This window comes from Sarcophilus harrisii, chromosome 3, assembly GCF_902635505.1.
Source record: "Sarcophilus harrisii chromosome 3, mSarHar1.11, whole genome shotgun sequence".
Taxonomy (NCBI): Eukaryota; Metazoa; Chordata; class Mammalia; order Dasyuromorphia; family Dasyuridae; genus Sarcophilus; species Sarcophilus harrisii.
In genome coordinates, this window is record NC_045428.1 from 287,911,818 (window position 1) to 288,488,533 (window position 576,716).

Below are 576,716 nucleotides of genomic sequence, written 5' to 3' on the forward strand. Positions count from 1 at the left end.
AACACCAAGGTCCTCTGAGAAACATAGTTTGGTTAATTAGTTAAACAGTACTTATTATATATACCAAGTCCTATGCTAAGCCTTGGAGACATCCCTGTCCTCAAGGAGCTTACATTCTAGTGGAGTAAAACAACACATAACAAAAAATCGAAAAGTGGGGAGGAGATAAGGAGTTCTGATGCTGGAGTATGATAAGAAAGGTCAGAGAAGTGCAGCCTGATGAGAAATGTAGAGCAGGCTGGGTTGGATGCACTCCTTAAAAGGAAGATCTGTCAAGAACCATCCAAACAGGGGGAAGGATGCTGGGACCAAGGATACTTCAGAGGTGTGAGATGGAAGGATGTTCCAGGAAAAGATTCCCCAGCATGATGGAGAAGTTGAATGTTCATTGAGTTCTTGTTTTGTAAACATGCTTGAGTTTATAGTGAGCAAGCAAAGGAAAACCAACAGTGCTCTTGAGGTGAGGACCTTTGTGTGCTAAATAAAGATTATTGTGAAATAAATTTTAAAAACGCACTACGGTGCTTTTGCATTTCCCATCTGTTCATTCATTTTCTTAGAAATCTTGATCTTAGAACAATCTCAACCCACTTAAAAACACTGCAAACTCTGCTAAGCTCCTTTGGCAATGATGTCAGGTATAGCTCAGAGGAAGGGCTAAGGTGGGATTAGGGGGCAGAGTGGTGGTTTTTCACAGGAAATCTATTTTACAGTTTGTAGTAGAACTGACTTCAAGAGTTGGCTAATGAGATTACAATTTGCAAACATTCAGAAATCCATTGTTTGGGGGTTGCAGACAAGACTGCAATCAGTCAGACTTTTAATCTTGTAAGGCCTATAATATAGAACGGTAATTCTTATCAACAAAATCTAACAAACAAGGCTTAAAAACTGACTTCAAATCAAGACCAGGAGAAGCGAGATGTGTTTGCTTGAAAGCAAGTTTATTAAATACCTACTTTGCAGCCAAGGCCCTTTCCCATCATTTTTATTTTTTCCCCTCTGTTGAATATGACATATTTCTGTGCCAAACTAGTTTGTCCAATTTTCTTTCATCTGTTTCAGACAAGAGTGAGTCCTCTCCTCCCACTTTTTATTCCTTATTGTCATGAACTCTAATTATAAGAAATAGTAAGATAGGGGGCAGGTAGCTAGTGTAGTGGATAGAGCACCAGCCCTGAAGTCAGGAGGACCTGAGTTCAAATGTGGCCTCAGACACTTTATACTTCCTGGCTGTGTGACCCTGGGGAAGTCACTTAATTTCAATTACCTCAGCAAAAAAAAATAGTAAATTATATTCTCTTCTTTCCTTTTTTGGGGGGGAAGACAGTCCTTTTCCCCTCTATTCTCTTTCCTTTCTTAAAATCTTCAAAACAAAACCAATCCATTCTCAGGTATTTTATTTTTCTTAACTCTCTCAGCTCCCTTTGATGACATTACAGAAACATTTCTTTCTCCATTAGAAGGCTAGCACTGTATAATCACATAGTCCCTTCCAATCACTCAAATGCATTCATTTTTCTTTGTTACTCAGAATTCATGTTTGTATTTCAATGTTTCTATTCAGCAGGCCATCAATCAAAAATGCTTGAAAGGTATTTCTATACATTCCCCCAACATGTTTTTAATTTTTTCAGGGTAAGTTATTCTTGGTTGTAAGCCTAACTATTTTGTAATATTTTTTTTCTAAGTTTTCTTCTCATTTTTAGTAGAAGCTTCCAGGTCTTTTGTGTCCTAACTATGAATCCTTAATACATTGTCAGAAACATGCTGCAATGATAAAATGGACTCAAGAGTGCAGGCAGTAAGGTTCTTGCAAGAAATAGGTGATCTGTCCAGGTCAGTCTCTGGATGAATCTGTGCTTATAGACACCAGAATGAACCTTTTATTTCCTATCCTGAAGCATAAGGTCCCTCTTCCGTCATTGTCCCATTGTCTGGGGATGACTAAGTTAACAAAATTCCTGGTCTACCTTATGGGGAGAACCTTGAAGCTGTCCTCTGACTTTGGGAGGAACACTTGAGAAATTCTCCTTGAGCTCTTGAGAAGCTCTCCCCTGCAAAAGACCATCCCAGGGAGTCAAGAAAAGTAGTTTCATTCTGTTAATCTTCTATTGAATTAAAGATTAGTCCAAGGACACACATTCAATTGGAAATCTTCTATTCAATTGGAAGAGTTCAGTCTGATTTCAACTCAAACTGCCCCCAGCTCCCAGCCAAGATAAAATAGATTTCTGCACACTCATTTCTTTGCAGAGGCCCAAAGCAGGAACATGCCAGGCCAAGGGACCTCTCCTTGGCATAGTTGCCTGTGAGGACCCCCTACCCACTGAGAAGACATCCTTTCCTCAGCATTAACCCCTCTTTATCTCTCTGCCAGGATTCCTCTGCTAGACCTTTACTTTTCTGTCGGGACCTTGCCACTGAAGAAGTCAGTCTCCTAATCAGTTGACATGACCTTTCTCTAAAACTTTGTCCATATATCGAAATACAATTCTATAAGTTACTCATATACATGAACTTCTTTATGAATGTTTATTTTGACTAAAATATTTCTGGAACTTTTCCTTTACTTTGAGATAGTGATTGGTGTCTGTATGTATTTCTATTTCCATATTTCCATTTTATACTCTCAGTCTAATAGAGTTAGGCAGTTGTAGTTCATGATTTCTTGAAATGTAGTGTTGAAATTTGTTTTTATTGTTGTTTTCCAATCACAGTTTTCAAGAACTCCAGTGATTATTGAATTCTTTTTCCTTGACCTGTTTTTCAGGTAAGTTATATTATATTTTTAAATCAGATATCTTTTATTATTTCAATCTTTTCTTTTTTTCTAGTATTTCTTACTGTCACATGGAATCATAGATCTATTCTAGTTTTTAAGAAATCTGTTACTTGTGAAGTCTTACCATTTTCTCCTGCAAACAATTTATTCACTTTCCAATTCTTTACCTCCAGAAGTTTTAGTTTTTTTTTTTTTTTTGGTCTTTTGCTTCATTTCTTCTAGGAATTCATATAATTCTTGTCAAAAAATTCATTTTCCCCCTTTTGAATCTCTGTTTGCAGTTCTTATAGACTCATTCTCTTATTACAATACTAATATTCTCCTGCTAATGTAACTTGGCTATAAATCATCAAACACCACAGTCTCCAAAAAGTTTAGAGTTATGGCTAACTCTTAAAGGCACTGGGAGAATGGGATGTATAATGGGGTTTTTCCCTAACCAATATGAGGTCCAAACAGAAATAGGCAACCCAGCTCAACAATTACTCCAACAAAAAATTGTAATTTGAACCAGACCAAGAAATGTTCAAGAAATCCAGTGGAAAATACAACTTCTTCCACTTCAGAACTACAATAAAAAAAAAACAAACAAAAAAAAAACAGCCAGAAATCCATGGGCAATAGGAAAGAAAGCCACCAGAAAAGCCAGGAAAAATCATAGGCAAACAAACCTATTACATTAGCAGGAGAATATTAGTATTGTTCAAAAAATACTTCCTTTGCCTCTTTTTGAATTGTCTTATGAATTCTCTTCAGTCTGTCACATCTACAAGAGAACTATTTTCATTATTTTTTAGCCAGAGGACATTAGCTAGAGGACATGCTCCTACTTTCATTACTCCTCTCTGCTGTTCTTTCCCACCCAGTATCTTGCTCCCAATTCCCTTCTCCTCACTGTATTAGTGTTGGTACATAAAATTCCTGAAGATATGAGTCCAGGAAGTAGAAGAGATGCCTCGGGGTGAGGGTTATAACTGGTTGAGGAGACAAGGGATCTCAGTTTATATATCTTACCTCTAATTGATATGTTTATGTGAGTTTAGATAAATTACTTAATCTTTAGGCCCTTAAGTCCTTCTTCTGAAAAATGAGGGGGTTGTATAGTCAGTCTCAAAGATCCCTTTCAGCTCAAGAATCCTATGACAAACACCATGAGCCTTATATATGGTATATGAGGAAGTAACTGACTGATCTCACTTACCTTGTGGAATGCCTGCCTACCATAAATGAGTATAATTGGCTGAAGATACTTTAGGACAATTTCATATATGAAGAACTAATAACTTTTTTTTCCCCTAGGATCAAACCTATGTGGTATAGTGCATAAAGTGCTGGGCTGGGAGTCAGGAAGTTGTTACTATTCACTTGTTTCAGTCATGTCCAATTCTTTGTGTCCGTCCCCATTTGGGGTTCTTTTAGCAAAGCTTCTGAAGTGGTTTGCCATTTACTTTTCCAGCTTATTTTAAAGATAAGGAAATGGAAGCAAACAAGGTTAAGTGACTTGCCTAGGATCACACAACTAGCTAGTTTCTGAGGCTGGACTCAGAAAGATGAATCTTTCTGATTCCAGGTCCAGCACTCCATGTACCACATCACTTGGAATCAGGAAGACCTGAGTTCAAATCTTGCTTCAGCTACTTATTATTGTATGTCTGGGTAAATCACTTAACCATTCTCAGCTTCTGTTTTTTCACCTGTAAAATGGAAATAATAAGAGTGTTTACCTCCTGGTGTTACTGTGAGGATCTAATGAGATATCATATTATGCCACAGTCTCCTTGAATTGTTCTACCTCATTTTCCTTGCATGAGTTTTTTTGCATTAGTTTCCCTGAATTATAACATCTCAATTTCCCTGAGTTACTATGCTATGTTCCCTCTTTTTCTGTTCATTAGGGCTGAAATAATTAGGGCTATAGAGATCTGGGCATTCCAAAAGATAAGATTCCAGATATCCTATTTCAGATACCAAATTGATATCCTCTAAGTCTATCTCTCCAAACTTCCTGGCTCTAGTTGGACACCTCCTTAACTCCCAATTTGTAAGAATATAGTTCTCATCCCCAACCTGTCAGAACCAAATTTATAGTCTGTCCCTGAAAATTCCCGCTCTCTGCCTTCTGCCTTTATTTTTCTTCTCACTGAAGTCCCATAAAAATCCTTGGAGTCTTGTTATGCCACAGTTCTCTTTTATTGTCCTGACTCAGTCTCCCTAATTATTCTGACCCAGTCCTGATTCAGTTTTTCTAATTGTTCTCTAATTATCAGCTCAAAGCTCAGTTCTGCAAAACTTCCCCTTCCTCTTTATCAGAATATTTGATAAAGGTAAAAGATCTTATGTTTTAGAATATCAGAATGCCTCTCCCCATCCCAAGCTACCAGTATGTTAGATACTGTCTTATCCAGATGGCTCTCCCCATGTCCAGCATGCCTCTGCCTGATTATGCCATCTCATCTCTGGAGCCTCACCCCATCCTGTCAGAGTCCCGCTCCCAATCTCAGCACCCTGACTCTGCACCTGCCTCGCTCTATGCCCTGAGTCTGAGCCATGTGTATATAGGTCATTGAGAACTTACATTGTTTGCTGGATTCTTGGAGATGATAATCTCATTCAGCCCTGGGAACAAACCATGGATCTATTTGGTCCCAGTAAATCTCTCCCTTTTAAATAAATTATTAAATACTCTCTAATGTCTATCTTGCCTCAGTTTCTCCAGCATTGCATTTTGGAGGCTTCCCAGAGATGTTAGAAAATGAGCAGGATTAGAGATAAGAGATCTTCAGGCCGCCCCCTTGGGCTTCAGGGTGGCTGGGGATCTGGGTTCTTTGCTTAGGAAAGGCTGGTCCTCTGGATTTTTTTCCAGAGCCTCTGGGAAAGAGCAGTTTCCAGTCACAAGTATGCCTGATGATGGACACTCAGCTCAAAGCTCAGTCCTGCAAAACCTCCCCTCCCTCTTTATCAGAATATTTGATAACGATAAAAGATCTTATGTTTTAGAATATCAGAATGCCTCTCCTCATCCCAAGCTATCAGAATATCAGATACGTCTCATCAAGATACCTCTCCTCATCTCTGAGGTTCCCCCCACTATTAGGTCATCCCATCCCCCATACCTCCCCTCACCCTGTCAGAACTGGATTGTCAGAGTCCTGTTCCTGCTCTTAGTACCTTGACTCCTCCCCTGCCTCAGTATACTCCCTGAGTCTGAGCCATGTGTATATAAGTCATTGAGAACTCACATTGCTTGCTGGATTCTTGGAGATGATAGTCTCATTCAGTCCTGGGACCAAACCATGGATCCATTTGGTCCCAGTAAATCTCTTCCTTTTTAAATAAATTATTAAATACTCTCTAATGTCTATCTTGCCTCCGTTTCTCCAGCATTACATCTCACATTCAGTACTGGATACTTTGAGATGAGAGTCCAATCCAGTCAATCAATTAAACTCCCAATAAATAAAACATTAAAAACTCTCTAATCTCTATCTTGCCTCAGTTTCTCCAGCATTACAATCATATACTTTGCAATCCTCTGATCATTATATAAATGTCAACTGTTATTATAAATTAATAAATAGCATCATTGACAATATATCTCTATCAAACATAGTTAAAGATGTACTTCTAGAAGGCAATTTAGGGATCACCTATTATAATTCCATTTTGTAGATGAGTAAATTGAGCCCATAGATTAAGTGATTTGCTTAAGACCACACAAGTAGCAGGTGGCAGATTCAAATCCAGACCTTCTGATTCCAAAGTATCCTTTATATTGCCCCATGCTGTTTTCACCAAAAACAATTTATTGAGCAGTTAATATTTGTTCCAAAATTATATTAAGTAATATTGGGAAGGGACAGGATTCTCAAGAAGTATAAGACATAGTCCTTATCCTTAGATAGCTTATTATCTAGTTGGTGAAACAAAAGCAAAACAATTCATTTACTCAAGTTACTCTCACTTCTCCCTTCAGCCATTTTATCAGTCATCAAATATTTGTGAAATGCGTACTATGCACCAGCCATTATAAAATTGGTGATAAAAATAAGGGCAAAAACTTTCAAAAAACCCTGTTTCCTATAGTAAAGGAATTCACAGTCCTTTCATCAAATGTGAGTGTGTATACACAAAAAACCCTCATAATCCTTCACCCACCGTTTCTAATTTTGTCTAAAATTTTGGATCATTGGCTAAAAAGCACTAGCTTTTACCTTTCTCTTCAGTTATTTTGCAGTACCTTGGGCTTTACATATGTTGTACTTGACTGACATCAAATTTCTGTTTTTAATCGTGGACAAGAACTTCAGGATGTAAATAAAGTATCACAGGCAGTACTGTTGAACTAGACATTTCTGGTCTTTCTGGGCATCTCATCATCAATCAATAACACTGGGTTCAGAAGACATCCTGACTAATTTATTTTCAGCAAACGATAGGAAATTTTATATTCAATTTAGTGGGAGAAGCTAAAATGAACAAAAACCATGAAACACATAGAAGTCTGATGAACAATGAAATCATTATAGATTACATAGAAGAGACAAGACTTCATCTGGTTCTCAAAATGACAGGATTTTGAAAGGCAAAAATAAGAAGAGAAAGAATTCCACAGTTATCTGAGATCATGGAGCTAGGAGTTATTATCAGTAAATGCATATAGATAGAGAACTTTAGTATCATCATTAAATAATTCTCTTTTCTAGTTTTGCTGTTGTGTTTCAATAAAACATTTCAAAAGTAGAATAAGGGAGATCTTTTAAAAACATTTTTGTTTTAAGGCTTGAAATTTAAACTGATGTCATCATTCTTCAGAGCATGAACCTGTAGTTCATGTAGCTCACAGAACAAGGACAAAACTAGGGATAATTTTCTGTGGCAAGTGGGGTTCTTGTAAAAATGTCAAAGCAGACAAAGTTTGTGTTTTTTGCCTTCTTACATCTTTTTCTATATCTCTCACCTATTTCCCTGCTCTCTGCCATGCTTACTACAAACCTAGTTCAGTCCATGACTTTTTTTGTAGTAATCATCTTCACAATGGAAATGCCTCTACCTCTACCTATCATGATTAGTGAGTTTGTCTCAACTTCCATTTGAGGAAGCATCCATATTTGACATATCCATTCTAAACCTGGTTCAGTGCATGACTTCTAGGCCACCTTTTGGACCTCCCACCCACCATTCTGCTTTCTAGTCTCCTTTTATGTACAATCTTTCCCCCCTAACAAAATGTAACCTGAAATTAAGGTTAAAATCTATCTTGTTTTTTTATTTGTATTTGTATTCTCAGTTTTTAGCATGTTTGGCACATAGTAAATATTTAATAAAAGCTAGCTCTCTGTCTCTTTCTCTGTTTCTCTATCTCTGATTCTGTTTATCTTTGTCTCTGTCTGTGTCTCTCTCTCTCTGACTGTCTCTTTCACTGTTTTTTTCTCTCTCCCTCATTCCCTATAAGTCTGAGGAACTCATCATCTTCAGGCAATTCTCTATCTAAAATTACCTTCTTTGGAGCCTCCCCCAAATCTCTTCTTTTACATGTCCCCATATTGCAGAATTGCCCTTTTCCCTCTCCCAGATCAAAACTTCTACCCCCTGAGAACAGTTCTTAACTCTGGGGAAAGTTTTTTTGGTTACCTGACTAAAGTAATTCATATAAAAGCATGGATGATGGTTGTGTTTCACCTTCCCTTAGGGATAATTGAAGTTCCCAGTCACTACTATAGACATCTGCTGGCATTCTTTCTGCCCCCAGAAGAGTAACTAGTAATTTCTCAGTTTGCCTTAATTATATTTTCATCTTTTAAAAGATGAAGGTACCCGCAAGGCAGAATTTCTTTTCTGAAATTGATTCTCATCAAGGATGCACTGGTTGCTGAGGCAGAAATAATGGGATCCCAGGGGGTAAGGATCATACGATCTCATCTTGAATCTTGTCAACATTTCCCTTTGCTGGGGGGTGACTCTCTCAAACTTGCCATAACCTTAAAACATCAAAGCTCACAGCAAGTCGACAGCACAATTTATATTTTGTATATTGTCTTGAATATAGTAGCTGCTGACTAAATATTTATTGGATGAATCCAACAGACACTTGCATAAGAGGTGGTGGCCCGGAAGTTGGGAAAACATGGGTTACATTATCCTCTCTAACTTAATTATATGATTTTAAGCAAATCACATCTTTTCTTATTGTCAATTATAGTGAGGATGGTAAATTTCCCCCCAAAGTTAAGAATTTTATTTGGGGATAGAAGTTTTGCCTGGAGAGAGGGAAAAAGGCATTTCTAAGCTATGGAAGGGCAGATGAGGACAGTCAAAAGACTCCCTGAAGAAAATGAGTACCCTGAACATTTAGGGGATGATAGGCAGATAGATAGACAGACAGACAAGTCGATAGACAGACAGACAGATAGATAGGCATAGATAGACAGATAGATAAATAGATCTCATAGGTTTGTTCTGAGAATAAATGAAGTAATATATATGAAGTATTTTGCAAATTTTAAAGCACTACATAAATACATAAAGTAATACTTCTAAATAAGAGGTAAAGAGAGAATGATACTGTCCTGGAAAAAAAAAAACAATTGTTAACAGACTAGACACACTCTGGAAGAGTATGAGTTTGTTCTGTCCTGGAAACCTGCAAATTATATGAATAATCCAATAATAACATCTGGCTTTTACATATTCTCACATCAAGATTTGCAAAACTCTTTACGTTCTATTATTTGGGCTCCACAAACAACTTTATAAGGCCATAGGATCCTAGCCTCATGGACTCAGGACCACAAGGGATTTTGGATGCTAACTAATACTTCCCACTCTCTGCCTCCCAGTTTTACAGCTAAGGAAAATAAGACCCAAAGAGAAAATTATTTGTTTAAGGATATATCGGTAGTAAGTGTCAGAACTAGGATTTGAGTTTATCTCCAGAGAGGGCAAACAATTCACAATGGTTTTACTAGTAAGTGTTAAAAGTGGGATTTGAACCAAGGAGGTAGAGATATGTTCCATCACCTGTATGCTTTTGATATTTGCTCCACTCCAATGCTTCTTTAACAGAGAGCAGGGATATTGCTAAGGAACCTATAGTTGTCACTTCCTATGAATTCTGAGGAAGAGACATCATTTGCTGCAGAAAATGGCATGGTAATGAAAAAAAGGATTCTGAATGCATTCAGATAAAAATATCTGGTGTAGAAAGTCACAGGATGTTGTTAGATGTGGCCTGAAAGTAACGTTGTTTTTGTTTTGACACCTGCATCTTTGTTCAGTTTTGACCACATCCTTAAAAAAAAGGCTGCATGTTAATAGCTTAGAATGTAACTATGGGATTGGCATAATAACAGTAACAATAAAGTAACACTGGATTTCCTTTTACCTAATTTAAAGAATACTGGTTGCTTCTAACAATATGACTAGAAAATAGTCAACAGATGCATGCAACAAGTTAATGAACCATGCTTCAGAAAACAAACTGGAAAGGTTTAGGGTCTTGGGAATATTACATCAACTATGAAATAGCTGAGCAGCAGTAGTCAGTACTAGTGGGAAGGCTAGGTGGCCTTATAGTGCTCAGAGTACTGGGTCTGGAGTTAGGAAGAGTTCAAATCTGTTCTCAGACACTTGTTAGCTATGTGGCCTTGGAAAAGTCACTTTATCCTGTTTGCCTCAGTTTCCTCATTTGCAAAATGAGCTGAAGAAGGACATGGCAGACCACTCCAGTATCTTGTCTAAGAAAAAATCTTTGTCCTAAAACATGGGATCACAGATAGTCAGATATGACTGAAAATGACTAAACAAGAGTCAGAACTCTTATAGAACCGGAACAAATTTTTAGGGGAATTCAGGCACCATAAATAACTTATCTGATTAATTTGTTCCCAAGAATAACTCATGAGGTGGTATGATCCAGAGGACTAAATTCTTTGTCATAGGAAATTGTCACATCTGTTACTTACTACTGGTGTGAAAATAAGAAAGAAACTTTGTTGTTCAGTTTCCTCATCTGTAAAAGGATCTCTAAAATTCCTTTCTATTTTAAATCCTATTCTTGCATAGGTAGGAATATTGTGTGGGTTCAGTATTCTTCCCTGTATCCTCCACTGTCTCTCAAGTCACTGAATAATTGCTTTATAATCTAATTGACTTTGTCTAAGAAGAATTAGCTTAATAAGAGTGGGGGAATGTCCAATAACTTACAATTAGAAGACAGAGTTCAGTTACAAGGCAACTAAACTGCTTTAAGGATTAGGTTGGGAACTATAAAATGAATGTACTGTCAGACCCCATTCTCTAGATGGGATGTTGGGATGTTATATGTCAAGGAAATGAAATTCTATTCTTTAGACTATTATTTAGAGCCTATGACTGTCATTCTAGGAAGGGGTAGTCCTAGGCACAAGTATAAAGTCAAAATATCTTTTCAGAATCGTTCTGCCTTTTTGTGTCACCTCTGATCTATCATTAATATTTTCTTCCCTAGGGTTCAAGAATCTCATTTAGTCTTGTCTTCTCTAGATAAGATTTTTGACTATATAGCTTTCCTTTTTCCTGCTTACTAGAAAAATGGGATGTATATTTTATGTCTTTTTCTGCATATACCTGCTTTTAGTTTATGGTTATATAGGAAAGAATGATATACATTTTTAGGCTAAGTTAGGTCTGGCTGATAAGACTTAATGGGTCTTACTGAAAAACCAGTCTGGGTCCAATAAATGCATTAGTACAGTTGGTGGGTTTAGGGTTATGTTTGTCACATAGAGAACTTCAAAGAAGGCCCCCAGAATTCCCGTAACAACAAATTAAGGTGAATCTCTAATAGTAATGAGAAAAAACAAGATCTGTAGCCCTTGTAAAAGATTAGGGAGGCTGCAATTACAGTTAGATTTCAATTAATTCAAATAATGAATTCCCCTTAAGTACCTGCATGATATTCAAATCCATACTATTCAAAAGTTGTAATTTTGTAGATATCATAATAGGTTCTATTTCAATAGAAATGTATAGTGTAATTTCAAATAATGTGACCACTTCATGGGATTCATTATGTGTATTAATTGGTTCCTAGTTAATACAATACCCACTTTATTCATAAGTCTTACAAGGGTAGATCTGTACTTTTCATGGAGATAAGACTTATTAGAAAGTTTTTAATTTTGCTGAAGATGTGGGATGATGAAAGAGTTTATATAGCCAATTCCATTACACAATCATGACCTCCTGGAAGCAAGGCCCAGGATCAAGATATAGGGTTGGCGTCTATTCAAAATCTTTGCTAATGAGTCTCCATCCAATGTCTCTTTTTAAAAAATAAGACCAAATTAGAGTACACATTAATTCAAAACAAAGTCATTTAATTAACAGAATAGTAAGTGCAGGTCACAAGGATACTCCCCCCACATTCATACACACAGGACCATACTCTTCTATTGAGAAATTGTATAAGTTCCAGACAACTATTGTCCTAACACTGAATCCTGTGAGGGAACCACTTTCCTGCCTCTGGGGTGCTATTTAATTTCCCATACAATTGCTAGTGTCATTTGATGGTCTGTTTTCTTTACCCTTGTATCTTCTGTAACATTTTCTTTGCCATCTGATGGATCTCTGCTGAACTGTTGTTTCTATGTGGTTTCTTTCCAGTAGGGGAATGGTCACTTCTTTTTTTGTAGGGGGATAGATCATATAGAGTCTCCAGGCTCTTCTAAAATCATAGATGCTGTGATTATTGTTCATTCTTCATTCTCAAAGAGGACTATTAGGTGATGTCTTGATTTGTATGTGAATTGGATTTAAATGAAGCAGAACTGCACAGGTGCCAGTCTTAACTCTGGTCTCCATAATCATTGAAGTTCAGTGGCAAGACAAAAGTCAAAATAATTGGTGATGATCTGGGATGAAGTGGTCGATTTTGGCCTTTTAAAATTAAGTTCTTTTCCAGGTCTCAGTTTGTCTGAGGCAATGCCCATTCAATAATTAAGGGCTAGATAAGAATACAGACAAAATAAGCTATCATAAAGAGTAAATAAAGATACCTTAAAACATAAGCATGGGTTCATAGTTACCCATGTTTGCCCAGATTTAGAATTGCCCCAATTTTTTTCTTTTAAAGGAAGTGTGTGTAGTGTGTGTGTGTGTGTGTGTGTGTGTGTGATAGTGATGGTGGTGGTAATGGTAGTGATGGTGGTGATGGCAGCAATTGAAATATGAGATTTCATTGATATAGGAACTTCTTGCTGAAGAGCTTCTATCAATGAAGAACCATAACATGTAGTTTTTGAGATTCATGTATAGGGGCACTGAGTGATGAACTAACTTGCCCATGGACATACAACCAATATGTTTTAGAGGTGAGACCTGTTCCTAAGCTTTTCTGATTCCATGGACAGCTCAATGCCTCTCAAGAAGATAAGGTCCAAAATATATCATAACTGTAAACATTTGAAGACTAAAAAAATAAAACAAAACGAAGAATGAAACCAATAGATGTATTTTTCCAGCAAAGAACCCTCAGATCTGTGTCTTAAAATGTTTTAATTGCTCCTTCAGTATCAGTGTCCCCAAACTATACTGATATTTAGATTATGATGAGTAAGTGATATTCAACTCCATAATGCCCCTGGCAGAAATATTTAAGATATGCAAGTTACATACACACAATGGGACAAGACAAGCTATATGTATTGACAAACTACACTCCATGAAGCTGCATGTAAATTACTGTTCTTTCACATATGCTTGATTAGAGTTTTGAGGAAGGGATAGGGAGCAAATTGGAATAATCTTTGATTTTTCTTCCAGTAAATTAAAATTGAATATCTTGTGTAAAAGTTAACACTCTTTCCTCCTTTTTTCTAACACAAACATAAATCAACAAGATATCAGCAAATGCCCTCTGACAATTCTTTCATTTGATTTGGCCTTTCTTTACTTTTATTTCTCTTCTTTTTTATCTTCATATGTCCTTTTGTTTCTAGTCTGATGTTTCAATGGTTATTGAGTAAGAAAAGAAAAGAAAAGAACTTTACCAAAAGAAAAAAAAAGCTTGTGCCAGACTAAATCATTGTTCTTTATTTTTTAGTTTGTCTATTTCCATCTGTATAATTAAGTTTTCTCTCTGATTTCTGTAAAATCTTTTGGTCTTGAACTCAACAAAAATATGAATCATCAATATAGTTTCATGAGCTATGGTAGTGGTAGTGTTACCCTGTAATTAACTTTTGAAAGATTTTACATATTTTTAAAGCTATTAGGAAACAAAATATTTTTCTCCTCTTTACTTTCACAAAACTATTTACTTATATTGTATTAACTTTGGTCTGACTGAACAATTAAGTCACTGTACCACAGAGAGAAAGCACGGAGAACAAATCTTTTTTGTTGCTATGAAATTAACAGGCTTTATTCCATAAAGTATTTTTGAAGGGTATCAGTTCCCTCTGAGATTTTATTTATGAATTTTCCCTAGATGATCAGAGGCCATTCCACTAACCTGCAAGCAATTCTTCACACCAAGGTATCCGTGATAGCAGTAAAGACATAAGGAAATGAGCATGAAAAATGAGGAAATATGGAAAATGAAGAAATAAGGAAATAAAAGATTCTGAAAAAAATGTTTTGAAATGATCAGCGTTACTTAGTGGATAGAGTGCTGGACTTGGCATCAGGAAGACCTCTGATATGTAGCTGCTATGAATTATGGGCAAGTCATTGATCTCTCTCCATCTTTGTGTCTCTTTGTGTCTGTCTCATTTCAACACAAAATGTTTACCTTTTGTCCTATTCATGTAAGTAAAACATTTCAAGGGTGCTCCCTTCACAGTCCAATCCCCAGAGAGAACCCAGGAAGAAGAGCACATGGCAAGGAGACACAAGAAGACAGGCTATGAACATGGACTTCGGCTTGCTGAAGAAGAAAGGAGAAGGGAAATTTTTCTCCCTCACTTTATGTGGTGCTTTCTGTATTCTTTTGGTTAAGGAATAAAAGGGGAAAAGAATAGCAAAAAATAATATTATATTCATGGGATAGTCTCATTTTGGGAAAGAGGGATGGAAGGGAAATCAAATAAAGTTCTTGGGGTCACCACACTACTGTTTGGTGAAAGAAGCTTCAAATATCAGGTTAATGAATTGATATACTTCTTTTTTTTCTTTAAGTACACCTATCTAATTTCATCTGAAACAAGGGTGACATACAGTTATCCCTTGGGTCTGAAAGATTTTTAAGATTCCCAGCTTAAACTCTGAGCATAGGGAACTTTGGAGATATATTTTTTAGGGGGAATGGATTCCAATGTCCCCAAAATAAAATGGACTCACATGTATGGATCAATGAATAAAACTAAATTATATTCTGTCTTCATGAATATCAAAGTGAACATGGAGCTGTAAGACTCATGTCAGAATAGAAATGATATTTAAGATTATAGAGCTAAATATGGGGCTAAGAATAATTGACTAACTAAATTAAAAAAAATTTAAATGCTAACTGGAGTAATTTTATTTGGAGCAATCCCATCCTGATTGAGTAATTATAATATAAAATTGGGTTTTAGCTATACATGTCAGAAAGCTTTAAAACATTAGGGAAGATGGAAGGAATGGATGAAAACAGGGATGCTATGAAAAGTTTTGAGAACATGGAATTCTTGCCATCTCTATATTTTTTGTGTTCCATCTACACCGTTTTTAGACCCTACTGATTTATTACAAATTTCAACAAAATTTTACAAGCTATTTAGTTTCACATTTATTCTTTTGTATTCTCTGAGTATTGTTGTATCCATTTTTAAAGAAGCCAGAACTTTATATCTCTTGCATTTTGTTACTATTCTGAAAGTTCCTAATGTGAGTCCATTAATTTTTCTTGGTGTCTGGTTGTTATTGAGGCATTGTTTTTTTTTTTTCCTTTTGGAGATTTTGTTATTGTTTATTTATTGGGTTAATTTTTTTCTTATTCATTTCTTTGGTATTAACTATTTTTGTGACATTTCTGGTCAAAGGATTTCCTTTATTTACCTTTTTTTGGAGGGGAACAAGAGACATTGTTCTTTTCAAGAGGCAGCCTGGCATAAAGGAAACAAAGCTAGGTTTGAAGCCAGAAAGGATTTGGTTCAAATCCCATCTTATATACACTCTAGATATGTAACCTTGGGCAAAATCACAATATCTTAGTTCTCTGGACAGGTCTTTAAGACAAAAAGTAGCAGAAAATATGTTAGCCTGTCATTGATTAAGGAAATTCCTCAGTGGTGGTTCTGTATATTAGTGAAATCACAGGTTCCATTCTTATCCCTATTACCCTTTCCCTTTATTTGATAATGTGTTATTCCTTTAGAGAGATAGAAGGATGTTTAATTAGGATTGTCTCCTCAATTTTCTTTGTATCCCTCTAAACATTTTGGCATCTGTTCTTTTTGCTGCTCCCTTTGCTCCCTTCACCTTCTCATCTGTAACCCTTGAGCCTAGTTCTTATGTAATGCTGAAGAAACTGAGGCAAGATAGAGATTAGAGAGTTTTTAGTATTTTATTTGAGAAGGAGAGATTGTGCTGGGGGCATGTTGCCCCCAGGGCTGATGTTTCAAAACATCCAGCAGCAAGTGTGAGTTTCCCATAAAATATATATATATATATATATATATATATATATACATGGCTCTAAGCTTGGGTAAACCAAGGCAGGGGTGGAGTTAGAACACTGAGAACTGGGGAATTTCCAGAAAGGGACCATCAATCTACTTCTGAGGGGTTAGGGGGGTAGGACCATAAATTCTTACAAACTGGGAGGACTTAGGAGGTGTCTAACTAGAACCAGGAAGTCAGGGACTTAGAGATACCAATTAGATATCTGAGATAGGATATCTGGAGTTTTATCTTTTGGAATGCCAGATCTCCAAGGCCCTAATTATTTCAGTTCTAATGATCAGAAAAGGGGGGTTGCAACCAGGGAGATTGAGGCAGAACAATTCAAGGAAAAGAGACAACAATTTAGGGAAACTGAGGCAGGGCAATTAGGGAAACTGAGGCAGGACAATAAAAGGGAACTGTGTCACAACACCTAGGGACCATGACTTTCTTCCTGGGAGGAGTGAATTTATTTCATTTTAGAATTCTGGCCTGGGCCTAAATGGTGTTGTTTGATGAATGAATGAATTTAAACTTGCCAAATTCACCATATATAACTGTTGTTGAGTTGTTTTTCTCAATCATATCCGACTTTCAGTGACCCATTTGGGATGTTCTTGGCAAAAATACTGAAGTGATTTGCCATTTCCTTTTCCAGCTCATTTTATGGGTGAGGAAACAAGGTGAATATAGTTAAGTGACTACTCCAGGGTCAGATAACTTCTAAGTGTTTTAGCTGGATTTGAAGAAGGAAGAAGAGTCTTCCTGAATCTAGCTTCCAGCACTCCATCCACTATGGTACCATTTGGCTGGCTATCCCTCTATGTATAGCTAGTCCAAGATTATATTTCATATTACATCTTCCTGGAATATCTTACTATCTGCCTTGTTGCTACACATATAACCCATGATCCAACTCCATTTCTTTTTTTTTGACTTTGGATGTAGTAATAAAAAAAAAAATAGCTATTAGGAAAGAATGTTAATTAATTTCCTGTGGTTCCAGTCATCATCCCTGTGATTCCTTTTTCCTTTTTGTGTTGTCTCTACCCATTGGAATGTAAGTTTCTTGAGGGCAAAAATTGTTTCTTTCTTATATATCACCAATTATTAGTAGAGTCCTTGGAACATAATAGGCCTTTAGTGATTAAATGCCTGAAGTTAAAATTGACAATTTTTTTTTGGAACTCTGAGCATAGATCTTTTTAGGGAAGCTATTCTGATTGCTTATCTATAAAAAGGAAAGTTTAGATCAAGGTAACTCAGTGGGAAGATTTTAGACCAAAGCTTCTTAAATTGTTGGTCACATCTCCATCTGGGGTCATGTAACTGAATGTGGAGGTTGTAAAATATGTGGCAACAGTAAAAGGTATCAGTTAATCCACCAATATTTTATTCTTTATGTAAAAATGAACAAGTACATCCATTTCATTAGTATGCAAATTTGCTTAAATCTTTAATAATGGTAAAATTATACATATATATCAAAGAATTGTTTTAAAGTAATTTTTTTAATGATTTATTATCAGTAAATTTTTGATCTGTGTACCTATTTTACATACCTATATACCTAGGATTGTATAAAAATTTCTCAAGCAAAAAGGGTTCATGAATAGAAAAAGTTTTAAAAGCCCTATTCTGGGAAAGAATATTTTAAAAGGTCGATAATTTTATTACCCTATATCAATAGTATAAGTATTCCTTTCACTGATGCAGATTACAGACCTTTTCTATTCTTGTAGTTGGTCTTCATAAATTGTGGCAAAGAAACCCCTATTTATTACTTAGTGTTCAACCCTTTCATGCTTAGTCTTTCTAAGTATAATGAAGGTATTTGTGAGATAATGGACATCTCCGGGTCACCATGAGTAGAATGTGCCAGAGCTTGTATTTTGTTGCTTTTAAAATCCCTAAGTCATCCTTCCTACTGAGATGTAGCACTAGAGTAAGACTTTGGTAAAAGAGGCAATAATTCTTCCTGGGTTGCTACATGGGTTAATGTACAAGGCTTTTCAGTGGCTATTTCAATGGCCAATTCAGAGGAAATAGAGACTATGCTTTAAAAAAAATTTTTTCTCCCTTTCCACAGACTTTTTGAAGAAATCTACTGTTTTGTGGCCATTAAAAATGTTTTCTGATGGTTTGATAAAAGAGATCAGAAATAGTGAGTATGTATCACTATGTTCTAGGCACCTGTATTAATCACTGTGAATACAAAGATTAGCAAAAATCCAGATAATCCCTGTCCTTGAGGAGTTTACATTCTAATAGAAGAAGACAATGATAAAATGTATTGAAAAATGGGAGTGGGGTCAAGGATGTAAGGTGGAGAAATTATCTGAGAAATGGCTGGGCTAGGTTTGAATTGACCACAACTGATGTGAATGCTTTCTCAAATGGAGGAGCTAAGTTTTGAGAAATGATATAAAAAATGACAAAGGTGAAGGGAAAAAAACTTTTTGAGAAGAAAAAGGAAATATTTTTATGTTATTTTCAGAAAGTGGTTTTGGAAGCTAATTTGTTTTCAGAAATCATTAATATAATTTTACTTCCACACTAAATTTATCTTATTTTCAGTTTCTAAATTATGGGGAGGGAAAGTACATATGTATCACAATTTCTTCAATAAAATGAAAAATCATTTTCTGGTGATCATTGTGTAACACTATTTAATAGAATTTGTTTTTTCATCCTGTGTAAGTACATGGGGGACCAACTTTACATTTTGTATTTTGCAGCTCCTTATGAAACAGAGTGACAAAATCATTGGCTTTAAGTATTTGTAAAGTTATCATAAGGAAGATTAGCCAATTTGAAATGGGTTTATGATTTAGACATAAAAGATGATACTATAAGCAAAGTAGGAGAGCAAGGGATAGTTTACCCTGTCAGATCTTTGGAGAAGGAAGGAATTTATAACCAAACAGGAAATAGAAAACATTGTAAAATACAAAATGGATCATTTTGATTACAAGTCATTTCCTAATTGATAAATGGTTAAAGGCTATGAATAGATAATTTTCAAATGAAGGAATTAAAGCCATTTGTAGTCATATAAAAATGCTCTAAATCATGATTAATTAGAGAAATGCAAATTAAAACAACTCTGAGGTACCACCGCACACCTTTCAGGTTGACTAAGATGACAGGAAAAATACTGATAAATGTTGGAGGATTTGTGGGAAAACTGGGATCGTTATGAATTGTTCTTAGAGTTGTGAAATGATACAACCATTCTGGAGAGCAATTTGGAACTATGCCTAAAGGGTAATAAAACTGTGCATACCCTTTCATCCAGCCGTGTTTCTACTAGGTCTGATCCTAAAGAGATCATAAAAGAGGGAAAAGGAGCCACATGTGCAAAAATATTTGTAGCAGCTCTTCTTGTGGATGCAAGGAATTGGAAATTGAATGGACATCTATCAATTATGGAATGGGTGAATAAAGTTATAGTATATTAATGTAATTGGATATTATGATTATCTAAAAAATTATAAACATGCTGATTTCAGAAAAACCTAGAAAGACTTATATGAACTGATGCTGAATGAAATGAACAAAACCAGGAGAGCATTGTACATAGTAACAGCATGATTATTGTGATAATCAACTGTGATGACTTAGCTCTTCCCAGAAATATGGTTATCCTAAACAATTCCAATAGACTTTGGATGGAAAATGTCATCCTCCTCCAGAGAAAGAATTGTAGAGACTGAAGCTGATCAAACTTTTTTGTTTGTTTGCTTTTCATTTCTTATGGTTTTTTTCTCTTTATTTTGATATTATTAATATGCAAATATGTTTAAAATGATTGCACATGTATAACCTATATCAGATTGCTTGCTGCCTTGGGGATGGGGGTGATTAGGGAAGAGGAAGAAAAATTTAGAATTCAAAATCTTATAAAAATGACTATTGAAAACTATCTTTATATGTAATTGGAAAAATAAAATACAATTGAGAAAAAAGAAAGAGGTTTTAGACTTCTTTATATTTCTAGAGAGAATTAGGATCAAGGAGTCAATCAATCAATCAACATCCATTAATCAAAGTACCCAGTATGCTCCAAGCACTGTGATGGGTATGGAGGATACAAAGACAAAAACTAAACAGTTATTATCTTCATGGAGCATACATTTTACTGAGTAAAAAAAGATGTATATATATGTATATACATATATATGCACATGTGTATGTTTTATATAAATATAAATAGTATAATATGTATGTATATACTATTTATATAAAATAAATACAACTTAGTCATAAGGTTAATTTTTGTTTTAAAAAAAGAATAAAAATATTTGGAAGAATATTCATGGTTCATGGTTGGGCCATTCCAATGTAATAATAATGAAAATATTCCCTAAATTGAATTACAAATTTAGTGCTAAACTAATCAAATTATCAAGGATTATTTCATACAGCTAGACAAAATGATAACAAAAAATCGTGTGAGAGAACAAAAAGTCTAGACTCTCAAGAAAAATAATGGAAAAAAGTAGCAAGAAAGAGGTAACAACTTTCAGATCTTACTTTATTTAGGAGAAATTGTAAAAATTATTTGACAATCATTAAAAATAGAAAAGCAGATCAGTGGAAATAAATTATATAATGAAGAATTAGAAGCACTCAAAGTCAATAACTCAAGCTTCAAGAAATCAGCTTAAGAAAGAATTCCCTAATAGACAAAAATTATTGGGAAGATTACAAAGTAGTCTTTTAGAAAGTGAGTTTAGAAGAGCATCTTATACCACTGTCCTATAAAAAGTTCAAAACGGATATGTAACTTGAATATTAAAGGCTGGCACCATTAAAAAAAACTTAAAAGAGAAACAAATGGTGTACCTTTCAAAATTGTAATAAGGGAAAAAGTTTTCAATGAAGGAAGAGATGTGAATGATCATGAATGATAGCATAAATATTTAAACTGAAATTCTTTTTTTTAAAAATAATTATAACTTTTTATTGACAGAACCCATGCCTGGGTAATTTTTTACAACATTATCCCTTGCACTCACTTCTGTTCTGACTTTTCCCTTTCCTCCCTCCACCCCCTCCCCCAGATGGCAAGCAGTCCTATACATGTTAAATATGTCAGTATATCCTAGATACAATATATGTGTGCAGAACCAAACAGTTCTCTTGTTGCACAGGAAGAATTGTATTCAGAAGGTAAAAATAACCTGGGAAGAAAAACCAAAATGCAAACAGTTTATATTCATTTCCCAGTGTTCTTTCTTTGGGTGTAGCTACTTCTGTCCATCATTGATCAATTGAAACTGAGTTAGATCTTCTCTTTGTCAAACAAATCCATTTCCATCAGAATACATCCTCATACAGTATCGTTGTTGAAGTGTACAATGATCTCCTGGTTCTGCTCATTTCACTTAGCATCAGTTCATGTAAGTCTCTCCAAGCCTCTCTGTATTAATCCTGCTGGTCATTTCTTACTGAACAATAATATTCCATAACATTCATACCACAATTTACCCAACCATTCTCCAATTGATGGGTATCCGTTCATTTTCCAGTTTCTAGCCACTACAAACAGGGTTGCCACAAACATTTTGGCACATACAGGTCCCTTTCACTTCTTTATTATCTCTTTGGGATATAAGTCCAGTAGTAGCACTGCTGGATCAAAGGATATGCACAGTGTGATAACTTTTTGGGCATATAAATTGAAATTCTTTAGTACTAATAAGGGAAAGCAATGTGAATGTCATACAATGAGAGGTCAAGTAGAAGTTATTTGGCCAACTGTAACAGATTTTGTAAAAGATGCTATTTCAGATGATTACCTCTTAGGAGGCTTCCAACTCTATAATTCAGTACTTCAGATGATTGCAAAGAGCAGTTTAATCATTGAACTAAGAGTCTTAAACCTGGAGGGCAAACTGGGAGTGTATTAGCCAAGAGGGATTGAATGACTCAAGGTTTAAGATGGAAAAAATAATCAACCAACCTCAGGATGAAATATTGAAGATCTGGAAGAAATCAATGATTCCTTAAGTCAAATCCAGCTGAAATGGGTGACTATTTTATAACTCAATTATTCTTCATGCAGCTTATCCCCTGAAATTCCTGCACAGTATAGTAAAATAAGTCTTGCATTTAAATAACTTCAAATGTTTCTAAGATTAGAGTTTCACAGCCACAACCTCAATTAGTATAATTAACAAGATTTTTAAAGTCCTGTTATCTATTAAATATCATCTATATACTAGATGTGAAGAATTCCTAGACACCTCTGTTAAATCTATCAAAGGTGTAAACAAGGTGTGAACACATTGTTAATTAATTTGGGAGGAGGGAAGTACTTCTAAGAATTGGGTGATGATGATACACAGTAAATGTATTGGATTTAGTTGAAAGAAAAATAATATATTTTTGGGCCTATGAATATCATGGAAGCGATTGCAGTAGGAATTATTCAAGTTTCAAGAATATTTTAATCCATAGGCCTATAACCAGAAGAGAGAAGCTCAAAAAGTGAAAGGGGGTAGGACTGAGTTTCTCTCCTTTATACCTATTAAACAGGGAATGATCTTATGAATTTCAAAGATTAGAAGACTTGGACGTCCCATTATGTCCCCAGAACATGGCTGATAGCAGTACCTGTCTTGGGAGTTGAGAGATATATAGAGCACAAACTAAAACATCTTCAGAACTCAACAAAAGGGTCAGACATTCAGAGTCCACAAAGTACTATACCCATGTAAGGGAAACTTCATGAGGATTTCATAAAGGGGGAAGAAAACTGCCATTCATGAAAAATTCTAAGTTACCCTTTGATAAGATGAGCTCTCTGGGTTTCAACCCACTTTCTTTAGGGAACATGTGCATGGGTCTGTACATCTTGGTTTAGCAGAGTATTTTGTTTTCACTATACCACATTTGAAATGTCCCTTTCTCTAAGCTAATTAAATCTAAAGGATTGATAATAACAAAGAACATACTGAAAGGGGATTATACTTAATACCCTGAGTAATGGTTAGCTGCCTTCTGGGGACCTGAACCACCATCGTGAATATGAGTTGGAGAAGTCACCCAGAGGGAGAGGTTCATGTGAATGGTATAAAACTGAGCCAGAAAAGGAAGGAATGAGAAATGTTTAGAGCTCAGCCTTTGTGGAGAAATCCTCCTATTTTAAGTGATGTTGGAAGAAAGTTGCCCAAGTAGGGAAGCGTGTCCAGAGTGTTTGGAGCCACTCTGAACCATTTAATTATTGGCTTTAATTGGGCCTTCTCTGGCTCACAGGAATACCCTACTCCAAATGCAGAAGGTTGCAAATGGAAGCTGCCACTTTAATATATATTCTACATTCACTTTTGGCAATAAAATTTCCATTTTGTTGACCTCAGAATCCTCATTTCTCTGACACATGTTCATCAAGATTACTCTACATCTCCTCAAAATCCTTGCATTATTTCTTGGTCTTCAATAAGCTTGTCAGTACATGTCTTCAAACATGCTGAGCCTAGCCATATTCTAAACTTCCTTTTGATATTCCTGTCTCATTAAAAAGTATTATAAAAGCACTCATGTTTATTTATAAGGTGATCCTGGTATATGAAGCCATCACCCATATTGCTAAACTCATTCATTGATATATTTCCTGACAAATGCATATCTCTAGCCCCTTATGTATTCTGGTAACATTCCTTAGTGCAAAAAATCATCTATATTTAATGAAAAGTCTTTGTATTTTTCTCTTTTAATACTGACCATCTGTACCTTTGCAAAACATGGATAAATTCACAAAGATCCAGAGTTTCTGTGTGACTTTGGATGATTCACCTAAACTACTTATTACATACATCTAAAAATAAAAAAAAAATTAGTATGCAGTCCTGCTTTTCAACAGCATTAAGATAACTATAAATTGTCAAGTACTTTTGCTTCCTTAATTTGGAATCTCTTATTGGGCAGGTATGTATTAGTTTTCTTGTATGTACATTTATTTTTAGGCCTCTGGATGATTAGATGATTACTTACTAAATTACCACATAGGGTGTGTTACATGGAACCATATTACCTGAAAGTGCTAAAGGAGCATTTTATAGAATCAAAATACCCAGGTCCAATATGAAAAAAAAGTGATATTAATGTTGCTGTCCAGTTCTTTCTGTCATGTCTGATTCTGTCACCTTATTAGCTTCTCTAGGCAAAGGTACCTGGAGTGGTTTGCCATTTCCTTTTCCAGCTTATTTTACAGATGAGGAAACTGAGGCAACCAGCGTCACATAGGAAGTATCTAGAGTCAGATTTGAAGTTAAGAAGATGAGTATTCCTTACTAAAGACCCAATAAAGCAATTGGGTGCTGCAGTAGATAGAGGATAGGTATCTTTTCCAAGAAAATCCTAAATGGAGTGATAAGAGCCAAACACAAGTGAACAATATTAATATATGTGTACATATAAAATATGTGCACATGTATATGCACACATTTACAACTGTATATCTATGTACACATATTGCAAATGCGTATAATATATGTTTTATTGCATCCTTTTAAAAGAAGCCTCTAAGTAGCTAATTTACTTATTCTTCCAGGGATCCAGTTTTATGCTTTGATCACCTAAATTCATTTTTATGTACTGTGTGATAATTATAGCTTCTTTGGTGTTTCCAGTGTCACAAAAGATTGAATGTAATAAAATGTAAATGGGTCACCTTGGGAGGCATTGGCAAAAACAATCCTAGACACTAATCTATTGACAGATTTTTTTTTAGATGGATGGAGATGATATACATACATATGTATATATACACATACATATATTAATAACCATTTCTAATTATATTAATAAATACAAACATATTATAAATATAAAAAATTATAAAAATAAAATAAATGTATTAACAAATATTAATAATTAATACACACATTAATAAGTATATAGAATATACAAAGTAATTGATATTCATATTAAAATGCATATATTATAGCAAAATTAATAAGTATATAGAATATACAAAGTAATTTATATTCATATTAAAATGCATATATTACAGCAATAAATTAATGTATAATCATATAAATATATTAGTCATCATAATAATGTGACTGTTTTGGGATTCTTTAATCACTTTCCTAGTGCTAAGTGTGAATAGGTCCAAAGAGGAATAGATTATCTTAGGAATTTGTATGTGTCTCTTAACTGGAAGTCTTTATGCAGAACCTAGTTGCCCATTTTTCAGGATTATTATTTGAGGGGATTCCTATTCATGCAGATGATATTTTAGATTCTTTTAAACTCATTATCATAGGTGTTCAGAGTGAAAAAAAGACTTCAGAGATCATTCTGTCCAAATGCACCTAAACTAGAATCTCTGTATCAGTTTCTTAAATTTTTTCCACTCCCAACCACTTTTTGCCCAAGAACTTTTTATATGACTCCAGATATATAGGTATCAAACTTTTGCTAAAAATAAATTATAAAGAAATTAATTTTAAAAATTCTTTGATATTCATAAAAGTTCATTATTAAAGATGAAAACAAATTTGCATAATAATGGGAGTTTATTTTTATATAAAGAATTAAATCAGTGGAATATTGGATACCTTTTACAGTTGCCAGATTTTTTTCAATCCCAACGTTCAGTAATGTAATCCCATATAGGATTGTGACCTATAGTTTAAGAAGCTTTATCCTATGCTTTATATCCTCAAATGATTAGCCAGTGTTTAAGTGAAAATTTTAATAATGGAAAACTCGCTATTTTTCAGTGTCCTGTTCTACCTTCTTATCTCTTTAACTGTGAGGAAAATTTTCCTTACATGAACTTAAAAGTATGCTAAAACTCCCAGAGCTTCTAAAACCAATGTCTAGTCATATCTTGACCATCATGTACCAGTGCAATTTATTTCTGAAATTAAGTAAGTTTGGGGCAGCTAGGTGGAGCAGTGGTTAGAACACTAACACTGAAGTCAGGAGGACCTGAGTTCAAATCTAACTTCAGACACTTAACACTTCCTAGCTGTGTGACCCTGGGCAAGTCACTTAACTTCAATTGCCTCAGGAAAAAAAAAATTAAGTAAACTTCCTATCTGTATAAATTTCATTTTATTATTTTCAGCCCAAAGACATAGTCTTTTGCAATAATTCTAAGATCCTATGATAAACAGCCTAATGATCTGCTAGAATCTATAACATTTTTGACAACTTTAAAATTATCCAGGAAAAAAAATGTAAATTAACAATAAGGTTTATCCCAAGCACTGTCTGCTACATGAAACTTTTCTTTGATAGTTCCATGCTTATCAAAGTACCAATATGTTCCTGTATAAAACTAAGAGAAAAAAACATTTATATGAATAAAAAATTAAAAATCTCAAGGGAAATAATGTGTTAGGTGGGGGGGAAGTGTAAAGTAAGGAAACCTAATGGTACCATATCTCAAAGTGTGCTTTAAGCTACAAGACAATGATCAAATCATATTGTATTACTTAAAAAATGGAAAATTTGCCAGTGAGATAGATCTAGAAGCAACCAAACAACACAATATTAAATAGACCCAAACTCTCCAAACTACTCGAGAAAAGATTTTCTTTTTGCCATTTGGTATAAATGGCTCGTAAAACTGGAAAGCAATATGGCAGAAATTAGGTTAAATCCAGGATCTCATATCATATACCACAATAATTTGCAAGTAAATACATTATGTATTTATTTAAAAATCACATCCTAAACAAGAGGAGAGAAGGAGATGATTTTTTCAACTATGAATAAAGTCAGAATTCTCAAAGAAACAAAGAGATAGAGAGTGTAACAGGAAATAAAGATGCTGTGAATTAGTATAGCCATTCTGGAAAGCAATTTGGAGCAATGTCCCAAAGTTGCTAAACTTCACGTACCCTTTGACCCCGAATAATCCTATTAGGCATATATCTCAAAAATATCAAAGACACAAAGAACCCAAATGGACAAAAATATTCATTATAGTACCATTTTCTTATATCAAAGAACTCATAACTAAGGGGTTGCCCTTCACTAAGGGGGATGATGAAAAAATTATGGTAAATGAGAGCAATGGACTATTTTTTCCTGTAAAATGATAGGAGTGATTCATTCAGAAAAACTTGTGAAGTCATATATGAATTGATACAGAGTGAAGTAATCAGACCTAAAAGCACAATTTATGTAATGATTTCAACATTGTAAAGAAAGAAAGACAAAAGAGTTTAAAATTCTGATCAGTGCAGTAACAAACGAATGGATGATAATGTTTTCTACTTATTAACAGAAAGGTGACATACCAGAGATGAAGAGTGGAAATATGTATATTGGAAATTAGATCTTTATCAGAAGAACTTACAACAAAGATTTTCTTCCTGGTTATTTTTCTTTTAATCTTAGCTTCATCAGATTTGTACAAAAAGTTTTAATTTTATTTAAGTAAAATCATCCATCATCCTCTTTATCTTTTTATTAAGTACTTGCTATGCCCCCAGTACTGAGGACACAAATTAGACAAAACTTACCCTCCTTTAAGAATATCACTAATACAACAAAGATTAACAAAAAATGCAAGTAGATAAGCTCTTCAGGGTATTATATGAAATGGAAAGTTAGAAGATCTATAATTGAACACTGGAGAAAATCCATAATTTACCAAAAAAGGGAAGAAAAAGAACCTTGTAAAAGAGAAAGAAGTTGAGAGAAAAAGTGAAAGACTCACATAAAGGAAACTGGGATAAACAAATAAATCAAGGACGAGTGAAGGAACTACAATGTCAAAGGCAAAGACTGAGAATCAAGAAAAAATTTTTCATAGGATTTTTCCTGAATCATGTAGATGCTGATTTTTGTAGAAAAACATTCTGCTGCTACACAGAAATCTGAATGGGCCTTCTTCTTTATGGAAAGTTTGCAAAAAGATGACTTTTATTATCTTCCCCTATATCTCTAGACTAAACATCCCCGTTTCTATCAATTTATCCACTAATGGAATAACCATTCTTAGAATATCTATCTCATTGAGTTGTTGTGAAAGTCAAATAAGTTAAAATATGTAAAGCTCTATATAAATATCAATTATTATTGTTCTCAAGTAATGTAGGGCTAGAAGGAGTCTTTTATAGATGTAACATACATTGCCTTAGAATTGCTCCAAAAACTCCAAATTGCTTTCCAGAATGGCTATACTAATTCACAGTATCTTTGTTTCCTGTTACATTCTCTATCTCTATGTTTCTTTGAGAATTCTGACTTTATTCATAGTTGAAAAAATCATCTCTTTCTCTCCTCTCTTAAAGGGAGATGTTGGAGGGATTAAAGAAAACTTGGAGTTTTAAAACATGTATTGGGCACAAGAGAGATTGGGGTAATATCATTTGCTTGGAAGCACCTGCACATCTTCCCCTCCCCCTCCAGGTACTTGAATAAGACTCAGAAACCTAGACCATCCATTGTACTTACAGGTACAAAAGGAATCAAAGCTGAAAAGTGAGTAGAGCTCACAGGGTCTTTTTGATAAGAGATTAGTGCCCACTATCTTTGGTCTGATATTATGGAACTTGCTCCAAACAGGAGGTAAAGACCATCTACAGGTGCTCTGAGTCACCCACAGTAGTCAGATAACTAATCTTTATTGATTTTATCAAAAAACCTCATTAGTTCTGTTTAACATTTCTGAACTGTTCTATTAATATTTATTTAACTAAAGAGTCATTTTTTTCTTGGACATCCACAAGTGATTTCACAGAGTGATTCCTGAAATGCACAAGCTGAATTCTGAAATTTTATCTCCAGTTCCATACCTCTTGTCATTAGGATGACTGGAGTACCTTCCCCACTGTGGAATTTTGTCTTAACTCCCTTTGTTCACCTACATAGAACATGTCTTGCTAATGTAATTCCTCTTCTTACCCTTCTCATTTTTCAATATGTGTAGCTATTCTCTGTTTGCTTTTAGGAGACCATCTTGGAGCTCGGGACATGAATTACTCATTTGCTGACAACCTCCTAATTATCCACGGAGTCATAAGAGATGATGACATAGGTTATCACATTTGGCAAATGAATATGAACCTTTTGGCTGGTGACCTTGTTGGATGCTTTCTTCAGATGCAGGATGTATTTTCAGACATAAAGAAGAGTTGTCTTTCTGCATCTCAACATAATGTCAGCAAGGGCAGATGCTCTCTATATGAAATGAGCATTCAACTGACTAGAATTATATCAAGATCCCTGGGTACCATTTTCTCTGTTGGGTGGTATGGGCCTTTGAATGCAAAAGATAATGTCAACTTCTCTTCCTCAAACCTCAGTACCAGCAGATATTCTCAGAAATGAGTGGAAAAGCAATAAACCCTTTCAACATCATTGAGGTATTGCATCTCAAAACCTTCCTTTCAGCTGGCATTTTCCTCCTATGTTCTATATTCTATTTAGTCTCGTTGGACCCTCCCTGTCCTGAATCTCTGACCTAACAACCAGTCACCTTGTACATCTTAGCTCCTTTGATTTTGGTATTCTGGTACCAAGTATCCATATACTCTCTTTGCAATTTGAACCTTGCCTACTTTACCCTGCTTGGCAATTATCTTCTCCCCACCCCACTTAGAGGCACATCTTAGCTCATCCTGGGTCAGGGTACAAAAGGTAACAATACTTTTAATAACTTCAGGGATCTTGTGAGGAAAACACTTGGTTTAAAGCCAATAATATGGTGACTTATTATTATCAAGGGTACATAATTATTACTTAGGTTTCTCCTTGATGTTTCTAATTAAATTGTTTAGCATTTTTGTTTTTTCTTTCTTTTTTTAAGGACTCCTATTTGCCAAGAGACAATGTTGAAATGTCTCATTGCTCACTCTGAGTAGAAACAAAGAAGAATACTCCAACTACCCACAGAGAGACTGCCATTCTGAACAGAGAAAAGAAACTCAGGGAAGAATTCAACTACCCATAGAGGGACCTGAAGAAATTTTAATGTGTAAGCCCACCAAGTTCCTTCTAGTGTAACAGCCTAAATCTCAGGTGAATAATCTGTTTTCTTGTTGGATTCATATTATTAATGAAGATCAAACACCAACATAGAGAGAAGCCTGTGAAGTTTCCTTCTCCTGTTACAAAACAAGAAAAGGACTTCTTGTTATATATCTCAACGAAAGAAACCTTTATCACCACATTTCCTGTTTGCAACTGAACCAAGCACACACAAAGGATTTTAAGAAATAGGCATGAAAAATTGAGTTGCAGATGGAGATCAGGCACATTGCCATGTTATTTGTAGTGCTAGGGAGTAGTATCATTTAGCAGAAAGCTATTTGCAGTCATTTATTTCTTTTAAGTACTTACATTTTACTTATGGGGATAAACAAATCTGTCTGAGAAAACAAGGATGTCAGGTAAGTGAGTCTTTAAAATCTATTCCCTTACTCAGTGAAGGCTAAAAAATAAATGCATTTCACAGACTAGGGTGAATCCATACTCTTAAAGCAAGAAACTCACGACTTTGTATCTAAATTTTTTTGCTGCAAATGATGAGAAATTGGGGAAAAACTGGTGGAATTAGGGAATGTATTGAAGATTCTACTGTAATGAATAGTTGTGGGTAAAGCAATGACATAGAAGGCCTTGTTATACTATAACATCAAGCTTCTTCTAGGTTCCTGGATGATGCCGTGCCAATGCTTTTGGATTAAAAATATGATTCCTATCCTGAGGAACTCCTGATTGACTGTGATTTTTTTTTTTTGTTTTGAAAGAGTGATTGTAAGTTGTAATCAAAGAACCTTGCTCTAATTCATAGTAGTTTGAGCAAAGAGATTTTCAGAAGGGGTCAATTCAATCTCTATGAAAGTTCTGCTAGCAGCTCAAGTCCACGTGCCAACTTAATGAATTATTTTGAGATTGTGTCTATTGAGTTCGTTTTATGACTATTTAACAATAAAGGCATCTCTCTCTCTCTCTTTTTAATTTGCAAGGACAGAATTCTAAATCAGTTATTTTAAAATTCTAACTCACAGTGTAAATATAAACTGGCAGATAATTTTCACACTTCTGGATCAACAGGCAGGAAAAGCATTTCCAAAAGGAATGTTGTCATTTAATGGAAACTAATTTGATTATTGTTTCATTGTGGACAAGATTTTTTTTTTTTGCATTAAAGTTGGACTGACAGAGGAATGTATAAAGGTCTTTTATAGTACCTTATTGTAAAATTTGGATTAAGTATTTGGTCATAGGCTCTATATCATTTGCTGGACTTGGCATGTCATCTGTGGCTCTTGCAAAACTCTCCTCCCCATTTTCATTTAATTTTTTATGTGACCTATGATATACTGAAATCATGATGGGAAAAGTTGCAATATGGAAGCAATAACTATTCTATAAATATTTTTGTATATGTGGATCCTTTTTCTATTTTTTTTTAGCTCTTTGGGAGTTTCACTTTAATTTTCTCAGTATCATTTCAGGAATTTATTAATTAAGCATCCCTGCAAAGCATTGGGTTGTGATGACAGGGAAGGAATATATAATTTCTAATTTATAGAGGAAGGCATAGAAACTCACTTTGCAGCTCAGACTAGAACAATGAATTAAGGAAAAATATCTGGAATTCAGTCATAAGAATGGCGACTTTTGCAAACCTTAAAACACCATGTAAGTGATATTATTGTTATTATATTATTAATGAAGATTATGTCCATCACCCATTTACTGAAAGAAGAAAGGGAACTAAAATCTAGACTAGCTAAAATTCAAGGAGAGAGAACTTTTGTCTAAAAATTTCAGAAACAACTATGAATTTTCAAAGCATTTTGAAATGTGGGTTTTGATGTTGTTTTGGCCCCTTTTCCCCCCTCGTAGTCCAAGACATTTCTTTTACTTTAGCACCTTCTCCTCTTTCGGGTATATTGAAAATAGTTCTCTCAATGTCCTCACAGTTCTATCACCTCCAGCACAGATATTCTCTGAGTATATATTTTTTTGATCTAATTTCTTTATCTATCTCTGTTCTCTGAGGGAAAATTTCTCCTTCCTGTATAAACACAACTAGTACTATGATATTAGATTTTAATATCCTTGATGTTGAAAGGACTTTGTTCCTACTGGTGTTTAGCTTTCACTGTTCCTTTCTCTGTTATGAGGTAATATTACTCACAATTGTCTACTACCTTTCTCTGTAAGTTTTACATGCAAGTTTATGTCCTAAATTGCTGTTGACCTCAGTTGTCATATCTCTTGGCAAGGAAGTCAAGTGTTGGCTGAGCAACATAGTTTTTAATTGATTTTATTCTCCTCCTTATGGAAACTAATTTACATAGTTTAAACATCTATGAAAAAACTGTAATTAGTGTTGTACCCTTCCCTCCATCCATATCCCAATTGTAAAGTTCTTTCATGACCCCAAACTTTCCTCCTGAAACAAAGATCCATTTAAAAATGCCAATAGCATAGTGGTATTGGGAGACCATGAGGAATGGAACATTACAATTTCGGAAAAATTGAAAATTAACATCAGTCATAAGGCCTAGACTACAACACATTATAAATAAGGAATTTAAAGGATAACAAACTTATAATAAAAAAAATAAGGAAAAAAGAGTGTCTCATGGTAAGAGCAAGGATAGCTGAGGGAAGACTTGATTAGTGTCTTTACAATGTCAGAAGAAAACAAGAAAGACACCTATTGTTTTGGGAGGATGTTCGATGATGAATTTATGGGAGAAGTTGTCCACGAACTGCAAATAATGGGCTGGCACAGATGAACATTCTCATTTTGAGCAGTTTCATAGGTTTTTAAACTCACCAATTTAAATTAAATTTAAATAAAATTGCTTTAATCTAAGAAAGGAGACTAAGAAAGGAGAATTTTATTGAAGTGACTAAGAATAGTGTATAGATATTTCTCTGATGCCATATGAATCTTCATCTTTGTCACCAACAAATTCCTTAGTGAAAGAATAGTTTAGTCATTGAGCATATGATGCAAGCAAGATGTATTACAATCTATTTAATGAAGTAACTGACCACAATGAAAGATGTGTAGAGTTTCTCTGGGCATAGTCCATTATTTTTGTGCCTTCCCACTTTAATGTATATAGTACATTGTTCTGCACATACAATTGGTACTCATATAACCCCTCTGGGACTCAGTTGTGTGTCTTTGATCAACAAGTTTCCATTAAGCTCTTAGAATGTGCTAGGCTCAATGCTAAAATAAAAATGAGAAAGTTTCTACCTGCAAGGAGCTCATGTTTGAATGGAGAAGACAACATGAGAATTTATCATATATATATGTATATATGCATGTATTTATATGTATTTATATATATATTTATGTGTATATATGTGTATAGTATACAAAAGAATACAAGGTAGTTTGCAGAAGGATTTGAAAGACTTCATTTAGATGTTAATGTTTGAGCTGAGTTTTGAAGGAAACCAGAGATTCCAGGAGGTAGAGGAGGGAATGCAATAAATAAAATATATGCAAAGATAGTTTTCAACATTCACCTTTGCAAAACTTTGTGTTCCAAATTTTTCTCTTGCCCTCCCCATCTTTAACTTTATTTAGTATATTAGGAGGGAGGGAAGGGAATAGGCATTTATGTAGTACTTGTTAAGTGCCGGTGTTGTTGGGGAAGGGACGTCCTTACCTAGAGAGGCACAGCAATCAGCCCTTGGTTTTTACTATTGTATTCTTAGCCCCATGATCCCCTACAGTAGATATGGCTGCTGATATTTAGTGATATTCTATACTGGTTCACACCTAATGAAGTAACCACGTTGTTCCCTGTTGGGTTAGAGAGAATAGTATAATTCTTTGGATGAGAAAGGTGATGCTGGAAGTAGGTGGGGGATAATTAATCTATTATACTTTAATAAGGTACAGAGGTAGATGATGTAGGGAAGGGAATAGGGGAGAAAGATACAGATAATGGTTACTTAGTAGTAGCAGGTCAGAGTTGGGAGCACTCACGTAGCATGATCTGAGGAGTGCTCAAGAAGCAGGGGTTGGGGGTTCTAGTTGTGGGAGAATTAATGGTATCTATACCACCTTAGTCTTGCCTCATAAGTACACTGATGTCCCCTCAGGATTGTCTTATTAGTATATAATTTTCTGATTTTACTGCATATGCTGGTACTCATCTTGTACCTGTGGACCAGATATCATTTACTAGGACCTAATTGGCTTTCTCGAGTTTAGTATAGAATCTATGGAGATATAAATGTGGTCTTAATTAACTTAGGATATAGTTTTAGCAAATGATTCCCATGTTCCTATTTAATAGTTTTTAGCTACTGTTTCCTATTATTACTGCCATATACTAGTCACTTACATATTTGTTTATTATATTGGTGAGATGATCATGGGGACTATTCCAAGACATATTTTCAGACTTTGTACTAAGTACTTTACAAATATTACCTAATTTAATCATAACAATTTCTGATCCTTTTTAACAATCAAGTTTTGCTTTTTTCAATTGGCAAAGATCTTCTCTTTTTCCCTTCTTTTACACCATCCACTAATTAAGTATGGGGGAAAAAAAACCAGTATTATAAACACATCTAATCAGGGACAATAAATTTCCACAATGACCATGTCTAAAAGAAAATTTAAATTTCATTATATACTCTAAGTCTTTTAATTTTATCAGGAAAAAGGCAACATATTTCATCATCAATCCTCTCTAATTGTAGTTAGTTACTATACCGTTCTGAGTTCTTAAGGTTTTTAAAAAGTTTTTTTGTCTTTCTATTATTGTTGTCATCATATAAATTGTTCTCCTGATTCTGTTCACTTCATTGTGCATCATTTAATTCAAGTCTCCTCAAGATTTCTCTGAAACTATCTTGTTCACAGTTTCTTATAGAACAATATTCCATAATATTTAAGTGTTATAATTTGTTCATTTTTTCCCCAATTGGTGGGCACCTTCTCAGAATACAATTCTTTTTCACCTTTAAGAAGAACTACAAATATTTTTGTACAATGGTAAAGTTTGTTTTGCTTAGGAATTATCCCTTCCTTATTCTACTCACGTTCTAAATCCTCCTCCTTTCTCCCCTTTCCCTCCTAATTCTCTGTTGAGTAAAATGTATTTCCATATCCAATTGTGTGTGTATATGTGTATTGAGAGGTTCTGTGTAAAGATAAATATAGGTGATATAGCAACACTAGGCAATTGATTTCCTAGGAACTATTTTGTAAATATTATAATTGGTCACTGGGTAAGTGATATCACCACAGGATTTTGCAACCTTGAGGTATGGTTTGGTTGGAATATATTTTCAATGCTATTGGGAAACGTTAGTCATGGATTCTTGTTGTATAGTGTATTTGTGCATGAAACTCCAACTCTTTTCCTAGCTTAATAATGTTTGAATAGAAAATCCTGAGAAACAGAAGGGGCAAAGAGGAATCACTAAAAACTATATCCAGAAAAAAACTTGAAAAGTAGTAGTAATAATAATTCAGAGTCTGATTCTTTTTGTACAGCAAAATAATGTTTTGGTCATGTATACTTATTATGTATCTAAGTTATATTTTAATGTATTTAACATCTACTGGTCATCCTGCCATTTAGGGGAGGGGGTGGGGGGGGGGTAAGAGGTGAAAAATTGGAACAAGAGGTTTGGCAATTGTTAATGCTGTAAAGTTACCCATGTATATATCCTGTAAATAAAAGGCTATTAAATTAAAAAAAAAAAAAAAAAGAAAAGTAGTAGTAATGGTGGTGCTAATAGCAGTAGTAATATTCTTTCTATTTAAATTCTTAATTTTCCTTTTTTTATCTTGCTATTTTCTCTCAGTTTCAATCCTTTTCTCCATCTAGTTAAGCAAATAGTAAAAATTCTTTGTTTTATTTTTCCTCTCCAACATATTTTAATAACTTTATTATATTTTACCCTTTTTAAAAAGAAGTGTTCCTTTGCTTGTTTCTCCTCATTACTTCTCTTCCATTTTTTCAAACCTTCAATTAAAAAATTATTTTAGCCATCTTCTTGATAGTTGCTAAACAATAATGATAATAATAACTTTTATATTATTGTTTCAGATTCACAAAGTATTTTGAAAAACATAAACAATAATAATAAATAATAGGATAACAAATTGTCCTAGCAAGAGCTTTTATCTAAATTCCATTGAACATAAAGATGAAAAGACAAAATAGTAATTCTATTTATATATTGTTATCTATGGTAACAAATGACTTTTACTTCATTTCAATAAACATTTATAAAGTGACAGTCTTCAAGTTCTTTAGTTATTCTACATTGATTACATTAATCCTCTCCTTTAGAACATCCCTCAGCCCTTAGATTACATGACACCTAAATAATCCCACTCATGTAAGAATCCATGTTATTTTTTAAAGCCCTCTTGAAAAGGCATTTAAACAGTATATGAGGAATATTTATCATGTTACAGTACACACGTTTCCTACTCTCAAAGGAATATACAGAATAACCTACATTCTACTGTGGTGTTGATGGCATATTTTACAATAACTATTAGGACTTTCCCTGAAGCTTTCCATGTAAATGTAGCTTTATAATTTTGAGCTGGTAGTTTCTTTGTGGCTAAGAGCAAAATTATCTTCTAGAGGGAGTTAATGGACTAATACAATCATTTTAAAGTTCCATTTCATTTCAAAGGGGGAATGAACACTTCTGTTTGACAGCATAATAGGGAGGATCATATCATCACCAGTGTTGGTTGTAATGTCTGTAAAAATTAGGATTTTCAGCTTACTTAATTGAAAAAATATGGGAATTACAGCAAAGTAAGAATAGTCATGTAGGTCAGGAGGCTGATGAGCCCTTTTTTTTAAGGAGAGCTCATAAGTGCTGCTATTGTTTCTGTGCTTTGCTGTTTGGTTCTCAGTTCTGAGGAACTTGATTTTATCAGTTTATCCTAGGGAGATTAAGGGGTGTGGAGGCTAGGGCCTTTTCACCTCACCCTTACTTATGATTGGGTCCTTTCCCTTATCTAGTAAGCTTTCATTACTGACTATAATTGCTTAGCTCCATTGAAGTCTTCACCCAGGGCTCTTAGAGGTTAGGAAAGAGAAATATGTACTCTGTCACACAATGCCAAGCTAGAAAGGCTTTGAATATGGTCATAATTACATATATATTTTTGCATATATATATATATATATATATATATATGTATATGTTACCAGAGTTCTAGCCTAGTGAATTTCATAGAGGTTTATCTCCAAATGTGCTTCAGGTTGGTGATATTTTAAAAAACTCTTACAAAATGTTTTTTTCTTAATGACTGATGTTATCAATAAAAAAGAATAAATTCTTAAGAATAAAAACAGGGAAAGAAGATACATTACATTTCAACTTATTGTTTTATTACCTATATTAATTCCAAGACTTCTAACATAATTTCCTTAGAATACCACCATTCTAATAGTGTTCTTTTTTATACCATTTTCCATCTCTATATATTCATCAATCACTACACACACACACACACACACACATCTTCCTTTCTTCTTCTCTCCATATTCTTTGGACAAGAGTCTCTCAAAACATTTTTTATTGTTTATTTTGTGTATGCTTTGCTCATTCTATTTCATTTGTGTCCCTTTGTCTATTCTCTAAACAAGCTGTGATCTGGTGGATTTATTGAACCTTGGTAACTTTGCTAAGTTGCAAGAGAACACATACTAAGTTAGGGAAGGGTGATATGTGATGTAGGTAGATACAGAGTGCCCACATCAAAGAAATAATGTAATCCATTGAAGAATTTAATTGAATTCAATGAAGAAAATTTTTTGAAGAAAATAATTTGAAAACCAACTTTGATGAAAGAGAAAAGAATATGAGACAGAGTCAAAAAACTTGGATTTGGGTTTTCTACTTATTAACTACGGAACTCTAGACAAATTATCAACTCTCAAAATAAGTTTGCTTATGTGCAAATCAAAGATACCATACTTCTGTGTCTACCTTGAAGAATTGTTGTAAGCATCAAATGAGATTATCTATAAGTGTGTTGTAACTACAAATTGTTATATAAATATAAGCTACTAAATGGACAAACTTTATCCACCATAGGGATATATTTCCTAGGCTGAATGGAATACTTGTATAAGTCAGTGAAGCTTATTTTCTCTTTCAAAAATGGCTGAAGACACATTAACTGTTTTTCCCTTTCCCATCTTTGTTCAGTTGTTTCCTATTCTTTGTGACATCATTTAGGGTTTTCTTGACAAAGATAATAGAGTGGTTTTGCCATTTTCTTCTCCAGATCTCTTTATAAATAAGGAAACTGAGGCAAATAGAGCTAGTGCCTTGCCCAGGATCACACAGCTTGTTTGAGGCAGGATTTGAACTCATTATGATGAGTCTTTTCCTGACCCCAGGACCAGCACTCCAACCACTCCGCATCTAGCTGCTTCTTTCCAACCCTACTGTTTCCCATTGTATTTCCTCTTATATTCTCCACATATGTCCATTATCTTTTTTCCCCTTTATTTCAAAATAACATTGAAAAAAGTGACATTTACAGCATGTTAGTATTATATCTAAATGGAATAATGGAGAGAAGGAAAACCTGTGTTCAAATCCAGCCTGAGGTATTTTGTATTTGTGACTTTGGACAAGTCCTCCATTAGTTTTAATTTCTTCATCTGTAAAATGGGAATATAAATAACACTTACCGTCCACGGGTGTTATAAGAATCAAATTAGCTAACATTTGCAACGTGCTTTGCAAATCTTGAAGTACTGTATTAAAGCTATTATTATTAATTACCACTTAAAGACCATTAGCATAAGATCTATATACTAAGGTGAATTAGAAATTTTAATGTAATGTGGCACATTCAAATTCATAATTATTACTGAGCCCTAATGGAGTAAGAAATATGAACATAGGCAGTATAGTATTAGAGTTTCCAAAGAGTTAAGATGGAGAGAGTAGTATTATATATTAAGAAGATATATTATATAGTATATGTTGAGAAGATATATTTGTGTCACAAAAGTCAGCAATGACTATTTGAGAAACAAATAATTATCATTAGATTTTATTACAGATCACATAGGCAAAAATAAGAAAAAGAGAACTTTGTGAACTAGATTATAAACCAGGAATGGAGACATGATTTAATGGTGATGGGGGACTTCAATTTATTGAACCTAAAATAAAGATCTAGTTCAGGTAAAATTGGAGAAGCCAATAATTTTTGGGCTTACCTCAATAAAGTTTTATCTTTAAAAATACATAAAAACCAGTCAGCAAAACATGTTCTCTAGATCTGTTCATTAACAAGGAGGAACTAGATGCCAGGGTAGCAATTATAAGAATCTCATAATTTTATAATTTATGATAAAGTAGAAAGGAAATGCATGTATATTCTGGCATAAACTCTAAATTATGGGGGGAATAAATAACAAAAAAGTTCAGAGAAAGAAGAGAAACTCCTATGGGCTAAATTTCTAAAGGAGAAGTTAGCCTAAGAGGAAGGGGATAATTATAAGAATAAATTTCTGAAGACACAAAGAAAAACAGTTTTTATCAGAAGAGAAGGATAAGTCAAAAATGACTGATGGGTATGCATGGAGAACTTGAGGTTTTTAAAAGATGGAAGCAAAAGCAAGTAATAGAGGATGAAGACAAGAACATTTAATACCAATAATCTGCATTGTGAATTGGCTTAATTCCTTGGAGTTCCCTCTTACAGGCTACTGAATCTGGATAGTTAGTTATGTCTTTCTGTGTTTTATCAGAGCAGAGTTTTCTGGTCAGGGATCTGTTAGTCATACTTGCTTATGCACAGTCTATGATGAGAACTAGCTCCAGGATAGGCTATTCCAGAACCTACCTGACAAAGGTCAACCTGACTTCTACTCTCTAATTTTCATAAAGGATAGAATCAAACGAGGAAGATCATTTCTGACAGTCCCTTTGAATGTCTTCAATGGTAGCAAATCTTCAACTTTTTTATGGAGAATTTGATTGTTGAAAATATTCATAAGTCCTTAGGGCTGAGATCACTTTTCTTATGAGGATTAAAGACTAAAATTGAAAAAAGTTACAAGTGAGCATTTCAAACAGTTTAAAAAATTAAGACATCTATTGAGACAAATGTCAAGATGGAGAGGGGGGAGCATTACTTGAGATGCCTGATTTGTATGGCAATATTCCTTTGGATAACTTCTAGTATGTTTGACAAGGAAAAAACATTTCATTAACTGATAATCATTTATCATAGATAATACCATAAATTATAGAACTAGAACTTTTAGGGAACTCTTAATACAACTCTTCAGTTTATAAATGAGGAAAGTGGGGATCAGAAAGGTAAAGTGATATCTGGATCACTCAACTAGGAACTTGTAGTACTGGAACTAGAAAATTGGTTCTCCATCATCTCATTGCTCCACCATGCACAGTTCTCCTCTCCCGCTTCGCTGTGACAGAAAAAAAGAAATAGGACCTGCCTTTAAAGAGTTTACATTCTATTGAAGGAATAAACTGTATTTAAATATACTTCAAGGTAAATTAGGGAGGGAGAAATCATTAACAATTTTAGAGAGGAAAGATATTAGGATGCTTTAGCAAAAAATATGTGTGTCTATGCATATGTATATATATATATATATATGTATATTATATATATATGTCAATCTGTATATATGTATGTATATCTGTATATTATATATATATATATATATATGTACATTGGTCCTTTTTAAATATGAAAGACAAAAAAGACATAAATATATATACATACATAGAACCACTGGATGCCAGTCAACATCATCTATAACATTTATTCTTAATACTGTTTCTGGTTGCACAGGAATTAAAACTGCTTATGACTATCATAGTAAAGAGAAAGGACAGCAAAATCAGTTGTCCATTGTAAATACATAAAGTATCCATGTATGTTCTATGAGATGTTCCCCAACTCCACCACTATGATCGCTGAATTTGTGATATTCCCAACAACTCTATGTTTTACTCAGATCAAGGGAAGGAAATAATAGATTATTTACTGCTTTGTTTACTTGCATCTAGCTAGCTTTCATTTTGGTAGTAATGTCAGAGAAAGGATTTAGAAAGGAGGACACAGCTGTCTTTCTGTAGCTAAAGGTCTGTCACAGAAAAAAAAAAAAAAACAAAAAAAACAAAACAGTCCACAGAACAAAGAGCATTTGGTGGAAATTACAAAGAATCAAATTTAGGTTTAGGGTAGGCAAAAACTTCCTACCAAAAGGTGGTATGAGATGCCTTGGGAGGTAGTTCCACATCAGTGCACCTCTTCAAGCAAAGGCTAGATGATCATTTGTTAAAGTATATGAATTCTCTTCCAAGTTGGAGATTCTGTGATTTGTGTAGGGAAAAAAGGAAGGTTTTTAGGCATTTGGCCTATAGGTTGAAAGATATGGTGGGACAGGGAGAATGGTTTAAGATATTGAAAAAGTTACAGGAAATTTATTTCTCTCAAGTATCAATTATACCCAAATCAACCATTCAATCAACCACCATCATCACATAATTTGTCCTTAGGTAGTCAGACTGATTAATTACATAAAATACAATAACAACTGCAGCTTGAATTTACTTATGGCATTTTAAGGTTTTTAAAGAGCTTTACAAATATACTCTCTAATCTAATCCTGTGAGTTAGGTTTTATTAATACCTCCTTTTTGCAGATGAGTAAATTGAGGCTAAGAGAAATTAAATGACTTGCCCGAAGTATAGGGGATTGAATTTTAAATCAAGTCTTGTTAGTTTTAAATCCAGTGCTACTTAGTCAATTCCATAACATACTTAGAACAAATGCAAAGTGGCAGGCTTTGATTTCTCAACAGCAATAAATAACAAAATTAACTATGTGATTAACTAAATTAATAATTAAAACAGGTAGTGATTATCTCATGTTAAGTATATATGCTTTCTATTTCAGGAAATGATCAATGTCCCCCTTTTATCTGGGGAATTTTAGCCATCGTGGGTTTATCTCTGATCATATCCCTAGTTTTCAATGTTTCCTACTGGATGGAAAAGCAACGACAAGGTAAGACAGACATAATAGAATCTAAAGAATTTTAAAATAACTATAACTATTAATCATTTCAATTTAATTCAACTATACATGCTATGTCAAGATCCTATGTGAGATACTTGGGTTAGAATGATGAAAACAAAATAGCCCTTGTTCTTAAGAGGCTGGCTGAGGGAATAATTCATTATAAAGATAAGTTCAATACAAAATAATATGAGGAAAGAAAATTAAATAGCAACAGAGGGTGAGAATGCTGGAAGTTTTAAGGGAGGTATTATTAGAACTGAACCTAGAAGGAAGATAATAGTTCTAGAAGCCAAAGATGAGGAGGGAGCACACTTACAGGCCTGTGCAAATGCATGGAGGTGAGCAATATCTCAAATTTGGAGAACAGATAATAGTCTAGTTCAGCTAGATTACAGAGCTCATGAACAGGAATCATATGAAATAAGATTAGGCTAAAAAAGGCAAATTGGAATCAGATTGTGGCAGCCCTTAATTTATTAAATGAATGAATCTATATTTCACTCCAAAGGCAATATGGAAGCCATCAACTTTTTTGAGAAATGGGCTCAGACTCATGCCTTAGAAAGTTTGTTTTTGGTGGTTTTGTGAAGTATGGATTGGAGAAGGAAGAGAAATAGATTGATGGGAAAGAAATAAATTAGGGTATTATTATTACAACAGTCTAGACAGGTAAAAGCTTGAATTAGGATGGCAGTGTGAGTTAGATATTAAAAGGAGGTGGAAAAGAATTGGCACCTGTTTGGATCTGAAATGGGGTGATAAAAGGGTTGAATCTGGGTCACTCTCATCTCTAGAAACCTTATCAATATTCAAAGAAATGGGGTCACTTTGTTTCCTTCTGGGAATTATTTAATATAGGTTTAGAATGAAAAAAATCCCTTAAATCTAAATCTTGCCTGACTAGCTGGTCCCCCCTCTCTCCCCAATAGAGGTAGGTTTTGGTTTTATACCTAGGTAATAGGCAGGAAAAAATAATGGTCTTGGGAGATTTGGTATCAGAGAAGCCCTAGTCTAAAGGCCTCTCTGGAAGTTTTATTAGTTCTAGAATGGCTATGGATATTCTGATATACTGCATATAGAGAAAATCAAGAAGACACTTTCAGTGTCCAGTTAATCTTGCTCAGGAATGGAGCACAACATGGACTCAACTTTTGGTGATTTTCTCAAGGACCAACTCAATTTCTGTAGTTTTCTAGAGTAGAACCACATTTAAAACTGGATTAAATCATCTGGAATTGCTCTAGAACACATATCACTACTTGGTAACTCACCCATGATCTACAGAAAAGAGGTATTAATGACCATTTGCTGTCTGTGTGATACATATAATAGTGAGCGTATTACTCAGTAGAATATGCTGTTATTAAAATCCTGACCCGCCTTTGGATCCTAGAGCATCATATTCTAAAATCCGATAGCCATTGACAGGAGTTGTAATTAGTTGGGAAAGAATAGAAGAGAGAAGGGGGAAAATATACTCCCTCTAAGTGGAAAAGTATTTTCTTGCAAATATAAAGGGTATATAAAATGGCCTTAGGGTTAATACAAATCACATATGTATGTATACCTTTGATGTCCATGTTGCTCCAGAGTAGTTTTTAACCTGGGATTCATAAACTTGTTTTTAAAAATGTCTTCAAATGTGTATTTCAATATAATTGGTTTTCTTTGTTATTCTAGTTTATTTTTAGGCTTTTATGTATTTTACTTTATACATTTAAAAACATTATAGTGACAAGCAGTTGAAAAATTTTACTAAACTATCAAAGGGGTCTATGACACAAAAAAGGTTAAGAATCCCTACTCTATGTATTCCTTTTAGGAGAGCAGAGATCAGAAGTTTATAGGATGTTTACTAAATTAAAACAAAACAAAACAAAACAATTTCCTTATTTTGTTTCATGTTTTATATTTGATTCTATTTGCGAAATTTCCATTCTATTCTGTTAACTCAGAACAATTTTAACTAGAAGTATTTTAAAATTGTTATAGGGCAAGTCCAGCTTCATTTATTTCTCCACTCCCATCAATTGAAGCCTTGATATTCTTTCATATGTATTTTTGGATCAACTCCATTGTGGTTTTTTCTAGTTCTATTAAAAAATCCATCAGTTTTATTACCCTAAGTTAGTGTTTGCAACATTGTCATTTTTTTCTATATTGATCAAATCTATGCATGCACATTGAATTGCCCTCTAATTATATATGGCACTATTTCTGTCAATGCTGTTTTATATCTTCATATGAATCACAGCTAATCTTCATATAGTTTGTTTTTTGCTATTAAAAAATTAAAATATTTAAAATATTTTATTGGTGATTGAAGTTGCACTTAAATTAGGTTTGAAATGTTCTTTAAAAAAGACTTGCTTTTAGTAGTTTGTTTATCTTAGTCAAAGTGATTCTTAGTATTGTGTAGAAGATACTTATTAACCATATGACAGTGGGTAAGTCATTTAAACCTATTTGTCTCAGTTTCCTCTGATCTGGAGAAGGAAATGGCAAACTACTCCAATATCTCTGCCAAGAAAATCTCAAAACGAGGTCAGATATTTAGACATGACTGAAACAACTGAAAAAACAGAGACAAGGAATAACTTTAAAAGGTGGCATGGCCTTCTAAAAATTAAAACTATTTTGGATTTAGTTTCAGAAAAGCTAGGAATAAAAATTTGACTTCCCCACAGAATAATCATGTGACCTTAGCCCTCATATTTTTTTTCTTATTATAGGGAGACAAATGTTCTTTTCTGATTTTAACTTAAAATTCTCAACTTTGTCCTGGGAAGGATAAGGATTTTGTGCTGAACTTTTAACAACAACAACAATTCCTATGCTCTTAGTCTCTCTAGTTTACAAAATTATATACATCATCTCTCTTAAGCCTTAAAATAATTTTTACAAATTATTGTTTCCATTTTATAGATAAGAAAATTTAGATGCAAGCTCAGTAATTAGATATTATATTTCTTTATATCTGATGAGGGCACACCATTCTGGATGGTCCTGTGCCATTGTCTCATGCCACACAATCAATTCCAAAGTTCTTAAGAGAGACCTTGAGAATGTCCTTGTATAGATTTTTCTGACCAGCATGTGAGCACTTGCCCTGTGTGATTTCTCTATAACACAAATGTACATTTGAATGCATACATTTGGCATTAAAACAATGTGGCCAGTCCAATGGAGTTAGATTCTTTGCACTAGAGTTGGAATGTTTGGCTGTTTAGTACAAGAAAGGACTTCAGTGACTGATATCTTATCTAGCCAGATGATCTTCAAAATCTTCCTAAGACAATTAAAATGAAAGTGATTTAGTTTTCTGGTGTGGTGCTGCTAGAATGTCCATGTTTCTTAGGTCTACAATGATGAGGTCCATACAATGGCTCTGTAGACCTTCAGTTCTGTAGTCAGTCTAATATCTTTCCTCTCCCATACTTTGTTTCAGAGCTTCCCAAACAATGAGCTAGCTCTGGCAATGGTTTTATCCATTTGTGTGTTGCTCTCCTACTGTATCACAAACCTCATTTTTTGTCCTTCTATGGATTCCATAAAAAACATCTACCCAATGTGTTTCAGGTCCACTTTCAACAGTTCTAATGTTTTCTTTAAACTATGACCTAGTGAATACAGAACTGGAAGTGAATACAGAATCTGGAAGGCCAGGTTCAAGTCTTGCCTCTAGCACATGCTTTCTGGGAAAGTCACTTAGCATTGTGGTGTCCCAGGCAACTTTCTGAGACAATTGTAGAGCAGGTGTTGAACTATATTGGTAAAGAAAGTTGTTTTTTTTTTTTTAATGGAATGACAAGCTTAATTTAATTATATAAAAAATTAGTACCAGAACAATATTCAACCCATGTATTTTCTACTCTTACTGTTAATAATGACCTATATCCTTCCCTTTCTGGTTATGTCTCCTTAAAGATGTCTAAATGCTTATTTGAAGTCATTTAAAAATTTTATACATTTTTTGACAAAATGGAATTTGACAAAATACAACCAGCAGAATTTGAAGACTTTTTCTTTATCCTCCTAGCACTTAGTGCAATGCCTATCACAGTAATAATTGCTTGCTTGATTCCCGACTAATACCCAAATAATATCTCTCCTTTGAAATTATATAACCTAAAAATAGTTAAGCTAAATTACCAAATAATGGAATTATAGCTAATAGAACATGTCATGACCTATTGTTGTAGTTATAAATTGTCACATACAGAAAGTAAGTGTTTTAAACTATGCTAGTATGGTACCAACTTTTCTCATTCTAGTTAACTTCAGTTTTGTTATCTTTTTTATATTTCTTGCTTTTCCAGTCATTTGTATTGATTAAAGAATTCATTCTTTAATGTGTTTTTGCAGTTATGAAATGTTGGCTTCTTGTGCATGTTTGCTTCTATGACTTGTCTGTGTGATCAATACTTCTATTTTTAATGCATAATTAATTTCTGATAATTAATGATTCATTTTATCTATATCTATATATACATACATGCCCCCATATACATGTGTATGTCACAGACATCTCTTACATGTAAGCCTCTAAAGAAGCCAGGTACAAAGTACTTTGTGAATCTGCATCTTTTCTAAATCATAGTTTATGAACTTTTTTCAATGACTTTCCTTTATTATAGTAACCAGAGGATACTGTAATTCAAAATCAATTACTTAATAAATATATACAAAATGCTTTAATTGTCTTTATCAAAGACAAGGCCCTTAGAAAAAATGGACAGCAAAGACTCTTCTCACAAATACAGTCATGCTTCTCATAGTTTATCACAATAGTATTGTAGATAACATGTGACTAGTAAATAAACATGAAGGGCAAACCCTTCTGCATAGATGAGTGGGTGGGTGGGGGCCTTCCAACTATTTAGCGTATAGTTCTAGTGGTTATTTATAGAGGGACATGTGCATAGGAATCATGGGACATCTGGGGAGGAATGTGTCAAATTCATTGCTAAGTGGAGCTCAAATCAAATTAAAATTCAATTAGGAAATGTTTAATAAATAAAAGTACAATTTAATATTAATAATGTTCAATTTTGTTTTTCTGAATTAATATGCTTCCCCTTGGTACCTGTTTTTGTTTGAGTTTGACACCATTGCAGGGAACCTCAATAACTAGAGAAGGCACAAAGCCTAGATAACCCATGACCCTAATTCTGCAGAGCCGCCACTGTTCTCTGGCACCACTGCCAGGCAGCTGTTCTCTGCTGGTTGCCTGACCTGAGATGTCAGCATCTTCTCTGTGCCCTCACCTGCTGATCATTGGGTGTGATGTGGCTTCTTCACTGATCTGCTACTGCTCCTCTTTATCTGATGTGGCTTCTTCAGAAGCTGATGCTGGTCTCACTGAGGCTTCAGCTGCAATGCCTCCACCGTGTGTGTGTGTGTGTGTGTGTGTGTGTGTGTGTGTGTGTGTGTGTGTGTGAGAGAGAGAGAGAGAGAGAGAGAGAGAGAAAGGGAGAGAGAGAAAGAAAGAGAGAGACAGACAGAGAGAGAGAAAGAGAGAGAGAGTGAAAGGGGGAGAAAAAGAGAGAGGGAAGGAGGAAGGGAGGGAGAGAGAGGGGGGAAGGGAGAGAGAGAGAAAGAGAAAGACAGAGATGGAAAGAGAAGGAGGGACAGAGACAGAGAGACAGACAGACATACAGTCAAACAGAGAGACAGACAAATGCAGAGACAGAGAGAGAGAGAGAGAGAGAGAGAGAGAGAGAGAGAGAGAGAGAGAGAGAATGGATGAAGGTGTGGGTGTGGATAATCACAGCTCTTTATTGTTTCACGTTTATTTTGAGTTTTATTTTTAAGCTACCATTTAGATAGGTAGAGAAGTCCCTAGACACTTTATGTCTTCTAAATTTCTTTGATTTATATGAGCTACCAATATCTGATTTCAGTACCTATTTGATTTAGTGAAACAATTCCCTTTAAAATTCCTTAATTTAGATTTTTCCCAGTGCTCTATCCAATCAAAACCTCTCTTAATCCTGACTCTGTCATCCAATGTGTTAAACATTTTTGAAGATTGAATCATGTCTATATGCAGCTCTATGTCATGAACTCTTTTGTTCTTAAAGAAGAAAGAAAAAGAGGAGGAAGAAGAGGAGACTAGAGAAGAGAAAGAAGGACAAGAAAGGGAAGAAGGGGAAGAAGAGGAAAGGAGGAGGAAGAGAAAGAATAATAATGAAGAAAGTATGGAGTACATTAAAATGATAGAACCCTGAATAATTTAAATCAATTGAAAATTTGAACAATATGAAATGAACAACAGAAATGAATTTAAAACAAATTATCATAATTTTTAAAGAATTTTAATCAATGTAAGGAAATTACCAAGATTAAAAGAGCCCAGAAAATTTCTTAGTCAGTAGTAATCTGACTTATTTGCCAAATGAAGATAGATGCATACCAAAGGCAACACTATTAGACTATAACTTTATCTGCAAACCCTTTTTTCCCTTTTAAATTACATAACTTTTTTCTTGGTGATTTATTGATGCTTAAATTTATTATCTAATTTGTTTTATGATAGGACTTATAAAATAATATATGTATAATGATAGTTAAAACATATTATCATATGAGTGACCATATTTTTAGCACACTATCACACCAAATTAGTATTTATTGAGCCTCATGTTTCTGTATTCATAATTTCAGATTGTGTGCTTCTCACAACTCTGGAGAAATAACCTGGTCTTTTGAGAGCAAATCCTTCTTTGCCTTTTCTTTGATAGTTGATTATGAGCAGTTCCACTTCAAAAAGAAAGAGAAATGGTGGAAGATAGTGTTTGTTTGAAAAATACCTGGCAAGATATCCAACTAAGCAAAATCATGCTAAGGATGAAAATGGTAGATTTAAGGATAAAAAAGTCTACAAGCAGAAGAAAAAAAAATGAAAAATATTTTCAAAAGTCATTTTAACAAACTGATTATTTCATCAAAGTTAGTGGAACTACTATACTTGAACCTGGTGTTCCTTAGGTGCTTATAAAATAGATATAAATGACACCAAACAAAACAAAAATGAGAAAATCAGTTGGTTTCAACCAACTAGAGGAGATCCATCCTATTAAGGATCATACAATTAAGTAGTCATTAAGGAACTGTACATAGTAGTTTACCTATATTTTAACAAACCATTTGACAAAGTCTCTCCCACTATTCTGCTGGAAAAGATGGGATACATGAAATTACAGTTGGATAGTTCAGATCTGGTTGAATGTTCAGTCACAAATAGTAGTCATTAATGCTTTGATTCAATTTAGAAGGTCTCAGTTTGAGTTCTCCCAGACTGTGGTCAGTCCTGTGCTGTTTAACTTTTTATTTTTAATCAATGAGTTGGATAGAGGGATAGTTAACATGCTTATTGAGAAAATGAATACCTCATAATTTTATAAAATTGAATTAAAAAGCTAAATCTATTGCAAGGATATACTACAAAGTCTCATTTTTCCTTTCCAGTTCGCCTCCAGCCTCAGTTAACTTTTTCTTCCACTTCTGTTCTTCATTTTTTCCCTGTATTAACAGCTAACAGTATTTTCTTCATTTATGCAGATGTTTGAGAACTTTTGAGAGAAGCTCGATTCACCTTCCAGGGTTTTCATTTTTAGGGGGAGGTTCGGGAAGGGAGGTGTGGAATCTTGTTTCTTACAATATTTCATCTGATACATATAAAGGAGGATTATTCCATCACAGTGGTTACATTTTCTTCTTCTGGATACATTTAATGCCATGTTCCATTTCAGTTTGTAGTTCTGTTATTGGAGATGGCATTGCCCTATGTAAAGGGCAATGCTAGCTCAGCCATAAAGGCAGGGAATAAATTTTGCTAGTAAATTTAATAAGGCAACAAAAGAAAAAGCCCATCACCACAGCAATAGGATATTGTTATAGATCTAATCAGATAGAGAGTAAGGTAAGTGGATCCTTTGTGATCTCTGTAGCAATATGTAAAAGCTTCAAAATATTACTTTGTACTTTCCCTTCACTTCAATTCCTTATTTTTGTGTGAAATTTTTTTCTTAATGATTTTCAAGCAGAATTTTCTGATGGAAATGTGTTGTTTTATTTATAGTTAGAAAAAATATTGTTTCCTTTTTCCACCTATTCATTTTTAGGAAGGGATGGGGGAAGATGATTGTGAAATTGCCTTCTAAGACACCTCTTGCTCACTGAGAGCTCTCTGGATGTATCCATTCCCAGACCCTTGACCAGGCTTCCCACCAACCCTTGTTATTATATATTACTAAATAAAAGTCTAGAGACAATACTTTGGAGGAGGTGAGTCATTCTATTATGGAATTCCGGCCCTGGAGACAGCTGTTTTCAAGACACATTTTAATGAAAATATTAATATTTTCTCTTTCACTCCCCCCCCCCGACTTTCTTCTTTACTTTCTTAAGTCTAGACAATCAGCAAGGCAATAGGTACTAGTCTGTGTTTACAATTTCCAAGGTGCAAATATAGACTCTGAAAATTGAACAATCCACTCTTGAGAGCCAGTTTGAGCTGGCTCCTGCACACCTGTACTTAGAGCCTACAATATCTAGCAAGAAGATACCTCTGGCCATTCTCTTGATATGCATTTGTTTGCTCTTCCTACTTCCCATTTCTTCTTCTTGGACAAATAATCACAGTGTCGATACCATTGTTTCTGAAGGAGTATGTCATTTGATGGTCCTGTGATTTTACTTATCATCCCTGTGACTCTTCTGACAAAAACATCTTTCCCTAGTGCCCCCTCCTCTACCATTCATTGCCTCCTTATAGAATTTAAGCCTCTTAAGGACCGGAACTATCTTTGATATTTGTATTCTTCTACTTAGCAAAGGGCCTACCTAACCCAATTTTTAAAAAAAACCTAATTTTAAAAATCATTCATTCAGCTGGCACAAATTAATTTGTTGTTTAGCTATTTTCAGTAAATACCTGACTCTCTATGACCCCATTTGGGGTTATATTGGCAGAGACCCTGGAGTGATTTGCCATCTCCTCCAGCTCATTTTATAGGTAAGGAAACTGAGGCAACCTGGATTAAGTGACTTTCCAAGAGCCACATAGCTAGTAAGTGTCCAAGGCCAGATTTGAATTCAGGAAGACAAGTCTTCCCATCTCCAGGCCCTAGAATTCTATCCAATGTGCTACTTAATATGTGTCTACACAAATCAATAAAGACTCCAAATTCAGTGATATAATTGTTTAAAGCTTAGTTCACATTTAAACACTTGAAGCTTGGTTTCATATTTTACCCTGTATTCCATAATTAACATTTTAAGTCATAAAATAATACATCCATTAATCCTCCCATCCGTACACACCTTTGTCTACTAAAATAAAATAATATTTCCATATTTTCAAAACTATCACATTCTATTAATTCCAGTAAGTTGAGGTGGGGATGAGACAGTGTTGATTATTTGTATTCCAAAACTAAAATTACAATGGTATTGATAATCCATCTTCCAGTTACATAAAGGGGTTCAAACATTTGCGTGGAATTTGCATGTAAATTAACTTCATTATCTTTTCCTCTGAATTCATCTTCAGGTATGTTGTCCTTCATAATTTTCTTTATTATGTCATCATCATATCCTTTCACCTGGATTCCAACATATTTTAGAATATTTCAGCTTTCTTACAACTTTTCCTTCTCTATCTACTTTCAACTAAGCTTGTTGTTTATTCCTTTCTGGTGATGGTTGATAGAAACATTTTAAATTCTTCTCCAGAGGGTATTATTGATGCAACTTCCCACATATTCTCCCAGAACAGTTTTATATTATTATCTTTAAAAAAAAATTTGGCCAAATTCTCAGAATGTTTTTCGCACTCCACCCTCTCTTTTTATTTCTTGCTTGATATATTGCCAATTAAAACATTTCTCACTCAAAGTTTTTTGAGACTCTATTTTTGATTTCCCAAATAATAACTCAGCTGGTGACAATCCTATTGATATCAGTGCAATTCTGTAGTTAGATACCAAATCAAATTGTATTGTGAGGTTTTTACTTGCCAATTTAGTCCTTGATTAATTCAACACCATTTCCTATTAAATGATAATCTAGGTTAAAAGTGATATACTCAACTGGATTTTTTTTTTTTTTTGCATTTTGCAATTTCTTAAAGTTATTATTTCTTATTTTTTGTATTTTGTATTTTTGTATTTGTATACATATATATGTAATATATTATTGTATTTCATAATTTCTTAAAGTTTTTATTTCTTAATTTCTAAAGTTATTTAATTAGAGAGGAAGCATGGTATAGGGAACTGGCCTAGAAACCAGAAAGACTTGGATTCAAGTCCTGCCTGACACATACTTTCTGTGTGACTAATTCATCTGTCATCAGTCTAGGCAACTGCCTGTGACTATAAGTTGTAGAGATGGAGCTTACCTTTGCTAGTAAAGAGAAAAATACTTTACTTATAAGTTCCTAATACCAGTGAAAGCTCAGATGATCTCTATTTCTGTTATATCTTAATTACGTTACAAATTTAGAATATACACTATAGTCCTTGCCAAGTTGGACTAAATTATAACTATCACATTTGTCATTTCAACACATTATATTAATGATATTAATACCCAACATCATAATATATTGATATTAAATTAAACTAAACGTTTTTCTCAAGTATTAGCTCAGTGCTTATATCATTTTAGATAGAAACAGGAAAAAAAAGAATGAAAAATGGAACAGTTGCTGTCTTCAATAAGTTTACAATCTAGCAGGGGTGAGATTTAAATATAAGTAGTTAAAACAAATTAGAAAGTTATTGCATGTATAAGAGATCAAACAGAGAGGACTGAAAGGTTTGAGTAGAGACGGATCATGTCTAATTGGGAGTTTAGGGAAGACTACAAGGATGATGGATATTAGAAAGGGCATAAAAATGTGAAAGAAGTAATTGAGGGCAGATGAGATTAGAATCTGTTCAAAGGATGGAGGATGGAGCACAAACTGGGGGAATTTCACTTTGACTAATATATTGAATTCATGAAGAGGAGTACTATGAAATATGGTTGGAAAGGTTAAGTAATATAATGATATCTACCTCCCAGTATTGTTGGTCAATGAGATGTTTGTAAAGTGCTTTGAAAATGTTAAAATGGTATAAATATATGCTAATTATAATTGTATTTTATCATTACATTATGTTAACATTTTATCACATATATATGTGAACTATTATCATAGTATAATTGCATTTTAAGGCCCACAAATGGAAGGGTTTTGAGATAAAATAGTCAAATAAAAGCAGTTCAGTTGGAATATTTTAATAGAAGTATAAAGGCTAGATTGGAAAGAGGTCATCATTTTATCCTTTATACTTCATGCCTTGGTTCCTATGCAACCTCCAGACAATCTTTATTCTAAAAAGATTAAATAGAAACTAAGGAAAGATAATTCAGTGATTGATTGGACATATGTTTGTTAAAGTATTATCTTTTTGTACCTGTATTATGGGGCAGAGAGATTTCTGCAGGTACAATTTCAGAGCAGAACTTATTTCGCAGTCTGTTTTACTTGTCATGACAAGTACCAACTCATCCACTCTTACTTTTCTGCTACATTCAAAAAACTCTTACCATGACTCACTATCCTGTTTGTTGTTTATCCCATACATACATTGAATCAGCCTTTGAACTTTCTCTCATTTTTTTTTCCCAAGTTACTTCCAACAATATCTCTCTCATTTCTTCCACACCAGTCTCTTAACAGCTCCAAGGTTAGTGACATACTTAAATAGATCAGGAAAATAATGTAGCGTTCTGATTCTTCTTCTGATTTTTGGTGTACTATTTCTGAGATTGAGAGAGAGTCAACAGACTGGAGGCAGGTTATTAAAGCAGTTTGTATGTGACTTCTTAAGGATCTGAATTAGTGAGATGGAAGTGGGAATAAAAGGAGAGATTTCAGAGCAAAATCAGTAAAATATAGCATATTGTGTGTGGGTGGGAAGCGTTAGAGAGGGTCAGAGATGAATCTGGATGACATAAAGGATAATAGTTATCATCAACAGAGTCAGGGAAGTTAGAAAGAGTTTAGAGCCAGATTGATAAGAGAAACTCCTTTCCAATCTTGAGCATTTTTACCTGAGCTTAAGGACTTTCAAGTGTCCCTGGACATATCTGATCTCTTGTGCTTGGAACCACAAGTTTAGTTAAGTTAGGAAAATTTACCTTACTACACAGTCAGTTCGGGACTTCATTCCCTACAGGATAATAACATTTTCTTTTTGACACATTCCAACAGTTGCATTCAACACTTCTTCTAGCACAGTGCCTTGATATGTAGGTTCTATAGCAAACCTCCCACATTGTCTCTGCCACCGACATTAAAAAAAATACATTTGCATGTGAAATATCCACTTCTGCCTCCAAGTTACAGTTTTACTCCAGATAATGGATCTTCAACAATTAATGATCTCCTTGGAGACACATTTAAATTCATAGTCTATAATTCCCACAGAAGAAAGTAATCTTTGTTTGTGAAGTTGTCTCACTGGTTAAAAAATATGTGTGTGTGTTCTGCTTGAGGTTTGTATAAAGAGTAAAAAACATGGAATTGTTATTTGTAGTATCGTTTAAAACAAATGTTCTTCATTACTTGCTTCTTCATTATTTGATTTTTATTGTCTCCAAATTATCATTTTATTATTTGATTTTTTGTCTCAATTTTGTTAAGTATCTAATCATGTACAGAGTGCTTCTGTCATTGTCATAAGTTAGGCATGTTTATTATTGACTTTGATTTATTTATTCAGTTAGTTTTCAAGTCTAGATGGATTGTTTAATTTCTGTAAGGAACTTCTTGCAATTCTACTACATATCTGCAATTCCTCTGATGTGAGCGCCTGTTGTTTGTCCTTTGCTCTGGAAGAAGACCATGATGTCAGAATGGAAATCTTATGATTTGGAAATGAATTGAATTCAAGTGAGGGAAGGGCTGTGTAAAGTCACCAGCTTCACTCAATCCTTCAGAATTATTTGAGTCCAGTGGCAAGACATAGATCAGGAGGACTTGAAATGGCACTGAATGCAGAGGGGATCTTGGCCTTTTTAATTTCTGCAGGTCTTAGACTCATTCAGTGATTAAGGCTAAGTAAAAATGAGGCAAAGAATGGCTTCTTTAACCTGTAGTATAGGCAATTTGTTGGCTAACAGAGTGCCAGACTCAGAGTCAGAAAGATTCATCTTTCCAAGTTCAAACGTAACCTCAGACACTTTACTATGTGATCTTGAGCAAGTCACTTAGGCCTTTTGATGATCTGGAAATGGCAAAATACTCGAATATTTTGGCAAGAAAAATCTAAATGAGGTCACAATGAATTGGACATGACTGAAATGACTAAATGATAAAAAGTATAGTGGTCTTCTGAGGTTCATCCAGATAGTATCTTTAAGGGGCAAGCTTGAACTTACTCTTCCTGAACCTAAGTTCAGCCTTCTATCTGTTATAGTATGATACCTCTCAGTAGCTTCCCTATTAAAAACAAAACAAAACAACAAATTCATAAACTTTTAGGCATAATAGTAAGCATGAAAAGATTAAGAAAACAAACCATAATAATGGTCTTGTTATTCCAGAATTTTGTTCCTTGTAGTACAACAAAATGTCAAGCTATAGAAGGACTTCCCTCATAGCTATTTTCTGTGATGCTAGCCTAAAAATTAGGGGCAATAACTTCAGCATTTCCTATTTTTGTCTTAATGATTTGTTACCAATTAATCAATCAACAAGTATCCATTAAGTTCCTACTCTGTGAAATATATTAATACAAACACATTAAATGAAACAATCCTTATTCAACAAAAAGCTCACAATTACCATGTTTTTATTTATTTAAATCCTTTTTGAAGTTATATTTTTCAAAGTGCATTACCCATATTCTCAGTTTCTCTCTAGGAAAATGAATGCTTTCTATTCTTTTTTCCTATCACCTTTAAATCTCATGTGATTGAATAAACAATTATTTTCTACCTTTTTCTACTTTTCTTGATCATAGACTTTTAGAGCTAAGGCTGGGAGGGAATTTAGAGATCATCTGATCTAACATCCTCATTTTAAAAATGAGTAAACAAAGGCACAAAGAGATTTGAATGTATTCTCATTGTCCTTCAAACAAAAGCTAGTCCTAGCTTTTTAAATCTTTGTTCACTTGAGGCTAATTCATCATTCTGGTGATGGAATTAATGTGTATAAAATACTTAGGTATAAAAGATGCTATAAATGTCAATTAATATTGTCATTTTAGTTGCCCATGCTTAGATCTTCTCTAGGTTTATTATGTTTTGTCCAACTCAACACTATCTCAGGCTCATTTTTCCCAAGTTGACTCTTGGAATACACTACTTTTGTCTAGGACACTGATTTTTTTAAAAAATATGTTGCAAGATTTTTATTGGAAGAGAATCCTTAATAACTGAAATGGCTCAGTTTCGATTGGTGCAAAAAGGAATAGCTATTAATAAAGTTGAATGAATATAAAGTAATACTAATATGCTGAAGAATTCTGCTCTTTCCCTTGCATCTTTACATTAAAGAATCAGGTAAGATATCTTAAACATTAGATAAATAAAAGTAGAAAATCAGTGAGGAGTAAATCAAATAAACATGATGTTTTTGAACAGACTTGCTTCTTGTGAAGTATTCACCACAGAAGTAGGAGTTATTATTCTGTCTTTAGCTTCTTCATCATATTCATTCAAGGAATTTCAGAATATTAGAATAAGAAGAAAACTTCATGTTTAGTTATGAAAATGGAAACAGAAAAAGTGAATGCTTAAAGTTAAACAGGTAAGGAGTTTGGATGTGAAAATATGTCTTTGAACTCTAAATCTGATTCTCTTTCTGCCCCCCCCACAAAGATAAAATGGAATGGCAGCCAGAAGAATTCTGAATACCTAAGTCTAAATGGCATCTAAATGGTCAGATTCAGTGATGACATAAACATCAAAAATAACACTCAAGAACATGGATTCCTTTGGTGGAAACTGCTTGGAATAATAAAATACAAAAATAAAATACATAGGCTAATCAACTGTATTGAAATACAGCTTTCAATATGTTCACATAAAGCAAATTAATGGACTCCAAGTTAAAAATGCTTGCATTTAGAATATTTTCTGTGTAGTGTCAACATGTCATGCATGATTCCAAATGTTTTTAACATTCATTTTTACAATTATCTTACAGATAAAATCTATGACTACCAGGATGACTACATTCCAGAGTAAGTGTTCAGATCTTTTAATAACAAAATAGAATCAGGGTGAGTTCTGGCTGGGTTAAGGAGGGAAACAAAGGGCTGGCTTCTTTAAGAAGGAAACATGAGGTTTAGCTTTGTTAATACTACCACCTTTCCTAATGAGGTTGTAACCCTCATGATTCTTATTTACATTTGGATATAGAAGTGCTCATTCTGAGCAGAGTTTTTCATTCTATGTCAGTAAGAATGCAGGGTTAAAGACAGAAATTAGAAGTTAACTTGGTATCTACAGACTTTGTAGAGCTTCAGAAATTCACAGATGTTTGATGTGGAAGGTACCTAGATTATTTAGTCCCACTTTCCCTTTTTCCCCCCATATTACAGAATAGGAAAGTGAGATCCAAAGGGAGGATACAATAACCAAATTGATATCTTGGTATTTCTGGGACCCTAATCCTAATCTACTTGATTCCTAGTCCTTCACCCTTCCCATTACATTAATGTGAGAAATTTCCTGTATAGGACAGGGGGTAAAAAAGAAATTATGAAGCACATACTATATACCAGTCACTGCACTAAGTGCTTTATAATTATTATCTCAGTTCATCCTCACAACAACCCTGGGAGGTAGATGCTATTATTACCTCCATTTTATAGATTTTATTTACTGAGGCAAACAGATCAAGTGACTTGCCTAAGATCACACAGTTGACAAATGATTGAGGTCAGATTTGAATTTAAGTCTGCCTGATTCTCAGCCAAAGCACACTATCTCCCTTGATAACTGTCTTTAGACAGAGGTGTTCATAGGAGGCAAATATAAAGAGTTTGAGGACTTTATAGTATCATGGAATGGCCAAGATACACTAAGCAAGGACAAAGTACAAGGTAAAGACAGTATTACTTTTCCCAAATAGTGTATCCCACTCTGAATTAGGGTATAGCATTAAACCGATTCTTTTCATATCATAACATAATTACCTGTTTTAACATGGAGAAGTACTTAGAACTTGATGATTTAGGCTTTCGTGAAAAGAAAGCAAAAAGGAGCTTCTTATCAGGGAGGAGAGAATCACTAGATTCTTCTCTCTCTCTTTATCTCTGTCTCTATCTCTCCCTCTCCCTTTCTCTCTGTCTCTGTTTCTCTCTTTCTGTCTCTGTTTCTCCATCTCTCTCCCCTTTTTCCTCTCTCTGTTGTGATACAGGAGCCACTTACTAGTGGCTGCTGGAGGTCTAACTCAGACTTGTAGAATGAATCTCTTCATGTGAGAAGATGATGATGGTACAAGGAGACTGAGAGGCAGCTGCATTCTCTGACCTCTCTCTTCTTCCCTCTGCCTCCAATTTATTTCATTCCCAGTGCACAAACAACACCTGTATCAGTAAAAGTTGCTTTATAACTTCTTCAGATGTTATGATCACAGCTGGGGAGGCTCTTGAAGAATTGACTTGCCCTTTCACTTAGGCATGGTCCTTAACATCTCTCTTTTTCTCTCTCTCTCTCTCCTTTCCTCCTTTGCCCCCCTTCCCTGAGACAGTCCTCTTTATTGTGATGGTCCTTTTCTTTTAAATAAAGTCCATTGCTTCTAATGGAAAAAAATTATTGCAGGTTTCTGCAGTTAAGCTAAGAAACACAAAGATGGGTAGAACTCAACTTACCACACAGGATTCTATATCATGAGATTATTTCCATGTCATAGCAAGTGATCCAAGGATTTACTATTCAATTTAGAAAAACAGAAGGCTTATAAATGAAACTATAATAAATACTGAACAGTTTATCCATGTCAATCCCTCCATAAAAGCATTATTTTACAAAAATTATTCATAAGTTGTTGTTACCTGTATCTAAATATAATATGATAGTCTTAAAATTTGGGAAGTTTCATAAATGATTACATTAGTTAAGGGGAGAGGGGTAGGGAGAAAGGGCTGGGAATGTAAGCACGGAATGTTTTTAATTGAAATTCTAAGTTAGTGTGATAAAATAAGCAAAGTGAGAGGGAGAAAATGAGATAGGTCTAAGCAAGGGGTGAACAAAAGACCAAATCTCTCTCTGTGTATACTGTCATTATAATGAATATATAAATCCTGGATTTTCAAAAGATACTTTCAGTGACAAATGTTCCTTGTGTTCCTGTAATCTGTGGAAATGTCCCATCAGGAAGTAACAAAAAATGATTATGTGCCTATTTTTAACTGTTGTATTGGCTTCACTGAGATCATTTCCTTTCCCCTTGTTATACATTTATGGAAGTTGTGGATGTGCTGTCAGCCACAGCATTGGTGTTTGGGTGTATCTCACTAGGTCTATAACTGATAGGCTCAGTTATGTAAACTATGGCGAAGAGATTATTATATTTGTGAGACTTGTGATATTTTCTTTTTTGGATATAGTTAATGCAAGAATTTCTTTTGTTTAACTATATATGTTTGTAATTAAAAATAACTCAATGACACGGTAAGAAGACATGGAAAAGACAGAATTTAGATTTAAAAAATTAAATTAAATTTTTAAAATGAAAAAGAGAGAATCACTATATCACTGTTTCTCTATGAAACCTCTATTATTTTCCTGTATTGGTTTATCAGAAACACAATAAGTTAAAAGTAAGAGAGCATCTATAATTAGAGACAGCATTGCACACAATATTGAGGTTGGATTGTAGTCAGAAGGATGTGGATTCACTCTGCTTCTCTCACATAATAGTTATGTGAACATAACCACAGGCAAGTCACTTAATAGGAAGTTGTTTTGACAGGCTTGAAGATGACAAGTTATAGAATCCTTTTCACTCTGAATCAATGAAGGAAGTTCTACCATGAGTATCACCTTAACTGATGAAATCATAGGATTGGTTTAAAAAAAACAACATCCATGTGCAACCCAAATCCAGTGGATTCTACACTTTTTTTCTAGAGTTTATTGTTCTCTGTTCAGTGTGTATGTTTCAATAATAATGTCAATTAATGATTTCTTTATTTGTTGTCATTCAAGTTTTTATATTAATTCTCCAAATCATCAAGCAGGAGAGTCATATCTTTAAACAGTTGTACCCATGACTTAAATTAAAGCCTGGGGAACGGAGAGAGAAGAAAGAGAGGGGAGAGGGACAGAAAAATACAGAGAGACAAAAAGAGACAGAGAAAGAAAGAAAGAGAGAGAGAGACAAAGAGACAGAGACAGAGGAAGAGAGAGACAGACAGAGGCAGAGAGAAAGAGAATTGAGCTGCTCAGAGACACAGAGAGACACAGGAGGTACACACACAGAAACAGAGACAGATAGAGATAGAGAGAGACAGAGAGAGAGGGTGTGTGTCAAACCCAATTTATGGGTACCCCTCATTTTCTCTTTCTTAGCTATCACAAAAAAAAAAAATCTAGACACGTTCTTGTACATCTTTGGAGTAGGTTTGGAGTTTGAATACAGCTAATCCTTCCCTTAATCTACCTTCCTTCTAATTCTCCTTCCCCTGTTTCTTTTATCCTTCCTACTTCATTGTTGCTCAATTCCAATAGGCTTGTGATAAGAGAGAGCCATTTGCATCTAGAGGTCTATGGAGACTGAATGTGGATCATATATCACCTTTTTGTTGTTGTTTGCTTATTGGCTTTTTCCTTTCTCATTTTTCCCTTTTGATCTGATTTTTCTTTTGCAGAATGATAAATGTGGAAATATGTCTGGAAGAACTTCACTGTTTAATCTATGTTGGATTATTTGCTATCTAAGGAAGGAAGGAGGGGGAAAGGAGAAAGAAAAATTTGGAAGACAGGGTTTGCAAAAATGAAGGTTAAAAATTATCTTTGCATGTAGTTTGAAAAATACAAAGCTATTATTATTATTTTTAAAAAGACAACATAAAAAAACCCAACATATGTATACTCAAGTATATGTGGGCATTGTTCCTTTTTTGGACCAATTCAGATGAGAATGAGGTTCAAATGTCTATTATTTCCCCTTTTCCTTGTTTGTATAGATGTCTACTTGTGCATCTTGATTAGGTTAAAATAATTTTCTTTAACCTTTCTTTCCTTTTCTCCATTGTATTTAATTTCCTTTATCATGCTATTCTTTTTATTTTTGAAATCATCAAGACAACAGAACTACTTTCCCTTATGATTTCTGATGATGACAGAGTTCAGAGGAGACACATATTTGAATGTGAAAGTTTATTTTTGTTTCATTCTTTAGTATCGTTCATTTGTATTTACCTTTTTTATATTTCTCTTGTGTTTGAACTTTTTAAAGTTCCTGCATATCTCAGGTCTTTTTATCAGGAATATTTGGAGATCATTTATTTACTTTATAACATTAAATTTATTTTTGCTGGATAGATATTCTTAATTATTAGTCCATATTTTTTACATTTTTGAATACTGTATTTCAAATTCTTTCCTCCTTGATAGTATTGGCTACTAAGTTATATGAGATACTGACTGTTTGATCCTCAGTTCTTGAATTCTTTTTTTCTGGCTTCTTGCAATATTTTTTTTTCCTTTGACCTGGAAACTAGATTTTGATTGTGATGTTGCTAAGAGTTTTCATTTGGGTGCTTCCTTTAGAAAGTGGCCAATGGATTCTATTTCTACTTTGCTCTCTGATTCTAAAAGATCTAGGCACTTTTATTTTAAGATTTCTTGAAATATGAAATCTAAAATAGGCTCTTCTTTTGTGAGTGGGGAATCAGTCAATGCATTCACTTAGTTCAATGATTTTCAACATTTTTCTCCTCTCTCTCTTTTTTTTCTATGAGATATCTTATATTATTTCTAATTATTTTAATTTTCTGATTTTGTTTTAATATTTGCTGCTTGTTGAAGTCATTTATTTGCTTTTGGTCTATTCTATCTTTTAAGAATTTGTTGTTGCAGTAAGATTTTGCCCTTCTTGTAATAAACTATTCATTCTCTTTCCAATTCTTCCTTCTATAGATTTCATTTCTTTTACAATTTTTTCCCTCAGGAGCTCTCATTAAATCAGGAAAGATATTTTTAGAACTTTTTAAAGACCCTCTGGCTTTAGCTCTTTTAAAATCCTAGTTGTATTGTTGTCCAAAGAATGATTCTTGTTGGGACTTTGTAAATGTTTAGAAGTCAGTATCTATTTTTGAGTTTGTGTCTTGTGTTTCTCTGTCATTATGATGGCTTTTTATGATGGACTTTTTCCTTTGGTTTGCTTGTTCTTCCAGCCTTTTTCTTGTTCTTCAGATTTGATTTTAGGACTGGGTTCTGTGCACTTCTGGAAGATCTGGGTTAGTTCTTTTGCTGCTTTTTTGTTATGTTGTTCCAGGATCTCAAGGACAGGCCAAAGACTTGTAATTCTTCTGTGCTCCCAAAGTGGTCTGCTTGCTCCCTCTCTGGTCGGAATTCTGCAAATTTCTGGCCTGGGTTTGGTTCTTTTTTAGAATAGCCTGCTACTAGATTCAATTTTTATAAGCAATCTGGAGGGCTTTGTTTTCTCAAAGAGGCAAGATGGTAGACTCTCCTTTGGTCTAAGATTCCCGCCTTACTTACTCCTTTATAGGCTGTACAAGATACTGGAAGTGAGAATGCTCTGTACCTGGAGTCTGAACTATACCATTGCTGATGTTGGCTTATTATCATAGGATGATAAAGTATAAGATCACAGATTTAAAATTCAAACAGACCTCAAAGTTTATCTACTCCAATATCTTCATTTTATAAATTAGGAAACTGAAATATAGGGATGACTAGTCCAATGTCACATAGATAATAAGCACATCTTGTAGTGCATTTGAATTCTGATAGTGCTTTAGAAAAGGAAAAAAAAATATTTATTTTTTTTTCCTTTTGCATTTGGAAAAAAACATTTTCTGATTTTATACTGAGTTCAAGATTTATATCACATGTGACTCAGAACCAGAAGTCTGACCTCATGTGAACCAATTTTATCTTTTCTGTAATGATAATTTTTACAGTATGTCATTTTATCAATCCCTAGGATAACCTTAAAAACATTTTAATTTAGCTGGTTTTTAGCTATCCAGTAGAGACTTTCAATTCCTTTGCATGAATTAGGCTAACAATAAGCATTTAAACATACCACAGAGTAAGAAAAGAAAAGAAAAGAAAAAGGACATATCCAGTTAGCAAAGAAATTATCATCATAGTATGTTTTGCATAGTGGTTCATTTGTTTATTCCCAATTACAATCCCCACCAAATATATGATCTTGTATAATATTACTGTGAGTTTCTGACACACAGCTCAGTTTCATTTGCCATTATCATTTCTAAAGTTAATTGTAGCTCCTCCTTTGGCATCTGTGGCTTTTTATCTTATCTTTTGTGAAGTACCCTATCATCATCTTTCCCTCACTGTGACATCTGCTGCATTTATACAATATCTTGTTTACTACAGCACCATAGTCTCTCAGCATGACCCCACTTCCTGGAGCTCTCAACTTACTCCAAGAACTCTTCATGGCCTAACTCACAGCTGCTGCTTGTCCACTATTCAATCTAGAGGTCTAATCTTCCCCTTCTGATTGCTTATCTCCAGAAGTCCCTGCTCATATATTCATATGTCTTCAGAACCTTTCACGTGTTCTTGGATCACTTTGACACGAATCAATTCAACATTTATTTTTGAAAATAAAATGCTGAAGATTTATCACAAAATCTTCGAGCTGGGCAAGCTCATAAAAACATTTATAAAACAAAAGAAAACCGAGGTCCAGAAAGGTTCGATTACTTGTTCAAAAATCAATTAACAAGTATTTATTAAGTACCTACCATGCTTCAGACTCTGTTAGATGCTGGGTATTTAAATATAAAAAATGGAATGATTATTTGCAAAGAGTTCATATTCCAGTTTCGAAAACAAGAAGTCCATATATATATGTATATATATGTATTATATGTATATAAATATATTTAAATATAAAAAGAAAAATTACAAAGTAGCTTGGAATGGAGAGCAATGGCAGTTGGAGGAATTATGAAAGGCTTCATGTAGAAAGTGCAGTTTGGCCTATTCTCTAAAAGAGACCATTAATATCCAGGCCCACAGTCCATGGTCTTGAAGTGCCCATAGAAGGTGAGTTTCCTACACAAGGGTTTAACTACTAGATTTCTGTAAGTATGTACCCACTCTTTTCCATGAACAATATGTACAATAATGAGAGAGTGACCAAGGTTTATATTGTGTACTGTCATATTTTCAAAATTCTTGCTTTTATTTCAATTGAGTAAATACTATAATTATTATTTTTATTTCTTATTTAGTGAATGTTTCATGTTAAAAGTTGAAAAAAAATCTTTAAGGAAGAAAATATTTTGTTGAAGCAATGAGGAGAGAGTGGATTCCAAACATAGAAAACCAGGCAATGCTATTATTAGAACTATAATTAGAGGAGACCAGCCCAGAAGTTGGGGTTTGTGAGGATGAATGGATCAGATAAAATATATTGTAAACGATTTTTGCTTCCTTTTATCAGCTTGGGGAAGCATCAGTAGGGATTGCTAGGTGACACCATGCATAGAACACTGGCCCTGGAGTCAGGAAGATGAGTCTTCCTGAGTTCAAATGTGACCTCAGACACTCACTAATTGTGTAACCCTGATCAATTTACTTCACCCTGTTTGCCTCTGTTTCCTCATGAACTGGAGAAGGATACGGCAAAATACCCCAGTATCTTTGCCAAGAAAACCCCAGGAAGGGGCAGGCAGAACTGAAACAACTCAACAATAACAACAACAATAATAAAGGTAGCCGTAGATGAAATATTTAAAGAGAAAGGGTGGTTAACAGTTTTCAGTAAATAATGAATATAAACACAAATTTGTTTGCTTTAGGAAAAATCAAGTGTGGAGTCCAAGTTAGATATAGGTCAACTTTCAGAATATAAGAAGGACATGGTGGCATTATCTCAATTTTTTAAAAAATTTTCTTGGAGTGGATGGATATGTGCTTATATATATATATATTTTTATTGTGCTGATTGGTGGAAAAGAAGTAGGAGCATGTGTTATATCTGTTTTTCTTTCGCTTATTGTTGTGTTTCATGACCATGTCTGATATCTAAAGATAAATAGATAAAGTATTTTAAAAACCCATTTATTATATTGGATAGAGTACTGGATGTTGGATAAAGAAGACATTTTCATGAGTTCAAATCCAGCCTTAGACATTAATCTTGTATGTCTCAGTTCCTGATCTGTAAAAGGAAAAGGAAATGGCAAACTATTCCAGTATCTTTGCCAAGAAAACTCCTTCAAAATAATCTGCTGGTTTGTCTCCTTCACTCAAATTTCTCCCCATCCTAGCCCATCTTGCACTCAATTATTAAATGGATTCCCATCCATTAAAGTACAGTGGCTCCCTATTACCTTCAGTATCAAATATCAAATCCTCTGTTTGGCTTTTAAAGTCCTTTATCTCCTGGCCACTGCTTATATTTGTGTGCTTTTTAAAAATTTGTTATCTCCCATGTTATTTAAAATCCAGTAATACTGGTCTCCTTGCTATTCTTTGTACTTAGATTTCCCATCTCTAAAAAAAAGATTAATCTAAAAAGATTAGAGATCTCTCACTTTTCATTGACTGTTGTCCCTATACCTATAATTCTCTCCCTCTTTATCTTTTCCTAGCTAGCTTTGCTGTTTTCCTTCAGATTCCAGCTAAAATTCAATCTTTTACAAGTCTTTCTCTTAGGATAGCTACCTCCTGTCTGTTGGTTATCTTTAATTTATACTTTATATATTTTGTTTATATATAATTGTTTCCTTTCATCTCCCCCATTAGGCTTAGCTCTTTGAGAACATTGGTAGCCTTTTAACCTTTCTTTTTGTATTCTCAGTGTCTTGTATACTCTAATAAATATTTGTTGACTACTGTTTGACTGACTTTACACAGACTTTTTTTTCCTGTCATAGACTGTGCTCCATATTCACTTCTATCTATCTCAGAATCTTTACCTCCTTTAAAAAACTCAGGTCAAATGCTACTTTGTACATCCTCCAAAAGATATCTTATATTTATGTAATTATTTCTAAGTAGTAATATATGTTGTCTCTCAATAAAGTGTAAGTTCTTCTAGGGCAATGATGATTTCTTTATTGTTTTTGCATACCTAGCATAATGTGTATCACATAGAAGGAACTTAAGAAATATTTCTTGGTTTATTGATTGAATAGGGTCATAAAGTATATATTTTCTAGGATACCCCCATGTAACCAAAGAAATATGATCTTTCAGGGGAAACTTAGTCAAAACAGGCAGAAATTCAATTTTGGATCTAGGCCAAATGTCAATAGTATTTTTATCTTTCCAACATAAGCTCATTGATGTGTTTATTTTGAGAATCAATCCCTCCTCTATGTAGGATCATCAACCACATTTACAAAAGCAGAAATAATAGTAATGCTTGCAATAGCCCATGAGCCTTTTTTTGGCATTGGGAAACAAAAGCATTTTTTAAACTTGTTGGTTGGATAACTGCTCCTGAATAATAGCTTATTTGGGATGATTAATCATCAGAGACGTGCATGTACACTCAGGGCACTACAGTATAAATCACATCTTATTTTCATTTGTAGGGAATGAAATGATGTTCATATTTGGGTATGATTTATCATTTGCAGGTTGCATCTGCTATATATAGGATAGATTGTGCCTTATTAAAAATCATTCACTGTTTGCTACTTGAACTTCTTGGCCAAAGAAAAATTGCCACCAGGGAGTACTTTGCATCCTACTGTTAACCCTGTGCTGACAGGAAACAGTTATTTACATCAGCCTGAACAATGTGCTTGCTTTAGGCTTGATTTTAAAAATCTTATTCTTGTTGTTATTATGACAATAATTATAAGTGTACACAACCTCATCTCTTATTAACCATAGAGCAATTGCCTTGATGGATAATTCTGGCCTTTCTGTGGTAATCTGTTTTCAATGTTATTATAGCTACCATTTATAATATTTTATGGTCATTATTTCATTTGATCCTCAAAAAATGCTGGAAAATGTATGCTATTATTATCATCACTCTTTTCAGATGAGGAAATTGAAACAGGCAGAGTTTTAAGTGACTTGTCCAGTCACAGATTTTCCTGATTTCTACATCCAGGATTCTGTGAACTATACTAACTACATATCTCTAATTATACTATACTAGAGTACAGTATAGTATACTATACTATAATACTATGGTATTATAGTCTTAATATCTTTGAATCTATTGACCAATAGTCTCAATCATAAGCCCTTCAATAGTCCAGGATAGCTATTATTGTATCTGTACATTGTCAGAATCAGTGGATGCTAGTGACCTCTATTCCTTTCAAGTAACCATAACTAGATTATTAGGCAAGCGACTGTCTTTGGTTTCTCTTCTACTGCTTCAATCCAGGCAGAGGTCTCTCTCTCTCAGTCTGGGGCAGTGTCTTTATCTGTTCATTGGGTATCATAATTTTTCATTATTTGAATTGTGACAAACAGGTTCTCCTTATGTACCATCATCAGCCACTACCATTCCATATGTCATTACTTCCTGGTCCAATCTTTTTCTTCCTTTGCTTCTTCCCCAAGAATGCTTTCTTTCCTTTTCCTAGTTTGCACCATAGCACATGATCACTGCATCAAGGCTTCAAAGAAGAGAAGTCCTGATATGTTGTTTATGAGGAAAACATTTGAAACTAAGATTAAAATAAGTTAAAATAAGAAGCTAACACAAAATATACTATGTTTCAACCGATTTTTTTTAAAGCAAGAAGAGAAAACAAGACCTGAAAGCAATAGCAAAAATAGATTTGATTCAAAGAGATAAATAGGGAAGCTATGATAAACTGTAATGGGATAAACTAGTAATGGGTTAATATTACTACGTCACACATTTGTACCAAATTGCATATGATCTAAATGCTTAAAGGAAAAACTAAAATGAGTTGTTAGGAGAAATAGATGGTAAGAATATAATAGTTGGGACCTTGTGATCCAAAGACTGTAAAATCCAACCAAAAAAGAAAGAAAGAAATCAAAGATATTACTAAAATTTTATAAAAGTTAAATACAAAAGTCTTCTAGTGCTTATTGAATGGAAATTTTAAGCAATATAGATATTTCTTAAATGTGCATGGGACCTATATAGAAATTGATTATGTAATATATAGAGGTATAAAAACCTGAAAAAATCAGAAAAACAGAAATGTGAAACACATATTTTGCTGATCATATGGCAATGAAAATTTTATTCCAAAAAGGATGTTAATAAAGGATTAAAATTAGAGAAAAATAATTTAATCCTAAAGAATTGGTAGATCAAAGAACAAATTGAAGGAAAAATAAATAACTTCAGTAGTGATAACTGACAACAATGATGAAAATTGTTAGGATACAGCCAGTCTTAAAAGGAAATGAATGTCTCTACACATTTAAATTAATCAAAGAGGAAGAACAAATCATTAAATTGGGCATGTAACTGAAAAAACAAACAAACAAACCTAGAAAACAAAGAAACCTAGAAACCTAACAAATTTTAAAAGTCCAATCAAATACAAATAAAAATTCTGAAAATCAAATAAGAAATTTCAAAATAGTGAAAGAAAAGCCAGTGAATTGATATATAAAACTAGGAGCTAATTATAAAAATGAAAACCATTAGCAAATTTTATTTAAAGAAGAAAAAACAAACTTCCAATATCAAAAACAACAGAATTCACAATTAAAAAAAGAAATAAAAGAATTCATTGTAAACATGACAGCTCAAATGAAATGTATGAGTATTTACAAAAGAGTATTTACAAAAACTATAAAATAGCTTAAATAACAGAATAAGGAATAAAGAAGTGAAATAACACTATCTCTAAAAAAATAAATGAAACAAACCATAAATAATTTCCAAAAGAAATATAAAACCAAAATTAAAAATGGATTTACAAGTAAATTCCATCAACCATTTAAAGAATAATTAATTAGAATATGATATAAACTGTTGGAAGAATAGGAAAAGAAATCCTGTTAAACCCCTAGGAGAAAACTATAGACTAATATCTCTAGTGAACATTGGCACAAACATTTAAAATAAAATATTAACAGAGAAACTATAGCAACATATTACAGACTTTATATGAAGACCATGTAGGATTTATATCCGGAACATATGGTTGGTAGACCAAACTAATAAGAACAATAAAAGTCAGATGAGTACATTCATAGCAGAAAAAACCTTTGACAGAATACATCTGTTCCTGCTAAAAACACGAACAAATAGAACTTTCTTTAATATGACAAATACATAGTACTGATCTAAAAATGAGGCAGTATTATATGTAATGAGGATAAATTAAAGACTATTCTACTAAGCTTAAGAATAAAGCAGAGATATCTATTATCAATGATAGAGCTAGAAATGCTAGCCATAGTAATGAGATAAAAACAAGAAATTGATAGAAGATTTATATGCAAAGAGAAAACAGAATTGTTACCTTTTGTTGGTGGTGAGATAGTTTAGAACCATAGAAAGTCAACTAAAAATTAATGGAAGCAATGAAGCAAAGTTGATGAATATTAAAAAAAAAGATATAAATGACCTTTCTCTGGAATACCAACAAAATCAATCAGAAAGAGAATTAGGAATTTATTTAAAATAACTGCAAATTATAGAAAATATTTGTGATACAAAAAAAGATACAAGATCTGTATCCCAAATGCTTTGGACATAAGATATAATCAGGAAATATGTGACTGCAACTACAAAATATTATTTACAAAAATAAAAGCAGACCTAAGTAATTGGAGAAATATTGATTGCTCATGAATAGGCCATGCTATAATAATAATAATATTAATAAAATGACAATATTATATAAATTAGTTTACTTATTTAGTGGCATACTACTCAGTCTACCAACAATTATCTTATAAAACTAGAAAAAAATAACTATGAAATTACCCTGGAGGAACAAAAGACCAAGAATTTCAAGGGAAATAATTATTAAAAATGGAAAGAAAAGGGACTTAGCAGTACTACATCTCAAACTATATGACAAAGTCAATCAGTGAAACAATTCAAATATACAATATACAGAAATAGTTTAACAAAATAGTTTAGTGTTTGGTAAACTCAAAGATGCCAGCTATTATGGCAAGAAGTTACTCTTCAATAAAAACTGCTAAGAAAATTAGAAAGTGGTCTAGGAGAAACCAGGTATAGACTAATATCTCACACTAGACACCAAAATAAATTCCAAATAGGGGCATCATGTAGACATGAAGGATGACATCATAAACAAATGACTGAAAAATGAATTGCCTTTCATATATATTCATAAAAGACCATTTCATGACCACCGAGGGGAAAAGAGGAACAAAAATTTCTTGTTGTTCAGTCATTTTAGTCATGTATAAATCTTTATGATCTCATTTGGGATCTTGGCAAAGATATTGAAGTGGTTTGCCATTTCTTTCTCCAGCTTAATTTATAGATGAGAAAGTTGAGGCAAATAGAGTCAAATGGCTTGCCCAGAATAACACAGCTACTAAGTGTCTGAGGTCAAATTTAGACTCAAGAAGATAAGTATTTTTTTTTTTTTTTTTTGTGCTGAGGTAATTGGGGTAATGGGGGTAATTGCCCAGGCTCACACAGCTAGGAAGTGTTAAGTGTCTGAGATCAGATTTGAACTCATTTGAACTTTTGACTTAAGGGCTGGTGCTCTATCCACTGTGCCACCTAGCTGCCCTAAGATAAGTGTTTTTTATTTCAAGTCAGATACTATATCCATTGTACCAACAAGTCACCCAGTCAGAGAAGATAAAATGAACTCCTTCAATTGCATAAAATTAACAAGTTTCTGTGCAAAACTAAATGCAGTTAAAATTAAAATTGAAATAGGTAACTATTAAAAGCAACATTTGAAGTAAGTTTCTTTGACAAAAATATCCAAAATACATATAAAGAATTTAATCAAATTCATAGGAATAAGAGCCATTCCCAAACTGATAAATGACCAAAGGATATGAAAAGGGAGTTTTAAAAAGAGGAAATGCAAGCCATTTTTATTTTATATTTGACTTTATGAAAAAAAAAAACCCTGGTCCAAATTATTAATATTAAGAGAAATGAAATTTAAAGCAAATCGGGAATTTTGCCTCTGAGCCATCAGATTGGCAAAATTGACAGATCTGGGGAATGACAAAAAACAAAATAACAAATAATTTTGAAAATCTCAAGACCTCTCTGACCAGTGCAAACAAACAGCCAAGCTTCGAAAGGACTGATAATAATTTCCCTACCTCCTTAGTTATGGGAGACTCAGAAAGCAGTATCTCCAATGCACAATGCTTTGCATATAGTAAATGCTTAATAAATACTTCATTCATTCATACAGAATGAGAAATGATCAGTGTGAAAATTTATTTTCCTTGATTTTGCATATTGGCTATAAGAGTTTTCTTTTTCTGTAGGGGAGAGATAGAAGAAAGAGAAACCAGATTTTTTGTTAATTGAAAAAAATTAATTTAAAAAACCAAACTAAAAACGAACTGTTCGCGAATGAGTCTTTGTGGATCTAAACCCATGTTGGAAAGGTTCTATTAAGCTCAATTATTCCTTCATTATATTATTCTTATAATCTATTATAATAAGTACTATGAATTTGCCAGTATAGACATTCCTACCGGGTATATACATTGAAATCATTCCACATCTTTTTATCTCCTGTGACTTTTATTCATGTTTTCCTATAAAACCGTCCCTAAAAGATCTGACCAATGAATAGCACTTTCTTCTTTTTCTTTTAGGATCTCAAGGATATCACCAAATTACTTAGGTTGTTCAATATAGTACAATAGAAAAATCCTTATTTTTAGAGTCAGAGGACCTAAATTAAAAACCTTTCTTTGCCAACATAAATAATTTTGAGTATGTTGCCTAACCACATTGTGCCTCAATTTCCTTTAATGTAAAATGAATAAATTAAAATAGATGACTATAGATGTATCATCAGATCTGATTCCATTATTCTGATTCATCTACTTCACAAACAGATCAAAATATGTGAAAATTGTGTATTATGTGTAATAATTCCACATTAATTGAAACATTTTATATTTAAACACTACTTTTGCAAACATCACAGTTTCACTTGATTCTCATGACAAACTTATTAGATTGGTTATATTTCCTAAATCAGAGTTGAAAAACTCAGGCATTATTCTATAGATGACATCTTATAGAAATAATAATTCTTTTAAGGTTCAAAAATATTTTCACATCTACTTTAACTTTATAGATCTAACAAAACATATCAAGATTCTTATACTTCCTTCTATTATTACTTTTTTTGTCATTTTCCTTTCCTTTATCACATAAGTTTTTTTTCTAAATAACAGCACCATTTGCTGCTATTTATCACACTATTGTGTGATAAAGTATTATAGTCAATCTGAAATTTTCTTTTGTTAAATTGGTCATAAGTGATGGCCAGTCATTCATTTTATCACCTACATTCATTCCTCTAAGGTTGGGGTGGGGAACTCTCAGCCAGGTTCTCAAAATCATTGATGTAATTAATCTCATGTTATAATGAGCTGAAAGCCAGATGCAACAATCTCCCATTATAAGTCAATAATTTTGTATGTATAGAGAATGATATTATAAATATCCAAATGGCCCTTGGCAGAAAAAATGTTACTCCATCCCTACTTTAAGGGAATGGGAATTTCTAGTGCTATGTTTTCCCTATAAAGGGGAAACGAGATAACAAATACTAAAGTAATTAGTTTATTAATTCCAAAAAGGAGGTAGCGACTGACTGTTCCTCAGACCATAATCCTGAGAGTTAGACTGACTGTTCCTCAGACCATAATCCTGAGAGTTAGACAGTTTGTACTTCGTGAATATTTTGAGGTCAGTTTATTCTTGTACTCAAGGCCTTATCTGTTTTATGCTTTTGCTTATTCTACTGTTTTTCTTAAGTTCCTACCAAATAAATACTCCTTTTAATAAAGTAATATTTCACTCAGCAATATTTCATCAAATAACATGTAAGCATTTATTTTCAATGACAATTGAAGTCTAAAAATATGATATGTACATAAATAAGTGTCTGACTTAAAAAGAATATTTTCTTAAAATATTTTATTGATAATTTTTATTTTTACATCTTTCATTTTTGAGTATTCTTTTCCTTTTCACTATCAACAGATCATCTTTAAAATAAATAATCTTTTAAAAATAGGAAAAAATCACTTCATCAAAAATAATGAATATACTAACTAAATCTGACAACATATGGAACATTTCACACACAATCTCTGCAGAGATGGGAAAAGGTTCATTTTCCTTCTAACAATGATAAACCTGGTCATAATGATAGTGTGCATTTCTGTTGTCGTTATTTTTCTCTGTTTATATTATTGAAATAGTACATATTGATTTCTTTTCCTAGTTTTTCATTTTGGGTCAGTTTATATAGGTCTTTTCATATTTATCTGAATTTATTTCATTTGCAATTTCTTATAACAATGAAATATTCTATTACATTCATGTATCACAATTTGTATATTCATTCCCTATTGGAATTTGCTTTGTTTCAGTGCTTTGCAAGTAATTGTTTTCTCTTATGGTTGGACAGTTCATAGTGCTGAACATTTTATGAGTGTGTCTGTATTATCATAGTAAAGTCTCACCCTTAATGCAAATTGTTCATCTTTTTTCAAATTTGTTGTTCTTTTAAAAATTGTTTAAATCAGTTGGCCACTTAACCTGTTAGAAAATTAAGAAATGACTTGCATGACAATATATGATATATAGTTGCTTTCCAATTGATAGCTCACTTTTTTATCTTAGTTATATTAGTTGTTAGTATAAAAACAATTCAATTTTATGAAATTGAAGTGATCTGTTTTATCTTTTTTGATTACCTCTACCTAGAATCAATACACTTTGGTTGTGCTAGTCCAAACTGCCAATACCAGACAAGCAGTATACATCATAGTTTAGTCCATAGCTCCTGAGAATCCTATGTAATTGACTTCACATGGTATAAATAAAGGGTTGTGAGGAAGCTCATACAGATCCTTTTTCCAAAATATGTTCTTTACCTTCCTATCAGAGGCTGAAATTTTTATTGAACTTAACCCATTTCAAAGTCTTCTGTTTGCTCTTAGAAAGAGAGATAAATTGCATTAGTTATTTTACAATAAAGTATAGATTATGATATAGATAAAAGAATATCAGACTTAAAATAGGAGATACAGATTTTTCTCTTAGAAGTATTTCACTAATTATCTGTATAATGATGTGTGTCTCCTCACCTCTTCTCCATGTAAGGGTTCTCAAAAGTAAAATAATGGAATTGAATTAGATAGTATATAAGTCCATTCTAGCTCCAACATTGTATGTTCCTATAAGAAATGAGGAAATATTTGTAAAAAGTGCTTCCTACAGCACCTGGCACCATAATAGTTGCTATTTTTGTTGGTGTTAAGTTGTAACCCTATTTGGAATTTTCTTAGCAAAGATACTAGCATGGCTTGCCATTTCTTTCTCCAGCTCATTTTACAGATGAAGAAACTGAGGCAAACAGGATTGACTTAAGCCAGGTTTGAATTTAAAGAGTATCCTGACTCCAGGCCCAGAGCTTTCTCCATTGTGCCATATAGCTACCCTAATAGGCACTATATAAATGCTTATTCCCTTTCCATTCCATGGGATAGGAGCCCCAGGGTATTTGAGCTAAAGAGTACCAGGAATAGAAAGTAAGATCACAGATTCAGAGCTATTTGATCATCTATAGGTCATCTGGTTCAACACACTTATTTTATAGATGAACAACCTGAGATTCAGACAGGTTAAATGTCAGTTAGCAATTGAATCCAGGTCTTCTAATTCCAGATATAATGATCTTTCTACTATACTACATTGCTTCCCTATCATGGTGCATTTAAGGAAGTAAGTGCTAAATAAATGTTTGTCAAATGGATGATAAACATGAGAAGCAACGACAACCCGTGTGTTGGGTATGATTTGTGAATGGAAGGTAAAAGGTAGAATTAAAGTATGCCTGCTAAGGATAATTAAGGTATGCATGCTTGGGCAGCTGGGTGGTACAGCAGATAAGCATGGGGGTCCTAGAGTCAGGAAGACTCATTTTTCCATGTAGCCTGAGACATGTACTAGATGTGTGACCCTCAGAAAGTCACTTAACTCTGTCTCAGTTTGTAAATCTGTAAAATAGTGTCTTTGCCAAAAAACAAAAAAACAAACCAAGAAACAAACAAACAAACAAAATAGATGGAGTCACAAATGACTGAACAATAGCAAATGCTCAGTACAAGGTAGGGATAACGAAGAAAAGGCTACATAGTAATAAGAAATCAGAACCTTTTTTTTGAAGAGAATAGACCTTCCTCATTAATAAATGCATAGCTGTTTGAACCACTGAAATTAAATATCTCTACTTTGTCTTTGAATAGGCTAATAATCCTTAATGAAATTTGAGTTAGACAATGGATTAGAAACTCAGACTCTCAGGTCACTGCAACTTGCTATAAGATATTACTATAAATAATTCTCCTCAGCCTGAGTTTTCATAACCATAAAATATTAAATGATAGTAATCAGCCTCTATAGAGATTTGGGAAGACAACTCATTTCTATTTCTCAAGTACTTTTACCATCATAAAATACCAAGTGGTTAATAGTAGAAGTGTTTCATTTTTCTTGATCTTCTTTCCCTTCATTTTTTTTTAAAGCCTGAATGGCAAGTAATGAAATTTGTGACAAAACCATATTTGTATGAATGAGATTTTTTTTCTCTTTGGCATAAATAGCCTAAAAAATGTATTCATTCTATATAGTAATTCTATGTGGTAATTTCATTTTCATTATTACAGGGATGATGAGTATTACACTGAAGAAGCACCAATTTATGGTAACCTTGATAATGTGCTTTCTGGTAAGTTGTATTTTATTTTGATTATGTTAAAATTGTTTTGCAGTAAATATGTTATCGGAAGAGGAGAGATTAATATTATCTTATTGTGTGTATAATTTATCTCCATATTACCTATAATACCACTATTGTAACATTTTAGCTAAGTCTCCAGCTACTTCAAGGTTGCCTACATTTGACTTTAATAATGATAACAATGCAGGTAAAAATTGTTATAATGAATACTGATACAAAGAAAAATTTTCTTTATAGCAAAGCTATTTCTAATAGAGAAATAGAAATCATGCTCTGTTGCCCTGGTTACAACAAATTTTCTAAAAAGTATAACCCAGAACGGTGAAAGTTTTCTTTTGGTTCCTGGTTATTCTAATTAAAGGACCTATTTATGCTATTTAATTTTAGGAAGAGGTAAGAAAAGCTTAACTGTAGCAGAGCTCTTTATAATTCTTTTATGCTGGTATGGAAGGGCAGTCTTGATGCAATTATCATCACCCTTTCCTAATTGACATATCCCAACTACCTAAGTAAAATGCACCAAAATCTCTTTACCATTAACCAAAATTGGGAGGAAAAGAGTTGGTAACATATGCATGGAATTTTCCTTGTCACACGGAGTTCTAGATTTTTTTTTAACTTGCTAAATTACGGAGACTCCATTTCTTTTTTTAATCTCTCCATCCTAGAATCTTTGATTTCAGACACCATGCTAATTTTAACATCAGACCAATAAAACAATGTGGTTGTCTCCTTTATATAACTGTGTTTCCAAAGATTTCTAGATATGCCTAGATTATTTTTAAAGGCTTCCCCCGCCCCTGCATTTTCCTTTCTATCCTTTTTTTCTGTTATAAGTGAGGAAAACCTAAAAAACTAAGTTTATCTATTGTCTAGGGCAGTCAGGTGGCACAGTGGATAGAGTGGCAGATCTGCAGTCAGGAACATATTGTCTGAAAGCTGAGGCATGAAGAGGAAAAAAGGGTAAAGCAAAGGCTCTCCTTAATAAGAAATAATGAAATTTCGCTGGCTTACCAAAGCTATACAGAGAGGTTATTTAGAACAAAACTCAAGAAAAGCAGGGACTTTTATCAGTGATTTCTGGATAGATCCCTTAAAGTAAACTCACTTTCTCAGGCTTATAGATTTCCACTACTTAAAGGTATTGTTTATCTTTTAGCCCAGCAAACTTCATTTTATTTCTTATTCATACCCACTCAACCAAATACTAATTTGCGTTTCAACTGAGTTGTTATACCTTCCTAATCTTTAGTAATGGATAAGCCTCACAAAGCAAAAAGACTGAGGCCCTAAACCTGACTCACATTTATCAGTTATAAGATCCTGGATGAGTGATTTATTTTCTCTGGACCTCATTTTCCTCACCCATAAGTGAGGAAGTTGGACTTAATGACTCCCAAGGTCTCTTCCTGTTCTAAATCTATTATCCTTTATCCTATGAATTTGCTAGAAACCATAATATTTAAACATTTTTCTCTTTGCATGTCCATAACATGCTTTGGGTTTCTATATTATAATTATTTTCCCACTGGAGTTTCCATTGAGAGTGGAAAATGGATTAATGTGATTCTGTCTTCCAACTGATTAATTTTCTGCTCATCAAGTCTGTGATGAGGTAGACATTGTAGATATTTACTACAGAAAGATACTACAGAAAGAACTACATAAATTGAACCACTTCTTTTTCCACCTCTACCAGTAAAGAGGTGACTCAAAAAGCCATGTGTTATTCACAACTTCAGACTTACTTGTAAATGCTGTTTTCAGCCCACATTTTAATTTGAGCTACAAATTTTCCATTTGTCTCCATTCTAACCATATTCTTTTTAACTCACAAGGACCAGCGGAAGAAAGCTGCTATGAACAAATGAAAGCCCGGCCAGAGAGAGTTGTAAATGAAAAGCAGGAACTCTGTCCTATGCAGGTGATTTTTCCTTTGGGGCTCATAGATAAATTTAAGGGGAAAGCGAGGCCTAATAAGGTTGTTAGATGATACAGAGGGTAGATAGAGTGCTGATCATGGAGTCAGGAAGATCTTACTTTGGTACTTACTAAATGTCAGCTCTGGAAAAGTCATTTACTTCTATTTGATTCAGTTTCCTCACCTATAAAATGGGGGATAATAATAACACCACTCCTGGAGTGTAAGTGAAAATCAAATGAGGTAATATTTGTAAAATGCTTTGAATATTCTACATCATTGCTAAGTATTAATAACTAAATAAATAGGAAATTCTGGTCACGTACACAATGCCCACCCATTTAATCCATGCTTTCTTTTTATTAGGAATTTCCTGTATTACATGCATCTCAATATCTTCTATGTACAGATTCACTATCCAGGCAAAATGATTTCAACTTTTAGTCTCAGAATGAGAAAAAAAAGAATAATCTAGAGAACAAAAAATATTCCATCTCTGAATAGTCAGTTTGACTTTTTTCTTTTATTATTGGAATAATATATATACAAGTATTTGCATTAATATCAAGGATTCATCAAGAAAAAAGACAGTGGATAACACTTCCAGTGCCCCTGCTTTACATTAAGGTAAATGAGGTTCCATTTTCTGCATTTTTTTTTCTTGGGGAAAAAAATTAAAACACCTACAACATGCACTTGGATAGGACAGACTTGGCTATAGAGAAACAGCAACTTTGGCAAAACAATAAAACCCAATTAGAGAAGTGACTAAGATCTTTCTGTTTTTAATTTCTTCAACTTTCTGGAACTGGACAGAAAAGATTTTGATGAAAACTCAAAGTATGAAGAATTCAATGGTTTGCAATTTAACCATCCTAAAAACATTAATTATAACCTAGGAATTTCCCAAGATGTAGGATTCTCCTGTCTTCACGAGTTTCTCGTATTCTTCAGAAATTGATAGGCCTTCCTGGAATTTTTATTAAGAATCCCAGATACCTTAGCAGTGATCTAAAGACATTAGTTTCTCATAATGTTTATCACCAAACTGCAGCTCAGATCATAAATATGTGGTTAAACCTATGCAAAGTGTGAAATTGCCTTCTGACTAATAGATGCATTATTTGGTCTTACGTCCATTCAGCACGTATATTTGGGCTTGAAAAAAAAGTACATGCTTTTCAGCTGCACAGTTGTTTCCTATCAATTGTTTCATCCTGGGAGGTCAAATAGCCTTTTTTCCCCCAAAGCACCTTTCTGACAGTATAAAAGAAGGACTGCAACAAATGAACTAGAACTACAAATCAGTAATGCTTGAGTGGTGCATGAGCTGGGGGTTTTGAATGGCAGTTAATGAAGTCTTTGGTACACAACATATGTAAACATAAAAGGCCAGTGTATTTCAGACAGCATCTCATTTTTACTCAAGTGAAGCTTGCACAAAACCTTGAGGCATTAAAGGAAAAAAAGGTATCACTTTACATAATAGCTTTTCAGAAATGGTCTTAGTGTTTTTAGCCTTTGCATTGTACTCTTCCCATAAATGTAGCAATGCCTATTTAAAATAATTGTTTTAGAATCCCTCAGTTCTATCTGATTAAAATGGTCGCAACATTTAAAGTTGTCATATCTGTTGCCATGTAATCTGCTTATTGATAGATAATGGAGTGGGGTGTTAGCAACTACACAAGCAGGAAAATCTGGGTTTTGGTCCTATTTGTGACCCATACTGGCTGTAGGACTTTAACCAAGTTATTTATCATCTTAGTGTCCTAGGCAGAATAATTTCCAATCCATGTAGGTAGAGGGAGTTTCCTAAAATGTGACATCTATTAGCTGTTAGTTATTAATATTATTATTATTAATATGGGACTTTAGAGCTCTAGCTAAGAATTGTTGCATTCAAAGCAAAATGAGCTGCAAATAATAAAGGGAGAGTTGAAGATGACAAAAGGACAGAAGGAGAAAAAATACAACCCCCTCTAAAAGTTCAAGGAGGCACCTCTGTTCCATGATTATAAAGTTCTAGTCACTTTGGGGAAGAGGTAGCAGCAATGGCAAATGGGAGAAGAGTAGCAGAGCAAAAATACCTAGGGGTAGTGGTCTAGAGATAGAAAGTGAAGGACTAGAAGAACCTTCTTGTTGGTTTGAGGCAAACCTGTGGTTGAGCTATACTAGTAACATCGCAATCCTACTATATTATAAAGAAAACTTTTATTTGTTTTATTTTATATTTATTATTATAGTTTTTGATTTACAAAACATATGCATGGGTAATTTTTCAATATTGACCCGTGCAAAGCCTTCTGTTCCAAATTTTTCGCTCCTTTTCCCCACTCCCTCCCCTAGATGACAGGTATTCCAATACATGTTAAAATATATGTTAAATCCAATATATGTATACATATCCATACATTATCTTGCTGCATAAGAAAAATTGGATCTAGAAAGAAAAAAAAATGAGAGAAGGAAAACAAAACTGCAAGCAAACAACAACAGAAAGAATGAAAATACTATGTGGTGGTGCACACTCATTTCCCACAATATGCTCTCTTCATTACTGAACAATTGGAACTGATCTGAATCAATTCATTGTTGAAGAGAACCACATCCATCAGAATTGATCATTATTGTGTATAATGATCTCCTGGTTCTGCTCATTTCACTTTGCATCAGTTAACGCAGGTCTCTCCAGGCCTCTGTGAAATCATCCTGCTGGTCATTTCTTATAGAACAATAATATTCCATAACATTTATATACCACAATTTATCCAGCCATTCTCCAATTGACGGGCATCCACTCAGTTTTCAGTTTCTTGCCACTACAAAAAGGGCTGCCACAAACACTTTTGCACGTGTGGGTCCCTTTCCCTTCTTTAAGATCTCTTTGGGATATAAGCCCAGTAGTAACACTGCTGGATCAAAGGATATGCACAGTTTGGTAACTTTTTGAGCATAGTTCCAAATTGCTCTCCAGAATATTCACAATTCCATCAACAATGTATCAGTGACCCAGTTTTCCTACATCTCCTCCAACATTCCGCGTTATCTTTTCCTGTCATCTTAGCCAATCTGACAGGTGTGTAGTGGTATCTCAGAGTTGTCTTAATTTGTATTTCTCTAATCAATAGTGATTTGGAGCACCTTCTCATATGACTAGAAATAGTTTCAATTTCTTTATTTGAAAATTGTTTGTTATAAAGGATACTTTTAAAGACAAAATGCTACTTAAAAACCTGCTACACAAAAATGGAAATAAATCCATTTAAGTTCCAAAATCTAAAGTTTAAAAGAAATTTAATTTTTTATTCCTCTGTTAGTTACTGTAACTAAAGCTATCTTATTCTATTAAGAAAATAGGGGTTATGATGTAACTTTTTTTTTTCATTTTGGGCTCTTTACTTATTCTTTCTTTTCTTTTTCTTTTATGAGATTCCCCTTTGCTTTTCCAAGTTTAATCCTTTGATTTGTGCCTTTGATCTCCATTCCCTGTCTTGTGATCCATGATTTTGCTACCTCCAATTAATCCCTTAACTTTGTAAAAATGAAGACATTCCCTTCTTAAGAGAAAAACCCTTCAGTTTTGCTTCCCTCCTTTAATTATCACCACTTATTTTGTCACAAACTTCTCAAAAATTGTGATCTACAACAATTCTACTTTTTTATCACTCAATCTAACCTTTACCCCCAAATCTGACTTCTACCATCATTTTACTGAAACAGCATTTACTCAGATAAACAATGGATGTGATAAAACTGCTTGTTAATCTTACTCTTCTCTGGCAGGGACAGTTTTGCTATAGTGGGAAAGAATATGGGTTCTGGTATCATAAAAATGGTATACATATCTTGGCTCTGCTACTTGAGCCCTATCTCCTAATATCCAGTAATCATCTAAAGCAAGATTTAAACTAACATCTTCCTGGGTAAAAGTTTAGCTCGCTAGAACATATTCACTATGCTATTTATTGGTTTCCTAGATTAATTATTCCTAAAATAAAACCTGTGCTTCCATGACCTTTGTTCAAGCCGTTTCCCATGTCTGGAAATCTGTTCCTTACATATCTATCTACTCAAATTATTTGAGACCTTATTCCAGTTTGATCATACGGATCAAAAGTCATCTCTCATTTTTAATGAATTGTACTTAACAGTGTTATGGCACTTGTATGCAGTTTTTTATTAGAGTTGTACATGTATATGTCTTATTTTCCCTGCTGAACTGAAAATATACTCAACATCAAAAACCATTTCTTATTCATATCCATGTATCCTGCAGCACTTAGTACTATACCTCACACATATTTTTTAAAATAAATATCCATTGAATCACTGAATAAATTAATACCCCTCTCTAATTCTTAAATCATCTTCCCAATTATAAATTTTTTATATAATTTCTTCCTTTTCTGCCTTATTCTTGATTTGGGAAAAAAGCATACAATGAGTTGATCTGATATTTGGGTTGGTACTCTGTCAAGTCCAATGTAGTTTCCATTCTTGCTAAAAGGCAAAATGTATGTATCCTGTCTCAAAGGACTTGGCTCAAAGGATCCTGGCTCAAAGGACAGGGCATTATCCCTTAATGCCCTGATTTGAAAAGCTTAGCACTAGAAAACAGTCTGATAGGGGCCAAGTGTAAAGAAAAACTAGTGGGAGCCATTGAAGTAAAAGCATATGCTAAACAATGAAAAAATTAACATGCTTTTCCCCTCCCTTCAGGCAGAAGCTGACACACAGATGTGCTATGCGATATTGGATCACAGCTTCAAGGTGAAATGCAGAAAGCCAGAAGTCTACATTTCAGACAAGGATGAAAATGAGAAATTACATGCAGTGGATACTGAGCTATCTAAAAACAATTCGATCCAGAATTTCAGAGAAGAAATAGATGTGTCAGAAGAAAGCATTCATGATGATCCCATTAGACTATTTGGTTTGATTCATGCAAAGAGAGAGCAGATAAGTATGCAAGACAATGATCCAGCTTAGGAAATGGATGCTTTTTGTAAAAACCAACCAAAAAACTTATATCATGTCATTATATAACTTTAAAGCAAGGGAATAACTTAAGAGATCAGCTGTTATTGATGAGGTGTTTACTAGAAGTTCAATTTAACTCTGGTTCAGATACCAATTTGGCATTCTGGCTAATATTAGTAAAAAAAAATCTGTGTTAACACATGACATAGATATTGCTTGTAATAATGAAATAATGAAAATGTACATTAAACATAAACATAATTAATAGAATGAATGGGTGACCCATGTGTTCTGTCCTAATCAAACTACTCATAATTAATCTTCATCTTCAAAAACAAAACAAAAAAAAATCAACTCTTCAAACTTCATGAGCAGATTTTAAAAATATTGAATAAAAACAATCACAACTCCATTCCTATTGGTATGATTCACCTACCTTTGCTGAGTACTTAGGTTTGTTTTTTTTTTTCTTTTACTAGAATCACAGAATTATACAAATTTAGATTTGAAAGGACTTCAGTGGCCATCTAGTTCAATCCTTCTACTGAAGGAATGCCTATTATCATAGACCTGATGAATAGTCATTCAACTTCTACCAAAAGATAGACAAAGACTACCATCTCTCAAGGCAGCCCCTTCCAACTGTGGACAATTGTAATTGTTAGGAGATTCTTTTTCCTTACATCTAGTCTAAATGTGACTTTGCAATTTCCATCCATGGCTCCTAGCTCTTTCCCTTCTCCAGGGCCAAATAGGATATGTCCAATCCCTCTTCTATGCAAGAATTCTTCAAATACTTCTTCTTCAGGATAAATATCACCAGTTTCTTTAAATGATCTTAACATGACATAGTCATAAAGCCCTTTGCCATCTTGGTTGCACTCCTCTAGATGCTATTCAATTTATCAGTCAGCATCCTTCTTAAATTGTGGCAGACAGAGCTAAGCAAAATATTCTGATAAAGTTAGAGTACACAGTGGGGAATTGCCTTCTTTTCTTCTATTTTTATGAATCCAGATTTCAGGGAACAACATGGCATAATAGAAATATACACTAGACACTTAAACAACGGTTCTACCATATCATTGTGTGGCTTTGGACACGTCATTTCATTTCTCTGGTGCTTTTCTCCTTATATCCCTCAAATGTCCCACTAGTTTAGTTTGGAGACATGAGAAATATAAGGGAAGGAGTATAGGATAGTATCTTGGAAGATTTTTAAGGGAGGTATATTAAGAGTAGCTGGGAGAAAGATTGGATAGAGTTCTGGGTCTGAATAAAGAAGACTCATTTTCCTGAATTCAAAGGTTGCCTCATATACTTATTAGCTGTGTGATCCCAGGCAAATCAATTAACCCTGTTTGCCTAGTTTCCTCATCTATTAAAAAAAAGAAATGAAAGACTATTCCAGTATCTTTGCTAAGAAAACCCTAAAATGGGGTCACACAGAGTTGGACATAACTGAAAAATGACTAAACAACAAACGAATAGCTTTGAAGGAATGGTTTGAATATAGAGGTCACTGAGGTCCCTTTTCGTCTCAGGATTTATCACATTTGTGTGAATAACAATTATAATTATAGTTTTATGTCTTCATCATTTTGAAGAAACCAAAGTACATGAGAAAAAACTGAAGGAGCTAGCCTTTAAGACTAAGAACAAAAATGCAATGTAGCTGTCAAATAGAAAAAAGAAGTTGACTTCTGTTTGATTACTCCAGAGGGCAGAACTAGGATCAGTGGATGGAAGATGCAGAGACAGATTTCAGTTCAAATAAATAAGAATTTTCTAACTTTGGAAGCCACCCAAACAGGAAACAGACTTCCTTTTTCTAATAAAGCCTAGATGGCCATCTCTTATAAGTATTATAGGATATGTTCCTTCACTAAACAATAAGTTTAAGTTGGATGAGCTTTAAAGAACATCCCAACTTTAGGATTCCATGAGGAGATATTTCATACCTGGAAAGAATTCCAACTCTTTCTTTCAGTTTCTTAGCTCTTATTTAGCCTTGGCTTATTATGTTCCATAACCATCCATATTCAATAGTTTAGATCTTTGACAAGGAACTGTATTAAATTTGTGTAAAATTAGTCTTTTTAAGTATAATGAGTATGTGATGTGATTATTGACATTGAAGTGTCTCACACCTCTGAGAAAAGTCATGGACATGCTGGGCTGACTCATTCATCCCAAACCTCACACTGGCAGGTCTAGGTTCCCAGAAATGTCAACGTCATGTGATTACATTTGAATTCTGTCAATATCCTGGAAGTAATCCATTTTGGTGGGTGGATAGGAGGGTGTGAGAAACACTCTCCTTAATAACTACTTTTAAGTTCTAAAAATGTCATCTTTGTATGTGATTATATGTATAAGTAAAAGTGCATCTATTAGGGATAAATAGTTAAAGTAATAAGTAGGGGGAATATATTTCCCACCTTCATGCTCACCAAAAAATAATATCTCTAGGACCCCAAGAGAGTTTTTACTTAGTAAAAAAAAAAAGAAATCATAAGAGCTCCTCATATAATACAACAAATGCAGGAATAATGAACACATCACACCACTACATAATAAATACACCACATTCATATAGTAAAGTAAATGCAGGAATAATAAAAATATATTCTTAAACTGTGGCAGACAGAACTGAATGAAATACTTCAGATACAGTCTGACTATGGACTGGAAAAATGCCCTCTTTTTTTGTGCTTTAATGAATCAGTATTTCAGAAAACAGCATAACATGGAAGAAACAGCACTAGACTCAAGACATCTGAGTGAATCCTACTCTCTCTCAGTAATCCACTCAATATCTGTGGGGAAAACTGGTTATACATACAAAATCTAATAAGGGAATACAAGTGAGAAAAAACCATGTGCTCAGGTACTGAAGAATTCTAGACTAAAGACTTTGATATAATTAATCTAGCCAGGAATATCAATATCATGCAAAATCTTTTCTTTGCTATGTGCTCTCTTTCTGATCCCCATTGCTCTCTAGTTGGTCAAATTCTTCTTTTTCCCACTCTTGAATTAGCAAATCATTTACAAGTTTTTTAGTTACAATCACTGAAAAGGGGGTTAGGAAAAAGGTATAATATTGATTTGGCTAACAGTATCCTTTATGCCTAAAAACAGCAAAGTCCATCTTAAGATTTCTTCTTTCTAGAAAAGGCAGATAAACCCACTGAAGTGTTCACTCTCCAATATACTAAAGGATTATACAAGTTTGTGGCAAAGAGAACTCATTGCTCTCAAGTAAATTCTCAGAGCAAAGCAAACCCATCTATCCAGTCTTTCACTCACCGGAGTATTGCATTGTTCAATTAGATCTCAACATCTCTTCTTATACAGCAAAGCAGCTGTCTCACCTGTCTTTCCCCTTTCTGTTCAGCTATCTTAGGCTAAAGAAAGCAACAAAGAGCAAAAAGTCATGCTGAGGAACTTCAGAATGGCAATAACCATAAGTGAAACTCTCTTTCAATGAACTCCAGTTTTATCCAGTCCTTCAGGAAATAGTCACTGAAACCTTCTTGTCAGTTTATCAACTGCTCCTGCTTTTTTCACACTGCTGTAACAAAACAGCCTTGATGATTATGAGCTTTCCCTCTCCTAATAATTATATATCACTCCTATCAGGTTTCTTCAACTTCCTGTGACTCTTTATGTTAGTTATCAGAACTTCCAATACTTGTTGACTCAAATTTCATTTTATATAGTAAAAAAAAGAAAAAAACAGCAAAATCACATACCTCCATGAGATGAACATTCCTTGTTTAACAATCACTTAGTTTCCAAACACTTATATGGTTTTTTTCATTATGTAAACTTTATCTTCCTAACTCTTAAAAGAGTTATATTCAAATGACTTGAGGGATTATAATATCCTGCAGCTCCAATCATTTATCAGTAGTGACTTTTTCATAATCTCTCTTTGAAAACTAACATTTTCTAAAATTTTGTAAGAAAAGTTCTTTCCCTCCATCGTTAGCCAAATTGTTCACATATAAAAAAGTCATCAACCTACATCCTTTGCAAAGTCATGTAAGACTTTATGCTGCAATTTATATTCTATCCTAAACTGATTATATACATCTGTAGATAATTTCATCACATATGGATTTTTAAGCCAAAGGTTTTTTCAGTCTACTTTCAGGTATCAAACTGTTCACCCATTAAGATCTTATATCTTTTTTTCAGTTGATTTATTTTTTAAATTTAATTATACAAGAGCAATTTTTCTGCCTCATTCAACACTAAAGTGTTCCATATTAAAGAGAAGTTCCTTACATAAGGATAGGAAACCATAGAAACCTTCTTCTAATAAATAAATACCATGGAATATCTACAACCCCTTGATAACATTGCAGTAGAAAACAGAATATGGGAACTTTTTTTTTTGCTAGAGATCAAATGATATCATTCCCTATACTCAGTGAAATCCAATGACTCCCTAGCAATTCGAGGGTCAAATATAAATCCTCTGTTTAACATACAGAGCCCTTTATAAGCTAACTCTGATACTTCCCCCTTCCCTTTATAGTCTTATACCTTATACTGTATCCTCTCTACCACATATGCTCCAATCCAATTACCCTGGCCTCCTTTCTCACCCTCTTACAGTATACTTTATTTTTCAACTCTGGACATTTTCACAGGCTGTCCCCCAATTCTCTTCTCCCTTCTCTGCTTCCTAGCTTCTCTAGTTTCCTCCAAGTCTTAACTAAAACCTTAGCTTTTACTGGAAACCTTTGCTGATCCCTCTTAATCTTGGTAAGGTTTCAGGAATTTTTTATTTCTTTTTCTTTCTCTTACATCTTTTGATGAATATTAACCTTAATTGACCAAAATGTATTGCAAAGAACATAAAAATTTATTTATGAGCATTAAATATTCCTTAGATAAGAAGCCAGAGGAAGAATCTCAACTGTCTCTAACTCCTTGGCCACATATAAATCCTCCTGAATTAGGTTATTTATGAATTTCCAAATGTAACTTAATCTGTAACCTTAATTTACCTATAGAATTTGTTTGACAAAATTTTTTTCTGTGAGGACAGCGTATTTTAAAATCAGCCGGAGTCAGGAATTCAGGTTAGGGGAAAATCGTCAATCTTTATTCTTAGCAGAGATGAAGAAAGTTAGGAGGTAGGAGGTAGAAGGGAATCAGCAATAACAATGTCAGCCGCTGAGTCAAGAAGCTAGCTAGACCAGAAGCCACGAGAGCTACCAGAACCGAACCCAGGTAGCAATCTCTCTCAGCCTCTCTTCCTGTCTCCCTGCCTCCACCCACCAAAATCATCATTTCCTATACAACACATCAGGACTTGCACAGAGAGTGGGCGGGGCCATTCTTTATCCAAGCATCCATATTAATAGAGTATAGTTCAATTACTATTTAGCCTCACGTGCTTGGGACCTCAGTGCATCAACTCAAGCCTCAGCCCATTACAGCTTTCCTTAGGGGATATATTAAATTATGATTCTCTTTAACTGTTCAACTTTCATGACACTGAAAGAAATATGGGATTATGAAGTTATCTTCTCTTTAGCTTTCATGATCTAAGAGGAATTAACAAGGTTGCAATATGTAGAAGAATTGTTTTTTTCAGATATAATTTTGCCTATGAGTAGTCTTGTCAGAATCCTCATGATGGTTCAGCTTCTTTCTGAGACCTGAACCCTATGCTTGAACATAAAAATAAAATAATAGATAATAAAATATTTATCATTTCTGCATTGAGATAAATAGATATTTAGCAATAGTTAACCTACCACATGAACTCAGGGTGATGATATTTCTTTTATAACATTATCTTACCTCTGTTAATTATCTCTTATTTATCCTGTATAGTATTGGCTTATATTATTTCTACATTAGAATGTAAATGGGGTTAGAGACTGTCTTTGTTTTTCTTTGTAATTCCAATGTGGATCACAGTGCCTGGCATATAGTCACTTAATAAAGGCTCATTTATTTAACTGACTGAAATGGAAAAATAAATAAAATATCTTATTATCTACTCTGGTCACTGTTTCTCTTTCAACTGCTGACATTTGGGGAGAGCATCAACTCAATCTTCTTTACTTGTTTCATTTATCTGTATTTTTTTTTTTGCATGATAGATTCACTACTTTTGTTAGATTATCCTTTTCCTCCATTTACTAAATTAGTGACTCAATTATACAGCAATCAATGGAACTAATTGGACCATTGAGATTCTACCCTTTATCACCACTTCCAGTTGTGAAAAATTGTCATGTAGAGCTAGAAATGAAAAATGATTCAATTTTGGATTTCCTTCCATATTTCAGAATTTAAAATGGTTTTGAGCAAAAATTACATATCTATAGCACTTTATTATCTTTTTTTTTTGTTTGCCAAGCAGAAGCTCAATTAATTTTCTTCTTTCTTAACATTCATTTAAAAAATGAGTTCTAAATTCTATCTTCTCTTTCTACACTCCACTCATTAAGAAGGCAGAAAATGTAATGTCAATTATATATTCCATATTTTAATTTATAATAACCTCATTTGGTAGGGCAAATATTATTAACAGATTTTACAGATGAAGAAACAGAGACATTGATAACTGATATTATTTGTGCATAATTAAATGGGAAGGGAATGGGAGAAGAATATGCATTTATATAGTGCCTACTATGTGCTAAGCACTGAATTAAGCACTTTTTAGAAAGATTGTCTCATTTGAGCTTCACAACAATCTTGGGAGGTTTACTGATTAGCAGATGGAAGAATCCAAATTTGAATCCATATCCCCTGGTTTCATTTTAAGTGATCATTCTACACAACTTTCTTTTGGTCCAAGGAATTATCACACATCTAGAATTAAAAGAAATCTGAAACCCATCTTTTAATTTTGCAAATGATTAAATTGAATCCCAGAGGGATGATAACTTGCTCAGGGTCACATAATGTGTAAGAATTAAGCAGAATTTGAACACAAGTCTCACAAATTCAAGACCTTTACTCTAATCACAATTGAGATCACAACTCCTTTCTCACAACAGTTGAGGGGATATGGTGAATGTGAATACAAAAGGCAATGGAATTCTATTTTATTAAATGGGAATTGCATCCTTTTTTGCTTTAGCTTAAGAAAAAAATTTTATATTGCATTTTATTGTCTAAGTATTGTATGTTATTCCAAAATATTGCCTGACACACTGAACTGAGCTGATATAGGCTGGACCAAGAAGAATACTTCATTTTAGGCCATTGACTATTTTGTATTTTGTCTATTTGTATCTTGAATGAATGGCCATCCGTTATTCCTCAGCCTCATTTCTTGACTGGTCCACTTCCCTTTGTATTTATACATGTTTATTTTTTATAAACATACTTATATTTCATGCCATTTTACATACAAAGTTGCCATTAGAAATTCATTGAATCTCTTATTGATTATGACCAATTTTAAAGTTATTTCCCCTGGATGTATTTTGTAGTTCAACTATTTTTTCTATGAGCAATGTCACATTGTCTTCTAAATTTAAACTCCTTTAGATTTGTTTTATTGTTCCTTGACTTCTTATACATTTGTGGTTTTCATTTGCTCAATTATACTTTATAAAGAGTGATTTTTGTTAATGAGCTTTTTCTATTTGGCCAATTCTATTTTTAAAGTTTTTTTCTTCAATGAATTCCTGTGCCTTTCCCTCTATTTGGCCAATACTATTTTTAAAGCATTTTTTACTTTCATTGGGTTTTTTGGTACCTCTTTTACCATTTGACCTAGTCTGTTTTTTTTTTTAAGATGTTATTTTCTTCAGTATTTTTTGTCTCCTTTACTAAAATCATTTTTCATGATTTTCTTGCATCAATTTCATTTCTTTTCCCAACTTTTCCTCTACCTCCCCTAGTTGATTTCCTTTTTGAGCTCTTCCATGACCTGAGACTAATTCATATTTTTCTTGCAGGATCTGAATGTAAGAGATTTTACTTTGTTTTCTTTTTCTGAATATGCATTTGATCTTCCTTGTCACCATAGTAATTTTTTATGTTCAGATTTTTTTTCTTTGCTTATTTCTACAGCTTATTTTTTGACTTTTAACTCTGTTAAAGTAGAAAGAGTTCACTATCCCAAGCTTCAGGAATTTTCTGCAGTTGTTTTCAGAGATACTTCTAGGCATCTATGAGTTTTCAGTTTTTCCATGTCTGAGGATCTTCTTAGATCTAAGAAGAAGTATACTAACTATTTTCCTGACCTGTTGGTCTGTGAGTGACCACAAGCACTCTTTTCTGCTATGGAATTATAAGGAAGATCCCTGATCCACTGAGGCCTTCAAGCTCTGTTGTGCTGGTGGTCTTCCTTGCCCTGGGACTGCAACCCAGATCTGAGTATGGGCAAAGCTACAGAGTCCTGCTACTACCATCAATGAGACCCCTGTAATCTCCTTCTGATTGGTGGTTTGATCCTCTTACTTCCTTCATTCTGAGAGCTCTAAAAGTAACTGCTGACACTTCAGATTCACTGGCTCCCAAGGCTTGCTTCTGGTTTACTGGGGCCTGCCCTGGACTGTCCTCTACTCTCACACAGGTGTGATAATACTTTTTTTTTACTGACCTTTAAAATTGTCTTTGACTGGAAATTTATTTCACCCTGTCTCTTGGTGGGTTCTACTACTCCAAGAATTGTTTTATGCTATTATTTAAAGGTGTTAAGAGGGATTTGGCAGAGAGCTCAGGCAAGTGACTACCTTTTCTCTACCACCTTCACTTCACCTTGAAATACATTTAATCTTATATTCATGTGTCTTCCCTATGAGCCAAATGCCATTTTGATTCCTTGGAGACTGTAGTATCACATGTTTTACAGTTACATTGCATCACCAAGAAAATATTGCCATTAAAAAGATAAATATTTTTATATTGGAGAAAAAACTTGAATATTATGGAACGGCACAATTTTCCAAATGCAATCTAGTCACTTTCTTTCTTAATTCTGAGTCTAATGTGTAATGCTGGAGAGTAATTACCAACAGTTGCTCCTAGATTTTGGCTATCCACTGTTGGACCTATCAGCCTGCTTTCTAGTATACCTCTCTCTATACATCCAAATGCTGTCACATATTGCTGTTTTTATTGTGCTCTTGTCGAGGGAAATGATTACTTCCAATTGGGAAGATGTCTTTCTTTCACCTTCCATCGTCTTTGCTACTGTTAAAATGATTTCTCTTCTATATTCTATCATTCCTTAATGATAGCTTTCATTTTATTGAGCCTCTCAGCCTTTTTGTTTTCCATCTGATAAATTATTTTTCATTATTATACAATGGGCTCCAAATTGCTGCCTTTTGCTACTTCTTATTGGTCTTTTATAGCAGAAGTATCAAATTTGATGTAAACCACAAAACTCTCTTAATAGAGAGTTTTAAGGTCATAACTAGATTAAAACGTAATTGGGAAAGGTTTAACCAAATAAAAATATAATTCAATATAGATGTTAATTTACATTTTTTAAAAGTCATTTTGCAGTCCAAAGGGATCCTTTCACTTTGAGTTTGGTATCATTGACTTATTGAACTTTATAAATCATCTAAATTACAGATGAGGTGTCATGTACAGAAAGAAGGAATATCTTTCTCAAGAAATGCAATTAAATAAACATCAGAGGCCTTTATCTGAGAAACTGTCTATAAATTCCTCTCCTCCTCCCTAGTTTTCTGCTTTTCTTCCAATCTTGACTATATTTGTTTTATTTATATGAAACCTTTTTAATTTAATATAATCAAAATTATACATTTATACTTCATAGTGCTCTTTATGTCTTGTTTATTCATAAATTTCATGCATCCAAACTCTGATAGGTAATATATTCCATGTTCTTCAAATTTTCTTGTAATATCCCTTTTTATATCTAGGTCATGTATCCAGTTTGACCTTATCTTGGTAAATTGCATAAAACATTGGTTTATGCTCAATTTCTGCCAGTTTTCCCAACATATAATGAATTCCCAACAAATAACAAATTCTTATCCCCAAAACTTAAGTCTTTACTCTTGTTGAATACAAAATTACTGTGTTTTATTTGCTGTTGTATAATGTACATCTACTCTATTCCCTTGATCTACTTTTCCACTTCTTAGCCTATACTAGTTAGTTTTGATATAGTTAATCTATATTTACCTATCTAGATATAGTTAATTCATCACACTGTTTGATAAATATACTGAACGGAATAAAACTAAATACAGAGCCCTGGGGCTCTGAGAGCTCTGTTTATGGCAACACTAATCCAATAGTAAATTCTATTAGTGCTCTCATGTAGAATAGATATGAAATTTGTAGATCCCCTCATCACATGTGGGCCATGGCAATGGAGTACACAGTTCCAACTAGAATTATGTTCTGCCTTCTCCTATAGAAAGGTAATGAGTCAGTCTATTAGGTATTCAGTGATAGACTATAATAGCTGAGCTGTCCACCAGGTGCTGGTGCACTCAAGTCACCAGCCAAGTGGTATCACCAGCATGTCTATCACATGCATTCATGACAAGGTTCCACAGCTTCAAGCTTCCAGTGACTAAGACCTATGCTAGTTAGATTTTGAATTTAGACTAGTAGAAGCTGAAATGTTGGTGAAAATTATTTTAAAAGGAGAAAAGCCATGGCCATGCATCATCCTGCAGCTAAAATTCCTTTCACAACAATTACTATCACTAGTAATCAAATACCATGATCACAGAATTTATTAGAAATAATGGGATTATAAAACCAGCTTGTTAAGCATTCTCTATATGGCACTCTCTGAGCAACTACCTTCATAAACTCTAGATTCTCCTCTCTGCACACAGGTGCATTTGAGATTTCCTGGACAATATTTATCCACTGAAAAGGAATAAAGATGGAAATATATATGTCTAGGATTCTATATCTGGACTCTGAAGGACAAAGAAAGAAATGAAAGAATGGGGAGATAAGTCAGTATCCCTTCCATAATTTTCATAATAACTGACATTCGGAGAACTTTTCTTGCTCTAGTTATTCCAATTTTCCTCCCAGTATACTTATTTCCTTGATTATTTGACTTGGGTCATAGTGCTTGGGATTGCATACTATCTCATTTTAATCTACCCAGTTTCTGATTCCAAACACTGAAAATCAGAAGTTAGGTCTGTGATAAACAATATCTCAGGATTCTGATTCCTATATAGTGGGCCCAGAACCTCAGTTTGACTGTAGCAGCCGACTGAACCCTATGCCCTGGAAGATAAATATGAGATCTCTTTTAATGGCAAAGGAGAAAGGATGGATGACGTACCAATTCTAGACATTAGCATCAAGATATTGTTCCTTTCCACTTTTTGTATAGTTTCTTGTATTCTATGTTTATTATTATTCTATGCTTATTGTTCTATATTAATAATAATTATTAATAAATATTAATTATTATATTATCATGCTTATTATTGTACTCTCCTAAAATACTCAAGAGTGGGGGTGGCTGAGAAAGTGCTGGAAGACAAAATATCAGCTATGTTCTTCCAGTCCTGTTTCTGTCTTCATATTATCATCACTCTGGGTTCCCAGGTAAGTAATTCGTAAAGATAGGAGCATGACACAAGCACAAGATACCTTACAATGTCGTCTCTCTACTGATTCCTAATAATTTGCTATGTGCAGTTTACCAAGCCCATAGACATAAGGCTTGCTCCTTTCACATTTATTGACATGGGACTGATGGACAATAAATTCATTGCTACAGGAGTTAGTTTTACAGCCTTCTTTTGCTATGTATACTTGTATAGATTTGGAAGTTATATGATCTTTGGATTTCCATTTTCAATCAAATGAGTGGAGTGGGCTTGGGAGTCAAAATAGTACCTTTCCCTCTAAATTCTATTGATCTGGTTCAACTTCCCCATCAAGAAAAAAACTTCCTTTTCAGAGATTTACTTTGAAGTGGTGTTCTAAGTCCCATGGATTCAATGTCACTAGAGTTCATTTATTTTTTCCAGGGCCACAAGAATAGATACTAAATTCTTAGCATAGCAGATAGCTTTTTTAAGGGTACAGAGGCAGGATATACAGAAAAGAGAGAATGAGGGGAAAGATTAAGAGTGAAGGAGAAAGAAAATGAGTGAAGGAAACGCATAAGAGTTATAATCTAGAAAAGAGTGAGAAAATAAAAATATATGTCCCATCCCAATTCTGTTGGCACAGAGGTTCAATTTGGTTCTATCTCTTAAAACTCATTTCTGGCACATGCTAATTATAGGACAGTTACCAAACCTCTCAGTGTTCTATGTAATTCTCTCAGGTTGTAAGTTGTAGAGGAGGTTGCTATTTGAGTTGATAGAAGGACTTTCCTTGCCTATGAATTTCCTAAATGAATGAAATAACAAATCCTGGTGCCTATCACTATTTCTCTCAATTCCAGTCTGGATGAAGTCTTTAACCTCCTTAACTACCTCCTGATTCTTGGTTTGGGTCATTCAATGAATTCATAATCTACCTAACTATATTATCATTCAGTCAACCATTCAGTCAAATTCTCATCATCTTATCCATAATTATATAGTTAATAAGTTAGTTAAGAAACATTTAACTTATGTATTTATATTCTAAAATTATTTTATATATCTAAATGCATGTATAAATATATTTTATATTTATTAAAATTTATTAAGTTTCTATTAAAGGTCAGATACTGGGAGCAGTACTTCTACAATTTCCCAAAAGAATTTTTAGATTACAAATGAATTGGCAGTGGTTATTGAAATATAATTTGGAGAAATAGATATTGAATAACAAGAGTTTGACAGTGGTCTCAGTTTTCACAAGAGAAAGAAAATGGATTTTTTTATAATATAGATGAGTGAGTTTGAAATTCATCCTTGGTAAACTTCCAGAACATATTTATTAATAATGGATGTGAGCATTAGGAAATAGAGGTGATCTGTGATCTCTAGGAGCCAATGTTTATTTACTAATGAAAAGACATGACAATGTAACTTCATTTCTTTAGTTAATAGGAGTACTAGATTAATATGTTGACATAGAAGGAATACTTTGGGATGTAACTCATCTGATCAAGTTTTAGAGTATTTAGAGCAATATGTTTTATTATCTTCATATTTATTTTGGTTTTCTCGTATCTCAACCATTTTCCTTTTCCTTTCTTTTTTCTTACAATATTTAATCAGAAATAATTAAATTAGAAAGGAATTATTTTAATAGGACAAGCTATATAAAAATCTTAGTCATATAAACCTGAAATTCTGTATGAATATTTGCATAACAGTTAAATTTGTTTCATATTATATGAATTCAAAAGGTGAATTTTTGTATTCAGAGACAGAAAATACATAACATAGCATCTAAGTCAAAAAACTTCAACATGAATATAATTAAAATCAGTCCTGAAAAGGTAAAATGACTAGTTTAAGGTTACATAATTAGTGGTAGATTTGAGATAAGAACTCTTACCTTTTAAGTCAGAGTTTTTATTCTTTTCAGAATGAAAGCTTAATAGTCCTTGATAAAGAACACCCCAGAAGAAGTGAATAATTTCTCTTTGTCTGTCATATCTTAACATTGCTTTATCTACCCCAAGCAGCAGGCCTATTTCTTCTTTGTCCTTGCCTTTAAAGCATTTTTTAAAAAGAAGAAAAAAATTAAAACTTCTTTTTATTGTTCTTACCTTTTTTGTGGACAGCTAGATGGCAAAAGGGTTAGAGCATCAATTTGGGGGTCAAGAAGACAACTTCCTGAATTTAAATCTAGCCTCAATCACTTGCTAGCTGTGTGACTGGGCAAATCATTTAACCTTGTTTGCCTCTGTTGCCTCATCTATAAAATGACCTGGAGAAGGAAATGGTAAACCATTCCAGCACTTTTGATAAGAAAATCCTAAATGGGGTCATAAAGAGTCAGAAAGGGTCGGAAAAAATAAATGATTTAAAAACAAAGAATAAGTATGTCTTAGGATTGTTGTGAGAATCAAATGAGATAATGTAATACACTTTGTAAATTTATATAAACCTTTATGGATTTATACATAAATCTATATAAAGTCAGCTGTTATCATTATTATGTAACATGTATTTATAACTACACTGAGTAATTACTTATAAAAAGCCACAAATCCTTCCCACTTGGGAAAAGATCCTCCATATTCTAAATCATTAATTGTTGATTCTATGAGAAAGAATCAGACTAAGTTTTCTTTCAGTTGCTAGTTATATACATTTCAATGACTTATTTTTAATTTATAATCTTAAAGAGGCAAATCTGAAATTGAAGAAGACATCAAACATTTATTATAATGCAGACACTGAAACAAGGATTCTTTTCTCCTAATCATTTATATTCTCATTATAATATTCTCAAACTTTTCCAGAATTAAACTTTTATCCTCAGAGGTTTAACTTGATTTTTTTATATAGGCAAAAGTCATTCAAGGCTGATAATAGCGATATGCCAGAGTTTTATCAGTATAGCAGATGAATAAACTTCCTTAAAGAATGCAAGTCAGCAACTGTTCCCTAGAACAGTTAGAGGTCATTTATGATTAGCTCAGGGAACATAGTCAATATATGTCACAGATAGGACTGGAATCTAGATCTCTGTGACTTTAGGATCAGTTCTCAATCTCCTATGCAGCACTGACAACCAGATTAGTATTGGGGAACAGGAGGGATAAGTTGGTGAAAATTAAAGTTTGACCATACAATAATGAGATTATTATCTTACATGGTTCAAAGACTAGCTGTAGAATACTCCACAGTCTTGGGTAATTGTGACATCAGGATGTTCACCTTCCCAAGGTGACCATTTTGATATTCCTACTACATAGTTTAAAAGACTGATAGAATTGTAGTATACAGTCTTGTGTGAACAATTAAAATGCATGCAATAGCTATTTATCTATCTGTCTGTCTGTCTGTCTTATCTATTTATCTGCTTGACTAACTATCTATCTGTCTATCTGTCTATCTATCTATCTGTTATTTCTTGTTTAGTTCATAATATTTTAAAGAGTGATCATTATTTTGTTTTCCAAATGTAGCATTTTCCCTTGCCTACTATAAGTTGTAATTGGGAGGCTTGATGTTTCTATCCTTCTCTGGATTCTAGCAGAAATCTCTTTGTATGCTCCCCCCTACTTTTCACTTTTCTTTTTTCTTTTTGCCTTACTGAGAAAATTTTCTTAGGTGGCTTAAAAGCCTTTTTTTCTCACCATTAATGGCAATGCCTAAGACATGTATATATATATATATATATATATATATATATATATATCACTGCTCTATGATGAACAAGAATTTGTTACTGGATAATATTGCTTTTGGTAAAACACTGGTGATCCTTTTTTATATGTAGAACATTTAAGATGATTTACTTCATTAATGAGGCAACTAGGTGGCTGAGAGTCAGGCAGAAGTCAATTATCTGGAGAATAAAAGAAGGGAAATGAAAGAAAAAATAGTTGTTATTTCCTAAAATCAAAATTATATTTATGTTATGGGCCAGAACCCTGAACTTGAAACAAATGATTCTTACAAGGTACTAAGTCAGTGGAATTGATAGAGACAATGGTTATCTAATTTAGCATGGTTCAGTATGATTTATTTAATTCTACAATAAATATAATATATATATATATATAAAACAAATATATAAAATAATAATAAAGGATTTTGACTTTAACCTCTGGCTATTTGTATGGTGATTACTGAACTGAAATGAAGGCTGCTCCCCCTTCATTTCAAGAGACCCCAAGAAAACAGAACAAGAGAACATTACACATTTAAATAAAAGAAATAAGGTAATAGAAAAGTGATTCCTAATGTATATTTTTATCTGGAATATAAAAGGGAAATATAAAAACAATCATGTCAGTAAAACTAGAATGTAGAAATCTGGGTTTGGGCTAGGCAGGAGCAGTTATAATAAGTGTTTATGAATGTGAGGATTAGAACCTGATAGTTTCAAGAAAAATAACATCTAATATTTTTATTGATTTTTATTTTTATGGTATTTAATTTTCCCCAATTATATGTCATGATTTTTTTTGGCATCCATTTTCTTGATTTTTATAAAGGATTTTAATTCATAAATCTATAAGAGGATTTGATGGAGTGAAACTCAAATCTAACATATTTGCATGTTAATGGACTAAACTAATTCATATTCAGTAAGAGAATTGCAGAATGCTTAAAAACTAGAACACCACACTTTTATGCCTACAAACATACATACATATCTTAAAAATAGGGACACATACAGATTTAAAATGAAGGGTAGGACTGATATTTCATGTGAAAGAAGGAAAAAAGTATCAAGAATTTAGTTGTCAAACATCATTTTTTACAAATACTTTACAAATTGATCCTCATAACATCTCTGGAAGGTAGGCATTATTATTTCTCCCATCTGACAGTTGAGAAAACTGTGGCAGACAATAGTAAAATGACTAGTCCTGAGTCACACAGATAGTATGTGTATAAGGTGAGATTTTAACTCGGGATTTCCCAATCCTAAACCCAGTTCTCAATCCATTTGTCAACTAGCTGTCCCATGAGTCAGTTGAATAAGCACATACATTTAAGTAAAATTACTATTACGAATGAATGAAAAAATGTTTATTAAATGCTTATTATATGCCAAGTACTATACTAGCACTGGGAATACAGATACAATGTAAAAACAGTTCCTAATCCAAAGTAAATTTTGTATCATTAAGGGAAATGACACAAATAGAATAGTGATGGCCAGATAGAGGTATTTTGATTTGGAAAATTTCAGAGCAGTGAATTGAACCATAGGAGAGTAGGGTGGCAGATCCTTTCCAGGAAGAATCAATAAATTGATTTGGTTGTGGTTTCAGATAAGGAAGTTGAGGGGAATGGAGGAAAACCAGACCAGCAACTAAGTTAGCAAATAACAGTTAATATCTCATGTTATTTTATAATAGAGATAATATTATCTCATTTTATTTTCACAAAAATCTTGGTAGATAGTTTGCTATTATTATCTCTGCGTTTTACAGATTAGGAAACTGAGGCTAAGGAGATTAAATGACTTTAGACTTTTTACTAGCAGTATGAATTTTACTGCTAGTAAAAAGTCTAAGTCCTTTTGGAAGTCAGGTTTTCTTGACTACAGGCTTAGCATTGTCCCTTTGGCTGAAGAATAAAGTCAGGTAATAAATTAAAATTAAATGTAATATGTGTATATATATATAATATATATATATGAAATGTATATGTATACATACACAATACATGTCCATGTATGCAAAGTGAGAGAAAGAGAGAGTTGTAATAGTAGTAATAGTACTCATTGTCAGAGTAGTAGTAGTAGTAGTAGTAGTAGTAGTAGTAATAGTAGTAGTAAACAGACAACCAGAAATATCTGAATCCAAGTCCTGGGTTTGACATATGTTGATTGTGTGATCTTGATCAAGTTCCTTAATCCCTCAAACCTCCATGAATCTTTCTGGAACAATAAATTGAAGAGAAATATTTGATCTGAATTGGTAGGAGTTTCTATATCAGTGATATTATAGGCACTGCCTCTTTCCCCATGTCCTACTACAAATTTCAAAGTATTATTTCTAAGTAATACTAAAAAGTAATAAGCTTGAGTTAAAATGAGAGAGACTTGGTTTCAGTGATTTATACTTCTCACTTTGGGTGAAAGAGTCCTATAATCTCATAAAATTCCTTAATATCTTTAGGACTAAATTATAACATTTTAAAAATCCTACCTCTGGAAAGGGTCTGTATTTGTGGGAAATCCCAGAAGTATTATTTCTAAACCTTATTGTTATCTACTATATCTCATGTTGTGATAAGTATATTGTAGACACTTTAAAAAATCAGGTTTTGCTGTTATGGAAAATTATTGTGTTGGTTTTTTCCCTAAAAAACCTACTTAACAAGATAGTAGGGCCACCCCAGATACATTTATTTCACAGTGGTAATAGACTCAAAACTGAGAAACTACTTATTGAAATTAACAGCTGTCACATGGGAGCTCAAACACAATTGAAAAGCAAGAAGTGCTGGCCATCTAGTCTCCACAAAATTTCTTCACTGTGCATTAGCTGCAGAAAAAAGCACATCTACTAAATAGAAATGTAACAAACTTACTACTTTGCAAGAAACTTTTTCATGGGTGGGTTGATGTTAATGATCATCCTATATAAATCAATGAGGGTGGACCCTCAGGAGGTAAGGGACTTGTGTAGCTCAGAATGGTGAGAGATAACCATATAATAAAAAAAGATGGAGATATCTCTAAAAGCAAAAGGAAGGTTTATTGTAGCTTCTCAGAGAAACGAGCATCCTTCCAGTGGAGCAAAGGGAGGACGCACTTCTGGAGACAGGTCAGCAGTTTAAATAGCCTTAACACAATGCCCCTCCCACCACTGACCCTCGTCCTCTTTGGCTGAGGGTTTTACATTCTAACCCAGAAACTACTTAGGAAATTGAACTTTGGCCAGTTGTAATGGGCTGAGGTTTGAGTTGATGCACAGAGATCCCAAGTACATGAGGCTAAATAGTAATCGGCTATACTCTATTAAAATACATGATTGGATAAAGAATGGCCCTGCCCATTCTCCGTGCAAGTCCTGATGTATTGTATAGGAAATGACGATTTTGGTGGGTGGAGGCAGAGAGGAACAGGAAGAGAAGCTGGGAGAGATTGGGCCTGGAGTCCATTCTCCTGGCTGCTGGTCGTGTGGCTGCTGGTCTAGCTAGCTTCTTGACTCAGCTGCACACATTGCTATTGCCCATTCTCTTCCACCTCCGATCTTTCTTCACTGAGAATAAAGACTGACGATTTTCCCCTATCCTGAATTCCTGACTCCAGCTGATCTTAAAATATGTGGTCATCACAGCCAATAAGTACATAGCTGCCCATATTTGTTGTATGTAGGAAGGAAATGATGTCATGGAGCAGTGGTTCTCAAAGTATGGTCTAGATCCTGGGGATCTCTGAAACCTTTTTAGAGGGTCTACAAATTCAAAAATAGTTTTTATTTCCAATATGGAAAATGTCTATAAATATAACAAATAATTTTTAATAGGATAAAGATACTGAAAACAAAAGTTTGAGAATCATTGGGAGAAAGAGCAGGAAGGGGAAGTAGGTATATCTTTGGGTCAGTGTCCAAGGACTACTTTCCGATCTACTCCAACTCTGCAGTAGATGAAGCCTTACTCTATTTTCACAACTGTCTTTTAGAAATCTCACTCCATCTCATTCAGACTTAATTCCATTTCCAGAATAGACAGGAAAAGTGGACAGCTCACTCCATCTCACTAGTTTTGTATACATAGCAAGTTGTTTTAACTTTCAATTACATTCCTATCTTTTGTTTGTTGTTAAGTTTTTTTGTTTTGTTTTGTTTTTGCTGAGGCAGCTGGGGTTAAATGACTCGCCCAGGGTCACACAGCTAAGAAGTGTTAAGTGTCTGAGATCAGATTTGAACTCAGGTCCTCCTTCCTTCAGAGCTGGGGCTCTATCCTCTACGCCACCTAGCCGCCCCTGTTAAGTTGTTTTTCAGTTACATCTGACTTTCCATGACCCATTTTTGTTTTCTTTATTTTTGATTTTAGACTTGTTTGTTTTTGACGAAGACACTAGAATGATATGTCTGCTTCCTTCAATTCATTGTACAGATGAGGAAACAGAGGCAAACGAGGTTAAGTGACTTATCCAGGATCACACAGCTAATAGGTGTCTGAGGCCAGATTTGAACTGTGGAGCATGAGTTTTCCTGACTTCAGTTCCAATGCTCTACCCACTGACCCACCTCTCCATTTCCACTTATCTAGCTCTGGTCTTTGGTTTTAAAATATAAAAAGATAATTTGCATATAAGATTTCATAAATTTATTATAAATTCAGCTCCTACCTCATCTATACCCTTCATAAACTCCAGATAAAATCCAAATAGACTGTGTGTTTTATTTTCCTATTCTGCTTTTATATGACCCATAAGGGATGTGGAAAGGATAGTGGCTCTAAATTCAGAGGGTTGAATTCAGATCCCTTCTTTGAGAACTCTTGCTTGTATGAATTTGGATTTCCTGTTCGCTTCAATTTCCTTTTCTATAAAAGTAAGGGGGCACACTAGGTGACCTTTGAAATACCTTCCAGATTGTGATCAATAATTGTACTACAAGAAATAAATAAAGGAAGATAATATTGAAACTAAGATTCTGCAAAAGGATAAAGAAGGATCCTTCATCACTGAAACTCGCTTCAGCATTTCCCATTAATGGCTTTTGATACATTTTCGCTCTCCAGTTCAGAGTCTGGTATGGTCTCCTATTACTGATAACTGCTTTCATAAAATCAAAGACAATTTATGATTTAGTCCATTCTTCCATCAGTCATAGGTAGAGTAAAGGGGAGTTTAATGTTTTCTCAAGCTTCACTCCAATTATGAATGCAACTGATTTTTTTGTTTAGTCATTTCAGTTGTGTCTGGATCTTTGTTGGCAGAGACAGAAAAATGGTTTGCTATTAACTTCTCCAGCTCATTTTACAGATGAGGAAATGGTGATAACCAGGATTAAGTGATTTACCCAGGGTAACACATCTAATAAGTGTTTGAGACTGGATTTAAATTCAGGGAAATGTATCTTCCCAACTTTAGGCCCAATAATCAATTTATTGCATCACCTTGCTGTTCCTATTAACTGCTTATCCACAGTTAATTGCCAAGGAACTCTGGAGTTCTGTGAGATCCTGCAAATTCATGGTGAAGGCATTAACTGTCCTAGAGTTTCAGGTAGTCATCCCAACCTCTTGGATACTTGAGGTAGTGTAATGCTGGAGAAACTGAGGCAAGATAGAGATTAGAGGTTTTTAATATTTTATTAGAGGGAGAGTTTGGACTGGCTAAGCCATCTTAGTCAGCTGGGTGGATGGGACTCTTGTCTCAAAGCATCCAACAACAAGTGAGAGGTTCTAGAGACTCTTCTAGGGTTCATGTGATCAGGGAAACAAAGGTGGGGAGGGTAGGGCACTGGTGAATGGGGAGTTCCAGAAAAGGACCATTAACTTCAGTTCTGACAGGTTGCAGGTAAGGAGGATCATAAATTCTGGTAAGTTGGGAAGAAGCTAGAAGACAGGATGTTTGGACCAGGAGATGGAGGGGGTACCATCTAGGTATTTGAGATAGCCATCTGGAGTTTTATGACTCTTTGGAATGCTAGTGGTCAGAGCTCCCAGCCTTAATTATCTCAGTCCTAAGGGCTAATCCCTAAAGGGGATTGCTATCAAGAGACCGAGGCAGAACAATTCAGGGAAACTGAGGCAGAACAATTCAAGGAAACTGAAGTATAACAGTAAGAGATAGGCAGAGATTTCCTGGAGCCAACTTGAACTGGTTCATAAGAGCTAATTATTAAATTTTCAGTGTGAGCATTTACTCCTTGAAGATAAGCTAGCCCTACAATCAAACCTTGCTTTCTTATTTTGTTGATTGTCTAAGCTTAAGAAAGTGAAGGAGAAAAAACTTAGTGGTACAAATTAAATTTAAAAGTGTGTTTTATTTTCTGATAAGAGTGTCAGTTTTTAAATATTTATCAGCATATTACCTAGATATAAGGTGTTTTCTCCCTATCTTGTAAAGGGGCTCCCCTTTTCATGGCATGCAGGCATAGAGGACAAGTCTATTTCTCTGGGTTTCTAAGTGGTTCTTTCCTTCCCTTAGGAAGGTCCCCCCTTCCTAAACTCAGTAAAGGCTGAGTTTAAATCTAGCCTCATACACTTACTAGCTATGTGACCCTAGGCTAGCCATTTAACTCCATTTGCCTCAGTTTCCTCAACTGTAAAACGAACTGAAGAAGGAAAAGGCAAATCATTCCAGTATCTTTGCTGAGAAAATCCCAAATGGGGTCATGAAGAGTTGGACAAAACTGAAATGACTAAACGACAACAAAAATCAAAAGAGAATCTTTCTATACCAGAAATAATCTATACCAGTGAAAATAGAATTCTAGATCAATTATACACAGGTGTTCCAAAAAGTATTACTCTTTAAAGTAAAACAAAAGTCTTGCCCTAAACTGCACTAAAACTTTTGGAATACCATATATAAATATATATATATATATGTGTGTGTGTGTATACATTTGTATGAATATTTGTATATATACATATAATATATAACTATAATTGTCCATAAAATAATTTCCATAATAAATTTAATTATTAACAAATTATTATGATAAAGAGTACAGTATATTTATCTACAACAGTAGTTATATATTATGTATACATATTATATGACATGATTATGGAATTTTATAATCTTAAATAAAAGTGTTATGTATAGTATTATATTTATATAATTCTTTAAGTTTTGCAAACTATTTACTTTATCTTATTAACTTATTTAACTTCTTGATTCCAAAGTCAGTCACTCATCCAGTCTGTTTTATTAAATGGTGAGAACAAGTTTTGTTTGTTTTTTTTTTAAATAGAAAAAGAAAAGTATTTGCAGAGTTAAAAATGATTTAATGCTATTCAAGCAAGGGATAGTATTATAAAAGCTATTTGTGAAAATTACCAAGTTGCTAGAAAATAGAAAATAGGGACTGAAGACTTCTTAAAAGGACATTACTAGTCTTACGAAACTAAAGACTACCCTAAGCCAAAGATCATCTCATCTGGGCTGTGTTTATGTCAAATTCCATTCCGATTAAATACTGTGACATATTAAGGTCTAAAAAGAAAACAACTGCTTCTTTGTGACAAGGAGATCATTTTATAGGCCCCAATTCACACGACTTAAAAGAAACAGTAACCAATCAAAACATTTTCCACCTACTCTGAAACCAAAAATGAAAAATAAAGTTGTCTTGGATGTCATCCAAGACTTTTCTTTCAGAACTTTTCATCAAATGGGCTAAGGAAAATGAAAAACTTTACATCATTTTAGAGCAGAAAATATATTGTACTTAATTTTATCATCTTAAAGTAAGAGTGTCAGGTTTTGAAAGGTTAGCACATTTGTTTCAAAACTGCAATATTACACTGCTTTTGCAAACATAAGTCACAAACTAAAAGTTTCAACAAATGCAGAATTTCTCCTCTCTTTTTTCATTCAACAAGAAGGTATAAGAAGTGCCTATGGATTCACAATATAGATAGCTAGGAAAAGGCAATCATCTTCCCTGCCCCAAACTTTCAAGACAAAGAATATTATTGTAGTTTCATATTATTTATTGTCATTTGCAAATCAAGTAAACACACATTTATTAATAATTATTAATAAACTTGCTATGTGCCAAATACTATGCTGTATTGGATAATTTGCACTATCTTAAAATTTTTCTTGTCTTTTTGTGGAGAAGTTAAATCTGTGCTTCACAGCTTTCAAAAGTTAATAGCCAAATGTTTTATCAGAGTCACAGATTTAAAGCCAGAAGTGACCTTAGCTGCCATCTCATCTAACCCTTTTCATTTTTCAGTCAAGGAAACTGATTCTCAGACAGGGTAAATAAGTGATTAGCTCAGGACTGAGGCCTCCTTGGCCATCCACCTCCCATTATCCCTTAATGACCTCTCTCAATCCTTTTCAGCTCAGCTTATTATGGTGAATAGTAAAGTATCCACTTTAAATGTAAACCATCCTAGGACATAGTATCTTAAAAGAATTATAAAATTAAATCATGGCTGCTGGTACTGCTGCCTTCAGCTCTTCATTTATAGGAGAATACCATCAAATGACTCAGTAGATATATTTATTAGGAAGGATTCTATGTGGGACAGTATTCGCCACAAAAACAATCAGAGACTCTCAGAGTAAGAAAAAGCAAAAAGGGGGTTATCACCATCTCACCAGAAAGGACATCTCCCATCTGACAAGGTGTTTGTCAGTAAAAAGGAGTGTCAAGTAAAAACTGTGAAACACAAGATTAAATACCCTGAACACAGAAGTCCCCCAACCCTGGCCTTTTCTCCCATTGTTTGGTGGAGTCCAGACTTACATTCTAAGCAAGGAAATCTAACCCAGAAATAAAAGAATAAATTGTCTTTAAAAGAGGTACTTAAATGCTAATTAAAAGGTGGTAGGAAACAAGAGGGGACAAATATCTGCAACTTTTTAGCTATAGCTCTATTTGTTATTAAAAAGTCTCAAGTAACAATTAAGGTATAGTTTAAAGCTATATTCCCATGAGAGTGTCTTCACTCAGTTAATTCCATACAATCCTAATGAGACATATATATATATATATACACATACATACATATATATACACATACACACTATATATGTATATATATATATATATACACATACACACTATATATATATATATACACACATACACACTATATATATATGTGTATGTGTATATATATATATATAGTGTGTGTATATATATATATATATATATATATATATATAATATAACCATGAAGGCAACCAAAGTGGAGACAGAGCTGGGAGCTACCTCTTCACATGTTTCCTTGATTTATTCACCCTTTATATATGAACTCTAAGTATATTCATTCTTTCCACTGATGTCTGTTTGAAACAGTATGCCTAATTCTATGAGGGAAGAGAAGCATACTTTAATGCAAAACTTCTCACTATGCTATTTCATTAAATAAATTTCCCTTGTAATGTATCCTGTGACAAGCGAGGGGAAAAAAAAGGTAATACATTGGTGGTGGAGGTTTATGAACTATTATCTTAAATAAATATGGACTCTCAAAGTAGCTTGAACTTTGTATATCTTAGTTTAGAAGTTCCCAGATGCTAACATTTATTTCTCTGTAACATTGGAGAACATGTTATTTGGCAGAACTATTAAGAAACAGACTTAAAACTTTGAAGTCTGAGGACCCGGGTTCAAATCCAGAGACTATAACTGTACTCTCCAAGTATAATTGGACAAGTCATTTAAATTCTCTGGATTAGCATTGGATTAGATGACCTCTGAGTTCCCTTAAAGCTGTATAGTTTTATGGTCATAAAGTCTCTGAGGGATTACTTTGAACCTGAACAAATCAATGATACTTCTCAGAGATTTAGGGAAAACCAAGAGAAGTCAAGTTAGAGAAAGGAAAATGGAAATGAGGAAAAGGGAAATCGACATGAGGGAAGGGAGAACAGAGGTAAGGAAAGGGGAAAGGGAGGTGAGGGAAGGATAAAAGGAGGTGAGGAAGGGGGAAAGGGAAGTAAAAGAAAGAAAAAGGGAGGCAAGAAAAAGTTTAAGGGAGGTTACAGAAAGGATAAGTGAGGTGAGAAAAGTTAAGAAGAAAACAATTGCAGATCCTTTGCAGGAATAATCTTCCTGAGGGGAAACAGTGGTAAGAAAATAATAGCCTGTGAGAGTAGTTTGCTCATATTGGCCTAGTTTAGTAGTATTTGAGAAGCAGCAAATCCAGGTTTGCTGGAGGAACAGTAGACTGTTTTCAGAAAGTGCTGGATAATAATTAACACATCCTGAACAAAACATTTTAATAGAAGATTTTGCTTAAATAAGCCTAAATTTTTCCTTAGATATTTCATCTATCCCATTATCTCAGCCTTTGGAGAAGAACTAAAAAGATAAAATATCACATAAAGCATTTTATTTGAACACTGAATTTATTTTCAATATGCTTTTTAAAAAAGAAAATTAAGAGTGTTTAGGAGTGTTTGCACTTTCAAGTGATTAATAACAAAAGAAATATTCAATATTAAAAGTAAGTTAAAATTTTCAGATTTAATATCAGATATTTTTCATTCGTAGTTATCTGGTTTACCTATCATATTTAGGATTAATCATACATTTATTGGAGTCTGAAGTTACAGTGGAAAGAAAAGAAAATATAAGTCATAAGTTCATTGATTTAGAACTGGAAGGTATTTCTTAAATCATTGAATCTAATTCCTTAATTTTACATATGAAGAAAGTGAGAAACAAAACAAACAAGTGTCTTGCCCTGGGTCACATGGCTAATAAATGCATAGGATTTGAAGTCTTGTGACTCTGAGTTCAGTAACCCATTTACTATCTAGAACTATTCCATTATTATGAAGCCCTGAACTCAACCCTCTCATTCTGGGCAACTATCTTATTATTTTTATCATTCACTTCTTTGATAACATCAACTATTTTCGCCAATTATACAAACCCTCCTTTCTCTTTTACTTCAGAGATGTTTTTTAGCCCCACTCTCAAATTCTTTTATTTAGGTCTCAGTCAACAAGCATTTAATAAGTTCCTACTGTGTGCCAGATACTGTGCTAAGTGCAGATGACCTAATATCCAGGATTCTATCACTAGAAATTCATTCTTTTGAGTTAAGCAGCACCCCAAAGGGTTAATTTTTTAATGTAAATGTTGCTGGTAAAGGTACAGTTTGTCATTAGTACTTTTATATAAGTAATATTATCAGATTGCTTTTCTTTGAAAAAGTAACAAGTCAAAAGGATAAGTAGAATCAATTTAAAGGAGAGAGACCAGAAGGGAAATAATCCATTCTGTTTTGCAAATTTGACTTAGCCCTAACCCATCCTACTCAGGAACATGTAAAAACTTCACATAATTATAGGTATTAGTGATGTAATAGGACTCTGTGTACCCCTGATCTTTGAGGGGGGGGCGGGTTGGAAAAACCTTGAATCTCAATCCCTCCCAGTCTCTGGGAGCATTACCACCCTCCTACCTGGTTCCCACTGGAAACTTCCCCTTCCAGTTGATCAGGGAATCACTTCAGCCTGGGAAACAATCATCATCTTTACGATTTGGAAATTAGCTCCTCAAATCACTCCCTAGCCCCAAGCCATAGAAAGCTAAATAAAATCCAAACTCTGTATCCCAATCTTTGCTATCTTCCTAATCAGGAAGGGGCCCACTGATAAGAAAGAATTGCTCAGTAAAAATAAACCTATTTTTGCCAAATCTTGCTTGGAGATTAGGACTGTGAATTCTTTTGCAAAACCTGCAACACTGGCCTGGGGACCCCCATTGCTGTTAGAATATTTCACCCCTCAACATTAGCATTATTTATAAATATCCATTTTTTAAAACACATATTCATTACAGAATAATGAGAGCAAAATACAAAAGTAACACAATTAATTGCTTTACACATGATCAGAAAAACATGTTCATCAAAAAAAGAAACACAAGAGCAAGTATTTGGATTTTAAGAAGTACTTATTTCTGTAGAGGGCCATAGACAGTGGGAGAACTCTGGGTGAGGTATAAGACCTTTCAGCCCAGAGGGAACCTGCTGACAATGTCTGGTTCAGCTCTCATCTCTCCTAAAGATTCTCGGCTTTCCTGAGAAGTCAGGGTACAGTGACTGTTCCTGTGTTGTGATTGAAGCAGGTGAAAGAGATTGAGACCAGGTGGAAGAGTAATACCAGGTGGCAAACTATGTACAATAGCAAGTTGTTCATGTGGTCCCTCGTGTGCAGTATATACTGGGCACATTCACATATTTTTGTTACTTAAGGGTATGAGGGTATATAAGGGGAAGAGAATTTGGAATAAATGGACTCCATATTGTATCTATCCTTGGGAGTCTCACCTCATCACTCCACTAAGACAGTATGTTTTTTCACCCCAGCGTGGGGGCTCTAGAAAGCAGGACACAACATTTTTCAATATTTAAGAATTAAGTTCACATTTCATATAATTACATGTCATTAAAGTAGACTTTAATGAAAGTAAAGTGATTTGACAAAAATATTAGTATTTATTGACATCTTAGTTTATTGTCCTTACAAGATATACATACCAATAAATTTGATTTGACTGTTTGTCCAGATGCCTAACATAGTCTGCATAATAGACATTTTTTATCCACAAGATTTTCCAGTGTGGATAGTTAAGTCAAATACACATACATTCACATGCACACACACACACACACACACACACACACACACACCTTCCACAAAAAAATTGTTTTTAAGGTTAGAACAAAGCTTTTTAATTTGACAAGGGGAACTCTGGTTATAGCTCTCAATTTTAAAATGGGCATTTCTAATAGATGTTCATAATACTCCAATGAATAATTAAACTCTACAGTCAATGTTTTAGAATTCAGAATAACTCCAAAAAAATATTAAGCCTTGAGTGAATTGACTCTCTTTTCCCATTGTGGTGCAAATATTTTGACCTTTGTGTTTTAGTGTTCTCTTTATCTTATGAAAGACTTCAAAGGTTCGCATATAATAATAATAATCAAGAAGTTACTTGCCAAGAAAGAGAAGCAAAATCTTCCCATCCCTTGGAAAATTTTGAGGAAAACTGGTAATAAGATTCTGTACATATTTATTCTGTACCAAATCCAAATACCTAATATGTCACTGTAGTGGTGGTGGTGGTGACTTGTCTAGCATTTACTAAATGACAGGCACTCTGTCAAGTATTCTACAAATATTATCTTATTTGGCCTTGATGAGAACTCAAGGAAGTAGGTGCCATCACCCTTTTTTATAGTTGAAGAAACAAATAACTTGCTCAAAGTCACATAGCTAGCAAGTGCCTTAAGAGCCAAATTTGAAATCAAATGTTCCTAACTCCAGACCTAAGAAATAAAGATCACAACTTACCCATTTTGAAAACTGTTTACTAAGGCTCAAACATAAAGAAATTTGTCTTTGAAGAGAATGATCCTATAACTGTTATTGTTTTGCATTGCCCTAATAGATTCAATAACGTGCAAAATAAAGCTAATTTTCTTGCTTCCCAGTTCTGATTTATCATTTACTCTGCTCTTTCCTTGTCCTCATACTATTTTAATAATGGGTCCTTTGTGTGGAAAAAGTAAACAAACAAACAACAACAACAAAAAAAGATCTATGTTTACTATGTGTCTTTGAAATCATCATGAAAAGTGTCCATAAAAGAATCCAAGTGGAAGTTATAGTCCTAAAGATAGTAAGACCTCCAGATGCTCCTATTATGAATGACATTGTTCTTATGAAACAATGCCATCCCTGGAACACTGTAAAGCTTCCTGTGTTAGATCTGTTTTATATATAATATATGTATTTATATTATATATATAAATATATATTTATAGATACATACATACATAAATACATAGATAAGACATACATATGCCTATAAATGGCATTTAAATCACATTACAGTTATTCTTCACATTGCTTTCTTAGATTATGGGGAGTACCCTTGGCCTGGATATTTGCTGACTCATGAATACTTCATTGAGGATGATGGATTGGCACATGACTATTGTAGATATGAGCCATACTCTTGACCCCTCTATCTATAAAATGGAACATACCAATCTAGGAGAAAAGTGAGGAATCTAGAATTTTACAAGCCCCATCTTTCTTGTGTCTGCTTTGAGATATCTTACAATTTTAAGGTTGTCTTCTTGGTAACTGCATTTCCATTCTCTCTCTTTTTTTAAAAATTATAATAACTTTTTATTGACAGAGCCCATGCCAGGATAATTTTTTACAACATTATCCCTTGCACTCACTTCTGTTCCAATTTTTCCCCTCTCCCCCTCCACCCCCTCCTCTAGATGGCAAGCAGTCCTATATATGTTAAATATATTGCAGTATATCCTAGATACAATATATGTGTGCAGAACCAAACAGTTCTCTTGTTGCACAGGGAGAATTGAATTCAGAAGGTATGCATTTCCATTCTCAGAAGAAAAACTAAATGAGGGATCAAACTTATACATAGGAAGGGATCCATTTGAAGTGGATCCATTTTGGATTATTTATTCATTCATCTATCTTTTTATTCATTCATTTGCTTACTTTTCTACTTGCTTTATTCATTCATTATTCATGCATGCATGCATTCATCTGTTATTTGCTTGTATACTTAAACCAGCAGTCAGACTCTCACTTTGTGATAAGACTTCTTGAGCAGAAGAAATGCATATTAAATGTAGTGAATTATAACCGTTGAATAATAAATGTAACAATGTACTTTAATGTGTATCATTCACTTTATAACTTGGTGGAGACTTTGTCACCTTCACTCTAAAAGAAAGGTAGTTTGTAGATCATTCTGAGGATAATCATTATTAGCAGTCAAACTGTGCAGCCCACCTATCCTGAAACAACTACAATCCAAGGTTATTGAATGTATGTCATTTTAAAACATTTTATTTTCAGCTCCAAATTTCCTTCTTTTTTCCTCCTCCATTGAGAAAGTGAGAAGAACAAAACTCATTACAAACATGTATAGTTAAACAAAACAAGCATTAGTCACAACCAGAAAGAAATACATCTCACCCTGCATTCTTAAATTCATTCACTTGTTGTTGGTCATTCCACTGATCTGAGTTCCTAAGTTAAAATTGTTTGTTTCCACAATATTTTTATTACTATATAAATTGTTCTGGTTCTCTCCTCAATTCACTTTCCATCATGTCATACAAATCTTCCCAGATTTCTTTGAAACCATCTCTTTCATCATTTCTTACTACACAACAGTACCATAACATTAACATACTATAATTTGTTCAGCCATTTCCCAAATGATAGATGCCCTCTCAGCTTCCAATTCTTTGCCATCACAAAAAAAGATGTCACATTTTTGTACATATAGGTATTTTCCCTTTTTCATCTCTTTGGACTATAGACCTAATAGCAGTATTGCTAAATCAAAGGATTTGTATGAATTTTCCTATAGCTTCTCCAGCATATCATTTTCCTTTCCTACCCTCCAACTTTGTCAGTCTGATGGGTGTGGTGTGGAACTTTAGACTTTTTTATTCACATTTCTCTAAATATTAGTGATTTGGAGCATTTTTCCATATGGCTACTGATAACTTGTATTTTTTTTCTCTGAAAACCGTCTATTCATAACCACCTTTATATATCTTTCATTTTGAATACGTGAAAGGTAAACATCACAGTTAAGCCACATAAACATCTATACAAAACTGTAGGTAATAGTTCTGCTGGTGCTTCTAGAAATTGTGACTTAATTGGAATATGAACAGACCCTCTGAAAGAGGCTTTTCGTGCTGCTGTAGGTACAGCAAGGTATCAGATTGTTCTACACTTGTGTCTATCTACATTACCAGTTTATTATAATGCAATATTTTGTGTGACTGGTATTTCTTTTCTCTAGGTCTCTGTTTTTCCATCTGGAAATTTTTTAAAAAGGGCTTATTAAAAATATGACATATATGATTACTATGAAGGAAACTAAAGGTGGGACTTACTTAACTTTAAGGTCCCTTCAGATTTTAATATTTAATATTCTGTCTTTGGGAAATGAGAAGAGAATGAGCTTCTATTACATTTTGTTTAGTAACATCAACTACCTTGATGTTGTCCCTGAGTAAAGAAAGATACTCTAGAAATGCAAACTATGCTTGCTACACTGATCCAAGGTTGGAAAAGCTTGGATTGATAGCAAATATTTTTAGTGGAAATATCAAAATCATCTTGTAAGTACTTTTTTTTTTAATACTTAAACACTTTAATATAACCTATTTGTGAGAGAGCTTTCCCTAACTGCTTGAATGATTAAGATTTCTGTTGAAAAAATTCTGAAATAATCGACTATAGAGAAAAGACAAAAAGGATATTGTTTTACTTATCCAACCAACAACCTTTTTTACCTAATTCCAGAGTTTTCTGAATCTAGATATGTACCAAGGGGAAGGTTTTCATTATATATTGAAATTAAGATAGGATGGGATAAAAACTTCGTTCCAGTATAATCAGATCCCAGTTATTAAGAGCACACAGCTGAGATGGCACCTTATTCTTTTCCTTCTGTTTCTCGAAAACCATCACTATAGTGAAATTTCCCAATCATTTCCAAAAAATTTTGCGTCTCGGGATTTTCTAGAATATTCTTCTTATCGATTGACCTCCTCTCATTTATAAAATCTCCAACTACCCATACTTCTAGTTTATCAAGCTCAAAGTTTTCCTTGGCAGATAGCTGAGGGCTGTTGTAAGTAGAACATCTAGGATTTGCTTTGCTGTGTCCTTTCCCAAAATTATAATCAATCCAAAGGCCAAAGTAATCAAATTGGCCTCCCATGCCCAATCCATTTGGTATAGTTTGTTGTCCATAATTCAAATACATATAATGATCATTATATCCACTCTGAGTGTACACTGCAATGTTGGGGAAAACAGTAAAAAGGAAACATTTGCTGTCCCCTTGAAACCTGCCCTTAACTGCCCAGGAGAGAGATGAAAAGCCACCGAATATATAGCCATCCTTGTCCTTCACCACTAATAAGCAGGGGCCTCTGCCTATAATACTCCCACATAATTTTGCAAAGTTGTAGCCATGAATTTGAGAAGAAAAAATCAGTCTCCATGTGTTTTGTAGTTTTGTAGGCATATAGGAGTTGATATACATGATGGCAGGAATGTTAAGGAGGCTCATGAATTCTTTGGTATCTTTACACTGTGGGATGTAACAGGCAAGCTCTGAGTAAGAAAGCAAAACAAGGAATCCTTGCCTGATAATCACATTTAAAAATGTGGAGATCAAGGGCACTTTAGGCAGCCATTCTTTAATCAGATTGCTGTCACAGCACCAATTGTCTGTCTCTTCAACTGGGGTGCTGCTTTGTTTCAGTGCTGAGAGCAGTTGAGTAGCCAGTGCTTTTATAGGGGAGGTAAAATCTCTACTTGTTTTCACCTTCCAACCTTTCAGTTCATTTCTGTAGTCCAATACATGGACTACAGAAGTAATCAGATCTTCTGTAAACTCTTGGATAGGACTTGTTTTCGCATATTCAGTAGATTCCCGTAACATCTTCTTGATCATGATACTCCTCTCCTCTGCATTTCCTTTTAACAGTTTTGACATAAAAATCACAAACTGGGTTTTGGTGACGTATTCATTAGGGACAAGACACTTAGTCTCCTTCAATTCAATATGTCTCATTCCTTCATAAAGTCTTACTGTCATTCTCTCCGGCAAAGCATCCCCAAGGTAAGTCTGTAACATTTCCAAAGAGACGGAGATTGGGATAGATTTACTCTTTCCAGAGGATATGTTCTCCAAACTTCTTGTTATGGCAGCAAATAATCTATCGATTTCTGCTTGTTCTTCAAGTTGAAAGAGGGAGAAGTATTTTTCACTGTGTTTTCCTTGCTTATTCCCCATCTTTTCTTATTGTGACGGAAGCCAGATAATGTAAATGGGAGGGGGTGTGGAGATGGGAAGAATGTTCAGTGTTGTGACATTCCGACCAAAATGGTGGAGGATGCTTGCACACCTGAAGCCGCCTACTCTCTTCAAGCGGCGACCTCGGACGGCCAGCAGCGCCCATGCTCCAGGGCTAGCTCTTTGGCCCCTTCAGCTCTGCCGGACTTCTACTGTGCTCCAAACCCCTTACAGCCGCTCCTCCAGTCGTGACGCCACAAGACTCCGTCAAGTATCTGGCATTCTTAAGCTAATTGAAAGAAACTGAGCAGCACAGGCATCCCATCCCAAAAGTAGTTATCTGTATCTAAGGTTTCTGAGGATGGTGAACGTATGTCAAGGCTGAACTTTTCAAAGTACCAATCCTTAATTCAGAGAGACTGCCCATGAATTCAACCACATGTACCCTGACCAAGGAATACTTTGAACAGATCAAAGTAGATTAAAGGTGGGATTTTAAACGTAAACTCCATAAGAAGAGCATTTTCTAATTAAGTAAAAGCAACTCCCTCTCAGATTACAATCTGTCAAACAAAACAAAACAAACCCATAAACCCCCCCAAACAAAACTCACCGCCATCAAAGATATAGTCAACCAGATATTCTCCCTTCTTCCAACAGATATTGTCCAATTTCTGCCCTCCCTTCCATGGCTATGGAAACTCCATGAAAAACTCAGCTACAACTATTCTCTATTCACTTGTCCCTCATGTCTTTATAGTCTGGCTTTTGACCCTACTTTCAACTGAAACCAGTCTTTGGAAAGTTACCAGTGTCCCTTAATTGAAAATCTAATGACTTTTTTTTTAAAACTTTCCTCCTACTGTACCCTGTAAAATCCTGGGGGAGGAAAGCAAAAGTAAAATCCTCTGTAGCCTTTGACACTATCATCCTCTTCTACTCTTCTAATCTCTTCTGACTAGATTTTTGTGAAAGTGTTCTTTCCTGGTTTTCTTTCTACCTGTCTGACCAGTCCTCAGTACTTTGCTGAATCTCCACTAATTATGCTATTCCTTCAGGATGTCCTTTTTATTCTTCCTCTAAACTGTCTTGCTTGCTGATCACACCAGCCCATGAGTTCAACTACCATCTCTTTGAAGATGATTTTCTAACCTCTATATCCAATTGTTACCTATCTCCTGGTTTGCAATCTCACTTTGCCAATGGTCTATTAAGCATCTTAAAACTGATGTCTTTATGGATATTTCAAACTCAACAAGTCTAAAACAGAATTCGTTATTTTTACTCCCACACTTTGCTTGCTTCCTGATTTTCCTGTTTCTATTGATAGCACTCCCACCCTCCTAGTCAACCAGGTTTGCAACATTAGTATCTTCTTTGATTCCTTACTCATTTCTATCCCATGTATGTCATCTGTAGACAAGGCTTGTTGTTGTGTTACTTTCACATCTCTTGTATCTCTTCTTCATTAACATGGTTACCACTTTATTACCCTATGTCACACAGATAGTAAATATCTGAGGCCAGATTTAAACACAGGTATTCATGACTCTAAGTCTGACTCTGAGCCCAACTGTTTATACAATGAGCCATCTGTCTCTGAGTTATTATTTTTCAATTGTGTCAGATTCTTTGTCTCTCCATGTTTTTTAGTCAGAGTGGTTTGCCATTTCTTTCTTCAGATAGTAAGTGGATGAAACTGGATTTGAATTCAGGTCTTTCTGATTCCAGACTTAGTGCTCTATCTACTGTGCCACTTAGCTGCCTCCATATGCATACTTTACTAAAATCAGAGGACACAAAAACAATACAATTCCACAAAATGCTTACATTTTAATCTAAAGTGCAAATTATTGAATTGCCTATTTAATATTTCAATTATATCTTAAGTTCATTTTTCCTTTAAAAAAAAAACAAGCAAACTGAACTTTCATGGAAATTCCTAGGATATGGATCATTTTATATAGGAAAAGAATGAAGTTATTAAGCCAATCCTAGGAACTCCCTACATCAACTATCTGGCTTGTCTAAAAGCTTTGTTTTCCAAAAACTGTTGAAATAAATATTTTATAATAATAATAGTTTCAATTTTTCTAAGTACTGGCAAAGATAGTTTTCAACATTCATTTTTGCAAAATCTTGTATTCCAAATTTTTTCTCCCTCGTTTTCTCCTTCCCTTCTCTCTTAGACATTAAGCAATCTAATATAGTTTAAACATATGCAATTCTTCTATACATATTTCTATATTAAGCATGCTGTGCAAGAAAAGTCAGTTCAAAAGGAGGAAAAAATACAGGAAAGAAAAGAGCAAGTAAATAACCACAACAATAAAAGGTGAAAATACTATCTCTGATTTACATTCAGCCTCCATTGTTCTTTCTCTGTGTTTAGGTGGCTCTTTCCACAAGTCTATTGGAATTGCCTTGAATCACTTCATTGTTGAAGAGCCAGTTCATCAGAGTTGACCATCATATAATATTGTTTTTGTTTTGTACAATGTTCTCTTGTTTCTACTCACTTCACTTAACATCAATCCATATACATCTTTCCAGGCTTTTCTGAAATCAGCTTGCTCATCATTTTTTAATAGAATGATAATATTCCATTGCATTCATATATCATAACTTATTCAGCCATTCTCCAACAAATGAGCATTCACTCAATTTCCAGTTCCTTACTACTACCAAAAGAGCTGCTACAAACATTTTTGTACATGTGGGTCCTTTTCTTTTTTTAAATGATCTCTTTGGGTTACAGACCCAGTAAAGACACTGCCTTATCAAAGGATATGCATAGTTGGGCATTGTTACAGATTGCTCTCCAGAATGGTTGGATTAGTTCACAACTCCACCAACAATGTCTCCAGTTTTTCCATATCCCCTTCAACATTTATCATTATCTTTTCTTGTCATCTTAATCAGTCTGAGAAATGTGAAGTGGTACCTCAGAGTTTTCTTAATTTGCATTTCTCTTAATTTGCATTTTTCTTAAATTGCATTAGTGATTTAGAATATTTTTTCATATGGCTAGAAATGGCTTTAATTTCTTTGTCTGAAAATTGTCCCTTCATGTCCTTTGACCATTTAGCAATTGGGGAATGACTTGTATTCTTAGAAATTTGAGTCAATTCTCTGTGTACTTTAGAAATGAGACCTTTATCAGAAACACTGGATGTAAATTTTTCCTTGGCTTTCTTCTTTCCTTCCAAATTTTGCTGCATTGGTTTTGTTTGTACAAACCCTTTTTAATTTAATATAATCAAAATTATCCATTTTTCATTTTATAAAATGGTTAAGTACAGGTTAAACTAAATTAACTCTGAAGCCTCATCTAATACTTAGATTCTATGAATGCCAATCAAAAAACAATCAATATAATTCACTTCTGAGTGATTAGCCTATGAAGGAAAAAATGTTTTGACTACAAGGAGAACAAGAGTATTTTGGGGGGGAGGAATGAAATAAGAATTCAGGAAAAGTTGTGATAAAAAGAAATAGCTTAGAATAGATGAGATCCTTATCCAAGTAGCAGATAACCTGAAAAGTAGACTAGAACAAATAGAATTCATAATAAAACTTTGAAATAGAAGTCATAACTTCAAGAGACAACAAAGGATATATGAACAAAGTAAGAAAAATTTTAGGACCAACTAGATTACATACTGGATAGAGTACCAGGCCTGAATTCAGGAGGACCTGAGTTTAAATCTTATCTCCTGACACTTAACACTTCTTAGCTGTGTGACCCTAGGCAAGTTGCTAAACCCCAATTGCCTCAGGAAAAAAACAAAAAAACAAATTTAATGGAAGACAATGTAATATACTTATTGTATAAAAATAAAACAAAAAACAAATGAGCTAGAAAACAGCATGTGACTCTTTAAAACTATGTCTTTCCAAAAAAAAACCAATCCCCTCAAACAAAAAAAAAATTAACAGAACAAAATAGAAGACCCTCAAGAGGCAAAATTATCCAAAAAACAAGTGAAAAGTAGAAAATTCAATGGTTATCTCTTGAAAGAGACCCAAAATTGAAAAATTCCCAGAAATGTAATAGCTAAAATAAAGAGCTTCAAGGTCAAAGAAAAAATAAATTGCAAAGATTTGGAAAGGAATAAAAGTTTTTTGCAATAAGAAACCATAATCAGGATCATACATGACTACTTCAACTATTTTAAAGGAAAGAAAATCTAGGAATAGAATATTTCCAAATGCAAAAAAGAAAAGAAAGATTATAATAAAAAGTAACATTTTGCAAATTAGTATATACCTACATTTTAAGAAACAAATTGTCAGTAGAATATGTAACTTTCAAGCATTCTTGAGGAAAAAGAATTGAGTGGAAATTTCATTTATTTATTTAATTATTAGCTTGCTTATTTGTTTATATTTCATGAAACATTTCCCAGTTCATTTAAGCATTTTTAAACAATTAAAATTTTTTTGAGTTCTAAATTCATTTCTCTCTTCCATCCTTCCTAAGAAGGCAAGCAATTTGATATCAATTATACATGTAAAGTCATGAAAAACATATTTCTATATTAGCCATTTGCAAAAGAAAACACAAACAAACTAAAGCAATAAAAGTTGTGTTTTTTTTAAAGGGTACTTCAATCTGCATTCAGATTGTCTGGATCATCAATTGTGTCTCTGGAGGTGGATACATTTTTCACCCTGAGTCTCTTAGAATTATCTTGGATCATTGATCAGAGTAACTGAGTCTTTCACGGTTGATCATCATTATAATTTTGCTATTAATATGTATAATGTTCTGATTCTGTTCACTTTACATCAGTTCATGTACTAAGTCTTCCAAGGTTTTTTTTTTTTTTCTTTCCTTTTTATATCTTTTTATTTTTCAAAATACACGCAATTTTCAACATTCACCCTTGCAAAACTTTGTGTTCCCCAGGGGAAACTTTTAAATACAAATATAGCAAAAGAAAGATGTCAAATATGTTTGAGCAGTTGGAGGGTGTTAAATAATTTTTATTTATTTATTTTCTTTTATTAAAATACTTTTATTCAAAAGTGTCCTTTCTAAGTCCCACTGTCCTCATAGATCATATAAGCCATTAAGATAGGTAACGGGAGATTACTGTCTTCTTTTGATTTTAAGAGAGGAAAGAACTTTTAAAAAAACATACTAACAATGCAGCAAACAATACTGAAGAAAGGGGATGACCTTGATGTCGGTGATATCTAACTAACCTAAATACTCCACAGGGCTTACTTTTGCAGGAACTTTGTGGCTGTAGGAACAAATTGTTCTCATCCATTCATTCTACTGGAGGTAGTCTTCACATGCTTGGGATAGACAGCCCCCTACCTCATTAATGGGTTTGAGTACTATTGATTATCCTCAATCTGGTTCAGCTTCTGTACTGAAGCAGTTTTGTGTACTATAGTATGTGCTGCAGTTTCTTACAGTTATAAGTGAGAGTTGAATGAGAGGTGGACACCAAAGGTAGATGAGCATGGAGCTTAGCATAAAGGATAGCACATAGAAAGGGGCAGCTAGATGGTGCAGTGGATAGAGTGCTAGTCTTAGACTCAGGAAGACATCTTCCTGAATTCAAATCTGGCTTGTGTGTTCAAGTCTAGTTGTGTGACCCTGATGAAGTCACTGAACATTGTTTGTCTTTGTTTCTTCATCTGTAAAATGATCTGGACAAGAAAATGACAAACCTCCAGTATCTTTGCCAAGAAAACCTCAAGTGAAGTCACAAAGAATTGGATACAATTCAAAAACAACAGAACAACAATGAAGCAAGATCTCAGTATGTGTTGACTAATTGATTCACAATATTCCTAATGAAACAAGCTGGCCATTTCTTTATCCTAGGAAAGGGATGACATTTTGCCTTTAAAACAAAAGTTAAATTACAAGGACTGTAATTTTTTGGGGGGGAATTTAGTGTTTTAATTTTCCCTCAGTTACATGTAAAAACAATTTTTAACATTCATCTTTTAAAACTTTTGAGTTCCAAATTCTCTCTCTACAAGCTCTCAATGAGAAAGCAAATGGTTCTAGATAGATTATATATATATATATATATACATATATATATATATGTATATATATATATAATACAGAGATATTTTATTTTATATAGAAAAATTAGATATAGATTTTATATATGTGTATATAAAATCTATATTGAAATGTTTGAATATTGAACTGTATACATACATACATACATATATGTGTGTGTGTGTATATATATATATATATAGTCATGCAAAACATTTCCATATTAGTCATGTTGTGAAAAACCCCCCCAAAAAACTTCAAGAAAAATAAAGAAAGTAAAAAAAGTATGCTTCAATCTGTACTCAGATACCATCAGTTCTTTCTTTGGGGTTGGATAGCATTTTTCATCATAAGTCCTTCAGAATTATTTTGGATCATTGTATTGCTGAGAATACCAGTCATTCACATTTGATCACCTTACAATATTGTTGCTACTTTGTACAAAGTACATTTAACTTTGCATCAGTTCGTAAGTCTTTCCCCATATTTCTGAGAGCATCCTGTTCATCATGTCTTCTAGAACAATAGTATTCCATCACAATCACATACCACAATTTATTCAACTATCCCCCAAATGATGGCTATTCCCTCAGTTTTCAATTCTTTCCCCCCAAGAATAGAGCTGCTATAAATATTTTTATATGCATTGGTTCTTTTTTCTCTTTAAAAAAAAATCTCTCTTGGGATACAGAACTATTAGTATTAATGCTAGGTTAAAGGTATGCATGGTTTTATAGGCCTTTGGACATAGTTCCAAATTGCTCTACCAAATGGTTGAATCTGTTCGTAACTTCACTAACAATGCATTAAGGTCTCATTTTCCCCCACATCCCCTCCAACATTTGTCATTTTACTTTTCTGTCCTATTTATCAATCTAATAAATATGAGATAGTTCCTCAGAATTGTTTTAATTTGCATTTCTCCAATCAATAGTGAGTTAGAGCATTTTTAATATAACTAATTATACTTTGATTACTTCATCTGAAAACTGTTCATATGTTTTAGTCATTTATCACTTAGGAAAGGGTTCTTACCTTTATAATTTGACTTGGTTCTCTATATGTCTGAGAAATGAGACCTTTATCAGAGAAACTTGCTTCAATGTTTTTTTTGCAGTTAGTATTACTAATATTTTCCTCCATACACATTTATTTTATTCTCTCTTTTCACTCTTTCTCTTCTCACGTGTTCTGCTTCTCACTATCCCCTCCCCTGATGTGTTCACCCTTATATTCCCCTCTCTTCCCTTTCTCTCATCCCATCACTCCACTTTCCTGTAGATTAAGATATATTTCCTTTTCTAAGTGAGTATGTATGTTATTCACACTTTGGACCAATTCTGATGAGAGTAAGAAATGTGGGTTCTGCAACTCCATGAATTGTTTTATGGCATTATTTTAAAGTATTCAGAAAAATTGGAGGGAGAGCAGCTTTTTCTTTGCCATCTGGACTCAACCCCTCCCAAGGACTGGAATTAAGACAAATGTTAATTTGATTTAACCTACCTTTATTTACCATTGTATTAAAGGGGAAAAATAGATGAATGAATAGAAAGTGGGAATAAATATTTAGGCAGTACCTTTTATGGACCAAATACTGTATTAAATACTTTACAAATGTTTTATTTTATCCTCATAACAACCACCTCATTGTTAATATTATCCCTAGTGCTTTGTGTCTTCTGTTTCTTAACAGAAGTTAAATAACTTACCCAGAATCACAGGGCTTATAATGTCTGAGGCCTACTTTGAACTCAGATCTTGTGTCAGGAAGATTTAAAAAATCTTTTACCGCAAAATCTTTTATGTTTTTCTCCTGATTAAAAATAATCTCTTTTCCTTAAGAGGGAAACTGAGACTTGGATACCTGGGGAAAGAAGAGTAAAACAGATGGGCAGTCATAGGGTTGGGATCAAGTGTATACATTTAATAATAATTACAACATTCAGCTGCCTCTCCTTTCCCAGGTCTTATTTGCAGTTAGTATCAAGCTTTTGTCCATTTCACATTTTTCCAGCTGCCTTGGGGGACCAGTGGAAGAAGCTAATCATCATTTGTCATTTGTCTTTCTGTGATCTTTCTCATTGGCAGTTTGTTCCATTCCCACCAAATTATTTTATTTGCATAAAAATAGACACTGATGAATTTTCCTGGTCCTTTTAAACATCTCTTTGAATTAAGGAGTATGTTTGCTAGGCTCAAGAATTTGGGGCAATCTTTATGTTAACATTGTTGCATTAATATGTCTTTCCCTTCCCTCCAACTTCCATATAGTACCAGAACTGTTGACATTAGACCTAGATTATGAGCTGAAGTAGGGAGTAGACAGGGTCTTTCCCTGAGTGGGACTATTTGATACCACTATAATTAACGGAGCTCTCTGAGATTCAGACTGACCTGTAAAATATGTACCAGTTGCATTCTTCCAGTATAATGTGCCTTCTGTGGGTTAAACATAAAAGTCTTGAAAATCTGTTTAAATTCTTCCTTACTGGTGTGGAACCAAGATGGTGGAGAGTAAGCACATCTCTATGTGACCTCTTTAGAGCTTCCCTCAGATTTACAGCAGATTAAACCTCTGAACTGGTTTTGGAGTGACAGAACCCACAAATATTTGGAGTACAACAAATTTCCAAAGGAAGATACTTTGGGAAAACAAGTAACTCTAGATGAAACCCCAAAGAGTGTTATGAATTGGTCCCCATCTCACAAGGCTCTCTTGGAAGAAGAAAAAAAGAATCTTAAAAGAGAAGTAGAAAGGAAATGAGATATTTGCAAAAGGGTATAGAAAAGGAAAACCAGAAATTATCTGAAAAAGACGCCATAAAAAATAGACTTGATGAAATGGAAAAAGCATATAACTCCTTACAAAATAGATAAGAAAAAGAAACCAAATTCATTGAAAAACAAAATCTGTGAAAGGGGAAAAAAATGCAATGAACAAAACACTTCATATAAATGTTCATTTGGCCTAATGCAAAAAAAAAGATAAAAAAGCTAACTGAAGAAAACAATTCACTAAAAATTAGAACTGAACAAATGGAAGTGAATGAATCAATGAGACTTCAAGAATCAGTCAAACAAAACCAAAAAAATGAAAAAAAATAGAAGAAAATGTATAATACCTCATTGGAAAAACAACTGATCTGGAAAATAGATCTAGGAGAGATAATCTAAATTCCGCCTTGCATATTAGGTTCACAACCCTGGGTTAGTCTTTGTAATTCAATTTTCTCCTATATAAAAAGAGGGAATTGGCCATCAGTGTCCCATTCATCTTTAAATCTATGTTTCTGTGATTGTACCTAGAGAGCACTTAATAAATATTATTTGAATAAAATGAAACATAAGCAATTATAGGCACATACCACATAATTTGTCCTTTAAAAATTTTATTTTCATAATTATAATATTAATTTTTCATAACCAAATCTTTTAAAACTGTTGTATAACTTGATGCAAAGTTTTTCTGATGATAACCCAGGTATTGTTATACTTTCAGAGATTCCTTGAAGATAATGAAAATAACAGTACAACAAAGTATTCTCCAGTAGACAGGGAAAGACAAGTTGGGAGAACATCCCAACAGCATGTAGTTGACCTTAATACTTTCAAGTACCTATTCAAGATTTGAGTGAAATCAACTGAACCCAAGTTACTTGTGTAGGTCATTTTTCCTCTATGCTAACACTGTTCTCTTCTAGCCTGAAAATGGGACATGGTTTTTCTCCAGCACTTCTATTGGACCATATTATGAATTTTTTGCTTTGAACTAGCTTCAATCTCTAACACTAACCTCTCTCTCTTTGAAGTTCCTTGGCTCATTTACCCAGTAATTGGTGGTTCTTTCCCTATGCCCTTGTTTTCCATCTATCTTGAAATTGCCCTCCTGTTTTTTCTCATTGGTCCCCTAAGCAGCTAGAGTACTGAACAATAGGAATCTTTTTAGTTCTAATGGCAATAAAGCATTCAAGGTCTGAGTACATGATCTATCAAAACAGCCACATAGAGACATGAATGAGTCCAGTTCACCTGGAGCTAAATGTTTTCATGAAATCTGGGAAGCCCTGAGGCACAGGGTTGGGAAATGCTTCTCTGAAGACATCTCCTAATCAGAGAGCTGCCCAATGAGGGTCTGCATACCTAGATAACCTTCCTGGAAGGAAAATACTTTCTCCTCTACTCTTATCTTCCATGAATTTCACATCAATCATAGCCTCCCTTCTGACTTCCCCAAACCTCAGTGACCATAGTTACTTATTTCACAAATGATGGTAGGATTCTAAGGGATGACACCTCAAGGTGAGATTTAAAAATGTCAATTCCCATGAGAGGTTAATGTTCTTCTCCTTTTCCTTCCCCTGGGAATAGGATTCAAGATTTAGTGCTCAGATAAGATTAGGAGACATAGACAGAAATCTCAACTCTTTATTTTATAGATGAGGAAATTAGGAACAAGAGAACTTGAATGACTACCCAAAGTATGCAGTTCTGAGGAAGAATTCAAACTCAACTCTCCTTGTTTCCAAGTCCAGAGCTTTATCCATCATGATACCTACTTGCCTATTGTTAGCCGGATGGGCTCTTTCACCTATTATTCTTGAAACCTCACAACAAGAATTTTTCAAAAAAATTAATTTCCAATTTTTTTTTTTGCAAATCAAAGAGTGGGGATGATGTGGACTTACTCTCTCCCCTGTTAGGAAGAAACCCATCCTCAGGTATAACCAATTCCCAGACTACCCTGTTTGTGGTTCTCAAACTTTTGTTCTCAGTATCTCGATGTTGTTAAAAAACTATAGAGGATCCGTTCAAAGAGTTTTAGAAATAAAAAGTAATTTTGAATTTGTAGACCCTTTGAAAGGGTTCCCGAGACCCCAACAATTCTTTGGACTACACTTTGAGGACCACTGGTATAGAGTGATTATAAGCATGGAACTCTTTGTCAATCTCAATTGTCTAATTCCCAATCTCTGGGCATCTTTAAACAATTTTTGAGATATTGATTAGCATATTTTTTAGACAGGTCTGGGACTTCATCTGCCATGTATTCCATCTGCTTACTCCTTGACCCTCCCTCTGAATTGTCAAATTCTTCCCTGGTCCTGAGAAACCTTCAAAACTATATTTCCCCACAAAAGATCTACTTGTGATGAAGATCTTTGTTAAGTCCTTTTCAGGACTTGAGCCCACCATAAGGTACTCTCTCTTCCTCCTCCTCATAATGATTTCCCTCTAATGGCATTTTTTCTCCTTACTACAGCTGACTCTGGTAAGTCTGCTAAACTGCTCTATGGATCTAACTTTCCAGTCAATGCACTGGAGGCACACTCAGGCCTCGTGGTATATACCTTCAATGGATTCTTCCAACTGCTTTCCTTGATCCTTTCCTCGGTAACCCTATTGCTCTCCTAATCTATTTCTTATTTGCCATCCCTGGTGCCTATTTTACCTCTTATTCTATCTATAACCTCTTCTCCTAAATAAACTTACCTTTTGGTACAAAAAAAAAATCATTTTCAAGCCAATAGATAACCACTTATCAGTTCTAGGTCACATGTAGTAACAATATACAAAGGACAAAGTGAGCTTATCAGATCAATCCCCAGATTGTTGCCTGTAGAGAAGGCTGGTCACCCTTCACTTTATCCAGCTTCTTCTGTAAATTAAGGCCAGACTATGCTCAACTGTAAACATTGCCTCTAAGATGTGTTCTATTCTGATTATTCTGACAGAATAAAACACTTGAGAATAAATGGTTGCTTTATTTAAAAGGTAGCACAAAGATACATGAATTTGGTTCAATGAATTATTACAAGGCTTAAAAATTCCTTCTATCATGTCTTAGTTACAAGGAGGGGAGGCAGCCCTCTGTATACTTCTGAACTGCCCCTCCTCTCTACAAGGCTGCCCATCTTCTTCCGTCCCCCAGCTCTTCCATCTAGTAGGAGACATTTCTAGTCTGCTCTTGGTAGTGCTCTGATTTTTAGCAAGATATTTAATTTAATCCCAGACTAACATGATTTTTATATGCTTAGATGCTGGCCATATGGACGTATAACTTCTCTGACACTGTGGAATTCTTTGCTAACTGTACTATTTCTCTCAACATTTTTACTTGTGTTCTCTCAACATCTTCACCCAGAGTGGCGCAGGTGAGGTGGAGGAGGGGGTAGGCGAAGAGGTTCTAAGTAAAGTCCGGCCCCTTTTTCTTTCCACCAGCTGAGGTTTAAGGGGAAAGGTGAATTTGGGGCGTACACGACTCTTAGTTTTTACAACAGCAGAGATCACTTCATAGGTGAACGGACTGAGGCTCAGACGGAACCCTAAGGTTGAGATGAGTTGGGAAGGCGCTAGCAATGGATCGGCGAGAAGCCCCACGTTGGGCGCCAAATGTGAAGATCGTGTATTTTAAAATCAGCACGAGACAGGAATTCAGGTTAGGGGAAAATCGTCAGTCTTTATTCTCAGTGAAGAAAGATCGGAGGTGGAAGAGAATCGGCGATAGCAATGTGTGCAGCTGAGTCAAGAAGCTAGCTTGACCAGCAGCCACACAACCAGCGGCTCGGAGTCTCGAACCCAGGCCCAATCTCCCCCAGCTTCTCTTCCTGTCCCTCTCTCTGCCTCCACCCACCAAAATCGTCATTTCCTATACAACACATCAGGACTTGCATGGAGAGTGAGCAGGGACCATTCTTTATCCAATCATGTATATTAATAGAATATAGCCCAATTACTAGTTAGCCTCACGTACTTGGGACCTCAGTGCATCAACTCAAGCCTCAGCCCATTACAACTAATTAATTATGGAAGATTTGTATATGCATGTGTGATACACCACACCATTTGGTCAGTGCCAGAGGTTGGTACAAAAGAAGTATTACAAGAAATTAAGGGATGAACATATCATTTCTGGTTAGAGGAAGTTGCATGTAAGCACTCTATATTCTAAGGAATATAGAGAAGATTCCAAAAGGCAGTTATGGGAGATGAAGAGGGACAGGTGAAAGGGGTATCTTTGGGTGTCAAATTCAGCCTCTGAAGCATACTAGCTTTGTGACTACGAACAAGTGATTTAATTTTCTAAGTCCCTGTTTCTTTACCTGTAGAACTGGATAAAGTAGGTCCAATTCCATGAATACCTGCCTCACAAAATTGTGGGAAAACACTTCATAAACTATAAAACTATCTTCTTTTAGAAATACTTCTAAATGTGAACTGAACTTAAGTACAGACAAGTAATGAACAAAATTACAGAGACAGGAAGGCCTGGATTGAGTTTGGGATATCATTAACACTCCAGTTGGAGACTTTGGGAAGTTATTTTGAGATTAAAAGATAAAGGTCATTTAGAGTTAGATTATGAAGAATGTCTTCCTTCTGAAAAACTTCCGTTATTTAATATTTTTTATTATTCATTTGGCACTTAGAAGGATCTTTAGTGAATTGCAATGTTTTGCCCTAATAGATTAACTTAACTAAGTTATACATTACTGAAGGATAGAGAGGAACCTTATATTAATTTGTATTCAGGTGCTATCTTATTTGAAATATATACTCCAGGTTAATTTTTGAATGGTAAGAAAAGAACATTTTTTTGTACCTCTGACAAATGTACCTCCTTTTCTGTAGAATGTAAGCCTCTTGAGATAAGACTGTTTTATATTGTATTTTTAAAAAATGTATTTAATTTTTTGTTGCATTTTAAGTTCTAAAGTGTGTACTTCCTTTCTTCTTCAGCCCACACTAGAGAAGGCCATATATATCTGTGTTTGACACATATTTGTAAAACCATATTATGAATACTTCTATTTATTAGTTCTTTCTCTGGAGGTGGATAGTATCTTCCTTCATGGATCCTTTGATTTGAGTATGTGATTCAAATATTGCTTATCAGTACAAACTATCAAATTGTACACTTAAAAAAAAATCATTGACTTCACTAGTGAGAACAATTAGGAAAGTGAAGATACTTAAGAAGATGAATCTTTTGTCATTTTATTCCCATTAATAGATAATTTGTCTCAGAAATGCTACAATTTAATTTTTCTGCTTTGAAATTATGTAAATGATCACCTTTATTTAGGGAAGTTATTAGCTTATACATACATCCATAGAGGAACATTCTTTTCAAGACTAGGTCATGAAGAACTGATGTAGAACTAGAACACTGCTCACAGTAACAGCAACATTATGTGTTTTTAAGCTATAATAAACTTAGCTCTTCTCAGTGATACAATGATCTGAGACAATTCCAATAGACTTGTGATGGAAAATGCCAAACACATCCAGAGAAAGAATTATGGAGTTTGAATGAAGATCAATGCATACTCTTCATTTTCCTGTAAATGTGTGTGTGTTTATGTGTGTAGTTTTTCTCCTTTGCTCTATTTCTTTTTTAAAAACATGACTAATGTCGAAATATGTTTGCATGATTTGACATGTATAATATATGAAATTGTTGTCTTAGGAAAGGGGAAGGAAAGGAAAGGAAGGAAAAATTTGAGACTCAAAATCTTATAAAAATGAATGTTGAAAATTATCATTACATGTAATTGGAAAAAATACTCTTTACTAAACAATAAGTAAATTGCTAAACTTTTTGCTTTTGAAAAAATTGAGCACAAAAAAAAAAATCGACTTTTTGGTGAGCATTTTGCCAGATTTCAATTTAATTCATAGGACCATAGATTAGAGCCAGAAGGAACATTCTGTTTTAACCCCCTCATTTTATAGAAGAAACTGAGGTCTGAAGAAGTCTTCAGAAGTAGTGTATTTGTTTAAGGTCACACAAGTATCAAGGGGAAGATTTAGGATTTGAATCTACGTCTTCTGATACCAAATATGGAACTTCTTCCATGGTATCAAAAGGATGTTGCAATCCTTTTGGTAAATGTTGATTAAGAATCTACTATGAGGAACTGATTGATCACTGGGGATACAAAAATGAAAAATTCCTTAGTCCCTAGTGTTTGGATGTGAATAAAGTTATATATGAAGTAGAATATGATTAGGAAAAAGATGTCTAGACAAAGCTCTATTAAAAAATTGAGGAAGGAGATAACATTTTGGGCAGAGATGTGAAATCGTTGACTAATATATAACCACACAAAATTACCTCAGGACTAGGAGAATTGTCCAACAGAAGGTAAATTAGTATTTGCTTAATAATACATAATCTTTTGCTCCAAGGAGATTCGCTTAGTCAAACACCACAGAAAGGAAAGTGAGAGTGAAAAAAACCAAAGGAAAATGAATTTTGAAATGTTAAAATTGGTCTCATTTCTCTCCAATCTAATATTTTGACAGTCTGCGGTTTCATTGGTTCTCTGGGCCTTGGTAATTTCACCACAGAGGGATTAATAACAGCTTCTTCTTTTCAGCTCTGGGATATAAAGAAAAAAAAACTAACAACATAAAACATAACATAAACACAACATAACAAAAAACAGCTGTTGCATCTGACAGAAATTTCCTGGGAGAATAAATACACTTAATATGCTCTTTCTCTTATCATTATTGTGTTTTGAGGGTTGCTTTTTTACTGAACAATTTGTTGATATTGCACTTATTGTGTTATAGAAAAAGACAAGTGAGTTGTAGGATATTGAGTCTGATTATCTCCCTAGAGGAGAAAACATGATTTCCTTGGGTGTGGAGGGAAGTCAAAGCAATTCAGAGATTGCTGCTTAGAGAAAAGCCTGGGTAGAATACCCATACCAGGGTAGAATAACTATGCTTTTTTGCCAGTTTTTCTCAGTCAGACAGTTAACAAGCATTTAATAATTGCTTTCAAAACTATGCTAAGCCCTGGATATATAAAGAGAGACCCTCAAGGACCTCACATTCTAATGAGGAAAGACATGAAAATAATTATCTACATAATACACGTGTGTTTATAGATATATACTACACACAAGTATGTACATCTATATATCTACATACATATAAATGGAGGGTAATTAAAAGTTTAACAAGCTTCTTTTTATTTTAGAATTCTTCTCTTCTTGGACCTTACACCTCCTGAGGTCTGACTCCTCCTGGAATGATCCATGGCTATACTATCTAGTACTAAATGATCACTTGACAAAATAAGATATCAGATACTAAAATCTTTTCTCTGACTAAACTCTCAAGCATTCCAACTCTACTAAAGAGAGCACAATTGTCAGGCTTAACACATTGTTCAAATGACAAATGTATGCTTTCCAAAAAGATTATTTTGTGGAGAACTCACATAAAGCAAGTGGTCACAAGGTGATCAGAAAAAGGGATACAAGGACACTCTCAAGGTCTCTTAAGAATTTGAGAATTAATTGTATTTCATGGGAAACTGAGGGACAGGACTGCTCAGCATGAGAGTCACATTGACTCTTAAGGGCAGTCTTTGTAAAATTTTTTTTTCCAAAATAAGCTTTGATGATAAATAGTTTGCTCCTTAGTGAAGAAGGCCTTAAATTTTGTGCTGAAGTAGTTCCCCACAAGTAGATACTGAGTGAAATGTGACAAGACAATGGTCATATGTAAAAATGTGATATTATGGTTTTATTCCTATGTTTTTACCAAGTAGTTGACTGCTTTGCAACTAGATAAATTAAAAAAGTATGTTTTTTGTTTACATTTTATTTTTGCCAGCACAAAATATTGTCATCTTTAAAAAATTGCCTGACTCAGTGCCCCACACAGAGAGAAGAATGTTAGAACTGGAATGGACCTCAAAGACCATTTTGGCCCATTGTTTTTTTAACTCAAGAAATACTGTGGACTGAAAAATAAAACTAAATTCTCTACCAGTGTTCCATTCTCTGTAGCCTCAGAACATGGATTCATTCAACTGAAGAGGAGGAGAAAGGCTACAGTAACAAATACAGAAAAAAGAGAGTAAGTTGGTATTTAGTTTAGTTTTGTTCTGTTCTATTTGTTCTTAAAGATCATAACTTTTTAGTTCTGAGGGCCTTTGCTAGTAAAGTTTTTGTAGACCTATTAAAAAAAAAACAACTAAAATTTGTCACATATAAACACTGGATATACTATCCTTTTCCAAATTTCTCATGTAACAGAAGAAAATCTAGATCATAGACCTAGAGTCATATGCATTCCTGGTCATTTAGTACAGTCCTCTTAGAGAAAGAAACTGAGACTTGTCCAAGATTTTAAGTGTTGCAATGAGCCTTTGAACCCAGTAGTCTTTCTTTTAACTTCAGTATTCCTTCTGCCACATCATGTTAAATTCTGTATTTCAGGTACACTATTGCCATGAGTTAAAAATGGATCATGAAGTGATCAACAGGGTAGCCTTCAATTTGTGTTTCAAAATGTGTGACCAATAGTAACATATGCCGCCATTTTTATTGAACAATCCCTATCTCTACTCATCTTAAAGATTCTGTAGCTTTGAGTCTGGAGATTCTTGGACTGATCTATAGCTGGGTGTTGCCATACTACACTAGAGCACTGAACCTAATCAGGAAGACCATCTTCCCAAGTTCAAATCTGGCCCTAGATACTAGCTGTGTGACCCTGTCTAAGGCACCTATTTTTGCCTCAGTTTTCTCATCTGAAAAATGAGTTGGAGAAGGAAATGGCAAAGCCCTCCAGAAAATCCAAAGAATGCCAAGAAAATCCAAAATGGGATCACAGTCAGATATGACCGAAAACAATGGAATAAAAACAACAGAGTTTAAAAGACAATTTAAAAAAATAATAACCCTTTGAGGTAGATAGAATTAAGCACATCACTAATTCTAATTTATGTAATTAGAGAAATTGGTGTTCAAAGAGGTTACATGGCTTGGCCAGGGCTACCCAACCACAAAGTAGCAGAACTGGGGTTCAAACTAGCTTCTCCTGATTAAATTACTCATTTACCCAATCATCTTCCTCTCATCTTTTCATCTAGGTTGCACAAGTGTCAAAAGTCCAATTTTTTAATATGACATTTTCAGTCAAAATTCCAATAAATAAAACTAAAGAAAGAAGACTGAACATGTACAGTGAAATATATTTTAATTCTTTATGAACTGAAGCAAGTCACACACATTTTCCTCAAGATCTTCATCTGGTATTGATCACAGAATTTTAAAGAGCTCCTTAGACAAAGGCTGGTGTATATTTTACCAAGTAGATTTGTCTGGAACATATTTCTGTCTAAACTAATGTGCTTCAAAAATTACTGACCAGTCTTCAAAGTAGAAGTAAAATAGGTAAAATCTGTAATAATGGATTGCCTCACCTATTTTGGAAAAAAAAAATCCATTTGCTGATTTTCATCAGATCAGAGGATATCAGAGAAAAATTACACATTCTCACTTGGCAGTCACCAGTTATCTCATAGTGGTCACTGATAGACTTGTAGGTGTTAATTATATTGGACAGATGCTGCCAACTCACATCAAAATTTGAAGCTGGGGATCTGAAAGAAGTTGCCATCAGGAAAGAAAACAGGAATATTGTGGGCAAAGATCACAATCTTTCTGAAATATCACAAACCATTGAAGTATACTGTATATCCTCTACCATAACCTGGGACTGATTTTGACTATCTACCCGCCATCTATGTCAACCCCAAGCACCCATATAGTGAAAAGAAAAAGGAAGAGGGTACAGAGATGTGGGCAAGGATATTCTGTGGGGGTGAGACAGAGGTGTATAAAAGATGTCTTAAGAAGCATTTGGGCCAAAAGTAGTTACTGGGTAGTACTCTATGTCATTTTACCCATTTAATTGTGAGTTCCTCAAGATGGTAATAATCTTTTGTCTCTTTTTTGTATACCAGGCTTAGCACAGTTCCCAGTGTTTAATAAATGTTTATTGGGCATCTAGCTGGCTCAGTAAATAGAATGACAGGTCTTGAGTCAGGAAGACTCAATTTCATAAATTGAAACCTGGCTTCAGACACTTCCCAGCTGTGTGACCCTGGGCAAGACATTTAACTCTGTTTGCCTCAGTTTCCTCATCTATAAAAAGAGCTGGAGAAAGAGATGACTAAACTACTCCAGCATCTTTGCCAAGAAAGTCCCAAATGGGGTCACAAAGAATTAGATATAACTGAACAATAACAAATTTATTGATCAATTCTACTGAAAGTCATCTTTTAGAAGATTATTAATGAGGAAAAGGGCAATAGAGGAAACAAGCATTTTAAAGATACATACCAAGTGTTTTATAAATATTATCTTGTTTGATTTGAATGACAGCTCAGAGAGGTAAGTGCTATTGCAATTGGTAGATGGAGGTTAAGTGACTCGATCAGGCCACCAACTAGTAAATGTTTCAGACTAGAATTGAATTCTGGTCTTTAGAGTTTATGATTCTGTTCAATAAATCACTCAAATGGCATCTCTACTTTATATAAAATCCAAGGATTCACCAGAATCTAGAATGGTAACAAAATAGTCATTAGAGATGCATTGTGGGTTGAATTCTGTTAACACCATTCCCTACTTTTGATGCAAAATATAGGATCATAATAGACAGTAATAGCAAATTGTTTTCTTTTTTTGGTGAGGCAATTGGGGTTAAGTGACTCATCCAACATCACAGAGGTAGGAAGTGTTCATTGGAGGCTGGGTGTGAACTCAAGTCTTCCTGATTCCAGGATTGGTACTCTATCTACTCAGCCATTCATACTCAGCACCATAGCATATCACTCTTGATATTTTACATTGAGGTCTTTCAGTACAAGGAGAAATCATCTTCTATATAATCTACATCAGAAAGCAACCAAAAATAGTACAGGATGCTTCTAGGAAAAAATATCTCCTAGGATTACTCTTTGAATCCCACATTCTGATATGTCATTTGTTGCTACTGAGTCATTTCAGTTATTTCTGACACTTTGTGACCCCATTTGGGGTTTTCTTAGAAAAGACACTGGAGAGGTTTACCATTTCCTTCAGCTCATTTTACAGATAAGGAAACTGAGGCAAACAGGGTTAAGTGGCTTGTCCAGGGCCACACAGGTAGTGTCTGAAGCCAGTCTCCCTGATTCCAGGCCAGAATTCTATCATGCCATTGAGTTGCTCCCAAACAGGTAAAACTGAGCTAATAGAACTTTTTTGTTGTTGATCCTTTGTTCTTGAAGAGGATCACGACATCTGGGAGGTGATTTGTGACATACATATGAATTGGATTTAAGGGAGTGAGGGCTGTTCAAGGTTGCCTGCCTCACTTTCCCCTCAGAGCCATCTATACCCTGGTCAGGTATAAGTCAGGATGACTGGAAATGGTTCTGGATGCAATTAGGAAAGCTTGACCATTTTAAATTGAAGTCTTCAACAGTTTGACTGAGGCCACATGCATTCAGTGTTTAAGGTTAGGCATAAATTGAGGTGAAAGAAGCCATAATAAAAATTTAGTTAGTGGACAACTGAATCAATGGCTACGTTTTTTTTTTAAAAATGAAACTTTTTATTTTCAAAACATATGCATAGATAGTTTTCAACATTCACCTTTGCAAAATCTTGTGTTCCAAATTTTTTTCTCCCTTCCTCCCAACCCATTCCTTATGTGGCAAGTAATCCAATATATGTTAAATGTATATAATTCTTCTATACATGTTTCCACAATTATCATGTGCACAAGAAAAATCAGATCAAAAAAGGAAAAAAATGATAATGAAAACAAAAAGCAAGTAAACAATAACAAAAAAGGTGAAAATACTATGTTGTAATCCACATTCAGTCCCCACTTTCTAGATGCAGATAGCTTTCTCCATCACAAGACCATAGGAACTTAGCTAAATCATCTTGAAGTTGAAAAGAGCCACATCCATCAGAATCGATCATCATATAATCTTGTTGCCATGTATAATGATTTCCTGGTTCCCCTCACTTTACTTAACATCAGTTCATGTAAGTGTCTCCAGGCCTCTCTGAAATCATCCTTCTGGTCATTTCTTACAGAACAATAATATTCCAAAACATTCATATAACATAACTTCTTTAGCCATTCTCCAACTGCTGGGAATCCACTCAGTTTCCAGTTTCTTGCCATTATAAAAAGGGCTGTCACAAATATTCTTGCACATGTGGGTCCTTTTTCCTTTTTTATGACCTCTTTGAGACACAGATCCAGGAGAGACATTGCTGGATTAAAGGATATGCACAGTTTGATAGCTATTTGGCATAGTTCCACATTGCTCTCCAGAATGGTGGGATCAGTTCCCAACTCTACCAATAATGTATGTGTCCCAGTTTTCCCACATCCCCGCCAATATTCATCATTATCTTTTCTTTTCATCTTAGACAATCTGAAAGGTGTGTAGTGGTACCTCAGAGTTGTCTTAATTTTTATTTCTTTGATCAATAGTGATTTAGAACATTTCTTCATGTGACTAGAAATGGTTTTAATTTCTTCATCTAAAAATTGTCTGTTAATAACTTTTAACATTTTAATTGGAGAATGGCTTGTATTTTTATAAATTTGAGTAAATCCTCTACATATTTTAGAAATGAGGCCTTTATCAGAACTCTTGTATATAAAATTTTTGTCCCAGTTTTCTGTTTCCCTTCTAATCTTGTCTGCATTGGTTTTGTTTGTACAAAAACTTTTAAACTTAATATAAATCAAAATTATCCATTTTGCATTCCATAATATTCTCTAGTTTTTCTTTGGCCACAAATTAGTTCCTTTTCCACAGATCTGAGAGATAAACTATCCTTTGCTCTTCTAATTTGCTTATAGTATTACTTTTTATGTCTAAATCATGAACCCATTTCAACTTTATCTTAATATAAGGCGTTATATGTGAATGGCTACATTTTAGAAACACATATATTTGCTACATTTTGAACTTGTGTTTGATACTTCTAGAATCATCTCAAGCTATTCCATAAAATCTGTATGATTCCCCTCAACTTATCTTCAATTTTAACTAGTCCATGCCTTTCTAGAGTTCAATAATCTTCTCTCAACCATTTCTAGGCATATTCTGGTTCACTAAAAGGACTGAAATTTAACTTGTCCCTTGAAGCTACAAAATGTATCAACTGGTGTGGTATATTTTGTTTAAGAGTCATATGAAAAAGGAAACGAGATATTAGAATGAAAAATTTTATTTCAAAGTAAAATCATAGTATCTGCTTGTAATCATATTCAAAGTAGATTTGTATAGATAGTAGAAATGATCATAAATCATAGCAAAAATTTTAAATAGGCACAAATGGACATGTTTGATTCTTTTTAATGTTACTTAAATAGTCTAACAAACCAGGATTGTCTAGAGCAATATAGCAGGAATTTTGGAAAAACCTGGAAAGACTTGTATGAAATGATGAAATGATGCTAAGTGAAGTCAGCAGAAACAAGAAAGCATTGTATATAGTACCAACAACATTGCATGATGATCAACTTTGATGGACTTAGCCCTTCTTATCAATACAGTGATTCAAGACAATTCCAAAAGACTCATGATAGAAAAATAATATTCACATTCAGAGAAGAAACCATGGAGTTTGAATGAAGATTAAAAAATGCTATTGTCACTTTTTTCCCATAGTTTTCCCTTTTTGTTCTGTTTCTTCTTTCACAACATGACTATTGTGGAAATATATTTAACATGGTTAGATTTCTTTCCATCTAGGTATTGGAAGAAAGAAAGGAGGGAGAAAAATTTGGAACTCAAAATATTATTTTAAGAAAGAATGTTGTAGTATTTTTACCTTTTTTGTTCTTGTATGTTTGATTTTTTCTTATTTTTTCATTTTATATATGATTTTTCTTGTGCACCATGATGAGTGTGGAAATATGAATGAAGAATTGCCTATGTTTAACATTTACTGGATTACATGTTGTCTAAGTACGGGGATGAGGGGAAGGGAGAGAAAAATATGAAACACAAGGTTTTGCAAGGATGAATATTGAAAATGCATGTATTTTGAAAATAAAAAAAAACTAATATAAAAAGGAAATTGAAAACATATAATTAGAAAAATAAAATACTACAGCAATAAAAACAGATTTAAAAAAGGAAAGTTCCCTCTACCAATTAGAGTTAACAACTTCCATGTTCTTACAATCTCAAAGAGCTGCCTACAACACTGAGAAAGTAAGGGACTGTCTTAGAGTCACAAGACTAGTACATTTTAGAAGTAGGATTTGAAACTCAGTTTTTCTGGACTTTGAGACACATTCTCTCTCTCCATTATGACATGATTTCACTCAAGGATATCCCAAAGATAAGACATTCTTCTTGATTATACATTTCAGGGCTCTCTGAACTTGGAAGGGGAAAAATTACCTAGTTATTTCTACTTATTACTTTCCATGGTAATCTTATGCATTTAATTTTACATTTTTTAAAAACTCTGAGGAGACACAAAAAAGATGAAGAATTCTTGCCATAAGTAATTAAGATCATAAGAAAATTCATTTAGAACTGGAAAGGGCCTTACAAGTCATCTAATTCATAATCCTCATTTTTTAGTTAATGAGAACATGTCCAGAGGTAAAATCAGATAAGTAATCAACAGCAGAGACAAGATTGAATTCAGGTAACCTGACTCTAGATTCAGGACTATTTCTCCTGTATCACACTGCTTTTTATAACCTACATAATGTATTTCTTTATATCACATCTTACCTTTTTTTCAATTAATAAGCCTTTATTTCTCTGCCTCCTACTTCTCCTCACCCACTGGGGGAAAAAAAAAATTAAAGCTTCTGTAGCAAATATGCAGTCAACCAAAACCAATTCCCATATTAGACACATGCAAAAATGTGTCTCATTTTGCATATTTAGTCCAACACTTCTCTGTCAAAAATAGTTTTCTTCATCATTGGCCCTCTGGAATCATAGTAGATCTGTTGGTCAAAGTTCTTGTCTTTTAAAACTGTTTATTTTTACAATGTTATTACATAAATTGTTCTGGTACTAGTCTCACTATGCATTCAACTTGTACAAATGTTCCCAGATTACTCAGGAACCATGCTCTTCAATAGTTCTTCCTGAACGATAGAATTCCATTCCTTCATGTGCCACAATTTGTTCAGCTACAACCCAGTAGATGGGTACAATGCTGGCTTCCATTTCATTGCCCAAACAAGAGGAGATGCCATAAATATTCTTTTGCACCTGAGTCCTTTTCTTCTTTTTTTTTCTCTTTGGGTTATAGGAGTGATCAAATTTCTCAGATATGGAGTGATATAGTTGGACCCAATGGTATAGTGGATCAATTCAAAACTCCACCAATAGTATGTTGATATGTCTGTCTTCTTATAGACCCTTTCATATTAATTCATTTCTTATTTTGTCAACTTTGCTAATCTGATGTTTGTGAAATGGAAAATAGGTGTTATTTTACCTTGAATTTATTATTAGTAATTTGAAGCATTTGTTCATAAGGCTTATAGATACCTTGGATTTATTCCCTTAAGAACTTTTTTGTTCTTATCCTCTTGCCATTTATATATGATACATTTTGAGGGACTGTTTATAGTACATGTTTTAATTACCATCTTTTGCATATAAATTTCTAAGTAATGTTTGTGTTACCAGAAACAAAAAATTAAATTTCATTTAGTTTATTTAAGTCCAGTTCCCTACAGATATGACGTTCTTTGCTTGCTTCAGTAATAATCTGAGGGAATGAATTTCCAGTAAAGTATGTATGAAATGTCCAGAACACTAACCATGTGGTGGAAATTTTGAGGGTTGTCTTCAGAAAGGGTTGCTTTTGCGGATGGCAAAATGAAAATATGATTTTCAATTGAATCACCTAGAATAGTTCTTGTTAACCTTGTAGGGAGGGAAATAGTGAGAATGAAAAACATTCCCACAACATCAGCTCTTCATGAGATCTCTGAAACAATTGTTTAAAAGAAATTGAGTTGAGAAAACATTGGCCAGTTATAAAAATTTAATTGGACAGTCATTCAAGCTTGCCTTCCATGCTCAAGTGAACATCTTTTTGCCCCATGAGGACCAAAGATGAATTTCTGTAATGTCCTGTGCAATTTAGTGAATGTTTTTATACAGAAGGTCCATGTCAAAGGATTTATAACAGCATGTTATTTTTTAAAAGGTTACATTTTATACTTTTGGTGGTATAAAAGTGGTTTAAATGGTATAATTGTGGTATAAAAAGAAAGTTATAAAATTTTCATTCAATTATATACACAGTCAATTATTTTTGTAACTGATAAGGAAGAAAAGATGGGGCATGATTATAGATATAGAGCTGGAAAGTGTCCAGAGGTCATTTAGTCCAATTCCTTCATTGTACTTATGAGGAAACTGAGACCCAGAGAGGTTAAGGACACTCAGATAGTAATTGTAAGCATCAGGAGCAGAAACCATGTCTTCTGATTCCAGATCCAATATTCCTTTTACTGTTCCACATCAACTTTCATAAATCCTATGCCATTGTATTTGTTCTTGACCCATTTCTAGGGGAAGATGGGAAATATTGTCAGGAGAGGAAATAATGTAAACATTACAAAATATTATAAATTGTGTTTGGAACAGGTAGGAGACCAAATAGAGTTTTTTGTTTTGTTTTGTTTTGTTTGTCTAGCAAAATCCTTCTTTTCCAATCCCTTCTTGGAGGGTGAACTTCCTTCCCCCATAACTGTGGTATTTTATAAACTGTCACAGTCTTATATATCCATGACCTCAGTTTTTCCTTTTGGTTTCCATCCCCTTCTTCTTCTCTCTAATCCACCTTTCTTTCTAAAACAACCCAGGGAAATGTGAAAAATATCATTCAGATAAGTGGTATTAGATTATTTCTTATTAACAAAACTCTCATTATTGCTTTTTCATGCTGGACATAAGCATATGTGAGAAGAAATGAAGGAAGACTACAGTTCAGACTCTCACATACAATTCCTCTTGAAATTACTTGCCCAAATTTACAATGGTAGAAAGACACAAAGTTCAGTTCCTCTAACCCGGAATCCAGCACCCTTCTCTTCCCTCCCTATCCCCATACCACACTGCCTTCTTTACTCCCTTTAGGATGCATTTTGGAAAAACTGTATATCTGCAATACAAGTTTCTATTACTATTACTTGCATTTGACTATGGTATCCATTATTTAAGCATGATTCTCTACAAATATGTCACTATTTATTTGATTAAGTAGTGCTAGGGTCGTGCAGAGGTTCTACCTGTAATTTCATCAGTGTAGGAAGTTTATGATGAGAAAATTATTTCTATCAATGTAGATTAGAATCATTCTTAATTTGCAATCTGAAAGAGTTATTTAGGGGATTGAGAATTTAAGGGACTTCCCCAGGGACATAGCCAGTATGTATCAAAAAACTGGATCTTCCTGACTCAAAAGTTGGTACTAGTACTATTGATGGTATGTTATCTCTTGTTTTATAATGATCCACAGAGTATTTCTTAGATGGGGTTCAAATTGTTTCATCTCTAGAGTTACTTCCCAAACTTATGTTTATACTAACAAACTCTCTGTGTCTCTCTGTGTGTCTCTGTGTCTCTGTCTCTGTGTATGTCTCTCTTTGTCTGTTTCTCTCTCTCTATATATATATCTCTTTCTCTCTGATTCTCTCTGTCTCTCTCTGTCACTCTGTCTCTGTCTCTGTCTCTGTCTCTCTCTCTCTTTCTTTCTCTCTCTCTCTGTCTTTGTCTCTCTCTCTCTCTCTTCAGAAGGACAGTTTATTACTACTTCCTTCAAAGTGCTTGAGGAAACCATGAAGGCTGGATTATTATCTTAGTGCTTTTGCTTACAAGTTCACATGCAGTGTGCCCCTCACCAATTATCAAGTAGTCAGCTAAAATTAATTAACTTAGAAACTTTATTTGCTTTATTTGAGGTTGTAGAGCAAGAAGAGTTAGTACAAAAAAAAAAAAAGTACTCTCCCCAAATGCTGTGATACTTTCATCTTGTACACTCAAATCTATTAGAGTGGGTTTAAACTTGAAAAGCAAAGAGGTGATTCACAGTTTTTTGGTGGAGTCATCATGAAATTTCCTCTCTTTTTGTACTCTGCTGAGCTCAGCATCCTTCTAGACTGCTGAGGCTGTCTTTCCATGTATATCCACTTTGTTCTTGGCTTCCAGCATAGGCAAATATTGTGTTAAGTCCTAGAGGTACCAAAAAAAAAAAAAAAGAAAAAAAAAGTGGAACCGACTTCTATTTTAAAGGAGCTGTCTTCCTTTGTTGTTAAATCATTTTAGTTGTGTTTGAGTCTGTGATCCCATTTAGGATGTTTAAAGGTTAAGTGACTTATCCAAGGTTACACAACTAGTAACTGACTTAGTAAGATAACCCAGCTTCCAGGTCTAGTTCTCCCCCATATTTCATGGGACCCTATTCTCTTCTAAAGGTATGGTCTATTCATAATGTGGAAGATGAGGAAAGTAGAACAGAAAGTGGATAATTGTAAGAAGTGAGTGAATCCCACTGATTTCATCTTGTGACTCAGTTCCGTAGGTAGTTCAGTTCCCTTTCTATTCCAATATGTGTCTAATTCAGGTTCTGACTTGTGATAAAACTTTATTCAGTTGTGGGAATTTTTGAGAAAACCTTGTTGCATTGTTTGAAATTAACCCTACATGGTTGGGAAACCGGACCATCTCTGCCTGCTTCCTAGAGACACTTAACTAAGGACCTAAGTTATGCTGACCGAAAAATAGGCAGATCCAAAGATTGATGAAAGGAGTTTTTTTTTTTCCCCCCCCCACAATTATACATCCCAAGCAACTCATTTTTTCCCTGAAAACTGAAGCCATACTGGTCAGTCAGTTCTAATTTCAGTGTTCCTTTGATTGAATACAGACCCTTGTTGGAATGGGACCCCTCTTTGTCTGATTTAGGGGAAATACACCTATTCACTTTCCCCTCCCAACTTACAAAGTCCCTAATCTTTCCTCCAATTAGAAATTGGATCACCTAATTTTGTATCCTGGTTAATTTTCTTCTTTTAATTAGTGATATTTGATAAATTTTTCTTTTAATTAATTAGTCTTATTTGATTGATTGTTTCTAATGTATATAATCCATTTTCCTCTATATTCAGGGTCAAGTGACAAAGCAGATCTGTTATTCAATTGGCATACATTACTTGATAAATTGAAATGCTAGGAAGCTTGAACCTTTGTTTTCTCAGTCATTTCATCTTCTACCTGCCACAAGGAATGTAGACTGGGTTATAACTATAAGTCAGGTGTTAGCAGGAATATTGAGATTTTCTGGTACTTCAGTAGTATACCAGCATCAGCATCCACTTTGGCAGGGCTTTGCTTTGTCCTTTCATTCCAAGACACTTAATATCCAGGGGATATAGGCTTTGAATAAAGAAGACCACAATGTTGAAATCTGTGATTACAAGCACTGGATATACAAACACAAGCTAAAAAACAATTCCTACTCTTGACAATTCATATTTGAATGGAACAAACAAAATGAAAATAACTAGGACTATCGCCCCCTCTCAGATATATACTTATTATATGGAAGGAATCTGATAGGGAAAGGATGTGATATCTGCAGATGTTCAGTCCTGCTTCCTAGAGCCCCCAAGTTGGGGTGATTAAAATATACTATCTTAATAGAGAAGCGATGAGGCGGGACTCCTGAGAATGGTGGGAAAATGGAGTCTATTTATTCCAAGGACTTTCCCCTTTTTATACCCTCATACTCTTATGTAACAAAAACAACACTGGGCATGGGCTCAGGATGTACAACTTGCTATTGTATGCAGTTTGCCACCTGGAATCACTCTTTCACTTGGTATCACTCTGCTTCAATCACAACACAGATTGTCACCTCCCCTTGACTTCTCAGGAAGGCTGAGAGACCTTAGGGGAAATGAGGAGCAGAGCCAAACATTGTCAGCAGGTTCCCTCTGGGCTGAAGGATCTTAGACTTCACCCAGAATTCCCCACTCAGAGTTCTGTGGTCCTCTACATCTCACCCTTTTTTTTTGTTTTAATTGAAGCAGATATACATCAGTAGTTAAATCCATGATATTACAACTTGCCTGTGTGATTCCTCCCGATGGGAGGAATCACACAGGCAAGTTATAATATCATATAAACAAGTAGTAACATAACAAACAATATGAATAAACAAAATATAAAAGATTTCATGAGTCCCAGAAGGAAGGTGTTGAAAATAATTATCAATTCACAACCACACATACGCCTCCTTCAGCAGCCAAGAAATAGTCCAAAACCAATCTATTGTCCACCACTTCATGTGTCAGGGAATCCAAAAACAGTCTCATTGAGAATTATTTTTCATGTTCATGAGTACACAAAGGGTTAACTGCCAGGCTCTTTCAATGGTGGGCACAGTCAGCGATAAAATCATCTGATGTTTCTTGGGTCTTCTCTTTCCTTTTGAGGATCTTCTCCTTCTCCATCTCTCTCTGATGGACAAGGCAAATACAGTTTGTTGGCACCCATCAGGTAACTTCTCCATCTGTAGAGATACAGGCAAATCTTCTCCCCCAAGCAGTTAGCCTATCTGGTCCCTTCCATTTACCACTTTCTGGGTCTCTCCATATCACCTGGAGATTATCTAAAGATAGTGGAGCTGCTCTCACTGGACACTGCCCTTCCAGTGGGTTATAAAACCTGTCTGCTGGAGCCAGTGCATCTTTGTCATAAATCAAGAAGTTAATTGTATAAAGAGCTAAATGTAGAAGTTCTCTAGGATTACCTGTGACTCCCCCTTTCTTTTATTTTTGGAGGAGCATCTTGATATCTGTTTCTCCTCTTTACTAATGCCTGTCCTTGAGGATTAAAGGGTATGTCAGTGGTGTGTAAAATCTGATACTGTGGCAAATACAGGGAATTCCAAAGACTTAGAGAAGGTTGTAAATGTCCTTGGTCAAGTTGCTCCTGTACTATATCTAAGAGGGTCTGAATTTTTTCACTCGCTAAGTGCCACTGTTCTACCCACATTGGTGTATCAGTTTTCCATTGAATGGGAACAGGTGAGAGTGCTGGCAGGCCTTAGACTGCAGCCCTGCCTAAAAGCCAAAGTATTTAATTGTAATCCTAACTGTGTAATCCCCACAGATTGATGGAGATTGTTTTTTAATACAAAAGGAGTAAAAACCCCTGTTCCCTCCCCAAACCTACACCCCAAAAGGGTAGTGTAAGTTCAGCTGCTATTGATCTTCCGGACATATGGGCACTTGCTGCAATCTTTGGCCAGTGACTGGGATATTAGCTACACATTCCCCAGTTTCCCACATCAGTGTATGGACAGAAATTGTTTTGTGAGCACTCTCAGGAGGTGAAATGCTCAAACTGACTATGCCTGAAGGCCAAGGGGTATATAGGCCAGACAGGGACAGGTCTCAGCTCTCCAGGGGATATCACAGTAGTCCCAGCAGCATACTCACCCTAATTGCAATCCCCTTCCCCCACAGGCTTGCTTAAAGACTCTCTAGGTGTAATAGTTACCATCAAGCCCCAAATGTTTTTTGCCTGGGGCCTGGGGCTGAACCCCACCTCTTGTAATGAGCACCTGGGGCATGGGCAAAACTGCTTCATGGGTGGTACTGATGGTGTCATTGCCCCTCCCACTCCTCCTCCCCCTGACTATGAAGGTGGAGTTGAGGAAGGAAGGTCAGCAGATGGGGAATATCCTAAGGGCACATGCTCTGGTGTAGGCAGAATTGAAAATGAACTTTGAAGGGGAAAGCCAAGCTCATCAGCAAGGTACTTAAGGTACTTAATTCCTTTTCTGCTCAACTGGCAATAGTATTTAAGATACTTAATTCTCTTTTCACCCAAATGGCCTTGCAGATCCCCTAGAGCAGTAACAAGCAAAATAAATCAGTAAAATGCTAAAAAAAAGACTTCCTTAGCTCTGTCCCACATGCTATACCCTCCATGGCTACAGGCACCAACTCTGCTTGTTTTTCTCCTCATACTTCTTTGTCTGGCTGCCCAAGTTAAAATTTTTCCTATTTTTAAAACTTGTGGGATTCCTTAAAACCAATTTTAATGCATTGTATTCAGTTAGTTGTTCTCCCACTAACGTCCTCAGTTCCAAACCCGCTCCTTCTTACAAAGTCACAGAGACATGCACTCCAGAGCATCTGAGAATCTGCTTCCCATTTACCACAAACTTTGCTTCTCTGCTAACCTAAATAAGCATGCTTCATACTTCCCTCGGGAGGGAGGCTCTTTTCTTAGTCTCTGCCTCATTTTAGTTGAAAAATGAAAGTGACCAGAGTAGCCCTTACGGATTCTTCGGCTTGCCTATTTCTATACTTATCCTTCCAGGTCACAGGGGCTTCTCCACTTAGTCGATTGAGTCAGTTGAGCTTATGTGTATAGAGCCTCACCTAGAACTCCACGTTTGGGTGCCAAATGTTGTGTACTGCTTTCTAGAGCCCCCATGTCAGAGTGGTTAAAACATACCATCCGAGTGGAGAAGTAATGAGGCAGGACTCCTGAGGATGGTGGGAAAATGGAGTCCGTTTATTTCAAAGACTTTCCCCCATTTATACCCTCATACTCTTATGTAATAAAACACTTGGCACACACTAAGCAAATACAGTGCACAAGAGACCACATAAACAACTTGCTATTGTATATAGTTTGCCACCTAGTATAGCTCTTCCATCTGGTCTCACTCTGCTTCAATCACAACACAGGTTGTCACTGCCCCCTGACTTCTCAGGAAGACTGAGAGCCCTTAGGGGAGATGGGAGCAGAACCAGATATTGTCAGCAGGTTCCCTCTGGGCTGAAGGGACTTATACCTCATCCAGAATTCCCTCACTGTCTATGACCCTCTACATACAGAGGCCAGGGAAGACATCATGACATAGCTGGGATTTGAGTTGAATCTTGAAGAATGTCAGGAAACCTAAGATGCAGAGATGAAGAAGCAGAGCATTCAAGGTAGGGGGACAGCCAGGATAAAGGTACAGAAAAGGTAGAGTTGGAGTCGTGTTTGAGGAATTGAGGTCAGTAATGCTGAAACAGTAGAGGAAGACCAGTAAATTCTAAGAATAGAATAATAGGAAGGGATAAAGTTGCAAAGAGTTTTAGATATTGGACAGAAGATTTTATATTTGATCCTAAAGAATCCCCTGGAGTTCATAGAGTAGTAGAATGATGTAGTAGGATATATGCTTTAGGAAACATACATTGACGAGTAGGAGATAGACTGAAATGAGGTGGAATTTGAAGTAGGGAGACTAATTGTTTTGGCGAAAGAGTATCAGGGACTGAAGTAGGGCTTGGTCATGTAATAGAGAAAATAAATCACCTAAGAAGACATTGTAAAGATAGAAAAAAATAAAATTTAGTAATGGGTAGGATAGAAATGTAATTGAACCTATGAAAACTTAGGGGATTATGTAATGATAAAGCATACATAAAGAAGAGAATTGGACCCAGGACAGAATCTTAGAGGATACCTGTGGTTAGTGGGAATAGCATGGATGAAGAACTAGCAAATCAGATTGGAAAAGAATGATCAAACGGGAGAATCAGGAGAGATCAGTATCAGGAAAACGCCAATGAGGAGACAATAGTCAGGAGGAAAATATCAAATGGCTGCAGATTAAATAGGATCAGGATTGAGAAAAAACACCTTTGGTTTTGACTGTCAATGGATCATCGGTAACTTCAAGTAGTTTAGGATCATTTGAATAACAGGATCAGAAACCAAATTGAGAAAGGAGACAGAGTTTAGAAATGAAGGAGAAAAGAGTGAGTGGAAATACCTACTCTGTATAGTTAGCAGTTTGCCCACTAATTGGAGGTAAGAAATGAGAGCATGTCTAGTGGACATGGTAGAATAGAATGAGGATTTTATCTTTTTATTTATTTGTTTGTTTACTCATTTATTTGTTATAAATATGGGAGCCCCATATATAAATATGGGAGTACAATCTACATGTAAGGGAGTCGCAAGAATGTATGTAAACATCAGAGAAAAACCAAGTAGATAAAGAGATTAAAAATAGGGAAACAGGGGATGGTAGTGCGTACAATTTATTGGAGAAGTGGGGAGGAGGTGGTATCAATAGCACATAAAAAGGTAAATAATTTGTCCTAAATCTTACCAGTTAATAAGTTGTTCCAGGATTCCTATCCTGGGCTTCTGACTCCAAGTCTATTGTGTTTCTGCTCCAAAGCACATATTAAGTTTTTCATGGAAATATTGAAGTTGCCATGGTTTCAAAAGAGTTACTCAATAACTGGGACAGTTCTGGTTGGAATCCTTTATTTTAGTCTTAGTAGTTCCACTAAACAGTTTTGAGGTAGAGTGTCTGTCTACCAAGTCTTCCTCTCTCCCCCCATCTTTCCTTTGTCAATGATCTTCCCTCTTCTTAATGACACTGCTCAACTCAAACCTGGTCCAACTCCCTCAATTCTACAGCTTTGCTTTTCCTAATAGAAAGGTTAGTTATTTGAATGTTGGTGAATGTTGGTAAATATGTACTTTCTCTACAATCACTCTACTAATGATTGTAGACTAAAGCAAAGTCAGATAGATACTGGATTTGTGGTTTTATGCAGTAATATACCTTGTGTCCCTTTTCCTCCCCAAAACAACTGGTCAAGTCATTTTGGTACATTTTGAAGGGAGTAGCTTTTCTTAGAGGCATGTTAGTGTAATGGCTAAAGATTTGATCTTGAAGGCAGGAAAAGTGAATTTTGAATCCTGTATCAATCATTTACTAGCTATGTGATCCTAGTTAAGTCACTTAACTTCTTAACTTTCTTCATCTATAAAATGATAAGATTGGACTTCATTGGTCTTTAAGGTCTGTTCTGGTTCTGACTCTATGGTGCCATGGGGATGGTGATGACTTTGAAATCATACTATCTGTGATGCCGGGCAAGTCACTTACAGGTTCTTGGGTGCTAAGTCAACTATCTAAGACCATAAGTTGCCACATATTGCAAAATTGATCTGCACTGATAAAGGGAATTTTCTCACCAATAATTCCTCCTACCAACGAAATCATAAAACTATGTAAAATATAAGCATGTTACCTCTGGGAAAGATAATCTTTAACCTGGTATTTTTCTGCCTAAAATGGAAAGTGACAATTTCCTATCTTGGAGGAAAATGTATTTAAAATGATTTTTAAAAGTAAATACAAAAGGCCAAGACACATCCATATAACAACCACTCCTATTGTGCAGGTTACAAGGGGATCCCAATCACTTTATTCAGTCTTCTGGGGATATTTGTGGAGTCAAAGACTTCATCAAAGTCTTGAACAATTCTTCCACAGAAATGAAGCCACAGCCTGATTCTCATAGGGAGTCTCAAACTTTGTGATCTGCTCACTCAGGTAGAACAGTATTTTGTATTTTTTTTTCTTTTGATAAGTGTAGTCACTTTAAATAAGAGACCACTGACAAGATGACACCTCTGAGCCCCAATATTCAAAGTCATTTCTGTTATGACACATCACACTATAGACTGAGTATAGTGCATGCAACACACACACACACACACACACACACACACATACACACACACACACACCACACACATCCCTTCATTTTTTTTCACTTTTGGTAGGTTATTGTATAATTTTTCTGCTGGTTTATATTTTCATTTCTCCATACAACTATATGTGGGAAAGAAAGATTGCAGCAACTTAATCAGATTTAGATTTTCCATGATGATGAAGATAAGCAGTAGCATCTATAGTAGTCAGAGCCCTGTATTAGACACTGAGAATAAATGAAAAATGAAGTGTTTCTGCCTCCAGTGAATGTATACTCTAATAGTAATAACAATTAGCATTTACATAGAGCTTTAAAGTTTGCAAAGCATTCTCTTTTAAAAATTTTTTATTATAGCTTTTTATTTACAAAACATTTACAAAACTTAATTTTTCAACATTGACCCTTGTAAACTTTCTGTTCCAAATTTTTCCCTCCTTCCCCTGCCTCCCTCCCCTAGATGGCAGGTAGTTCAATACATGTTAAACATGTTTAAACTATATGTTAAATTCAACATATATACATATTTATACAATTATTTTGCTGCACAAGAAAAATCAGATCAAGAAAGAAAGAAAAAATCTGTGAAGGAAAAGAAAATCACAAGAAAACAATAACAGAAAGAGTAGGAATGCTATGTTGTGGTCCACATTCATTTCCCATAGTTCTTTCTCTGGGTGTAGCTGAACAATTGGAACTGGTTTGAATCACGTCATTATTGAAGAGAGCCACATCCATCAGAGCTGATCATCATATAATCTTGTTGTTGCTGTGTACAATGATCAGGTTCTGCTCATTTCACTCAGCATCTGTTCATGTAAGTCTCTCCAGGCCTTTCTGAAATCATCCTGCTGGTCATTTCTTACAGAACAATAATATTCCATAATATTCATATACCACAATTTATTCAGCCATTCTCCAGTTGAGGGGCATCCACTCAGTTTCCAATTTCTGGCCACTACAAACAGGGCTGCCACAAACATTCGTGCACATACAGGCCCCTTTCCCTTCTTTAATAGCTCTTTGGGATATAAGCCCAGTAGAAACACTGCTGGATCAAAGGGTATGCACAGTTTGATAACTTTTTGGGCATAGTTCCAAATTGCTCTCCAAAATGGCTGGTTGTATTCACAGTTCCACCAACAATGTATCAGTGTCCCAGTTTTCCCACATCCCTTCCAATATTTGTCATTATCTTTTCCTATCATCTTAGCCAATCTGACAGATATGTAGTGGTATCTCAGAGTTGTCTTAATTTGCATTTCTCTGATCAATAATGATTTGGAGCACTCTTTCATATGAGTAGAAACAGTTTCAATTTCTTCATCTGAAAATTGTCTGTTCATATCCTTTGACCATTGATTTCTTATAAATTTGAGTCAATTCTTTATATATTTTAGAAATGAGGCCTTTATCAGAACCTTTGAATGTAAAAATGTTTTCCCAGTTTATTGCTTCCCTTTTAATCTTGTCTGCATTAGTTTTGATTGTACAAAAACTTTTTAACTTAATATAATCAAAGTTATCTATTTTATAATTAATAATGATGTCTAGTTCTTCTTTGGTCACAAATTCCTTCCTCCTCCACAGGTCTGAGAGATAAATTGTCTTATGTTCTTCTAATTTATTTATAACCTCATTCTTTCTATCTAGATCATGAACCCATTTCTATCTTATCTTTGTATATGGTGTTAGGTGTGGGACAATGCCTAGTTTCTGCTATACTAGTTTCCAATTTTCCCAGCAGTTTTTGTCAAATAGTGAATTCTTATCCCAAAAGCTGGGGTCTTTAGGTTTACTATTGTTATTGACTATTTTGTCCTGTGAACCTAACCTAGTCCCCTGATCAATTACTATTTTTCTTAGTGAGTACCAAATGATTTTGAGGCCTACTGAATTATAATGTAGTTTTATATCTGGTACAACTAGGCCACCTTTATTTGATTTTTTTTTTCATTAGTTCCCTTGAAGTTCTTGCCCTTTTCCTTCCAGAGGAATTTTGCTGTTATTTTTTTTTAGGTCAGTAAAATAGTTTCTTGGGAGTTTGATTGGTATAGCACTAAATAAATAGATAAGTTTAGATAGTATTGTCATTTTTATTATATTCGCTCAACCTATCCAAGAGCACTTAATATTTTTCCAATCGTTTAGAATTGACATTATTTGTGTGGAAAGTGTTTTGTAGTCAAAGCATTCTCTATATGCTATTTCATTTGATCCTCACAGTTATGAGATAAATGTTATTATTATCCTGCTTTTATTGTTGAAGAAATTACATAACAAGTAAGTGTCTGAAGCAAGATTTAATTTCAAGTCTTCCCTAAGTCTAGATGCTCTGAGTGAAGGTGCAGGGGGAAGAAGAAGGAAGGAATGGTGAAATAAAGATTTGATTGGAGAAAATTTGGAGACCTAGACAAAAAGGATTCTAAGAAAATTTGAGGCAGAAAGTTATTTTCAACTAGAGAGTTCAGAGAAATGTTCATTAAATGGTAGGTACCTGAACAAGTCTTCAAAGGACTCTTTCACCTCTATTAAACTGTGAGCTTCTTGAGAGCAGGGACTATATTTAACTTTTTTTTCTTAATCTCCCACCTGTCAGTAAAGTGTCTGACACATAGTGGGCACGTAATCCCTGTTGACTGACTGACTTTAAAAAACAGAATGGTTTCATTAGGTAGTAAAAGAGCTCATTTTATAATTGCAGATGACAGATGTACTAAGATTGTGAAATAATCCAGTGCTTAGAATATGCAGAGCAGAGGAGGGGGAGAAGAGAATAACTGATTATACAGAATCTATAGTCAGGTACTATACTAAGTGCTTAGCAATTATCTCATCTGATCTTCATAGAAACTCATAAGATAGGAGTTACTATGATCACTTCTTTACTGTTCATAAATAAAGGTAGAATGACTTGCCCAGCACCTAAGGTCACATTTGAACTCAGATCTTCCTCATTCTAGGTCCAGCATTCTATTCACTGAGTCACCAGTTGCCTCAAGAGATAGAAAATGGAGTGAAACTAGGTTGGGAAGGTAAATGAGGCATATTATGGTGAATTAATACCAGGCTAAAAGGTAGCTGGGCAATGGGGAATCTCAGAAGGTTTTTGCACACTAGAGACATAGTGGTCATCTCTGAGCAACATCTAGTCTAGATTTTGCTTTTGTACTTATATTTGAATATTTATAATAATAACAATAACATTTACTGAAGGCTTTATGGTTTTCCAAGTACTGTACATGCATTATGTCATTTGATTCTTTTAATAAGCTTGATTTCTGTCAAAATGAAGGAAAATAACTGGTAAGTCACAAGGATTTAAATTTGAGGTACATGCTTGCTTTCTGAGAAAATAAAAATTTTTTTTAAAAAATAGTTTTTGTAGGGTGAAAAAAAAAATAATGAAAGTGTTAGCTAAGAAGAAAATAGAAAGAAAAATGTTTCTTTGTGATTCCTATTAATTGTATAAAATCCATCCATGCATGCATCCATCCATCCATCCATCCATTCATTCAGCTATACATCTATACATTAATTAAAAAAAAATTATTGAGCAATGCTAAGCATTGAGCCAGGTGGAGCAGATAGGTGACTCATTGGATAGAGTATTGAGTCCTAGAGACAGGAGGACTCAACTTCCTGAGTTCAAATCTGGCCTCGGACATATACTAGCTGTGTAAGTCTGGGCAAATAACTTGACTCTGTTTCCTCATGTCTAGAATGGGCTGGAGAAAGATTTGGAAAACCACTTCAGTTTTTTGCCAAGAAAACCCAAAACAGAGTCATGAAAAGTCAGACATAACTGAAAAATGACTAAACAACAATTATTCTGGGCACTGGGAACATAAACAAGATTACAAAATCCTGCCTTAAGGCTACTTTCTTGGGTAGGTGGATAGCTTGTGAAAAGAGAAAACAACATGTACTTAAAAAAAGAAATACCAAATATAATTTGTACCAAGTAATTCCAGCATTTTGTGAGGGGGAAGAATCAAAATAGACTTCTTATAGAAGGTGGAATTTTAAGAAGAGCTTTAAAGGAAGCTTGCAATTCTAAGAACTAGAGGCAAGGTGGATGAGACAGGAATACCTTAAATATTATAGTGGTTAAAGAGCTGGGAATGAAATCAGAAATTCTTGAATTCAAATCCTACTTTGGGCACTTACTAACTGATCTGGGCCAGTCACTTAACTTCTGTCAGCCTCAGTTTCCTCATCTATAAAGGGGACTAGAATCCATGTTCTCTAAGTTTTTTTTTTTTTTTTTGGTTCTAAATGGATAATTCTATCATTATAGGAGTGCATTCCAATCAGCAGAGATAACCCCCATTACTGGCTTTTTGAGAGGTTCACAAAACTCTTGTCAGCTGATGACTGCTTGCAAAACCCACGTGAGGCATTACTGAATAGGTTCCATGTAAGTTTGAAGAGAAGAAAACAGAAGTGGCTTTTTTATTGTTTTGTTTTTACCTCTGAAACTGTAGGTTTCCCCCCCACCCACCCACCCACCCTAGGGAACCAATTGGAAGGAATGGTGCGAAATAAAACCTTGAAGAGAAAAATGCTTCTATGGTATTTTTAGAATATGCTTAAAATTGGCTCAGATTCAGTATATTTTTGTTTTCTTCAAGGTCTGAAAAAGATGTTTTATTTTGCCAACTTGAAAACCTCAGTCCCAGAGGAGCACAGACTTAGATGCACAAAAGCCTGTGCTCACAATCCTCCAGTTCTTTTGTGGGCTTTCTTTCCACTGCCTCCCTCTCTCAGCTGGTTCATACCAGGAGTTGCCTGGAATAACTTTGTTCTAAGTCCTGAAAATCATTCTGTGACTTTGAGATTTGGGCTTGAAGGAGAGATAGGTGGTGGTATTGAGACATAATATGCATCATTTCCCACATCATTTTGTTTCTAGTGGATGCAAATAAGTCTAGAAATGAGAAAGCACTTGGCTGACTTCTATGTCTATGTAAATGTCAAAGTGGGCAGGTAAGTGTCTCAGTGGATAGACTGCTAAGCCTAGAGTCAGGAAGATCTGAACTTAGATACCTCTAGCTGTGTGACTCTGAGCAAGTCACTTAACCACTATTTGCCTCAGTTCCTCATCTATAAGATGAGCTGGAAACAGAAATGTTAAACCACTCCCATATCTTTGTCAAAAAAATCCCAAATAGGGTCCAACACAATTGAAAAACAGTTGAACAAATGAAAGTGCTAAAGTGATAGAAGCTATCAGTAATTTGTTTTGTTGTTGTTGTTGTTGTTGTTGTTTTTGGTCAGATCCTAGAGCTTCACTTTGAAATAGAGAAATCCCAGCGAGGAAACTCTTTCTACCTCTGCACATTAGCAGGTATTAATGATTTATTTAGTCATTTGCCCAGGATTATAGTTAGTATTTGAACTAATATGTTTCTAAATCTTAGGTCAAGCAACTGTCTAACATGCCCATTGCCTATTATTGACACTGTAGATTTGTTGTTACTAGTCTTCTTGTTGAAGGTCAGACAGACAGATGAACAAATACACACACACACACACACACAGAGAGAGAGAGAGAAAGAGAGAGAGAGAGAGAGAGAGACAGAGAGACAGAGAGACAGAGAGAGACAGAGAGACAGAGAGAGAGAGAGACAGAGACAGAGAGAGACAGAGACAGAGACAGAGAGACAGAGAGACAAAGAGACAGAGAGACAGAGAGAGACAGAGAGACACACAGAGAGACACAGAGAGACAGAAAGAGAGGAGAGAGAAAGACAGACAAATATACAGATATAGACACAGAGAGGGAAAGAGAGAGAGATAGAGAAAGACAGAGACAGAGACAGAGAGAGAGACAGAGAGACATACAGAAAGAGACAAAGAGAGACAGAGAGACAGAGATAGAGACCGAGAGACACACACAGGGAGACACAGAGAGACAGAGAAAGAGGAGAGAGACAGAGACAGAGAGACATACAGACACAGAGAGGGAAAAGAGACAGAGAGAAAGAGACACAGAGAGGACAGAGAGAGAGACATACAGAGAGACAGAGAGAGACAGAGAGAGAGAGAGAGAGAGAGACAGAGACAGAGACAGAGAGACAGAGATAGAGACAGAGACATACACAGGGAGACACACAGAGAGAGGAGAGAGACAGAGACAGAGAGACACAGAGAAACATACAGACACAGAGAGGGAAAGAGACAGAGAGAGAGACACACACAGAGAGAGACAGGTACACACACAGAGACAGAGAGATGCAGAGAGATAGACACATACACAGAAAGAAACAGAGACAGAGAGACACAGAGATAGACACACAGAGAAAGAGATAGAGACAAAGAGAAACAGAGAGACAGACACACAGAAACAGAGACAGAGAAAGACACAGAGATAGAGACAGAGACACACACAGAGAGACAGAGACACAGATACAGAGAGATAGACAGAGACAGACACAGAGAGAGGGAGAGACAGATAGAGACACAGAGAGAGAGATAGACAGAGACACAGATACAGAGAGATAGACAGAGAGACAGACACACAGAGAGAAAGAGACAGAGACAGAGAGACACATAGAGACAGACACACACAGAAAGAAAGAAAAAGACAGAGAGAAACAGAGACAGAGAAACAGAGACACACAGAAACAGAGACATACGGAGAGACAGACATAGAAAGAGGCAGAGACAGAGAGACACATAGACAGACACACACAGAAAGAAAGAGACAGAGAGAGAAACGGAGAGAGAGAGACAGAGACACACAGAAACAGAGAAAGACACAGAGACATACAGAGAGACAAACACACACAGAGACAGAAAGACAGAGATCATTCATTAAGGATTTGTCATGTACAAAGGAACTGTGTTAAGCATTTTTGATACAAATGCAAGTAAACAATACAGTCCTTGGCTACAAGGGTTTTTAGAGAGGAGATCTGAGAGCACATTGCTGCAGGATGTAGTGAAACTTGGCTCCCTGCAAAATAAAACAAAAATTTATCTTTAAATATTTCCTAGACTTTCTAGACTAGAGCAGTGTCTTAAATCTTTCCTAGAAAAGGCTAGTATGAAGGAGTGGGAGGCATATGGCATGGAGATGGATGGGAAATATAATAGAGGTGTCATTGTGGGCAAGAAGAGACAAAAGTTCACTCATCATGGAGCAGGGATTCCAAGGGTGAAGCCTAAGGTTTATGTGGCAATGCAATGGGGAAAATGTCTGGAATGGACACAATATAAGGTAGAGATAGCTTAGAAATTATAGTTATTTTCAAAGCAATCCCAATAGACTTTGGACAGAAAATGCCATTTGCATCAAGAAAAAGAACTAAGGAGACTGAATGTAAATGAACACATGCTATGTTCACTTCTTTTTTTTTTTTTTTTTCTGTTTTTTTAATCTCTCCCATCGTTTTTCCCTTTTGCTCTGATTTTTGTGTCCCAACATAATTCATAAAGCAATGTGTATTAAAATAAACAAATAAAAAAAAGAAGAATGAGTGAAAAAGAAGTTATTGATCTGGGTCAATTCAATACCTTACTACTTTTCTTTTCTAATTCTTATTTGATGGACAAGTACAAGTGGGTAAAAAATGACTGCTGTTTGTAATTGAATACATGATGGGATGTAAGCTGATCTTTGTGATTTGTTTTCTGAAATCATTTCTAGAGAGTTTGTTCCTCATCTGCTAAATGAATGCTCTGAGAAAATAAATCAATTCTTCCTCAATCTATGGAGGTCAAACAAGATGAAGAAATAGGAGGAAGTGGTGAAATCCAGTGCCTGTGATGACCCAGAAGCCACAGCTCTATAGCTCGAATCACAACTTTTAGAGGAAGGGGAAATTTAGATCTCAGCCCTCAAGGAGAAGAAAAAGGCTTCAAACAAGGGGGTTCTGATTGTTACCTCTGGATGATGTGAAGATCTGAGACTCATACCTCCCAGTCATTTGTAGAGCTACAACTCTGTTGCTTTGATTCCAGTTTCCAGAATAAGGATCTGAGACTCAATCCCCAGGAGAGGAGCATGTTTAAAGCTTTGTTACTCTGATTCCAATTCCAACAAAGGAGCTATGAGATCTGACCCCCTCAAAGGGATCTGACCATCCCAGTCCCAACATGCATCTAAAACTCAGGACTCAGTCCCTAGGCATAGAGTCCACTGATCTGTGAGTTGAGGGGGACTTTAAAAAGAAACTTCATGTGAAGAACAGGACCTGAGTGCTGTGGGTTCAAAAGTGAATAAACAAAAAACAAAGTTATTGTGATTAGAATGACGACCCAGGCTTGAAATATGCCAGTAAATGTTTAGCAACTAGATCTCTGAAGAGATGATGTATGTATACTGTTTAACCTATATTGGATTGCCAGAGAGAGGGAAGAAGGAACACAAGGTTTTGCAAAGGAGTATGTTGAAAACTCTCTTTTCATATATTTGGAAAAATAAATTATTAAAATTATAGAAAAAATTAAAAAAGAGATATGTACAACCAAAGATATACTTTTAATTTAATTTGGATTATGGACATTAGTTCCTATCACTTTCTTGCAATGTAGATAATCAACAAAACAAAACATCAAGCTTTATTTGCTGGGGTTACTAATTTCTGAGATATAAAAGATTATCTGGAAAAATGAACAATCAGGCCAAGTCAAGTTGGTTCTAGCAGCTTTCTGCCCAAAATACAAACTGGGAAGGATTCTGGGAAGATTGTGAAGTAGATCAGCAAATTCAAGCTCTCCAGATCTCCCTCACAAACAGAACAAATTTGTCCTCAGTGAAAATAGATGGGTCTTAAAAAAGAAGACTTGGGGAAGGACAAAGATTCCCCTGGAACAATCAGAGAAGACCAGAAGAAAGACCCCAGATTTGGGATTAACCAATGTAGAATGCAAACATCTACAGGCTAGCTCCACAGAGACAGCAAGTGGGGAACCCTGGGGTTAACTGGATTTGACTGGAACCCTAACCCAAATCACAGGAACTTTCATCTCCCAGACAGCATACCAAATGAGGGTCTGAATCTGGGAAGATTAAAGGAATTTCTGCTAATTAGGAACCCTAGGCTGAGCTGTGCTGCAGAAATAGAGCCCTGGTGAGAAGGAACCAGCACATTCATTAGCGCAGAGGCAGTGGGGCAAAGGCTGCTGGCTTCAGGCACTTCCAGGAGGGTGGAGATCTTGGTTTGGGGTTTCAGGTCATAGGGGAGAGCGGAAGTGAAGCTAGAAGCATTATCCCTCCACCCCATGCTTAGGTGTGCTTATACCAATATTTCTCATTAAAAAAACAACAAAACAAAATAAAAGGAAACAGCAAAAAAGGAAGAACCTCACCTTAGAAACTTACCATGAGAACAGGGAATACAAATTCATCTTCAGAGGATGAGTGAAGTAAAAAAAAAAAAAACAAAAAAACAAACACCTCTCCTATCCCAAAAAGTAACATTAAATGGTTATCTGCTCAAAGAGAATTTATAGAAGAATTCGACAAAGATTTTAAAAATCAAATGAGAGAGTTTGAAGAAAAACTAAAAAAAAAAAAAAAACAAAAATCCAAGAAAAAAAAGATTATGAAAAAAAATTAATCAACTAGAAAAGGAAATACATAGTCTTGAAGAAAATAATTCTTCGACAATTAAAGTTGGTCAAGGGGAAACCAGTGAAGGTATAAGAGACCAAGAAATAACAAAACAAAATATAAAGAATGAAAAAATAGAACCAAATGTGAAAAATCTTATAAGAAAAACAATAGATCTGGAGAACAGATCAAGCAAAGAAAATATAATAATAATTGCTGTGACCAAAAAAAGAATCCTCACACAATAATATAAGAAATAATCCAAGAAAATTGTGCTGGAGTGATAAAACAGGAAGGGAAAATAGAAATAGAAAAAATCCACCAATCACCATCTTAAAGAGAGTCTTTATGGAAACCGCATAATAATATTATTGCCAAATTTCAAAACCTCCAGATCAAAGGGAAATTTTTGCAAGAAATACGAAAAAAAAATTAAAATATACAGGAACTACAATTAGAATTGTATAGAATTGTATATTTATCAGCAGGCACAATAAAAGACTGCAGGTACCAGAATTATATATACAAGCAATCAAAAGAACAGGGCCTGCAGTCAAAAATATCAGATCCAGAAAAATTATCTGTAATATTAAATGAAAAAGGGGCATTCAACAAACTTGCAGATTTTCAGGACTTTGTTTCAACCAAACCCAAACAAAATGAAACATAGAAGAGCCAATATCAAAGATTAACATGGACAAATTGTTTATTTTTCTTATTTTTTTTATTTTTTACATGGTAATTTTATCATATGTTTAATATTGACATCAATAATTGGGTAGCTCAAAAGAAAGATTGGGGCAGAGTTGAGTATAATCTAATGCTAAAAAGAGAAAATGTCTAGGAAAAAGTTAAAATGATAATTATGTTATGTTATACAGATGAGGTGCAGAGAAAGAACAGACACAGTCATTAGAGGGGGGGAGGAGGGCTCCTTGTTCTGAAAAGCTACTCACATTAGGAATGGGTTAAATAGGCAACACTGTATATATACCATGAAGGGTATCCTCCAAAATGTAAAAAAGAATAAGGGGAGAGAAAAGAGAGAAAGGAATAGGATAAGGTGGAGTATAGAAGGTTGTTTAGATTCATGGCAACGGGACAAGATGTTTAGATTAATGGGAAAGGAATAAATGGGGGGAAAGGTAGCATAGGATAAAATGGGATACTGAAAGGTGTTTAGATTAATAGGAGTGGGGTAAAGTATGTATGTGTGACTGAATATGTATATGTAATTGAGTCTGCTGATAGGTGAATGTGTATGTGTGTGTGTATTGTATGTATGCATATATAAATATATCTATGATTTGGGGGAGATAAGGAGGCTTAAAGGGGAAAAAAGAATAAACTAAAAAGTATACAGCAGAGAACAAAAGGATAAATCTATAAGTAAGCAAAGAAATGATGGACTCTCATGAATATAATTTCTTCTATTATTATATATGCTTTCTTGAAATGGAAATTTATTTTGAATCCTCTCTGATACAACCAAAACACAAACTCAGAAGAGAAGAATTAAATCCAAAATATCTACAAACAAGATTTAAAAGAAAAACACAACTTGTCCATAAGGCCAGTCATAATTTCTAGAAGAAATGATGGAAATATTTTTAAAATAATTAAAATGATATTATGCTTAAAGTGAAAGTAATAGAAGAAAGAACTAGGAAATTAATGAGATTTGTAAAGGAGAGAATGGAAAAAAGAAGTATAGTTTAACAAGAGGTTTAAATCTTATCCAAGTAACAGACTTCCTGAAAATTGAACAGACCAAAAAGAAATTGAGGACTTCATGAGATAACAAGATGTAACAAAGTCAAAATGAATGAATAAAGTATAAAGCATCTAATGTACTTATATATAAAGATATGGAGTACAGATAAAGGAGAAGTAACTTAAGCATTATTGGAAAACCCAAAAGCCATGGTGAAAAAAAGAGTGTGAATATCATTTCAATAAATTGTTAAAGAAAACATCCAAGACATAGTAACATAAGGATAGAAAGAATTCATATATCACCTCCTGAAAGAAACTTCAAAATGAAAACTCTCAGAAATTTTATAACTAAATTTCAGAGCTTCTAGATCAAAATTGGAGAATAATTCAATCATTCAGAAAGGAAAAGTCAAGTACCAAGGAAACTCAAAATCTAGCAGCTATCATTATAAAGGAGCAGGAAATATGGAATATAATACTCAAAAAAGCAAAATATAGAGATGTACAATCATGAATAACGTATCCAGCAAAACTGAGGATAACTGTGGTGGGGAAATGACTCTTTAATGAAAGATGACTTTGAAGCATTCATAATGAAAACTGAATAGAAACTTTAAAAAAAATAAAATCATGAGTCAAAAAACCAAAAAGGTAAATTCAAGTGGCAATTGGAAAAAATATAAACTATTTTATAGTTTAATAAAGAAAAGAGGAATATGTTCTCATTGGTCATATGTTTTCAAAGGTCATAGAAAGAGTCAAATATCACAGCAGATCTGGGAGTACTTTTGCTAAGGAAAGGGATGGAATAATAAAAAGAATTAATAACAAAGATGAAAGATATTATTAGGATCTATTTTGCTTAACGATACATCAAAAAAGTCCAACAATTTAAATGACTAGATCAATAGTTTTTTTTAATTTAATATGTAGATTAGCAGAATAAGAAATAAAGGATTCAGTAATTCAGTAAATCCCAGAAAAATAAAATAAAGAAACCATAAAAACCCTAATGGAAAAATCCATTGGAGAAGATACAGTTTTAAGAAATTATTTTCAAACATTTAAAGAAAAATTAATTCCAATATTACATAAATTGCCTAAAAAAAGAATATTGTCAAATTTTTTTCTATGGTCTTGATCCTAATCCAGGGAGAATTAAAGTGGAGAAAGTAAATTTTAGACTAATATCCCTAATGAGGACTGATGAAAAAATTGTAAATAAAATATTGGAATCTACAGCAATGTGCTGTAAAAATTATATATTATGACCATGTTGGATTTATAGCATGAAAACTATGATCATAATTGATCACATGAACAATAAGGACAAAAATGAGATGTTTATATCAATAGATGCAGAAAGAGCTTTTGATAAAATACAGTCTAAAGCATAGGAACAGTTTAATATAATTGTATATGTATCAGATTGTTTGCCATTTTGGGGAGGGATAAGAGGAGGAAGAATGGGAGAAAAAAATTTGGAACTCAAAATCTTATAAAAGTGAATGTTGGAAACATGTAATTGGAAAAATACTTTTAAATATAAAAAAAGAATAGTAACAACATCAAAGAAAGGAACAAATGAGTATCTCCTTGGCATTGTAAATATTATATATTTAAAACTAAGAACCAACATTATATGTAATATAGATAGAATCTTTTCCAATAAAATCAGTGGTGAAGAAAGGTTGTCCATTGTACCACTTCTATTTGACATGGTGCTAGTAAGCATTTATATCTTAGAATTTGCCAATTTGGGGCAAATCAGGCCATGATTTATTGTTTTGTTTATTGTTTAGACTTAAGAAAGCGATGAAGAAAATGGTAATAATGAAGATAAAAGTTAAAAGGGTATCATATTGCATATGTATAACTTATAACAGATTACTTACCATTATCAGGGAAGGGGGAGAACAAGGAGAGAGGGAGGGATAAATTTTGAACTTCAAAAAAATTTTACAAGTCCATAGAAGTTAAAAAATTGTTTTTACATATAATTGGGGAAAATATTGCTTCAAAAAAGAAAGGAAGGAAAGAAAGAAAAAATGAAAAAAGAAAGAGGAAGAAAAGAAGAAAAGAAAAAAGGAAGGAAGGAAGGAAGGAAGGAAAGAAGGAAGGAAGGAAGAAAGGAAGGAAGCTAGAGTGTTTCATTGCTTTTATACTGGGTCTCAACATTTCATAAAACATTTTCCTGTTAATGATTTTTTAAAAAATGATCATTCTGAGAAAAAAGTCTATTCTGTTTTTTGGAGAGCTGGTGGTTAAATATTTACCAGCATACCCCTGATATACCCAATTTACACTTCTAATTTGTTTTTCCTTTGCCCTTTAGGTTACTTGAAGTTTAATCCTTTTGCCTTCTCTCACCTTCATTTTCCTCCTTGATTTTTAGGACAGCTAGATGACAATGAAAAGAGTGGTGGGCCTGATGTCAGAGAAGATGTGAGTTCAAATGTGATTGCAGAGGCTTCCTTAATTCTGAACAAGTCACTTAACCTCTGCCTTCTTCACTTTTCTCAACTATAAAATGGACATAATTCTAGTATGTACCTCCCAATGAAGACCAAATAAGATAACATTTTTAAAGCATTTAGTATATAGTGTCTGGTACATAGCAGACTTAATTAAAGCTTGTTTACTTCCAACTATAGCAATCTAGTGTTTGACAAACCCAAAGATCCTAACTTTTGGGATAAGAATTCATTATTTGACAAAAACTGCTGGGAAAACTGGAAACTAGTATGGCAGAAATTAGGCATAGACCCACATTTAACACCATATACCAAGATAAGGTCAAAAGGGGTCCATGATTTAGGCATAAAGAATGAGATTATAAAAAATTAGAGGAACATAGGATAGTTTATCTCTCAGACTTGTGGAAGAGGAAGAAATTTGTGACTAAAGACTAACTAGAGACCATTACTGATCACAAAATAGAAAAGTTTGATTACATCAAATTAAAATGCTTTTGTACAAACAAAACTAATGCAAACAAGATTAGAAGGGAAGCAACAAACTGGGAAAACATCTTCACAGTTAAAGGTTCTGATAAAGGCCTCATTTCCAAAATATATAGAGAACTGACTCTAATTTATAAGAAACTAAGCCATTCTCCAATTGATAGATGGTCAAAGGATATGAACAAACAATTCTCAGATGATGAAATTGAAACTATTACCACTCATATGAAAGAGTGTTACAAATCACTATTGATCAGAGAAATGCAAATTAAGACAACTCTGAGATACCACTACACACCTGTCAGATTGGCTAAGATGACAGGAAAAAATAATGATGATTGTTGGAGGGGATGTGGGAAAACTGGGACACTGATGCATTGTTGGTGGAATTGTGAACGAATCCAACTATTCTGGAGAGCAATCTGGAATTATGCCCAAAAAGTTATCAAACTGTGCATACCCTTTGATCCAGCAGTATTTCTACTGGGCTTATATCCCAAGGAGATACTAAAAAAGGGAAAGGGACCTGTATGTGCCAAAATGTTTGTGGCAGCCCTGTTTGTAGTGGCCAGAAACTGGAAAATGAATGGATGCTCTTCAATTGGAGAATGGTTGGGTAAATTGTAGTATATTAATATTATGGAATATTATTGCTCTGTAAGAAATGACCAGCAGGATGAATACAGAGAGGCTTGGAGAGACTTACATGAACTGATGCTGAGTGAAATGAGCAGGACCAGAAGATCATTATATACGTCAACAACGATACTGTATGAAGATGTATTCTGATGGAAGTGGATTTGTTTGACAAAGAGATCTAACTCAGTTTCAATTGATCAATGATGGACAGAAGCAGCTACACCCAAAGAAAGAACACTGGGAAATGAATGTAAACTTTTGCATTTTTGTTTTTCTTCCCAGGTTATTTTTACCTTCTGAATCCAATTCTTCATGTGCAACAAGAGAACTGTTTGGTTCTGCACACATATATTGTATCTAGGATATACTGCAACATATTCAACATATATAGGACTGCTTGCCATCTAGGGAGGGGTGGAGGGAGAGAGGGGAAAAATCGGAACAGAAGTGAGTGCAAGGGACAATGTTGTAAAAAAATTACCCTGGCATGGGTTCTGTCAATAAAAAGTTATTATAATAAAAAAATAAAATAAAAAAAGCTTGTTTACTTCCTTCAAACCACCTACTTAAATCTTTGTATGCTCAATTCTCTCCAAATACTAGTAATTAAAAGGTATTAAATTGGGAGAGGGGTTTGTTGATTTTTTGATGGCATATATTGAAGTCTTTGACTTCAGCTAGAATTGAAGAAATTAAAAAAAATAACATCCAGTAAGCCACACTTTTCTAATATCTTTGCACATAGTCTGGTCATTCATTCATCAAATATGCTGGGGGTTTTTTTTCTCTCTCTCTCTCTCTCTCTCTCTCTCTCTCTCTCTCTCTCTCTCTCTCTCTCTCTCTCTCCCTCTGTTTTCCCTACTGTTCCCCACTCTATAACAAAGCCTTAATATCTCAGGACTGAATGAATACCAATGCCCCTTGCTCCTTACACTTGCTCATTTAGGGTTAAGGAGAAGGTCAAGATCACACTTTAACAAGGTCCCTTATCCCAGGTACCATAGGTAGAAAACCAATTGGCCATCATAAAGGATCTATTCCCAAGTATCAGAATCGGAGGATAGATAGAATAAGTTCTGCTAGAAATCTAAATCTAAGAGACTGAATGAAAAGGATGAGCCTCAGACTCTTAACATTTGCCACCTGTGACTCTGTGCAACTCACTTAACCCCAGTTGCCTTGCAAAACAAAACAAAAAACAAAAGTGGTTTATTTAGGAGAGGAATAAATTATCATGGGGCAAGACTAAAGGAAGGGGGACAGAAAGCCACTGTAACTGTTCACAGTCCTACAAAATGTGACACAAAAAGGACTTGAACTCAGATCTCTTCACTCTAAACCCAATATTCTTTTCTGTTATCTCCCCCATCGTGGCTCATAACTATGAACTACATACTGCATAGAAAATTCAATTTGTCTTTGTAAGACGAAGTTAACTCCTAACACAACTCTCCTGTTAGTTCAGGTTCATTTGGAATGAAAAGAGGCAGCTGTAAATCATTAACCAGTTCATAATAATACTAGCAACTTTATATCACCCACTACGTACTATGTGGTAACCATTTTGCTAATATGATCTTATTTGATCCTCATAACAGCCCAGATATTGAGGAGCTATTATCATCCCCATTTTACAGTTGAAGAAACTGAGGTAAACAGGTTAAATTACTTGCCCAAGCTAGTAAACATCTGAGACTGGATTTAAATCTTTAGGTTTTCCTGACTCCAGGAATGTGTGCTGTATATATTTGCCACCTAGATGCCTTAAAAAAAGAGGTTTATTTTGTCCTAATATAACAAGGATTTGCAGAAGAATATAGTGAAACATATATCTCTCCTGCTGGTCATCTCATTTCTACATTGAAATGGTTTGAGTGGGTTCTGGATCTTTGGTGATCATCAAAAGTCAAAGAGTTCCTGAATCCATGTGGATGGAAATTTTTATGTCCTTAAGTAACCAAGAATCTGCACCTGGAGAGGAAATTTTTATGTCTATAAGTAACCAAGAAACTGCACCTGGAGAGGAAATGGAAAATCAAGTCCCTAACTCAGCTTTGTTGCCTCTCTGAGATAATTTATTTTTGTTTGAGGAAAAGAGGAGAACCCTTACAGACCTCACCATGTGGAGACACTCAAAATTGTCCAATCTGCAAGAAAAAAAATACCCATTGAGGCAGAACTCTGAGCCAATAATGCTTTAAAGGCTCCATGGATCTAATGAAATGGACCTCAGATCTTCCTCACTATCTGAGATAACTCTTTCCTCCAGGATTTGATACTTGGAGAACACTGATGGAAAATATGAAAAATGTAGAGTCTGATTAGTGAAGAGGTCTTGCCCCTGACCCTCTGGGACGGTCTACACAAAATACAGTATTCCCATTGGTTGATAAATGGGCTAGTGAGCAGACCTTAACACACCTATTTTGATATTCCAGGAGGTCCTACCAAAGTAGATGAACAAGCCCATGGTGTTGGGCTGATAAGTGGATATCAAAACATCTATATGGGCCAAAAGGCTGGTATAAAGGCAGATTGCTGCTCAGTAACAAGGGCCACTAATTGACCAAGTATTCATGGTCATCTCCCCATGGTGAGCAATAGATGGTCCTCTAGAGAGCTTCTTAGGATCAAACAAGTGAATTTATAATCTATAGCTCACAGCTCTAATCTAATCTATTTAATCTAATATACAAAATTTGTGATCATCAACCCTTTGGAATAATATCAAACTGATTAATATTGATTGGAATAAAATAGGGGTCCAATAAAATGAGTCAAATTCATCGCAATAATTTATTCTATACAATGCTACTCCATCAACTTTCCCGAATTTACCTTTCATCAGGTCACTCCTTGATCCTATGAATGATGATGGAAGCAACTTTTGTTTTGTTCTTAATACTTCTTTTAATGAACCAAAATTCTAAGCCTTCACTTTCCTCTCCCCTTGTGTTTTTGGGTCTTCCTGCCTTATCAGAACCATATATTGATTCCAAAACATGGAAGAAAGGAGGGGAATAAAACCAATATGTTTATTTTTAACCATGTAAATTCCTTCTCTGGTTTTTCTTCTGTTAAGATTACATACCTTTCTGAATCTTCTCTAATCTCCAAAGAATATATATATATATATATATATATATATATATTAAAACAACCATTGTAATAGAAATGAATATATATATATATATACATTTCTATTACAATGGTTGTTTTAAAATGTGAATTTGTTCTGGTGAAATTGACATATTAGGGAATGTTTTAATTTTTAGTATAAATTTTGTGTGTGCTTGTCCACCTTCAACATCAAGAGAATACAGAAATTGCACCTCTTCACCATGATTTATAGGTGTCTATCTTCCATCTTCCACTCCATAAACAAACTTAAGGGTTTTTTTTCCCCAAGGTGAAATATACAGGAATGTGTGCTGTATATATTTTGCCACCTAGATGCCTTAAAAAAGGAGGTTTATTTTGTCCTAATATAACAAGGATTTGCAGAAGAATATAGTGAAACATATATCTCTCCTGCTGGTCATCTCATTTCTACATTGAAATGGTTTGAGTGGGTTCTGGATCTTTGGTGATCATCAAAAGTCAAAGAGTTCCTGAATCCATGTGGATGGAAATTTTTATGTCCTTAAGTAACCAAGAATCTGCACCTGGAGAGTTAAGGTTACATGAAAAATGTAGAGTCTGATTAGTGAAGAGGTCTTGCCCCTGACCCTCTGGGACGGTCTACACAAAATACAGTATTCCCATTGGTTGATAAATGGGCTAGTGAGCAGACCTTAACACACCTATTTTGATATTCCAGGAAGTCCTACCAAAGTAGATGAACAAGCCCATGGTGTTGGGCTGATAAGTGGATATCAAAACATCTATATGGGCCAAAAGGCTGGTATAAAGGCAGTAAAATTGTGGGCTGAGGAAGGCTGATCATCGGCTCCTATGCCCTCCTTCACCTTTCATCACAGCTGAGATCACTTCTGGATTTTTGATCTACTGAGGCTTTCCCCTCATTAGCAGTAATTGGGATGTACCATCTTGGGCCCTCTGGCAACCAAGACATAGGCAAAGTATCAAGATACCACCACCACCAATACTTTTTGTATTTCTTAACTATTGCATATATATAAAACTCTGCTATCCCTAAAAATAGTTAAGGGAGTCTGTGTCTTCTCTAGGAGAAAGAAAGGTCACAGAAAGTGAAATTCCCCTGACATTTGGAAAAAAAAAAAGAAACAAACAAAATCTTTCACCAAGGAGTCCTTAATGTTAGAAAAAACATACTAACTATGCTTTGTTCTATTTCTTTCTTTGCCCCATTGAGACAGCTGCATTGTGCGTGATAGGGGCTTCAAGGAGAGAAGCAGTTATAGCTTTGCCAGTCATAGTTGCCAGATAAAGAATTCAAAGAGCTTTCAAACCTTCTCTCAACCAGTTGGTGAGTCACAGGACATCTCCTCTCCCCTCCATTCCTTTAGATTGAGAAAAGATTGTGAATGTTTCTTACCCCATTCTACCCCCCCACTCTTTTTTTATTGGGCTTAGCTGTAATCTCTGAGAAATAAAGATGGAGGGAGGGAGTTCTCCACTTACATAGATGCTCTGGGGTTGGAATGGGGAAAGTCTTCTTCTTAGCAAGAGGAAGACTGAAAAAAATATTATTGATGAGTGTACCTTCATTCATGTAGTTCCTACATCTAAGAAGCCTTCTCTGGCTATGTTAACTCCCAATGATCCCCTTTATGAGTTCCTTCTGTACTTATGGTTTCTACTGTAATACAATAAATAAAATTACATTTAAAAAATGAAAAAGAGTAGCCTGTACCTGAAACCACAACAATATGTGCCAAGTACTAAATTTTATAGCATAGGCCATAAATGTAGAAGAAATTGATCTCGGTACTAGTGAGAGCTGAACTAGTCATGAAAGGTTTCTGAAAAAGGCTGAGACTTGAGTTAGCTTAGAAGGATTTGTAAGACTGAAATAAATGAAATGGAGGGAAGAGGAATTTTAAGCAGAAATAACATGAATAAAGGGACAGGTTAAGAATGCATATAATATGTCCTCAAAACAATGAAATTGAATTGACTGGGTGCAAGTTATTTCACCTTTGTTTCTTCATCTCCAAAAATGAAACAGTTGGGCAAGAAGACTGATTGTTAAGATCCCTTTTGGCTTTAAATCTATGAGTCTAGAGCAAGTCCAAACACAATCATCATTTATTAAGAACTTACTGTATGCAGAGCAACTATTCTAGGCTCTGGAGATAAAATGGGGTTCTTCACGATTGGAATCCTCTCCCTCTTTTCCTTCATCTCTTTGAATCCCTAGCTTGTTACAAAGCAGAATTCAGGTAGTCAGGTCTAACAAGAAAGATTTTTCTGAGTGTCCATGCTCTCTTCCACTCCCAAATTATTTTCTATTTATTTTGTGTATGTTTTATATATCTTTATTTGTCTCTATGTTATTTCCCTCCCGTGAAATGCAATTTCCTTGAACACATGAACTGCATCTTCCTTATTTTTGAATTGCCAACATCTAAGGCCTGAGATATAGTAGGTGCTCAATAAATGCTTATTACTGAAATAAATCAGATTGTTTTTGTTTTAATTTTTATTTTATCTTATTTAGAATTAATTGGTTTTGTCCTGTAACTACCTAAATCATGGTTCTTTTTTTTTCTGAACTTACTTCAGAATTCAGTCGGCTTGTAAGGAGTTAAGTTTAGAAATCCAGACCTTCTGCTAATCACTGTTCTATTCTTGTATCAAGGAAATCTGTCATCCCTGAGGGAGGCAGATGGACACCAGGGAGCCTGGTCTAGTATCTTTATACCACGAACCCCTCATGATGTCTGGTTTGTTATCCCAAGAATTCTGGTCCAGAATTCTCTAACCCTGTAGGCAGACTCAAACAATGAATACTTCTTAGTTACCAGAGGGAAGGAGGAGGTTATTGTTAGCCCCTAATTTCCAATTTCCAACAAATCCTGTTGTCCCCCACATTCCAGCTCTGTAGCCAATCTTATTGATTTCACCATTCATGATGTCAAGCTCTTTTAACCAAACAACTTGTTTTCTGCCTACAAGTTCTTTCTTCTACACTCCCAAAACCTATAAAAGAGAATTATCCATCTTATTCTAGGTCTTAGCTTTGCTGAGGAAGCTGAGATTCTATTTAATAGTAAATTCACACTTTATTAACAAATTTATCAAATTTGGAAGTTTATGCCTCAGTCTATCTTAATTTTAATTATTATTAGAGTTCTTGGTATCCTATGCTGGAGAAACCTGAAATTGATTTATTTCTCATAAATAATATTTATTCTGGAGAAATGTGAGAAGTTATTAGGTTTGAAGAAAATGTTCTCCTTGTCAGTCACATGACCTAGAATGTCAACAAATTGTCATTCAGTTGAATGAAGGGGTTAAATAAAATTAGGTTTGTGCTCGTAGGGCCTATAATATGGTATCAAGGAGCTTTTGACCAATGTTATGAGAAATAGTTTGGATAGTTATGGTTTGAGTCAAATTATATGCACAAGAAAATAGAACATCACAAAGAATTTTATTTGACACAGCTTAATATAATTTTTATTTATATAGGGGGACCACTATCATTTGGTTGATTGTACAGGGAAGTAAATTTTTAAAACCTCAGAGGGTAATACTGAGCCACTAGGTGGTATTCTACACAGACTTTTCCTTTATGTCTGCCACAAATTTGCCCTCATCAGTCACTCTTAGGATGGGTAGCTGACCCTAGCCCCAGTTTTCATTCCACTAAATTGGAAATAGTTATTTTTAATTCATTACTGACTTTTAATTTTAATTTAATCTAGGAGATTAAGTAAAATATTGATTTAATATTAAATATGAGAAATATTTATTTCTGATTCATTGTTCCAGCCCCTTAAGGTACTCTACTATCTCTGGTCATTTTTCATGGCATTCACAGATAAATACACTTAATATTTTATGATAAGATAGTTTATTATATACAGGATAAAATAAAAAGGAAAGCAGACAAAAACAATATTGTGTTAGGAATAAGTCAGGACAGGGAATTATGTTCTTTAAACATAACAAACAGTCCTATATTACTCCAAAATAACTTAGATTAATTTCATTATAAATTACTTGTAAAACAGAAATAAAGGGGTGAAAGGGATCTGAGAAGCTCTCCTTGTACCACATTGAACCCCAGAACTGATGGTAGAGTTGTGAGATAGAATGAGATTAATGAAAATGTTTTCAATAACTAGCCATAGCTCCAGAGGACTGATGATGAAGCATACTTTTTGGACATGATAATGGCATCGAGTGGAATTATTTTGCTTGATTATGCATATTTGTTATAAATGTTTGTTTGTTACAAATGTTTCTTTGTTTGTTTTCCCCCAGTTGGATTGCAGGAGGGAAATTAGGAAGGAGAGAAAGTAAAAATTTTAATACTTTTTTAAAAAGAAGATCATATGATATTATCAAAGGATACAGCCCTAGGTAGACTATGGTGAAGCCTGTGCTTGGAATAAGGGGGGATCTGAGTCCAAGTGCCCCTTATTGGCTATGCGTACTTAATCTCTCAGTGAAATCCAAGGCTTTTAAGTTAAAAATGAGTTTTTGATCTACATTGTTGCTTAGACCAATGAAGTCCCAGATTTGTCCCCAAAATTAAAATTGCCTGGCCTGGTTGAATATCTCTACTGAGTTATTGAAACTCTACTGAATGCAATAAGTATATCATTTTCATTTTCCTTAGTAACTGTCACATAGTAGTAAGCACTTAAGTGTCCACTTCTTGGAAAGGATAGTGTAAGCTCTAGAATGATACTGATTTTGTGTTCCCTTTGTTCAAGTCTTTTTCCTTATCAGCATGACAAATTTTGAAAATCTGGTTAAATGATGGGGATGTAGAACCTAGAGTGAGAGATACATATTCTCTCTCCATATTCGAATGTCCATAAGGTTGTCATTTATCATACCAAAAGCATTTAACCATTATGCTCCCAAGGAACTATTTAAATGTCCTGTTCTACCTGGCCATAGAATTGTTCCTAGGTACAAACTCCCACTGATTCATCAAGAAGCCATCCCTTGACCCTGCAATTCTGAAAGATTTGTATATCTTTAGCAAAGATAGTACTTAAATTTGATTTTAAATGTCAGGACTTATTTTGTTTTTCATTTTCATTTTTAAAGGTTAGGCCAATACCAAGAAAAAGAAAAAAAAATCTCATTTCCCTTAACATCATATGCAGTTTCTTTAATAGAGTTACAGTTCCTTTAGGGCTTTTAATTTAACTCACAGAGATATGTAGTGATATAAAATATCACATAATATTTTTTATGATAGCATATTATTGACTCATATATTCTCTTTATTATGAGTTTATATAAACATATACTTTAAGAAGGAAACTAAGAAAAAAAATTTTACCCCTCACTAGGTATCCTACACAGAGGGTTCCCACCCTATCTGACTTTATTACCTGATTTGAAGTAGGATATTCCCTGATAATTCTTTAAGCAAAATATACTCTTTTCTTTATGGGATAGATAAAAATTTAAAAAAATGAATAGTTATTTGCCATTGACTTCAGTGAAAGAAGAAGTTATAGATTTGTATCTGGAAATGGCCTGAGAAATCAACATCTGTTCCACTCCTTAACTTTTTAGGTGAGGAAACTGAGAAAAGAAATGCTAGGTCAGGCTAGCTGAAGTCATACAAATCATAAATGGTGGGCAAATTTGAATTCTAGGGATCTGACTTCAAAAGCAGAGCTCCTTCCACTTTGCCATATTATCTCCCAACCATTTGTGTTTTATTGTTCCCTACCTGAATATAATTTTCCTTCATAAAGAAAACAGAACTAAAATAAGAGTTGAATAGTTATATTTTTCTTGTATATTATCATCATACCATTCCCCCAAGAACTGATCTTATCCCTTCTTTGTTACTTTCTTATTCATAAAGTACATTTTTTTCAAAGGTCTTTTGCTGTCCTTATCATATTACAAACATCAATTTCACTTAGACTTCGATCTTATTGTTAATATTTACACAGAACCAAGCCACGATTTAAACAATTCATCCTCAGTATACTTTGTATACAGTATACTGTGGTTTTTAATTTTTGTGCATCTTTTAAAAATCTGATCTTACCTGTAAAGCAACATTGGTCTCTTTTCTTCTTCATTGACTTAGTGTGTGTTCCTATTAACAGAATTTTGTTCCCTATTTTACATTTTTATAGTATAAGTATTTTTATATTATTATTCTTATATTTCATAATAATCAATATATTGTACTCATTAACAACAAGATTATATGATGATCAATTCTGATGGACATGGCTCTCTTCAATAATGAGATGATTCAGACCAGTTCCAAAGATCTTGTGATGAAGAGAGCCATCTACACCCAGAGAGAGGACTGTGGGAATTGAGTGTAGTTCACAACATAGCATTTTCACTCTTTTTGTTGTTGTTTGCTTGCATTTTATTTTCCTTCTAATTTTTTTTCTGGTTTGATTTGATTTTTCTTGGGCATCAAGATAATTGTATAAATAAGTATGTATTCATATTTCTACCATGTGTAACATATATTGGACTTCTTGCTATCTGGGGGAAGTGAGGGAAAATTGGAACACAAAGTTCTGCAAGGGTTAATGTTGAAGAATTATCCATGCAAATGTTTTGAAAAATAAAAAGCTTTAACAAAGAAAGAAAAAAACAATTAATGATATGGTTAATTAGAATCTATACAGTAATAACAGCTAACATTTACAGAATCTAATCCAGGTTCACCAGATTGAGTAAGTGACCAACCAGAGTTGGTAAAATGGATTTGGATTACATTTATTTTATTGTTATAAAATATTTTGTTGATCATTTTTTTACACCATCTACCTTTCTCAATGTATTCTTTCCTGTTACCCCTCTCAGAGAAAAATAAAGCATTAAAAAGAGGGGGAAGGGAAGAGAGAAAAAACACTTTGGCAAAATAAGTGAATCAAGTATCTATTATCTCATGCCTATATATTTTAATCAATCACTTTATGGAGATGGTTCTCTCTATCTTTCCTAAGTTAAAAAAAGGACTCTAAGAATAGGCATTTTGGGTCAGTTCCTAGGGTATGTCTAATTATATCAAACTGGTGGAAGAAATACTTTTGAGAAATCGAGGCCTTTTAAAATTAATTCCTGCCATATTTATCTACTCTTTCTTCTAGTGATGTTGGTAAAGCAAGGAAGAAGAGGGACCATTTCTAAGCCATAGAGGCTGCTAATTTTGTACAGGTGGTGAGGAAGTCATCCTAGAGGGAGAAAGCTGCACCAGACTATTGTGATTTTGAGGAATAGAAAGGATCAACACAAATGGGGAGATAGATAGTTGCTTTATGGGGATAGGAAAGTTGTTAATAGTTCTGATTAGAATTCAATCTACTCACATGCTCTGAGTTTGTACCTAGAAAATAAAAGCAAAGAATGCAAAAACTGCAAGGGTGATATATAGCTCTGTGTTTTGGGAAAGTGTAAATCAAGAGAAATGAGTGAAGATTCATTGTAGCAAAGTAAGATGGAAACAAGGTTCTAGTTTCCTTAGTGGTTTTCCCTGTGTAGTTAGGTTTTATGGATATCTGTGTATATGTGTGTGCATCCCAGAGGAAGATGTGTCTGGACTGTACATCAAACTTCTTGATGACTGAAACATAATGTCTGGATAATGATGAAATGATTATAGTTATTATAATATTTATATTGTTAATGTTATAATAACTATATTTATATAGTTATTAACTATATAGTAATAACTATATTTATATATTATATGATATATAACTATACTATATATAATTATATATAGTATACTATGATATATACTACAACTATAATTATATAATATATACAATTATTATAACATTGCATCTATTACAGTGTTTTGCTTTTCCTGTTTTTCCTCTATCAGGAACTTTTGCTTAATTTTTAAAATCATTATCATTCATTAATCACTTTTAAAAAAGCTTTTCTGGCAATGTTTATGAAGGTTTTGTCCGGACTGCATTTTTGAGCCTTTGCTTATAGATATTTGCAAATCATTGTCTTATTGGTTTGCATTTTGAGTTTCCCTGTTATTATAGTAGGTTTTTTTTTTTTTTAAATGGTCAGGTTCTTTCTCGTTGTTCTTCTTTGCTCATTTTCCCAAAGTATTCCTTAACTTTTAATTTCATATTGAAATTGGGCTCTATTCATCTTTGGAGGTGGGTAGGATTTCTGTCCTGAGTTTATTTTTTATATGTTCTTCTAATGCTCATTTTCATTATTAAGAATTTGTGGGCTTAGCTTGAATTGGCACATATGTTGTATGTGACATAAACTCTTGTTAAAATAGGCAAAGACTGTATAAATGTGGCACAATGTGAATAGAGCTATTGAAGACTGTGCTAGTACTCTTTATCCTTTCAAACAGGATTATCCATGAAGAAAAAGGCTAGGTTGTGAAGTTTAAACATTATTACCATTATCATCATAGTCCTTAGAAATGTATTTAGCCAGTACTTATCTGAAAATTATCAAAACATTGTAATAGATGTAATGTTGTTCTCATTTTCTAAATGAGAAAACTGAGTCTTACGTGGGGCAATCATTCTGCAATCTACATCATTCTAAAACAAATCAGGTACTTGCTTATTCCCCAGAAGGCACTTGAGACAAATCTTCCTCCTAAAAATCCCAGATTAATTTCATCTTTATTTATTGGCATAAAAGTAGCTCTTTTCAACTCAACTGTAGGGATTGTCATTATTCTTCTCTTAGTGACTGACTGTTGCTTTAGGCCATAGTAAGTAGTCTTTTTTCAAGAATATTGCTTAAATAAAGGTCCTGAATCTAGCTAGTTAGGAGAGTTAAAATGGAAACCTAACCCCTTCATTATCTCATTTGATCCTCATAATAACTTTCCGAAGTGAGCGGAAGTCTCACTCTGAGGTTTATTTAAATTGTATTCAAAGTGTATAAATTACAAACAGTATATTAAAGTATAATTATAACATTTTAAATATGAAAACTTGTCACATCTACTCTTCAGTCTATATTTTGTTTCTGTAGGGAAGCCCAGCACTGATGGACACACTAATGCACCTGGGTTATAAAAACCCTAAACTTAAAAGTTATAACCCATCAAGAAATCCCATTCATCATTACATTTTCTCTTGGAAGGGATATTAAAAAAAACATGAAATGTCAGAGTTATAATGTCAGGAACATTTAAAATGTCAAGTGCTTGTTGCTGCATAGCCTGGCTGTCTGCTGTATTCATCAAAACAACAACTGGCATAATAATTACAGATGTGCTATCACAGTTTCATGTATAACCAGACACAAATTTATAACAAATTGAAAGAAAACATTCTCATTGCTTAACCCAAAGCTCCTTCCTCTTTGATAATAATACCTTAAATATGTATCATCCTTTACAACGAGCTTTCACATATATTCAAAGGATCATCAATCTAGAATAGACCAGACCTTATGAGCTGTCTTATTCAAACCTTTAATTTATAGATGAAAAACTGAGGCTGAGACAGTTTAAGCGAGTTGATCAACATCATAAAAGTAACAGAATAAAAAGTAAAAAGTAAAAAGACAGAATGGGGATTTGAGCAGATTTCTTTAATTCCAAATTCAGTACCTTTTCCAGGAAGCCACAATATTTAACTTGAGTCTATAAGGTGTGTGGGCAAAGGCAATGTCCTTTTTTTTTTTCTTTTTTACGACTGGTGAAACTGAGGCTCAGAATTTAAGTGATTGCATAGTCATAGAGCTTGTTGATAGAAGAACTGAGGTTGTCTAACAAACATCTAGCTTTTTAAGAATTATAATGTGCAACTTCTCATATTGTAGGGGATGTTCCTTTAGAAAAAAATAATCATTAATTCATGATTCCATTCAGAATAAAAAATGAAGGACAGAGAGAAAAGGCCAGAAAAGGAACTAGTCATCTATAACATATGGTTTCATTAAAAAAAAACTAGGAGTTTAAAAAACCTGTTTACCAAGTAGTTATTTTTCTGAAACAAAAAGTGAACAAAGTTTTTACCAAATAACTCAATTCTACTTTAAAATGTGATTAGTTAGTGCCAGCATGTTAATGCAAACTAGGATTCTGTCCTTAAGTGATGGGATCCAAAAATGTATCAATCAACTTTATTGCCACATTCTAATCTGCAGGACAGCACAACCAACACTTAAACAGAACAACCACAGTATCTGTTTCATAACTTTATGGAAGGTTTCTCAGGATTGAATATTGCAGTTTTATTAGCATGATTCAAGAATGTTACATCTGTACCCAACAATATTATACACAGAGAAGGATTCTTCCTTACTATAGTAGCTATCATATTCACTGAATGTAGAGAAAGACATTTGGACAGAATAAAGGCTCCATAGCTTGTTTCCTCTTGTCTTGAAGGTCCTTGTCCTTGGCCATGGTCTAAAGCAAGGTATCTCAGGTGTCTTGCTTCATCCCATTCTGAATTATTTTCAGTACATGGGAGAGGTCAAAACTCTTGGTAATCATCTCCAAAAGTTTTGAATCTTTTTCTAAGCCACCAATGAATTCCTCTAACGTTAATTCTCCTAGAATATAAAAATATATGAGCAATTAGAGAAAATAATGAATCGTCTATTATTGTTCTCACTCTTAGTTCCCCAGATCTTTTCTGGTTTAACAATATTTCATTACATTTTTTTAATAACAGTTTGTTCAGCCATTCTCTATTCAATGGACACTTATCGTCATATCATTTATTTTATTGCAGTGAAGAAGCCAATTTTATTATAATTACTACTTTGAATATTTTTAACATATTGCTGTTAAGGAATGTATCTTTAATCTATATATCTCTGGTTCTCCAACTGACTGTAAGTTCTTCTCAATCAATCAACAACTCAACCAATACGTATTTATTAAATGCTTACTAAGGCTCTTCCTAATTAGTAATGAACTTATTAAGGTGCTGTGCTGTTCTGGATGTAAAGCATTTCCCTTCTTGTTCAAAGTCTGATTTACAGATATACTTGAGAAACGTTGCAGATAGAGATGATTGTTTCACTGATTAATTAAACCTGCTTCAGCCAGTTAGAAATCTGACTCAGGAAAGGGCAATTTATATTCTTAAACTATGTTTCTTACAGAATCTGCCTCCCATACTCTCTGATATTTGCTGACAGGGGGAATAGAATAAGTGTTGGACTTAGAGTCAGGAAGACCTCAACATCATAACCTGTTCTGACATTAATTAGACATGCATAATGTTCTGAACCATCCTGGGCAAGGATTACCACCACTGATCCTTCCCCTGAGAACCATGGTCCATGTATGCCTCTGATGATCAAGATTAAGTTCTAATTACTCTCAGTCTCAGTTTTCTCATCTGTAAAATTGAAATAATGTGTTTTAAAGCAATTTGACAATCTTAATTTTTAAAAATAATATTAACTATTATACCTGGAAGACTATGGGCAAATCATTTAATCTCTCAGTTTTCTCATCTGTAAAATGAGAAGATTGGATTGAATGATCTATAAGGTCCCATATAATTCTAATTCTATTATCTTAAGATCTACAATGTTGGATTTGAAGTCATTTAGGCTCAAATCATAGGATCACAAATTTAAAGCTGAAAGTAACCTTGAGGATCATCTAATTCCAGATCTAATACTTATTAGCTATGTGACTTGGAGAAAATTTTAAACTTAAACTTAAACTCTCTAGATCTCCTTTTCCTTAAATACCAAATGTGGATTATAATGTCTTCCTGACTTCACAGGATTGTTATAAAAAAGTCAAGTCAAAAGCATAAGTGCCTATTAGTGCTAGGCACAGAAATGTACTTTATAAACTTTAAAGTCCTAGAAAAAATGTGAATATTTGAAGAGGTGACCAGTTCTAGATGAAGATATGATTAATTCTTGATCATCAAGGTTGGAGGAAGTCAATAATTATTGACATTAAGGTATATTATTTAATAAGATTACTTAATAAGAGCCAGGTAAGGCTGTAACGAGATTCATTATTTGATAGATGAATAAACTTAGAGGAGTAACTAATATATCATAGAGCTAGTCAGAGGCACGATTTGAACCAAGGCTGTTTTAAATACAAATGTAGTCGTCTATATATTTACAATGCTAATTTCCTAATAAATTCTGTTGGTAAGAATAATTTAGTGTACTCTCTTTTTAAAATATGGTACCAAGAACAGTCCTAGGCAGAATTGGAAAGTTAGCTAAATAGTTATGAAATATTTATTGGTCTATAATATTCTCCTTTTTCATTTCTATTTCCATACTTCCTTACTTTAGGACTGCCCTCACTGATCTAGGGATCTAATACAAACTCCCTAATACTCAGGTCCTGTGGTTGGCGGGCTTTCTTCCCTACTAGAAAACTGATTTCCCGACTTAATATCATCCCCTCAAGGCTACAGGGCCTTTGTAATCCAACCCATTAGTGACTAATTTTAATGAGGAAGAGCAGTGTCCTTGACCAACCATAGGATGTAGAGGAGGGAAGATATTAAATGACACTTCTCAGGGGCCCAATTGTTCTGCCAATATCTGCAAGGCTGGTCGTGAATAGCACATTCTGTTTGAAAAATGAAGTTGCAATGGATTTTTTTTTACCTCTTTAAATATCCATTTAGGGGAAAGGGAGAAGGAGACAGTAAAATAATGAAGGCTTCTGAATCTGTGAAGCTGTCAGACCAATTCATTCATTCATTCTGTGAAAATTTATTGAAGCTCTATTATATGCAAGACACTATGCAAGATTCTGGATTTAAAAAAAAAAGATATGTAAGACATGGTTTCTGCTTTCAAAGGATTTTGCAAGGGAAGATAAAACATATTCAAATAATAATTATATAGTTCTTTCAGTTTTGCACCTAATTTACATGTTATCTCATTTGATCTTCCTAATACTCTTGTGAGGTAAATTCTATGCTATTCTATTAATAAATGAGCAATTTGAGGCTGAGATTAAGTAGGTTGTTCAAGGTCACCAAGCCTCAATCTTTGGCTAAACTCCTTGAGAAAATTGTCTACAAGAGGCGCCTCCACTTTTTTCCTCTCACTCTCTTAAGTCTCTACAATATGGCTTCCAATCTTATCATTCAACTGCAACAATTTCCCAAAATTACCAATGATTTTTTTAAAAAATATTTTTTTTGATGTTTTCTGTTATTTACATCGCCATGGTATTCCATGTATCTCTCCTCCTCCCCATCTCCAGAGATATCCCATATGACAAATAGTGGTTGGGTTTGTTTGTTTTTTAAAGAAGAAATCAGCATAATTGATTGATTCTGAGACAAAGTCTACAAATGTGTGTAACATATAACACTTTCCACTTCTACCTAGAGATAGGTTGGGAGATATCTTCTCAGATCTCTTCATTTGAGTTCTGCTTGATCATTATAACTTTATTACTTTTTTTTTTTTTGATGTGTCTTTTCCCCCTCAATTTAAATTGTTCAAGTTATTGTGTATGTTATTTTATTGGCTCTGTTTATGTCAATGCATCAATTCATATAGATTTTTCCATGCTTCTCTGTATTCATCACACACACCATCTACTTTCCTTATTTTAGATGCATTAATGTTTTCTGTGCAGAAGCTTTTTAGTTTTAAGTAATCACTTATCTATTTTATCTTTTCTAATTGTCTCTGTCTCTTATTTGATTAAGAATCTGTCTATAGCTGTAAAAGGTAAGTGATGTTTCTCTTCTAATATTTTTCTGGTAGTGTGATCTTTAAAATTAAAGTCACATATTCATTTAGAATATACTGTAAAGTGTAGTGAAAGTGTTAGTCTAAGCCAAACTTCTGCCAGATTGTTTTCCAATTTTGGAACAGTTTTTGTCAAATAGAGAATTTTTTCCTAGGCAATTTTTGGTTTTGACTTTATCAAACACTAGATTATTGAGTTCTATTATTTCTTAATCTTCCCTGTCTAGTCTATTCCACTGATCTAATTCTCTATTTTTTAACCAATACCAGATGATTTTAATGCTGCTGCTTTTTAAAAATAGCTTGGAGTCTGGAAATATTATTCCTCCTTCCTGATTACTTCTTTTCATCATTTTTCTTGATACCAATCATATCTTAATTGCCATTGATCTAATCTTAACTCTCATCATTCTTGATCTCTATAACATTTGACACTGTTAATCACTTCTTCTTGAGACAGGTGTCTCTTTGGGTTTTGGAGATATCACTCTCTCAATTTTCTTCCAACTCACTTGACTATTCTCTTTCAACCTCCTTTTCTGGGTTCAGATTATGCAGATCATACCCTTTTCTATAGATGTCTCAAAGAACCTTATTCTAGGCCCCTTCTCTTCTTCCCCTGTACTATTTCATTTGAAGATCTCATCGGCTTTCATGGATTCAATTATCACTCCTATGTTGATGATTCTCAAATCCACTTATCTAGCCTTAGTCTTCCTGCTAACTTCAAATTTCACTTTTCCAACTGTAATTGGACATTCAAACTGGATGTCCAGTAGACATCTTCAACACATGTCCAAAACTAATTTTTTTTTTCCTCCTAAATCCTCCCTTAACTTTCAAACTTCCCTGTTACTCTATAAAGCACTAGGTTTGCAACCTAAAACTCATCCTTGATTCCTCACTCTCACCCTTCACATCCAATCTGTTAGCAAAACCTATCAATTATACTTTTGCAATATCTCTAATATATACCCCCTTCTTTTCTCTGACACTGCCACCACTCTGGTGCAAGCTTTCTTCAGCTCATTCCTGGGCAGTGATTACAGTCTCCTTATTGGTCTACCTTTCACAAATTCTTCCTATTCCAGTCCATCCTTCATCTATTTACCAAAGTGATTTTCTTTTTTTCCTTTTAATTTTCTTATTTTATTTTTTGATATTTTATTTATATATTTTTAATTATTTATGTTTTATTTATAATAAAAAAAAACAAACAAACAGAAAAACAAAACAAAACAAAAAAGAGCATTATTGTGTACCCAACAGAATATCAGGGAGGATTCAAAATATATAACAACAAATTACCAGATCAAGAAAGCAAATAGATATAGATATAGAGGTATATATAGATATAGAAGAAATTATATTCATGATGTTCATTTTTTTTCTTTACTTCCTTGTAAAATGTTCTTTGGTTCTCTGCTGTGCACCTCATTTACTTTATTCTTTTTTTACCCCTTTCATCCTCCCCCAATTCCAAGCAAGCTATGGTTAAGGAAAGATATATTTATATATGCATGTGTACACACACACACACACACACACACACACACACGTCTTTCCTATTCCTGCTGACTTTGTTTTCATTCTACTCCATACCTTGCCTTTCTATTAATCTCTCCCCACCCATGAATCCCTCCCTTATCTTCTTCCTCCACCCTTTGCTTCCCTGTCTGCCCATCCCTCCTCTAATTTCTTTGTAGATTTTGGAGGGTGCTTCATGGTATATATGTTACGTTGCCAATTAAACCCATTCTGATGTGAGTAGGTTTTCAGAACTACAAGCCCTCTTCCCCCCTCTAATGCTTCTGTGTCTATTCTTCCTTTGCACCTCATTTGTATAATATAATAACTATTTTTACCTTAACTCTGCCAGTCTTTTTACCCTATTGCTTGATGTGAATCTTAAACATATAATGTACATTTTCCAAATAAAAAACAGACCATAAATCATTTGTCCATGTTGACTTCCTTGAAATTGATCTTTGATATGTTAAATTTTCTATTAAGTTCAGATTTGGTTGATGGTAAGTTCTGAAAATCTGCAAGTTTGTTGAATGTCCATTTTTTCTCATTCAATATTATGGATAATTTTGCTGGATATGATATTTTTGGCCACAGGCTTAGTTCTTTTAGTCGTTGGCAGATATGATTTCAGGACCTGCATCTTTTATTGTAGCAGCTAAGTCCTGTAGAATTCTAATTGTAACTCCAGCATATTTGGATTGCTTTTTTCTTGTTTCTTGGAAAATTTTCTCTTTGAGAGAATGAGAGAAAGAGAGTGTGAGAGAGAGAGGGAGGGGGGAAGGGAGTAAGGGAAGAAAGGATGAAGAAAAGGAGGAAGAAGGGAGAGAGAAAGAGAAAGAAAGAACATGCAAGTAAATCAGTAGAGGGAGGAAAGAATTAAAGAAAATTAGATTTTTAATCATTGTCATTGGAGTCCAATTGTGATAGCAACAGTTACTTCAAGGAGTCAGGGTTAATTTTGCGACAGCTAATAAAGTTCCTATTATGTAAAAAAAAAATATTTCTCTTTGATCTGGGGGTTTTTAAATTTGGCAATAATATTCCTGTGTGTTTTCTACACAGGATTATGTCAGGGTGGTGATTGGTGGATTTTTCTATTTCTACTTCCCCTCATATTCTAACACTCCAGGACAATTTTCTTGTATTATTTCCTGCATTATTTTGTCAAGGTTCTTTTTTTGGTCACAACTTTCAGACAGTCCAATTATTCTTATATTTTCCCTTCTTGATCTGTTCTCTAGATTTATCATTTTTCTTATGTTTCAAATTCTGTTCTATTTTCTCATTCTTTACAATCTGTTTTGTAATTTTTTGGTCCTCATAGCTTCACTGACTTCCCCTTGCCTGATTCAAATTTTCAAAGATATATTTTCATTTTTGAGACTATATCTCCTGTTCTAGTTGGTTAACTTTTTTCCCATAATTTTTTTTTTTCTTGGATGGTTGTTTTAATTTTTAAAAATTTTTTTTCTCATATTATGCCACAGTTCTCTTTAACTGTTCTGACTCGGTTTCCCTGCACTAGTTTCCCTTGTCTCAGTTTGCTTAACTGTTCTGTCTCAATTCCTTAAACTGTAAAAACCCCTTCTGGTCCATTAAGATTGGGAACCATTTACTCTAAGGTTGTAAATTGTTAATGCAAGCAAGATAAACAAGAGAGTAGACCTCCTGACTCTTTCTGTCCTCAAGAATTTACAATATCCCTCTAAAATATTCCAAGATACCTCACTGACATCTTTATCTCTGTGTATTCAGACATCCTGTCTCTGAGCTTTTAGGATTTATGGTCTCCCCCCATCCTGACAGAAGTTTTCCCGAGCTTCTTACCCCTTCTTTGTTTCTAAAAGATATTTGAGAAGTTGGGTTTCTCCCATTCACTGCTGGAGGCTGGCTACTGGCTACTGGAGGCTGGCTGCTGCATGCAGCATGCTGGATTTCTTGAGATGACAATCTCCTCCAGCCCTGGGACCAACATGGATTCCTTGGTCCCAGTATATTTTTATCTCTGTCTGACTGGATAATTTGAGACGAGAGTCCTGTCCAGTCAATTATACTCTCCAATTAATAAAATATTAAAAAGCTCTCTAATCTCTCTCCTGCCTCAGTTTCTCCGGCATTACACTCAATGTCTCTCATTTGATTTTTAAATTCTTTTGTGAGTTTTTCAATAAATTCTCCCTGGACAGGGAGATATTTCATGTTACTTTTTGGGGTGGAAACTTTTATTTTATTTTAGTTCCTCTGAAGATGAACCCAAAACTTCTTCCCTATTCCCTCAGTAGGTTTTTATAGTGGGATTCTTTCTTCTTTGCCAGTTCACTTTTTTAAAAGTAAGAGTTACTGGTGTTAGTACCTCTAATCGTGGGGTGGGGGAATGGTACCTTAAGCTTCCGTCTAGCTCTCCCCTCTGACCAGGAACCTCAAATCAACCCTCCTGCAAGTGTCAGCAGCCAGCAGCATCCCTGCCCCACTGCCCCTGCACTCACTGGATGCTGGTTCCTTCTCACCCAGAGCCATGTCCTTTAGCACAATTGGGCCTGGTGTTCCCAGTCAGCTGAGGTTCCTTCTGTGTTCATGGACTCAAACCTAGACTCCACAAAGAGTCTGGGAGGTGAAAGTCTCTGTGATTCCTGCTGAGGCTCTGGCCATACTCACTTAGTCCAAGGGGTCCCCACTTGGCATTTCTGTGGAGCCAGCCTGGAGGTGTTTACACTTCACATGATTAATTCTGGCCTGGGGTCTTTCTTCAGATCTTATTGGGTTGTACCAGGAGAACCCCAGTTCTGCCTCAAATCTTCTTGATTTTTCACCAGAATATGTTCACCTGAAATGAAAATCTGTTCCTTTTGTGGGGGAAATCTGGTTCTCCTCACCTCTCATCTGACAATCCTCTACCTGTATCTCTCTCCATTCTAATCCAATCTCCACACAGCTATCAAAATATTTTACTTAAGGGGAAGGCAGGCAAGCAGGAAGTGAGGAAGGGAAGAAGGAAATAAATGAGGTAAAAAAGTTGGGAAAAAGAAAAGAAAGAAGGAACAAAAGTAAAGAGGGAGGGAAATTGTTAAATTGTGTTCCCTTTAAGATTATCACTCTTAGAGATTGTGTCCCCTTTTCTGATCTCAGAGATCAGGAACTCCCAGAAGTCTAGAGACAGAGTCCCATCCTCCCAGGATAAGAGAAGCAATACTATTCAGGGGTAAATCAACTTCCATAGAAATTCTAAATTCTCATTCAATTGAGGAATCCTGGACTGATCAGCTAGGACTGTCCCAGCCCCCCTCCCCCCCCCCCCCCCCCCCCCCCCCAAGATACCCAATATAACAGCTTCCCTCAACTAAGCTCTTTGCAGATGGTTAGGACTCTGTCCACTGATTCTCACAGTGTAAAATTCCATTTCCCAATAGATCTTTGCCACTATGGAAGTCAGTACCTTAGCAAACTAATTTCTATCTAACAATAAACTTTCATTTTGCAATTAATAATTTGGGAATAGGTGAATTCTTTCACTTTTAAATCTGTGGCCGATTAAAGGAATATTTTAATAACTCTCTTATTGCCACTAGCCTCTTGACCACCAGGAATTGAGAGCATTGAAACCGCATCATTTTTGGTTCCCTGACCAGGAATGAAGGGATTCAAACCACATCAAAAGGAGAAAGGGAGGTAGGGAAGAAGAAAGGGAGGGAGGAAATATTTATTAAGCACCCACCTTCCAGGCGCTGTGCTAAACATTTTACAACTTTTATCACATTTAAGTGGGGATCTGACCAAGTCATTCCAATATTCAACAAACTTTTGTGCTTTATTATTGGATCAGATATAAACCCTTCTAATTAGTTTTAGAAGTAAACTTTTTTTTTTTTGCTTGCTTGCTTGATCAATTTAGGTAATAGTTAGATGATCTCAAATTAAGAATAAGTGAAGCACAACTGAGATCTGTTTTTCTTCCTCGTTCAACCTGAATTTTTAGCTTTTGTTTGTGTCCTTTACATTTGAAGGCTAACTTAGATAACTTCTTATATTTAAACTGGATGCCCCAATATGCATGTAGTATCTTTCTGCTTTCTTGTCTTTGATAACTATCTGAAATGATCTTTGCTGCCTGCTGAATTCCCACCTAACCTTTAAAGTCCAACTCAAATGTTGCCTCCTACATGAAATCTTTCTTCATTCTTCACTAGTAATAACTATTCCCACCTTGGACTTTGCATAGTTTCTTGCTTTGTATCTCACAACAGTACTTAACATGTATTATTGTACATAAAAGTTACCTCTAATTATCTTACCTTCTCTCCACTAGCCTACAAGTTCCATAAAGGTAGGAAACTTCTTTTCTAGCCTTGTATTTCCCCTTGTTATTGTTCAGTCATTTCAGTAATGGCTGACTCCTTGAGATCCCATTGAGGTTTTCTTGGCAAACACACTGGAGTGATTTACCATTTTCTTTCCTAGCTCATTTTACAGATGGGGAAACTGAAGCAATCAGGATTAAGTGACTTTTTGAACTCACATTGATGAGCCTTCCTTACTCTAGGGCTGACTGTATCCACTGTACTGTGGAGCAGCCCTCTGTGAAGACCGCATATTTTAAAATCAGCCGGAGTCAGGAATTCAGGTTAGGGGAAAATCGTCAGTCTTTATTCTCAGTGAAAAAAGATCGGAGGTGGAAGAGAATGGGCAATAGCAATGTGTGTAGCTGAGTCAAGAAGCTAGCTAGACCAGCAGCCACACGACCAGCAGCTAGGAGTATGGAACCCAGGCCAATGTCTCCCAGCTTCTCTTCCTGTCTCTCTGCCTCCACCCACCAAAATCGTCATTTCCTATACAACACATCAGGACTTGCACAGAGAGTGGGCGGGGGCCATTCTTTATCCCATCATGTATATTAATAGAGTATGGCCTCACGTGCTTGGGACCTTACTATTTAGCCTCATGTGCTTGGGACCTCAGTGCATCAACTCAAGCCTCAGCCCATTACAGTCCTCCCCCTAGCATCCAGTAAAGTTCCCAGAACACAGGAGATTCTTAGTAAATGTTTGTTGTTTGTACATTCTATTAAGTAAAATTCTTTCTTGTTATCAAAATTAAAGAAGATTGTTTTTTAATATTTCAACTTTTTTTCTTTTAGATGGGACTGGATAAAGAGGATGATGATAATAATTCCTGTAGCATGATATTTGTATATCTTTTTAAGCTTTGCAAAATATTTTACATAATTATCTTACTTGAACCTCACAAGAATCTTGTGAAGTAAGTACCAGAGATATTATTATTTCTGTTTTATAGATGAGAAAACTAGAGCTGAGAGATGTTACTTGAGAGGATTAGTTAGCCAGTAAATATCAGGGGCAGTTTAATCCAGATCTTCATAAGGTCAAACCCCAAAGTCTGTTTTACTAATTAAATACTTTGAGTGGAAATGAAGCAGGTGTCTTGCTAATATGTGCCCTAGTACCTATCTTGATATCAACTCTAATCAATGCTAGTAGGGACATTGAGTTTTAAGAGAAATATTTGAATGTCTTCTAAGTTTACCATCATTAAAAAAAAAAAAAAAAGCGTAATCTTGGGTCTTTTCCTATTCAGTTTTTTGTAACATACAAGTTGTGAATTAAAGCCACATATACATGTCCTGGAATATCAGACTCTAGATATACAGCCAAATATCATCTAGACAAGTATTTTGTGCATTTCACACTGAAGAAGTACTTATCATTTCTTCCTCCTCAAATCACCCCAGAGACTAGTTCTGAATTTGTTCACAGGGAATATAGATTGCTTTTTTAAAAAAGAGAAAAGAAAAAAAAGGAGAAAAATTAATCAAAGCTGAAAAACATTAAAAAAAAAAAAACTAATGTTGTATATGCAATATTCCATAGGAAATCTGACTTCTGAAAAAATAAAGGAAGATATCTTGTCATATACTGCTGATTCTTTAGGTGAGAAGCAGCTATAGAATTTCACAATTAACTCGTTTATTCTATTTCTCTGGGTCTCCCTTTCTCTATTTGAAATCTGGTTGACTTTACTAGTCTTAAATCTTTTTTAGATTTCCTTCCAGCTTACCTTACTCTCGGCCATATCTCATAACTTTTTTATTCTGATTTCCTTGGAGAATTATTCTTATTATTATTCTTGATTTTTTTGAGTGTTCAAACAAATGTTACTTTTTATTAATATCTTTACCTTATTTTCCTTAATCCCCAATTTCTTTCCTAATGAATCTTCTTCCCCTGAATCTATGTCTACTAAGATAGCTCAAGGAAAGAATATTTCATAATTGTCATGTACTTTTCCTATTCAAGCAGAGGACTCTACCTTCGCTGACTTTAGTTACAAAAACAACTCCTTTTTGAATGGCTGCATCTATTTTTGTCTTTGAACTCTGACTATTTTTGGAGACTCTCATAAATCATATTTCTAACCTCAGTGGTCAGTGATCTTATCTGACAGCAATGATATCTCACAATTTATTTTTTGTTTCAGTCAGCTTCTAATCAATCTGGCCTGGGACAAGTCTGGAGTTCTCAACAGTCACAAGCATTACTGTTCTTAAGACACATACAATTATTCATTTCTTAAAATTTAATAAATTCTTATTGAAATGGAAAGTGTCCAAGAAGTTGGCAAGTACTTATTTAAAAACAAAGCAGTATATGACAAGATATCTTCCTTTATTTTTTCAGAAGTCAGATTTCCTATGGAATATTGCATATACAACATTAGTTTTTTTTTTTAATGTTTTTCAGCTTTGATTAATTTTTCTCCTTTTTTTTCTTTTCTTTTTTTTTAAAAAACACTCTATGTTATAAGGAATGGTTGTCTGAGAGAAGAGAAGAGGGAAGGAAGCACAAACTGGGAAATGATGCTATAAAAACAAAACATATTAATAAAATCTTTTAAAAATCTGTTTTAAATCAAAAGTGGTGAAATAACCCAGGCAATAAAATTCAAGACGGCCATAGTGATTCATAATTTATAAATAATTTATTCTTACCGGCCTAGATGGCCTACATGGCCAGGATGGACCTCCAGTAGGATTCTGGCATGGTTCCATGCCGAAATGAAGTAGGGACAGCCTTATAAGCATTCTTGTTCACCCTTGCTGGCACATTTTGACATTAACCAGTGACTGGACTTTATAGGACGAAAGATACAATGGCAGATATTTAACATAGTTTATAGGTCAGCGTTATCAAACAGATACCCCTCAATGTAGAGCAGGCACTTTAAAGTGCAAAACACCTCCTTTAAATTAACTGAGCAGACATTTCTCTGTGAGCCCCAGGCCCTTTAATCTAAGACTGAGGGAGGGGAGGGGATGCCAGTCCTTTGTCCATTTCACTGGTAAAAATGTACATTTGAAGGTGCTTCTGATTTTCTTAGAAGGAAAAACTTAAATTAGATGGTAAACCTAAATTTCCCTCTCAAATCTATAGTCACTATAGATTGAAAATTCAGAAATCAGAGATAAGTGTATTTAGGTCTCAGCATTTACCATCGGCTCCCCCAAAGGCATTAAACAACCTCACTGCTTTCTATCCTCTTCTACATTTGCCAATGAAGATTTCTTGATTATTTTCTTTCTGCCCAGCAACCATGAAATCCCTGCTCACTGGTATAATGCAGTGACCTTTTCTATAATGCTTCTTTCAATTCTCCATAAACTATTTCCTCTGACTATTGCATTGGATGACTCATTTGCATTATGTTTAGCATGAATTCTCCAGAACTGAATAGATGGAGTCTGGAAGGGAGCATTATGAAGTAGAAAGAATATGAGACTGACACATAGATTTTTTTTTCCAATTACTACCTATGTGACTTTAGGCAAGTCATTTTACCCCATCTGGGTCATAGTTTCCTCATCTGTAAAATGAGCAGTTTGCATTGGATAAACTCTGAGTTTAAATACTATGATCCTCTACCCTTAGAGCTGGCAAAAAACAAGCAAATACAAAAATCCCACAAAAAAAAAGCCCCCAACCACTTTATGGTTTTCAAAGTGCTTTATAAATACCATTTCATTTTATTTTCACAACAACTCTGGGAGGTGAATGTTATTATTATCCCTATTTTAGAGATGAGAAAACTAAGGCAGAGATGAAGTGACATGCTGAGAGTTGCACAACTTTAAGTACTTGAGACCGGATTTAAATTTAAGGTATTCCTAACTTTAGGCCCAAGTTTCTGAAATGATGTCATAATTCTTGATTGACATTCAGCTCTTCCTTCCCCATCCCCTACAAGCCCAGAAGAAAATCCAACACTGTCAATTTTCCTCTAGGTCTGTGGTTTTTGGCTTTACTAGGGAACCATTAATCACTGTAATTTCAAAGTGCAACCAGTTCATCTGATTTCATTCCATATAGGTCAATGGCATTTACTTTGTTTTTTCATGGTAAATATTCACACTAGATATGAACATTTAAGAATTATGACTTACTACCCTTCATTTAATGATTACTTTGGCCTTTTTCTGAATGAAATCAAATAGTCTTATGGATGATAAATGGTAGATCATGTTATTTTCAGTCTTCCTCTTCCTCTATGGCTTTGGGGACAGGAATTTTGTAAGTAAAATCCTTAGGGATCTAAGGACATATTAGCCTAATTTCACTAGCAGAATTAACTGAAAAATAGATTCCAGTTTGAAAACTACAAAGATATTGTGAGAATTGGATGAGAGTTTAGTATCCACAGAGTTAAGAAACTTAAACCAGAGAAGTGAAACTAAAACTTGAGCCTTAAAGGTTACAAAAGTTTTAGAGGAATCTATAAATTAGAATCTGAAACATGCTATGAGATATAATCAGAAGTGGGGACTCATCCTCACGTGGGGAAATTAGATGCTCCAGATAGGATGTAACCTCTGTAGTACTCAGCCAATGGGAATTATGTTTTGGGGACAGGATACAAAAAGGCACATTTTAAAAAATATTTCATTTTTATTAACCTTTAACTGAAATTAAGTATTTTTTTTCAGTTATTTAAAAAACATCATTCTGAGATGGTTTTACCATACCGCAACAAGGGTCCATGACATCTATACACATAATGTTAAGAACCCCAGAACTAGAAAATTTCTCAAGTCCCTTCTATCTCTCAAATTCTATGGTCCTAAATCTACCTTTTTGCTTTCTAATGCTTCTTCTGGTTTTTTTATCTCATTCTCTATACTCTGTCATTCTGTGTTCTAAGATGGCTTTCAGTCCTGATAATCAGTGTTCCACATGTCCTTCCACTTTTAACAATACATCTCTGACAGAGTTCTGACATTTTACGTTCCAAGGTACCTTTTATCTCTGACATTCTCTAGCCTATTTTCAAATGTCCTATTCTAACTCTAACTACTCTGAAAGCTTCCACTGAAAACTCTCAAGTCCCCAAAGTGAGCATAAATGGTATTTCTATTTTCCAAAAACCTTTATTATAGTTCACCAAATTAAAATAAATATTTGATTGAACTTGTAATACTAATATGGTGTCTAAAGTGCTTGTCACTTTTTCATTTTCAAAGATGAAAAATATCTTTAAAAGATATTTCTAGATATAATAAGTTTATAAGCTCTATTAGACAAGCTAGTCTCAATTGTTGAATAAGCAACATCTTAAGACTTTCTAAAAATCTGGGCCACAAACTCATGACATTATTAATTGTTTGAATATAATGTGTATAAACTCCACTGTATTTTACTAAGCAAGGAATTCTGGGGATGTTCATGAAGCTGTAACTAAAGCTGAGAAGCTAAGACTTTTCCCAGGGTGATGAAAATTAAAGAGGGTGCTGACAGAACTTTCAGTCCTTCAATTTGCTCATAGTAACCCTAATGAAGAGTTAAAATGAAAGCTTGCTTCTGTCCTTATCTCACCTCCCCGTTAGCCTTTCACTAGTAGTGGCCATCTCTCCACATCTCACCATAACCTTATAGTATGGTAGAGTCTCCAAAGGGCAGAGAGCTGGCCCTTAGAGAAGAGGAAATTCTATGAGGCCGATAGGTTTCTAAATATTAGCCATTTCCCAAAGGCATTTAAAATGCATTTAAAATGGTCTGTCACTGGTCCATGGGAGGTGGAGCAGATGGTTTATTGGGTTCCAAGGAAGAGGAGAGAGACTTCTAATTTAGTCTGCCCTTGGTCTCAGGGGCCTGAGGCAGGAAGGACTTTGTCTTTTGCATGACCATGCACAAGAGTTGGAGTAATAGATAATCAGAAAATAATAGGTACACATTTATACAGGTTGGCAAAGTCTACAGAGCCACATAGCAACATTGTTGGGGCAAGTACTATTGGGATCTTCATCTGATAGAGGAGAAAACTGAGGTTGTAATAAATTAGCTGACTTGCAGAGTCATAAAGTCCCATTTAAACCCTAGGTTTTCTTGACTCCAAGTTAAGTACTTTATCTACTATGCCATCTAAGTACTTAGAAGAACCAAACTTTAGAGATTAATATGTACTTACCAAAACTATAAAACTTTGAGGTGACTCAGAATAGCTCAGTAATCCATCATCAATTCAGAAGTCTCATGATGAAATATTCCACCCATCTCCTGACAGTCAACTAGAATTTATTAATTGCTTACTATGTGTCAAATACAGAATAAGACACATAGAATATATACTTTTGAATATGGGCTATGTGGGAATTAGTTTTGATTGACTTTTATTTGTTACAGGGATTTGACTTTTATTTTCTTTTCCAATGGATAAAGTGGCAGAAGGAAGATAAAACAGATTTTAATTAATTAATTTCTATTTTATTGATAAATGTAATTTGTTAATTACTTGTTAATTAAAAATTTTAAAAAACATGCTATTAAAATGCTTATCCATTACACTAACATTCAAGCTTATTCTAAAATGATATTATCCTTGTCAAGATAGGAAAATATAGATCTTCTTTTCCCCAGTCCTACAATAAATAATAAAACTATGTTCCATAGAACTCTTTCTCCTGAACACATCCTATACCTTCCCACTCTAATACCTATTTTTATAACAGAGGTTCTCAAACATCCTAGTCTTACATTCTTCACAACTGAGTATCCCAAATAATTTTTGAATTTAATAAGGTTATATTTATCTATTTTTATAGCATTAGAAATTAAGACTGATAAATTTAAAAGTATTTATTCATTAATATATCTAAAAGAGTAAAACTATTATGTTGTAAATAATGTTTTAATGAAATATAACGATAATTTCAAAAAATAGTGAGAACAGATTGTTTTACATATTTTTACAAATTTCCTTAGTGTCTGGTTTAATTAAAAAAAAAAAAAGTTGGATTCTTATATTTGCTTTTGCATCCAATCTGTACAATATGTTGTTTTGATTCAAGTTTATAAAGAAAATTCTGTTTTACACAAATATGGAAAATAGTTGGAAAAAGGTTGAATATTTAATAGGCAAATAGTGTTTTAATATTAATATGAAAATAGATTTGACTTCTTGATTCTCTGAAATATCTCTTCCTCCTTCTGATTACCCCCTAGTTCATAAGAACCTTTTTCTCTGCTTGTCCTATCTACCTTGTGTACTTCTTTAAATCACTAAGCAATTCCTTCCCCAGTTCATTTTATAGATATTAAAAAAAAAAAAAAAACCCTGAGGAAAATAGAATTAAGTGAATTGCCCAGAGTCACATAGCTAATGTCTGAGGTCACATTTGAACTCAGGTTCCTTCCTAACTCTAGGTCTTTTTGTATCCATTGCACTACCTAACTGTCTTTAGGAGGTGTGATAGCTGTCTTTAAAAGTTTTAGGGGCTATCATGTGGAATATAGACTAGATTTGTTTATGCCCAGAGGTTAGAGCCAGGAGTAATGGAGGAAGTTTCAAAGAGGTAAACTTAGACTTCAGGTTAGTATAAATTTCTCAAAAATTAGAGCTGATCCGGAGTGGAATGAAAGGCCTTCTTCACTGGAAATATTAAAACAGAAGTTACATATCGAAATGTTATAGTAAGAATTCATTCATTTATGGCATGAACTAAATAATTGCTTTCCAAATTTCTAACTCTTTAACTCTCAAATTCTGTGGTTCTGTGATAAATGCTGAATTGAATATATCTTCCCTTTTCATCATCATTTAACTAAAAAATACATTTATCATTTCCTATCCTTAAACCCCCTTATTTATGGACCATTAGAAAAATGATCCCAGGACTAGCAACTAACTTACCATCATTATTTACATCAATCTTTTCAAATACCAAGTTGGTGCACTCTTGAGCATTCAGGGTATTTTGGCCACTGATGGCTTGTATTTCCTGTAAAAAGAAATAAAAAGGTTCAAACACAATCAACTCAAATATACATTCAGGGGAAGAAAGGTAGAAATGGAATTAGGATTGAAATTAGGATTAGGATTAGAAACTGAATTGTATTGTTCATTCCATTTTCAATTGTGTCCAACTTTTCATGACTCCATTTGAGGATTTCTTAGCAAAAATACTAGAGTGGTTTACCACTTCCATCTACTTATTTTATTCATGGAGGCTGACATAAACAGAGTTAAGTGATTTGCCCAGGCTCCCTTGGCTAGGAAGTGTCTAAGGCTGGCTTTGAATTCAGGAAAATGAGTCTTCTTGACTTCAGGCCTGGCACTCTATGCACTATGGCACTACCCAGAGTCCTCTAGAAATGGAAATAGGGATTATTGAAAATATTGCTCAAGATAGCTTGAATAAATACATCTGGAATCTGGAGATTCTGATTCCTTCTTACTGGGACACATGAGAAAGAACATGGCTAAACACTTTTTTCAGAGGGGTTCTGGAGTAAAATGATCTCTATTTGCTCCTCCTACCTCCCATAGCCCAATATTGTTGATCTAACCTCAGGATAGATTCAAACTAAAAGCTGCTTCCTTGTTCAAGGGGAGAGAATAGATCTCAATTATGGCAGCCAGCTTTGTCTCATATACATCACTTTATAGAAATAAGTATCACACATAGCAAGAGATACTTAGAGAGTTAACTCACTTATAAATTGGAAATTCTACACATTGGACTATTTCAGAAAATATACATTAGTTCCATGGTTGGGAGCAAAATAAGATCTTAACTTAAGTCAAGAGAAAGAGACTCTAATTTTGGCCAAAGGAAAATTCTCTTTCCAAAGTCTAGGGAGGCCAGTAGGAAGCCAGAGACCTATTAAGCAGCTGTTTTCCTCTATATATCTGTGACTTCTAAAGCCTTTCTATCGCTACCCAAATATATTCCAATATGTCAGATTTGATATTAAGGACTTTGAGATCACTGCTGACCTTATTCTCAATAAAATATTGCTTTTGTCCCCTCTTTATCACCCCTTTCAATTACCTATCACTGATTAAGTGGCTCTATCAAAGCTCTTCTTGTTAGGATTTCCCTGAGTTCCTTCCCTTATTCTTAAAGATGGGGCAGTTTAATTAATTAAAAAATAATTACTGTGAGTAAGAGGTATGGAATAGATCTAAGTCACAACTAGAAAGTTTTTCACTTGTTGCACAAAAGTTAGGGGTGAGTCGGTCCAGATACAGAAGTCAATCCAATTGTGGGTACAGCAATGCCCAGAGACTTGCCGTTTTGGGGGCTGGAAATCCTCTCCTTACTTCTGGAAGTGGAACAAGCCAAAGAATGGGTCCCCTTAAATTTTAAAGCTTTGGGAAGGAAATGTCTCGCTATACCCCAACAGCTTAGATCAAAATTGTGGCAGTCCTACCTTAGAGATGCCAAACTCAGATGGTAGATCTAGAATTGGAAGTAATCCACTGAATTCAACTTTCTCATTTTATAGGAGAACAAAATAATTCCCAGAGAGAATAAGTGACTTCTCTGAGGTCATACAGGTTTCACCTAAGTAGTGAAGCCAAAACTCAAACACAGGTCTACCAATTCTAAATTCAGCTCTTTTCATTAAACCATATTGCCTTTCAAGAAAGAACATAATTCCTTTCCTTCTTAGAATTTATAATAACTAATCCAGTAGACTTTAATATAGTTAATAGTTAACACACATTACAAGAAAAATACATTAGAGAGTTTTAAAAAATAGTAATTAGAGAAGTCATTATTAACTTGAAGTAACCAGGGAAACTTCATAGAAGATATAGTGTTTGAAAGTGACTTTAAAGAGTGAATAATAATAATAAAAGATAATAGTTAACATTAAATTTTACAAAGTATTTTATGTATATTGCCTTATTCAAACTTCACAACAACCTTGTGAAGTAAGAATTCAATAGGAAGAATTTATATTTAGGTCTTTTGAAGGAAGCACACTCTACAGACCTGCTTATTGGCCTATGACTACTTGAAAGGAAACAGGATAAAAAAGAATTGTTATTTCAAAAAAAGTTAAAAATATCACAAAATATTAGTTAGAAGGAACTAGGTCACTTCTCACTCTAACATTCTGGTCTAACCAATTTGTTTCATATATGAAGAACTTGAGACCTGAAAATATTAATTAAAGTGTTCAAATTCACTTGGAAGAATTTAGAATTATATTTAAGTCTTCTGGGTGACTTATAGTTTCATAATAATATTATAGTGAGAGTCCCCAAAACATAGAAAAAAAAGTGTTAAAATGACAACTGATAACAAGGACTCAGATTATGACCATCCTCTGCTTAACAAAGAATGCAGTGCATCCGGGGCCATCTCCAGTTGTCCTGATCTATATCTGCCCACTAGAACCATATGTCTCCTGAGAGGAAAGTGAGGCAGATGACCTTGCACAGCCCTCCTTCCCTTAAATTCAATTAGTTTGTATAACATAGCATCATATTATGATGCTATGATCCTCTTCAAGAAGGAAGAACAATTGACCACCTTTGTAGCCCACTGAGGAGCCCTTAATACCACAAAAAAGGTTGCTAAACATCCTAGAGTGCTGGTAATAAATCAACATTACCTAAAACTTTTACCTGTCCCAGGGAAAGCAAATTTTGTGAGAAATAGATACAAGATTTTGTTTCTTCCATCTATTGCCCAGATATAGCAGGACATGTGTGTGACATGTTCCTCTCCCTCAATTGCCTATCCACTAGATAGATAGTAGACTTTAGGTCTCTAAGACAGAAAAGGAAAATTCAGTGGGCAAGGAGGAGTTGGAATTACCATTATAACTATTCTACAGCGGACAGTGTGATGTAGTAGAAAAAGCTCTTGCTCAAATGCTGAAAATCTGGGTTCAAATTCCACTCCTGTCACATTCAATAACACACAGAACAGTAATTTAAACTCCCTGAGCTTTAGTTTCTTCATTTATCAAATGAAGCAGTTGGACTAATGACATTTGAACATCTTTCCAAATGTAGGATCCTATGAGCCTATGCTTATGTCTTTGTAAAAATGTAATAATTTTAATCAGGGCTCTCAGAAATGTATTTCTTATTTACAGAGCATTTATTGAACATACAGATATCTTTTGAAATGTTGCTGGCAGTATATTTCAATTAGACATAACATTTCAAAAATAAATCTATGCTTATTAGGGTTAGGAGTCCCAAACTATTCATCTTGAGGTTTTCCTACTTGGTGATAAAATTCTCGAGTGCTTCTGGCTGGAGACATTTCCAGATATCAAAACTCCTTACATTTATCTATAAATAAATTCATTATTTATATACACATACACAACACATATATGTATATATATATATATATATGTTTAGATCTATGTGTATATGTGTATATGTATATATATATATATACACATCAGTAACTTAAAATATTTATCACATTTAAATCACTGACAGCAAAGATTATCAGATATAAATTTAGCCTTGGAACTAGAAAAATATGGCTTCAAAATTTCTGACTTTGACTACATATCAGCTGGGTCTCAGTACCTTACCAAAGCTTCTTACACTATGGGTTGTGACTCCCATAGAGGGCCACATAATTGAATATAGGGTCATAAAATTATAATTTATTATCACTTTGATTTGCATATCTCTTTTATATACTTACATACCTGGGGTCGTGAGTGGAAAAAGTTTAAGATGTACTGTCCTAGACAACTCTCTAAGATTATAAATTACAAAAGAGTTGACTATACTGGTAGAGAGCTTTCCTCTCTAGAAGATCTCTATGCTAGTGGTATAAAAATCAAATAGAAATGGAAGGTGAGTAACATGGAACCATACATAAGGATTCCTGCAGGTGGTTTATTAACTTAGAATATGGCACGTTAACATTATCTATGTACTATTATATTTTTATTTATTTTGTTAAATATTTCTATTTTGTGCTTAACTCGAGAGTGTTACTTATTTGATACCTTTTCCCCTATACTAATTAAATCACAGGTCCATAAATCATTCAGAGTGGAATTTTTTTTGTACCTTTTGTCTCTGTAAACTAAGTTTTACCTTTGCTTTTTCTTTGCAAGAATATAAAAATAAAAAGGGTAGGGTGACTGTCAATTGGGAAATGGCTGAACAAATCATGATATGTGAATGTAATGGAATACTGTTGGGTTATAAGAAATGATGTAAGATACAATTTCAGAGAAACCTGTCAAGGTTACAGAATGTGTTACAGAATGAACAGAGCCAGGAGAACAATTTGTAGAATAAAAACAGCATTGTAAGTTAAAATAAATTTGGAAGATTTAAGAACTCTGATCAATACTATAAACAAATATAATTCTAGAGGACCAATGACGGAGAATTTTGTCTCCCTCCTGACAAAGAGATAATGGGGTCAGGATACAGAATGAGAAAATAGAATTTGATATATTTTGATTGACTTTGCATATTTGTTATTTTTTTCTCTTACTGGGGAAGAAGAGAGAAATTGATTTTTATTAATTGAAAAAATAAAATTTAATTAAAATGTATTTGGCATATATAAAACATTATATATATATATATATATATATATATATTTGTTTAATTGAATTATTATAACTGTCTTCAATGTAGCATCCCTGAAGAGAGCTATTGAGGCATATTTGAGAAGAAGATATTTTGAAGTAGGGAAACCTTTCTTGGGTATTCTTCTAGTTCAATTGTATAGATAACTGCCTACTCTATTTTCATTTATGTCAGTCCTTGAAACTCCTTCCAAAGTTAATTTTAGCCAGATCACTTATTTGATGTTGATGAAAATTCTATGCTCTATTAGTGAAGGTTGGAATGAACTCCAGCATTAAATGCTGATTTGTGATTGCAAATGCCTGGTACCCCCTGGTGGCCATGACAAGCACTTTCCCCATCATCTCAGAATATTCATTCATGCAAGACTAAACTGTCTGGGAGAACACCCTGAAAAGTCATTGATTCCATTGAGTGGGAAAAACTGATATGCTATAAAAAGTCCTATAGCACCAGAATACACAGCATTTACAACCTTACCATGAATATGTTCAGTAGTTCCTTTCTGTCAATAGATCCATTTCCATCAGCATCATAGAGCTTAAAATACCACTTCAATTTCTGGTCCACTTTCCCTTGTATAACCAAATTTACGGCAGCAATAAACTCTAAAAAGTCGATAAATCCATCCTACAGAAAGGGAGGGGTGAGAAAGGAAATGGATGTTTAACCAGAGCAGTCGGCTTTTATTTGGATAGTAATCTTTCATAAGCAGGACCTTTAATACAATACTATACAATCCCATAAAGAACCCAGCATGTCAATTTTCCTTGGGGCTTAACTCTTTAAAAGGAAGGTACTCACTTATTCCCTTGAAGGAAACATGGAAAGAAAAAAAACCTATTGCCTCTATGATAAAATATAAAATTTTTCTGGCATTTAAAACCCTTCACAGTCTCACTCCAACTTATCTTTCTATGTGGATTTCCATATTACTTTACCTCATGTACACTGTACTGTAGCCAACTTGGTCCATTTATTGGGTCATAAGATTCCATCTCCAAAACATGTCTTTGCCCACGGTATTTCTCTATCCCTGAAATATTCTTTTCTCACCTTTGCCTCTAGGTTGATATTTACTTATTCTTTTAAGGACTTGAGCACTGAAAAATAGAATAAGATCTGTCCTGTTTTATTCCTTTATAAAGAATCTGCAGGATGCAGTTGTTTGGCTTAGTATCTTTTTGAAGTAGATGCAAAGTGAGATAATTTTTAATGACCTCAGGTATAATTTATACATAAATGCAGTGTAGATTTGCTAAAAGTTAACTAATTCTTTTTGATTATATTTTCCTAAGTAGGTTTTCCAATCCATGTCCTTTGCCCTATAAATATTTTGGTTTGATATTCATTGATCAGTATGCATTTTTTTTTAATTGTGTGTTAGCTGGGCTATTTTTACAAATAAGGAAACTGAATCAATACAGGATACTTGAGACTTGAGAGGGAGGGGGAAAGTATGTGACTTTATGAAATTCAAAGGACCACCCCTGGATAACAAGATGTCTGTGAAAGTGAATTCTTTGGAATACAAAGGGTGTCCAGTCCTACTTTATGAAATCAAGTTATGGCATAAGAAATTCTCCTACTTTGGAAATAAAGGCATTATTGCAAAGCCTCATTTCAGGGTTTCTCAGAAAACACAATGATTCTGTGTGTGTCTCAGGTCCTGAGTTTTTACATCTTTTTTTTTTTTTTTCCAAACAGACCTGTTAATAGGCACCTGTAAAACTCACCAGAAGTTGTAATGATAATGTTAGACAATCCCAGCATCTGGATTTCTGAGGCTGATTGACATGCTGTTTCTCCATAGTTTCATCTTCAAGATGCAATATATATTCAACAGCTACAGTGTTGGGTTTTTATATCTCATGATTTATCAGCCCTAGTTCATCCTATCAGTGAATTAAAAATTACTGCTGGAGACCTTTATTAATAATAAGCTCTTGCCTCTGGCCCATATCTGACCCAAAGATCACAGGCTGTTTGTTGTAAACCCATGGAGAAATGTTTTCTAGATCAAGGTTAGCCTCGGGCAAAATTAGGAAAGGGTCAATGTTTGTCTTGCAGGTGATTTTTTCCCCCTTTGGCATTCTGTTCTCACCCAGGTCCCTCCTGGATCACTCCTGCCTCTTTCTACTTAGTTTTTATTCTTCACTACCAAGCAGAGTTGTCCTGGGGCTGTTTGGGGCCTAAAGGCAAAGCATAGAATTATTTCTTCTTATCTAATATATGTATACCTTGAAGTAATGTTAAAATTAATATCCAAGGTAGCATTGAAGAAAAAAAGACATTAAAAAAGGATACTTGATTATGTGTGTCTGGGAATCAAGGATAATTGTATGCATATGGGCTTTTAGGACTTTTTTTTTTTTTTACCAACTACCCTTTTCTCCTTGCCTTTTTTAGTCCCTAGTAGCAAAGGATGATATTAATAGCCAACATGTATACAGTCCTTTAAAATATGGAAAAAAAAACTTTGAATATATATTTCACTTGATTCCCATTTCTTCTATATATAAGTTGCTTTGTATATTCTCTCTCCAATGAGGTTGTTTCTTCTTTAAATGTTTTCTTTATTGTAAAATTTTTAAAAAAATTTGTATTCCAAATACTGACTTCCTCTTACCCCTCACCCCCATCTACTGAGAAAGGTAGCAATAATATATGTAAAATCATGTAAAACATACTTCCATAATAGACATAGGGCAAAATAAAAAAAAAAGATAAAATTATACTTCAATTTTAACTCAAAATTCCTTTTTTCTCTCTCTGGAAGTAGAGAACATTTTTTCATCATGAGTCTTTTGGAATTAGCTTGGATCATTTTGTTGATTATAATAGCCAAGTTTTTCACAGTTGATGATCAGTACAATTTTGCTTTTACTATATAAAATTATTCTCCAGTTTTTCTCACTTCACTTTGTGAATACAATTAATTGTAAATTAATACAATGTAAATTAATTTGCATTTCTCTAATCAATAGTAAATAAAAGTTTTTTTTCAAGCCGGTAAAGACTTACATGAACTGATGCTATGTGAAGTGAGAAGAACCAGGAGAATCATACACAACAACAGCAAGATTATGTGATGATCAACTTGGATAGATTTGATTTTTCTCAGCAATACACTGATACAAGACTATTCCAATATATTTGGGATAAAAATGCAATTTGCATCTAGAGAGAGAATTATGGAAACTGAGTGTGGATTAAAGTGTACTGTTTTCATCTTTTTTGTTTGATTTTTCTTTCACAAAATGACTAATATAAAATGTTTAATATGAAAATATGTACATGTGTAAGTTATATTATACTGCTTGCTGTCTTGGAGAGAGGGGAATTAAGGAAGGAAGGAGACAAAATTGGAACTCAAATTCTTACAAAAATGCAATTGGAAAAGTAAAATTCTATTGAATTAAAAAAAAACATTTTTTCATATGATTACAGATAGAATTTATTTCTTCATCTAAAAACGGTCTGCTCATATCCTTTGACCATTTGTGAAATGAGGAATGACTTTTATTTTTGTAAATTTGACTCAGTTTTCTATTTGAGAAATGAGGTCTTTCTCAGCAAAACTTGCTGTCAAAAATTGATATACTCCATGTTTATGGAATCTTTTTAGTAAATTATACTTTTCCTCTTTATCTCATAATTAGGTCTATTTTTGCCTTTTCTTTCTTTGAGCTCATTACTGTGTTTGCTTTTTTTTTTTGTTTTGTTTTTGTTTTTGTTTTTTTACCTCAGCTGAATCATAATACATTCTGCTCGAGCCCCTTATTTTAACTATATATGTGTCTTTCTGTTTTAAGTGGATCTCTTGTACTCAACATTGTTGGATTCTGGTTTCTAATTCACTCTGCTATCTGCTTCTATTTTATGGATCAGTTCATCACATTCACAGTTATAATTACTAAACTTATATTTCCCTCCATCCCATTTTATTCTATTTCTCCTTCACTGTCTCTTTATCCTGTTCCTCCTCAAATAAATATTTTGCTTCTTGCCTCCCTTACCCCACTCTCCCTCTTTTCACCCTCTTCCCCATTTTTCTTATCTTCTTCTTTTCTTATTTCCTATTGAGTAATATAGATTTCTATTCCTGAATGTGCACAGTGATGTTTATTGATTGACTGATTCTCACAAAACTTTGAATTATAAATATTATCTCCCCCCACTTTACAGATATGGTAAGTTAGGATCAGAGAGCTTAACTGCTAAGCCTCAGAAGTAGGATTTGAATCAAGGTCTCTCAAAATAGAAGTCTAACCATATAATCACTTGCCAAGTTTTTTTTTCCTTTCTTTATTTTTCTTTCTTCTTCTTCTTCTTCTTTTTTTGCTGAGGCAATTGAGGTTAAGTGACTTGCCCAGGGTCACACAGACAGAATGTATTAAGTATCTGAGGCCAGATTTGAACTCAGGTGCTCCTGAGTTCAGGGCTGATGCTCTATTCACTCCATCACCTAACTGTCCCAAAGTTGTTTTTTTTAAGTAATTCTCTAAGAAATGTTTTGCAAATTTCAGGGCCTATGGAAGATCACTTTGCTAAATGGAGGGCATTGTCTCTATATCCAGACAATCCTAAATTATTTTTCATTTAGCAAACTACCAGGACTTGAGAAACTATCTAAGCCCCTTGCCATTTATGCTGATCCTACCTCATGTCTCCATCCCTAGAAAAACAATCTTCCTACATGACCTCCAAAGACAAAGTTAATATAAATTCAGTTTTAGAACTCACTGTAGAGGAGGGCTCATCTAAACTATTACATTTAGACTTCTCTAAAATATGTTTACTATTTAATCCATGCATCCACAAGAAAACTAGGGAGGACCTGCTATGATCTCTGTTCAGCTCTTATTTTAAGAACAATAATGAAATCAGAACTTCATTTGCAATTAGAATGGGCATGACAATTTGGCTTTCTGTTAATTCACAATTCTTGTAATTCTTTAAACCAAAAGTCAATTATCTGGCCACAATTTCTCCAGACATGATGTTTTCCCTGACTAAAACATAAGCTTCTAGAGATCAAGGACCGTCACTTTTATATTTGTGTCCCCAGTATCTAGGCCAGTGTATAGCACAGAGAAAGTACTTAAGAAATGGTTTTCCCATTCACTACCTGCTCTAGAATTCCCATCACAAAAGCCCTTGAATTCACCCTCCCTAAAACAGGAAGGCCACATTGTGGCTACCAAGGAAAACCCTATGCACAGCCCCCTCCTTAAGCATTTCCAGGCCCATTTCTCATGACTGTTAAATGGAAAATAATTCATAAAAACCTCATCCATACAAGATAACTGTGTTAGTTTTCACATGTAACTCAGGTGCACGATTCCTGGGGAGAGTTAGCAAACCTATTATGGACTGTTCTTTCCAGGTTTCCATAAAAATCTTTCATTCAGCAATGAATTGTTTCACTTTATGAGTTTCATTTCAATCATCACATTTAAAATGTCATCAAAATGATGAATTGCAGTAGGCAACACAAGGCAGCATTTCAGTAACAACGCTTGACATTTTATGATGAGGCACTGTGGGTAACCACAGAGTTTTGTACTTACATTTCATTCCAGCCCACTAGCCCTCTGCAAACATCACCTGGAGAGGAGCATGACCATTCTTGTTTTGTTGTTCTAAAATAGGCAGCCCCACTAATCTATACAGGGACCTCTGAGGCAGCCGAGGCTGGCTGTGAACAAAGCCACGTGTACTTAGTTCAACATTCCACAGTCTCTCCAGAAAACAATTGCCTACAGGGAGATGTATCTGTTTTCACTATGGTTACTATTATCCTGATACATAATCAGACAAATTAGCACCAGGGTCAGATCTTACTGATTTCCATTGCCTATGATCTATTTCTTTTTTTTTTTTTAAGTTTTCATAGGAGCTTTCATTGTATGGGGGATACAGACAAGTCATTGTTTGTCTCCTGAAATTAAGGGCAGAAGAGGGGATGGAATAGAATCATAGAATGTTAAATCTGGAAGGTATCTTAGAGATCAATGAATCCCAAATCCTTATTTTATGCTAGAGAAAAGCCAAACTTATAGACTCAGGGTTTTTTCTAAGGCCAAAAAGCTATTTGGTGAAGCAGAGTTAAAACCTGTATTTCCTAACTTTTAAGTATGTGTTTTGGGTTTTTTTTTTTTTTTTTTTTTTTTTTTTTTGGAGGGGTGAGAGGTGGGAGGGAGTGGAAAGTAGAATTTCCTAACTCACCTAGTTGGAAAAACGGCAGCTACTCATGAGCCTGATAACACCACTGAGCACAAAACACTGACCTTTTCCATTGTCTTACCTGAGTCAATTTTTCTCTTCTTAGGTAAGCTTATGTATCCCTACTCCTAGGGGCTTATCCTGTTGGTACCAGACTCACTATGACCACCTGATTGCCTTTAGTACGACTGCATCTCAGAATTCCTGAGCTCAGGTGATCCATCAATCAGCCTCAGGTATGTAGGGGTTAAAGATATATGTCACTGTGCCAGGATAATCCAATGTTCTCTCTACTTGCTATTTGGAGATTCCTCCAAAATGCAAACTTGGATCAGTACAACCTTTTGTGAGCCTGCAAAGGGTTTCTCTTTTTGTGTAAAAAGGGTGAGATGAAGGGAAGTCCCATACTCATCAAAAAGAAATACAACAATGAAATGTCTATTCCATCAAGAACTATATTTCTGTGAGATCTTCAAGGGTTAGATCTGATAGGGACAACACTTTGAGATTCTGAGATACCTTATATTGCTGGTCACCGTAAAAAGATGGTTAACACCTTTTACCAGAATAATCTCTAAATAGATTATGTGACCCAGATACAAGTATCACAAACATTAAAGAAGTACTGAAGGAGACACCTTTCACATCTATGAATAAAGGATGAGTTTTTAATCAAACAAGGGATAGAGAGGATTACAGGGGATTAAAAAAGAAAAATTTGATTGTATAAAACTGAAAAGGTTTGAGCAAATGCAGTTAGGTTAGAATTAGAAGAGACAATTAATCATGGAAAAAGTCTTCACAACAAATTTATTTCTCTGACAAAGATCTAATGATATGTGTATATATTATATGTATATAATATACACACATAAATACATATATGTGTCTGTGTTCACATATACATATATATTATATACACACATAAATATATATCTGACATTGATACAAATATAGCATGAGAACCATTCTCAAATAAAGAAATGGTTAAGGATATTAAAAAGAAGTTTTTAAAAGAAAAAGTGAAAAATATAAAAATATTTCATCATTAAAAAGTTAAATGAAAATTAAAATCACTCAGAAGTTCTTCCTCATACTCATCAGATTAGTAAAGATGAAGGAGAAAAAATGACAATTGTTGAAGGATCTGTGTAAAAATAGGCACAGTAATGTATTGTTGATTCAATCCCTTTGGAAAGCAGTTGGAGCCATATTCAAGTCACTAAATTGGCTATACTATTTGATTTAGGAATATTGCCTGTAAGCATATACTCAAATAAGATCAAAGATAGAAGGAAAAAACTCATATCTAGCAAAATATTTGGAGAAATTGTTTTTGCTTTAGCAAATAATTGGGAATAAGGTAATTGCTTATCAAAAGGGAAATGATAAAACAAATTATGGAGCATAAATGTAATGAGATATTATTGCACTAATAACTAGGATCAATGCAATGTGCAATCACAACTTTAGAAAACTGATGAGGAATCATGCTTCCACTTCTTGGCAGAGGAACAGTGTTAGGATTCTTACAAGGTACTAAGTCAGTGGAAGTGATAGAGACAATAATTATCTAATTTATCATGGTTCAGTATGATTGATCTGATCCTACAAGGAGTTGTTATGGGCCAGAACTTGAAACAAGTTACTAAATGGAATTGAGGAGACAATGTTAAATCTAGTTTAGTATTGATTTAATCCTACAACAAATAATGGTTTCCTAGTGATATAATGATTGGTGTGTACTCAGTGTAGGGCATACAAGGAGGAGCTGTCAGGGCAGAAAGGACAAACTCACTAAAGGACAAGCCCATTAGACACACAAGCCCACTAGAAACCCTGAGCCTCAGCCAGGATTCAGTCAAGCAGGTCACAAGCCAGAGAAGGCAACTTAAGCTCTCGGAACCAAGACTACAGAAGGCCTCTAAGAAAGCTAACTGGGCCCAAGAAAGGAAACAAGACTTGGAAAGAGACAATAAAGGATTTGGACTTTAACTCCTGGCTGCATTTGGAGTGATTATATTGAACTGAAAGGAAGGCTGCTCCCAGAAACCCTGCAAGAAATCTGCTCCCAGAGAACATTATATTTTAGAGAAGAATATTACAGAACAGAATAGAATATGTTTTCAGATATGGCCAATGTATGTATTTGTTTTGTTTGATTATACTTATTCGTTACAAAAGAAGGCCTTTTTCATAATAGCAAAACCATAGGGGTAGAAATGGGATAAGGAGCTCATAATTCTTTTGATGCAAAAAAGAAAAAAGGAAAAATGTCAATAAATCGGTTAAAATGCACAAGAAATAGAAAAAGAAAATTTAGAAGAAGATACAAACAGGGCAGTTCTTTAATATCTTAAAACTGAAAAAGGCTATTAAAAAGATCCAAGCTGTACAAAGTGAAGATTCATGGTTCCATAAGAAGTCTTGTTTTCTTGTTCTTCTAGACTGAAATATAATCTGTTTCTTAAGTTCATAATAACAAAAATAAAAAAAGATAGAGATGATTAAGAAGTGTAATCAGAAATCAATCCACATGGTGGAAATATCAAGAGATCCCAATTCACAGATTTGACCAGACCCAGAACAGAGAATTAAATTAAATGAATAGACTTCCAGCTCAGTTAGGTAAGGTAGAGAGTTAACTTGGAGCAAAAGTATGAATCAATATTGAGGCCAGTTGTCAGTTATGAAATAGCAGAACAGTGATGACTGCTATCTCTGCAACCAAGTGTAAAGGATACCCAAAAGCTATGAGCAATGGATCTCATAGCTGCTAAGAGGTTATGCTGTTTTTCCCTGGTTTGCAGATGGGAGGAAAAAGGGGAAACTTCCTTATGATGAGATATACAAAAGTGGGAATTTACTGATTTGTAAGATAATTACGGACAATGTTCTTAATCTTTTCTTTCATCTTCTTTATATTCCAATTACATGACTTTGCTGAGCCTTTGCTGCTTTTAATGTAGGTTTCTTCAGGAATTCAGTAAGAATTGCTCTTGTTGGGGCAGCTAGATGGCATAGTATATATAGTACTGGCTTTGAGACAGACACTTACTGGTTGTGTGACCTTGGGCAAGGCATGTAAGCCCAACTGTCTCTCAAAAAAAAAAAAAAAAGAAAAGAAAAAAGAAAAAGAAAAAAAGAAAGAAAGAATTGTTTTTTATTGAATTAATCTTATTTCCTTTTTTTAAAAAATAGGATTATAAAAGTGGTAAATTGGGGCATGCTGTAAATATAATTTAGAATTAGGAAATTCACGTTTAAGGGTGCTCATGTTATTTGTTGTGAGAAAGATGGAGAATTGAGGGCTAGGTGATAGTATAATATAATAAACTTCAAACCTGGTTGAACGGCCAGACCCAAAAAGTAGTGATTAATATTAACTTTATTTAATTTAATGTTAACTTGCATAAAAGTCTCTGGTAGAGAGCTTGAGGATTTGTGTTTGACTCTGTGGTGTTTAACATTTTTGTCCATAACATGTATATAGTCATATATGCTTGTCAAATCTGGAAGTGACACAAAGAACTAACAGTGTAATAGAATCCAAAAAGCCTTTGGAATAGTACAGTATTGGACTGAAATTCAGTAAAATGGAATTTAATAAATGCGAATTTATTGTTTATAGGTTAAATAATAAGTTTCAAAAGTAGATGAGAGAAGGCTTTGCTAGATTGAAGTTTGTCTAAAAAAGATCTGAGCATTTTGGTGAACATGAAACTCCCTAAGAATAAATTGTGATATAGCAAACAAAAAACAAGTGGGATTTTAGGCCACATTTAAATTTGGATAATATCAATACTAAACATATATGCACCAAGTGCTATAGCATCCAAATTTCTGGAGGAGAAATTAAGAGAGTTGCAAGAAGAAATAGACAGCAAAACTATCCTAGTGGGGGAATTTCAAATTATATCAGAATTAGAGGAAGAAAACACAAAATAAACAAGAAAGAAGTTAAGGGAGTAAACAGAATTTTAGAAAAGTTAGGTATGATAGATAGAATGAGAAAATTAAATGGGGACAGAAAGGAATATACCTCTTTCTCAGTGGCACATAGAACCTACACAAAATTGACCATGTATCAGAGCATAAAAACTTTAAAATCAAATGCAGAAAGACAGAAATAGTAAATACATTTTTTCAGATCATGATTCAATAATATATATACATATATATACATATATACATACATATATAATAAAGAACCAGGAGAAAATAGACCAAAAATTAATTGGAAACTAAAAATCATAGAAACAGTCAATAATTTCATCTAAGAGAATGGCAATAATGAGGCAATATAACAAAATTTATGGGATGCAGCCAAAGAAGTTCTTAGGGGAGATTTTATATAATTAGATGCTTACTTGAATAAAATAGAGAAAGAGAAGATCAATGAATTGAACATGCAACTAAAAAAGCTAGAAAAAGAACAAATTAAAACCCAATTAAATACTAAATTTGAAATTCTAATAATAAAAGGGGTGATTAATTGAAAGTAAGGAAACTATTGAACTAATAAACAAAACTAAGAATTGCTCTTATGAAAAAAAAAACAAAATAGATAAAACTTTAGTAAATTTGATTAGAAAAAAAAAAGAAAATCAAATTGCCAGTACCAAAAATGAAATGGGTGAACTTACCACCAATGAAGAGAAAATTAAAGCAATAATTAGGAGCTATTCTGCCCAATAGGATAGCAATAAATCTGCTAATCTAAGTGAAATGGATGTATACTTACAAAAATATAGATTGCCCAGATTAACAGAGGAGAAAATAAATTACTTAAAAAGTCCCTTTTTAGAAAAAGAAATTGAACAAACTATTAATGAATTCCCTAAGAAAAAATTCCCAAGATAGATGAATTTATAAGTAAATTCTAATAAACTTTTAAAGAATAATTAATCCCAATACTATGCAAACTATTTGGAAAAATAGGGAAAGAAGGAGTCCTACCAAATTCCTTTTATGACACAGATATGATGCTGATACCTAAATCAGAGAGAAAGAAAATCATAGACTAATTTCCCAAATTAATATTGATGCAAAAATCTTAAGTAAAATATTAGCAAAGAGATTTTAGAAAGTTATATTCAGGATAATACACTATGACCAAATAGGATTTATACCAGGAATGTAGGGATGGTTCAATATTAGGAAAACTATTGGCATAATTGACTATATCAATAACCAAAACTGACAGAAATCATATGATTATCTCAAGAGATGCAGAAAAAGCATCCATTCTTATTAAATCCAAAATCCATTCCTATTAAAAAACACTAGAGAGCATAGGAATAAATGGAGTTTTATTTTAAATGATCAATAGTATCTATCTAAAACCATCAGCAAGCATCATATATAATGGGAATAAACTAGAAGCATTCCCAATAAGATCAGTGGTGAAACAAAGTTACCTGTTATGGCATTTACTATTCAATATTGTATTAGAAATGTTAGAATTAGCAAATAAGATAAGGGGAAAAAATTAAATGGATTAGAATAGGTAATGAGGAAATACAATTATCAATCTTTGCAGATGATAAGGTGGCATATTTAGAGAATTCTAGAAAGTCCTAAAAAACTACTAGAAATAATTGGACCTGTATCCCAAATTGATCTTAAAAGAAAGAAAACGACTCACATGTGCAAAAATGTTTGTGGCAGCTCTTTTTGTAGTGGCAAGAAACTAGAAACTGAGTGGATGCTCATTTCCACACAAATAAAGACAGGTCTAAGCAACTGGAAGAAATATCAAATGCTCATGCATAAGGTGAGCTAATATAATAAAAATGATAATTCTACCTAAATTAATCTACTCGTTCAGTGCCATGCCAATCAAACTGCCAAGAAATTACTTAACAAGCTAGGAAAAATAATAACAAAGTTCATCTGGAAGAACAAAAGATCAAGATTTTAAGGGAATTAATGGGAGGGGAGAAAAAAGTAAATGAAGGTAATCTAGCAGTACCAGACCTAAAACTATATTATAAAGCAGTGGTCACCAAAACCATTTGTTTCTGGCTAAGAAATACAATAGTTGAACAGTGGAGAAGGTTAGGCTCACAAGACACAATAGTCAATGAAGATAATAATTTAATGTTTGATAAACCCAAAGACTCCAGCTTCTGGGATAATACCTCACCATTTAACAAAAATTTCTGGGAAAATTAGAAAATGGTATGGCAGAAACTAGGCTGTGACCAATATCTAATAACCTATACCAAGAGAAAGTTGAAATGGATTCATGATTTAGACATAAAGAGTGATATTATAAGCAAATTAGGAGAACAAGGGAGTGTTTACCTCTCAGGTCTGTGGAGAAGGAAGGGATTTATGGCCAAAGAAGAACCAGAGAACATTATAAGATAGAAAATGGATGATTTTGATTATATTAAATTAAAAAGTTTTTGTACAGTACAAAACTAATGCAGCGATTAGAAGGGAAGCAGAAAACTTGGAAAAAATGTTTATATCCAAGGGTTCTGATAAAGGTCTCATTTCTAAAATATAGAGAATTCACTCAAATTTATAAGCATACAAGCCATTCTCCAATTAATAAGTGGTCAAAGGATATGAACAGATAATTTTCAGATGAAGAAATTAAAGCCATTTCTAGTCATATGAAAAAATGCTCTAAATGAATCTTCATCAGAGAAATGCAAATTAAGACAACTCTAAGGTATCACTACACACTCTTAGATTGGTTAAGATGATAAGAAAAGACAATGAGAAATGTTGGAGAGGATGTGGGAAAATTGGGACACTAATGCATTGCTGGTGAAGTTGTGAATTGATCTAATCATTCTGTGGAACTATTTGGAACTATGCCCAAAGGGCTATTAAATTGTGCATACCCTTTGATCCAGCAGTGTCTCTATTTTATTATCCCAAAGAGATTATAAAAAAGGAAAAAGGACCCACGTGAGCAAAAATGTTTGTGGCAGCCCTTTTTGTAGTGGCAAGGAACTGGAAACTGAGTGGATGCCCATTAGGTGGAGAATGGCTAAATAAGTTATGGTATATAAATGCTATGGAATATTATTGTTCTATAAGGAACAATAAGCAGGATGATTTAAGAAAGGCCTGGAGAGATTTATCTTACAGGAAGTGATGCTAAATGAAGTGAATAGAATCAAGAAAACATTGTACACAGCAATAACAAGATTTTGTGATGATCAACTCTGATGGACATAACTCCTTTCAACAATGAAGTGATTCAGGACAATCCCAATAAACTTGTGATGGAGAGACCTATCAGCATCCAGAAAGAAGACTATGGAGAGTGAATGTGGATCACAATGTAATATTTTCACTTTTTTGCTGTTGTTTGTTTGCTTTTTTCCTTTATCATTTTTTCTTCTTTTTTGAGCTGATTTTTCTTGTGCAGCATGATAAATGTGGAAATATGGATAGAAGAATGGAACATGTTTAATACATATTGGACTATTTGCTGTCTATAGGAGAGCATGAGGGGAGGAAGGGAGAAAAATTTGGAACAAAAGGATTTTTCAAGGGTGAATATTGAAAACTATCTTTGCATATATTTTGAAAATAAAAAGCTATTATTTAAAAAAGATGGATAATATTTAGGAATATGTAAAAGAAAGTTCTACTGTACTCATTCAAGCTACATTCGTAGTATTGTATTCAGTTCTTTATATCATATTTTTGAAAAAGCATTAGTAAAATGGAAGCCATTTATAGAAAAGTAACCATAACTTCAAATGAACTTAGAATCAGGTCAAGTGAAGATTGGTTGAAAGAAATAAAAGAGTTTGCTCTCCAAAATGGAGGATTTTTTGGAAATAAAAGAAGTTGGATTTGATAATCTTGTAGGTTTCTTCCAGTCCTTAAAATATGATTCCATGATAGATATGATAGATTTGTTTTCCCTCTGTTCAGCAGCTTTCTCCTGTTCTCTTTTCTTTTTATGAGGTCCTCTAGGAAGCAGTTCATATGGAAAATATATGAGCACTGCATGCTCAATATTAGCCAAAAATAAGCTAAAAACAAGACACAAACCCTCCCTCTACTTTGTCATAAAAGTCTTTGGAACAAGAGTAACAAAAGATGTGGTACCCAGAAGACATCCTGATACTACATAGCAAGACTATCACCACTCTTGACCACTTTGATATTATTGCCCACTAAAAGCTAATATTTCATTGTTTTTTTATTTTTTTGTTTTGTTTTGTTTTGTTTTGTTTTTGGTGGGGGACTTCAAATAGAAATGGTCCTGAGACATGTTGCCATCTTTCTATTATTCTTTTATATTTTAATGTTCTTGTGACCATTGCACAGGTAGATAAAATTACTGCTTTTCTGTAACTGAATAAATGTGCTAAGATACAACTCATCTTTTGTAAGCCTAATGAGTAGATAGAATAATAGAGTGATAATATGAACTTCCTTCTTTTCTCCTTTCTCCTCTATCCATAGTTTGGTTTTCTTCTGTTGGATCTATCTTTATAATAAAAGCTTTTTTATTTTACTTTGTTTAGAAAATTTGAGTCTTTAGCATAGACACATCCTTTTCAAGCATTATTGTTGTTCTAGTTAACAATTTATATGATGCTTTGGGTTTATAAAGCACTTTAGATACATTACCTCATTTGATTTCCCCAAGTTAATTGTCCTATTTAATAGATGAGAAAACTGAAACTCAGGGAGGTTACATGAACTATTCAGATTGACATATCAAACAAGTACATTAAGTAGGATTTGAACCCAGTTGTTCCCAACTTCATATCCATTTCTATGTTCCCTACACCGTGAATAATGCCTTGCAATTTTTTAATAATTCAAGTTATTTTGTGGAAATTTTTCACATGAAATTTACCTTGGCCACGACTACATAAAATTTCAAGGATATAAAATAGGACTCTGGAAAATACATATCACAAAAACTCTTAATTAATTATTAATGCCTAGATAGTCCAGTGCTATGACTTGACGAAACATTTCCAATTATTTTGGCTGTTCTATTTATTCCCCTAATGAAGATTACTATGGTAAGTTGACTTTCTTTTATAAAGGTCTCATCTAGGTTGGGATAAGGTGAGCTAGCTTTTTAAGGTGCTGAACAACGCTAACTGAAGTGAATACAGAGCATCCAAACCTATCTGACCAACAAATCAACCAAGAGGTGTGCACATCCAACATGCCTAGAATATCTCCCTTCTGTCTTATAAATAATAATAATAATAACAAATAACATTTGTATAGTGTTTACTGTGTGATACAGTGTTCTAAGCACTTCATAATTATTTCATTTGATCTTCACAACAATCGTGGGAAGTAGGTGCTATTACTATTATTATTTCCATTTTACAGATGAGGAAACTGAGGAAGACATAGGATAAGTGACTTGCTTAGTATTGCACCACTTGTAAGGGAGTGAGGCTAGATTTAATTCAGGTCTTCCTAACTTTAGGCTCATGCTCTGTCTAGCATGTCACCTCGTTGCCTATCATCTGTTAAGAAGTAGCTCATATACCTTACTCTTCATGAAGAGTTTTTTGTTTCAATCAACTGCAATATTCTTCCCTCCCAAACCATCTTGTATTTACTTTGTATATATTTGTATTTATTTATTTTATGTTTATTCATTTTTTCATATTTACATATATTTACATACAAATACAAATACACAGACACAAATACATATATATTCATGTACAACCTTGTGTCCTGAATACTCCTATTTGGATCTTCTTGCAGAAACCTCCATTTTAAGTAAAGCCTCTAGACCAGCTACTCTTGATTCTCAGACCTTTACAACCATGTCATCTGTCTCTATTTTTATAGGCGTCTTTTTCCTAGAATCTCTGTTTTGGGGTAAAGTCGCCCTTCCCAAACCATCCATTTCTCATTCTCTGAAAACTGTATCACTAAGCTTCTGCTTTGACACCTCCTCATTCACCCCTTTTTCAATTTCCCTTTAATATGTTTCTTTCTCTTATTTGACAGTGAGCTTTTTGACATTAGGACTGGCATTCTTTTTGTTTGTATTTATATCCCTAGTGCTCTTAGTACAGTGCCTCAGCACAAAAAAAAAGAAAAATACTTAATAAATGTTGTTGATGAAGTTCTTGTGACTGGGAATTGTTTCATTCTTTATACTTACATCATATTTCTAATCATACTTTATATTTGCACAATGTCTGGTGAATATTAGGTGATTACTGGACACTTACCAATTGAGTTTTTGATTGATTTCACAGACTGTCTGTTTTTAGAGACGAGATTGTAATGATTTTAATTGTCACCTGCAGAAAAGGGCTGATCTTATCCAATCTCTGGGTATTATTATAACCAAAACAGGAAGAAGGAGAGTCAGCTTTCTAGTATGGAAAACTTGATTTAATTCTGCCATACACTTAGTGTATGACATGGATAAGTCAATGACATAGACAATGTCATAGACAACTCTGGAATTAGGAAATTATATAATGTAATATATATGTAGAGCAGGGCCTGGTCAACATTAGTAGAAGGAATTTCTTCCTTTGGGAATTTCCTATATAAATAAAATTTGAATCTAGTCCAAAATAAAACAAATTTCCCAAAAAACAAGATCATTAGATACAATAGCACCAGGAATCAAAATGCAGCTTCTCTTTTATGAGGTTGGGTTGTCTTAAATTGTGGTAAGAATGATGAATGAAAAAAAATCAGCTTCACCATTGGTTAGGTTACTTCCCTTTAAAAATTTGTATATGCATTGTAAAAACTTATAAGTTTGTTCTCATAAATAAAGGAAGGATAAGAAATACAAAGTAAACCTGGAAGAGGGAGGAGATTCTGGAGAAACAACAGGGAAGTGAGTCTCTTTGTTTTATATAAACCAATAATGGACTAATAAGTAACAAGATAGTGACTGGATCTATACCAGAATCTGCTAGAATTCTCTAATAGTATCCTCTAGATTTATAATTGTCTGAATAGCAGTATATACCATAAGGACAACACATCTAGAGACCCTGAAAAAAAAAACACCATGAATTCCTATTCATGCTGTGCTACTTACATCTTTAACCTTTAAACCTTAGTTTCCTCATATGAAAAATAAGGAACCAGAATTAGATGATTTTTAAGCACTTTTGTCACAAAATTCTGTCTTCTTTATCTTCTTATTTGTATGTGGAACAGGGTTCTGCATCCAATGGGCAGTACATAAAAATGTTAATTGGTTGTTCTCAGCCTATATTTTATTATTTTTCTAGGAAGTGAAGTACATTGAGTTCTGGGGCTATTTCCTTATCATCATCATCATCATCATCATCACAATCATCATCACAGAATTTGTCAAAAGGCTATGGTACAAGGAGCTGTAGATCATAGCTCTTAAGCTGATTGTAGTATGATAGTTTACAACTTTAATGGAGGCTTAGTTAGATCATGTACAGTAATATGTTTTATTACCAGTACATTAACGTGTCCCAGTAAATGTTTTATTAACTAATAATAATTGCAGTCACTTTATAGGCTAGGCAACAAAAGGAGAGAACGTCTAGGCTGGAGGGCATCAACTGGGTTAATGAAATTTGGCAATTACACCAGAAGTTAGAAGCCAGATTTTCTGTTAAAATAATTTAAAGTCTGGGTGCAGAGAGATTCCTCAGTATCATGCTAGAGAGGTCAGTTTCTGAATTAATAAATGTTATCTGAGCTCCCTAGTATTTGTGCCCTTTGTTCTTTCCTTTCAATTATTTTCCCCTTTTCCTGGAATTGCTTACAAACAAGGATGAGGTGGGGTGGAGAAGAAGCAGAGTGCCAATAATACAGCAAAAATGAAAATCTGAAGCATAAGAATGAAACAAAAATAGAAAACAATAGGAAAGCAATCAACATATATATAACATACCACCTTTAAAAATGTTTTATTAGTGCATTTTATTTTTACTTTACAAATGACTACTACTCAGTGAGAGCTCTCTTATAATAAAACATAAACAATTAAGCAAAACTAACAATTCAGTGACTTTATCTGAAACTACATGCAACATTTGATATCTCTACTACTTTCCTAATTTTTTGAAAATATACTTTAATATAATTATATATAACTTAATATATTATATTAATAATATATTTATATATTTCACATATTTACATATAATATATAAATATATAAATGTATTATATATTTATATAATATATTAATATATTATATTAATAAACATAAATATGTATTAATATAATTAATAAAATATATTTTAATTAACAGAACAGAATTCTTTTTCCCCTCTTTTCTTTAATAAGACTCAAGAAAAACAAATTCCTTAGAAGAAATATGTATAGTCAAGCAAAACAAATTCTCTCATTGAGTAGGCAAATACACACAAATACACATCTCATTATGTATCCTAAATACGTCAATTTTCTGTCGAAAGAATAGCATGCTTTTTCCTTGGTCTTCTGGCATCATAGATGGTGATTGCACTGATCAAAGTTCTTAAAACTTTCGAAGTCTGTCTTTACAATGCAATTATGTGTAAGTTGTTTTCATAGTCATAAACATAATAACAATAGGAGTTTGAAGCAAAAAAAAATTATAATATAGAGCAAAGCTCCATCATGGCTCCCACTATTTGTTTTGTTTTATTTTGTTTCTTTTTATGCTGTTTTATATATATGATGTAGCAAAAGATTTTTGAGGATCAAGAAAAATCATAGAGCTATATACCCAGATAATCCTTGAGTATGTGTTGCAAGGTAGCTTCTGAAGTAATTTTATTGAATGACATTTAGCCATTAGAAACTGATTGGAAGTTAAAGTGGCAGTCTAACTCTAATACAGATAGAGGGTGAGCACACAGACCATATTTTGATGAGCAGAAAGAAAAGCCCATAATGCTTATGGATTTTAGATCACTATTCTATGACCCTCTCCCCCAAAAAAAAAAAAAACAAAAAAACTTGCCTTTTGAAGATGAGACTCTGCTTTCATGGTAAAAGCCACAACCTGCTAAGACTCTAAAACCTGACAGACTATTCTCCTTATGGAAAAATGGCTGAGTTTCCATAAATTTCCTCCTATACTTAATAGTAGATTTGTGAAAGTTGTGGCTTATCTTTTAAAAGACCTAAAGCTTAAGTTTCAGAGTTCTAACATAAATGAATGATGACAGAACCCATTTCTTCTCTTTTTTTTTTTTATTTTTATTTAATAGCCTTTAATTTACAGGATATATACATGGGTAACTTTACAGCATTAACAATTGCCAAACCTCTTGTTCCAATTTTTCGCCTCTTACCCCCCCTAAATGGCAGGATGACCAGTAGATGTTAAATATATTAAAATATAACTTAGATACACAATAAGTATACATGACCAAAACATTATTTTGCTGTACAAAAAGAATCAGACTCTGAATTATTGTACAATTAGCTTGTGAAGGAAATCAAAGATGCAGGTGTGCATAAATATAGGGACTGGGAATTCAATGTAATGGTTTTAGTCATCTCCCAGAGTTCTTTTTCTGGGTATAGCTAGTTCAGTTCATTACTGCTCCATTAGAAATGATTTGGTTGATCTCGTTGCTGAGGATGGCCTGATCTATCAGGACTGGTCATCATCTAGTATTGTTGTTGAAGTATATAATGATCTCCTGGTCCTGCTCATTTCACTTAGCATCAGTTCGTGTAAGTCTCTCAGGCCTTTCTGAAATCATCCTGTTGGTCATTTCTTACAGAACAGTAATATTCCATATTTTCATATACCACAATTTATTCAGCCATTCTCCAACTGATGGACATCCATTCAGTTTCAGTTTCTAGCCACTACAAAAGGGCTGCCACAAACATTCGTGCACATACAGGTCCCTTTCCTTCTTTATAATCTCTTTGGGATATAATCCCAGTAGTAACACTGCTGGATCAAAGGTATGCACAGTTTGATAACTTTTGAGCATAGTTCCAAACTACTCTCCAAAATGGTTGGATTCGTTCACAACTCCACCAACAATGAATCAATGTCCCAGTTTTCCCACATCCCTCCAACAATCATCATTATTTTTCCTGTCATCTTAGCCAATCTGACAGGTGTGTAGTGGTATCTTAGAGTTGTCTTAATTTGCATTTCTCTGATTAATAATGACTTGGAGCATCTTTTCATATGACTAGAAATAGTTTCAATTTCTTCATCTGAGAATTGTCTGTTCATATCCTTTGACCATTTTTCAATTGGAGAATGGCTTGATTTTTATAAATTAGAGTTAATTCTCTATATATTTTGGAAATGAGGCCTTTATCAGAACCTTTGACTGTAAAAATATTTTCCCAGTTTATTGCTTCCTTCTAATCTTGTCTGCATTAGTTTTGTTTGTACAAAAACTTTTCAGTTTGGTATAATCGAAATTTTCTATTTTGTGATCAGTAATGATCTCTAGTTCTGCTTTGGTCATAAAACCTTCCCTTCCACAGGTCTGAGAGGTAAACTATCCTATGTTCCTCTAATTTATTAATAATTTCATTCTTTATGCCTAGGTCATGAACCCATTTTGACCTTATCTTGGTGTACTGGCGTTAAGTATGGATCAATGCCTAGTTTCTGCCATATTAGTTTCCAATTTTCCCAGCAATTTTTATCAAACAGTAAGTTCTTATCCCAAAAGCTGGGATCTTTGGGTTTGTCAAAGACTAGGTTGCTATATTTGTTGACTGTTTTATCCCTTGAACCTAATCTATTCCACTGATCAACTAATCTATTCCTTAGCCAATACCAAATAGTTTTGGTAACTGCTGCTCTATAGTATAGTTTTAGATCTGGTACAGCTAAGCCACCATCATTTGATTTTTTTTCATTAATTCCTTGAAATTCTTGACCTTTTGTTTTTCCATATGAACTTTGTTGTTATTTTTTCTAGGTCATTAAAATAGTTTTTGGGAGTCTGATTGGTATAGCGCTAAATAAATAGATTAGTTTAGGTAATATTGTCATCTTTATTATATTTGCTCGCCCTATCCAAGAGCATTTAATATTTTTCAATTGGTTAGATCAGACTTAATTTGTGTGAAAAGTGGTCTGTAATTTTGCTCATAAAGTTTCTGATTTTCCCTTGGCAGATAGATTCCTAAATATTTTATATTATCAGTAGTTACTTTAAATGGAATTTCTTTGTAACTCTGACTGTTGGATTTTGTTAGTGATATATAAGAATGCTGATGACTTATGTGGGTTTATTTTATAACCAGCAACTTTGCTAAAGTTGTGGATTATTTCTAATAACTTTTAGCAGAATCTCTGGGGTTCTCTAAATATACCATCATGTCATCGGCAAAGAGTGATAATTTGGCTTCCTCATTGCCTATTCTTATTCCTTTAATCTCTTTCTCAGCTCTTATTGCTATAGCTAGTGTTTCTAATACAATATTAAATAGTAACGGTGATAGTGGGCAACCTTGTTTCACTCCAGATCTTATTGGGAATGGTTGCAGTTTGTCTCCATTACATATGATGCTTACTGATGGTTTTAAATAGATGCTGCTGATTATTTTAAGGAAAAGTCCATTTATTCCTATACTCTCAAGTGTTTTAATAGGAATGGATGTTGGATTTTATCAAATGCTTTTTCTGCATCTATTGAGATGATCATATGGTTTTGTTAATTTGGTTATTGACATGGCCAATTATATTGATAGTTTTCCTAATATTGAACCAGCCCTGCATTCCTGGTATAAATCCTACTTGATCATAGTGTATTATCTTGGAGATGATTTTCTGTAGTCTTTTGCTAATATCTTATTTAAGATTTTAGCATCAATATTCATTAGGGAGATTGGTCTATAATTTTCTTTCTCTGTTTTCAGCCTACCTGGTTTAGGTATCAGTACCATGTCTGTGTCATAGAAGGAATTTGGTAGGACTCCTTCATTCCCTATTTTATCAAATAATTTATATAGCATTGGGGCCAATTGTTCTTTAAATGTTTGGTAAAATTCACATGTAAATCCATCTGGTCCTGGGATTTTTCTTAGGGAGTTGTTTAATTGCCTGTTCTATTTCTTTTCTGAAATGGGACTATTCAACAATTTACTTCTTCCTCTGTTAGTCTGGGAAGTCTGTATTTTGAGGTAGTCATCCATTTCACTTAGGTTATCAAATTTATTGGCATAAAGTTGAGCAAAATAACTCCTTATTATTTCTCTAATTTCCTCTTCATTGGTGGAAAGTTCTCCTTTTCATTTTTAAGACTACTAATTTCATTTTCCTCCCTCCTTTTCTAATCAGATTTACCAAAGGTTTATCTATTTTATTGGCTTTTTCATAGAACCAACTCTTAGTTTTATTAATTAGTTCAATAGTTTTTTACTTTCAATATTTTTAATTTCTCCTTTTAATTTTAGAATTTCCAATTTAGTATTTGATTGGGGTTTTAATTTGGTCTTTTTTAGTTTTTTAGTTGCAAGCCCAATTCATTAATCTTTTCTTTCTCTGTTTTATTCAAGTAAGCCTCTAAGGATATAAAATTCCCTCTTATTACCGCTTTGGCTGCATCCCACAAATTTTGGTATGATGTCTCATCATTGTCATTATCTTGAGTGAAATTATTAATTGTATCTATAATTTGCTGCTTCACCCAATCATTCTTTAAGATGAGATTGTTTAGTTTCCAATTACTTTTGGTCTATTTCCCTAACTTTTGTTGAATGTAGTTTTTATTGCATCATGATCTGAAAAGAAAGCATTTACTATTTCTGCTTTCTTGCATTTAATTTTGAGGTCTTTATGTCCTAATATATGGTCAATTTTTGAATAGGTTCCATGAACTGCTGAGAAGAAAGTATATTCTCTTCTATCTCCATTCAATTTTCTCCAAAGATCCAACATACCTAATTTTTCTAATAGTATTTATTACTTTAATTTCTTTCTTATTTGTTTTGTGGTTTGATTTGTCTAATTATGAGAGTGCAAGGTTGAGATCTCCTACTATTACAGTTTTGTTGTCTATTTCTTCTTGCAACTCTCTTAACTTCTCCTTTAGGAAGTTGAGTGCCATACCACTTGGTGCATATATGTTTAATATTGATATTGCTTCGTTGTTTATGTACCCTTTAGCAGGATGTAGTTTCCTTCCTTATCTCTTTTAATTAGATCAATTTTACTTTTGCTTGATCTGAGATAAGGATGGCTACCCCTGCTTTTTTGACTTCACCTGAAGCATAATAGATTTTGCTCCAGCCTTTTACTTTTACTCTATATGCATCCCCCTGCTTTAAATGTGTTTCTTGTAAACAACATATTGTAGGGTTCTGACTTTTGATCCAGTCTGCTATCTGCCTCCTCTTTATGGGGGAGTTCATCCCATTTACATTTACGGTTAGAATTACTAAATCTGTATTTCCTGCCATCCTAATAACCCCAGATTGTGCTTTACTTATTCTTGCCTCCCCCACCCTCTCTCCCTTTTAAACTTATGTACCCTCTTGTATCACGATACTTATCCTCTTTATAATCCCTCCTCCCCTTTGAGTCTTTCCCCTTCCTTCCCTTATTACTCTTTTCTTTTCCCTTTCTCTCCCCTGTTTTAATGAGGCGAGAGAATTTTCTCTAAAACAAATGTCAATTATTTTTTCTTTGAGCTCAACTCTGATGAGAGTAAGATTCACACAATGTTCCTCCCTCTCTAAATTCCCTCAGATATGATAAGTTTCCTTAGCCTCTTTGTGGGATGTGGTTTCCTTTTATCCCTCCTTCCCACCTTTATTCTGCCATCATCCCTTTTCCATATCTACTTCCCTTTTTCATGTTATATCAGTACAATCAAATTATACATGTATTCTTTTTGTATATCCACAACAGAAATACAATTCTCAAGAGTTATTTTTACCTTTTCTGCATCTCTTGAGTTCTATTCTTGGAGATCAAATTTTTGTTTAATTCTTGTTTTTTCTTCAGAAACAAATGGAATTCATTTGTTTCATTAAATGTCCATCTTCTTCCCTGGAAGAAAATGCTCAGCTTAGCTGGGTAGTTTATTCTTGGCTGCATCTCAAGTTCTTGTGCCTTTCGGAATATCATATTCAGGCCTTCTTTCCTTTAATGTAGAGGCAGCCAGATCTTGTGATCCTTATTGTGGCACCTCGTATTTAAATGGTTTTTTTGGCTGCTTGTAAAATTTTTCCTTAATCTGATAGTTCTGAAATTTGGCACAATATTCCTTGGGTTTTTATTTTAGATTTCTTTCAGAAGGTGTTCGATGAATTCTTTCAATGCCTATTTTACCTTCTGATTCTATTACATCTGGGCAGTTTCTTTGATGATTTCTTGTAAAATAGTATCTAGGCTCTTTTTTTCATCATAGTTTTCGGAAAGTCCAATAATCCTCAGATTATCTCCCCTAGATCTATTTTCCAAGTCTGTCGTTTTAGCAAGTAGATACTTCGTGGTTTTTTCCAGTCTGTCATTTTTGTTTTGCTTGACTGATTCTTGCTGTCTCAATGCATCATTAGTTTCAATTTGTTCAGTTCTAATTTTAAAGAATTATTTTCTTCATTAGCTTTTTTACTTCTTTCTGTATATGTCCAATTGAGTTTTTGAATGTATTGTTTTGGTCTGTGGAATTTTTTCCATTTCACTAATTTTTTTTAGTGAATTATTTTCTTTTCCAATTCACTAATTTTGTTTCCTGCACCTCCTGAGAATTTTTAACTTTTCTAATTCGTATTTCAGGAAGTTGTTGCTCTTTGTAAGGCTTTCTTCCTTTCCCCATTTATCTTCTAACCTCTTTGAGACTTTTAATGGCCTCTTCTATGAGAGCATTATGTAAAGGAGGACAGTCTGATGCATTTTGCTGTTTGAGGTCTCTTCAGGTTTGCTGACCTGCTCTTTTTCTGCATAGAAGCTGTCGATTGTTCTTTTCATCTTTTATTCATGTTTTAAAGCCTTTAGGGTGGTCTCCTAGGCAAGGGGTTACCAGCTTCCTCTGCAGAATAGGGAGATGTAAACCGATTCGGCTCCAAGGTATGGGAGTGCTCTGTGGAGTTTTCCCTTCCCCAACAGGAGGTGGATTCAGCACTGGCCGAGCTATCAAACTGCTTAGTAGGGCTGAGTGGATTATCGCTGCCTCTGCTAGAGACTAATGGTGAAAGTGTCACCGCCTAGGCCGGAGCCTCTTGTGGGACTGTGAGTATTAGCAGCTGAGCGCAGACGCATGAGAGCAGACAGCCACAAACTCTGCCCACGTCTCTGCCTGATGCAAATCGCCCTGGAAAAGCTCTATGGCTCTCAAGCCGAGCTCCCCTGCGCAGATTGAGGCTAACCTGGCTGCGTCCTCCCTGCCTTGCAGGATCACAACTGCCCCAAGGAAAGCCCCTTACTGCGGGTTGGGCTGTGCGCTTTGCTGAGATCTGTGCCTTCACCCTCGGTTTGAGACTCTCCTCGGAACCTAATTTCTCTCCCAGTCTGCGCTGATCTCCCCTGGCCCCTGGAACCAACCTTTTTGAGGAGACTGCAGATTTTTTCGGCTGGTGAGTTGTTCTACTCTTATCTTTACGAATTGTAGCAGTCAAGACTATTTTGAGGCTCGATATAATATTGATAAAGAGGGTAAGAGAAGAGCTTAGAAAGACGCGTGTGTCTTCTCCGCCATCTTGGCTCCGCCCCCATTTCTTCTCTTATGGGAAAGAGGAAATCCCTCAGTTGAAGGATCATTAGAACAAAGTAGGAAGAACTTTCCATACACCAATTTGTCCATGGGACGGAATAAGCATTTATTAAGCACCTACTATGTGTCAGGCATTGTGCTAACTACTTTATAAATATAATCTCATAGGATAAAGCTAATGAGGGGTACATCCAGAACAGCACAATATCCAGTGAAACAGCATGGTGTCCTCTGAAGAATTAAGTGGTCCTGTAATGTTAAATCTGTGAGCTGTCTGTGCACTCAATATTGTCACATGAGTTCCCCAGGCCCTTCCACATGTAGCCTGGGAAAAACACCTTACCTTCATATGTGCACCCAAGTTCCATAATATGTTTACTGTTCCTACTGTTGGTGTTTGTATTTGTGGGAGAGTGTGTTCCAGGCCTTTTTAGGAAATGTTTTTTAATTACCTTTCTTACTATTCTCTTTCATTAAATATCTTTGTTTCAAACTATGTCCTCTGGCTGACTAATAAAAGTAAGCACCTTGGTGGGGCACTTGTATACTAGACTTTTGGGTTGGTGCAGAAGTATCCTGTTCCAGGACTAAATTATGCAAGCGTGGACAGATCTCCATGGGAATGTTGAGGATGCATATAAATGAAGAATATGTGATTTTAGATGGAAGTGACTTGTTCAGAGTTACAGAAGGAGCAAACAGAGTCGGGATTAAAAAATAACTTAATACCAATAACAACATCCATTTACATCTATTCTCTCATTTGATTCTTACACATTTTTTAAAAATTCTATAGATATTTGAAAGGTAATCATTTGGAAAAGGAATCAGATTTTTTTTCATAATTCTAGATGACTCCAGCACTAGGACCAAAAAGTGAAAATCACAGTGAGGCAAATATTAGCTCCATAGAAAGAACTTTCTCACAGTTATATATGCAATGATAGAAAGATTCAACCAAAGAAAATTCAGTGAGTAGGTAAATACACACACACACACACACACACACACACACACACACACACATCAAGCAGACTGTTCCCCAGGATGTCAGCATCCCAAGGGCCATACTTCTTCTTTGGGGGTATAAATATCTTTTCTCCTTGAACTTGTTGGAACTATTGCTATATAGGAATTGGGCTAAGCTATGCTCCTAATTCTTCCTCTGATCCCAAAGACTAAGGTGGTATAAAGGGAAAGATTATTCTCTTGCAGTTTAGAATAGAGAGAAATGTTTTTATTTTAGTTTTGAAGTAAATATCTTTGAAGTAAATATTCCTTCTGCATTAAATGGAACTGTGTCACTGAATACCTGAAATGGAGAAAACATGTTAGTGGGGACTTAAGCCAGTGGAAGAGGAAAAAAATTGTCCAAACCCTTTGTGGACCATGCCTTAAAGCAAAATCAATCTGATTCTCATTGGCCACCAATAGTTCCTATGTCAAGACCTAGTTGGTCATGATTTGGTCCTGATTGACTCAAATTGAATGTAAATATCAGTCATTTCTGCTTTGGCCAGAAACCTTGTGTGTCTTCCTCTCCCAGATTTATTTATTTAGATTTTTTGACTTCTGGGTGAAAGAGGAGATTCTTTGTCTGAATTGCCACATAGCTTTAATCCTGCATGGGGACAGCCTCAGTCAAACTGGGATCTTACCTTAAAAAAGACTAAAGTCTCCTAATGCATCCAGGGACATCCCTAGTCATCCTGATCTATATCTTGCCTCTGGACCTGAAAGTGATGCAGGTGACCTTGCCTAGCTCTCCCTCACAAATCCAATTCACTTGCATGTGATGTCATCACTTCTCTGAGGTCAAGGTCATCTTTAAGAACAAAGGACAAAAAACAACCATTCAGACAATGTTGCATAGGAAACAAGTCTCCAAAATAAACCTCACTTGCCATATCCTCACAGAATTCCTCATAGAATCCTCTCTGAGGTGTTTCTTTAAAATTGTCACTTATAACAGTTCTGATTAGGAAGAAGTTTTACATTGGCTCCTACTTATCTGTCTTTACATATTTCTCATGTATCTTCCTAGATCACAGATAAAATATTTACTTTCTCCCTGATTTCATGCTGAGAAACATTTCTCTGGAAGTCATTTTCTCAACAAACACTTGAAAACTGCCTTGAAAATCTACTCTTCTCAACATTTTATCTGACTCTTAAAGCTATAGTAACAGTATCTATCATTTCTATGAAAGATGCACTAGAAGCAGGGATTACACTCGCATGAAAGAATTCTAGTTATAGATCTGATTACAATGTTTCCAAAATGGAATGCACTTGTTTGTGAAGTAGAAAAGTTTTCTATTACTGAGGTATTCAAGCACAGGCAGGATGCTTGTAGGCTGGGTGTGGGAGAGCTCTATAGAAAATTCATGTTTTTGATAAAGGTTGACCTAAATTACCCCTAATGCTTCCCTCAACTCTGAGAATCTATGATTTTTGCAGTATATGACAGGAGGTTGTTGCTAGGGAGATATCGTTTTGTGGGGTTGAAAACCTTGAATTTTGTCTTTCCCAGTGAAAAATAGATAATAGATAAAATGCTAAAAGGTATATGAGGAGAGAACTGTAACTGGTAGTAACTGTAAACTGGCTGTAATTGATTGATAATATCAGGATTTATAATTGGAAAGGATTTTAGGGATTACCTAATTTATCTTCCTGGGGAAGCTAGGTGCTACAATGGACACTAGCATTGGATTCAGGAAGGTTCATTTTCCTGAGTTCAAATTTGCACTCAGACACTAATTAACGATGTGAATCTGGGCAAGACATTTAACCCTTTTTGCCTCAGTTTCCTCATTTGTAAAATGAATTGGAGAAGAAAATGGTAGATAACTCCAAAATCTTTGCCAAGAAAAACTCAGCTAGGGTCGTGAAAAATCTGACATAACTGAAAAAGGACAAAACAAAAACTTTCTTCCTCCTTTTTTCATAGACATGAAGTGATCTGCCCAAAATAGCACAGATAATATGCAATAGTCAGGACTAGAATCCAGTTTCTCAGACTTCAAAATAGATTATAATAAAAAGGATTAGGCAATGACAAGAATATCTAATATTTTATGATCTCAAAGTATTATGTCGAGGCATTCTAATATCATCAATTTATACACACTCAGAACTGAAAATTTAAGCTTGGAGTTTACCAAATGTAGCTTCCTAGTCCATGGCAGAATGTTCTCTTTACTATGTCTAATAGATCATTATCCACCCTCATTTTGAATATTTTCAGTAATGGAATTTTTAATGACAATTTTGTGAAGTAATGTATTCCATCCAGATGAGATTCCTCCATTTCTTTCATGTCAGAGAGTCATAGGTTCTTAGGGCTAGAAAAAGCATTTGAAATCTTTCATTAAATATAAAACAGTATCAAAAGATTTAGATCTAAAAGGGACCATAGAGACCATCTCCTTAATCTGATAAGGGAACTAAAGTTTCCAAAAGGAAATGAATAAGGATGGATAGCCAGTAGAACAATGATTATAACATGGTTCTCAAGATATATTTCCAGACAAGAAACTCTTATTATGTGCATTGTACTCAAACTTTTACTTGAACACCAAGTGAGTCTATGTTTCAGGGGTGTTTCTTGTAAGTACCTTATTATTGTATTCTGGTTTCAATTCTGCTACTCCCTTCCATTTTGTGGATGAGTTTAACTCATTTACATTCATAATTATGATCATTTATAATTTATTTCTTCTCTTCTTATTCTCTTAATCTTTTTTTTCTCTTTACCATCTTTCTGTCTCATTCTTTCCAAAGAAGAAGGTGATGGTAACATGAGTTATCTGTGCTTGATGCAATCTATTTCCATTCCTATTCCTCTTCTCTTCCCCTTACCTAAACCTCAATTAAAGATTTTTTTAAAATCTTTGTTCACAATCCATCCTATAATATTAAACTTTAGTTTTTTTCCCATAACTATAGTCCCCGTGGAATCTTCTTCTTATTCCTTCCTCTTCCCATTCCTTTCTGTCTCTCTGTGTCTGTTTGTCTGTCTCTGTCTCTCTTTTATCCTTGAGTTCAGGTCCCTCCACTTCTTTTTTGTGTAGTCTTTTAGCTATGCACAAAGATGTTCTGACTTCTACTCATTGTGGTGCTCTTCCTTGATCCTTGTTAGAATAGTTGTGGGAGAAAAAAGTTGCAGACACATTTTTATATTCATTTTTAAAAGAAATCTTTCCTGAGAATAGATAGTGGCAAAGGTATGGATAGGTACTGGATGAGATATATACTAATCAGATTGTCTAAGAAGGAGGGTCTTGCACCTGAGGTTACTAGCTGCTTTCTGCAATCAGAGAATGTTTAGCTAAGAGTGAACTTTCCCAACTAAAAAATCTTGAAAGCAACTAATAATAAGAGATTTCTTATAAAAACTACATGATAGCAAAAGTATGGCCTCTGAGGCTGAGAAAGGAGTCTTAATCTTGGGCATTGTTTTGTGGGAATCCTCAACTTCAGTGGCTTTTGCTAAGAGATTTGGGGCACTGGATCTTCCAAAGACAATGGGAGCTTTCGTGATGTGGTGTATTCTTTGGAAAAAAGAAGGAGATTGGCTTCTTGGAGAACAAGGTCAGTAGTTGTTTTGGATGGAGTAGATCTAATTATAGAAGAGGTTTGGCAGCCTACTCACCATCTCTTCCCTAACTCAGAGTATGTTCATCTTCCAAAGAAAGTTTAAATACCCAGAGGGCCATGATAAGTTTTGGGGAATCTGTATCTGAATGCTCTTTAGGATTGAGGATCTTATCAGAATGCTAAACAATTGCCCCAGTGGCATTCCATGTTCAGTTTCATTCCAGGGAGAACTAGGTGCCTAATTTATTTTAAAAATATGATTATAGAATACACCCGTGAACATGCATTTGTTAACTTCAGTGCTTATAGAAGCTAGGGAATCCTTTTACCTACCTTTTCAAAAATGTAGACATGATTTATATCCTGAACATATTACATGAAGCAACTCCACATGGAGGTAGTGAGCCAAAGAGACAAAAGAACTCCAAAAGAGTCAGCCCATAGGATTAAGTTTGAGTAATATAAACTTAAGAATGTTTGGATATCCTGGGCCATTGGCAATATGGGTACTATAACAAACACTTGTAGATAAACATAAGTATATTCACTCATATATATACAATATAGATAGAAAATTGTAGCTCAATATAATTAATGTCCTTTGTATATATTTTATTATTTGTATATATTTTATTTTATGCATGAAACATTATTCTATGAAAGGTCCATAGATTTGATTAGATTGCCAAAAATCAAATGACACACACAAAATAGGTAAGAATAGGTAAGATAGTTCTAATAAGTATCAAAGGTGGGTCATTTCAATTAAATTTGCTGAACATTAATTAAATACAACTGGTCTTGATGAAACACAAGATTCTGAGAAAGCAGTTGAGAATGTGAAAAACTCACAAAGACATCTTCAAAATCACAAGGAATCCTTTATTTCTTCAAAGGACACATGGGTTCATCAAGGTGATCTAACTGGGACTGTTAGAGAAGAGGCACATTTAAAATTCAGAGGTAAAGAGTGAGTGGGGAAGTAAGTTTGGGTCTCCAGAGTTAGGGAAAAGTTAAGGAGGGTCCTAGTGGAGAATGAATTTACTCAACTGCATATTATGTCTACATCAGCAACTGCAATGAAGGTTATACAAAAACAGTGATATGCTAATACAGGATAATTAGGGTGCTTTTAGCGCAAAGATTACTTGTGGGGGTATGCACTAGTGTGCCTGCTCAGGGGAAACAAAAGTCCTTTATTTGTCAGGGTCCTTACTGGGGTGGAGGGTGGGGTGGGATTGGTTGGAGTTCACACCATTCCTGATAATGGGAAAAGGATAGGCTCAGTTAGAATTTGTATCAGTCTGACTCTGGCTCTTTCCTCTGGACCAATTGTATGCAAAGATGTAAAACATTCTGGTTTTGCCCCCATAATTCCTGCTTTTAAATTTTAAAAAAGTTTACTTTGTTTACTAATAATGAAGGAATGAAATATGCAGTTATGTTATAATTTATCATCACTCATTTCAATATAGAAATTACAGGACAGCTGGAGTATACAGATCGTACAATGATGACCCACCCCATTTTAAAATTTTGGTTTTGTTTTGTCATCTGGGCAAACTTGGGAAGTGTCAAAAAACCTTGAACTGCAGGCATTATATGGGAGCATTTTAATATTCTTCCTCTTATAAATGCAATTGACAGAAAATGAACAAGTGAAATCCAGCAAGCTTCTAACACCAAATTTATTGAGAGTTTCAAAATGACCAACAACAAAGGAACAAAGGGACAATCTCTCTCTCTCTCACACACACACACACACACACACACACACAAGATATCAGTTGCTGAAAAGAAAAATGCACCTCTGTACAAACCAAAGAAGAAATATCTTTTATACTTTATACTTTTATTACTGATTGGCTTAGTTTGAAAATGGAAAACAATTTCCAATTTATAAATATGAAATATTCTGATTTTAAAGCATTTTCTATGAGTAAAAGAGGACACTTGCCTCCTCTTCCACTCCCAAGCATAGTGATGCACATAAACCTCACCTATCTTGAACCCAGTTGAGAACTAGAAAGGAAACAAAATAATGCTGCCAGGGGAGAAGCCACAAAATCCATGTGTGAAAGCCAAGGTACTTGACTCATAATCCAGTTCCTAGAATTCCCACTCAAAATCTCTTTATAATTATTTTTATAAAGTTTTAAGAAACATTTCCAAGTTCAGAAATGAGGTAATGAATAATCAAATTTAAGAAAAGAGAGAGAAGCTTCTAACAACAAGCATTTCAGGTCAGAGAAAAACTACAAAAGCAAATGCTGGTGGGGTTGGGGCATTTAAATGAATAATTCTAGGTCAGACAGCTAGATAGCACAATGTATTAGAATGCTGGTCTCAGAATCATAAAGACCTAAACTGAAATCTGACCTCAGATACTTATTAGCTCTATGATGCTAGGTAAATCACTTAATCTCTGTCTGCCTCAGCTTCTTCAACTCTAAATGGATATTACAATAACATCTTTTCCCCCCAAAGTTGTTGTAAGGATCACTATAAGATAATATTTGTAAAGCACTTAGCACAGTGCCTGGCACAAAGTAAGAGTTTATGCAAATACTCTTGTCAATAGTCCCTGAAAGTACCATTATATCACACTGCAATGTAACAATTAGTGTTTATAATTATGAACTTCAGCCATCAAGAAAAAGCTAATTTGGGGGCAGAGAGATAATAGAGAGAAGACAGGACATTGCCTAAGCTCTCCCCAGCTTTCCTCGGAATCAGTGTAGATTAAGCCTCTGAATGGATTTTGAGTGACAGAACCCATTTGGAGCGTAATAATTTTCTAGCTTAAGCTATCTTGGAAAGACTTCAGGAAGTCTGTCTCATTGAGGAGGGGAGAAAATGACCCAACATGGGCACAGCATGGAAAGGCCCAGAACAGGGAAGCCTTAGTGTAGGGAATCTAACAGGAGGCTCTTAGCCAAAATATCTGTCCTGGTTCAGAAGGCCAATGGATCAATAGACCAGCTGTGTGACCTTCAATGCAACTATAGAATGCAAATTGTGAATCTCTGAACCCATCATCATAGGCAGGACTTGGCCAAACCCACCAAGTGCAGTGGGAAAGTCTGCAGCACCCCTAGTCCTAGCCCCAGCCCCAGCCCCAGCCCAGTCCAGGCAGTGATATGCCCTTGTCCCCCTGCAAAAGACTTTTGGACAATTTCCCCTGTGTCCTATGTGCAGAACTCAAGTTTTTAAAATGAGCAAAAAACCAAAAAGAGCACTGAACATAGAAAGCTGTGGAGTCAAGAAAGAGTAGACCATAAACCTGGAAGAGGACAGCAATTGAAAAATGCCTTCAGTTGAAACCTCAAAGTGGGGTATGAACTGGTCTCCAGCTCAAAAAATGTTCTTGGAAGATTTTATAAAGGATCTTAAAATAGGTTTAGAAGAAAAATGGGATAAAGAAATGAGTGCTATACAGGGGAAATATGAAAGGTTGGATAAAAGAATTAATAATTTAGAAAAGGAAACACAGAAATTGACTGAAGAAAACAATTCCTTAAACAATTGACATGGAAACTGAAATGAAAAAAGAGAACAACTCCTTTAAAAATAAAATTAGCAAAACGGGGAAAAAATCCACTGAACAAAATGACTATTTTAAAAGTACAATTGGCCAAATGCAAAAGGAGGCAAAAAAGCTGATTGAATAAAATAGTTCACTAAAAATTAGAATTAGATGAATAGAAGTGAATAATTCAATGAGACATCAAGAATCAGTCAAACAAAAGCAAAAAAAAAAAAAAAAAATACAAGAAAATGTAAAATACTTCATTGGAAAAAAACAACTGACATGGAAAATAGATCCAGGAGAGACAATCTAATAATTATTGGATTACCTGAAAGTCATGATGAAAAAAAAAAAAAAAAGCCTGGACAACATCTTTCAAGAAATCATCAAGAAAAACTGTTCTGATTACTTAGAAGGTAAAATAGCCATTGAAAGAATCCACAGAAAACTAGGACACTGGAATTGTGAATACATCCAGCCATTCTGGAGAGCAATTTGGAACTATGCTCAAAAAGGTATCAAACTGTGCATACCCTTTGATCCAGCAGTGTTTCTACTGGGCTTATATCCCAAAGAAATCTTAAATTAAATCTTAAATCTTGTATGTGCAAGAATGTTTGTGGCAGGTCTCTTTATAGTGGCCAGAAATTTGAAACTGAGTGGATGCCCCTCAATTGGAGAATGGCTGAATAAATTGTGATATATGAATATTATGTAAATTATTGTTCGGTAAGAAACGACCAGCAGGATGATTTCAGAAAGGTCTGGAGAGACTTACATGAACTGATGCTGAGTGAAATGAACAGGACCAGGAGATCATTATATACTTCAACAATACTATATGATGACCAATTCTGATGGACGTGGCCCTCTTCAACAATGAAGATGAACTAAATCAGTTCCAAAACAGCAGTAATGAACTGAACCTGCTACACCCAGGGAAAGAACTCTGGGAGATGACTATGAACCACTACATAGAATTCCCAATCCCTCTATTTTTGTCTGCCTGCACTTTTGATTTCCTTCACAGGCTAATTGTACACTATTTCAAAGTCTGGCTTTTTATACAGCAAAATAACTGTTTGGACATGTATACATATATTGTATTTAACTTATACTTTAACATATTTAATATGTATTGGTCAACCTGCCATCTGGGGGAGGGGGGGAAGGAGGAGAAAAGTTGGAACAAAAGGATTTGCAGCTGTCAATGCTGAAAAATTACCTATGCATATCTCTTGTAAATAAAAAGCTATAATAAAAAAAGAGAAAGAATCCACAGATCACTTCTTGACAGAGATGCCTAAATGAAAACTCTTTGTCAGAGCAGTTAGATAGAAGGGATATATTTGGAGGGTGTAAGTAGAAATTGACTTTAATATGATCTTATAAAAAAAAGAAATTAGAGGTGGAAAGGGGGTTGTGCTGTAAAAAGAGGAAAGAATAGGTAAAATGGAGAGGTAAAATTATGCCACATGAAGAGGTATAAAAAATCTATTACGGTTGAGGAAAAAAAGGAAGAGGGATAAGTATTGTTTGAACCCTAACCTCATTAGATTTGGCTCAAAGAAGGAATCATAAGCACACTTAGTTTGGTATAGAAATTAATCTCACTCTGTAGGGAAGTAGAAGGGGAAGGAGGAAAAGAAAGGGGGAGGCTAATAAAAGGGAGGGCAGAAATAGAAGAGGAAAAAGATAAGAAAGCAGAGGAACTAAAAAGGGAAGGCAGATTAAGGAAAGTGATTGATCTGATTTTTCTTATGCAACATGACAAAAACAGAAATATGTTTAGAATTGCATATGTTTAATATACAGTGGATTGCTTGCTTTCTAAGGGTCTGGGGAAAGGAAGAGAGAGGGAAGTTTGGAACACATGGTTTTGCAAAGGTGAATGTTGAAAACTCTTGTGTGTATTTGGAAAAATAAAAACCTATTATTATTATTTTTTTTAAAGCTGACTCAGTCTCAGTATACTTGGTTTAGGAAGGTAAGGAGTTATATGATAAATATCCACAAAGATAGAAATTAAAAGAGAAAAATTTAGGATTTTCAGGGAGAAACCTCAACTATTTGGAGCAATTTCCTCTCTTCCTCTTTCCCTTCCCTTCTTCCTTTCTTCCTTCTTACCTTCCTTTCTCTCATTTTATGGAGGAAAACTACTTCACAACCCAATCAGAATTAGACCCCAAGTCTCTTGTCTTTCAGTCCATTGCTCTTTCTACTCTGCCACATTGCTCATTTCCACAGAGTTCTAAAGAGACTAGATTGATTACATCTTAATGTATCACCATCTTCCTATTTTCCAATATATAAAAAGTAAATACTCTGATGTTGTGTTGACTTGTTTTGTGTCCTTGTGTTGTACAAGATCATCCTCTTAATTTCCTTTGAATCACATATATACTCCATTTTGAAGTGAGACCTGCTATCAGAAAAGAAGCATCTGTGTTTCCTCTGTCTAGATTCACACCCCACCCAAGCCAATATCAAGCTCTATAATAGATAATAAACCTTGGAAACTGGGCTCCAGGACCAGGACTAAGCTCTCTCTCAATCCTGGCACTAGGATCCTCCTCCTCAATGGTCTGTAAATCACAAGATGCCTGTTTGGACATTATCATGTGTTTCCTCAGCAGTAGGCGTCATTTTAACAGCAGGTCCTGATCTCAAATCCAGCTTTTCTTTTTATTCATTTTGCCTCTAGCGTAAGAATGATGACAACCACTGTAGGTTCAAAGTGCCAACTTGAGAGAGAAACTGCAGACATGGAAAGATAGCAACACTTTGGGGAAATGACTTGAGTTGTAGTGGAGCTCATTTTTTTTTATCTAATTAGATTCTAATGAATGAATATAAAAAGAGGCTAGCTGGTGCGGGACACCAGAAGAACAATGGTAAAGAGTCACTAAAGACTATTTAAAGACATTATGGATTTTGTGAAAGACACATACAAACACACATGCATAAGCACAGCATACTCTTTTGTGATTTTTCCTAAAGTACAGATCTGATCATGTCACTCTCCTATTCAATAAACTCCAGTGGCTCCCTATTGCTTCCAAGATTAAAAACAAAATGTTTTGGCATTCAAACATAACCTAGCTCCTTCCAGCTTTTCCAGTCTTATTTTAATTTCTTCCCCAGCATGTATTCTTCAATCCAGTAACACTGGTCTCCTGGATTGAACAACACTCCATCTCTGTTCTGGACATTTTTTTGGCTATCTCCTTAAATGGTCTCTGCCTACAGACCTCCCTGGCTTTAAGTTCCAATTAAAATTCCACTTTCACAGAGAGCTTTTCCTAACCCCTCTTCTAGTTTATTTTCTATCTATTTTCTAATTATTTCATTTTCATCATGTATATAATTTGCTTTCTAAATTTTTCTTTTTTTGCACATTGTAAAAATTTAACATCCCTTTTAGATTGTAAACTTTTTGAGAGTAGGGATTGTCTCAGAAACTTGTTTCAGTGTTCATAAGTGAAGAATACAGGAGAAAATCCAAGTAATCTTTCCATTGCATTGTAAATTGTTTTGGGGTAGGAATTTTATGGGAATATTATGACAATGCTTCTAAAGATGAGATCTCCCTTCACTCCCACTGATTGTCTTAAATTTGTGTCTGAAAGTGATGAATAAGTGATGAGGTCCTGAGCAACTGGGTATGGTTGGCAGAGAAAAAAATGAAATATTGTGCTCTGGGGCAGGCAGGGAAGGACATTGATAAGAATCAGTTTAGCCTCATAGTCCCACTTTCTGTGGAAGTCTTCAGAAATGTGAGTTATGTCAAACCCTGGAGATTCAATTTTCCTCTATCAATCTGTCTATTGCTCACACAGTCTGGGCTGAATCCCTCTTGGGATAGCCTACCATAAGCACTCTGCCTCGAGGTGATTTTCCCTTCCCCCATACTGCTTGGTATCTCTCCTTTCAACCCTACACCATGCTTTATGATGTTTTCCTCTTTCTATTGGGAGGTGCTAACTAACTCTTTTAGGGTGCTAAATGTCTTTTTGCTATTTAGCCTATCAGCTAATAGCAACTCCAACCTCACTGAGTATTCCCTTTCTCCTGGTGCATTGTGACTTCCACTAGGGAACTTTTCCATCATTAATTGTTAAAATCCTTTTCCTTGCTAACTATCTGCTCTCCCAACTCTATTTCATATTTGCCCCTCCTGGTACCTATTATATCTGTAACCTCTTCTTCTAACTAAAACTACCTTTTCACATGACAGAATCCCAGCATTTGGCACCTAAAATAATCTCATCATTTGCTGCTGTCCTAAATCACATTACTTGGTGCTTACAACCACATCATAAGTGCATGCTTGATAATGCAACAGAATGAATAGTCTTAATTTTTACATGTGTTAAATTTTCACTAATATCAAGATTTTATCTTTTAAGCCTATTTCAATATTTTTAAAAGGTAGCATGATAAAGTGACCTGAGACCTGTCTTAAAGCTAAGAAAATCTGAATTCAAATCCTGTCCTTGACTCTGGATCAGTCTGTTAAATTCTCAATTCTCTAAGTCCCAGCTTCTTATACTGTGATTCATGACCCTGTATTAGGTCTTGTAACTGAATGTAGGTATTGTAACTGAAATTATAATTTATTATCGGTATATGTTTGATTTGTATACCTGTTTTATATACCTATGCACCTGGGATCATGCCAAAAGTTTAAGAAGCCTTGTTCCAGGCAACACTCTGAGACTATAAATTGTAGAGATAATACTGCCCTGAATGAATAAAGGGACTTTTCTCTTTTTCTGATTTAATGAAATCATAGGTTCAGTGATTATTTCTATTTCTGTATTTAGGAAATTTTCTGTCATGAGGGAAGTGCTATCATAAATTTCCTTATTTAAAGGCAAACCAATTGATTGGAATTTATTCATGCCATTAATCCTATTTTATTCTTTTTAAAAAAAATTTTTTTTCCATTTCCCACTTTTCTAATATCTTAAAGAAGATAAAATTTCTTATAGTAATTTTTTGGTCCCTTTTTTCCTCCTTAGCTTCATTCTTGAAAAGAAGGCAGCATCTCTCTTTTTTTTTTTTTTTAATAGATGCAGTCATTTTTATTTTTTAATTTGGTTCATTATGAAGATTCCTCTTCTATAATTAAGCAGAATTTTAAAAAGTTTATCTATAGAGTTTTATAATAAGCTAAAAAAAAGTGTGGGAGGGAATTAACCCAATGACTTCTTTTGTTTATTATAAAACTTGCCACTTTGTAATTCTAGATTAGACATTTTGTTGTTCAAGTCCCTTCTTTGACTTATTCTTGTCTTGTATCATTTTTTCCTTCACTTTGATGTGAATTCTCACATTAAAACAAACAAATAAACAAAACTAAACCTATTTGGGTTAGGGGAAAGACCTAAGCTCAACCATTTAAACAAATGTACCAGGGGAAAGAAAAAACAAAATAAAACATGAAAAATGCAGCGCTCCTAAAAAAAAAGAATCAAAACTAATCCTAAATTTTAATTTTCATATTAAGATGGTCAGTTATAAAAATCCATTTAAAAAATTCTTGCTTTGTTTGGAACACAATGTTAATTTCCATTGATTTAATCTGCCTATCTAGATCTAATCACACTTTTAAAAGCAGAATTCCACAAACTGCTTTTTTTTTAGAAAATGTCACCAATGCCTAAAATACATTGAAAAACAGGCTTTGTAAATCAATCTTCACTTACTGGATTAATTTAAATAATGCCACGAGAATTACACACAGAGATTTAATTTAGTTTTTAAAAGAACTCACTACATGCAGAACATTTCTCAGTGCTTAGTGCCTCACCCCCAATTATTTTCACACAGTCAGTGCTAACAGTATTTAATGACTCACTCCTCTACAAGCTGTGCATTCTGTGAAGACCTCTACATTTAGAGAGATCTACTTTTTAATTCAGGTAATCCTTTTTTTTTTTTTTTTTTTTTTTTTTTTAAGGAGAGGATGGAAAATTACACGTAAATGAAATGAAAGGAAAAGAAGTCTTACCTTGTTCTTGTCAAAAATGTTAAACAGTTGGACAACATATTGATTCGCCCTTTGATTCAAGCCTCGAAGACCCAGAAGCGCCTTAAACTCATGCAGGGTTTGCAGTCCAGATGGGCATTCTGTCATAAATCTCTTAAACCATACATGGGTCTGGACAGGAGTGATAACAGTTTGACCACCGGCTACTGATTCTTTGCCCCCCATTGGGATTCCCGGGCTTAACAGCTTTCTCTTTGGGGCTGTTTTCATTCATGTACTAACTCCTAAATGAAACTCGAAATTCAAGTGGGCCCCTAAACAACCACGGTAAACCTCTTAGAGCTTTAGGCTAAGTAAGAAGAGAAAGCTGGTGAGATTACCTCAACTGCTCATTTTTAAAGCAGGCAGTGACAATGGCTAGATGGTATTCTCAGCACAGCTGCCCAGCTAGAAGTACCTATGCTGCTGACATGGGCAAGCCTGACCTTCCCCCTTAATTCTGAAACTCTTTTATTGATTCCCTGAATGGGACGGGATGATTGAAAGGAAACATTTTAAAAGTGGACATCTGGAGACTTGAATTCTAGTCTCGTTTGGCTCTACTAACTGATGATAATTTGCCCTCTAATTGCCTCAGTTCCTTGTCTATAAAAAATGGAATAATAATATCTACCTCCTAGGATTGTTGTGAGGCTCAAGTGAGATAATATTTGTAAAATGCTTAGTACAGTGATTAGCACATGATAAATGCTATATAAATGTTAGTTATTATTATTGATTTTTAATAATTAATTTTAATAATTATTAATTTTATTAACAGCAGCATTTGAAACAGTGCTAGAATTGGAGTCCAGAAGACCTGAGTTCAATTACAGCCTTAGACAAAATAAGCCTTATTTGTTACTTTGGGCAAATCGTATCACCTCTACCTGCCTCAATTTCCTCATCTATAAAATGGAAGCTACCTCAAGGTTTTTGGGAGGATAAAATGAGAAAATATTTTAATATGATTTGCAAATTTTAAAGCATTGTAAAACAATGACTATTATTATTAAATGCTTCCTATATTGTTTTACATGCTAGGAATACAAGGGCAAAAATGATGTCCTTTTTTAAGGGGAGGTCATTTAGACTTCTCTGTGCTTTTAATGGAACTATAATCAAGTACTGAAATGGGCAGCAAGGATACAAATATAAAGAAGGAAACAGTCTGCACTATATAATCTCTTGGAGATATTGGGATTTTATGATAGGCTTATAGAGTTAAACTTAGAAAAGACTTTGGAAACTGAGGTCCAGTGTCTTTAGATGATTTACCTAAGATTAGAGAAAAAGAGTGTTTGAACAAGTATTCAAACTCAGTTGCTTTTTCTCTAAAGTCAGAACTTTTCTTACTGAACCAAGTTCTTTATAATATATAGAAGATGGAAGAGCTATTGGGGGGGGGAGGGGAAGGACAATGAAAAATTAGTACATAACTATGCTCAAAAAGTTATCAAACTGTGCATACCCTTTGATCCAGCAGTGTTACTACTGGGCTTATATCCCAAAGAGATAGTAAAGAAGGGAAAGGGACCTGTATGTGCACGAATGTTTGTGGCAGCCCCGTTTGTAGTGGCTAGAAACTGGAAACTGAGTGGATGCCCATCAGTTGGAGAATGGCTGAATAAATTGTGGTATATGAATATTATGGAATATTACTGTTCTGTAAGAAATGACCAATAGGATGATTTCAGAAAGGCCTGGAGAGATTTACATGAACAGATGCTGAGTGAAATGAGCAGGACCAGGAGATCATTATATACTTCAACAACAATACTATATGATGACCAGTTCTGATGGACCTGGCCATCCTCAGCAACGAGATCAACCAAATCATTTCCAATGGAGCCAGTAATGAACTGAACTAGCTATACCCAGAAAAAGAACTCTGGGAGATGACTAAAAACCATTACATTGAATTCCCAATCCCTATATTTATGCACACCTGCATTTTTGATTTCCTTCACAAGCTAATTGTACAATATTTCAGAGTCTGATTCTTTTTGTACAGCAAAATAACGGTTTGGTCATGTATACTTATTGTGTATCTAATTTATATTTTAATATATTTACTGGTCATCCTGCCATCTGGGGGAGGGAGTGGGGGGAGGGAGGAGAAGAATTGGAACAAGAGGTTTGGCAATTGTTAATGCTGTAAAGTTACCCATGCATATAACCTGTAAATAAAAGGCTATTAAAAAAAAATTAGTACATATCTATAGAGAGAAAACCTCCAGTAAATCTGTGTAAATGGATTGAAGGGGTACTATATGAAGCTTGTGCATGTAAACAAGATGGACAGTATTAATGGAACCAGAGATTATTATAATGTCTGAGTGTGCCATCTTTCTAAACATTTGCCAACCACCTATATTTAGGAATTATTGGGTTGTAGGGATGCTCTTTCGGAAAAGATCTGGGTTTCTTTTACAGCTACAAGGCTTTGCCAAACACTGAGTGTAGAGTCATTTAAAACTTGCGTTCAAATGTGGCTTTAGACATTGAGTGACCCTAAGCAACTCAGCTTGTTTGCCTCAGTTTCCTCCTCTGTAAAATGGGGAAAATAATAGCACTCATCTCCTAAAGTTGTTGTGAGGATCAAATGAGATAATAATTATAAAATGTTTAGCAGAGTAACTGGCACATAGTAGATGTTATGGTTAGCTATATTATTATTTTTAGCATGGGGAAGGGCTTCTGGATATGTCCTATAAATACTGTATGAATAATTACTTTCTCATTCTTGGTCATTTACATTGGTGATAAAAATAGGTAGAAAGTAAGGAAAAATGGGAAGGGACTACATTTTTGTTGTTGCCCAGAAATATGGAGAAAATTATCCTTAAGATGGATATAATACTTATTTTGTTCTTGGTGATCAATACAGCAAATGCTGAGGCTCAAGAATCATTTCTGGAAATATAGATGTTGGATTCTGATGAGGAACAGATTTTAATGGGTGGTCAACAAATCCCTGTGTGGAATAATAGACAACGCCTCTCTATTGAATGTTACTTGTTCATTGTATTATTTAGCAGTCCCCATCTACTTTTCAGAGAGTAAAGAATCCAAGTGCTTTTTATTGGAGTAATACAAAACCAGTGAGTGGAGGATGTAGCTTGGATGAAGAATTCTTAAGGTCCACCTATCATCACTTAGGATCTAATCTATCTCCGATGTTATAGATGATCAGAAACAGCTGTGGACACTTTCTCTATTGTGATGGTAATAGATAGGCAACAAGGGAGAACTGAATCATTGAACTTTAACTTTTGTCCCAAATATTTCAGTGTTTCCAATTGGATGAGTCTCCAGCGTCCTCTAGTCAGGAGTCTTAAGGCTAAGTATGACTGTATTTTGTTTCCTCCAATAGCATGTAAAATCTTGGCAAGCAGGGACTGTTTTTCCTCCCTCCCTTTCTCTCCCCCACCTTTTCTCCTCCTCCCTCTTGCCCCCCTTTACTTAACCTGGTTTGCCTCAGTTTCCTCATTTGTAAAATAAGATGGAGAAATGGCAAATCACTTTTACTATTTTAAATTTTCTCAGGATTACACAATAATTAACACTGAATAGTGTCTTGAGAACATATAGGAATAAGGGCTGGTGACTTGAGATTACATTAGTCTAGGAAAATCCTAGACCATGGTGAGAAAATACCTCCTGGAGTGCTATGAAGTCAAATAATCAGCTCATGGTCTCAGAGAGAATGTGACAGAGGCAGAACTGGCCAGCTCTCTAGACATTATGTAATTCTATACCTCTTAACATAATAGATAACTAATGAACTCTTGTAGAATTTAAAAAATTATTTTCATGAAGTCTAAGGTTTCCTTCCATAGAAACTGGATTTCCAAAATGTGCCCAAATAATAATCAAACTATAAAGATAACAGTTGTAAAGACAGAAACACTAAAACAAAGGCTTTATTGTTTCTATTAAGTTACATACATTGCTAAAAAAAAATACAAATTTTAGTTACCATGAACAATATGAAAATTGTTTCCCTATTAACCCTATATACTGAAACAAAAGATATTATAATAAAGTATATTAAGTAATGATTAAAAACAGAATAAAATAAGTTTTATGACAAATTTTTTATCTAAGTTATTTCTTTCTCTTCTCTATGATATAGCTCTTAAGGGATATTTTTCTTAATATAACTGACAGGCATATATTTTAAGACTCAAAAGTTAGGATTTATATTATCTGCTTCAAAATGGAACTGGCCTTAGTGAAGGGAGGTCAGATTTCCCCACTAGGCACGTTCACATAGTAGGAGTCTCAAAGGGAAAAGTGCAAAATGGAATGGTCTAGCTCTTCAAATTTTATTTTTGAAAGCTACCCTTTTCAAGTCTTTACATTTCTTTGACAAAACCAAAACTTAAACCTGCATAAATTTTCATTGTTCACTGCCCCTCACATGGGAGTCAAAGAAGGCAAAGGCACTTTCTAAAGAGAGTGACATAGGAAAATCCTTTTTTTGGTTGTTGATTTTTTTCTTTCTGTCTCAATGACAGGCTTTGTCCTTTCTCTAGAGCACAGATAAAATCAGTGTCCAAACTGCCCATCCTTTTTCAATAATAAAAAAAAGAAAATTATAAAGCCACACTTCATTAACAGTTTTGAAAAGCAGGTGGTTTATAAGGTACTTATTTTTACTCTTCATAGGAAGGGAGAGCTTGTCCTGACTTTGTTGCTGCTAGTTTTAAAGTGTCAGGTAGGAAAATATTTTCTTCATTCAGCAAAGCTTCTATGTAACTGTCAATGTGCTCCAAGTCATCTGAAGGAGTACTCTGAAAAACAAAACAAAACAACAACAACAAAACCCAACCACTATTGAGCTTAAAACATCAAGAAGGATAGATTCACCTCTAAATTCCTCTCCAAGTCTAAACAACTGACTTTTTTCAGCTGCACTGCAACCCCCTGGGTGTCTCCTCATTGTTGCAGCTTGTGAAGGCTTCTTCAGGCCCATATATTAATTAGTATCTAAAGCTGACTGATTCATTCTAAGCTTTGGCTCATACTCTATTCCCTCTTTCCTGTGGTTTGAAAATCCTTCTAGCTAATCTCCTACTTTGCTGATAGCAAAAGGATAGAACTGTCCCTGACTAACCCTGTTCTTTCTCTGATCTCTATAAAGCTTAGCGTTCCTATTCCCCTAGGTTTTATTTTCCTCTGCCCACTCATACAAAATTTGCCCATTTAATTGCCAAACCCTTTCATTTTTTACCTGTTCTATATATATTTCCCCACATTAGCCTTCAAACATTAATTATAATCTGGCTTTCCCTTGAAGATCTTAGGTTATTTTTTCCCAATGGCCAGGTTAGAGAAATGAATCTTTCTTTCTTTCTTATATTAATAATCAGTTATTGAATGAGGACCAGGATTTTTTACTTTCCTATTTCCTCATTCAGAAATCAGTCCTTTGTAGGTTATTCAGCCAGCATCTGAAGGGCAGTGCTGATAATGAGATTGGATTAACTTTCTGCTCAGTCTTGTTCAGACCCCACCCAAGTGAAAAGAAAGGCTTACTCTGTTCTACTCAGGCTTGAGTGGGGGGAGGTGGAGAGTTGGTAGATACTTTGTCTAGATTGGCTCAGGGTGGTCTGGGTGTAAAAGGGACATAATCAAAGTCACATGCCCCAGCCCTTCATTAGAATAGGTCCAACTCTCATTTATAATATTAATTCTTCTCAATTTTTAACCACAGTTGATTACCACCTGTTGGGAATACCCACTTTTCTAAAGACATAAGACATCAAGATGATGCCATAATCTGTTTTTGGTTTAAAAGAGATAGCCAAATGATCCTTTTATTAATTATCTACTAACCATAATTAATAAAATGATTATTAATTACCCAGATACTTTGTCTGGGTATATGTAACATGGGCTAGAAGTAAGAGTTAATATGTTACCCATACTACCCATTAACTATCTTGAACTGAATGTTTAACATACCTTAAACTCAACACATCTGAACTCATTATAAATCTTTCTCTCATCACTACTCTCCCAAACATGGAGGCTTGCCACTTTGTTGTCATCCTCAAGCAATCACTAGGCCCCACTTCCACATCCAACCTACAGCTAAATCCTGGAGAATCTACCTTTTTTTTCCTTTCCTGAGGCAATTGGGGTTAAGTGACTTTCCCAGGGTCACACAGCTAAGAAGTGTTACAAGTGAGGCCAAATTTGAACTCGGGTCCTCCTGACTACAGAGCTGGTGCTCTATCCAATGCACCACCTAGCTGCCCTGGTGACTTTACTTTTTCACTGTCCCTTATCTATGTCCACTTTCCTTGACATGCTCACCATCCTGGCACAGGTCCTCTTCACTTGTACTACTACAATGACCTCTAGCTGCTCTTCCCCCCCCAAGTCTTTCCTCATTCAAGTCCACTCTTTCTCTCAGTTGCTAAAAACAGAGATATAAAGTCCAAGTCTGATCATATCCTTCCCTTCCCCCCTTCAATTTGATAAACTCCAGCGGCTCCCTTTTGCATCCATGAACAAGTATAAAACGCTCCACTTAGCTTTAAGTCCTTCTCAACCAGGCTTTTTCTACCATCTTATTCTACTCCACACACACTCTAGGATGCAGTGATTCTCCTTTAATAATTCCTGGAACAAGACACTCTTGAATTTTCACAAGCTGTTACCCAGGAATGCTCCTCATCTTTTCTTCCTGGCTTCCTTGACTTCCTTCAAGAGTCAGTTAAAGTCCCATTTTCTATAAGAAAGCATTCTCAATCCCATTAAATTGAGTGTGCTCACCTTGAGATTACCTCTAATTTATTCTACGTGTTTTTTTGTGTGCCGAGTTGTTTGCATGTTGTCTTCCTCATTAGACTGTGACCTCCTTGAGAAAAGGTAGTGTTTGCGCCTTTCTTTGAAACCCCATAACTTAGTATCATCCCTAGCACACAGCAAGAGCTCAATAAATGCTCGTAGATGGCTAATGTAGCTACTTTCCAGAAAGTGGGACATGACACGGACAACTATTCCTTTTGCTCCTCTCCTGATCCCTTTAACTATAATTCTGACCTGGAGAAAACTCACAAGATCCTTAGTGACTTTAAGCCCCTCTGTCATTTTCCTGAGTGATTTTCATATTCATCTTAATCTGTTTTTCAACTTCCTGAAATCCAGGGACCTCCATTAATCGCTGTACTTAAACTATCCACAAAAGTTGCTCATCCCTTAGAACTCAACTATAATTTTACTATTTCAAACTCTAAAATTCTTCTGTTAACAATCTCTCATCCCTCAACTTCTCCTATAGCTTTGCCCGTCTGAAATTATCTTTCATCCTTGAGATTTCTGTTCCTGGGCCTCACTTTATTACATGGGTTTGCCAGCCCTGTTCTCACTCACTTGGTCTTAAAGCCATTTTTGGTTATTTGTAAGACATAGTCTCTGTCCCTAAAAACTCTGCCTTCTTTTCCACCAGCTGTTTCTAGCCTGCTAATTCCTAACTTATTGTATCTTTTCTTATATTCCTGAAATGCTAAATTCTTTGGAAGCTGTACTGATTGGGTCAGCTCTCTAACTTCAATTGGGACCTCTTTGTTAAGCTGAAATCCTTTCATTCATCTTTGATTGCCTATAACAAAGGGATTTAACTCTACTGACAAAACTGAGGTCATCCACCTGGAACTTCCTCAATTCCCTCAGTCCAGTTCCTTAAAACCTTCTATTCTTTTCTCAACCCCTTGTCTGCCATAGGTTCAAAAGTTAGAAAAAGATGGCTTTTCTCCTCACTTCAATTAACCTATGCACCTGTGTGGCCTTGAGGTTAACCCCTTCCTGTGAGGTTTTCACATTTCTTACTTGCTCTTCATACACTGTTAAGGATCATGACCTAGTTCCTCTCTCATAAACTTATTGGAAAATATTTTATCATAATGTTTCTTCCTTTTTATATTTATGTAATTATATGAAAAATCTCCCATGAATTCTATCTTCTCAAGGTCAGTTTCTGCTCTTTAATCGTTTCCTTATAGATACCATTTTCTAACTTTTGAATCGTATCTTTGTATTCCAGTAAATGTTTAACAACTACCTTTTTGGGGAAAAAAACAGTATCTAGGGCATACTTTTAATATGTAATATTAACATGTAAGGTAATATAATTATGAACATTGTTATGTTAACATATTATAGGATGTAAATGTAATATTAACATTTTTTCTTGTCTAGAAAATAACAAAGCAATAAATCATGCCCTGATTTGTAGCAGTCCCAATTTCTGAGGTATAAATGTTCACATTGAAAATTTAACAGTTGGCTCTTTCAATTTGGTCCTACCCTAGCCCTGCTTCTAAGTAAAACTGTAAAGCAGTGAGTCAATCTTCAGTGATGTCCCTCTTTCATCATCTCTCTTTTTTTGTCCCCACACCCTAGAAGTTTCATCACAAGAAGTCAACCCGGTAAGATTTCTTATTTATTTGACTCATTTTTTGTTTGTCACCTACAACCATTGTTATTCTCCTTAACATGATATAATAGAAATAGAAACGATCTTGACTTAAATCTGAATTTGAGTCCCATCATCTTGTTAACTGTGTGACTCTGAGCAAATAAGAATTTTGCTCTGTCCTCTGCTTTCAGAGAGACAGAATAATACTTGTATTACCTTCTTCTGAGAGTTGTTTTGTGAAGAAAAGAACTTTGTAAACTTTGAAGGATTATATAAATGTGAAAGGTTATTTTTATTCCTAAAATGAGAGGTGAATGATAAAAAGTTGATTGCAACCATTTTGTTATGAAAATGCTTGAATAGACTCAGTAGTGTCTTGGAGCAGGTTCATATTGATTCTTAAGAGTTGATTATTAAATTTTCAGTATGAGCATTTACACCCCAGAAATGAGAAAACACTACAATAAGGGATAGAATTATGGTTTTGTTGATTGTCTAAACTTATGAAAGTGAATTAGAAAATGTTAATAATGCAGATTAAATTTAAGAGCATATTATATACACAATTTTTTCTCCCAGAGAGCCATTTAAACATTTATTTAGTACATCTCTGTCAATAACAATTTTCTTATGAAAAAAACAATTCAGTCCTTTTCAGGAAAAAATATTTTGGATGAAATAATTTCTTTTATTTCCTTCCACTTGCCCAAATTTGAGACATCTGTTTTTCATCATGGGAAAATAAAAACAATGTGCTAGATGAAAACGTGGGAAACCAATTTTCTGTGGTAAAAATGTTAAAATATATTGCTTCTGAAGTTAGTCAAAAATGCTTCTATTGGTTGGTTATATACTAGGATCACAGAATATCAGATCTGGAAAGCACCTTAATGGCTATTTAATCCCCTCATTTTAATAGAATAAAAAGCTGAAGTCCACAAAATGAAATGACTTAACAAAGATCATACTGAAAATAATAATCTGGAATTTTAAGAAGAATTTAAAATGCCTTAAACTTCTTCCAGAGTATTTGCATTTTTTTAGTGTAGTTTGTCCTCATAACTGGACAGAGAGGTGGTACAATGGATACAGTGTCTTGCCTAGTCAGGAAGACCTGAGTTCAAATATGGGCTTAGATGTATGACTCTGGGCAAGGCACTTAATCCTATTTGCCTCAGTTTTCTCATCTATAAGAATGAGCTGGAAAAGAAAATGGCAAACCACTCCAGTATCTTTGTCAAGAAACTCCAAACAGTGGTCACCTAGAATCAGATATGACTGAAACTACTTAGCAACAATGAAACCTCATAACCACCATATGGGGAAACTGAGGCACAAGTTAGGAAAGTATTTTGTCCATAGTCATTAGATTAATACCAATGCTAGGAATAGTAAATTGAAAGCTTCATGTTCTCTTCATAATTGGCATCTAAGTAAATGGCATCACTTACCATATTCCAGTTACTCAGCAATGTTGCCACTTTAACCCGCAGGCTTTTCAGTTTATTTTCAATAATTTGTATTTGTTTTTCACATTGTTTATGATGAGCTTCATTATTCACTGCTGTCTTGTTTGCCTGCTGAGTTAAGGATTGCATTTTCCTTCTTATTTTCTTTTCATACTGGACCATATAAACACTCCAGATCTGTGAAAAAAAAAAATACTTTTTCACATTTAGTATAACTTAGTGAATTTTAATGTATAAAATAGCTTTAGTAACTTCAATTGGTTGCTCTAAATTACCACCCCATATTCTATTTGTCCATTCACTTCTATTTACTTTTCCATATATAGGTATTTAATAAACACTTGTTTGATTGATTAATATGGTCATAAGAAGTATGTAATCTATTCGTCACTTATTTCCTACATTAGTCTTAAAATTGCATTCTTTTATTCCATTTCATTAATATACCATAATTTAACTGTTAGTTACTAGCTACTATTTTCTTGCTGGGTGGACTACTTCCATTTTTTCCCAATTATATAGAATACCATTATGACAGCTTTTTATCTGTTTTTGAAAGACAAAGGTATTTTGTTGTTGTTGCTTTTCCAGCATATTAATAAATTGCTGTATAAAAGCTCCTAAAAGTGTGAAATTCCACCAAAAATGAAAACTACACTTACTTATTCATAACTCTGAAAGCATTGTTTTACGGTTATACTTTTTTCACCAATATAATAGTACTTTTTGCATTATGTATGTCTTCTCTATGACTTACATGATAAATTTTTATGATCATTCTATATGTGCTAAAAAGAGTTTGTATTCTTTGTTTCTCCCATTAAATCTGTCAATTCTGTTTTATTAAATAGGCTGTTCAGATTTGTGATTTTAAAAGAATTTTTTTGCTCATATTCAAATAATGGCATGTTCAATTCCCAATTGTTATAGCCTTGGAATGACTTTGCATTATCTTTTTTTATTTCTACATGTAACATAATTAACATAATTAATCTTTCTTTTAGGAATTTAATTGTGAAATTCTAATACACACAAAATGAGAATTTTATATATATATATATATATATACACATATATATATGTATATATTCATATTTTTCACCATTATCCAACTTCTTGCCTTTTGATGTTTTGTAATCTAAATTTCATTTAATTGACACAATTGTTGCCACTTCTGATTTTTTTTTCAGAGCTAACAATTTCATGACCCATTTTAGACTAATATTTTCATTTTAATCAATACATCTTTTTGGATTAAATATGCTTCCTTTAATAAAGATGTCAGTGGGTTTTATTTCTTGACTGCTTGGGAACTTTTTATTTTAATGGGAAAACTGAAACCATTCACAAATACTAATAGTAATATATTCAATTGGCCTTCTATAATTTTATTACTGCTCCTAATGTTGCATGAAAGTAGCAAAACTTATCTTAATCTATTATTTCTATTACAATTACAAAAAAAAATAAACAAGCTGTATTTCTTTTATAGTAGAACAAAACTATTAATTCTGATGATTATCTAAGATTTAAATACATTTTTATTATAAAAAAGGAGATTTAGCTTTTGTAATTGCCAGGTATTCATGTTGTTCTTATTTATCATTTGGGTTCAATAGCTTTTAATTTGTTGAGATATTTTAGCACTACAATGGCTTCCTAAATGGTTCCCCTGTCTTAGATGATTCTTCATTCTAGTCCAAATCATCCTCTAAATAACTACCAAAATGATTTTCCTTTAGTGCAGATCTAACCATGTCACTCTCCTACTCAGAGACCTTCAGGACCCCCTCTAGTAACTCTAATTTCTTCTATTTGATTTTTAAAGCCCTTTATAATCTGATCTCAGCTTTTTCCTTGCCTCATTATATAATACTCCCTTCCTTCATCCTATTCAACCAAAAGGCCTTCAACCTTCATCCAAAATGGGCTTCTTTTTATTACTCACACATGGTACTTTAGCTCTATGTTGGTACTGGTTGTACTCCATTTTATTTGTAGTTTAAGCATTTCCTTCAACATAAAATCTTTTCTAATCCCTCCCCAAATGTACAGAATATCTCTATGCAACTTCCTAACATTCATTTGGCATATAATTGTGTTGTAAACATATTCATTTGCATGTTTTTCCCAACACAATGTAAAACTCTTGTGTTTAATTTTTTTGTCTTAGCACATCTAAATCTCCTTAATCTTCACCATTAATAATAGATACAATATATGTATGCTTATACATATAATTAATATTTTTTTAAGAATTTAAGTCTACCCTCTTTGTAGTAGCCAGAAACTGGAAACTGAGTGGATGTCCATCAATTGGAGAATGGCTGAATAAATTGTGGTATATGAATACTATGGAATATTATTGTTCTGTAAGAAATGACTAGCAGGATGATTTCAGAAAGGCCTGGAGAGACTTACATGAACTGATGCTGAGTGAAATGAGCAGGACCAGGAGATCATTATATACTTCAACAACAATACTACATGATGATCAATTCTGATGGATGTGGCTCTCTTCAACAAGGAGATGAACTAAATCAGTTCCAATACAGCAGTAATGAACTGAACCAGCTACACCCAGGGAAAGAACTCTGGGAGATGACTGTAAACCACTACATAGAATTCCCAATCCCTCTATTTTTGTCCGCCTGCATTTTTGATTTCCATCACAGGCTAATTGTACACTATTTCAAAGTCTGATTCTTTTTGTACAGCAAAATAACTGTTTGTGCATGTATACATATATTGTATTTAACTTATACTTCAACATATTTAACATGTATTGGTCAACCTGCCATCTGGGGGAAGGGGTGGGGGAACGGAGGGGAAAAGTTGGAACAAAAGGTTTTGCAATTGTCAATGCAGAAAAAATACCTATGCATATATCTTGTAAATAAAAAGCTATAATTAAAAAAAAAGAATTTAAGTCTAATATTGCTCTGCCTTTTATATAACTTTTTCTTAATATTTAGGAACATTTTTGTCTTTATAACTGTATAGTTTAGCAATTATATTTCTAGATTAATTAATATACCCTCTCTAGACACAAAGCACTGACCTTTCTTGTCCAATTCTTGGATATAGTACTTAACTTTTTTTTCAGTGCTTCCTAGGATTGCAGTTGATAAAATACTTATGCTTCTTGATTTATCTATTCTATGGGTTATTTTGTTCTACTTATACATTGGTTATCATCCTGAGTTTGTCTTTCACCTTTATTTTGGTTGTCCAATTAATTTTTCTTAACTTCATCTATTCTATTATTTATTGCTTATGTTGGTTGATTTAAAAAAATCAATGGATTTAATTTTTCAGTTTCCTGTACTATTCTTTCATTCCTCTTATTTTTTAAAATTGAAGTAGATTATTCTTTTAATTTCTTGAAGATAATAATAGTTTATGAACCATATAATACCAATTTAGCTGAGTTAAGTGATAATGTTTTATGAAACAAAGATCAAGGGAACCTTGGATATACATTGAAGGTTTAATAATGATTTTTGGATAGGATTGTGCTTAGTAGTAAACAAACAAGTAATTTAACACATATAAACACTAGAGGGCAAAAGCAACCAGAGGATCATTAGCCAAGCAAGTAGTTAAAATAGCAGATACAAAGTACTAAAAATAAAGAAACTTTAATACTATGAAGAATTTGCTCCTTAACAACTCAAATGATATTGTTAAGTCAATTGAACATAAAAAGACATCTATTCTGCATCTTCTACAATTAACTTACAAGATGTTACAAAACTAACATCTTTTGAAACCAGTAACATTAAAAGCAAATAAGAAGTTTCTATTGTGCTTCTGCTAAAGCAGTAACAGCCAATTTCAGGATATGGAAGGTTTAAAGATTGTAAAGGGGGACCCTGAGTTACTTATGGAGAAGACAAGTAGGTTAAGCCTGAAGATGGAGTGTTGAGCATCAGAAAGGTGAACAGATACTAACGTACTGAAGTAGCTATATTTCAAGATCTGTTTCCAGAGCTTTTTAATTGAAATATATTATATACAAGTCACAGTGCTCGAAGCTGGAAAAATAGAGGCATCATGAGATAGTGCAAGTCAGAGGCCCTAGGCTTAATTCATGATCTTTGAAACATGCCATTTTAAAACTTCAAATCCAAATGAACTTGAATAAATCATTTAACTTTTTATCATTTATATCTATAACTATGCATACATATAGAAATACACGTATAACATAAATCTAAAGTTGATAAATGCACACATACACACACACATACTAGTTAAATACAAGTATTTTGGGAAAGAGTACCAAAAGCTGAGAGGAAGAGGAAAAGTTTCAGCTGTATCTTAAAGAAAATGAGGGACTCTGAAGCAGAGATATGAAGGAAGTGTGTTTCAGATGTATAGAAGAGCCAATGCAAGGGCAGAGAGAAGAGAAATGGAGTGAAGAACATAGGGAAGATCAATCTGACTGAGTATCAGTTTTGGAAGTGGAACAATATATAGTGAGTCTATAAAGATAGCTTGGGGTCAAATTATGATATACTTTAAAGGCAAACAGAGTTTTTAGTTTATCACAGAGGCAATGATTAAAAATCACTGCAGTTGGTTGAGTTGGGAACAGGGTGCCACATGGTTAGATTTGTACTTAATGGAAATTACTTTGTTATCAATGTGTGTGGTAAACTAAAATTAGTCAAAGACTTGGGGAAAGGATGCCATTAGGAGATTGTTGTAATAATCTAGGGGAGAAGTGATGAGGGTTTGAACAAAATTATAGCTCAGTCAGTCTAGAGAAGGGGGTTGGGTGTGTGAGAAAGGATGTGAAGATTTGGTTACATTAGCTCTGTGGAATGGGAGCAAGCGAGGAATCCAGGACAATGCTAAGATTATAAATGCAGCATATATTGTAGGGGTAGTGCTGCCTTTGATAGTGTGGGGGCAGCATGGATTTATTAGCTGATTTTCAAATATGTTGAGTTAAAGTATCAAAAACAAAACAAAACAAAAAGAATATTTAGTGTTGTAGTACAATTCAGTGAGGGAAGCAGATATCTCAAGTTCTAGTCTATTTCAATACTTTATCCAATGCAAAACAAGGAGACTAAACTTTGTCCTGTTGAAATTCAAAGACTGGCTAGATAACATTTGAAAGATTTTGAAAAGCAATGGGGGAAAAGTGGAAAGATAACTGGATTTTAGTTACAAGATCTGTGTTCATTGTGTCTCAGTTTTCCACCTTTCAAATGGAGACAGTGTCACAGAAGGAAATTTCTCTGTAAAATGCTATGTACCTACAAATTGCTATTTAGAACAATGCATAAAAATATAATAACCATAATACCTCCCTCCTGGAATGGATTAAGTTTACTTTCCTTGCTAGAAAAGCTTTAAACTGTCCCCCCCCCCCCAAATGCTAATCTGTCTGAAATAGATTAAGTCAGGTGTCCTCAAACTTTTTAAATAGGGGGCCAGTTCACTGTCCCTCAGACTGCTAGAGGGCCGGACTATAGTAAAAACAAAAATTTTGTTTTGTGGGCCTTTAAATAAAGAAACTTCTTAGCCCTGGGTGAGGGGGATAATTGTCCCCAGCTGCCACATCTGGCCCATGGGCCGCAGTTTGAGGACCCCTTTAACTTTAAGTGAAGCATCTCATTTGGAGGTCATATCCAGTTCTATATCTTAAGAATTTAGTAAGTCTTTTTGTAAGACTCCGAATGTTAGCATGTGTATGGCTTCTGTGTCGCCATTTTCAAGAATTCCATCAACTTTATTTCACAAGAAAACATTCTATCATGAAAGTAACTTGAAAAAAAAAAAAAAGATTCTTTGTAACCCATGATGTGAAATTTATTAATCTTAGACTTGGAATGCAAATTTGCCTTCCTTCAAAACTGACATTCAACAGTGTATATTATTTTGTTTTCCCTTTCAGAAACAGTACTCCTTTAGAATTTAGATGACTCCATGAAAAAGGACTTACCTGGTCACAACACATTTGCAGTTTTTTGTTTAACTTCTCAGGGCAATTCTCCAGCTGTTTCCATAAATGATAATAGAACAGAGTATTAGTTCTCAGGGAATGAGTTGTCTACAATAGAGTAATAATGTATATGCATCAAAAAAGCATCATCAGCCTAAAGCAGGTCAGCATTAGCATTGTGGTTCTTTAGATTCTAGCCTAATTTTATGCAGACTGGGACTGATTATGTCTTCTATCGCTCCATATCATCTAGACTTTGCTAAAGATAGAGGGCAGTCTTTCTTCCAGAAAAGATTTTATTCATAACATCATTCATTTTGTGAATAAACTTACATTTACTCATAAATCACCAGAATAAATTGACTAGGTAACATTTGCTTCATTCTTGGAAGACTGATGAATGTAAAACTCTGGAATGTAAAAACTCCAAATCTAAAAATGCAGTAATAGTTTGTAGCACTGGCCTAATCACTTAAGCAAACCAGAGATAATTCTTTAAAGTCTTGTCTTCACAGGGCAACACAATAATCACCTTAGTGGTCTATGTACACGAAGGATTATGTTACCTCAAAAAATGCCATAAGTTCCTCCAGAGACTTGTAGTCAAGGTCCTTGGAGACCTTAGAGTGAGGATGGAAATAAAGAAGAATCTCTCTAGAAAGAAAGAAAGGTAGAATCAATATGGCAGAATTGCCATTCATTTGGTAGAGGCGATGCTACAGCAGAATTACATGGGCCTCTCAACAACACAGAAAATGAACACTCTCCAACTCTTAGTTGCATCTGACCATTCACCATAAAGCTCTTCAGAAACCAGCTGTATATAAGGATCAGATTTATATATGGAAGAGAACTCTGAGGTCCCCTATATAACTTTTCATTTTATTGTTTTGAAGACTAAGAACCAGAGGTAATGTTATGTAATCAGAGATAAAGGACAGTGTATTGCTCCTAGATAAAGGACAGTGTATTGCTCCTATGTCCCCACTTATAAGAACTCTATCAACTTTATTTCACAGAAAAACACTCTCCCATGAAAGTAATTTTAAAAAAGGATTCTCTTTTTGTAACCTATGATGTGAAATTTATTAAACTTAGACTTGGAATGCAAATTTGCCTTCCTTCAAAAATTAACATTCAACACTGTATATTATTTTGTTTTCCCTTTCGGAAACAGCGCTCCTTTAAAATTTAGATGACTTCATGAAAAAGGACTTACCTGGTCACAACACAGTTGCAGTTTTTTGTTTAGCTGCTCAGGGCAATGAGCAATAAGTTATTGATAATTTGACATGTCAAATTGGAGCCTCTCTTGCTCCTTTCCAGAAAGTATTCCAGATTTCCTATGTATTCATTTTTCTAGATGCAGTGCCCGGCACATAGTAGGCACTCAATGAATGTTTACTGATTGATTTCCATCCTTCAGGTCTGCAATGCAGGTCATTTTAACTCAGAGTATTTATTTAGTACTTTGTTTCCAACATTGTATAAAGCCTTGCAGGGGACTCGTAATAATGTTATGTTATTATGTTAAAGATAAAATATTTATAGAAACACAGCTTTCCCTCAGATAAAGAGTAGCCTCAAAGGTTAAGATACCACCTAGTTCAATCCCTTCAGTTTACAAAGGAAGAAAGATAGGTCCAGAAGATGATTTGCCTAAAGTCATAGAGGTAATAAGTGTTTGTTGTTTTAAATAAAGTACTAGCTGTGTCTGATTCCTCATGACCCCATTTGGGGTTTTCTTGGCAAAGACGCTGGAATGGTTCTTCTCCAACTCACTTTATAGAGGAGGAAACTGAGACAAACAGGGTTAAGTAACTTGTCTTGAGTCACACAGTTAATAAGTTTCTGAGATGAGATTTGAAATTATGAAAATGAGTCTTCCTGATTTCAAATCCAGTGCTCTATCTACTGGGCCACCTAGCTGCTCTCATACTAGACTTAGAATCCCATTCTAGGAGTTCTCACTCTGAATCAAACTTTTTTAATGGTACCACACTGTCTTTAAAATGAAAGGTTACATTAGGGACCTCAGATACACACACACACACACACACACACACACACACACACACACACAGTGTGTGTATATATATATATATATATATATATATATAAATTCATATATAAATCTGATCCTTTATACAGTTGGTTTCTGAAGAGTTAGAATACAAGAACGTAAACACTTCATCTGGATATGGCCAAAAAAACCTAGAATCCAATGAACAACACATACATTCAACTCCTTGTTCATTCAATTAATATTAAGTGGTCATAAGTGACTGGATCACATCCTGTCCTTATGGGAAGAGGGCGCTAGAACACATCAGCAATGACAAACATTTGTAAATGTCTATGTTGTGCACACTGTGCTTGGCAGTCAGATTAAAAGGAAAAATGTCCTCAAAGAGCTTCCATTCTCTTGCTATTTTAGTTAGCTTTGATAATTTTTTTTTCTATATTCTTTGTTATAAAGTGTTTCTGGGAGAGGGCTTAGTGATATGATGGAAATGTGAGTATCAAAAACTATCAATAAAAATGTATATCTTGACAAGTTCATGTAATTGATCTATTAATCTCTGGTCTTTTAATGCTCAGTATCGTCATGAAAACAAATTGACCAAAATGACAAATATTGATTGTGAAGATATTAAATATTTACAAACTGGCTGAGGTGTGGTGCCATTTTGTATGCCTAGTACATAGAGAAACAGCCACAGTCTTCATGTATGCAAGAGCTTACAATTTGGATAAGGGTGTAAGTGTATGTTTAATAGATGTAAAGCAGTACAAGGGAGAAAAAGTCCAAGCCATGAAATATAAGCAGAGGAGGCTATTTTACTCTGGCCAGATGTGTAAAAACAAAATATATTGTGAAAGGAATTCAGAAACGTCATTTAAGTGAGAAATTCATTTCATTCTAGATGAGTACTACTTGTAAAACCTTACAACAAATAATTTATGTTCTCTACAATATTCTCCTCAAGGTATTCCTTACAAAGCAACTTGCATTAAGGATACAAATTGGAGGAGGGAAGTATTGGTGCATTTACATTTCCTATCAATGTGAAATTTTCATTTGCTCACTGATGGATGATTGTAAGTGCTAAAAAACAACAACAAAAACAAAACAAAACAAAATAAAAAAAAAACCCTACAAATTTATTAAGGAAAGTGTTTTTCTTTTGATTCCAAAATTCTTTGCCATCTAATTACAAAAATAGACTCAATCCACTAAATAAGAAGATTCAGCTAAACCTTCTACCACCTTCCCAATTTTCTTATTATAACCTTGGGAGCTACCATTGCTCTAATTCTGTCCTGTCTTTAGGCTGACAATTTGGGATTTATCCTCACTCTGTCTCCCCCATATCCAGTCTATTGTCAAATTTACTCCCATCTCTCCTCAAATACTATTACTACCACTGAAGCATTTTTTTTTTTTTTTTGCTTTTTCTTTCTCATGGTATTTTCCCTTTTGTTCTGAATTTTCTTGAACAACATGACAAAAATGGAAAAACATTTAAAAGAATTGTACATGTATAACCTATAAAAGACTGCTTGCTATTTGGGGAGGGGAGAGTTGAGAGAGGGAGGGAGAAAATTTTGGAAAACAAAATCTTACAAAAATGAATTTTGAAAACTATCTTTATACATATTTGAAAAATTGAGATAAAAACAAAGAAAAACAAAACAAAAGCTTTCATGTTGTAGTTATTTGCCTTTTTAAATAATGATTTAAATAAAGCACTTTCTTTCCTCCCCCCAAGAAGTACTACTACTACCCTAGTATTGATCCTCATCACCTCAAGTTTGGAGTACTGAAATAGGCAGATGTTTATTCTCCCTGTCTCATCTTTCTCCATTCTCCATTCTCTGGTCTATTTTCCAGTCAGCTAAGTAATTTTCCTTAAGTTGTGGGTCTGACCACGTCACCTTTCTACTCAGTAAATTCCAGTCTCTACCATCTCTGGAAACAAATATAAATTCTTCTGTTTGGAATTCAAAGCCTTCATAATCTGCCCTCTCCCTCACTGTTCCAATTCTCTTTATATGTCATTCTCTCCTCCTCTTCTCTCCACCCTCCCTACCAATCCTCACCTATTCTGTGACCCAGCAACACTGGGTTTCTTGCTGTTTCTTGACAAGACGCTTCATCTTCAGGCATTTTCTCTGGTTGTCTCCCATGTCTGGAATGTTCTCCCTCTTTCTTTGCCTCCTGGCTTCTTTCAAGTCTCAATTAAAATTTCTTCCTTCTGCAGGAAGCCTTTCCAACCTCAATGCTTATTTAATATCAAAGCCTTCCCTTTGTTGTTTATTTACAATTTATCCCATCTATAGTTTCTGTGTATGTGTGAGCTCTTTGAAAACAGAGACTGGCTTTTGCCTTTCTTATATTTTGGAGCTTAATATTTGTCATTAGTAAATATTTATTGACTGATTTGACTTTCAAACCATGATCAATTAATCCACACACTTTTATTAAATTCCCAGTATATGACAGGTACAGTGATAGGGGTTGGGGTGTAAGAGTAAAGAATGAAAGAATTCTTTGAGAATGGCACCATCCTATTTACCTGCTCTTTAAATTGTTTTGCCAAAGCAGATAAGGAAATTCAGTACAGTTAGGCTATAGTAGAGGAAATAGAACAGTTGTGGCTAAAAGTCAGCAAATAAAAGCTGAAAAAAACCTAGGCTTTCACTATTGTGAATTCAAACTGACATACCTGTTTTTCCTTATAAAGTGTCAAGATGGGCAGAATTCAGGCAAGAGATACATGAAGGGCAGTACAGTGAGTCTATGGCAGTATGGGGCCCCTAAATATTCTCTTTAATTTGTGACAGAGGGCAGAAGAAAACTAGACTTTTGAAGAGAAACAGGATAAAAAGAGAAGAAGAAATAGAAGAAAACAGAATGGAGGGAAATGCACAGTAACCATAATTGTGAATGTGAACTGGATGAGCCAACCCATAAAATGCAGCATACAGCAGAATGGATTAGAAACTAAGACCCCAAAATATGCTGTGTCCAATAGACACACTTGAAATAAAGATATACAGAGTTAAAATAAAGGCTGGAGCAAAATCTATTGTGCTTCAACTGAAGTAAAAAAAAGCAGAGGTAGCAATCAAAGAAAGCAAAAGCAAAAATATACCAAATTGAAAGAGTTAATCAGGGAAACTCCATTTTGCTAAAAGGTACCAAAGACAATGAAGTGATATCAAAATTTTTTTTATATCAAATGTCTCTGATCAAGGCCTCATTTCTCAAACATATAAGGAACTAAATCAAATTTATAAAAATAAGAGCCATTCACCAATGATAAATGGTCGAGAGATATATACAAGTAGTTTGTAGAAGATATCAAAGCTATCCACAGTCACATAAAAAAATTCTCTAAATCATTACAGATTAAAAAAATGTAAATTAAAACAACTCTGAGGCATCACCTCATATATACCAGAAATGACAGTTACTGGAGGGGATGAAGAAAGATTGGTATTAATGAACTTTTGGTGGAGTAGTGAACTCATCTAATTGTTGTGGAAAACCTGAATTATACCCCAAAGGCTAAAAATTATGCATAACTTTTGGTCCAGTTATGCCACTGCTAGGTCTGCACCCCAAAGAGTTCAAAGAAAAAGGGAAAGGACTTTTAAAAATATTTGCAATGACTTTTATGGTGCCAAAGAATTTAAATTGAGGGAATGCTCATCAATTGGGGAAGGACTGAACAAGTTGTGGCATATAGTGGTGATGGAGTATTAATGAATATAAGAATGATGAGATTAGTTTCAGAAAAAAAAAAAACATGAGAAGATCTATATGAATTGATACAAAGTGAGATCATTGTGCACAGTAATATCAATGTTGTAATGATCAACTATGAAAGACCTGATTAATACAATATCTTGATTAATATAAATAATCCATATTGTTTGCCCTCTTAAGGGGTAGAGGAAGAATGAAGGGGAATCTGGAATTCAAAATTTAAAACTAAAAGAATGTTAAAAATAAATAATATGTAATTAAAAAGAAAAAGAACCAGACCAAACCCACAACAACTCACAGAATAGAATTAATTCCTAATTTATTCTTCTAATTGATAGGCTGCTAGTTGTGATCTTTTAGGGGTTATTATCTTATTCAAGGCAAGATCTGATTTATGTAATGTAGCACATGCTACTAAGTACTTTAATAGGATAATCTGACCAGTGACAGAATTTAGTGGAAAGAAAAATCAAGGAATAGAAACTCTTATAAATTCTTAATGTGAAAAATTGGAATGTGTGCTAATAAGAGATGCCTTTACCTTAACTGAGCCATCAGTTTTTCTATTGTTTTCTTGGCACAGGTGCTTTGAGAAGGCTTTAAAAAAGGAACAGCAACATCACACTCATGCTTCACAAACCGTTCTTTCTGGCCTGGGCGTGGACTTAAATCATCTGCTGATAGACTGAACAAAAACAAAACATAATTTATTATTTCAAATGCAGGGTCAGTTCAGGGACACATATGAGGTTTCTTTGGTGAAATTCTACCTTAAAAAAGCAAGGTGAGGTGAAGACTTGAACTGTGATTTCACCAGTACAGAATTCCCTCTACTAATGCAGGTCAGTATATTCTCTGGAAAGATTAGTCCAGAGCAGTGAGGGGTTAAGTGATTTTCCTAAGGTCACACAGCCAGTTTGCTGTCAGAAGGATAACTTAAATCCAGGGCTTTACAGCTTTGAGGCCAACTATGCTTCATGAACTCTCAAAAATTATTAGAAGGAAAGAAATCAAAGAAGTGTAATAATGAAAACCTCTTTTTGGGTGGTTATGCTAATTGGTTTTAGATTAGGTTAAATTCCAAAAATCCCTGGCAAATCTTGCTTTCAATTTTTTCCTGACAAAATTTGTGCAGAATGTGTGAAAAATTGCCTTTGTTAACAGTATGCCTCTGCTTCTTACTGCAAAGAAAGCTTTTCAACTAAAACATTTCCCCAGTTCAGACATGTTGGGGCTGCTCTGCTTAGGGCACATCAGTCTGCAAGAGGATATTATCTATATGCAGAAACCAGGAGAGCCAGGGAATGGAGACAGGATTCTAAAATTTAGCTCATTTTGAGTCAAGCCTTCACAGGCTGTTATTTTGTTAGAAAATGTTCCAATATTCCAAGGGATAACTAATGGGATTGTTTCTTCCCTACAATGCAGAGCAAACTACCTGCTCATCTGGTGCAGTTATCATCTATGTCCTCCTACAAATTTGGTAATGGGAGGTCCCATTTACTGTGCTTTTCTGAGCATGTGAATATCAATGGAGGATATTGATTGAAGACTCAATCTTCACTCTTAATATATAATCAGACCATCTTTATTATTCCCAGTGACATTTCTTTGAGGATATACTTCACACATGATTTCCTGTGTGATTCCTTCTTGGCAACATGTGGCAGTCTACTGTGCACTGACCACGTGCCTTTCCATTGCCCTTTGGGTGATCTTCAACTTCAGCCATTCTAAGTATTCTGAAGTATACTATGAATCATAGCCATGCATCAGCAGAGCAAACATAAAGCTATGTTTAAAAATAAGAACTTTTGTTTCATAAAAATGCTTGAGATCATTAAAATAGCTATATTATTTATCAATAGTAACCCATGGCTTTTCTTTCCTCTAGTTCTTGGATTTAAATTCTGTCTTAGGTATTTTCTAGTTGTGTGATCCTAGCAAGCTTGTTTGCTTCAGTTTTCTTAACTGTAAAATGAGAATAAAAATAATCCACCCAGCAAGAGTTTTGTGTGGATCAAATGAGATCATATTTGTAATGAACTTATGGCATTGTCTGGCACACAATAAACATAAAAATGCTTTTCCCCTTCCCTCATTTAATTTTAGGTTCATTGCCAACTTATTGGTCTCCAACAAAAAGTAGATGGAGCAGTATAGAATAGTGGATAGAAAAACATCTTTAGAGTCTAGAGACCTTGTGTTAAAGTCCCATCTCTAAGACAAATTGACTGTGTGATCTTGAGCAAGTCACAGACTTTTTAGTGCTTGAGAAAACTCTCTAAGATGATAAAATGTAGGGAAGGTACTTACCTGTAAGATTGAGGGAGTTTCTACATCTAGGCATGGGGGATTCTTATACCAATAAACTCAAAGATCTAGGCCCTACAGACACACGTGTGTGTGTACACACACACACACACACACACACACACACACACACGTGCATACACGCATGCATATGTACCCTAGATTTTTTATTTAGATTTTTTCATATGTAGTTCCAGGGCTCAATGAAATCTGCATGAAAAGGTCTACCAACTTTTAAATAAGTTATTAGTAAGCAAACTGTTAATCATAGACCCACTTAGAGTCAAGTATGAGGATGTGTTTGTAAGAAAGTTTATACACATAAAGAACACATCTATAACATAAACAATAAACACATTTGAACATTAAGTATAATTTTTTTAGATTGTTGGAGAATTACCTAGACTACTTCAATATAGTATCATTTCCTAAAAATGATGCACTTCTTATTGTAAAAAGCTGATTTTTCTACTTAGATATATTTGTAGATTGAGTTAAGCCAGAGGTCAGCAAAACATAGGCCAAATTCAGCGGTCTGCTTTTATATGGATTGAGAGCTAACAATATTTATTTTTTCTTTTCAAATAAAATTGTATTCTATTTTAAAATTTAAGTTATTCTTAACTTATGGTCAGTATAAAAATAAGTGGCTAGATTTGGTCCTTAAGCAGCAATGTGCCAACCCTTATCTAAACAATCAATCAACAACCATATACTGTTTGCTCAGCTCTGATCATTGGTTTTGTCATATCTTCCAACTATACAGAGGGCAGATCAATTATGCCTTTCTCATTTTGTGCAACTCTTGCCCATGACCTCCAATATGTTTTTCACAGAAGGGCCTCCCAACATCCTAGAAACTTTCCTGTAAATGTGTCGACAAAGTATGAGTACCAGACCAGTGGAACACATGGGCTATCCAATGCTCTGATTACACAGAATCACTGAATCATAGGCTTAGACCTGCAAGGCCCTTAGAGGCCATTGAGTTCCTCATTTTACAGATAAGGAAAGGAAAGCATTTTTGTTCTGATGTTTCAGTCATATCCAATTCTTTTTAGCTCTATTTTGATGGGTGTTTTTGGCAAAGATCATGGAATGATTTGCCATTTACTTTTTTTTAGCTCATTTTTTATAGATGAGAAACTAAGGCAAGAAAACTTAAGTGATATGCCCAGTATCATACAAATATAAAGTGTCTGAAGCTGGATTTGAACTCATAATTAAATACAAGTATAGTACTTTATCCACTGTGCCATGTATCTGACTTAACTGAGGGCCAAAGAGAGGTAATGCCCAAAGTCACAGAGCAGTCTAAAAATATTACCAGAAGAATTTGCAATTTTGTTACTCGTTGACAAAGTATATCTATTTTGATATTTTAGCCTGGCACACTTCCTAAACAATGGTGGTACTTACACATATATATGTATGTATATATAATAAAGTGGTCTCCTTATAGCATCATGAGTTCATTAATGACAAATCTATACATCATGTTAATATCCATGTGAACAGCTATAGTGTAGTTTATACTTTCAGTTTATTCTTGAAATTGGAGACTTAATATCAAATGAAAAGTTCTTTCATCAACATAACTCATTGGCATTAATTACCCTGTCTGAATTCAGTTGAAGCTGTGTAGATTAAGAACACTATATATTCTAATGCTTAATTGTCTGTTAAGAACACTGAACAATGTGTCTGAATGCTCATTAATTATCCTCTTTTATATCAGAAACTTTATTTAGAAAGATGTTTTGCTTTTTTAGTGATGTGAGTAGTGTCTAAGTTACTTATTAAAATGTTTTGCACAGAAGTACATGGATTTGGGGTCCTTTTGCTACCAGCTTCTGTGTTCCCTTGGTCACATAAGGACTGAATTTCTGGATCAGGGATGAATTATTATTTTTTTTAAACAAAGTCTCATTAAATCTTGAAGGTATCATTTTAGATGAGCAATCTCTCAAAAACAAAAGAAATCTATACCCCACAGCTGCTATATTTGTTATGTAAGTCATTTTTCCTGGAGAATTTTAAAAATTGCTAAAAATTTTATGAATAGTTTTAGGTTCCCAGAAGCTTTGTCCAGGACAAGGCTTACCAACAAGATGGCTTTAAAAAAAGCATCTTACATCTGCAGCAAAAGCTCTTTCCTACCAGTGTTATTACAATATATTCAAGTGTAAGTATCCAAGATATTCACATGAATTTACATAAACACAATTATGTTTATTTCATGCATTCCCAGCATGCACATCTCCACTGTGCAGGTGCAGTCGAATAAAAGCTTTTGTCTCTTGCCACTTTTTTTTTAGATGGAGAGAAGGACTAAACTTGGGATTTGACTGGTAGAGTAAATCCAGTGGTGAGGAAATCTTCTCTTAGTCAATGTCAGTCAATCAATAAACACCTATTAAAGCAACTACTTTTTGCCAGGCAGTGTATTAAGTGCTGGGATATAAAAGGATACAAAAGACAATGCAGTCCCTGCCTTCAAGAAGCTCACAATCTAATGGAGGATACAACATGCAAACAATTATATACAAACAAGCCATGTGCAAGATAAACTGTAGATAATTAACCAAAGAAGGCACTAGAATTAAGGGGAGTTGGGAAATTCTTCCTATATAAGGTGGGATTTTTTAGCTGGCCTTTGAAAAAAAACAAGAAGACAGAGGCAGAGTTGAGGAGGGGAGCATCTAGATATGAGGAATAGTCAGAGAAAGTTCCTAGAATCTGGAGAGAGTTTTGTGGGAGGAATAGCCAGGAACTACTGGCACTGGATTTCACAGCAGGGAGAAGGGGCTGTATAAGATGTAAACAGACTAGAAAGGTAAGGGGGACAGGTTATAAAGATCGATATCTACTATGTTATTTAGTTTTGCAAAAATACTGAGAAAAATAAGGGGTTAAATTTATTGCCCAAAGTCATATAATCAGTAAATTCGAGAGGAAGGATTGCAACAAAATCTGGGCTGGCCCTCTATCCTTTATATAAAGATGCCTCTCTTAAACCCTTTGCCTCTTCCTCATTTTTGTATTTCTTGTTCTTTTTTGTGCCCTCAATGGACAGAGAACTGGGTGGGAGAAGGGGCAGAATTTGAAATTAAAAGATAGGAAAAAACCCTTTGTCTTTTAACACAAGATATTAAAAATAGCAAAACTTAAAAAATATCTTGATTATATATAATCAATTAAAATGATGTACCACAGTTGAATTATTTTCCACATTCTGTAGGATACCTTTCTCTAATGTCTTCCCATATACTCTCTCTACTTCTATTCCCATGCCTTCCCACTAAGTTAACCTTCCAATCATGAAAGGGATTTTTATTTTTAACTCTTTTTGTGTCATGAACCTTTTGGCAGGCTGGTAAAGTATGAATCCTTTCTCAGAATCACGTTTTTAAATGCATAACAAATATATAGAATTGCCAAAATATTATACTGAAATATAATTATCAATTTTTTAATATTCACAGGTTAAGAAATCCTGGTTTTCATATACATATATATATGTATGTATGTATGTATATACATACACTCACACATACATATGTAAGTCTAATACAAATGCATGTATATTATATATACAATATATATAAATGTAAGTGTGTACATGTGTGTATATATACAAATTTATGTATAAAATATATATGTTTATATATACACTCAAATTTATGTACATATGTATACAAGTACACTTACATATTGTCTCACCCTTTAATTATGAGTTGCCTGAGATCAAGGACCGAGTTTCTGCCATTTTTTTGTAAGCTCAGCACACGACACCGTGCCTGGCACAAAGTAAGTAAGTGCTTAATTAATGGTACCTGACAATTCTTCCAAGCATCTGAAAGATCTTTGCAGACTTGATTTCATTTCTTCAATGTAAACATAACCAATAGGTGGGGGTGGAAGCAGGATAGGGGGTGAAATGTCAAGATTGCTCATATTAGAAAGTGATAGGGCTACTTAAGAGTTGGAAAGAATACTAAGAATGGCCCCCTTATTTTATGGTTGAGCAAACTGAGAAATGCCTTGAACTTCACTTTGTGAAGGTGAGGGCTAAATACTTCTCACAGGACCACAAAGCAAGCATACAAGAGGGAGAAAAAGGCAGCTCTGCTCGTGCAGTGATCATTTTCTATTTAGCTGGACTAAATTTGCCTCCCCTCTGTCAAATACAAGATCTTTTATTTCTTAGTATGCATACTCATTTTTTCCCCTTCCGGACATTTTTTTTTTTACCCTGGATAATATACTTGGCATTTTTCTGGGGAAAAAAAAAAATCAAAGATTCAATTTGACTCTGTTAGTCATGTGCCTTCTAAGATCTGAAAATTTAAGATTTTTTAAAAAAAATTTTAAAAGTTTCATGTGTTTCAAGTCAGAAAAATGCTGGTATCTTAAGAAGCTGGCTACAATTACATAGATGAGATGTGATGGCAAAGTAATGAGACTGATTCCAAAAGCCATGCCTGAAAATCAGTTTCATTCCTTTATAAGCATACCTCAGACAGGTCCCATTTTCTATTCTGTGACAACTTTACAATAATTTGAATTAGTTACTCCTTGTGAGAACCACATATAATATGCGTACCATATAAGTAATGAAGAATATGAAGAATGGAGAATATTCTGGATTCCAATCCCCTGAGGGAAATACGAAATGAAAAAAAGGATTGAGAATAGGAGTTCTCAACTTTTTTGTGTTGTAGACCCTGTTGGAAGGCTGGTGAAGATTATGGACACTCCACCCCTCATCAGAATAAGGTTTTTAAATGCACATAATAAAGCACATAGTTATTACCCTCCCCCCCAAAAAAAGCAATTATACTTAAGTAGAGATGTTATTTTTTCCCATCCAGATTTATAGACTCCCTGAAATCTTTAAGCCCCAAGTTAAGAACCCCTGATTAAGAAGAAAATACCTTATAATGTTAAGAACATTAACTATGAAATCAAATATTTATACCTCATTTCTGATTCTCACTAGTCTAGTGATGATGAGTCTGTCATTTAATCTCTGTGGCCAAAGTTTCCTCATCTGTAAGAGGAGAGAGGGTTGGCCTGAGATATGATCTAGATTTAGATCTATGAGATTTATCTTCACAGTGTTTCTTTCCTCCACATAATTTGGTCCCCACTTATCATCTCTTGTTTGTTACCATAATTTGGCTCTTCTTACACTTCAACACTGATAATTGCATTTCAACAGTATAATTAAAATTACTTTGATTCTCTGTAATTGCCGTATTCTCACCTTTCCAAGTTAAGTGGTGAAGAGTTCCGTTTTGTTTCTGGAGTATTAGCACGCAGTTTCGGTTTATCATCCACTGAGACTAAACCTTGTAAAAAGGAAAGCAATCACATTTTGATAATGAGACAGTAACCCAAAAGACATGTCAATAAAAACATAAAATAAGAACCTATCTATAAACAATTTGTCTTTATATTAAAACATCAATATGTAAAACAGTACCACGGTATTCTTAGGGTAATTAAAAACCATCTTTCTGCAAAGTGTTTGATGATGATCTAAGAGAGACTGGATGTAATTGGTTTTCATTACATGCTATTCATGATACATATGTTAACTACTCAGGAATGAGTCAGATGCCTCATTCCCAGTCTCCCAACAAGCCTCTCCTCACCCTCTGTCCCCTTTTATATTATTGATTTTTTAAAATTGTTCCTGATTATATGTAGACAGTTTTCAACATTTTTAATAAAATTTTTAATTCCAATTTTTCTCCACCTCCTTCTGAACCTCCTTCCTCAAAATGGCAAGCATTTAAACATATTTCCACATTAATCATGTTGTGAAAGAAGAAAGAGAAATAAAGGGAAAAGCCAAGAAAAAGGAAAAACAACAAAAAAAGTATAATAAGTATGCTTCAATTTACATTCACACTCCCCAGCTTCTTTCTCTGGAGGATCAGCATTTTCATCACGAGTCCCTTGGAGTTGTCTTGGATCACTGAATTGCTGAGAAGAGGTAATTCTATCATAGTTGATCATCATGCAGTGTTATGTTACCATGCTCCCCAGATTCTTCTTACTTCTCTCAGTATCAGTTCATGTAAATCTTTCCAGGTTCTTGCTTTTCATTTCTCCATTACATTCTCCATAGTTCTCCAATTGATGGGCATTTCCTCAATTTCCAATTTCTTGCCAACACATAAAGAGCTGCTAAAAACATTTTTGTACATGTAGGTCCTTTTCCCTTTTTATATTATCTGTGGAACACAGACCTAACAGTGGTATTGCTGGATCAAGGAGTATGCACAGTTTGATTGTCATTTGGGCATCATTCCAAATTGCTCTCAATTGAATGGCTAGATCAGTTCACAACTTCTCCAACAATACATTAGTGCTCCAATTTTTCCGACTTCTTCCACATTTATTATTTTCCTTTTCTGTCATGTTAACCAATTTGATGTGTGAGATAGTACCAAAGAATTGTTTTCATTTTCATTTCTCTAATTAATAGTGATTTAGAACATTTTTCATATGACTATAGATAGCTTTATTTTCTTCATCTGAAAATTTCCTGTTCATAGCCTTTGACCATTTATCAACTGGGGAATGATCTGTATTCTTATAAATTTGATTCTGTTCTCTATGAATTTGAGGGGGTCCTTATTAGAAACGATATAAAAATTGTTTCTCCACTTTCTGCTTTCCTTCAAACTTGGTTGCATTGATTTTGCTTCTGCAAAACCTTTTTAATGTAACCAAAATTATTCACTTTCCATTTCATAATGTTCTCTATTGTTAGGTCATAAATTCTTTCCTTTTCTATAGATCTGACAGGTAAACTTCCTTGCTCTTCTAATTTGCTTACATGATCACATGTTACATCTAGATCATATACCCATTTTTGACCTTATCTTGGTATATATGAGATGAGATGTTTGTATATGCCTAGTTTCCATCACACTATTTTTAGTTTTCTTAGAAGCTTTTGTGAGATAGTGAGTTCTTATTCTAGACACTAAAGTCTTTGGGTTTATCAAACAGAAGATTAATACAATTATTGACTATAATGTTTTGTGTATTTAATCTATTCCACTAATCTACCATTGAATTTCTTAGCCAATACCAAACATTTTTTATGATTGGTGCTTTAAAATAGTTTTAGATCTGGTAAGACCAAATTATCTTTCTTTTCATTTTCCCCCAATATTTCCCTTGATATACTTGATCTTTTGTTTTTCCCGATGAATTTTGTTATTATTTTTCTAGCTCTAAAAAATAATTTCTGATAGTATGAATGAATAAGTAAATTAATTTAGGAAGAATTATCATTTTTATTATATTAGCTCAGCTTACATATGAGCAATTGATATTTTTCTAGTTGCTTAGAGCTGACTTTATTTATGTGAAAAGTGTTTTATAATTGTGTTCATATAGTTCCTGGGTTTGTCCTGGCAAATAGACTCTTCCAAATATTTTATATTGTCTACAGTTATTTTAAAAGGAGTTTCTCTTTCTATTTACTGCTACTAAGCTTTGTTGGTAATATAGAAGTGCTGATGATTTTTGTGGGTTTATTTTATATCCTGAAATTTTGCTACAGTTGTTGTTTCACATAGTTTTTTTTTTTTTTTTTAATTTCTCGATGGCTCTGTAAGAATACCATCATATCATTTCCCTTGTTGTCTATTCCAATTTCTTTTTGCTAAAGCTAACATTGCTAGTACAATCTTGAAATAATAGCGTTGATAACTGCCATGTTTCTTTCATCTTTGATCTTATTGGGAAAGCTTCCAACTTATCTCTATTACAGATAATGCTTGGTGATTTTTTTTAGACTTTCTTATTCTACTTATCAATCAAGCTTAATAAAAGCTCCAGTTTCTTATGCTCTCTAGTGTTTTTAATAGGAATAGTATTTTGTCAAAAGCTTTTTTATGCATCTATTGAGATAATCACATAATTTCTGTTCATTTTGTTATTGTTATAGTCAATCATGCTGATATCTCATGCTTTAGATGGGAAAAAAAGTAGGGGAGAGCAATTCTAATCTTAGACAAAGCAAAATAAAAAATAGATGTTTAAAAAGACAAAGAAGGAATCTACATCTTGCTAACAAGTATTGGATATTAAACCAGCCCTACATTCCTGCTATAAATCCCACCTGATCATGGAGTATTGCACTGGTGATAAATTGCTGCAATCTCTTTGCTAAGATTTTATTTTCATCAATACTCACTTGGGAAATTGATTTATAATTTTCTCTCTTTTGGCTCTTCCAGATTTAGGCATCAACTGTGTCATAAAAAGTATTTGGTAGGATTCCACCTATTTTTTCCAAATAGTTTATACAGTGGGATTAATTGTTCATTAAATGTTTGATAGAATTCACTTTTAAATCAATCTAGTTCTGGAAATTTTTTTTAGGGGGTTCACTGTTGGATTGTTCACTTTCTTTTTCTAAAATAGATCAAGCATTTTATTTTCTCTTCTATTAATTTGGGCAATGTATATTTTTGTAGGTATTCATCTATTGTACTTAGATTGTCAGATTTATTTTTGTGTGGGTCCCTGTACCACTGAGAAAATTGGTGTATTCCTTTATATCCTCATCCAAATTTCTCCAAAGGCCTATCATAACTAATTTTTCTAAAATTCTATTCACCTCCTTAATTTTCTTATTTATTTTGAGGTTAGTTAGATATATCTAATTATGAGAGGACGAGGTTGAGATCCCTCATTACTATAGCAATTTATTTCTGCCTGTAACTCACTTAATTTCTCTTTTAAGGATCCAGACGCTATACTACTTAGTGCATATATATTTAGTACTGCTATTACTTTATTGTCTATAGTATTTTTAGCAAGATGCAGATTTCTTCCTTGTCTTTTTAAAATAAATCTATTTTTTTAATTTTGCTTTGTCTGTGATCAGAATTGCTACCTTTGCTTTTTTTTCCCCAGATGAAGCATGAGATATTCTGCTCTAGTCTTTTATCTTTATGCCTCTCTACTTAAAATGTGTTTCTTAAAAACAATATATTCTAGGATTTTGATTTTTAGTTCACTTTGTTATCTACTTTCATTTTATGAGAAAGTTCATCCTATTCACATTCAGTTATGATTTCTAACTGTGGATTTCCCTCCATCCTATTTCCCCCTACGTTTTCATTCTTTTGATTTTGTTTGACTGATTCTTAATTTCTCAGAGAGTAATTAGCTTCTCTCCCCCTAATTCTAATTTTTATGAAATTATTTTCCTTCAGCTATTTTTTGTACCTCCTTTTCCATTTGACCAATTCTATTTTTTAAAGATTTGTTTTCTTTCTTTTCTTTTCTTTTTTGCTGAGGCAATTGGGGTTAAGTGACTTGCCCAGGATCACACAGCTAGGAAGTGTTAAGTGTCTGAGACCAGATTTGAACTCGAGTCTTTCTGACTTCAGGGCTGGTGCTCTATCCGCTGCACCACCTAGCTGCCCCAGGATTTGTTTTCTTACAGTTAAGTTTTTTGCTTTCTTTTCCAAGGTGTTGATTCTTCTTTTAAAATTCTCTTGCATAACTCATTCCTTTTCCAAATTTTTCTTCTACCTCGCTTATTTGATTATTCAAAATCAGTTTCAAACTTTTTAAAAAAGAAAAGCTTTTTGGGCTCAAGAACAATTCATATTCCTCTTTGAGGCTTCACATGTTGACATTTTGACATTTTTGTCCTTTTCTAAGTTTGTATCTGAATCTTTCCTGTCACCACAGTAGCTTTTTATAGTCTGGGCTCTTTGTTTTTTTTCTCATTTTTAAAAGTTGAAGTCTGCTCCTGAGATACAAGGGCCACCATCTCAAGTTTCTTGCACTGTGGGCCAAGGATCCAGTCTCTGGCTTTCTGTGCCAGGATTCCTGGAGCTGAGAGCTTACCCATTGTACTGGAGTGGTCCCATCTAGTTGCACCTGTATTCTGGAGCTGGTAGTTTCCCTTCTGTGTTGAGCCTATGGGCCTCCTAGCTGTATCACTGGACTGCTAAATCTTGGGTGCTGACTTGTGGCTAAGAGCCTCCCCTTGGCTTTTCCAGACACTGCCTATGCTGTGCTCTGTTCCCTTTTACCCAAGTGAGATCTTCCTTTAAGACCTTTTAACTTATCTTAAGCTAAATTAATTTACTCTGTCTTTTTTGTGAGTTCTTTTAGAGGCCTGATTTATTGTTTCTGAAGGAAACCGGGGAGAGTTTGGTTAACTTTCTGGCTTCTCTCTGCCATCTTAGATCCATCTAATAGCCACTTTTGCTGTACTAATTTGAGAATACAACAAAAATTAACTTTTAGCCATAAGCAAGCATTACAATCTCCTATCAATAGATGTGGGTCAGGGACCAAGATCAAATGATGCAATTTGTCTTAGATGTCCTTACCCAACCATGGCCCAAACTGCCAGGTATCCAGGGTCTTCATGGTTTTCCCTTTGTCCCCAGTATCTTCTTAATGGAGTCATCTCTGGCTGCTGCCCTCTTATTTGGACCTTTCCAGTGCCTCCAGCATCCTCAATTGAAACTTAACATGTATTACATACTATTCTCTCAGAACCCTGCTTCTAAATATTTTATTTAAAAGTACTGCAAATAAAGTTGGCAGATGTGGGTTTTAGGCCATACCCTAATTCTATTCAGTGTGAGCTGTTGCTTAGGTCATTTCACTCCTCTGATCTTCAGGTTCCCCCATTAGATTGTAAGCTACTTGATACAGTATCTGGCACATAGTAGGTGTTAAATATATTTATTATAGGATTATTATTATTTAATCCATCTTCTCTCTATTAGCTATGACCTCCTTTTTTTCTAAAATAAATCATGCTAATGAATTAATTGAATAGAACAACTGTAATAAATACAATCATTGATTAAATACAATAAGCAATTAGGCAGAGGTAACATGGTGGACAAAATGCTAGGCCTCTATTAAAAAAGATGAGAGTTCAAATCCTGGCTCACAAACTTACAACCTATATGATCAGGGGACATTTAACTTTCTTTGGTCTTCATCCAACCTTTGGACAAATGAAGGGAGTGAATTGTAAAAATGGACAACTGTGAAAGACTTAATCTCTAATCAAGGCAAGGAACAACCAGGATTCCAGAGGGCAGATGCTACCCATCTTCTGACAGAGGTGATGTGCTTAATATATAGAATAAGACATGACCAATGTGATTTTTTTTGTACAAAAGGCTTCCCCCCCTCTTAGACAGTTTAGGAAGGAGGGAAGTGGGAGTGAAATGTTTGTAATTTTTAAAAATTAAGTTTAATTTTTAAAAAGCAAAAAAAAATGCATGAAGGGAATTGAACTAAATGATCACTCAAGTCCCTTACACCTCAAAATCAATTAATCCATTCTAGGGTGAATCCAATCCCAATCAACAAGTATTTGTTAAGTGACTACTATATGAAATGTTAAGACAGCAGGACAGAGTAGGAAGAAAACTGTCCTTGGACAAAATTCCAGATTCCCTAAGTCTAGTTACAGGTCCATCATTTTGGCATATGTTGGCTATGAGGCCCTGGGTAAGTGATTTGGCTTCTCAGCACTCCAGTACACTAAGACTATAAAGCTATCAAGGAATTTTTTTTTATCAACAGTTAACTAAACCAAATCAATAAAATCACAGGTCATGTAAAATGCTGTGTTAACACTGACTACAAAAATACTAAATGAAAAATCACTCCTGACCTCAAGATATTTAGAACTGCTGGAGTTAACTTCATTCTTCCATGTTAAATATATGCACTTGGAAGCAATACACTAAATCAAAGATAAAAAAAAAACGGGGAGAGTTCAAGTAGCCTGGTCATTTTAAGCCTATGGGACCCTTTCTGGCAATTTGAATCACAACTTTCAAGATATAAGGCAGCATCATTATCCATCTACAAATAGTGTTGAACATGTAGCCTTTAACCCACTCTTATTGGTAGAGCCATGAATTTCATATTAAAAATCCAAGAGATTAACATAAGAATGAGGCTCCTGTTTCTTTATCTCATGATGAAATCACAAAGCTCTAAGTATTCAATGTTCTATTGGCCATATTTTTGTCCACAAGTTCTCTTTTTTACCTTTGTTCTTCAAAGTCTCCTCCTTTTCATGTTTCAGGGTCATGACAGCATCGTTTTCATCTGTAAACTAAAAAATTGGAAAAAAAAAAGCTCTGAAGGATTTGTTTTTAAAGACAGCCCCCAACAGCACATTAAATCATGGGCATCAGACCCATAGCAACAGATCTGAGCTGAATGGCTGAAAGCTTGATAGACAGCAAGCACAAAAACTGAACTCACTCCAAGAAAAACACATCAATGCAGATGCTGCACAAATGAGATCAGGGCTTACGTATGTCTCGAGGATAAGTTTCATAATGATTCTTTCTTCAAAATTTATTTCTGATACTGATTTAAATGACACAAATATTTTCTTTGATATATGCAGATGAGAAAAATCATCATCACACTTTGTGGGATGTTACCGGATCTATAAAAACTAAATTACACACACAGTGAGTAATATCCCACTCCCCCAGTAAGTGGGAAATAAAGGCTGTGAAGAATTTTTTCTTACTCTGTTTGAAGGAGGTTTTCTCCTTGTATTTTACCATCCAGCACTGCTCATATTCCATAAACTAAGTTTCTTAAGTTCTTCCTGAGATTTCAATAGGACACCAAAATATATGTCTCTCTCTGGAGGTCCAGCTATCTCTAGTTCAGTCCTCAGGATTTCCAAGGGTCAAGTGTTAAATCCCAGCAACTCATATCTCTACTGGGTTCTAAAATTTTTCTTCTTGTACAACTATCTAAGGTGGCCTTAAGACAGTATTTTTTGGATCTCCTGGGCTAACTAAAACTTGAAGCAAATGCCTGAGAAAGTTGTAGGTTACACAAAGTTGTCTTGAAGTGATGATATGACATCTATATCAGAAGATATCTGACATCTGGAAGATTTAGTTAAAACCACCAAAATGCACTCTTAATTTCAATGCCTGGGAGATGATGAAGAGAAATAAACTAGCATTTATTAAATGCCTGCTTTGTGTTGGGCACTGTCCTAAGCTTTTTACAAATATTGATTCTTGCCACAACTCTGGGAGGTAGATGCTCTTATTACCATTTTGCAATTGAGCAAACTAAGACTGAGAGGAATCCTCAAAGTCACACAGCTAGAAAGTATCTGAAGTTAGGTTTAAGTTTGGGTCTTTCTGGACTTTCAGATTCTATGCTGTCTGGATGCCATCTAGCTGTGGCATCTTTTCATGATTTCTCCACATTATACACACTTGGCAGTCTTTTTTATTAGGACCCTTGAGGCCAAGTAATAATGTGAACATATGCGTGTATATGTGTGTATATATGTATATATACATACAGACCCTAAAATAAAATATATAAAAATTTGGAACAGATGATCTCTAAAGGATCTTCAAGCTGTATGAATGATTTTGAACATATATTGTACAAATACTATTATATATATTTACATATATATATATATATCATAAAATAAAAAAATGTAAAATTTGGAACAGATGATTTCTAAGTTGTATGATCCTAATGAATTCTATGTGTTTGAAGGATAGTGATAGTAGAAGAAATACATTGATGAATGGAAAAGTACTGATAGGGCTACACAGACTTTAAGCAAAATGGTGATGCACTGAAGGGTTTACTTTGGAACATTCTTGCTTTTCCTCTTTACCTCCTTCCCCCTTTCTTATTTAAGAACAATCATAGTATAAAAGACATTTGTGTTCCACTCCATACACTGCATTCCATGTTCTATCTATGTACTGATTCTTTTTTCCCTCTTCATCATCTTTATTATAAACTATCATTTATAAAATACTTTAAGATATGCTAAGAACTTTGCTATTATTACTTTATTCTTAATAATTTTTTTTCAGGTAGATGATTTAAATCCCCATTTTATGACTGAGAAAACTGAGGCAGACCAAGTTCACATATCTTGCCCATTCCTAAAATGCTCTTGCTTCCCCTCACCACCCATTGGAAGCCTTAGTTACTTTCAAAGCTCAATGCAGCTCTATATTGGTGCTTCTAGATGAACTGGAGTAGGAATAATGTACCAGATTGTCTAATAAATTTGGAAAGAGAAATTAGCTGAGGCTGTAAAAGACTTAAATTGTAAAACAAGGACAAAGGAGATTCAAATAAGAGGCTGTTGCAATGGGCCAGGTAAGAAATGAAAACCTGAGCTATGATGGTACCTATGAATAGAAAAAGGGAAATAGATGAAAAAATTATGTGGTGAAGAAATGTAGCAAAGGCTTGGATTGCGAAAAGAGAGAGAAGTGAAGATGCTGAGCTTGTAAACCTCAGGGACTGGTAGGATGGTGGTATTCTTGATCTTGAAAGGAAAATTAGTTTGAGGGGGTGAGTTGTTTTTGGAAAAGATAGTGAATTCTATTTTGGAAAAGCTGAGTTTGAGATTTCTATGAGTATCTAATTGGAACTATCCAATAAAGTGTGGAATATATAGATCTGGGAGTTATGCCCACAGATGTAACTGAGTCCATGGGATGGGATGAATCATCAAGAGAGAAGGTGTAAAAATTGAAGAGGTCCTTGGGGTATACCCTCAAATACAGGCCAAAATAGTAATGAAGATCCAGTGGGGGATCAGGAATTGCCAGACCTATGGAAAGGAACCTATGAGGAAAAAGTATTACAAAAGCAAGGGATGCTCAATCATGTTGAATTCTGGAGAGAGTTCAAGAATGATGAAAACTGAAAATGCCATTAGACTGTTCAATGAAAAGATCAGGGGTAACTTTGGAGAAAATAAATTTTAAGTGAGGAATGAGGTAAGGAGCAAGAATGTAAGAGGTCCAGGAGAGAATGAAGAGAAAGTTTATCTTGACTTCAGGAATGACATCCCAGCCTGACTGTGCTTTTGCAGTCTGAGGACCAACAAACATAGTGCAGAAAGGCTCAGTACCAAGAAAGCTGCACAGGAGGCAGTGAATTATTTTGACCATAGTGATCACAGCAGCTCATGAAAACATTCCACTAAGATCAAGAGAGAATTGAAAAAATTCTTACAAAGAATCCTTATACTGATTAAGTAATGGATCTTTTGAAGGACTAATGTAAATAACTTACTACAAATATACTATCTTCCCTCATTAGGATATAGGCTCTTTAAAAGAAGAGACTAGGTTTCTTTTTAATTGTATGCCTAGCATCTAGCAAAGTATTTTGACACAGTAAGAACTTAATATGAATCTTTTTCATTCAGTCATTTATCCATCTATCCATCTATGAGGGAAGGAAGAGATGGAAGGAAGAATGGAGATGCAGATTTAAGGACATAGATAGCTAGAGAGATAGATAGGACGGAAAATGACACAAATAATGTAGGATGGATATGTCCATCTTTGATGTAAACAACTCTATTGCTTGGTTTGATGAATACTTATTTCTTTTATTTAAGAAAGATTTAAGAAAAAGATGGCATTCTTTGAATGGACTGGTTCATAATGAAGTTTAAGTGGGAGGGAGGGCGGAAAGACACTCTCAACACTCTCAAAGTGGCTGTATGTCCTCCATGTCTGGTGTGCAAATCTAAAGAGTGAAGAAGAGAGAATAAAAGATCATTAATTTAGAACTGAACAGGGCTTTAGATTTATCTCGTTTAATCTCTTCATTTTACAAAGAAGGAAACTGGGTCTCAGAGAAGTTAAGTGCCTGTGATTGGATTTGAATCCAAGTTTTTAGGACTCCAATTGTGATGCTCTATTCACCATACTACACTATCTCACTGAGATAAATAGAGGCAAGTCAAGAGTAAAGCAAAAACTCTTACTCTATTCTTAGATCTTGAGCAAGTTGCTCAAGGTTCAGATGGTACCTTTCTTCATCTAGCTGTTAGGTAGTTCAGCTCTTGATCTTTCATTCTACTTATCATAACCTCTTCTTAATAATAAACTAGCTTGGTATTTCTTTTATTTCCCATTAAAAATGTGTATTTTAAGAGCAATGTCTGGAGATAATACTTTGGCAGGAAGTGGGTTAGCTGGATGAAACGGTGTCTAAACCACTAACTAGCATGCTGTCAGTGGTAGCTGTTTTCAGAACAACTGATACAAGAAAATGAAAAGAGTTGTGGTTGGAATAATAGACATTGGAACTGTTTCTGATCTGTCATTTAAAAACATGTTTTCTCTGTACTGTGAACTTTCAGCTAAAGAATTTTTTAATTCAATATTTAAGCAACATGGATTATAACCAAGTACATTATGTAAGACTATGAAGTTTTAAGCCTTTAAAAGAATTATTTAATACTCTCAGTTATAAATGATTTTGTTATAATCCATGAGGATCCTAATCAGGATGTTTTGCTTTGGTAAGACTCCCTACTGAAGAAAATGGACTAGCACAAAAGTATCTAAGATTAAAGAGAATGACAGAACTCCCAGTAAGGAGCCTTTGTGATTTGTGCTATTAACATAATCTCATGGAATTGTTGTTGTTATTATTTTTTGCATATCTGCATCTAATTCTTGGCCCAGATTTCTGCCTATTGTAGGCATGTTTCTATCAGAATCTGATATGCTTCTTATATAAAACTTTGCTTCGTCTACTGAATGTGGGAAGTTTTCTTTATGCTGAAAGAATCATAAAAGCCTTTGAAACAGTCTGGATGAACAATCTGCAACCTTCAGATATCTTTTTTTCTAATAAGATGATATAAGCATCATCAGATGCTTAATCCTTTGCTGCCTTCTGATAGAATCAAGTTAAAACTCTGTGGGTCTGAACAGTTTTCAAAGGGCTAGCAGCAACATGTTGATATATAAAGTATTCCTTGAGATAGATTTTTTTTTTCTTCAACCTTACACTCAAAATTCAGTTGTTTCTTTTTTCCATGCCGTTTTAGTTCTGTCTTTCCTGGGATTTCACTCAACTTTATCCAAAGGATAAAGCCTCACCCTCATTGAATGAGATTATGGTTAAATTTCAACAAGCAGTTCATGACTCCTTAATTAAAATTATGTTAACAATAAGCAGGGCTGGATTTGCCTGATCTCCAAGGAAGTCAATGGATCAGTGGAATACTGCTTGCTTAATTTTGTAAAGTATACATTTATAAAAGGATAAATAATTCATAAACAAACTAGGGAAAGAGAAAATAGAAAACCATAAGCATGCATAATTCCTAGTTATTTTGACTACTCTTAGTAAATTTAAAACCTACAGAATAAGACTCTATACTTTGGAGTCTAAACCCAAATTAGGGAAATTACTAACTATGTAATAACTTTAAAAAGTCATTTAACTTCTCTGAACCTCACTTTCCACATTTATAAAAATGAAGAGATTTCATTAGATGTCCTCTAAGATTCCTTTTGGCTCTGAATGTACAGTCTTATATTGATAAAGTATGGATATATCCCTTGAGAAATTGGGGACTTTGGGGCAAATCAAAAGCAGGGGAACAGAGTTTTCCCCAATAAAAGCCAGAAATTCCAGTACTTTGCGCTAGGAAGGGAAGAATAATACCATATTCCTTCTTAACTTTTGATTTTTGTTACAATCTTCTCCTTGCCAGAAAAGCTCTCCTTGCTTCCTATAACTGATCTAAATAATAACTACTCTTCCAGGCCAATTTGTCTAAATGTTTCTGTGATTCTTTTCCCCCAGCTATTTTAGTTTATAGTGATTTATCCCCTGTATAAGAGAAGTTGCTCTTATAGCCATTACTTTATAATCTGTATAATATTATAACTTTGGAAAACACTGAGAAACATCAGAGAGAAAACAAGTTTATAGAGCACTTGGTAGGAGACCCAATTAAGCCAGATTGACACTAAGACATGTATAGATGAAATGAGAAAGACAATGAATGGAAGAGAAAGAGAAATGATATATAAATAATCCATCTGTAATGGAGGCTTAACAATCTGTTTTTCTCTGATCAGCAATAGCAGTGGTGCCATATTTGGATTCTAATATCACAGACCTGGATGTATCACAGTAGGAAACAGAAATAGTACCAAAAAAAACCAAAAAACAAACAAAAAAAAAACCCAAAACCAAAGATGGGAAGATGAATAAGACTTTACACAGAGAAGGAAATGGGGTAGAATAATTTTTGAAACACTGAGATATTGATTTTCAAAGAATGTACTATTACTTTACTATGGTAAAGACTCGAAAAAAATCTCAAACTAAAAAATAAAAAGAATATCCAAAAGAATATCAGTAACAATGACCTATTTGCCTACTTTCATATCTCCCCAAAATTTTTCTAACAATAATCTACATATCTATCATAGACATCTTCAATGAAAGTATGTGAAATCAGCAAAGTTTTAAAAAAAATATGCAGCAGTTCATATCTTTATATAATCAGAGAATGAAAAGTATACTGAAAATTCACTGTGATTGCTTGCTGACTATAAAGAAAGACTGACTTAGTAGAAAAAACCCACTAACAATGTGTATTCTATACACATACCTAAGTCTTATAAGATTCCATGAGAATATAAAATATAATGATAAAAACATCTTTGAGAATCCTTCAATCATTAATATGAAGCTATTAGATTGGTAATATGCTAGATAGAATTGAGTTTGAATTCTGTCTTCTGGGTCAAGTCATTTAACCTCTTAGTTTTCTCATCCATAAAATGAAATTAATAAAAATACTTGCCTCATAGAATTGTAGTAAGGATCAACTGAGTTAATATGTATAAAGTACTTTTCTAAATTTTTATGTGGTATATAAATGTTGGCAATTACAATTATCAAGTGAGGCACAAAGCTAAGGATTTGATCACTAAACTAAGGATATATATGATCATGTTTTCCACCATTAGGAGAATGTTCATTGGAGATTTTAAATGGAAAAAAAAGATACCCTATAAATGGTGAAGTCTTCCAGATGCTCTTGTTTGCAAATGACATTACATTGTTTGCATCAAGTCTCATATATTGCAAATCCTTTTAAATAATATTCATAATCTCACAAGGGAGTCTGTTCTAACCACTCACATAGAGTAAACCCATTAGATCAAAAAAACCTATTATCCAGGTAATAAATATAGCTAGGTGAATAGGCTCATCCATCAGTGTGTGAATACATATATATACATATTTACATATGAACATTTATGTATACACATATGTATGCAAATATGTACACACATACACACATCAGGCACTATGAAGGAACAATGAGCTGGTACCAGAACTGAAAAGGGGTAGATTAGTTCAGATGTCAAACTCAAGTAGAAATGGAGTCCATTAAGCCATTCATTCATAGAAATCCCTGTGGGCCTCACATTTGACTCAGAAAACCACATAATCTATGTTTTATTATATTTTAAAAATATATCTCAATTACATTTTAATCTGCTTTGGGCCATATTTGAGTATGTTGCTGACCATAATGTGGCCCATGGGGCCAGAGTCTGACATTTCTGGGCTAGATTGCCTTTGGAAAATTGTACAGTGTTTTTAATGACAAATCTATCTAAGTTTCTCTCAGAAACAAAGGTCCACATTTTTAAAATATTAATAATCATCCAATAATGCTTATAGATATTAGTCATGGAATACCAGTCTTCAAAGAATTGAAGCTGTAGGTCAAAGGATAATGGAAAAGTGTGTGGTAAGTAGAGAGAGGTTGCAGCATGTTATTAATGAGAATTTGCAGAGGAGAAGTGGTATAAAGTAGATACATCAGAAAGATGTATGGAAGAAAAGATGGGCTAGTCCCATCATAAGAGTGAGAGGTAACAGATGGGTGGTCTTAATATTGCATGGTATTCATGCAATGTCAATCGATCTAGAAGGCATCCAGTGCATGTATAAGATAATGTGAACAAGTGGAATAGGTTGAGAAGTACAGTGATGGGTACCTGGTCCTATGGGTATTCAGTAAACATTTTTAGACTGATTACTTATTATCTACACAATAATATTCAATTTTATACAGTCTCTATTTTCAGTAGCTGGCTATGTCTTGTTTTCATTTTCTCAACAATCCATTAAGTGTTTTCCATGTGAAGTCAGTGGGTTAGGTGCTACATTTACAAAGATGAATGCAATCCCTGCCTAAGGGCTGGTGGTAGAGCTGACTCAAAAGGTATCTAGCATAGTGGAGATAGAATATCAAAAATTAGAATGAGAGGACCTGGATTTAAATTTTCACTCTGCCTCTTACTACTTTGTGACCCCAGTCACAGGGTCATTGATTTCGAACCAGATCCTGGATTTAAAGCCATTCTGTCCAACCCCTCACATTTACAATAGAACTGAGGTCCAGAGATACTGAGTGATTTGATCAGTCACAGAGATAATAAATATTAGATTCAGGAATAAGACCTGGGTCTTCTGGACTACAAGTCAAGTAATTTATTTTGCCATGTCCCATAAGTCATTTAATCTATGACTCAGTTTCCTCATGTGTAAGATAATGGGGTCAGAGTAAATGATGAGAATCAAAAGTTCCTTCCATCTCTTGATCTTTGACCAATACCAATCAATAGCTTGCTGACATAACCAGTGGAAGCTGCCAGATAGGCTACAAGAGTCTTTGGTTCAGCGCTGGCTAACAATGTAGTACTGGTCCTAGTTCTCCCCCATTAGTCTGGATAGAGTGGTGATAATTTTAGCAGGTTATTTCGGCTTTCATATTCTAAGCACTTAGCACAATATCTGGAACACAGTAGGTACTTCATAAATGTTTACTAATGATGAAATAATCCTTGCCTACTGGGAAGTCCAGGTGCTGATGGGGTGCATCTAGAAGTAGCCTCCACCACAGTGATGCCATCAGTGGGAGAAACTAAGTGTGAAATTGCCTACTTCTAAAATCAAAGCAATTTTAAAAACCTGAAATTATGTTTCAGAAATATCAATTTAGCTCTTTCCATGTGCTGACTCTTATTAGTCACACCAAGTCAAGTACATATTATAATTAATTCTTGGGGGATTAGAGTACAATTATTTGGGACCATTCATTCTTTTTTCTTTTGCCAGTGTTTTGGTCATTTTGTTGAAAATCAAAGCCTCTTTTGGGGGGGAAATTCTGGTCAATACAGAGTGAGATGGGAAAAGAGAGGAAAGGGGATAAAATTGAGAGTAGAAAGGAGAAGAAACAAAGAAAAAGAAAAAAGAAAGAAAAGAGGTAAAGGGAGATAAAGAAATCACGAAATACATTTTAAGAGAAGCCAATTTTTTTTTTCTGGTATTCATTTAATGCTCAAACTTAAAAACATGTTTTACGATCATCATGTGGAACTTTTGAAAAATTATGACTAACACTGATTAGAATGTTAGAGCCTTGATAGTCTATTTGTCATATTATGTACATACAACCTTAGTCTTATTGCAGAAAGCAAACTGCTTTCATCTCCATCATCTTTAACTGACTTCTGCATAAACTCCATCAAGATCTCAAATCCTACTTTCTGGTCCATATCTTCTCTCTTTTGACTTCCTTCTGGCTTTGAAAAATTACTGACAACAACATCAGTGGCCCAATGGAGATCATAGGGAAGCTTTAGTTTTTAGCAATATTACTCTTATGACCCCCATCATTTCCATAGTCTTGGCTGAGTCCAATGAATACACAAAAGGGCTAATTAGGTCAAGATGATACAAGGGTAAATAGAAGTGTGGTATTCTATTTGAAAAAAAAAAATGGCTTCAAGATAGTGCTATGGGTTGTTGGGTTTACTTTTATCATGCCTTACAGTTTACAAAGTATTTCCTTCATAGCAACCTTGTGAGTTTGGTAGCAAGCCCCCAATACATCTGTCTGTAAGTAATTTGCTCATTTTTTGGAAGTCTTGTCATGAGGCTTTTGAAAATGTGTTTGTGAAAATTTCTGCAGGCAAGGAAAATAAAATCAATTCAATTCACTTCAACAAGCATTTATAACACATCTGCTAGGTGCCAGGTATTGGAATAGGTAGGTACTAGGGACAAAAAACAAACCAAAAAAAACCAAAAACCTTTCTTCCCTCAAGGAGAGGAGTAGTTGGAGATACAGAAAAAAATAAAGTAAAAAGCAATTATGGGAGAGAGTTATAAAATTAAGAGGAATATCAGAAAGTGTCATCTGAATGGTCTTGAATAAATTGGGAATTCCCAAAAAATGAATGGATGAATGAAAAAAAGCATTTGTCAAATATTCACTATTTGCCAGACACTATGCTAAGCACTGTAAATACAACTACGAATTCCTAGTCTGGACCCTCAAAGGGCTTACATTCTAATAGTGAGATATAACACATTTCATTCTTTTTTTTTTTTTTTTTTTTTTTTTTTTTTGCTGAGCCAATTGGGATCAATGACTTGGCCAGGATCACAAAGCTAGGAAGTGTTGAGTGTCTGAGGCCAGATTTGAACTTGTCTTCCTGACTTCAGGGGGTTGGTACTCTATCCATTGCACCATCTAGCTGCCCCCACATATTTCAAAAGGTGGAAGTGAGGAGGAAAACAGCCATAGCATAGGAAAAAGTTTGGTCAAAAACACAGAGATTGAAGAAGAAATGATGTGTATGAGGACTAGGAAGCAAACCAATTTGGCTAGAATGCAGTATGTGAGAGGGAGCAATGTGAGATAAAGCTTGAAAGATGAAATCCAGAGCAAAAAGGATTTTAAATGCCAAATAGAAGTGTTTATAATTTTATCCTAGAGGCAAACTTCTTGAACAAAGGAATGATATGGTCAACCCTAAAGGTTGATCTTGTGTCCATCTGCCCTGAACAAATAAAGAACCCCATAAAACATAGAGGTCTAAAGCCAAACAATTAAAAACAAAAACATAAACAATGGATTATCGCTTGTTTATAAGTCAAGAGCCCTGTCTTGAGAACATCAATGGACATATTGTAAGAATTCATTCATTGCCAGAGCAATCTGATCTACCACCCAATAAGTCCAGTAACTCACAGGGTTATATAATACAAAAAAGAAGAAATATCAGTTAGCTGGGAGAGATGGCAAGGGCTGCTCCATCAGAAAGATGTTGTAAAATTCCAATTTTAAACATCCCTTCCACCAAGATGAATGAATGCATGTGCAATGAAAAATAGTACATTTATCACTCTGCCTTGGATCTTCTTGTGCGTGACATATGAGGCAACCATTCTTGCCAACTTTTCTAATTTATTGTCGGGCTGGTGATTTCATCCCCCTAGTCTTCCTGAGCTGTGAAGTTATTTTCTTCAAGTTAATCATTTACTTTCACCACCATCTGTTGCTGTTTGGCTACCAAATTTTTAGGGACAGCCAGATTTCTGGGCAGTTTTCTCTCCCTAAATAATCTACGAGGCTAATGGCTGTTCCCTGCTCCTCCTCTGGCATACCTCTCAATGCTTGAAAGTATTTTTCTTAATCAAATTCTGTAGTTTCCTTTTTCATGGTTACCAGGAGGTGTGGTGTGGTAAGTAACCAGGTTGCATCATCTTTTGAAGGTACTCATTGCACCCCACCCATCTCTGATTTTAGAAAAGATAGTGCTCAAAAACTAAATTGTTGCCTAAGGCAAAGTTTAACAGCCACATTATTAAATGCCAATAAACAGGGGGTTTGTAATCCAAAGGGTGACAGACCTTTAATTACCGGAGCACTATTAGGCACAGCTCTGATAGGAGCAGAAGTTGTAAAACAGAAATATAATGGCCTTTATCTGTCAGGGGCAGGAATGCCTACTAAAGCATTGTGAAAGGAAGAAAGCATATGGCTTATGGTCAGTATTTTAAACATTTAGAGCTAAAAGGGACCTTAGAAGCTATTGAGTCTAACTTATTTTTAAGAGAAAACAAAGGATCATGTGTCTGCTTCCTAACTCTAAGTATAGCGTTGCATTCAAAATGGGTGGTGATAAAAATTTAAAGGTAAGCTTAGAAATGCTAGATCTAAAAGGAAGCTTTAAACTTCTTAAGGGTAGATGGTTCAGTGTAGAGAATGCTACGTTTGGAATCAAGATGATCTGAGTTAAAAATCTGAACTCAGATACTTAACTGGCTTTGAGACCCTAAGAAAGCCACTAAACATATTTCTGCCACAGTTTCTTCAATTGTTAAATGGGGATAACAATAACCCCTACTTCACAGGATTGTGGTGAAAACCAAATGACTTATTATTTCTAAAGTGTGTGGCACAGTGCCTAGTATACTGTAAGTACTTAGTAAATACTTATTCTTTTCTTCCTTTCTTTCCCTTCAGGACAGAGTCCTTTCCCCAATTCATCATTAATATTGGTCATGACACTTACTAGGTCCTCAGTATGCATTCAATTACGTCAGGATAGGAACTGAGCAGTGATTTATTTTTTTTTTTTTTTTTTTGGGGGGGGGGGAGTATTAGGAAAACCCAGGAATTTCCATTCTTTTTTCTACTTTTCTTCCACTCTTTTTACTAAAGTAAATCATCATTTTTTTTTTCTTTTTTGCAGTTTATAGTCAGAATTGCCTACGGCACTGAGAAATCAAATAATATGCCCAGGATCATACAGCTAGTGTGTTATAAATGGGCCTTCAGCTTAAGTCCTCCTAGTTTTGGGGTTAGCTCTGTGTTTTATACCATGTTATAGTTCCTCAGGACAGACACAAGTTAAACAAACATGTTAAATCCCTATTATGTGCTAGGCTTTGGCATACAAGGACAAAAATAATAGTTTCTGCCCTCAAATAGCTCACCATCTACTAGGAAAGACCTAACAGCTACATTCACAGAGATATAGTGGCAGGCCTGGAGTTGGGAAGATACATCTTCCTGAGTTGAAATCTGGTTTCAGACACTTAGTAGCTATGTGATTATGAGCAAGACATTTAATTTAACTCTGCTTGCCTCAATTTTTCTCATCTGTAAAACGATCTGAGAAGGAAATGGCAAATCAATATCTCTGCCAAAAAACAAACAAACAAACAAAAACCAAACAAACCAAAAAACACCAACGGAATCACAGAGTCAGACACAAACAAAATAAAATAAAATTTATACAAATAAATATGGCTTAAGAGTATTGCTGGGTGAAAGAAAGATCCAGAATCCTCTAAGATTTGTAAGAGAATTCAAGTCCCCTAGGGAAGGTTAATTACAAATAATGCTTCCATTTCCTTTCCTTTCACTCTCTTAACTGTCACCTGACTTCTGACCTCATCATTCCACTAAAATTGTTCTTTCCAAAATTATCTTTGGATAATGATCTCTTAACTGCCAAATTCAATGCTCTTTTATCAATCCTAGTCCTTCCTGAATTTTCTCCACCTGCTGACAATATTGAATAATCTTTTTCCTTTCTCCAAACCCTCTCTTCTCTCCTCTTTATAATGGAACTTTCTCTTGGCTCTTTCCCACCTCTCTGACCACTCCTAAATCCCCTTTGCTGCATCCAGGTTGTACATGCTAAGTAAGTGTCAGTGTCCCCATGTCCTCTTCTTTTTTACCTTTATGATGTTTTGTTGGCCTATTTCCTATATATTCAATTATTATCTTTGTGCAGAAAATTTTCAGAATTATTTTTATAGCTATAACCTTTCTGTACATAGTTCCAGATTCATATCTGTAACTACCTATTAGGTACAGGAAGTCTTGTAGACATTTTAAATTCAACAGGTTCTATAGTGAACTCAACATCTTTCCCACAGGATCCTGCCTTCTTTCTTTCTTATTCTTGCTGAAAGAACCATTACCTTTTCAGTTACCCATGCTCACAGCCTAGGGGTATGTGTGTATGTATGTGTGTGTTTTCTCTCTCTCTCTCTCTATGTATATATACATGTAAATATGTATGTATATGTATTTTTATATCTATGCTTGCCCGCCTGTCCATCTATTTATCTATCTATATTTGTACCCATCTGTACATAGTTGTTTACTTATCCATTTCTTTATCTCTCTATATTTATACATAGTTGTTTAATGATCTATATCTGTACATAGCTATTACTTATCCATCCATTTATCTATCTAAATTGTACATAGTTTATCTATCTGTACATAATTGTTTAATTATCCAACAATCCGTATATCTTTGTACATAGTTGTTTACTAATCTATCTGTATCTGTATATATAGTTGTTTACTTATCTATCTATATCTGTACATAGTTGTTTACTTATCCATCCATCCACTAGCTAGATATCTAACTAGCTATATCTGTACATAGTTAATTATCTGTTGTCTTTCCCATTAGCCCATGACCTCTTTGAGGGTAGGGTTCCCCCCTTCTTGTCCAAAACCAGACCATCATGTTATTTCTAGAAAGTCACTAAATTTCTAAACTACTCTATCTTGTGTGTATTATCCCCACTTCTAGCTCCCTTTTATCTGTAATCTTCCCCTAACAGAATGTAAATTCTTGAGCTTATTTGTTTTTTTATTAAGTACTTAATTTAATGCCTGACACCTGGTAAGCACTTAAATGCCTCTGAATTGAACCTTAGAAGAAGAAATGGCTCTCAACTGGCAGATATAAGTAAAGATATAGAGATATTATTCCAGGTAACTTGCAAGAATATTCAAGGGAAGAAGAGTTCAGAATGCAATGTAGTCACAATTGTCCAAGGGAAAGAAGAGATCTACAAACACTTGTAATGATAGATACAGTTGGAGCCAAATGGAAAATGGAAAGTTAGAATTACTGCTTCGGATTCAGGTGACTAAAGTCAGAAGGAAACAGAACCAAAGTTTTCAGATTTGTACCCAGAGAGAGGACTGTGAGGACTGAGCGTGGATCTCAACATAATATTTTCACTTTTTTGTTGTTGTTTTGCTTGCTTTTTGTTTTCTTTCTCTTTTTTTCCCTTTTTGATCTGATTTTACTTGTGCAGCATTAAGTGTTAAAATATGTATAGAAGAATAGCACATGTTTAACATATATTGGATTACTTGCTCTCTAAGAGAGGGGGTGGGAGAAGGGAGGGAGAAAAAATTGGAGCACAAGGTTTTGTAAAGGTGAATGCTGAAAACTATCTTTACATGTATTTTGAAAACAAAAAGCTATTATTAAAAAAAAAGAAGACCAGCTCAGGTTTTCTCTTTTATATATGAGAACTTTTCTGAATACCTCACTAGCTGGTAGTTCTCTCCATTTCAAATTATCTTGTAATTAGCTAGTTTGCACTTACTCTTTTTGCATTTAATCTGTGCATAGTTATGTAACACCTCGTATATGTATGACTTGTCTTTTCCATTTGAATGTTAGTTTTTTGCATATAAAGACCATTTTATTCTACATTTAGACTCCCCAGAGTCTAACAACCATGCCTGGATCCTAGTAGGAACTTAATAAATACTTGTTGATTAACTGACATACAAATGTGAATTATTATCAGAAAGTTAGAAAAAAAAGCAGTAAGGCTAAGTGGTCACTTTGCTCATATGTATAATTCAAGAACAAGTGTTGATGTGCAAAATGGGAAGCTGTCCAATAGGAGTAAGAAAAATGATGAAAAGACATTCTGAGGAAAGAGAAGTCATGTGATCAAGTTGCAGATAAAGAAGGATAGCCACAGACTTGGTGTCTCCAGTGTCCCAAATGGAGTAATGAGAGCATAGTGGAAATAATTCAGACTACTTTGAAAGGGATTAAAAAATCTTTTTAAAAACTTTGCTTCCCTGACAATTCTTTAATCTCTTCGATGCATCTGAACTGGAAGCTGAATTCCTAGGAGGAAGCTTACATGAGACCAAAAACCACATCAGGTCTGAGCACTTGGGTACCATTTTTGATGAGGCTTTGAAAATTGGTGGCTTGTGCTAGACAAAAGACCACACACAAAATAACACCAAAAATTTAGCATCATCAAACAGGATCTGGGAGAAAGAGAAGTTGGCTAATAAGAGGAAAAAAATCTAGCATCAGTGATTGCTAGGAGCAAATGGAAGCTTAAAGCTGAAATATAGACCTCAGTCCCTGGGGCATAAATGATGATAAGAGTAGGAAAGAAGGAAATAATAGGGAAAAAATTCACTTCAATACAAAGTCAGAGCCAAGAAGCACAGGCAGATTGTTCAATCAAGAAGAAAAGAAATAAGCATTTCTTTTTGGTCAAACTTGTACAAAAATGGCATAATTATAAAACACTATGTATGTATGTACTTGTCTTTGTCATTTGACTCTTAACTGCTTGTAAGGGCTGTTTCATTCTTTTTATGTATAGCCGTATTCTTTTTAAAGAAAAAATTGACCAAGTGGCTGATGTAATTTGCTTACTCAGAATTTTTTTTAAAAAATTTAACTTTCATAAAATGGTGCGAGACTTTTGAGCAAGAGGTATAGTGGGTAAGAGGAAATGCAAAAGGCAAATAATGTTAAGTTACAAAAAAATTAAAAATGATAAAATAGCAATTACTTCTGGCTGGAATTTCTTGCAGTGAAAGCCAAGAGTCAAAGTGTGACTTTAGATACACAGTGTCTTTCCAAATTAATTAGAGACCATTAACCTAAAAAATAGACTGAATGGCAGGATTGCAGAGATGTAAATAAACTTCATTATAATGAAAAAATGGCAAGTACTTAAAAATAGAAGCAATTTTAATACAATAAGCTGGGTGAATGAATCCAGCATCTGAGATCCATTGAGTGTACAAAGCCAAGAGAGGTGTCAAAGTTACATTTATCTTGAAAATCAAAGAAATAGTTGGAAGCCTCTAAATGGCAGGGAATAGTTAAAAATAAGTTCTCTGCTCTAAAAGATATCAAAGAGGACAAATAGTCTAGAGGAGCTATTTGCAACTTTATGCCTTGTATCCCTTTTGACAGAAAGAGTGATACAGTGGAGAGAAAGTTTGTCTGGGAGCTAGGAAGATCTAATCTCCACTTCTGACATATGCTTTCTGACATACACCTAATATCTTTGGTGTACTTAATCAAATTTTTAGGGCTCTGAGTAATTTCTAAACAGAAGATGCAAATCTATATGGGCTGAGGGAGTTTTCTCATAAGAATTTCCTATACTAACGTAGTCACAGGTTCAAATACTATATGCATTCTCTTTCTTTTGACACTAGAATAAATGGAGTTCCTTTCAAATATGGGAGTATCTGGCCTTCTACATGGTTCAGATTGATTTTCTTTTTTCTAGTGTCAAGATGTTTTAATGGATGAACCTCTTCTTTTCTCTTTCTCCAAATTACAAATCATTTTCTCACATTTCTGCCTTTATGCCAGAGTTTTCTCTAGGTTTCTATTCCCTAAAATATGACTCCAAACCGTTGAGTCTTGTGACAATTCTTTCTTTCTGGGATATACGGATTAGTCTCAAATGGTAAGACAATAAAAAGCATATGGATTCTGCAATTTGTAAAAGGCTAAAATCCCTTTTCTCTATTACTTTCTTATGAAGTCAGCATTCATTATCTTTAAGGTTGTACATTGAATCATGCAATTATCTAAAGAAACATTCATCACAATTTGCCAAGATTTGCAGATTTTCAACAAAATGTTATTTTCATGGTATTCATTTGGAAGCAGGGTTTAATTCAGCAACCAAAAGGATGGATAAGAATTAATAGAAATAGATTAAGATTACCCAAGAACACTGGGAACCCATTATTTAGGACTCTGTTTCAAGTTACATGCCCCTTTTATCACTGTCATCTTAAGCTCTATAATGGAATAACAATTGGATTGAATAAGAGTAACTGGATCCTGGCTTCATAGTTGTGTCTCTTCCACTGAATTTGTGAACCCACTTTCCTCAGATATAAAAACAATGGATAATACCATAGATTGCCTTAGGACAGGGGTCCTCAAACTTCAGGCCAGATGCAGCAGCTGAGGACATTTATCCCCCTCACCTAGGGCTATGAAGTTTCTTTATTTAAAGGCCCACAAAACAAAGTTTTTGTTTTTACTATAGTCTGGCCCTCCAACAATCTGAGGGACAGTGAACTGGCCCCCTATTTAAAAAGTTTGAGGACCCCTGCCTTAGGAGATACTGGGTTCCCTCTTATGGAAAATATTCAATCAGAGTTAGCTGGTCTCTTGTTGGATGTTTGCAGTCCATTCAATTATATCCCTAACTCTCTGTGAGCCCATTTGAGGTGTTCTTGACAAATATTCTGAAATGTATTCTTTACAGATCTTATCCAGCTCATTTTACAGATGAGGAAACTAAGACAAATAGGGTAAAGTGACTTGCCCAGAGTTACACAGTCAGGGAAATGTCTGAGGCTGGATTTGAACTCAGAAAGAAGAGACTTCCTGATTTTAGCCATGGAACTCCATAAATTGCACCACCTAGATACTTCCATACTGCAGTAGGATCCTCATTCCCTATATGAATGGCTGATAAGATCCCTTTTAGATAAAAAAAATTCTATGATTCTTGCTAACTTCTAAGAAACTTTCTAACTCTAGGACTTTATGTTATCCTGAAACTAATATAGAATAGTTTTATGGATGACACTGAAGTGGTAAAGGAAATATTTCACTTACTATAATTAAATCTGGACCACTGTTATCTTCATCTTCAATTATACTTTTAGAATCTTTACCAACCCCTTCAGGAGACTTCTTTTTCACTTTCCAAGAAGATACCTACAAAATGCATTAAAACAAATATGAAAGAATTTTTCACTTTCATGCTTTTTTCTATGACGCAGATGCCAGTTACACAGCTGTCATTTGAGTCATTTATTTCTTTTTTCAGCAAGTAGGCATTATGTGCCTCTTAGGTATATGATATTTAAGGTACTCTTTTTAGATGTAAAGAAGGATAATCTAGTCCTTACCCTTTAAGGAGTTCAAAATCTTGTTGAGAAGACAATACTTAACCACAAAAAAGCCAAGTAACAATAAAAGATGATACTATTTTAGCTGTCTCATGGCAGCCCACACTAAATTATAAATGAATGGTGTGAAAAGTATTAAGAATTCAGATGAAGGAGATGACCTATAATAAGATACCTTTCAACTTTAGTATCTAATAGGAAAAGTATGGGACATGAAGCCAGGAGAGATTTGTGTTTGAATTTCATCTCAAAAACTTAGTAGCTTTGTGAATAGAGGTAAGACATTTTCTTTTCTCAGATTCAGGCTCCTCCTATGTAATATGAGTGTAATAATACTTTGTAACACCTGCCTCTAGATGGTTATTAGGATAAAATGAATTTTTTTTAAAAGCATGTAAAGCAGTTTGAAAGCCTTAAAGTGTAACTTAATATCATTGGTAATGATGATGAAGAAAATAAGGAAAAGTTTCATGATGAAAGTAGAATTTGAACAAAGCCACGAAGAGGATAAGATGAAAAGAAGCAGAACAGAAGAGGGAATTTCAGGCAGGAAGAATAATTAAGCAAAGATTTGGAAATGGTAACTAACTCAGGATATATTGGGGGGGGTGGTAAATAGGTAATAACTACAACTAAGTGTCTGGATGTTATGGAGTAGAGAGATGTGGAAAGGATGAAGAAAGGTAAGAAAAACAGAAGATAAAGGAAGAGAATAAAAAGAAGTAGGAAAGGAAAAGTTAAAGTGGAGGAAGAGGAGAAGGAAAAAAGAAGAAAAAAGGGAGGAGAAAAATGAAGGAAGAAGAGACGAGAAAAAGAGAAAAAGGATGAAGAAAAGGAAGTAGAAGAGGAGGAAAAAGAGGAGAAGAAAAAAAAGGAAAAAACAAGAGGTATAGAAGGAGGACAAGAAGAAAAAAGTAGAAAAGGAGGGGAGAGAGAGAGAGAGAGAACAAGAATAAAGGAGGAAAAAGAGGAGAGGGAGAGAAAAAAGGGAAGGAAAAGGAAGAAGAGAAGGAAAAAGAGGAAGAGGAAGAAAGGAGGAAAAAAGGAGATAGAGAAGGAGGAGATAAAGGAGAAAAAATAGAAGAGAGGAGAAAGAAGAGGGGAGGAAGAGGAAGAAAGAAAAGGAGGAAGAAGGAAGAGAGGAAGAGGAAAAGGAAGTAGGAGAGAAGAGGAGGAAGCTCACAGTTATAAAGTACTTTAAGATGTGTAAAGTGATATCTCATTTGATTCTTTTAACAATTTTGTGAGGATAGTGCCATTATTATCCCTGTTTTACAGATGAGGAAACTGAGTCTGGGAGAAGTTTAGAATCATACAAATAATGTTTAAAACTGGATTTCAGCTCAGGTGTTCTTGACCCCAGGCCCAGCCCACATCTAAAGAGTATGAACTTGATCTTCCTCTATACTGGGGAAGCTTTCTGATCAGAATGACATGATGAGACATTGTTTTAGGAAAATTAGCTGATTAAGTTAATTTCCTAAAGTATATAATTCAGGATTTATATTAGATTTTTAAATTCATTGTACAATTTTCTTGTAGCATATATGCCTTTCTATTACAATAATCACTCACTTTAATGTTTCATTTTGAAGTTTACAAATTACATTCTTTACAATAATCTTGTGATGTAAGTCATGCAAATATTATCTTCATCTGACAGATGAGAAAATTGAGACTCAGAGCAGTGGGATCATTTGCCTATGGTCACACAGCTAGTAAATATTAAAGCATGTATGCAAACCATTCCTTGACATCCTACTAATCCTAATTTCACTTTGCTTAGATTAATGTCACAATTAATTTTAATTTCTCTATCATACTGTGGTAGTGAAGAAAGTGCCTGGAGTTACAGTCACTGACTAGGAAAGTTAAAAAAAAAAAAAAGCATCAGCTACTTCATAAATCAGATATTCTGCACAAAAGTCATTAAGAATTGGCACTACTTCAATTAAGATCTGGATAAAATTAAGTTAATTTGTCAAATGATATTAAATATTCTAACAATCACAAGTTCCACCTCATTTCCATATTTTCAAAGGTAAAAGATCTGTTTTTAGAAGAAATTGGCTGATAAATGTTTCAATGAGTATTTATTGATTTTTAAAATTCAATTTTATTTTATTTTTAGGTCTGCATTCTTTTCACCTCCATCTCTACTACTCCTTCTCTAGCCTCCTCCTATCACAATTGAGAAAGAAAGAAAAATCACATATAATCCAACAAATTTCTACACTGGCTATGTCCAAATAATATAAATATTTATGTACACGGCTGACTAAACTAAGTTCATTGCATTTTTGAAAATCATTTTTTCAATGAATGAAAATCTGATTTCTTTCCCTCTCAATTCCTTCTCTTTAAAAATAAAAAAAACATTTATTAAAAATTATAAATAGTCAAACAAAACAAATTCTCACAATGGCCATCTCTAAACAATATGTTTTCATCTATCCTCTGATTTCATCCCCTTTCTATAAGGAGGTGAGAAGCATGTTTTCAATATGACTCCTCTGAATTTATGGTGAGTCATTATATTTATCAGATTTCTTGAGTCTTTTAAAAATATTTACCTTTACAATATTATTTCAACAAGTATTTAAGTACTTACAATGTTCCAAGCACAGTAGAAAGTGCTAGAAACACAAAGATTAAAAAAAAAAAGAAAACACATCTTGTCCTTTACTAAGTTAAATTTGCTTCAATGGCATATACCATCTAAGCCTATGTATTTGAGGTATAGAATTAATTGGCCAGATTCTTAATTATTATCTTAGAAGATGCTCAATAAACACTGGGTTGCCACCTGGAAGAGGAATTTATTCTGCTTCATCTTAGAGGGAAGAAGTAGCAGAAAATATGAAGGAGAAAATGATATTCTATGAAAAAGTATCTACAAGATTGGCACTATCTAAAAATCCAATGAGCTTATTATGCTCTCTGACATAATGAGAGTAAATTGTTTTGTGATCTAAGAAATTATGAAGGGGTTTCAGAGTAGCCTGGGAAGAGTTGTATGAACTGATAGAGAAGAAAGTTGCACCAGGGGACTAATTTATACAATAACAAGATTGTAAAGACCAACAGCTTTTCAAAGACTTACGAACTCTGATCAGTGCAAAGTTCAATCACAATTCTTCATGATAAAATATGTTACCTCCTGACAGAAAAGTGATGAAATTTCAGTATATAGATTGAGACATATACTTATTTTTAGGACTTAGCCAATAAAGGTATTTATACTATTTGACCACACATATTTGCTATAAGGATTTAGTTTCTTTTTTTTTTTTTTTAAGAGAAGGAGTGAGAGGGAAAGAAATGGGATATTTTTTTTTTACCTGAAAACCAATTATTTTTTTTAAAAACATGCCATTGACTTTCTGAGAAAGTAGTAAATTCTCTTTTAATTAGTGATCTTCGAGCAAAGGCAAGGTAACCACTTATTGGAAACCATTGTAGAGAGCATTTTAGTGAGGTCCTTTATAACTCTTAAATACTGTGATATTGTGATCCTCTGGGGAAAAACAGGTTGATAGGAGGAAACAACTTTCAAGGAAAGACCTTCAAATTAAAGTTGTCCTTTAAAATAATTACCTTGGGATAGTGTAATTATACTTGCCAGTTAAAATGCTTAGCACATAGCGAGTGTGCTTTCAGTTTAATTTAATAATGCTTTTTAATTGATTGGTTAAACATTTTTCCTGCAATGATACTATTACTCAAAAAATTTTTAAAGCTTTTCTTGAATATTGTAATTCCTCTTGCAGAATACCTCAGTTTTTTAAATTTTATTTTTAATTTTCTATTTTGTGAGAGCTATTTGTGTACATATCTTCTAAAGAGTTCATTTCTGTCTAGCACTTTAAGGTTCATGAAGCATTTTTCTAAAAACAAAAACAAACAAACAAAAAACACTGATAAGATGCTTGAATAACTAATAAGATGACAAAGTAAATAGTGTAAGTACCATCATCCCTTCATTCCAACTTTCCTCATTGTAGTTTTGATATATCATGAGTTGGCATAAGAAATCACATTGGAATTTTTGGAGAATTTTTACAGAAGCTACAGATGACATGTAAAAGCCAGCAGACAACCATTTGGCCTATGACCAAATACTTAAGCCAGATTTCACAATCAAGTTGGGGGAAAAAGATTCAGACTTCTTCTCTGGTACAAAGGGAGAGCCAAAAATTTTTAAAGATTTTCCAGATCCTGGAAAGTAGGAATACCACATCCCTAATCCCCAAGATGTGGAAGAGACAAATGCATCTTTATGCCAAATTTATTGATCAGTTAACAAATGTTCAAAGAAAGTAGATGCTTTGTTCAAATTCACACTGCTACTAAGTGTCAGAGGTAGAACTCAAACACAAATCTTCTGACTATCATCCTAATATATCATAAGCTCTTTGTGGGATGGAAGCATGTATCTTTGCTCTATGTATACATAGCAAGCAGTCAATAAGTCCTTGTAGAATCAATGGACTACTTCCAGAATCTGTATGCCATGTTTTTCTAAATAGCCACCCTGGAAGCAGTGTTCTCTGACGGTGGATCTGATGTTTGCAAAAAGGCAAAATCTATATAGGGTCAAGTCTGGTGAGTGATCATTTAGGCTGGTTAATACTATTTTGGGTAGATAAAGGTAGAAAGTAATTGAATGATTTCCTTGTGTGTCTAGTAAACTGGCTTTGAAGGAAATTCCTAAAGATTTCTAAAGAAAGAAAAAAGCAGAGGCAACACTATTGCAATAGGTGTGCATTATCTCAAAGTAATTACTTTAAAAGGAGCCACATTGATTTGATTGTATTAATTCTAGTAACAAAAAACCAATTTCATCACTTTTTAGTTCTACCTTATTATCAACAATATAATCTACCTCCACCTGTAATTTTTAAGTTTGAGTAAATGGAAATTGTGTTAGATTTGGCCCCGAATTTCTCCTCTAAAGCATTCAATAAAACACTCCAGAATATGTGATGCCCCAAGCTTGTTACTTGTTGTCACGTGTACTTTTCTTCTTTATAATAAATTACTTCTAAAAATATATTATCTGGTCTGTTCAAGAGGAGATCTTTCAATCAGTGTGAATTCACCACCTAATCTACTGAAAACAATAATCAGAATGGGTTTTTTGTTTGTTTGTTTCTTTGGGGGTTTTCTATGAGAATTCAGGAAAAAAAAGAAATCAGGATCTTTGATTAGACATTATAGATTGCAATTTGTATTCCATGGCTAAAAGTCCTGGAGAAAAAGAAAAAGTTAAAATGAAATATAACTTTTGCCCAAATGCTACTTCAGAAAGTAATACATCTTTACAAATTTTAAGAATGAAAAAATAAAATACCATACCTGGGAATTCTCATTAATTTTGGTATTTTCCAAATGTCGTCTTAGTTGTTTCACTTTCACTTTCTTCCTAACAGTTGTCTGTGGAATTTTATCTTCTGAAACATAACTTGGAGTTGAGACTGATTTTGACCTCCTCCTTTTGTGGCTCAAATGTCTGGCCCAAACCACTGAGGAGGAGCCGGCATCTCGTTCTGAAGCATCTCTTTGAGGCACAAATGTCCTGGACTTGGCGTATTCCTTAAAGAACAATTAGAACAATTTGTTCTCAAATATGAAAAGTTGGACTGACTAAAAAGAAACCTACTGGAAATCATTAATTCAGGATTCAGGGAGAAGATTCTTTTCTTTTTATGTTGACAGGAAATTGAGAATAGATTAAAGAAAACGAAAGTCTGGAGAAGAGAAGACTTGAGGAGAGAGTTTGATAATATAGCTGGTTTCAAATATTTGTAGGGCTGTCATGCTGTCGGGGGACTAGATTTGTTCTTTTTGAACTGAATGTTGGAACTGGTGGAAAATACAGAGACAAATTTAGATGTGATGGAAGGAAGGTCTTACAATTAAGATTGTTTAAAAGAGGGATGAGAAAGGAAAAATGTGTTCCTGTTCCCTGAAGACTGGCTGATAGCTTGAACCTCATATCACCTCTCCAGGGCTCTAAAGAGGATATCATTGCTCATAAAAGTGTTGTTAAAGATGTTTCTGAGCTCCCTTCACACTCTGGGATCCTAAGATACATATCCCTGACATCCTCCATAAAAGTATTCTCCATAAAAGAATGTTTATTAAATGAATGGATTAGGCCATTCCAATCTTGCCCTCTCTTGTGGATTGAATCTGCACTCCTTTTTTAAAAAAGAAGAATTAGACATATTAAAGAGAGATCTCAAAGGCAGATTAACAATGAAGTTGTCAGAAGCAGAAGAATGCTGCAAAAAGTTGAGGGGGATGAAGAGAAGAAAGATGGTTAGCAATTTGTGCTTTTGGAATTCCCCATTCATAGTGATCTCCAGAAGGTACCTGTTTGGAATGGTAAGGATATTTTGGACTAAGGAGAATTTCATATAAGCTTGCTAATTTATTTGGGGGAATATTTCAATACAGGAATTTTCAAGTTTATTTCAGAAAAGCAGTAAATTAGGAAATAGGCATAGCTGTTATTTCTATTTCTAATTCCTGTGATTATCTCCAGTGAGTCAATGAAATCTATTGATGTTGCTAAACCTCATAAAAAGGATCAAGTTTAATGTTAAATAATGTTTATGATCCCTTTATTTATAAAACATGATAAAAATACAAGAAATATAGTTGAATTTGCTTACCTTTGGAGCTGAAGCTTGGGAGCTGGGGAGGAATTCTGTGGTCTTATTTGCTGGCACCAAATGAGAGTTCTATTAAGAAAGTCAACAGCTGGATAAGTATGAAAATAAAAACCTTTTTTCTTTGATTCTTCTCTGTTTCCATTGTTAAAATATGGGGATCGTTAAGACAACACAGAGCCATTAATCACTGCTTTAATCCTAAATCTACCTACTTGGTTTTATGTTTATGGATGAAACCAATAATTATTGGTTTCACCACACCAGGTAAAATGTCAGGAGAGAATATGATGCCATTAAAAAAGGCATCAGATTTTGAGTCAGAAGAACTGAAATCCAATCTCAGTTTTATTACTCACTATGTGTGTGATCATAAACAAGTTATTTAATCTCACTGAACTTTAGGTTTTTTCCATGTAAAAATAGGGAGTTGGATTAAATGAGTTGTTATGACCTGAATAGGAATCTCAAACCAGCATTTCCAAAACAGAATTCATTATCTTTTCATCTCTTCCCAATTTCCTTTACTGTTGGGAATAGTACCATTTTTTCAATTAGCTTGGTTTACAACCTCACAGTCATAATGAATTCTTCTCTCTCTCACTCTGCTTTCCCACCCTCCCTCCCCAGTCTAATCATATTGATTGTACCTTTACACCATCTACTTATGCTTATTCTCTTCTCTCAACTCGAGTCCACCATACAAGTTCAGGCTCTCATTAATTCTCACTTGATGTACTTTAATAACTTCCTAATTGGTTATCCTGACTCAAATCTCTCCTCCCCTCAATCCATACTCCACATAACTGCTAAAATGATATTCCTGAAGTAGAAGCTGGCAGTGTCACCCTTCTTTTTAACATTTAAAGGCTTTCCTAATTTATTATACATTACGCCCCTTTACTCACTTCAAAATCTGGCCAAACCATCCTACTTGCAGTCCCTTGCACATAATATTCCATCTATCCCCTCATCCTTGGGAGACATTCCTTTTTCACATCTGCTCTTAAGAATCTGAATCTTCCTTCAAAGGAATGTAAGGTGGATATAAAGAAATGCGTATCACCCCATCAGTTGGGGAATGGTTGAATAAGCTATGATATATGAGTGTTATAGAATATATTGTTCTATAAGAAATGGTCAGCAGGATGATTTCAGAGATGCCTGGAGAGATTTACATGAACTGATTCTAAATGAAGTGAGCAGAATCAGGAGATCATTGTACACAGCAACTACAAGATTATAGGATGATCAAATCTGATAGACATGGCTCTTTTCAATGTCTAGGTGACTGAGGCCAATTCCAATGTCTTGTAATGGAGCCATCTGCACCCAGAGAAAGGACTATGGGGAACTGAGTGTGAATCATAATACAGTATTTTCATTTTTTGTTGTTGTTTTCTTTTTGTTTTCTTTCTCATTTTTTCTTTTTGATCTAAATTTTCTTATGCTGCATGATAATTGTGTAAATATGTATACAAGAACTGTACATGTTTAACATATTTTGGATTACTTGCCATCTAGAGGAGGTGGGGGAGAGGGAAAAATTGTAATACAAGATTTTGCAATGGTGAATGTTGAAAATTATCCATGCATGTTTTGAAAATCAAAGGTTAAAATTTTTAAAAAGAGCTAATAAATTCAAATGAATGAATAAATAAAGGAAATGAGCATCAGAAATAGAGATGACTTCAGGATTTGGCAATGCAAGGAAGGAGAGAGAGAGAGAGAGGATAATGAAAGGATTTCAGAGTCAAGTAGAGGTGTTTAGGTAATTTTTTTTTCTTGAAGAATGGTGAGATCAGGCCACATTTGCTAATTTTGAAGGAGAGAATAAATAGACAATTTTTTTTTTCCTCCCTTAAATTTTAGCAGTTAACCTCACAGAACATTGTTTTGAGGTATCATTTTAAAAATCAATGAATTTACCAAAAACACTTAAGATAAATTTAAAAATCTTTCTTATATTAACAAAATCACTCAATTAGCCAAGTACCTCTCTGAAAATATGGCATTCTCTAACACCATACACTGACATGATTGACAGACATGGGAGAAACAAAAAAATATGTCATGAAGGAATTCTAAAAGCTTTATTGTACCAATACATGCATAGAATGATAATTGATTTGAATAGTACCACAACCTTGTTTAGCTCTCTCTTGTTTTTTTCCTGGATGCTTTTCAAATGAAGTTATATGCCTACAATGCTTTATTTTCACTATAGCAATGGCAAGGATGTGTTTAAGGAGAGTTAAGCCTATCTCTGGCCTTGAACAGGAGAGGGAAAAATAACGATGAAAGCAAGAAGAGTAGACTAAAGAAAGACAAGACCAAAGCGAAACATTAAGAAAGTAAGATTAGACAATTCAGGAAAGAAACCTTTAAGTAGGTACCAGAACCACTCTACTATAAAATCTTGCAGTTGGAAGAGGTCTTTAAAATCATGTAGCCCAGCCTCCCATCTTACACAGAAATGGCTTGTACTATATTCTCTCTGTCATTCTTTGTGACAGGGGGGTAACTCATAATTTCAAAAATAATAGCACTTGATGATTTTAAATGCACTTTATAAATATGATCTCATTATTTCAGAAAACAGATGGAATAGAAAAGATACTGGCCACAGCAATTAAGAAACGCAATTTTGAATCTGCACTTTAGCACTAACTAGTACCATCTTAATCAAATCACAAATTATCTGAGACTCAGTTTTCTCATCTGTAGAACAAGGGAGATTGATTAGAGCAGAAATTTAGAGCTAGAAGGCACTTTGGAGACCATTTAGTTGAATTCCTCCCCCCCCCCCTATTTTTCAGATAAGGAAATGCACCTCAAGTAATTAAATCAAACAAGGTCATATAGGTAGAAAGAGTTAAGGGTAAAATTTTAACCTGAGGCTGGTGATTACAGTCAGGTCCTTTACATTGTTCTAGACCAGGATTTCTTAAACTTTTTCTACTAACAATCCCTTTCTGTCCAAAAAATTTATGTCATTCCAAGAGGTATACAAATCAAACATTTACTGATAATTAGTTGTAATTTTGAGACCCCCTACCTTCAGGAGTCACAACCCAAACTTTGTCCTACATTATGTCTGTGGCAGCAAGATAGTGCCATAGTACAAAGAAGACCAGACCTGGCATCTACCTAAATTCAGATTAGCCTCAGACTCTTATAGGCTGTGTGGCTCTGGCAAGTCACTTAACCCTGTTTACCTCAGTTTCCGCATCTGTAAAATGAGGTGGAGAAAGAAATAGCAAACCACTCTAGTATCTCTGAAGAAAACCCCAAATAAGGTAATGGAGTCAGATAAGATTGAAATAACTGAACAAAAAAGATCATATTTACTAAGGAATTTTTTAGTCCTAACAATCCATACAAACTCATTCCATGCTATTGCACAGCGACTCTTTTGGGTACACATAATAAATCACTTTATGTACAAACCATTTTGCACATATCTAAGGTAAATGAGGTTGTCCTATGTTAAAAACTTACCCATTCACAAAAAATGATTTGTTTTTCCTCAGCTACACACAAATAGGAAAATAAAGAACCACTGGACTGGATTTACTACTGGCATGCATTGTTATAGCCCCAAGCAATTAATCTAGAAGGCTACAGCCACATTTTATCTCAATTACTCTTGGTCATAAAGGCAAATAAAGTTCCTTAGTCTGATCAACCCAATTTAAAAAAAAAAAACACAGCACATCAGAATAGAGAGGTGACTTTTTTCTGCCTAGAATGTAGTTCCCAAGAAATCTCTTTTTCTTTTACAGAAATATGTTTATAAAAATGTATGTTATAGAGATGCATATCTGCATCTAGAGATGCACATAAACATAAAGTGAGTCAGAAGTCCCTATGAAGATTGCTTTTTTGTATAGCTTTGCAGGGACTTTCTGGTCAACCCATTTTTACTTTAATTTATGGCAATTTACAATGAGCTATTCATTTATTTGACTTCCTTGTATACAATTTTACTTTGAAAACCCCCAAAAAATCTGTGTCTGCAAGCCCTCCCCCTTCTTCCCCATTCCATCAGTCCCCTACACTAGGGACTGGGTTCAAATCTCATTTCTGACACTACCTGGTCTGATTTTGTGGAAATTATTTAATCTCTATGGGCCTGTTTCCTCTTTAAAATGAGAGGTTTGGACTAGATAGTTTCTGAGGTCTCTTACAACTCTGAGTCTAGGATCCTGTGCTTTTTGTGAAATGTAGATTTGGTCATACTAATCTGGTTACTGCTTTTCTTCATTTATTCTCTTTATTTCCATCCCAGCTATTCAAATAACACCTTTCTTCTTCTTAAAGTCTCCTTCATGTTTATGAACATCAGAATTACAATTGTGCCCAAGAATTATCCCATTGGATAATTAGGTGGCACCATAATTCATACAGTTCTAGGCCTGAAGTCAAGAAGACTCAACTTTCCAAGTTCAAATCTGGCCCCAGACACTTACTAGCTATATGACCCTGGACTAGACACTTAACCTTATCTGCCTCAGTTCCTGAACTGTTAATTGACCCAGAGAAGGAAGTAGGAAACCCCTCCAATGTCTTTGCTGAGAAGATCCCAAATGGGGTCACAAAGATTGGTTGGATACAATTTAAAATGTTTGAACAACAAAAACTTTCCTACTAGATGATCTTCAGATAATAGCCAATTTGCTGCTTATTCTTTTTATTTTATCTTTAAAGTAACTAATTAACCAATTGCTACTTATTCTTTTTCCTCTTAGTTCATTTATTTTTTAATACACATTGCTTTATGAATCACGTCAAGAGAGAAAAATCAGAGCAAAAGGGAAAAACCGTGGGAGAGAAAAAACAAAACAAAACAGAAAAACAAAGTGAACATAGCATGTATTGATTTACATTCAGCTTTCATAACTCTTTTTCTGGATGCAGATGGCAGTTTCAAAATCTATTGGGATTGCTTTGAATCACTGAACCATTGAGAAGAACCAAGTCTTTCATAGTTGATCATCACACATTCTTGCTGTTATTGTGTACAATGTATACCTGGTTTTGCTTGTTTCGCTCAGCATCGCTTCATATAAATCTTTTCAAGTCTTTCTAAAGCTTCTACAAACATTTTTGCCCATATGGGTCTTTTTTTTCCTTGTTTATGATTTCTTTTAGATACAGATCCAATAGAGACACTGTTGGACCAAAGTGTATGCACAGTTTGATAGCCCTTTGGGCATAGTCCATATTGCTTTCCAGAATACTGAATCATTTTACAACTCCACCAACAATGTATTAGTGTTCCAGTTTTCCTTCATCCCTCCAACATTTATCATTATCTTTTTCTGTCATCTTGACCAATCTGAGAGGTATGAAGTAGTACCTCAGAATTGTTTTAATTTACATTTCTCTAATTAATAGTGATTTAGAGCATTTTTTCATATGACTGTAGACAGCTTTAGTTTTATTATCTAAAAGTTGTCTATAATCTTTGACCATTTATCAATTGGGGAATGACTTTATATCTTTTAAAATCAATTTTATGTAATTATTAAGTTATTTTATATTAATATTATTTTATATTTATATTAAATCATTTAATTGATACTTCTGATCACCCTTTTGAGGATCCTGCCCATTCACTCTTACAATTCCCTTCCATCTTGGGGAAACTCTAAATCATAGACTGGATTCTCATTTTATAGTGAAATAAGCACAAGCTGTGTATCAAAAAATGATTTAAATCCCAAATCTGCCATGAGCTACCTATAGAAACTAAAACAAGTTTCTTAACCTTTGAGATCCTGGTTTTCTCTTCTGTTAAGAGACAGATGGACTAGACTCAGATATCCTGTAATCACTTGGGTTACAGATCTCCTGTTTCAAATATTTACTAGGTGATTAACTCTGGACAAATCATTTAATTTGCTTCTGCTTCAGTTTCCTCATCTATAACACAGGGATAATAATAATGTCTACCTTATAAGAGTGTGGGGAGGATAACATATGTAAAATATTTTGTAAATCGTAAAATGCTATATAAATGTGACCTATTATCAGGGGTGGATTGGGAAATGTGACTTTCTGGGAGAAAAATGAATCCATCTGCTCACTTTCAATCTGTGTTACTAGCAACTGAGATACAAGACTCACACCAACAATCTAACAATTGTATTTGGTCTGTAATTATTATTAATATTATCAAGCCTATGGACATATAGCTTAAGCTAAGAAACAGATAGTATATCTCTGCTCTTCCTATCCTAAACTCTAAGTAGTTTCATTTACTTTGCAGCCATTTTCAGTGCTCTTAAAGATCAGGAGGTTTTGTTATTTGCTTCAATTGTCCAATTCACAGAGAATAAAAGAGTTTGAACTTAATGATTTCTTAATTTCTTTTTTTTTTAAGACAAGGAAATTAAGTTTCCAAGGTCAGTGTCAGGGGAAAGGCTTGAACTTGTGAACTCCCTGACTTGAGGACCAATAGTTCAGAGCTTTCCAGAAGAAAGTCTTTATATAGAAGAGAAAATAATTTAGGCAGGCTAATCAAGCTGCCATTTATCAAACACCTACTATGTGCTCAGCCCTGTACTTGATATTGTCAAGGGAACAGAATGCAGAAATAAAAGACAAGGCATCCATCCTAGATCATACATTTTGAGCTGGCAGAGATCATAGAGGTAATAGAACACAGACATAGAACTGAAAGGAAGTTCAGGAAGCTTAAGTGACTTGCCCAAATTCAAACAAATGTAATTATCAAAAACTAGACATGAATACAGCTCTTTTGACCCTGGAGCCAGGGATCTTTCCACTGTTATCATGCTGCTTCTTCAAGGAGTCTATTATCTGTTCATATAAGTACTTCCTTCTCCACTATTCTTTCTCTGATATGCTATGAGCATAAGACCCACAAGTGTGAATCTATTATGTATAATTCCTTCTGAAGAAGCAATGCATCATTATAAGGAAACAGGGACCTCTGTAGCAGCAGTAATAAAGCAAGATATTTCAACTACACTGTGCATAATAGCCTCTTGTTAGACACAGCCCTTTAGGTATCATAAATTCTAGACCATGGCAGCATATGCAAGAAGGTTGTGGAATGCATTCAATACAGAAATATATCTTCTTTGCCATCTTTAGATCTAAAGTCTCAAAATCACATACAATGGCCACATATTAAAAAGATTAAATCTCAAATGAGAAAAATATATGCACTTTCCTTATCACTAAACAGGTCTCAGATATGCCATTCCAATTTGGGAAATACTATTAAAATTTCAGCAAGCCTTCTTTTTACACTACCCTTTACAGCCAAACAATCTACTTGGGAATTATTGGATTATACTGTTTCATTTTGTATGTCTACATCAGCATTGGAAAAAATGGTAATTTGACATTTCAGCTCAGAAAAATTCTAGAGCCTTTATAGAGATTTTTGCTCATTGTCCAGACTATGACAAAGATAAATGAGATTAATACATACACTATGCTCCTGTCCAAGTTCCATACTTCATTTCCATCAAATAGAATATATCTTAAAAATTTGTCCAAAATTTGGACACTGAATAGAGTTCCACATACCAATTTTACCAGACACTGATGCAAATAGATCCATGATTCTAAGATACATACACCAAAGAGTATCCCTTTCCTGAAGTTACTTTTCATTTATATATTATATACTCATTTATCTAGATGTTAAATGTACACTCTAGCAGAAAACAGGTTTCTAAGGTCACAGACTAATTCATTCTTGCCTTTTAAGTTCTGAAAGTAGAACAGCGAATATAGATGAATACCTAGTTGATCCTTAATAATGCTTGATAAAAAGTAGATAGCTATCTTTTGGTGAAAGGCAAATGGCTGAACAGCAGCAATAAATCTTTTGGTGAATGAAAAAACAAATTGTGGTAGATGAATAAAATGGAATATGATTTCACTGTTGGAAAAAAATGAAGATAAAGAATTCAGAGAAGAATGGCATTGTAGGGGCAATGTCTAGGATAGGTACTGTTGTTCAGTTATAGTCATGGCCAACTCTTTGTGATGCTATGGACCATAACATCCCAATGCTGTCTGACGACTGGTGTGGTTTGCCATTTCATTCTCTAATAGATTAAGACAAACAGGATTAAGTGCCTTAACTAGGGAGACATGATAGTAAGTGTCTGAAGCTAGATTGAACTCAGATCTTCCTTCTATATCTTGCTCAGTTCAATGTAAATGCCTAGTGCACAAGAAATCTTAGGGTTAATGAATGGCTCTGTGCCCTGTGTGTTAACAGATATATCTTAGCTGAATCTCCTTTTCACACTATTGATAAATTCCTTTTGTTAAATGTTATGTGGTCTACAAATGTCTCTTTTGTTCCAATATGAAGACTAAATCACTAGGCTGACCTCAGTCAAGTTTGATAGAACCTAAGGAAAGATTGATAGGAAGAAAGTAGAACTTGGAAAATTACACACACACACACACGTGTACACAGGAATTACAAAAATGTCAACTGAAACAATAATGACAAGAGAAACCCCAACTCAACAATGAATAAGTATAATGATAAAAGTTTGGCTCCAAAGAAGGGATAAAAAAATATAATTCCCTCCTTTATTGGATTCTATATCGCACAATACTGCATTTATTGTCAGACTCGGCTAATGTGTTGGTTACTTGTGCTGAACTTGCTTTTCTGTATCCTTTTATTCTTTGTTACAAGGGACAGTTCACAAGGTAGATGAGGGGAAAGATCTTTCAGAAAAAAAGAGATGATATAAAAACAAAAATAAATAAAATTGAAAAATATTTCTTAAATTGTGTAATTAACATATACATATATTAATGAAGCAAATAAATATTTCATGATCATATTAAAAAGGAGTAAATACATCTTACATGCATTAACTTAACTGTGGGAATGTGATAATGATAACATAAAAACAATTAGGGAAATTCAGAACTGAAAGTATATATGTAGATAAGAGTGTTATATATTCTTGAATAATAAAAATGATGATGATACAAATTTATGTAACACTTATTATATGTCAGGCATTGTGCTAAATACTTTATAATTGTTATCTTATTTGATCCTCCCACCAGTCCTGAGAAGTAGGTTTTATTATTATTATTATTACCATTTTATAAATAAAGAAACTGAGAGAGACATTTGCCCAGGTTCACATGGTAAGTATGTGACCAGATTTGAACTTCAGTTCTCCTGATATCAAGTCCTTCTCTCTATCCATCTGGCTGCCATATAGTTAACTTATATAGTATATACATTCTAATATTACAATCCACTGAATAAAACATTATGAGTATATGTATGTGTATATGTGTTTGTGTGTATATGTGTGTGTATGCATATACACACACAAATACTATTATATAAATATGTATGTATCAAGGGTTAGATAGAAAACTGATTCTGGAGGGGACTAAATCAGATGAATAAATATAAGCTAAAACCTCCCTCATTCTATTACAAAAAGATTACTAAATGACATTAAAACAAATTTTAAAAATCCTGTGATAACAAAATAGGATTTACAGTGTGGCCAGCAGATGGTGCATGTCCTTCAGGGAACAGAAATCTTATACAATGTTACTTACTTCTATAACAAACCAACACCTCATGAGAAAAAAAAAATTATTCATCTGATATGGAAAAACTGAGGTGTTGGTTTGTTATAGAAGCACAATTTATAAATTTAATAATTCTTGGCTTATAATTCTAACCTGACAGAGTACATGTCTAGGAATACATTTAGTTTACAAAAGGTTAAATTGTAAGTCTATCATTAACTGGAATTTCTCCTAGCCAGGGAGGAAATAGGTTCCTGAGCTATATTTATTAGGTTAATTCTATAATACATTTTTAGATCCTATCTATCTCTCCTACCACCTATCTCTCTTATCTACAGAGCTATAGCTATCTATGCAGATATTTGTATATCTATATTTATATCTGTCACCTACAAATCTCTCTCAATAGATATGTGTGTATACATATATATCATATGCATGCATTTCATCTATTTATCTATCTAATCTTATTTCCTTCCAAAGTCAAGAGCTTCCAGCTCTTGATATATTTATTGCATATAATTCTATATATGTATGCATGTATATGCTTATGTATATGTAATTCCATATATGTGCATGTATATATATGTGTGGGTGTATTCACACAATCTGTATATATACTATTTTAGTAAGTGGATGGTTTATTAGCATATGTATGCTACATAATTTGACAATGTAGCAGCTAGGTGGACCAAGGAATGGGCTTATCTAGGTAGAGACAAAAAGAAAGAGAGAGAGAGAGAGAGAGAGAGAGAGAGAAAGGAAGGAAGGGAGGGAGGGAGGAAGGGAGAAAGGAAGGGAAGAAGGAAAGAAATAATGAAAGAAAGTAAGGGAGGAAGAAAGGGAGGGAAGGAGGAAGGAAGGAAGGAAGGAAGGAAGGAAGGAAGGAAGGAAGGAAAAAGAAAAAAATAGGATAGATAGGAGTATATAATATATAAATATATACTTATAAAGATAGATGTATAGCAATATTCTGTTATATACAAATACACAGATATAGATAAAATTTTATGGAGATAAAGAGGATTTAAGAGTGTATTGTAAAGTTAACATAATAAGTAATATATTGTTATACCCATACACTCCATATCTTCTTCAGAGTATATTCCTAAGATTATAAGGAGATGGGGGGAAGGAGGACCAATCTATATCTTTAATATTCTCCCTGCCCTAGTGCCTCCTCCAGAACAATATTTTAAATATACTACAAAGAATCAACAATTATTACTGCCTGCCCTGCCCATTCTCAGTGGGCTCTTAAATGGGTCACAATTTTCCTTCTCTATTCATTAATAAGCTGGGAAGCAGAAAAGGTGAGATGGGGAGGGAAAAGGAAGTAGAGGGAAGGTCAGCTACAAAGCACTGGCAATAATGAAGACTGTTCATCCTATTTTTGCCCTCTGGCTGCTTGTGATACTATACCATAAAATCATAGATTGTTGGAGCTGCAAGGGTTTTTTTTTTTTTTTTTTTTGTTTTTTATCAATTCTCTGTCATCTTCAGATGACATATGCCCGTGTCATGGGTTGATAACTTAATTGGCTCCAACCTTGTTAATCTTGTTAGGGATAAATGGTTTGTGCACCTAGATAAGGGGGTAGTTTTGGGGAAGCAGAAGAGGCTGTAGAAGGAGACAATGATCTTGGATGATTCTGGATTTTATCTCTGAATCAGGAAGAAATACTCAAGTCCTATAAGGAAGCATTAATTTTCAAAAGCATATCTTCCTAGGCCAAAAATTCAGTCAACCATCAATTCTTCAAAAGTAGATTATTTGCTCTTGGCTGACATAGACCTCTTACTTTTCCTTTTCACCTCCTCTCCCCTAAGGGACAACCAAAAGCAACTAGATAATAATAGAGCATACAGTAAGCAAAGTACTTTGTCAAGGTTAACTCACCTTACAACAACCCTGAAAGGTAGGTGCTATTAGTTTCTCCATTTTATAAGTGAGGAAACTGAGGCTGCGAGATTTGCCTAAGTCAGAGTTACTAAGTATCTGAGGCCATATTGTAAATTGGGTCTTTCTGATGCCCTTCTAGCAATTTACTTACTGTACTCTTAAGTGATAGATTTGAGATTTAACATAATTTACATCATATACAGGCTGCATCACCATATAAATAAAAAGCTGTCTTAAAACAACTGTGTATATGTCTATCTGTTGACATGTTCCTTTTGGTTTTTTGCGTTTTGAATTTCCTGTACCTAGTACACAGTAGGTACTCAACAAATACTTGTTGGATCAGAATGGTTAATTTCATTACTCAGAAAAAGAATCCAGGGCTTTGGGAAACTAAGATTTGTATGTTTTTATGTATTTTAATATCCTGCCACAGTATGTTCAATAACAAATAGAAGGAAAAAACAAATAAACCTCATAACTAAAGCTCTAAAGGAGATTATCAAGTACTCTGAGCTCTATAAACAACAACAACAACAACAACAAAAGAAAAAAATTCACTTATTAATGTCCTGAGTTCTAATATATTTACTAGCTAGAAAATCAAACCAGTATTGCTAGAGGTCCTTGGATCAGAGGATGCTCCTTATTAAAAAAAAAAAAAAAAAAAAAAAAAAGAAGGGTACCATAGCTCCAGGCAACTCTCTCTAAAACTGCTGATCTGCTATGTTCTTGGGCATTTCTCCATTTGGATCATTATACTAATGAAATCATATCCAAATTAAAAACAAATTTTAAAAAAGCATCTTTATGTGGCACTTTCCCCTTTAATTGGAGCTATCAAGATGCAATTATTTTATATACAAAATTATTTTCCTAATATTAATGCCTTTTGTCTTTCCTTAACATTTGTTTTTCTAATATTTTATTTTCTAACATCTATTTCTTTCAAAACATGTCAACTTGAGTGTTTCTGTATTAATAAATCTATTTACTGAAATAGACATATACATTCAAATATATATATGTACATATGTATGTATGTATACACACACACACAAATACACACACACACACACCCTTGTGTTCAGGTTTTTTGTCTAAATTGTATATCATTTTTCTAGGCTTCAGTTTCCCAGTTTCAAAAACAAAAATGCTTAAATGTTCCCCTCCCTCAAGAAGTCAATTTGTCAGGTGACATTTATTGAAATCACAATGTGCCAGGACCTAAACACAAAGGATTTAAAGAAAGGCAAAACCTATGATGTGACATGGTTAGACATACCTTTTAAGAAGGGCAGTTCCAAAGCCTAGTGGAGAATGGATTAAAATAGGAATGGAATGGAGGCAGGGGGATCAAGCTCAAAGGATTGCAATTTTCTAGGAGTAAGGTTATAAGGGTAAAGATTATGTGAGTAAAGAGAGGAAAGTATTAAGAATGTATTATGAGAGGAGAATGAATTATGAGAGGAGAAGGGAGGATCATTGTATTATAGGAGAAGTATTATGAAGGTAGAAATGATACGATTTAGCTACAGTTTGGATATATGGACAGAAGCAGAGTGAAGGGTTCAGGAGTGGTTGTGAGCTTATACTCTCTCTACATTATAAGGCCATATAAAGATGAATTAGCTAATACTGATAAAACTCTCCAGAAAATAGCATCTTGCTTAGCTTTGATAGTTCCATTTTTATTTGATCATTTACTTAAAAAAAATTCTCTCTAAAATGAATTTTAAAATCCTGGTAAATGATGGAAATTAACATCTAGAAAAAAAAAAAAGACAAGGAATTTAAAGGCCTGCCATCTCAAAATAAGATGATCATCAAAGGATCACAAATTTGAAGATAAGAGACCTTAAGAATCTATCCAATCCATCTCCCTTACTTGTCAAAGGAGAAAACTAGATTTAAGAGAAGTGACTTACTCAACATCATTCTGTTATAAACTTATAGAACCAAAATTAGAATCCGAGCCCCTGCCTCCCAATTTAACTAACACGCTTTCCAATAAAACAGTATGCTTTGCTGCTCTCTTCTCCTCTGGACAAATCCTACCTATGTAGTGTGTTTGACTCTGAGCAACACATTTTTAAGAAGAACAAATCCAAAACAGTATGTCCAGTGAATAGATTGGTACAATGATTCCAACTAATGTTCTATGAAGACTAGTTGAAAGAACTGGAGTGCTTTAGAAGAGGAAGAGATAATAGGGAGGCAGATATGATGAACATACAATTTTTGGTCTTAAAATATCTGAAAACATGCCATGTGAAAGAGAAGGGTAAAAAAAAATAATCCAAAACACAACTTTTCTGGGTTATTCCAAAAGACATAAGTGGGATCAATATGTGAAAATATAGGAAGACATTTTAATTTTCATTCAGTGTAACAAAGAATTCCCTTATAATCAGAGGGGTCCTGAAACAAAAGGCAGAGACTTCCTTCTTGCTGAGTGTTCACTGGGGCTGGATGCCTGTGGTCATGAATGTTGTTCTGGGGATTAATTCTGTGGAGGAGATTAGATTTTATCATGTCTTCAATCCGTTGAAATTCTAATATTCTACAAACTGCCCTCTGTGGCACAGGCATCATTATACTTTGTGAAAATGATGAATAATTAGTTACTTACCTGTGACTGCTGTTCTGCCAATTTATTCTGATATCTTTGCACTGAATCTCTGAGTTGTTTGTCTTTCTCATCTTCTGATGGCGATGCCTTTTTCATGGTGCCCAGGGGAAAAGAAGGGAGTTGTTCTGGTCTATGACAACTTCAGAATCAATTGAGTACAAGAAATAAGGTCAATGAAAAGGAACAGGCTATAGTGACCATTATTATGATGACTAGAGATGATTATCAATGTTTTAAACATCAGGAATTGAATATAAGGAAATAATACCCTCTTGAAGCTTTACATACTGATGTCAGATGAAGCTTCCTAAACCCCAAATCTGAAAGTGTTACCTCTTCTCAAAATTTCTAACTGGTTCTCAACTATCTGTGGAACAAAATTCAAATATTTCTGCTGGCATTCAAGGCCCTTCACAATTAAAAAAAGAATTTATGAACTGTATGTTTTTGTGGTATCTAGATTGTCTAAAAACCATTTTCTTTACTTCTGGACTTGACTCTCTTCTGGGTGGATGTGATTACTGATTTCATGCATTTTATTGCTTTTAGCTTGATCACAGTCAACATGGTCAGATCCCATTTAGCAACATATATACTGAGGATGTAGTTAAGATATGGAAATGGGTCCATGGGTCAAACCAAATACTGAAATGACAATCCTTTCCTAAAGCTTTTACTTCTCCATGCTTAAACACTCCTTCATGCTTCCAATTCTTAAAACTTATGTGTCCCAGTTCTCAACTTTATTTATTATAGTTGTCAACTTTTAATTTGGCTTTTCAAAAGGAACAGAGATCTTTGTCACATCATGAATCATTTTGGGGTCAGACAGCATGATCTCTGTACTTAATGGGCTAGTCAACCAAGACAACTTGCAACTCAATTAGTCAACTAAGAAAACTGGTTCAATCGATCAATCAATAAGCATTTATTAAATAGCCATTCTGTGCCATGCAATATACTAAATGCTTGGTATAGAAAGAATGAAACCAATCCTTCTTGTAATCCCATCAATTCCTTATACTCATAAATTCCTTGCTCATGCTATGTTGACTCTGCCTATATTTGCTAGGGTTCCCAAATCAGCCAATCCAATTTCTACTGTTTTCCCATTCTAATTTTATCAGCCAAAGTCCAACTTGTTCTTCTTGGACAAAAGCAATCTTTCCTTGTGAACTCTTATGGTATTCCCTATTTTTGTTATGGCATAGTCACAATCTAACTTGTTCGTTAACTTTTTATTAATAAGAAATATTTTTGAATGAATTAATGATGGTTCTAAGGGCTATCAACTTTAAATGACCCCAGGTTGTCTGGTTTTTCAAATCTTTGTGTCTTTTTATAGTTTTTTTTTTTTGTCTCCCTCCTTTCACAGGTTTTCACATCCTGAAAATGTCACTGTGTCTTGCAACTTCATCACCTTCTAAATGGTTGCTTCTAATTTTTGAGCTGGTAAGCCAAATAGACGTGTTGTTATAATTTTAAGTCCTATCTAAAATAAAGATAAAGGGGCTCTGAGATGGTAATAAGAATGAGATAATTTTCTGTATAAGGTACTTAAGCTTCATTGTATGGTTTTGTGACATCTAGATTGTCTAGAAGCCATTTTCTTTACTTCTGGGCACTTGACTTTCTTTTGAGTGTATGAGATTACTGATTTCATGCATTTTATTGCCTTCAGCTTGCTCACAGTCAACATGGTCAGATCTCATTGAGCAACACTTAAACTGAAGATATAGTTAGAAATGGAGATGGGTCAAACCAGCATAGGTGTTGGAATAACCTTTCTTAAAGCTTTTACTTCTCCACACTTACATTCTGAATATAGGTTGTGTGTATATACATAGTATCACGATGGAAAGAACACTGGGTCAAAAGAGACCTGGGTTTAAGGCACTACATAGATGTGACCTCTAATAGCAATCAAGCAATCTCTTATAACAGGTAGAGATATATAAAGAATATTTTAGAAAGGCTGGAGAAGGGTTTTCTTCCCCTTGTAGGGCATGGAGAAAAAATTTAGGTAATTAGGACCCACTCTTCATGTTTTCTAATATATTGTTGGTGCAACTGTGAATTGATCCAACCTTTCTGGAGAGAAATTTGGAACTATGCCCAAAGAGCTCTAAAACTGAGCAGACCCTTTGATCCAGCAGTCTCACCATTGGGTCTGTATCCCAAAGAAATGATAAAAAAGGGGAAAGGATATTTATATATATGCAAAAATGTTTATAGCAGCTCTTTTTGTAGAGGCAAGGAACTGGAAATTAAGTAGATGACTGAATGAGTTATGTTATATGAATGCAATGGAATATTATTATTCTTTAAGAAATGATGAGCAGGCTGATTTCAGAAAAGCCTAGAAAGATTTAGAAAGAACTGATGCCGAGTGAAGTCAGCAGAAATAGAACTTTGTACACAGTAACAAGATTATATAATGACCAACTGTGATGCACTTTGCTCTTTTCAAAAATGAGTTGATTCAAGGAAAAAAAACACAAAAAAATCCTCAAACCTGCCCAAAAATTCATAAAATGATCTTTATAACTTTTAAAAATATTATTTTTTAAATTTAATTGTATAATTTAAATTTGTTTAAAACGACATCCAGGATCTATCACTTTACCATTTACAATATCTATACTGACCACTCCCAGTGCCTCTGACCATTAGTTCCTTTCATGAATCTGATCTCTGGAGAAGGGACAAAGATCTCTGAATGGATGCTTCTGACTCACTAATAGGTAGTAGTATGGATTTAGGTTCCCTAAAAAAAGGTGATAAATTTATATTCTACTTTAATACAAAATCTGGTCATCTTTCAGTTCTTACAAAGTGCAAAAATCTTTTTGGGATGCTAAATAATAATTAGCTATACTGACTCATTTGATGGTGTTCTCCTATGTCCAAACAGCTGAAGGCAGTAGTACCAACAGTCAAAATTAAGTTTTATAACGGTTTGGTCATGTATACTTATTGTGTATCTAATTTATATTTTAATATATTTAACATCTACTGATCATCCTGCCATCTGGGGGAGAGAGTTGGGGGAAGGAGGGGAAAAATTAGAACAAGAGGTTTGGCAATTGCCAATGCTGTAAAGTTACTCATACATATAACCTGTAAATAAAAGGCGATTAAAATTTTTTAAAAAATGAAGTTAATATAGAAATGAAAAAAAAACAAAATTAAGTTTTACAATAATCCTTCATAAGATGCTATTATGTTATGAAAATGTTTTCTGAGTTGAAAATAAAATAAACTTTTAAAAAAAAGAAGGAAGGAAAGAAGGAGGGAAGGAAGGAAGAAGTAAGGAAGTGAATACTTTACTATTTGCCATGGTAAAAGAGTTTAAAAAGGCCGAAAAAGATTTTTAAGTTACAATGAGAGGGGGATAGCAAATGAGGACCCAATCTTTAGGGCATGCTCAGGTTTTCCCTTCATGTTTATATACAATATGCTTTGCTGACTGGGCCCTCACTGGCTATTAATCTTATCATAAAGCATCATCAGAAGTTGACTGTTCTATTCATAAGGAGTGATAGGAAATAACACACAAATACTCTTTGTATATTAACCATCCCTTTATTAACCAGCCTGATGGTCAAAAATTCCTACAGCTCTTACCACCATTGTAAGCATTTTTCTTGTTGATAACTATGGGAAAAAGATAGTCAATATTTTGTCAGCTCATAAAAAAATTATAAATACAAGAAGAAACTTATTTTAGATCTTAAGGTCCATCACTTTAATTGTCAACACTGCTAAATTTAACTGATGTCTCTTATCACAAGTGACACTGTTTTGATTTGTAAAAGAGACAGAATTAATGCAGCTTTGAGAATGATTCTCTTCCTCTTATGTGCTTCCTGCAAGATGAGATAAAACAGTTGATGGAAATGAAAGTCCCCACATTGGTCCTATTAAAAAGAAGCTCACAGGAATTATCAATTTTTTCAGCATGACAACTTTATTTTAACAAAAGATAATTTTATGCAGTTGACCAAATGCTATCAAAATTTACCTGTTTTCCAAGATGTTTGGATTATTAGCACAGGTCCAATTGCCCAAATTTTCTCTTTTCTTATAATCATCAGAGGAAGGTAAAATTCTCCATTTAAGGCAAAGATCTGAGAAAAAAGCAAACAGAAAAACATATCCTAAAAGACAGCATTATCTAGGTAGAGAAACTCAAGAGGATCATCTATGAATAATCACATAAAGTTGTGATCAAATATCACTTAATTATTTATGATATTACTGCAGTGTTACTGCTAGATTGGAGGAATTTCTAAAAAGCAATTTACCACAGAAAAAGAAAAATATCTTTAAATGTGTTTGTCAAAAGCCAGCCCAATTTCATCTTGAATGGTTATTAATCACCTGGAAACTATAGAGAATTAAATATAACTGCATTATATTATTTGGTCAAATTGTATATTTTCGTCCTTTTGGACCATTGGACCTGTCAGAGATAGGACTTAAATTCAGGTCTTCCTATGCCTAATAATAGACTCTATCAATTACAACACAGTATCACTTCAAAGAAGCATATTGTAGTTAGGAATGAAGGCAGCGGAATACAAGGATGGGTTTATTTTCAGGAGGGCCTGGATTCAAATCTTTTATCTGACCACTTCCTTTCTGTGGGACCTTGAGTAGGACATTTAACCACTTTGTCCTTAATCAATAATTTATTTACTAATTCATATATGGTTGGTTCAAAGTAACTACAGAAAAATCTTAAAATTTTTATGATAATGATGATGAAGCTGATGGGCTTTAAAACCCATATAAGTCAATACTTTGTTTAAATTAATTCTTTTACAAACATTTCATCTACCTTCTGAGATAAAATGAAAGTTTTGAATGTCATTGAAAAAACATGACAAAATTGTATATTATAATAAAACTTGAAATTTCTTCTTACAGATATTATATTGGAATATTTTGGGAAATATTATCAAAATGTTAATTGTCTTTATGATTAGTCATTTGTATTCAATTTGGCAGTCTTAGAAAATCTCTTCAATTGTGTGCCATAGCGTCCTCAAGCTATGACTTAATTAAAGTAATACCTGCCTATAAGTCTTCAGACTTATGTGATTATGTGAACAGAGAAATTAAGGAGCTTAAATGGGAAGGTAAAAACATACATGCGCTTTTACTTTGTTTTTAATATATAATACTTCCAATATGAAAGACTGCACCATTTTCTTTCATATTATTCCTTTTTGTAAAACATCATTACACTTAGATCTTTTGTTTTAGCCAACAAATATGTTCAAAACTGTTGCTAGTATCATGCTAGTTTTTAAGGCTAGCTGCATACAAAAAAGAAACTGGAAAAAATAGTTCAACTCAGCTATAGTAAAAAAAAAAAAAATGACAAAATTCAATAGAAGAATGCTAGGCTGTATCTAACTTATTCTTTGCCCAATACCAATTGTTCACATCTAGACCAAGTTTTAATGTGCACAGTACTGCTATTTTCTACTCAAATTTGTGTGGAAACTATCCTTCTCTGCCATAAAATGATGATGCAGAATCGAATCTAATTTGCCCAAAGATGGATTGATTTAAGCAGTCACTATAATTTCCTGTGTAACTTTTAAGGGTCAGGGATGTGCTAGATCCTACATCTAGCATAAACTTAAAAACAATCTCTTCCCATTGGGTATAAGGTCTGGTGTCTCTTAGTCATTTTGGGGGGACAAGAGTATTTAGAAGAGAGAAACTGACAAATGTGCAATATATCCTTGCACCATTTTTTAGTAAAGGAAATAAACAGAGAATCAAAATTTTAAACCGTCATTTCCAATTTATTTTTGTGTACATAGTCTTTTAAAAATGTTTTAAATAAATATTTCCCAATTACATTTTATATAGTCTTAAAGAGCCATTTGGAAAAGGATTTTCTAAGGATAGAATGATTAAATAAAACGCTGACAGAGTTAGGTTGCAAAGAAACAGAGATTTGGCATTGATTTGATTTGGCACTTTCAGTATTGGAACCATGAAAGTATCAACTCTTAATCACCCCTGTCATATAAGGCTATTTCCTTCTTCTCTCTGGTTTCACTATTGCTATGAGGGCTCTCTAGAGCTTTATTCAACTGACCAGCTTGATTCTCAGCTTTATGACATCAGCTGGACACACCCTAAGAAGTTTCAAGAGGGAACAACAACAGATCTCTAGATGGTGGTAAATCATTTGTCACCCCCATTACTGGTCTACCACCAGGTACAACTCAAAGCTGACTGAAAATAGCATCTTCCTTCACCAGCCACATGTGGACAACACTTGCCACACTGAACGATGAAAGGGATTTCACTGGCTTGTCGTCTTCTGTACCGAGCAGAATTTAAAGGCTTCTCCAACCATTTATTACTCTGGTATCCAAATTTGTTCCAGAAGAGCATTGGATTTCTATTACCTTAAAAAAAAAGTCAAACAAGGATAAGGAGATGAGCAATGTAACATATTTTGAAGCAATAAAACATTTAGAACTGTTGTTACCAAAGGTTTCCATAAAGAACTCTTATTTAATTTAAACACCACCCTTAAAATTCTTCATAAATTTTTATAATCATGTTCTCAGCCAAAGTTTCTTTACCCTGAATATTTCCAGACAGTCTTGATTTTTCCCTTTTTTAAAGTCCCATTTCATTTCACCCTAGTTTCAAGTTTTTTATTCAATCCTTACATTAAATCAACATCAATGTGCATAGGGGAACCTGAGAGGTTCTCTTTAAGGAATGGCATTCTAGAGCAATAGCGTCAATCTCAAATAGAAATGATCCTTTCAGGATGTACACTGATTTGAAAACCACAAATTAACATTATTTGCATTGTATTATATTTTTATTCACTTTGTTAAATGTTTCCCATTTACATTTTATTCTGATTTAACTGCTATTTGATGCTCTTTGTTCTAGAACATAGACTTTAGGAATAAAAACATATAGATATATTCAGTATGTGCCAAGGGCAGTGCTTTGGACACTTAGTTTCAAGGTCAGGTATCTGTATCCAACAGGCTACATTATCTTTCATGCAGTGAGACTACCACAGCAAACCTATGTAAACGATAATGGCCCTGTATGCCACAGGGTTACTAGATATGACAAAAATGATAATTGACAGAATTATTCTTTATTTTCTTCATACGTATTCTTTTAAAAATTATTTTGGAGATAATTAGGACTTGCTCAGGGTCACACAGTAAGTATCTGGGGTCATATTTAAACTTAAGTCCTCCTGACTCCAGGATCAATACTCTATCCACTCTGCCATACAGCTGGGTTTCCTATACTTATTATTTATATATTTATATGTTGTTTCCTTCATTAAAATGCAAGCTCTTTGAGAGGGAGAATTATTTTATGTATCTTCTTTGTATCCTCAATGTCTAGTGCAGTCTCTAGAATATAATATAATAATATAATAAATACTTGTTGATTGATATCAATATCAATTTTCTTCTAAATGAAATACAAAGTTGTGACCTGAGTCTGAAAACCTCTAAATGATGAAGTCCAAAGATGCTCTAATTCAAAACTATCTACTACTATGATAGTAACAACTGAATGAAAATGTGCTCAGTTTATACTTCCCAAATTCCAACTGTGGGGAAATGGAAGCTATGGTGTCTCAATTATGAAAAACCTTGTCTGTCCTTCCTTGCCATGAAATTACATAAAAGTCATTGTTTTAAGTGTGTTTTCACTAATGGAATGATACATTATGATGGATATTCTTAATATTCTGTTTTAATCATTGCTGTTTGGGTTAATGTGTCTTAATGAAGGTTTTAAATTTTCACTTGTGCCCAGAGATGAATTAATAGCAAATGGTGAAATTTGAGAACTTGAAGGGGAAAAAAAAGCTAGATTCTTTCTCTAAATCTCAAAGATTCCCACATATCCATTACAATATCCTTGAAGATAACCTAAAATTTATCAATTTATGATATACTAGCCAACTCTACCCTCCAACTTATCCTGACATTTAAAAAAAATCCATTTTCATTACTATTCTCATTATAAATTGTTATTGGCCTGGAGCACACATCTAATTTTAAAGAACAAATCTATTCTTTGACTGGTTAGTAAAGCCCAATGTACCAGTTAAATTATGTGAAGGTTTGTGATTGACACACAGAGAATTGAAGTCATACAATCTTTTATATAAGTTTGTATGGGAAAAAAATGCTAGCATAATTTATTCTTGGCCTTTTATGGACCACTTTATCAGGAAGATTCATAATTCCCTAAACCAATATGATTAAGTTTTCAAGAGGCTCCTATAAGTAAGAACAAAAATCACTTTTTGAATGACTATAATAACTTGGCAACAGAATTCTACAGTATTCTTCAAGTTTAATCTCTTTACTTTTTTCTAATCTCTTCACTTTTAAGAGCAGTTAAGTACTAACCCAAGGTCACACTGCTAGTTGACATGTTTTTTCCATAGAAGGTGGGTCTTCTAATAAATTTTTTATTGTTGTTCAGTCACTTTTAGTCATGCCTGCTTCTTTGTGATCTAATTAGGCTTTTCTTGGCAAAAATACTGGGAATAGTTTTCCATTTTTTCTCCAGATATGTTATAGAGTTTCATTTATCCAAATTTTTGAAACATCATCACAAAGGAAGCACTGTTAAAACAGTCAGAACTCTCTTGATACAGCAAGACCACAATCATTATTGGGTATAGAAAAGTAATTTATTATGTCTTTCAAAAACTATTATATGGTGGAATTCAAGGAACCTATAAGTAAAAAGGAGAAAAATACATGAGCTTTTATTCTAGAAAGAGGAAAGAATAAACTACTAGAGCAGAATTGGGATTTCTGTCTCTGTTAAAACTAGTGAGACTAAGTTTGGTTATAAGATCAGCTTGAAATGAGAGGATGGAGGAAGCATTTAAAACCTTCCATAATGTGAGTTGGGAGAGGATCTATTTGGAGAAGTAATTATTCTATTTTTTTAAAAATACCCATGGGTACTGTGTAGGAAAAGGAGACAGGATTTGGATAATAGAGAGGAACTATCAATTATATTACCCAGAAAAAGAAGAAAAAAAAGTCACTGAAACATTTAAAAAACTGAACAGAGGGAAATGTAAAGAATCAAGAGAGCTCTAAAAATTACATGTTGAGGAGATAGCTAGATGGTGCAACAGATAGAGTGCCGGTCCTGAAGTCAGGAGGCCTGAATTCAAATCTGGCCTCAAACATTAATGCTTCCTAGCTGTGTGACCCTAGGCAAGTCACTTAACCCCAATTGCCTCAGCCAAAAGAAAAAAGAAAATTACATGCTGAATTTATTTTATAAATAAAATATATATATATATATATGTATAGTTTTTAAAAAGCAAGCTGTATATAATAGAAAATTTTTTTTTTAATAATCACTATAATATCTGAGTTATATAGTACCTACTACATGTTAGGCACTGTGCTAAGTATTTTACAAATAATGTCTCATTGGTCCTCACAATAATTCTGTGAAGTAGGTGCCATTATCCCCATTTTACAGTTCAGGAAACTGAATTAGAGATAAAGTGACTTGTCCAAGGTCATACAGCTAGTAATTGTTTGAGGCTGGTGGGCTGGTGATTTATCTCATGTGCCACCTAGCTACTATATGTATATATATATATATATATATATATATATATATATATATATATATGTGTGTGTGTGTGCACATACATACACACATATATTTTTATGTATATATTCCTCTTTTTCTGTCCTACTTTGTGTGTGTACATACATATATACATACACACATTTATATGTATTTATACATATGTATATATGCATGTATGTGTTAAATTCAAACTATTTATTGGAAACACAAATAATGAAACTGAAGCTTAAATGCTCTGCCATATAATCAAGAAACTGTGACTCATTGGAAAAGGCCCTGATTTTGAAAAAGATTGAAGGTCAAAGGAAAAGGGAATGGCAAAGGATAAGATGGATAGATAGTATCATAGAAGCAACAAATGAACTTGGACAGACTTTGCGAGATAATGGAGGACAGAAATATAGTTTATGGGAAAAGAAAAGTCTGACCAACTGAACAATAATGTGTTAAATTCCGAATTAAATATATGTGTATATGTATAGAAAAATAGAAATTTCATACTTATTGTTTTAAGTTAATTGACTCATCTTTCATGATTCTTTTTCTCATTACAAATTATTACTTAAATATTTCTTAGCAAAAATGGCCTCAACAACTGTTGCTGGTCAATTTAAGGTGAAGCCTGATATTTAATATTTGACTTCCTGAAATACCTACACCAGGGGTTCTTAACTTGAGCTCCATAGAGTTATTTATAGCAAATAGATTTCAGGGAACTGATAGAATTGAATGGAAGAAAATTGCATGCTTCTTTCAATGTAATATTTTATGCATTTAAAAACATTATTTTGAGAAGGAATTCCTAAACTTCATTGGGGCTTTATGGATCAGAAGGATTACTGATATATAAAAGGTTAAGAAATCTTAATCTGGATTGTGTGTATATAACTTTTTAAACTTGCTTTAAGAGAAAACAAGGCAAAACCTATCTATCTCCAATAGATGTAAAGCTACTATATAACCTTTACTATCATTCTCTAATTCCCTCTTTTCTCTTTCCTTTCATATCTACTGGCTGTTTGATGTGGCATTAGAGAGATGAGGTGGTAAATTGTTTTTGGTGCTCTGTAGATGTAAGGCCAATACAAGGGCTTGATATGTATACCTGCTCCCATATAATTTGGCACATGCAATATAAACATGAAGTTACTGCTCTTCAATCATTCAGTGGATTTTTTGAGGGCAGATATACTGGATTACTTTGCCATTTCCTTCTCTAATTGATTTTACAGATAAGGAAATAGAGGCAAAGAGGTTAAGTGACTTGCCCAGTATCTTATAGCTAGTATGGATTTGGATCTGAACAAAATAGACAGAAAACAACCTTGGAAAAGAAGGCACTAGCCCATTTGAAGGGATTGGGATAGAGTGCAACATTCTCAATAAGTGATCATCTAAACTCCAAATATGACTCTCAACTATGAAGGGACTTATTTCAAGAAGCAATCCATTGAACTTTTAGACATTAATTTTTAGAAAGTTCTTTGTTATACTGAAATGTGTCTCCCTCTATAAGTTTCTTCCATTGGTCCTAGTATTATTCTCTATGCTCAAGTAGAATAAGTCTGGTTTCTTTCCTCTAATGAAAATTCTTCATATTTGAAGGCAATTGTCATCTCTCTTTAATTTTCCCAAAGCTGAACATGCTTCTCAATTATCAAGTAATGCTGATATTGTATGGTTTCATGTACCTTTCCCCATCCTTGTCATACTTCCTTTTAAAGATTCCAACTTGTCAATATTTTCCCTAAAATGTGGTTTGTGGATCTGAATACAATTATTTCAAACATGGTGTGACAGGGATAGTTAAGAATACAGTAAGACGAAGAATTCCCTTATTCTAAACTAGAGGTTCTTTATGTTGTTTATGTGTAATGGATTCCTAAGGAAATATTGTAAAACCTTTAGAACCTTCTTAGAATAATGCTTTTTAATGCATAAAGTAAAAAAAAAAAATAGGATTTTAATAAAAATTTTATACATATAAAAAAAGTTTAAGAAGCTCATGTATTCCAGATTAAGAACTCTTACTTTAAACACTGTACTTCTATTAATGTAGCCTAAAATAATATTAGGTTTTTGGTTGCTATATCACAATACTAACAAACTAACCTTACAGGACTCTAAAAACTTCTAAGTCTTGTTGGTATGGTCTACTGTGTAAGCACAAGTCCATGCAGGGAAGAAGTACTGGACTAAATAGAAAATTAAGGTTCTAACATCAGCTTTGATGCTTTTTAGCTGTATAACCTTATGTAAATCACTCAACCTCTCTGAGATTCAATTTTTCCAGAAGTAAAATAATACTAAATAATAATACTAAAAAATACCAGAGGCTAATAATATTTTTACTACTTCTCTATTAGGACTGTTACAAGGAAAATATTTTGTTAGCCTTTTCATAGTATATAAACGTTAATTTTGAGAATTTAAAAAAAAATCTAAGTGTAGAGTTTTATACTTTTCCTTGTTAAGTTTCAAATCTTATAATTTGGCCTTTTAGAGGCAATGGGCTACAGTAATCTAGGAATCACACTTCTGATACACACTGACTGTGTGACACTCTCAGTGCTCTAAGTACTTATCAAAAACTAAAAACTACTAAATATCAATCTGAATTAGTAGAAGTTTCACACTGAGAGCTCCCTCTACGAAATCACAATTCAATTCAGGTGCCTATCCCTAGATTGGTCCATTACTGGAAGCTATTGAGAATATTGTACATTCTATCTTTTTAAAGGGCAATCAGATGGTGCTGTGGATAGAATAGTCAGATTTAGAGTAAGAAAGAACTGTGTTCAAATCCAGCCTCTTACACTTACTAGTTGTGTGACTCTGGGCAAGTCACTTCTCAATTTTCTCATCTGTAAAAATGAGTTAGAAAAGGAAATGGCAAAGTATTCCAATATATTTGTCAAGAAAACTCCTAAAAGAGTCAAAGAATTGGACACAACTAAAAAAACAACAAAAATTATTTGGTGTAATTCCTCTTTTCATTCATATCACTGATAATAATGTTGAAAAATAACAGAGTAAAGCCAAGATCTATGTAAAAACTAACACTAAGCTATTATGCTACTGGCCCCCAGTAGCTCTTCCATTTAATTACGCTATCCGACATTTCACATTTTTCTATCTTGTCCATCCCTAATATATGACATTTTTAAATTAATCTAAGATGGCATATGGTCAATCTGTGCTCCCTAGTATAAGCACTCACAATCCATCTTTTTTAATGTTCTGTTCTAGAATCAGGAAGAAAACAACTATTAAGCTCACCAGTCTAGCTTTTGTTCTCTTTTGAGTAGGGGAATGAGGACAGCATAGGCCCATCTCAGTCAATACTCATTCAACAAGTGCCTACTATTTCCCAGGCACCATGCCCTATATCTAAGGTTGTTACCTTTCCTATAGTTCACGATGCCTCAAAAGTCAGTGATTCAAATCAAAAAGATTCTGTAGCCACATCCAGAAGTTATTTTAGTCCTCTAGGATATAGTCCTTCCAGGAAGGGGTAAGTTTTTTTTTTTTTTTCCTGTTGCTTTATTTTTAGCTTTCCTTTTATTTGGAACTAAATACTTCTTTTTCTTTTTTCTTCTTCTTCTTCTTCCTCCTCCTCCCCCGCCCCCCATGCTGGGCAGGAGGGATAGAAAAACAATTAACTAAGCGCCTGTAAACCCTTGTGATAAATATGCATGCTCAAACAAAACAAATTCCCACATCAATCCTGTCCAAAAATGTAGCCTTCATTCTCTGCCTTTAGTCCATGCTTTTTCTGTCAAAAATGTAGAAAATACATTTTTTCATTGGTGTTTTGGAATCATGGATAACTTCTATTGATCAGAATTCTTAACTACTCCAAAATATTTGTCTTTATGTTATCACATTGTTATTATCTAAATTGTTCTTTTGGTTCTATTCACTTCATTCTTTATCTGTTTATTCAAGTCTTTCCAAGTTTCTTGAAACTTTCCCTTTCATCATTTCTTATGGTATACTAGTACATTGCATTCATATACTTTAATTGTTCAGCCATTCCTCAACTGATAGGTATTCCCTTTGTCTGCAATTAGAGAAGGTAATTTTAACTGATTTAGGGCAGCTATGTACTCATTTACAACAATATAGGTCATTTCCTTTAATTCTGTACTTGGAGACAGAGTTCATAGCACTGGTGTCATCATTAAAACAATCATTCAAGTAAGCTCACTGAAGCAAACTTTATTTCCTTTAATTATTGTTTTCATTAGATGAAATAATTTTAACTCTTTTGCTCTTTCTTCATCAATCCTACTTTCTGTGTTCTTAATGATTTTTAAAATTTTTATTTGAATACTCTCCAGTTTTTTTCATTTCCCTCTTCAAATATAGAAAACTAAACCTCTAATAAGAGGATTGCCACTTACAACTGTGAGACATACTTGTAACCTAAAGTTCCTTAGCAAGAATGACTATTATATATATTTTAATCTCTCAAAAAGTCTTCAAAATGGTTTTTCAAAATGTTGGAATTCCAGTTTTCTTTATTATACCCAATTTCCAATTATTATCTTCAATTAATGCCCTTCTGGAGCACTTTCTTAGCACAATGGAGAGACTTATCTTAATGCAGTCTGACTGTTTTAGCTCCTGATTCAATAAACTCCAATGGGCCCCTGCCTGGAATTCTCCCTATCCCTCATTTCCATTTGCTGATTTTTACTGCTTCTTTCCATACCCAGCTAAAATCTTTTCCCTTTTCTCCCTCCAATGCCTTCCTTCTGAGATAACATCCCCTTTCTACTGTTAATATCTTGTACAGACATAACTATTTGCATATTTTCTCCATGATTAGAATATAAGCTCCTTTAGGGGAAGGATCAAGTTTTTGCTTCTCTCCATATTCTAATAATAATAAGCCGTTATTGATTCTCTGGTTGAATCTATATCTATAGCTATATATATCTATATGAATTACAATTTCATTTAATACACTTGATTTTATATATAACCTTGTCTGAGCTCTCCCTCAACATAATGGAAAGATTTTCTTAGTCTCTAGAGAGGCACATTTTATTCATTTGTGGTACAAGAGAAAGCCTGGTCCTTTTGGAAACTAAAGGATTTATAGCATCACCCTAAAGATAAAGTTCTACCCTGTGGTTATTCTTTGTTGAGTTTTAGATGTTATTAACCCTCCTTAGGAAATAATATTTTCATTCATTTGGCTAATCCTTGGCTTCCTGGAACTCCTGACAGAATTTAACTCCTTAATGACAGGGACTATTTAATTTTTTATCTTTGTTATCTCTAGCACCTTCTATACAGAGTACCTGGATCTCTTAATAGTGAATTAATAAGTGCTCGTTAATTAATTACTACTTTCTAAAGACAAAGGCATATAAACTACAAGAATGGATATATATGTATATAATATACATATATATATATATATATAATGGAAATATATATAATGGATATATATATATGTAATATGTAACTATATATGTGCATGCCACAAATTGGGTGATATATATATATCACTCGCTAAGCATTTTTGGCTTTTTGTGTTTTTTTTTTAAACAAATATTTTCATTTCATCCTCAAAACAATTCTTAGAGATAGGTACCATTATTATTCCCCAACTGAGGAAACAGATATTAAATAACTTGCCTAGGTTCACAAGTAAGTGAATTTGGCTGGACTTGAAAGCATGTCTTCTGGACTCTAGACCCAGTGCTCTATTCAGCTCTTGTTTCCAAAAAAGAACTATATTTGAATATAAGTTTAATTACTTACTTTTTATGTGACCTTAGGTAAGCTAATTAATCTTTTCCAAATCTCAGTTAACTCATCTGTAAAATGAGAGGTTTGAACTAGAGGACATCAAGCATATGAAAGAGGGCAGCTAGGTGATATAGTGAAAAGAGCCTTTGGTCTACAGTTTAGAAGACTCATCCTTCTGAGTTCAAATTCAAATTCAGACAATTCCTGACTATGTGACTGTAGGCAAAGTCACTTAACCCCATTTGCCTCAGTTGATCATCTATAAAATGAGCTGAAGAAGGAAATGATAAAGTACTCCAGTACTGTTGCCAAGAAAAACCCAAATAGGGCCACAAAGAGTGATCTGAATGACTGAAATGACTGACAAGGTGATGTCTAAGGTTACTAACTAAGCCTTTACAAGGATTTTTCCGGACAAGATATTGACTTAGAAAACCACAAATTATGTCCTAATATATTTTTATTTATTTTGTTAAATCTTTATCAATTACATTTTATTCTGGTTTCTGACACACTGGGAGCCTATGATAAATGCTGCTGCAGGTCCTATGTTTTGACACCTTTGAATCAGAACATCCTTAAGTCTAAGTCAACAAGGGAAGGGATAGGGTTAAGAACTGAACTTCTGTGAACTACTCAGTGAAGAAACTCTTTTAACATCTCAGCCCCTTGTCTGCCAAACCAGAGTTTTCAAATCAAATGATTATAACCTCATCCTAAAGATAAAGAATTTCTCCTGTCTCTGGTTAATATCTGTTGACCTCTAGAGTTTAAAATGCAACTGGCCCTCCATCTTTGTTACACACAACACTGAAAGATTAAGTATGTAATCTGGAATCATACAACTCGAGACACAACTAGTCAGTGCTGATGGGACTGAACCCAAAATTCTCCTGGATCCAAGGCTGCCTTCTCATCTATTAAGCATTTGGTGGATACTTCCTTCCCATGGATACAAATGACAAGTAATCTACAATGGGGATGAGGGTGGTTGTGGCAGCAGTATTTATCATATTAAAATCAATTTAGTAATAAGCTTGTTTGCCCTTAGGCCCATCTTTTGAAGTCAGATACATGATCTAAGCTGGGGTGGTATTTGGAATTATTCCATTTTGACAGAACCTACTAGAGTTTGCATTCCCCTGATAAATCATCACAAATAGCCAGGGACACCTCTACAGACAAATGAGCATCAGAATAGGGTATTAGAGGAAGTTCCTAAGATAATCAACAAGGCAGTCAAAAAGCATGAATCCTGCCTCCCAGGCACTTAGGGAGTGAAGAAACCGTACAAAGAATGAAACAATCTCCACTTACAAGAAATTCATACAAAGAATGAATACCAAATTACAAATTAATTATATGGAAGGTAGTTTGGAGGGAAGGTACTAGCATTTGGGAGTTCAAGAAAGGTTTCATGCAGAAGATGATACTCAAGTTGCATCCTGGATGAAGACACACATTCTGGAAGTGAAAGTAAGGAAGGAGTGAATAATAGTGGCTTGGGATCACCAGAGGAAAACTATATAGAGAAAAAAACAATATCTTGAATGAGTAACAGTTAGGGAGAGTATATCAGAGAACTAATTCCAATGAAGGTGGCCAGATTGTGAAAAGCTTGAAAAGTTGAACAAAGGAGTTTATATATTTTGCTTGATAATAGGAAATCTTTGGAGTTGACTGAGTAAGGGAGTCACATAATCAAATGTTCACTTAAAGTAAATTACTTTGGCAGCAGTTTATAGAATTTAAGAATAGTGAGATATTTGAGGCAGGAAGAAAAATTAGCTATTGTTGCAATAATCCATACTGGAACTAATGAGGACCTGACCTAAGATAACAGAAGAAAGAATGAGATTTGAAAGATATATATAAATAGAGCATGACCAACTAAATGGATGGGGGGGACAGGGAAGGAAAGAGAGGAGTTAGTAATAATGCCGAGATAATGAACCTGGGAGACTAGAGGTATGGTAGTACCTTTAACAAAAATAAAGATGTTTGGGAAATGAGAGGGTTTGGGGTTTGGGGAATAGATAATGAGTTCAGTATTAGTTTAAGATGTCTCTTAAGACATCTATTTTGTAATGCCCAATTATCTATAGATGATCCAGATTTGAAACTTGAGGGAAAAACTTGGCTGAATATATAGATTGGGAATAATCTGCAGAGAGATTGTTAACTTTTTTTTAATAAGAAAAGCTAAGTAAATAGTAATGGTTAGAGCACTGGACCTGTAGTTAGCAAGACCCAACAATAATTCTAGTCTCAGATACTAACTGTGTGATCTTGGGGAAATCAGTTTCCTCATTTATAAAAAGGGGATGATGATAATGATGATGATGATAGCTAACATTTATATAGTGCTTACTATGGGCCAAGCACTGTACCTGTGGGATAATAATAGTACTTACATCCCAGAATTAAAATGGGAAAATATTGTAAAGAGTTTTGTAAATCATTATATAAATGTGAGCTACATCTGTGAAATATCAGACTTTGATATTTTTTCTGCATATATACAATTAAACAAAATCTTGGTTGCTTTTCAGATTCTTTCCATCTGGACCATACCCAAACCAAGTTGCTCCAAGCTCTATCTATCCAGCAATAACAGTAACAATAACAACAACAACAACATATGACTGACTACCATTCTTCCAAGACAGAGTTGAATTTGTTCAGGCTACTTTGTTTTTCTTCCAAGAATATATTCAGAGCTATCCTTCAACATGCTAAAAAATGATGTTTGACTCATTTGTCCAATTGGATGACCTTTTATCATCTTCAGTGGTTTTCTCCTTAGTTGAAATTTCACATGTTTTATTGGGCTCTATTTGATTCCGGGCCCAGATCTTATTTCATCAGGAGTAGCAAACTCCCCAATGAGGAAGCTCTACTGCAATAGATCTGCAACTATTCTGTTAATTTGCCTGATGTTAAGAAATGAACTGATTGATGTGGGTCACAAAACCAGTAAGTATCAGAAATAGGACATGAACCCAGGTCCTCTTGCATTGAAGGAGGACTCCCAATCTACCATATTATGCTATTTTTCTAATACTATTGTAATATCTTAAATTTGGGTGTCTTTTACAACCTTTAATTCCTCTAACAATTTTCTGGCCTATTTTCCAATCCAACCAGATTATGCCACAGAGCTTTGATTAAAGAAAAACAAATCAAATCACATCAATTAACATCTACTGAACTTCAGAGAAGGCAAGGGTGCCAACTTGCTATATTTTCATCTGAACTGAGGTGAAGGGCTTTGAGACTTTTGAGAAAGAATAGTTGATATTGTTGAAATGTTTCAGTCATGTTTAACTCTTTGTGTGTTTTAAGGGTTTTCTTGGCAATGATACTGGAGTGGATTGCCATTTCCTTATCTAGATTATTTTACAGATGAGGAAACTGAGGTAAAGAGAATTAAGTAACTTGCCAGGGTCACCTAGCTAGGAAGGGTCTGAGCCCAGATTTGAACTCAGGAAGATGAGTTTTAAAAAAAGAAGATTAGCCAGAAAGAATAACTCATAGTAAATGAAAAAAAAAAAAATCCTAGTGAGCCTGAGGCAAGTCACAGCTCTGTCACTAAATTGCTGTAAGGTCCTATGCAAGTCATTTGACCTCTTGGGAGGTTCACTTTTCTCATCTGTAAAATGAATGAGTTAAGTTAGATAATCTTGAAAGCACCCTCTTATCCCAAGCTAATATAAACATTCTATGAATCGAGGACAAGTAAAGTCAGAAAATAAAATGAAAGCATGTCCAAAATCATTAACTTTAATTATTTGGTGATAGTAGATTGCATAAAAACAGTGATTGATGCTTTTCAATATTCAACAAACTATTAAGTGTCTAATATGTTCAAGGTGCTTTGGCAGATGTTAAGATATGATGACGAAAAGAAAAAATAGTTGCTTCCTTAAGAAATATGCATTCTATTAGGAAGGTATAACATAATTATTCAATCCAGAATCCAGAGTTTATAAAGAACTCCCAGAAGGGAAATGTCTACAAAGACTCAGTCTGATTGAACTCTCTAATATCTAGAATACTGAGAGGGTTAAGGAGCCTTCTCAGATAATCTGTATCTGACAGAAGTCTTAAACCCGTGTATTCCAAGGTTAGTCATCACCCCATGACTTCATAGTGCCTATATACTATATATATATATATATATATATATATATATATATGTAAACAAATACAAAGAAAGCAATAAAAATTTCCATACTAGGAAAGGTTCTAAGGAGGAGGTAGTATCTAGACTGAGTCTTGAAAGAAGCTGGGCATTCTAAGCGGAGGGCATGGAAATGGAAAACTGCAAGTCAAATACAGGAAATAGCTAGGAAATCAATATGGCTGGAATGGAAATATATTTAGCGTAATATGAAATATGTCTGAAAAGGTGGCTAATAGTCTGATTGTGGAGAGTTTCAGAATGCCAGACTGAAAAGTTTATGTCTTATTCTCTAAACAATAAGGATTTGATCCAATGACAATCTGAACATCCCTATTATTATTGATAATTGTTTTGAACCAGCTACTCTACAAAAAATGTAGACTTTAAATCACAAATTAATTAGTTCATAAACAATTTATGCACATTTTTAAAAGGTATGACTCTAATTGAAGAAACCAAACCAGAGATTAAAAGAATTGTTTTCTGATCCAAATCTTTTTAAAAAGAAATAAAAAAGTAAAAAAAAAAAAAAAAAAAAAAAAGCTCAATTCTGCATTTTCTGTTTTAATTTGGTTCTGCTTATTTAACCTGGGAATCTAATTGTAAAGAATTAAAGAGACAATTTATACTTTTTCCTTCTTTAGGTTAATATTTGCCTTACTGTGATCACATCTTCTTAAATGCAAATTCAGAAATCAACTACTAAACCAGCTGTCTACAACTGATTGACTATATCCCTTTTAAAAAGAGGTTTTATGTATTACATATGTATGTATTATGCCTTACAAATACATATATAAATACACATATATGTAATATATACACATATATATGTAATACATACATATATATGTGTATATATACATATATTATATATATATAAATACACATGTACATATGAATAATGAATATTGCTGAATATCAAAAATTATTTTAATTTTTCAAGCCTTATTGAACTGGAATATCAGATTACCAAAAAGTCTGGAATATAAATATATATGGAATATATATATGGAATATAAAGATGCAGATTGTACCCTAAACTTTGCCTCAGTGCACCAACTTAATTTTTCTGTCTTGAAACAGTTCAAGAACAATGAAGTCCCATATAAATGCTCTGGCTCAAACTGAAATTTCATTTAGTGTTTCTTTCCTTCTCTTGTCTCTTCCCACCCCTCAAACCAATGAATAATAGTCTTATTTCACTGCAGTGTCACCAGGAAGATACAAAAACCCAGGAAAACTAAATGAGATGAGATCAGACTTGAAGAAGGAAATGATGGTCAGATGAAAAAAAAGTTTCTGAAATACCTAGCATCAATGGTGGAAGAAGTAAATGTAAATTTTATAAGTGACACAAAGTCATTATCTCTGCATTTCCCCTTCTGCTGATGTGATTCAAACTAGGACACAATTTTCTACAGAAACAGATCAGATTTACAGCAAATACAAAGATTGCATCTTTTATTTATAAGGTAAAAATTCTATCCCAATACTTTTCATTATCTTCAGTATTAAAATTGTGTGGCTCATGATACAGGCAGTGAGTATTAGTCACACATGGCACGTGCTTGGTTGTTTCTGTGGCCTTGCCCTGAGAAATGATCACCTTACAGCTATTTACAGAAACCACTTATTCAGCTCTCTATTACCAAGATTAGTGTAGATGTTCAAGTCTTAAGGCTATGCTGACATTGTAAGATGCAAGGAGGAAACTCCTTCTTTTCCCTCCTTTCAGAGATAATATATGTAAATCACTTGTAAAACTTAAAAGCATTATCTAAATGTTAGCTAAGATTTTGAATATTATTTAATTATTTAATATTATTTCTTTCCCTTAATCCTCTTTAATAGACCTTCCACTGATCTTAAATTAATCCCTTCAGTCTAAATGTGTCTTTTACTTGAAGAGTTATTTTATTAATTAATCAATTTTTACTAAGTGCCTACTATGTGACAGGGACTGTGCTAGCTGCTGGGGTTAAAAAGATTAAAAGATTATAATGAGAAGAAAGAAAAATTATGTCTACTTAGTGATAAGAAATGAAAAAAATATGAACCAGCTTTCTGATTCTTTGCAATATCACAAAGACATGCATTAGGATGATAACTTGCTAATGGAGGAATGGCTAAATATCTAGGGTGGCAGGGAAAGTTCTAGAGAGAAATCGGCTCCATTAGTTCAATTTAAAAGTCTAGGGCTAAATGACAGGACAAGAGTCACAAGAGCAGTACATGTCAAGAGTCAGAGATTCTTGACTCCAAGGCTAGCTTTCTATGACTATGCCCCATGCTTCCTACCTACAGAGGAAAGCAGTTAATTAGAAGGGGACTGACAAAAAGTGCAATGAGACATGGTTACAAAAAGAGATACTTGGAAAAAGTAGCTATAAGTTAAGATTGAGTCTGTGTGTAACATTATTATGCACAGTCAGGATAATGAAAATTTTAATGAGCTGGAATTTTTTTTTTTAAATTAAGTTTCTAGGGAGCTTTCAATGCATAGTTATTTCCTAGGACTTCCTTTTTATACAAATGACAAAGGAAAAGATCATGTAGAAAATTCTTACCTATTTTTTTCTTGTCTTCAGTTTCTTCTTAATGTCAAAAGGTCAAAGTGTAGGTGTTGAGTTTATTCCAGTGCCTTATTTATTGCTGTTATATATGTGTGTGTGTCTGTATCTTTGTATGTATATCTATCTAACTACCTCTCTATCTACCTATCTATCTACACATACATATTTCTCCACCTTGAATCTGCTAACCTGACTAGTTTCAACTCAACAGAAAAAGTTGGCATTCTCTGGATACTCTCAGTTGTCTTATCCCTTCCTCCACTCCTACTTTTCTTCCTCCTTCAGTGTGTTATCTCTCCCTTTAGGTAGTAAGTTCCATAAGGGCAGGAATTGTCTTTTTTATTAATTGCATCCTCTGTGCTTATCACAGAAGTTAGCACATAGTAAGCACTTAACAAATATTTATGAAATTGAAATGGATTGTATAGCTTCAAATATTCAGAACACTAAAAAAATATAGAAGAATTCATTTCCTATGAATAACTGCTACCGGTGTGTTTTTTATTTCATTTCATGAATTTGCAAGTTTGGTAACACATTTTAACTTCAAATTCTAAAGGACAGGAGCATAATGGGATCTTTATGCAAATATTCTATTATCTATTTCTTACAGTCAATAGAGTCCCCTGCCAGTATAATTTCTGTTGTTTCAGTTTTGCACATGTACAAGCGTTAGGTGTCTTTTGGTGTATAGGTAACTAAAACTTATCTACGTACATCAAACATTCTATCTGCTTTTGTCTAATTTTGAGGGAATCGTTTTAAAAGTTATTATCTACTTCCTGCCTTTTAAAATTGAGTATGTTAGACATATTTTAGTTTTTCTCTTAGCAAGCCCATTAATTATTATCCTATACTGCAATGATGTGTTACCTTCAGTGTCTATTATTTTATTCTCTGTGGCCCCAAATTGAAATGTTTTAATGGTTCTTCTGTTTGTTTCTTTATGCTATTTTTCTATTATTCAATCAGTGACAACTATCACTTTTTCATGTTTTCAGTATTATTCATATGATTTCAAATGTGCAGCTTTCTGTGGGTCTTCTGGGTAAAGGGAACTTTCTTTTGAGGCTTTGAGGTAGAGGAACCGATCACCTTACTTAATGAATTAGCAATTACCTAATTAATAAGTCCATAATGGGAATGAAAGCTGCATGTCTTTGCTGTTGGGGGGCTGAAACTGGTGGATCATATGAGCTCAGGAGTTCTGAGCTGCAGATGAAACTGCTTGATTGCCTACCCTAAGTCTAGCAACAATATGGTAAACTCCCTTAAGCAAAGGACTACCATGTTGCCTAAGAGAGGCAAATTGGCCCAGGCTGAGATGGAGGTCAAAGCCCCCATGCCAAACAATTTTGGGTGACAGTCTGTGAGTAGCCAATGTACATCCAGATTAGGGAAGATGGAAGAACCAACCTTAAAAAATAAAGCGTGTGTATGTTTGTGTGCATGTATGCACACATGAAGACACATAAACACAATTTGAATGTCTTGATACAATAATTAAATACTTACTGAATCCAGTATCCTTCCAGTATTGTACCAAATAAAGCCCCATGATTTTAAGTAGATGATTATATTCTTTGACATTTAGGAATCCCTGTTTATTATGAGATGGTTCCATGATTTCCAAAGGTACATTAACAATCCCAACAACACCAGCACCAAGCCTAGAAAAAGAAATATATGAGTACAATCTAAAAAAAATTTTGACAACAATAATTCTGTACCTCTAGCAAAAGAGGATATTTTTTGTCCTTAATCTGGGATCATGACAAAACCAGAGAAAAATTCACTTTGCAACTGAATTTTTTAATTTAACTTTGTCAACATGTCCACAGACAATTGAGAACTTAAATCACAATCATGGTAAATACATCTTGAGATTCATGGGACAACTTTTCTTTTTAAATAATTAAGCATTATTTTTCCATATCATATGAGGTAAAAAAAAAAAAAAACCTTTGGAATTAAAAACTAAAGTAATTATTTCCTCACAAAAATGCATTTACATCTCTTCTAGCTATATGTTTAGACATGATTTTATATAGCTATAAATATAGATATACACACATAAATATATTTGTATATTATCTATGTACATGTCTATGATATTTATAGTTCCTCTTAGAAATTGTAGATTCCTTGAGGAGTAAGGTCTATTTCATATTTAATTTTATTTCCAGTGCTTAGGGGGGCTTGAAACATAGCAGGTGATTAATAAATGTTTGTTGATTGGGTTAAAACTCTGAAGGAATTAAAAAACCATGAGAAAGAACTAGAGTTAACCCTTCTAGAATTCTTTGTGTTTGGGGAGCCCTCATAAAATAATATAAGCATCCAAAAGAAAGAATGGTATAAAAAGCACGATTTTGCTTTATTATTTTAAAAAGGAAAGAAAGGGATGGGCTTTTTCAAATAATACAGTAAAACAGAAGATATAATAGCAACAGCAAATTGTTCATTAGAATGACTAAAGAAGAGTCTGTTGTTCTTCCTCCAATCCCCCCCGGGATAATCCCATAACTTCTCTCAATATAATATTAGGCAGATTTATGTTTGTGCATTGATAGGAGAGGTGAATAGATCTTTTGAGGGTGGTGAACAGAGAACAAGACACCTGCTTCAATTATGATTAATTGCTCATCTAATTCCAGAGACTCTTCCCTTGAAAATCCTTGTTATCCTCTCCCTTCCCTCTACCCTCACCATCTGAAAACAAAAATATACTCACAAAGATCCAGTTCTCAATTGTGGCCCCACTTTCTCATTCATTCTTATCAGGCGGCTATTACTGTAAATAAACATTCCATCTTGGCTTCTGTTTTCTATGTTCACTCCAAAGATCAGATAAAACTTCTTAGGTTTTTTCAGTTCTCTAGAGTTGTTTTCAAAGATATTTTTAAAAGACCCAGATATAGTCATTCATATTTACTAAAGCCATTATTAACTTATCTTGAAAAGAACAGCCTTCCCCAACTAAGACAACACACCACGTCCTTACCTTCTGTAAAAACTACCCAGTACACTCACATACATCCCTAAGGTACCTGAATATTGTCTATAAACTAGCTAGCTAGCACTCTGATCAAGACAATGTTCTGAGACAATTCCAAAAGAATCATTATAGAAAATGCTATCCATCTCCAGAGAGAGAACTGCTGCACTCTCTGAGTACATATTGAAGCATACTTTTTTAACTTTATTTTTCTTGTGTGTGTGTGTGTGTATGCATGCATATATATGTTTTCTTTTACAATGTGAATAATATGGAGATTTATTTTACATGGATTCACATATGTAACAAATCATTTTGCTTGGAAAGGGCTTGGGAAGAGGAAGGAGAGAGAAATAACTTGGAATTCAAATTTTTTTAAATGAATATTTTAAAAATCTTACAAGTAATTGAGAAATATTGAATGAAATAAATAAAGAAAAAAATTTTAAAAATAGCTAGTCAGGTATATATATAGATCGATATAGAGCTAAAATAATCATAATTTCATAATCATAATCATAAATTCAACTTCCTGCTTTTGCATTAAGGAAATTGAGTCTGAGAGTGATTAAATAATTTGGCCAGAGTTAGTAAATGCAACAGCATCCAGTCAGTCAAAGGAGTCCCACATTCACAAAATCTATAAGAGTTCTAAAATACTTACTAATAAAAGTATTGGTATTTAACTACAGAATAATAGTAATTTAGAAAGAATCATAAAATTAATTTCTGACCTGAAAGTTTCCTCTGATTACCAGCCAGACTCTTGACTCCAACCATGGATACATTTTAAACATTCCTGACAGACAGGAATATACCTTAGGCAAAGACTTCTGGAAAGGAGATTTTTCAGTTTCCCTTAATAACATTTTCTAGGTCTAACCCTAATAAATCATGTCAATAAAGACATTAGATTTTTAACTTTTGTCATTTCAGCTATATCACCATTATATTAGTTTTAGTATTAATTTCCTTAAAAATAATTAATATTAAATTAAAACTTTCAATAAAGGAAACTAAAGAAACTGACCTGGAATGGAAATTTCCTGAATGTAACACACACACACACACACACACACACACACACACACTTAGAGCCTCTCATAAATATAACACTAAAGATTGTTGAAATTCTCTCTTTACCTTTTCTTGTTTTCTTTTCAACAAAAGAGCTACATGTTGCAATAGCATCATGTAATTAATGGGACTGATTAGAAACCATCAAGTGCTTTTCTAAGGGGCACAGTTCTCAAAGTAGTTTTGGGGACAATATAGAAGGAATTCCTGCCTACAGCTGGAGCCTGGCCTCTGAGCTGCCCAACTCAGGAGGACTTGGGATAAAAGGATAGATGTTAACTTATATTTTCCATAGACTATTTTTAAATGTATGCATGTGTTGTGTTTCAGGCAAAGTGCCTATACTTTAAGCTTTATAAGCTTCTTCTAAGATTTGGATCATATCATTCCAGGAGACAAGAGTAAAGACCAATTAAGCAACTAACACAAAACACTGTGTTACCTGGGAAGAGATGCTCATTCTAAAGAGTTGACCAGTATGGAAATGTCTGCAGAAACTATTATGAGTTTCTAACTTGCCTTCAAAATGAAAATGCATTTTCCTTTTGAAACAAATTTAAGCCAGCTGGCATTTCTAGATATAATGGCACTGTACTTCAATAAAATAAAGGTTACACCATCTATTATGCCCTGCATTAAGACCACAAATAGTCATCATCAAGATTTTTCTTTCACATCCATCAAATGAAGACTTTAAAGGCCTCTTGCATTCAAGAAAAATTTGTGTGGCATTTATTCAATATTTATTACCCTGCGTGCATAGGTTACTACATTAGTTAGTTTATTTCTGAATCTAAGTTTTGCAGAAAGCAGCAATCATATCATATCATTTGTCTGGTTCATAGAAATATAATCTTAATTCAATTTTTCTTATGTTCTACCAATGTAATCTCTCCAAAATATGTTATGTTTCAAAGTTTCTTGTTTACATAACATCAAGCAATCTTTCTGGCTATCTTTTAATTTGCTGATTGAATCTTTCTTTGAGATTAAAAAACTTCCTGATATAAATTTATTATTTTAGTTTTGGGGTGTTGGACATTCTTAAACACTTAATGATCACTCAAGAAAGATGTAACTTAGCACAATGCCTAGAACATTATAAGCAGTTGATAAATGTTGGTTGATTGATTAAACTTTAAGATCTTAGAGGGCAGAAAGTGATTTTTTCAAAAAATAACTATATAATAATCATTTTGGTTGTACAGTGGATATAGCACCAACTTTGGAGTCAGGAGGATCTGAGTTTAAATTCAGCCTCATGAGCTATGTGAATCTGGCCAAGTTACTTAATCCCAATAGACTACAAACAAACAAAAAGGAATTGGAGAGGATATATTTGCATGAAACTAAAACATCCAGAGACAAGCGATTATACTAATTCGATAATGGAAAATCAAATATATGGATATCACTATGACCTCAGTATATACTATACTGAGAATCATCTTCTCATTTACATCCACAGGACATTCACCTGTTTCAGAAGAAAATCCTAATGACCAGAGTTGGAGCTGAGAGATTGGGAAAAGCCTCCTTTACAGGACGACTATCTCTTGACCACTCATCTGGTCCATTGTAATGGGAATAAAAACCGTGGAATGATTGCTGAATTTGCTATTTCAGAATAAACCACAGCTCATCTATCCAGAGTAGATGTAGATGTCCAAAATGAAGATGTTGTTTTGAGTAGATATCAAGATGTTGACTGAATTAAAAACTGTTTAGCCATTCAGAGGAAGCTGGTAGTATACTAAATATAATGCTGGACTGGCCATCAAGACTTGAATTCAAATCAGACTTCAAACACTTATTATCTGAGTGATCCTAGGTAAGTCACAACTTCTGTCTGCCTCAGTATCTTTATATATTAAAAAAAAAAGATCTTGAGAGTATCCACCTTCCAGAGTTGTAATAAAGATCAAATGAGACAATGATGGTGAAGTGCTTAGTCCATTGACTGGCATATAGTGGGCACTTAATAAATGCTCATTTGCTTCCCATTCAGGAGTTTGAGCATCATGTAGACACTGCATGTATTTTAATTCTCCTTATACACTCCAACTGAGATTTTCTTTGAATATAACTCCATCAATACATATTACAATCTTTCCATGCCTTAGTGAGTTTCTGCTTCCCCCCATTCCTTTCCTCTCCAATCCCTGCCTTTATTCCCTGATGGCAGAACTTAGCAAAGCACTGCCCTGAAACAGCCACTACTGGACACATACTTCTATCCTTTTTAGCTTTTTTTAGGTCCTGATGAAGTTATTATTTTTTTTTTTACTACTGGCAGGCCCTTGAAGAGTCAGGTTCACCTCATTACCACAGTGGTATAGAGCATGAATCATTTAAATACAATTCATCTGTAAGTGGGTATTTTACAAATGCTTTTTGGCAATCATACTAATAGGGAAATATAACCAAGCTATGTATAATATGAAGAGTTAGTGGCATCAGGTGGGAAAAAGCATTACAATAAGAATTTCTCTGGTTTATTAGAGAACAAAATATGATTTCCAATAAAGCACAGAGAGATGGACAACTTTCCAGACAGACAAATAGCCTGACCCTTACTTTTCTTTCTCTTTAAGTGTCTTCTGCTTTATTTCTGCATCTTCCAAAGCTTTCTTTAACATATCCTACAAAAAAGCAATTCCATTTGGGGAAGTAAAAAAGGGATGAGCAAAATATTTAATAATAACAACAATAATAGCATAGCTAGTCTTTACATAGGCTTTAAAGCATTATTAACATTTTCTTTACTAAAATTTTGATTTTAGAAAATCAGCAAAATGATAATCAAGCACTGATTTGTAGTATTTGTCTATTTCTGAAATATAAACTTTCCCTCATAAAAATCAGCAACTGGTTCTCTTGAACCAGTCCAAGTTATTTTTATCAGTGTTGAAGCCAGGCAACCTGGATTCTAATCAAATGATTTCTCCAGTCTTGATTTTCCCATCTCAAAAACAAACAAACAAGGAACAGCTAAGTAGTACAGTGAATAGAGCACCAGCCCTTGAATCAGAATGATCTTAATTCAAATCTCAGTGTAAGACACTTACTTAAGCAAGTCACTTAATTCTGAATGTCTCAAAAAAAAGAAAGAAACAGTTGGGCCAAAGGGACCTGAAAAACTCTTCTAGATCCCAAATTGTCCTTTTCTGTCTTATTACCCCCTGACTAACTAAAGATTAATCTTTTCTTTGAAAAATGGCATAGTGAATAAGGAAAACCTGAGTCCAGATATTTACTAGCTGTATGAGTCTGAGGATGTCATTTAATCTTTTCTGCCTCAGGTTTCCCCATTTGTAAAATGGGGGTAATGATGGTATCTACCTCCCAGGGTTGCTATATAAATGTTAGCTATCAATCAGAGGAAGATAGGATATCATAGATCTGGACTCAAGTTCCAGTTCTACTATTTATTTCCAGAGTAAAATTGAACTAATCATTTAACCTATTGAAAAATCAGTTTTCCCTTATAAAATGAGAGAGTTGGACTAAATTATCTTTGAGGTCCCTTATAATTATAGAAGAAATCTATAATCTTTCCACTATTCCAGTACATGGATACTTCACTTACTTCCATGCCCTCTTTGTCACTAGACTGCTTGTTTTTCAGTCCTTTTCCATGTCACTATGACCTAAATGCTATACTGAAAGTCATCTTTTCATCTGCTATTTATATCCACAGGACATCCATCTGTTTCAGATAACAAACCTCCTAATCAAAAGGGGTGATAAGGGAATAACTGACTTGCAATCACTGAAGAAAATCCCAATGACCTGGATTGGAGCTGGGGGTAAGGGAGAGGCCCCTTGACAGGAAGACTATCTCTTGGCCATTCCTGTGATCCATTGTAAAGGGAATAAAAACCCTGGAATGACAGGTGAGTTTGATATTTCAGAATAAACCACAACTTAGACATCCAGAGTAGAGATAGATGTCCAAATGGAGGGCTCATCCACTTAGCTATCTTCTCCTGTGTAGTGGGATTTAACAAAGAGTACAGGAGCAATAAAGGGAAATTGGTCAAAGATGGCATCTCTGTTCCCAGGCCTCCATCATTGCACACTTCTCCTTTTGTGAAAATAGCCTTCAGGGCATTTGACAGAATGGCAATGAGTGGTGGTAAGAAGAGTTCAAAGCAAGAGAAAGAGGAACCTGGCTATCCAAATACAAGCTGCTTCTCTGGCCTCTAGAATAAATGAAGCACAGGGAATTGGAAATTTTTTAGAGACAAAATAAAAAGGTCATACCGAAAAAAATCAATAACAATAAGGGAGTTTTACCTTTAACCTGAAAGAAGAAAAGGAAAAAGGATAGAATTTGAGGAAAGCCATTTGTAAATGTAGCTGTGGGGCATTCACAAGAGCTCCCCTTCCATCTCCTCTCCAGTTTATTACAGTAAAGCAACATTTTTTTTTTTTTTACCAAAAATATATATCTTGTCCTTGTCAATTTAAGAGCAAACAGCTGGATGTTTTAGGAGCTGATGTGTTAAGAATAATGGTGGAAGAGAGAGAGAAATGTTTTCCTACTTTTCTATTGTACATTTGGATTCAGGCAAAGCAACAAGTTGATAAAAATAATGCATTGTAGAATACATACAGCACATGCTTCAATAGGAATGCTCGTACTATAATAAATGAACTTAACAATAACAATGTAATATAATAATAATTTATATTTATATTAATATATTGACATTCTATATTTAAAGTATTTATAATTTATAACCTGTTTTCCCCACTTTGTCTATAGGAAGATAATTATTAATTGTGTAGAGCTATTTTAAAGAAAAGGCTTGAAGTATTATTATTAAGTTATATTGACAGCATATAAGTCCTAGCACTGAAGGTGAGAGGGGGGTGGGGGAAAGGACAATTTGTTAAGTGTCCTAGATTCTGATTTCTTGAAATCTATTTATTTTCAACGATTTTCACAGGCAGACTGGATACTTTGTTATGTTCTTTCAAAAGATTCAACTTGCTAACAATTAATGGAGATGTTTCCTAGTTTCCCTTAAGTTTCTTTTCCTATTGTTCTATTATACTGCCTTCCTCTGGTCCTTTCTCCTGTTTCCTATATTTTGTTCATCCATTCTAATTACCTTTGTCAAAACTATCCTTCCCTTTCAAAGTCATTTTTAACTAAAAGTTTAAGAAGGAAATAAAAAAAAAAAAAAAAAAAAAAAAAAAAAAAAAAAAAAAAAAAGGTTATTATGAAGATTCAAAGGCAAACTGAACACCAGATATTCAGAAAGGCTTATTTTTCCTACAATGTACCTTGGCAGAAGACAAACCAGTTTGGAGGGAGTGGTTTGTTTTGTATCGAGCTTCTTTTACCATTTGTTCAGCTGGAAAAAAGACAAGATTGTTTAATAACACAAAATGAATTTCTTTTCAATCTTGTATGTCAGACATTTTGAGAATTATCAATTTCCAAGAAATATATAGGGCTGCTAATTACAAGGAGGGAGTATGGTTTGGTTGAACATTGGTCTTTGGAAATAGAAAGATCTGGATTCAATTACTATTGCAGCTTTTTACTGCATCTAGGAACAAGTCTTGACTTCCTTATTTATAAAATGGGAATAATAATAATAGCACCTGTCTAATAGTTACTTAAAGCTTATTGACATTTGTATAAGGATAAAAATCTCATTGAGTTAACAGCTCTCATCCTTTCCATTTCCTAAGACATGCTTCCTGGATTCATTTTTAAGTGATGAAAGGAAGAGGTGACCATTGATAAGGCAGGAATGTGTATGTACTAAAAGCAGAGGTAAATCTGTCTAACTCTATATAACTATTATATTATGGGACTGGGCCTTTTGATTTGCTGAAAAATATTATCTTTCTATATTGTCTCTTGGACCTCCATGTTGGCCATCCACATGCAAAGAATGAACTTATGTTATTTAAATTCATAACTACAGAGATAAAGACTAGAAGTGATCAAACATGCTCAGAATTATACTTCATTTACAAAATAAGCAAAAAATTTCTAGGAAAATCAAATTTAAGAAAATTGGTATACAGGATTAGATCAGGAAAATCTAGGTTCAAGATTCATGTCCCTCCTTTGATGTACACAAAAATGCACACACACACACACACACACAAACCCACACATATATACATATATGCAAACTCCCCACATGTATATACACATAGTTTATGTATGTGTGCATGTATGTGTTATATATAAAATATATATTATACATGCATATGTGTGTGTTGTGTATGCACGTGTGCTTCATATATGTACACATATTGTGTATATAAATATATAGTCTAAGGGTGTGTATGAAAAGAGTGAGTAGCTCAGGTAACAGACATATAAATATATACATAAACATATGTAGATATATACATACATATATAAACTTTGATATGTATACGTATATGTGTATATATAGAGAGACAGATGTATAGATATATCACTTAAATGCTCCATTCAGTTCCAAGAGCAGGAACTGTCTTATTGTCAGTTTGTATCCCTAGAACTTAATACAGTGCCTTGCATATAGTAACTACTTAAGTATTTCATTCATTCATTCACCCATCTATCCATTTATCTATCCCTCCAAGCACCTATCCATTCATTCAAAGATTGAAAGTTATGGATAATTAGCAATCTGTACTAATAAAATTATAGCTATGAAACTCTGGAATCAGAATTAAACTGAAACAAAGATAAAAAGAGAGAGGAGAAGGGGAGAGGAAAAAATAGTATAAAAAGGGATATCACAACGATGATCACATACCAATTTTTACTGCTACCTCTGCCTTTTTTACTTCATTTTTTGATGCTCCTTTGAAAGCAGATGTGACATAAAGATACTTTCTGGAAAGGCAAAATAAATGTACAATTATTTTAGACTTTTAAAAGCATATAACTTTAGTTCAGGCCCTCATTATCTCTTGCCTAGATTATGGCAACAGCAACTGATTGATCTCCTTGCCCCAAGCTTCTCACTGCTTCCATCCATCCCATACACTGCTGTCAAGGTAATTTTCCAAAGCACAAATCTGACCATGTGACTCCTCTATCAACCAACTTTGCTCCTATGACATATTATAAACTCTATGGCATAGATTTTAAAGCTTTATTTCACAACCAAGACTGCTGGTTTATTACTCCCCCTCGTTACTTTGTAACTTAGACAAATAAATCTTTACTCAGGTTCTTACATAAGATACTGTATATCCCACTGCTGTGACTTTGACATGGATTGACATGCTTGGTATATATATCCTCTTTACATTAATCTCCAAAGACCCTCTCTTTCTTTTAGATGCAGTTCAAGAAGATCATGATCTCTCCAACTGTTATGCTCTCTCTCCTCCTAAACTATTATTTATTTAGCTGAAAATCTTGTGTTTTTTTAGGCTATTAAAGCTTTGTATTTAAGTTAGGAAAATTGCATTTCTGTTTCTTGCTGTTCAGTTGTGTCTGACTCTTCATAACCCTATTTTGGGGTTTCCTTGGCAAAGATACTGCAGTAGTTTGTGATTTCCTTCTAAATGGTCACATACAGTAAGTGTCTGAGGCCAGATTTGTGCTCACCAAGCTGAGTCTTCCTGATACCAAGCCCAATACTCCATAGAGCCACCTCACTGTCCCATAGTCAAGCTAGCAAACCTTAAAACTGCCCTATGAGTTTTAGGATACTCTATATTTATCTGTAAGGACAATAAACAAATTTTGTGTTGTACCTACTTTTATATGCATTTGTTGTCTCCCATTAGAATGTAGGTTCATTGAGAGGAGTTGTTTATTTCTTTGCCCTCACATTACCAAAATCTAGAACAATGACTGGCTCATATTAGGTGCTTAATAAATCCTTAATGATTGACTGATATCATTTAAGGATACTTCTCAAAGTGATTGTGAACTCCTAGCTAGTCCCTTATCTCCAGAGATTTGTTGTAAACATTTCTGACAGACAGGAATCTATTCTAGTAATCAAATATCTAAATGTGATTATATACTATGAGCATGGATGTTTATAATCATTAAGTCAGTTTTTTCTAGGTGTATAAAAGTACCACTGTTGTAAATTTAGCATCATGATGCTTTGTTTTATTGGTGTTTTTAGGTTTTAAAAACATGACTATCCTTTCTCAATAACCCCAGCCCCACCACCAAAATTAATTCTCCCTTGTAGAAAAGAAGGGAAGTCAAGAAAAGCAATTCTACATACTGACCACATCCAATAGCCAGGTCTCCTTTGGAAGCAGTCTACCAAATAACAAAATATAATCTGTTATCAGTTTTCTGGAGGGATAATTGGTCAGTGAATGATTTCAATTTTAACATCTTTTAGTGCTGTTTTCCTAATACATTTTGTTACTATTTTGCATATTATTTTCTTGGTTTTGTTTCATGTGCATCCTTTTTGTACTATTTTTTTTCATGTTTCTGTAAATTATTTATTCAAGGCAATTTGTGGGATACCCTGTATTTGGTATATAAGTTCCTTAAACAATAATATTAATAATATAATAACTAGTATTTATATAACACTTTAAGGCTTGTTAAATATATATATATAAAATCTCATTTGATCCTCATCCAACAACCCGGGAAAGGGTAGTAGATGCTATATAATCCTCATTTATAGATGAGAAAACTAAGACTGAGAGTAGGTAAGTGATTTACCCATGCTAGCACAACTTGTAAGTTTCTGAGATGATGTCTGACTTTGGTGTCTACATGTCCAATATTCTATCATCCAGCTGTTTGTTGCAGTTAATATACATTCCCAAGAATGTCTGCTTGATAATTAAGGAGATTCTTCTCTAAAGAGATAATGTGGTTAGGTAGAGAACGATGACACAAGCTGTCACACGCGAATGTAATAGGATACAACTGTGCTGTAAGAAATGATATGTATGACTACAGGGAAGTATGGAAAGATTTGCACGAATTTATACAAAGTAAAGTAAGCAAAGCCAAGAAAAAATATACAAAGTTTCTACAACAATGAAAATGGAAAGAACAAAACATCAAAAAAATTTAAATGAATATAACAAAATTATGGGGTCTCAATTAAAGAAAGAGGACATCCACAATTCCCCCCTCCATGGAGATAGGAAGTCCACAGGTGTTACACATTACACACATTTTCAGTCATTTGCAATGTAGCAATCATTTGTGCTGATTTTCCCCCTCATTAAAAACTATTGTTTTTATATATAATATATATATAAATGTAACATATATATATAAACTATATAATATATGTATATATGGAATGGTTCCTTTGGAAGGAAAGAAGGGGAGCTATCTGGGGTAATTATAATGATGTAAAACATCAATTTAAATAATTATTTAAAAAAAGATTTAGAAGAGTTAATAAGTAAAGAGGTGTGGGAGGAGAAAAAGAAAGGGAGAGAGAAAGAGGAAGGGAGGGGAAAGCTGAATGGATGTGTATGGGGGAAGGCAGAGGGGAAAAAAAGAGGGATGGAAGAATGGAAGGAGAGAGGGAGGGAGGGACAGAGAGAAGGAGAGGAGAGAGAGAACACCGAAAGAGAAACTGAACCAGTTTAAGATATCTGGAAATCTCTGCCCACACAAACATATTTACTAGCACATACAAAGCAGGATAATTGTGCTCAAAAGACAAAAAAAAGAGGATGTTCCAGGTAATTGTTCCATTATCAGTGCTTCTTGTCAATATTTAGAATCTCCTTTAAAACTATCATCCTCACTTTGTAAACTCCTTCTTCCAATCACCAAACAATTATTTCCAACACAACTGCTTAGACACTTGCATAATATATATCACTTTATAACACTTAAAGCACATCCTTAACTTTACTGCTCATGAGAAAGGCAATTTTCCAGGCCAAGTGTTTCTGATGAAATCAAGCAGGCCCTGGAATGATCTCTAATAAAATACTGCTCTAAACTAAACACAGATAACAGTTACTGGTTTGTAACTTCACAAGAATGGCATGTAAGATATTCAGGAAGGCACTTTATCTTTATGAAGTTCATGTGTATCTGTTATGCCCTACATTTTTGTTTTAGTCCAAACTAGCGTTTTCATTATAGGGAACTCCCTGTAAGGAAACTCCCTCTACCAATGCATAATACTTAGAAAGCAGTAATTATCTTAGGCAGAAATAGGCAGAATACAATTGTGAAACTCTAGGTTTAGGTCCAGAAGCATCTTAACTTTCTGAACATTTACTAGATTCATGGACCTTTTAAACTAAGCTTTTGGGGGCAAAGCTCATTGAATCCAACAGTACTTATAACATACAAAGTTCTGGGCCATTTGGGGATACAAAAAAATAAAAAGCTGAGACTGTCCTCAAGGAACTCTTACTCTATGAAACAGAAAGCAGATTCAGAAACCTGAAAAGACTAACCAATGGAGAAATATCTAACCTAAGACAATTACTGCTGAAATATCTTTCTTGTGATATGGAGCAAGAAAATGAAGACAGCCTCAAATTGTCACTCCAAAGTCAACACAAAAGAGTTTGAGAATTCAACTTGGTTGTGGCAGAGAAGGAGACATTCAATTGAGTAGTGTGGAGTTTCTGATGTTTACTACTGTGTGATTTGAGGCAAATCATGTAACCTTCTTGAAATTCAGTTTCCTCATATGAAAAATGAGGAAGGAGGACTAGATGATTTTTAAGGGACATTTTACCTCTACACCTAGATACTTGATCCACAAATTAGTCTTTCCCCCTTATAATCGCAATAGGAATAGGGCTCAAACGGATATTCTTAGCTAGAACTAAAACACATTTGACCATTAAATAACATTGAAATAATGGTTAGATGTAATAGTCGTTAATACCGATTTTTTCACTTTAATGTTTTAAATATTTCACATGTAGTATTTCATTTTATCCTCCCAACATACCTATGAGATAGGTAGGGTAGGTATTAGTAAATCAGTTTTACAAATAGGAGTCTCAAGATCAATAAAATTTCAAGATCAGAGTGTTGCATGAGAAAATAACTTGGGCAGAAGTGTGAAATGATGATGATGATAGCAACTAGAATTTACATTATGCTTTAAGAGGTGCGAAGCTCTTTCCACATATTATGATCTTCGCAACCACCTTGGAAGGTAGGTGTTATTATTATTCTGATTTTACAAAAGAGAAAAGTGACATTGATGTTTGGGGTAGGGTTTTTTCCCAATAGTATTTTATTTTTCCAAATACATGTAAAAATACTTTTCAGCATTCATTTTTTTAAAACTTTATGTTCTAAATTTGTTTCCCTCCCTTTTTCACCTCTCCTATACCTAAGACCACAAGCAATCAGATATAGATCAAATATGTACCATTCTTTTTTAAATTTTATAGCTTTTTATTTACAAGTTATATGCCTGGGTAATTTTTCAGCATTGACAGTTGCAAAACCTTTTGTTCCAACTTTTTCCTCTCCTTCCCCTCCCCCCCTCCCCCAGATGGCAGGTTGACCAATACATGTTATATATGTTAAAGTTATATATGTAAGTTAAGTACAATATATGTATACATGTTCATATGGTTATTTTGCTGTACAAAAAGAATGAGACTTTGAAATAGTGTACAATTAGCCTGTGAAAGAAATAAAAAATGCAGGCAGACAAAAATAGAGGGATTGGGAATTCTATGTCATGGTCTTTTGCTGGATGTAGCTGGTTCAATTCATTAGTGCTCTAATAGAACTGATTTGGTTCATCTCATTGTTGAGTAGGGCCACATGCATCACAATTGATAATCATATAGTATTGTTGTTGAAGTATATAATGATCTCCTGGTCCTGCTCATTTCACTCAGCATCAGTTCATGTAAGTCACTCCAGACCTTTCTGAAATCATTCTGCTGTGTACCATTCTTTTAAATACATTTCCACAATTTGTCATGTACACAAAAATACAAATCAAAAAGGAAAAAAAAACACAAAGGAGAAAATACTATGCTTCGATCCTCATTCAGTCTCCCATTTCCCAGTGGGGTAGGATTTTAAGTTTTAAAAGTGAAAAAGTTTTGTTACACAATAAAATTTTCAGTTTTCCGTCTTTCATCTATTTGTTGTTCTTACAGGTTTTTTCTTAAATACTCTTGCAATGACACTGTACATATAGCTGGGGTCTCTTGACAAGTTTTCTGAAAATTTATTTTTTCTTTTAGTACTTCTCACTATTTTATTAGGCAATAGTGCTCATATTCTTCCAACATTCTTCTCCCTAAGATTTTAACAAACAATTTTATATTCTAAAATGATGTTGTACTTGACTGCCCTCTCTCTACACTTAAAATTAAAATTTTTGTTGAGTGAGACAACTTTTAGATTCTGTTCATTTTCTCACTGTAGTAATTGATTCTACTAGGTTAAATTTTTGTATCAAATTGTTATAATCATTGTCAATGACCATTTTTTCATCCACATTATTTGTAGACATCAATGACTGGTATATATAGTTCATACATTAATTATTTTAATTGCATATGCCAAATTATTTTCTCATTTTCATTCCTTTTTCTATTCTTTTATTAATTTGATCTTTGTTCTAACAAGTCAGTGAGCTGATCACATATATTGCTAATTCAGGAATGCCTTGTATATAAATAACACTTCATTTCTTTTCAATTAAATTGTAAAAAATTTCTTAGTTCATTCTGGTTCCAATATCCTTTAATTCTTATTTTTCCCCTTTGTAGTCCCATAGGTTGTACATGATTTGAAAAATCATTTATTTTTTACATTCATTTAAAAAAATCTAAATTCGCTTCTTCCTCACTTCTCTTTCATACACTGAGAAAGCAAGCAATATATTATTTTTGATTCTTTTGTTAAAGAAAATAACCTTGATGTAAATTCAACAAATTTTGAACTTTTTGATGCCTCACTTCCAAATCACATTTTCCACAGCACAATTTCATTTTCCTCACCTATGTCCACCTTTGTGTTGGAATCCTAATTGCAAAATATATTTTATTTACTTTTGAAATTCTTATCTAATGTACTTCTATAGACTCAGCTATAAATTTTGGGAAAGAAGTAGGAATTATTTTCATGGTATTATTTTTTTTTATAGAGAAGTATCCTGAGTACTGTGATATAAAATGTCCAAATACCCCATAAAAAGTTTGTTGGTTTTTGTCATTGTTGCCTTTGAAAGCATGACAAGACTAATCCCCCGCAACCTCCTGATTTGTTTCTCCAAAGAAAAATCTGTGAACCATCATTCTCATTTAGCTGCAACTCCTTTTGTCTCCTGATTTCTTTATGGGAAGAATGTTAGGACGAATGCAAGTATATATCTACTTTTTAGTCAGTGGACCCCATTTAGAGAATACATTTAGAGAAATTAATGTTTAAGAGATGGTACTAAAAACTACTATTTTGTTTTATTACCTTCTGCCCCTTTTCTGTCACTATCACTGCCAATATGGAAGGGGATAAAGGATTGTTATTCTTTTTACAATTTTCTTTGTTTCATGCAAAGTCATGTCCAAGGAATTTACATTCTAGTGGCCAATGTAATTGTTGTAAAGTGCTTAATAGTGCTGGTATATAGTAAGCATTATATATATATGTGTGTATATATATATATATATATATACACACACACACACACACACACACACACACATATATATATATATAATATTTAGCTAGATCAGTTCTTGAAAAGATATAATCATGAATTCAAAGATATAACTGCATAGAAATTATAAATCTATAGAAATAAAGAGATGATAGGCAATATATAGATGATAGATACAATAGATTAATAATAAATTACAGAGAAGTAGGCAGATGATAGGGAGATAGATTTTAGACACAATAGATAAATAATAATGATAGAGGTGACAGAAGATAGACATAGATAAATGAATGGGAGATGAAGATAGAAAGATAGATGGTAGATATACACCACACAACAGATACATTATAGATAGACAGAAGAGATAAAAAAGATATACAGATGATAGATGATAGACAATAAATGATAGATTAGAGAGAGCTAGATAAATGATAACTAGATGACAGTTAAAATAGATTAATGTATGGAGAGATGATAGCAATAGAGTTGATAGTATGATAGATACAAATAGATGATAGATAATAGAAGGAATGAACCTTGATTAATTATTTGCTAAGTGCTAGGCACTGTGCTAAATGATAGAGATAAAAACAGGCAAGACAACATTTGACCTCCATAAGCTGGCATTCTAATGGTAAAAGAAAGACAACACTAAGAGAAGTTGGACAAGGAAGAACATAAAGAAACACCATGGTATTGGTGAGAGAGTGAGGCAAGGCATAGTTACGGTCAAAATAAGGCAAAAGCTGATCGATACTGTGGACTGTGGAGTCCAAAGGTGGACTCCAATATTGGTAGAAATAGGGCAAATATAGGGATACAGGATGAATGAAGATAATATAATGAATATAAGCAGTATGGTGAGAATACAGGTAATGGAGAAGCTTTTTTTACATTCTTCTTTTATGCTGAATAAAAATAAAATCCCCAAATGGAATGTCTGAGTTCAGCATCATAATGAAAACATAATTTATAATAACCACTCTACTATGTTTAGGGAGCTAAGTCAGTTAACACTACATTCAGAACTCCCCAGCTGGAATAATTCCTTGATACTAAACAGTATAAGTTTCATGTACTATAAATATGTTTATGTTTTAAATAATCATAATGATACTACTCAGTTAAAAATTGCACCATTAAACTATTCTATTTGAAATTTATTGAAAAGCATTGTGTAACTGCATACTTTGTTTTTTACATTTTTGTTAATTTATTTTTTAAACATCTATTTTCAAATTTTGAGTTCCAAGTTCTCGCCTTCCCTTTAGTCCCTCCTCCATCCATCAAGAAGGCAAACATAAATGCTATCAATTATACATGTAAAGTCAAAACTTCATCTCTGAATGCTTCTTTAATTCTTTCAAAGTTAAGATCTAGGAAATTATTCAAAGATTCATTATAGCCTGAACCTGTATTCCATATATATAAATGTGATACAAATCATGATGATTCTTTTTATTAGAGTTCAATATGACCCACATATACACATATAACACTCTGCCATGGATATTGTATTGATCAAATGACCTGATCTCTAATGATTTGGTTTAAAATTATATAAATTATAGGACAAATACCATCCACCATTATTTGAAGGCTTATATAAGCTGAGTGTGATAAACCTACTACTAATTTGTGAAATTAAATCATGGTCAAATTTGTAACTCAAGAAACACTTTCCCTTTTATTATAAACAACTTTTTTCTATGTACTTTTTTGATATACTGTCAAATTATATTTACTAGAAAGACAGCATGATGTAGTGGAGAGAAATCTGGCCCTGTGTTCAAGATCTACTTTTGATACATAATAGTCATATGACCCTGAGTAAATCGTTTAACTTCTTGGATTCCATAAGAACTTCAGTTATAAAAGCCTTATAAGTGAAGAAAATTTTGCCCTGGAAATTACCTACGATGAAATTACCTTGATTTCACACACACACAGCATATATATACAAAATTATACACATATATACATATCCATGTATATGTATATGTAGTTAATAGTTACGCATATACTATTCTGACATGTATATACATATACATATAAATACACATAGATATACTCACATGTATATACATATACATATAGATATGCATAGACATACTCACATAATATTAAATATACAAACAATGGTAGAGAAGCCAAAAAATGTATATATGTATATATATGTATGTATTTATATGATTGTATATATAATGTGTGTATATGTATGTATGTATGTATATATATATATATTTCTGATCTTATAATTTTATCATTATGGGTAACTCCCCATACTGTGATTTGTACATTATTTATAAACCTCAACTTAGCTGATGGTACTCTACATGTGACTCAATGACCAGCAAATAGACATACAACTGAAGGAACTAAACTTTATTAACCATAAATGCCACTAAGTGGAAGGATGGCTCACATGTTCTCCTTAGAGAAGTAAATAAAAGCCTTCATGGGGTAGGTTTTATCAGGAATCCAAAGGTACAACAATTCACAAATAAATGATTTATGCATTTGTGGCATCAATATGAGAAAAAAAGTCAGCCATAATGCATAATTAAGCACATTCCTGTTTTGTCCTATCTGAAACCCCTATTTTGGATGGTTTTTATTCCTCTCCAAGCTGTCCTGCTGACCCATTTTCATGGGATTTTGGATACCATGCCATAGAAACCTTTTCATCTTAGAAGCTCACTCTAGCCAATTTCCCCTTCCCTTAACCACCTCACCCCCAACTCTTCCTCCTAACCTTTGATTATATCTCACACTAGAAAATTCAAAGTACCTTCTACAACTTTCATCTTTTCCCCCTGATTATCTGATTCCTCCCAACACCTCCATTTTAAGAAGGCCCAGGTCAACTATGTTTCCATTCTTCTCCAGGCTTTACTGGACTGCTATATGCAAAGCATTTCTCTACCATGACCTTGTAACAAGACCTTCAACTTCCCTGCCCTACTCCATCCCACTCTCCTTTCAGCTCCCTTTTATGTATTGTCATCCTCTATGAGAATGAAATCTCCTTGCAAGGAGAGATTCTTTCTGTTTGTATTTTTATTACCAGTGCTTACCACCATAGGAAGGGATTGGCACATGGTAAGCACTTAAATGCTTGTTGACCCCCTATGTTGCCTTTAAGTGCAGTGGAGAAATCCCTTCATGGAAACAGTCTGATATTCTTTTCCCTCTATTCCTTACATCTCATTCTTTTTGTCACCACTGAAGAATCAACTGTGAGTTGACTTGTGTCCTCCAACTTTCCATTCTAATGGTACTATTTTCTATAGGAAAGTAACTACATCTCCTGCCCTAGTAGAGGCAGAAGACTTTCTCCGAAGTGCATATGTCTCTGAACTCTGTAATTCCAAATTCCTCGCTTCTCATTAGAACTTTCCTTTTTTCCTTTAAAATTCTGCCATGCTCTAGCTCATTATTCATTGATCCAGAATTAACAGAGACATATGATAGAAAAGGGCTATTTCAATCAGAAAAATTTTTAAATCTGGAAAAACCAAGTTTTGTCTTCCAATACTTAACAAAATGGAGTTTAAATAAAAGTTTCTTCATTTTTAAATTGTGAATTAGAGCATGGGGGAAGGGAGAAGCAAAACATAACTGATTTTTTGTTTTTGAAGGAGACTAAAAATAACTTGTAATGAGGAGCTCTTAAATATTGCTCATGCTCAACTATATATAGCAATCACAGAAGTGGCTATTTTGGAGCCAAAAGGAAAAAGAGAGGCTACTATTACCTCTTCCCTACAACATTCTTAGTATCTTTCATCCTTCCACACTTGAAACTTCTATAAAGTATCCCTTTCAACACCTGTATGAAATGGGTCAGGATTATTTTTGCCAACCTATGGATGGCAAAATTAAAAGGTTAAATGACTCACTTAAGGATATGGGGATTAGTAGCAGATCTGGGAATGAAACTAAGATCTTTCTTTCTTCTGCCAATCTAATCTATGGGATACATATAACAGTTTCTCAAAGAGTCATTTCCCAAAATTATTTTTAGGTCTTCCCAGGTAGCCTCAAAAGGTGACAAGTTAACACAAATGTCGGTCTCTGTCTCTGTCAGACTCCTCTGGCCCTTTTTCTGTCTCTGTCTCTCTGTGTGTGTCTCTGTCTTTATCTCTCTGTCTCTCTATTTCCCTCTCTCCTTCCCTTTCTCACCATCTGTCTTTCTATGTCTCTGTCTCGCTGTCTCTATTTCTGTCTGTGACTCTCTATCCCCCTCCCCACTCTCTCCCACATACACATATACACTTGTGCAAACATACACACATATGCTAAAACACAAAAGCAAACCTATACACTGAAAAAAGAATTACCCAAAATGACAGTATAGACAATTCTTTACCTACAGATGAAAAAGATGATTATGTTATGAATGACTTAGAAGGCTAAGAGAGCACAATCAAACTAATTATTTATGAGTAAGAGCTCATTCTCATATTACTGGCCAACTGAGGAACCATCTGAAAACTTCAAATCATCTGAATTATATACTGACTATTTTTATAGTCAGTATATAGAATATAGAATATATATTGACTATTCTTATTCAAAGCACCCTAGGAAACAGTAAATGAACTAATCACTTTTCTTTCTCAATAACAATCGGCTTCTCTCAAATGGAAATTTTATGGACTAACTGAACACTTCTACTAAAACCTGTGTGTCTGCTTTAAAAAGGTAAAAGGGAAAGAATATTGATATTTTCTGTTCCCTTCTGCAAAAATCACAAAGAAACAATTTTTTTCTTTTTTATTATACATGAAGCTAACTGTGAATAGTAAACTAAGACTCATAGAAATTGGGGAATGAAAGACTATTAAGAGAAAAATCTAATTAGAGGCTATGAAGTCCAACACCTTCATTTAATAGATGAGGAAACTGAAATTAGAAGTAGTTAAATCACAATTACTAACTGTTTAAGGGCACATTTGAACTCAGAAAAATGAGTCTTCCTGACTAGGTTTGGTGCTCTCTCTACTGTGCCACCTACCTGCCAGAACTGGGTAATTTTAATCTATAAATAAATGTTACAGTAAAATTATAATTTTTAAAAAAGACACTGAAGAAATGAGTTTACATCTAGCTGTGATGTAAGTCATCTTGGGTAAATCTCAAAATTTTTGAGCCTTAATTTCCCTTGGAGTAATAGTACTTATGCTATCCATCTGACAATATTGTTGATAGTTCAAGTGTAGTATTTTTAAAGGGTATAACTTAAAGTCCTATTGTTAAATGATTTTTAAAGTCTAAAAGCAGGTATTCAAAAGTATCCCTGTGAAGTTTGATTTGTTCTTGAGCCTTGATTATGTCATGTAACATAATAGCAATCTCTTTTAGCTTCTTGCCATCCACAAATTGGAGAAACATGCTTTCCAAATCCTCATCCAAGTAAAAGATAAAAGCACTGAGTGGGACAGTCTTGTGATACTGCTAGAGACTTCCTTCCGTGATGACACCACATTGAGGGCAATGCTGTTCTACCAGCGAAGAATCAACTGACCATAATCAAGAAGGCAGGGGAGGTGACTATGGGACTGACCATATACAGCAGCTGTTGCCAGTGAATCTAATGAGAGCTCTTGTCTGTCTCTTACTTTGAGTTTGCCTTTCAGCAATAGGTAAAATCAGAAGTGCCCAGTTCCCTAGGCCTATCAGAAAATGCATTATTTGTAATGGAAAGAGTAAGAAGTCTAGTGATAGCTCATTGTGTCACAGAAAACAGCACTGGGGACTCTGGTTATCTGGTAAGCGCTGGATTTTCCCAAAGTGTGTAGTCATGTTCTCTCTATGTGCATCCGTTGAGTGGTGGCTGGGAGAATGGGGAAGAACTTCTCTATTGGGATGTGCTTTACACACACACACACACACACACACACGTGTATGTGCACACATTACATATATACATATACATGTAGAGGTATTTATACACATATATACATACATACAGATATATATCTATACATATATGTAGATATCTATCATATATATATATAATGTATATATATGAGAGAGAGAAAAAGAGAAAAGAGAGTCTTTAAACACAGAAATTACTAATGACGAAGCAATAGATAATGACGAAGCAATAGATAACTCCAGTGTCACAAAATCAGAGAGGACTGTGTCCTGAAACATAAAGCAATCCTTTATTTTCTCAGACAAGCCTGAGGTTGTAGGCTATTCTGGTGGTCATTCACCTTGGAATCCTGACACTACTAGTCCCCATCTCACCATTTTGTCCATAAGAATGTCTCTAAGATTTTACATCAAGTCCTTTAATATTATTTATCAAATTTTAAAAATAAATTCAATTATAGCAGCTTCCTTTCCCCCATATGTGAAATTCCAACTTAAAATTTGAAAAACAGTATATTTGGAGTCAAACTATACTTATGTATGTATATGTATGCATATTAAGTATATTTACACATAGGTATATGTGTATATGATATGCATATATATTTCTGCAATACAATTATGGGAATACATACATACAGTAATATCTCAATCAGAGATAAAAACAGCTAGAGAGGTCTTGATAGATTGATCTGAGAGAAAAAGAGTGAGACAGACACAAGATGCAGGTTAGATAGGTATTTCTTACTTTTCATAACAAACATGTTTTTCATAAACTGGGTTTTCATAAAATGAATCATATTCTCTTTCCTTTGAAAGGGGGAAGAATTTAGAAAACTAAAGCCTTAAAAACCACTTATCAGTACTCAAGCATGATGTTACAGTCACTGCACCTGTAAGACATGTGACCAAGGAGTATGATGAGCAAAAAGTACAAGCAAGCTATCCATGCAGAAACAAGCATTATTAACCTTGATAGAATGTTTTCCAGAACTGATTATTGTGTCAAGGTTATCAGGGTCCAAATAACATGGACTATATTTGAATATTTTTACAATTCTTATTCTTACCAATAAGTAAGTAGTATATAATAAGTAGTATTATGTAATAATAACAATGTAATATATTAATAGAATAACATAGTTTTAATATAGTAGCAATAATATAGAGTAATAATAGTAGTAGTAATAAAATTCCTTTAATATAGGAGGCTGAAAAACCAGTTAGATGGTGGTGGTGGTTGTTTTGTTTATCCTTTGTTCTTGAAGCAGTCCATGACAGCCAGGAAGTGATGCTATGACATACAAGTGAGTTGGATTTGAGTGAGGAGGGTGGGGGGTTATGCAAATTCACCAGCTTCACTTACCCCTCCAGAGCCATCTGGGTCCAGTGGCAAGATATAGAATAGAACAATTGGAGTTGGCTCTGGCTGAAATGGGAAAGGTTGGCCTTTAACAGGTATCTGACTCAGAGTGAATATAAATAGCATTTGTTTCTGTTTTGGCCAGAAACTCTGAGGATCTTCCTCTAATAGACTGATTTTTTTGACTAAATAAAAGAGGCCATTCTTTGCCTTAATTCTTACCTAGCCTTAATCACTATATGAGCATTGTCTCATTTAAATTGAGACCTATTAAAAGCCTTGGATTAAAAAGGTCAAGTTTTCCCTCTACATCCAGAACTGTCTTCAATCATCTTGTTCTCAAATGGCTCTGAAGGAAAAAGTGAGGCAGAAGACCTTGCATAGCCCTCCCTCACTTAAATCCAATTCACTTGCATGTCATGTCATAGTACATGTCTTGCATGTCTCTAATGGTGATCTTTGAGAACAAAGGACAAAAAACAATCTCTGTGAGTAGAGTTGCCCCAATGAGGACCCAACTGTAATTCGAATTAGTCAGTTCTGCAACATATTTTGCCTGTCTTTCTGCCCTCTTCTTCTTTTTCTCCTACCCTCTCTCTCTTCTTGCCTTCCTCTCTCCCACCTCTCTGTTTCTCTCCTTCCTTCCTCCCTCCACTCCTTCCTTCCTTCCATTTTCCCTCTCTTCCTTCTTTATCTTTTCATTCCCTCTGTCCAAAGAGTATCTCTTCTCTTGCTCGTGGGTGCTCTGCCCAAAGAAATGTAAAAAAAAAATTGATTTCTCAAGTTTGTCATAGTTAGCTACTCATCAACCCTCCAAAACAGCATGTTCCTGGACCCTGGAAATGCCTTTTAAAAAATCATAAGAGTATTGCCCTATATTTTAAAACTCTTCCCAAATGGCAAATATTCTAACTCTAAAAGGACAGGGATGAAAGAAAATGGATTTGTCTAAATTGCTCCAGCGACAACTCCTGACAGAGCTAACCTAAAAACTGAACCAGGTTAGTCAGCAGCATAGTCCCTCCACAACCCATATACTCTAATAGCTTTCTAAAGGTGTGGTGAGAGGAACTGCTCTGACCCAGCTTTTGTTTGTTTCCATGCTAATATATGTCTATTCTAAATTAAATATACATCAAATAAAATTAGCATTTCTATATTCAAAGCAAACAAGAAAGTGATGATTGTATATGAAACTGTAAATCTCATTTCAATAGCTGTGTATCAAGAAATCTTTGGTAATGTAGTGAAACCTGTACACTTTTTCTCTAAATTATGTTTTAAGATAAATGAATGAAATGCTAATTTTCAATTAAATGCTAGTGAAAATAAAAATGCCATATTTCCCCATACAGGTTTAGAGAACCTCCAGAAATCTATCCTCTGACCCCATGAGACCCTTGGTCCAGAACCCCTTGTTTAAAATTTGTCTTTCTTTTAAAGTATAATAAATTCAATATATAGCTTTCAAAACTATCTAGTTTGTCTTGATTCATTCTGATCTTTCTCCTATTCTGTTCTCTTTTTTTTATTGGGGGAGAGGAAAAATAGTTCCTTCTTAAATCTTCTTATCTGCATCCCACAGGTTCCAAAAATTTGGGGGGAAAAAAAGAAAAAAAGAAAAACAAAACCCTAGTTATAAATATGAATAGGCAAGTCCTATAAATTTGTCCAGTGGATTTGTCCGAAATTTCTAATTTTTTAACTTCAACTAACATCAATGAGTACAATGCTTCCTCCACTGGAAACCAAGCTTTTCAAGCTGTTCTGTTGTAGCCAACAACCAAAAATGCTAACACATAGGAGGAAGTGGGAGATGAAAGGAGCGTGGGCAAAAATAACGCTGGAAAACATTACCAAAACTGGAGCTCAGAGATTCATATTAGAATATTATTTTAGAAGATAAATTTAAAAATGTATTGGAACACTAATAGCTGTTACTTGATATACATAATTTAGGTGAATGAAATTTAATTTCATAAAATTCATTTCAGAAAAGAAAGCTAAATTTGCATTTTTCCCCAAATGGCTTAAGCCATTTTTTTCTCAAGTTCACTAACAGGGATAATTAAATTTGAAAGGATCAAATGTTTTGATTGAACTAGGGTCCCCTAGGTACTTGCTAGAAGAATGAAAGATGAAAAGGAAACATCACTTTGGTAGTTATTAATGCATGGATGGACAGATTTATAGGGAAAGTCTCAGGCCTGGTAGAGTTCATTTTTAAAAATATGATCTACAGTGCAGTCAGGAATCAAGGGTAAAAAGCCTTCGAGAAATCCACTAGTGTGCAAGCAGTGTGCTGGCTATAGAAATCTATAATTTTTAATATTAATATCTGTATGAGAGATCAAAATGCCCCAGGATATCAACTCTTTTTTGGAATTTTTTTTTCTATTTAAAGTAGGGAATATGGGAAAAAATAAAACATGTTAAACATTCAAAATTGCCAAACTGGTGATTTCTTGGCTCTATATGCATGGCTGATCTGGTCAGACTCAAGCTAAATCATTATTAAGCTTTTCATATCAAATGATATCCAAACCATATGTATGCATTTGTTTTTAAGGACACAAATGCATGTGTCCCATGATAGATAAAAGGACATGTCAGTATGTCTAAATATCTATGATATTTTCCATGAGAGTATTCTTTTCAATGATTCAAATCACAGCTGTCAGCCTCCACCCCACCCAGGAGATGGTTTCATGAGTTGTTGGTGCAAAAGAAATTCAGCCACTGTTTGACTTGACTTTTGTGCTATAAATCTTTCCAAACCACACTATACTACTTCTAAGACAACATTCATACAGCATGTTTCTGGCTTATGTTTGAAACCTTTATAAATTGATAAAATTTACCATATTTTAGAATCTTCTGTAAAGTGTTTTAGTTCCTTGAGTTAGTGACAATCTATGAAGAAGAATCCCACTAAGAATTCAGTGTACATATATGCACATACATAAGTAATATATTGCTCTTTTTGTATATAAGAAATGTGCTTGTTTTTTGAAAGGGGCAGAAAATGAGCTATTGTGGAAAGAAAATGTATAAAATCAATTTGTGAAGGGCATAAAGTATTTTCCCTTCTAGTTTATAAAGCTGGCCTTTGAAAAAAGAGCAAGGATAGCCTTTTGTTAAGAAAAAACAGAAAAATTCCAGATAAAAGAAAAATAATTTTCAAATAGAATATCAGAGATAGACAATTAAAAGGACAAACTTGAAAACGTAAGATCTGTTAGAGTATAAGAAATGCCTGAGATTGATAGCTCTATAATTCCTCAATTCATTTGCAGGTATTAATTAGATTAGAGTTTGAGAGGTTAATACATTCAAAACATTCAAATAAAACATTCAAAACAAACATTTATTCAGAACCAAAAAAGTAAATTAAATAATTATTTAGAGGCTATAGGATGATTAAGTAATGATAGGTAGCTTCATAAAGTAGCAGAAAATGGGATTCTGTGATTTCACCAGATAAGGACAAGATAAATTTTGAGCACCTGGAGGCTCTGTTTTGAATCACTGAAGGCTCTGAAGAAACTAGAAGAAATGAACAAAATGGAGGGAACCAAATTGTGAGGACAACAGAAATCCCTAAGTATTACAAGAAAATCTGTTTTCAGAAAGGTTTCAGCCTCCTAGCTGTCTCTGGAACTCATTTTTTAAAATTAATTTTTTAAAATTGTCTTTATGTTTATCTGGGGAAAAGAAGATATTTTAAAAAGGATTTTTAAAAGGGTTAACGGCACTATCATTGTGAAGGGGGGAATCTAGGAACTACAGAGGTCAGTAGGGAAAGTGTCAGCTCCAAAACAGGATTATCCTTAGTATTCTGAGTCCAACCTGTAGTTACATGGTGATGATCTTTATTTGGGAACTCAGGCCTGCTAAAAAGAGTATAGATTGGGGTGAAGAAGCCAGCCTAGACATGAGTAAGAAGACATATCCTTTGCAATAGGCAATATTAATAGGATATAGCAAGTGTACCACACAGGTGTTATAGCTGCAAATATACATTGCTATATAGTTTCACATGAGAGACAATTTTGTAGTAAATAGGAAACTGGTCTCATAATCATCAGGAAGACCAAGGTTCAAATCATCCAATATATATGACTTTGTGACCCTGGGATACACATAATAACTCACTTAAACTCTCAGTGCCCCCCAAAAATTATCTAAGACCATAAATTACAGAGAAGGCCCTGATTTAAATAGTGGAGGAATTTTCCTCCCCAAAAGTTCCCTTTGTCAATGAAATCACAAGTCCGCCTCCCCCCCCCCTCAAAAGAATAGTCACAAACACATTTCATCTAAAATGCATCTCACAAATGACATGTATAAATGAATTATAGTCTTTCAATGAAATTTTCATTTAACAGCCAAAGTACCTCAAAAACACTAAAGTTAAAAACTAATGCTTACTTTTTGTTCATTATCTTATTTGAAGGGTTCTCAGAATAGTAATACTATTGAACCACTATTACCACCAAATGTTTGTCACACATGATTACTTTTTAGTGACCCTCCTTGACAATTCAATTTGAATTTTGTTTACATTATAAAGGTCGCTGCTATCAAAATCAATTTCCTCACCTTGACAAAAATGTTATTTTTTCTTTGGCTTTCAAGACCATTTGGCTTGAAATTGAAAGTCTCTATGAAGATAATTTGAAGAAAATGTAATTACCTGGGTCTGTAGAGGCAATAAGACAAGTACTTGGTTTGAACTCTTTTGGTCTGGATGAAAATCCTCATTCGAGGGTCAAAATACAACACAGATGTGTAGGCTCTGAATGACCATCGTTCTGGGAGACTGTAATATAAAACATTGAAGAACATAATGTAGAAGGAGTAATGCAAACATCACTTGGAGAAGAGAGAAAAATCTGATGTGTAATAACGGAATATGCTGCATGAGTTTACTGAAGTCACTATGGGAAGCTTCAGTGCTTTAAAGAAGCATCTGGCTAATGGGGCTTCAAACACTATACTTCTCCAATACTTCATTTAGTAGGCCATTAAATGTCTAACATGGCACCAATAATAAATGGTGCATTCATATCTGAACTATTATTGAACTTCTATAGTGGACAGTCATCTGATTCTGGGTAGGAAACATCTTCTAGCAAGAAGTAACGAACAATAAATCTGGGCTATTCTTAAATTAAAACAACTTAATAACTTTTTTTTTAGAGAGAAAGGAAACATGAAATTTTTTTTAATTAAGAGGAAGGACCATAGAATCTTATTCAAGAAGTGGAACAAATACTTAAAACTATGCAATTGTGTATTCAGTTAGAGGCAATATTGCCTGATGGATAAAGAGTAGACCTGGAAACAGGAAGATGTCAGTTCAAGTACTGCCTTTGGCACCTACTGGCTATATAACTCTGAGCAAATCAATTAACCCATCACTGTTCTAGACCACTCTCTAACACTATAAATCACAGAGACTATTCCAACTTGCAATGGTAGAGAAAGTTTCCTCACTATAGAGTCTGCATATTAGTAAAATAACAGGTCCAGTCCTTGTCCTACGCCCATAATTAATAATAGCTACTTTGTGTTAAGCACTTTACAATTGTCTTTTTTGATCCTCACAACAGCCCTGGCACTATTATTATCCCCATTTTACTGAGGAAACTGGGAAAGAACTTGGTCTGGGTGATTTGCCCAGAGTCACACAGCTACTAAAATGTATGGGGGCAGAATATGAATTGAGATCTTCCTGGTTTCAATGCTCTCTATCCATCAGGCAATACTGGAGTCTTTTTAAATCCAGGTCCAGCACATGTGTAAAGTAAATGAAAGGTATTTCAGGGTATTTTGTTTGAGAGAGAAGATGCATTAACAGCTGTGAAGGTCAAGAAAGGCCTCATGTAGGGACATTTTAGGAGTGGAGGGGCAGATGTACATAGGGAAGGCAATGGGAGAAGGAACTTCACATGTCAGCAACAACAGGAAGGTCAGTTTACTTAGATCAGAAAACATGAAGGATAATTAAGTATAATAAGCTTAGAAAAATTAAAGTCAGGTCCCAAAGGGCTTTAAATCCATCACTCAATCAACAACTGTTTATTAAGCATCTACTATGTGCTAGGCACTGTGTTAGGTACTAGGCATACAAAGAAAAAAATGTGAAAAATATGTCTTTCCCATAAATAATGCAAAGTCTAAATGGAGAAGACAAAGTATGTGTATGCATAGTATATATGAAATATACAAAATAAATATAAAGTGATTTTGGGGGAAAGATACTAATAGCTCAGAGTGGTATAGTATGAGGAAAGATCTCAGTTGGTGGAGCCTTGAAAAATGCCAGTGATTCTGAAAGATGGAGGTAAGAAAAAAGACTGTGCTACAAAAATAAGAAACGGAGTACTTGTATATAAAGTATAGCAAGAAGGCTAGAACGTTAAACAAAGGAGATTAAATGATTTACCCAGTGTCTCACAGCCAGTTAGGTGTCAGAAGTGAGACTCAAACCCACGTTTTCCTAATTCCAAGGACAGCTCTCTATGAATTATATCTTATTGCATGTCAGTCTAGCTTGTTACCCTACTCTGGTTGTCAGTGCCTCAAACTCCCCAAAACCAAAAGCAATGATCCTCTTCAGCTATAGGAGAATATTCAAAACAACTTTGTGTTTATACATTGAATATATACTTCTTGATTATTCCAAAGGATCTGAAAAGTAAATCTAATCTTGTTAATTTGTTTGTTTTGTTTGTTTTCTGAATGTTGCAATCTTATTACTCCAAACCAAAATCTTAAAAATAAATATTTCAGATAAAGCCAGCAAAAAGCATTCACTGCTTGACAAAGATGTTTGACTTTTCCAAAGCAGGTAGCAGAAAGAGAGCTGGTTCCAGAATAATTAAAAATGGTTTCTAGCTAAAGGTCTTGTACAAGATGACCTGATATTTAACTTCTCAAAGTCTTAATTTCCTTATCTATAACAAATATTTCTATTTACATTACTGGGCTTATCAGTTCTAAAGGTCTATATAAAGACCTATATAAAGGTGATCAATACAGCATTTACAATATAGCATTTATATCTCACACTAAGGCAAAAAGAATAGCTTTTCCTGCCTTTTACATGTACCCTCATGGAGCATTTTTGCATTTTCTCCCCAACATGGAGCTCCCAGTGAAGAAATTCCTTCTATCAATGTAAATCAGGAATTAATAGCTTTCTATAGAGTTGCTTGAGGCCTTGAGAGGTGAAGATTTGCCCAAATATCTCTGTCAGAGGAAGCAGTTCTCTACTTACCTTTTCCTCCCAATCTATCTTATATTTTACTATTTTGTATTATCATGTTTATATTCATCCACTTTATATTTATGATGATATATCTTGTCGCAACAAGTGTCTTTTGACTGATTCTCTTTTTCTTCCTTTCTCCCTTCCTTTCTCCTTTCCTAATTAAAATTTCATAACTAGTTCCATTTCTGAACTCTGAAGTAGCTAATCAGATTTTCATCTCTGTTTAAAATATATCTAAGCAAAATGTCAACACAAAGAAGGAGTTTAAGAGAAAAGTTATAAGCCACTTAAAGTAATGAAAATGGCTCTCTCAGACATAACTATGGCATTGCTAGGTAACACTATGCTAATAATCATTCAAAGCTGTGATTTTCATTGTGTTTCTAAGTTAGCTCAAATAAGACATGCTAGAAACAGTGCTTATAAAAAAACTGCTTCATAACTGTTCATTTAGGAACATATTGGCAATAAGGAAGCTAATTTCCAAATATTGCTTAGCAAATAATTTCATATTATTTTCTGCCATTATTTTAAAGCCTGTCTATAGCTTTGAAGGAGTTATTCTGATTATCTGAGATCTTGAGGTATAGTAAAACAGTAGACTTCCTAAAGACACACTGCCTTCCTTCCCTCCTTCCATCCTACTAAAGAAAGGAGGGAGGGAGGAAGCTAGGAATATGGGAAGGAAGGAAAAGGCCTCATGTAGGGACATTATAGGAGGGGTGGAGGAGGCAGATGAATATAGGGAAGGTAATAGGAGAAGGAACTTCACATGTGAGCAACAACAGAAAGGTCAGTTTGCTTAGACCAGAATACATGAAGGATAATTAAGTATAATAAGCTCAGAAAAATTAAAGTCAGGTTCAGAAGGGCTTTAAATCCATCACTCAATCAACAAGTGTTCATTAAGCACCTTTCTTCCTTCCCCCCCTTCCCCTTCTTTTTCTTTTCTTTCTTTCTTTCTTTTTTCTTCTTCCTTTCTTTCTCTTTTCTTCTTCCTTTCTTTCATTCTTTTTTCTTCTTCCTTTCTTTCTCTTTTCTTCTTCCTTTTCTTATTTCTCTCTTTCTCTTTCTTTCTTTCTTTTCTTCCTTCCTTCCTTCTTTCCTTCTTTTCCCCTTCTCTCTGTATCTTTTGTTTCTTTTTGTTTCTCTTTCTTTCTTCTTAGTACAAAAATATATTTTCTCTCCCTCCCACCTACACTCCTATTGAGGAAAAACAAAGAAATAATCCCCATAATACAGTAAAGTAAAATACCACATCTAAAAATGCCTCATTCTGCTTTCTCCTCTTCTCTCTATTCCTGTTTTCTTTTTTTTCTATAAAGCTACACCCTAGTATCACATAACAAAACCCACTGAGAAAAGCACAGATGCTTTAAAAGTGCAACCATGAAGTTTCATGAGTGCTTGTGGAGACCATAATCCGCTATTTGGTCTTGAGGAATGCAGAAGAACTCAAGCAACAAAGTTCCCAAAGGAGAGAGAGTGACTGGTACTTCTACTTCTTGAAACTCCAAGTTTTCTTTATTCATTGAAGTCTCTCCACTGAGAGGTCTAAAAAGCTCTCTAGAACTTAAAGGAAATAAAACTTCCAGGACATGTGGTAGCAATCAGCATTCTGCCCTTAAATTCAGGGCACCTGGACTTCAGCATCTAGGAGCTATTGGGTCCCAGAGCAAATTGGGGATTTGAAAATTCTTTAAGAGGCTCAGAAAACTCAATTCAACATTCATTAAATGCGTATGTTCTACTACTTTTAAGCATTATACTGGGTACTGTGGAGATTGGAGATGATTAATTTTGTATTCTTCTCTCAAGACAGCTAGATGGTATAGTGGATAGTACACTGGACCTAGGATCAGAGGATCTGAATTTAAACCCAGTCTCAGCTACTAACCAGCTATGTGACCCTGATCAAGGAGTCTTCTGTTGCTTTAGTTCCTTCATTTGCAAAATGAGGAAGATAATAATATCTTACACCCAAGATTGTTGGGAGGATAAAATATGCTCTTTAAAAGCTGCCTATCATTATTAGTGTCATCATCATAAAACTAACCAGCTTAATAGGGAGATAGGACATAAATATGTATCAGTAACAATATTATTTATAATAACATACAAGGATATGAGGATATGGGGCTCCAGATAGTTACAAGCACAATACTGTGTAGCATTACATTCACTAATCTATCTTTCAACCTGAATGCCCCCAGATCCTATAATTAGGACTTAACTCCTTCCTCTATAGTCTGGGGGTTGCTGTTAATATAGCACAGAGAGAAGGGAAGGGGCAAGTAGCTGGTGGAGTACTGAACCATCTCTATGTAAAAGGAGATTCTCTGATTCAATTGCTACCTAGCCTTAATTATTGAATGGGTGCAGACTCAGTCAAACTGAGATCTATTGGACACCTTAGCTTAAAAAAGTCAGGGTCTCCTACTGCATCCAGGGCCATCTCCAGTTGCTCTGATCTATATCTTGCCTCTGGATCCAGATGGCTCTGGGGGGGAAAGGAAGGCAGATGACCTTGCACAGCTCTTCCTCACCTAAATCCAATTCACTTTCATGTTATCTCATGGCATCTCCTCCCACAAGGAGTCATGGACTTCTTAGAGAATGAAAAACAAAACAACAATCATCACCTTTGTAAACCTGGAGGAGTAAGATCTGAATTCACAATAGCTGAGTGACCTTAAACAAGTCACTTCATCCTGTTTGCCTCAGTTTTCCCATCTCTAAAATGAGCTGGAAAAGGACATGGATTGCCACCCCTGTATCTTTGTCAAAGAAACCCCAAATAGGGTCATAAAGAGTCATACATGACTGAAACAACTGAATAACAACTAAACAGAAGCAGCATGGTAGCTATGGGTCAGAATCAAGTCCACAAGGCTATTAGTGTTAAATTGAAGCCCAATTTCAGTACTAAGAGAATGTATGTAAAGGATCTTTTAAAATCATGAAGCTTAAAATGAATGATGGCTCCTGTTGTTGCTGTTGCCCTGTTCCTTATGATCAGGTTGCTATTCCTTCTCCAGTTCAGTGATGAGGTCTCCTTCCACCTAATCCTGCCATCCTTAGGTGTCTGTACTGGTTCCCTGCCTGGCACTCCAATCAATCCTTCAGTGACTGAGTCCTGCTTCATATACCCCAGCTCTGGAGGCCAAGTCCTGCTTATGGGAAGGCAGACATCCATGACGCTAGCTGACCTGTTTTCTTATCTGAAGATTCCATCCTGCCCCAGAAGCAGGGGTGAAAGCTACCATTCTTTCAAACATGTCTCACAAACTGAGATTCAAGAATCTCCTGACTACATGTCTAGAAGCAACCTGTTCTGATCTGCCTGCTAATACATGGCACCAGAGGTAATATCTACTGTTTTCTTCAAAACATTATTTTGGGAAATATCAAAGTCAGTAATCAACGCCACCACAGAAGGAAGGATGGGTCAGTTCAACATCCACATGGTCAATGGTGACCAAGAGAGTGGGGAAAAAGAAAAAAAACATCAGCTGAAGCAAGATCTAAACCAATCATTCAGAATGTATCATCCACTAAGTCATAGGTAAATTTTAATCTGCATTGACGCAGGAAGACTCTTATTTAAATTCCTTGACCACAGCACTGATCAATCATGTACTGATCTAATTCCATACTCTTAGGCCAAATCAATACATGAACCATTCACTTCTGGGAGGATTGCAATAGGCACTGGTGGAGTGTCCAAACGAATGAAATCGAGATCTTTCAAAGGACTCAAGTTATAGAGACTGACAACATGTTCAAAAATCCCAAATGTCATTTAAAACTTCTTTACAGTAGTCTATACAGTCTAAACTATATAGTAAAATACTTTATGTATTTTGGTTTACTTCAATTTTCTCATCTGTAAAAACAGGTATATAATACAACTCACCTCCTAGTACTGGTAAAAGGATAAAATGAAGTAATATGGGCAAAGTCTTTGCAAATAATAATGTACTATATAAATTCTAGTTATCATTATTGTTATTGTATATAAAATGGAAGAAAAAACTTGAGTTCCAGCTATAATCTTAAATTCCAAGGTGACTAGAACCAGGCCATATATTAATTTAATAGAGATGTGCTCTATTTCACTAAATCTTAATCATAACAGTGACATAATGTTAGTAATTACTACATGGAAGATTTCTTTCATTGAAAATCTAATGAGGTTAACATCATAAAGATGAAATCTAAGCAACAAAGTTGTCAAGTAGATAGAGCATTTGGATCTAAAATCAAGATTGACATCTGAATCTAACCTCAGGTCCTCACCATGTATATGACACTGAACATGTCTATTAAACCTCTCTCAAATTTCCTCATTTGTAAATGTTCACTCATTAATAAAATGATACTAGAGCAATCATCTCACAGAGCTATTACGAGTCAAATAATCTATGTGAATTTCTTTGTAAACATTAAATGTCTAAAAAAAGTTAGTTCTTTTGTAATTATTGTTATTACTATTATTCATTAGTCATTAAGATGGCTACCTTCTTTAATGCTGCTAAAATAAAAGTCTGAGTCCTGAGCAGGATGACTCAGGAGCTTCTTAATCTTGACTGTTCTTCAAAGACTGCGTTCCAGCTGAAATAAGCTTGAAAGCCCAATTTTATGAAACTAGAATGACATGTTCCCATGTAGACAAAGAAACTCTTTTCAGAATCAGCAGGAATATACCACCTATAACTGGGACTGTAAATTACACAATTTTGAGGTTTAAGACTTGTTAGAGGAACATGTAGAATTGATCCTGAAAAAGAAAGTTATACTTGGTGGAGAAAGAAAGTATAACAGGAAAAAGAGAGGGAGAGAGAGAGAGAAAAAAGAAGAAAGAAGGAAAAAAAGAAGGGAGGAAGAAGGAAGGAAGGAAGGAAGGAAGGAAGGAAGGAAGGAAGGAAGGAAGGAAGGAAGGAAGGAAGGAAGGAAGGAAGGAAGGAAGGAAGGAATTACTTTTGTCTCACAAAATTAGGAACAGATTGAGAGACGAGAGAAGGGATATTCTTATTCAGTAAAAAGATGAAATAACCTTTTAAGTTTCTAATTTTAATATAGGAGGAACCTGGAAATGAGAAGAGAGTGAGGAAAAAAGGGGGAAAAATAGAAACTTGAAAACAGTAGTGAATTAGGGATGAGAGAGCAAAACAAATTCAATGTTGAAAGATTCCTTGTGAATTAAGTGTGGAGTAGAACCTTCCCCGCTCCCAGTGATGTATGTATATACAGAGGACAAGGGGTTGCTAAGTCCTCTACAGCATCACTGTGTAAGTCCTATCAAGAGGTCCTTAAGGTACCACACCTGCCCTAATATACCTGCTCATACATGACATTTGGCCCCCTGGACTCTCTTGTCATCAACTTGACTTCACAAATCCCAGTCCCTGATTGTAGATATTTCTTAGATCAATAAACCCTAATTATACTTATAAACAATTCAACCTTATTAGAACCATAATACCGAGAAGCTAGAGATAACAGAAGTTCTAAAATTTAACCATTTCTAGAGATGGAACAGGTAGTTAGGTGGTACAGTAGACAGAATTCTGTGAAGAGTCAGGAAGACCCTTGGTACTATAAGCTGCATAAGGGCAGGACAATCATTCCAGCATATTTGCCAAGAAAATCCCAGAATGGGGTTACAAGGAGCTGAACATAACTGAAAACTGTAAACAACAAAAGCTTGGAACATTATGAAGACTTTACTTGTGGGTCCATGATTCTTTACACTTTCTCTTTGTATAGTAATTAACTCCTTCATGGTTTAAGAAGTGGCTGGCTTCATAAACTCTCTGAAAGCTGAAAGGACCTTGTTTCCAAGAGTAAGCTGTCAAATTATACTTTCCATAATGCATTTGTTCTGTATTGCTAGTGTGGAAATGCCATGGCATTCTGACAGGTAGCTGTTAGAAGACTGGTCCTCTTAGCTTTTAGATAGCCTGAAATATTGGTTTTGGAGTCAAGTCTTCAATAGAAGGGGTAGGGTGGGGATAGGTGGTTATGGAAATGTTAGTAATAATGCCAGGCATCACATCTTGTCCTTGGCATTTTAATATTGGCATTTGAGTCCCCAGCATTATTACAACAGCAATTTAACTGGATATCATTTCAAAGAGAACAAAACATTCAGAGGACTCTGAAATAGAAACTGAGAAAATTCCACTGACTGGAATTATTATAAAGAAAGTACAAGTTGGGGGAGGAGAAGTAAAGATAATAATCAAAAATATATGACAGACCTGATACGAAATAATTTTCTTCTACTATTAGATACTTTATTTAACTATGACCAATAATTTTTCGACCCATACAAAATTCTTACCTTAGACAAGCCCCCCCTCCCAAATGAAGTAGATCTATTTAAGAAATTACAACTTTGAACTATAAACATAAAATTACAGCTAGTTTACTATGACTATTATTAATAGTCAGTTAATAACAATTAACATTTTTATATCATTTATTATATGCATTAAACTCATCCAGATCTCTATTAGGCAAGGGACCTAAATTCTACTCTCTAATTCTCCTTGATTCATTGGTCTAAAATGAGAGGCAATGTTGAGAGAGGGAAAGAAGGAAAGAAAGAAGAAAGAAGGAAGAAGGAAGAAAGGAAGGAAGGGAAGAAAGGAGGGAAGGAGGGAGAGAGGAAAGGAGGGAGGGAGGGAGGGAAAGAGGAATGGAGGAAGGGAAGAAGGAAGGGTGGGAGGGAAGAAAGGAAGGAAGAAAGGAGAGAGGGAGGGAGGGAAGGAGGGAAGAAAAAAGGTGCCAGTTTACATTTTTAGAGGAAATTTCCCCACCTAGTAAGTAGTTCCTTATACCAATGAAAGCTCGGTCTATTATCTAACCCTCCCACTGGTCAACCAAGAATTTAGAAGGTTGACAGTCATCAAATACTTTGGAGCAACGAAGCTAACTTAAACAAACCAACAAAAAAAATATACAACCCAATTCTGGCCCTATTCCCTTTTCAAATATTCAAGTGGTCCTGATCTCATCAGTTTGAAAGTTCCCTCTACTACTGACACATTTGTGACTGGCCATACTGGGGCATACAGTCCTACAAACAGTCCTCCCCCCCCCCCCCAGCATGGAGTCCTTCCTTGATTTCTCCTAACCAAGGCAGCCCTCAAACCATCTATCCATCATTCCTCACCCTCACCACCTAACTATAAATCGGTGCCCAGAGTGGGAATGTGACCCATCACTTCACAGAGAAGGTAAACTACCTCGAGTAAATTTAAACAGCAAAAGAAGCTCCAACTATCTCATACAAGAACTTGCCCGTGGCCCTGCTCCATGCTTAGTATTATGCCTTCTTTGTTCTTGTTCTATATAATATCTGATTTGGCCTGGGGTGATACAATTTGTCATATTATTCTGTCTCCTGTCACCAAGGACTGGGTCTCATGCCCCCAAACAACCCAATTAACTTAAGAAACACATCCATAACCACGCTGGCAGGGGCCATTCTTTCTTTCAGATCTCAGTATCCTCCTGGAGGGTCTGAATCCCTACCACTGGCATATCAGGGCAGAAAAGGTTCCCCCCATACATTTGACCTTACTATTGGTCTAGCTGGCTCCATAATCTGCCTTGCTACAAATCTTGTGTCCTTAGATGACTTGCCCATTTTCTTTTTTCTTTCATGTAATTTTTGATGGCATATTTTACTAGTTGGTCACATGCTTTACAGGAAGTACAAAAATCATGGTGAAATAGGATCAAGATAGATAACCTTTTTTTTTTAAAGCATTAAAAGCTCCCTAATGAATTAAATAGGCTGCATTAGACTTATATACCCTTTTTCTGCTTTTGGACAAGCTACATATTTTTTGTCAGACAGCTTCAGCATCATAAAATAGGATGGATAAAATTTTAAAATTGTAAGGAAACCTATAAATCCTATTTTACAAATGAAGAAACTGAGTCCTATGGAGGTGAAATTATATGAACATTATGCATCTAAATATATAGCAGAAAAACTGAGACTATGAATCAAAACACGTAACACAGTACATCAAATTACATGATTTTTAATGAGTTCATTTTTTCCATATGTACATTTAGAAGCAAGGGAGAATGAAGAAAAAATAAATGTAGACTGCTTAAAGGTAGAGTCCTTATTTCCTCATTAAAAAAAAACACAAACAGATTTAGGGGGACTGTGGAGGTCACTAGATGTACAACAGACCCTGAATAAAAGTCAAGTTTAAAAATTTCCAAAGAAGAACCAATCAGGAATTATTTTGCACTCAAATGCCACACTGTAGAGCATTCCCATCCTAACAGGGACAAATCAACATCAATTCATTCTCCCCCACCTCTCACAAGCCAGAAAATAAAAGCTACTGTGTGGTTGTCAAAAATAATTCTGCCACAATACCACGGGAAGATAGATTGGTACTAGCAGGGAAGTAGCATGGTTCCATCCTAGTCTAGGATTGTTTGTTAAGTTGACATAAGACATGTAGGAGACAGATGACTGAACTCTAAGGATAGAGTGAGTTCAAATTGTTCCTTATACTTTAAGCATTTAAAAGAAAAATTCAAAGAGACTGGTTTCAAATTTTGCTAGAACTTTTGGTATAACATGTGTGTTTATGTTTGTTCATAATACATATAATTACATCCTAAAATGTTAGCAATAATTTATATATTAGCAATATTTATGTTATCAATAATTACTGTCATATGTTACCATATATGCTTATATATTAGCAATGATGATTATGCATCTGAACTCTCAGAAAGTAAAGAATACCGATGAAACTTTATGTAATAAGTCAAATTAGAATAAGTTCCCTGGAATTTATCCAGATGGTTATATAATTAAATCCAAACTTTCAAATCTGCCATGTTCTCCACAGTCTGGCTCACACATCAAATCAACAAGCCTTTATTAAACATATGTATGTTCCAGGTGCTGTACTAATAGTCACAGGGATATAAAAGAAGGGGGAGAGGCTGAAGAAACTTATGATCTAATGGTGAGTGCTAACTTCATAACATGCTCCTTCTCTACACATACAAATTTTATCTGCTCTTCAAGACCTAACTCAAATCCTAATTTTTTAGGGAAATTTGACACAGTGGAAGGAATACTTGCTCTGGAGTCAGGAAACCTGGGTTCAAATCCTGCTTTGGTACTTATGACCTATGAATAAATCACTATTTTCCCCTGGCTGCAGTTGCCTCATCTTAAAATTAAAAAAAAAAAAAAAAAAAAAAAGGTCAATGGGGAGAGGAATTGAATTAGGTAGTCTGTGAAATCTCTTCTAAATCTATGATACTGAGTCCAAGTGAACAATAGTATCAGCCCACCATGACCACTTTACATAAAAGTGATAATACTGAACTTGAGCACTCAGTGTATCTAACATGTATTTGTCACTTGTCAGATGCTGCCTTATGATACTTCTTATTTTTATCTTGTACTATTTTTCTAAACTCTGAATTTTGCCAGAGTTAGACAGAAAGCTTCCTGAAGGAAGAGGTTCTACACTGCTACACTTTGCATCTTCAACAGAACCAGACAGTAATATACACAAAGGAGACATTCAACAAATACTTTCTGAATGAAGGAATTATATCTACTTGGTTTTTCATGTAATTTTATTTTGCATCCAAATATCTTAAATTATATTTTTCTTATAAAATTTTATTGGATTAGAAATATAGCAGGAAGCTTTGTCCTGCTACCTTCACCCTTTTCTTTGACTTCCTTAAGAACCACTGTTGAAAAATTGATTGAAAAAAATGTCTAAGTACATGAATAATTAAAAAATCCCAGTTAGTAGAAAATATGAATAATCCATCTTTTGTATTTTGTACTGATGTTTGACTGCCAACTAATTCCCCAAACCAAGATCACTATAAGGAACAGAGGCAGAGAACAATACTCATTTAAACCTTCTGCAGGTAGACAGTTATTCCTTCCACACAGTCCCCCACTTCAGCCCCTCCTGCATAAAAAAGTACAAAAATCAACCCCATCAATCTACTGAAATTATTATTCACCTGGATGGTACACTGATTAGCTTTTATGCAGTATTAGAAAAGCAAATAATTTTCCTAACTAATTCTTCCCTTCACATATTACTCAATTTAGGGAGGCCTATATACTTAAAATATCAGGCTATCTCAATCATCTATTAAAGTTCCTTTTGCACAGAAATTTTATATATTAATTTTAGTAATGGGTTTTCAGCAAGTGGCAAATACGTAAGGTTTGGGGAGCAGGTTTGATAATCTGAAGTTTAAAATGCTATTCTCCAAATTGCCATTCTATGCCTTCATTTTTCTCCCAGCCCTGTTCCTGACTTCCAACCCATACTTCCTCTACTGCTGATTCATAATGGATTTCCCTAGGTTCCTGGGCCCTTCTCACTCTGGAACAGTCGCCCATACTCACGTCTACTCAGTAAGAAGTATCCCCCCACTAGGCCCATTCTCCTTTCTCTCCTTGACAAATTAATCCTGAATTCTCCTTTGTATGGAGAAGAGCAGCTCGGCCTGCCTTTATTTCTCTTTTGGTCTTGTTCCTGACTGTCAGTACTTCAAAATCATGCCTCCTTATTAAGTACTTTCATTATCATCACACCATGGCCTACCACCTCCACCCCAACCTGTTTTTTCTCCCAGCTTTGTATGAGTTCCTTGAGGACAAGGGCTGTCTTTCTTTTTATTTATGTATAGCAATAGGACAATACCTGGAACATAGTAAAAGCTTAATAAAAGTTTATTTCCTCCTTCCATTTTCCTCTTTTCTTCCTTTCTTTCTTATTCCTTCCCTCTTTCCTTCCATCTTTTCTGCCTTTTTTCTTTTCTCCCTTCCCTCCATCCCTTTTCCTTTCCCTTCCTTTTTTTCCTTTCTTCCTTGTTTCCATTTCCTTTTTTCTTTCCTTCCATGTCCTTTATTCCTTCCTCCCATCTATTTGATCAGGGGCAACTACACCTTTATTAACTTAACTAAATCATAAAATAAATATAATATACATTCATCTTATAGAATAATATGAAAGGTAACCAGAAGAAATCACTTTTAAAAAGTGTCTCCCGTTTTGCTTCCTACAAGAGAGAAAAAAAAGTATACCATCTCTTGTAAAACCACCTATGCCTTCAATTCTATTCCCTTTTTCTCTCATTCATCCCCATCCTGGCTTTCCACTAACTTCAGTCTCTCTCTCCCTCTCCCTCTTTCTGTCTCTCTCTTCTCTCCCTTCCTCTTCCCCCCCCATCTCTCTGTGCGTCTCTCCCTCCCTCCCTCTCTCTGTCCCTCTCTGTTTCCTTCTCTCTCTTTCTCTTCCTTCCTTCCCCCCCCCTTTCTCTTTCTCTCTCCCCCTCCCCTGGCTCTCTCTTTTATATCTAAATATGCCTAGATAAGATTCCACTATCTTTTTAAAATAAAAAATCAACTGATTCATTCATTTTATGTCCAATGCAGAAACATAAGATGTCAGAATTGGAAATAACCTTTAAAGGTTCTCTACTTCAACAACTACCAAAAGCATGAAAGTACGGGACAACACTCCTCAGAAGTGCTTTTCCAGCTACCACTTAAAGACCTATACCTATAGTGGCAGGGAGTACACTACTCACTGAAGCAGTCTATTCACAATTTTAGAGAGTTCTAATTAATAGTAATCTTTTCTTTATAGTACTCCAAAATGTATTTCCATTTAACTTCCATCCTATAAACCTAGCTCTGTCTTCTGAGGCTAAGCAGAAGTCTAATTCGTCTTTCAGAGGACAATCCTTCAGATGTGTGAATATAGAAATTTTAATTTCTCCCTCAGTTTTCTTCAAGTAACACTTGTCCAGTTCTTTTCACTAATTCTAATATGTATTTTTGAGTCACTACATCACTCTAGTCACATCTTCGTAAACTGTTCATCAAAATCCCTCCTTAATTAAACACAATATACAATGTATATGACCACATCTCACCACGGTACATGTCTGACCAAGGAAGAGTACAATCCTAAGAGTACCTGCCTCCTTCTGGAAATTATATTTCTACTTATACAACTCAATGTTTCATTAGTGTTTTGGCTTATATATTATACTGTAAAGAACAATGAGTTTTAAATTCATGATAATATCCAGGTCTTTTTTCTTTGAGGGTTCTTTTTATAAATGTATTTTATTTTTCTAAATACATAGAAAGACCATTTTCAAAACTTGCTTTTGCATAATCTTGTAGTTCCAATTTTTTCTCCCTCTTTCCTTTCCTTCTCCTTCCCCAAGACAGCAATCTGGTATGAATTAAACATGTACAATTCTTTTAAAAATATTTTAATATTCGTCACGCTGTGCAAGTAAAATTAGATCAAAAAGGAAAAAAATCAAGCAAACAACAAAAAAGGTGAAAATACTATGCTTTGATCCACACTTAGTCTCTACAGTTATCTCTCCAGATGTGGATGGCACTTTCCATCCCAAGTCTATTGGAATTGTCTTGGATCACCTTATTGTTGAAAACAGCCAAGTTCGTCACAGTTGATCATCACATAATCTTCTTCTGGTTGTGTTCAATGTTCTCTTGATTCTGCTCACTTCACTTAACATCAGTTCATGTAAGTCTCTCCAGGTTTTTCTGAAATCAACCTGCTCATCATTTCTTACAGAACAATAATATTCCATAACATTCATATATCATAATTTATTCTGCAATTCTCCAACTGATGAGCATCCACTCAATTTCCATTTTCTTGCCACTACAAAAAGAACTGCCACAAACATTTTTGCTCATGTGGGTCCTTTTCCCTCTAATCTAGGTCTTTTTTAGAATGAATTTGTCATCTTCATTTTCCACCTATCCATCCAGGCATTCTCTAAGGAAGGTCATATTATGATTTGTTTGCTGTCATTATCCTACTTCTCCCCACCTGGACAAATGTCTTTCACACTGGACTTGAACTTCTGTTCCCCAAACCTCTAGAATCAAGGACTCCAATCCCTGTGAATCCAATCCCTATTGATCTCTGGGTCTCCTACCTTTAGGTTCAGCTTAGATATCAGATGACTGAGGTAGTACAAACTAGTATACTTAACTCATTTTATACACAAACACACAGACACATATATGTACTGTATATATATATATATATATGTTATATATATGTACTGTATCTATCTATCTATAGGTACATAGATAGATAGATAGATATCATATATATTTATGTATACTAACTTGACCAGAAACCAAGTGATGCTTCACTTGCATATCCCATTCAACCATCTATCCAAGAATTTCCATTATGCACCTGGCTCCTTAGCCAATGAACATTTTTAGAACATCTTTCTCTGGGCACAATAATCATACAATACTATATAATCATAATCCATTATATTACTTCTGGAAAAGGCATTAACTTTTATATCAACTCACCATCTCTGCTGCTTCCCATGCCAAAATTCCCTTTACTGGTATTCCTTTATATAAGGTGTCATTTATTAGAATTCAAATTTATGATTTAAAATTTCTACAAATCAGGGACTGATTCTGCTTTTCTATTTATTTTCCTAGCACCTAGCATATTACAATGAATAGTTTGTTGTTTTTTTCAGTTCTTTTTGAGTCACGTCCAACTTTTTATGATCCTATTTGGGGGTCTGTTTCTTAACAAAGATACTGGAGTAGCTTCAGATTGGAAGACAGAGAACCATAGGACTCTGGAATTAACCTAGTTTACTTGACATTTTTATCACAGTTAGATGAATCCAAAATGGCATGCTTATTTATTATTTACTTTCCCAGGTCTTTTTTACAGATGAGGTAACTAAGGTAAGCAAGGTTAGGTGACTTGTCCACCTCATAAGTGTCTGAGGGGAGATTTAAACTCAGGAAGATGACTCTTCCTGATTCTAGAACACTCAATCCACTTTATCACCTAACTTAAGTTTATATGTGTGTGTATGTGTGTGTGTGTGTGTGTGTGTGTGTGTATCTATACCTATATCTGTATTTCATTTATTCATCTATTTCTTCCCCATCTTATATTTGTGCATTTTTAAACGTAAACACAGATCAGTGAAAAGATTATCTGGAGTCAAGGTTCAAATCTTGCCTATCATACTTTATCTGTATCATCTTTGTTAACTCACTTAACTCCACTGGCTTCAGTCTCCTCATCTGTAAAATGAGTTTCAATTAGATTGTCTCCTAAATCCCTTCAAGCTATGAATCTATGATCCTATGATCTTACCCTTTTCTTTAATATGTTAATCTTTCTGCATTCAGCATTTCAGCTGTTGGAGGTATTTCTGGCTTCTAGATCTGTAATCTTACATATTAACTTCAATTTATCGATAAACTAAATAAACATGCCATTTTGGCTTCATCTATCTCTGATAAAAATGTTAAGTAAACTAGGTTAATTCCATAGTTCTGTGGTCTCCATAAGAAACCCTTTTCCAGTCTGAATCAATCAAACAAGCATTGAGGAAAAGCCTGACACATTCAGAGGACAGATTAATTAGGCCATGGGGACAAAAAGATAAAAAAAAAGAGACTCTCACCAGGTTAGGAGATTTTATATTTTACTGAGACTATAAGCATTTATTAAATACCTACTATGTGAAAGGCAAATAAACTTTTTTTAAATGTACAAACTAAATGCAAAGTAACTATGTGTCACAGTGGATAGACAGGCAGACCAATAACCAGGAAGATCTGAATTTAAATCTGGACTCAGATATTTGCTACCTGTGTGACTCTGGACAAATCACTTAACCCTATTTACCTCAGTTTCTATATCTGTAAATTGAGATGGAGAAGGAAATGGCAAATCAGTCCAAAGTCTAGCCAAGAAAATTCCAAAAGAAGTCATGAAGAATGAGACATGACTGAATATGACTGAATAACAAAGGAACTTTGGGGGTTGTGCAGGGTGAATAGAGAACTAAGAACTGAGGGAATGAAGGGAGGCCTGCTATTGAAGATGACATTTAAGCTCAGCCTTGAGAGGAAATATGATTGGTGACTGGCTGGTTCTATTAGAACCAGAGATAAAGGGCAAGTATTCTAGGGATGCGGAGGAAATATTACATGGAATAAAATGAAGCAGGAAATGCAATGCTAAGTATGGGAAAGAGGAAGCATGTAAATCTGGCTGGAGTAAGGTAAGAAGGAAAATAACGAATAATCTTAATAGAAAAAAGAAGCGAGAGCCACAGTGTGAGAGAGTTTATTGCCAAACATTGGAAATGGCCTTGTGGCAACTGATAGCTACTGAAGCTTCTTGAGTAGTGAAGTGACTTGTGCTTTAAGAATTTCATTTTAGCAGGGTTATAGGTAATAGAGAAGAAAAAGGCCAGATGCACAGAGACCAAACAGGACATCATTGCAATAGTTTAAAGATGGCAGTCTTTGTGTGTGTGTGTGTGTGTGTGTGTGTGTGTGTAGTATGAATATACATAAAGTATGAATGTATATAAATTGTGGGGTAAGGGAGATAGATGGAAGAAAAGGATGTTAGAAATATGTGGAGGTATAATTAACATGAGAACTGACTAGAGAAAGAGGATTAAGTGAAATCAGAAAGTTAAAGATGACTTCTAGATTTTGAACACACGTAAACAAGAACAGTGATACCCTCCACCAAAATCAAAAAGTTAAGAAGCCATGTTTTTTGAGGAAAAAAATAATGAGTTCAATTTGGAGTGTTTCAATTTGATATGCCAATGGAACGCTGAGGTGAAAATTTTAAGCACAGAGCTGAAAATTAGGGCCTGGAACTGTGGAGAGATATGCAAGGTAAATATGTATACTTAGGAATCAAAAAGATACATGAGAGCTGATGAGACTGCCAAGAGAGAATGTAAAAAGGGAGGAGAAAAGGGCCCATCATATCCACATATGGAGGATAAAATACAGATGATAACACTGCATTGGAGATTGAGGATTAGTTGGACAGGTAAATTAAGAGTCATAAGCAGTTTCTCAAAAACCTAGGAAGGAGAATATTCCAAGACTATCCAAAAGGAGGGTGATCATCATGGTCAAATCTATAGAAAAGGTCTTTGGATCTAGCAATCAAGAAATCACCAATAACCTTGAAGAAAACAGTTTCAGTTGATTTGTGGAAGGAGAAGCCAGACTGCAAAAGATTGTCAAATAACTGGGAGGTGAGAAATTAAGAATATCAAGATTAGACAGATTTGTCCAGGAGTATAGTTAGGAAAGTAGGCTTAAAAAGAAAGGGGAAATTCTGGGCATGGTTGTAGTTGACAGAGTTAATGGAAGATGTAGTTAGATTGAAAATTAGGGTAGAAAATAAAACAGAAAATACATTAAAGAGAGAGGATAATTAAAAAGCAATCTCCTAGAAGATAAGTGATAACGGATGGCATTGAGGGCATGAAAGGAGAAGTCAGTGTTTTCAAGAAGAGCCAACTCTTTCCCTCAGACTGAAATCAATAATAAGGGATAATGCCAAGGTAATTTAAAGGCCAGAATTTGATAAAAGAAGGAGCTCAAAATAGATGGTTTTATTTTTTTTTAGTGAAGGATGATGAAAGGTCCCATTGCAAAGGAGGGAATGGAGGTGGCAAAGGTAATATGAGGAGAGAAAATAAAGTTTAGAACTGATGTTCTTTCAAATTCAATAGAAAATTCTTAAGAGTCTGGTCATCTAATTAATTGCTGTGCTCCCTGAGTGCAATAACTCCCAAAGTTTCCCCATCTTGTCCATGAGGATATAATAAAAACCTCTGTCAAAGACCTCCCTGAAGATACTTAATATGTTTGTGGGATTTCCTTGATTTACTAGGCTAATAACCCTTCCAAACACTCAAATTAGGTGCATGAAATGATTGGTTCTTAGTGAATCCATGTTGGCTTTAGTGGCCACTATTTCCTTTCTAAAAATTCACCTATTAATTTCTGCTATGACTTTTCTATGAATCAATATCAAATTTAATAGCTTATTGTATGCAAAATCCTGTTTGTTCCCATTAACAAAATTGGAACATTGGCCCATCTCCTATCCTTTGCCACTTCTCCTTTTTAAAATGATTCTTCAAGGAACATGGAATTGCTGTAGTAATCTCTGTAAATTTTTTCAAACTGTATAGGAGATATTTCACCTGGGACAGAGTATTTGAATGTGCTTAGAAAAGACAGTTATTCTCTTCTTTCTATATCGCATTTACCTTAGATTTCAACTCTTTCTGTCAAGTTCAAACTTGTGAAGAGTATAAGTTACTGATATTACCTCCATTAACTTACTAGTCATTTCATTCTTAACCCTTCTGATCTAGTTTCTATTCCGGCTATAGCTAAAAATCGAGGTTTGATCTAACTACGAAAACCACAAGTCTTTCACAGAGTGTGATAGATGAAAAGGTCCTTAATAGCCATCAAATCCAACTCACTGCAATATATCTGATAAGAGGTTATCTAGCTTTGGCTTGATGTTTTCCAACAAGGGGGAAGTTACTATATCTCAGAGCAGTCCATGCTTATGTCTGGACAGCTCTTTTAGGAAATTATCCCTTGGTAGCAAATCCCTATTTGCCTCTTGCTTTTGCTCTCTGGAGCCAAGTAGAATAAATCTAGAACAAATTTCTTTGAGTCCAAACCCCTAACTTGCCCAGACAATATGTGATCAAGGTGGGATTTTAACCTGGATTTTTCTAACTCCAAATTCAGCACTGTATTTATTGTTCCATGCTGTATTTAAGGATCCTGCTATTTAAATCTCTGACAGAAAACAAAAGCCCAACTCAAATGCTCTTCTTCCAAGTAGCCTTTCATGATTCACCTTGTTGTAGGCTTTTTTCTTACTTCAAATATCACAAAATACTTTGTTTATACTAACATATTTATCATTCTTTGATTGAAATTGTTGATAAATGTATTAATTCCTTTTAGTGGACTGCAAACTTCATAAACACTGGTACCACATCTTATCTAAACTTTTTGTCTCCCAGAACCTAGCAAAGTGCTCTTTACACAAAAGATACTTCATATAGATTGCTTAACTAAAGGTATCAGTTCTATCTAAAAGAGACAGTATGAACATTACTTACTCTTCAAGAACTCCAGCTATCAGAATATCTTCTTTGTCAGTTTTAATGTCCAGTTCTGGTTCTCCATTGAGCATTAATTTCAAGTTATATATAACCACCAAAGTACCTGGAAGAATATCAGAGGTTTAGATTTTAAATCTGTTTTAAATACCTGAGAATTTCACTATCATATTCTCAAAACAAAACAAAAAAACATTTTATAGGATTAGCTTTCAAACTAAATTTTTAAATCTTCCGTCTATTCACCCCAGAGAAGTCCAATAAAAGCATTGCTTATGGTGAGTTCTTTTCTAGAAAAATAAACAATGTTATAAGTAGTTTTATATATATTATATATATACAAATGTTATTATATTATAAATACTAATTGTAATATAATATTATGTTAACAAAATATCATATTTAACAACATTTTAAAGAAATAGCCCACATTTCCTCAGTGAAATCAAATGTATTTATTTTGTAAAATATTTGCCAATTGCCCTTTGATGTGGTTCCTGCTATACTCAGAATTGTTGGCTGCTTTATCTGTATTGTAGGGGGCTCTCAACATGACTCCTTCTCCCAGTGCTGGTCAGCATCATCTCTCCTACTTGAGCAGCTCAGACAGTTTCCTGAAGCACTTAGAGATTAAGAAACTATAAGTTTCTTATATATAGTATAAGTCAGTATGGTAAGCATTAGATGTGGGTGTCCACAGCAGGTTTTCTTGACTCTGAGTCTGACACTCTAATAAACTATGCCATTTATATGTTTTCTTAATAAACAAACCATACAGATAAACTGAATGCTACTCCATGGGAGATTTCAAAGTCTGACTGATATATACCCTCATGACTACATTTTATATATTTACTGTGTCAGACAGTTAAGTGATCTGATGATCTTACCAGATTTTGTATAGATCTTGTCAAACTGCTGCATTAATTCAGTCTCCGTTTTAAAGGGGGAATATTTGTAAATTACAGATAGTTCCTCAGAGAATTTCTTAAGGTCTGTGATAGATTTTTTAGTTTTTGAAGACCATGATGGTATGGGAACTACTACCTGCAAAAAAACACACACAAGATGATGAGGACCCATAACTGAATAATCACAATGAAAAACAGATATAATTATCCTTATTTGATCCTAATCTGGTAAACTCTAGATAACCCCAAATGCAAACAATCTAGAAAGCTCAATATATGTTTAACCCGGTGCTGTTTTTTTTTTTTTTTTTTTTTGAAGAACAGTATTATTAGAAGACTAGTAGTAGAGGGACCCAGAAATTCAGAGGAAAATTAAAAGTCCAAGGAAAGCTGACAAAAATAAGAGTTCAAATTTATTCAGATCTTCACATTTTTAAAGCTATCTCATTTGAGCTTACCAAAAAAAATGTTGTAAAGCAGGAACTACAGGTATGATTTTTATCATTCTGTACTTGAACATATTAAAGCTTAAAAGACATGTCACAGGAAATAAGCTTTAAGGCAATAATTGGACCCAGTCTTTCCTAACACCAAGTCCAACACTCTATTCACTATATAAGCACTATCTCCATAATTTGGATATTCAAAAAGAATTGGTAGTACATAAGATTGAATTATAGACTCCAATGTGAGGAGACAATCTGGGGAACTCTGACAAATAGAATATAACTCTACAATAGTACACATCAGATGTATCGAACATGAAGCCTGCTGGAATCAGATTAAATGTAATTCAGAAATATTTAACAAAATAAGTAAACGTGATAGAACATGTAGATTTGGGACCCATAGGTTTAATGACTTTAATTTGTATTTGAATTTGAAAGCACTGTTGTACATTATTTTTTAAAAGTCAGACAAAAAGGAACAGTTAGAATGAATTGTTAATTAACAATATATCACAAAATCCGGAAACATTTATTGAGCCATCTCCAATCGCCAATTAAGGTCCTAGGAATATTTTCAAAAATAAAATAACAAGTAGTTATGAATAAAGTAAATAGTAGGAATAGAATAAAAGTAAATAAAAGTAAAGTCATTTTGTGAGAAAGTTATTTGCAAATAGATCAGGAAAGGCTATCAGATTTGGCAATTAAGAAATAATGGGTTACTTTTGATACTGTAATTTCAATTGGTTCAGGAAGCTAAAAGTCATGTTAAAAAGTGAAAGTACAGGAAGTAAATAAACAAACATTTATTAAGTACCTATAAAATTCCAGGCACTATGCTAAATGCTGGGGATACAAAAAGAGGCAAAATTTGATAATCCTTGCCCTCAAGGAGCATATTAGTGAATGGGAGTTGGAACAGATTGAGGATCTGGGAGACTGCAGTGTTTGAATACCTATTAGCATATAAATTAAAATCCTCTAGTATAAGGGAAAGAGTTAAGGTAAAAAAAGACTGTGAGCCCTGTCTTCATAGAGTCTTAATTCAGGACCCAAAGAATAAAGCATGATAGAGGGTATCTGGAGGAGAATTAATGGAAAGAGAAACAGAATACTCATTGAGTGAGTGATTGACTGATGTGTAACAGAGACCACCTAAAAAAAAGAAATAGGTAAGGAGATCAAGGAAAAGATCATATATACAGCACAAGGCATGATATTGGTTAATTATTTTGATGTTTGCTGTAGCTCTCTTTCTCTTCTCCAAACAGGGCAAGTGAAAATTTCTTGGCTTAACTTTATTGATCATTTAATTACCAAAAGACAGAGCAAGCCTTGGCTGTTTTCTTATTTTTTAGAATATAATTGTGTTTGACTATGCATAGTTATTACAAGGGGTTTTGTGGGGGAGGGGATGTGGGAGAGAGAAATGCTTGATAACTGGGGAAAATGTAATTTTTAAAAAGACAAGCAATAGGGCTTATTGCTATACAAGAATAAATAAAAACTTATTTCTGAAGTAGAAATGATAGGAACCCAAGGAAAAGAAATGAACACTCAAGCTGAGAATCTATGAAATAAAAAGAAAGAAAATCTGGGCATCTGCTTAGTTGAGGGAAAGCAGATTTTGAAGGGTTCAGACAAAGAACTGAAAAAAATCATGTCCTAAACTATGATTAGTTTTTTTTTTTTTTTTTAATATATATGGAAATAATTCTAAAAAACAAAATGAGAAGACAGATATATCTGCTCTATTTTTATTATTTATTGTCTTTTTTCTTAATAAAGAGAATGAGTTTTCAGAAAGAGAAGAATACTATCCTGTTTAGTTTTTAAGGTAGAAAGCTCACACTCCCAGAGAAACTTCCCAATTAAACCTACAAAGGACAAGGACTAGATACCCCAGCTACTTTTTCCTGGATATGTCTTCCACAGCCCAAGTGAGGATGATTAGTTTTGTTTTCTTACTCATTTGCTTTCTTTTTTGATCTGATTTCTCTTGTGCAGCAAGAGAATTGTATAAACATGTTTCTACATATTGGATTTAGCATATGTTTTAATATGTTTAACATATATTGAATTGCTTGCCATCTAGGAGACGGGTGAGGAGGAGGAGGAGGAGAAAATTTAAAACACAAGGCTATGCAAGAGTCAATATTATCAAATTATCCACGCATATGTTTTGAAAATAAAAAGCTTTATAAAAAAAAAGAAAAGAACATTATCCATTCATATTCTCACTACTGAGTACATACTATGCACTACTGAGAAGTATGCATTAGAATTATAGATAAATATCAATTCCTTATACATTCAGAATGTCAATCTTTTATCTTTTATGGTTCCTGCAAATAATTTCTATTCTATTTCTGGCTTTTCCTTTTAAAAATACTGGCTTTTGTTGTGTAAAACCCCTTTTTAATTCTGTACAGCAAAACCACTGGTATTTTCTTAACTATTTCTTCCATTAGATTAAAGTACTTCTCTTTATAGTATAGACAAATATGCTATTCCTTTTTCTTTCAGATTTTTGTTTGAACATTTAGTCCCTTTACATTTAAGCTTTACAATTGTTTGATTTGTCTTCAATCATTCTACTGAAATACAAATATTCTCATCAACTTTCATTATTAAACCAAAATTGACACAAAACTACTCTAAACAAAGCCCCTGTCTTATAGTTGTAACTAGTTTGGATTTCCATTTTATAAAATATAGTAGCACACCTTGGAATTACCTTTGTCTCATACTTTTCATGCCTTTTCCATCCCATTTTTTTCACTGAAATATATTCTGTGTCTCTCTCTCCCTCTGTTTTTCTGTCTCTTGTTTTTGTCTCTCTCTTTCTGTCTCTGTCTGTCTCTCTCTCTCTCTCTCTCTGGGATTATCACACCAAGTTGGTCACTTCAACAAAAGTATTCTTAACTCACTTTGTTTTTGTTAGGGAAAACTCTAGAGAAAATATCTGATTCTATAGTGATCTGAAGTTTAAAGCAATAAGCTCCATGTTATCTGTAAACAGGAGCATTTGGAAGGTTTCATCATTTACAGAGAATCTCTTCAGCCTGAGCCAAGTGTTAGACACCCTCCATGGCAGTAGCAAATAACTTTGGTGAGCAAATGCTTCCCTGTTTTCTGCTTTGCTTGACACTGATGATAAGAGAATATTTCTATGGTCCCATATTTCAAGGCATTTTACAGTGGGAAAGAACATCAACTATGGAATCAGAAGACAAAGGTTCAAATCCCCCTACTGAAAGTCAATACCTGAGTGAACCTGAATACTTAACTTCTCAGATCTATTTCCTCATATGTAAAATGAAAGGGTTGAACAATAGCCTTTAAAGTCCCTACTAGTTGTAGATCTATGATCTTATGAATTCTGTGTAATTCTGATACATGAACAGAAGATATACTCTGTGAGAAAGTCTTTGAGGTAGTATTTTGTTCCATTTGCATCAATTTTTTTTTATACTTAACAATTTTATCTCCTAGATCTCTGGAACATTTACATAGAGATATAAATCACTCCCAACAAATGCATACGAAACACTGCTAGGAACCAAAAAAGACACACATATAAACATGTTATGACCCCTGCACTCAAGCATGTACATAAAGAACTGCCACAAAAAATAACATCATAAATCCATAAGAAAAGTACAAAGTACTTTCAAAATCACTGAAAGAAAAAAATTAGAAAATTGCTTGAATTCCCCCCAAAAAATAAAAAAAAGAAAAGAAAACTACTCAAGCCTTTTTCAACTCCTCAGACCTATCTATAAGACTGATTATTTAATTAGCAAGATTTCCACAAAAGGCAAAGTTAACCCCACAGTTACCATGGGAACCAAAGAAATAAATAAATTGTACCTCATTGAGACCTTCACTTTCACAAAAAGTCTGAGATAAAAAAATGCAGGTCATCGTCTCTTCTTTTTTGGTAAAAAGAATGAAGTCTTTCCCTATCCTCATAGATCCACTGCAGTGAAGACAAATAAATAATTCATTATCACAAAGATGGCTTAGCAACAGTCCTCCCACCTCAAACATTCTATGATACTATTTCCTTGTAGACTTAATAAGAAACTTGACATTCTAATTAATATACTCTATTTCATGGATAAAAGCATACTACTTCTGTGAGTTCTGAACAGTTTATTCAGGAGAAAGGATAGATTTACATGCATCCATCCAAAATTATAACATTTCCAGTTCTGCCTTAAAAGAGGAGCATATACTTGGAAGATAATAGGGGTAAGGATTCTACTCTGTGAGCTAGACACAGAGCACTTTTTATAAAGCTAGGTATGTACTACAGAGATCAACATAAAATAAGGTAATTTTTTCTCTGAAGGAACTTATGATCTATTATATCATGCTTTCACTAAATGAACTTATAGGATGATGACCCCACATGATACACTGACTAATTTTAAAGATTATGGAGATTATGGAGATAATCTAAAGATTATGAAGAATATGGAAATGCAAACTGCAAATAAATTATTATGCTTTGTCACAGCACTTCTGAAAAATTATACATATATACAATATATAATATATAATTTGAGGTATAATTGAAACAATAAAATTTATATGTTTCTTGTTTGCTAGGTGATGGAAAAGGCACAAAAGTTTAGATAAGGCATAGCCTTTGCCCATATGGAACTTAATGTCTAAGAGAAAGCTAAGACATCAAGATACATATCTATACTAAACAACTTTATGTGAAAATTGCAGTACAGTTGTGATATCTGAATGGGAATGTCATTATTGAAATAAAGGTAGGCATCTGAGATGGGTTTCAAGGATAGACTGGAATTTAACACTAGGCAAAAGAGGGGAGGGAGAATAATTTAAGCTGTAGGAATAATAGAAATCAAAGAATAGAGAGAGGTAAACACAGATATATTAGTCAGAGAATAGTATAGTTTGCCTGAAATATAAAGTATAAGAGATAAGTAATACAAGAATGGAAAGATAGGTAACTTCAGGTTATGCAGAATCTTGAAAGTGATACAAAGGAATTTTAATTTAACTCAGTAGGGTGTAGGGAGCCAGTAAAAATTTTTGACTTAACAAAACTAAAATGGCTAGATCTATGTATACTGAACACTAGTCGGGCAGTGTAAAGGATGGATTGTAGAAGAGAAAGAATGAAATTAAAGATCAAATGAGATAATATTTGTAAAAGCATTTAGCATAGTGTCTGGAACATAGGAAATGTTATAAATGTTAATTATTACTATGGAGACCCATCAGGAGTTAACAGTGGCAATGACAACCTGTCCTTGAGAGGTGGCACTGGAAAAATGTTGATAAAAAATATCATTTCTAGATGTTGCAATGGTAAAATCAACATAATTACCTAATAGCAAAAAATTTTGTAGACACAAGTTGGGACTCTTCTAACCAAACAGCTCTTCTTGCTCTGTGTTCTATTTTTAGTTGCTATTTTTTGTTTTCACATCACCTTCATTTTAATGCCTTTTAAGCTGACATCATCCTCAATCCTCAGTAAGACACAGTACAGAGGTTCAGAGGAAAATATTACCTTTTAAGACCATTGCCATAATGTCCAATGAATCTTGAAGCAGCTTTCCGTTTCTTAGACATTCCAAAGAAAATGACATCTGAAGCTTCCTCTGTAACATACATGGATTTTGAAGAACATTAGAGTTCCTCCCCAAATCAGAATTACCTCAGATTAATAATCCCTTACATAGAAAGAGTTTGAGTCATTTGACAATATCTTAAATCTTAGTAATAGTAGCACAGCAGAAAGCAGCACTTCAGAATATTCCCAGAACACTGGATTAACCTAAGTGCCTCTGCAGCCGTCCCAAAGATGCTAGTCATGAGGAATTAATAGATTGCTGACCCTATAATACAATCCAACTCCTGGTTGGGGGACACTAAGAAGAGAGAAACTTCAGACCTCCCCAAAACAACTCTGATTCCTGCTTACTCAGTTAGTTGCATTTTCTTTAAGATCTATTCCTCCAAGGCAAACCGGAACTCCAAAAAGGTACCCTGAATACATCTGGAGCACTTCTTCCAAAGAGACTATAGAATTCAATGGGTTCAATTAGAGACCTTTTTTTACTTATATACGCTTGGTAAGGTCTGCATTTCATTGAAGTTAGAGATATCTTATAATCCAAAAATGTCCAGCAGGACATGCATTATTCGATGGATTTAATTCACACTTATTAAATACCTAAGATATGTTATTTATGCTAGACTGTGGGAGTGCTATATATTACATAAGATATAGTCCATGCACTTATGGAGTTCACCATTTAGACCTTGCCAGATATTCTTACCTGTCAACAACTGCATATGTAATCAATTGTGCATATATTCAGAGCCTCTGAAATTTCTCAGGGACATGCCTATTTGTCAGCCAACAAGAATTTAGTAGCAACTAGGTAGTGAACAGAATGCTGAGCCTGGAGTCAGGAAGACTGCTCTTCTCGAGTTGCCTTGGTTTCCTCATCTGTACCCATGAGTTACAGAAAGAAATGGCAATTCACACTAGTATCTTTGCCAAGAAAACCCTAAATGAAGTCACAAGAGTAGGACAAAGAGGCTGCTGCTGAGAATTATGTACTGGGCATCATGCTACTAGTTCAAGATACAAAGAAAAATATGTGTATTAATGCCTGATATACAATCAATCAATCAAAAACTTTTAAGAGCCTTCTATATGACAAGAAGAAAAAAAGGACAAAAATGAGACATCCCTGCTCTCAAGTAGTTTACATTTGCTTGTGAAACTTACAAAATACTGGTATTTACTAAATAAAGGTTCATTTTTTAAAATATTTTAATAATTTGTTTTTATTTTAATATTTTGATATTGTTAATAATGTTTAATAAAAATATTTGTTTTAATATTTTGATAATGATTTGAATATAATTGGCTTCTAATCTCATCATGTATCTTATGCATTTAAAAATATTATTTTGAGAATTCCACAGACTTCCTTGAAATGCCATAGGGATCCATCACACACACACACACACACACACACACACACACACACACACACACACACACAACTTCCATGCTTGACTATAAGCTCTGTGAAGTCAAGAATTCTTTCTTATCTAAATTTTGTGTCTCTTTTAGTACCTAGCATAATGCTCTGTAGCAGTGCTTAGTAAATGACTGCTGTTAACACTATTAAACTATATCCCTTCTATTCACTCAAGATTTGATCTAATTTAGGTTCAATATCATAAACTGGCATTATTTTCTCTTTTCTGGCAAACTCTCTTGCCAACCTCCAACTTCATTTTTGATATTAAAAACATTTTTTTCATCAATCTTAAATTGTTTTGCTGTTGTAGGTACTCTATTTTTAGGATCAAATGAAGAATGACCTTGTTTTCTGTAATTTCAGTACTTTAAAACTGCTGTTTATCCATTTGATTTTCTTCTGAAAAAAAATTTATAACGAAACAACATAAAGATTCTTCCTTTGCCTTTTCAAAATTGTTTCTCCTAACATACCATGTATACAAATTTTCATTCATTTTAAAAATTAATAAAAATGTTCTCATCACTCACTAAGAGTTCCTGGCACTGAGTATATGCTTTTAAAATACCTCATATTTAAACATCTATCTAGTGAAAATAAATATTTATGAGACTTTTCACTCAGCATTATCTTCTTTTTTAACATTCATTTTCAAAATTTTCTTTTAAATTGTCTCCCTGCTTCTGGCTTTTATTCTACCTATTGAGAATATAAGCAATATAACACCCATTATATATGTGAAGTCATTGTAAAACATACTTCCCAATTAGCTATGTTCATCATTATTTTTTGCATGAACCCTTTTCCATTCCTTCCACTTGTGAATGCCTTTCCGCCCAAATTATGTTTATACTTATATAGTTTGTATATATTTATATTTGCTTTACATTAATGTTGCATATACGTATTTGTTACATCCCCAATGTAAGATCATTATGAATAGGGAATCAGTTCTTTGTACTTATATCCTCAGAACCTGGCACAATGCCTGTGATATAATAAGCATTTAATAAATATGCTACTGATTGATTTTTAACTATCTGTACCTTCACACAGAAGCATAATTCTTCTTGGATATTCATATTAATCTAACAAGATATGGATAGTGATGTTAAGGTTGAGAATCTCAAAGAAGAGCACACATTGTTTAAGAAGACCATTTACATAGTTGTCCCCCAAAATTAAATATATACAATTCAAAGAGTGTTAAAACTGTTGGTGTTAATGCTGAAGTTTGTTGGCAAGCAAGATCTAACCCATGGGTATCCTTATTGCACAATCTGAGTGAAATTTAAAATGTGCAAAAGGAGACAAAATGGCATCCTTGGTTTCAATTCAGTCCCTGCTACTTTCTACTGTGTGAACATTAACAAATAACTCCTCTAGGCTTCAGTTTCCTTCTCTATGAAATGAATAAGGGGACTGGGTATACTTTACCCTAAGGTCTTGTTGAAATCTAAATTTAGTTCAGAGAAGGGGTATGCTGTATTGCCTGGGTAGTGACATATATGACATGATATAACATTAGTATTTATATGGCACTTTAAGGTTTTGAAAAGCATTTTATAAATATTATTTCATTTGACCTTCATAACAATTCTGAGATATTAGAGTCATTATTATCCTTGTTTTATAGATAAGGAAACTGAGGCAAATAGGAATTAAAGTGACTTCCCAAAGTCAAAAAGCCACCAAGGAGAAGGTTAGATTTGAAGTCAGGTCTTCCTGACTTTAGGCCCCGTGCCCTGTCCACAGCATCACCTAGAGTGATGGCTGATAGAGTCTAGCATTTTTGAAAGATCTACAGTAAGCTTGTATCTACACTGTGAAAAAATGGCAAGTGGCATTTGAGGCTGGTGAAGCTTGGCACATTCTGATAGTGACTGAGACTGAGGATTTCTAGAAGGGAGCTCACAGATTATCTACCTTTACCTATTCACTGAGGCTCAATAAGGTCTCCAAGGTGACAGAGGTAACCAAGCAGAGGCAGGATTATCACAATGAGAATATGTGGCTTTAAATTCTGGTACCCTCTTTGAGATAAAGGATGATTTTCTTCTTTGTATAAATATCTCCTGTTCCTAATACAGTGTCTGACACAGATTAGGTGCTCAATAATTCCTGCTGGCTGATTTAATTGATTGACATTTATGGAGAATTGAGGAGAGAGCCCTAATAGATGTTGATATCTGACTAACATAGTCCTGAGCCCAAAGAAGCCAACAGAAACAGAGTCTGAATATGAATCCACCCATAAATACTATGTGTGGGTTGGGATTATAGGAATTGTCCCACTCACAAATGAATATCATGGGATTATACAAACAAAAAGAAGGCAAGGAGTTTAAAGGGCCTTGATAAGCATATATGCTGTGGGGCATATCTGATAAATGATGTGGAGTTTCCTTCCCTTTTTTGTGGAAATTGATCACAAAAAATTCAATATTCCAAGTAAAAAATCACCAAGCTTTATACCAGTCAAAGTTGGGCCAAATGCCTCAGGGTTCCCAATGGACTTCAATTACAGTTTTGTATGCTTAAGGAAAAGATAATGCAAGCAAGTCCCTTTGCAAGCTAAGAAATCTGTCTGAAGCCATCATCCCTCTGAACATGAAAGAAAAAACATTGCCACTAAAATACAAGGCAAGTGACCCCTAATTGAAGGTTAAGCAGAAAAGCAAAAATCACCTCACAGACACTAGAAACCAACCCTGGGGGCTAGTGACATTAGTATCTAAAGGGTCAGTCTTAAAATCAGATTGGGTATTAACAATTCTTATAATTCTTTAAGCAGCACTACTTCATTCAAGTCAAGGTAAAAGTATATCTATAACAGTAAGTACCTTCTAAATTTCAATTTTTTTTTCCTATCAGAAGGTCTGGCCCCTTTAAGGTTAGATGGCTAGAATTAATTTAGCAAGCCAGCTGAAATATTTAAACCTAAAAATTCCAATCTAAGGCTTTTTCATATACACTCCACCTCCACCTGAATAAGATTCAATATCTGATTTTGCATATAGAGCTCAGTTAGCTTTTTTATTGGTTTTTTGACTGTTCATGGTAGCAGCCAGTTGGGTAACTAGATAATTAACTTACCAGGGTTCATTCCGTATCCATCATCAAGGAAGCACAACATAAATCCACCCTGCAGTTTTTCATTATCCACTAAAAGAGAAAGCAGCTATTACTAATAAATATTAAGCTTAATTTGTTCATTAGAAAGTCATGCTGCTCATATGATTAATCTTCCTCCTTACGGGGGAGTAAGGAGTGACACAGAGTAAGGGCACAATGATGGAGCTCAGGGGAACTTGGCTGAGATTTTATGGCAACAGCAGGGGAAGTACCAGGAATACAAAAGCACTGAATTAAATTAAAATGAAAAGATTATTTTAAAAACACTAAGAATTTACCAAAACATATCAAAAGCTAGATTTTGTAGGGGAAAAAAAAGCCAGCCCTGAAGCCACCCATTTTGAAGAAAGGATTTTGATTTGCCTTGATCCAGAGGCTTTTCCTCCTTTGAAGGTCCTTTTTCTATGGGTTCAGGTGTCCCTTCTTGGCCCTAATTCTTTCATAACCTTTTTTCCATGGGCTCACATTCCTTCCAATTTTACCCTTTTACTCAAAAGTTCTAAAAGACACAGAAGCTTATCCTTATGCAATTCAAATTCAGTATCTACTACAAAGTCATTCTGGCATGACAGATAGCCCATTGGACCAGCTTCTATTTGCTCTCAAAAATATATGAGCTAGGTGAACTTAGACAAATCACTTAACTTTTTCCAAAAAATGGGGATAACTGATACTACTGGCAACACAGAGTGGATTGAGGAAATTGTTATTTAAACATGAGTTTTCATTCTTATTTATGCTGGAGGAGACCCAAACTTGAAAGTATTGCTGTATTGGTTCTGAAAGTAATTCAAGGCAAAGAAAGCAAGAGTGAAAAGAATCACAGACATAATTAATATCCCCCCAAAGTAACTGGAGGAACATCAATAACTACTGACTCGTAGATCCACCTTCTCATCTCTTATAAAACATTTATGAAAAAGAAATACATCTGAAAGAAAGGTTACCTTGATACAAATATGAGCATGGAAAAGACATCACAAAATAATTTCTACAGCAGAACACATTTTTACACTGAAAATGTCTGAAAGCTGTAAGAATCTAAGCTTCTAAAGTTTTTTTTTAATTACCAAAAAAAATTATTTAAAAAAAATGTCAGCTTTAAAGACTCTCAGCCATGTCCATATATACAAGATTTCCCAATTTATACAAATACAGAGATAATTCTGTACAACAATCCTCTAACTATTAATGGGAAGGGAGATGTAAAATGGGAATTTTGTCAGTGTTGTAGATCCAAATGGCCAGGAGATGCCCTATAGATTAGGAGTTCCCATAGATCTCAAAGTGGTCATTTTCCCTGAACATTATGGGATATCCAGTATGAGAGTCATGATTATTCAAAAGAGATCATTGTAGAGTAAAATCCAAATGGATGAAAAATGTGGCAAATATTTGTATGGCCAGTCTATTGAAATAGTGTCATTACATATATCTGGGATAGAAACTGAAAATAGGTTTTAAGTTAGGTCCAGAATTAAAAAGGAAGAACACAAATTGCATATTAGAAATCATATAGTATTTTTTTAATATTTGAAAACTGTTCCCCAATGCAAAGAATCATATTTTCAACTGAACTATTCTTCAAATGCTGTTTTATAGTTGCAAATATTGGGGTATTATAACCTAAAAAATCAGTTTTCTGGGTGATTCAAAAGGCAATAGAGAGATTTATAATTGACACAAATAGATTACAGTATAAATCTAATATGATAATGATGACTTAATATTACTATTAATGACAGCTAGAATTTATAATGCTTTAAAGAACTAAATGATTCAGTGTATAGAGTGCCTGGCAAGGAGAAAAAAAGGGAAGGAAATAAAATAAACATTTATATAGCACCTACTATGTTCCAGGCACTGTGCTAAATGCTTTTCAAATATTATCTTAGGTGATTCTCACAACAGTCCTACAAGATAGGTGCTATTATTATCTCCATTCTACAGCTGCAGAAACTGAGACAAACAGATGTTAACTGACTTTTTAAGACCAAACAGCTATTAAGCAATTGAGATTGTTATGTCACAGTTCTCTTTAACTGTCCTGACTCAGTTTCCCTCCACTAGTTTCCCTTGTCTCAGTTTCCTTAACTGTTCTGTCTCAATCCCCTAAGTTGTAAAACTCCCCCTCTGGCCCTTAAGACTGAGGACCAGAGAGTAGACCTCTTGACTCTTTTCTGTCCTCAAGAATTTACACGATCCCTCTAAAATATTCCAAGATACTTCACTGATATCTTTATTTCTGTGTATTCAGACATCCTGTCTTTGGGTTTTTTAGGATTTATGGCCTCCCCCCATTCTGATAGAAGTTTTCCTGCGCTTCTTATCCCTTCCTTTGTTTAGAGAAAAGGTATTTAAGAAGTTGGGGTTCTCCCATTTATTGCTGGAGGCTGGAGGCTGAATGCCGGACGCTGGATTCTTTGAGATGACAGTCTCTTCCAGTCCTGGGACCAACATGGATTCCTTGGTCCCAGTATATCTTTATCTCTGTCTGACTGGATAATTTGAGATGAGAGTCCTGTCCAGTCAATTATGCTCTCCAATTAATAAAATATTAAAAACTCTCTAATCTCTCTTCTGCTTCAGTTTCTCTGGCATTACAAGATCACATTTGAAATGGGGTCTTCCTGACTCCAGACCCAGTGTAAACATTAAGCTACCCAGCTGGACTAGGACCCAATAGAGCAGAACAAGTTCCTTTGGTCCCTGTTAAATAGAATCTTTAAAAAAAAAAAATTTTTTTTTATTATCTCTACAACCTTTCTCATCTGCTTACTCATGCCCAAAGCACTTTATCATCTACTTCATATGCATAAATAACCTAGCTTTATAGGAATGAATTCTATAGGTTATAGACTAATTAATATTCTGCTTTATCAAATTCATTATATATTTGCTGGCGGAAAATGAGATAAACTAAAAAATAATGTTTTTAGTTTTAAATTTTATATTTAACCAAACAAATTTGCATATTTACATATATAATTTTAAATTGTGATGCATTGGGAGAAATAAGATGCTTGCTTAATAGTGTAGAACAATTAAGTTTATATATTCTATGAGTTTTAAGTGTTCTTTTATGGTAGGTAAGCTCAATGGCCTAGAATACTCAGAGGCTATTAAAGAACCTTAGGAAAAATAATTTACCAAATAGTACTTCTAATAAATACCGAACACCCAAAAGAACATATATCTTGCCCTGGTTCCTATCAGGATCAATGAAGTCACAAACACTTAAACTACATTCCAAAATATACAAAACACACTTTTACTTATGGGCAACTAGGTGGCACAGTGTGTAAAGAGTTCTGGATTTGGAGTCAGAAGATCTGTTCAAATTCAGTCCCAGACATTTACCAGTGTGACCCTAGACTAATCATTCAATCCTGTTTGCCTCAGTTTCCTCACCTGTAAAGTGAGCTGGAGAAGGGAATGGAAACTACTACAATATGTTTGGCAAAAGAACTGAACAACAAAAAGCAAAAAAAATAAAAATAAAAAACCCAAACCAAAAAAAAAAAAAAAAAAAAAAAAAAAAAAACTCAAACCAAAATCATAAGATATAAACTTCAAGGAATAAGATGGATGCAAGAAAACACACACATACACACACACACACACACACACACACACACACAATCACTTAAAATACATTCTGTATATAAAATCTACTCACCTGAAAACACGTCAAGTCTTGTAGCCCCTGCATCTCTGGAAACAATATAAAAATATTATTCCTTTAAAGGCAGAATACAAACTGAAGAAATGGGAAAAGGCAAATTGAACTACTGATGTACACTAATTATAACCTGTTACCAAAAATAAAAAAGATAGAGAAATTCTCTTCAATGGCTTGAAACAATTTCTAAAAAGCTTTTCACCATTAATTCATTTGCCTGGTAAGACCTCTATTCACTTGGATAGTATAAATGTCAAAAAGTCTTCAAATTCCCAAACTTTAGGAAACAGTAAGCAGAGTTATGTGCTTGTGCCTGGTTCAACTAAAGGACTTGAAGAGGAGAAGTGGGATCAAGAATTACTCACAGAATAATGGATAAAATATTGTGGAATTTTGACATCCCTTTTATTTTTAAATTATATAAATATGTGCTTGAATATAATGACAACAGTAAACAATGACTTGCTAAGTCATCTCATTTTCTTTTTTTGACAGTTATTAGGCTGATAGATCAGAAGGATGCTGCTAGTATCATAAAAGTAGGTTTCAAGGCATCTGACATATTCTTATTACAGGACCATTGCAAATAAGATAGAAATATTGGCCAGATAATAATAATAATGATAATTTAAAATAGCATATTAGATATTTAAGGAACTAGTTGAATGAAAATAGATGTCTATGAGATGCCAAGGAATCTATCTTCAATATTTTCATCAATAAAAAACATATATTAAGCACTTACTATGTGGCAGGCACTGTACCAAGCTACAAAAACCTGCAAAAATCAGTCCTGCCCTCAAGAAGCTTACAATCAATTGTATCTATTAGGCATTTACTATACACCTGGCACTTTGGTAGGTGCGGGGAATACAAAGACAATAATGAATTAATTCTTACTCTTAAGGAGTTTATATTTTTTAGTGAATTGGATCCAAGATTGCTCAGATATTTTTCGTGGACTCAATTTACCAGAGTCAATCTGGTATGATGAAATAGAGTGATATGTAAATTTGTATTCTTGGATTCAAAAAATTTTAGTGTACAGGTACAGAATGGGATAACAATACAAGTAGAAAATATTTGAGGATTTTTAAAATTTATTTTTAACTTATGGAGTAAAACAAGCATTTTTATAAGATAGAGTTTTAATGAATATAAAAAGAAGTAACAAAAAACTAATTGAATACCAGATAATTATAGTAACCAATCTTAACCCAGGGGAAGAAAACAGAAAAAGCATCTCTTTGAAGAGATACAGGCTGTGTGTGTGTGTGTGTGTGTGTGTTTATTTAACTGCATTACATGGTATATGTGTGCGTGTAGGTAAAGATGATTTACAGGATAGTGAGTAGGGGAGAGAAGAATACATTTCAAACTGCAGATGTTTGAAGATTTTAGGATGTCAGCTGTGTGATATATCAACCAAAAAATCACTATGATTTTTTTTTTTTTTACTATATTAGGAGAGACATAAAAAGGAGTTAGTAGTCCCTACTTACTATGTATTCTGAACTGCTCAGACTCCATTTTGTGTGTGATATGGAGTTCTGGATGCCATATTTGATGAGGAAATCAACAAAATGAAGCATGTCTTAAGATAAATTAGGTAAACTAGCTGGTAAATTAGTTATAATGAGAGTCCTGGAGACTATGGCTGAAAGAACTGAGTATATTTAGAACTAGTAAACCCATGAGATCAATCATCTTTAGTACTACTATGATGAAGAGGGTCTGGATGTTTTTCTTGGCATGAATACCAAAAGTGTGTGGAAGTTGCTGAATTAGGTATGTCTGTTACAAGGAAATTATTCCTAATAATTAGTACTGTCCAAAAGTGGCCTACTTTAGGACACAGTGGTTCCCCAGCTGTGAAAGTCAAGGAGAGTCTACAGCACCACTTGTCAGCAATGCCAGAGAGGGATTCTTCTTCAGGTTTGGCTTGGATCAGATGAATTCTGAGACCCCTTCTTTTTATGATCTAGGCTGACAGGGCACCAGGATAGTATTTAAAGGGATAGAGTATCTCTACCGAAATGATAATGAATCAACACAGTTTGAATTATTCTGATTCAAACTTTTTCTAGCTATCTAAAAAAGGACGAGGCAAAAACTTTGGGGATTTCTTCCATTTCTCCTTGAGTAGACAAAAGAGTCTCCTTAATTTCTGATTTTCCAAATGAGATCTTTCTAATATTTGAAATACTTAAAGCACTTAACACATATACACACACATTCTAGTTGACACAGATTTCCAATGCTTTTTAATTCTTAAAAATCAACCTAAACTCTCCCCTCTCCCGATTTTTAAAATCATTCAGCCCACCAAAATAAAGAACAGAATCACAAATTACAAAACTAAAGATAATATAACTCAGGTGACCAGCCTAGAGTGATGCTCATGCCTTTTCAAACAAAATGAGCACTGAAGCTAAAGAATAAGGTAGTACCCTCAAAGGGATTGGAAGCCTCTCAAGTAAGAAACTCTCCCCTTAAGAATGTTTGTGATTTCACTAAATATTCACAGTAGTGGTACTTCAATTGTGTTTGGGTTCTGCAGACTAAGAAACTTAATTAATATTGATGTTTTGATTTCCTATTACCCCAGAATGGCAAAATCCAGAAATTATAGTTTTAAAATGCTAAGGTTTCTGCAATTAAAAAACAATAATAAAAGCAAACAAAAAAGCTAAGCTGCAATTTATATGCAAATAATAAATGTGTCACTTGCATTATCATTAATAAGCATTTAATCAATATCTACTATGTGCAGACTCGGGATTAAGTGCTGGAGGGAGGGGAAGAGAAAAGGCCAAAAAAATAACATGATTTGTGGATGTATTTTTCTGATAAATTTTTATAATATTTTTAAAGTATTCTTGGGTGCCAAATGAAGCTCCAAATTCTTATTTGGAAAATTATGGATTTGTTTTCCATGCCTTCCAAGAATTGGAGATATCAAGTAAATGAAAACTAGTTGTTTTCTCTGCATTCAATACATTTGACTGTGAATAGTTGTGTTATTGTCATCATCTGTTAGAAAATCTATCTCAAGAGTGAAATCTGAGGAAACTGAATGATTTATACTGGAATTAATAAATAAGGCTGCTGAAACCTAAATAAGAAGGCTACATTATTCCTCATTAAATATATAATATAGTATTTTCCTTTTATTTTTGAAATTGGTCTCCCTACCTCACCCAGGTCAGATCAGTAGTCACTCACAGGCATATTCCAATACTTAGCATAGGATCTCTGTTTAAGGACCAGTCTGGCACTATGCAGCCTAGTATTCCCTGATTCCTGAGGGATCATCATATCGATGCCAAACTTAGTTTGGATACTTAATGGTTTAGCCCACGGCTGCTCAGAGCTCCAGGACTTAAAAAAATCCACCAGTCTCAGACTCCCTATAAATGCAGTACAGGTCTCAGCTACCACACTCAGCTATGGGTATCTGCTTGTTACAGTCAGTTGTTATTCTCACTTCAGTACTCAAGACCTTAAAACAATGAAGTTTTACCAGAATCCTTTAAAAAGGGAATAGAATTCTTGGCTTTAGTCCAAACAATTTCTTCAACCTTATGTGGAAGAGCACTGAAATCTGTTTAAAAACTGTTGCTGATATCATGAGACAAAATATAAAAAGATTAGGGATGGAAAACTTAAATAAACCGGCTACTGAATATTTTGAAACAAGTGACAAACTGCTGTTGCAGAAGAAAGATTAAGCTCTACTAAATTAAGAAAATCTAATGAAACATCGAAAGTATTCAACTACTCTTTACTGGATAGATAATGCAAAATTACCACATCAGACAAAACTTGGCAATATTTAAGATGCCAGATAAATAGATGGAGTTTTGCAGGGGTAAGAGGAATGATAGGAGAGAGCTTTTGTGGGAGAGGAAGCACAGGAAAAGGGCATCAAGTAGTCCATTCAGCTCTAAAATATATAAATGCCTTTGGCATTCTGTTTGTTTCCCATTGATCTACTCATCTCACCCATGCTAAAAGTGTAGGGATCCTACTGCTGATAGCCAGAAGCTTGACCTGCTTTCTGCCTGCCCCAAAGCTCACCAAACTGGGACCAGACAGTACAGTACACACACTCATTCTAGTCCATCACAGCTCGGACTTCCCAAACTCAAGTAATCTATCAACCTCAGTCTTCCCAGTAAGAGGTATCAGAGACATGTGCTACCATGTCCAGTAATAAGTACTTTGTAATAAGGTACTCCTCTAGAGACCCGCTAGCATTTTTAGGATGAGTTGCTGGGGCCTCAAGTTAGAGAGACATTGACCTTGCCTTTCTGTTATGCTTTCCTTTAACTCCTGAAATTTAATTTTCCAGTTTATTCCTAGGACAAAGGTTATATGTGTCTCAGTTAAGGGAGCCCATTAGCATTTGTTACATCCTTATGTGTCAGGTATTATGCTATGTACTGGGTATGCAAATGCAGTAATAGAATAAAATTATTTTTGTTCTGTATTCTGATTCTTATTTCCATCTCCCCACTCCTTTTTCCCTTTATGCATGATTATATAGCTGCATTTTACATACATAAATATTGAGTATTGACACACATAAATACATATACATATATACATAAACACACATATACATACATGTAACTAGATGGCAGAGTAGAAAAGAGTGCTAGGCTTAGAGTCAGAAAGATCTGAGTTCAAATCCAGCCTCTGCTACTTACTAGCTGTTTGACCCTAGTCAAGTCGATCTTTGTTTGCCTCAATTCCACCAACTTCACAGGATTGTTTTGAAGATTTAATTAGTATATATTTGTAAAGCACTTAGCATAGAGCCTAGTACATGGTAAGTTTTATGTAAATGTTAAATACTGTTATTATTGTTATTATTATTATATCATTCTCTTTCCCATGCCCTAAGCCTCAAAGAGAAGTACCTGTTATACTCTGAACAGACTACATCTGTTCTAAATTCTTCTGATTTGGTCCATCCTGCTATTTGTGCCTGAAAAGCTTTTTCTGATACCCCTTAATAGTTAGTACTCTCTTCACATTATTTCATTCCTCCTTGGTTATATAAAAGTTAACATTTCCACAGGTGAATGTAAGCTTTGTGGGCAGGTACTAATCTCTCTTTTGTATTTTTATTCCCACCATACACTGAGGTCAAACCTTGTACCTGATGGGCTTTTAACAAATACTTATTGAATGAATGAATGTCCTCCCTACAATCTCTGTTCACCAAAACTCTAAAGACAATCTCAAATGCCTCTTTATAAAAGTATCTCTTGTAACATCACTAGTCAAAAGTGACCTTTCCCTTCTCTGAACATATGCATACATCTTCTTTGTACCTCTTCTACGCACTTAAACAAATTCTATTTTTATGTTCTAACTTTGTGGAAAGGCAAGTGTGCAAATGTGTAAAAGGATGGCTCTTGATGTCAGTAAGTCCTGAGTTCAAGTCTTGCCTTTAAGAGAGCAAAAGTGTGACCCTGAATGAATTTCTTCTCTAAGAGAAAGTTACTAAATTGCAAACCATTTTTAAAGTTAGATTCTTCCTTTATTTAAAAAAAATTAGTTAAACAAGTATTTATTTTCTTTCCCTCCCAAACCCCACCAATAATTTAAAGGAAAATAGGAAAAGCAAAACTGTTGTAAATTATGTGCATAAGAAAAATGAATTCCTACATTAACCATCTACAAAAAGGTCTGCATCATTCTGCATTTTGAATCAATCACTTCTGTGTCAGAAGAAGGTAGCAATGATTATTGTCAGTATTCTAGAATCCTAGCTGATCACTGCATTGATCTTAAGGTTTTTACAATGTTATTGTAAAAGTTATTCTTATTCATTTTATTCTGCATCAGTTCATAAAAATCTTCCCAGGTTTCTCAGCACCCATCTCTTGACTTGCACTTAAATGGATTTAAGTGAAGCAGAATTGCACAGTCATTAGTCTCACTCTCCCAGAGCCCTAGAGGTCAATATGCTCCAGGGTTTCCTTTGGATCTGTCAATATTTCATGGGCAACTATCACACTTGAGTTTTATCATTAACAAAAGATAGAGAATTCTGTGAATCAATCCAGAGATGTGTTTTCACTCTGTTCCTTAGTATCGGCCTGCAGAAAATACTTAATAATGATTTCTGGAATGTATATCACTGTAGAGACAACCTAATAAATGTCTGCTACTCTTGATTATAGACCAAAAAAGAGAAAGCTAATTCACCTTGGTGATATACAAAAAGGGTATTCTCTGCTCAGTTGCTTCCTCAATTCAATTTAATTTCATTCCTTAAGCATTCATTAAAAAACCTGCTATGTACCACACACTTTGTTAAGATCTGGAGATACAGAGTAAAAAAACTAAAGAGACTTGCCCTCCCAGAGCTTACATCTTACTTCAAAAAACAACACAAAAAGGAATATGAAATCATAATTTTATTATTAAATATAATTTCAATTATTAAATGGAATGTTTTATTATTTTATATAGACTTTTTATATTATATAGCTTTTTTTGGTTTACAAAAGTACTCTAGAGGTATTCTCCCTAATCGTGAGATAGGTGCTATTATGTTCAATATTTTACAATCAAAGAAATTAAGGTAGAGAAAGATTAAGTGATCTATCCAGGGTCAAACAGCTAATAATTATCAGAAGCTGGATTCAAATAGTATATGTACACAAAGATACATAATTTATATAGGTATACACATGTGCATGTTTAAATGAAAGCAGGAAAGGAAGGGTGACAGGAAGGAAAGGAAGACCAGAAGAGAGGAAGGAGGGAAAAAGAAGGAAGGGAGGAAGGGAAAGAGGGAGGAAGGAAGGAAGGAAGGGAGGAAGGAAGGAAGGAGGGGAGGAAGGGAGGGAAGAAGAAAGATGGTACTATAGTTCCACAAACAATACTGGCTGTTACATAATAATCTGGTGGTCAGTAATAACAAAGTTTCTGAGACAATCAGTGCCATAGAATTTGATAATGGGGTATTTATAGGACCAGTTCTCAATTCTACCTCTAAGCCATAAAATTAGCCTATCAGTGACATGAAGCACCTGATCTCTTTTTCTATAAAGTTATCTTCTAGCTCCTGTTTCTTTGCTAATTTTTTTTTTTTTTTTAGAACTTGATCCACTTTAATGGATGTTACAATTATAATAAACTTTATCCCTTGACTTGGAGATTTGGAGATGGGTTTAAGCCTGCAAATTCTTTTGACACCCTCTGGAACCCCAAACTTTTTGTGGTCTCCTTTAAGACCCAACAGTTGGAAGATGGACTGAAGAGGGCAAAACCTAGGAGAAATAATCATGTCATTATCATCTTTCAATCCATCATTGTTAGATTTATGTCATAAACTTCCCTCAACAAACTTAAGTGTAGAGGCATGTCTTACCTTGCATTGTCAAGTAATTCAGCAAGGGCTCCAAAAAGAAAGCTGTGTGTTGTGCTGATGGAATACAAAGAAGGTAAATGATAAAACAGTCAAAGACATGATGACAAAGGATTATAATCCTTGTGGATACACATGAAAAACAGCAAAGAAGCAATTTATCCAGACCCAGACAGTTAACATATTAAGAACTTATTCTAGAGTAGATACCCTCCATAAAGAGTACTGGGATAAGCACATATTAGCAAACTAATTCCCTCAATAAACAGAGGCTCTGGGGAAAGTGTGACTATCATACATAAATCCATCAATCTTAAAAGTTTGTAAAGTGGTTTGTAAACACTCTATAATTTGTACAATGAGTTGTTTATTAAAAACTATTTAAGGCAGGCTGGTTTCTTAAGAAGACTAAAGATCAAAGGCCTACAAACACATTTCTGTATAGCCAAGAGGAACCATCTGTTGCTACAGCAAATGAGGGAATTTGCCCTGTTTGCCCAGATAAGCTATACTTATCCTGGAATCCTTACAACTTCTGAGGCAGGAAAAAAGGGGGGAACAACCCAGACTCTGCTTCCAAAATATCTCTTTAATCCTCGTTCTTGCTGATGCCAACTGCTATTATAGAAACTACACAGAGAAAATATTCACCATTTTAGAATTTTAGAATTATTTAATCAATTTATTTAGATGAACTTTGAGTACTGACAGTCATGTTTTTTTTTTTTTTTCATTTACTGTCTAGGCATTTCAATCAGTGGCCAGAAACCAGCATCAAGCAAAAGTTTCCATGTAATTTTCTTATGCCTATTAGGCAGAGGTGGTAGAAGCTACAGGGGGTTGTTTGATGGAGGAGGGAAGACCCCTGGGGTAAAGGCAGCTTTAAGATCTTTGTTAAAAGTAATTACTAAAATTAATAATAATAATTTGGGGTCAGACGTGATTTTATTGGCAAATAGAGCTATCAGATGTGGAAACTCCCTTTCCCAATACAGATCAGCATCTCTTTTGCAATTTATAGACTTAGAGAGCTGGCTGAGGAACTGAGATATTAAGTGACCTGCTCAGGATCACAAAGCCAGAGAGAGAGAGAGAGAGAGAGAGAGAGAGAGAGAGAGAGAGAGAGAGAGAGAGAGAGTGTGTGTATGTCATGTTTCATATATATCCTATATATTTCATATATACATATATGAAAAGGAAAAGTGAAGCACTTCCTAACTTCCTTACCACCTTTTTTACCAGGCACACCATACTGGGTTATAATTAGTAACAGAAACAATAATAATACCATTTCACATGTATATAAGCACTTTAATGTTTAAGTTTTATCACTTTTAGCAAAACTGATGCATGAAAATCCAAATTTAAGGTAAATTAAGATATGATCACTTGCTGACAAAAATAGTAATAGCTATTATTTATCTAGTGCTTTAAAGGTTTTTGAAGCACTTTACATATGGGAGAAAAGGGATGTAAACAGCACTGATGGTTCAGTTGACTCACTGGGGATGCTTCCTTATCTCAAAACTTCCTTCAGAGTCCAGCTCAGGTGGCTGCTTAATAGGGGAAATGGCACCTGTCTCCAAAGATGTTTTGAGACTCAAATGAAATGATTATAAAGTACTTAGCATAGTGCCTAGCCGGAATAGTAAAAATTATATAAATTTTAGCTATTATTGTTGTTGCCAAGAGATCTGGAAGTATTTTCTGGTAACCAGCACTTATAAGAGGGCCTGGAACTTATTAGGGGCTTGATAAATAAATGCTGATTGATTGATTGGAATTCCAAGATGGTTGCTTCCAAATCCAGTTTGATGGAATTCTCAAATAAGAAGGCATGTCAAAGTCCCCAAAAATTGCTATATAAGGCATGCAATATTATTATCCTCCTTATGCAAATAAGGAATTTAAGGCTCAGAAACATCATTCAATTATTACAGTCATAAAGTGAGATTTGAACATATACCAGTCTGACTCCAGAATCAGTATTCTATCCATTACACTATGATTTCTTTAAACAATAAACTCTTGCAGTAATATTAAATATACTTCAATATTAAATGATAAAATGTGCCAACCTTTTGATAGTCTATTGACTGTGTAAGCTGGGGTGTATTATTACTATTTATGAAGCGATTATGGCAATATGATGCTGGAGTTTCCCTAGTGCTATATGGCTCCATCAAAAATTTACTTTGTGGAGAAAAGAAGTGAATTTACATCTGATTTTTTTCCTGAGGCTGTTGTCATTTTAATTTACTCAGTAATCAAAACACTGAAAGCAGGGGAAGAAAAAGCAGAAAATAAGTATTAGCAACCAGAATTAAGCAGAGAGAGACTATTATCTAGTACCATTTTGTCTGCTTATTATTTCTATGTAAAATCCCCAACAAAGGCAATGTTATTATTCTCAAATAATATGATACATCACATACTTCTGGGATTTAAAATAAATACACCATTATAAGATATCCCTAAGCGAGGATTCTGAATTAATATAAAGGCATTAACATCAGCTAAGTGACACAGCGAGCTGAGTGCTGGAACTGGATCAAGGTTCAAATATAACCTCAGATATTTACTAGCTGTGTGATCCTGAGCAAGTCACTTAACCTCTACCTCAGTTTCCTCATCTGTAAAATGAGGATAAAATAGCAATTATCTCTCTGTATTGTTGTGAAAATCAAATGAGATAATAAGTATAAAGCACTGGGCATATAGTTAATATAAATGTTAAGTATTTATTGTTATTATTTTTATTTATTTATTTTTTATTATTATTACCAAGAGATCTGAAAGTTTTCTAAGACAGAACCAGCACTTAGCACAGTGTCTCGCAAATAGCATGCACTTAATGCACGTTTACTGATTGATTAGCACTCCAAGATGATTTCTTCCAAACCTTTATTTCAACAGTTTGGTAGAAAGGAAATTAGCATTCTGGGACGGATTAACATGATTTAAAATTCTAGAGGTTTCAGCACTTAGAAGCAGTGGAAATAGTATTTTTTTCAAAATTGAGATATTACAAGATGCTGTTAACATCACGTGTATTAACCCACCATATCACATTATAAATAATAAGCAAGGCAAATAAATATATTTTCACTTTCTGTCTCCTCTGACGTTACTGGGAGAGAAGCGAAATTGAAAGGGGAGTATTGGGCTGACATCCTGGTCAATCATGGCTTGGACGTCAGTTTCCTAATCCAATACAGAATGGAAATAAATACTATCAAGGAAGTGGCTTTCCATTTATGATCCCTCTCCTTTGCAAATTACTATGTTATAACAAAGTTAGCTTGTGAGTTTTTATTTATTGTTTTTTTTAAAGTTGAAATTAAAATTTAAAATTTTTTTTTATTCTTGTTCTCTTTGAAATCTCAAGAAGGGAAAGGGAAGGGAATGAAAGGACAAAACCTCGCTTTCATAGGCCCCTTTGATGTTTGGAACCAGTTCCTGCTAAAATGAGGGAGCTCACCAGAATCCTCAAATTCTTATGTAATCGAAGATCTAAGGGAGGTGTGGCCTGGGCTCAGGGGCAGAACTATTTCCTCTGCTCAGCTAGCATACACGACATCGGAAGGAAGACTAGGGAGGAGGGGAGGGAAGGGAGAGAGCGCCACCTCCTGGGTCTGACAGGGAGAGCCATGGTACCTAATCTGAACAAATGACTAATTCAGGAGTTCCTTAGGAAATTCAATTAGTTCCTTTTACCATTATTAAAACTAACAATTGGTAGGATCGAGTCTCAGGTGAGTTTTCTTTCTTTGCTTTGCAGTATTCAAACAAGAAGCAACTAAGAGGGCAACTTCTGGTAAGGCATGCGCGCCTAGCCCTAGTGACCACAGTAACTCACCATTGAGTCTAGGATCTACCGTGGTATCACACTGTAAGGCCTCTAGTTCTCCATCTCGTAAATAGCCGACACGTACATGTGCGGGGAGATAGCGGCAGGCCCAGACGAACCTTCGCTCACTCCATGCGTCCGGGAGAATCGAGACACATAACTTCCTAAGTCTCTTCGGTCTCCTGCGAGATCAACGTATAGAACTTATTTAATAACCAGTTATTTAAAATAACACCACCTCCAACTCTTCCTATTTGTACAATAAGTGCAACCAATTAACTTTGAGAAAGATGGTGCGGGAGAAAGAGTTTCAAACTGTACAATGTATCTCCAGGAATTACTAAGTTTCACAATTACTTGATAATAGAAAATAATTTTAACATTCCCAGAATAATTAACAAATAAATAATAATTAATTATAAATACACTGTCTCTAAGTTAATTATAAATTCATAATTATTAAATATTAATTAAATTATTGAAATGAAAATTAAATAAATTTTAAATAATTAAAATAAATAAATTTTAATTTTAAAATTAATAATAATTTTAAATTAAATTATTAAAATATTAAGTTTTAAAAATTACTTGGAATATAGTAAATAATTTTAAATTTTAAATAATTAAAAAATAAATTAAATTTTAAAATTAAAAATAATTTTAAGTTAAATTTAAAATTAAATTATTAAATTATTAAGTTTTTTAAATTACTTGGAATATAGTAAATAATTTTAAATTGAAATAAATTTAAATTTGAAATGATTAAAATAAATTTAAATTTTAAAATTAAAAATAATTTTAAATTAAATTATTAAATTATTAAGTTTTTAAAATTACTTGGAATATAGTAAAATTAAATTTTAAATTTAAATAAATTAATTTTAAATTAAATAATTTTAAATTAAATATTAAATTTAAATTTTAAAATATGAATATATAATAATTTTAAATTTTAAATAATTAAAAATAATTTTAAATTAAAATAATTTAAATTAAATTTAAATTATTAATTTAAATTACTTGAATATATAAATAATTTAATTTAAAATTAATTTAAATAATTAAAAAAATAAATTAATTTTAAAATTAAAAATAATTAATTTAAATTAAATTATTAAATTATTAAGTTTTAAAAATTACTTGAATATAGTAAATAATTTTAAATTTGAAATGATTAAAATAAATTAATTTTAAAATTAAAAATAATTTTAAATTAAATTATTAAATTATTAAGTTTTAAAAATTACTTGGAATATAGTAAATAATTTTAAATTTTAAATAATTAAAAATAAATTCAATTTTAAAATTAAAAATAATTTTAAATTAAATTATTAAATTATAAAGTTTTAAAAATTACTTGGAATATAGTAAATAATTTTAAATTTTAAATAATTAAAAATAAATTCAATTTAAAATTTAAAAATAATTTAAATTAAATTATTAAGTTTAAAATTATTGAATTATATAAATAATTTTAAATTTAAATAAATTTAAATTTTAAATAATTAAAATAAATAAATTTAAATTTTAAAATTAAAAATAATTTAAAATTAAATTATTAAAATATTAAGTTTTTTTTTTTTATTTAATAGCCTTTTATTTACAGGATATATGCATGGGTAACTTTACAGCATTAACAATTGCCAAACCTCTTGTTCCAATTTTTTACCTCTTACCCCCACCCCTCCCCTAGATGGCAGGATGATCAGTAGATGTTAAATATATTAAAATATAAATTAGATACACAATAAGTATACATGACCAAAACGTTATTTTGCTGTACAAAAAGAATCAGACTCTGAAATATTGTACAATTAGCTTGTTTTTTTTTTTTTAATTAATTTATTTATTTAATAGCCTTTTATTTACAGGTTATATGTATGGGTAACTTTACAGCATTAACAATTAGCCAAACCTCTTGTTCCAATTTTTCACCTCTTACCCCTCACCCCCTCCCCCAGATGGCAGGATGACCAGTAGATGTTAAATATATTAACATATAAATTAGATACACAATAAGTATACATGACCAAAACGTTACTTTGCTGTACAAAAAGAATCAGACTCTGAAATATTGTACAATTAGCTTGTGAAGGAAATCAAAAATGCAGGTGTGCATAAATATAGGGATTGGGAATTCAATGTAATGGTTTTTAGTCATCTCCCAGAGTTCTTTCTCTGGGTGTAGCTGGTTCAGTTCAATACTGCTCCATTGGAAATGATTTGGTTGATCTCGTTGCTGAGGATGGCCTGATCCATCAGAACTGGTCATCATATAGTATTGTTGTTGAAGTATATAATGATCTCCTGGTCCTGCTCGTTTCACTCAGCATCAGTTCATGTAAGTCTCTCCAGGCCTTTCTGAAAACATCCTGTTGGTCATTTCTTACAGAACAGTAATATTACATAATATTCATATACCACAATTTATTCAGCCATTCTCCAATTGATGGGCATCCACTCAGTTTCCAGTTTCTAGCCTCTACAAAGAGGGCTGCCACAAACATTCGTGCACATACAGGTCCCTTTCCCTTCTTTATAATCTCTTTGGGATATAATCCCAGTAGTAACACTGCTGGATCAAAGGGTATGCACAGTTTGATAACTTTTTGAGCATAATTCCAAACTACTCTTCAAAATGGTTGGATTCGTTCACAACTCCACCAACAATGCATCAATGTCCTAGTTTTCCTGCATCCCCTCCAACAATCATCATTAATTTTTCCTGTCATCTTAGCCAATCTGACAGGTGTGTAGTGGTATTATTAAATTATTAAGTGGTATTATTAAATTATTAAGTTTTAAAAATTACTTGGAATATAGCAAATAATTTTAAATTTAAATAAATTTAAATTTTAAATAATTAAAATAAATAAATGTAAATTTTAAAATTAAAAATAATTTAAAATTAAATTATTAAAATATTAAGTTTTAAAAATTACTTGGAATATAGTAAATAATTTTAAATTTAAATAAATTTAAATTTGAAATGATTAATTAAACTTAAATTTTAAAATTAAAAATAATTTTAAACTAAATTTAAAATTAAATTATTAAAATATTAAGTTTTAAAAATTACTTGGAATATAGTAAGTGCAATAAAAAATATTACTTGTTATTATTTAATAAAATGAATTGGAATATAGGACCCAGAGTTTTAAGACAGGAATCCTGTTTCAGTAGTCACATTTTGGGATTTTTTGGCAAAGTTAATAGAGTCCTTTGAGAAAACTGAGGCAAGTAGAGTTAAGTGACTTGCCACAGTTAAGTGTCTGAGTTCTCCTGACTCCAGAGACAGTTCTCTATCCACTCTGCCATCCAGCTGCCCTTCCCCGGAGTCCTGGGGATCACTTTTCTCCTTTGAAGAAGATGGCATATAGGTCCGTAGTTTCATTAGGAACGTTCAGGTCTAGGGCTATTCACCCTTGAAAAAGAATGGATGGCTATAACAGTCACACAACAAGCACTTAATCTGAACTTAATGATGTGCCAAGAGTTGTGTTAAACACTGGGCCTAGACAGAAAGGAAACACCACCTGCTATTTAGCTGGGATTTTGAATTCTGGTTATAAAAATCCTAACACAGGCTCCCTTGAATAATGAATTTGTGTGATTCATTGGGATTACACCAGGACTAGAGTCCCCTTCTGCTTAGAAATAAGGCAGAAAAATCAGTAGAACAGTGACCCTGCTGTGAAGGGAAGTTGTACATACTATTATATTCATAAGGACCAAGGGAAGAAGAAGGTGTTTGAATGGCAACTAAAAGAAAAGTGATATTGTAGTTTTGTTTGAAAATGAAATAAACATAAAAATTAAAAAAAAAATTTCCCTGATTACATTTCTGTTTAATTTTCTTTATGTAATTGGAGCTATCTTCCTAATTTTCTCTTCCATAGAGCCATATGGGATATGAGTTTTTATAGTGAGAGAGAAAAAAACTTTGAAGATACTATTCTGGATTTATTCCTGCCCCCTCCCCCAACTTCCAGCTGCTAACTCAAAGCAATTCACTATTTAAAGTGCACATGATACCATTAACTAAGCCAAACTAGTTATATTTCATTTCTACCCCAGAGAAATAAATGTCTGTTGTAGAAAATCACCCATTCTGAGTACTCAGAGTAGAGAGGCTGCTGGCTCTGCTTTTTAGGGAGAATTATATGCTGTGGTTGGCCAGGAGGGTGCTTGTAGAAGAGAAGTTGGGGAGCTATTGCTCAAAGAAAAAACTGAGTCAAGTAGCGTAAAATCAAAATATAGCATGTGTGACCCTGACTATGTAATTTAAGTTTTACATAATCAGTTTTCTCACCTGTAAAATGGGAGGGTTGGACATTGATGTTATCTCCTTTCCCTTCCAGCTAGTATCCTCTCTTTTCCTTTTATTCTACATTCATGCCATTCATATGCTTTATTTATCTACATTTGCCCTTTGTGGCTTCTTTTCTAAACCAATTTCACCTACTGAAAAATGTAAAGATAGGGAGAGAGAAAGTGAGATTATCTAGGTTACATTCTCCTTAAAATTGGGCTATATATTCCTGAAGAACTGATGCTGTCTCTTGAGTATAGCCTCTTGAAGACTGAAGATAGCAGTCAAGCTACAGGTGCCCTGAACTTGTCAACTTAGATAGTCTCATAAAATATTCATACTGGAAGAAACATTGAGCAGATAACCAGTGGTTGGAATCTCTAATAGTACAGCTCTCTTATCATTTAAATAATCCTTGGGTAAGCTATACTTTCATTTCTTTTCCCAGTAAACACATTTTAACTGAAAACATTCTGAACAATGATTATAAACATGAAAGATTGTTATTTTCCACCCCAAGGCAATGCTATTTCACAGCAACCATAAATAAGAAATGACATCAGAAAAATATAATAAATAGCAAAGGCAAATACTGTGAAATGAATAATGCTGAAATGAAGCTAATGATCTTAAATTAATAGAGTAAGAAACTGTAATCTCAAAGCCTCCCACAACCTTCCAATTCCTGCCTTCAGAGTAGGATGAATGTGTTTATCCTGATCTAAAAGATCTTTTATAGTGGCAAAATGATTCTGTGTTCAGCTGCTCTGGGAAGTTCTTCCTTGTATCCCACACAAATTCACTTGTTTTCCTCATTTATTCCATATTTATTGAGACTCTTAGAGATGCTCAATATTATGGTAAGTAATGAAGAGAATGAAAAAAGAAGTAGAACAGCAAAGCATAAATATAGAAATCAAATAGGGAATAAAAGCAATGAGAGATTCAAAGGATGCACAACCAACAATAAAGATAAATTGTCAACAGAATCTCCCAATCCATTATTCTGACCATGTTATTTTCCTGTTCAAAAATCTTTATTAGTTCTGAGCTAGATAAATGAAAACACACAATATCTTAGAAGGTGGAACTATGGATATAGTACTATAAGTGAAAGGAAGAAAAGAAAGAAGGAAGGAAGGGAGGGAAGGAGAGAGGGAGTGAAAAAATGAAGGAAAGCATTTATTAAACACTTACTAGGTGCAAGGCTCTATATTTACTAATTTACAAATTTTTCATTTGATTCACATACTTCTGATAGATAAGTATTATTGTCCCCATTTTACTATTGAGGAAACTGAGGCTGACAGAAATTAAATTATATATCCAGTGTCACAAAGCTAGTAAATATCTGAGGCTGATTTTAACTCAGGTCTTCCTGTTTCTAAGCTTAGCCCTCTATCATCTGGCAAACCTAGCTGCCTCTAAAGGACTTTAAAAATCATCAAATTAAAATAATCTCTCACTTTACAGATAAGGAAATAGCCCCAGACAGATGAAATGATGACTAAGGTCTCACGGGTAGTTATTGTCAGGACTACTATTTGAACTCTAGTCGCACAGCACTATATTGACACTATCTTATCCTTCTAGTCATATTAAAAACTATTCTCTTTTATACACTGCATTTTAGTCACTCTACTGCCTATTCCCTAAAGTCATCATGGACTTTTGTGATCTATGCAGGCTATCACCTATGCCTTGAACAAAATCTCCCTTCATCTCCACTTATTGAAATCTCTCTTGTCTTTCAAATTCCAACTCATACATTAACCTTTCCTTTCCTTCTCTTTTTGCTTCTTTTATTTCTTTCCTTCCTTTTTTGTTTTTTCTTTCCCTTCTTTGCTTCATTCTTTCCCTCCTTCCCACACACCCTTCCTTTCTTTCTTCTGTTGTGACTCAGTTTCCCTGACTTATTCTGCCTCAGTTTTCCTGAATTGTCCTGTCTCAGTTTCCATAAATTGTTCTGCCTCAGTTCCCCTGAATTGTCCTGCCTCAGTTTCCCTGAATTGTCCTGCCTCAGTTTCCCCAATTGTTCTGCTTCAGTTCCTTGAATTGTTCTGCCTCAATCCCCCTGGTTGCAACCCCCTTTTCTGTTCATTAGAACTGAGATAATTAGGGCTATGGAGATTTGACATTCCAGAAAATATGATTCTAGATGTCCTATCTCAGATACCTGATTGGCATTGTCTATATCTCTTAGTCCCAGACTTCTTGGCTCTAGCTGGACACCTCCTAAATCCTCCCAATTTGTAAGAATTTATGGTCCTACCTGCCCAACCTGTCAGAACAGATTGATGATCCCTACCTGAAGATTCCTGCTCACTAGAGTTTGGACTCCACTCCTGCTTTGTGTACCTGAGCTTAGAGCCATATATATGTCATGATTCCCTGCTGGATGCTTTGAGACATCAGCCCTGGGGGCAACATGCCCCCAACACAATCTCTCCCTCTCAAATAAAATATTAAAAACTCTCTAATATCTATCTTGCCTTAGTATCTCTGGCATTACATTTGGAGGCCCCAGCGAGATGAGATCTGAGAGCACAATTAGAGTTTGGAGAACAGCAGGACTTGACAAGGAGCCTTGAACTGGTTGGGCCTGGATTCTTTGAGGGAAACCAGAATCTGGTTTGTTTCAGAATTCCATGGAGAGACTGCTTCCAGCCAAGGCAAAAACTCACCGCCAACACCCCTTATTGGCCAAAATGGATAATCTGGTTTGAAACCCCTGCAGGATAAGTTTTCTGTCTGGTCTGATTGCTAGCAATTCTGGGTACCCAGAAAAAGTTGGGCTGATGAGTTATACAACTCTGGGAAGTGTCAATAGGATGCCATGTGGCACTATCTAGTCTGGGTGCCTTTGGGCACTATCTGGTTATCTCTGGGCACTCTCTGGGAAAGCAGAGAAATGCACCAAACTGGAACTTAGAAAATCTCCGTTTGGATTCTGGAAGGAAAGAATTTCTTGCTGAAACAAACTTCTCTCAGAGCTATTCCTGAGGAAAAGCCCCTAGTCTCTGCGTTAAATATTTTGTTTAATGTTGTAATTGTGTAGTCTATGTCTATGGGATTTGTGTTCTGTGTTCTTTGTGACTTGTCTGTTTTGTTGATTTAAGAGCTCTGTTAAGTGTCAAGAACAATGACTAAGAATTGGTTATTCCAATGTTGCAAATGTGCTTAGTATAAAAATTGCTTGTGATTTTAATCTTTTTAACCTGTTGTACTAATTTGTAAGTAAAAGTAACAGGAAAAAAAAAAAATAGGCTATTTTAAGACTGGCAGGAAAAAGAAAAAGCAGCCTGCTAGTTAGAGAGGAGGGAAAAAGCAATAAAATTCAAGTTTGGCCTGGGCGGGGCAATAAAAGCTCTAAAGATAAGAGAGATGCTAATGCGAGAAGAACACTTAGGCAGAAGAAAAAAAAAAACTTTAAAAAAACCTGTATTTGGTTTGGTTCAGTTTATGTTACCTTCTGAAACATATTGGTTAATTTGCAAGCATTTTAAGTTATGCTTTTCTGGACAGGGTTTTATGGAGTTATTTAGCTAGTCACTGTATTGTGAATCTTAAAAGTTTTGAAGGGAAAGGAAAGGAGAATAAAGGTGATTTGAGATGGAGCAATGAAAGGTTTGAATGATTTCAGGAAGCAACAGAGAGAAGGGGAGAAAGTATTGAGAAGGTATTTGGGAGGAGAAACAGTATGTAGAAAGAAAAATTTTCATGTAACTAAGGAAAAGATAATAATAGGAGGAGAAAGAGAAAAGGTTTTAATGATAAGATTTTTGTGTGGAAAACATTGAACGGGAAACAGAAGGGAATCTTTTGTCCAGGGGTGCAGTTTAGCTTGCCTTCCTTCCCCCCTGCCTCTTTGGAGGTGGAATGGGGGAATCCCACGTGGAATCCCTTTTCCCCCCTCACTAAGTGTGTTCCCCTGGGTTTATTTTATTTATTTATTTTTATCAAGTTGCTGCCCAAGAGCAAACTGTGATTTTAAAAAACAGGATTACTTTTAAGTTAATTGACTGAATATTTGCTTCTTTAGTTACACAATGATGTCCTTGTTTAGGAATAGGGTCATAAATGTGATCTATAATTTAGTAGAGTTATTTCTAAAAGTATAATATTTTTAAGAATCTTTCAGATTCTTTTATGTGGAATTAGGACATTCTGTATAACTTTTAACTGGTTGTATTGAGCCATCCTGAAGTTATATAATGCCCATCATTTAAAGGGACTCTGAAAATAATTTTTTTTCTTTTTCCTTTTGAAAATGTTTCTGTTATGGACAATATGCAATTTGGAATGTTTCTATGTATTGAGTATTTTAAAACAAAATGATTTGTATGTATAATGTTCAACTTATGAAACTATCTACTTAGATATGAAAGGTAAGTTGTAAACTTACTGGGACACATTTCTTATTGTTAGAAATATAAGTTCATGATAAATACCTGTTTGGGATTTATCTGAAGCTTTGGTTATTGGGATTTGTTATTGAAGGTAAAATTTCTTGGGCTTGTAATTAATACTATCTCGGAGTTTTAAAACTCCACCCTCTGACAATTAGTGGGACAATTAAGTGGAATAAAGCTGAATTAAGGCTATTTTTCCCTGTATGTGCTGAAGGATCAGTTTTGACTGGTTGTATTATGTTATAGTCATGTCTCTGCATTTTTTCCTTCTGTGACTGATCAGAACAATAGTCAATAAGAAGTGTTAATGCAATTCAATTATGTCATACCTTGCTGTTTCCAATCTGATTATATGTAATCATTATATCCTAAATACTTAGGCAAATGAGTATTTAGCCTGGTCATCTGTTTGTTACTGGGTATTTGTGTCTGTGGATATTCAGGGCTTTTTTTTTAAGGTTTCTAAATAACGAGAAGCCAATTAGCACAGTTGTCTGTGAAATCTAACTGCTGTTTTGTTTATTGGGATTAGAGCTAACAGCCATTTGCCTGTCCTGCGAAGCAAACCTGTTAAGTTGCTGGCCAATTCAAACTGGTCTTTTCACATTTTGTAGCAGTCTGTTCTAACCTTCATTTGTTAGATTTGTTTTGGTTCTGGATTTTAGTAAAATTACAGTAATATTGAACTGCTTCTGGGATCTGGATCAGCTTTGATTGTTGTGACCATACCACACCCATCCGCCTGCTTGGAATAAGAGCCAGTTCTCTGCCAATTCTCAGCCTGAAGCAGCTCTTGGATAGAGACCATTGCCCCTGCTCTTAATGTACTTTGACTGATATGGAGGAATTTGGGAATGGTTGATGAATGACTGTTAAACCCTGATTGGGTCATTTATTACTGTGTGTTTAAGATTTGAGTTGGAAATTGTTAAAATTGTGTAACTATTGCTCTTAAGGATGTTGAGGAATCTTTGGGACTGTACTAGTCTGTTATGGATAGGAATTTTAATTCACTCTTGGGATTTAAATGTGGGATGGTTATTTGACTATTTTATTTTTGGGGGAATGATTTCCTTTGTCTAAAGGGAAAAAAGGAGAAAGAGATAGGAAATTGGGGAAACTGGTGGATTTTTCTCAAAGTACCTGAAAGAATGGGAATCCCTAGTTTTCTGTTCACTTTACCTCAGGCATTTTCTGCCTCACTCCTGCCATTGTGTCCCTTATCACTGAAGCCTTCTAGCAGCCTTTTTTCCTTTTAAAAACCTACTGGGATGTGACTGTTGGCTATGCTTTAACTTTGAAACCAGGGAATTGCCCTGGCAGACTCAGTTTGGGGGCCTATTTTTTAGGGAATCTCCAAGATCAATCACCTGTTTTGGGACTGGCAGTCTCTCTTATCTGTTTCTCCAATCCTGTAACCTCAGTTCCTTAATTAGTATTTCAGCATTCTCAAAGGACTTTGAAGTTTTATATCAGGCCTCTAAAAGTTTGGGGTATGCCTGCCTTGATAGTCTAACTGTGCATACTCTGATATCTCTGCTCAGAAATTCAAATCCTTTCTGTATCCTAGTAGCAGCGTCTGTCTGTTCTGAGCAGGGACAGGTAGAGCTACTCCAGGACTCACCCTTCCCCCTCAGAGCTTCTGACAGCCCCTCTTAGGATGGACAGCATGACTATCTTGAGCCCTGCTACTCCCTCTATAAGCAAAGGCTGAGTTAAATGCACAAATGACAACAGATCTAACTCACAGTGAACTGTCCATCTCAAACTGGATTCTCTGACTGAGATGGTGCTCCAGGATTACAGAAGACCTGCCATGCTTGCAACAGGGAGCCTGTGTACTGCTGTTAACTCTGGGGTTGTCAAGGAGAGACTTGTCCTTGCATTTTTCTAGTTTTATTTTGGCTTATCTGCTTATTAGGGCAAAAATTATCGTGCTAAGACCTTCCAGGTAGCTAGAGGAAGATAATTCAATGATTTGAATATTCAGGAGAGAGTGTATAATGTTGTGCCCCAGTTTCTCTAAATTGTCCTGTCTCAGTTTCCCTAAATTGTTCTGCCACAGTTTCCCTGAATTGTCCTGCCTCAGTTTCCCCAATTGTTCTGCCTCAGTTCCTTGAATTGTTCTGCCTCAATCCCCCTGGTTGCAACCCCCCTTTCCTGTTCATTAGGGTTGCGATAATTAGGGCTATGGAGATCTGCCATTACAAAAGATAAGACTTCAGATGTCCTATCTCAGATACCTAATTGGCATTGTCTATATTACTAAGTTTAAGACTTTCTGACTCTAGTTGGACACCTTCTAAGTCCTCTCAATTTGTAAGAATTTATGGTCCTACTTCTAACCTGGTCAGAACTGGATTGATGGTCCCTACTCACCATAGTTTGGACTCTACCACTCCCCCCCCCCCCTTTGTCTATCCGAGCTTAGAGCCATATATGTGTGTGTGCGTGTGCGTGTGTGTGTGTGTGTGTGTGTGTGTGTGTGTGTGTGTGTGATTGAGAACTCAAATTTACTGCTGGATGCTTTGAGACATCAGCCCTGGAGGCAACATACCCCCAGCACAATCTCTCTCTCCCAAATAAAATATTAAAATTCTCGAAATTCTATCTTGCCTCAGTTTCTCTGGCATTACACTTCCTTCCTTCCTTCCTTCCTTCCTTCCTTCTTTCATTAATTCCTTCCTTCCTTCCTTCCTTCATTCCTTCATTACTCCCTTCCTTGTTTCCCTAGTTCTCCTATTCTCCACTCTCTTAGATGAAGTGACTTCTCTATTCCCCAAATTTTATTAGAATTGTTTGTCTGGATGTTTTCTTTAGTCATCACATTCTACCTTATATTCCTCTCATTTGTCTAAATATATCCTCACTCCTAAAAGCAAATAGTTATTTAAAGTGTGAGTTTTATGCTCCAAGAGAAAGGGCCCATTATTCATCATCTTTATATTCCTTTTGCTTAGGGCAATTCCTTACATATAGTAGATGCATAATGAATAGTTAATGAACAAAGTAAGAAAGATAAGGGTAAGGAGAAAAGCCTTATAGAGAATTGAGAGTGCATCAGATATTGGAAAAAACTAATGAATATGAGTTTGGGCAAGTGATGACAAAGCATCAGATGATGAAAACAACTATAAAGTAATGGAGACAGGAAGGAAGAAGAAGTTTAAGTGAAAAAGATCCTAGAGGATGCAGAAGTGTAGTATAAATAGATAGAGATAGATAGATATATACACAGTGTGTGTGTGTGTGTGTGTGTGTGTGTGTGTGTGTGTGTAGAGAAACCTTAAATACTTGGCCAGAATGGGTAATTTCTTTGGTAAACATGCCCACTATCTTCCTGCAGTCTTTTATCCTCAGCCTTATACCCTAGACTTTGAGTTTCTGACGAGTAGTGGTACCCAGACTAACCTCACTAAATTCCAGCCATTTACCCTAACTTGTTCTACTTTTAGTTCTAGGAACTATAATCAAATGAATGCTACATATCCCAGGAAGAATGGGTCCATTAATTGCCCTATGACTTCATTTGACATCCCTAACACTTCTCAGATCAAAACATGCCTCCTGACCACCACTTCCCTACCACCACTTCCCTTTTTCTCTTCTTAGAAATACATAAGCTCCTTGAGGGCAGATTTTGCCTCATTTATTTGTATCCCTAGTATAATTGGCAAATAGTAAGGTGTTTTTGTTTTTGTTTTTTTTGGTTTGTTTCTTTTACATTTCAATTTCATTTTTGTTCTTTATTCAATTTTTTAATAATAGCTTTTTATTTTTAAAATATATGCAAAAATAGTTTTCAACATTCACCTTTGGAAAACCTTGTGTTCCAATTGTTTTCTCCTTCTCTTCCCCTCATGCCCTTACTTAGACAGCAAATAATCCAGTATTTGTTAAACATGTGCAATTCTTCTACATATATTTCCACAATTATCATGCTATAAAAGTAAAATAGATGAAAAAGAAAAAAATGAGAAAGAAAACAAAAAGCGAGCAAATAATGACAAAAAAGAGTAAATACTATGCTGTGATCCATACTCGGTCCCTCTCTCTGAGTGCAAATGACTCCATCATAAATCTATTGGAACTGACTTGAATCATCTCATTGTTGAAAGGAGTCACATCCATCAGAATTCATCATTGTAAAATCTTGTTGTTGTGTACAATATTCTCTTGGTTCTACTCGCTTCATTTAGCATCAGTTCATGTAAGTCTCTTCGGGCCTCTATAAAATCATCCTGCTGATCATTTCTTTTAGAAAAATAATATTCCATTACATTCATATACTATAACTTATTCAGCCATTCTCCAATTAATGGCATCTAGTTCTTTGCCACTATAAAAAGAGCACTACAAACATTTTTACACATATGGGTCCTTTTCCCTTTTTTATGATCTCTTTGGGATACAAACCCAGTAGAAGCACTGTTGAATCAAAGGATTTTCACTGTTTGGTAACCCTTTGGGCATAGTTCCAAATTGTTCTCTAGGAAGGCTGAATAAATTCACAACTCCCCCAACAATGTATCAGTGTCCCAGTTTTCCTATATCCCCTCCAACATTGGTCATTATCTTTTCCTGTCATCTTAGCCAATCTAAGAGGTGTATAGTGGTACCAAATTAAGTGGTCTTAATTTGCATTTAATTTGATCAATAGTGATTTAGAGCATTTTTTTCACATGGCTAGAAATGGTTTTAAATTTTTTCATCTGAAAAATTTTATCCATTAATCCAAATGGATAAAATGTCAAAGGATATGAACAGACAATTTTCAAATGAAGAAATTGGACAATGGCTTGTTTTCTTATAAATTCAAGTCAATTCTCTATATATTTTAGAAATGAGGCTTTTATCCAGAACCTTGAATGTAACTTTTTTTCCCAGTTTTCTGCTTCCCTTTTAATCTTGTCTGTATTGGTTTTGTTTGTACAAGTTTTCTTTTTTTTTTTTTTTTATTTAATAGCCTTTTATTTACAGGATATATGCGTGGGTAACTTTACAGCATTAACAATTGCCAAACCTCTTGTTCCATTTTTTCACCTCTTACCCCCCACCCCCTCCCCCAAATGGCAGGATGACCAGTAGATGTTAAGTACATTAAAATATAAATTAGATACACAATAAGTATACATGACCAAAACGTTATTTTGCTTGTACAAAAGTTTTCAATTTAACATAATCAAAATTATCCATTTTGTATTTCATAATGTATTCTAGTTCTTCTTTGGCCATAAGTTCCTTTTTTCTCCACAGATCTGAGAGGAAGACTATCCTTTGTTCTTCTAGTTTGCTTATAATATCACTCTTTACATCCAAATCATGAACCCATTTTGACCTTATCTTGGTATAGGGTATTAAGTGTTAGTCAGTGCCTAGTTTCTGCCATACCCTAATAGTAAGTTTTTAATAAATTTTTTCTTTGTTCATTCTTCACTAACTCAATCAATTCAGATTGAAACCCGTCTCCAACTCCATGCTCATGGAGCACAAGCTGTAGCAAGTCCTGCCAAGCTGGAAAGGCTTCAGGGATGAGTTCCAGGAGAGACTATGTGTTTGTTAACCAAGGGCTGGCCGAAATAAATGACATTAATCCACTCATTTGATGACAAGTGATGAATTTTTAGTTACAGCAACTTTCAGTCTTAGCAAGTCTCAGATTCCATAGAGCACTGGATTTAGAGTCAAGAAGAATTTAAATCCTATCTCACACTAGTTCCCTATGAGACCCAGAGAAATTATTCACTTAGATTATCTAAAACACCTACCTTTGTTGTTGTGTACAATATTCTCTTGGTTCTACTTGCTTCACTTAGCATCAGTTCATGTAAGTCTCTTTGGACCTCTATAAAATCATCCTGCTGATCATTTCTTTTAGAAAAATAATCAGGAGATTGTAAGAATCAAATGCTAAATACTACCAAGTGGAATCCAAACCACTCTGATATTCAAGTCTTCTCTAATTGTCCTCCATAATAATAGATAACGTTCACTTAACTCTTTAAAGTCTGCAAAACCTTTTATTTGTTGCCTGACTTGATTGTTAGAACAATAATAACAGTGAAATATCAGTATGCCAGGTTCCATGCTTAGTGCTTTAAAAATATATCTCATTGGAGATCCATAATAACTATGGGAGGCAAGTACTGTTATTGACCTCATTATACAATTGAGGAAACTGAGACAGAGATTAAGTGATTTATATGGGATTATAGAGCTAATAAATACCTGAAGTAGGATTTGAATTCAGGTCTTCCAGTTTATCACCAACTGCCTCCTAACAACACTGAGATAGTTTCAATTATTATTTTTATTTTGCATATAAGGAAACTGAGGCTGAAAGATAAGAAGTGATTGATCAAGGCTCACATAGCTAGTAAGCTTCCTGGGCTGAATTTGAACTCAGGTTCTCTTGATTTCAGGGTCAGTGCTCTATCCACTCCACCATTTAGCTGCCCAATCTATTATCCTACCATAGAATCATTCTTGGGTTTTGAGCAAGGGAATGTTATGATGATAATCAGTGTGAAAGATAGACTATATTAGAAGGAAAAGAGACAGAATTCCAGCTTGTAAGAACTCAGGTAGAAACTCAGCGGCCGTCAAGATACAGAGAAAGTTAAACAGCTAGAAGGCACGGTAGATACAGCACTAACTCTCAAGAGGACCTCAGTTCAAATCCAGCCTCAAATACTTAATAATTCCTAGCTATGTGACTCTGGACAGGTCATTCAATCCAAGCTCCCTTGCAAAGGAAAAAAAAAAGATGCAGAGAGAAGGAGAATTCAAAAGAAATAAATAAAAATAAACCCCCAAAATGGAGTGAATGATAACTTTAAGAATATTAAATAGGAATAATTGGGGGAGTAGAGCTGTGATGAGTGACTGAATATAGGACAGCAAAGGAGAAAGGAGAGTTAAAAATGATTCCACTTGTTCAATTTGGAGTCTGAGCAGAGAATGTCACTGAAATTAAGAGGAAATTTGGAAGAAAGATGCTAGTTTTAGAAGGAGAGGGAAAATCAGGGGTTAATTTTTTGAGATGTTCAAGTCTTAACTTGTCAGCAGGACATCCAAATGTTGGAGATTTGGCTTGCTGTAATTTAAACAAATTTCTGGTTTTCTTGACTTCCATGGAGATAGATAACCACTGGTTATCACTGTTGGTAAAATATACCTTCATGTATTGGAAGTCAGTAGTTAAGTCATTACATTCATGAAAGCATACAGCCATAAGCCCTTCTGAATTCGGTAGCTGAAAAGTTTTTTATGAGAAAGGGCTATGGCAGGATAAGGAAAAATGACTGGGGGCTGAGTAGGCATTGATAAATGAGTAGAAAAGATGCAAATTTGGTGAATCCAGTAGCATTCTTTTTCAGGCCTATGTACTGACATCTATATATTGACACATTTTTTAAAGCTATTTATAGAGACTTCATAGAAATACTAATTTAACATTTCTGGGTTGGGGACAGCTGGTAGATAGAAATGACAAAGCAACTTGAGGTCTTCTCAAGAAAACAAGACTAAATTTTTCTCCAATTAGTTTGTGTGGGTTTTTCTATCAAAAGAAAATAAATGAGATGATCTATGTCCCTTATCTCTGTTCTATTTCCTTAAAAAAGCCTCAACTTAGTTTTTCTTTCACATAATTGAACCATAATGATTTACAGTATTTTAAGCTAAAGAGAGAACAATTTGATGCATTATTGGCACACAATGTTAATGTATAGCATGGAGATAAAAGTTGATCTTTGGATCAGTCTAATAAAAAGTATACGGTCAAAGGTTGAAAAAAGCCTGGAACACATAAGAAAAAGTATTCTGACCTTTGTGTCCAACAATTTGAGACATGCAATGAATCACTGATAAGTCAAACAGAGATGTAAAAGATAAGCTTATTTTTCTTTTCCTGCCCTAGCTGAAAAAAAGAAATTGTAAATGTTTTCCAGTCAATTCGCGCTGAGGGCTTCTGAGATGAGGTAAATTACCCTATATGTCCTCTGAGGGAAATGATCTTTTTGTTTTAAAAACTATTGTCTCTGAAGCCTCTGAAGTAGGCTCAAAGCTGCAGTGATGATATTGGTAGGTAGGAAAAAAAATGGAGTGAAAACAATAATTCCAAAGGACTCATGATGAAATATGCTATCCACCTCCAGACAGAGGACTGATGAATTCTGAATACAGATTGAAATATTATCTTCTTATTTTCACTTTGTTTTTCTTGCTTTTTTGCACTGTGGCTAATATAGAAATGTTTTACATAATTTCACATATGTAATGAGTATCATATTGCTTGTCTTTTCAATGAGAAGGAAAATTCAAAATAAATAAATATAAACCCAAAAAGCAGAATGAAAAAGAACAGCAAAAATCTTTGATTTGATAGTTTGGACCATTTATTTGTTATATTATGCCCTGAATAAAATTATTATAGCCTACCCCTCTTATTTCTTGCCATTAGGATTGGGAGAACTGAATCAGAAAAGAAGCCTTGAAATACCATTGAGTCATAAAACTCCAGGAGCCTTATCTTAATCCTTGTTGTGATACTTCCCCCTCCTTTTGAATACTATCCCTCATCTTGCTGCTTCCTGCCCTTAACTTTCTTATATTGACCCTTATCATTCTAGGACTAAGTTATGGTCCTCTCCTGGAATTATGGCTTATCTGCCCAGAGAGCGTCTTCACTCCCTTTATCTGCCTTTTTTTCCCTACAAAGTTGTATATCAGGATATATATCCGGTTTACCTAAAAATAAATAAATAAATAAATAAAAACCTATAAAAGGTCCTTGCTTTTTACATGTTCAGGGCCAGAATGATTTTTGGACATGAGTCCCATCCCCTTTGGCTAATCTAAACTCTCCACAATTAAAAGATTAAAAACCAATTCCTGTCTTGTCTCAGTTTCTCTGGCATTACAATTAAATGCCTGTTATGTGCAAAGTTCTGTATTAGCATCCATGAGATAAAGAACAATGCAAAAGTCCTTGCTATTAAGGAACTTGCATTCTTTTGGAGGAGAGGGAATATTATTACTAAATGATATATTCTAATAGTCTAATACACTGAACTTGATATATTCTAATAGTTTAATATCATAAATCAAGTTTAGTAATCTAGACAATGACTTCTAAAAGGGATAGTTTGCTGAATTTGGATTAGTTATTGCATTTTCTTACTGCTATAATAGCAACATATTAGCATTGAAAATTACCCCTTAAACCACAAAAAAATAAGCCTAGACAATCATATTTAGGGGTGCCAGGAAGGCCTTGGAAGAATTACCAAGTGGAAGATGGTCTGACATCCTATATATTCCATCACATATTTCATTTTATTTTTCTTCAGAGAACCAAGAATCTGGAGCCATAAGATATATTGCAAATTTAAGCTCCCCTTGGAAATTGATGATAGTTTTTTTAAAAAATAGGGAGAGGACCTGTAATTTCACTGATATAGGAAATTCATGTGTAAGGAAATTCCCTCTTAAGATTATAGAGACGCACCTGCTTTGCAACTTACAGTCCAAAAAAGTGTCTGATTCACTAGAGTCAAACCAGTATGTGTCACAGCTGGGACGTGAATCTGGTTCAAAGACTGTCACTTGGGACTTCAAAGGTTCTGAAATTTTATGACTATCGGGTATCCCTTATTTTAAGTCATGGTTTCATAAGCTACTATAGCCAAAACACTTTCTGACATTAATCAGGTTTCCGATGATAAATTTTTCTAAATGAGTCCTGTGATGACAGGCACACAGTCCATTGTGAGGTCCAAGTTAGCCCCCTGGAGGCTTCAGAATCAGCCAGAGTCAGAATAAGCAAAAGTCCTTGATCTTTAGGGGGAGAAGTGAAGGAGATGGACAAAACTGCCACAAACTCTCTACCAACCTCCTTTCTCGTTGACCTCCTCCAAAGTGACTCTGGGTCTCATTCCACCCCTAATCCAGGGGTCCTCAAACTACTGCCGAGGGCCAGATTCGGCAGCTAAGGACGATTATCCCCCTCACCCAGGGCTATGAAGTTTCTTTATTTAAAGGCCCACAAAACAAAGTTTTTGTTTTTACTATAGTCTGGCCCTCCAACAGTCTGAGGGACAGTGAACTGGCCCCCTATTTAAAAAGTTTGAGGACCCCTGCAAATCCCTCCTTACAATTCTCTTAAGCCCTAGCATTGAGCTAGCATTAACTATGAGAAGAGAAATTCCAAACATGCTAATAGTATTGTCTAGTAGGTAATTAGCCTTAAGTGCTCGATTGTCTGATTCAAGTGCACCTATTCAGAGTTTCAGCCCTTTACAATCCATCACTCAAAGACTTCACTGTTAAGACCCACTAGAGCTGATGGCCCTCTTGTATAACCTTTGAGAACTCAGTTAAGTCCACACTATGCTTCACTCCCTTCAAGGGAAGGAGAGTAAAAATACAAATATTATTCTTATGCTTGCTTAGCTTAAAAAAAAAAAAAAGTCATGCTTTCTCTTTAGCCCTGAAAATATGACATTACTGAGAGATTAGCTGGAGGATACAACCTATAAGACAGCAGCATTATAAATGAGCAGAGCAGCCTTTACTTCAAGTTTATCCTGGTCCGTCAGGTTTATCTGGTGAGATTAATAGCAGCAGTGCCAGATTGTCTCCTCATGTCACTATTGCAGGATCCCATAGAGCAACTTGAAGAGAAAAATATGGTTACATTTTTTTACTAACTCTATGGAAACACTCACTTTTCTTTTGGCCTAGTGAAGCACAGAAGACTAGGAGAATGACAGACTGTTAAATAGTGAGCCACTTGGGCAAAGAAGCTTTCTAATTCTGTGTTTTATAAAGTGGCTGGCCCAACAAGTGTCAAATATTGTTATTTATTAATTATTCAGATTGGTGAGGCATATGGCTTGGTATGGAAGACTTTAAAAAAAAAATATATATATATATATATATATATTTTTTTTTTAACATATGTGAATTAGGCACCTTATAGCATGTCTTGGTGTTTGCATTTGAACTTAGATTTTGGATATTTGGAAACATATAAGGAATACATCTGTAAATTACTATAAATGCTGTACCACCTTAACTAGGGAAAACCACTAGGATTATTATACACTAGGATTATAAATAAATTCATGCATTTAGAACATCTTTAAATAAATCAGATAAATGGTACAAAATTTCAGTGCAATGTGGTAAATTCATAAAAGCCTAAGAAGAATTTGCCCATTAAAGTGATGAATTTAGAATCCCCCTTTTTTTTTCTTCTACTGTCCTTGAATGGATATGCTAACTTGGGGAAAAAGAAATCAGGCAATAAGAGGAGCAGAAATAATATAGGATAATTTGGTTTATATTCTTTCATCTCAAGATGACAGCACTTATAGTATGGTACATCCTATTTTTCCACTCTCAACACTGGCATGATATTGGACTAATTTCTTAAGATCCCAAACTATCTATATTTACTAAAAGTCATTCCCTCACATATATTACTAGATAAGCTTACATAAAGAGTTTTCACTTCTATATTCTCATCTTGCTTTCATAACAGTGCCAGAATAATCTCCCTTATACACAGATCTGATTATGACTTTGCTTTGTTAAAAAAAAAAAAAATTCTTTAGTGATTCTCGGTTGTCTATTATACAATTAAATACTTTTTCTTTGACTTGGTACAGTAGAAAGAACACTAGATTTAAGATCAGAGAACCTGTATTCAAACCCCAGATCTACATTTTATCTATGTTACTACAATGGTAAATAGTATGCTCTAAATAATCCTACTATTCCCACACTTAACACAATACATCAAGATAAGATCAAAATGGATTCATGACCTAGATATACAGAAGGATATTATAAATAAATTAGAAGAACATAAGATAGTTTACCTCTCAGACCTGTGGAGGAGGAAGGAATTTGTGACCAAAGAAGAACTAGAGATCATTATTGATCACAAAATAGAAAATTTTGATTATATCAAGTTAAAAAATTTTTGTACAAACAAAACTAATATAGACAAGATTAGAAAGAAAGCAATAAAATGGGAAAACATTTTTACATTCAAAGGTTCTGATAAAGGCCTCATTTCCAAAATAGAGAATTGACTCTAATTTATAAGAAATCAAACCATTCTCCAATTGCTAAATGGTCAAAGGATATAAACAGACAATTTTCAGATGATGAAATTGAAACTATTTCTACTCATATGAAAAGGTGCTCCAAATCATTATTGATCAGTGAAATGCAAATTAAGACAACTCTTAAGATACCACTACACACCTGTCAGATTGGCTAAGATGACAGGAAAAGATAATGATGAATGTTGGAGGGGATGTGGGAAAACTGGGACACTGATGCATTGTTGGTGGAACTGTGAATGGATCCAATCATTCTGGAGAGCAATTTGGAACTATGCCCAAAAAGTTATCAAACTGTGCCTACTCTTTGATCCAGCAGTGCTACTACTGGGCTTATATCCCAAAGAGATCATAAAGAAGGGAAAGGGACCTGTATGTGCCAAAATGTTTGTGGCAGTCCTCTTTGTAGTGGCTAGAAACTAGAAATTGAATGGATGCCCATCAATTGGAGAATGGTTGGGTAAATTGTGGCATATGAATGTTATAGAATATTATTGTTCTGTAAGAAATGACCAGCAGGATGAATACAGAGAAGCTTGGAGAGATTTACATGAACTGATGCTAAGCTAGTGAAATGAGCAGAACCAGGAGATCATTATACACTTCAACAACAATACTATACGAGGATCAATTCTGATGGAAGTGGCTATCTTCAATAATGAGAGGATCCAAATCAGTTCCAATTGATCAGATCAGAACCAGTTACACCCAGAGAGAGAACTATAGGAAATGAGTGTGGAGCACAACATAGTATTTCCACTCTTTCTGTTATTGTTTACTTGCATTTTTATTTTTCTTCTCAGGTTATTTTCACCTTCTTTCTAAATCCAATTTTTCTTGTGCAGCAAGATAACTGTATACATACGTATACATATATTGTATTTAACATATACTTTAACATATTTAACATGTATGGGACTACTTGCTATGGGGGGGGAGGGGGAAGGGAAGTAGGGGAAAAATTGGAACAGAAGTTTTTGCAAGGGTCAATGTTGAAAAATTGCATTTTTCATGCAATGTGCATGCATGCATATGTTTTGTAAATAAAAAGCTATAATAAAAATAATCCTACTATTGCCCATGTGACCTTAGACAAATCATTTTTCCTCTGTAAAACCTAGTTTTCTTAACTATAAAATGTAGAAATTGGACTGATTATCTCTAAAGTCTCTTCAAGTTCTAAATTAATGTTATTTAATTTTCCTCAACCTCAGTTTCCTCATCTACAAAATGGGCATAATAATATCACTGCATAGCAGGATTCTTGTGAGAATCAAATGAGACAACCAATTCATTAATAAATAAAAAAAAAAAAATTAAGTACCTATTATGTGCTAGTCACTGTGCTAAGCAGTGACTAAATCTCTTTTTAAATACTATCATTATGGTGGTGATTATCCATGTCCTTGGAACAGCTAAGTGGCAGTGCAGTACATAGAGTGCATAGAGGCCTGATATCAAGAAGACTCATATTCCTGAGTTTAAATCTGACCTAAGACACTACTTGTGTGACCCTGAGCAAATGACTTAACACTGCTTGCTTTCATTTCTTTACCTGTCAACTGAGCTGGTTGAGGAAATGCAAGGAAAATCCCAAATTTCTTTGCCAAGAAAATTCCAAAAAGAATGATGAAAAATCAGATATAAATGAAATGATTGAAAAACAACAAAATCCAAGTCCTTCTATGATTTGGTCCTCCTTTGCCAGATTTATCTCCATGAACTCCAGACAAATTGTCCTATTCACTGTCTCCTGAATAGAACCTGTACTTTGTGCCTTACAACCCATTTGTTTCCTATGATTGGACTGCCCCTCTTTGATTTTAGATTTCGTATGAATGCCCATTAATGGAATATCCATTAGGTATTTTTGTGATATAGTTTCCTTAACAGGCTTCTTTCCTCTTAATAATAACTGCCATTTATATTCTGCTTTAGCAGTTTTCTTGATGAGTAAACCTGGACTGTGATTTCATAGGTATGGGGAATTCCTGGAAGTACAAATCAGCTATAGTTTGGCAACCTACATATTAAGAGGTTAAATTATCACACAATTATTATATGTCAAAGATTTTAACATTTTTTTTGATTCTGAGAACAGTTCTTTACCCAAGAGGTTTTTAAAGTTCTTACTAGATTCATCAATTAATAATTTACATTGTAATTATATTAATTTTTAACTTTTGAAATGATTTATAAATCATCTTTTCTAAAAACAAAAATACTGACTACTGACCCACTTCCCCAATCTGCCAAGTAGAAGCATTCTCTTATAACAAAGCAAGACAAGCAAAATAAACCAAGATATGACATCTTAGAATTCATGACTGTTTCCATATCGCTAGTTCATCACTTCTCTAGTAGGATGTGTAAAATATGTATCATGACCATGATAATGTTATGGGTAAATAACCCTGAAGAGCCTCAGAACTTTGAATAAATTGGCAATCATTATTTCAAAGGACTGAGGATGAATTAACTAGTTTTATATTTTACTTTTCTATTAGACTGCAATTTCTTTCAGCTTTGAGACCATGTGTTATCTAAGCTTTGTATCACTTTTGGCATCTAACAGTTTTCTCAACAAAGTTAGAATTTAATAAATATTTTTCAAATGAATGAATAAAGAGGGATACTGATTGTGATTGTTTGCAAAAAGAAAAAAAGGAACATAAAAAACCTTAAATATGCAAAAGACAGTGAAAGGAAGTTCTAAAAAGGACATAATAAGGGCAACACTGGTTTTGCCATGTTAAAACTCAAGCTATACACAATCAACATTCAGTTTTATATATAACCTATTTTGTTGTTCTTTGTATATAGAAAAGCTATTTGTCAAATTCATAATAAAAATAAAAGACTTATTTTTTGAAAAGATGGTAAGTGACAAAATGGTAGTTTTGGAGTCAGGTGATTTCTTTTGTAAATGTGGACAAGTCACATTCTCTTACCCTGAGAGACTGTGACTTGGTGATTTTTGAAGATGTTTCCAGCTTTAAATGCATCATCCTTATTATGTGACCTCAGTTTTTACATTTTGATTTCATGATGGCATTTAGCATTTAAAGTGTTTTCTTCCAATCCCCTTCACTTTAATGCATTGTAGACATAGTTTTATCTTCAAGGAAAATATTAGACTACCTAACTACTAAAATCCAATGCCTAATTCTCAGTGTTCTTTTAAGAGTGTGATTCCCACAATTAAAGATTGTTGTTATTGTTGTTGATACTTCCTTCTAGGAGAGAACCAATGATACATGGAGGCTGATGTTATGCTCTAGAGAACTGGATTTAAGTGAAGCAGAGTAGGGCAAAATCATCAACCTCACTCACTGCTCCAGAATCGTTGGAGTCCGATGACAACACAAAGGTCAAGAAGCCTGGTGAAGAGCTATCACTAGAGTGGAGCAGTAGGCCTTTCATCTTAAACTCTGATGTAGACTGTCAGTTAGTGTTCCAATCCTGTTGAAAACAATGGCATATCAATTGGTGACTAATCAATATAGTCATCTGAGGAAGGGGAGAAAGGAAAAAAAAGAAATTTACATGATAAATTTGTCACATATTTAAAAGGAATAACAAGTTGTACGTAATAGGTTTGTAGTTTCACATGTTCATCTTTTTATTATCTTATTATGTTATGGGAATGCTTGTTGTATTACATAAATTAAAATTTAAATTAGATTTTATAAAAAGGCATAGGGAATCAGAGTCAAAGAACTGAGTTCAAATCCTACCTTTGATGTTTTTTTAGCTACATGATCTTAAGTCACTACCAGTTTCCTAATGACTTCTGAAGTAATTTATTATTCTAGATCTGAGCTTTTATGATCTTCATTGAAAACTATGTGATATGAATTTGAGAGCATGGACAAAATCTGAGACTGCCCCCAAACTAGGTTAAGTCCAATTGTAAGCATATATTAGAAAGAAATTCACCTTTTTTCTCTGTTCAGGGAAAAAAATAATCATGAAGCAAGAACATGGAAGAAAAAAATAAAAGGTAAGGCAAGTGATGGTAGAGGACATAACTCCTTAAGAATGGCAGCTTATTCTCAAATTTATGATTTAGGTAGTTATTCAGAATATGAAAAAAACAAAAATATAAGAAAGAAAAAAAAATTCTAAAATTAGTTTCAAAGGTAAAAATCAAATCTTAAACTATATTTAAAAGAGACACTTTGCATTTCCCAAACCATTTTTGAATACAGCATCTTATCTTTCAATATGGTTTACTAAAGTAAATATAGTAAGAAATCTTAAAGAAATCATAATTCACCCATCAGAATGATATTACTGTATTTTACCCTGCAAAAAATCATTCAACAGCACTATATAAAAATAATATTTCTTCAGCCCTAAGCATGGTAAAATGACCCTGGAGCTCCAAGTGGTTGAACTTGATAATGATAGCCTGTCAGAACTCTTGGTATCTAAATTATAACAATACTGTCTGAAGGCACTCACTTTAAAGTTAACTTTTTCATTAGTTCTTTAGCAGACTATGTAGTCAAACTTTATTGCCACTACAGTATCTTCTATTTAAGAATCTCCATCAGCTTTATGAAGGAATAAGGCAGCTAGGAGGTAGAGGGTTAGAGCTCTGGACTTGGAGTCCAGAAGAGCTGAATTCAGATGTAGTCTCGGACCACTTACCAGCTACATGACCCTAAGCAAGTCACTTAACTCTGCCTAAGTTTCCTCATCTGTAAAATGAAAAAGAAATGGCAAACCACTTCAGTACCTTTGCTAAGAAAACTCCAAAGGAGTCAGAGTCAGACATTACTGAACCGCAAAGACATATTTACATGTTATTTCAGTCTACTAAATGTGGGGTGTAGAGTTCAGAACAAAGACTTATTCTGCTAAAATAGACTTTGGATGGTCTTTTATCTTATACCTATTGAGATGAACCCTTCTCTCTACATTTATGGGTACTGTTATAAGGTATAAGAGGTTAACCCTTGGAATTTAAGGAAAAGAGATACTCTCTCTGTATGGTACACTAACTGACCTGGAAAATATTGTTCATCCAAAATACTCCACCCATGGTCTTGTGTTCCAAAAGGCTAGCACCACATGAAATTTCATAAAGAGGGACAGAGCCTCCAAGAAGGACCATGAAATCCAGGAGACCAGAAAGATAGAGCTTTGATGAGGAAGATAGAAAGAGAGATTTCAAGACTGAACAATAGAAAGCAGAAAAGGAGGCCTCCCAGGTTAGAGAGAGAGCTATAGTCTATACCATTCATATAACTCCAAAGAGGAAGAAGGATTGGCACAACAGAGCACCTCATAAAGTATGAAGTCTAGAACTCTATTACCTACAATTTCTGTATAACAGTACTTCATTAAAAAAAAAAAAATGTTGAAAGAGAGTACAATTGTCTACTATTCACTCAACACTCCAGTGGCTCTTTCTTGTCTTTAGACTAAAATAAACTTCTTTGGCTTTTAAAACCATTCACAATATAGTTTTAGCCTGCCTTTCTAAACTGAACCCATATTATGTGTCTTCAAGCACTCTATGCTTGACAAATTGGCCTATTTGCTTTTTCCCAAAAAAACATTCTATTTCCTAGTCATGTCCTTGCATAGACTACTTCACTTATTCTAGACTCTATGGCCAGCTCTTTAGCCTCTCTGTCATTAAATTATAGTTAACAGAAATCCTCTTTTACTTTTGGCTATGCCATTGGCTTTTACGCTGGTGTTCAATCTACTAATGCATTTCAGGGAAGGAAAGAAGAAAGGAGGAAGGAAGGAAGGAAGGAAGGAAGGAAGGAAGGAAGGAAGGAAGGAAGGAAGGAAGGAAGGGAGGGAGGGAAGGAAAGAAGGAAGGAGAAAGGGAAAGAAGAAAGAAGGAAGGGAAGGAAGGAAGGAGGAAAGGAAAGAAGAAAGGAGGAAGGGAAGGAAGGAAGGAAGGAGGGAGAGAAGGAAAGAAGGAAGGAGGGAGAGAAGGAAAGGAGGAAGGGAAGGAAGGAGGAAGGGAAGGAAGGAAGGAGGAAAGGAAAGAAGAAAGGAGGAAGGGAAGGAAGGAAGGAAATAAGGGTTGGAGGGAGGAAGGGAAGAAGGGAAAGAAAAAAGAAAGTAAAAATGAAAGGAGAAAGCTAAAAAAGAAAAATAGAAAAATTCCATTGTATATTGGTCCTACCTCTACTTACCAACATATCTTGGTCTTTCTAATTTCCATCTACTGTTTTCCATAATACATAAAAACCTATAGCAAACACTGAAGTCACTCACAAATATATATTCTTGTGAAAACAAAACAATTAGAAAAAGGTAGGTCATGATCAATTTCTTTTAGGTTTTCTCCATAATTTAATTTGAGATATGTTTCATTGTTCCTGGGTACAATATCTGTACTTCTTGTGGCTACATTAGATCTTACCTCCGGGAAGGAGAATCATCTTTTATGATGATATCGTTGTTTTCATGAGATACAAATCCATATTGAAGGATAACTGTGTGAAAGAAGCATAAAAGCAACAACAAAGTCTCTTGCATAATTTTAAACTTACGCTCCAAGATCTTCTGGTTTGTTACTTAATTCAAGAGGGTCAGGAGAATATAAGAAGAAGATTATACAGATCTCTTCTTGAATCATTGACTTAATATTAAACATTAATTAATTATTAATTAATTAAATATTTTTCTATCCACTTAAAATATATTTCTTTAATCACTGGCTTAGATACAAATCACAAATGTACCTGTAAAGTTAAGGGAAGGGTACCCCTAGAGTAGCTAAGGTTTACCATCTTAATCCAGCATTTACATATGGCATCAGGTGTCAGTATATTAGAATACCATTTAAAGGTTCAACTAATTTCCCAGGGCTCCTAACAACCCCTTTTGAGACCCACTCCCCAGCTTAAGGACCCAGCTATCCTTGGTCTAAGGGGGCTGGTTTCTTTATGCCTTTGGTTCAATGGTAAAAAGCAAGTTGTTTTATGCTTCTAGGTTATTTTCCTACTGTTTCCGATATGGTGATACTCACAAAATGGGTACTTGTTAACAATACATGTTACTAGAAAAATGACTGACAGTATAAAAGAAAATCTAATTTGAAAAAGAAATAAAATAAGGCCAGACTGTTAGAAGATAGGTGTTCTAGTTTAGGCTTTTGTGCCCAGTAGATGTGTGACTCTGGGGAAATCACTTCTTTTGGTCTAAGTTTCTTTCCTGTAATAAGAGGGAATTAGATCAGATAATGTCTAATGTCTTTTCAAATTCTGACATACTATGAATATGTCTCCAATCGTGTGATCTGGAAAAAAAATTTAGTCATTTCATTTTTCTTAACTTTGCTTTTGAAACAAGCATTGTTTTAAGAACAAAAATGTGCTCAATTTTTATTTCTTATCCTGTGGCTGGTATGGGGGAATATATGTAATAAGACTGAAGGTTACAAATTTTTACATAGAAGTAAAATGAAGTAAGGAGGGAAGGAAGGAAGGAAGGCAGGCAAGGAGGGGGGGAGGGAGGGATGAAGGGAGGAAGGGAAGAAGGGAGGAAGGAAGGAAGAAAGGAAGGAAGGAAGGAAGGAAGGAAGGAAGGAAGGAAGGAAGGAAGGAAGGAAGGAAGGAAGAAAAGGAAGGAAGGAAGGAAGGAAGGAAGGAAGGAAGGAAGGAAGGAAGGAAGGAAGGAAGGAAGGAAGAAAGAGCATGCTACGTATACTAATAGTCACCTGTTACAAGTCCATCTAAAAGTCCAAAGGGTATAAAAGAGACAAGTATATAACACAGCCACCTGAACTGAGGCCCTCTCTTTAGCCTCTCTCAGCATACAGCATTCCCAGGTATGCAGCTATGCAGTGAATGATTAATAAAACTGAAGACTATATAGTATACTCTCCACTCTTTGTGCTCAATTCAAAGAAATGTGTGTGTAAGTGTATATGTATATGTATATATGTGTATGTATGTAGGTGTATGTATATAAATGTATTTTTCTCCCTATGCAGGATCATGGCACACAAGATGATTGAAGTGGCCCTGTGCACAACCCTGCTCATAGGTAAGATCTGATTTCCCTTTGATTTACCAGATGCTTCAACCATCTACCAACTTCCCTTTGTCTTTTAAAGGAAGTGATCATAGTTGAACCTTGCTTCTACAACTATCTTACAGAAAGATATTGGATTTAAAGGTGGAATGACACTTGGTTCAACCTATTCATTTTATAAATGAGAAAACTGAAGCCTGAGAAAATGGGATGACTTACATTAGTTTGCACAGTAATTGATAGGAGCAGGAACTGAGCCTCTGACTCCAAATTCAATTTACATTTTTACTGAACCATAGCTATGCTATGCCTGCAGAACACATACTGAAGCATAGTAATATTTCAGATTCTATATATATATATATATATATATTTTTTGCTTTTAGGTGGAAGCAGCATAGTAGAATGTTACTGGCTCTGAAATCAGAAGATCTGGGTTCAAATCCTACCTCTAATTCTTACTACTTTTGTGACCTGAATCCAAGTTTTTTCCTCTGTAGAGTGAATAGGTTGTACCAGATGAACCTCCAGCTCTAAACTTATAATTGTTTTTCTTGATTTTTGCCATGGGTTTTATGTTGCTGTTCAGTTGTTTTCAGTCATATCTGAGTTTTTTGACCCCATCTGGACTTTTCTTGGCAAAGATCCTGGAGTGGGTTGCCATTTCCTTCACCAGATCATTTTACAGATGAGGAAACTAAGACAAGGATTAAGTGACTCACTCTGCTAGTAAATGTGGTTCTTATGGTTTGATAATATCAAGTTGATCTTTGAGATTTCTTTGTGTTGCAGCTTTCCCCTAATACCATTTGTGGAAGGGAAAAAATAGTCTCATTTCTAAGGAAGTATTATTCTGTATTTCAGGATGCTAAAATGCCTCTTGGAAACCGAATTTAGCTGATTATATGGTGTTATTATCTAAAGACCTCAGAATAGTTTAAAGAGTATGAATTCATTAACCTTTAATATACCTTGTGGTGTCTAGAACAGGTATTTTACAGATGAATAAGGAAGATATGTAAAAAGGCCAAGTGATTTGCTGCCAAAACCTAAAAGGAAGTCTCTTGTTCATCTGGGGACTGAATGGATGTCTTTGGAACATAGACTATTGCCCTAATCCTAAAACCATAAGGTCGTTTGCTTTCCTTTGCAGCCAAATCTGAAAATATTTACAAAGGTGTTTGTTATAGATTTGTACCAGAGTTGAATTTCCGCAGTGCAACTATGAATGTTTCCATCAAAGATATTTAATACATAGTAAATAACTACTGTAAGGTTAGCTCAGGATGCATGAAAGAAAAATATCTACTGCCTGAAGTCCGACTTGATAAAATAGCATGTGAATATTTATTGTGTACAATGTTTCCATTAGGTGTGAAAGCACATTTGGTATTCTGAAATAAACCATTGAGAAAGTATGACCAGGATACACACACACACACACACACACACACACACACACACACGAGGATTATTCTGTTTTAGTGAGTTTCTAAGGACTGAAACCAAGGATTGCAAATCAGACTTGGGGGCTGCATTGTAACTCAGAAATGTTATGTTTTGGCTTGGGCACTGAGCCATGTAGTTTGGTCTTTTATCTTTTATCACTATTGGTGATAAAAAAAAAAATGATCGCATTGCTCCAATAGCATGTCTTGTCCACATTTAACCATGAGATCTGTGGAGTCAAGTATATCTGGGAAAAAGGAAATGGTTGGTTAAATACTTCACCAGACTTTCTAAAAGATCTGGACTAAATGAAGTGAGCTACCTAATCATGATATTTACTTACTCCAGCCTCAGGATAGTTATAAACTCAATTATAATTAGACAACAACTATTACAGATAACAACAATTATAATTAGACAACAACTAATTAGACAACAACAACAAAAACAGATTCTGTACTTGAATGCAATTAAAGAACAAGGAGATAGTCGAGGATTTATTTTTCTTTGCAAGTTCCTCCAAATGTATTAGCCCAAAGACTAGGAAAAGGATCTCTCTGAGAGATGTGCAAGGCACATAAAAGTTGTTACTAGCCCAGGATCACATAGATATTAAGTGTCAGAGGCTGGATTTGAATAAAGGTCTTCTTGACACTCTTTACAAAATTCTATCCACTGTATGACTTTGCATTTAAAAGCTAAAAAGAAGATGCCTTTAAATTGCTAGTACATCTGTGAGGTCATTACAGAGAAGAAGAGTTTAAATTACTGGTATATCTGTGAGGCCATTGCAGAGACAGAAGAGAAGGATTTTCACAAGCCTCAGAACCAAATTTTTTTATAGATATTACATTCTAAAAGTACCATATTGCAATGGAAGTTACTTGTTTTATAGTCAATTTGGTTCAAATTGATTTCAAATTGCAGCTCTACCAATTACTCTCTGTATGATCTGAATAAATCACTTAATCTCTGTGGGTCTCTGGGAAATAAAGGACATTGGATTAGTTGACTTTGAAGACCCTTCCTAATCTAATCCTTTAAACAAATTTGTTTGATATTTTTAAAACTTTATACAACTTACAAATAAGAGAAAGTGAGTGGCAACAAGGATCTCTGGTTTTTGTAAGAATATTTTCTGAATTTATTTATCCATTTTCTCTGAATGTGTTTCTGTTTATTATAAGCAGACAAGAAAAAGAGATGAGTTTGATATGAAGGAGTAAAAATGGATAAATACCCCATTTGGTACAATTTATTACAGCACATTTCTCCAGAGAGATCAAATACACTAAAAATAGAAGCATCAGGATCTAGTCCAACCCTGTCATTTTGCACAGAAGGAAATTGAGGTCTACTGACTTTATGTAGCTTGCCCAAGTTAATAGATATATGTAAATAATAGAACTGGGATTCAGTTCAAGGCTCTATGATTCCAAATCCAGTATATTTTCCCATTCAGAATGATGAAATAAGAGGGAAAACTTATTTCCCATTTTGATGGGAATATGGAAGATAAGAATGTTGGAGGGATTTTCTCCAAAATTAAATTAATAGGCATAAAACCTAAACCATTCTTCTTCTGTGATCACAGATGTAATCTATTTAGTTTGATTTTTCTGGACTATAAAATCAAAGGGCAGTTAAGTGGCCCCATAGTGCATATAGCAGTAGGCCTGGAGTCAAGAAGACTCATCTTCCTGAGTTCAAATCTGGCTTCAGACATTTACTAGCTGTGTGAACCTGAGTGAGTCACTTAACCCTGTTTGCCTCAGTTTCCTCATCTGTAAAATAGGCTGGAGAAGGAAATAACAAACCATTGCAGTTTCTTTGCCATAATAATCTCAAACATGGGGTCATAAAAGTAGGACAATTAAAAAATGACTGAACATCATCATCATCATCATCATAGAATCAAAGATTTTAAAGCCAGAGTATCAGAAACCCATATGGGAACTCCTGAAGATTTATCAAAGAACTGGTTCTCCCAAAGCCAGAAAGGCAGGTAGCTCTTTCTTCATCATTTCAGTTTTGAAGGCTTTTGTATTGCTCTCTGAAGAATTGGATGAAGAATGGGGAAGGTAAGTTTAATACTAGATATATTCATGAAATAAGTAGAACACAAATGAGATTTAAATTATTGCCTAAGAAAAGAGATAAATGGTGTCGTGTAAAGAACCCTAGAATTTGTACCTGAAGACTTGTGTTCAAATCCTAGTTCTATAACCTGTGTAATTTTTTTTCTTTTTTGGAGGTAATTAGGGTTAAATAACTTGTTGAGGATCACATAACTAGTAAGTGTTTGAGGCCAGATTTAAATTCCTGATTCCAGGGCTGTTGCTTTATCCACTATGCCATCTAGTTGTCCCAACCTGTGTGATTTTAAGAAAATCACTTCTCTGACTCTCAGTTTCCTTGTTTGTAAAATGAAGGTCGTGGAGATAAAACTAGATAATCTCAAAGTTTCCTTCCTAGGCTAAAATTCGGTAAAATGAAGTGAGGAATGAAATATCATTGGAGGGGTCCAAGCCAGGGAATTAGTAAGGCTGTCTAGACAAGCTGCTGTCAAATTCAAATAGATTTGGGTTTAACAACTAATCCTTACAAAAGAATCCTTGAAGATCTCATATTTACTTAGTTACAAATTGTAATGTTATCAATATTTTATTGCATTTTTACTTTGTTAAATATTTTTCCATTATATTTTAATCTGATTCTGACTGTACTTGGGAGCCACATTCTATCTGTGGGCCATGTGTTTGACATCTTTGGTCTAGACAATGCAAATAAAATAATCTGTGTATAGCAGTGCTATCTTTTAAGTATAACCTTGAACATAATATATTCCATCTTTGTAGGATATTCATAAAATCAAACAAATCAGTTTCATACTTTAAGGAAAATCTATAGCCTAAGATCCTAAGTCAACAAAACAGATTTGGTAAGTTGTGTCTGCTTCAATAATTGCTCCTAGATAAATCTATTCTAAAAATTTGTTGAGATTTATTGAGAAACAGCTGTAACACAATGGACCTAAGAATACTGATTCCAGTTCCTGACTCTGGCACATACTAACTCTGTCACTCTGAACAAGTCATTCCACCTACTTATCTAAGTCACTGATGGCTTGCTATTTCCTCTGGAAAAAGAGATTTTCACACTGAAAACTCTCTATTGAAATTAGAGATCCTTCAGGGATACACATACAATTTATTAGGCAAATATACAGCAGAAGATAATGTCTCCAAAAATCCCTAGTCCAATGACCTCTCAGCATATGTGTTCCATATTTCATATGCCAGGGATGTTCCAGCAGTGATTGGAACTACCACAATGATGCATTTAGAGATGGCAATATTGAATTCTTAAAGGCCGTTCCAGTCCTAGGGGTTCCTATAAAGTTGAAGAGACTGCAGTCCATGAATGGATTGTACAATTGTCATACAACAGGGATCAACTTACGAAAATATGTATAGGTTTATTCTTGGGTTGAAAAAGGAGTGGTAAATGTTTCATTGTCTTTTAGAAACACTGTCTGCTAGGGTAAAAAGGAACTGGGAGCTGTGCCATTCGAAGGTGCCATCATCATATGAGTCTATGTAAAACTCTTTGCTAACCTCAAAATGCTATACAAATGTTATTTATTATCATCAAAATCATGGATCCTTGAGTAAATAAAGTTATAAAAAAAAGGAATTTTCTTCCTTCTTTCTGGGTCCTTCCTCCTCTTTCCTTCCTTCCTTGCTTCCTTCCTTCCTTCCTTCTCTATCTCTCTATCTCTCTTTCTCTCTCTCTCTTTCTCTCTCTCTCTCTTCTCCTCCTTCCTTCTATTTCTCTCAGGCTCTATTTCTGTCTGTAAATTTGTATCTCTCTTTCCCCTGTAGCCCCCCCATCAACTATGGGTTGAAAACTGCTCTCTTCCAATATAGAGTGAAAATGCATAACAAGTTATATAGTCTTAAAGAGTTATCTATGCCACTGAGAAATTAACTACTTTATAGAGGGTCACATAGTCAATATATTTTGGAGGCAGCACTTGAATTCAGTTCTTCCTGACTCCCAGTCTGATTCTATAGCCATTATATTATAATGTTTTTCCTCTACTTTTTACATCCCTCCCATACTCCATTATTTTTTCCTCTTCTGCTTCTTGCTATTTTCCTCAATCTCTTGTAAGTTTCTAGTTTTGATTTATCTTAAACATTTTTCAGATTAAATTTTAAATTTAACATTTAATTTAAAGATTTTTAAACATTTAAAAAATATTAACCCTATGGACATTCATAAATCCCACCTCCCTTTGACTTCTCTGTAATAAGAATGTTTTACCTTTATGATACAGGAATATTTAGATAGGAATAGTCCTTGCTTACTTTTTAAAAATTTTCTGATACATTATGAATTTATTTTATTAGATTTTCCCCCATATACAGTGGCATATGTACTGTTTGTCTCCTCCATATTATTTCTTTAATTTCACTTTAGCTTCTAGTGCTCTCAAGAATTACATACATACGTATATGTATTACATGCATTCCTACACACATAAAATTACATATGAAATGAATGAAATTACATTATACAGAGTTTGATTTTAAAAACATTTAAAAACATGTGATTAGTTAAGAATGAACATTTTGGACTTTATAGAAAGACTTTACATTTTACTTGGTATTGTTAGTCATGACTCTAAAGATTTTCCATCTAGATAGTGAACCTTAAGAGACTACTATTGAATTATGGAAAATATTTCCAGACCCCTGATGAAAATTCTATCCATCAGAGTGCTGATTAAAGCATACTTGTTTTACTTTATTGTTTTGTGTGTGTGTGTAATTTCTTTTGTAATATGACTAATATCGAAATGTGTTTTATGTAACTTTATATGTATAATCAATATCATACTGCTTGACATTTTATTAGGTAGAAGAAGGATGGGAGCAAGGGAGAGAATTTGAAGCTCAAAATTGTTTTAAATGCAAAAAAGAAAGAAAATATTCCCTTTCCTGATCATTATATTTTCTGTTAGAATGAGGAATTGTAAAGAGTTCTACCAGTGATCCCAGGAAACAATGTGGATATCTGTTTTAGGATGTATGGAACTGGGAGTGTGAAGGAAGGGAACGGTATGTGCACATGTTTTGGGTAGAAAGAGATGGTAGGAAAAAAATGATTAAAACAAGTAAAAGTAAAATTAAATAAACTTAGGTAATACTAACTTGTGTTTACTTTTCAAAGTAACCAGTAAGTGTCAAAGTCCTAAAGTTAAACATTCACTTACAAACTAACGATTTAATGTGGAAATACATAGCCTCTCCCCTACTTCAATGCCCTTCTCCTTTTCTATTCTGTTTTTTTTCTCTCCTTTGGTCTTCTTTTTGTCTTTCTAAAATCCTGTACCAGCTCATATATAGTCAGTTCAGTGAAACAGTGGACAGAAAACTGGGCCTGAAGGCATGAAGATCCAAGTTCAAAGAAGACTTTGGACACTTACTAGTTATATGACTATAAGCAATTTGCATAAGTGTCCTGAAACAGGACCAAAATGTCCTAAAACAGGAATAATAACAGCACCCGCCTCTCAGGGTCATTGTAGGATCAAATGAAATAATATTTGTAAAGTACTTCGCATGGTGTTTGGTACATAGTAGCTGCTTAATAAATGCTTTCCCTCTTTACTTCCCCACATTGAGCTCAGCTAGATAAGTTCAGAAGCTCATTAACACTACCCAGGGTGTTTGTTATAAGCTTCCCTTGCAAATACATGTTTTACAAGATTCAGAGATAGAATAAATATGTTTACATGTCAAAGGTAAAAAAACGGAGCTCATTCCAAGTTTAAGACAAATCATGATGCTGCTTATTGGTGAACTTCCCTTGGATGGAAAGAAGGAGGGAAAGAAGAAGGAAGGAGGGAAGGAAGGAAGGAAGGAAGGAAGGAAGGAAGGAAGGAAGGAAGGAAGGAAGAAAGGAAGGAAGGAAGGAAGGAAGGAAGGAAGGAAGGAAGGAAGGAAGGAAGGAAGGAAGGAAGAAAGGAAGGAAGGGAGGAGGGAGGGAGAGAAGGAGGGAGGAAAGAGGGAAGGAAGGAGGAAAAAAAAAGAAGGAAGGAAGGAGGGAAGGGGGGAAATAAGGAAGGAAGGAAGGAGAGAAGGAGGGAAGGAAGGAAGAAGAGAAGGAGGGAAGGAAGAAGGGAAAGAAGGAAGGAAGGAAGGAGGGAAGGAAGGAGAGAAAGAAGGAAGGAAGGAGGGAAAGAGGGAGAGAAGGAAAGAAAGAAGGGAGGGAGGGAGGAGAGAAAGAGGGAGGGAGAAAGGAAGGGAGGGAGGGAAGGAGGGCGGAAGGAGGAAGAGGGGAAGGAAGGAAGGGGGAGAGGGGAAGGAAAGAAGAAAGGAGGGAAGGGAGAGAAGAAGGGAAGGAGGGAGGGAGGGAGGAAGGAAGGAAGAAAAAAAAGAAGGAAGGAGAATTTATTAATATATAACATATATTGTTATGAATTTATTTTCTCTTTGATCCTTATAACAACCTTGGGAAATCAGTATTATTATTATCTCCATTTTACAGTTGAGAAACCTTAGGCAGAATTTAAGTGACTTAGTCCAGAGTCATACAGAATTCTTTATAGCCTCAGTCACCTCTAGTCATACTCTTGAGTATTTCTCTCTATTTTGACTCCTTAACACTTGACTCCTCCTTGTCATTATTTAGCTCCAAGTATCCTATTTCTCTTGGGAAAAGATGTTCCAATCAAAATCCAGTCCATAGTCATCCCACTCATGTTATTATACAAACAGGATTTGAATCCAGGTCCTCTGACATTAGATCTAGGGTTCTTGCAACTGAACTGATTATTCTGTTCTATTGAACAAACAAACTGAGTCTTCTGACTTCTATTATAACACTACTCTTGGGACCATCATAGCTTATGGTATGAGTTTTTGTCTTCAAATTTCATCTCCCTAGATGAATGTTAAATGACTTATCTAGACTTACACAGACAACATGTGTCAGAGGCAAAATTTCCTTCCCATGTCATCTATTCAGGGAACTTCTCTCTACCTACCACATCATACTTCTTCTTTTTAAAGGGAAGATAGGGAATGAATTTCCTTCCATAACCAAAAATATATCTTCCATGATTCTTTTTTATTGCAATATTGTGTGTGTATATATAGTGTGTGTATACTATTGCTTATATTTGTGTTTACACAAATACATATATGTGTGTATCTCTCTCTCTCTCTCTCTCTCTATATATATATATATATATATATATATATATATATATACACACATACACATATGTTGGTCCTTCAGAGCCCAGGATTTAAAACAGAAAAAGGACAAATAATAAGATGTTTAACTATAAATATTTTACCAGCCAAAGTAATCTTTTTATGAGGTACAAATAAGCTCCTTGGGTAAGGCAATTGGGAACAATATCATCAGATAAAGAATAATTGGCCACTCCTTTAGATGGTACTTAAAAACATTATAAAAATGTTAGCTATTATTATCTTGTTATTTGGATCTGACAACAACCCAGGGAGGTAATTACCCATTATTTCCCCCATTTTACAATGGAGGAAAATGTGACAGATAGGGATTGATGGGTGTTTGCCTGAAGTCATATAACTACTAAGATTCTGACACTCACATTTGATTATGTACTACAATTCTATCTTCTTGCTTTGTGAGTGAGGAAGGCGGAAGGAAGAAAAAGTCAAACTTTCAGGGTTCCTTTAGGAACCTCCCTTTCCATTTACTTCCTATATGAGATTCACTGTTTATTCCCATAACCTAAGTAGTTTCTTCTGTTTTCCTTTTCCTGTAGTCACATCCAGTATTTCTCTTTGATTTGCTCTTTTTCTTCTCTCTAGATAAGGCTATCTTTTAAGGTTTCTGGCGATTCCAATAAAACTAAAGTAAGAGAAACAGGCAGGAAAGGCTGGACATGAAGCATAGTATTCTCCAATCCTCTGTTTCCATTTTATAATTCTGCAACATATTAACACTTTTGATTTCTATACCAAATATTATTTTAAATACACAAATATAAAGGAAACCTCAAAAAATGAAATAATTTTGAAAAAGTCATACTAAACAAATCTTTATCATCAGATGCTTTAGAAGTGAAAGGGACCTTAGGTAATATTTGGAACAAATTCCCCATTGGACAGATGAGGAAACAGACTAAAAGAGAGAAAATGACTTTTCTAAAGTTCCATTGGAAACCTGTTACTAGATCATTAACAGAGCTGAGATTTTAACTCAGTTCCTCTGATTCTAAGTCCTGTGTCTCCTACCACAGGAAAATAGTATTACAAATATGGTGCCCAATCTAAGAGGATCCTGGTAGAATGTAGCAGATTCAGATGATTCACATGGTCTTTGAATATCCAGAAATCCTATAAGCCAATAGTTTTTAATGTGTCACCTGAAAACCCTGAAGTTCTCTGAGACCCATTCAGGGTGTCTCAGAAGTCAAAACCATATTCATAATAACACTGAAATGTTTTAATTTATAATACAATGCATATGAATAGATATCATTTATATAAACAAAAATTCTTTGCCAGGCCCTTGATAATTTTAAAGAATGTGAAAGGATTCTGAGAACAAAATGTTTGAGGGCCACTACTATAAACTACACAGTAGAAAATAAAGCAAATCAAAACTAAATAGTGAAAAAAGTAATGACTTTTTTCCCTCCAAGCACTTACACCAATTAGGACAGAGAGAAAGTAGGGTCACACTTGCATTGGTATTAACACATCAATTATAGATGAATTGTAAAATATAAAGAGATTTTAGAATCTCAAAGAGCCTTTTGATATTAGATATAAACTTGTATTGTTTTCATTGCAGGTGTGATGGGAGCTCCATTTTTGTCTGATGATTCAGCAAATCAGTTCTTACGACTTAAAAGACAAATATATTCACAGGATTACTGGGACCCAAATCACAGTCAGAATGCATGGGGATATACTCTGGCTGAACAGGTAATTTATATTTGAAGCACAGTATAGGGATATGCTGGTAAAAATTTAATAACCAGGTTCTCTGAGAAAAAAATGCATGTCTATACATTTTTTAAGTTTTATCTGCAATATCTATACTTTTTGAATTCTAGACAATTAAATAATAAATCAATCCTCAATTTTTAACAATTATTTATTTGTGGGGAGTATTTGCACACAGGAAATTTAACATTTCTAATGGGTTGAAGCTGGTTCTATAATGCCAAAGAAATTGAGCAAAACAGAGATTAGAGACCAATTCAATAATTTATTAAATGGAGAGAAATACTGGGACCAATGCATCCATGTTGATCCCAGGGCTAGACGAGACGATCATCTCAAAGAGTCTAGCCCGAGTATTGGGGCAGCAAGCTTTTTATGGAATAACAAGAACAATGACATTACTGATATTCTAATGACATCTTAAATGGATAAACCTTTATCTTGTCAAACATTAAGGAATGTCTATAAAACCTTTATTTCAAACATTAAGAGGGGATGGTTATAACCTAAGGCAGAATTATGAAATAGGACAATCGGAGGAACTGGTCACTCCATTAAAAGGGAACTTTGGCATAACAGTTCCAGCATATCCTTGTTTCCAGCATATACCAGGTACGTGTCAAAGTCTCCCACTACATTCAGGATCATCTTCACTTGCCCTGATTTGTATCTTACCATGGACCCAGATGGCCCCAGAGGAGAAAGTGAGGCTGGTGATTTTGCAAAGCCTCTCTCACTTAAATCCAATTCTACTGTATGTCATGGTATCACTTTACTGATGTCATAGTTGTCTTTGAGAATGAAGAACAAACAACAGCCCGACCATGGTTAAGTCAATTAAGTTCTCTGAGCTCAAACAATTCTCTAGGATTTATCTAGCCCATTATAAATAGTTTATAATCTGTGTTGTTGGAAGAAATTCCCCTACCCACACATGATCCTCAATAAATATAAATAAGCAATGACCCTCAATATAATAACAGTACTTGACAGCTCAACTGTAGAAGAGTTTGAAACATGAAAGATAAACATAGCAGGGCAAATGAGAAAAGATGATTTTAGGAGGCACCAGGAGGTAGTAAAAAGAATGTTAAATTTGTAGTATGAGAACCTTCCAAGTCTGTTGGTTAATAATAATCGCAAGTATTTATATAGCTCTTAAAGGTCTGTAAAACATTTAATATGATAATTCATATAACCATAGGAGGTAAGTGTTATTATTATTGCCATTTTATGAATGGGAAAACTAAGTTGCAGAGAGGTTGATTTTTAGAACTTGTTCATACTTATTCAAAGCCTTTCTCATCTATAAAAAGAAAAGTATTGGATTAGATGACTTTTAAATTCTTTTCCACATCTAAATCTATGATATCATAATGGCTTGGGTTTTTTTCCTGAGATGAATCATTGGTTTAATCTCATGTGTAAAATGGGGTTGATTGCTTTTGTTTTCCTCTGTCATAGGCCAGTGAATCATGGACTGCTTTGAGAACAACAGCCCAGTATTACATGGACCTGGGATCTTTTGTCTTTGATCCATCAACTGCCCAGTAAGATTGCTTTGTCCTACTAAATTAAGAAAATGAAAATGGCAGGAATTAAAATGAAACACTACCAAAAATTAGGCTTTTATAAGGAGAGATGTAAATGCAACATTTCCAGAGTACAAATATTCTCTATGTTCCTTAGTTTTATTTTCTTTTGTTTTGAAAGAAGAGAGTTACTTCATTTAAGTTAGAGGGAAATTTAAATTCAATTCAATTAAACAATTATTTAATTAAACAATTAAGTAACAATTCAATTAAAATTCAATGAGCATTTACACCACTTACTTTGTTTTGGGAACTAGGGATATAAATACAGACAAAAATAAAAACCTGTCATCAAGTTCCTTTTATTTTAGAAGGACTAAGATAGGAAGTACAGCACAGGCATTTCTGGAAATGTAAATTATACTTTTAACTCACTCTGATCAAGCCTAGGACTCCTCATAGCTAAGGGAATTCTGGGGAGAAACAGACTAGCTCCTTTCCCCGCCTTGTTCTGTGGCCAAGCTTTTGTAGTAGAGTTCAAAGGTATGTTATACAAAATATATATAGAAAGCAAATTCTGGGAGGGGGAAGAATATCAATATCTGGGAAAATTAAAAAGACTGCCTGTAGAAGGTGGCATATGTACTGTTTGTCTCCTCCATATTATTTCTTTAATATTTTTCTTTACTATCTTTAATATTTTTTCTAAATTAGTCATAGAGCTTCAAAAATCATTGAGTTCCTCATTCTCTCTTCACCTAGGACTATTAATAGATCAGAGGTTCATAGCTGGAAGAGATCTAGGGCTAGTCTAACCCAACCCTCTCCTTTTATAGATATTTAGAGAGACAAACTGAGCTACTTGATGTCACAAAGCTACTGGGTATGGATGGGAATTTGTGGATTTTCAAAAGGCCTCCCAAGAAAGATTCCATGATCTAATTCCATTACCTTATTCTCCTTTTTCTTGGTCAAATTTTCCCTGGCTTTAGTGAGTTTTAAAGCATCATCTACTTTTCCTTTCCTAGGGACCACATGAAGTCTTATATGGATATGTTACAACAGTCTGGAGCTCATCTTCAGCAGGAAATGAACAAACAGAACTGAGGATCTGGAAGAAATACCAACCATGACAAGATGCACTACTTTTCAGATATCATACTGTCAGCTACTTACTATTTCTATAATTCACATTCCATCCCTTAGATGAGTCTTAAATGATGAATTTTGAGAAAACGCATAATGTGTTATGTTTTATATTGTTAGCCATCTATGGCTATATATAAAAACATATGAAGAAGAGATCATAAGATCTTAGATTTGAGCGGGAATAGACTTCAGAAGTCACCAAATCCAACCTAACTCATTTAAACTGAGCTACAGGAAAGTTAAATGACTTGCTTAGATTTACACAATTAGTATGTGGATGAGATAAAATTTGAACCCAGGTCTTCTTGACTGTAGTTCCTTTATTTTATCCACCATCTTTCATAAGGGCTATGGGAAATATGAGCAGAGGAATAAGAGAAGGTTTCATCTAAGCAATGACATCTTAGTTGGCCCTTAGAAGAATTCCAACAGGTAGACATCAGGGACAGAGGGAGGGAAGTCCATTTCAGGTATGGGAAATAGGATAATTAAAACTAATGTTAATACTATAAAATCTTTTTCTTCATAACCTGATAGAAACTTGGAAGAAACTAATTTTAGGATAGTATAGCTTGTAGAATTGTGCTCCAGTAGTATATTCCTTTTTTCATTCATTCTAGTCTACATAGCAAAGAGTAGACAGTCTATTAAAAGATATACTGTGAAATTATAAGGCTGATTTTTTGCCTGGTTTTACTCAAGCATCTTACTTATCATACTGTGATTCAATAAATAATAAATTTCATATCTATTGAAGAAATGTTTATCATTCCTTGAAACATATTCTCATGAGGAAATATTTTAAATCTTAAAGCACAGCAAAAGCCACTAAGCCTATGAGAGGAAATTTGTGCATCAAACCAAAGGGTAGCTAAGCAAGACATATTATAACTGATTGACAAGTAAACCCCAGTAACTCACATATTGTTCATTCATTCAGTTGTGACCTACTCTCCAAGACACTATGGACCATAGCATACCAGGTCCATCTATCCTCCACTATCTCCTGAAGTCTGTGCAAGCTCATGTTTGTGTTTCCATGACACTATCCATCTCATTCTCTGCTGTCTTTCTCCTTTTGCCTTCAATCTTTTCCATAAACATACCTGATATGAAAAAAAATCAAGCGGTAAATTAAATGTAAATTAAATTAACAACTAGTTATATTGAAAATTTCCCTTCCTTACTGTGATTCTGACTCTACTTCTGACTTGCTTATTGACTGCCTTTTCATCCTAGCACTTTCTTCAAGAACTGTGGGGTGTCTCAACTTGAAAAATCTCTCCAGACTTATTTCTCTTATGAGAGAGTTACTTCTAGGGGCCTCCAATCCAGAAAATACTTCAGAGAATCAGAACTGAATTCTTTGTCCAAATTCAGATCGCTTCACATGAAGCTATTCTGAGTACAAAACTATACAAAAGAAAATGATTGCAAATCTTCCCTTGCCAACAATATTAATGAGATAGCTGATAAGCAGTAAAGGAGGAAATATTCAAATAATTTTATTTGTTATATTTCCTATATGGCTACAGGGATCAAAAAAGATTAAAAGGGGATGCAACTGGCCCGATGACTTTTACCCACTTTACCCCATCTTTAGTGTCAGTATTAGAACCTTGAAATAGAACTGAATAGAAATATTCAGATTCCTAGTCTTTAACTTCTGCTCTTTTTAAGGCCACATTTCCAAAGATACCCTTCAGAGCCAACTCATTATAATTTAAATTGAAATAACTACATGGATGGAAGCTACTGTACATATAGAATAAATTAAAAAGCAAGGTGTTTATTTTCAAGTGTTTATTTTATTATTCCATTTATTTTCCTTGGATTGATCTAACATATCTGACAATTGAGGTAGGCAGAGAATGTATATCTCAAAACTATTATCTTCAACGACAATGACAGGCTGAATGAATTTTACTCAAAGCAATTTAGTACTGACTGGTTAAATATACAAATCACCCATCTGAATAGAAGATATTGCCAGGATCACTCAAATTAGGAAAAAAAATAAATGTTTGGAGATTCCATCACAAATTGGAACTGTCTTGGCAGGCAGTTCAAATGTAAAAATGCAATAAATTATCTAAATTTGAAATATGTTACTCCATCAATCACAATAACAAAAAGGCACTTGCATTATCTACATCTGATCAGAATCTTGGAAAACAAGCTAATTATTTTTCTGCAGGCTTTTGATGGAGCATGGAGGGGGAAGTATAGTATTTATCTTCTGTCCCTACAAAATCTCACTTAAAACACATAGGTGTTTTGATGATTTTTAGCTGTACAACTATGATAAACATAAGAAAATTCATTAGACTTTTACTCTGATTTAAAGTTTGGATGTCATACTTGCAAAATTGGACATTTTCACCTAGAACAACTATTTGAATATATTTCCCTGTGTTCTAAAAGAAATGTTTACCTTTCCATCCATTTCTTTTCTTCATATAATATCCTGGTGCTATTCTTTCCAAAACAAGAAAGATGGCTGATGGTACTTAGTGAATGAAGAATTCTCACCTCTGATTTGGTCAACAATATCAGCAGAACAATCCATAAATAGAAATCTGGTCACCAGAGATGTCAGCAACTTTTTATTTGCAAATCTTTTTTTTTAAATATAAGGGAAAAGAAAACATAATTCAAGTTTTAGACACTAAAAAGTTCACTCAATTTAAAATACTCACTAGTAATCCCCTGATATTCATTGGCACTGTATATTTTGTAAAATATTGAAGCAATATTTACATATTTTATTATGGGATACCAGAGCTGAAAGGGATTTTAATCTAAAGTTTCTTCTTTTAGAGATGAGAAAACAGAGGCATAGAGACAGATGATGTGATTACCCACAATCAAACAAGTCATGATTACTGTACTCAAGGTTCACATCAAGGTCTTTCTGGATGCAGATTCATAGATATTTTCACTTGCCCTATTCCAAATCACTGGCTCCTATATGATTGTTAGACTTTTCAGAAATTTTTCATATATGTTTTTATACCACGCTGGCTCTTGATGCTTGGAGTCATCCTGTGCGATAGACAATATGAGAACTAAGAACTTTTCAAGTGATTTGTTTAGTAATCGGCAAAACTGGAATTAGAATTCCAGGTCTTCTAACTCCCAGTCCTAATCAGCGTGGTTGCAGTAGTCACAGTCACATTTTTTGTTGTTTTTTGGAGTTTTCTGGTCATAGTCTCAGTTTCATGGAGAGTACCTGAAGATTTTGTGGGGAACCTTCTAAGAATCACCACTAGATGTCTCCATTTGGGTACTTACTCCTAAGGAAGACAGAATTAAGGAGGTGAAAATTCCCACCAGATACTGGAAGCTTCATCAAACTCAGACAAACTTCTTTCTCTTGTTCCTTTCCCCACATCTTTCCCAGTCTCATCAGGAGAGTTCCATCTCCTGGGTCCTACCTAGATACCAATACTCCTCTCCCCTCAAGCTGAGCTTTTGTGATATTTATCTTCCTAAAACCTGTTCTTGTTACCATATATCCTGATTTACCTACCTAGTTAACTCCCTTAGGGAGTTTTTCTGCTAGGTTTGTTCCTCCACTGCATGTTCAAGCAAAGGCATATTTCTATTGGCTTCCTTTACCCACTGTCTTTTACCAATCCTGTATGTCATGCCCTCAGAACCTGACTACTGTGTCTTTTAAGGAGATAATTAATTAATCTAAACTAATGTTCTAATATGAGAAATATAAAGAAAATCCTTTAGGGCATGCCCTCCCCTTCAGTCCTTCCTAATTTTTTCTCCCTTTTAAGTAGCATATGTCCATTTTAAGAATAATCTTCTTAAGGGAATACTCCTAAATGCCCAACTCATGGAAGAACAATGAGCATTTATAGCTGGTTAGGAGGTCAGGATTGGTTACAGAAAGTCAATAAAGGACATATTTTAGGGGGAGGAGGGACTTTGTAATACATATTAAATCACACTGTGTAATTGTCTGGGTGCAACTTTTCTTGACTCTAAAACCTCTGTTTTATGAAGTTTCCCTTGGAGTCTTAATATATATTACCTAGATTTTATTTGTTCCTAATCTTGGGGGTAGGCATCCCCCAGCTCATCAAAAGATTTGAGGCCTTGTTTAAAATGTCTGCTAAGATGGTTCACTGGCACATGATACAGTTTCTTGGATCCACAGGTAAGATTTAGGAAACAGGTAAACACCAAAGATGAAGGAATAATCCTAAAAAGGTTTTAGCAAGTCCTCACACAAGAGGTGCTAATTCTTCTTGAATACTCCATATAGTTCACATATTAAAGTATATTGGGAACTCACTATATATTACATATGCTATTCTATATATTATATATAAGTACCATATTGACATATAAATGCATATTATAAATACATATACTACATAAATATAAATATATATATATATGTGTGTTTATATGTATATGGTACATATCAATACATATCACTTTGAATGAGGAAAATGAAACTCAGAAATATTAAGTGAATGACCAGAGTTCACATAGGTAGCCAGTAAAATAGAGAGGACTCAAACCATGGTCCTTTGACTTTCAAACCAACACCTCCTGCCTTTATATTGTGTTTTAAAATTTGTAAAGCACTTCAAGAGGCATCTTATTTGATCCTCACAATAACCTTGTGATCCTAATCATATCTATAACCATAACCTTAGGTGCCATTATTATTCCCATTTTACTAACTAAGACAGAAAAGTTAAGTCTCTTGCACAGGATCCCACCGATAGTCTTAGGAAGAACTTGAATTCAGATCTTCTTGATTCCAACTCTAGCACTCTATCCACTATGCCATCTACCTAACATTTATGAAGCATTTTGTTGGTAGAAGTAGGTAATACAAATATTATTTCTCCTGTTTTGCAGGTGAATAAACTGAGGCTCAAACAGGTTAAGGAACACATCCAGCATCATAGAGTTAATATCAGAAGCATAGAGGAACTAGAGCTGTGATTTTACTGATATGGAAAAGTTCTCAAAGAGGTTGCTCCCTTTACCAATGCAGGTCAGTGTCTTCTTTGAAATTTAAGAGTTATAGAATAGAAATGTGTCAAACATGGGACCTGATTTGACCCACAACACTTCTAAGAGCATTCTGAACCAAGTTAAAATGTAATTGGGAAATATTTATCAAGTTAAATAAAATACATTTTATTTATGTACTATATGTAATATAAATAAATTTATAAAATATGTAATATAATTTTATTTATTATATATAATGAAAATAGATAATATTACAATTTAAAACTAAATCATTATGAGATCTCAGGCATCCTTATGCACAGGTCAGTGGCCCCATTTCTCTTTGTACTTTACATCACAATTATAGAGAGTTACTCAGAACAATGATAGGCCAAATATAACCAGAGCCACACAACCAGAATGTGTCAGTGGTGAGGATCTTAATATAGGTCTTGCTAGCTCTTTATCCTTAAAGTATCAGAGAAAAGTATTACATTCAGGCTAGTCTATGCTTCTAATTCTCCTTGAGGAGAAAAAAGAATATAAAAAGAAGCACTGGTTTTAAAAATAGTTCAGAAATCAGAAATGATATAAATTGTGAGTGTATCAAAAAAAAGAAATGAGAGTGCAATAAATGAGATGAATATTGGTTTTGTGATTATTAATATTAAAGTATATATGTATATATATATTTAAAATGCATTTGATATCACTACATATTTGCATTATTAATAAAAACTGTATATATGCCAATTATTTGAATTATAAATCATAATTTTTCATTGAGCTCTAACTTTAGAGATCACAAAAGAACTGTGATAATTAGTAATTGTGATACTATTGTGGATATTGTGTTATTGGTTATGCTTCATTTTGTATCTTTAATTCTCCTGTACAATCATGTCAGAAAAAATGAATTTAAATTTATACAATTTTTGCTAACTCTTTAAAAGAGCCTATTTTTTTTTGGGGGGGGGGGAAGCAAAGAGAAAAGTTAAGATGGAGTCTAAAGGTAAGCCAGCATAATTTATGAAGTATGTAAAAGTAAAGGTCAAATTGCTTTATTTTACTAAAAATCAAAATTTAATAACTTTTAAAATGTTTATTTTGAATAGTACTTAATAATGGCTAATATTTATAAAACTATTTAAATTTTACAAGTGAGAAAAAGAAGCAGTAGAATAGTGGAGAGAATTCTGGGCTTGGAGTCAGGAAGACACATTTTCCAGAGTTCAAATTCAGGGTCAGATACTTACTAGCTGTTTGATGCTGGACAAGTAACTTAACCTTGTTTGATTCAGTTCCCTTATCTGTAAAATGAGCTAGAGAAGAAAATGGTAAATTATTCCCATATCTTTGTTAAGAAAACACTAAATAGGGTCATGAAGATTGGACAAAAATGAAAAACAACTAAAAAAAACAGCTAAATTATCTCAATTGAGCCTCATAACAAGGTAGACATTATTTTCATATTTTCCATTTCACAAATGAGAAAACTAAGACTAAGAGGCTAAGTGATTTTCTTGAGTTCACACAGCTATTAAGTGTCTGTGGCAGGATTCAAATTCAGGTTTTCCTTACTCTGAGTCTTCTGATTTTTTAAATGAAGGATCATATAATTCATTTGACTCATGATTTCCTGGTCTAAAGGAAAAAAGAGACTTATAAAATATTTAAGTCCTTTATTGAAGACTTTTTCATCCTTCCCAGTCTGAGTTTTGGATAGGTATTAGGACATGGGAAAAGGAGGAGAAGGAAATATAAAGGAAAGGAGCAAGTCAACGGGAGAATTATTTTTAAATTTATAAAGATTTTAAGAAATAAGAATTCCTGATAGAATAAAAAAATTTGTTTACCAATAAATATTTGCCATGGACAAGTTGGAAAACAGTGCTGGAAACCAGCTAGTTTCATCATGGCAGCAGTGACACAAAATTAATTGCCTTTCTATCCTCAGACAATGGATTAGGGAGCTACAAATGATTGTGCCCACTGGAAATAATGGATTATAGATGTCATTATTGTCTGATTATCCAGTGACACTACCAACATTAACTTGTGACAGTATTGTAATTTATATAAAGAGAAATTCCCTTAGGACTTTTATAAACAAGGTTTGTTTTCTCTACATTTCCTATTTTGTATCTTCTCTATATCACTTATACAAAAGTAGTTTTATTATTCTTTATTAAATTATAGAGTTTAGAAGAACTCTCCAAAAACCTCATTAAACAAATGGAGAAACAGAGGTACAGAAAAGTTCCAAGGTCATACATAGAATTTGTGGTAGACCAAGGAGTATAACCCAGCTTTTCTAGTTCTCAAGCCCCTTTCAAGTTCTCATCTTTTATATATAATCTCTGTCTGTCTCAGTTTTCTCAACTATAAAATAGGAATAATAGAATCTAGTTCCTAGGACTGTTATGAGGATCAAATGAAATAATATTTGTAAAGCACTTAGCAGAGTGCCTGGCATAGAGTAACTACTTAATAAATGCTTGTTTCTTCCTTCCCTCCTTCCTTCCTTCTCTCCCTCCCTCCTTCCCTCCTTCCTTCTCTCCCTCCTTCCTTCCCTCCTTCCCTTCCCTCCTTTTCTTCCCTTCTTCCTTTCCTTCTTCCCTCTTTTTCTCCCTCCCTCCCTCCCTCCTTTCCTTCCTTTCTTCCTCTCCTTTTTTCCTTCTTTCTTTCCTACAAAAGGGGTCATAAAAAATCAGATTTTCCACAAAAATGAATAAACAACAAAGCTATGCTTGTGAAAATGGTCATTTTGTGTGTGTGAAATTCATAATAAAAAATTAAGCAAAAAATAGAAAAAATTCAGTTTAGTAAAACTAACCAGCACACATGGCTCTCTTCAACAATGAGTTGATTCAAACCAGTTCCAATTGTTCAGTAATGAAGAAAGTCATATACATCCAGAGAGAAGCCTGTGGGAACTGAGTGTGGATCACAACATAACATTTTCATGCTGTCTGTTGATGTTAGCCTGCATTTCCTTTTCCTTCCCAGGTTTTTTTCTTTCTAGATCTGATTTTTCTCGTGCAGCAACATAACTGTATAATATATATGTACACATATATTGGATTTCACATATTTTAACATATTTAATATGTACTGGACTAACTGCCATCTAGGGGAGGAGGTGGGGGGAAGAAAGGAAAAATTTAGAACAGAAAGTTTTTCAAGGGTCAATGTTGAAAAATTATCCATGCATGTGTTATGTAAATAAAAAGCTTTAATAATAATAAAAAAACTAACTAGCACAATAACCAATGCTGATAATATATGCAACATTTCATACACATAATTCTTTATAAAAAAATGGAAAGAGGTACATTTTCTCATTTTACCTTTGGATTCAAAGCTTAATTACTCAAAGTAAGCTTCATTTATTATTGTTATTGTTGCTGTTGCTGTTGTTCTTTCCATTTACTTTGTTGTAGTTATTATGAGTATTGTTTTTCTTCATTATTCTTACTTTACTTTGTATCAGTTAATATGTCTTTCCAAGATTTTCTGTATTTCTATACATTAATCATTTCTCAAAGTATAACAATAATTCATTACATCTTTGTGCTACATCTTGTTTAGTTATTCTTCAGTTCATGGGCATTGTCTTTATTTCTGGTTCTTTCCTCATATAGAAACAGATGCTATAAATATTATGTTGTTTTGTGAGATATTTCTATTTTTGATCTTTGTAAAATATATTCCTAGCAGTGGAATCAAAGGATATGGGCATTTTAGCTTTCTTAACACAATTCCATCTTGCTTTCCAGGATGGTTGGATTAATTTTTAATTCCATCAACAATGTATTAGTATGCTTGTCCTTCCTTTATCCTGCCAACATTGATTATTCCCATCTATTGTCATATTTGCTAATTTGTTGGCTGTGAGGTAAAACCTCAGAATTGTTCTAATTTGCATTTCTCCTGGTTCCAAATATTGATTTTTAATACTATGCAATTGATTTTTTAGGAACTGTTTGCACATATCTTCTGACCACTTAGTGGATGTCTTTGAAGATATCTTCCAGTGAAATGATCTTATAAAACTCATATATCAATCACATTTTAAATAATCTCATCATGAAAGCACCTATATCTCACATGGCTACTTCTTTAATTCTTTCTTATCAGAAACCAAAATGTGAGACCACAGCTGAGCCTTTTGATTTTGAAATTAAGGCTCATGGCAAAGATCACTGAGGTAGAATAGTTTAGAAGCTAGAATGGAAAAACCTAGCCAGAAACCCGCAGAGTAGGCTTTATTTGTAGAACCCAGCGGTGTTAAGTCTGGCAATTCAAAATGAGTTAGGTTGGCATATTCAGTCATTTCAAAATTTGAGCTATGCAACTCTTCTCTGTGTTTGCACATAGACTATTTTCTTTCTATAAAACTGCAATGACATAAAATTAATTGCCTTTCTAGACAAAGATCAGGCAATGGATTGGGGAGCTGCATATTATTGTGCCTACTGAAAATAATGGATTACAGATGCCATTATTATTGGTGACAGGACAGACATTAACTTGTGATAGTATTGTAATTTATAAAGAGAAGTCTCTCTCTTGGGAATTTTATAAAACAGACTTATTTCATACCTCTTTCATATCACTCATATTTTGTAAATTTTTTAGGTAGACATTTTCTATTTTTCTTTTAGAATGATTAGGACTGGAAAAAACCTCCAAACACCATCTAATCTTAACTCCCTGACTCAAAGCAGAAGTCACCTAAATTCTAAGCTATATTGTTGAAAAAATGAATTATTATTGTTCCATTCTTAATATTAGGATCATAGAAATAGAGATGAAAATGACCTCAGAAATCATCTAGTACAAATCCTTTATTTTATAAACTAAGACCAAGAGACTTGCCAATGGCAAATGGTAGTAAGAACTGGAATATGATTGCCGGATGTCTTAGTCTAAATCAAGTACTCTTTCTCTTGGACCACGCCTCCTCTTCAGAGGCAGTTTCCACAACATTTAAAATGTAATTTTCCTTTTATATCTATATTTATTATGAAAGAAATAGTACCAAAGGGAAGTGAGAAATAGAATAAAATTAGACTTTTTAATATGCTTGGGGAAAAAAAAGTTCTCAATAAATATACTCTCCCAAAGTGCAATGCATACCCCTTTTGATTTCTCTATTTCTGTCAATAGTTTCACCATCCTTTCTATAACTTAGGTTTAAAATTCTGGAGTCATCATTGCAACTTCCCTGTCTCTCTCAAATACAAGTGTGTCATGCTCCAAGTTCTATACCTTCTCCCTTCAGAGTATCTTTTGATTTCCTTCTGATCTTTGTTCAAGTCATTATTATCTTATTTCTCTTAGTTCTTAGTTTTTATCTCAATGGCCCTTAACAAGTTTGTATTTCTCTATCCTATACTATCCACTCCAAACTAGTTTATTGTTAATCCTAATCACTCCTCAGATCAGAAAGATTCAATACTTTCCCAGTGCCTACAGGATAAGGGCATTCAAGGTCCTTCACAGACTGAATCCAATTTATTTTTCCATCCTCTCTTCTTTTCCTCTACATTGGTTCTCCATCTTTTCAACACTGTTTTACTTACTGTTCTGATATGAAAGAAATAAATCTTCTTTTAAAATTCATTTGGTAGGTAATTGCTACTGAAATAGGTCACAGAAATTATAAAGGTAAAAACCTATGTTTTATTGTGCTTAAGCACAGTTCAGGAATCAGAGAAAAACAAATGAACCTGAACTCTGATTAGAAAGCTAACAGGCTTCTTAACTTATTCTTTCAAATATTGTAATCTTATACATCCTCTTAGGCTATGAAGTTTAAATAAATATTCATACTCCCATACTTTCTTCAAATGTCATAAAAACAGACATTTAAACATAATCATAATCTCATACATCTCCTAAGAATTAGAGACTCTTTAGGCAAACTAAGTCAAGTTACAACCTAAACTATATTTAGAGGGCTCACAATAGACTGATTGAGGGAGAAATGATTAATATTCTCCAAGATAGTCAAGGGATCTGGGACAATTGGAATTCTTCTTAGGAAGTTGAATTTTATCTGAGAAATGTCAAATAGTCTTCCCTTCACATTATTATTCCATAAGTCAAGTTTTGTTGAAGTGACAGACTTTTGATTAAACAAAAGTTCCAGGAGGAAAAATCCTGAACCCAGAAAAATAAGACTTAATAAAAGAAATAACAAATCCTCACAACATTTTCCTGAATGTGTAGCTATGTGCTATTTTTCTTTTGTACTGCTGTCTACATTTCCTTCTTAGAGTATTGCATGCATTTCTCCTTCACTTCTAGCTCTTAGAATCAGTAGATTCTTTAAAGGTACAGTTCAAATCTTCTTATACCTTACATACTCCATATACCTAATACACTGAGTATCAATACATTAACACTAGCCTCTTTTGTCGTTCTTGTCACACAAAAAAATTGCATCTTCCAATTCCAAGTGTTTTCAGTGGCTGTCCCCCAAACTTGGAACTTGCTCTCACCTCATCTCTATTTCATAGTTTCCCTGATTTCCTTTAAGTTTTATCTAATGTTCCACTTTTACAAATAGCTTTCCCCAGTTCTCTTTATTCTTTGTTATTTTTCTCAGAAATTATCTCTAATTTATCCTGCATATATCTCACTAGTAGTTGTGTCATGTTGTTTCCTCAGACGGTGAGCACCTGAATATCAAGGGCTGTATTTTGGCTGTCTTGTGTCCTCAAAGCTTAGCCACCATGTCACATCTTTGTTGTTGTTGTTAAGTTGTTTCAGGCATGTCCAGCTGTTCATGGAGTATTTTTTGTTTGTTTCTTTGTTTTTTTTTACCAGAGACACAGCAATGGTTTGCCATTTCCTTCTCCTGCTCATTTTACAGATGAGGAAACTGAGGCAAACAGGAGTAAGTGACTTGCTCAGAATCATACAGGTAGTAAGTATCTGAGGTCAAATTTGAACTCAGGCAGATGAAGTTTTCTAACTGATGAGCTACCTCATCCTTTATGACTTTTTCATTCATCTTAAAATTATCATATACTTATTAAATATATCACAGAGTAGAAACTTCTTAATTGCAGATGGTGTTTGTAATTTTATTTTTTTAAATCTGCTTAGCATAATACCTTGTATATAGTAGGTATTTGATAGTACATATAGTAGGTATTTAAGTGGGAGGGAGAGAAAATAAATGCTTATTAATTGACAAAAACAATTTCTTTTAAAATAAATAAATGCATACTGGATTGGATTGGATTGATTTTACTGAGAAGGGGGATAAGAAGGAGAGGGAAATCACAAATCAATTGAATCAACCCAAGGGAATCAACCAACTCTCTGCAGCTAAAGAAAAATTAAAATTTTGTTTCTACTTCCAAAAGTAAGAAGGGAAGCTGCTACTAATTCTTCTTATCTTTTAGCTTCATTCTCTTTGTATTCCTAGGCTAACCTTATTTTCCATCTCGTATTTGTTCTTCCTCAGGCTTTCATTGTTATCATCAAAAATATTTGTTTAGTGCCAAATAGCATAAAATACTTTACAAACCTCTTCTAGAAGCTGATTTTTAAGAGATCCACAATCCAAATTCCTGTAGATTTTATAACATAATTTGCATTGTCTGCTTGTTATCTACTCTTTGTGGTTGAGACAGTATTGGGCTATTTCTGCAGATCATGGACTGCGACAATCTCTAAGTAACAAATAAGGACAATAAGGTAAGGAAATAAATTACATCTTTATTCATTTATACAAGAACTATTTCACTTTGGTGTTCACTTTGGTATGTTAGGTACTGTGGAAGATAAAAAACAGTCCCAAAATAGGCCATGATCCTTGACTTCAGTTCAACTAAATAAGACATTTATTAAACTACTACTGTTAGTCACTGTGCTAAATTTTGGGGAAAAGAAAAAAGCAAACGGTTGTGTTCCACTGAGAAAATTGTGCATGAGTCCATCCACAATTAAGTATAAAAAAGCAACTTCACAGAGAGAAGGCACATATAATTAGATAAAAAAAGAAATAAAGATCTTGATTCAAATCCCACCTTTGACACATACTGGCTGGATCATTCTGGTCACTTCTGTGACTGTCTTTCAGTCATTTTCACTCCAGTCTGATTTTCCATGATGCCAATAGGAGTTTTCTTGGTAGAGATATTGGAGTGGTTTGCTAGTTCCATCTCCAGTTCATTTTATAAATGAGGAAACTGAGGCAAACAGGATTAAAAGACTTGTCCAAGGTCATACAGCTAGTAAGCATCTGAGGCTGAAATTGAATTTAGGTCTTCTTGTCTTCAGGTATGGTACTCTATCCACTGCACCAATCTAGTTGTTCTCTCTATGCTCTAAGAAACTATAGCTAAGACTATAAATGGGATTAAAAAATACCTCCTTGTATAAGTATAAGAAGTTTCCTATGTCGGAATTCTTCTATTATGCCAGTGAAATCACCGATCCAGTCCCTGTGCCTATTCCTAGCATGTGCTAAGTGCCAAATGAGAATCACAGATACCAAAGGGGCCAAAATAGATGATTATATTTTCAGTATGAGCAGAATTTGACAAATGTTTCAAATTAGAACTTAATTTATTATTTTTTGTTGATGTTGCTAATTTATAATATTTTATTAATTATCTAGACATAAAGCGATAGGAAACCATTAATAATAGAGAATTAACTCTAAAGTGTGGTCAGCTAAGTGATGTAGTAGAGTACTCAGCCAAATCAGGAAGATTCAATTTCCTGCATTCAAATCTGGTCTCAGACCCTGGACAGATCACTTACCCCTATTTGCCTCAATTTCCTCACCTATAAAATGAGATAGAGAAGGGAATGGCAAACCATTTCAGTCTCTTTGCCAAGAAAACCCCAACTAGTGTCATGAAGATATAAACATGACTGAAAAATGACTGAATTAAAAAAAAACCCTGTAAAAACCCTTGATGGGTTTAGAACTTGATACTAACTGTGAAGAGCCACCTTTTAGAACCTTCACTGGTTACTCCAGACTATAATTTATCTTTTCTTCTGAATTCTTATAATCAAAATTGTGCTGGAAAATGTTAAATAACTAACTGGTTTGAGGTGGAGAGGGAGTGGAAGAAGTATTCATGTCTTATTTTTTTACAATTGTTTGTAATTCAGTCATATCTCTCTGTTTTAGTTACCTGTCTTTCCCATGACTTTTGGGCATGGACCCCCAGACTCCATTACCACTCATCTTAGTTCATCCTATTCAGTTGCTTTGGACCAATTGGATCACTCCAACTTTATACCTCATTTGTTGAGCCCACTTGGTCATGTTTCTCTCTACCTCTTGGGTGTAGAACCTTGGTCTTCCTTTTGTGCATAGTTTAGTATCCCTCTACCTGAGAATAATTATAATCCTTCAGCCTGTGATTGCATTATGGGCTTATTGCTGGTTGTACTAGCACCTTGTTATGACTTAACCCCCTGATTCCTGGTATCCTGAGCCTGTCCACAAGTTTCAATACATCTGTGATCTCATCAGTTGAGTACCCTTTATTACAGAAAAACAACACATCCAGATGTTCTCTTCTGTAATTGTTTGTCTTTCCACAAATTCTCAGTAGAAGATATCTCCAATGCACTGAAGGCTTTCTTCTTGATTTTTTTTTTTTACTATTTCACAGATGCCAATAAAACGGTTGGGTTGCTTCCCTTTCAGTACTACGAAATTCTCTGATATAAGTTATTATTGGGAATATGTGGCAGCCTACTTATTAACAGACATATTTTTTTATTGTATTTTGACTCACCAGTCATTTTCTGTTGATTTTTTTGAGTTTCTATTGTCCTAAATCTCCTTTTGATGGGAAGAATTTGGTTAAATGCTGAGAAGAGGGGAAAAAAGGCAAGAGGAGTTTTATAAGCAAAAGTAAGATTATCTACCTATATCTCTATCTCTTTATATCCTATATACACATAGGTGTACATATACATATATATGTATATATACATACATATATAATTTGTATACATAGATATCTATCTAATTTGACCACATATGTTTAAAGTGTAATAAAAGATAAGATATATCAGGGTCAGAACATAGCAGATTATGATTATTACAATAAAGAATCTGCACATGATTCAAGAGGGAGTTATATTTGAAGAATGTGACTGACATAATGAAAACAACGTTTTGGAAGGATGAATCAAACATGAAGACAGAATGGACTCAAGAAGATCAATTAAAAGGCTATTACAGAAATTCAAGTGTAAATTAATAAGAGTTTGTTCTAGGGTGGTGACAATAAGAATGGAAGGAAAAGAAGATTAGAATGGAAGAAATGACTAAAAGAACCTTGGTAACAGATTAAATATTAGGAAAGAGATGAGAATAAAAAAATAAAGCAATCAACCTAAGTAATTAAACAAATGGATAATGAAAGATAACATCAACAGAAAATAGTAATAAATTTGGAGGAAGAGATGAACAGTTTAATTTTAGGTGTATTGAGTTTAGGGTGACAATGAAATATTTAAGTTAAAATGCTGTATAGATTTGGGACTGTAGCTTGAGAGAAAGATCAACTTTGGTGATATAATGTTAGGAGTTATTCATGAAGAAGGGATCACTGAAATGATGAAGGTGCTTCTTTTAGAATAATAATAGCTAATATTTAAATATAACTTACTATATTCCAGTCATTGTGCATTTGAGCCTAACAACTTTAGGAGGTAGATGTTGTTACTATCCACATTTTACAGATGAGTAAACTGAGACAAAGGTTAAATTGCTTGTTCAGGGTTACACGCCTAGTAAATGTCTAGGGTTGGATTTGAACTTAGATCTTCCTGTCTCTGGCCCAGACCATTGTAACATTTATAATAGAAAGAGAAAGAGATTAAATTTTCCCTATAAAACATACTTGTGGGCCATCCCATGGCTGCTGCCTTCCATTGGGTCAGCTCACCACAGCATTCTGCTCTGTGGGTTTTCTTTTTTTCCTTTCCCCCAATTACATGTATCTGTTCTAACTCAGTTCCTTTGCTTCCCAACCCCACTTTTCCTCCTTACAACCAAGGTTTTTAGGGTGTTAAGTCCCTTTCAGGATTTAACCTGCCAGCTAAGGGCATACCCCAGCCTCATGGGGTGCTGCCTTTCTCCTGAAAAATTGTGAGTTCCACTGAGGAACTTGTCTTTCATATGTTCTCCCAACTCTATTTCATATTTACCATCCCTTCATTTTGTTTGTAACCTATTCCCCCAAATAAATCTACCTTTTCCCAAAGAGAACAGTCATTGTGAATTCTTCCTATGACTGAACCCCAACTTTTGGTGCCTGCCATCATTTGGTGACAAACCCCATACCATAGATCACATCAGTGAGTTCCAGGTCTGGAATTTCCTTTACTATCTGTCATTATCAATTTTCACACAGCAGAAATTTAATTTCCCACAAACTCTACCTTTTTCAGCCAAGTACTTTAATACTAATATATATATATATATATATATATATATATATATATATTTATATTATATATATATTATATTATATATATATAGTATATATATATATATATATATATATATATATATATATATATAGTACTACAGATAGTACTAGAGTACTGCTTCTCTGGTCTGGGTGGTCTGATCTGCTAACAAATACAATGCCTTTGTTGTTTGGTTAATAACCATTTTGACCATGGCCTGGAGTTTAATGAGCCTATTCAGCATACAAAATGGGGTTCTGTACCTCAATTCCCATTTGGCCTATCTATCTATCATCCCAACCACTTGTGTCCCCAGTAATTAGAATATGTAACTCTTCACAAATAAAGATATCTCAGCAACAACAGAAATGCTAAAAGAAACAGACAGATATATGTGTCTTAGCAACAGACAGATGACTAGGTCAAATACTCATTTACCTACTTATTTAGGATATAATGACTACATATTTCCAGATAGGAGATTGAACGATCTTACATAATTTTATTGCGCTCATAGCTTGTACTGAACACTTGCCCTGATTATATAAATTTGCTATAAGAGGAAAAAAGCAGGGACATGATTATAATAGCATCAAAACTGATCCTTGGGCCTCAGCCTGACAGCACCTACAAGACAGGATAAAGCATCCTTAGCTAATTGTAGGCAATAACAAATTCACCTTAGAGCCAGACTTGGGAATAGTCAGGTAGGTTTTTATTCAAAGGAACATCACTGGGAAACTGAGTCAGAAGGATCCCACCTTAAGCAGAGGCCAAGGTTGTCCTCCCAACTCTTGCCTAGATACTAACCTCCATCTGTAACAATTCAGGATATCATTCCTCTGAGTAGCTTGCAACATATTCCTTTCAGATGGTGGGTTATTGACTTGATGATGCACCAGACAATCATACCTGAATTCAAAACTCCAAATAATATCAGCTACAGTCCTAAGAGATTTTATCTCAAATAGTAAGTCTCATTAATCAAAGCTTCAGGTAAATTTAGCTCTCAAGGATCATATCTCCTAAATAAGTATTGACTATAATCTTACATTGATAACAGTAACAGATTCATCTAGAAAGTTTATCTTTATATCTAAGTAGTTGGGTTTTAAATTCAACATTATACAAATCATTTTAAGATGCTCAATAAATAATCTATATCAAAACATGTTCAGATATTAACCATGGTCAAAGGAACAAATGCATACACCATTGTTCTCAGAATCTCCCTAAATAATGGAAACAACTTTAAAATGATTCTATTTAAGTGATTACTTAAATCTCACATGAAATATAGAATATACATCCTAATTTCACATTGAAGAATACTATCAGAATTAACATTAATAATTTCTTCATTCTAAAAAATGTTAATTCAACTTCCTCCAATCAAAGAGTTTCTATAAACTTTTCTGGAAATATAAATAATAGATATAATACCAATATTAAAAATTCCTCTAAGCACAATTATTTCCCCTCCCACCAAAACATTCCTAATTGCAAAATCAATTTTAGAGATTATAAATTGTCCTTAACAGTGTATTCTTGAGCTTCCTCCTCAGGTTCTTAAAATCTGGTATTCTTAGCCTCCAAACTGCAGTATCAGTCATCTGTAACATCTTGCAAGGTCCTTCCCACTCTACTTTTTCCAGGACTTAGTAAGTACCTACTCTCCTGGAACTGCAAACTCCAAAGATGTTGTCTGGACCAGCAATCCTTGCTTTCTAAGAGCTAAAAGGGATGAGGACACTACCATTACATAATTCCTTAAAAAACATCCTTTATTTCAAGAGAGTCTTCATTTTCCTCCCAAATAAAATAAACTAATCTCATATGGGGAAAATTCCAGATCACTATTGGGGACAGTTCTAATTCTTTAACAAAGCAATAGGCAAATGGAATTTAATCTCTAACATCAATTTAACCATCCGTTTCTTAAGAATCTGATTTATTCTTTCCACTTTCCCTGATTAGGGCAGATGCCCATGTATATGGAATTACCACTCAATTTGCAATCCCTCCCCATTATTTCTTATAAAATCTTAGAAGTAAAATATCAGAAAAGTACAAAAGGCTTTTTTGAATTTACACTCAGCTCTCTGGTAATGAATAATTCCTTTGAGTGAGCAGAGCATGTGTCCAAATAAAACAATAGTATTTAATCCGTATACATTTTTATTCTTCATTCCAGTTCTTCCTAAAGGGCTATCTTCCTAGGACATTACACAAGTTTTTAAAGTCAGCTACTTTAGATCTTTTCCCAAGGTTCATAATATCTTATCCTCTTTATGGAGGACTCATCTGATCTTACCAAAGGAAAGTGGGATAATCCTTATGGACTCCAATTGTTTAGAATTTTCCCAAAATCAAAGGGAAATTGAAGCCTTTTAAAGACTCTAATCACCTAAATTCTCCCAATCCCAAACCCTGTCATCTAGGCAGTTCACCAGTTCTTGGCAGAGGAAAAATATGGAGGACTCACCCAATCTTATTAAGGGGAATTTGCCTTTCCCAAGGTTCACAGTATCTTATCCTCTTTTTAGTCTCTCTCCCCTCACCAGTTGCTTGCCCTACCTGGGTTGTTCCTTATCTGACTGATTTCAAACTTTTTTCAGATGATTTATCTTCTGGGCTGAATTAATAATCTATTTTTACTATGCTACTTCTGTTTTTGCTTTCTCTGAATGTCTCTCTTTGGGAGTTTATTTGATTGGAGTGGGGGTTCCTGAGCCAAATCCAAGGACCACCAGAGAACTCTCTGGAGGGGGCCTGCCCAAGGATCTGGTATAGGAGAGACCCCTCAAGAACAGGAAATATCCTGGACAAGTCCCCAAACTGCTGGTACAGTAGCGACCACTACAACAATCAGAGACTTTTGAGGTTAGAAAAAGCAAAAAGGGATTTATTACGATCTCATGAGAAAGCTCCAAACAGATAAGGCATAGTCAGTAAAGGAGTGCAAAGTGAAAACTGCAAAACACAAGATTAAATAGACCAGAAACCTTGCATCTTTTCTTCCATTGTCTGGGGAGTCCAAGTTTACATTCTAAACATGGAAGCCTATCACAGAAACAAAAGAATATTAATAAAAACAAACTCTCAATTTAAATTTTCCTAAAGAACTGCTATAAATGCAGATGTTCTTGGATGAGAGAATTCTGTTACTTGAATTCCCAAAGCCATCATAACTTTTAAAAGAAGTACTTAAATGCTTATTAAGAGGTGTGGAGCGGGAAATAAGAGGGGAAATGTTCATCCAAGACAATCAACCACCTGCAATTTTTTTAGCAGTAGTCTTAATACAATTTATTATTGAAAAGTCTCAAGGCTATATTTCCATGAGAGGTCTTAACTTAGTTTATCCCATACAGATATAATAAAACTTTTACAAAGAAAATTTTACTTCAGAAGGTATGATCACAAAAATACAAATTTGTTCTCCTAACATATGTGATAGACCTCAGTCTTTAGGGAGAAAAAGTTTAGGTTCATAGCTTAACTTAGTTCTTATAGAGAAGAGTTTCAGTTCCAAGTCTAAATCCTTGTTCTTCAGGTGCAAGACTCAGGCCCCCTGACTGTCTGCATCACACCCACCCCTTGCAATCTGAATCCAAGGTCACACAGGTTCAAATATGCCTTGAACTTCTGGTCCTTTTGGGATCACCCTAAATACCTAAAATTGGGGGTAAACAACATTGAACAGAAACAAACACTCACAGGCCCATTCCTCAGAACAGGAGTAAAAGACAACAAGTAGAAGAAGTATTTTTCTTCCTCTCTCAACTATTCAATTCATGACATTCATACTGATTGGATTAATGAACAAGATGATAGAAAGTTGAAAGATTGACCCAGTCTCGCAGATTTAAAGATGCAGGCAGTCAATCAAAGAAGGCTACCTCCATCCACATAGTACAGGACATAGTTGGTTTCACGTTAGAACTAGCCATCCCTAAGCAAGAATTTTATCAGTATTTGAATGAGCAGGAAATTTCAGAAATTCTTGAAAGACTTATATGAACTAATGACAAATGAAGCAAGCAGAATCAGGAGAACATTGTACACAATAACAAGATTATGTGATGATCAACTTTGATGGACTTGGCTCTTTTTAACAATGAGATGATCCAAGCCAATTCCAATATACTTGGAATGGAAAGTGCCATCCACATCCAGAGAAAGAACCATGGAGACTGACTATGGATCAAAGCTTAGTATTTTCATCTTTTTGTTGTTGTTGTTAGCTTATTTTTTTCCTTTTTCCTTTTTTCTCCTTTTGATCTGATTTTTCTTGATGAATATGGAAATATGTTTAGAAGAACTGCACATGTTTAACTTATATTGGATTGCTTCTTGGGGAGAGGTAAAAGAGAGAGAGGAAGAGGGAGAAAAATTTGCAACCCAAGTTTTGCTAAGATGAATGTTGCATGTATTTGGAAAAATAAAATGCTACTTAAAAATTATATAGATATTTATATGTGTGTCATGTCCCATTTGCTAGACTAAGATTTCTGAGGACAGGGATTGGATCTTATTGAAGTTTTATATTAATAAATATCTGTTGAATTAGGTTAAATTCAATGAAACAGGGGGTGGTTCAAAGTATCAAATGACAGAAAAGTTAGACAGAAACAAAAACTGGGGAAAAAAAGTCATTCAATTAGAAAACCCTTAGAGACCCTAAAAGGTAAATTTTCATTAGAGGATCTAGATTTCAAATATTTACACTGCTTTTTTTGTTGCTGTTCAGTTATTTTCACTATATAATCTCATTTAAGATTTTCTTGGCAAAGATATATCATGATTTGCCATTTCCTTCTCCAGCTCATTTTACAAATGAAGAAACTGACGTAATCAGGGGTAAGTAACATGCCCATAGTCATACAGTTAGTATCTGAGGCCAGATTTTAAATGAAGAAGGTGATCTTCCTGATTCCAGGTCTGGTACTCTATCCATTTTGTCACCTAGTTAATCTTGCTATTTATATTGTTATCAGTTACATTATAGATAAAATACTAATTTGGAGGTTCCTTTTTTATCTGCTATCCCTCTTTTTTTATCATTGATTACTTATCATTCTTTATGATATTAGTAAGATATATATGTTGTTATGTTTTAAAGGTTCATAAAGCAAGATAAATGAATCCATTAATAAGATTAGACTTAAACAAATATAATTATAGCACAAACCCTATATCTCATCTCCAGTCATGAAACTCCTTGTAGCTATACCAAGTTCATTATTACATTTTGGGTCATTAGCTTTTAAAATATACAACTTTGAGCCCCAATATCATCCCTGCCATCCAACACTTGTGGGGTAAATCTGAGAGTGTGTTTGTATCTATTTATAACTTTTTTAAGGGGAAAAATGTACACAATATGCTTAAAATTTAATTTGAATTATTAATATTTTCCTCAATAACTTTTTAAAATCTAAATAATCAACAAAATAATAAATCAGATTCTGATTTGTAGCATTTACCAATTTCCAAGGATAGACCCTTACAATGAAAGTTTTATTCTTATTTCTCGCAGCTAATTCAAGCTACTTCTAGCACAAGCCTAGAAATAACCTTTATAAGCTATATTTTGACAGCTTCATCTATCTCTAGAACTGTTAGTGATCTCCAAAGATGGGATGGGCACATTTTATGGTCTCATCTTCTTGAGGGTTTTTGACCACCTTATCATCTGGTACACTTTTCCTCTTTGGGTTTTCATGACATTATTCTGTCCTAATTTAATGTTCCTTTTAAGTCTTTACTGCTTACCCATCTTTGACTTCATGTTGCCCAAGGCTCTTGTCTTGGTCATTGTCCCTTTAATTTCTCCCTCCCTCCTCCTCTTCCTCCTCCTCCTCCTCTTCCTCCTCCTCCTCCTCCTCCTCCTCCTCCTCCTCTTCCTCCTCCTCCTTCTTCTTCTTCTTCTTCTTCTTCTTTTCTCTCTCTCTCTCTCTCTCTCTCTCTCTCTCTCTCTCTCTCTCTCTTCTCTCTTTCTCTCTCTCTCTCTCTCTCTCTCTCTCCCTCCCTCCCCATCTCCCTTCCTCTGTGTGTGTGTATCTGTGTCTCTTTCTCTGTCTCTATCTCTGTTTCTCTCCTTCCCTCCCTGTCTATCTGTCTGACATGAGAGCAGAAAGGGAGAGACAGACAGACAGACAGATACACACAGAGAGAGACAAACAGAGAGACATATATCTTTTCTCAACTTCAATCTTTTAACTATTAGAAACTTCAAACTGTATGTCTTAAAAACATTTTAAATCTAACATATCTAAAACAAAAATCATTATCTTTCTAGACAAACTTTCAAATTTCTGTTAAAGCCATTACCATTCTTCCAACCTCCCAGAATCATAACATCATTGATATTATCAGAGGTTATCCACATCCAGAGAAAGAACTGTGGAGACTGAATATGGACAGAATCATAATATTTTCACCTTTTTGTTTGTTTGCTTGGTTGCTTTTTCTTTCCCATTTTTTTTTACCTTTTGGTCTGATTTTTTTTAGCACAATATGACAAATATGGAAATATATTTAAAAGGATTATACATATTTAACCTGTATCAGATTGCTTGCTGTCTTGAGAAAGGGGGAGTTAAGAAATGGAGGGTCAAAAATTTGGAATACTAAGTCTTACAAAAATGAATACTGAAAACTATCTTTATGTGTCTTTGGAAAAATTAAATATTATTGAGAAAAAATTAAAACATGTATTAAAAGTTTTTTTAATAATTATTGGAATAATGTAGGAATTCATCTCAGATGACATTTACTTTGAGAAATACTTGTCAGTTTCCCAGTTAACTTTTCTATCTACCTATCACATTTGAAAAAGGACAGTTTGCTCATGGAAAAGTATGAAAGAAAGTTCTGTAAAGCAAGCTCTGATTAAATACTTTGCTGTCTATCTTGGTTCAGTGGCAGGTTTGAGAACATGATTTTTAGCACAGCAACAGAAAGAATGCTTAGTCAAAACTTTCCCCATCATCATAAAGACTTGAACAAGATGCTGAAAAACAGAAAAAATATGGCTATTTCCTTCTATATATTTCTGGTATTACTTTCACCTGCTCCCATATCTCCCACCTATTGCAACTCTATGATTTGTCACTGCCATAAGACTTTCATAATCTATGTTAATGGGACATACTAGAAGCTTGCTTCCTTAATGAGTCCCTCTTGGGTGATATTGACTTGGTGTGAAGCTTGTGCGGTGTTTTTGGAGGTTTATTCCAAGCACTTTTTACCCAATGAATAAGGTATTTGTTTGTTCTCAAACATCATAGAAACATAGGATCTATCCATAATTATACATTTTCAACATTGAAATTTAACTGATGGAAAAGCCAGATTATTTCAAAATACATCACAAGATCTCAAAAATGTGTTTTTCAAACATTTCTGAATATTCCTTCCTAAGTAATTTAATGATTATTAAGTATGATGCTCAAAAAGACAAATTGTGGTTATAACTTATTCTGAGTGTCTACTTTTGCTTCTTAATATATTATTCACTTTAATTATCTCTCAAAATCTACATTACTTATTTTCAAAGTATTTTAGAAGTATAATTTACATGCATACCATCAATTGAAAATTTTTATTGACCATGTACCAATAAGTAAAAATATCCTAAATTTATATAGGAGTTTTATATGCCACTCTATGTGACCATGTAAAAATGGAGAGATATCTGACACAAGGCTGTGGATCTGCTCAAAAGCTGATGGAACTTGGAGAGATGAAACTTGTGATGTGAGAAACATTTTTATGGAGAAAGAGAAAGGCTAGGGGAACTACATATATATGGGGAAGCCAATTCCTCAATATGTCCCTTATTTCTAGACTGCTTTGCTAGATATTTCAAGTAGTTTCCTCTTGGGTTAGACTAGGCCCTTTCTCTTGGTTGAGCTGAAATTGCACTCTATCTAAACTATATGTTCATTCTTCGTGATTTTCTGGTATATTCTAATTTTGTTGAATTGTCCCCCTTTTTATTTTATGTCTTGCTTGGATAAATGGATTTACTCATTATTTGCTTCAAAGTAACCATTAAGGGAAGGAGTTAAGCTGGTTAATGTCATCTAAAGAACTACTTAATAACAACCAGTATAGAAGTTTTATTATAACTGACTTATACCTCTAGACCACCAATATTCAGTGAGAACAGATATAATTCATTATCCCTCTCAGAGTCTGGAAAGGGGAAAAGCATTGAGCCTTTGGGGAATTCTTTGAGCTGCCAAGCCCTCTCTCTACCTATTCCAACTAGTGCTGGCAGTGATACAAATCTTGTTTCATACTCTTCCTTCCTTTAGAGACAATCCAGACTTCAAATCATAACTTTCCCTTTCCTCCACAAGCTGTGTGTCTATGTGTTTAGACAGTGTGTATGACTGTACATAGCTTACACAGGCACACACATATTAAGTAGATCTCTTAAGAATGTAAACTTCTCAAGAGTTAAAAGATTGATTTTTTGCCTAATCTATTCTTACATAAATGCATGATCATGACAAGCTCAGGGAGAGAGGAGAAGGGGGAAAAATAAGCATTTTTATAGTATTTACTATGTACCAGATACTGGGCTAAGAAGTTGTGTTGTTGTTGTAGTTGTTTTTAATAATCATTTAATTCCAGCATCATAAGTTATTGTTGCTCTGTCATTTTTCAGTTATGTCCAACTCTTCATGACCCTTTTTTTTTTTTTTTGGCAAAAATGCTGGAATAGTTTGCCATTTTCTTCTCTGTCTCATTTTATAGTTGAGGAAAATCAGGGAAAAAAGGCCAAATGATTTACCTGGTGTTACATACACATACTACATATATATATATATATATATATATATATATATATATACACATACAATATAGATATACACATACTACATAGACATACACATAGACATAGACATACACAACTAGTATATGTCTGAAATGGGGGAGTGGGAGGGGAGACAACAGCTCCCTCAAGTAAGAGGGAGAGATTACAGGTGTGGAAGTTACTTCCAGGTGTGAATATGTAAAATAAGTATTTTAAGTTTATGGGAAGGAGAGATCACTGGGCTGGAGAGTTATCTGGGGAAGCTTCCTGGAGGTGTTCCGAATTGAATTGAAGGATGGTTAGAAGCTGTTTGCAGCAAGCTCTCTAAAGAGAAGAATTCCCTCCCAAGGAAATTCATCAGGGCTATTGCCTATGGTTGCAATAGGAGCATTTGTCTTTCTGTGGGTGGCTAAGAGGGGGAAATCTGAACAATTCAATCACAGAGCAGGGGGTAATTTGGGCCTTTACTCATAAAGATAACAGAGCATACAAGGGCACAATGGGTCCAAAGAAAGATTAATGAGAAAAACAAAACCTTCAGAGAAGATATATTTTCTCATACTTCTCTTTTGTAAAATCATAGAAAAGCTAAAAGATACTCTCTAGAGATTGTATCTAGGACCTTAATTCATCAACAAAAAATGGGGAGTGATGATAGGCCCAGGAGCAACACAGCTGGATAGTCCCATAGGGGGTCCTAAGTCTAACAGACAAGAGTGCTTCTCGAGGGACTAGACCTTCTTTTGCCCATTTCCACCAACTCAGAGAGAAAAACCAGACCGACAGCTAGGGAGATTGCTCTTCATAATATTTAACAATCTTGGAGGCATCCCCATGTGCCCAGAGGGGCGTGGATGAGTGTATATGTGGGCGCTCACAACCACACAGCAGGGACAGACAGAACATTAAACAGAGCAACCTGGGCTGTCTGAGTCAGGAAATGCCTCCAGAGACAGATGTATTTGTCTTCCTTTTGCAAAGCCTAATGGGAGGCAAATGATCTTTACAAATAGTGCTTAATTGGCTGTGGGGTACTTTGTGCATTGGCCAGGTGCCTAAGGACTCCAGGCTGGGGATTCGAGTGTGTCTCCTAGGAGCGGGAAGAAGCAGGTTCTAGGAATCCTTTTAAGAAGAGGATGAGAAAGAAATGGCCTTTCTTAGTCAGAGGGGATTCTGCCTTTGACAAGCCAGAAAACACTTCAAGGCTGTCAGGACTGATGAAGGCCAATTACTTGAACTGGCATTCCTATATCTTTGGCAGGGGGTGTCATCTTTTTCTCTGAACTCCCTGAAATTTTCTTTCCAACAATTTTGGGTTTGTCTCCAGCCATATGCTTGCTATTGCCTTCTTTCAGATTTTAAGATAGAAATTTAACTTTTTGCCTAAGTTCCCATCATTTTTATTTTAGCAACAAACTTCCTCTTAATTGGTCACTATCAGGTCTAAAAGAATATTTCCCCTTCACTGATTACCTACTTTTTAAAGAATGAAATTATCATTAAAGGAGATTGAGAATTTATTTGGATAATCTGCAGAGTCTGAACTGGCATGTTGGATGGAGCTCTGGGCTTGGCGTCAGAAAGACTCATTTTCCTAAGTTCAAACACTTGCTGTATGACCCTGAACATGTCACTTACCTCATTTACCTCAGTTTTCTCATCTGTAAAATGAGCTGGAGAAGGAAATGGCAAACCACTCTGGTGTCTGTGCCACAAAATTCCCAAATGAGGTCAAGGAGAATTAGACACAATTGAAATAATGACTAAACAATGTCACAGGATTTTTATGAGGATCAAATGAGACAACATGTGTGAAGCACTTTGCAAACCTTAAAAGCATAATATGAATGTTGGCTATTATTATTATCCTTATCTGCTTCCAAAACTTAGCATCTGAGTAGAATCTTCCTGACTATGTAGTCTGTGATATCATCCCTACTAACCTCTTCTGTTTTTCTTCATAGATTCTTATTCAGCACTCTCCAATTATGTTTTTACTTTTGGTTCATGAATTTCCAATGCCTCAGGAATATATATTTTTGGTATTCAGTCCTCTCCTATTTTTACTTTTATCCAATCTGTTCCTTTTGAATAAAGTGATCCCTGATGCTACCATATTTCAATCACAAGTCAAATGAGGACAAATCTTAATAAGACCTATGCAGTCACAATTGCCTCCTTGTGTTTAATCTTTCCCCTTAATTTGTACATCTATTGTTCACTTTATTTGAAAAAACACAGTAAACTTAAATGTGTCAAAGTTACTACTTAAAACCAATTGCTAAGTAATCTTGATTGAAGGATGAATAAGTTACTTTTAATTTTTTTTAATGCTTTAATACATAAATTAGGAAAACAAGAGAAAATTTACCTATCAGATCTTTGGAGAAGGGAGGAACTTGTGACCAAAGAAGAATTAGAGAATACTGGCAAAATAGACAACTTTGATTGCATTATAAAAAAGTTTTTTCACAAATAAAACCAACAGAAGCAAGATAAAAAGGGAAGAATAAAACTGGGGGCAAATCTTTATAGTTAATGTTTCTGATAAAGGTCTCATTTCTAAAATTTCTAAAAAGGTCTCTATATTCTAAAATAAAAAATTTATAAGAATACAAGTCATTCCCCAAGTGATAAATGATCAAAGCATATAAACAGAAAATTTTCAGACGATGAAATTAAAGCCATTTATAGTTATATGAAAAATGCTCTAAATAACTATTAATTAGAGAAAGGCACATTAAAACTCTGACATACCACCTCACACCTCTCAGAATGGCTAAAATGACAGGAAAAGATAATGATAAATGTTGGAGGGGATGTGGGAAAATTGGGTTACTAATGCATTGTTGGTGGAATTGTGAAATTATCCAACCATTCTGGAGAGCAATCTGGAACTATATTCAAAGAGCTATAAAACTGTGTATACCCTTTGATCCAACAATAGTCATTACTGGATCTGTATCCCAAGGAAATCATAAAGGAAGGAAAAGGACCCACATGTGCAAAAATGTTTGTAGCAGCTGTTTTTGTGGTAGCAAATAATTAAAAAAGGAGTGGATTGCACCAATCGATAAGTGGCTAAAAAAGTTGGTACATGAAAGTAATGGGACATTATTGTTGTATTAAAAAAATGATGAACAAGATGATTATAGAAAGGTTTAATAATTTACATGAATTGATACTGAGAGAAACAAGCAGAACCAGGAATACATTGTACACAATAACAGCAAGAATGTGTGATGATCAACTATGAAAGGCTTGGTTCTTCTCAGAAGTTCAGTGATCCAAAGAAATCCCAATAGACTGTGGACAGAAAATGTCATCTGCATCCAGAAAAGGAGAGTGAATGTAAATCAATACATGGTATGTCCACTTCTTTTTTTCTGTTTTTTATCTCTCTCATGGTTTTCTCTTATGTTTTGATTTTTCTCTCCCAATATGATACATGTATTAAAAATAGATAAATTTACTACAATAAAAATTGTGTGTATTCTTTAAATTATTTTAAATTATATTTAGGTAAGGGAAAAATGAATGGACTGGGAATTTTATTCTCATAAAATTCAAAGAAAATTTCAGTATGATCTAGTAGCGTATTTTTTGCTTTCTAGGGATCAAGAAGATTATACTATTAAAAATTAAAATGAAGCAGATTATATACATTTCACAATAATAAGTAGGAGATACAATATTAACCAAAGATTAAACAATAACAACAATTACAAAATTTTTGTAAGAAACAATTACAAAAGATAAAATAAAAATAGAAATTAAAAAAAACTTCTATGCAAACAAAATTATTCATCTAAAATAAGATGGAAAACAGATGAGGGAAAAATAACTATAAAATTTATCATATATCTAATATATACAAAGTTAGCATGTCTTTGAACAATAAATAAGTGACATAAGGATATGAATCAAATAATTCTCAAAGGAAACATTATAGGGGCAGCTAGATGGCACGGTGGATAGAGCATGGACCCTGAAGTCAGGAGAACCTGAGTTCAAATTTGGCTTCAGATGCTTAATACTTCCTAGCTGGGTGACGACTCTGGGCAAGTCCCTTAAACCCAATTGGTTCAAAAAAAAAAAAAGAAGCATTATAAATGATTAACAACTATATGAAAGAATATTCCAAATCATTACTACTAAAAGAACCTTAAAATTTCACTTTGTACTCTATAAATTGTCAAAAATGACCCCCAAAAAGTCCATATATTTACCCGAGATTGCTCTACTAGGAATATACACCAAGGAGGTCATTGATAAGAAAAAAATCCCATATTTAATAAAATATTTATAATAGCCCCCCCTTTTGATGAGATAGCAAAGAACTAGAAACAAAATCAATGTCCTTTCACTTTTTCATTCATTTTTATCATTTATAATTCATCATGACCACAATTGGGTTTTTCTTGGAAAAAATACTGGAGTGCTTTACCATTTCCTTCTCCAGAAGCTATTGTTAGAGGCAGTATAATTTTGAGGGCACTAGGAGATCAGTTCTTTGTTATTGTTCGGTCATATCTGACTCTTCATGATCCCATTTTTTTGTTTTGTTTTTTGGCAAAGATACTGGAGTGGTTTATTATTTCCTTCTCCAGCTCATTTTAAAGATACAGAAACTGAGGCAAACAGAGTTAAATGATTTGCCCTGGATCTCTCAGCTAGTAAATGTCTGAGGGCAGATTTGAACTCATATGAAGATGATTCTTCCTAATTGCAAGCTCAGTGCTCTATCTAGTTGCCCCAAATGTCTTTCCATTACGAAATAGCTAATCAAATTGTGATATATGAATATGGAATAGACTATTACTATGCTATAAGAAATTATAAATACAGAAAGCATGGAAAGACTTATGTTAACTGATTCAGAATAAGATCAATATAGCTGATGACTACAAAAATGTAAAAAGAATAATCAGAAGTAAATGATGCAAATTTACCCAGAAAAAGCATGAACAAAAGAAAAGATAGAGATACCTCTACCTTCATTCTTTTGCAGAGATTAGAGATCCATGAGCATGGAATATTGCACATGTTTACATACTCTTTGAAAGTGTATTGATTTTTTTTTCTCATTCCTGTCTTAAAAGCATAGAATTTGTTATATGAGATGGCTTTCTGGGACATGGGAAGAGGGATACAGAGAGAAATTTTGTAAATAATAAGATCAATCAAAGTTTATTAAAGGAAATGAATTTACTGTTTGGGTGTGTAAGACCCTGTACAACCCTCTAAGACTAAAATCTAAATTAAACTCAACAAATAAATAAATAAATATTTGATAGATAGATAGATAGATAGATGGAGGTAAGGTAGTACAGTGGCTAGAGTCTTTCTGAATTCAAATCTAGCCTCAGGACACTTACTAGCTGTGTGAACCTAGGCAAAACACCTAATCCTGTTTACCTCAGTTTCTTTATCTATAAAATAAGCTGGAAAAGGAAATAGCAAATCACATCTTTGCTAAGAAAACTACAAATAGCATCATGAATAATTGGATACATCTGAAAAATGACTGAGAAGTGTTAGAGGTGCAAATAAGAAAAAGCCTTCAAAGAATTTACAATCTATAATACACCAAAAAAAAAAAAAAAAAGTTGAAAGGGGGCAGAGGCAAGGACTGAAGCTAATAAGAGCTACACAAAGAAGATGGAGTTATATAGAAGGTTGTGAGTTCTCTCTAAAAGAAGGTTTTGGGAGGGGATTAGCCCTCCAGAGGGGAAAAGTAATTAACTGAAGGTAAACAAAGAAAGTGTTGAGGATTGGTCTGTGTGGTGATGAGGTATTAGGTAGTCAGCTTCTTCTAGTGACATGGAGTCAAAGCCAAGCAGAGTTGCTGATGGAAATTTGAGTTACCTAAAAGTCTCAGAATAGTTAACTCATATGAATTAGTGAAGAGAGTTTCCTTATTAGGAAACTTCCTATACTAAGGAAATCCCAGGTCTATCCAAACAAATCAACTCAAAAAATCCCAAAGACAGTGAAACCCTCCCAAATCCTATTATTTACACAGTGCTTTAAGTTTTTCAAGGTGTTTTACACACATTATCTTTCATTATTATATTTCATCCTCACAACAGTCCCACGAGTTGAATGTTACAGGTATATTTTCCCCATTTTATAGATAGGTAAACTGAGACTAAGTTTACCTAACCTGTAAGTGCCTGATCTATGACTTGAGCCTAGGTTTTCTTAACTCCAAGACCATTGACTTTTGGAATGTTGCTCATGATATTGCTGCATAGAACTCAGACTCCCATATGAAGTTTATTGTGATTCAGGATTCAACGTCAAGCTAGGACATTTCTGCCTCTACAATGTCCTAATTCTAAATCTATCAATTCCCTTTCCCTCAAACCCCCTGATTCTGATTTCTTTTTGACTATCATAATTCACCCGTAGACACTTACAAACTCCTCCATGCATTAACTCATAAATCTAAAATCATTCTGTACCAGCATATCTTCTTGATCAAGGGAATGCCTTGACACTCTTGTATAAGCTTGAGGAATCCTTAACAGCTAACAAGAGCTAGCACATTCTCTTAACCTTAAATAGACTATAAAATGTGATGTCACTATACTCCCAATATGGCAAGAAAAATATATTCCCAGACTAACCAGCCATTAGAAAAAAATACACTAACCCAACCACTGCCTTTGGCCCAAATTTCTGACACCCCCCCCCAAAGTTCATATAATTCCCCTAAAGAGTAGTCACTTTTCTCAACCCTATTTCCTTTACTTGTTCTTTTTAAAAACCTCTCCTTATTCAGTTTTTTCTTGAAGAGATGACAATCATGTACCTGAAATAGTTAGCAAATATTTTTCTTACTCAAGTTAATTGTGATAGAGAATTTTGAACAACATTGAAGGTGGTAAAGAAGTAAACCCTATGTATCACATAGACACTTTAAACAACTTGAAAATAGTCACAGAGAAATTTTGGTAAGATTTGAACTGGATGACCAGGAGTCAAAGACATCATTTTCAATGAGAACCCCAATACTAACTTATGTGTTCTTGTAGCTAATGAAAACAAAGCTTTCAGATGTCATCCCCTATAAAGAACTTTTCTCCAAGAATCCTAAAAAAACTGTAGGAACATTATGTCATGCACTCTCCAAAATGTCTTTGAGAGGGATAGATGGATGATAAAGGACACTGCTTTTAATAAGAGAAAAGACAGGCTCAGAGAAAGAACATGATTTAAAGAAGATGAGTATGGGCTCCTAGGATTTTATAACTGGAGGGACCTTAGAGATATTGTACTCTTGAAGGGCCATTGAACAAGAAAAATGGTGACAGATCCCAAAAGGCTAAAATATGCATCTCATTTAGTGTAGATCACGATTAAAAAAATAAGCTTTTGGTTTATGAATAGTCTTTTTTTCCTTTAAGCAGAGGGTAAAGTGAGTTTATAAATTCAATGAAAAATTCTCATTTTCCTTTCTTCCAACAGAAGACATTAGCTTTGTTGTTTTTGTTTTTAATTGATGTTCAGGAAACAGAAAAAAGGTTATCATCTCAAATGAATTAATAAGCCAGGAACACCTTGCAAGACTTGATTTTTTTTACTCTATTTTTCCTGGCACTCTAGAATATTTCTTGGCACGTGTACCCTTCATCTATCAAGGAACTTGCTGAAAAGGGCACAGAAATTGAAACTGTATTTCTGTGAAAAGAGGAAAAAACTCTAAAATAATTATCTGTCAGTCATTCTCAAGAATTTTTATTAAATTTCACATTCACACCAGGCCCAGAAGAAAACCTGTTGGGAAAAAACCAGAGAGCAACAGCTTGTCCCTTTCTTCATCTCTGATAAAATTCAGATGATTTAGATGAATGAGAACTCAAACTTACATCTGTAGGTTAACTGCAGTGCTGTCTAGCTCTAGGGTAGATTCAAGTACTGGCCTCAATAGAGACAGTGTTATAATGGAAAATTAGGGAATGAACATAGGTTCCATGTTCTATTCTACTGCTAACTGGCTGAGTGGTGTCAGACAAACCACTTAACTTTTTTTGTCTCTCTTTTCCAACCTTCAAAATAAAGGAGGTTGAGCTAGACTATTTCAAAGGTTCTAATATTCTAATTCTAATATTCTGTTGCCCCATGGTTGAATGAACAAACAAATAAATGAAAAAGTATATTTTACATGTTTAAAATATATCTATATCAAGCATTAAGTTAAACTTTAAGACTAAAAAGAGAAGATTGTCACTGAGGAAATCACATTCTAATCCAGTTTTAGAGAGTATTGACCAAGGAGTGGTCTTTGGTTTCAGTGAGCAGCATAGTAGGGGATTTATATATTCTTTCTAGAAGCAATCACAGTACTGATTTAATTATGGTTCCAGAATGGAAACAGACTAGGGATATACAGGCTATAAGACATTTGTCAAGAAGATGGCTGTGGAAGTAAAATGAAGCTTTTTTGGAGTTAGCCTAAGTATGATGGGCTACATGAAGCATTTAGCAATCAGGACAGTGAGACCAGAGTTCTAATAAAAAGGGATATTCCAGGTCATGATCTTTGGTCCTGGTCATCGTTTTTTCTGTTTTTGCCCTCCAGCCATTGATACATATAGATCTATATATGATTATTTATATGTTTTGGATAATCAATTCAATATGTCCTACTGACAGTTAGGGTTATATAGCCTTTAAAGTTTGTAAAAGCATTTTATATACATGATTTCAATGTAATAACAATTACTAACATTTATATAATGCTTTAGGGTTTACAAAGCACTTTGCCTATATTAGCTCATTGGGTCCTCACAACAACTTGAAGAAATAAATGTCATCACTATTCCCATTTCAGAAGTATGACTAAAAGAAATTAAAGGACTGGCTTATGGTCATGTGGTAAGTGTTGGAAGAAGGATTTGACCTCATATCTTACTAATATTAAGCGTAGTATTCAATACAGTGCACTACCTTGCTGTATTTAAGTGTGTTCTAGACATGGTATTATCCCCATTTTATAGAAGTGAAATTCAGAAATGCTAAGTGATTTGGACCATTTTCACACAGTTATTAAGTGCAATAAATTGGATCAGACTCAGGTTTTCCTGACAATAAATCCAGAGCTCTAACCAGTATTATATTATTAAATATTATTATAATAATATAATATTATTATTAAATATAAATATTATATAAAATATATATTATATTATATATATATATATATATACTTTACTATCCAGAAATGGGAAGCACATAGAAATTTTTTTTTCAGGCATAAGGAAAGGGAGTAAAATGCAAATGTTCCAATTTCACTACTATTCAGTCACTCTTGTCATTCAATATTCACATTTTTTCCTAGTTTCTTTAATATATAATGTGCATATTTATTAAAATCATATAAAATATGCTCATTTCTCTATAACAAATCATTTAATTTGTACTGACTTCTTCAAATATTTTGGAACCAAGATATTAACTGTGGCTCTTCCTTTTTTTTATCTTTTAAATTCTAACCATTAATGATTTCAGTTATGGGGTAATTTCTTCATTCAAGTCCCCACATTTCCTAGGGAGTTTTTCATGAGCTGTTCATGCTAAAGGTAACCTTCTTATACATTTCCATCTGTGAAATGAACATAGCCATTTGTTAATTAAATATTGACTGTTATAATGTATTTTAAGTGTTGATAACTTTAGTCATAAACAGAACTCCCGCTGTTTTTTATATGTCTGGGTTAGGATAAGGCTGGCAGTTCACTTGGTGTTCCCAGTGTAGGAAACATAGGGTTTGTTAGGTTTTCATGCTGCTGTTATTTAAAATTTCATCCACAATCTCACATGCAACCAATTAAAGTACAAATATATGTGATGCAGCATATTGATTTAAATCACATTAAGAGCTAGTAATTACATACTAGTTTAAAGCAAATGCTTTACAAATAGTATTTTGTTTGATTTCTATAACAACCTTGCCAGGTTAGGTGCTGTTATATCCTCATTTTATAAATGAGGAATTTTAAACAGATAAAGACTAAGGGATCTACCTAGGGTAATCCAGGTAATAAGTGTTTGAGTTGGATTTGAACTAAGGTTAAAATGGACTCCAAGTCCATTTTTTAAATTAGAAATTTATTTTATTTTTGAATTACAGAACAAAACAAGCAATATACTATTATATATCATATATCATATAATATATATGATATACAAACAAGCAAAATAATTTGTAAAAAAGATGAATATGCATGAAACTGCAAATCTACCACAATTTGCTATATTGTCCAAATATACAAAAAGCAATTTTTTTCTCCCTTCCCTTCCCCAATCCTAGAAATGGCTACCATTAGACACACACATACCTACACACATACACACACACACACAAACACAAACACACATATATATGTATGTAAAATTATTCTATACATACTTCTATTTATCACATTTCTCTTGATGCAAATAGCACCTTTCTTCATAATTTTTAATTTGTGTATGTTTAATACTCATTCCAAGTCATTTTTAAAACAACATTGTTTTTATTGTATACAATGTTCTCTTTTCTTATGCTCACTTCATTCTTCATCATTTCATACAAATCTTTCCATACCTTTCTAAGATCATTTAGCTTATCATTTTTTACAACACAGTAGTATTCCATTGCAACCATACATAACTTGTTCTCTCTCTCTGCATTTTTCTCTCCCTTTATCTGGTACTGGCTAAAAAATAGAAAGGTGGATCAATGGAATGAGTAGACATACAATTTACCACAGCAAATAAGTATAAGAACCCTATATTTGACAAGTGTAAAGACTTAAGATATAGAGATAAAAATTCATTATTTGATAAAAATTGTTGGGAAAACTGGAAAGCGGTGTGGTACAAACTGGTAAAAACTGGACCAATCAATATTTTTAAGCCATTTACCAAAATAAGATCAAAATGGATGCATGACAGACATAAAGAGAAATTTTACAAAAACAATTAGAAGAACATGGAACATATTTCTTATCAGACTTATGGATAGGTGAAAAATTTGTGAATAAACAAGAAATGTAGAACAAAGGTAGATGTAAAATGGATCATTTTAATAACATTAAATATAAAAGTACGAATAAAATTGTAATCAAGATCAGAAGAAAAGCAAAAAATTAGGGGGGAAATGTTTTATGGATAGTTTATCAGGAAAAGTGTCATATCTAAAATATATTAAGAACTTTGTGAAATCAATGAGATTATAAGTCATTCCCCAATTGATAAATGGTCAAAGGATATGAACAGGAAGTTTTCCAATAAAGCAAAATAATTTATAGTCATTAAAGAATGCTCTAAATCATTATGGATTAGAGAAATGAAAATTAAAACCACCTTGAGATATCATTTTATAGCCACCAACTTGACTAAAATGATAGAAGGGAAGAATGACAAATGCTGGAGAGGATGTGGGAAAATTAGGATACTAATCCATTGTTGGTGGAGTTGTGAACTGATCCAACTATAGTGGAGAGCAATCTGGAATTATGCCCAAATAGTTATTAAACTACCTATATCCTTTGATCCAGCATTATCACTGCTTGGTCTATTTCCAATGTTAATTAGGGGAAAAGGGAAAGAACTTTTATATTCTAAAATGTTTATGGAAGTTCTCTTTGTAATGTCAAAGAACTGGAAATGGCAGGGATGCTCATCAATTGGAGAATGGCTAAATAACTTGTGGTATATTATTGTGATGGAATACTATTGTGCCATAAGAAATTAGGAACTCATTGATTTTAGAAAGCCATGGGAAATTTTGCATGAAATAACGAAGAGCAAAATGAGCAAAACATTGCATATCGTAACAGCATGTTGTTTTGAGTCCAGACCAGCAAAGCATCAAAAAGGTGTTGTTAACTTTTGGATGATGACTTTGAAATTTTATCTATAACATTGACTTTATCTGAATATGTTAAGGAACTAATCTCAAAGTGACATAGATAGAAGCTTGTCTGCTTCCCATCTCTCAACCCTCATCTTCCCCCATGAAGTCCAAGCTGCCTAGTGCACCCAACTAATGCATGGTTGCATGAATGCTATCCTCCACCTCTTCCCTTCCCCATCTTCTTCCCCATAATTGTTTTACTTCACCATCCCATTCTCTGTTCCCAAACTGGAATCTGTCTCTGTACCACTTTACACCATTTGTCTCTGCCTTTATGGGTTTTTTATCCCCATATATTTTGTGTTTAATTAAAATGTGATTGCTGCTCCATTTCCCACTTGTAATCATGCTCATTTCCAGCGTGGACTCAAAGAACTGGGCATTTATATCCCCGTTTCATAAGTTTGTAAATTAATTATCAATTCATTGATTAAGTCCTGTGATTTCTCTCTGCTCAATTTTGTTTATAAACCTTTCACTTCTCTGACACTGCAACTATACAGTGTATATATCATTAGTAGTTGTTTGAATGCTGTCTCTTTCATTAGACAGCAAGCCCCTTGAGGAAAGGGACTGTTTGCTTGTTTTTCTTTCTTTCTATCATCTCCAGTCCTTAGCACAAAGCTTAACATATGTCCTTATTATTCAGTCCTTCTCTTCCTGATCTTATGTACCATAGCCTGCCAGGCCCTTTTATCTTCCACTGTTTCTTAAAGTCTATCCAATCTCATATCCACCATTTCTTATCCTCTACTATCCCCTTTTCCTTTTTTTTCAGTTTTTTTTAGCATTCAGTTCTTTTCCAATGAGTCCTATTTTCTCATTATTAGGACAAATCATTTAAACTTCATTTTCAGTATTTGACCTTCCAGTGGATAACCTGATTAATTTTTAAAATATTGACTAAATTGACTTCCTTGTTATCTGAGGAATGAGGAACTGGGGCAAACAAGATTAATTTGCCTGGAATCATACAGCTTGTGTCTGAGAACAGATTTGAACTCAGAAAAAGGAGTCTTTTTGACTCTAGGCCCACTAATCTATTCACTGTGCCATCTAGCTGCATGGATTGGTATATAGTAGATACCTAATAAATCCTGGTTGATTGACTTGCTGACATAGCAAACACTTTCCCCATCAGATTTCTTTTCCTGACTCAGAGGGTTAGAGTGACTTACCCAAGATTACACAGTAGATGGCAATATTCAGGTCTTCCATAACAAATCTAGAGTTTTATATATTTCGTTATATTACCTCCTTCTTATAGCCTCCCTTCTACCTCCAGAGTAGAATGGATTGACTTTGAATCTTATTTATTAAATATAAGTAAGATTAAAACAGCAAACTAATTAAATCTAAAAATGTTTATTAAGTGCTTATGTACAAGGCTCTGTACTAAGTGATGAGAAAGAGGGAAGCTAGAAAGAGAAGGGAATGGGTACCAGATCAGCAGGAATAAGTGTCTTTAATGAAGAACTTTAAAGCGTTTAGACAGAAAATGCAAAAACAAATACAGTAACATCTGGGCTATCTAGAACTCAGGTGTATGGTAATCTTACATATTTGGAACTTAGCCAAAATGAGGGTTCAGGCAGACTATTTGGAGGGCATTTAAATTAATGCATTTCCTGAGAATTCTAGACATATTTTACTATAGTAATATTATTATTGATAGTAATAACTTCACCATTCTGGCTAAAATGCCAGCCAAGTCAGTCTCTTGGTACAGGCCCAGAGAGAGGTCAGGTGTGAATTGTCATTCATTTGGCAGTGTGTTTCTGCAGCAGCCCCGGCTCCTGTAGTGGAGCCGGGCCCTGTGTTCTGGGAGCAAACAGTAAAGCTTAAAGGCATGCTGAGAGTCCCCAGTCAGGCAGCAGAGCCATTTGCTCAGTTCCATGTCTGCATGCTGCTCACAGTGAGAGAAGACATCTGGACTCCCAGAGAGGCCATTATGGGTCTGGTGCCATCCACGACATCCTGCAGGACGCCCTACAGAGGGGAGTCTGTCAGAAAGCAGGATTCAAGAGTAGGTTTGCTGCTCACCTGCCATATTGCGCCTTCCATCCACACTCCCTTCACCTGCATCCCTCACTGCTCCAGCCTGGGCCAGAATGGACTTCCTGATACCTAGGACTAACAATGCTCACCTAGACCTGAGCATCATTATTGACATAGCGAGTTTAAAAGGAGGAACACTTCCCAGAGACAACATTTCTAATACGTTTTAAGAGTGATAAGTCATAGTTAAATAATCCTTCATTTCTTAGAAAAATTTTCATATCTATTACAACAAATAAAACTCATAATGACTCTGAAAGATAGACAGTGCCTGTATTATTAGCCCCATTTTAGAAATGGGCTTATTGGGGTCTAGGAGTCCTTTTTACAAATTCTCATAAATATCTCCATCTCTTTCAAGGTCCCCAGACTACACAAAAGGGTCTGAGATGATTTCTCTATAATACATCAATAATCTTATGTTAATGTTAATCACGGTGATTAATAGCCTAGTATTTTAAAGTATTATCTTTTTAATTTTAATATCTTTTTAATAATTATCATTTTCATTGTTGTTTTGTTCCCTTCAGTCTTACTGGACTTTTTGGACTCCATTTGGTGGGTTTCTTTGAAAACACTGAAATTGTTTACCACTTCCTTCTCCAGCTCATTTTTCAGATGAGGAAACTGAGGCAAAAAAGGGTTGAATGACTTGCCTCAGGTCACATAGCTAGTAAGTGTCTGAGGTTAGATTTGTCAAGATATACCCAATGGGAAATGGGGATAGAGAACTGTCTTTTCTTTAATATATCAATCTCTAGGGAATTTAGCTTAATCTTACAGTGCTCATTACAAAGTATTTGCTCCACCAAGTTTTCTGAAAGTGTCATACTCGAAAAATGAATTGCCATGACCTGCATTTGACTGCCTTTGATTCACTGCTATGTGTGGTCAAGCAGGTATGTCTGGACTTTGGTCTTTATTGGACTCAGTTGTCCTCAGAATTTGGCAGGGACTCCATATCACCAATGACAGCTCATTCTTCCATCCTTTTGAAGCTCATTGAGTTAAAATCTAATATAATACTTCTTTACCTAGAATTAGCATACAAATGCAAAGAGAAAAAGAAAAGAGGTCCATATTAAAGCCATATGCTGGCCCAAGATGGGGAGGGCCTGAGATCTCTCTCCATTGAGAAACTTTCAGTACGTTTGCCAAGATTTAACTAGTCATGCAGGAAGGAGGCCGGGTTTTGTCTGGTTAGTGTCTTTTTGAATGGATGCCCAGTTCTGGTTCACTAACCAAATAAAATTCTATTTTTTTTACCACATAGTTAGTGGATAGGAAATATTCTCAGTTTTGCATTCCCAATGGGAATTGCATCAGCTGATGCTCATAAGATCTGGGTTTAGCCAGTTCTCTGTTGCACATACAAGGGAACAGAGGCTTAGAGAAAATAAGTTGAATTAAATTCATCTAATTAGTAAAGAGCAAAACTAAGACTTAAACCTTTGTCTTCAGACTATATATTCAATAATTCTTTCCATACTGACTCAGCTGTGAATTTACAAATAAGATGTCAAAAATGTATTTTTTTGGCTAAGCATAATTTTCTTGGCCACTAATAATAATTCTCCACTTTTAAGAGCTTTGGGATCTCTCTTCTCAGATGAAGTCCTTGCAATGCAGATAAGATGAAAATGTAACCCTCATTTTCATGTTTATCCTCAGGGAGAGAGATGAAGGGACTGGAAAGGCAATATTCCACATTCATTTGATCTAGAAGCTGCCATCACTGTGGACCTAGATAGATCAGTCATGATTGAGGCAAGATATAACACTAGACAGGGAGAAGAAAAGAAGCGAGAAATGGTGCCATTGGATTTTGTCAGGAACAATCTTCGGCCAGCTTGCACAAAAAGGCAACAGGAAACAGATGGTGAGTTCATTGCCTCTCTTTGGCTAGCCTGTGGAAGCCATCTGGATCAAAGGAACTTGATTGTCAGCCTGGAGGGAAGAAGATGACTACAATAAACAACTTTGGCCTTCACATTTTGAAACTTGTGCTACACAGAGAAGGACAGAGCTATTGAAATAACAGCTTTAAAAAAATTCAAATTGAAGAGAACATATGGTGATCTCTATTTCTGGCAGCTTTTTTGGTACCACAAATACTTAAGATTCTTGGAGTTATAAGGCTTTAGGTCACAGATTTAGAGCTGGAATGAGACTCAAGGGTCATCTAAATCAATTTCTTATTTTACAGGTCATGAGATGATGTAGTAGATGCTTTGAGGTGGACTCAGAAACCATAGAAACTCTCCCTGCTTCCAGTACTCTGGACCATGTGATATATGTGTATCTATCATGCTACATGATCCTCTTCTGCATCCTCCAGTTGTCCTGAATCTTGAATAAGACAATCCCCCTGGGGAAAAAGGCCTCCTGAGTCTCATTCTCAGTTTTATTTCTGCATCTCCTTGTGTCCTCATAGTTTTCTTTGTCTCTCTTTTATAGTCCATAAAAATGTGGATTATGGTCTATGATTATGTAGTAGAGGGATGTGGGGCTGTTCAGGGAGGATTAGTACCTCTGTGGTGATGGCTGAGTCCTTTTCAGGGCTTCTCATCCACCTCTGATGTCCATCTTTACCCAGCTCTCCCTTGTAAATCCAAAAGGCTGTAACATGCATAAAACCATACCCCAGTAAAACTGTTTTGGCAGTAAAATTAAACTAGGTTGATTGTAACTGAGAGGCTTCAAACCCATCAGTGACTTAAGGGGATATCTACCTCAAACGTGGAAAAATGTCTGTATCCATGTCTGGAATATTTGTCTTTCCCTTCACTTAGAACTCGAACTCTGAGTCTTTAGCCTTCAGTCTCTGGGTGAGTAAATTTGATGTTAGAGGTCATGCTTATAAGGGAGAAAAGGAGACAAAAACATCCCTTCTTCCTCCCAAAGGATTTTGATTCTTAACAACTCCAAGCTCTGATTGCCTTCCATTCTCAAGCTTTAGAATATTTTGCTTTTGAGCCTGCTAGATAGATAGAGCACTGCCCTGGAGTCAAATCCAGCCTTAAATTTTGCTTTTCATAGTCCTAGGGAGTGTAACTCTTTGCCAGTCACATGATATTTCCTATGTAATATCAGTTGCTTTCTATAATCCTCTCAAATAAATTAAGGACTTGTATATGGTAGCACACACTTTGTTGTTGTTATTGTTCATTTTTCATTCTCAAAGAAGAGGGATGACGATCAGGAGGGTGATGTCTTGACTTGGATTTAAAAGTGAGACCAGTAATCCTTGTTATTGGGGAGCCTGAGGCAAGTAGATTACTTGAACTCACTTGTTCTGAACTTCAACTGGCTAAGGCAACCAGATATCTGCAACAAATTTGGCACCCACATGGTGAGCCCCTGGGAGCGAGGGTCTACCAGGCTGCATAAAGAAGGGGAAACTGGCTAAGGACAGAAAGGGAGTGGATCACAACTCCCATGCCAGTCACTAAAGGATCAGGCTGTGAGTGCCCAATGCCCTTCCAGTCTGAGTGGCATATAGACACCCAGCCTCAGAATACACAAAAAACAAACCACAAATGAAGGAATGATTAGATAGAATAAATAGATAACTAAATAAATGAGACTTTCTTTAAAAAAAATAAGTTTGTTAAGAAACTTTTCTATGTTGTAGGAAATATACTGGTAGGAAAATCTCCTTAATATCACTTTTATACCTGTATCCAGAACTTTTTAGCTTCCTTTGCATTCTTTGTGTATCTGGGTTTTACCCAGGAGTGTGCTGAAACTGGCTTACAATGTAAGTTTTCAGTGTATTTACACCTTAAACATTTCAAAAAACAGGGATTGACTTGTCATTTTGTTTATTGATTAGACTTAAGAAAGTAATGGAGAAAATGTTAATGCTATAGGGATTAAACTTCAAAGTGTGCCAGTATATGTTTTTGAGAGATCTGGTTGTTAAACATTTATCACCAAATCCTTGCCTATTCCAGGTCTCTCTCTATGTGGCTTCTAGTTTATCTGTTTTCTCAGATCATCTCTTCATTGAACAATGGACAAATATGTCCATTAATCTCTCATCATGTAGCAGGAAAAGCTCCTTCCCCAGACATTTTACCCATGGGAAAGATACAACAAAACCTCTTTCTCCCTCACTTACCCTTAGGAAACTTTTTCAGCTGTTGACCTTATTTAGCAGTTAAAATAAGACAAGAGGGAACTAGTTTAAGGTGTAGCTACAACATTATGGATTTGTTAGACATAAGAAAGGATTACCTGATTGTGGCAAATATGCTTTACCAAAGACAGTGGTATTTTCTTTATGAGAGAATGAGGAAAAGAATAAAGAATTATTCTTGTGCTATGGGTAAAGGATATCAGTTAAAAGTCTTGTCCAAAAACCTCTGAAAGAAAAAACAAAATAAAACTTTGAAAATCATCTAATCTTGTGATCTTAGAAAAATTACACTGCATTGGCATTCCCCTCTAGAGTGTTTCCCTTCCTTCCTTCCTTCCTTTTTCTTTTCTCTCTTCCTCTTGCCTTCTCTCCCTCTCCCTTCATCCTTCTCTCTCCCTCTCCTCCTTTCTCTCCTGTCTATTCTTTCTTTCTTTTAATTCTAGGACTTAGCACAGTCGGGCACATAATAAATTGTACTTTTCCCTTCCTTCCTCCCTCCCTCCTCTTTTCTTTCCTCCTTCCCTTTCTCCCTTCATCCTTCTATTACCTTCTACTCCTTACCTTCCTTCCTTCCTTTGTTATAAAACTTTAGGTTTTTTTTTTCTACATTCAGCTTAGGTCTTCTTGCTTTCTGTAGTTTGCCTCCTGTGATCACTTCTCTGCCCACAGTGACATTTTCATAATGTGAGTCCTTGCAATAGCTTAAACAAAGTACTGTCCCCAGGGAGTGGACCAAATTCTTTATCAGGTACTTTCATTTTCTGTTCTCATGAACCATGAATTAAAACCCAACCACCTGAATGTGTTCTGCATCTTAACATTTTTTGTTTCATGGAGGGGCAAAATCATTGTTCATTAAAATCAGAGTTTTCTGGATTACCGAGTCTAAAATTTCAAGTTAGAATATGTATTGTTGCTAATTTTATTGCAGATTTGCCAGCTGGGCTTAACAAAGGCGTTTTATTTCTCAAGGACTCAATTTTCCCTATCTGCAAATAGTGAATAATACTTAAGAAATCATTAGCCATTAGCATAGCATTGGTTGGAGTAGTAAAATAGTTTCTTTGTTAATCATTTCTTTGAGAATTGAGAATTTCATGTTTGTGAGTTTTTTTGATTGCTAAAAAAATAATGATCTAGCTGAACAAAATGAAGTCTTACTGATTCTTATCAACAAAGTATCTGTCAGGCATACAAGTCTAATGTATTCTGATACATTGATACCAGAATTCTGTATTGCAGTAAATGTGTGCATATATTTACATGTATGTATATATGTGTGCACATACAGGTGTGTATAGATATATATTTATTGTCTATACACAGATTTAAATACATTCATATGTATATAGACACACATATGTAGACATACCTATAAATATGCACACATATAGGTGTACACATGCATGCATGCATGCATACATACAATTCTTTTTTCTGAGAAGTAGGAGGATTCCTGTTTGTTTGTTTGTTTGTTTTATCAACTCAAAGTTTGGTACTTTCTCTGCAATTCATAGTCTTAGAGAATTTCCAGGAAGAGATTAAATAACCTGCCCAGGGTAGCACAATAGCTTATATAAGAAGAATGGCTTAAACTCTGGTTCTTCTTTCTCCAAAGCGTCCTTTCTATCCAACACATTTTCTCTCTGTGTGTATCTCTCTGTCTTTATTTTTATATCTATTTGACTCTCTCAACATCTTTCTCAATATTTCCCACATTTGACACATAGCCATCATCTTAGTGCAGGACTGTTGGAATTCCCACCTACTCAATCTCCCAGCTTCAAGTCTGTGCCCACTCCAACACCTCCCTTGCAAAGATTACAGTGATTTTCTTTAAGCATAGATGTGACTATATCTCTCTCCTACTTAGTAAGCTCCAATGGCTCCCTATTGTTTCTAGGATATACCATAAACCTCTTCTTTTTAAAATTTGTTTTCAGTTTCTAATTCTCTCCATCTCTGTTTCCTCTCTTTTCTAAGAAGGTAAGCAATGCAATATACACGTACAAACACACAGACATGTGCACACCCACATACAAGACAAATTTCTGCATTACCCATGTTCAAGGAAGGAAAGTAAGAAAAATTGATTCAATCTGCGCTCTGAGTCCATCAGTTCTCTATCTGGAAGTGGATGGCATTTTTTATCATAAATTCTTTAGAGTTGTGGTAGATAATTGTTTGGATCATTTTTGTGATTATCTATATAATATTGAGTTACTGTGTGTCTTGTTCTCCTAGTTCTGTTCATTTCATTTTGCATCATTCCATATAAGTCTTCCCAGATTTTTCTGAAATTGTCCCCTTCATCTTTTCTTACAGCATAATAGTAGTCCATCATATACATATACATGTTTATTTATCCATCCTTCAATTAATGAGCATCCTCTCAGTTTTCAATTCTTTGCCAATAAAAACTGCTGTTAAAAAAATTGGAATTATAAGTGGTTGATCTTCTTATGAAGAAAAACTAGTAGAGGATTGTACTTGGTCAAAAAGCATGCCCAATTTTATTGTTATTTGTTGGTAGTTCCAAATTTTTCTCCAGAATGTAAACTATAAACCTTTATGATTAACTTATAAAATCTCTCACAACTTAACCCTAAATTAATTATCTTTTTAGTTATTACTTCTCTTCCAAATCTCTATAATTTAACCAAATTGACTTTTCTTTCAACTTCTTACACAACACTGTCTCCTGTCTCCTGTCTTTGGGCCCTTGCACTAATTATTTTCTATGCCTGAGATCCTGTATTTCCAGCCCATTGACTGCTAAAATTCCTTACTTCCTTCAAGTCAAAACTGAGGCCTATGAAATCTGTAATAGTTGCCATTCTTCCCACTTCTCATACTGCTAGTACTTTCTTGTGTCTAATTTATATTTTATTTTGGGAACACACACACACACACACACACACACACACAGAGTCTTTCCTGACATTCGTTATTTTTATTTATTTATTTTTTATTTCCTGGTAGCTGGTACATGGTAAGTGCTTAAAATCTTGCTAATTGATTTATTTGATTTGATTTGCACAATAATGCTTTGATGGAATATTACCATTTTACAGACAAGGATACAAAAGTCTGAAAAGTTTAGTGATCTGAATGTATAGTCAGGGGAATAACAAACTATCCTTATTGGCAGCCTTATACCAAATGGGTACCACAAGAATGATTACAAATGGACATTCTCGTAAATTAAAAACTTTAAATAAGACAGGTTCTATGCTATGAAAGAATGACCATGTGATTTAATGGGATGGAGTGACTAGTTTGAAGTCAGGAAGACCATATTTAGTAACTGTGTGATTGATTCAAGGCAAGTCACTAATTACCCTAAAAGTAGTCTCTGCTATTGTCAAGCAAATACTGATTTATGAAACCCCTTTTGTGGCTGTTGACCCTAGAGCAACAAAGAATCAGTTTCCTCCTCTACCTTCTTTTATATCTGATACCAAATAAAAATATCAATCCAAAATTCCTACTATTATTTAATTTTCACCAATTCTGTTTGGAGAAGATGTATCACAGGGAGCTGGGAACTATTTCAAAGTAGAGTTTGAGCTTTCTAACTATATAAAGTTTATATATGCAGACATAACACCATTAGGAAAGAGATACAGGTCAACAAGCTCAGTGATAAAGCACTCTATGATACATTCTAAGTCAAGATTTCTTTTAAAATTATAATGGAGAACTGACCACTTTGAACAAAGGCATGTAATCCTTGAAATAGGCTCAGAGTTTCTGTGACTAGTTTTATTTCTTAAAGGAAACCCACATATTCTCAATCACTTCCAGTCCAAACATGTCGAATGATTTGGTGAATCTCCTTTTGCCCATGAGTGGAATGAGAGACTGGTACTCTGTGTTAATGAGAATCTTCTGAATGGTTAAGGATACAAGATCAATGACTTAATACTTGCTAAACAGGAACTGGAAATGCATATAAAAGGAATGTTCTATTCTGCTGATCCCTTTACTCTTTTTTGGCAGTGTGTGAGGCACAATTACTGAGAGCTAGCACTTGGAGAAAAGTGACTACCCTATCTTCCTCCCAGTTGCCATATGTTCATGAAAATATGACAACTCTATTTCTTTTATGTGTTTCTTTTTTTATTCTGAGGTGGCAGATAGAATTGATGATTCTCTGGGAGCTAGAGTCAGTATAATACTTACTCTACTCCTTCAGACATGGTACATGAGTAAACACCAGAGTAAATATAATACTTCCCAGAAAATGGATCTCTTCTGCTCAAGAAAATTGGATAACTGACCACTTGGTAGATAAATATAGTTTGCATTCCTGGCTTTGTTGATTTTAATCTGCTTCAATTTGTACAATTCTTTCCATAATTCCTCATAAGTTTCAAATTTACCATTTTTGTGAAACAATATTCAATTACATGAATAAATTATATTTTATTTGGCCATTTCCAGTTGTTAAAACATACAAGTTGTTTCCAAATATTTCTATTATAAAATAGAGAAGCTATGAATATTTTTGTACAAATAGGTCGTTTTTGTTTTTTTATTGATTTTTTTTGGATGGAATCTTAGGGACAGAATTCAGTATTGTAGGTTCATTTTTACAATTATTATTGCTTATTTCCATATTTTCCCAAATCTTTTTTATAAGTTTGGAATCCCATTAACACTGTATTAGAGTGCCTGTTTCTTCACAACACTATCATCATCTGTTAAGACAATCTTAAGATTGTCTTAGTTTTTATTTTGCTAATTATTATGGAGTCTGAGCATTTTTCTCAGTTAATTATTAGCAATTTGTATTTCCTAGTTTGTGAAAAGTATATGTTTATATTTGTTTGTTGTTCCATTAGGAATTACTTTTTTCTATGTGATCTTATTCAAGTAATTCAATCAAAGTGAACTTCAATTGGGTCATTTGTAAAAGGGAGTAGTTGGACTAGATGGCCGTTGAGCTCCATCCCAGCTTTAGATATATTATTCCATTATTAATCTCATAAATCCATACTGGTTCCTTATAGATTCTGAAAGTTAGTCTTTATCTGATATATTTGGCACAAATATTCTTTCCTATTTTCTTGTATTTTGGTTTTAAAGATACTTTTTTGTGGGACAAAATATTTTATCTTTATAAAATCAAACTCAGGCAGTTTTGTCTTTTTTCTAAAAAGATAAGTTGATCTGTTCTGTTTTTTATATCACCCTAGTTATTTGAGTTATTTCTTCCTCTCCAACTCCCAGAGAGCCATTTCATATAAGAAATAGTATTTGTTTTGAAGAAGGAAAAATATCAGCACAACTGGTCGATATATTGAAAAAAAGTTAAAAAAAAAAAAAAGATGTAAAATATGTAACACACCTGTGGACTTCCTACTTTCACAAAGTTGTATGTTGAAAATGTCTTCTCATATCTCTTCATTCAATACCCAGTTGATCATTGCCTTGAGAGCAATACTGACTGTACAAATTTAGATATATCTCTTCTCCAATGAACTATTTGTGTCTGACTTGTGGTGGAGCATTCCAAGGTAGTACTGGTCTGAACAATCATAGTCAGATGCACTATACTTTGACTCCAAAACAGTGGGTCATTTTTGTCCTCTTCAGGAATATAGGACAGCAACCAACTGACTCCTTATCAAAGAGTGTGTGGATTTGTGGATTTCTAAATTACTACTCACTTGGCAATTCTAACTCCTCTGGTTTATTTTATTTCAGTAAACCCATGTTACACAATTTCATTGTATTGGAGGTTAGCTCTAAATAGAATCAAACAGATATGATTAAATACTGCCTACAATTATTTTTAATTTTATCAAATTGTTAATGAATGTGTAATAAGAAAACAGTGGATAAGGAACATTTACCAAGTTTGCCACTCTCCCAAACCCCAGAAGTCTCCAGACATAGGATTAATAAAAACCCAGGAATTCTAGGAAATGTGCAGCTTAAATTCATTAATTTTCCAGAGCTATATCTCTTTGGGGGTGGGTATCAAAGGAATATAATCAATACATTTCCCACAGCTCTTAATCCATTCATGTAAAAGAGCTACTCATCAGATGGAGACAAGGAAATTCTGGACTCAGGATCTTCACTTGACTTCAGGAATGACCCAAAGTTGCAAAAAAGCTTTGGGTGAAAACAGAAACTCCCATGGCCAGTGCTGCTCTTAATCTTGACTGTCTTGTTGATAAGGACCTCTTCTCACTGCAGGTGGCCCATCCTAAGTGAATAGCTGGCAAGAAGCCTGATACTGCCATTGGCATTGTGGAGTTCCTTTCTACTTTGACTGTGGCATTCCTTTGTTCCTGAAGCTGTCATGGTGTCATATCACACCTTTGCTTGACTCCTAGTCCCCCCGACACATACACACACAACCCTCTCCACAAGAGTAAGGGGAGAGACAGTTATAGAGATATTTCTTACATATTCAGACATAAATACACAGGGTTTTGTATATTTATGAAGGAATTCTAAGAATTCTTAATATTCTTTCCTTATCTATAAGGACTACTTCTTTGTTAATTCTTGACAATAATTATGAATTTAGTTGTTATCAATAAAAATGGTCAGATGGTAGTAAAAGGGGATGACTACATTTTCTAGTTGGAGTAAAATATAGAGGAATGATTTAACTGACAAAACCTATGCGTCATAGAGTATATGTACACACAACAGACATATGTAGACATACACATACATATGTGTGTATATACATACATAAAGAAAAAGAAAACAGTATCAAAAATGACAGAATTTCAGATGAGCTTTAAGGGAACACCGCATCTTATTTTCTTATTCATCGTTTTTTTAATTTTATTCATTTTGCCTTAAAAGGAAGGATGTTGGGCTGAAATTTTTTCTTTCTTGCATTTTTACTTGTGTATTTTGAGGCACAGTTATACTCCTAAGTTGTATCAAGAAATAGAGGTGAAGACGTAAAAATGTATAGTTGGATTTGATTTAGTGACTTATGGGGGTCCTTGATGATAAAACAGAAACTCAAGGAGAAACAGTTCTATGCCAGAGACTTCACTGCTAATGCCTCTACATTTAGCTCCAACTAGAATTGTAGTCGCTCCCTCTTATCACTATTGATTTATCTTTGCTGATAGTAAAATTCATATTATTTATTAGAATTAGCTGACAAAGGGAAAAGGAGGCTTTACAGTCTCAGTAAAGAATATTAATGAAAGCATGGAGTCATGAGACCCCAGTATAAATATGAAAGTTATATAAAAACAAAAACTATTGATGATTCAAAGATATCAAAGAACAATGCAGGTGTGAGGAGAGAGTTTGATCTAGTTTAACTAGACCATAGAATATATAGAGGGAAGTTAGATGAGATAGGCTTGGGAAGATAGGGTGATTCTGGAGGATGGAACATATTAAATATTAGATAGAAGAATTTTTACTTTACTTCTTAGAAAATAAGAAATTCCTGAGGATTTTCAATCAGAAGAGTGACATAATTGATCTGTGTATGGGGAAGACTATATTTAAAGCCATATGGAGGATGGATTGGAGGGTGGAGAAAGTATAAGGAAAAGACTTTTTTCCTATGTAGATATTTGCTCAGTGTCAGTGGATGAGCTTGAGTATGCCCTAAAAAAATTAGCAAATTATCATTTATAAACAAAAGTATCTGGAGAGCTTCATTATCTATAGATAATATACCTCCTTTATTCTTAAATAGTGAATCTAGGAGGGAAAGATCATTAGGTTTTTGACCAAAGCAGAAATAATTGCTATTTACATAAAATCTGAGTCAATCAGGACTCAAACAATGATCGAATGGATCTTGACCTAGGACCTATTGGTAGCCAGTTAGAATCAGTTTGGTTTTAATTTAAGGCATGGTCCTTAAGAAAGAAATCTAGTCATCAAATCCCAAGATAAATTGGGAGGATTCAGAGGTGCAAAATAGGGGGAAAATGTTTTTTAAGAACATCTTTACGTAAAGATATCATGTTTTATGTGGACACAGAGAGGGAAGGAAAGAAGGAAAGAGGGAGGGAGGACAGAAAGGAAGGAAGGAAGGAAGGAAGGAAGGAAGGAAGGAAGGAAGGAAGAGGGAAGGAAGGAAGGAAGGAAGGAAGGAAGGAAGGAAGGAAGGAAGGAAGGAAGGAAGGAAGGAAGAGGAAGGAAGAAAGAGGAAGGAAGGAAGGAAGGAAGGAAAGAAAGAAGAATAGGTTGGGGAGGAAGGGAAGGAGAGGAGAAGGGAAAGAGAGAAGGAGGAGGGAGGGAAGGAGAGAGGGAAGGGAGAGGGATGGAAGGAAGGAGAAAGAGAGGAAGAAGGGAAGGAAGGGGGAAGCAGAGAGGGAATAGGAAAGGAGGAAGGAGAGAGTAGTAGGGAGCAAGATAGGGAAGGAGGGAGTGAGGGAGTGAGGAAGGAAGGGAAGAAAAATGAGAGGTTGGGAGGGAAAGAGGAAGGGAGGGAGAAAAGAAGGAAGGAAGAAAAAGAAGCAGGATGGGAGGGAGGGAAGAAGAGAGGGAGAAAGGAAAGGAGGGATGTAAAGAATGAGGGAAGGAAGGAGGGAGCGAAGGAGAAAGGAAAATAGGGAAAGAAGGAGAAAAGGAGGGAAAGAAGGAAAAAAGAAGAGAGGGAGGGAAGGATGGAGGGAGGAAAGGAGGGAGGGAAGAAGTGAAGGAAGGAGGGAAGGCATCTTCCAACTGATTGATTCCAGGTCAGATATACTCATAGAGGTTGTTTTGTTCTCAAAGAGGGCCATGACATCAGGGACATGGTGCTATTATTACATTCAATTAAGCTGGATTTAAGTGAGAGAGGACTGTGCAAGGTCACCAGCCTCACTTTCCCTTCTAGAGTCATCTGGGTCCAGTGGTAAGTTATAGATCAAGATGATTTAGATTTTTTTGGACTAGGTGAAAGAGAAGATTCTTTCCCCCAATTGCTACCTAGCCTTAATCACTGAATGGTGCAACTTAGGTCAAACTGAGGCCTGTTGAAGACCTTAGCTTAAAAAGATCATTCAGGGACATCTCCAGTCATCTTGTTCTATTTCTAGTCACTGGACCCAGATGGCTCTGGAGAGGGAAATAAGGAAGGTGACTTTGCACAGCCTTCCTCACTTAAATCCAATTCATTTGCCTGTCATGGCATCATCTCCCTGATGTCATGGTCTTTTTCAAGAATGAAGAACAAAAAACCTAGATAGTATAGTGGGTAGAGAGCTGGACTTGGAAGATGGGAATACCTCATTTAAAATCTTGTTCAAATATTTTCTAGTTTTGTGACAGTAAGCAAGTCATTTAAACTCTCAGATCATCTGTAAAATGGAAATAATAGTAGCTTTTATTTCACAGGCTCATTATGAGACAACAAATCATTAAATTCTATATAAATATTGTAATTATTATTCTATTTGTACTTTATAAAAGACATAATTTACAAAACTACAGAACATTTTTAAGAAGTGGACATCTTGTTTTGTGCTCCATTTGACTGATATTCAAAGGACTGTTGGATGAAGATCTTCCTATGATTCTTATCTATCATAGAATAATAACTTTGATTTACATAGCGATTTGCAGCTTATAAAATATTTGTTCTACAACAATTATAGAATGTAGATAACATAGGTATTAAGATCTCACAGCCAAGGAAATTCATGTTCAGTGAAAATATGTGTCTTGTTCAAAGTAAGCTAGTTTGTGGAACTAGTTAGATCCTAGGTCTTTGTTTTCCAAAGTCTTACTGGAGAAGCATTTTTAAGTTGCTTTTTTTTTTCTATTTAGCAACATGCTTTTTTTTGCCTTTAGTTTACTTTCCTGCCATTCTAATCTCTCTACTCATACAGTTACCAGCTTGGTTCATCACCTACTGCCTAGATTATTGCAAGAACCTCCTAATTGGTTTTTGTTTTGTTTTGTTTTGTTTTGCCTCAAGACTTTTGTCACTTTATTTCAATTCTTTATCTTCTTTCTGTTCTCAAATTCCTTGCCCCCTTTGTTCCATATTTCTGACCAAATTACTCATGTTTTCTGTTTCCTCTTTTCCTGCAAATGGGTGGCTGAATGTAACTGTAGGAAATCCTACAACAATGCTGCCTGGGTACATTATAAATTCATATTATTCAAATTTCATTAAGCCTTCAGTATAGCAAAACTGTTGTGTTGTTTTTGCCTAGTTGATTTCCTATCTTATTATTCATAAAAGCTGTATCAAACCTTCTTTTCCCTTCTTAAGCATCCTACCTTTCTATTTCTACATGTGTCTCAGCTAAAGTACTTTACTTTTGTTTTACTAAAAAAAAAAATTAGGCCATTCAATATGAGTTCCACCTTCTCTCTGTCTTTTTTATTTCAAACACTTAACATAATTTTCCAGGTTTACTTTCCTCCCATCCCCGCCTAATATCTGAAAAAGATGATCCTTCTTTCCAAGGTCAATTCCTTTACATCTTTATCTCTCTGTGAGTAATCCTATATCCAGGCTCAAACTCTCCCCTGAGTTTGATTCCACTTCATTAGTTGTCTACTGGACAAGCCATACTGGAGGTTCCAAAATCAATACCAAATTTAGGATATCTGAGCTCATTATCTTTATCTGAAACCTTCTCTTCTTATAATTTTCTCTGTTTCTGTTGAAGATACCATTACCCAGTTGCCAAAGTTAAGGACCTTGGCTTTATGCTTGATTCTGTCAAAATGTTTTGGAGATACCCTGTTTCTCAGAGCTAAGGCCCAGAAAACATGCTGTATCCTACACTTGGCATAATAATAATCCTTTGAGCTCAGGATTATATCACCCTCTGGCAAAACATATTGCTAGGATCAGCAGGAGATGTCACTGAGGTATTTAACTCCCCTTATTTCCCAAGTCCAACCATCACATGTTCAGAATCACTGTTATTGGGACTGTCAGGTATCGCACTCCTGTTCTCATCACACAAATCTGGTTCTTTTCCCCATGAAGTGGCCATGACTCCCTAAAACTTGAGACATTGACTGTTCCCACAGGACACAGAGTGCTTACATTCCCCCACAAAAATGTTAATCATGAGAACTATCACAAGATCTAAAAATGATTGTGTTGTGGGCCAAGGCCTTTCATGTATATGTGACCCCAACATCAACAGCCTTAAGCCTTTCTTGAGGTGGCATTTTCTTCTCTCTGAAATTAATTTAGAAATTAAGAAAACTAATTTCTTTTTGTGTCCTGACTCTTGTCTATAACCTTCTTTGCTTAGCTCTAGTTACTTCCAATTTAGAGACTTGTTCCCATCTGGTTGACATTAATTGATGTCAGAAGTATATGGAACTGAGCTAAAAATACCTTTCAATACCAATTTGGGTAGACTTGGTACCACAAAATATTTATTTTTCCAAATTCTGACTGCTTCATCTGGCGAGTCCATGGTCCTTTTCTGCTCAAATCCTCTGACTCACCCTTGATTGAGCTTGGATTTCTTTGTGAGGAATGTTCCAATGTCCCTTTTCTTAATTCAGACAACTTTGGTAAGGCCTGTTTTTGCACATGAATTAAAATTTGCATAAACCTTTCTCTTTTATAAATGCAAGGTTCTTTTTTTTCCTGCATGAAGTAAATTATTTGTATAAAAATTGCTTGTGTTTGGTTTATTATGTGCTTGGAACTGATTAAAGTTAGTATTTTACTTATACATTTTGTGGTTTATATTTGTCTTTTCATTTTGTTTGTGCCTATATCCCTGTGTTTACAGAATGTCTTTGTCATGTCCGTTCTGTAACCTATAGTCTGTTACCTTGAAAGATTTAATATGTAACTAGCCAGAAAAACTTCCAAGGGCTGCAGTGAGAGAAAATCCTGGGAAAGATTTATTAGTTTTACTAACTCCCATCTTAGGTTTTCCACAGGAGATTAGATTATAAGAACAGAGAAAAAAACCTCTAAGATGATTTTTTCCCCATACTTCCAAGGCTGGTCAAGTTGAAACTACAGAAATAAAGTTAGTTAAAAGTTAGTTAAAACATTCTAGCAGATTCTGAAAGTTTTGAAGTCAATCATTAAGGAGTTTGGCAATTAGTCATTTTAAGATCGCAAGAGGAAATTCCTAAGACTTTTGGGTAATTGTAAGAACTCACCCCATTCTGAAACATCTTGGTAAGTTTTGAACTACCACTCTGTAGAATTTATTTAAAGGAAACATAAGGATTAAATCTTGTAAAAAAATTTTTTTTAAGGTTTTAAAAGTAATTGATAAAATTAATAGCTTCATTGTTCTAGGACAGTGGAAAACAAGTTAATTGGCAGAAGGCCCACAAATGAAGAAAATGAAGAAAAATAGGTAAATAGCAACCTCTTTGTAATCTTTCCTTAAATTCCTGTTTTGTTCCTGAGTCCCCTTCTGTGCCATTTGGAAAGGAAAATGTGGTTCTCTTTACATAAAGGCTAAGGTAGATGCTAAAAAAAATCTAAAAAAAGATTCTAAAACCCCACCAAAGTATTGAAGAACCCTTCTCACATCCTTAATCACACAACATGCCCCTCCCCAGAGTCATGGGGTATCTCACTTTAGGGAACTGCTAACAAGATCATTACAATCCATGTGCCTCTGTTAACCCTTCTCATCTCAGATCAGATTAGGAAAAGAGAATGCTGGAAAATTGTAGGGAAACTTGAATTCTGCCCCACCTGATAGAAAGAAGGGAAAAAATATAAAAGGGCCCCACATACCCTGACTCATCAACTTTCTAACACCAGCCTCTGCAGCTGTGTTGTGAGAGGGGATGTGTATAAGATCTCTTCATTGGCATTCCATGAGTCCTACCATTTGAAGGTATGACTAATGGGGAAAACCTGGCACCAGTCACTCAGCCCCTAGACAGTGCCTTCTGCTGCACTCTTAAAACCCAGTCAATCCGTGTTTCCAAGGTGAGCCTGGTCCTTAGCAGGACCTGTCCAACTGCTGCCTGGGAGAGTACAGATGTTCCTGATAGTGTGAGATAGTTGCAGTTGCAGAAATGCATTAGATGTATAATTTATGATAAGTTATTTTATCTTTGACCCAGTTTTTTGATTTGTAAAGAGAAAAATAATAATGGTTGTTGTTATGAGATCAAAATGATATAATTATTGTAAAGTGCTTAACACAGTGACTGGCATATGCTAAGTACTACATTATTATTATTTCTCTAATTGAATATAATTGTTTCATGTTTGATAATTTTAAAGTGGTTTTAAAATGCCAAAATAATAACATCCATTATTTTTATATGTGATCATTTGGAAAAGCAATTGATGTCATCTGAAGTTTATTGCTTGTATTATTATTCTATTTCCCAATTGTATTTTATTTTTAAAATCTATGTTGTAAAATTTGAGAGGCCATTGTAAAACAGAAATGTTAGGCAAAACAAATTTTTTTTTCTGAATGTTGCACATGAATCTGGTCCAATTTGCCTTCTCTATAGTTCCCATTCATGAGAATGATGAGGATGAGGATGAGTATAATGATGACAATGACAGTGATAATAATAATGCTGCTGCTGACAATAAAAACCTTTAAGATTTGCAGAACACTTTACAAAATACCATCCTCATGGTAACTGTGAGAGGTAGGTGCTATTATTATCCCCATTTTACATAGGAGGAAAGTGAAGGTGAGAGAATATAAGTGACTTTCCCACAATTACACAGCATCTGAGGCAGGATTAAGATACAAATCTTCTTGACTCAGTGTCCAACACGCTATCCAATACATTACTTAATCCACTTTTAGTCGTAGGCAGCCCTAGAAGAAATCTTTTGATTCTTCTGACCGTTATCAAAAGGAGCCCTTAAATGTTTCATTTTGTCAGTACTGTTCTACAGTCACCCAGATAGAACCAGTCAGATCAGTAATTCATTTCTCCTTAATAGGCAGGATATCATAGATATTTGAATAACCCATGTCAAAAAGATTTCAGAGGAATGAGAAAACAAGCTTGCTTGTCAATAACTGCTGGTAGCTTTTAGTTTTTTTCTCTCCTTTTTTGATAACAATATTATGCAACCTTAAAGATATTTTACAAGGTAACTGATATTCAGTCTGAATGCTGCACTGGCTAAAAATTTTATGCAAGTTTTGGGCAAGAACATAGACAAGGATTACACTGGAAAGAGTGTCATGAGTTGGCTAAAATCTTCAATTATATGGAGACATTTTCTCACTTATGATAATATCTTAAATCCATCAAAATATGAGGGAACACTCTGTCATCTTTTCCAATGAATCATGCATTAAGCCTAAAATTGAATAGGAGAAGAGCAGGTAGGAAGGTATTTGGAATATTACATTACACTTTCAAGGATCCCAGGTGGTTGGTTCCTTAGGACAAAAAGCCCAACTTATATGGAAACCCTTGATCTCAAATGGTGCAAAATTGCAGACAACACAAAAAACAATGAAAAGATGCATAGTGGATATAAATACATTGCAGTATGTTACCTATGATGAATTATAGGCAAGAAATGGTGCTTGGTACATAGAAATGCTTAATAAATGCTTTTCATTCATTCTCTTTTTATGAAAAGAAATGTATGTAAATCATTGATGTAATTTTAGATTAAAATCAATGAACTCTTGCAGTAGTATCCATGAAATATTTGTAATGTATGTGGTCCTCCTGAAAACTAACTGTTCACAAGCTACCATTATTGCATCTCTTTTACCAAATCAACAAGAGGATACACTGGACCAAAACAAAAGACTTCTAACTAAATAACATTTAGGAAAATAAGGAAGAAAGACTTTCCCTCTACAAGTGGACACAGCTTCCCAAATGTTACCAACTACAATATATACCTACCATAGAAGAAGAGATACACATGGGAAATTTGTGTGTCCAAGGATCATGAATGGAAAAGACCCCATGGTTGAAAACCTACCTATATGGCAAGGGAACATAGGTAGCCAGAACAATTCTTACCCCTAAGGGATCCCTGCTAGAACATTTATTTCCAATGCCATTTTTCCTTTCTACCAGAACACTGTAGAAAGCTACTCACAGTTTTATAGTGAACAGCTCTCTACTTTTGTCTGCTGAACTATTCTATTCTCTGTTTGCATTTCCACTGACTGCTTTCTGCAAGATTTCAGAAAATACCAACTAAAGGTTTCAAGTCATTCAGTTCATAGCCTCAACAGATTATTTAAAAACTTTTGTGATGTCAGACCCCCAGCTATCTACATCCAGTCATGTAAAGAAGAAAGCTTGTGGACATTTATTTAATTCTTTTTTTTTTAACTTTTTTTTTCTCCTGCATTTCAAACTTATGATCAGAATGTTATCCTGTAAATAATCCTAGAATTCCCACTTAGTAAAAGCAGCTATGGTGAAGTGACTTTTTTCAACTTTGATCATGGCCAAATTGCTAGTCTTGATTGAAATAAATCATCTCCGGAACAAGACTAAATGAGACTAGGAGAAACCTGTGGGGCTATTGATTTTTGCCACCCAATTCAATAATGAAATCTCTGTACCTGGAAACTGGTGATCTTTATTCTACTTCTCTTCTTTCCTTTTCAAATCAATTGCTCTACTACTTGAATATTAAAGGAGCCAGAGAAGGGCTTTTAGGGAACTGACTAGATCTTCTATGAAAGATTTATGGAATGGCATGGACAAGACCTACTCAGGAGGCTGAGATTTTTGCTGATGGATGATAGTGATGGAATCATAGATCAATTAAAATATTAAAATATGCTTAATGTCAATGGGAATAGCAGGGAGGGAATGGATATAAAATAGGTTGAGTGTATAGTAACTGAGAATGAAAGAGAGGAAGCCAATAAAAATTTTAAGTTTTTTATAAAGAGTGGGAGTAAATTATGATACCACAAAGAGAAAATGGTCAAAGAGGAAAACAGATAAAGAAAAGACTTATTGAAATTCTTAACCTGAGATCCCTTCATGTGTGAGATCCTAAGGGAGTATGGAGATTTATATTGTGGTATTTTTAGAACTTAGAGGAATCATGGTAGAATAGATAAAAGAACTGATCTTAAAGCCAAGAAGACCTGATTTCAAACTCTCATTCTGACAAATACTGGATGAGTGACGCTGTTCAAGTCACTTAATCTTCATGTTCTAATCATCTCTAAGATTATAGATTATAAATTCAATAGAAATAAATTTATATCAATTATTAATATAAGTTGAAGAAAAGGTTTTGATTTGTGCTGGCATAGAGAATTTCTCATTATGAGTCACTTACACTAGTAAAATTAGAGCATCAGTTTATAATTATCTTTAGGACTAATGATTTCTCATTTAGAGATTTCTATGCTGTTTCCCACTTATTTTTACTAAAGGTTCTATAATTCTATGAACTATGTGTTCATCAAGTGGGGATTTAGAATTTGTATAATGGATAGTCCTGGAGAAAGATTATAGTACATTGCTGAGTGGAGACTCCAGTTAAGAAATGTATAAAAATCCTCTTTCCCTAATAATTCTGGTCCCTTTGTTCTGGAGAAGTCCTATACACAGTTATGCAATTTACAAAGAATTCTCTTTGTAATCCTAAATTTATAGATTAGGAAACTGAGATTCAGAGATGAGGTAATTTACTCAACACACACAGACCTAGGACAGTGTCAGGGCTAGAACTTGAACACAGGTCTTTTTCACTTGAAAACCAGTGTTCATAAAAATGCATGTTCTTTTCTTTTTTTCCTCAATGGTATTTGATTTTTCCAAATAATATGTAAAGAAAGTTTTTGACATTCATTTTTGTAAGACTTTGTATCCCAAATTTTTCTTCCTTTCTCCCTTACCTCCCCCCCAAGACAACAAGCAATCTGAGATGGGTTAAATATGTGCAATCCTTTTAAACATATTCCCTATTTGTCATGTTGTACAAGAAAAATCAGACCAACAGGTAAAATTCTTGGAAAAAAAGGAAAGAACTAAAAAACCAAAAAAGGTGAAAATAGTAGTATTGTACTACTACTACTACTATAATACTACTAGAATGCTATTACTACCATACTATTACTACTATAATACTATTAGTACTGTTGTATACTACTAGTATTATTGTAGTAGCAATACTATAGTAGTAGCTTAGTCATAGTAATATAGTAGTAGTTTTGTGGTAATAGTATAGTAGTGATATAAAAGTAGTAGTGAAGTAGTAGTAATAGTAGTAGCAGTAATAGTAGTGATAGAATAGTAGTAGTATTAGTAATAGTATCAGTAGTATAATAGTGATATAATAGTAGTGAAGTAGTAGTAATAGTAATATAATAGTAGTGAAGTTTTACTAATAGTAATAGTAATGATATAGTAGTAGTAGAAGTAATGGTAATAGTAGTGAAGTAGCAGTAATAATAGGAATATAGTTATGATGTAATAATAGTAGTGAAGTAATATTAGTAGTAGTAGCAATAATAGTGTATATAGTGACATAATGGTAGTAATGAAGTAGTAGAAGTAGTAGAATAATGATATAATGGTAGTAGTGAAGTAGTAATAGTAGTAATAGTAATATTATGATATAATAGTAATAGTTATGGGAGTGGTAGTAATAATAAGAACAACAATAATAGATAATATTTATATGGTACCTACTATGTGGCAGGTACTGTACCTAGTGTTTTACAAATATTAATCTCACTGATTACTGAAACACCCTGAAAAGCAGCTGCCATTCTTATTCTTATTTTACATATTAGAAAACTGAGAGAAATAGAGGTTAAATGACTTGTGCAGGACACATGGCCAGTTGAGAAATGCAGTGGATTAACAAGCTAGATTTGGAATTAGAACTGGGTTCAAAATCTGGCTTTTCCATTTCCTAGCCTTCATAGCTTTGGGCAAGTCCCTTACTTCTGGGTATCAGAACCATCACCTGCAAAGTTAGGGGACTGTTATGGATGAGTTCTAATATACCTGTGGCTCAAAATCTTTGGTCCTAAATGACTCATCTTATTGAATAAAAGGCCCTAGAAATCTTTCTCTGGTTCTCACTAGAATGTGGTAATTGAGCAGTCAAATGTTATGCTGTAACAACCAGTGTTTAGAAACTGGAAGAAATATAATCCCTAAAGGAATGAGCTTGGTAATCAGTTTGACAGGGGGAAAAATTGAAATGAGAAGCCCTATTTAACCCACTGTCCTGAATAAAAGGGAAGCATGACTGACATATTTGTGCCTAACCATTTCAGAGAGGCTGCTGAGATTTGCGCCTGGGTTGGGGAGCACTGGAGGCATCCATAAGCACCTCCCGCTATGTGGCAGTCTGTGTTGGACTCAGCTTTGAACATGCTGGCATGGAGTCTTTCCTTGGGCACAGGCACACTAATCTGAAATCTGCTCCTAGGCACAGATGTCCTGGCACCAAACTCCTACTTAAGCACAGACCCTGGGCTCTTGGCTACATTTACACATTGTGTCATTCTAACACAGTGATTGAAACTGAGGAGGATACAGTGACACTAATGAAATGTGTCAGAGCAGCACAAATTTAGATATTCACTGGCACCAAATAGGTGACTTGGGTGAGGGATAGAGATAAAGCAGAGGGGGAAAAAAGGGGAAAAAAAGATTATAATCTATTCACCTGTGGCTACTGCCCAGGTTCTTTTTATTAGCCCATTGAGAAGGGAATTTGGAATTTCCACACTTAGCTTTCTGCTGTCAAAGAAATGATGAGTAGTCAGGTCTTTCTTGCTTTGATGAAGTGGGAACCCATCATAATGGATTGGCTTCAAACCCCTATGGGTGATCCAAGGTGAAGAAGCTGAAACACCTCTCTCTAAGGAGAAAGAGAACATAATCAAACCTTCAATAAGAATGACATAGCCTATAAACAAATCCTGGTCATAAAAAGTCACCACTTTGGATATTTGGCCAAGAGCCTATATAGTGCTGCTCACCTGCCTTCACAATTAAAAGTCTCTAATAAAACATCATTGAGATAAATTACAGTCTTTTATTCAGAGCTCATCAGAGAAGGCCTAATTTATAGCATTAACTATAACTTGTTAGAAAGTCTCAGTTTGAAAGCTAATATAATGATAAATTTTAATCATGTGGATAGAGCTAGCTTCAAAGCCACATTAATTATACATTTAAGCTCTATATACAACACCCACGCATTACAGTACAGCCAGCACATGTAAAATATAGTCTAAACCTAATTAAAAGATGCCAATTTCATCAGCATTTATTTGCTTTTGATATACTATAGTTATTTCAGTCTGGGCTTTCTAAACATTAAATTATTGTCATATCCCCTTAGCCCTTACACTTCCCTGGAGAGGACTCCAGGATCTGGCTAACTTTCTTTTAAGGCTGAATACTAAGTAAATATCTAGAGTTATCCCTTCCTCCTTCCATCCATCCTCCACCCACCTTCCAGATTCTGATTTTAATGAAAGGCTCAGAGTAGCATGGAGAGTTTCCTTTCCCAAATGCAGACTCTCTCTTCCTATTACTTCTGTTAATGCTCTGCTCTCCCATCACTAGCTGTGAACACTGACTCCTGTCTTGGAATTCAAACAGGCAGCCAGAATCACAAGTACAGGGAAAATCACTGAGTCTTCCTCCTAGCCCACACAAATGGGTCCTTCCAAGTGTGAACTGTTCCAGAAACCCTGGAGGTAAGAGAAGAAACAGAAAAAGGAAGAGAGAAAATTCTAGGCTGTGTTCCTTTCTTATGCCATCGGGACAAGTTGGCCTGAATTTTTATTCTTTCCATCTGGCATAAGCGTACAACAGTTCTAGAGAAAGGCAAGATAACCACAATAGCATTTTAAATCAAAAAGGGAAAACTTAAAGATAGAGACAAACTGTGTTCTTCATCAATTTCTGGCACTCTGAATCACCATCACTTTCATAGGGTGATTGAAATGGTTTTGACCTAATTTTAAGTCTAATTTAGGCAAAACTTGGTTGGTATTGGTGGTCAGGTAACTTTCCAGTAATAGAAAGGAGACCTATTACTTATGTTCCTTTTAAGCTTTTGAAACAATCTCACCAAGACTATTTGAGGATGTATGGATGGATTGTTGGACAAACAACACCATTCCCGATAGTCAAGAATTGTGTTTCTAGGTCTGTTGTGTGGGCTTACAGCCTGAAAGAGGAAATTAGGTGATACAGTAGATAGAGGTCTAGGAATGGAGTCTTCCTGTCTCCTGACACTTACTACCTGAGTGACCTAGACAAGTCACTTAACCCTGTTTTCCTTGGTTTCCTCATCTGTAGAATGAGTTGGAGAAGAAAATGGCAAACAACTTCAAAATCTTTTCCAAAACAATAACAACCAACAATCCAAATGGGCTTGTAAAGCATTGGGCATGACTGAAAATGATTAAACAAAAAAGTCTGAAAATAATTTGTTGAAATGTGTCTATGTATATAGTTCTTGCTTCCTACATATAAGCACCTAAGTGTGTGTTTGTGTATGAATATACATGTACATAAATATGTCTATCTGCATATGTGTGGATAGATAGATAGGTGTATATATGAAAAGTCAACAATGTTTTAGGCAAAAGACACAATCTTATTCTTTGGATTTATCTGTTGGTCTTCCTTAGATTAATTTGCCTAGCATACACAAAACATGTTTAATCCCCCCCAGATTCTGAAAAAAATCAGAAGCACATAGTTTTGTTAAGTTTCAGAAGCAGAATTCCCATAAAATGAGGTTAGGTCACAGAATCTCCAACTAGAAATTAGAAAAGAAACCACATTGTCTCTCTTTTGGTTGTTGTTATTTAATTTTTGCATTAGCAAATATTTCTTTTCTCTTCCTTTAAAATGACAATCCCATTTTTTAAAAAGAAAAAATCCCTTTTAATATATATGCATAATCAGTGAAAACAAATTCCTTCATTGGTTATATCCCAAAATATATCATTAATTCTGACTCTTGAGCCTATCATCTAACTCTGTCTGTGGGTAAATAGCTTCAACATTAGTCCCTTGAAATCATAGTTAATCATTTTATTAATCATAGTTCTTAAATATTTCAAAAGGACAGAAACTTTGTTTTTTTCAATATTTTATTTTTCCAATTATACATAAAAACTTAACACTGATTTGAGTACTAAATTTTCTTTCTTCTTCCCCTACTCCTCCCTGAAATAGCAAGCAAATTGACATAGGTTATACATTTGCAATCATGCAAAACATATTTATATTAGTCATATTATGAATAAAACTATGACACCCTCAAAAAAGGAAAAATAAATTGAAAAAATTGTATGCTTCACTCTTTATTCAAAATCCATCAATTCTTTTAGTGGAAGAATTTAGCATTTTTCAAATTTGGGTTTTTTGGAACTGTCTTGTATCCTTATATTGCTGAAAATAATTGTCATTCACTTTATTATTGTTACTGTGTAAAATATTCTCTTGATTTTGCTTGCTTCACCCAGTTTTTTCTGGGTTTTTTTAAATCTTGGTTTCATTGGTTTTACTTGTGCAAAAAATTTTAAATTGAATATAATCAAAAATTTCTATTTTGCATTTCATATATATTTTTTCAAATAACTTATATAGTATTTGAATTAATTGTCCTTGAAACTGTAGTATTCACTTGTGAATCCATCTAGTCCTGGGGATTTTTTCTTAGGGAGATCATTGATGACTTATTCAATATCTCTTTTCTTTCTTTCTTTTTTTTTTTTGATCATGACTTTTAAAATGATAACTCTTTCCTCTATTTTCCATGCCAGTTGTTTTTCCAATAAGATATTTCACATCTTCTGTTTTAAAATTCTTTTAATTTTGTTTTATTGTTTCATACAGTCATTAGATTCCACTTGCCCAATTCTAGCTTTTAAAGAATTATTTTCATCAGTGAATTTTTGTGCTCTTTTCCCACTAAACCAGTTTTTTTTAAGGCATTCTTTTCCCTACTGTATTTTTGTGTCTCTTAATTTTTGGGTTATTCCATTTTTTCAGGTGTTATTTTCTTCAGGATTTATTTTGCCTCCTTTACCAAGGTGTTGACTTTTTCTGGTATCACTTTTTTTCACCTCAATTTCTCCTCTGCCTCTCTTATTTGTTTTTTTTTTTAATTGTTTTTTATCTCTTTTAGGATCAATTTAAATTTTTCTCTATAACTCTGCATGTAATTACATTGGTCTAATTGTCTTCCAATTTTTTGATCTTCTCATTATAGCAGCATTCAATGGCCAAGCTCTTTTTCTGATGTTTGCTTATTTTTCCAGATTCTTCTTAATTATTAATTTTGTTAAAATTGGACTCTGTTTCTAGAGTGAAAGGGGCCATGTCCCAAACTTCAGGTTCTTCATGCTACCATTTTCATATTCAGTTTTGTGGGCCCACAAGTTTCAATTCTTCCAAAGTGATATGATCTAAGGAGAGGTGGGGTCAATGTTCTCTTAGCCTATACTCTGGTTTGTGAATGATTGCAACCACTCTTTTCTGCCATGAAACTGACCAGGGTTTCAGTTCCTATTATTCACCTCCTAGTCCTTCTCAACTTGGGTCTGATTCCCAGAATCTTGTATGGGTAATACAAGAGAGTCTCCTGTAATCTTTTAACCCATTTTCTGACCCCTATCTGTGGGCTAAAGGCTCCACTTGCCACTGCTGCCACAGCAACTGTTCATTCAGTTGATCCCAAAACTTGCTTCTGATTTTTTGGGGCATGGTTTATACCCCAATGAGATAGACTTTTTTAATTTAACTTTTAATTGTCTGGGCTGAAAATTGTTATGTCTCATCTTTTTGTTGGTTCTGTTACTCCATAATTTGTTTTAATGTTTCTGGCATGGAATTTGGGCAAATTCAGGGGAGTCTCTACCTTTACTGTGCTATTTTGACTCCACTCTTTTAACAAATATTTTCTATCCTTAAACTAGAAAAATCTGCGATGGAAGCTTAGGGATGAGAACCTTAGTTTGACATAATAGAAGGACACTGAGGACACTAGTTAGCTGGGAGTGACTCTGTGCTGTTTTCCAAGCAAAGACTCTCAATATGAACATTGGATCCCTTCTATTCAAGATGATGAAAGAAACGGACAGATTACTGATCATGGAAAACAAATGAAATATTATTTGATGTCCTGTGGTTTATTGTGCTACATCTCTTTTAGAGAAATAGGCAGAAAACCTGATATAGTTTTGACATGGAATTAGGGATAAGATCTGGGAGTGGAAGTATTTCTAACTCATACAGTGGGACATCTCAGACAACTTTATCCCAGGTTAAAAATACTCAGTGAATCTTCATCTACTCAAGCCCCAGGATGCGCTTATAAGGGCTTTAAATAAAATTGTGTAGCAAAACCCCCCTAAAAACAACAAAAACAACAGAATAGCAATGCAACATTTTCTATAAACTTCAATCAGAGAATTAAAAAAAAACTTATCATTACATTTTATATCATTTAATACTTGCTAGGCACTGAACTAAGTAAAAACTTTGTCCCTGCCCTCAAGAAACAGTCTAATCAATTAATTCTGATGGAAGGGTCTTGCTTTTATTCATATATGATACTGAATCTGCCAGTTTTGTTCCTTTTCACTGACTGTCCCTCTTACCTTTATCTCTTATTTTCTCTATTTGTTTAAATTCCACTTTCTGCAAGAAGCCTTTCCCAGGCCCCACTTATTATCCAATGCCTTCTCTTTGGGCTTATCTTAGATACTGAATTGATTTTGTACACATATCATTGTTGCATGTAGACCTTCCCATTAATCTGTCTCAAGGGAAGCCTGAACTTTTCTCTACTCCTTGAGGAAAGTCCTGGATAACCCTTGTTCTATGTCTCATTTTCCTCCAGAAGTTGAATGAGTTGGACGCTGATGTTTTGTACAGCTCTAAGTCTATAATTTTTTCTTCCTTTTTATTTCATGAAACTGACTAATAACTAGGTTTTAGTCCTTTTCACAGGAAAGTGTTAAAAAAAAAAGTAAACCCATAATTTGGTAAGTTCAGAAGTACTGATGGCAGCTTCTGCCTAAGAGAAGACCTAATAGGAAATGTCCAAAGGTCTTTCTTCCCACATATATAGAGAATTACTATTAATTTATTTCCTGAAATAAACAGTTTTCTTTGTGTACAGCTTATGTAGAAATTTGCTTATGCTTATGTTTGACCTATAGTTACTACATAAAAATGGTTTATTATATTTTAAAATACCTCATCTGCTTTTCAAAGTAGGCTGGTTCCTATAAAAATTCAAGTTGTTGAATCACTCATGCAAGGAAAACCTTGAATAGTGCATTTAACCAGATACAGCTGAAACGATCTTAAATGCCATTATGTGCCTTTGTTAGGAAGACAGAGAAGAGTTAGTATGAAAAGAGGGCAACTTTGAGATGATTCAGAATTAAGTTTTTCTAGGTTTTTCCATAGGGGAGTTGAGTCAGGAAGAGAGGAATATAATCTGAGAAACAAATTATGCAGAAAAATAGATTAAATGTTTGGAATTCACCTGCCAATACATGCAAATGACTTATATAATGATAACTGCAAAATATTCTTTACAGAAATAAAAACTGAATAATTATTTATATTCAATTTAAATTATTATATAAAATGTATATATTAAATATGCTATTATTATGAAATTAGCCTATGATATACTAATAATATCATATATATTACGTTTAAGGATAGCAAAGCATGTTTTTTTAATATATGTATATGTAGGTATGTATATTATCTTATTTCATCTCCATGACAAACTCTGAGGCAGGTACTATTATTTTCCCCATTTCACAGATGAAGAAGCTGAGGCTGAAAGACATTGCCCAGTATCATAGAGCTAGTAAGTGTCTGAGGTAGGATGTGAACTCAGGTCTTTCTGATTCTGAGTCTAGCACTATATCCACTGTGTTTCATCAATATCATAATTATTATTTATTTTATACATTTTATATATTATTTTTATTTATATATTTATTATATATTATATGTTATTATTTTGCAAAGTTTCTACAAAGAAAGTCAAAAATATCAAGAAAAAATTTTGAGAGGAGGAAGTGTAATATACTCTGACATATTTTAAAATTATTACTTCAAAACAATAGTTGTTGAGAATATTCTTATTTTGGGATAGCTAAGAATTACAGTTGTTAGATCACTAGTCCTGAAGTCAAGAAGATCTAAATTCAAATCCAGCCTCAGATTTTGACTATGTGACTCTAGACAAGTTACTCAGCCCTGATTGCTTCCAAAACACTAATTCAACTATACTCATTTCAACATTTCACTGATTCTGTGAACTCAGCAATATAGATACTCATTTCATTGATGTGAATCCCTGCAGATTTATGTCTCTCTGATTGTAAAAAATTCCAGTCCTTATTTTCTCGGTAGCTGACCTAGAAAACATATTGAGGAGGAGAAAAAAATAGAATTTTTCAACTACCTCAATGCCATGACAAAAATAAAAAACAAAAAACAAAAGCAAAAAAACAAAACCCTAGATATTATATTATAAATTATATTATTATCATTATAAATTATATAATTTATATATTATAATTATAAATTTATAAATTATAAATTATAATTAAAATTATGTTTATATTCTAAAATAATAAATTATAAAAGAAATTATTAAATTATAATTATAAATTATAAAAGAAAACTACCCAGATCTCTTAGAACCAAAGGACAAAGTAGAAAGAAAAAGAAAGAATCCAGCAGTTACTTTCCAAAAGAAACCTGAAAATGGAAACTCCCAGAACTGGTATAACCCAAATCTGGAGCTTTCATGTCAAAGAAAAAGTTATTGCAAATATCTAGTAAAGAAAGAATTCAAGTATTAAGGAGCCACACTTGATATTACACATAATTTTGCAGCTATCATTGTAATGGAATATGATATTCCAGAAGTCAAAGGCATTTACAGACAAGAATTATGTACTTGGGAAAACCTAGTATATGCTATGGGGAAAAACAAATTTTTACTGAAATATTTTCAAGCATTCCTCATGAAAAGGTCAGCACTGTATAGAAACTTTGAAGTTCAAACACACAAGTTAAGAGAAAAAAAGATTAAAAAAAACAAAGCAATGATAAAAAATTGAACAAGGACAAACTTCTTACATTCTAATACAGGGATGTGATACGTGTGTTTCCTCTGATAAGATCTAGGAGTAATTCTATTATGTCTTTATAATTCTTAAAAGAAGAATGGAATGAAAGGGGAAGAGAATATTCTATGAATAAGAGGGAAGGGAAAGGAGGAGTGGAGGAAATTATTTCATGAATCAGGGTGCTCAAGTAGAAATCCATACAAATGAATAGGGATGTAAGGGAAAGTGGCTGACACTTGAACTTCATTCTTATCTGAATTGGTCAAAGGAAGCAATATATTCACCCACATACATATACACATAGAATTGAAAACAGAAATACATTTCACTCATCAAGGAAATAGGAAGAAAAGGGGAGAAGGAAGGTGGAAAACTAGAAGGAATGTAGATTAAGGAAGTTAGTACTAAGCAAAATAACTGAACAAGTACAAAAATTATATTTGTACTTTTTGAGATAGCAAAAATTGTGAATCTGATGGCATCCTGAGAATACTTGTATGAACTGGTGCAAAGTAAAGTAAGCAGAACCACAACAATGTGGTAAAAACAAACAACTCTGAAAGAATTAGAAACTCTAATCAGTGTAATGACCAATGATTCCAGAGAAGTAATGATGATGCATGTTATTACCTTCTGATAGAATAGTGAAGTACTAAGAGTGCAGAATAAGATGGCCAATGTGAAAATTTGTTTTGATTAACCATAAATGTTTGTAATAGGTTTTTCCCCCTTCAATGACTAGGAGGAGGATTAAGAGAGGGGAAGGTTGAAGTGGGAGGAAAGAAGGTAATTTTTGCTGTCTGAAAAAATATATAAAATATTACAAGTGATTTTTATATTGGAGAATAGCTTGGGAGTAATTAAAAACTCTATATAGTTTCCCAAACACAATCCAGCTTGTTCTCTCCCTCCTACTCAATTTTAGACCTTGTTGTCTATTGATGGTGCATGTCTGACCAATGAATTGAATCTCACCTTCTATGGGAAGCCTTTCCCATACCCTCTTAATGTTAGCACCTTCCCTTTGTTGATTATTTTCAACTTATCCTATACGTAACTTGATTGTACATAATTATTCAAATATCCCATTAGATTGTGAGTTTCTAGAAAGCTGTTTTGAGAGCTGGTTCTGTTTCTAAAATGAAACAACAACTCTGGGATTTATTTCATAAGAATGTTGTTGATTTATACTGAACTTCTAGTCCCACTAAAATACCAAAGTTTTCAGGGGAGAAAAAGATCCTGCTAACTATGGCTCTGCAATTTTGTATTTATAAAAGTCAGCTTCACACATGCAAAATAAGGAAGGTCTAGTTGGATAACAGTTATTTTCTGAAAAGTAACTGGGAATCTTAGTGACCTTTAAGTTCAATATTAGTGAAAATGTGGTTGATACTATAGCAAGCAACAACAATAACAAGCGAAGGAGATTTTGGTTTACATTAAATAAGTTATAGTTTCCAGTATGTACTTTGACCCAATCATTTGGAATATCCTGTTCAATTCTAAGTATCACAGCTTAGAAAGACCATCAATAAGCTGAAGAATGCCCAGTGGAGGACAAATAATAGCCTTCAAGGACCTGTAAATATTTTAAGTGCTGCCATTTGGAAGAGAAATTTTCCCTACTCTGACCTTAGAAGAATGAATTGAAAACAAATGGTAGAAGTAAGAAAGAGACAAATATGGGCTTAATGATAGCGAAGCTTCCTAACAATTAGAACCATCCAAAAATAGAATCCACCTTCACAGATAGTGAATTACTCTCACTGAGAGTCTTCAAGTCTTCATATGACAATTTGATTGCAGTAAGGATTCTTTATTTGAACTTGATGTCCAGTAATGATGGATATTTGGACTAGATGTTCACTGATGTCCCAAAAATATCTCTGAATTTCTGGTTTGTTACTTCTTTTGGGAGGAACAAATGAAATAATGCTATATAAAGTATTTTGCAAATCTTAAAGGTTTATATGAATGTTGGTAGGATATAAATTGCCTTTTTTATATTTTTTTTGTCTTTTACATCCTCCTTGAGACATTTAATATTGGTTGTATTGAAGTAATTGTTTTCATTATTGTTTAGATCCTGAAATCTAATAGAGAACAAGACAGGTGATAGAGATTCACTTCCCAAATGCAAACTGAGTGTCCAACCTTTATAACTGCTGTCTCATTAAGTTGTGTTTTGTGTGTTTCATTTTGTGTATTTGAAATTGTATTAAATTTAGATAGCCTTTTAAACTGCCATTTCACAGTACTACCAACAGTGTAATAGTGTTTCTCTTTCCACAATTCTTCTAACATTGGCTATACTCATTTTTTGTCATCATTTTCAATATACTGAGTTTGATGTAAAATCAGTTTTTTGTCTTGTTTTGCATTTCCTAATATTAATAATTTGGAGCAAAAACAGTCACTTAATAAAATATCAAATTAGAAAAGGAATAACATAACATTTTCTCCATAAATCCATAAATAAATATATACCCTATTAGTAAGATTAGTGAACACACTTAGAGAATTTACACGTAGAGGCATACATGCAAAAAGCACAAGTATATAAAATACAAACATTTAGTGTCAAAGACTATGCATAGAGGGCATTTTTGATAGTAAAAGACTATTGAGGTTTTGTCATTTCATCTTACTGTTGCCTCTGGTCAACTAGTAACTCAGTACGTAGATAGGGAACCTAGAGTCAAGAAAATATGTGTTCACATCCTGCCTTTATTGGCTGTGTGACACTAGGCAATTTATTTAACCTCTTTCAGTTGCAATTTCTTTTTAAGTAAAATGTGGAAAATAGCACCTATTTTTTGGAGGTATTGTGAAAGTCAAATTAGATAACATGTAAAGTTCTCTGCAAATCTTAAAGCACCATATAAATATTAATTATTATTATTCTCATTAGTGTTATGTATGGTATTGTGTAGTATCCACTGGAAATTATCACTTCTGCCTCATAGGATTGATGTTGCTTGAGGATCTATTAGTGTATGGACAGTGTACTTTCTGCTAGGTGAAGCTCTGTTAGTAATAAAGTAATGGAATTTTTCTTCCTACAGTTTGTGGATTCAATTGGAGTCTTCAGATGATAAGGAGGGGAGATTATCAGTTCTCTAATGAATAAAGAGATGAATGAATTAATAAAAGCTTAGAGCCTTTGTCTTCAGCTTTTTAAAAAAAATAGAAGCCATACACTGCCCATTTTGAGAGCTAATCACTAATATTATACTTAGGGACTGGTTAATCCCTTGCTCATTTTCATATTGCCATGACCTTTCTGGTTCTTGATCATCTGCTCACCTGTCTCCCAAACCATTCAATCTGTTTTGACTAGTTTTCATATTTAGCTTTGGTATATCACTAAGCCCCTCTCTTGGTCTTCTGAGAGGGCTCTTAAATTTCATAGACCTTCTGTCACTTTAATTATTAATCTTGTTAGATACAAATGCCCTCTTCTTTTTCATTATGGAAATAATGGAATAACAATGAAGAATCACTCTTTCAGTTCCACAGACTCCTGTTAAATGCTATTTAAAATTTTAGTCTAGACCCCCTCTCCTGTTAGTTCACATCTTTGGGAATGCATCCTTGATCAATCTGTTAGGAAATCTAAACCCATGATAGAATATAATAGCTATAGGGACTCCAGCTGAAATAAGCCTTTTCTAAAAGTAAATATTTGATGCCTTGATTGTAACAACAACAATAAAAAGGCTTGTTTATATAGTGCTTTCAGGTTAGAAAAATGCTTTGTATAGGCATTTATTTAAAAAAAAACAAATTTTTATCATATTAGGACTCTCAGAGTATTCTATATACTACCTAAATATTTTTAGGTTGTCAAAGACACAGAAAATCCTTTGGAGAATATCAATGTATCCAGTATGGAAGACACTATGCTCATATTCAAAGAGTCTGGACACTGTTTTGAAACATTAACTTGGAGGTGTTAAGGATCTGAAATATGAATAGTATAACTACCCTTTTTTGGAAGATATAATCAAAAGATTGAATCAAAGTTTATCATTCAATAAACTATGGTAAACACTGGTTTTCAGAGGCTTATCTATTTGTTTTGGTCCTTGGATTTTTTATAGCTGTATAAGAGAAATTTGAATGTTAAAGAAATATAAGAATGGTCCATTAATAATTATATATTAATCATGTAGAAGTTCACATGCAGTTCAACCTTCAGTTTCTATCCTTTGTTCACCCTATAATAATCATAATAGCAATAATATTTATGTAGTGTCCACTACATGTCAGGGATTTTACAAATACAATTTCATTTTGTCCTTGCAACAACTTTAAGAGGTATGTGCTATTATTTCCATTTTACAGATGAGAAAACTGAAGCAAATATGGCTTAAGTAATTTGCCCAAGTTTGCATAGCTAGTATGAGTTGGATGCCAAATTTTGACTCAGTTCTTCCCAACTTCAAACTCTATCTATTGTGACACCTAATTGTAAAAGGCTGAAATTCCTTTTTTTTTTTTTTTTTTTTTTTTTTTTTTTTTTTTTTTTTTTGGTTTTTAAAGAAAGAAACTGGTTATAAAAGCACAAAAGAACAGAGTAGACAATGGAGGCAAGTGAACAAAGGTTTGGGGGTGGGAATTTAAGCCTTTGTGGTTATACTCCTCTGGGTAATCTGTAGCTTACAAATGATTTTCCTAAAATATGGGATCCAATACTCTACACGTGATTTCACAAATGCAGAATTTGATGGGAATATAGTCTCCCCAGTTCTAGTCCCAGTGATTCTGTTAATATATCCTAAGGTGGTACCAAATTTTTGGCTGCTACATCACCTTATTGATGGAAGTTATTGGCCACTAAAATGCTAAATTTAGGGGGGGGGGGAAGCATGAAATTCCTAAAGGAACTACAACTCTAGCATTAAAGATAATATTCCATTTCTTTCTAATTCTCCTGCTTTTCCTACATGGAAAGAAGGAAGAACTATCTCTTACAGCACATACTCTTATCAAATACTATCACATTATCAAATTCCCCCAGTCAGTATTAATGGCTAAGCAAAGGATCTTTAGCCAGACTGAAAAACAAAACAAACAAAAAAGCAATCAACCAACTAACTAGACAACAAAAGCACAGGTAAAGAGCTTAGAATTTTAAAGTGGTTAAGAGCTCACTGAAATGAATGAGTTTCAATATAAAACAACTACCATCTAAAAATTAAATTTTATTGCTTTCAGTAAGCCTAGAATGCTCATTAAAGAACTTGGATTTTGATGTGAAGGTAAAAAGAAGACCATAGAAAATTTTCAAGACTGGGAAAGACATAAACAAAGTATTATTTTTGGAAGGTCACTATTTCAACTTTTTACAGGACAGATTGGGAAGGAAGAGCCAACTTTTCACTTACTAGTTGTATGACCTCAGACAGGGTACTTTATTTCTGGGACATGTTTTCTACATCTATGAATGAGCTCTTTTTCAGAATTAGTCTATAATCCTAAAAGTCATCTTAGTTCAGTGGCAAGACAAAGTCAAAATGACTAGTGATGACCCCAGGATGCAGTAGTAGGTGACCTTGGTCTTTGTAAATGGAAGTCTTTCCCAAGTTTTGGTTTGTCTGAGGGCAGGCCTTTCAATTATTAAGAGCTAAGTAAGAACTGAGATAAAATATGGCTTAATTTACCATCACAAAAATATCAATCAGGAAGGGAAAGACGCTCACAGTTTCTGGCTAGGACAGGAAACAATTGACACATTCATGATAAGCCATCAAAACCTTGTTGTTGTTCATCATTCATTTTCAAAGATGACCAATGTCATAGTGAGAGTGATGTAGAGAAAAAGGCAAGGAGGAGCTCATTTTGGGGAAAACAAGAGAACTTCTAGTTACTTTGGTTCATAACCTGGATTCCTTCCTTGACTGCTCACTCACACATCCAACAAGTTGCCAAATTTTGTCATTTCTATTTTTACCTTATATTTCTCATATATCTTCTTCTCTGTATTTTTGCAGTCACAATATTATTCTAGGCCTCCATCTCTTGCCTGACCCTTTGCAATAACTTCCTGATTGATCTTATTCTTTCAAATCTATCTTCTACATAGCGCCTAAATTGGCTTTTCCAAAATGAAAACTTGATCGTGCCATTCCCATAATCAACTCCAGTGGCTTCTAATTGCCTGTAGAATTAAATAAAAACTTCCCTATTTGGCATTTAAAATTTTATGCTAATGATTCTCAAAGAGTGGCCTAAGGACCCCTGAAACCTTTCCAAAAGATAATGATAAAAACTTATTTTTTCTAAGATTAAAACTTTTTTGACTATTAAAATATTCTTCCCTTTTCTAGCTACATGTCTACATGAAAGTATTATTTTCTTCATACATGTCAACCAAAATGACATATTTCAATAGATTAAATGCAGATGTGAAAATTCAGAAATCTTCCACTAAACTAGACATTACAGAGATTCACAAAAATATGGAAGACAATCTATTTCACTTATAATTTTTCTTTGGAAAAGTGGTTTTTCTTAAAAACATTATTCATGTTAATGTGCAATAGGTTTATTATTGTTATTTTCAAAGGACTTAATAAGTAAATATGCTTCAAATGTATTCATTTTCAATCCTAAAATGACAAAGTGGTAGATAAAATCTAAATTACCAAAATATCTTTGAGATCCTCAACTTTTAAGAGTATAAAGGATCTTAATAAGAACTTAAAGGAGTCTTGAGACCTAAAGGTTTGAGATCAATTGTTCTATACAATATGTTCCTACTTTTTGAGAGTTATTATTGTACCCATTGCTTCCCTCCAGGAGCTCAACAATACTCCACAACGGTATTCTTTCTCATCTTCACACATGAAACTCTGCATTTGTATGGGCTGCCTGCTGTCTGAAATATCATTTGTCCCTCCTCACATCCATTTTTTTTGGAAACTCTGCTTTTTTTCAAGATTCAAAAATCATCTTCTGCATGAAACTCTTGCTAAATGCTCTGTGGGCTTTTCTTTCCTCCTTTACATCTCCCCACCATACATATCTGAAACATCCTTGGATGTGCATGTTGTTTCCCCTGTTAGGACAGGAGCTTCTTGAATGAAGAGATTGTTTCATTTTTTGTATTTGGATACCCATAACCTAGTATAGTGTCTGGCATTTACTGGGCACTCAGTATATGTTGATTGATTGAAATAGAGGAGAAATTCTTTGAAGTTGTCCAACTGATGAACAAAAAGCTTCTTGTTGCTGTGTAACTTTCTGAAGTCTAATTAACAACATGGTAGTATTCTGAATGAGGATATATAGAAGGCAATGAATGGGAAGTTCAAGACACAAAAGTGGTCTCTGAAAACTGCCTACTCTTTATTCTCCATGTGTGTAAATACTACTCAAGAAGATAAGATTTTTTATTTTTTCAGGGAAAAGAAAAATGATCTATGTCACTATTAAATGCAATATGCTTTAATGCACCTTTGTCCATCAGCTTTGTATTTTAATGTGAAAGAATATGCTTTCCTTATCCATGCATCTGGATTCAGGGATCTACCCTTCATGTATCCCTTTTAATTTTTTTAGTCCAACTGTCCATGGAGGAAGCAGACCTGGGAGTCTCTGCTCTTAATAAGTAAAAACATAACTTTATCCTTTGATTCAAAAGATATTATCTTAAGGTGAGATCATTGTGTCATTGGTATTTGATTTTTCAATGGTAGCATTTTGACAGTGAAGCTATATTAGAATATTTCTGATATAGGGATCTTACTCTTGTATGGGCTGCAACTTGACTTTGTCCCTACCTTCCCACCTCCAGCTTTGGAAATGCCAAAGCTGAGTGTACAATTTTGTTTTCTTTTGTGGGGGGAGAGCCAGTTATTAAATATTTGCCCCCATGCCCTTGCAGTATATACATTTAATGTGTTCTGTGTTTTGAGCAAGGGACAAGAGCTGTAGATTATAGGGAGAGGATGAGACAACAGTACAAGGAAAAACATAGAGGCAGCAGGTATGCCCTTCTCTTCAATGGAAAGGAAGTATACTCCATTAGGTAACTCAAATAGTATGTAGAGAAGGACCACTGTCCTCCAAGCCCTGAACTCACAACAGGGCTCCATTTCTCAAGCACATCTATAAAGAAGTTAAATCACAGAAATGGACTGGTCCACTCCTGCCTCAGAGGTTTGTCTCAGCAGGGAAGCTGCACACACTGCATTATAGAAAGAGCAAGCAAAAATATGTGAGATTTAAAATATATAAGCATAGGAAAAGCTCATTATTTAAGACTCCATTCATTTAGCTAAGGATACCACCTATTGGGAAAGGGAAAGTGAGAGGCCTTGTAAGCAAATTATTGTGTAAACAAAGAGAAACCTAATAGCTTATCTAAACAGGAGGGTTTAGGATCACAGAATGTCTCAGGTGGATGGGAGCTTAACAGTCATTGGATCAAACTACTTCATTTTACAGATGGAGAAATATAGTTCCCAGGGGTAACGTTGTTTACCCAAGAGCAGGTAGTTTGGGGCAGAACTGGGACTCCTCCCCAAGGCTTCTGATTTTGTAGCTCAGTGCTCATGTCACTATACCACACTACATTTCAATTAATATAGTAACCTTGCTAGATTGGAAGCTCTTATTTAAAAAAAGACAGAGGCTAAATGGAGCTAATCACCAAGGAAAGGGAACACTCATTGCTCCATCTGCTTGACTGGTCTCCCTAAGACTTCTATCTGCTGCCCAGTCAACTTAATTATGTCCAATTCTTCATGACTCATTTGGGATTTTCTTGGCAAAAATACTGGGAGTGGTTTGCCATTTTCTTTTCAGCTAATTTTTCAGATGAGGAAACTGAGGCATAAAGGGTTAAGTGGCTTGCCATGGCCATATACTTTGTTAAGTGTCAGAGGATAGAATCTGAATTCAGGTCTTCCTGACTCTGTTCTTAAACTACCACTAGTGAAATGATGAAGCTGATTTTAAAATCCATCTCTTCTGACTTCAAGACTAATATTTTTTTATTCTATAATATTCTCAATCAATCAAAAAATTCATAAAACTCCTACTATGTGCTAAGGATTAAAAAATTAAAAAAGAATGAAATGATCTTTTAAGGAATTTTTAATTTAATGGGGGTGGAGGGAGAGACAACATACACAGAGACATACTCACATACTATGTATACTCATATGTGAACATATAGTACACTACCCATTCCCACTTTTCAACATACCTATTATGTTCAAAGCACAAAATAGTTATTTAATAAATGTTTGTTGACTATGAACTAACCTCTAATTTTATAGAAATTGAGGAGGATCAGGGAAAGGAGGAGACAAGCATTATAATATTTACTAAGTGTAAGATCAAAAAACATTGAATTAAGCACTTTTTCTTTTTTTATTATAATAACTTTTTATTGACAGAAACCATGCCAGGGTAATTTTTTTACAACATTATCCCTTGCACTGACTTCTGTTCCAATTTTTGCCCTCTGTCCCTCTACCCCCTCCCCTAGATGGCAAGCAGTCCTATATATGTTGAATATGTTGCAGTATATCCTAGATACAATATATGTGTGCAGAACCAAACAGTTCTCTTGTTGCACAGGAAGAATTGGATTCAGAAGATAAAAACAACCCAGGAAGAAAAACAAAAATGCAAATGGTTTACATTCATTTCCCAGTGTTCTTTTTTTTTGGGTGTAGCTGCTTCTGTCCATCATTGATCAACTGAAACTGAATTAGGTCTCTTTGTCAAAGAAATCCACTTCCATCAGAATACATTCTCATACAATATCGTTGTTGAGGTATCTAATGATGTCCTGGTTCTGCTCATTTCACTTAGCATCAGTTCATGCAAGTCTCTCCAAGCCTCTCTGTATTCATCCTGCTAGTCATTTCTTACAGAACAATAATATTCCATAACATTCATATATCACAATTTACCCAACCATTCTCCAATTGATGGGCATCCATTCATTTTCCAGCTTCTAGCCACTACAAACAGGGCTGCCACAAACATTTTGGCACATAAAGGTCCCTTTCCCTTCTTTAGTATCTCCTTGGGGTATAAGCCCAGTAGTAGCACTGCTGGGTCAAAGGGTATGCACAGTTTGATAAATTTTTGGGCATAATTCCAGATTACTCTCCAGATTCGTTCACAGCTCCACCAACAATGTATCAGTGTCCCAGTTTTCCAGCATCCCCTCCAACATTCATCATTATTTTTTCCTGTCATCTTAGCCAATCTGACAGGTGTGTAGTGGTATCTCAGAGTTGTCTTAATTTGCATTTCTCTGATCAATAGTGATTTGGAACACTCTTTCATATGAGTGGTAATAGTTTCAATTTCATCATCTGAAAATTGTCTGTTCATATCCTTTGACCATTTGTCAATTGGAGAATGGCTTGATTTCTTATAAATTAGAGTGAATTCTCTATATATTTTGGAAATGAGGCCTTTATCAGAACCTTTAACTGTGAAGATGTTTTCCCAGTTTGTTGCTTCCCTTCTAATCTTATTTGCATTAGTTTTGTTTGTACAAAAGCTTTTTAATTTGATATAATCAAAATTTTCTATTTTGTGACCAATAATGGTCTCTAGTTCATCTTTGGTCACAAATTTCTTCCTCCTCCACAGGTCTGAGAGATAAATTATCCTATGTTCCTCTAATTTATTTATAATCTCGTTCTTTATGCCTAAATCATGGACCCATTTTGATCTTATCTTGGTATACGCTGTTAAGTGTGGGTCCATGCCTGAATTAAGTACTTTTTTCATAAATATCTCATGTGATCCTTATGACAACTCTTTAAGGTAGATGTTATTATCCCTATTTAAAATTGAAGAAACTGGAGCAAGCAGAAGTTGAATGCCTTACCCAGAGTTACCCACTTAATTAATTGGTGCTTTATTCATTGTGCAACCAGCTTCCTCTAATACAGACTCCATATAGAAAATAGTGTTAGACCTGTATCTTGAGGGAAGAAAGGATAAAGTAGAGATGATGAAGACATACTTTCCAGGCATGGATAATGGCTGATAAAATATTATGGAGAGAGGTAATGAAGTGTCATGTCTAAGGAACATGGAGAAGACCAGTTTGGTTAGATTATAATAGCATATAGGAGAAATATGCAATAAAGCTGGATAGATTGGTCCAGACTGAGAAGAACTTTTAAGATGAAAAAGAAGTCTATTTTATCCTAAAGCCCACGGGGAACCACACAAGTTTGTGGAGTAAGGGAACAGGATGATTAGATCTGTGCTTATGGGAAATCAACTATATGGAGAATGGACTGGATTAGGGAAAAACTTGAGGTGGTACCCTAAATCACTGAGAAGTCACTGTAATGCTAGGTGAGAGGCAATAGATGTCTAAGGCGAAAGCAAAGTTTAGATCTGAGAGAGATCCCTGTTATCTCCTGCATCAAATTTATTCTCTCTATTATATCATTGAGCACCTGAACAGCATGTCAAAGAGGGAAAATCACTGTATTTGGAGGCAGAAAACTGGACTCCAGAGAGTGCTATTTATAAGAAAGGAAACTATGTAGTGCCATAGTACACTGAGTGAGGGGTCTGGATTCAGGAAGATTCATCGTCCCGAGATGAAATCTGGCCTCGGATACTCACTAGCTATGTGACCTTGGGCCAGTAATTTAACCCTGTTTGCCACACCCATAAAATGAAACAGAGAAAGAAATGGCAAACCAATCTAATATTTTTGCCAAGAAAACCCTAAATAGAGTCATGAAGAGTTATACACAACTGATTGACAATTATAAGTTTTTCTTTATATCATGCTATGTCTCATTTCAACTTTTACCTATTGTTCCTAGTTTAATCTTCTGGAATCAAGGAAAGAAAAGTCTAATTCTATTTCCAGATGGCAGTTTTCCAAATAACCTGGAAAAAAATCTATTATGTTCTTTATTCTTTTTTTCTTAATCCCCCATGCTAAAAATGTCTAGTTTCTTCAACTGATCCTGATCTTTGTATGGTATTATCCTGAAGCTCTGATCCTGCATTTGCTTTAAAAGGCATAAAGACAGATTCATAGTACAAAAAAGAGATATATGCAGAGAGAAAAGCCACACAGTGACAATAGATTTGGTTCCCTGCAGGGAAAGCCTTGGCATCCATGAGACCCCATTTAAATAGCAGTGAATGGAGGTAGAATTCTGGAAAACAGGCATATGAATGAAATGCAATATTATTGTGCCATGAGAAATGATAAAATGGTCAATTTTAGAAGAAATTTGGAAGACCTTTATGAACTGATTCAAAGTGAAATTAGAACAAGTTATACAAAGATAACATTCTAGAGGACAAAACCAATAACTCTGAAAGACTTAAGAACTCTGATCAATGCAATAAAAAATCAAAAGAATGAAACTGAAACATGCTACTCATGTCTTGACAGGGAGATAATAAACTTAAAATGCTATGTGTGTGTGTGTATATATATATATACACACACACACACATCTACATATATATGCATCTGTACAAATGCATGTATTCACATATATTCACATATACCTATATGAATATATACATATACATATATTATACACATGTACATATATGCACACACTTGTAAAGGTGTACTGTGTTTATACTTTAATGCACAGACATGACTATTGTGAGAATTTGTTTTGTCGGATTATGCAGATATATATTAAGATTCTAAATATTTTGGGGGGTTAATTTGAAGAGAGGATAATGGGGAAGAACAGACTATTTTTTAAAGTACTTGATAGTTGAAAAGATTTTTTAGAGAATTTTGGATATTACTTAGCTCCTAGTTCAAGGTTTGTTATCTTAGAAGAGAAGGTCATGGGACTACACTGAGTTCTTAAATTAAGTCAAAGGAACTGCTGGACAGAAGATGAAGTTGAAGAGCTTCAAAGGACAGAGATGATCTGGAAAAGTAGACTTATATGAACTGTGCAGATATGGAGTTAGTCAACAAACTTTATATGTACTTAGTTCTAAAGATCCAATGAGAGAGAGAGAGAGAGAGAGAGAGACTGTCTTTGTCCTCAAGAAGCTTATTATCTAATGGGAAAGACAATCTAGAAATAGAAAGCTGTAAAGCAGGGAAGGAAGGAGTTATCATATATAGGAGCTTGGTGCAAAAGTCAGAAATTTCCCAAAGTAGTACAACCAAGTATGAAATATGGAGATTAACTGTGCTGACTTCCTGCTTAACATAGCACCACTCTTTCTTAGCCAATACCATATTGTTTTGATGTTTACCACTTTGTAATGTAGTTTGAGATCCTATATGGGTAGGCCACCTTTTCCCCATTTTTCCTCCTTTTGAGTCCCTTAATAATCTTGATCTTTTGTTCTTCTGGATAAATTTTGTTATTATTTTTAACTCTATAAAATAATTGTTGGTGGTTTAATTGGTAAAATATTGAATAAGTAGAGTAACTAAGTAGAACTATCATTTTTTATTATATTGGGTTGGCATGCTCATGAACAATGAATATTTTTCCAATTTGGGGGTCTGGCTTTATTTGGGGGGTGAAAAGTGTTTTGTAATTTTGTTCACATAGATATTGGATTTCTCATGGTGGTTGGACTCCTAAGTATTTTATATTGTCTGCAATTATTTTCTGAAATTTCTATTTCTCTCTCTAGCTGCTGGGCTTTGTTGGTAAGATATAGAAATACTGATGATTTTTATTTGAATTCATTTTATATCCTACAACTTTACTAAAATTGTTGGTTATATCAAATGCTTCTTTTATTTGATTCTTTAGGATTCTCCGGGGATACCATCATATCATCTCCAAAGAATGATCATTTTGTTTCCTCATTTTCTAGTCTAATTTCTTTAACTGATTGTTGTAATTGTTGAAAACATCACAAATATGAAATTACTTAGCAAATATAAACAGAGGGTTAGAGAAGGAACATTTTTTTTGAAATTGTCAAGTCAGAGTTTTGGGGTTTGGGATGAAAATTCCTAGATGAAGAATATGAATTAGAGCTGAGTTTGGCTTTGGCTTTGGCTTTACATTCCATAACGCCATTTTAGTCCAGGAATGTGTTGATTAAAGTTTAACAACTAGCTCTCAAAAAAAAAAAAAGTATGTACTTTCAAGTTTAATCTATCTTGTTAATATCTCTCTATTACTTTCCCAAGTCTAGACAATCAATAAAGCAATAAATCAAGGGTTGATTTGTAATGTTTGTCAATTTCTGAGGTATCAATGCTCACAATGAAAATTTGACATTCAGCCATCACTAACCTGTTCAAGCTAGTTTTGGCAGTCAGGGCTTTGGATATGGATCCTAAAGAATTTGAAGCAGGAAGAGAAGTCTTGCTAGAGGTCAAAATACTATGTTATGATTACAAGCCTGGAGGGTGTATGTCTCTTGTGTGTTGATGACTAACTCCTATGTTGGAATCGCATCATTTTTGTGGGTTATGATTGATATAAAGGAAGAAAGAATGATGCAGTGCATAGATAGCTGACTTGAAGAGTTGGGACTAAATCCTGCCTCTGATAATTTATTGACTATGTTACCTTAGTCAAGACACTTAATCTATCAGTGTTTGACACAACATTATAAGCTTAAATGTTGCAGAAAAGATGACATTCTGAATTAATAAAAGTATTTTTCTCATATAAGAGTTTCCTACACTGATGAAATCACAGTTCCAGACCTTATTCACTCCCTTTGATAATAACAAGTCCTTGTCATTTTAGAACGTAGGATGATAGCTCTAAATCACAAAGCCTCTTTTAGCCTTAGCCTAATTAAGATATAAAGAATAGAAAAGTCTTCAAAAAAAAAAAAAAACTAGAAGGGTCTAGAACAGGAGAAAATTGCTGTGACCTGATTATAGAAATATCTGGACTCCTAGAACATAGAAAGTTGTAAAGTAAATGCTCAAAATGATTACCTTGATGAATCTTCTGAACAGTTACTTAAGTAGCTTGAATCCTCTACCAGATTAATGGTATTAAATCTTTAAGCATTATGTATGTACGATGATTATTGTTATCATTTTAGTGGGGGACAGAGAAAAATGCACAGAAAAGAGAAAAGGAAAAGAAAGTAGATTTTATGAGGATTATTGGAGAAGTAGTCACTTCCCTCTCAGTGCTATCCTGCTGAGGTTAAATCAGATTGCTAGCAACCTATTGAAATGAATGATAGGAAAAAGAAGGCACTGCATTGGAATGTATGAGTGAAAGGGAGGGCAAGAAAATAGACTATGCTCCAAGTGCAGACAAAGGAGAATGTTTACATCAAAAAAAGAGTGAAGCTTAAAAATATTCTTCAAGAAGATTTTTAATTAATTAATTAGTTTTTTTTTAAAGTACAGTAACAATAGACTTGCATAGTTGTTGAACATTTGAATTATTTCCATTCTGGGATGGCTTTCTGATTTCATTGATGCTGATATATCCTTATGTGGAACAGATTGCAGCCAAGCCATGGATTTGCTGATAAATGTTTAACAACTGATTCTCTAGGGGGAAAATGTATTCATAACATACTTTTAAGTTTAATCTGCATTATTTTGTCCATCATTTTCGAAAGCCTGAAAATTAACAAAATAATAAATCAAGTACTGATTTGTAGCATTTGGCAACTTCAGAGAAATAAATCTTCATCCTGAAAATTTAAGTCATCTCTCGTAAACTGAAAAGATCTGGCTCTAGAACACCTCATTGCTCCAAGCATTTCAATATGTATTATTTTTGCATTTATTCTCCAATAAATCCTCCATTGGTGGCCCAAGCTACATTATAGCAAGCATCTTCTAAAACATGAATTTTAACTTAAAATATCCTGTTACAATAATTAGTTTGTTTTAAGACTAAGGGCAGAAACTGTTTAACCCAATGCAGGAATTTGAGCCGGTAACTTAGTGACAACTAGGTTTCATTTGGGTCCTTATAAACAAGTGATTTAGGATACCCACAGTTTTCCCTTGTGACTAAATATGATGTTAATATATAAAACAGGGATTTTGTCACTTCAGATTGTTTTGTTGTCATCAAAATTGAATGGATGCCCATCCATTGACAAATGGCTGCATAAGTTATGGTATATGAATATTATTATTCTATAAGAAATAAGGATGAGGCTGATTTCAGAAAAGTCTGGAAAGACCTATATGAAGTGATATTGAGTGAAGTGAAAAGAACCAAGAAAACATTTTACATAGTAACAACAAGATTATATGATGAAGAACTGTGATGGATTTGGTTCTTTTCAACAATGCAGTGGGTCAAGGCAATTCCAATAGACTTGGGATAGAAAAAGCCACCTGCATCCAAAGAGGTATGGATACTGAATATGAATTGAAGCATAATATTTTCACTTTCTGTTTGTTTTTTTTTTCTTGTGCTTTTTCCCCTTTTGATCTTATTTTTCTTGTACAATATGAGAAATATGGAAATATATTTAAAAGAATTGTACATATTTAACTCATGTCAGATTATTTGTTGTCTTGTGAAGAGAAGAGATACAGGAGGAAAGAAGAAAAACTTGGAATATAATTCTTATAAGAACAAATGTTGAAAACTATCTTTACATGTATTTGGAAAATAAAATACTATTGAAAATTTTAAGAAATAGTCAATAACTTTTCAGTTTCTCTCTTTGTGTCCCCATCAAGATTCTATATTCATTTATTTTCTATAATATAGTCATAATTAGTATGCTTTTTTTGTTTGCATTCTTTCATAAAAGGTCTTTCTAGATTGTCTTATGTTCTTCATACTTGTCAACTTTAACTGGATAACATTATTCCATTACTAAATGTGTTTCAAATTATTTAAATATTCCCCCATTGATGCACATTTAAATTCCTTCCAAGATTTTTGCAATTATATATAATGCTGCTTAAACTATTGAATGGATTGTTCTTTTCTGTTTGTTTATGGTAACACCTCTAGGCATGTTCTCAATAATGAAATTATCAGACTAAAGGGTATGATTATTTTTATAACTTTTACTGAAAGCTGCCAAATTATTTTCCAGAAAGATTTTATGTTGTCTATGTGTTTTCCTGCAACATTATCAGCAACAAATTTCAATAATTTTAATTATTATCAATATGATGGGTATAAAGTGAAATTTCAAAATGGTTTTGCTTCTTTTTATTAGTGAGATTGGTCATTTTTCAAGGTCATATTTCTTTTTTATGAAAATCATCTGAAAAAATCCTTTAACTATTTATGCATTGTGAAATGATTACCATGTTTTAATAGTCCCTTATATAATTTTGATGACTATTTTTATCTGTTTTATATATTATGTTTATCATATTTATCTACCATATCAATTATATTTTGTTGATAATAAGTGAGATATTAAATATTTCCTCAAACTATGGTTTGTCTTTTTCTCTTAATTATAAAAATATTGTTACATGGAAGCTTTTAATATAATGAAACACATCTATCCTGTACTCAATAAGCTATGCTTAGTCCAAATGAATAATTAAATTAATGTATTACTCTGTTATGCAGTTGGTTAATATTTTATTTACCATTGTTGCCTATTCATTTATTAAATAAAATGGTCACCAATTTTATTTTTAAAGTATCTTTCCTGGGTTTAAAATCAAAATCATAACCTGCACATTAAAGATATTAGGTAATACTATCCCTTAGTCTGTGATTTAAAATCTATATAAAATGGCTGATATTTTTTCTTAAAATGTTTAAGGGAATTATTCCACAGGGCTCTTTTAGTCAGTAGTGTCTTTCTTCATGCTAATATTGTCCTATTTTTTCAACCTAGATTAGTTTATTTAAATTATTCATTTCCTTTTGTGCTAATTTAGACACTTGTATGTTTTAAGATAATCATCTATTTCCTTTAAATTCTCTGACTTGCTAGGATATAGCTGATTTCTTTTATTTATTGTGACTACTTTTTCCATTTTTATTTTTTATTTGAATTTTCACTCTTTGAATAAATTGTTTGTCAGTTTTTTTTCTGGAAAAAAAAAAACAATAGCATTTCATAGTTTTATTCCCTGAATGATTTCATTTTCTCTTTAATTTATTTTTTTCTTGCCTTTATCATTTGTTTTATTTAAAATCTTTCCTTTTGATGATTGCTTTATTCCTTTACTAATGACTTCAGTGTACACACACACACACACCCTTTTCTACTTTATATATTAAAGGCAATTGAAATCCCTACTAATTTACAATAGATAGAGAATACTCTAATGGGGCATTCATTGAACTAAGCTTGACATCCTCTGGCCACTACCCATGAAATATTTGGCTCAAAGTGAAGAACATGTACTTTTGGATGATAAAACAAAGTCCCTTTATCTGATCCTTGATCCCAATGACTGGAAAAGAAAGAATCTATATTAAAGTGGACTGACTACACATTTCATTATTCCTCTCATTCCTTGTAATTCTGATCATGTTAGAATCCAGAGTCTTTCCCTTAAATTTCCAAAAGGCTTAATGGGGGAGGGTGGGTGGGGGGGGCAAACTTCATTTCCTTTTTTCTACACTCACAAAAAAGTTGATTTTTATATTGCAAGAGTACCTATTCTTATCAAAATAAGTATGACATTAGATCTTAAAATCCTAGGTACCTCATCTGCCCAGATTTTTATGTAATAGGTATAGGTATCTCTTTAAATATGAGTTTAAAAAAATTAATCTTCCAGATCTTCTTTCTCTTCTTGAATTCCTCTATTTTCACATGATATAATCATATTTGTAGATAATATAATCTTGCTAATGCAATTTAATTTTTGAGACATACATTTTTGTCCAACTATGGCACTTTTTTGTTTTTGAAATGTTTTCTGATACTGTTAATTTTTTAAAATTCACTTTTAAAACTTTTTTAAAGTTGTAGAATTAACATTTGTTCTTTATAATTTTATTATTTGACAGTGATATTTCTTGGAGAATATTTAGAATTGCTCCTTACTAAAGTTTTATTTTTCTCTCTACCTGCAAAATTTTATCTGGTCTTATCTAGTATTATTGTTAAGTTATTGAACACAATGTCTAACTTTTTCTCCTTGTACCATCTGTTATCTCAGTTAATGTGATAATATTACATTTTGCTTTGTATTCTAAATCTTTTTCTTTGTCCTGAATATCCATTAGTTATTTGTGCATTTCTAATTTACATTTGTCTAAGTTTTGCTATTTATTGATTTTTACATGACTCCATTTATTCTGTTATTTGCCATTTACCTGGAAGTATTTAATGCTTGACTATTATGTTATAGGCTTTTAGGAGGCTCTGTAAATACAGTGCTAAGCCCAGAGTCAGGAAACCCTGAGTTCAAATTTGACCCAAGATCTCAGTAGCAGTGTAACACTGGCAAGACACTAAACCTCTGCCTTAACCCATTGGAGAAGAAAATAGCAAAGCATTTCAGTATCTTTGCCAAGAAAATCCCATGGGACACGATTGGATCTTGAACAACTGCATGCAACTGAATAACTATATCTTATACTTTTCTTAAATGTTCCTTCATTTCTTATTTAAAAAAAAAACTCTGAGATATTCCCTCCCATTATTTATAATTCAATTTAATTTGTTCTTTGGCATAACTTTCCAGTTTGAGCTTCTGAAGGAATTTTATGCCATGGGTCTTTAATTATACAGAACTGCTTTATGTATGGAATGGAGGAAAGAGTTGTTCACTCATTGCACTATTCTGAGAAGAGCAAGATAAAAGAAACAAACATAAATGATGGAAATTTACTAAGAGCTGGAACTTCTGTTTCAGAATAATTAACAAAGTAAAAGACTTTATTCAAAGTCAGGCATTAGATTAGAACTAGGTACTCAAAGGTTTTTGGTATCAGAGGATGATGATTATACTATTTGGGAAATAGTGGATATCCTCACCAATAGAAATCCTTCATTTCAGTCATTTCTGACTAGTGATTAGGAATATGTAATCTTGGACTGTTTTCTCTAGGGCAAAAAAGGTTTTTGGAAGCATAATAACTGGGTCCTGATAAAAGAGGGAAAAATAAGAGACACAACTTCTTAAAGAGTGGGAGAGTCACATGAAAAAACCTCATAATCCCCTTTCCTTGCTTTTAGCATTATAGGGGAATAGCCAAGAGGCAGTTTGAACCTACCGTCCTGATTTACCTTAAACAAAGGGGCTTAGGAAATAAATATGAAAAGGGGAGTGAATTGAAGCAGTGGTCTTACTTTTCCCGGGACAGGGAATTTGATCAATTCTAAAGTCCTTTGGGAAATTAACAGGATATAGAGTAAATGGCTAAGAGCAGAATAAGCCCTTGCTTGATCTTTCTTAAAGAGTACAAAATTTTGTAGAATGAGGTAGAAGTTTCCCTGTGTAACAAAAGTGTTCCAAATCAACCAAATGTTTCTGTAAGATTAAGGTAAGAAGTGTGGGCTCAAAACAACTTGAGGTTTTCCTGAAATCTGAGCAAGAGGGACCAGGTTTGAGCAGCTCCCCATCAAGGCTGAAATAGACTAGACCATTTAGGGACAAGAGAATGAAGGGTGGGTTTCCTTGATTTCTTGGGAAGTAGCGTGGCAAGGTAAAACAGGAACTTCTGAAAACTTTCATTCAGAGGAAGTTTAAGGGGACAGGGGTGCTCCTTTTATATACAAAGTATTAGGATAAGGGAATTGCTGGTTATCCTCTGCCTTGATCCTGCTAGAAGGTGGCAATTCTCCAATTTTCTTTTTTTTCCCATTCTTGCAACATTTTGTAGCATTTTTGTAAAGGTGAGGAAAGTAAGATAGAACTAGCTCCCTTCCTATTTAGAGCTTCCTTTCTACTCCACTATTTTCTTTTTTTGTTTCCTGCTTTATTCTTGAAGTTTTAGCACTTAGCATTCTTCATGGTACATAGTAGGTAGTTGATAAACGTTGATTTGATATTGATTTTTGTTCTAAGGACAATGGTCTGAGTATACACAGCTGATTCACAAATGACTTTCACATGAGTAAAAAAATTCTTTCTTATCCATTAAGATATAATTCATTTCATTGCTGTGATATTATCTGACATTCTTCATATCTAGCATCTTCTCCCTCCCATTTTGAAGAAAATATTCATGAAATGTAGGTATGAGGTTTTTTTGTAATCTATGTCTTTGGTCTTTTTCATTTAATACTACTGAGCTACATTTTCTGACTTTTTTTTAACCATCCTCTTCACTGTCCAACTTTGAATTGAAGTCATGGGGTACCAAAATATGTGGTGATTTAATTTGGGAGAAGTATTGAATTTTTCATAGTATTTTTTTACCTCCTTATAATGGACAAGGTTGACTCAGACCTGTCTCCTATTATTTTAAGTTTGGTATTTTTATGAAATGAGAAACTCTTGTTCTTTCAATAGTTAATCAAAGGAGGTTTACTTAGCAATAGCATAGAAAAGATATTCAATAAGGATATTGTAGCACTTAGCCTAGGTAGATGTGGTTTCCCCATCACTTCCATATGAAAATGCATTTGGTCAGAAAAAAGGCTATAGTGATTCATGTGGTCTTGGGACATCTGCCAAGTCTGAAGGGGCTTGACTCCATATGAGCATACTTTTTTATACCCTTAGCCAGAAAACTGTGTTAATGTACCCAGAAGTCATCAGGAAGTTGCATCAAGACAAGTGCAGCTTGAGCTTTACAGTACGATATGAAGTGATAATTTTTGTAGCTTTTGAACACATTAAGAACAACCTTTTCAATTCCTTATTTGTCTTTTTAAAGGGGGTTATTTACTCTCAAAGACTCAGTCGTCTCTTTTTTCCTTTGTACCTTCTCATATAGTACTGCAAAGGAAGGGGAAGGGAAGGCTTAGAAGAGATTTTGCCACCTCCAACGATATAGCAGCCAAACCCCATAACAATAATATAAGCTTGCGCTCAATTTGAAGCTGGAGTTTAAGGCTGGGATATAATATAAACACCTTGTGGACAGCAACTATTTTATTTTTGTCTTTGAAGTGACATCCTGGTTAGAACACTGGAATTAGAACCAGGAAGATCTGAATCTGACTCAGAAACTTGATTGTGTGAGACAGTCACCTTACCTCATTCAACCTCAGTTTTCTTATTTGTAAAATCAATATAATAAGAGCACCTACTTCACAGAATTATTGCAAGGATCATATGAGATAACATTTTTGTAAAGTGATTTATAAAATATGAACCTGCTATATAAATACTAATTATTTTATCTTTAAATGGCAGTTAAGTGATATAAAATATAGAGTTCTGGATTTGGATTCAGCATGATCTGAATTCAAATTCTACCTTAGATCTATAATAGTTGTGTGACCTTCAGCAAGTCTCAATTCCTCTCAGCTTTAGTTTCCTCATATCTACAATGGAGTTAATAATAACACCAATATTTGATAGTTGCAAGAAGTAAATGAAATAATACACGTAAAGTGATTTGAAATTTATTAAGTACTATATAAATATTAATTATTCTTTGCTTTAATTTATTTATATAAAACAAAGTTTCAAAAGTACAGGGGCCTCTGGTCTGGAAGCATGTTAAGCTATAAACACATTTGGTTAAGCCGTAGTGGTTGCTTTTTATGGTTCACATGCTGGAGAATTGTTCTGCAGGGGAAAGTATTAAGAACTACCTAGTGGAGAATGACTGAGCTACACAAGCTCCCTCATAACTGAGTAGCTAAAGGTTTAAAAAAAGAAAAAAGATGGTAAATCTTGCTACTGGACTTTGATGACTCTGAAGGAGAGTGAAGCTGATGACTTTGTGCAGCTCTGCCTTACTTAAATGCAAATCACACACAAGTCAAGACATTACCCTCAAGATGTCATTGTTCTCTTCAAGAATAAAAAATAAACAACCAGCAGGGTTTACAAGGTGATTGCTGCCAGTATTTTATTAAACCTGAAAGCAATTTATATCAATGGTCCCTTTATTTAAATGTACTGTGGGATGTTTCCTTATCCACTAATTAAAATATTGAGATTATCCAATTGCACTTAAATATAGATATGTCTGGTTAGAATAGTGAGTCATGGCTATAGTAGTAGATCTAGAAAAGAGTCTTCTAATTCAAACTCTTCATTTTGCAGATAAGGGAACTGATACAATGTTATTTGCCCAGGGTGCCAAAGATACTACATAGCAGAGCTGGGATTAGAACCCAAAACTTTGAATACTCCATAACAATTAAATTCTTTATGAGTGAACCTATGCTGCCAGCAAATTCTTCTTAGATAAAGCAAAGTTTCTTAGAATCTTAGAGGAGAGAGAAAACTCATTTGGATATCAATTCTTAAAAAAATAAATCCATAGCTGATAAGAGATGGTTTCTGGAGAGTAAGGAATTTATTGTATCTCCTAGTAATTGTTCCTATTCGAATGGAACTCCTCCAGCTGCTTTCAGAAATTCACAAATGATAAGCAGAAGGAAGAAAGAAAATAACAACATTTAGTTATGTCCAGGCAATAAACACTGGGCCACATATAAATTATGTTAGGCACAATTTAACACAGAATTAACATCATTTGTAATGAAATGAAATGAAGCAGCTAAGACAAATGTAAAAGGGTCCCCAATACATTGTTTTCATGATCTAAAATGACACTGCCAAGTTATGCATTTTCCACAAATGTGAACAAAGGGTCAAACAATTAATTTTCTTTCTGGATGTACATGCAAAAACTATGACTGAAAATCTGAACTGCTTTCTCCTCTTTTATGCATCACATATGGGGATTCTGAGTCACATTCCTATCAGTGATTTTAATTACCAAGCTGCTGTTAGGAAAATTATCTTAAATTAAAAAAATAAACTCAGAATTCACTCAGGAATTGCTATGAAAACCTAGTCTTTCTTGGTTATTCCCCATAACATCTGAAGAACATCTAAAAAGAAAGGATGGCTCTAACATCTAGTAAATTGCATTAGACCTATAATGAGGATTAAATAAGAAAATGTCAGACTTATTGAAAATGAAATGAAAATTCTATCTAGTTTTATGCCTCAGCTATCCATTTGCTAGAGCATAAAGAAGGTTGGATTTCCAGTCAAAGAATCTGCTTTTTGATTTTGCTATTTACTCTCTGAATAATATTGGTCAAGTCACTTTGCATCCATATCCTCTGTTTTCTTCTCTACAAAATAAAGGCATTGAACTAGCTGACTTCTAAACTTTTTTCCATCTCTAAATCTGATCAGATAATTTTGGAGTTAGAGGAAAGGCAGGATTACAGTGTAGAAATTCATCTGAATCTAATTTATTCACTTCGTTCAGGAATGGGGACATATTGGAAGTTTCCTCTCACCATCAGGAAGTCACTTTCCTGAAGGCAGGGGTAGGAATAAGGAACAGTTTATCTTGGTGATGATGAAGTTTTAAAAATATCCTATTTCATTCATTCCTAAGATGGGTCATAGGAGATATATGAGAAAGTTTCCAATTTAAATCTTGTATCATTTCACAGTTAAGAAACAAGGACAATGAAATTTTTTTTTTGATTTGCTAGCAAAATAAGGAGTAGAACCCTATTCTCCTGGGACTGCATTCCTTCAACTTTTCTCTCTAACTGGATATTTCTGGATGAGCTTCTACAGAATTTTCATATCCAAACATTTTATCACTACCATCATTAAAAAGTCTGTTAAGTGCTTGGTGATATGTCCTTGGCATTCCCATTCAACAGGCTGCCCAGAATAGTCCCTTTGGGAAGTTAACTAGAACATATAACTGACAATAAAATTACAAAGTACTTACAATTAACAGTGAACTTCCACTGCAGTGAATCCTGTGTGTCTTCTTGACCTTGTTACCACACATTCAGTTATTTTGTAAACACTTATTACAAATAAAATCCACAATATTCTAGGTCTATAAGCAATTCAGAGAAGACACGTTTTCTTTCCTCTTCCTTAAATTCTAAACATTCAAGTCAATTGAATTAAGTGAACATTTATTATTTGTAAAGCACTATGTCAAATGCCTGGGGTAAGGTGGGATAGACAGAATACAAAAAAGTTGGATTACAAGTAGATTATAACCTTGTCAGAAAATAAAACAGGTACACAAATAATCAAAGTACAAATGAGAATTATGTCAAATATCCTAGGATAACTACAAATAAATGAATCAGTGAGCACTTATTAAGTACCTACTATGTATTAGGTATCATGCTAGGTGTTTATGATAGAGAAAAAAGAAAGAAGGGAAGGAAAGAAAGAAGAAAGAGAATAAGAGAGGAAGGGAGAAGAAGGGAGAAAGTGAGAAGGGAGAGAAGAGAAGGAGAAAATGAGAAGGGAGGAAAAAAGGGAGGAAAGAACAGAAGGAGGGAGAGAAAGAGAAGGAAGTGATGGAAGAAAGGGAGAGAGGGAGGGAAAAGAAGAAAGGAGAAAGAATATCACTCTTGCTCTCAAAGAGCTTAAACTATGAGAATTTTGAGGAAGAAGAAAATATTTCTGGATGGGGAATGAAGTGTAAGGGGAAAGGAGGAGGCAACTGATCAAGGAAAGCTTCATGAAATGTATCACCTGAAGTAGACCTTGAAGCATGATTAAGTGGAAATAGGACGCAGAGAAAGACTACTTTTTCTGAAGGGGAAATAGTGTGAGGAAAGTCATAGAGGCAAGAAAGGGTTGGAGAAGTTGAGGGATGGGAGCAATGTAGTTTAGGTGGATCTGCACAAGCAACCTAGAGGAAAGAATATGAAAATAAAAAGCTTTATCTGTTGTATTTCCTGCTTCAAGAAAATTTTCTACAGAGTCTGCATCAGTACTGGACTCCTAGAAGGGGCTCAATATGTGTCAGCATGACTCCCATCTATATTTTCTTATGCAATTTTCCCAAAATTTCCTTTTATAAGACTCCATGATGAATTCCATTCAGTACAACATTGACACATCCCACAGACAGGAGTCAGCTACATTATGTTATCCATAAGTAGTATGAATATGATTTTTAGAAAAAGGACAGGTAGGATTATGGAGAAGTGTATATATGTAGAGGGTCTGAAGCCTTTCCCCATACTTCCAACTACTTATTCCCACCCTGAGTTACTTAGTAGCCACACAAGAAAAGCCTCAGGGTTAGAGAACTATTTTTGTAATGGGTCACTTATAGCCCCTCAGGCAATGAATTCAGCTAACTGCCCTTGTCACAACTTGATAGACTGACTCCAGACTCGTAGAACTAGACACAGATTCATAGACCATAAGATGACACATCTAGAACTGGAAGGAACCTCAAAGATCAAGTAACCCAACTTCCCCTCATTTTACAGAAGAGAAAACTCAAACATAGAGACATAAAATGATTTGCCCAAGTAACACAGGTTTTGTGCACCAAATGTAGGATTGAAATCCATGTCCTTCAACTGTAGAACCAGAGCTCTTTCCATGTAAGGAAGAGAATCAAGCCTTAAGAGATTGATTATAATAATGACATTTAGACTGGAGGGAGCTTGGGGAGCATCTATTCTATCTCCTCCTTACCCTCTGCCTCTCTGATTGGAGGGTGAGACTGTAAACTCCAAATCTTTTAAGGAGGGAATTCAGCTTAAATCTCTTCATCTCCCACCTGGCTGCAATATTTTAGGACTTCTTTGACAGATTTCTCCATCATACCCCAGTAAGCTCATTATTAGGATAATCTCAATATCTTCTAAAATCTTATTGGTCATGGTGTTCTGCCTCTACTTATCCTTTGATTCAGATTGAAGTTGGGGATCAAGGGAATTGTGAACTCCAAATCTCCATTTAAGGAAGGAGGTAGGATGATAGTATTTTTTCATTTCTCACCTGGATTGACTATTTTAAGACTTCCCTGACTTTTTTCTCTTCTTCCATCCCTGATTTTTAAAATTTCCCATAGTGTCTTGCACATAATAGGTGTTGAATCAATGTTGGTTGACTATTGACTAATCTTTTTGTTTTATGAATGCAGAATCTGAGACCAAGAGATATGAAGTGATTTTCCAATATTAGTAGTCTTGCAAGATCAACAACTTGTAACCATGTCTTCTGAACCTTTGTGCATTGCTCTCCATTCACTATCCTGACTTATTAATTCACTTTACAAGGGTTTCTTGGCTTTGTTTTGGGGCCAAGATTAACTAAGGGAAATCCAAAATCAAGAGAAAGAAAATATTACTACTTAAAAAAATGAAATGATAAACCTCTATGAAGATTATAGTGCTGGAAAGAACCTTAGAAATCATCCTGTCACTATTTCTTACTTAGAAGAGACTGAGGCACATAGAGCTAAAGTAATTTGCCAGGGTGACATAGTTAGTAAGGGTCTGAGTCAGGATTTGAACTCACTTCTTTCTAACAGTGCTCTACCCACTATTTATTCTAGGCAAATAGAATACAGCTCGCATACAATTTATATTGGTTTGGTGATTCAAAAGCTGAGCACAAATCAATACTCTGATAGTATACTGCACTTTCTGGGTTAGAGAAGCCACTGCTGTCAAGATTTTGGGACCCCAGTTTTGGGGTGTGGTATAAGAAAGCATACTTTTTCTCAACACTGCAGCTTTAAGTGGTCCCTTATAAAAAAGACCTCATTAGTAGTTGATACTGAGACAAAAGACCCAGATCTGGGTCTCTGCTTCCTCTGTTCATCTTGTTTACTATTAGTGCTAAATATAAGTAGTAAACTTTGTTTAAGCACTTTATTTGGAATGTATGCTTTATACTCATTTTGATTAATTATTCACTTTTCTTCAGAGTTCCCTTAAGAGGTAGATCATTTGTGACAGGGTCATAATTTGCTTTGTTTTCGTAAAAATAAAGAATTTAATTCTTGGCCTAACTAAATGTCTGTTTTACAAGAGGTTCAAAAGGACATGGGCCATTAAAGCATTGGAGAGGAATGCAGGAAACTTAATTATGAAAGGTGGTCAAGGCCAAGAGCAAACATTTCCACATATGTGGAGTGGATGGAGTCCAGAAAGCCTGCATGAAATATTTCAGTTTTAATTTGCCTAAATTCCTCTGATAAGGCAATTAGTGGTGTTTGGAACTAAAGAAAGGTCAAATGGTCAGAAGACTTGTAATTTCTAAATTTAGGAGAATTCATGATAATCTAAGAGGAAAAATATCAGATGAGTAATTAAGAATTATGGAATTAGCTACGCTCTTACTTACTGTGTCAAAATGACTGGACAAAATCATTTGCTCTCTGCCCATTCTATAAGGTGAGGATAATTGTCTAGTATTATTTTTCTCTTTCTCTGTCTGGACCTCTCTTACATTTTCTGTAAAATGATGATGAACTTGAAGTTCTCTTCCAGCTCCAATATCCAATTACCTAGCAGTGACCAGTAATAATGAAATATGATAGTTGCAGCTATCTTGAGTAGTGCTGAGGGGGCTCTGGTATCACAGGCCCTGGATTCCAGTCCTATTTCTGAAGTTGAATAATTGTGTCATTTTAGGCAAGTCACTGGATCTCACCACTTCTCAATGTCCTCATCTGTAAAATGAGGGGGTTGAGCTAGAAGGCTTCAGATGTTTCTTAGATCAGATGTTCTAGAACTAGAGTTATGTTTATCTGTGGACACTCTATTGCCTCCAAACCTAGGCCAGAACATTATTTGTGGTCTGGACAAACTGTGGGCGCCCACATGAAGCCTTCCCTAATGAACTGATGTTACTTGAATTCTCTTTTCCACCATTTGTGTCTGTTACGAGAAAAAAATCATCCTCTGTTTACTGAATCCTGTATACTCAGAATTGTAACTAGGGCAGGATGAATAGGGCTTTGATCAGAAGATTCAAAATATAGAAGGTACAAAAAGCTTTTGTAATTCCTTCACCAGGAATAATTGCACGTGGTATTCATTCAACAAGAATGACCCCAGGGACACTTCTCCTTGCATATGGTTTTGCTGAGGTTTCATTGTATCAAAAGTCCCTTCTTCCAATTGAATTTACCATAAAAAGCTGATCCAAGGAGATCATGAATGACTTTTGTTGTACTGTTGTTGCAGTCATATCCAACTCTTTTCAACCCCATCTGGAGTTTTCTTGGCAAAGATATTGGACTTGTTTGCAATTTCCTCCTCCAGCTCATTTTACAGTTGAGGAAACTGAAGCAAACAGGGTTAAGTGACTTGCCCAAAGTCACATAGCTAGTTAAGTTTCTGAGGCCAAATTTGAACTCACAAAGATGAGGCTTCCTGAGTCTAAACTAGGCATTCTATCTACTGAACCACCTATGTGTTCCTAATTATCCATGATACTTACCCTAAAATATATTTTCTAAATTACAAAAGAGAATTTCTCTTTTCTTTGCAGTCAGAGCAAGCTTTAGAAAATAAATCTTAATAATGGAAAATTCCCATGATACTTACCCTAAAACATATTTGCTCTGACTGAGTGGGGGAAAGTCCTTTTTTTTTCAATAGTATTTTACTTTTCCAAATAAATGTAAAGATAGTTTTCAACATTCATTTTTGTAAAACTTTGTGCCCTAATTTTTTCTCCCTCCTTCCCTTGCCTTTCCCCTCCTCAAGACAGCAGGAACTCTAATATTGAATTAAATATGTGCAATCCCTTTAAACATATTTTGATATGTAAGAAAAATTAGACCAAAAGGAAAAAAAAAACATGAAAAAGAAGAATAAAGTGCAATTACTATATTTGGAACCACATTCAGTCTCCATTGTTCTCTCTCTGGATGTGATTGGTATTTTCCATCCTAAGTCTATTGGAATTGCCTTGAATCACCACATTGTTAAGAAGAGCCAAGTCCATCACAATTAATCACCATATAATCTTGTTCTCTTGGTTCTGTTCACTTCATTCAGTATCAGTTTATATAGTCTCTCCAGGCTTTTCGGAGTCACCCTATTCATTATCCTTTATTCAATAATTATATTCCATTACCTTCATATATCATAACTTTTTTAGCCATTCCCTAACTGGATTAGCATCCATTCAATTTCCAGTTCCTTGCCGCTACAAAAAGAGCTGCACATGTGGGTCCTTTTTCCATTTTAAAGTATTTTTGAGGTTAAATTGTTACTTAACAATTATGACCCTTTGACTAATTCCCAAGAAACTTCAGTTATTGGACCTAGCAACTTGGTTTTGAGATTCAGGTAGGAAAAATATGGATGGGTAGAGAAGCTACTCATTTTTAGAATACTGTATTGCTTTCTCTATAGACTTTCTGACAAAGCAACAGCAGTGACCCCTTCTCTCCATTTTAACAATGAGAACCATCCAAAACAGAAAAGAACTACTTCACCCAATAATGAATTCCTTATTTTCCCTGAAAAGGTTCAAGAAAGATATAATCACTTTTAACAGTCATAAATCACATTTACATAATGCCCTACAAGGGTGTATGGAGTGTTTTCCTCATAACTCTATAAGGGAAGTAATATAAATATTTTCTACATTTTGCACATTATAAAAGTGAAGATCAGAAAAGTTAATGGTCTCACTGTTAGGAAACATAAGATCTGAGATTTAAGCAAAGGTCTTCCAACTCTGAGTTCCAGGTCTCAATCCTCTTTCTGCTATATAAAAATAGCTAACAATGCCAATATATGGTTCTTTGAAGATTATGGAAGAATTTCATTTGTTACTATTGTTGTAGAAAGAATTCAAGCATTCAATAGTGTTAGACTAAAGGACTTCCAAGGGCTGAGATTTTATAATTCTAGAATTCTATGTTTCATTTTTTTCCTCATTCTCCATTTTCATCACACCATGGCACACCCTTCTATCCTCCAATTAACCCTTTGAGTAGGATTTGACCTTGTATAAAAATGTGAAGTGGGGTTATCTTGAAAATCAACAAACCGGGCCAACATTTCTGTTGCTTGGAATGCAAACTCTACCCAACCATTTCTACTATCTTTTCTCCTTATACACTCAATATTCTTATGTTCTCTTCTCCCTGCCTGCTTTCAAAAATCGACCCTTCCCATCCAAATCATTTACAACATTCCCCCTCTGACTACTTTTGAACAAAATGAAATTTTGTTCTTCTCATATCTTCTTTCAAATCCACCTAGTGTATTCTACAATTACAGGTAGACATAACTGAATAGCAAACACTATGAGCAAAGTGTTCCCATTTTGCCTAAACTTTATATTTCTCCTGGTTTTTAAGAAAATTATTTTTCCATAGTAGGAACTTAACAAATGTTTATTAAGTGAATACTATAACATCAATTTTAGTATGAATAAATTTGTGGACAATGTAATATATCTTCTTTGTTATATTTATGACTCAAAGCCTTATTTTGAGTAGGATGGAAGGCTTTGTCCTAAGTTCATGAAATATTTGTATCAACTCAGAGGTGGAGGGAATACAGTGTAGGGTAGGGCGATCATTCAGGTACCTCTAAAATCCTTCCAGTTGACTCCTGACTCTGTGGGCTTGGAAGATTGTGGCCTGCATGGTCATCTCTAAAAGGTTTCTACAGGACTTGTTATAAAAACAAATATTGTTGCTTTAGTGGTCCTTTCTCAAAATAAGGTAAATAAGAGTCCTATCCATTTTCTTTCTTCCTTTACCTACTCTATCATATTTTGAGAAGGGTCATTCCTAGGCAACCTTGTAAATCAGTACAAAGATGAATGCTTTTTACTATTTCTTACATATAAAATATTGATGTTTGCTAGTATTCATATCCTCTCTTCTGAACAACATCTAACCAACTCCTCTCATCTATTTTCTGACTATCAAAATCTTTTGGGGCAGCTAGATGACGCATGGATAGAGCACCAGCCCTGAAGTCAGGAGGATCTAAGTTCAAATCTGGTCTAAAACACTTAACACATCCTAGGAGTGTGACCTGGATCAGTCACTTAACCCTAATTACCTCGGCAAAAAAAAAATCTTTCAAAGTTCAAAGTCTACAAGAAATTTTGATGATTTTTCTATTAAATTCACTGATTGCTATGAAATCTTCACTGATCATCCCAGTTATTGGTCATCCCTGAACCAACTCCTACAGAGCTTTTGTTTGTGCTTTTTATAAGGCATTTATTATATATATATTTACAGATGTCCATGCAACCTACACAAATACCCTTGATATTGGTCCCTAGCACCAACAGCCAGATTCGGGGATATCTTTGGGGTCAGTATCTATTCAAAATTATGATACACAAACCCCAATACAGTTCTTTATTTTTAACCATAACAAATTAAAGCACATATTCATTTAAAACAAAGATATTCAATTATTTTTAATATCCAGTTAAACAGAATAGAAATGCTAATGACAAGGAAAATTGCCATGTTCCTTTTCCCCCATAAACACAAGAATTCACTTTCTTATAGATTCCCAGTCCAGCAGGAGGAAAGACTATACTAAAGTATATACAATTCTTAATCATAAAGTTGTATGAAAAGTGAGACTGCTTCCTTTCCTCTAGAAATGCCACTTATTATTTCTTCTGAAAGCTATTGATATCACCTGCTAGGTTACCATTTCCATTGCACTGTCACACCTGTGGCTTTATGTTTAATTTCAGTCATCATACAAGTCTAATTCCTTCAAAAGAAAGTCTACAGGTACTTTGTGAGATAGTTCATTGATTCAGGGCTATTTTAGCTCTTTTTTTAAGTCAGACAGATAGTCATGTTCAGCCAGCATAGCAAAAGAACTTCCTATCAAAGATATATTTTAATTGATTCTATTTTTTTCCTTAACATTAATCATTCATTAATTCAACATATATTAAGTGTCTATTAAGTGCAATGCACTGTGCTAGTTACAAGCTAGGTTATACAAGGCTTAATAAGGAAAGAAAATAAGCAAATGCTTATCTGTTATATATGGTATACTAAAAGCCAGACACTATGCTAAATGCTTTACAAATATTATTACATAAGATACTCACAACTCACAACTCACAACAACATTACATAAGACAACTCACAACAACAAGTTAAGTGCTGTTATTATCCTTATTTTACAGTTGAGGAAACTGAGGTACACAAATGTTAAGAAATTTGCATAGTTTGGGGTACAGATTTTTTTTTTTTAGAGATTCTTAGTCCATGCAAGAAGAAAAACTAGAGATAAAGAATACAAAATCAACATTGCTGAAACGGAGCTGGACCCCATTTTGGTATAAAGATGCTTTCATTGTTAATTTTTTTTCAACTAATCCACACTCATGCCTATCTATGTGAATATCTCATAAGTCAGACTAGAGGGAAATTGCCTTTTGTCCAAATAAGAGGAATAACATCCAAGTCTTCTAAAATATTTCTCTTGTTTAATCAGAGATATCATCCTACACTCAAAGTATTGGATCACTAATTACAAATATTATCCTTAGGGAACTGTTGCATTATTCCATCGCTATATACTCTTACTTAGTATGTTATGCCTGTTACTTCCCATGACAAAGCTTTAATAATTGCCAGAGAAACTACTTTTTAGGTTAACTACATGTTCAATGTTAATTTTCATATATATTTTTGTAATTGGATAGCAAATAAAATTTTATATATACACACAGATATATGTAAACCTTTAAGTTTTTTAAAAGTGATGATTATGATATTATAAAAAGTGATAGCAATAAAAATCCAAATTTTGGATCTATTTAGGCATCTTTCAGAAACAGATTATCTCATATTCCAGTCTCTTGGCTCTCCTCCGCATACACACACACACACACACACACACACACACAATTTTATTTATGAAGACCAATCTACTTGACTCAAAAAACAAGATGAGACAAACTAGAATATAACTCATAGTATATAACTTATTAAGAATCAAAGAGAATTGAGAATGCAATCTGATCTTTTCCCAGAAAAAGAAAATTTCCTATAACTCTACACTGGGTTCATTACACTGTACTTTCTAATAGCTTTGATTTGTAATTACACAAATATCATATTTTTCAAATTTCTGTCCTGTCTTCTAATAAACCAGCTAGCTCTTTCAAGGAGATTCTGGGAGTACAAAATGGCACACTGATGCAACATTAAACAGAAATCCTCAAAGCCTCCATCTTTTCATTGGCTTTTTCTGTGGAATTTAGCATCAGAATACTAGAAGTATCAGTAGTCTGACAAACTAATGCTAAAGATTATATTAAATTTAATTGTAAAAATGTTCCTGTCTGTTGTTATGATAAGCATCTATGTCCAAGAGAAATGAGGGACAGAGATCCAAACACAACAAATTTATTCACAAGGCTAGCAAGTGCCATTAAAATGGGTTCCTAAGCTTTTAAGTAACCGGAGATACACCTGACAGTTTGAGCAGCTTTTTATATAGTCAGTTATATAATTCCATTAATGCAAAGTAAACTAAGATTATGACTGGTCTCACACAAGGAATGGGAGGCTTGATCCCACACATTTGCTTGATCCAAGGAGGAAGTTTCCAAGAACCATAACAATGGGAAAAGTCCAAAGTTGATCAACGTCTCTGCAAAGCTACAACACCAGCATGATCCAGTGCTAATCAAGACATCCTGTGACCAGATTGGATCATCTTTCTTTCCTGTCCTCTACCCTTCTGTGCTGAGCAAAGTTATACAGATTTTAAGTCTTTGTGGTCAAGCTGTAGCCCATAGTAATAGGGAAATTTCACTTTTACAAATTATACTACTGAGACCAATAAGATCAAATGTAAAGCTTATCTATGAAATTAATTATAGGGATTAATTACAACTCAATCATTAATCAATCAATAATCTAAATTTTATAATTCCCTCCTCTGATTCTTGAAAGACCTGTCTTTCCTGGATTGTAAATCAATATACAATAGATATATTGACAAAATTGTGCTGGAGGCAGTTCCCAGCAGAAAACAGATTTTTACAAATGTCACAATGCGTGAGGGTATGGAGGAGGAAAGCACTATTTTCTAAAATACGTCATTTCCTTATAATTCACTTAATATAGGTAAAAGAAGCCAAGAACAACTGTCAGCAATCCAGATGGAATTTGTGTATAGTAACATGGGGGGAGACTGATTCTATGGCTCACTAATTAATTACTGAAGCTCTTTCCATTGGTCTATGGATTGGGTGATTAATTGAGCCAAAGCACTGATTTGTTTCTAGACAGATTCAACAGACTCATGCAGGACTAGAGTCATTTTTCCAGTTTCCAAGTGAAGAACATTAGCTACTTGACTTATAGCAGAGAATCCAATTAGTGGCAGATTTTAGTAGAAGAAAGCTGGAGCATTCTCTTGTCCTCTATCCTTTATCTTTAAGGGTTATATTTAATTGACATGCTGTATATCTTCTCCTAATAATTGTTAACTTGACAATCATTTTTATGTTTATACATATGAGGGGCTCAATTTCTGCAATCCTTCTAAAAAAGTTTTGCTGCACTCACAGGCAAGAATCCCATAGTGACAGCCTTAACTAGATCCTGTAAACTTGACATAAATAGACTATCAGTGAGAAAGAAGAGGATGCAAGATCAATGAAGTTTTTTATATATAAATGCATCTGGGTGTCTTTCTTAGATGGGTTGAAAGCAATTATGGAAGATTAGAAGGCATAGAGGTTTCTAGTGATGTTCTCTTCCTGGAGGGATCTATCAGTAGGCAAGTAGTAGGTCTCAGTCATAAGTGTTAATATGAGAAATGGAAAATTCATGTCACTAAAATGATTAAAAATAAGTTCATTCATAACTTTCACAGAGATGCAACCCTCAATGTGATATTAATGCATATTTACCTGTGAATTACCACAATTTTTCATCAGAAGAAATTCTAACAATTTGTAACATATGTTAGAACAGCAATTAATGAAACAAGGGATGTAAATCTAAAGAAATAAAATCAAAAGTTCCTACTTAACTTTGGTGGAAGAATACCTCTTCACTGAAACCAAAAAGAGATCTAAGAAAACCAGGAGGAAGGGTTGCACAAGGAACCCTTACCTGTAGTTTCATAGATTTCATTTATAACACATGTTGCAGTTCATGAATATTTGTAATTATTTCTGATTTGTTAATATAAGAGATCAAGTTTGATTGATAATAATACATGCCCTATTACCAAATGCAGCAAGAATATCTAATACGAGGTAATTTTGTAGGATAGATGTAACCAAGGAGTTAACTTCTACCTTCAAGGAAGAAAGAGCATTTGAGGTCTGAGAAATAGCTTGAGCTGTGTCTTGATCTAATTTTTCAATTTTGGCCAAGGGATTTTTAATAGCTTTTCTCTTGAAAGCAACCCCAACAGGTAAAAATAGAGACCAAAAAAAATTTCTGTACATGAGAAGAATCCTATATAGGATTTGGAAGTTTATCATCCTCTGACCATTTGTAGTAGGGATGCTACCAGGCTCCTAAATTTTTAATGAACTTTCTTTTTACAAATCCAATGGAGGGATTATAAATAGAAAAAGGAAAGGAAAGTGCTAAGTAAGCAATACCACATATCCTCTACCATCAGGGAGAAAGATTAGAGTAAGCACACTGATTACAAGTGAAAAACTGGCATGGGGGTGCCAGACCCCAAGGATGCTCTGGATACAATTTTGAAGTTGCAGTAACATGATAAAAGAAAAGTCATCACTTGTGTGATTTACCTTAGCACAAACAAAGGAGGAATCAGAAAACAGAAGAAAGACACTATTTCTGATATTTACTACTCCAATGATAAGGGTCTTACTCTTGTTAACACAAATATCAAAGGTTGGCAGAAGTGACAGGAATGAGCAGAAGAATCTTTTTCTTAAAAGAAGTCTTGGGGGATGCTGTCACTCTTACTTGAACATATCTGATAAAATGATACTTCCATGTGCAATTGAACTGAAGGGCTGGCTAAACCCCCAGCTAAATTCCTTATGCCATTTCTGATTTCACAGATAACAAAAATAAAAGGTGCAAAAGGCGCTTGAAAAGAAGTGTTCGCACCACCTTCTGCATAGTCAATTTGAAACATAGTATTACTGATCTTAATGAGAATAAGCACTTATGAGATAGGATAATTGATAAGGTTGATGATAGACCCAGTAGCGACGGGGTCCCAAAATTCTTTCCTCATGCAGACTGTATCCCACTTGATTATGGCGTCTAACTACTGTATTTTCAATAAAGTAATCTGAAAAGAAGATTAAAGGTAATGGTTTCAGAACCAACCAATATAATTAGGGCTACAGTGCAGGGTGGATATTCTATGCAGTGTGATCTCATCTTTTTGTACCATAAATAGACTAGGCTTGAATTCATCCAGAAAATCAGAGGATATTTAGGATTAGAGGATGAATTGAGATACTCATGTTATCCACATGGTCTAATCATTGAATAACACACACACATGCATATGCACACATGCACACACAGACATGTATATAATCTGAATTATTTCTTCCAAAGAATGATATAAACATTGGGGGAAAAGTTTTTGCTTTTACCAGAAGGTGTCCAAAAATCATTTTATAAGGAAAAACATGTAATTCCCACCTTGGTCTTCTCCAGTGAAATAAAGCAAGGGGGGACATCTGGCCATATAATGTAGATTTCAAAGAATAATTTTCTAATAAAAAATTCAAGATCTTTATTCACATGCTTTACTTGACCTGAACACTGGGAAGATCAGGTGCGTGAAATTTAGAAATTATCCCCAAGATAGAGTAGACTTGAGAGTCTGGAAAGAACTATAAGAATTGATGCAGAGTGAAGTGAGCAGAACTAGGACACCATTGTATATAGTAACAAGATTATGTGATGATTACCTGTGATAGACTTGGCTCTTTTCAACAATGTGGTGATTCAAGGCAATTCTAATAGACTTGGGAAGGAAAATGCCAATCACATCCAGAGAGAGAATTATGGAGACTGACTGTGAATAAAAGCATAGTGTATTTGCACCTTTTTGTTTGTTCATTTATTTTTTCTCATCTTTTTTTCTGGTTTGATTTTTCTTGTACAAGACAAATATGGAAATATATTTGAAAGGGTAGCACATATTTAATCCTATATCCCAACGTCTTGGGGAAGGGGGAGTTAAAAAAGGGAAGGAGAAAACTTTAGAATGTGTATGTTTAAAAATATCTTTATATGTATTTGAAAAATATAATATTATTGAAAAAATATATACTTGAAAGGGTATAGAGTCTATGAAGTGAGAACCATGACCTGAGTCTATATGAGCAAGTGATCTGTAGCAAAACACAATCTCTTTAAGAAATCTTTTGGTCACAAAGGCAGTTGTGACTTTAGAGAGAGGAAACACTTTCACCAGGTAAGAAAGTTGATCAACAATTACAAGACAAACTCGATAATCACCTGCTTTAGACATGCACATTTAATCAATTTTTAAATGCTCAAATGGAGTATTAGCCAAAGGATGATCCCTGAAAGCTGTGATTCTGAAAATATGTAGATTGAATGCTTGACAGGTAGGACAGCTGCACAAATTTGAGTAGCAATAAGAATAATGCCTAGCCAGCCTTTCTTGATTGTGTCTATAATTCTCTATGTACCAAAGTGGCTCCCTTATAGAACAAGAAGATATACTGTCACAGAAATTCTGGAGAAGGAGTGTCTTACCATCCTCAGTCATCAAGATACTAGAAACCTGTTTTGCCTTGTATTGATGTCTACATTTCTCAATTTCGGAACTGTCATTATGGACAGGGTACCATTGTATAGTCATCAAAGGAAACATAGGAGAAGGTCCATCTAAAGCAGCCAATTTCGCAGCCTCATCTGCAATATTATTGTCTTGAGAAACAGAGTCAATGCCTTTAGTCCGTGCAGAGCACTGGACAATATCCAGGGCTTTACACATACACATGAACATAGGACTTTAGACAAAGAACAGACAGAAGATCCTTGATGAAATTTGAATTAGCAATGACTTTACTGGATGAGGTTAGAAATCTTTCTTGGAACCATAGCATTTTGATGGCATGACAGATCTCAAAGGTATAGTAAGAGTCAATATGTAGTTGTCTGTTTTTTCTCATGTTTTTTTTTCTTTTTCCTTGTGATCTGATTTAGAACACAAAGTTGTTCAAACATGTATATTGAAAACTATCTTTACTTATATTTTTAAAAAATATAATACTATTGAAAAAAGAATATACTTAAGATCAGTAAGGGCATTAGATGTTCATGCTTTAGTTTTAAGGGCTCTGGAGAAAGGTCTTTAATCAAAACTGTAAGGGATTTAGTAATATCACTGATGGAATAATGGAATCCGCTATCTACAAACTCCTAAGATAACTTGACCTTGGAACAGACAGTTACTGGAGAATCTGTAGGCACTTTGGAAAAATAGAGCAAGTATTGGTAGAAATGATGAAACCAAGATATTCCACATGGGCAGCCCTCTTTGTAGTGGCCAGAAACTGGAAACTGAGTGCCCATCAATTGGAGAATGGCTGAATAAATTGTGGTATATGAATATTATGGAATATTATTGTTCTGTAAGAAATGACCAACAGGATGATTTCAGAAAGGCCTGGAGAGATTTACACGAACTGATGCTGAGTGAAATGGCAAGGCCAAGAGATCATTATATACTTCAACAACAATACTATATGATGATCAATTCTGATGGACCTGGCCATCCTCAGCAATGAGATGAACCAAATTAGTTCCAATGGAGCAGTAATGAACTGAACCAGCTACGCCCAGTGAAAGAATTCTGGGAGATAACTAAAAACCATTACATTGAATTCCCAATCCCTATATTTTTGCCCACCTGCATTTTTGATTTCCTTCACAGGCTAATTGTACAATATTTCAGAGTCCGATTCTTTTTGTACAGCAAAATAACGGTTTGGTCATATATACTTATTGTGTATCTAATTTATATTTTAATATATTTAACATCTACTGGTCATCCTGCCATCTGGGGGAGGGGGTGGAGAAAAGGAGGGGAAAAATTGGAACAAGAGGTTTGGCAATTGTCAATGCTGTAAAGTTACCCATACATATAACCCTGTAAATAAAAGGCTATTTAAAAAAAATATACAGACAATAAAGGAAAAAAAAGATATTCCACATGAAGGAAATACCACTATATTTTAGAGTTGGAGACTTTGTGGCTCTATAAATGAAGCTGAAAAAGATGAAGAGTATTATCTTGGCAAATGTCACTTGCAGGGGTTGCCAACAAAAGTTCATCTATATACTGGACCAAATTGAAACATTTAAAAATAATGGAGGATAAGTCCTGTTGGTTTAATTGACAGAACAGTACCTACTACCTTGAGATGGATATGTCCAAGTTCACTGAGAATTCTTCCAGGTGAAAACAAATAGGTATTGGGAATCTGAGTGAATGGAGATAATTTAAAAAAAAGTGGAGCACAAAGTTATCATTGTAATACAAGTAGACAATAGTAAAGACAATAATGTCAGGTTTAGGTACTACTGGATATGCAGGTTTAATATAAGCATTATTATAGTATATAGATCTTGTACAAAGCAATAAATAGGTCTGTGATCTGGGTCTGGTTTGCAGAATTAGAATATTACACAAAGACTTGGATGGTACAATAATACATTTCCTAATAGAATTAGTAATAATGAGGTGCAATTCCTTCAACAGCCTCTCAAGGCAAAAAGTAGTCAAACATAGGTGGTAGGGGGTCCCCTTTTAGAAGTACTTGTAGCTAGAACAGCAGATTTTTAAAAATCTCACATCTGAAGATGAATTGGCCCAAAAGGAATCACGGATGTCCAGTGGAAGAATAAGATTTTCCCCTTTCCTTTCTCTTAATAGTAGAAGACAACACTGGAAATAAAGGGCCAGTCTCCTCCTTTTCATCAGTGAGATCTGTTTATACAGAGACAATAGACTGAAAATCCTCTGGGAGGTGTAGAGTGAGGGAATTGCTAAGAAGGCATGAAATGGTAGTCTTTAATTTATACATCCTAGCAAATTAACTGCTGCCTCTGGCATTAACAAAAAAGAATGCTGAACTGAAAAGGTCTATCTAGTTTGTGATGATAGAATGAGCACATCTTGGGGTGTTCCATAATTCTAACAGTGGTGTGGCATGGAATTTAGTAGAATATGTATACATAGGATTTGGTTTTTTTCTTTTAGTTTTTTTTTTTTTATTATAACTTTTTATTGACAGAATCCATGCCTGGGTAATTTTTTTTTACAACATTATCCCTTGCACTCACTTCTGTTCTGATTTTTCCCCTCCCTCCCTTCACCCCCTCCCCCAGATGGCAAGTAGTCCTATACATGTTAAATATGTCTCAGTATATAGTTTCTTTTTTAAAACTGAATTAGGGTGCCAGTGTAAAGTAATTACAAGTCATCACCACTTTTAAGAGTTAACTTGAGGGGGCAGCTAGGTGGTGCAATAGATAGAGGACCAGCCCTGAAGTCAGGAGGATTTGAGTTCAAATCCAGCCTCAGACACTTAACACATCCTAGCTCTGTGACCCTGGACAAGTCACTTAACCCCAATTGCCTCAGCAAAAAAAAAAAAAAAAAAAAAAAGAATTATATGAATATGAGGCTCTCCAATGTGAGGAGGGACAAAGATTGGAATAACTCAGGCAAGGACATTTGATTCAGGAGTAACACATTTTTCACCAGAGTCCATTGTCTCTGACTCTTCCCTCACATCTTCATGTGAAAGACTGGCTTGGAAGTTTCACAAGTCACTTCTGTTCCTAAAGTGTAGATTACATTTTAAATTCATAATTCCCTCCCAATATGCCCCTCTTTAGAAGTATAAAAATATATTGGTATCTCATTGGAGCTGGGATTCTTTTGGCATTGGTTGAAATTGAGGGGGTTTCCTTTTTTGATTTTTCTTTTGGATTTTTTATGTCTTCATTCTTACCTTCATAATCCTACTGAGTAATGGCTTTGAGTTATTTTCATGCATATTTTATCGATGAGACTGAGACTTGGCAAAACTAAATGATTTGTATGAGCTCACATAGTTAATTAATAGTGGTGGAATCGTGATCTAAACCAGGATTTCTGACTTGAATTCTAGCTTCTTTTCACTATTTAAGATCTAATAATGTATTGTCTATCCTTTTTATAAATGGATTTTTGTTCACTGATTCTTCTACTTTCTAATATCTAGCTTTTGTTTTAGCTACCAATGTCCATTAAGCCTGATCTAATAATAATAACCCACATTTGTATAGTATTTACACAACCTTATGATTTAAATTATTAAAATGTGACTATTTCCCCTCAATTTATGGATAACTGAGATTAAGAGAGTTTTAAAAAAGTGTTCATTGCCACACAGCTAGTAAGAAACAAATCTATTATTTGAGCCTAAGTGAACCTGGCTTTAAGTTCCATCTAAAAATTCAAATTCCAGCAGAAACCTTTCCTAATCCTTTTAATGTTAATGCTTTCCCTCTGGTTCATTATCTTTAATTTATTTTGTCTATATATCTTGCTTATATATAAATATTCTTCTGATTATCTTTCCTTGAATTCCCAGATTATAACAGTGCCTGGCACTTGGCAGAAGCAAAATAAATGCATTCTGACTCCAAATCCATGATCTTTCTCCAATATTATAATTATTGCTTTATTATTCTAAGCTTTAATCTGTTTTCTATAGGTGCCATAGGAGTGACAGCTACAAAGAACATTCAACCAATTCTCTTATTTTGCAAATGAGGAGAACTGAATTCATTGTAGATAACATTCTTCAGTTCTAATCTCATCATCCTGCTGATATAAACAGCCTCAGCCTCCTCTCCTCTTTGATTGGAGGAATAGTGGTTAGAGTACCAAAACCCTAAGAATGCCCCTTTATAGATAGCATAAATAGGACTCTCACCCTAGTTTCAACTCCATAGAACAAGGTTTTCTTGGAATTCCCAGTCTCTTTCCTTCCACTTTGCATGCCTCCCCCTTTATAGTGTAAGCTCCTCAAGGGCAGAAACTTTTTTCTTCTATTATTAGTAGTAATATCCCTGGAGTGTAAAACAGTGCTTGGAATATAGTATGCACTTAATAAAGGCTTATGGAAATTATCGTACCAGTCCTTGAATACATAAAGACAAACAAACAAAAAATAAATAAAAACAAAACCCCTGATCTCAAAGCAATTACATTCTACTGAAATAAAATCCTAAAGATGCTACATAGGATCCATTCAGGCTTAATAATTAGAAATTTAAGTTAGATGTCCAAAGGGCTATAAAACTGTGCATACTCTTTGATCTAACGGTGTTTCTAATAGATTTGTAACCTAAAGAGATCATAAAAAAGGAAAAAGGATTCACATGTGCAAAAATGTTTAGGAACTGGAAACTCAGTGGACGCCCATCAATTGGAGAATGGCTGAATAAGTTATGATATATGAATGTTATGAAATATTATTTTTCTGTAAGAAATGAGCAACAGGATGATTTCAGAAAAGCCTGGAAAGAGTTGCATGGACTGATGTTGAGTGAAGTGAGAAGAATCAGGAAATCATTGTACACAGCAACAAGATTATGTGATGATCAACTGTAATCTTCTCAACAATGTGGTGATTTAAGGCAATTACAATAGACTTGGGATGGAAAATACCAATCACATCCAGACAGAGAGAACTATGGTAACAAGTATGGATCAAAGCATAGTATTTTCACCTTTTGTTGTTGTTATTGTTGACTTGTTTTTTTTCTTTCCCATGTCTTTTATTTCCCCCTTTTCATCTGATTTTTCTTCCACAGCATGACAAATATGGTGATATATTTGGAGGAATTGCACCTTTATCCTACATTGGATTGCTTGCTCAATGGGGGCAGGGAGGAGAGAGGGAGAAAAATTTGGAACAAAAGGTTTTGCAAAGATGAATATCGAAAATTATCTTTGCATATATTTGGAAAAATAAAATACTATTAAAAAAAGAAATCTAATTAAGGTCTTAGGCAGTGACAATAGAAACAGCAGCAGCAACAATGGTTCTGGTGCCAAAGAACACTGACTATGTAACTTTAGGCTAATCATAAACTCTTCAGGCTGGATGTTTCCTGATCTGGAAAAGGAAGTGAAGGTGGCAGTAGTTGTGCTTGTTGTTTGTTGCTGTTCAATGGTGTCTGACCCCATTTGGGGTTTGCTTGGCAGAGATATTGCAATGATTTGCCATTTCCTTTTCCAGTTCATTTTACAGATTTTACAGAATTCAAGCAAACAGAGTTGCCCAGCATCACACATCTAATCAGTGTCTGAGACCATATTTGAACTCAGGAAGATAAATCTTACTGATTCCAAGCCCACTGCTCTATCCACTGTGTTACCTAGCTTCTAATGTCTGTTGTCTAATAAAGACATTAGAGTAAATAGCCTCTGAGGTTCCTTTCCTATCTAACTTTATGATCCTATATCTTAAAAGGTCAGGGAAGAAAGAATCTCAGTCTATGAAAATCTGATGTATGTCTCTATGTGTCTCTCTCAGAATATACCTATCTCTCTCTTTGTATCTCAGTTTCTCTGTGCTTGACTTATAGGTCTTCTTGATAATTAGACACTGTTTCCAGGTACCCAATTTGAATAGTTCATCTGTTCAGATCCCTAGCAATGAGACTCTGGTCCATGGCTCTCTGCCAGATTAAGCCAGATGACACATGAAATTCAATACATTTAATGAAACAATATCAAGGTAATAACAAGGAAGTAAATTAGGTATCAGCATTCATAGTGCAGATGGCATTTACTTCTCATGCCTCTAAGGAAGATAATGAATCAAATCACCATTCAATTCCCTTGTGTCTGTAACACAGTGAAAGAAGGTTACAGTCCATTTAAACTCATGGTATTTTCAGAGAGCTGTGTGCCAGTCATGTAAACTTATTCTCTCTGCTCTCAGTTTCACCCTAGCAGCTAGCAAATAAATCCCCCCTTGGGAACAAAAACTTCCAAATGTGCTTTCTGCACCTCCCTCTGTCTCTTTTGTATCTGTGTTCCTGCCACAATATCCTGACTCCTGAAGCTTTGTTCAGGCTGTCTCACCTCCATATGGATACACTCACAATTGCTTCTCCTCTTTCCTAATCTCTAGGCTGTACCTGCTCCCATAGTTTACTGTGATCACATCTCACTGCTTGGTCTCTGCCCCTAAGGGTCCCATCCCCTTTTTAAACTGAGCCTGTTGGAAGTCTGCCTATCCAATAAAAGTGTAGTCTGCATGATATCAACATGCTGTGTGCTTGTTCACAGACTTCTGGGAGATGTAGTTCAATAATAATTTCTTACAATATTCAAGGCTCTCCTTATATAAATATAGAAAATTAATTCTGTTATTAATTAGTCAGCAAGTATTTATTAGCACTATATGCACAAGTATTGTGAAACACAAAGAAAGGCAAAAACGTGGCTTCTACCCTAATTGAGTTCATATTTTATGGTAGAGACAACATACTATAACTATACAAAGAAAGTTATAAGTAACAATATGAAAATATATATAGAAAATAGGATTTAAACTGAGCCCCGAGGTGAAGGTGAGAAGGAAGAGCATTTTCTTCACCAGGAACAGTTTGCAAAATAGTACATTTGTTGTGCCACAGTTTCCTTTTATTTTCCTGTCTTGGTTTCCCTAAATTATCCTATCTCAATCTCCCTAAATTGTTCTGCCTTAGTTCCTTGAATTGTTCCACCTCGATCCCCCTGGTTGCAACCCCCCTTTCTGACCAGTAGGACTGAGATAATTAAGGTTATGAAGATCTGGTCACACTGGCATTCAAAAAGAGTCATAAAACTCCAGATGTCCTATCTCAGATGCCTAATTGGTATCCTCTACCTCTATCTGTCCAGATTGTCTGTCTCTAGTTTGACTACCCCCTTCATTTCCAATTTATCAGAATTTATAGTCCTACCCCCAACCTGTCAGAACCGAATTAATGGTCCCTTCTTGGAAATTCCCCCACTTACCAGTATTTGGATTCCACCCAGTGGAGTTCCTTGCCCTTGCCTTTCTCTCCTCTGGTCACTTGGAGTCATATATAAATCACTAGAATTTTGAGATGAAAGTCCAATTCAGCCCTGGAGGCAGAATGGATTCTGCTCTGCTTCCAGACGATCCCTCTCAGAAACCCAAATAAAATATTAAAAACTCTCTAATCTCTATCTTGCCTCAGTTTCTCCAGCATTACAAATTATATGTCACATTAAACTTAATGTGATCAGAAAGTATGGAGAGGGGAATAAAGTGGAAAGAAGACTGGAAAAATAAGAAAAAAAACAGATTGTAAAGGGCTTTAAATACTAGATGATTTCATATTTAATGCTTGAGGTAATAGGGAGTCCTGGAGCTCCTGAATGTGTGTGAGGGAAGAGGTAGTGACATAGCCAGACTCAAAGGAAAATCATTTTGACAGTTGAGTGGGAGATTGAATAGAAAAAGAAGTGGCAGGAAACCAACCAGAAGATAGCTACCAGGAGGAAAAGAATGTAATAGGACCAAGAGTACATTAATGAGAAAGGATACCTCTTTGTGTGAAACAAGGGTGAAAAAAGTAGTGAAGGAAGATGTATAAGTGATATGGAAAAAAAAAAAAAAAGAGAAATGAAGCATAGGGAGCTCTTGTTCAATGGCTACCATTTTTTTTCAATGAAATATGAGAGGCAGTTCTTATCTTAAAGGATAGGGGGAGGGAAGACCATGGAAATTTGAGGAGTGATGAAAAGGTTTGGATAACAACTGTTGTGAATGGGAGGATTTCCTTGTTGCAGGAAAGGTTTAATGAATTAAATTCAAGAGACATTTATCAAGCATCTAGTATATATACATGGTATAGTGTTAGGTGCTGGTGGTATAAAGATGAAAAAAATGAAATAGCTATTGCTTTCAAGACATCTGTAATTTATAGGGGTGGAAGGGATACAACATACATACAGATGATGAAAATACCAGATAATTGAGTGGAAAAGAATACTAGAAATTAAGAGACGACGTTGGACTTGTATTTTCTTTTTTTCCCTTTTGTTATTTCCCAAATTTAAATTTATTTATTTATTTTAAGGACTTGTATTTTTTTTTAATAATTATAACTTTTTATTGACAGAACCCATGCCAGGGTAATTTTTTTTACAACATTATCCCTTGCACTCACTTCTGTTATGATCTTTCCCCTCTCTCCCTCCACTCCCTCCCCTAGATGGCAAGCAGTCCTATATATGTTAAATATGTCACAGCATATCTTAGATACAATGTATGTGTGCAGAACCAAACAGTTCTCTTGTTGTACATGAAGAGTTGGATTCAGGAGGTAAAAATAACCTGTGAAGAAAAACAAAAATGCAAACAGTTTACATTCATTTCCCAGTGTTCTTTCTTTGGGTGTAGCTGCTTCTAGCACTTTTCAAAGAAAAAAGAATGATTAGGAAAAAGTTGAGATATTAGGGAATTTGTTCCAGATGTAGAGGGACTCCTTGAAGGAATTCATAAAAGTTGAAGATAAAAGGTTTAAATTAGTGTGTTAAATAGTACAGTTTGATTGAGTAACTACAATTAGAATGAATAATATAAACTAAAACTGGAAATGTAGATTTGAGCCATCATATAGAGAACCTTAAGTTCTAGACTGAGGTGTTGATATTCAATTGTAGAGGGAAAAAAGAGTCATTGAAAATTTTCTGAATGGTAGAATAACATCCTGTAGTAAGATAAGGACAGGGTTACTTCAACTTTTTTTTCCCCCAAGACCCTTTTTTGATCAAGAAATTTTTATGGGATCCAGATATATAGGTATATAAAATAGGCATACAAATTAAACATTTACTGATAATATATCATAAAGAAATCTGTTTTAAAGCAATTCTTTGGTATGGATATATTTTTGCCATTTAGTAAAGATAAAAGCAAATTTGCCTACTAATGAATGGATGTTTGTTTATTTTGACATAAAGAATTAAATTAGGAGCAGCAAGGTGGTGCAGTGGATAGAGCACCAGACCTGAAGTCAGTTGGACCTGAGTTCAAATCTGACCTCAGACACTTAACACTTCCTAGCAAATCACTTTACTCCAATTGTCTCTGGGAAGAGAGAGAGAGGGACAATTAGGTGGTGCAGTGAGTAGAATACCAGCCCTGAAGTCAGGAATATCTGAGTTCAAATCTGGCCTCAGACATGTACTACTGCCTAAGTTACTTAACCCCAATTGTCTCAGCAAAATGAGTAAATAAATAAAAATAAAGAATGACATTCTGGAATATTTGATATGTTTTTTTTACCACCCCACATTCAGTTACACGACTCCATATGAAGTCATGATCCACAGTTTAAGAAACTTTGCCTTAAGGTGATACACTTGTGTATGTAATGAATTTGACAGGGTAGAGAAGACCAGAAAGAAGGCTACCAAAAAAGAGACACTGTTTCTTTTTGTGCAAATCTTTGCTTTGAGTTATCTCTCTGTGTGCTTAAAGTTGAGTGACTATGTATTTTCCTCCCATTTCTTTCTGTCTCTATCTCATCTCTGCTTCTTTCTCTCTCTCTCTTTTGGTTTGTTTCTGGCTCAATTCCTTTCTAAATCTCACATCTTTAACTGGTCATAATGTGACACTAGAGAATCAGCCTGTTGCATGTGTGATTAGTGAGTTCCTTCTGGAGCCTCCATTTCAGGAATTACCTATACCAGTTTTATTCATTTCTAATCCAACTCAACTCCTTACCCTAGACTTTTTTTTTTTACCTCAGAATGTAAGCTCCTTGAAGGTTGGAACGGCTTTTCTTTTTACTTGTATTTGAATTCCCAGCACTTTAGTGCCTGGAACAAAATGAGAGCTTAATAAATGTTTTATCCAGTCTTAATCTGTTGGATGTAAAAATTCAAGAAGATTGTCTTTAAATATCACCTCTGACATTTACTAGTTGCATTTCCATGAATAAATTTACCCTCTGTGAGCTTCAGGCAATTTTCTAAAAACACAGATGGTTCTTACAAGTACTAGATACTGAAATGAAACATGCATTTATTGAAGTTTTATTCTTTCCCTTTTTTAGCTTAAATGAATATTTGATACTTTTCTCTAAAACATAAAATGGAGCCTTCAATTAAATAATTTTTATCTGACAATAGTTCCATTTCTTCCCTATAGTTCCACGACTCATAATTTTTCTTTGACTTCATCAGGGTTTTGTCATGGGGTGAGCATAGGCAATGATGATGGCAGCATGGCGTTTTCCTGCAAATGGCAATCGCATTGCATGAACCTGTCATTCATTCTTTTTGGAAGGTATGTGGGCTTGTTTATTAGATTAGTTTTGATTGCAAAATCTATACCAGCTTCACAGTACTCCCTTTAACTGCAGTCACTTAAGAAAAATCGTGTATCCAGCTCCTACTTCAGTAAGCTGGGTTTCACTTGCCAGCCTTGTTTCACTCAGGACTATTATTTGGATTGGATATCTGTTGAGTCCTCTTGCAACAAGAGCTATTCTTCTTTCAGATCTACTGGATTTTGTATTGTTTATAAGTGTGTGCATATTTTGTGTTCCCATGGTGAATGGAATCCACTTTGATACATTTTTTAGTGTCTCAATCACTGAGTGGGATCCCTGCTTACCATGGTAATCAGGTCAGGATTGGGTAAGCAGACAATTTTTAGGGCACCTTTTCTGGCCCCTTCCTCACACCTGGAGGTGAGAAATACGATCCTTAAAAGGCTGTTCCGATACCTGGGGGCTGCTGAATCCCACTGCTGTTTCCAATGAGAAGATGACCCTGTGGCCTGGGCCACCTGTGTGCAGGGCTGGGACTACAATGCATCCACACCTGCTTCTTCATCATTTGCCCACCTCCACAGAGCTTTGAAGGTGGAAATAGTGAAATGGTATAGTGATATCTTTTGATTCTTGTGTAAATTAGATTTAAATGAATCAGAAT

At 34.3% G+C, this 576,716-nt stretch overlaps 4 protein-coding genes and 1 pseudogene across 4 annotated transcripts; 2 read left to right on the plus strand and 3 right to left on the minus strand.

The window, feature by feature from the left end:
- Positions 1-30,551: 30,551 nt before the first annotated feature.
- LOC100928363 (T-cell receptor-associated transmembrane adapter 1) lies at positions 30,552-84,828 on the plus strand. Its single transcript, XM_031959639.1, has 6 exons — positions 30,552-30,777; positions 42,325-42,435; positions 57,662-57,698; positions 76,534-76,595; positions 78,446-78,531; positions 83,251-84,828. The coding sequence occupies exons 1-6, from the start codon at positions 30,771-30,773 to the stop codon at positions 83,518-83,520; spliced, it is 573 nt and encodes a 190-aa protein (XP_031815499.1). The 5' UTR covers positions 30,552-30,770; the 3' UTR covers positions 83,521-84,828.
- Positions 84,829-114,953: 30,125 nt separating this feature from the next.
- Positions 114,954-116,911, minus strand: LOC100928622 (annotated as a pseudogene).
- Positions 116,912-179,177: 62,266 nt separating this feature from the next.
- Positions 179,178-241,357, minus strand: GUCA1C (guanylate cyclase activator 1C). The gene is made up of 4 exons (XM_003763572.3): positions 241,129-241,357; positions 201,618-201,767; positions 196,452-196,539; positions 179,178-179,579 (listed from the first exon to the last, which is right to left on the minus strand). Exons 1-4 carry the CDS (start codon positions 241,330-241,332, stop codon positions 179,449-179,451), a joined length of 573 nt encoding a protein of 190 aa, XP_003763620.3. The 5' UTR covers positions 241,333-241,357; the 3' UTR covers positions 179,178-179,448.
- Positions 241,358-245,253: 3,896 nt separating this feature from the next.
- Positions 245,254-425,038, minus strand: MORC1 (MORC family CW-type zinc finger 1). The gene is made up of 28 exons (XM_031961278.1): positions 424,905-425,038; positions 415,516-415,688; positions 411,660-411,723; positions 404,264-404,298; positions 400,546-400,614; positions 395,958-396,048; positions 394,274-394,382; positions 389,931-390,087; positions 389,041-389,146; positions 368,398-368,523; positions 349,649-349,728; positions 348,165-348,235; positions 345,447-345,511; positions 341,529-341,672; positions 340,310-340,464; positions 322,918-323,046; positions 320,634-320,739; positions 316,610-316,748; positions 302,508-302,576; positions 301,186-301,422; positions 295,532-295,633; positions 277,176-277,242; positions 270,367-270,451; positions 263,326-263,469; positions 257,575-257,662; positions 257,009-257,062; positions 251,032-251,226; positions 245,254-245,945 (listed from the first exon to the last, which is right to left on the minus strand). Exons 1-28 carry the CDS (start codon positions 425,036-425,038, stop codon positions 245,808-245,810), a joined length of 3,132 nt encoding a protein of 1,043 aa, XP_031817138.1. The 3' UTR covers positions 245,254-245,807.
- A 19,083-nt stretch (positions 425,039-444,121) lies between these two features.
- Positions 444,122-458,566, plus strand: C3H3orf85 (chromosome 3 C3orf85 homolog). Its single transcript, XM_031959640.1, has 5 exons — positions 444,122-444,171; positions 444,337-444,389; positions 454,689-454,822; positions 456,308-456,393; positions 457,404-458,566. The coding sequence occupies exons 2-5, from the start codon at positions 444,341-444,343 to the stop codon at positions 457,480-457,482; spliced, it is 348 nt and encodes a 115-aa protein (XP_031815500.1). The 5' UTR covers positions 444,122-444,171; positions 444,337-444,340; the 3' UTR covers positions 457,483-458,566.
- The last annotated feature ends 118,150 nt before the right edge of the window (positions 458,567-576,716 follow it).

Excerpts from the sequence above, each read along its gene's own strand:
- LOC100928363 (XM_031959639.1), top strand. Across the intron at positions 57,699-76,533 it reads CAGGATGACTACATTCCAGA|GGATGATGAGTATTACACTG; the intron begins GTAAGTGTTCAG and ends TCATTATTACAG. Across the intron at positions 78,532-83,250 it reads AGGAACTCTGTCCTATGCAG|GCAGAAGCTGACACACAGAT; the intron begins GTGATTTTTCCT and ends CCCTCCCTTCAG.
- GUCA1C (XM_003763572.3), bottom strand. The coding sequence starts at position 241,332 with ATGGGGGGCAAAGAATCAGTAGCCGGTGGTCAAACTGTTATCACTCCT. Across the intron at positions 201,768-241,128 it reads ACATTTTTGACAAGAACAAG|GATGGATTTATCGACTTTTT; the intron begins GTAAGACTTCTT and ends CCCTTTCTGTAG. Across the intron at positions 196,540-201,617 it reads AACTACTGAACATATTCATG|GAAATACAAGCCATCAGTGG; the intron begins GTAAGGTTGTAA and ends TTCTTTTTACAG.
- MORC1 (XM_031961278.1), bottom strand. The coding sequence starts at position 425,038 with ATGGTCTCTATCCAAGAGCTGCTTCAGGCTGAGAATTGGCAGAGAACT. Across the intron at positions 341,673-345,446 it reads ACACTTAAAGAGAAAGAAAA|AGAACTGAAAAAACCTAAGA; the intron begins GTAAGGGTCAGG and ends AAACAACTCTAG. Across the intron at positions 263,470-270,366 it reads TCACCACTTAACTTGGAAAG|TCTATCAGCAGATGATTTAA; the intron begins GTGAGAATACGG and ends GTTTTTGTTCAG.
- C3H3orf85 (XM_031959640.1), top strand. The coding sequence starts at position 444,341 with ATGGCACACAAGATGATTGAAGTGGCCCTGTGCACAACCCTGCTCATA. Across the intron at positions 444,390-454,688 it reads GTGCACAACCCTGCTCATAG|GTGTGATGGGAGCTCCATTT; the intron begins GTAAGATCTGAT and ends TTTTCATTGCAG. Across the intron at positions 454,823-456,307 it reads GATATACTCTGGCTGAACAG|GCCAGTGAATCATGGACTGC; the intron begins GTAATTTATATT and ends CCTCTGTCATAG.